This window comes from Pleurodeles waltl, chromosome 1_2 (assembly GCF_031143425.1).
Source record: "Pleurodeles waltl isolate 20211129_DDA chromosome 1_2, aPleWal1.hap1.20221129, whole genome shotgun sequence".
In the NCBI taxonomy this organism is placed as follows: domain Eukaryota; kingdom Metazoa; phylum Chordata; class Amphibia; order Caudata; family Salamandridae; genus Pleurodeles; species Pleurodeles waltl.
Genome location: NC_090437.1, coordinates 600,559,962 through 600,972,583, shown reverse-complemented (window position 1 = coordinate 600,972,583; position 412,622 = coordinate 600,559,962). Strand labels below are relative to the sequence as shown.

The following is a 412,622-nucleotide window of genomic DNA, read 5'->3' as shown; positions in this document are numbered from 1 at the left end:
AAATTCAAGATGCGTAGGTGATGGAAAAATGTCTGCCCACTGTAGATCTCCCCCTTCGTTGTGGGAGTGACCTCATACCGCTAGCAGTTGACGTCACAGCGTAAGGCGGAGTTGACCGCTGTTCGCACCCTCATTGGCTAACATTGATGCCAATGGGGAATCCTGGCGTATCATGATCGCCGCCGGCGGTGACGGTGCATACCGCTGCGGAACGTACGCGCGTTCATCATTGTTTGATCACTTGACTCCCTGATCTCGTGCGGAAAGGTACTCTACTTTGTGTACTGCTGTGGCCTGCCTCAGGCTATGGATGTGCCATGTGGTGCAGGTGAAAGGGCCAGGCCTTCACCCAGGAAGAACTGGAGAAGCTAGTGGCCGGGGTCCTGCCCATGTACGGCAAACTCTAAGGACAGCCAGAGGTACAGGTGAGTCTGGGTTTGGAGGGCACTGTGTGTGTAATGGATGGTGTGGATTGGACATATGTGTGCTCCTCTGAGCCTGTATGGGCCATGGTGCATGGAATGCTGCGTGCGACTGTCCTGTATGTCTGAGAGTACTGTCCGTCCCATGTTGGACAATTTGCCAGCTGTTCCTATTGTGCATGTGCCTGACCTCTGTTTTCCATTTCTGTGTCGCCCTTCTAGGTCAGCACCCACCAGAAGAGGGCACATTGGCATGCCATCGCCAAGGAGGTGCGGACCCTGGGGGTCTACAACGGGCGGAGCACCCACTGTGTAAAGAGGTGGGAGGACCTGCGGTGCTCAGCGCAAAAGATCAGTGAGGCCCAGCTGGGGAAGTCCTCCCAACGTGGAAAGGGTGCCCGTCGGGCACTGACCCCCCTCATGCGAATGATCCTGGCGGTGGCGTACCCAAATCTGGATGGGCTTTTGAAGGCTGCACAGCAGTCACAAGTGGGTGAGTACTCATTGACCATACTTCAGTCTGGAAGGATGTCTGGGTGTGCAATAGGGCACATGCTGCTCAGAGCAGGGAATTTGACTGGTGTCCATCTACTGAATTTTCCCCAAAGGGTGTAGAGGTGTCCCTGACAGGTTTCACCTACCTCAGCTCCAAAGGTATTTCAGGGGATGGGTGTAGAGCAGTATTCTGGTCAGTAGTCAGGGGCATGGCAATGGGCATAGTTTACTGTGCTGCCTGTTGGGTGTGTTTGCTGGGTGGGTGTATGTGTGGCCATTCTGTATCTGCATTCAGCTATTTACAAGTGTCTCTCCTGTTTTGTCTCCCCATCCCTCTTCTCTTGTGTTGGTTTGGTACAGCATCAACATCAGGAGAGGGAGCTGAGACACCGGCAAGTGGGGAGGCAGCGGCCCAACGTTCCTCTGAGGCAGGGACAACGGATGCCCAGGGGACCAGTGGGTGGGAGGGCGAGAGGACTTCCACGTGGGAGGCTACTACCACAGGAGGTAGTGACTCTGAGACCTCCTCCGATGGGGGTCCCCCGGCGGTGGCGGACCCTAGTGCACACACCACTACCGTGAGATCTTCCGCCACCCCCCAGACCATCACCGCCCTCCCTTCTGCTCCCCACCGAGTTGCCCATGCCCGCCCACCCAGAAAGGTGGGCATTTCCTTTGCCCCAGGCATCTCCTCCCCTGCCCCAGTCAGCCCTGCTGCCCTCACAGAGGAGGCTATTGACCTCCTGAGAACTATCTGTGTAGGGCAAACAACCATCGTCAATGCCATCCAGGGGCTAGCATCAGAGGTGCAGCAGACCAATGTCTATCTTGATGGCATTCACGGGGCTGTGTCTGCCCTACAGAGATATTTTCAGGCTCTGGCTCTGGCTTCCTCTCGGCCATTCCGTCCCCCCTCCAAGCTCCTCTACCCCTTCCAGCACCCCACTCCCTTCACCCGTCCAAAGCACACAATCAGACCCGCTGACAGGCACATCAACACACAAGAAGCACACTTCCAAACACAAGCACCACACCTCCCACCACAAGCATTCACACAGCCAACAGACACCTGCACACACAACAACGTCCACTTCCCCCTATGTGCCTTCCTCTTCCACCTCCCTGTCTGTCCCCTCTACATCCACACCCTCATGCACTGCACCTTCAATCACTGTTACTGCTCCTCTTCCTGTACTCACCACAATCGCAGACAGCCATACATGCACCCCATACACCACACCTGCACTCACCACCTCTACTGTAGTTGACACATGCAGCACACTCACCAGACTTGCAGACACCCACACAACATACATCCACACTAGCTGTCTGACTTCTCCTACTGTGTCTACCCCCCACCCCCCAAGACACATAAACGCACCAAGACACCCACCCATCAGGCAACCACCACACGACAGCATACTGAGCAGTCACCTGCACCCACTACACGCACACCTACACTCCATACATCCACTCCCTCTGCCTCCACTCCCACGCCCTCATCCACGCCCATCCCAATTGCTCCCAATAAACTTTTCCTCTCCCGTGCTGACCTCTTCCAACCCACTGGCCCACCCCGTCTTGTCCCCAAACGTGCCCACCTCCTTGCCCTTTCCACTCCTTCCACATCACAGCCCACCTCGGTCCATCCTTCACATTCCCGTGCCCATTCCCCAGCTAAGATGAAGGCCCGGTCAGAGCCTAAGCCATCCAGCTCCACCCGAGCCAAACAGCCCCCACCCCCTTCAAAGGAGAAGCCCACCCCCCTCCGCCCACCACAAGAAAGTCAAAATCCCACCCCGTCGAACATCCCCACCCCCACCACCCCCCTTCCGTGAGGTGCCTGGATCCCCATATGGTGCCCCGTTCTGTGGAGTACCCAGCACTTGTGGAAGTCAGGTGTGGGCCGTTGAGGCCTATGACAATTGGGAATTTACGGACTGGCCATTGGCCCTGTTTGCACTGTTTGGCTCAGTGAGCTTCTTATTAATGTTTCTGTGTGGCCTGTGTTTGGGCTGAACGCAGTTCCACCCTGGTGTTTTTTTTATGGGTGTGAGGCTTCTGTTTATACTTAGGTCAGTTGCATTAGCCTTCGGTCGGGTACGCCCCTCTTGGTGTGGGGTGTATGACTTGAGCTGCTGGGAAGGGTTGGGGGGCGTTGCCTGATGGGTGGAGTGGGTGGGTATGTAACTGTGCCCTTTCCTCCCTTGTTTCGTAGGTTGCTGTACTTACCGTCATCGTCTTCGTCGGCGGTCTCAGTCATGTAGGTATATGGCAAGGAGCAGGGCTGGCATGATCTGCAGCTCTCTATCCCTGGCTGCCGCTGCATGTTCTGTGGGACTCCGGTACGTGGTTCCTTATATTTGGTTCATTTCCGCCTGGCTTTGTGTAGCGGTGGTTCCCACCCCGGAACTGGCGGCAGAATGGTGGTTCATAATTTGATGGGCGGGTTGGGCCTTTCCGACGGCCTGTGGGCGGACTCTGCCGTCGTCAGCGGGACTCCTCTCCTGGCGGTGGGTGGTTCGCAGGATGCATGTGTTTCGTTTGGATCATTATTTGGCGGTCCGGACTGCTCCTCTGTTGGCATAGCGGAACGGACCGCCATGTTCGTAATGAGGGCCTTAAACTGCATGAGGCGAAAGTGTAGTGATATTGCAAGCTGTCTAGGTGCCATTTTCGCCTCGGCCCGTTCCTCACATTCAATGGCTTCCATCTCTGACTCCCACTTTATTCTCAGTTTCGTCAGGGGGTCTGGTGTATTCATTATAAGGGATTTATGTATCTGAGAGATGCTACCCTTTCCCAGATCATCCGTTATCAATTTGCACTCTAAGCGATTGTACTTTGGGAGTGCTTGCAGTTTCAACTTGCAGCTGTTGAGAGAGCGTGGCTCAATTATAAATACTGGTAGAATTGGGAGGAAAGAATTCATATGACCCTCCCACCCAGACATCGCCTACTGTGGAGATACCAACAAGGTCCCAGTTGTTGAATCCCGACAGGCCCGCCGTCTCGGTGAGCTTTGTACCCTGCCATAGGGGGGGTTGCCTCAGTGACGGTGCCAAACCATTTGATGTGGCGGAGAGTGGCGTACCAACAGCAGATGGAGATGCGAGTAATGGGGGCAGAAAATGTGGCGGGGACTTGCTTTAAAGTAGAGCTAATAAACCGTATAGATGGTGCAGTTCTAACTCCAGCAATAGGCTGGGTTGCCCCTTTCTACCCGGATCCCATCATTTATGTTGACTAGATATGAGGCCCAATAGCAAAGTTTTACATCAGCTCTACCTAAGCCTGCCTTAAAGGGGGATAGGTGACACTTTGAGTGTTTTCCCTTTCCAGAAGAAATTAATGATGTGCACCTGCTGCAAGTCTGTAAAGAAGGTGGGTGGCAGAGGGTGGGGGTAGGACTGTAAAAGGAAATGGGGGAGGGAGACATTTTAAATAACACTTCTCTTCCTGCCTTGGAGACCACTCCTTCATGTTGCACTTCACTTTCATCAACAATAGGACAACATTTTGTTTCCAATTCCTTTTTGGGAGACGTCTACTGTAATGCCTAGGTATCATAAAACTATTGCCTGCCATTTGCAGCCTGATGTTCACCACAGCCTGGCATAATGTTCCCTGAACTGGCACGATCGCTGATTTCTCCCAGTTTACTCGGCATCCCGACATGTCCCCATAGATCGTTAAAATCATCAACAGCCGTGTGACTGTGTCCCTTAGCCTCTGGACAAATATTAACGTCATCTGTGTATAGAGAAATGCGGTCTACGGGTCCCCCCTCCCACTGGAAGCCGTGGACTCAAGTATCCACTTAAATGAGCTCCATCAGGGGCTCCATCACCAGCACGAATAGTAAGGGTGAAAGCGCGCAACCCTGCCAGGTGCCCCTTTCTATGGTGAAGATAGGTGACAGAACTCTGTTGACGTGGACTTGGGCTAACAGATCCGTGTATAGAATAGAAACCCACCTCAAAAACCTGGTCCCAAAGGTCTTTTTGTAGAGGACCTCCAGTAGGAAGGGCCAGTGCACTGTATCAAAGGCACATTCTATGTCAACAAGGACGAGAGCGATGTCCTCAAGTAGCTTGTCTGCGTGATCAGGACTAGAAGCAGTCATGGGAGACAGTGGCCAGTACTCCTGTTGGGCATGAAGCTGTTTTGGTTGGCATGGACCACTGAGCACACCACCTTGATGAGATGGGTGACTAACACCTTGGAAAATACTTTGACTTCAAGGTTAATGAGAGAAATGTAGAGGATTGTTTGGCTTAAGAATTATAGTAATAGTTGCCCTCCCTGAGGTTTCGAGTCAGCCTCCCTTTGTTGAATGTAAGCCCAGTAGGTGGGGGTTCAACAGGGAGAAGTATCTTTTAAAGCACTCCAGAAAATACTGATTGGGACCAGGGTCGTCCTGGATGGCACAGATAAGCTTGCATGATGGATCTCTGCACTGGTAACAGGAGATCTAGCTCCTCGCTCTCTGCTGCCTGTAGGGACCTTGGTGGCAGTTCCGGTAGGGTGGAATTGTACTGCTTGGAGGGGGCTCTCAGCAAGCATACAGAGCTTCAAAGTGGGAGGTAAACTCTATTGCGAGAGGGTACGCCTCTCTGACTATCCCTGCAGTTGAGCTCCTCAGCTAGGTCACCAGCTGTATGGCCAGTTTGAGGCCATGAGTCAGTAGAGTAACTTCCTCACTCTATACCCCATCTCACAGACCCTCCCATGAGAATAAAACCAGCCAAGGCGAGCCATGTGTAGGAGTTTCTGTTTGAGGGCAAATTGGGTTTAGTCAAGTCTGCGCTGCATGTCTGGTGTGGGTAAGGTTACATTGCCCGGTCCAGATGTACGACCTCATTCTCAAGGCATCCCCTCCTGAAGTTTGTTTTACCATACACATGCGAGAAGGCGACTGCTCCAAAAAACGTTTTAAATGCCTCCCAAAGCACAGTCAGCAAAGAATCTGATCCCTTATTGAGATTGAAGTAATCTCTAAACATGGCATGGAGATGCTCCATGAACTCACCATCCAGGAACCACCAGACGTTTAGTCATCCCAGTCCCCTCTCTCCCTCAGCCCCACCTCCCACAGTCAGCAGTAGTGGGGAGTGATCTGAGAGCCGTTCTGAAGTATACACATTTGAATAATGGTATTGACCTCTGTGTTTGGGATCAGGAAGTAGTCTAGTCAGGAGAAGATGCCGTAGGTGGGGGAGTGGTATGAATACCCATGTCTGTCCAGGAAGGAGCCTTTTATCCTTAGGTGTGTCTCCTGAATCATAAGAACTGCCAGGTGGCATCTTTTGCTGTATGCAAGGACTGACCCTCATTTATTCTTGTTGTTGAGCCCATTCACATTCCAGGTGACAATGTTTTATCCCTGCGTGAGCCCTGGGCTAAATTCAGCAACCATTGAAAGTAATGGTGTGGCGTGTATAACCAAAAAAGGAACCTAAGCATGGCCTGACACTTCAAACAAGTTAAAAAAGCCAAGGAAACACAACCCCAATGTAGAGTTGCAACTGGCGACAACTAAACATCTTTTCCATCCTCCTCACTACACTTCCCCTCATGAAACATCTGTCACCCTAAGTAGAAACTAAACACAGGAAACCCCAACATTTCGAGTGACAATAAAGAGGGGTGGGCTCCCATGGCCTGCCGTTGACAATACTAGTTATTAAGCGCTGTGGCTAAAAGTTCACGGAAAGTGTCTGTTGATCCATTAGAGTTCAGGTCCCCTTCTCCACAGCTTCGTGTCTAGGGGAGTCTCCCAGTGACACCGGTCGCAGCTGTCTCGGGTGGTATGGTGTTGCCTCTTCTGATCTATGTCTCTGTCTATTTCTCCTCATGTGGTAGGGAAGTTGTCTCCACAAAGCAGCCGATGCCCCTCCAAGTGAGGTGACTGGTGGTGAAGATCTGCTGCGCCGAAAGTCCAGACATTCCTTCACTCACAACCAGCCACTTTCAGGCATGTCAACGAATATCATTTGGTCTTGGTAGATGACCTTGAGGCACTCCGGATGTTGTAATATATATAAACTTGTATGACCCAAAGCCTCTCCTTCACTGCTTGAAAGGTGTGGTGCTGTGTGCAGTCTGGGAGGACCCCACCACATTGCAGCTTACCTAGCTTACTGACCTCTCATAGGTTGACATCTCTACCCACAAAGTTCAGACTTCTTGCAATGATCAGTCCCTGGGAGCCCAACGGAGGCGGTCTGGTGGCCAGTGGCCATGAAGCAAGTGGTTAGATTTCTTTCCGGGAGCCACAATCTGAGTCCTTCAGTGATGAAGGTGGTGGTTGGGGTCCCTCTGCCCACTCAACAATCCCAACAAGTCTGATGTTGTTCTTCCTTGATCTGCTCTCAGCATCCTCTGCCCTAGCCTCCGATTATCCCACTCTGCACTAGAGGGCCACCATTGTGGTAGGAAAGGTTTTTGTTGTGCCCCCTACTTCGGAGAGCCTCCCATTCACTTCGGACACCCTGTTGACTTTGTTTTGAAGGTCTCGGCAGAGCACTTATAGGTCTAGGCTTTGTTCTCCTATTTTGCCCTCCAGGGAGGTTCTGGAGCCCTGTATGGCTTGAAGGATGTAGTCCCTAGGGGGGCTATGATTCCCACTGTTGTGGAGTATCTGACTCTCCCTTTTGCCCCCAACCCCCTTTTTGTCAGGCATGGTGTCCATGATGTGGCGCTTGCTAGATGGTGCACAGAGATTATTGCTCCTGGGGATGTGGAGTGGCTCTAGGTCCATATTGGGGAGAGATGGTGTTCACAGCAAATGCATCTGAGAAACTCATCACATAGGGAGCATCCCCCCATCATGCACTCAAATGTCATGTTTGGATGGCGGGAGGAGGCACACCAAGACACCGGACAATTTGCCTGCCCTTATTCCGCCTGACCCTGGGACAATGGGATCCATCTGGGTGATTCCCCCAATGTGTGTCTTCCAGGTACAGGCAAATTCTAGAGAAGCCTCTGTGGCAGATACTTCCACTGCCCCTCCCCCCCCAAGTCTGCAGGCTCCTGTGTCAGGTGGAGTGTGTGAGTTGCCCACATCTGTTCTCCTTCACAAGCCTTAATGATCAGGTTCAGATCTAATTGGGCCTCTGTTTTGCCTGGCCTCACCAGCTCACTTCTATTCTCTCTTGCTCCACAGCTTGTCTGCCAGACTGCTGCAACCTCTAGTGCTCCGCGCTGCCTCTCTTTGGACAGTGGGGTCTACAAGCCAATCCTCTCAACCGCGTATTCTCAGGCATAATTGGGTTGTGTGGAACTTAGTTCTGTTGTGTAATTAAAGTACATGCTTTTACTAAAAGACAAATGCTGGATGGTACATTTCAGTTTTTGTGTCTGTTGGTTCATTGTTGAGTTCTGAACTCTTTCCCCCCACACTACATCCCTGCAAAGCCTGGGGCTGCTCACCTTCACTACCCAGAGAATCAGGTGTGTAAGGGGTGTACTTGGTCCATTTTGCAGAGCCATAGTAGGACTAATTTTGGGACACTAGTGGCAAATGACCTCTGCCAGCACAGTTGGGGTCAACTAGCCCCTGTCTACCCTGTGGCCCGTTCAGAATGGGAGCTAACACATATGATTCAAATATGTACCAAGAAAGTGTTAGGCACTTCTTTATTTAAGATCATCAATGTATGCACTCCAGCTACTGACCTCCTGTAACATATCAGTGACCTGTCTCTAACATGCCCCTCTGCCCACGACCCTCCATCATAAATGGAACACTGACCCCATAAGTTCAGACACAAACACTGTGCATGAAAGGTGAGTCAGCCTACAGCATACTGTTAGACCTGGCATCCATGGTGCAGGTTGCCCTAACTTTTTGCCCTCTGACCTCCTGTTTTTCTGATTTCATTTTGGCTGGTTTTAGGATTCTGGGCAGGCACTCTGTACTCTAAAACATGGTGACATTGGCTTATCCACAATTGGCATATTTGACTTACTTATAAGTCCCTAGTAAATTCCACTATATGTGCCATGGGCCTGTAAATTAAATGGTACTAGTGGGTCTGTAGCACAGATTGTGCCACCCACTACAGTAGCCATTCAAATGTGCCTGACCCTGGGTGTGCAGTTTTAAACTGCCATTTCGACCTGGCAAGTGCACCCAACCCTTCCTTTATATTACATATGTCAACCCTAAGGTAGGTCCTGGTTAGCCCCCCAAGGGCAGGATGCAGTGTACTTAAAAAGTTGGACATGTACTTTTTAGTTTAACATGTCGAGGGAGTGAAAAACTGCTAAATTTGTTTTTCACTACTGCAAGGTGTATCTCTCCCCTGGGGTAACATTGAGGTTACCTTGAAGCATATTTTAAGTGTAACTTCCAAAAGGGAAAATATAGAAATATGGAGTTTGATGTCTCTGGACACACAATTTAAAATCACAATTTATGGTAAAGATTTTAAATTGTAAGTCTGAAAATGTCACTTTTTGAAATTAACTATTCTGCGCCTCTGCCTGTCTTTGAATACACATTTAGGGCAGATGACAGCTAGGCTTTGTGTATTCCCTATAGACAGTCACACAGAAAGGGAGCCTGGTCGTGACATTTGCATCCTGCCCATCACCAGGCTGATGGGTGTTCCTGGTCTAGATGGGAGGGAGGAGCTGGCACGCCTGAATAGAGCTGTGCCTCTCATAACACAAAGTACTGCATACCCCCCTGTAGAGTGTCTGGAGCCAGTGAAGGAAGGGTAGGGTCCTGGTGATCTTCAAAGGCCTCTTTGAAGTCTCCCTCACTTCAAAGGCACATGTGGTTATAAGTACTGGACCCTAACCCCCACCCAAATCAGAACTTTTCTAGCACCAAGGGCATTCTGCCAGGAGGGACTGCCACTCAGCAACTGCATTGCTGTGTTGGCCTACTGCTTGCTGTAAGCTGGTGGAGGGGCTTTCACTTTGTCACTTGCTTTGCTATGTTGGCCTGCTGCCTGTTGCTTCTGACCTGAAGTGAGGGGAGACTGAACTTGCTCTATACATCCTTGCAACTAAAGTTCTCCATGGACTTGTTGGCTTGCCCTCTGTTCTCGAAGTCTCAGGACCACCAAAGACTTCGCTATGGTTCTCTGCAGCACCACCATTCCCGGTTCTGAGAGAATCAGAGAGAATCAGTGGCCCACTTTGTGAGGATCAAGATCATTGTGTTTGGGGAAGTAGGCAGCGCTCAATCATCAGATGGGCTCAGTGCGCTGTGAATTCCCCATCATATGACGCCACTCTTCAATTCCCGAGTGCAGTGGAGTCCCAAGTGATGACAGCGCATCACCTTTCACCAACACCTTTCGGGTTGAGGCATTGCTAGAGCAACAGCATCACTTTCCATCAGCACCTTCCGGCTTGAGGCGTTGCTGGAGCAACAGCACTACCTGCCTTCCATCTCAATGCAAACTTGCAGGAGGAAAGCACTGATTAGAAACCCCATTGGCAACACTGTCTGAGCAGCAGTGTGAGTTCACCTCGCACAGAGGAAGGTACTGTAAAGCAAGGGCCAGAGCGGTCCAGGTGGTTATACTGCACTCTCACTCATAAGCAGCTGAGATTGATTAGATGTGCCGGTCCCGAAGGGCCCGTTTAATGATCTCTGCACATAAACGCCCGGGAGGTTTAGGCCCTCTGATCCGTTGCACCCTCACACACTAATGTTTCACTGGGTTACTGTAATTAAGTGTTGCACAAATACTTTACACTTTGGATCTTAAGATAAGCTTGCCTGCTCTGTTCCAAGCTGCCAGAGGGTGAACAGAGATTAATTTAAAGTGTTTATCTGGCTTACCCCGGATAGGATTGTGGTCCCTACTAAGACAGGGTCCATACCCCTTCCAACTAGAGACCTAATTTCTAACACATACAAATACCTCACATCCTCACTTCCCTATACACATTGAAAAATTCTTAAACATGAATAACCTATGACTCAATCACATACAATAAAATGCAGAAACCGACCATTGTTAATATTTCACAGAATAAGCCCATTTGATGGGAGCAGTTTAGTGCTACCTCGATCACTTAGGTTGTGCCAAATTACTTTCCTAAACCATTCTAGCCAACATACCATTTACCTTCATAATCCATCTGTGCACAAACCATGAACCATTATCCAACACCACATATCCCTTACACAACTTGCCTATCGCACTATGAGACATAAACACCATCTCCTCCTTGGGACTCCATAATGGCTTCTGCACTGTCACCCCTCCTGCCACGTCTTTCACCAGGGTGATCCGCTACCTCCTTCACTAGCATCCTGCCATCTTAATATAATTTGTATTTCAACTGCATCTACCCAACCCATTTCCTTACTGCTGCAAGATCCACTCTGCCAATCCCACACTGTCCTGGATTCGGTCTTGATCTCAGCATCCTGCCCCATCTTTTCAAATGGACTCGCCCATAGCCTAATAGGCCAAAGTGTAACATGCTCATAGTACCTTTTATACCACCACACTACATGGCATTCAAATTGCCCATATCAAATGTACACTATCATTATTTATGATATGTGTCCTCTTCACAAACTTCTTAGACATAGGGTTGCACAAGAAAGTATATCTATGAGCAAACCTGTAGCCCAGTGGTTCCCAAACATTTTCGACCCACGGCTCCCTTGATCTATTGGCCACTGGCTGCGGCTCCCCATTATGTTACTTTTTGTTGGCGGGTGGGGGATGTAAGCCTGGCCTAGGGAGTACATCCATTTTTCTCCCTGAAAAGAATTGGGATGACGCCAATGAAGGTATTGTAATTCTATATATAACTGTAAAAAATAAAAATGTAACAGTTGTTTAATTACAGCATGCATAGGGTTTTTTAGTAAGGGGAAAATATTGGTTGACGGTAACCCTAGTAAAATGGGCAGGTCTCATTTTTATGTAGTTATAACATAACTGTTTAAATATTGTGAAATGTAGAATCCCTTTAGTTGTGTTTAACCACCAGAGGGCGCTCAAGGACAAAATTAAAAAAGAGCTGCTAAAACTGAGTAGTTTTATTTTGTACGAACTGGCCCAAGGGCTATAAATAGCTCAGTGGTTCCCAAACTGTGTGCGGCGCCCCTGGCTAGTTTTGATGGCGCACCAGCGAGCCGCGGCGCACAGATTGGGAACCACTGCTGTAGCCCTACAAAACGTCATTCATGTCCTTTGAACAAAACGGCATTCTCTATCACTGATGATCTCATCTGGTATGCCTTCTTGTCTCAACAATTTCTCAAAAAGCTCAATCACCCTCTTGATAGCTATCTTTCTCATAAATAACACCTTCATCCATCTAAAGTGTATTTCCCTCCGCCAAGATGTAAATCAGGCCCATAGTCTGCTGTAAAATACAATTATCACAATTGTGTTCACAGGTTTGTTATTGCACCCGGGGGGAGGAGGAGGGTGCGATGCAAATAGGCTGCATGAACTGCAGTGGTGTGCATTGCACTGTAAGCTGCCCACCATGAGAGAAAGCTTAGCAGTGCTAACACCTAATCATATAGCCTGCAGTAGTCATATTTTTCTAGACCTTGTAAATACATTGACTGGAAATCCTTGCCTCGCAGTGATACTTTGGTTGTGCTTGCACCTGAATGCCGAATTTTGAAAACTGCTCCGTGTGTAGAAAAACAAGGAGCTGTGATACATGTTTAGAAACATTTGAAGGTTGCTTGCTCTCGGTTTCCTTGTTTTTCAGAATCTCATTCAGATACATGACTGCAAGATAACTTTAATTATTGACTGAGTGACTCGATTCTAGGATCTTATGAATAGTGTTATCAATGAGGGTTTGTCCTGCATCAGAGAGCTTGTCTCCTTGATGATTGCTGAGTGCAGACAGACAGACCTTTGCCCTATTTTCCTATGATCACATCTTTTTTAAATACAGGGGCATATTTATGAGCCCCTTTGCATCACTCTTGCACTATGCAACGTGGTGCACAAGAGACGCAACTGAAAAATTAGACCTGCATTTATGGGGATTTGGCAAAGTGCAGCACAGCAAATCACCTTGCTGCACAGCCCTATGTCAAAGTGAAAGGGCAGGAATGCACTGTACTTATCCGATAGGTGCATTCCTGTCCTTTCCCCTGTGCTGGCGCCATTTTTGCAGCCTAGCGCCAACGCAGGCAACTTTGCACCATGGTACAAGGGTGTCTGAATTGTAGGAAGGATTGTTTTTGTGAAGGAAGGGGCACCTTGCTGACAAGAAACAATTCATAGAAGTGTTTTTCTCTTTCTATGTGGCTGCAGAATGCAGCACACATAGGTAGAGTAAAGACCAAGGAAAAATAAAGGTATTTCTCCTCATTGCGCCTGCTCTAGGGAGGCGTAAGGTTTTGGCGCATCCCCAGGTTTACAGGCTATCGTAAATCTGGGGATGTGTCTAAATCAATGGGTGTTAATGGGAAAACCAACTGCAACCCCATGGAACACCTCCCTGGCACAGAATAAGGCAAGTCTGTGACTTGCGCTGCCTTACTCCATATCTATGAGGCCATTCAAAGGCATGCAAAGTGACTTTGCATGGCCTGATAGATATCTGGGAGGTCTGCGCTGTCGATGCATCACTTAAAGTGGCGCAAGGGCAGTGCAAGCCTCTTATAAATATGCCCCTTTGGTTTATGAAGCCATGCAAGGCCACCTTGCCTGGCCCTGAGCGGCCTCATAAATCTGGAGTAATGCAATACAGTGCAAATCCCTGAGTTTAATTACTCTACGCCAGGGAGGCGTTTCCATGGGTGATGAGTCGGAGTTCCAATGGAACATCCATTGAGTTTGATGCATTCCTAGGGTTAACAGAAGTCGTTGACCTGGGAATGTGGCAAAAACCTACGCCTCCCCAGGTGCACATAATGAGGAGAAATATCTTTATTTCTCCTCGTTTTTCTCTCTTTCTGCAGCACACACAGAAAAAGGAAAAAGCCCTGGGGATTGTTTTTGTGCAGGAAGGTGCCCTTTCCAGCACAAAAACAATCCTACATGCAACAGAGACACCCTTGTACCATAGTGCAAGGGTTCCTGCATTCACGCTAGGGAAACCATTGTGTGCCAGTTCTGGGGAAAGAACAGAAATGTGCCGCATTAGGATAAATACAGCACATTCTCGTCCTTTCCCTGTGATGCAGCTCAGCAAGGTGTTTTCTTGCGCTGCGTCACCTTGCCATAAATATAGCCCAATATTTGCAGATTCAAATCCAGTCTAGGATACTGTTCACAGTAAGGCACAAATTTCCCGCCTCCAGTGAATATGCTTTGGGCCTCTTTGCTAACAGTAGCTGGAGCTGGCTAAGAGGCATGCTTAGGACTGGAGAATGCCACTACAGCTTTCACAATAACAATGCGTCAGCAGTGCAACTTCTGCCCCTAGAAAAACAACAGTCACAATTACCCACAAAGGCCACATGCTGAACTGGACATTAGTGGGATGCGTGCATCAACTCTAGGAACATTGTCTGCTCCTCCAAATGTCAGCAGCCTGCATGGTGAAAACTGTCGGGGACTGACAATTTACACTCTGAAAATGTAGGGGCAGTAAATAGGCCGGGGCACCAAAATAAAAGTGACACTATTAGTGAATTAGATAGCTAGAAAAGTGGCCCATGTTTGCAAATTGTATTTACTGCATCAGGCATGTCAATGTGATCCGTGCACAGCAGCATTCACTGCATAGTTCCGTAAGAAGTTCCATTGCATACCACTAGATGTCACCCTGCACCTTCCTTTAACTACACACCAGTTTTTGGGTAGCCTGAAGTATTATGTTACGGCGCCTCACTGGCGTGAGATTATATCTAAATCCGCAGTTGTTTAAAATCGCACACACATTGGATTCTAATTGTATTCGAATAAAATATTGCATATGTAATCTGCGCACAGGATGAATCACTGATATACGACAATTTTGGACTACGTGTGAACATTTGAAAACGAAATGAATATGTTAATCCCATAAAGACTCGGCCAGAATTCAGGCTATCAAAAAATATGATTTCTAATCTATTTAGTTCACAGATTGACTAATAATGAAATGACCACACGTAATACCATGAATAATAATAATAACAGACTAATAATAATAACAATAATAATATAATCGGTGCAGACAGCTCTTGCTAAACAGGGGCTTCTGCGAAGTGCATTATACTCCACACCTTTGCCCAGGGAGGCCACTTCTAAAGGTTGTGACAATCCACTGTCCTCAGTGAGGACGAGTCTACCCTGCTGACACCCAGCCTAGCTCCTCTCTCTGCTCAGTCCCACCACATGGACTATAGTTAAGGTAGTGCTTAATTTGTGCTTGTGGTTTCAGGTACGGGCACATGCACTTATTTTTGAGAGTCTGCACTTATTTTTCTGCCTCAAATATTTCCTGAGAGCAAAAGACACATATGGGAAAGAGGGAGGAAGAGAAAAACAAAAAAGCGTCACAATGGGAAAAAGCAGAAAGCTGCAAGAGTGAGCTGAAGGGGCATGGAGTGGCTGTAAATGGATTGAAAAGACCAGAGATGGCTTTAGGATTACGCTGTCTCAGTATTCCGTGTCAGCACATTTAATTGCAGCAGCGCGTGTATGAGAGGAAGGCTTTGGGCATCGCCACATTTTTATTTATAAATTACGCACTGATCAGTGAGGATAAGAACAATAGGTAACACGAGTTCTCGCCCAAGAGCTTGACTGCCACTCATTGTATAATTACAATAAATCACACATTGGAATTTACTGAACTGAAAGTGACTATCACAGGAATCTGATGAGGTCCTTTAGTTATAAGATTGGTGTGAAATAGTCCAGAGACACCCTAGCACTGTTGCACTTATGCTTAGAAGACGTCCCAATAAGTCCTCAGCTTTTCCACGTACATTGTCTTTCTGGGCCCACAACTTTGTAGCTGTGCTTGCTCTTGAAGACTTTTCTTGTTCCCTGAGAACAATCCCTGTGGGACTGGAACGTGGGCCAGAGTACCTAATTTGGACTAGCCAATACCTAATCTCTCTGCTCACATCTGCAGACTCTGACAGCTGAAGCAAGAGTTATACTCTAAATGCTGCAAAGAAAGAACCTATAAAAAGAGTCAATGAATGAATTTTATCGAGGATTTAATGATCTCCAAAAACATTGATGCTGCAATTGTGGGATGATGACTCTGTGAGAGATATTCGATAGCCAGAAGTCATCTACAACACCTGCTTTGCACCTGCTCAACAGTCTGGCTGAAGTCTTCTTTAGGGGCAACATAGGCATGGGAACAAACTTGCAAACAGAGAGGAAGATGATATTGATCAATGGTTTTCAGCCAGCGGTAGGGATTGCTCTGGATAAGAAAGTATAGATTTAGATGGTAGGGAAAATGTGAATCCCCTTCACTCTTACTTAGTATTATTTTTAAATCTAAGGGATGAATTTTGAATTTTTATCTGTTACTATGTTTCGAACTGTTTCAATGGAGTGATTAGCATGGTGAAATGTCAAAATGTATTTACTGTACTCTGCGTCAATCATTTATTTTTCCTTTTTTTTCTAAAGCTCTGCTCTTCACCCCAGAGCATATCCGTGCGGTGAGGTTTCGCTAGTCTCAGTCAAATAGCCCGATCTTGAGTCCCCTTCTGAATTCTGCAGGGAGGGTGGTGTTTGTAGGTGGAGGGGCAGGTAATTCCAGGCTTTGAGGGCAAGGTAGGAGAAAAAACAACCTCCATTGTGGTTTCGGCGAATGCAGGGTGTGTGTGCGAGGGCAGGGAAGCATAGCGCAGGTATCTGGAGGGTTGGGGAAGTTCAGGTGGTGTTTGATGTATGCTCATCCCTGGTCGTGAAGGGCCATGTAAGCATGTCTCAATATCTTGAACTAGCATCTCTTATGGACGGGAAGCCAACGGAGATTCCAGAGGAGGGGGGTGATGCAGGTCCGTTTGGGGAGGTTGAGTATGAGATTGGCAGCTGTGTTCTGTATGGTCTTGAGTCACTTGAGGAGTTGGGGGGTAATGCCTTTGTGGAGCATATTTCTGTAGTCTAGCCGGCTGGTGACAAGGGCCAGGGTGTCGATCTTTCTGATGCTGACGGGGACCCATCAGAGGATTTTTCTAAGCATGCGGAAAGTGTGGAAGCACGGGGAGGCGACTGCACTGATTTGGCACTTCATGGTGAGTTTTCTATCAAGGATGAGGACTAGGTTGCAGGCATGGTCTGTTGGTGTGGGTGTGGTTCCGAGCTTTTGGGGCCACCAGGTGTTGTCCCACGGGGAGGTGTTCTTCCCAAAGATCAGCACTTCCAACTTGTCTGTGTTGTGATGACAATTGTTTACTTATAAAAAATAAAAATAAATTAAGCAAAAGATACAACTAAGAAAGACTTCGAGCACAATGTCGAGAAAAAGCCATCAAGAGACACATGCTGCCTCAAAACTTTTCGAGTTTGCCTGTATTCTTTATGAATAACCTGCACAGTGTATCCAACAGCCCTCCCTTGAATACAGAAGTTGGAACCCATCCACTGGCTACGTATCTCCTCCAGAAAGGAATCTGAATCCAAAGATAATTTACTTTATGAGTCATAATCCACCATTTCTAACGGATCGAAATGTTCTATTGTGAGCAGGGTCCTGTTTTACTAAGGTCTCGCAGAAAGGTCCCACTGAAATAGTTTCTTATTTATTCTTACCTTTCCTAACCACAGCTAATGAATTCCATAGCATGTTAAGGGCTGCTCAATTTGATTGTCATGAGAATGGTTACATAAATTACTCCCTAATTTACCTTCCTGCATTTTTTGTGTGTTTCTATGGAATTAGATTAGGCCTTACATTGTTTTATATTTAACTGTATTGTTGTTTAACAGCTTTGATTTGTGTAACTCTTCACTAATACCTAACACGTCTTTTGAGATTGTCATCATCTCTAACCATGGTCCAAAGAGTGACACAGCAAGAGCAGTGCATTGATAGAGGCAAGGGTAATACAAATAACAGAAACCTGCATTTAGGCAAGCATAGACGCAGAGACAGGCGGTGTGTGTGTGTGAAGAGGCAGTGACAGGTAGGCAGTGGCAGGCCACTGTGCACACACGAGTTAAACCCTTGTGAACTATCAATATGTGGGGCAATGTCACCTGTCAGTGCTTAGGTGGTGTCCGGTCCTTGGCCCGGCACTTAATTGTCAAAAGCAGCATTTGTTACAGTTTACCACATGAGGGCGCTATTTGTTCAATTTTAAAATAAGCACAACAGTTGTTAAATAATTTAATATGCATTAAAATGAGTAATACCTGCCACTCAAGCCATTGCTGTAGTCTGAATTGTCACACTTGTAGGTGTGATGGTTAGTAGTTGTGTTGGTACTGTTCGTGGCAGCCCTGGCCTCCCGACATGGCCCCTGGCACGTATTTTTTCACAAATTAAGGCCCATATTTATACTTTTTGACTCATAACTGCGCCAACGCAGTTGTGCGTCAAAAATTTTAACGCTGGCTAACGCCATTCCAAAGCGCCATGCGGGCGCCTTATTTATTGAATGACGTTAGCCGGCGCAGCTGACTGGTGTGCGTCAAAAAAAATGACTCACTCCAGGCAGCGCCGGCGTAGGGGAAAATGGAGCTTGGGCGTCAAAAAATGGGGCAAGTCAGGTCTGAGGCAAAATTTTGGCCTCAACCCGATTTGTGCCATTTCTTTTTAACGCCCAACCCCCATTGAAATGACTCCTGTCTTAGCAAAGACAGGAGTCATGCCCCCTTGCCCAATGGCCATGCCCAGGGGACTTATGTCCCCTGGGCATGGACATTGGGCATAGTGGCATGTAGGGGGGGGCACAAATCAGTCCCCCCTATGCCACAAAAAAAATACGAAAAAAATACTTACCTGAACTTACCTTAACTTCCCTGGGATGGGTCCCTCCATCCTTGGGTTTCCTCCTGGGGTGGGCAAGGGTGGCATGGGGTGTCTCTGGGGGCATGGGAGGGCACCTCTGGGCTCCTTCTGAGCCCACAGGTCCCTTAACGCCTGCCCTGACCCAGGCGTTAAAAAACGGCACCCATCAGGCTGGGCACCGTTTTTTAAGGCCTGCCCCCTCCTGTGCGTCAAAATGACGTCAGAGTATAAATAAGGCGCACAGGCCTTAAAGTCATTTTTTGGAAGGGAACGACTACCTTGCATATAATTAACGCAAGGCTGGTTCCCCCTTCTAAAAAATTACGCACATGGTGGAACTTTGACGCCCGCGGGGTCGGACGTCAAAGTATAAATATGGGGCAGTGTTTGTGCTGATTGTGCGTCAAAAATTTTGACGCACATTCGGCGCAAAGAGAGTATAAATATGCCCCTAAGTACTGCTTGCTGTGTTTCAAAGACACTGTCCACTGAAACTCATTTCACTGCATGCGAGTCTCGCCTCAATGTTCCGTGCTGGTTCCTTCTCTGTGTTTGGTTGTTTTATGTTGACCTGGTACAAGGCGACAGAGAGCGGTGCTGCGCACGCTCCTGCAACATGGCGGCAGGACAGACCCACTCCTTACAAATAGCTTAAAAATAACATAACGAAACAATATCTATCCGTATGTGTTCGCAGTCATTTCTGAAGACTGTATTCACTGAAGAGAGAATGCTGCCTATTGGTACAAGATCTTGAGGTCAAAGCTAACAGAAAACCCTGCTCTTGGTTTCTGAAGGATGCACGGCTTGCATTCAGTGAAAACAACAAATGCGAAGCAACCGCTCGGCTTTGCACTCAATTCCTTCTTGTGAATGCCGAAGGATCAGGAGGTCTAGGGCAGAGGCGGGGATTAGCGGCGCCTGAGCAGGGCCTTGAGGAATGAGGTTGCTGGCAAAGAGCGCCAAACCGAGATGGGATAAACGTGCATTTTCCATCTGTAAAAGGGTATAATCTTAGAAACCACACTCCGCTCCGAAATGACGGTCTTATTTAAAACATGTCGTACCCAATTATACGTGTACCAGGCAACCAAAGGCAAGGGTTGTTATCGAAAAAATGAGCAAATTGCATGCCGCTCGGTCTAGAAAAGCGATACATGCTTAAATCCATCACGAGGCCGATGACGCCTGTCAGACTTATTACCACTTCAATAAACTTGAAAGTGAAGAAATCGAATCTTCTTGCAAGGGGTGCCAGCAAATCAATAACTACATGGCACGTGCAGATTTGGAAGTCAATCTGCCCTCGTGGTTTTGTGTGAGGTTGAACCGCCACTTACATAGCGCAGCACCTTTTAAGGCACCCTGTAATTTCCCCTCTCTCTTTACTGAACTGCCAACAATTTCCTACCAATTTGATAAAAAGTGTACGTTATGTCCTGTAAGAAATGTAGTCATTAGCTGCGATCCCTTCTCAAATAATCAATATGCTGTTGTCTTGTTACTGGGAACCAGGTACCCCATTGTAGCACTTGCCTCTCCCAGGGGAGAAGGGCGGGGCAGCAGAGCAATTCAAGCCTCCTCAGAGGAGGTGGTGTGGGCTAGTAGCCTCGGTTCGCCGATACACAACGACAGCACTCAATACACTACTGTTCGGTCAGTACTTTTCCTTTAAAAAAGTGAGAAGGAAAAAATACTTTTATAAAACATGCACTCATTCAGGTGACTGGCAGTACCTTTGGTGACACCATCATACCACAGTACACCCCTAAGGAATAAAGTACAATTGAAGAATAGCAACCAATAGTTTAGGAAGAAAGATAAGAATACAGATGAAAACACATGATGTTAGCAGCATGGTACATCGAAAATAACCTTTACAGCAAAAAGGTTCATATCTTCCATGGAGGTTTAGACTCATTGCATCCAAAGAGAATGGCAAGAGCATTAAAAATGTAAAGGAAACACCACTCCATGCACCAAGGGGTCAGTTCACAGAGGCATTAAACATACAGACACATAGCAATTCTCATGTAGGATGACATATGGAAACAGCAAAGTAGTAGGGTGGCAATGAAATGACGAAGGGTAGAAGAGCCCCCCGTACATCCACTCATCTAGCCCGATAGGTCTGGGAAAGCATTGAAATCTCAAGGGTCCTTGATAAAGTCTCTCCTTTTTTCTCAGAATTTATTTAGGTGGTCATTCAGGCTGGCAATCATTCATTCTTAGGAAGCCACTTTATACATTTCTTGAAGCCAGGAGTCTGGCATAGGGCAGGTGCTGGAGCGCCACAGCCTCAACATAAACATTTTGTCTGTGGTCAGGGCGGTAGTGAGCCCACGTGACTGTTGGTTTGTGATGTGTGAATGTTGGTCAAAATCATGGTGGAGGACTTTTTGTGCCTTCAGATGAATTGTCAGCATCTTTTTAATTGTGGCTTCATTGGGGGCCCAGTAGGGAGTCAATGAAGAACATTCCCACAGCAAGTAAACAATGTCACCATCAAGTAAATCACATCTCCAGGATGATGGAAAGGGAAGTAGTAAGGACTTGCAGAGTCCTTGGGGCATCCAATGCCACTTGAGCAGGAATTTAAAATAACTAAACTTCAGACAGGTTTACCTAAGACGTTTGTTGTGGTTGATTAGAAGGTCTGACCAGTTGTCATCAGAGTATATGATCTGTAGTCTTCAACCACCAGCCTTTCGGATGTTGTGAAACTGGGGCATAGTATTGATGATCTATCAGAATCTGGTAGAGGCCTGAGACAATCCATTTAAATGTGCCCCATTTCCCAAGTAGACTAAAATTGGCGAGAGCTGTAGGTTTATTGGGGGTGAGCCCAGCGCCTTCCTCGCACAGCTTGAGATGGTAATCTTAGAAAATGGTGTGGCCGCAGGTCATATTGAGGTTGGGCATTTGCAAATGGTTTATAGTCCTGGCCGTTGGGAAGGTCGGAGACACAGCAAACTTCTTGTTAATAGGGAGGAATTGCACCAGATGGGGGCATGTGTGTGTGTAGTCTCGAGTTCACTCCTGGTAGTTTATGGGCCTTGTGACAAGCATGAGTCGTTGCAGTTATATTATGCATTTTTGTAGCTCTCTCTATCACCCAAGATGGTATCCTGTCACAGTTAGCACTGGGTGTGATGATATTAGGCTTCAAGGTCACCAGTGTAGAGTATTTTAGCACCCCTGCACTGAAAAAGGAATTGCATCCATATGTACCCGACCCTATGTATCCAATTAATCATGTATGATATACCTAATATGTGCTAGCTGTGACACCAGCCAGTATGTGTATGTATAGGGCAGTCTCAGTCCTCCCCTCTTGGTTGTAGCAGGTCATTTCCCCAGTTTCAATCAAGCTTACATCCTCACAGAAGAATGTTTTCAGGGTCTTCTCTAAGACACTCATAGTTCGATTAGGGATGCACAAAGGGATCATGATGAACAGGTAGGTAAATCTGGACATCACGTTCATTTTTATACGTTGTGCCTTCCCCCAAAGAGAGAGACTGAGTTGGGACACCAGCGATGCATGTCTGCTTTGATGCTTTTTGTGCAGTGGGTCAATATTATGTTCTGTCGTGTTTTCAGACCCGGGTAGACCCATGTCCCTAAGTATTTCAAGATGTTGTCAACCATTGAAATGGTAGGCCATCTATTGCCACTGGTGTAGTGTAATCAGTGAGTGACAAGGCCTCGAAGTCCTTACTTTTAAAGGGTCAGTGGCCTGCCCTCACACAAAGGGCTGATCACCCACCACAAGGATCCTGGCAGACAGGACTGGGGTGAAAGAGAAACTTGTGCACTTCAAAACCACTCTTTGAAGTTTCCCCCACTCCAAAGGCAGTTTTGGGTATATTTACTGGGTCTCTGGGCCCCACCAAATCAGACACATCTGGATCTATACCTGGACTCTGTCAGAGGGACTGCCTGGCTGCCCAGAGGACTCATCTAGACTGCTTGGCTGAGGAGGACAATTGCCCTGTTTGTTGTCCTGCTGGCCTCTGACTCTGCTGGAAGGACTCTCCCTTCCCCACAAGTGCTGTCCAAGTGCTTGGATTGAGCTTGCCTCCTGTTCTGAAGTCTCAGGGCCACAAAGACTTCACCAAAAAGAAAATCCCAGTGCGTCGAAAAATCAACACAATGCCTGCAGAAATCAACTTAGCGCCTGCCTTGTGGCTGAAAATGTATTGCATCGCCTACTGGATTGATGCTGCACCTGCTCCTCCTACCAGCATGTCAAGTTTTTTCAATGCATCGTCGCTGAGCGTCAAAATATCCCCGCATCGCAGTGAGGAACCAAGGCTGAGCACCTGGAAATTAACCCATCATATTGCAGTGTGGAAAGAAACAACGCATCATCTGTGCCCTGCCAGAAAATCGAACACAGTGCCTCATTTTTCAGTGCATCTCCTCCTGTGCAGCCCCCGTGCGTTGTTATTTTTGATGCATGTCAGGTATCGTGTGCTACAAGGATACAACCACTGATTCTTAAGGATTGAGACTCCTTTGAACCTTTAAAAAGTGATATTTCAACTTTTGCATTCTGGAGTTTTGCTGTGTTGATCTTATTTTATTCAGATAAATATTATCTATTTTCCTAAACTGGTGTGGAGTAATTTTTGTGGTGTTTTCACTGTGTATGAGTTATTGCACAAAAACCTTACACATTGCCTTCTAAGTTAAGCCTGCCAGCTCTGTGCCAAGCTACCAGAGGGTGAGCACAGGATAATTTGAATTCTGTTGTGACTTACCCAGACTAGTATTGTGGGCCCTACTTAGACAAGGGTGTATACCTCTGTCAACTAGAGACCCAATTTGTAACAGTATCTATGCTGTAAATAAAGTCTTTCCTTATTTACATTGGACCTCGACTGCAGTTATTGGACCAACCACAAGAGTTTGCTGCATTCAAGAGCAAAAAAAGATCTATCTGCAGAAATCCTTGAACGCAATTGAAACCCTCTTCCAGTGTCATATTTTACGGTCCCACGAGACTTAAGCTGGTTTTCTACAATCATTTATAGTGGGGCACAGCCCTTTTGCAGGCCCCAACACATGCTCTTACAATGTTGGTGGTGCCAATGAGCATTTTGGGGCACCACAGAAGCAAATGTATGTGCTAAATAAACCTCTAGTGGGGCACACCTCGCCCATTTCTATTAAATAAGCAGCTCATTTTACTCTATTTCTTACTTGCTGCCTTGCACTGTATCTCTTTTCCTGGTTTAGTTCTTTTTGATTCCTGAGTGTCTCTGCCCACCGGGTGCTGTGAATCATTGGGGGAGCACAGGAAGCCCACACCTGGCTATCCCATCTGGCTCTCCACTCCACAGACACTGCAGGTGTGCTTGCACAGGAGCTGGTACATTCAGGCCCTTTGCTCACGCTGTGCAGGCAGGGTCTGCTTCTACAGTGTGTGCCCCACTCCCCTCGGTCACGGGCATGGGGGAATGGGAGTAGCACAATGTCTTTTGGACCCATGCTGAGTTTAGACGTGTGTGTTGCAATGCCAGGGTCATGTCAAGGGCTAGGGTGCACTGCTGCAATGAAGGACATGGGCACATAAATCTGGACTCACAGTGGTAATCTATGCAGGTGGGTCGCACGCCGTATCTCCCTGACCATGCCTGGCAGTCCCCATTATTTATTACCCATGACCCACATGGTTGCGGTGTCATTTTATTACATTACGAATGGAGGAGGATCAACATGAAACCCCCTCATACAGTTTAGCTTTATGGTAGTGCCCGCAGTCCAGTTATGTCACTGGCGCAACACTACATTCCTCCCCAAATTAAACAAGAATAAAGCAGGTTATTGCAAACAAAATGCTATGCATAAAATGCACGATAACCGGCAGCCTAGAGCTGATACATACCACACACGACATGGTTAGATACTATCAACAGAGTCATAGTGGACTGAGATAAACCTTTACAAAATAGAGGTCATTGGGGGCATCCGGATGCTTCACACCATGTGATCTCTCAGTCTCATCAATGGCACTGGATTACCTCACAGTCCATATTTGGAGCGGGTGGTGTGATTTGCACTTTGTTCTGGCTGTCTGCTCCCTGGACTCCCGACTCGACTTCCACCTAACAAATCTGGATTACACTCTTTGTTAGGTGACATCATGGAAGAAGAGCTTCCCGTTTCTGACAAAGAATCATGCTCATCTCTTGGAGGATCATCTCCACTGATATGCCCAGGCTGCGGGGAGCTGGGGTGCAACCTTTTAAACACTGAGATGTTCCTGGTGCATTCTTCTGTTCCGCGTTCAGCAATGATCACGCTGCCCTGGCAGCTTGCGAGGACCCAGGGGCGGTGTTCGAATGGCAATCTAAACTTTTTTCCAGAAGACTGATCTTTGATGAGCACCAGATCCTCAACTTTTAAATTAGAGACTTTATCTCGCCGGCGGTGACTGGCATTTTCGTTCGAGTCCTTCCTTTTCTCATTACCTGTTGATCATCCACAGTACCTTGGGTCCAGAAATGATGGTGAGGAATGGAGTCTGCAACCACGCATCCCATGGAGAGGTGACCGGGTGCTCTTCCTGTGGTGGAGTGTGGAGTCTGGCAATAATTGAGCGGAAGCGAAAATATGGCTAGCTCTGGAGCCTCCTGGCAGGCAGAGGCAATCCTGATGACTTTGTTTCAAAGTCTGCATGAATCTCTTCACCTCCCCATTGGCTCGAGACCAACGGGGAGTGATTTGTTTGTGAGAGATGCCCATTGACTTCAGACATGAAGATATCTTGTGACCTTGGAATGGGGGTCTGTTCTTAGTTCTTTGATCAGCCAATGGGTGGCTATGATTTTCTCAATCTTAGGGATCACATCACTGGCAGTCAGAGAAGATAGAATTTCCACTTCAGGGTATCTAGAGTAGTCATCTATCAGAACCATGGTGTGTTTTTCAATAAGGAGGTTCCCAAAATCTAGGCTGGGCGATACCTATGGCTGTCGCGATCCTCTTTCTGTCTCTACTGGAGCGGTTCATCTGGGTTACCCTGAGGCTTGAGACCAAAAGCATGCTCATACTAGCATCTCCACCTTCTCACCCATTAAGGGGAACCACATTTTGGTCCTTAGCTGGTTCTTGGTCTTGACCATGTCTTGGTGTCCAGCATGCGGTAAGCTGGACAGCATGATCAGTGAGACTGGAGGGGATGACTAAATTATGTCCTCTCAGTAGGTATCCCTCAGGGTCAGCCGTCAGCTCCTGATGAACATGATACAGGCTTTCCAAATGTGCCTGGCTTCAGGGGTGAGCTGGGTACATTGTTTCTTTAAGGCATGCCATTGATTGGTTTGTACAGCCTCTAATGCTTTTTGGAGGCATACATCTTGGTCGGTGGCCTGACATATGGTTTCCATTAAAGTGAAAGGGGTCAAGGCCGATCAGCCACGAACCTCAAGTATCCTTCTGTTCCCTTTGCCTCATCCTCTTCTTCAATCGTGAGCACCTGAGGGTGCCGAGAGAGTTAGTCAGCAGGTCTGCAGGGTTGTTGGATCCTGGGCAATATTCTATCTGACAATTGTACTCCTGAAGCTGGAGCATCCACTTTTCAATCTGCGGATGCGGCTTTGATGCTGGTTCTTTTGAAAAGTGGGATGAGGGGCTTGTGGTCAGTAGTGACGGTAAACAGATTACCGCAGATAGATGAAAATGTCTACACCCCCAGTGAATCGCAATTGCCTTTTTCTCTATCTGCGAATCTCTAGTCTGTCGCTGTAAGAGACCAATTGGCATACGCAACAGGTGTTCATTCTTCCCCTTTCTGTCTTTGCATTAGCACAGTGCCTCACCCCTTTGGGCCTGCATCCACTAGGATGGTGGTCCCTCAGCGTGGATTGAAATACATTAGAGTGGTGTCTTCTGAGAGGGCATTCTTGGAGGCTTGAAAGGCTGCTTCCTGGTCTTGGCCCCAGGACCATGGCGCTGTGGGCTTAGTCAGGTCTCTAAGTGGTTGAGCCAACATTGTGAGGTCTTTGATGAAACGCCCATAGTAGTTGACCATTCCCAAGAAGCTACGAACCTCTGTCACTGTTGTGGGTTGGGGCACCTCCTTGATGTCCCGAACCTTTTTGGGGTCAGAGGCCACTTCTGATGAAAATATGTAATCAAAGAAATGGAGTTCCTGTCTTAGAAATTCATACTTGCTGCAATGGAGACTTAGGCCAGAGTTTTGAATCCTTTGAATGACCCTCCATAGTCAGATATTGTGTTCAGGTATGGTTTTGGCATAGATTAGAATGTCGTCGCTGACATTGACAACACCTGGGAGAGCGGCGTCTGGCAGTCACATGTCAACTCAAATTCGCACTTGAGTCGGTTGCTTAGGCTTCCTGGCTACCACAATTGGAGACACCAAGGGTGTGGGCCCCGCCACCTTTTCAATAATTCCTGCCGCTTCGAGCTTGTCAAACTCCTTCTCCTTCTGAGGCCTCAAGTGAAATGCGATGTGTCGATGCCAGAGGGCCACAGGTTGTATCGACGTCTCTATGTGCAGCTTTATTTCTTTGTTTTTTAGACAGCCGATGCCATCAAATTCCTCCAGAATGTCGGTTATGGACTCCTAGTACTCTCTGAAAGCAAAAGTCACTGTGCCAAGAGCTTCTGTGACTCAGCATCTCAGCAACATACCAAGGCCATCTTCTGCAACATAGACCTGGGTCTCAACTGACTGAGACCCATATGAGATGGTCGTCTTGAATTGACCTCACACGGTGAGTGGTTGGTCTTGGCCATAAGGAAATACCTTGACCTTGTCTGGCCTTAGACTGGGAGGGGGTGTCATGGTACTCTAGGTGTTAGAGGACATGAAGCTCCTTTGTCCACTACTGTGAGAGTGGAGTGTTCCCCCACAAGTATCTGGCCCCGGGGTAGCTGCTGTGCTGTCTGGGCTGCTGTACTGATAGTAAAGATGGATTGAAGGATGTTTTCCTCATCTTCACCATCATCCATCACTGCTTCTTTCCAGTGCTTCCAGAGCAGCATTCACAGTGATGTGTGGGGCATGTCCTTTATTTGATCTGCACACCTTCATGAAATTGTTGAGTATTCCACAGTGCATCCGCCCTTCACAATAGCCACATGTTCTGGGCATTGTGTTGCTCTTCCTGGGCTTGGGTCTGTTGGGCGTCAGTTTGACCCCATTGATTGGATCTGCTTTTATTGATTCTGTAAGGTGGCTTCCATGTGGGACGCCTGAGCTTTTGACAGTTCTTTAGTCCACCCCATTGTCAGGATGTCAGCCAGAGACCTCCCTGATTCTTCTAGAATTTGTTCACGCAGTTTTGCTGAGACACATCCTCGAACGATTTGTCTCCTTTTCTCTTCATTTTCATCAGTAAATCCACACGTGGTAGCTAGCGCTTTCAACCTCATATAGAAAGTGTCAATAGACTCTTCTGCTTGTTGCCTAGGTTGGCGAAACACTAACCTCTTGTAGTCCTTTGTCGCCATGGGCTCAAAGAATGCACTGAGAGCTGCAATGAGGGTGAGATGGATTTTAGGGGTGGCCTCCGTGACTGTTTTGGAGATCCTGTGGATGTCCTTGCCCCATAAATGTAGGATCATGACTATTTTCTGGGCATTTTTCACTTTGGTGGCCTCAAAGCACTCTCTCGACCCAGTCCTTCCATCTGGGAGCTTATGTTCTTTTTTTTCTTTGTTAATGTTGGTCCTGGTTAAATCACACTTGCATATGTTGTGTTTCACTAGCTGAGGCAATACGTCTACACAGTCCCCCCATGTATCACCACTGTTGTGTGTCTTCAGGTTTTTTCTTTGGTCTTCCTTGGTGTGATGTATTTGTCTTTATTACAGAGGGCCTAGTGCACAGTCATTTGCTCCTTTCCCATATGCTTGATGGACTGTGAGGTTTCTCTTGGACGAGTCGCAGGGGACCCAACGGTAGCAGGCAGTCCCTAACTGTTTTTTTGTGTGTATCCTTTACATCAGCCCACGCGTCGACGAGGAAGGGCTTCAGTCCAGGGAGCGCCCTCACCTAACCGATGACGCACATGTGCTAAACCACCGACGGCAGTACATTTGCTCACCTCCCTTCTCCGGGATGCCTCCCACCACTTCAGTTCCTGCTGGCAGGCAGAGGTGCCACATGCACAGATAGGGTGGGTTCTGATTGTGTAGGTGTGGTGCTACTTAAATGCACCTGACATAGGCATGCTGCCATCACGGTGCTCCATGCATGGTAATCCAAATTACCTTTGTTGCCAGTGTTGTCTTTAGACATGTGTGTGTGTTGCGATGCTAGGGCCATGACGAGGGCTAGGGTGCACAGCTGCAATAATGGACATGGGCACACAAATCTGGACTCACACTGGTGGTCTGCACAGGTGTGTTGCTTGCCGGATCTCCCTGACCAAACTTGGCAGCCCCTATTGTTTATTGCCCATGACCCACATGGTCGCGGGGCCATTTTATTACATTGCAAATAGAGGGGGATCAGCCTGAAACCCCCTCGTACTGTTCAGCTTTATGGTAGTTCCCGTGGTCCAGTTACATTTAGTGACACAACAGTACAGGGGCATGCAACAATGTCTCTGTCCTCTCTTTGGATTATGGTCCTGGAAATGTGGTCCCGGGGCACTACTGTTTACATGTCAGCCCTTAGGGAAATTAGGGCCCCTCTGAGCAATCCTTTGCTTGGAGAGGGGGCCCTGTGCATGTCTCCTCCTCATAGAAATGAATTAAATAAAGATGCACCAACCATTGTACCCTGGCCCACCCGGGTGTGTTTGGAAGAATACAGTGGACTGGAGTGGTTTCAAAGGTCAAACCTTTAAACAGGCCTATCTCTTGCCCCATGGGGCTGAATTTGGTGAACCCTGGGTTACTGTGCTCTTGATGGCTATCCCTAGCCTCCAGGAGCATCTTCATGAGAGCACCTGGCATTTACACAGGTGTTTTTTAGGGAGGTGGATTTTTTGGCTCCATGTGCTAGACCTCTCCTCTGTCTGGCTCTTGGTGCTCTTTGCCTGCTGTTGAGGGAGGATTTTTACACAGGCCTTCCACTACCAGCCACCAAAATACCCCCCCTGCTGCACTTATTAGTCCCCAAAGCATTCTGGCTTCTTGTGGTACCCAGGTGTCACCAGAGTCAAGGCCCAGTCCACAGATGTCCTAGAAGAAGATCCAGAGTCCCCCAGCAGGTCCTTATTCCCAACTGGTCCACTATTGACCCTGGAGAGACGTATCCTAGTCCCTGAGGGTCAGCTGGAGTCAAAGTCCTCAGTCCATCCTTGAAAGGCCACAGGTGTCTTCTACTACTAGTTTGGCATACTTTTGCCGTAATCACTCCCACTTCCAGGGTCTTCTGTTCTGTCTCTCTTTTTTGTGCTGGAGTTTTTACATGGAGTGCATAGATTTGACAGCCTGGCACCTCTTGCCAATCCTAGAATGCCACATGATCCCTCCACCCTGTCCCAAATCTCCTGCAAAGCATTCTGGGGCAATCCAAAATGGTGACCAAGTTATTCCTGGAAAGAGCTCTCCTGGGAGCCTCAGCTCCGCCCTTTGATGACACAGCTGAGTGATCCATTTCCACCAACATTTCAAAGGCTAGCCCCCTCCTGTGTTCGCTCCTGTGGTCTGGCCCTTCTCCTTTGTTCCAGTGGGACTTGGTTGTCACAACCCAGGTGCAGAGGGACCAGCTAATTATCAGACGTAGATTTCCTCTCCACCCCTTCCTTTCCCAAGAAATGCGTCATGCTCTGTTAAGTGCCCTATTGTGCGGGGAGGGCTTTGGTCCTTCTACTGGGCGCAGAGCCCTGTAGTGTAGTAAGTCAAAGAAATATGACAACATTTAAAGTGCCATAAGGTGTGTATGCATTTTGTTGGGGACTTGAAATTCATACTTAGATGCAATTTTTACCCTATATTGATACTTCACTGGATTCTATAGGCTAACATAGCGAGAAAACAGTACTTTAGAGAGTATTTCACCTATAATGAGTGCGACGGGTAAGCACCATAGATCTTCAGTAAGCACTACAGACCCACAATATGAATGTCCACTCACATTATAAGGCCCCCCCCTAGGTCAGTACCAATCCCCGAGGAGTCCATTTGGTGGCAGGCAACATGTGCACAGATACTAGGCTCTGCAAGGTGATAGTCTCACAAATGCAGCCCAAACAAATGTGCACAAGTGATTGAACACGTGATAACATGTAACCATCCCAGCACCTGTTTCCCTAGCTGTACAGCAGTGGTTTATCTTACTAGACGGTCACCCAGTCCAATCAACATGAATTTACAATGAGTGAGACTCGGGTTTTGAGAGTCACTCACAGTAAACGTTTAAAAACCGGGTAGTCAAAAGGGAAGAGTCCCTATGTTACGTTTCCCAAATGCATTTGATGATGCATCGCAGAACAATTTTATTCAGACTGGTTGAAAGGTTTGACTTAAAAAGGATAGCATCATTGTTTGCAGCACCACAGTAGTGAGGACGCTATGACACTTTAGTCCTAGTTTTTGGTTTTCTGCAGGGTTATAATTGATGGCAAGTATATCTGGCGAGCATGGGTTTACTATTGAGAGAGCGTAGTTTAAACAATATATATTTAGATGTGAAATGCTTACAATTAACAATGCTGCATTAATAATATTATTCATTGAAACGTATTTTAAACATGGAGAATTATCACATGCATAAACTAATGTCGACTGTAAGAAATATTTGCTTGTATTATGATTAATTGAATATGTTAACACGTACGAAGATTGCATTTATTAGTTAGCGTGAGTCGAAAACTAGCTGTGTAGCTCTCATATTAAAGCATATTTTTCTGTTTCTTCAGTGTGCTGACTCGCAAAAGGCCATGACCTAGCAATTGTTCTTTTCTCCGCTTATTGTATCATTATCAGTTATATTCCCATCCGCATGCTAGCTGCTGAAGTATAAAATTTATAAGCTTTGCAACAAAATATGGACACTTTCAAGGACATTGAACCACGGAAAAGAGAACGGAAAATGAAGTAACCCCGGATGTGCCACCTACGAAAAACGTCAATTATGAAGACCAATCAAAATGTTATAAATTATCATAAAATGACAAATGCATTACTTAATGTATAATTTGATAGGTTACAGATAGTGGGGTATAGTGACTATCCAATAGAATTTTGGGGGAATGTATTATGAAAAAGGGATAAAAACCCATGACACAGGAGACTCGAGAGCATTAGGTAGGCAATGATATTGATTGCATCCAGAAACTCTGTCACTTTGTTTGGTGACTTGAGACTTAATAAAACCATCCTCACCCTTAGTAGCCCCATTGCACTTTCTTCCTTATGAGGGAAGTGTCCCCTGCCCTTAGACTAGATAGACTGACGGCGATCTAACTGATGTCCTGAAGACGAAGACTATCCTGTATGCTGACCTATTCCGAGGAGGGTAATTATGCTACTGCTATTGAAATTAATTTATTTGCCTTTTCTTTCTAGGTACCAACTGCTGTGTATTTTTGATTAGAGACCTTAGATAGATGTTTTCCAAATTGATGTTCTAAATTGTTTTGCATGAAGCCCAACATGCTGATGCTAATTTGTGGTTAGATGAGGCATTCACCTTGACTGACGTAACTGACGTGACTGACGTGGTGTTATGTTGAACTAAGACATATACGAGGTTCTATGCATTTTGATTTGTTTACCTTCATATTACTATCTTATGTTTGTGATCTTTGCATTGTTGCCGCATTGTGACTATGCTCTTTGCTTCTTGGTTTGAGATTAATACATCTGCTATTAGATTGTAATCAATAGGGAATAAAATTCACAAAACTTAATAAGGTGTGGTTATTCATGACTGAAAGGTCATGGTTGCGCCGAAGGTTTAACAAATGTCTAAAGTGAAATATATTGTGGTGATATATGTTGACAATATTATTGATATATTGCTTGATATATTGATCAGTTACCTCGTCTTACGGTGTCTCACCACTGGGTCCAAAGATTCATCGGCCTAAAACGAGTCCTAATGTGTATAAATTAACATAGAAGAACGCGTTATCAGTTCTGGTAGCAGAGCGACGGTTTGGCCCTTGGGGGCCCTAGGACGGAGTTTCATTGTTTAATTTGTTTTTCTGTGATAATGCAATTTGGAGATATGATGGGTTGCTAAGTTCGCCATGGCTTTCCCGGGATCTCGGAGCCTGCCTAAATGAGTTGGGAATGTTCTCGGCGCCATAGTGTGTGTGGTTAGGGTCTTTGCGCTTGCCTAAGCTTATGCATCTTGCAGGTGGTTGTGAAAAGTTTGTGTGTATTTAGGCCAAATTAAGTGTGTTTAGCAGGAGTGGACGTACTCCACAGTATGAGAGTAGGGAAGTTGGTGTACTTCATGTGAATGTAGCGCTTGTTGCACAAAATTATCCACGTGGTTGGTTGTTGTGTACGGACCTGTCGAGGTCTAAGACTCCGGAGTATGATGATAAATGTGGTTCATGTTGTAATCTGTGCGGTTTAATAGGTCAATCGGGCGTGGTTGACAAGTCGAGTTTGAGTTGTAACGTGTGAATGAAACCTTCGATGGAGATTTGACAAATTCTAAAGTGCACTAGAAGGAGTCATTGACAAGTCGAGAGTAGAATTTGCGGGTCGAATTCTGCTTGCGTATGCGGGAACTGAGAAGGAGAGAGTAGCGGCCGAGGCTTCAAGTGAAATCTCTGTAAAGTTCTGAAGCAAATGTGTTACCCATCCTGTAGTAAACCGGCAGATTTGTGTTGTCATTTTAAGGTGCTCGCAACAATTTGCATTAGTTTGTGTGAGTTGTAAGGGTCAGTGAGGAGCGGACAAGCCCAAGACTTTGTCAGCTGCTGTGTGTGTGAGTGTGACGTCAGTGGTGCCGCGCTGAGATAGGTCAGATGTCGAGAGGGGTCGCGCACGGATTGGCTGCCGTCCGTGAGAGGCAATAGGTTGAGAAAGGGTGGGTGAAGAGTGTCCTGGGAACTAAGCCATTTCTGATCAAATATAAAATAAGAGAATCGCAAAAATGAATTTTGTCAAAGCATTCAAAAGCGCTCTAAAGGGAGATGTGTATATTGTTGCAACCGATGGAGAACCCACATCACCTGAGGGTACTCCGGCTTACATGGTTATGGAAGAGAAAGGTGTTGCACCTTGTTTATGGATGAAACAGTGGCGCAAATTAACAGAAAAAGAAGGGTGTTTAGCGTTTCCAGAGCATGGGACGTTTAATCCAAAGGTACTAGAAAATCTGAGGTGGATGTTAAGTACACAGAAGCCACCTCCGAGACCGGCACAATACGAGGCTTTGGCGATTTGGGACCTGATGGCCCTTAAACATAGACAAGAAAGGTTTCAGAGAAGGCTGAAAATGGCAGACAAATCATATGCAGAGGCTAGGTGGGACAACGAGAGCAAAATGTGGAGAAGGGGAATCGTAGATGGGTTGAAATTATTCCCAGCAATAACCCAGGGAGAAGAGACACAGGGAAAGAAAGCCTCCTGTAAAACCGACAAAGATTCAGGCAAAACTAAAGAAAATAAAAAGTCCTGGGAAGAGGAAGAGGATTCAGATGATGAGGAATTTATGGATAGATTGTTACACGATCGCCCGCCACCGTATGCGGTGAGCGACAGCGCTCCAAGCACTAGCTTGGATCCTGGGAACCAGACGCAGGAGAAGGGAGTTACTGATACGGTACAGACTAGCGATACAGTTTTGATACACAATGGTGTCAGTGTACCCACTGCACCAGACTTGCCGATACAGTTGCAGCCTCCACCGCAGATAAAGAGAATCTACCCTGATGTTCCAGTGCTTGAGACTACTACAAACTTGATAGTGCCGCCAGACCCGATATATACAAAGCCAAAGTTAATACAGATTGAATCGAATCCGAAGCTAATGTCTCAACCACCACAGTTGATACCAGGGTATAACCCTGTAGCGGGACCACCGTTAGTACCTGTACCGGGTACACTAGAGCAGACCTATGGTGTTGAGGCCCCAAGAAGTTTGGGTCCAGGTCAGGCACCTGCCGCTATATCATTACCCATTACTGTTGGTCCCCCCGTACCATTGTATGCACAAGGTAAATCAGGGATGTGTGATCAGGGAGTTATGACTCAGGAAGCGATAAGAGGAGGGCCTATGAGAACTCCACAGATAATGGCCCCGGGAGAACAAGTAAATGAGCCACTGAGATCCTTAATGGACCTTAGTCCAGTAGGGGCACCTCTCGAAGCGATGCGTCAAGCAGGGTTGGAAGTTTTAACTCCCCAGACCATGAGTACAAATACCTCACACTCTCCAATGATACATGCGGGGAACATTTCATTGCAGGGTTTTACAGTACAACAGTTAAATGAGTGGTTAGAGAAAACTTGTACCTCACAAAAGACTACAGTGACCACAGTTGAACCCGAGAAAGAGAAACAAGACGAATATCTGAATTTTGTACGACTAGGAGCAGAAGCTGCTGAGTTAGTAGAAGGGACAATGGGAGTAAATAGATTGGAGTCATACACAGAAGCAGAATTAAGATACCTGTGTCCCAAAATTACTAAGGAGGTAGGAAAAGTACATCAGAGATTGGCAAACCTAGCGGATAAAATAATATTGATATCGGAAACACTAAGCATTTGAAAAGAAGTTACAGATTAGATTTTGACTCCAAAGACTTTGAACACATGAGATCTGCGGGAATGAGGGCACATCTGAGAGAACTGTTGCAAAGTGCACAATTTTGGGGTGCATTGGAGAAATGGGAAGGCAGATGGGCAAAGAAAAGAGATAAGGGAAAGGGAGACAGTCCAGGGTCTAATCAAGCTAGGACCTCACCTAATCTGGATTCAGTAAAAATACTGCCTATGAGAGAGACAGCTGGCGGTGTTTTAGTGCATGTGCCATGGACTAGAGGAGACATTTTATCCTTTACGAATGATTATCCTAGGCTAAGAGAGAAGCCGATCGAGTGGTATCAACAAACGGATAGGTTTGTGAAGCTTGCAAAGTGTCTCTGGGAAGATCTGAATACTTTGTTTGAGATCATTGTTCCGCCGGATTTGTGGCTCGAGTGCAAGAGAGGGGTAGATTGGCCCACGAAGGAGCCGGCAAGAGATAAGGTGACTCGAGCACCTTCAGAAGAGGTGATTAAATATTATCATAAAGTAATTGAGTTCTTGAAACAAAAGGTGTCGCCGAAGGTGACCGATTGGCAGAAAATCGACCGGACCTCTCAGGAGGTTAAGGAGTCAATACATGTATATTACGAGAGATTATTGAAAGCATTCAAACATTACAGTGGTACTGAGACTATCGAACCGAAGGACCTAAATCACCTTGTGTTTAGATTTGTTGAAGGGCTGAGACCAGAGGTTAGCCAGATGATTAAGAATCATTTGATTTGTTGGCAAGCTAAACTGATTGATGAGGTGTTGCAGTATGCGAAATACTGTAGTGATGAGATTGAGTTGAAAAAGTTGAAGGAAAAAGTGATGGTGATGCAGATAAGGGCTGCACAAGCTGGAATACAGGGAAATGGAGTTCAGCAAATGATACAGCAACAACCGCAAATGAATGGTGTGTTTCAGGCACAGCCGAGAGGCAGAGGTCGGGGGTTTGTGAACCGTGGTTCAGACATGAATAATGTTGTTGTTCAAAATGACGGTCAAGGAGTGAAAAAGATGTCACCATGTCACGCATGCGGGGGCATGGGGCATTGGAAACGGGAATGCCCGAATATGGTGCAGGATGGTGCAGTTCAGCAGAGCATTAATGTTGGTACATTACAAAATTCACGAGGTCCAAAAGTGAGACATCAAAACCCGAATTTTCAGAATAATTTGGTACAAATGCAAGGGGTACAGCCCATGCAGCAGATGCAAATGCTGCGTTTTCAGTCAGTACAAATGCAACCAGTACCACAGCAGATTCCTATGGTGCCTAGACAGCAAATGCAATTACCAATGGCTCCGATGGGACAGCAACAGGTGATGCTTCCTCAGCAGGTCACAGGCCAGGTAACCAATCAAAATAACACTGTGCAACAATTCCCATTACGAGGTGAAAATGGCATGAATGAGGATTGGTCAGATGACAGCTCAGACAGTGAAGAGTGCAGGCTTGCAGCATCTCTAGAGGTGGATCAGAGAGGCCCGTACGTAGAGGGAAAAGTAATGGGCTATAAGGTTTCATTTTTGGTCGACACAGGAGCTACACGCTCTACAGTTCGAAGTGAAGAAGTCCCGAGATTACCTCTCTCAGGGCGTACTATACGAGTGGTTGGTGTGGCAAATCAGTACCTAACTAATCCGACTACTGATCCGGTGCAGGTTGAAATTGGCAACTTCCAAGGGCTGCATAGATTTGTTGTATGCGATTCAAGTCCAGTATCCTTACTAGGAAGGGACTTACTGTGTAAGACAAAATGTTCAATTACCTGTTCCAACGATGAAATAGAAGTACAGACAAATAGTGACGATGAGGGAGATGAGAGTCAATTTGTAGAGGAAGAAGCAGAAACAAATGAAGACTACCCTTTGATTACTTTGTTCCCAATGCATACCTTGATCGACCTACCTGTTGAACTACAAGGGACCGTAACAGAGAAAGTGTGGGATTTGACTGGGAAAGAAGTAGGATTGATAAAAGGAGTAGAACCAGTCAAGGTTCAGATAAAGCCGAATGCAGTGTTCCAACAAGTGTCACAATACCACATGACCCAAGACGTCCTCATTGAGGTGTCACAAATAATTGCAGATTTTCTCAGACAGGGAGTCCTGAAAGAAGTCTTGAGCAGTCCGTGTAACTCTCCCATAATGGGTTTAAAGAAGCCCTGTGGAAAAGTTCGAATTGTGCAGGATTTGAGGAAAATAAACGAAATTGTAATAAAATGCTGCCCTGTGGTACCTAACCCAGCGATAATAATGTTCCAGGTTCCTTGTGATGCTGAATGGTTTACTGTGGTAGACCTATCACAAGCATTCTTTTTGATACCTCTTCATGAAGACAGCCAATTTTTGTTCAGTTTCAAATTCCTGGATAAGGTGTACAGTTGGTGCAGAATTCCTCAAGGGTTTTCTGAGTCACCATCCATCTTCAATCAGATATTGAAAAAGGATTTGGAACCTCTTGTGCTGCCTTTTAATTCGACTCTTGTGCAGTACATTGATGATTTGCTAATTGCATCCAAAACCAGAGACAGTTGTAAATATGATACCATTGCATTATTGAATCATTTGGGAAAGAATGGACACAAGGTGTCACCCAAAAAGTTACAATACTGTCAAAAAGAAGTGAAGTATTTGGGACATTTGATTGAGAAAGGATCTCGGAGAATATCAAAGGAAAGAATAACAGCTGTTTTGCAGATGAATCCCCCAACAACAAAAAGAGATGTCAGGGTGTTTTTGGGAATGGTAGGCTACTGTCGTCAGTAGCTACCCAACTTCTCAATCATCTCAAAGCCTTTAATAAAATTGACAGGAAAAGAAGTCAAGGATGAGCCATACACAATAACTTTGACAAAAGAGGAGCTTGAATCATTTGTAGAATTAAAAGAATGCATGTGCAGGGCACCAGCATTAGGAATGCCTGACTATGAGAAACCTTTCCTGTTGTTTTGTCGTGAACGTGATGCTTGTTCTTTGTCTGTTTTAACACAGGTCCACGGAGATGCAAATCGCCCTGTAGCATATTTTTCAGCTACCTTGGACCCTGTCGCAGCAGCCTTACCGGGTTGTTTGCGGGCAGTTGCAGCAGTTGGTCAAAGCCTTTCACAATGTGAAGGCATAGTCATGGGATACCCTCTGACAGTAATGGTTCCACATTCAGTTGAAATTCTGTTGACACGAACTAAGACACAACACATGACAAATGCACGTCTCACTAGATATGAGACGATTATACTGGGGTCACCAAATGTCACACTAAAGAGATGCACTGTGCTGAACCCGGCAACCTTACTTCCCAATGAAAATACTGAAATCAAAGATGGGGAAGAATTTGAACATGATTGTCTTGAGGTGACTGAGCTCTGTACCAAACCTCGCCCAGACATACAGGATACCCAGTTAAAAGAAAACGATTGCATTATGTTTGTTGATGGGTCCTGTCTAAGCGATTCAGCAGGAACATTGAGAGCTGGTTACGCAGTATGTACCATAACTGGCATTGTCGATGCCTCCTGGCTCGAGAAAGTGTTTTCTGCACAAGTGGCAGAATTAATAGCTCTTACTAAGGCCTGACACGCAGCTGTAAATTTGAAAGTCACTATCTATACTGACAGCAGATATGGATTTGGAATTGTGCATGATTTTGGCCAACTATGGTCACAGAGGGGTTTCATGACCTCCTCTGGTTCTCCTGTGAAAAACGGTGAACAAATAAGAGATTTGTTACATGCAATTCAGTTACCTCTCGAAGTTGCCGTGGTGAAGTGCAGTGCTCACACCAGATCACAAGATTTTGTGACTATGGGAAACAGTTATGCAGATCAAGTCGCAAGATTTTGTGCATTGAACTGTATATCGTTTAAAGAGCAGTGGGAATTGTTACCACAAACTGAAAACGACACAAGTTTAAGTCTAGCATTACGAGTGGTTGATACCTTAAACTGAAAACATTACAAAGTCGTGCTAGCAAAGAAAAGAAACGTTCTTGGCAGAGAATGCAATGTGTACAAAGAGTAGATGATCTATGGGTTTCAGAAGAGGGAAAATTGGTTCTGCCAAACAGTCTTTTATCACAGTTTGCCCGGCTCTATCATGGCCAGGCACATCTGGGAAGAGATGCCATGATCAGGTCCTTTAAGATTGATTGGTTCAATCCAAAATTTAGACATGCCGCAGAAATCACTTGCTACAGGTGCGTCATCTGTCAACAGATGAATGCTGGAAAAGGGACTGTGGTAACTTTGAGCCACATTGGGAGAGCTGGAGGTCCATTCAACAAAATGCAAATGGATTTTATCGAAATGCCTGTTTGTGGAGGATTGAAGTACAGTTGGTGATTGTGTGTGTTTTCAGTCATTGGATTGAGGCATATCCCACACGTAGGAATGACAGTCTTACAGTTGCAAAACTACTACTCAGGGAGCTGATATCAAGATTCGGGTTTCCGGTTTCTATAGAATCAGATAGGGGGAGACACTTCGACAATGAGGTGATTAAACTTCTGTGTGCCGCACTCAACATTGAACAAAAGCTGCATTGTAGCTATCGCCCTGAAGCATCAGGACTAGTTGAACAGATGAATGGTACTTTAAAATCAAGAATGGCAAAAATGTGTGCAGCTACAAACATGAAATGGACAGATGCTTTACCTCTAGTACTGATGTCTATGAGAAATACCCCGGATAAGAAAACGGGACTGTCCCCCCATGAAATCCTCATGGGCAGAGCAATGAGATTACCAGCGGTACCTGCGAATACACTAGTGAATATTACAGATGATATGGTGTTGGATTACTGCAAAGGTTTGGCTGACGTGATTCCCTCTTTTTCTCACCAGGTGGAAGCTAACACTTTGCCACCAATTGGCGAACCAGGTCACTCTCTGCAAGCTGGAGATTGGGTAGTTGTCAAGAAGCATGTGAGAAAATCGTGTCTTGAGCCGCGTTGGAAGGGACCGTATCAAGTAATATTAACGACCACCACTGCTGTGAAGTGTGCCTGGGTTCCCAACTGGATACATGCCAGTCACACAAAAAGGGTAACGTGCCCTGTTGAAGAGGAACTTGAAGTTTCCGGTACAGCAACTTCAGGAAGAGAAGTCTCAGAGTCAGAGATCAGTCAAGAAGGAACTGAGACTACTGAAGAGCCCACTGAGAACAGCCTTGTCCCTCAAACTGTCACTGAGTTCGAGAGAGGTGACAGAGTGCCTATCTCAGTCGAGGCAGCAGGAGAACTAAGCCAAGGAGAAGTTCTCTCAGAAGTAGACGAGTACGGGTTAGAGTCCGAACCCAACATAGAACCAGAAGACGAAAGAGAAGGAGAAACTGTAGATACAAATCAAAACGTGTCAGAGTCTCCCGAACCAGTTGCAGGTCCGTCAAGAGGAAACACCATATCACAAGAGGAGGGTGCTGTCCAACGTCCTGAAGGAAAACATCGAACCAAGACACATAGAGGCGATAATTGGCAAGACAAGTCACATCCTAAAATAAGAGAGGTATCGAATGACACAATAATAGAAGAAAGTGATACTTCACAAGCAGATGATCTGAGTGAAGGAGAACAACAAGGTGAACGAAGGTTAAAAAGAAAAAGAATAGCGAACAGAAGATATACAGGTCCTGAATGGGCATATGCTACAACCTCTAAATGGCAACAAGAATTCTTAGCATTTTGTTTTCATCGAGAAGTACCAGGCCAATACTACGGTACCTGAAGATACTCAAAGGGAAACTCGGCCAAAATGTAATTTGTGAAAGCTAAAAGGAAAAAGAGACTTTAGAAACTACTGGAAGTGACACTAAACCGAACTTGACTTTAAAAGAAACCTGATTACGACAAGCTGCTAACCGGAATTGACAAAAGGGGGTCCTAAGTGAAGACGCTGTAATATACGCAAAGAGTTTATCATCAAGTTGATTGTTGATCTGCTATTCTGATTCTATACAAACATGGCTTACAATAGAAATAGTAGCAAGGGAAGTAAAGTGTGTGGTTGGTTAGGTCTTATCATAGGTGTTGTATGTGAAGTAATGATTGTGGGAGTGATTGTGGGAATGCCATGGAGAGAGAAAGAAACTATTAATGCAACTTCAAAACCTGAGACTACCACTAAACTATCACTGTGGGAGAGATTTGAGCAAGATGCAAGGCATATGCATGAGGGAACTAATGCAAAAGGGGAACTTTCTACTAATGTCTTCTATCGCTTATTAAATGAGTATGTGGAAACTATGGATGCGAAAGATTGTTATGTTTGTACTAAAATTCCTTCATCTGTGCAGGAGGGAGTTACTTATCATAGCCTCCCTCTTACTTATGGAATTAGTTGCAGCTTGCTATTAACAAGATTCTATAATCAAGAGCATGTGCAATACTTTTATTCAAACCTGGATGTTGTGTTTTCTTTTGTGCCTGTGATTGAATTCCTAAATAGATTAGCAAAAGAGCATGATATAAAAATAGTTAGAGGATTCTTTGAGCCAACACTTACATTTGGCACTGCTTATGCACATCGCAACAATTTGACTTGCTTACTGTCTCCTGTAGAGAAAAGCTTTTTAGATCACACAGATGATAGACGCAAAGCACTGAAAGAAAGATTAGAAAAAGGATTAGAGAAACGTACATATGCAAATGATTATGCTTATACTGCAATCAAAACGCAAGGCAAACTAGCTATAGATGCATTACACGTAGGTAGGCTCTGCGTATATAAGCCAAAATCTGATCAAGACAATTTGTTTGTGGGTACGAGTGAATGCAGGCATGTGTTTTTGTTTCAGAGTAAATGGACCTTTATGTTGAATGGACAAGATCCAGCGATCCCTGGAATTTATTATATCTGTGGACTAAATGCATATTACCGTCTCCCTAAGGGATGGTATGGGACATGTTATTTGGGAATAGTATTCCCAAAGATATACCAAATTGATGACTTAAAACAAATACCTAAAACGTCTGAATTACAACATTCTAGACAAAAACGAGAATCAGTGGCGGCTGTCATTGGTGATATATTTGGAGCTATAATCCCATCAGTAGGGGTTATCTTGAATTCTATGAAAATTCAAAAGTTGTCTACTATAGTGGATAACATGTTGACAAATTTTACAGGAGCCATACTCCTGATGGATACTGAACTTGCTGCGGAAAGAGCTTTGACTCTTCAAAATCGGCTTGCTTTAGACATTCTTTTAGCAAAGAGTGGGGGTGTCTGCAAAATGCTTAATGAGCGTCATTGTTGCTCATTCATACCAGATAACAGTAAGAAAATTAGAAGCATGCTTACTAACCTTACTAGAGATAGTACAGACTTGAAGGATCTGAAAGAACCTGGTGTTTGGGAGAAATTTGGGAAAGGAATTGCCCGAGTGGGAAGCTGGTTTACCAACATTTGGAATGGGGTACTTGCAAAAATTATGATGAGTCTATTAATCGTTTTTGTTTGTCTATTAGGATTATGGGGGGCATGTAAAATCAACGACAAAGTAAAAAGAAATTGGACTAAAAGAGCCCGACGAAATGAAGAAAGTGAAAGAGAGAAAATGTTCAATGAAATATGGGAAAGTTCTCATAAAGGGCAAGATGTTGAAATGCGTATTATGCGCAAGGTGAAAAATTAGATCAAAGAGAAAAATTGTGTGATGACGAGCGTCATCAGAGGAGGGACTGAGAGAGCGTAGTTTAAACAATATATATTTAGATGTGAAATGCTTACAATTAACAATGCTGCATTAATAATATTATTCATTGAAACGTATTTTAAACGTGGAGAATTATCACATGCATAAACTAATGTCGACTGTAAGAAATAATTGCTTGTATTATGATTAATTGAATATGTTAACACGTACGAAGATTGCATTTATTAGAATCCATAAGCCTTAAGTTAGCGTGAGTCGAACACTAGCTGTGTAGCTCTCATATTAAAGCATATTTTTCTGTTTCTTCAGCGTGCTGACTCGCAAAAGGCCATGACCTAGCAATTGTTCTTTTCTCCGCTTATTGTATCATTAACAGTTATATTCCCATCCGCATGCTAGCTGCTTTAGTATAAAATTTATAAGCTTTGCAACAAAATATGGACACTTTCAAGGACATTGAACCACGAAAAAGAGAACTCTTGACCCGAAGAACGTGCCAGAAAATGAAGTAACCCCGGATGTGCCACCTACGAAAAACGTCAATTATGAAGACCAATCAAAATGTTATAAATTATCATAAAATGACAAATGCATTACTTAATGTATAATTTGATAGGTTACAGATAGTGGGGTATAGTGACTATCCAATAGAATTTTGGGGGAATGTATTATGAAAAAGGGATAAAAACCCATGACACAGGAGACTCGAGAGCATTAGGTAGGGAATGATATTGATTGCATCCAGAAACTCTGTCACTTTGTTTGGTGACTTGAGACTTAATAAAACCATCCTCACCCTTAGTCGCCCCATTGCACTTTCTTCCTTATGAGGGAAGTGTCCCCTGCCCTTAGACTAGATAGACTGACAGCGATCTAACTGATGTCCTGAAGACGAAGACTGATCCTGTATGCTGACCTATTCCGAGGAGGGTAATTATGCTACTGCTATTGAAATTCATTTATTTGCCTTTTCTTTCTAGGTACCAACTGCTGTGTATTTTTGATTAGAGACCTTAGATAGATGTTTTCCAAATTGATGTTCTAAATTGTTTTACATGAAGCTCAACATGCTGATGCTAATTTGTGGTTAGATGAGGCATTCACCTTGACTGACGTAACTGACGTGACTGACGTGGTGTTATGTTGAACTAAGACATATACGATGTTCTATGCATTTTGATTTGGTTACCTTCATATTACTATCTTATGTTTGTGATCTTTGCATTGTTGCCGCATTGTGACTATGCTCTTTGCTTCTTGGTTTGAGATTAATACATCTGCTATTAGATTGTAATCAATAGGGAATAAAATTCACAAAACTTAAAAAGGTGTGGTTATTCATGACTGAAAGGTCATGGTTGCGCCGAAGGTTTAACAAATGTCTAAAGTGAAATATATTGTGGTGATATATGTTGACAATATTATTGATATATTGCTTGATATATTGATCAGTTACCTCGTCTTACGGTGTCTCACCACTGGGTCCAAAGATTCATCAGCCTAAAACGAGTCCTAATGTGTATAAATTAACATAGAAGGACGCGTTATCACTATATCGCCATATATGTAGTCAGTCTGCTGCTCTGACGACATAGCTGAAGGGAAGACACTCAAGGCAATCACAGAAATGATGAATTAATGGAATAGTCCATTACCAAGGTCTTTCAGAGTGCCCGAGAGCAACAGCTTCTGCAGTTTCAAATCGTGTATTTGCCTATATGAAAAATGTGTTTTCCTGTGGGGGGGAAACCTGGATATAGAGCAGGCAAATGGTAAGCCACAAGATCAAACAGGACTGTCTGATACAACCCGCCCCACTGGGAAAAAGGCCCATGGCAAATCCTATGCTTGGAGAGATGACAACTGTTATAAACGTCATGTTAGGCCACACTGTCCACCACTGTTCCAGTGGCAGTTAAGAGACTGCAGGCACTCCAAACATCATCTTTTCCCAGCACGGACATTTTAGGTACAGTGCGCCCATGGGCATGCCTGTTTTAGCGTGTTAGGACGACTGAGGCCAGACACGCAAACACACTGCTCGTTATGGATGAGATGTCTGTTTATTTAGCGGAAGTTCTGGAGTACTATACTCACCTGGTGCAGAGTCAGTGGTGCCTTTTCGAAATGAGGAGGGCAGGAAAAGAACATTCTGGAATAAGACGCTCATATCACATACCGAATGGGAATAGAAGTTAGTGTGCCTCTTACCACGCGGGCTCTGAGGCTCGTGTACCAATCCCTACCCTTGTGTCCTACAACCTACCTTCACAGAGGCAACATTCACAGGAAGAACGCCTGTGGGAGTACGGCATCTCATCTCCAGTTAGCATGCCCCTTTCATTCACTAGGAATGCCCCACCCCATTAAGGGTTCAATAAAATGCATTTAGACAGGTGAGTGAGAACTGTGGGTTTGCAGTTAAGTTTGACTGCCCGGTAGAAGCGACCCCAAGCAACAGGGAGATGGTCTTGGAGCAGTGGCAGCTGGTGAATGGGGGAGAGGGGCACATTAAGCAATATCCTGTTTGTCCGGTGTTGGTGCGCCCAGTGCTTAAATCTATGGACAAATGTTTCTGGATTCCTGTCTGTCAGCAGCAGAGCCTAACAAGTTTTTGTGTGGCTGCTCAATGTAGCTCGGGTATTTCTCTGGTACACAGTTTCACCCACAGCCTTCTCAGCGCAATGTGACCTGGAGGACCAAATAATAAGAGGCAGAGGGAAGCACCCTGCTAGGCTTATATTACCATTTCGCCCAGGTGTAGTTCAAGATTACAAGCTCTTTAAATTGCTCACAAGTACTAAAGTATTTGCCATATGTTGTTTCATCTTGATTCTTATCCATCATCGACCAAGAGTAACAAGTCTGTTTGGGTGGGAAGACATTCTAGGCAATCACAGATATGGGAGTCGGAATGAAGAATTGGAATGCGAATCATATGCAGTCCTGGCAATGGCAAAAGTAGCCTCAAATTGAGCATTTTGTTGAAAACAGTCAAATACTTTCATTAAAAGCTATAGGTTTTAAAGACAGTTTTAAAGACAAATAAATATCCCAATGTCATGGTCTGTCCAAGTACCATCGAGCAATCATTATACTTAGAAGTAAATCAGGTATTTGCCTTTATGCGCTATTTGTGCCTGGAAGAAAACTGAATGCACAACAGGCCAACATGTATGCCATTTAGGTAACTGGTGGCAGGTGTAAAGCCATGCACGAGTGTGTATTCCTCTGACACGAGTACAGTGAAATCCGTATTCACTGATCCTACTAAAGGGGAGGGAATTGGACATTCCCAGCCATGGTTTGACATGAAAGATGAGGAACACCCACAGACTAATACATTTGTGGGCATTCCCAAAGTCTTCTTCGTCCCCTTCCCTCCTGGGAAAGGGTGGAGGTTTACTTGAGCACGGGACTAATGTAATTTCCCTTCTGCATTTGGTGGAGCAGTGAAGGGGAAGGGTTTTTGTCACAGGGAAAATGCTTTACTCGTGGATAGAACATAAAGCGCATATGCACAGGAAGCTCCTATTCCACCTCCACGTCTGCACTATGGGAACCGCTGTACGTAGGAATAGGACCACCTCAGGATATTCACATGACACCCCCTGAAGTGCATCTGGGAACCTGCACCTGCTGCAGCTTTCCAGAAGTACTTCTGGGAATGTTTCTGAATCCCAAAATGCGGTAAATCTACACCCACAAATAAAGGTAAATCTGGGGGTGAAGATTTACAATTTCTTTCTTAAATCGGGTCCAAAGCATTCTTCAACAGAACCTTCCTGAGATCACCTCGAAATTGATGTTTGATTTACAGTAATGACCACACTCAGTATCCTCCCCCACTCCTTCTATCGCAGCTACCAGAGTGGCTCTCTGAAATGTGACCGCCGTTTCCTAAGCATCCTCAAAGTAACATCAGTGCCCAAAACACTGAACTTAAATGAAAACACAGAGATTGCCGAGAACTCATGTCGCATACACCTATAATGTCCATCCATGCCCCGTCCCCGCTTTTAAGTTGACACTAAGTGTGTAAGAACATGCGAGAATGAAGCCCTACGGGTGGATCGATTGATAACCTTTCATCATTCTGAGAAATATATTCGGCTTATTTTTTTTCTAGCTGCTTTGGACCAAGTTTTTGTGCTGGGCCAGGCTAGACTGAATGGAGCTTTCAATGCATCAACAGCCCTGGCAATGAAACAACCTGTTGTGCATTATAAAAGCCAGTAGCTCTATACAAAATGGTTTATTAAGGGGACTCATTTCACGTTACACACATAGAGATGCTGAGTTCTGGGGGACCGTCTGCCCAGTGATGAAACCCTGAATATTTGATTATTTGCAACGTCATGTTTGACCCTCAGGGTGTTATTGGTCAATGCTTATGCCAAGAAACCTTACATTTTCATGTTTAAAGGATATAATCTCCCTAACTTGAAGCTTTCCCTTGCAAAATAGGTGAAAAATCAGCCATCATTCACAAAGAGCAGACTAAATAAAAGTTAAAAATATACAAGCATATGTGTATTTCTACGTATAGAGCAAATGTCGGACTTTTATGGGATTTTCAAAGAACCCCTGGAGTATGACTGGAATCTCCAACAGTCCTAGAATTGCAGGAGTACTCACACGTGCTACACTTAGACATGAACATTTCCACCCGGTGAAAGTGTCCAGTTGCACAACATTTATCTCTATTTTTCTTTTAAAATATTTTTTCTTTCTAGTAACCTGTTCACCCAGAACTCTCCTTCATTTTCAAAGTGTCACCTCCCCATTCCAGTCATGAAAATACTCTTACTGTCGCCCTTTAAAGTATTATATTTGTGTGTATTTTCAGGGTGAGAAATTACCTGCAAATTGTGGACGGATACCCCACAGGCTTGCGGGTGTTTACAGACTCCTACAGGTGAGCCAACCCAGAAACGTCCACAAACCTCCCCATACAAAGAGGTATGTCATTGTGGAAATGCCACGATATGGCGGAAACTGCGCTCTGCTAAAACGCTTTGCACTTAGAAGAGTTGGACAATATTGATTCTATGAATCAGGGCGGATAATATTGACACACAAAATACGATTTTTGCACCCTACTTTGAATCTAGGAGTGCATAGGTATTTAAGCAGTGCTTAGTTTGTGCTTGTTGTTTCCGGTGCTGAGCACCGGCACTGATTTTTGAGGGCGTATTCTGCCTCAAACATTTTCTGCGAGCAAAAGACAAATATGGGAAAGACGGAAGAAGGGAAAAATAAAAAAGCGTCACAAAGGGAGAAAGTAGAAAGCTGCAAGAGTGAGCTGAAGGGGCAGGGAGTGGCTTTATATGGATTAAAGCGGCCCGAGTTGGAGTCAGGATTACGCCGCCTCAGTATTCTGTGTTCACACAACTAAATGCAGTAGCCGCGTGTTTAAGAGGAGGGCTTTGGGCACAGCACCTTTTTAATTACAAATTAAGCACTGCATTTAAGGATTTGGGTTTTAGTTGTAGATAAGCATATCCTGGATGTCAAAGGCTGGCGCTCATCCATGCAAGCAGGTGTAACATAGTTTATCTCATCAGAGCACCAAAAAACAAAAATACGTGTTTTCGGTTGTGCTGCATCTACTTACGGTGCCTTTATTTGAGGATTTAACCAAGGACATGTACCACGCCATTACTAAAAATTGCCGCTCAAAACCTAACAGTAATTTTGCAGATGTATTTTTTTTTTTAACATGAACATCTGTCCCCTGGGCATGGCCATTGGGCACAGTGGCATGTATGGGGGCCCATGTTAGGCCCCCATGCCACTAAAAAAAAAATATATATATATATACTTGCCTGCACTTACCTGCACTCACCATGGAAAGGTCCCCCCATCCATGGGTGTCCTCCAGGGGTGGGCTAGGGTGGCAGGGGGTGTCCCTGGGGGCAGGGAAGGGCACCTGTGGGCTGCTTCCATGGTCAGAGACCATGGAAATGAGCCCACAGGTCCCTTAACGTCTGCCCTGACCCAGGTGTTAAAAAATGACGCAAATCCGTCTGGTCGCCATTTTTTAAGGGCCGCCTCCTCCTGTGCGTCAAAATGACGCGGGAGAATAAATAAGGCGCACATGCCTTAGAATCATTTTTTGGACGGGAACGCCGACCTTACATATCATTAGCTCAAGGTAAATGCCCACGCTAAAAAAATTACTCAAACTTAAATGTGGAGTTGAGTTTGCGCCAGATTTGCGTCAAAAAAATAACGCAAATCCGGCGCAAACAGAGTATAAATATGACCCTAAATGGTTTATTGTATTAGTGGAAGAGCGAGCAACAGAGCTTTATGTGCAGGTTCCAGTGAGCACTTAAATACGTTGTATTGTTCACACGCGACGCCCCTGGAGTTCGGTTGACCCCGCAGCGCCCTAGAAATGTCACGGTTTATTTTACAAAGCACAGTCGAAACTTGAGTGAAAAGGGTGATTGTTGATTTCATTTTGGAAGTGTGGGGAGCATAATCCAAGTGGTCGTGGGCCTGCACCACAAAGCTGTGATTTTCTCTCATTATTTTAAACAGGACGTGCGTGACTGTGTGTTAGTTATAAGGCGCTCTCGGTGCGTACTAGGCGTGCAGGAGAAGGGCACCTGTTGCTTAACAGCTCAGAACACAGAGATTTATATATATCTCGCATGCACGGGAATTTAAGAAATTGTTTTTTTATCAGAAAGAGTGTAAAAGCAGAACTTTAATTAAAAAAAAATTAAACATGCAAACAAGGATTAGGCAGTCTAGCGGAGGTGGGCACCGGCATCAGGCGGCGTGAAAGCCTGGCTGAGGCCCAGGGAGGGGTGGGACCCGAGAGGGGGGAGCGGTGAGGGTTTCACTGGGACACGCTCTCCCGGTCACCTCTGCCGGGGGAGGGATTTGGGAAGGAGCGCTGGTTGGTTAATTTTTCTCCTGGCTGGCTGACAGGCAGCAGGGTCGCCCCAGAGGCGGCTCCGGGATGAGGGAGCTTGCCCGGCTCCTCTCTGTGAGGGTGGCAGCCTGGCAGTACCCGCAGGTGGACCGCCTGGGGAGGATGCGGGTGCCCTGGGCGGTGAGCACTCCAGGAGCGCTCCCTAGAGCCCGGGCGAGGAGTCATGTTTGGGGTGCACAGGAACTGCAGCAGCTTCCCGAGAGCAGCGCCCAGAAGCCTGGATGAGCTGGACTCATTGGGCAGAGTCCTCCTGCACAGGTGAGTGCCCCCCAAGAGACAGTGGACACTCCGAGCGCCACAGGCACCCTAGGCACGGCAGACTCCTTTACGCCGCCCTTTACCATCATTGCCCCCTTCCTGGGGGCAGGAGATTCCCAGTGTCCTGCAGCCAAGACCGGCTTTAGCACTGGCGCGCCCGGCGCGGCAGGCTTCATCGGCGCTCCCATCCCACCCACCAACCACCTCCGGCTCCACGGATTGCCTCACTACCACCCACACTGCCCCTTACCTCCCCACAGACCATCTCGCAAATGCATTTCATTGGTTGTATAGCGCTGTTCATAACATTGTAGCACTTTACGTGACACATACACTATACAGAGACAATTACTCATACGTGTGTAAATCATTCTATAGGAAATGTTGCATAAGACAATAGCATAGCTTTCTAACCTGTACCATGCAGTTTGCATGCCGCTCTTTCAATGCAGTTCATAGTTCACTGTGCTGGATTATGATTGTAACTTATGAACTACAAGTAAAAAAGGATCTCTGTGACAAAAGCAGTAACCCACTGAGCTATCATGTAACTATTGTTCTGTGATCAGTATGGTACACGTTATTTCTGCATACTTTTTGATGAGTCCAAACCGCCTCTAAGCGAAACTCATCTCTCCAGCAGAAACATTAATCACCAGCGTTAACTTTACATTTTTATTTTTGCCGGGAACATGCAGGATACACAAGGAACTCTGCAACAGGTGTTTTTAAATTCATGAACTATTTCCTAACGCAGACACCCCCCCCCCCCTTTTAAACTCACTAGCAGGTATGGCTACACCAGTCGCACCGCCTTATAAAAGGCATCTTCAGAGTCATCCAAACTCCTCATGGGGCAGCAGACACCCAGAGCCCTGCAGTCACCCCGCAGTTTGACAGACATTTTCAGACTCAACCCTGGGAAAGCAGACACCCAGAGCCTTGAAGGCATCCTGAGGGATAGGTGACACCCAGAACCTCACAATTTTCCACAAAAGCTGCAGACACCCAGCCTTCCAGTCCTTGGGAGTCTCACCATGGGTTGCGAGTGGTGAGGCGCTCGCAGTGGTCGCAGTGGGGAGTCCCCAGCACTCCAGCAAACTTTATTCAAGGGGAGGATTATTAGACACCATGCTTACAACCCAGGAGAATTCATGTCACTTGGGCGCATGGAATTTGGGAACAGATGTATGTATTTTTAGTAGAAGCGGATTCATTTATCTTACATAAATGATTAAGTCTGAGAGTGATCTCTTGTATGGACAAAAAGAGAAATTCATACTTAGCCAACTCTAAGGTCCTGTTTATGATCAAGGCGGAGCAAGATTACTGCATGGAATTCCACTCTAGCCGAACCTACACCCAATTGTCCAAGGTATGGCATTACTGGTTCCAGTTCTACCCGCTGGTAATTCCAGACAGTAAATTTGCCTGAAGCTTTGGCTATAACAAAAGACTAGATTAGTCTCCGTGTTCGCTGAATGTTTTCTTTGACATGGGGAAAGCATCTAATACTTCCCCAGCCAAAACTATTGTTCCCTTTCACTCCCCTACTCTCCCATTGCCCATTCCCCATTCAAATGTCGTGTCAAAGCCAGAATTCCTTGCACAAATGCTATCCGATAACATAATTTTGAATGTTGGGAAACTTGAGATAGAATACCACCTAACTCGTAATCAGCGCCTCAGAGTCTTACCAAGGGCTTGTCCATTACCCACCTCTCCCATTAACCCCCACTACAAGCTGAAATATTGTTAAAAATAAAGTCCCTGCATTGGTGCTTCCACTGCTGGGAGGCGGGAAGGAGGGGCACACTGTTGGACTGACCCTTTGGGCAGCCTTGCATTGCCAGGTGGGTTAGCTTCAAAGGGCCACTGCCTGGGATATTTTGTGGTCCAGTGGGGCGTGACGGGACCCAAAAAAATAAATAACCAGATTGCATTCTTCCTCACAGCAGCCCCAGTTCATCCTAGAGAAGGTGCGTTTCGTGCCCTGAAAATGCCCTTCACCACAAGCACCTGGAGGTGTGGGCATGTTCATACGCTATGTAAACATTCACAATGGAAATTGCTGTGAGTCAACTGAAAGTGGCATCTACCCCTGGCCCACTTCCAGAGAAGCCTTTCCCTGTCCTCCTGCCCTGCTGACCACTCCCCCACTCTGGTTGTCCGAGGGCTAGGTGGGTCCTTTGTCGTCTTCTTTCTGGACCCTGACAGACCACCTCGACCTTGGCACCTCAGGTGGTTTGTAGTGACTCTCGGTTGTTCTTTTTTGCTTGCGGGTGTGCTGTGCGTTCTTATGCATGTAGTTATTATGTGCTCTCAGCTTGTATCATCAGTGTTTCTTTCAATAAAGAATGTTAAAAAAGAGCGTGGCTTCTACTGGGTCCAGTGGATTCATGAGACATATGTGTTTGGACAGTCAGCCGCATGTGTTCAGCAGAGAAATTGACAAGGTATGTTCTAATGATTAGATAAAAGAAATAATTAAAACCAAGATATCATTATACACCAATAAGAGTTCAATGATGCTTCTGGGATTGTGATTTTTCTTCATAGCAGTTTACTTGACGCCACTTCTTGTGCAGGTATAAGTTCAATCAATCAGTGTATTTGTAAAGCGCACTACCACCCGCAAGGGTCTCAAGGCGCTGCTTCCTGGCAACAGGTAACTGTAGATAAATAGGGGAAGACCTGATGGGTTAACAGCCAATAGGGCGCCTTCAGGAGGAAAGTTTCAGTAACACTTTGGGATGCACATCCTTAGTGCTCACGGAAATATCCAGATAATTTGGACAATGAGGGTATGGTTTAGCAGTGCAAGGAATCCTTCAACCTTGAACAGTCGGAGGTGGTGGGGGAAGTGTTTTGGGAGTCGGGGAGCATAAACCCTGCAGTCCGAAGCACAGCCTCATTTAATGGGGATTGATGTAGGCCGGTCATTAGACATGCAAGACTTCTAGGATGGTACACTGGTGCTGGAAATTTAGTGGGTGTGAGTTTGACATTTTTGCAACAATCACTGCAGTGGACCTAACTAAAACATAGATGTCAATGTGGGTAAGGGCTTCAATGGGAAGAGGGGTTATGGCCTGCTAGAGAATTGTGGAAGGAGTGTAGGCTTTGGAACGGGGAAATTCAAGATATTCTAAAAAAAGCACGTAATGTTGTTAAATCCGTTTAAATTTAAACTTTTGAAGCATTGAGGTGTGTGTTGCATAAACAAGGTTTAGTTGACCACGTGCCACAGAAACTGTCACCTGCAGGTCCCAATGACATAGCTCTTAAGGACAGGCACCTGCTGCATCAGGCTTTTTACAACAAGTGACAGGTTTCATTGTTAGTAGGACAGTGTGGTGAGTCATTGCCTGATTTGTTTTCCTTGTTCTGTGGTGTGGAAAAGGTTGAGCTAAGCAAAATCTTCACATGTTCACCGGGGCAGCGCCTAGCGTTGCAATTGTATGTAGTTCATCCCAAGTGAGACCTGACCTGACTCAAACAGGTAGATGCAATTTGAATTCTCCAGGTCCGAGCCTTAACCAACCATAGAATGTGGTTACAGGGTATTACACTCCACATTCCCACCACCTGAAAATACCGCTACTGGAGGCTTCACAAACTTGTAGATCAAGTATTGGCAAAAAGGGACAGTTTATTGATACAAAGTGCCTGAGTCACAAATGTTTTTGTGCACCCCACTAGAGACTGGGTGTACAAATGCAAGCAAAGTCTCAAAGCAAATTTGCAAACTCAAGTTTTTAAGGGATTACAACCTTAAGAACAGTGGTGAGAAAGGGTGTAAGCTCCACAGTCACTATTTAGGGTTAGGCTCGTATTAGTGGACACCAACAGCTTTGTAAATTTGTGGATTTTCACATACCCATTAGAGGGAGTTTCCCACCCTAGAATCAAGCATAATCTTCAAAGATGAGTAGTAGGTGCATTTCCAGAATGGGAATGAGGAAGTAACATCCCCATATTCAATGACGGTTTTGTGGAAGGGGATACTCTATGTGGAAAAATATTTTACCTGTGGGGAAAAAACAAGACAAAAACGAATTAAAAGTGTAAATGAGAATTTGTGCCAAATGTATGCATCCTGAGTTTACATCTAGTAGGAATTCTGCAAATGTAAAGTTAAAACATGTGAATACTCCAGGAAATCTAAAATTTTTGTTGATTTCCAGTAGTAATCTTGGAGCTCTTTGTGAATTCCAAGATGGTTGGAAATTTGTTTCAGATGTCAGCTTAGTCTTACTCGAGGACATTTACAGCTTTCCAAATCAGACATTTGTTAATTGTGCTTAAAGTTAGCACGAGATGAGTGATATCTTTCCACACCCATTTGCTCAATTGCTTAATGACTGCATGGTGCGGGGATGGTGGCTTTCTAGTACTAGAAATCATTACTTGCAACATATAATTAGTTCCATAGAAAATATTTCAGGTATATGTTCTAGTATTATATCTTTCTCCACCTAATACGTAGTGTGCTTAACAAACTAACTTGATGTCACAAATCCTTAATATGTATCACTCTCCAATCTTGAACTTCCAGCAAGTTGATAAATGCCCATTTACAGTCTTTTTAAAGAAAAAAATAATAATAACACGATTTGCAGATATAAACCAGTGCTAATTTGTAACGATTAATACTCTAAACCATAAACGGCTCTCGTCCATTTTCTAAGTTATTTGGCCTCTGAATTCTGTTTCTCACCTCTCCAACCTCTTCTGTGCCAGTCACATGGGGTAAGAATGCGGGAGGGCGTTGTAAGGTGGGAGAACAGTATGAATGTGCAAACGGTAAATCTTCTGTGGGATACAGTCAACTCTGAACATCTAGCCCCCTTGTGCCTTGATTGGACATCGTCTTGAGTGTGTCAATAAATGTGACTATGATCCAGTGGTCAGCCCCTTTAAAATCAGTCAGAACTAAAACACATTGCGTAACTAACTACCACTCCTGCTCCAAATCTGAGGAAAGTGACCTGTCCCTTCATGAAATGCACAGATCATTGCCAGAGCTCGATTAAAGCCCCCATGATGAAGCTCAATATTACATTATTGTGTCCTTTTATTTACCTCTTTTAAAAAGTTTTGAAAGATCAGTACTTTACTACCTTTAGGTTTGAGTTAAAAAGAAGAATAAGAAATACAGAAAGAGACAGAGGAAGAGCTACATTTAGGGCTTCTTATTTTCATGTATTTTTCGTGGTTTGCCATCGCTTGAATGAGCTGTCCATCAAGACCATGGCATTTGGTGGATAGTTATATTGTCCCACTGTCTTCCCAGTAAGTCCTGTTGATAGACGTCACATATTACTCTTGATAGGCTATAGACAATGTGTTCTTGGATGTATTTAATTTGCTCACACAACAACATTTTAATTGTTGGCATATGTTTTTTGTTAGAAAGTTCTTGGTGTTTGGATACAGTAGCATATAATAAAAACAGAGCGCCATCCACTAACTCCCCAGGCACATCTATTTGTTTTGATTTTCTTTCATAATAACATGTTGCTGTATTTAATATTTATTTATCACAAAGTTACGGCATACACACACAGGCTTTTGTGTGAATGCAATAAATATACACCCAGTGTCAAACGTATCTACAGTGCAAAATGTTGCTATTGATGCCTTTTATGTTCAACATTTAGAGTGCTAACTTCATCTCCTGACTTCTTTTCATAGTAATGTATTTCGATGGCACAGTTTAACTTTGCTGATGTTTTTTTTATCTGAAAAGGGCCCCTATTTTTAGCTACAACATTGCTGCAGTCCAAGACCTTGCTTCACCATGGAATTTTCACAGGCTCCCAACTGCTATCAAACACTGCGCTGGCTAGAAGCCAGGCCTATTGGCTTAGCCAATGCTTGTTACATATGGGCACTGGGTTAAGAGGAAATAGGGTACAACCCTGACTACTAAAGGCTCATTTGAACAGAGACACTCTAGAGGAGACCAAGTGAAATCTGAGTTCTAGGAGCAGCTACATCTTAGACTGGCAGTAGGTAGGGGTTTAGAGAAGCTGTTCACTGCTGAGGCGTCTGCCCATATGTTTGAATATTGTCTTCACAGACCTATTACTGAGTTTAACACTCGCTGCTGTCATCTATGATCTGCAGATCAGACGTTCGAATTCTGGTAAAGCCACCTGGAACTTTTATCCTCCTGAAGTAGATAAATTGAGTACCATTAAACTGGGTAATAACAGCATATTGTTAATGGCATAACAAATATATTAAGTGTTAGCTAAAATGATATGGTATTTATGTCAGACAATATTTTTGTTATCGATATTCTGTCATAACTGTGTCACCTGGCCTGATTTTCGCAACGATTCAGAAGAAATATGCTGTTCGATTATTAATTCAAATCGGTTCTATGCAGAATAGGACATTTGGTACACTGTGGCACAAGTGTGATTGCTTTTACGAATAAATGAAGTCGATATAAAACGGAAAGTCGATATAAAACGGAAAGTTTATATTTGCGATATGTCGAGGTGTTTTTAAGCTGAGCTGTGTATTAGATTTGCCATCATTTGTTTTTAGTAACTATTTTTTAGAAATTGCAACGTTAATGTCCAAAACCAAAAATAACGTTCTAAAAATGTGCACAACATATAGAGTTTTTATCAGAAGAGGAAAAGTGTGCGTCTTTTGGAGACAGCAAGTGGAGAGGGGATGGGCGCTGAGAAAACAGGAGAGGAGGAATAACCCCTTAGCATCCTGAGATATGGAATACGGCTGGATAATCACTATCATGTTCATTACCGGATAATCACCAGCGAATCAAAGTAAACTCTGAAAATCCACTTTCCTCTAAATTTTCGGAATTGTTGATTAAGTAGTGTGGCCACAATTCGATTTTTTTTTTTAGAAAAATGATTCCTTGGCGAAACGGCTTGACGTAACCCTGGCTATTTGGGACAGATAAAGAAAGAAATGGGTTCGAAAATCTTTGTTTTACTATTAGCGAAAAATCTCCCAGCGACCTTCTATGAAAATAAATAATGCCTCTGGGGTATCAGAATTTAAGAAAACTTTGCATTGCCTACTGCTATTTCATTTCTTGTTCCACCTCTAAAGTGCAGTAAAGTGCAGTAACCAGCTAAGTGTGCTATGAATATAGGACATACCATGAGGAGACCAGCAGAGCTGCTCATAGCTGCCAGTTTACTGCAAAGCATACACTGCTCACCTGTCTCCCACACCTCTTCATCCAACATAATGCTGAGCGCTGTGCGTACGACACACGAACCACACCTCGGTGGTCATCAAGTGCAACACGGAAACACTTCCCATGTAGGATCAAAACAAAGACAACACACTTCCAACCACACACCCTACAAGGTGTAGTGTTCCACCCATGTAGGCAAGAGCTTTAGTGCCCCACATAGGGTAGTAAGCGCTATATAAATGTGGCAATACAATAGAATAACAAACAGTTCAAGAAACAAAGGTGACCTCTCCTTACATGGCCATGAGGCGCTTTCATTCACTGTAGGAAATCAAAAACTCTGGCCAGATTCCCAGAAGAGCTTTTTTTTCCACTGAGAGACGCACATATGGTACGATTTGCACTCTTGGTATAATAAATTCTGGGGTGAAGTTAAACATTTTCAAAGGGTTTGTTTTCCACATACTAAATTCTCCAAGTAGGTTAGCTGGAAAAAGTAAATCAAAACTTGATAATAAATTGTTAGCTAACGTTTGGCAGAGAAGGTGGGTGTACTTCATGTAACACCACCCTCGTAATTTTTTGTGATTTTAAAAATAAACTCTAGATTTAGTTTACACGAGCTGTGAAAATCGTCACTGTTTACTTAGTATGGTACCAGGACATTGTTGTCTGAACAGCTTCTTACACGAATATCTTATCCTAAATATAATTTATATAAATATCGCCCCAGTGAATTAAAAAAAGTAAAAGGGACGATATTTTTTGTAATTAATATTAATGTAAAATGAGATGTATGTACCATTCATGAAACTGCAAAGTGATCCACAGATTGAACAAATAACAAAGACCCTGGCTGTGAAAGTGAATTCATTAAATACCCTGTGGGAGACCATTTTGGACCCAAGCTTTAACTGTGCTCTGTTGTCTAGCAACCTTTGGCATTCTTATCATCTTGAACAGTTTGGATGAACACCTCTAAAGTGGTCATTCCGAAAAAACATGCTTAAGCTGGAAAGGTATTGCTAATAGTCAATTAAAAGTAAGTGTTTAAAAAACGACTAACACACTCGGTAGTTTCAATTTCAAGAGCCATGCTATGCTACTGCTCCCATCACATGTGACAGCACAATGAATGGCCCACGGCTGACCCAACATGAAAAAAACTGCATCTGTAGAAAAATTTGAAATGCGGTGTCTAAGTATGACAATTTTATAAGTTTCCTTGACGTGAATTTGGATCTCCCATCAAAAGTTGGGGATATTTTCGCTGTCCTCACGTACACAAGCACACTCATACGTATGAACAGTCACGCACATACGTGCAACAAACGGGAGAGGATGCAGTCTGGCATTCTGTCGAATTAGCAAACCTTAATTAAAATCCTCTTAATGCAGTGGAGCAAACTGTATAATCTGGGCGAGTTACTAGCCCCCTCCTCAAAGTCTGTTGGAAGTATCAGGAGCATAAGCTTTCAAGAGGACTATTGCTCTACCGCAAGGCAACAACATTACCCCAGGAGGTTTTTGTACCTAATTTCGGATTTTTGCAGAGGCACTTAGTAATAACGTAGTGATGCACCTGTGACTGGCAAACTCAGTGGTAGTCCACTTTCTGCGCTCTTTGCCGTGTACATTCCTCCAGGTACTGCCATGAGGAATTTGTACAGCCATCTCCCAAGACCGTGCTTTGCTTGCGTTCAACTCACAATTTTAAACCAGGTGTAAACACCATTTGAGCCTGATTTCAACACTGCCACAACACTTGGAATGGGCTAGTTAGCTCCTCAGTGGCTTGATTCCGTTGTTTACCAGTACTGGCTTGTTCAGATACAAGCTAACCACCAGTGTTAAGCATCATATCAAAATAGAACATTCCGGGAGGAACATTGAACCCAGGAAACTAGTGACTAGCTGTGTCCACTGTTTGGAGGAGTTGCTTATTGTCCCTCTCATTGGCTTGCTTCTTATTCAGTGGCATGCCTTCCTCTCTTGTGGTTGTCTCTCTCCTGGAGCATAGCCTTGTTACCATCCTTTTGACTGACTGTATCCTTCCACTGCTCACTTTTAGGAAACAACTTTTTATCGTTTTGGACAAGCACTGTATAAGAGTGCACGTGGGATCCAGTGCTCTCCCTCGTGTGCTTTTCCCAACTTCCTTATTTTGTTCTCTAACTCTTGTGTTTCTCTCCTCACCCTGCGTGCACTCTTCCTTTTTTGCTTCTCCCTTGACCCGTGTTGCTCTCTCTGGCTCCCTCTTGTGCTTCTCCCGCCACCCTCCTTGTTGCTCTCACCCTTGTATGCTGCTTTCCCTTCTCTCCTTCCCACACTCGGCTTTGTTTTTGTTTTTCTCCCAGACTTACTCACACAAATTACTGCAAGCCCCTCCGATTAAAAAAAAAAGAATCTCATGCTACTTTAGTGTATCTTTTTAATTTATTAAGCCATCTTGGATCAGTAAATAAAAAAAAATAATGCCCACATCATTTCGTAGGCATTCGTATGCATGGTGGCACATGCACATGCATATATCATCACGCATGGATGTGCCTGCAAAGCCATGCTGCCACCGGTAGCAGCTGTGTCATTGTGTTGTTTTTTGTATGGGCCACGTTGTACAGCATGTGCAAAAAAAAAACAGTTTTGCTTATGTTGTACAGCATCACCAAAAGGAATTGGCAAAGCCAACAGGTTCTGAGACATTTTAGCTTTGCCAAAACTTGTTTTATCTCACAATATTCAGGTACTTCTTTCAAAGGCGCATTCATCTTTTCTGATGGTTATGAAAAGGCTTAATTGAATCAAAACTGGTATAAACTAATAGTAATTGTCTAGGTATGTCACTGCAATTCTAGGTTAAGATTATCATGCTGGAGTCTTTAATCTTTGGTTGATAGGAAGGATTCTTTAGCTGAAATCCTGTGGAATACGCTACAGAAACTGCTTTATAATAAATCATTTTTGAACTTCTATATTCCCAAGCTTCTTCTTCAAATATCAAATTGTCAGATATAACAAAGCTCAACCATGAGACTTACAATGACGTGTGCTTGGTTGTGGATGATTTAAGTCAACTAAACTCAGAACAATAAAACAAGTAGCTCTTTGAAGCAGACTAATTCAAATTCCAAAATCCCACAGTGCATTGCTGAAATACCAATTTGACGTCACTAAGGGCGAGGCCTCAAAGTGTCACAGGAAATATGAGAAGGCCACTTATGCAGCATAACACACTTTGCCCACACATAAATATACTACAGCCTTGGACCTCCTCCAGACACTTACTGGTCTTACTATTATATCAGTTTTTGGCTGAAAAATATTTTCCCGATACAATCAATAACACAAGGCAGAATATTGCCTTTTCCAATTCCGGCAATCTACTAAAATCATGCACTTTTCTTGGATGAGGTCAAAATGATTACAAGCAGTACAAACCTAAGCAGTTGCGCAGTAGACCCTACTCTAGCTAGCATGATTGTTGAATGCATTGAAGAACTTTTATCAGCAACTAAAGAGTTCAGGAATAGCTCTTTTGGACTGGACGTATTCCAGACTGCACTAAAGAGCTATGAGTAACCCACTAATTAAAATGCCTGCCCTGAGAGTTACCACCCCATCCGAAATGTTCCTCTATTACTGAGAATCTGGAGTAGGGAGATATTGCACAGTCTCCAGCCTGTCTGGAAATACATGATACTGTCGGAATTTGAAGTCAGATTTTCGGATCAAATGGAAGGTAGTTTTGACAAAGGAGATTGCTAGAAATGGGGTCTCTAGATGGCAGTGGTATGCACCCTGTTCAAGTAAGGACCCTCACACTCTAGTCAGGTTAAGGGAGTCACACAGCTAAGATAACCCCTGTTCACCCACTTGGTAGATTGGCACAAGGAGTCTGGCTTATCTCAGAGGCAATGTGCAAAGTATTTGTACACACACAGTAACACCACAAAAGTACTCAACACCAGTTTAGAAAAATAGCCAATATTCTTTTGAGTAAAACAAGACCACAATGACAAAAATCCAACCTACACAAATAAAGTTATAACTTTTTAATGTTTCAATGAATCTTAATCCATAGGAATTAATGGTTGTATCTTTTTAGCAGAAAGTACCTGGGATGTGTCAAAAACAAAGACGATGTGGGTCACAGGGAAGAAGAAGCGCCGAAAATCAAAGCGATGCGTCGGTTCCTTACTGGCAGGGGAGGTGATGTGCTGATTCTTTCCTCGCGTTGATTTCTGGACGTGCAGCCTTGGTTCCTTACTGCGGTGCAGGGTCGATGAGAAATTGACGCCCTCGGGGACGATGCATGGAAAATCCACAGACACTGCATCGATTCTGAAGCTGTGAGACAGGTGCTGTGTCGATTCTCCAGATGTGGGACAGGTGCTGCGTTGATTTTTCTGCTGCTGCGCATTGGTGCATGGATTTTCTCCTTCAGGTCACCAGCTTCCACTTTCAAGGGCCCAGGGACTGGAGTTGGCACCACTTGGCAAGTCAGGACTCTCCGTAGAAAAGCAGAGGCACTGATAGATGATGTCTTTGATGTCCCAGAGACTTCCTAACAGGAGACAAGCTCAGTTCAAACCCTTAGAGAACCTTGGAAAGCATTTCACTCCTAGGACACAAGCAGCAAGCAGCAGGACAGCACAACAAAGCAACAGGCAGAGTGACAGTCCCTCCTGCAGCATCCAGCTCTTCTTCCCGCTAGAATTTCCTCAGTCCATAAGGATTCTAATTATGCGGTGGCAGAGGTCCAGTTCTTATACCCATTTCTGTCTTTGAAGTAGGCAAGCTTCAAAGGGAAGTTGTTTTAGTGCACTAGACTGCCTTTTCCTGTCCTGGCCCCAAACACACTCCACTGGGTTGGAGACTGCTTTGTGTGAGGACAGACACAACCCTATTCAGGTGCCAGTGTCAGCTCCTCCTACCAATCTAGCTCAGGAAGACCCATCAGCCTGGTGATGGGCCATCAGGACATGCAGGGCACACCTCAGCTCCCTTTGCGTGACTGTCTAGAGCAGGGGTCTGCAACCTTTTCTGTAATAAGAGCTATTTAACTTCAATGAAAATCTTCCCGAGCTACTAATATTATTAGTGTTGGAATAGTGATGGCATCAGGGTTAGATTATATTTATGCAGGGGGTGTGGCCTGGCGTGTGCCGAGATGGCGGCACTCTGAAGGAGCTCCTGTAACTAAAGAATAATTCCCCTATCATCCAACATTTATCCAAGTACATCTGGGCACGCACTCCCCCCTGGAAGGTGTGGGGTGGCGTGGAACAAAAGGATTGAGCAGCGATCCCCCCTGAGGCCCTTGAAGGCGAGAAATGGAGTGGAGGTGGACCGCCGTGATCCCTAGGAGATAGCCCAGTGGGAAACAAAATCGGGCCCGGGAGCCGTGAGTAGGCCGCGCTGGCAGTGGATCGGCCAAGAAGGAGGGACACTGATTTGACCACCCAGGGTGGAAGCATGTGGCCGGGAACAAGGGTGTGGCTCTGGGCCGGGACAGTTCAGCGGTAATCGGCCTTGCAGAGGAACCCCAATTGGGGTGGAGAGGACCAACGAGAGGCGCAAAGAACTGGGACCCAAGAGGAGGTGAGGCAGGGGCCGAGAGATTGACTGTGGCAGGTCGCGAGCCGCCTGGGAATGGGAGACCATTGGTGATCGGCCCAGGCCCCCCCCACCCCTCTGGGACAGTGTACAGCGGATTGCTCGGAGTGCCGCACAGGCCCTGAGAGCGCACTCGAAGCGGCCTGCGAGGACGAAGTGGACAGAGGCCTGACCGGAGGTGAGGAGGTGGCCTAGGAGTTTGGCGAGGTGGTGAGGAGCGGCTGCAAAGAAGATAAGAGGGCGGCTTTTGGAAAAGAGACTGAGGCCCAGACCCATGGCTAAAAATACCCCCACACCCCCCCCCCCCCACTGACTTAAGGTACAAGAAGAGCAGCACTGAGGCGCTTAGAAGAGGGTGCCGGATTGTCTGAGGGGGCGCAAAAGATTGTGTCAGCTGGAATAAAGTGGCACAGTAGAGACAAGGTGAAATCGAGTGCCCAAACACTTGGAGCAGCAGTGCCCGCTAAAGCTATGATGAAACCAAAGGGAGGGGGAACGATCCAGTCAAATAAGATGGACAAATATGCTACATCCAAGATGCCTGGGGGGCAGGTTATGGGACCGCAAGATGACTCGGGAGGGACGAGCCTTCACTAGGGTCAGTAATGATGGCAATCCAAGATCTAAAGACCACCTTAGAGCCAAAACTGGATACTGTCACAGTGGATGTGTCCGTATTGGGCGCTGATTTTCAAAATATGTCCGAAAAGTTCACCCTGGCAGAAACCCATATTAATTTACTGCAGTCAACGTCCAAAAAGTTGGAGGAGCAGGTCCGATGTCTGACACTGCAGCAGGAGATAATGTCGGAACGGCTGGAGGATCAAGAAGGTCGAGCGTGGAGGAATAATCTTCAGGTTGTGGGGGGCCCGGAAGGAGCAGAGGGGCCAAGCGTTGACCTATTTCGGGAAGAACTAATCACTAATACCCTCTGCCCAAAGCGGTTATCGAAGTTCTTTTCCATTGAGCGGGCGCACAGGGCGGCGGGCCACCACCAAAACCGGGGGCACCTCCGAAAACTATCATTGCAAGGATGTTCTATTATAGAGACAGAGATGCTATCCTTCAAGCTGCACGCTCCTATGGTGACATTAAATAAGAGAATGCAACAATTCATTTCTTCCCGGATTTCACGCTTCAGGTGCAACGGAAACATCGGAGCTTTCATGAAGTCAAAAAAAGCTTGCCTGCCAAAAACATTAATACATGATGATCTTCCCGGCCCAGTTGCGGGTTGTGTTGGAGGACAGATCCTGGTTCTTCAGTACACTGGCTGAGGCCTGGGAGTGCATGAAAGGCTGGCGTAGCCGTGGAAGGAGAGCCCCAGGGGGCCCCAACGTAACGGAGGAGTAGTTGAAGACAGTGGACCCCTGGGGCAGCTGTTGGAGGCGGGGGTGGCCCGGGAGGGGACACAGGCTAGCTTGGAGGCATTCACATAGAGAAGGCCTCCTAAATCAGGGAGCTCGCACGATGGAACTCTGCCTTAACTGAAAGGCGGGAGGCAAACACTCCAATATACTGAGTTTAAAGGATGGTAAAGGAGCACCGACATGGGAAATGGGTGACAACGAGACTGCTCCTCAGCATTACCTTCTCCTTTTTGTCTGCTGTACAATCATGCCAGATGTGCACTGTAAACTGTTATGTGTCATAGAAGGAGGTTGAGGTATTTCTGGAAGTATGTTAACTTGATTGGCCAAGCCAGTCATCCCTACTTTAGTTAGATGTTGCAGAAGGGGCGACAGGCACTCTGCGAGTTGGGGGGGGTCAGCTATCTTATGCCTACTATGCAGGGTAGCAGGGAGAGGGGTGGTGGGGAAGGGGAAGATGGTTTTGGCAGTTGGGAAGTTGTTCACAAGCTCACGATGCAGATATTTGACGACACAGGAGGTAGGGGATAAATACAAGGAAGAGGTACAGACGGGCAGGTTGTGGTGGCGACCATACATTGCATTAATGATAACTAAACAAATATGTCTAAATACAATGCAGAGCTAAAAATAATGACCTGAAATGTAAATGCCCTTGGGAATAAGATCAAGTGCACAATAGTCCTCCAATACCTTCGCAGACACTCACCTGACTTTGTCCTATTTCAAGAAACCCATTTGAAGAGTAACAGGTACAAGGCACTTGACAGGATGGGATACTCCTTGCGGGCGCTCTCTGGTTTCACTGCCAGCTCAAGAGGGGTGGGGAGCATGGTAAAGTCGTCGCCCCCTTACATCCTTGGGGAGACCTGGATGAATCTGTTTGGGAGGTTTGTAGCACAATCCGGAACATTTGGAGGACAAACGATCAACCTATGCTAGGTGTACGTCACACTAAAATTGTATGCGGAAACCTTTAAGGAACTAGCTGAAGTGTTGCTGGCATTCCCTATGGGAATATTAGTGATGGAAGGGGACATGCATGAGGCAATGGACCCACAATGGGATCAACTAACCAGCAGTGGTGGGGGGCCTGACAGAGGACCATTATGGACATTTACAGATGCAATGGGTGTGGCAGACTTGTGGGAATTTCACCCAAGAGATAGACAATACACATACTTTTCTCATGCACATAATAGTTATTCCCGACTCGATTTCATCTTCACCCAATCTGCACAGGTAACACGGTTTAGTGAGATGGATCATCTACCACAAGGCATATCGGACCACTCCCCAGTGGTGGTTCGATCGACTAGCACGGGACCGGGGTCGGCCCTACCCCACAAGATAGATTCATGGTATTTTAAAGACGGGTCCTTTCAGGATAGGATGAGGGAAAGGGCAGCACAATACTTCAAGGAGAATGTAGGAACGGTGGAGGTGCAGAGTGATCTTTGGGAAGCATTCAAAGCGGTCCTTCGGGGTCACGCACAAGCACTGATTGGGGGTATAAAAAAGGAAAATAATTTACGATGTACCATGCTGGAAAAAGAAATAGCAGCCTTGGAAGCAGAGGTTTTGGAAGGGGCAAGACCTAGTATCCAGCAGAGTCACCGAATCCAAGTGAAGCAACAAGAGCTGCGAGATTTGACTGAAAATACAGCAAGGGCCTATGCACTAGCGGTGCAGCATCGCCCCTATGATGCAGGAGACAAGGCGAATAAACTCAAAGCCTGGCTCCAACAGAGGGATAGAGAGAGAAGTTGGGTGAAGACATTGAGAGATCATGAGGGGAGAAGTCATATAGCCGGGGAGGCCATGGCTGAGGTCTTGGCCACCTACTGTGAATGCCTCTATGTGTCCCAGTCCGCATACACGGAGGAAGAGTGTGCAGACTTGTTAAAAGATGTCCCTCTTGCAGCACTTTATGGGAGCGCCAGTGAGGAATTAGAACTATATCTGACAGTGTAGGAGGTCGGAGATGCTATTAGGGCCCTTCAAGGGGGGAAAGCAACTGGGCCCAATGGTCTACCTGTAGAACTGTATAAATGCATGGTGAAAGAAGTAGCGGAACATATGGGGGCAGTGTTTCAGGAGGGCAAGAGGGAGGGAACTCTCCCAGAGGACCAGCTTCTGAAACCGGGTAAAAACCCAGAGTCTTGTAGTTCATATCGACCCATCTTCCTTCTGAATGTAGAGGGTAAAGTGCTTGCAAAAATCCTAGCTAACAGGCTACGTTAGGTCATAACGTCCCAGGTCCACCCGGACCAAACAGGTTTTATACCACATAGAGGCACCATGCTTAATCTGAGGAGACTGTACAGAATCCTGCATATGACTGAGGCGTCGGACCATGATGACGCGGTCCTGCTGTCCCTCGAAGCTCGTAAGGCATTTGATAGTATTGAATGGTCATATCTCTTTGCGGTCCTGTCTAGGACGGTGTTTGGTGGGGTTTGGAACCTCCTTTTGTGCATGGATTAGGCTCCTCTATCAGGCCCCATTGGCACGGGTGCGGGTCAACGGCATACTCTCCCGGCCCTTTGCACTGCAGAGGGGTACGAGGCAGGGTTTCCCCCCCTCTTCCCACTGCTCCTCGCTTTAGAGCTGGAGCTGCTGGCCACTTGGGTTAGGCATGACCCCTTGGTAAAAGGCATAGGGAGTGCTGGAGGAATGGAGGAGCGTATATCACTCTATGCAGATGACATCCTGCTGTATGTAACCAGACCATACACCACGAAAGATAGATTACTACATATTTTTCAGATTTTTGGTTCTTATTCTGGATATTAAATTATTTGGGAAAAGTCTCTGATCTTTCCCCTGGCGGGAGGGGACCCTTCCTTTCAGTGAGGAGTAAAGCCCAGATAGTTTGTGAGGGATTCAAGTACTTGGGTATACACTTTACCAGAGCGTTTGATGCTTTCTTGCGGGAAAATTTATACCACCAGCTTGAATGCCTACGTACATATGTGGAGCATTGGAGGAAACTGCCGGTGTCTCTGGTTGGCCGGGCGGTCCTCTTCAAGATGATGACCCTCCTGCGCCTACTATACGTCCTTCAAAATACTCCCTATCTGGTGCCGCCGGAATTGTTCAGGCAAATAAATGGGGAGCTTCGTCGGCTCCTATGGGATGGTGGGTGTCCCCGTATTTCCTTACCCAAGCTCTAGCCTGGAGTATTTGAAGGAGGATTGGCTATACCAGACATACGCTTATATTATTGGGCAGCTCACTTATGTATAATCAACGAATGGGTCTTTGCGGAACAGGATGACCCGGCATATCGGGTGGATAGAGAAGCTATGGGGAGTGGAGGGTACCTGTCTCTCCTTTACGGGATGGGGGAGGGAGCGGATACCACAACATACTCAGACAGTCACCAGAGTTTGGAGAGAGGCCAGTAGGCTTCTCAGTTGGAAAAACAACCTGACCAATCGAACGCCCCTATGGAACAGCACTGCGCTGCGTGAGGTGGGAGGGTTGACAGGGTTTAAGCAGTGGAGACTATTTGGAATTGAGTATCTGGGAGATGGCTGGAGAGGGGGGACGATGGTGCCCTATACGGATTTGGCGTGAGAGTACGAATTAGCTAGTTCTGAACAGTTCCAATATATGCAACTGAAACATGCTCTGAGGAGTCATGTACTGGAGGGTGAGCAGCTCCCAGAGTTGACGCCCTTGGAAGATAGACTATTACAGGACCCCATGTCAAGTAAAGCCATCTCATTAATCTATGCAAAATTACTTAATAACTTACCTGATATTTTACAGCATCTTCAAGCAGTACGGGAAGGGAACATAGGCCTGATTGAGGATGATGTCTGGGCAGAGGCTACTCAGAGCCCCAAAGAGATTGCTATTAAGGTGCAATTCAGGTTGATACAGCTGAGAGTCCTTCACAGGGCGTACTACTCAAGGACACTCTTCCATAAGCTCGGGTGGTGTGCCAATGATCTCTGTGTTAGGGGCTGTGATATAACTGGGTCCATTTTTCATATTTTATGGGTGTGTCCTCAGATACAGGAGTTTTGGAGGAGGATTATACAAATTATGTCACAAGTGACGGCTATACAAATTCCATTAGAACCTAGATGGGCCCTGCTGCATATCTCCGGGGAAGAACCATGGCCTAAGCATATGAAAATGTGGTTGAATGTGGCGGCGGGAGTGGCAAAACGAAATATAGTGAGACGCTGGGGGGCGGTCAAGGCTTCTTGGGTTCTTGATTGGCAGAGGGATCTGGATTTGTGCCAGGGGGCTGAGAAGGTGGTCTATCAGAGTCGGGGCTGTCCCAGGAAATATGAGAAAATATGGCCGTAATGGTCATCGTTTAGAGAATATGTGGAGTAAGAAGAGTTGAAAAGCCCATGGGAGGGGAGGCGGGGAGAGGTAGGAACAGCAACAATGGGAAGATGTCTGAACGGTATTATGCAATTTGTATTTAACATAATGTTAAGTGGTGTTAAGAAGAATTATGGCTGTCTAAGGATCCTGTGAAGTCTGATGTATAAAACGCATGTTGAGCTTTGTTTAATAAAAAGAGTTTACAAAAATTATATTTATGGCCATAATATGCAAGATTACAAACAGTCATCACCTCAATTCATCAGGCTGTGCTAACTGCAGCAATATAAATAAAAAAGGCTCAGTAACTATGGGTTGCCTCTACATGGGTAATGCATAACAAACATAGCTGCAGTGCACATTGTATTGTACTATGCTAATAATATCAGGAATGTCGCCCAAGTGCTGCATTATCTATCTGTCACATATCAGCTTTAAATATATTTTGGAAATTCAAATATTTGTCTTCAAATATCAGCTAATGAGTTCTGAAAATACATATATTTTTGTTTCAAATGCATGTTTTTTTATGTTGGTACACATATATTAATTTAACCAAGCAAAGCTTCTAATTTAGTAGGCTGGGCTGCACTCAGGAGAGCTACTTGCAGGTATCTGTAGAGATACCAGTAGCTCACAAGCTACTTGTTGGAGAAGCCTGGCTTAGAGCGAATGCACAAACATCCCAACTGTTAACTCTGACCCAGACGTGTATTCAGCAGACTGGCAGAGGCACCGAATGATGAAGCAAGAAAATGCTCACTTTCTAAAAGTGTCATTTTCAAACTTACAATTCAAACTTCACCAAAAGATATATTTTTAAATTGTGAGTTCAGAGACCCCAAACTCCAAATCTCTACCTGCTCCCAATAGGAAATTACACTTAAAAGATATTTCAAGGCAATCCTAATGTTACCCTATTGGGGAGATAGGCCTTGCAATAGTGAACGCCGATTTCACTATCAGGACCTGTAGAATACACCATTACATATCATACCTTTTAAATGCCCTGTACTCTGTCCATGGGCCTGCGGTGGGCCTAGCTTAGGGGTAACTTACAGGTAATAAAAGGGAAGGTTTGGGCCTGGCAAGTGGGGGCACTTGCCAGGTCGAAATGGCAGTTTAAAACTGCACACACAGACACTGCAGTGACAGGCCTGAGACATATTTTACATATACGTGTGAGGGTGGCACAATTAACGCTGCACACTCACTAGTTGCATTTGCTTTACAGGCACTGGGCACATACCGTGCACTGTACTAGGCACTTACTAGTAAATCAGATGTGCCAAACCAATTACCATTACATTTTAGAAAGAGAGCATATGCACTTTAGCACTTGGCTAGCAGTGGTAAAATGCCCAGAATTCTAAAGCCAACAAAAACATGTCAAAAATAATAGGAGGAAGAAGGCAAAAAGTGTAGGGATAACCCTGCAAAACTGGCCAGTTACGATGGCCACCAGCACGTAAAAGTACTTTGTGCCCCCAATTAGCGATATACTAATTGATTATCACAGTCAATGTATCACAATTCCTTTATTCAGTTAAAATAGCCATGAAAGTATGCAACAGCAAAGTACAAGCAATATAAAAACATATAAACCATGAAAAAAACACGAAAATCATCATTTCAAGTAATTCCACATAATGCAGTAAATTCTCTTCAGGTATTATAAGCAGTCTTTCACTCCATATCTTTTCCTGGCATTATGGAATACTTAAAATAATGATTCACAACATGGCAAGTTTGTAAGGAACCTGCCTGGTGTAAAAATATCAAACCACCTTTATGTTGTCTGATATTAGCAGTTCGCAATATTGTTGCAAAAAAATTATTTCCAAAAGAACTTTATAAAGTGCAAAAAAAACATAAATTGAGTAGTGCTTTGTTCTATAGAATTATCTCAGGGACATTTGGAGAGATGCACCCACATTGCAGACTGCATTGCTCCCCTCTCCATCAGATCAACCAACTACATCCTCCTCAGGGACTTCAGTTTCCACCTGGAAGACACCACAGACCCACAATGCCACAGCTCTTCTTCACAGTCTCAGAAACCTCTGACACACCCAGCTCATCCAAGGGCCAAAACCACACAGCAGGCCACACCCTCAACCCTATTTTATCCTCCAACAATAGGATCATCAACACCTGCACGACCCCTCTCACATGGACTGACCAGTACCTTATATATTTCAAGATACCTGCCCACTAAGCCGCTCCACCATAAAAAGCCACATCACCATCAAGACACAGGGGCAAAATACCAAAGAAAACTGTACCAAGACCCTACAGGAATGCCCATCCAACCAAATCGGGAACCTCAATTTCAACACCAAGCTCTTCAATTAATGGCTCACCAACTGCACTAAACACCACTCTCCCACCAGAAACAAGACCCCCAAAAACATCAAATGATCCAGCTGGTACAGGAATGACCTCAGGGAGTCCAAGCACCACTGCAAACAACTTGAGAGAAAATGGAGGCTCTACAGAAAGACCAATGAAAGATAGCATACAAAGTCGCCCTCAACCTCTACTACTAACAAGTATGAGACACAAAGAGAAATGTCTTAACTCCTATCTGAAAGCCAGCCCCAACAACGCAAAATAACTCTTCACCATTGTCAAGGACATTTCCAACCCCATAGCTGCCAACAACAACAACATCATCCCATCCCAAGCACTGTGAAACGACCTCTTAATCTTCTTCGAACAGAAGATTGCCAAGATCTACAACACATTCCACCCACAACATACTGATTTCAACACCTCCCTCATTGTCAAACAGCAGCTAAGCAACTGGAAGCCCCTCTCAATGAAGACACCACCTCACTGATGAATACCATCCTCTGAGTGGGCCTCTCATACCCATGCCCCCACTTCCCGTCTTGCTGGAAAAATGCAGAAGTGAATGCCCTATTGAAGAAACCAACAACTGACCCCAACACCCTCAGTAGCTACAGACTCCTACTGCTCTGGCCTTTTTTAGTTAAAGGCTTGGAGAAAGCCATCAATACCAAACTCGCAGATGATCTAGAACACTATCAACTCCTAGACAGCTCGCAATCTGGCTTTCGCACCAATCTGAGCACAGAAACAGCCCTCATTGCATCCACTGATTACATCAGAAGTATCCTCTACTAACAAGAAATGGCCCCACTGATCCAACTTGACCTTCCTGCAGCTTTCAACATAGTCTTCCACAACTCAGTCATCAGAAGGCTTCAGCACTTGGGTAGCTGCAGACTGGCTCTCACGTGGATATCCCCCTTCCTAATGTACAGAACTCAATGAGTTAGACTTACTCCCTCAACCTCAGAACCCAGAAAACTCATCTGTGGAGTACCTCAAGCAACGGTGCTCAGCCGAACACTATCCAACATCTACATGACTCCCCTTGCGGACATCGTCAGAGCCCACGACATCAACATAGTATCCTATGCTGATGACACACAGCTCATCTTCTCCCTTACCAACTCAACCAGCACCGCCAAAGCAAACTACGCCAACTGCATGAGCAACGTCACTTCTTGGATGGAAAAGCATTCACCTTTCCATCATAGAGGGCCTGACAGCCGTGAACATGGGCTACTAGATAGTGGTTGACCTTTTACCAAAAGAAGTGCACATTCATTCAATTATCGACTAATAGTGCATTTTAGACCTGTAGGTCTTAGGGTGGTCTTTCCCCAAACTTTTTGCCTTACTCTTCCATACTTTTCTGATCTTGTTCTTGTTGGTCTTAGATCTCTGTGCACTTTACCAGTGCTAACCAGTGCTAAAGTGCTTGTGCTCTCTCCTCTAAAGATGGTAGACGTGGCTTACGCCTAATTGTCATATTTAATTTACTTGTAAGTCCCTAGTAAAGTGGTACTAGATGTGTAAACTAAAGGCTACTAGTGAGCCTGTGGCACTGATCGTGCACCCACTGAAATAGCCCTTTAAACATGCCCTAGGCCTGCCATTGCAGCCTGTGTGGGCAGTTTTAAACTGTCAGTTTGGCAAAATAAACCTTCTGCCAGGCCCAAACCTTACTTTTTAAAACATATAAGTCGCCCCTAGGGTACAATGTATTTAAAGTATAGGGCATGTGTTTTTAAGTTTCACATGCCCTGATAGTGAAAAACTCTTAAATTTCTTTTTCACTATTACAAGGCCTGCCTCTCCCATTGGAAAACATTGGTGTTATCTTATTACATTTTATATGCTGAAACATAAAAATGGGAACAGGTAATCAGTTCATGTTTGGTCTATTCGAAATTGTAGTGGAAAATCCACTTTTATGGTAAAGTCAGATTTTCAATTACAATTTTAAAAATGCCTCTTTTAGAAAGTTGGTATTTTCCTTCCTTAGCCATTTAGTGCTTCCAGATTGACTCTGGTCACATGACTGGGTATAGTTGGAAGTTGGTCTTTGTGGATTCCTCCTAGACAGCCACACACAATAGAGATCTTGTACGTTGATGGGCCACTACTGACAGGATGGGAGGGCAGAGCAAGGCATAGCCCCACTTACACCTGAATAGGATGTGTCTTGCCTTCACTCAAAGGATTGCATACCCCCTGTAATTAGTTTGGAGCAAGGGTAGGGAAGGCAGGAAACCTATGCACTTCAAAGGAAAACCTCTAGAATCTTCTCCCTCTTCAAAGGAGGCACCGGGTAAAGATATTGGACCACAGATACCAACTCTTGAGTACTCTTCAGACCTGTTGAAGAATTCCAGGAAGAAGGATTGCTGTGCTGCTGAAAGAACTGCCACTCACTGGGATTGCTGCCTGCTGCTGACTGCTGTGCTGACCTGCTGCCCTCTTGGCTCCGTAAGAACCTGAAAACCAGACCATTAAAGTGACTCAAAAAGCTAGTCTCTTGTAACCAGCACCTCAACTCTGCAACTGTCAGTCCTACCCTGCCAAGTGGTGCCACCTATGTCCTGAACCCTTGGAAGTGGGCCTGAAGGATGGTCTGCCAGCCCATCTGTGGATCTAGAAGAACTGATGAATCACCTCTGCTGTGTGATGCAAATCCGACCAGAACCAACTCATCACTTGTACTGCAAGGATTCATCCAGCTCAAGGACATCGCAGCCTGCTGCATTATCGGAATCACTGCTGCGTGTCTCGTTCCTGATGCAGGCCCTCACATCGCAACCCTCTCCCCGATGGCAGCCTCGATGACCACGCAGGACTTTGTGTCGCAAGCCTGGTCGTCTGACCGGAACTAGCTAGTACACAATGCATCCTTGATGCAGGACTTTTATCGCATGTTTCCCTTATCAATGGACCTGGTGGCAATGCAAGATCTTGCATCACAGCCTCGTAGCTCTCCAGAAGCGATGCATTGCCTTTGACTTGGGACCTTGCAATGCGCTGAAACCAGGATTCTAAGTACTCTTGTTCAATGTGCATGACTGGTTTTCTTTAGCCTGCCCGCACTCTATCATGGTCATCCTGAACTTGTGAGCTGGCTGGCATGGCCAGATATCCACATTTGGAGCTTGGTACTTTTTGCGCTATTTTCTTTTTTCCCCACATGTTATATTAGTTTTCTAATGGCCATGACAATACACCACACAGAAATCAAAACACAAAAACCAACAAAGAAAACACAGCAGCCATCGTAGAGCAACCCAATACCAGCCTCCTCCCTCCACCCCCCCACACTCATACATTTAGTGGCACCATCGTCAACCCCACAACCCCCAGTCAGTCATGCTACCCCCGGCCCTGGACTAGTCATAGGGCTTTTCCCCTGAGGCCCAGAATACCCAGCATTTCCTACTCTCTTTGCTCTTAGAGTCCTGTCTCCCAGGTCCCCCATATTTTCTCATATTTCCACAGGCAACCCTGGCTCTCATGGACCCTTTTTCACTAACCCTGCACAGTTCCATTCCTTCCTGCCATTTCACTAGCCGTGGGCTATGCAGACTTCCCCAATGTCTGACAATATCCCTCTTAGCCACAGCATAGCCCAGATTGATCAATATCTTTGTGTATGAGTTAACCTCAGAGTCTCTCCAGACCCTCTCCAGACCCCCAGCAACACTTGGTGCGGATAACGGCAAGGGGACCCCTGCCACCTTCCCCAAGGATGATTTCACCCCCTCACAAAAGGACCAAAGTTTTGGGCAATCTCACAGAGTACGTAAGAAAGTATGCTGCTGTCCACATTGTCGGAAGCAATGATCATGCAGCGCCTTACCAATCTTGCATAGCAGGACCCGGGTAATATGTCCTATGCAGTAGTTTCAGTTGAATAAGCCACAAATTGGCCTTGATGGCCACCAACTACAGGAATTGTAGAGCATCCCCGAGTCCTCATCATCCAATTCCCCTATCTCGCCCAGTCACTGTTCCCACAGGTGTGTGAGCTCCCTCTGTGTGTGCCTCATCAATGGATAAGTAAGGGAATAGGCCTTCGTATCCAAGCGGCCGTCTAACAGTCTTTTTGCCAGAGATGATTCTTTCATTGTTTCCTGATCCCTAGGGATCCAGGCCTGCTGGACCTGTCTCAATTTCAAGTACTTCTACAGCTGGGAGGGGCCATATCATATTCCCACTGTAAATGTGTGAATGGGACCATACCATTAGCATCCCACACGTCGGCCGGGGCTGAAAGTCTAATCAAGTCCCATTTTTGAAACCCTTGTAAGTCCAATACAGGACAAAGCCTTGTCCTCACCGACAGCCAGGTGTGGGGCATCAACTGCGGCTCCCACCCCATCTCCTGTATCAATTTGGTCCAAACCAATTTAATCATGGTGGTAGCTGGGGGGATGTTCGGTGGCAACTTCTCCCCATACAGTATGTGAAGGTAACCCCTCTGACCCAATGCTTCCTGATCCATTCGACATGCAGGATCTGTCAGTAGAGCATACACCCACTCATTAATGACATGTACCTATGCTGCTTCATGATACTTCCAAATGTTCATCAGCAAAGTTCTCCCTTCGAAAACTTATCTCTGTAGCGTAGCAAACGCACAATGCGCCGGGCCATCCATCCAGGGGAAAGACCGGAGGAGTGCATCGGCTTCCCAGAATTAAGTGTGTGGTAGTGCAAAAGGGCTTTTCTGAAAGATGTAGGTAAACCTGGGCAAAACAATCATCTTGAACAGTGCTGCCCTCCCCATGAGTAAGATCAGTAGGGTCCTCCAGTGTTTCACATCCACCTCCAAACTTTGTAACTGGCGCTACATTATCCGCTTAATGCATTCTATTCTCTCTTGGCTCCCAGAAGCCCAGGCATTTAAAGGTGACCCCCCCCCCAACCAGCCACTCCCTATTGAGAAAAGCAAGGATTTATCCCAAAAAATCCTTAACCTGAGTAGGTGCTTTAGACATTGAATGTTTCCCCCAGATGCCTGAAAGAAACCTCCAGGTCAGCCACATAACACCAATATGTTGTCTGCATGCAACAAGATCCTGCCCTCCCATGAGTCACGCCACTGCCAACCCCACATCTAGGCGTCTACCCTTAGCCATTCAGCTAATGCCTCTATAGCACTGGCGAACATCGGTGAGAGGGGACAGCCCTGTAGCGTTCCCTTACGGATGGAGAATTTCCAAGAAAGGACCCTATTCACCTTGAGCCTAGACGTGGCTGGGCATAGAAAAGGCTGATCCACTAGAGCTAACAAAGCCCAAAACCCATCTTCTCCATAACAGCAAAAAGAAATGGCTACTTGATGGAGTCAAAAGTGTTAAATGTGTCTAAGAACGTGATTGTCAATGGGATCCCCAGCCCATCAGCCCCCACCATGGCCTAAAATGAGCTTTGGAGGTTCAGATTGGGCGACCAATTGGAAATAAACCCCTTCTGGTCAGGGTGGATCAGTTCAGGTATTTCATCCTGCAATCTGTTCTCCAGGGCCTTGGCCAGGATTTTTGTATCCGCTTTTAGAAGAAAAATCAGTCTGCATGAGGTCCAACGGTCTTGGGGCTTACCAGCTTTGGGAATTAGGACAATAGTGGCTGTACAGAGACCGTCTGGCAACTTCCCACCTTGATAAGCTGCAAGGTACATTTCATGCAAAGGGCCTACTATCCTCCTCTGCCATCCTTTGAAAAATATCCACCGGAAGTTAACTCAGACTAGGGGTCTTTTCATCATGAAGCTGCTTAAGTGCCGAAAACACTTCCTCGCCTGTAAGATCAGCCTCTAACTTAAGAGCCTCCACACTCCCCAGCCATCTGCAGGGACACTCCATAGCAAATCTCCTCATTTCCACGTCCGGTACTCTCACCTGACTGTCATAGAAATTCTCTATTTAGACAACCATCATTTTTGCAATGGCCTCACCACCCATGATCATAAATCCATCTGCTGCAATAACACCACCAATATGACCTCATTCCTGATGGCTCAACCATGCTAAAAGTTTCTTCAACTTATCCCTCATCTCATAAGTACATTTCTGTTTGGCAATATGACCTCTTCTGTGACCAAGGAGCAACATTTCTCTGTTTTGCTCAAGGTACCCAGTCGTGTAGAGTCTGTCAGTGTTAATGATATTCTGTCTCCTGATCCATAATTTCTTGTTCCAGCTTCAAACTGTGAAAGGACCATTCCCTTCTCTCCCAACCTCATCAGCAATGATCACGCTCACATAAGGTTGCCTTATATACCTCTCATTGAGTCAGTGCATCTGTCTCAGCCCTAGAATTTTGCTTAAACTAGTTCTGTGTTGCCTTCTCCAGGCATTGCACCACCTCCTCGTTTACCAGACGCCACAACACCATTCTCCATTCTGTCCTGCCTCTTGGCTCTGCCATCCCCTAGGTGATACTAAGTGGGGAATGATCCAAAATCCCCCATGCCCGTAACTCCACCTCAACAAACCTACGAAGGGTCAGCAGTTGTGTCAGAAAGTAATCGAGGCACAAATTAATATTATACTCCCAAGGAGTAGGAGTACCCCCTGCCCATGTATGCAGTGACTGCCAAATATCCCACAGTGCCTCAGCATATTCCCCCAAGTTTCCCATATAAGGGTTACAAAACTGAGGTGGAGAGGATCTATCCAGCCATGGATGCATTGTCATAATAAAGTCTGCCTCAATAATAGTCAAAGCCAGTGGAAGATCCAAAATTAGTTGGCCAAGGAGTGCATAGCTTCCGCCTGTAATTCTGGTGGCACATATATATTAATCATCCACAGGGAATCACCCTTCCACGTGCCCACTACCACCATATTGCAACCACAGTCATCTGATTGCGTCTGCATCACGTGGAACAGGACAGACTTTTTTATAAGGATCGTTACCTCTCTAGATCCCACTGTCTGTCCCAAGTGCCTGGCTTCTGTGTATCTCACAGGTGGACCTTTTTAAATGCGTCTCCTGCAGGAACACCACATCCGCAGCATAGCATGTAAGAGCTTTGGTCACTAGTCCCCTCTTAATTGTGCTACCCAACCGACCGACGTTTCACATGAGTAGCCTCATGTGACCTATCTTGTCTTCATCATGCAACCTATTATTCTCCTTATTCCCAGGAGGATTACGCTCCGGGTTGGGAGGTCCCAGCCCCTTGTACTCAATAATGGCTGCAAACACTACACTGCTGCCCAATTCCCCTCCTATCCTACCTTACCAAAGTGTGGTCTTGAAACTGGCTGCCACCCCAAGGCTTGGTATGTCTGTCCCACAATACAATAAAAAAACCAGAGCAACATCCCCAACAATATGTATCTCCGCCCTTCAGTGAGAGGAAAACATTGGCCCCTCACCAGCCCATGAATCACACAAACTTGCAGTATATTATCCAAATTCCTCCCCGGGAGGCATCAGGGACATTTTCTCGTTTCTTTCAAAGCCACTACCACCCACCCCCTAAACTACTGTCCACCCCCCAGCTAAACTATCTCCTCCAATGTCATCGAGGTGACCCGGGTGGGGGTCCAAGTTCACCATCCACATCATAGACCAGTTCTCCACCAACAAATCCCCTGGATCCGTCTCCAGGGTCTCCCATCTGTTGGTGATCTCTAAGGAAGTTTGGTGCTGAAAATCCACCACCACTCTTGCCCTGTCCATTTGTGCCTGTTCCTTTGTTGGAGTAGTCGGCGACCTCACAGTCCCGCCATCTGTGTCACTTCCTTTCCTTCCTTCTGGTAACTGTCCCTGTCCTCAGGCAGCCAGTACCCCCACTGTTCCAACCAGTCTCATACGGCCTTCGGGTCGTGAAAATTTGAGTCTCACCCTGATCCACAACTGGAAGCTTTGCTGGTAAAAGGTGGGTATATCAGATATCCATTTTAAGGAGGTGTTGTTTAACTGCCCAAAAGGCTTCCCTCTGCTGCTGGATCAGTGTTGTGTAGTCAGGGAAGATGTTCACCTGTGCAATGTTCATGGGTTATGGGTCCACGCTGCCTGCAGTATAGCGCTCATGTCTAGAAAATTTAGCAATCTGGCCATCATGGCACATGGTGGGTCCTTAGGAGGAGGCATCCACCCAGGCACTCTGTAAGTCCTTTCCACCGTAAACATCTTCGAGGCTTTCCTCCTACAACATCACCAAGGCAAACCACTCCTTCAAATAAAGTTCAGCACTGAGGCCCTCAATCTTTTCTGGAACCCCCACCACGCAGACATTATTTTTGCAGGACTGTCTCTGGAAATCGTTCAATTTATCCATGAGCACAGCCACCTCTCTCTCCATGGCATGCAAGTGGGTGCTATTCCCTGTTACCATCGGGCGGAGCTAGGCCACAGTGTTGTGAGCTTCCACCACTCTGTTTGCCAGTTTTTTATGATCAGCCTTCAGTAGATTCACCTCCTGGGAAACAGCATAATTTTTAACTTTCAGGGCCATCTTGGTCTCTTTGATTTTCAACAACATAGTAACCATGTGAGATTCAAGACCATGGTCCTGCATTGGGGAAAAGTTATCACTGCCCTGAGTCTCCCTATAGTGCCACCTTGGGAGTTTTAGGGCGAACCATATTGCACTAACTCAGGAGCCACCTCTGACAGGTGCTGCATGCCTGTCCCCTCACCACGCCATGAGTTTAATCAGGGGTAAAAAGTGTCCTTCAGTATGTGGTTGGTCTGCAGTTGCATCCTGTCAGGGGGCAAGCAGTACTTCTGCAGTGCATCAGACATGGGCACTTTCTTCTTCCCGCTGTACCTGTGAAGAGGGTGCGTCAATGCTGTACCTTACAGGCAGTCACAGAGGAAACCCAAGCTTCACCCTCCTAGGGCACCCAGTGAACTCCTGGTCTTCCACAGCTCCTTGGCCCATCACCACATTACATTCAGTGTTCCTCGGGGCTGCCAACCTCCAGCACAAACAACCAGTGGGCCCCTTTATTCTACTGGTGGTCTCTCTGCCCTACAATGCCAGAATATCACCCGGTCTCCCAGGCAGCCCATGGGTAGCGCTTCTTCACTCCTGCATAGGAGCCATAATTCTCTCTCCAGGTGACCCCACTCCAGTTGAGCGGCACCACTACCAGCCTGGTCTCTTGCAGGCCTCGTAACCTCCTCCTTAAGCTGCTGCCGGGATCCTCCCGGTCCCCACTGCACCCACACCATTCCCTCAACTTCTGTTTGCCCCCCAGGGCCCCACAGGAACCCTCAGTGCCACTCAGCTGCACTCGTCAGTGGGCACCACAGCCCTTTCCAGCTTGCACTCTCAGGGTGGGGCCCACCACCCGCCAGGTATTAGGTCCTTAGCGGTTCGCAATTCCCTCACTGCTAAATTTAGGCAGAATGGACCCTATGTGTTGCTGCTTCCCCAGCTCAGCTTCTTTACGGGGAGAGCCCCTGTCCACAGCTGCCAAGCCAAAATGGCGGCTGTCCCAGTCTAAATGCAGCAGTCTCTCCCCAACGCACTACCGGCACCGCTCCGCTCAGGCCATGCTCCCTTTGGTGCTATTATCTTGAAAATAGCATATCTTCAGTTCTACTGATTTGATTTTTGTTGTTTTGGTCTTGTTTTATTGACTAAAATACACACTATTTTTCTAATTTAGTGTGGGATCCTTTTTGTGGTGTGTTTTCACTGTGTTATTCTTTAAAGTGTTGCACAAATACTTTACACATTGCCTATGAGTTACGCCTGACCGCTCTGTGCCAAGCTACCTGAGGGTTGAGCACAGATCAATTTAGGGATTGCTTGTGACTTCACCCTGGCAAGGACTGTGGTTCCTGCTTGACTAAGGTTTCAACCCTTCACAACCAGTAACCAAATTTCTTACAGTGCACACTGAGACAAGTGCACTATGCGGCATATGCATAAATTGGGACAGTCAGTGTCAAAACCCAAATGCAATATTCTAAATACCTTATTCATTCTTTACTCTATATTCCAGCTATAATGGTTATTCAAATATCCAACACATTTTGTTTCAACTCTGAGGATCTCAATTGAATCGGACACCAAGGGTATTTTAAGTTAATGTGTATGTCATTATACACATATGTGATAGAAAAGCCATATATTCATAATTAATAAGGTCCCATATCCTCGTAAATCTTTACTTCACATTATGCTTTACAATCTACATTAGATGCGGTTAAGTATGTACATTGTGTGGGAATGGAGGGCAATCTATTGTGACCTGTGAATGTATATCGATGTGGAGTCTCAAGAATTGATTATAATATTAATGTATCATGCATTACTCAAAATATAAATATTACCTTGCAGACTAGTGGTCTTTATGGTAATATTGTCCAGGTCAAACCGAAGCAGGAATATAAATGGTATTGTGTAAGTATCTATAATCAATATTGTGCTCTCATTTTATTTAAACCATATGTTGATCAGACTAAAGTTAATGTGCATAAGTCATACAATTATGTATAGTCCCTGAAAGAAATTGAAGTGTTAGTTGAGGTGGGTAAGAACCTATCTCAAATAACAATGACAATCCTTGTCACTAAAGTCACTAAATAAACCTGTGCTAAACCTTCTGGTAGCCTAGCACATAGCAGTCAGGCTTACCTTAGAGGCAATTTGTATAGTATTTATACAGTGCTCAAGTACAAATGAAGTGAAAACACAAAACAAGAAAACTCTCAAGACAAACCAGAAAATAGAGAATATTTTAATAAATAAAATTACATCAAAATGACAAATATCCAGTAGAATCAGAGATATTAATTTTTAAAGATGAATCAACACTTGTGGCAAAAGCACAAAGCTCCAACCACGATTGTCTGGTTGCACTAGACCGGGACAAACTTTAAGACCAAACGCTATGGATTGTGAGTCGGTTACAGAGACCAGGAACATCCCTGTGGAAAGTTTACCTTGCACAACACTACTAACATTAGTAGTTCACATTACTTTCATTGATCATAAGTAGCTCATATTACAGAAAAGTTTGGAGACCCCTGTTCTAACAAAGCCAAGGGTCCAAGACCTGGGGAGCACCCTTTGGGGCTTAGGACTCACTCCAACAGAGGCCAGCAGCAGGGTCCACGGCAGGTCCAGTTGGAAGTAGTCAGCTGGGTAGTGGAAGGGCTTCTGGAAGCTTGTTGTGTCTCTGTAGCGCACACAGATGGTCAACCAACTGAACTTTGGAGTACCTTCTGGGCCTAGGGGTTCAAGACAAGTAGGCCCAGTCTTCCTTCATGTTCTTCAGACAACAAGGTAGTCCTTCTTCAGATTCTTCACAGGTCCTCCTTCTTCAGATTCTTCACAGGTCCTCCTTCTTCAGATTCTTTACAGGTCCAGATGTGTTCACAGGAGGCATCTGTGGGGCCCACTTTTATACATAGTGTCAGCCTGTGAGTAGAGGGCAGCTTATGCCTGCCCCTAAACAAATTCTAGTCAGTTCTTCAACCTCCCCACTGGGTTTGTTGTCATCCTAACTAGTGAGACAAAAGGGGAGGAAGGCCTAGGAGTGCGCTTCACCTGGAGGAACTTGATGCTCCAGTTTCGCTCAGAGAGATATTCCATGTGATCACATTACTCCCTGGTGGAAAGGTCCCTGGCACTCAATGTCTCCCATCCACATTTTATAGAATGTTTCAGCAGTTATTATCCTCTCACCTGCTGGTGATCTTTCAATACTCTTTGGGTGAGTCAACACCCTTGCACGCTGAGCAAGGCCATAATAGCAGTAACTCCAAAAACAGATTGTGGCCACCTTGATAGGACGTCTTACCATCTCCAATCAATGCTCAATTCTGATTGCAAAACCCTTGCCAAGATAATAGGGAATAGAATCTTTATGATCCTTCCACTCTAATCAGAGCGGATTTGTTCCTGGCTGTAGCATGTCCCCTAATTTGAGGAGGCTATTCAATATTATTGGTGATTTACCACAGGAATGTTGAACAGCTTTGGTGGACATCCAAAATCCCTTGACACACTGGAATGGGGATATCTGTATGATGTGCTAGGGGTTGTGAAATTTGCCCAAGCATTATGGAATGGATAAAACTGGTCTACACTAACTCAGTGGTTAGTGTCTGCACAAGATGGTTGATATCTGAAAGTTGGCAAGTTCAAAAAGGCACCAGATAGGGGTGCCACTTGTTGCCCAACCAAAATGCACATGTTGGTCCTTAGGACCATGCATGTTAAATCACTTTTCACTGACAATGTTCTCTTGTATCTCTCTGACCCGCTATGTCATCTATACGTGATGAGTGATATTCTTGCTGACTTTGCTGAAATGCCTGGCTGGTTAAATTGAGTAAGTCCCGCCTGTTTTCTTTACAAAATAACAATCAGTCATCTCCCAGAAACTGTACAATTTACTTGGGCACCTCATCCGCTCAAATATTTTGTTATTAAATGTATTGTGCAAATACAGTCGAACATAGATGAGGGTAACTTGTTGAAGACAATACTGGCATTAAGGGGCTGTATGGCCTTCTGAAAATTACTGGCACTCTCCACGTTTTTTTATATTATTTTGCAAACCTGTCAGCAGTTTCACCCAAAAGCATGTCCAACACACTACAAACACTGTTTCTTGACTTATTAAGGAATGGATTCAGGAAGAGGGTTGCTTTGCATAAGCTTACCCTGCAGTTAACTGAGAGAGGAGTAGGAGTGTAAGATTTTGAAACTTATTTTTTAGCATCAAAGCGGCAATAGTTGGCACGATGGTTAAACCCAATGAAAAGCAGTGAGGCCAGGTTTGTAGATAAAGATGTGGTGCCCCGCATTATGGCCAACTCCAAGTGGGAGGAGAGCACAAACAAATGACCAATGCGGTTTTCACAATGGTATCACAACTCAGCTATCGCAGGCATCCAGGTGATCATGAAGCCTTGTTGTTGGTTGGTATTTGTGGTGGGAATGCATGAGAAAGGACATGTATGTCTTTGTCGGACGTGCGCTAGCTGTGTCCAAAACAAGAGTAGCCATGCTAAACCAACAGTCTTATTACAGCAAATTCCAGTCCCAACTCAACCATTACATACAGTCTTGGTGGATTCTAGTCATAGATTTACCACCCACACATGATTTGACCACCATCTCTTCAATGGTGGAGGACCCCCTGGGCCTAATATCCCACTATATTGCCTGTTATACTGAAAAGACAATATGGTGTATGTGTGCACTCATAGCTTCATGCATTTGGACACATTTCCCACATCATTGCAATCAAAAAATAGATAATTGCATGGCACACCACAATTAAGATAAAACAAACATCATGGAAGGAGGAACTGTCGGGGCTAGCCCCCTTAGTTTGTCAGTATCAATAAGTGCCTCAATTGAAGCTTTAAAAAGGTGCAGGAAAACTGGGAGGGTCACCACACGACGAGCTGGGAATAAACTCTGTTGCATACAATACAGTGTGCGGGCAGTAATGCCCACAAACTCCAAGAACTCAAAAGCTGCTTCTGTGTGCTATATAGATCTAATAAATGTGACTTGGATTATGTACAGTAAGTATAGGTGTGCGGACTATATTGAAAATGTTTTATAGATCATAAGTTTGTTGATTTAGGTTTCTTCGTCCAGACCCTAATTAAAACAAGCATTGGCATAGCCAACAGGTCTTGCTTTTGAGACCGTATATGTATTTAGCCATGTAGCACATTATCCTGGATGCTACAACATCTACTGTTTTTTTTTAACATGGAAGCTTTGACACTGATAGGCAGAGGGGAAAACAACAAGGAAAGAAATAATGAGAACAGGTGGAAATATAAAAAGCACACAAACAGTGCTTAGCTGGCCACAACCGGATCCATGCTTCCAAATAAAACATAAGAAATGTTTGTTAAAACACCAAGTTTTCAATTAACTGAAAATGGCTCAATTTGGGGGGGAACATAAACTGAGAAACTGCATTCCCCACAAAGTTTGTGTGCATCTGTGGAAAGAGACCTGTGTTCGAAAGGCACAGTTCTGCCTTTTGGGACCACTGGGAAGAATTATTGGAGGATCTGTTTGGGCAGACTTTGCCACCAACAGCTTGGGAATCTTCACGTCTGCACGATACATGTTGCTTTAAAGGACGCCTGCTACAAACCAATTCTCTACGCTTGTTCATCAAAAAGCCCCCATGGAAGGAAAGCTTATTGCAAAAACAGGTTTACCAGGCATGAATCAGGACTGGATGCATCTCTGGACAACTCAAACTAGCAGGGAGAACACTGCGTGGACGATGGGGTGGGGAGAGGTGCGGTGCGGGGCAGCAAGACAGAGAAGTGCTAGGTGGGAGCAGAAAGGAAGCATCACATGCAAAATGTTTAAAATACATTAAAAAATCCTAAATCACAGTGCGAGCAGCAGAGAAGCGACGGCAGGCAGCAACATGAAGAAGTGGTAGGTGGGTGGGAAAAGAAGAAATGTGGACAACATTTTTTAGTGATGAGTGAGAATACAGGCAAAACAGTTAAAATAAATTAAAAATAAAATCCTTAATCACAGCGCTGATGTATCAATAACAAATAGGGCGAAGGCCGGAAAGTGGTGGAGGGGCACAAGGAGACTAAGGGCCTCATTACAACCGCCGCCCGCCAAGGTTGAACCGCCATGCAGCCGCCAATGCGTCCGCACTCCCGCCGTGCCCATTTCGACAGCCCCGCTGGGCCGGCGGGTGGAAACAGAGTTTCCGCCTGCTGGCCCAGTGGGGATGTGGTTCGCAACATGGGAGCCGGCTCCAAATGGAGCTAGCGGTGTTGCGGCCGTGCGGCGGGTGCAGTTGCACACATCGCGCTTATCACTGTCTGCTGTGCAGACAGTGAAAAGCAGTGTGGGACTGTGCCAGGGGGCCCCTGCACTGCCCATGCCAAAGGCATGGGCAGTGCAGGGGCCCCCAGGGGCCCCACGACTCCCCTTCCCACCAGCCTTTCCATGTCGGTAACTACCGCCATGGAAAGGCTGGCAGGAAGGGGACTCGTAATCCCCTGGGCAGTGCTGGTGGATTAAAACCACCGGGACCAACGTGGCGGAAAACCACCGGGGCCAACGTGGCGGAAAACCGCCGGGACCAACGTGGCAGAAAACCGCCGGTCCCGGCGGTGTGACCGCGGCGCTTCCACCGCGGTTGAAATAGGCAAGATTGTACCGCCAGCCTGTTGGCGGTGCAATCGCCAAAACAGCCCTGGCGCTCTTTGACCGCCAGGGTTGTAATGAGGGCCTAAGTGAATTGTGAGCAAGGATGAGTGCCGACACAAGCAGAAAATGCAGCAACTGGTGGGAGGTGGTAGGGGGACTACACCACGAGCCGAGGCAAAAGCAACACAGAGAAGTGGTAGGTGGCAGGGAAAAGAAGAAACGTGGGTAGCATTTGACTGAAAACACGAGACACTAGCAAAGAGTTAAAATATATTTTTTTAAATACTAAATCATAGCGTTAACATACCAATAACAAATAGAACAACGGGTGGGAGGTGGTGTCGGGCACAGCCGCCATACTTAAAGAAAAAGCGTGGCGTGCCGCACTGCAACAATTACAAAAAAACGAGTTCGCCCCAACACCAGATGAAGAATGCAAGCCGAAGAAAACTTTAGTTATGCAGTGCTCCTCTGCAAAAATGGAAGTGACGTATTGCTGCGTGAACCACTTAGGAGGTAGCAAAGAAGAATGACACTGGTCTAAACTAATGGTCAGCAGCAGGCGGGAGCAAAGTCCTTTATTTAATACAACAATTCTTCCAAACAGCAGATGCACATTTCCTAGGCTCGATCTAAAAAGAGAGGGAAATCAGGGGAAGGTGGACAATCCTACAGCCAACATATTTTCACTCACATTGGCGCACAGGCCTGAAGGGTTTTCAGGACTACAAATATATTACAAACTAAGCTACTTCAACGAGAACAGGTTATGTTAACCTAACTAGTGGGAGCATGCTGGTGAGCCGCTGTACTTCTGAAAGTCCACACAAAAATCAGACGAGAACGTGAAAAGCGTGTACGTAAAAATCTAATCCATCTATTTAGTTACTATAGGAATTTTATAGCCAGGCATTGACAGAATGTGCGAACAAGAAACACATGTGGGATGAACGTATGTGAACCATAGGCTGGGAGCTAAGAAGAGGACAATGGTTGGGCCTAGAATAATAAAAACAGTTCTTGTTGGCCATTTGTGACATAGGAGTTGGAGAGGAAAAAAAGGGGGAGCGTTACATCTCTTCAGAAAAATAATGAATGATGTCCTTATGGATAGTAGAATTTGCATGTAACAGTGCTCCACATGCATCCACAGGGATTTCCCCATTCTTTTGTCTTAATGGATGGAGTCTGGACGTTCTAACAACAGAATATGTCATGAATAGTACTGTACCCTATGCACAGGAACATCATGAAAGACTGAGACAGACCCTGGTATCAATCAAACAACACCCACAAAAAGCAAAAATGATTGCAAGATCTATGCTCATGCCCACTTCAGCTCTAGTTCAGGTTTGTTGTACACAAAGAATTTACACCTGACGTTATCTCGAACACCCCTTTCATGATACTTGAGGCTCTATCAACTGAGCCTTATGGTTACTCTGGTGGCAACTAAACTAGGCCTACACAATCCTTGCCTGTTGACCCGGTTTTCCTGTCACAGCTGATCCCTGTAAAACTAGTAGACATTTGAACACTCCTTCTCCAGAAGTGGAAGTAGGTAGTGTACTGGAATGCCAAGTCAAGGCAGATTTGGACTGAAAGAGAAAACATGGCAAATTACATTACCTAATCAACTGGAAAGGATACAGTCCAGAGGACAGATCATTGTAACGTGATAGACATGTTCTTGATGAATAGTGAACTTTCATACACACCTTTCACAGAAACAAACACCTGTTGGACGACCTTTATAGGAGAGTACTGTCAAGGACTGCTCTCTTTGTTGCCCTCAGATCATTAAGTTCAAGAACAACCCAACAAAATCAGGTAATTGGGTTGCCTGTGGACTGTTTTTAGGAGAAAAGCACCAGAGGCTCACCAGCTGAGGTCTCCCGCTTACCTCCTTATACTGTCCCACTGGAACTTGTTGCTCACCCACTTGGCATGCATCAGTCACGGGATAAGAAATGCTGACAAGGGTCTTGCTAGGATTTGCAAAGAAAAGAGGCCATTTTAGGAGCATTCAGTATTTATACAGATCTCAAGAGCCAGACCTTCACTTGGCTTTGTGAAGTCTTTTGGAAAGACTGTTCAGTATGCCAAGAATAAGTGTTAGAAATGGGGCTTCTGGTAGGCTGGGGCATGCACCCAAGCCAGGCATAACCCACCACTCTAGTCAGGGCGACTGAGTTACACACCCAAGATAACCTCTGCTCACCCCCTTGGTAGCTTGGCACGAGCAGGCAGGCTTATCCCAGAGGCAATGTGTAAAGCGACGCAATAAATACACCATAAAGGAAACACAACACCCAGTTATATAAAAATAAACTATATTGCATAAAACATCATTAGACTAAAAATGACATGTATCCGTAATACCCTGCTACACAATCAGTTGTCACAATACAACACAGGTTACTAGTACTCTGCAAAAGCAAACACTAGTCATATAAAACATAAAGGTTACTGGTTATTCTACAACACAAGCAATAATCAGGTCATCAGTATTACCAGGAATGCACATAGAGCAATAAACACATTATCAGAGGTGCCCAGACACTATTCTGAATGCACATAGCAATGAAACATTCCCACCTGGTACACGTCCTAACAAACACATTGTTGTGAATGCTAAGATATCATTATAAATGCACACAAAATGAAACATTCCCACTGACAAGTCATAAATCCACCTTACAATGTCCTCGTACTGCAGACCCTGAGAATGTATATATGCCCCCCTCCCCCCCCAAAACGAGCAAGTACACATGTCACATAAATCAGGTCACGAGTAGCCCTAAAGACAAAGGAGAACAATGAGGGTGAGGGCAGCACCCAGGCACGGGTTGCCAGTCACAGAGTGTCTCCTTCTTTCACAACATTATGGTTATTTGGACTGGCCCACCGCACCAAGTATATGAGCTTCAACGCTTATCTGGCTGCATCCACAGTGAGCCCCAAGAAGGATGGGCTGGCACGGGATCTCTTTCGAGGTTCTCCTCCTGGTCGTGCTAGCCGAAGCACACGGCCAACATGAAGCCTGGACATTGCTAACCCAGGTCCTTCACTGGGAGGCGCCCCCACTCCTCACACAGTGGCGGCCTTGATACCGAGCAGCATGAGTGGGGCCTCCTTAGGCTCCCCTCTGCAGAGATCTTCGCCTGCACTAAGAGAGGAGAGCGAGGCGGCTCTAGTCGGCTTCGTCTCTCCTCCGGACACTGCGCCTCAGCTGAGCGGATCTCCCAGCTTGGGGGCACACAATTCGGTTCCCCCGCCCAATTGGAAGGGAGCTGTTCTCTCTCTGGCATGGGTGGCAGGCGCTGGTAATCTCCGTCTGAGCCCGTTGCTTCCTGGCAGCAGCGCGGAAGCTCCTCTAGACCAGCCCAGGTCGTGGCGGTGTTTCCTCCCCAGGTAGTTCCTTCTGGTGCCCCCGGGGCACGACACAGAGAGCACTCGACTGCACTAGCTCCACGGCTTCTCGTGGGGGTGGCACAGCTACCAGGACACAGGGCGTTTTTCCTGCACCCGGGGACAGATGGCCCTAAAGCAATTTTCACGCGCTGGTGCTTAAAATCACACGGAGCGCTCTGGCACAGGAATCATAGTGCTTTCCTCACGCTGAGGGGAAAAATGGCAAAACGCTCTTCAGACTTGACTATCATAGCAGGGGTGAAGGGAACACACAACCCAGCCCCTGGAGACAGCAATGGAGGCATAGAGTTGCAAGGCCCAAGCAATCAGCCAGCAAAAGGGTTCACAGGCAGTGGCAGTCCACCTCTGTGACCTAAGAGGTCACAGGTCAGCACAACAGCAGCATTCTCAAGGCGGTTCCTGGCAAGTCCTTCTAGCGGCATCCAGTGTCCAGTTCAGTAGTCCATTAGTGCCTAAAAATGTAGGGGAAAACCTCCTGTACTTACACTCATTTTGCGCAGCCTCCACAAAAGTGGGAGAAGTGGTTCCAACCGGCTCCAGGAGTGTCCCCTTTCTCCTCCAGCACTGCCTCCAGACATCAGTGGGGGTAAACGAGCCCTTTGTGTGAAGCCAGGGCACAGCCTATACAAATGCAGGTGTGCTCCGCCTCTGCCTCTTCCAGCCGAGGAAGACCATTCAGTTTGCAGATGCATTCCTGTGATAACTCCACCTTCCTTGTGTACAGGCTGTCTGAAAGGTATGCACAAAGCCCAGCTGTCACTCTGCCCCAGATGTGAATTGGAGTCAAGCTGCAAAACACCAGAGTCATAAGCACAGATAAATGCCCACATTCTAAAAGTGGAATTTCTATAATGGTAATGAAAAATTCACCTACACCAGTTAACAGCAATTCACACTGTCATTACAACCATACCAATCATGCCTATGCTAACCCTCATAGATTAGACATTACCACCTAGACATATGTTAGGGCATTTCCAATGCAATCCTATGAGAGAGGCAGCACTCACAGCAGTGAGAAACTAGATAGGCTGAAACTAGACAGGTCACACAACCAGGCACATGTCCTGCCCTTTACCCACACAGCATCCTGCCTACAGCGCTAGCTAGGCCCTACCTTAAGGGTGACTTATATGTAGTAAAAGAGGAATTCCAGGACTGGCAAATAAATGTAGATGTCTTGTCTTTGTGTCAGTAAACAGCGCACGCAGGCCCTACGGTAGCAGGCCTGAGGCAGGTTTGAAAGGCTACTTCTGTGGGTGGCGCAAGCTGTGCTGCAGGCCCACTAGCAGCATTTTTATAGTACAGGCCCTGGATATAGGGATACCACTGTACAAAGGACTTGCAGGTAAATTAAATGTACCAATTAGGTGCAAGTCAATCATACCAAATTTAGAAGGGAGAGCACATGGACTTTAGCACTGATCAGCAGTGATAAAGTGCTCAGAGTCCTAGAGCCAACAAAAAGAGGTCAGAAAAAATAGGATGAGGAAGGCAAAATGTTTGACTCTGTAAAAAGGGGCAGGTCCAACAATAAGAAAAACAATGCAATTGCCAGTCAGTGTGCTGTACCAGATAAAGGACGTACTGGGGTGGAAAACATACAATCAGCCAAAAGTTATTTATTACAATTAGGACTGAAATTTCACGGGGCATCAAACTCTCATCAGAGCTAATATAAGTGAGTGAGTTAAATCTATAGAGGATCAATCTGGACTTTTTCTCTCCATGCGTAAGCCCTAATGGACTGAAAAACTCAGCTACCACCCCACCCTTCATTAAAGCAAAGTTATATACAGTAGTTTGATCAAAAGAGACCAAAGCCCCTCTGTTGGGTAGGAATGCCCCCTGCATAGTGTACAGTTGTGCTACCCTACCTGAGTGCTGTTGGCGCATCAGACCTTAATAAGTAACTTACAAGGGGACGCGAATAGGTTGATGAACCTTTTGACTCGCAATTAAGATGTTCCTACCATAACTCCAGTACATGCAGATCAATAATCACTCAATAACATAAATAATCAACGATAATTAAGAGCATTAATAATCAATGGAGTCAGTAATTGTCACACACCATGATCTTTCAGTCATGAATAACCACACCTTTAGTAAAAGTTAAAATATGTATTTCCCTATATTAACAATGCTAATGTCACATAAAATAATCTCAAAATCAAATGATACACATACAGAAACACCAATGGCTGTCCAAAGTAACGAAAGAACTGCAATCTAATCAAAGCTTGAACTATTACAGACTCTAAGGTTACAGTGCAAATCAATAACAAGAATAATTGTGCCAACGATATCACATACATTTAGATTCAGCAAAGAAACAACATCAACCGTTATTCCCTGTAGCAGACTTTCATTAGTAAGAATTCCTTAACTAACAACAGATTATCATAAGCATGTTGGGCTTCATGCAAAACAATTTAGCAAACACAAATTTAGAAAACATCAATGGATCTATCAAAATAGTGTGGTTGGTACCCAGAAAGAAAAAGCAAACAGTCATAATAATCAATATTCTATCTTATAATACCTATCCTCAGTATGGATCAGCAAGCAGTGTCAGTCTTCGTCCTCAGGACATCAGTCTGGTCTGCAAGGATTCAGGATTCAGCATCAAAGTTCGGAAAACGCAGTCTTTAACGAGTAAAGTTAAGCACATCTCTTGTCAAGACGCTCAATAAAATTACGACCTTTCAGCCAGCAAGAAAATGGGCATTTGGGCTCTCTTCCCTCTGTGCAGTCCTGTTAAGTTAAATTCCCTAAAACGGATTCCCAAGTCCCTATTGGTCAAGAGATCGCATGTTCACACTTTGTCCAATAAAACTAAAACGTCAGATCTATGAATTCTACCACTACTTCATTCACATGTCGCTGATTGGCTTCTCTTGTAATGTCCTCATCATCCGGCTCATCAAGTAAAAATATTGTTGCAGCTTGTACTCCAGTCAGTGTCTCCATTGTTCTCCTGAGAAAGTCAGTCTTACACACATTACATTCATAATGTTACATTTAGCAAGAACAGTATCTTCTAGCAACTGGTTCTCATGAGAAAGACTTTTAGCTAAAAGCACATTTAGGCAGTACAGTGGAAAATCACAGCTTAATTCTCTGAACAGCCATTTTATTAAACATTAAGAAATACTGCCTGACATGAGGCCGTGCAACTAGGCCAAGACCTCCGCTAAGTTAAGGCCTACAATTAATAAAGCTAATACATAATACATAACCCTTAATATGACATACATTCATCAAACATATGCTCAACATTTCATATTAGTAAGCCATTAATAAGTATAGTTTGTGAACATTGGTGGCCACTCATCGTGATCACATTTTCAAATGTGTGCCTTATTTTTCTATGTTATTAAATTTTCTACGCAAATCCATTACTCAGAATACATGAACACTCATTAATATTTATGTTAAAACACCTGCGCTAGCAGTGCCCGACTGCATGTACCTGGCATCCTGTTTTTTTTTGGGCCCTAGTCTCACACTAATCTGATACATGTCCCTGACCCTTGACATGCATGCGGTCCTGGACCTGTTCTGTGGCTTAGGAAGCACACCTAGTGTGTCTTCATTGCACACACAGTGGGTTACTGTCTCGGTCATGGGCTTAGTGCATAGGACGGTGGTGGTAGTGTACAGTGTTTTGTGCATCTAAAGTTGTGACAAGATCTATTTATCTGTGTTACTGGAGTGACATAAACCCACACGTATAAAGTTCTGCTTCTATGTGGAAATTCAGATCCTACGCTAACATTCCAAGTGTATTTTGTGGGTGTTTGTGTATGTACCTTGTGAGGAACATGAGTGGTATGTGTGAGTGACCCAGATAAATGGAGACCTGTGGGATCTATTTTGTATACCAAAAGCATGACTTTGTGCACAAGATGGAGGTTCCCCAAGCACGACTTTGTGCACAAGATAGACGTTAGGCTGTTTTCTCAGACAGTGGAAGTTTATTGCTAACATTCTATTTGGGATACTGGAGGGAAGAGAACTGGGCATTGAAGTGGGGAAAGAGGAGACAAGGTTCCTTTAGAAATTAATTTAGGCCTTTTGCTGAGAGAAACTTCTGATTAGTGTTCCCAAAGCACTTCCATTTCATAGTAGTAGTTTTTTTAATATGCACTCTTGTGTGACAAATCATTTTGACTGCTTCTGCTCATAACCCCTCCAAATCATGCCCCCCAATTTTCTTTTCTCCACATGATTTCTGCAGACTTTGCAGAGCACAGAATACTGTGACGTAACTGGTTATATTCCTCAAGCTCATGTACTGTGAATGAAACTTTTCTCTGTGTGTTGTAAAGTATAAAGTTTGAAGGTTCTTCCACTGTAGCTTCCTGACACTTCCTCATTCAAAATGCTTATTATTTAGTAAAAAGACAAACGTGTGAAGTGCATCTCTGGACAGCAACAGGAGCTGTTGGGGTCTTGCATGTAGAGAGGGTTGAGAGGTATTGCCTTAGAAATTGTGACATTTGTATGTGTAATTGGTTAATGTGATATCTGGGACCACATCTTTCTGAATTTGCAGTTTCATCTCATACATTCTGTGAAAATCTGTAAAAAAAACTATGTTTTTGAGGGTGAGTCGTGAGACTTTCCAAGTTCCTCCAGGCACTTTGCCCTATTTATAGGAGACTCTCCTTTACTATTAGAGATGCTTTTGGTTTCCTTTGTGATACTGACTATTATATTTTAGAAGATTTTCCTATTCCTCCAAACCTCCAAAGACTGTATTCATATTTCTACTGATTTTGCAGTATTGGTGGGGCTTGGAATCATTCTGATTTCTGACTACTTACTCTGCAGTTATGCTTCATGGCATTTAACAATTACTCTGTACCACTTGATTAATGAGATTTTGAAATAAAATCCTTTAACTTTTCCTTCAACATGGAACTCAGTTATTCAGTGGTCCCAGTTGCTAATTACTCTGCTAATGTAATTCTATTGTGCCTGATAGTCCAGGCCCCTTGACATCCGTCCGTAAGAAAATTGTAGTCCAGAGATTTTCATTTTTGATTTGTGTTTTTGGATCATTAGCAAAGTAATTTAGCTTGGGGAGACATTGCTAATCTGGGCCAGTTTTTTTCTGGACGACATTTTTTAAAATGGTTGATGTGTTGGCGCGATTGTGTAATATTTCAGGGACCATAAAACATATATATTTCATTTTGGTGTAAAAACATAGGTTTTGGGGATCAAGTCGTCTTAGAGACAGAAAATAACTCCTCAGAGAAACTTTTCTGCCATTTTCCAAACTGGCGGCTCTATAATGATGTGTTTTAGCCATCATATTGGTAATTTATTTTAATATTGTTTTTGTTTCAGGTTTTCTGTTGATTAAAATTCGCAAACATGAGCAAAGCAGGTGGTAGCAGAGGATCTTTACCTCCTGACAGAGTGTTGCTAACTACAAAATCGGCGGACTCCTTCAACAAAGAAAAATGTGTCATATGCCAAACTAATCCCAAAGAAAAGCTAGCATCAACTGCGGCTGAACAGAAGAGAGTTCCAGATGCTGCTGAAATATGGCGAGTCGATGTTCACAAAAGATTGAAACAGATGGATTAAGAGGCTCAAATATTTTATCATTGTAACAATAAGTGCTACAAGTCGTATACAATGGAAAAAAGCCTGAAAATTTTTTGTCAAAAAATAGCACAGACCAGTGAATCACAACAAGAATCTGAGTATTTTGAGAAAGCGAGAATAACCAAACCCAATGCTCATACACTTAGAAGATCGATGGCTACCCCTTGTCCATCTCCAACAACTGATCAGAAAGCCGAGGATCTTCAATGTGTTTTCTGTGGTGTAGCCAGGACAAAGGCCAAAGAGATTGATGAAAGAACTAAGTATAGAGTATGTGAGTCTGAAAGGGCAAACATGCTTTTATCTGCAACTAGTTTCTTCCAAGATGAAGTTTTCAGCCGAGTTGCTGATCTAAACAGCGAGGTGAATGTACTTGCATCAGATTGTTATGGCCACCTGACCTGCATGTGTGCATACATTTGAAAATATGAGTGTACAATGAGCTACTAGCAGCAACATAACTGCCAATGTTCATTTAAGTTTGCACTCTTTGAAAATTAAAGATATATTTATTGACAGTTTTCTCATAAAAGAAGTCTTTTTAGGATCAACAAGGTGTGTTACAGAGCATCCAGATCTCAATACAGTTATATTCAAATTCACTACAGTTGGTATGCAGTACAGGTCATCTCTTAATATGCTGGTATATGTAATTTACACATCATTACAATTCTCCTGTCCTCTGCTGCAACAGTTCACATCATTTTCTCCCATTTTAAGTCTCCCGCTCTGGAACACTATATCAACATGTCTGATATATCATTATAACTAGGAAGTTTAACTTTGCGCTGGTAAGACAGTTCTGGTGCTGACACGTGGTCGAGGGTAAACAGGGCCCCTACCCAGGGGTGGGCTCCCTTCCATCACTGCCCCTCCCCTAGGCATTCCCAGTGGATGTCTTCACATTATACAACAGCTAGTTATTATAAATGTCACATCTTCAAGGTGCTCTCTACTTAGTATCACATTATTCTCTTTTAGAGTCTTCTCTTATAGTGACCGTCCACTCTCCCCCCCAGTCCACTTCAGCCCTGTGTATTGTCCATACTAGGCCCCAGGTGGGCTGCATCCACCACTCCCTCCCTATTCTCTGATCCATTTCCTCCCTCTAACATCAGTGCCTCCCAGGTTTCCAGTAATTCAGCCCAGAGTGGGGCGATTGGGTATTGTCGGACTCCCCGGGCCTCCTCTCGCCTCAGCGTCTGCAATTCCGCTTGCGCCCAGTTTGACACATCGCGTCTCCAGACCACCACTGAAGGGCCGCTAGGGGACTTCCAATGCATAGCGATTCGGCGTTTAAATAGCTCCAGGTCCAGGAATCTACTGCTAGTTTTCCGGGAGGCCAATCCCAGGTTCAGACCCAGCAGACACACAGAGGGGTCCATCTGCATGCTCACTCCCAACACTCCTTCCATGTCACCCAAGACACGCCGCCAGCCTTTCTGAATCTCAGAACAGTGCCACAACATGTGATCTAGGACCGCATCTAAAGCCCCGCATCTGGGACATGCCCGGGGGTCTCCCGCGTATATCACCTGTATCCTGTGCTGTGTAATGTATGTTCTATGGACATAATTGTACTGGATGTACTGTAGGCGGGTGTTGGGTGATACCCTACGGGGATGTGCCAGCACCCTCTGCCACTCTGCATCTGTCAGGCTTCTACCCAGTGTTGTCTCCCATCTTGCCCTAAGTTCTTGAAGGGATCCAAGTGTTCCCACACAGTGGGCTCTATACAATTTAGTAATGAGGTGAGTATCTCCCCCCAATGTCAGTAAAAGGTGAAGAATTGTATGAACCTCTGGCTCAGCGTTCACAGCGTGCCAATGTTCCTTAATGTCAGTGCTTGGTATAGGAGGAATTGACCCCTCGGGATTCCACTTTCCTCCTCCATATTAATGAAGGACCTCATCACACCTTCCCTAAAAAAGTCTCCCACGGTCTCTACTCCCACCGTGTCCAGGCCCCAACTTGAGCTCTTGGTAATACCTTCCATGGGGTGCCCTGGGGCAGCGCAGCCAAGGACAGCGCCGGTGAATAAGCTGACTTCATTCCCATGCATCTCAAGCACCTCCTCCAACATGCAGAGGTCACCGTCAACAAGACATTTCTCGCCGGTAGTGATACCCGGTTATTAAGCACTCGTGCCAATATCAGGTTCCCCCAATATCTTCTCCGGAAGTCACCCCGTCTAGTCGTCCTTCCCCTATAAACCATCTAGCCATCCATTGTAGTTGGCACGATAAATAATAGAGCTCGAATTCTGGAACCCCGTGGCTGCTCTCTTCAACAGGTTGACATAAGACAGAGAAGGCGGTTCGCCTACGGCCCTCATCCCATATAAGCTCTCAAAGCAATGTATTCAGTTCCCTGAACCAACTCGCCGGGATCGTTACCGGGAAATGATATAGCAGACGGGGTAACATGATCATTTTTGAGAGGGAGATCCACGCCATTGTGGATAATTTAAGAGAGTGCCAAAACGCCACTGAAGACCTCAAAGAGTGCAGAGTCCTACCCAGGTTACCATCCCGAAGGTCCCCTAGATCATGGAACACCCTTACCCCCAGATATTTAAAAGTACTGGGCGCCCATCCAATATCTTCCGGACAGGATAGTGGCCGCGGATCGCCCGCCCCCCACGGGAAGACGTTAGTCTTATTCCTATTGAGCCTAAGACCTGAGTGACCGGCAAACCCCTCCAGCAACTCAAGTGCCCATGGAATCCCAGTTTCACCCTTCCTCAGGTATATTAATATGTCATCCGCATAGAGTGAAATGTTATGCTCAACTTGACCCCACATCAATCCTCTGCCCCGGTCCTCCGCCCGAAACCTAGCTGCTAAGGGCTCAACAGCCAGTGCAAACAGCAGAGGAGATAACGGACATCCCTGTCTAGTCCCTCTGAATATAGGATAGACAGCCGACACCATTCGGCCCGTCCGCACCCGCGCCATTGGTTCACTGTACAGCAGATCAACCCACCGCACCCACCCTTAGCCCAGGCCCATCCGAAGCATCACTGCTCTAAGGTAATCCCACCTTACAGAATCAAACGCTTTCTCCAAATCCACTGAGAGACACACTGCTCTGGGCGGGCTCTCGGTGCTCGGCATATGTAGGAGGGCAAACAAACACCTAAGATTGAGGGATGTGGATCGTGCCGGTATAAAACCATTTTGATCCTCATGGACCAGGGAGGGGATATGTTGCACCAGTCTACTAGCCAGGATCTTACTTAGTATCTTAAAGTCGCAATTCAGCATAGAAAGTGGCCTAAAGGCAGTCACTGGCGCCTCACGCTCCTCAGTCTTGGGCAGGGGAACTACCAATGCCTCTCTCATTGTCTCAGTTAACATACCCAACCACAGCGCCTCTGCGTAGAGCTCGACTAACATGGGCGACAGGATATCCGAGTATGTCTTATAAAATTCCATGTGCTATAGCTGTCCTTCCTCTAGTGGGGGCAACGAGTCCAAATGAACTCCCAATGCCTCAGGTAAGGCTGTTACTAGTTTTCTGTACATAGTTTTATAGTAATCCAAAAATGCATTATTAATTTCAGCCGGCCCATGTACACGGACTCCTACTGTATTACATACGTTCATGATTGGGGCACCTCCCCCCTGAGGCCTCACCAGCCATGCCAGCATCCTGCCCGATCTGCCCTCCTCCGCGTGTATGGCTGCCTAATACCTCCGGTAACTGTGGTGCCTCAACTGATTTTCAGCTAAATTGTATGATGCTCTCGCCTCAAGGAGCCTATTCCATGTTGTCTGGTCCCTGCCCTCTGAATTCTCCGCCTTGTGTATTATCCTTTCTAGGCTGACAAGCTCACGTTCCAGTGTCCGTGTGATTCCCACTGTCTGTCCCATGCAATGTCCCCGGGTCACCACTTTAAGGGCCTCCCATTCCACCTACCTGGCATCTGTGGACCCTTTATTGACACAAATTTGCTCCAGTAGATGGGCTCTGAGTGCTTCCCTATAGGGTGGATCCTCTAAAGCTCCCAGCCTATGTCTCCACATCGGGATAGGTGATCTAATCTCCGCACAGTGCCAGGTAATAAGTAGCGGTCTGTGGTCTGAGAGGGTGCATCCCAGGTACTCTGAATGCGTTATTTCGCATACTAATTCCTCAGTGCACACCACTCTTATCTATTCTGGTATGCACCTGGTGCAAACCCGAGTAGTAGGAGTAATCCCTCTCCCCTGGGTGCTGATTTCACCACACATCCTCCAGTCCCCAGTGAGTCATCTAGTCCCTCAACCCTTTAGCCAATTTGAATGTTAGTGCCCCAGTTAATGGAGGAAGGGACCGGTCCAGCTCAGTGTCAAGGACACAATTAAAATCCCCTCCAACTACTAATTGGCCCCCCAGCTGCCTGGTGAGGCGGCCTGAGAGGCGCCGCAAGAAAGGCACCTGGTCCTGATTGGGGACATATATACAGCTTAGCACCACCTGTTTACCATGTAGTCTACCTTCAACAACCACAAACGTGCCCTCTTGGTCAATGTCAACAGATGTTTGCTCGAACGGGACCCCTGCTCTTACCCATACTAGCGCGCCTTGTGCAAAGGTTGAGTACCTAGTGGCAAATACCTGTCCACTCCATCTATTTGTCAACTTCACTGGAATTAAGATGGGTTTCCTGCAATAATGCAATGTGTACTCCTCTCCTCTTCAAGTAAGTCAAGACTCTGTCTTCTGGCCGGCGTCCCCATCCCCCTAATATTCCAAGTTAACAGATTATAGTCTGCCATTTTATATACGTTGTGTTAGGAGAGACCTCCCACTCCTGCATGCATCCACTACCGCAGGTCCCCGTCTCCCCCTCCCCACAGCCAGCATCTGCTTCAAGACAAAACTGCACAATCTCCAGCGCTTAACACACAACATGAAACTACAAACCCCAACTCCCTTTCCCCAGGGCACCGCTCCAACAGTAGGCTGCCCATTTAATGGTTTAAATGCACAACTAAAACAATATGTCATTCTGCATTCTCGCCGTACATGCCTCCGTGGTTGAGAATCCGGGGGGGGGAGGTTCTGCAGCCAACAGGACCCCAATTCAATTCAAAGCCCCCATCACTGGGCTGGGGTAGCCTATACAAACTCAACCCAAGTTGTTGGCAGTTTGGGGGGTCAGATAGGGAGCCCCATCCGGGCTACAAGAGTCCTCTTTTGATGATTCTGATGCTCGGTTGGAATCCCTTCCACTGGTCTCCATTGAAGAATCTCTGCACTGTAACAAAGCCACGGCCTCTAGAGCTGCTTTCTTGGCTGATTCTTTTTGAGCCTGGGTGGGCCTCGCTCTCAATCAGGGCTTGCATCGCAGTCTCCCTGGCCTCCTGCAGCTCCGGCGCCCTACTCGCTCCACTCTGCCAGTTGTACTCCCCCCGGCCTTATGCAGCTCTAACCATTGCCACGCCTCATCTGAAGTCTAAAAAAAGGTGGTATGATCCTCAGTGATCACCCTTAACCTGGCTGGAAACAGGAGGGAGTATTGAATCCCTTTGTCCCGGAGTGCTCTCTTCACTGCTATGTAAGAGGCTTGTTTGTTTTGTACCTCCGCTGTAAAATCTGGGAATAATGTTACTGTTCCGTTTGCAACCCTAAAGGGTCTAGCCTCTCTCCGCAGCAGCATGTTCCTATCTCGGTAATGCAGTAACTTGGCCACAAACACTCGTCGGGGTCTTCCCGGTGCCAGTGCCCTTGCCGGCACACGGTGCGCACGCTCCAATGCAAAAAAAGGGGTAAGGAGCTCCGGAGCCACATCTGTCCTTAGCCATCCTTCCAGGAAAGCCAACTTGCCCTCTCCCTCAGCACCTTCCGGTAGGCCTATGATTCGCACATTGTCTCTGCGATTGCGACCTTCGGCGTCTTCTGCCCTGCGTTCCAGACGTTGTTCACGTTCTGTGAGCTGGCGAACTGTGGCCCCAAGCTCCCGCTGTGCCGGTGAGAGTTCTGCTAGAGCCGCCTCGGCCACCTGGACCCTGTCAGCTAATTTCTGGTGGTCTGCCCTGAGCAAACTCACCTCCACCGAGACCTGGCCAATGCCCTGCTGGAGAGTCACCTTAGTGTCTTCTATTGCCCCCAGCATCTCGTCCAGCGTTGCCTGTAAGTGCGGGGCCACCGGATCAGCCATGGCTCCTCCAGTCGGGTCTCCCTCACACTTAAGGGCTTGCACTTTACTTTTTTTCCTGCCCTTGGAGCTCATCCGATACGTTGGGGTGAGTGACGCCCTCCCCACTGCTACCAGTATGTTCCGGACTCGCGGTTCAGCCAGCTATCCTTTTCAGCTCGCCCTCAGTCCCTCTCCTCACACTGAATCAACACAATTGGCCACTTGGGCAGGCCTCTGACACCTCCTTCTCCATTCTCTCCATTCATTCATATAGGTAACACATGTGTCCCTGTTGTCCGATTCCCGAAAAGAGATCTTGTGGTGTCCGGTCCTCGCCGGGACCCCGTCTCCCAGCCACTACCTTTGTTGCCGTATCTTCTGCTGTCTGGTTCACTCTGGCTCTTATCGCCAGGTAGGCCCTGCCCCTTGGGCACCTCTCGTTATATGCCACCAAGGACTGCCAGCACCAATCTCCACGACTAGGCCCCTCAACTTGCTGCCGGCTCTCTCTGCTATGCTGCCGCCCAAAGAGCTCTCCGCTCACTCAGCTGCACGCTCCCTCAGCCACTGGGAAATCAGCCGCTTCATACCTCGCCAGCGGAGTCGGCTCACTCGAAGCTCACTCTCAGCTTCTGGTGGGTTTCACCCGCAGGCCACAGCCGTTGCAGACTTTCCCAGCTGCCGGGCCTTGCCTCCACAGGCCCGATCCCGCGGTATCCTGCTCATTGTGTCACCTCGCGGGACACCGCACCCCCTCAGTTACCAAGGTGCTCCTGCCACCGCCACTCGTCTCACTTGGGAACCAGGCACCTTCTCGCCTGCAATCCGCTACTCGAAGCGGTGTGTCACAATCGTCTGCCACTCCGCTCCCGGCGCGCACAGCCCGGCTCCGGAGAGCCCGAAAACAGCCTCGGTCACCTGCGCCAGGGGTCCCCATCGTCCCCACACCGTTGTAGGCCACCTCCAGCTCCTGGAGGGTTATGGATGTTAAGGATAAAGTATAGGCCCTAGCGGAGCCACGCTCTTACGCATCTGCCATCTTGGGGGCCCGGGACACGCCCCCCATGAAACTGTATTTATCCATAATAATGAAATTACTATTTTTTTGGTGAGAATGTACAATGACAGAATTTGTTGTTGTCAGTCTAACAAAAAGAATGAGCCACTTATGGTGTTCTCAGCTGATTTGACTCCTGAAGTTCTTGCTGCCAAAATAAGAACATGGGATGAAGTGCAATCAGCAGGGACCATTTTATGAAATGTCCTGAAAGATTTAGAGTTTGGACTTAATGACAAATTTTGTGATGACCCAGAGCTCCACCAATCATGGAGTCGACAAGAATGCCTGATGTTGTCTTACCTTTTTTTGCATCATTGTTTAATACCAGTAAAGCAAAACTGTTATAAACTAAAGCTCTTGAGTTCAGAACAGAAGCTGACAACATTGATGATGGCTTTAAAGATATAAGCGATGAAGTGGAACACAAGCCCATGAACCAACAGGCTTATGCTGTGTGAATGTACTGTCTTTTCCAAATCATGTTTTATTAATTACATCGCAGCAAAAGGAAAACTCTGCTACTCAGGATGACTGCCCACGCAATCTATGACAAGTGCAAAAGTAGAGAGGCTAATCACTTTAATTAATAGGATTGGTATATCAACAAGTTATAATGACATAGTACGGAGCAGGAAGTTGTTAGCAGCTCATGCTGTAAAATCTTGTGAATCTGACAGCACACCACTTCCAAGTCACTTTACCAGGAAAGGATTTACAATTGCTGCAGTTGATAATTTTGATTTTAAAGACAGTTCTTCTTTGTCTGGAACATCCATCACACATAAACTGCCATGCTTTTTCAAAACTGTATTGATGAAGTAGCTGCTGGAAAACAAGCTCTGTCAGTTCTGAGCTGCAAACGTATATCCCAACTGCCTTGCCAACATGTGCAAAATCATTACAAGCCATCAATGCATCCCAGTCTACCAGAAAGTTTAAATGTGGCTGAGGACATGGATCTTCTTCTACCTGATGCTGTGGTCCATGAAGCTGATTTATCTGAATTTATTGTATTGCTTATTCAGTGCGAACTGAAGGATGAAGAAAAGCCAGTTCCTCCATGGGCTGAAGGTTTTGCATATCTTATCTCAGAAGTGAACAAGGCACAGGGTGCACTTCATTCAAATGACATAATGCAAAGCCAGGCAATGTTCAATACACTCAGTTCAAAATAAAAAGTTCTCTACTAAGTTCGTAGAGTTTGTCAAAGAAACTGAAGAAAAATCGAAACTTTGCAAGTACTGGGGAAATGTTTTACATATGCTAGCTCTAGTGAAAAACTTGGTACATGCTGATCGGGAAGGTGATTGTGAGCTGCACATGAAGACTGTGGAGTCACTGATTACTGTGTTTCGTGAATTTGATTTAATAAACTACCTGAGACATGGGTCCTTGTATTTGGAACGAGTGAAGAAACTAGAGGTTAAAAAACTGTACCTCTACAGAAAATTAATCCAAAGACATTTTGTGGTGAAAAACAGAGAGGGAAGATTCAATGCTGTGGCTCCAGGTCTGAAACTGGAACAGACGACCTAGAGATCACAGAAAAGCTCTGAGGTAATTGTTGGTCAGACACGTAAAAGTGAATATGTTGCTCAATGGCAGCTAGTTTACCATGAAGTCCTTTCTATTTGCAATGTTTTCAAAGAGATGACAAGTTCAAAATTAATGGACAATAGTGAAACTGTTCCTCACCACGAACTTGTGGGAAAGAGAGGGAAATATTTTAATAAGCATGTTGACAGCCTTTTTCATTTTATACAGCAAGAAAGAAACCCCTTTGAAATGACTGAGCCTGTTCAACTACACAACTTTGTGACCAAACAATATGTGGATAATGATATAAAGACACATCTACTAGATGTCCAGGAACATTGATAGAATCTATACACAGTACTGAATCAGGAGAGATTTGTATTGAAAGAGAAAAAGCTGCTTGTCATAATTACTAAAGGTAAATCCCACGCTTTAATTGCCATAGCAAGAGTTTTGTCCAAACAGCCACTACAAAACAGGTTACAAAAAAACAAGTTTCGCAAGCACACAGAGAGATGGATGTAGCAAAAGAAAGGAATTAATTTATCAAGGACATTCTGTTGCATGATCTTCCAACAATTTTTTTTTTTTTTTTTTTATGTTTCATTTTATTTTTTTAGGTGGGGAGCGACCCCTTAGGCAAGGGTCGCTCCCCTCGGGGGAAAAATATATTTAGGCCATTTCTGCCCCCCTTGGGGGCAGATTGGCCTATTTTGATGAGGCCAATCTGCCCCCAAGGGGGGCAGAAACCACTAGACACCAGGGAGTTTTTTCTTTGCGTGAATTTCACACAAGGGGAGCGACCCCTTAGGCAAGGGTCGCTCCCTAGGGGGGCAAATTTATTTTAGGCCATTTCAAGGCGCCAGGGCAAATTTTTTTTTTCTGTTTTCTTTTTTTGTTTGTTTGTTTTTTTAGAGATGGGGAGCGACCCATCAGGCAAGGGTCGCTCCCCAGGGGGGCAAATTGTATTTAGACCATTTCTGTCCCCCTGGGGGCAGATTGGCAGAGTTTAGGTCAATCTGCCCCCCAGGGGGCAGAAACCACTAGGCACCGGGGATTTGTTTTTTGGTGCCAATGTCACGCAGGGGGAGCGACCCCGTAGGCAAGGGTCGCTGCAGGGGGGGGGGTGGGGGGGTCTTGGGGGCAAATTTATTTTAGGCCATTTCTGCCCCCAGAGGGGGCAGAAACCTCTAGGCGCCAGGGTAAAAAAAAATTTGTGGTTTTTTTTTTTGTTTGTTTGTTTTTTTAGAGATGGGGTGCGACCCATCAGGCAAGGGTCGCTGCCCTGGGGGGCAAATTGTATTTAGGCCATTTCTGCCCCCTTGGGGGCAGATTGGCCGATTTTAGGTCAATCTGCCCCTAAGGTGGCAGAAAGGACTAGGCACCTGGGATTTGTTTTTTGGCACCAATGTCACGCAGGGGGAGCGACCCCGTAGGCAAGGGTCTCTCCCGGGGTGGGGGGTGGGTGTTAGGGGGGCAAATTTATTTCAGGCCATTTCTGCCCCCCCTGGGGGCAGATCGGCCTATTATTAGGCCGATCTGCCCCCGGGGGGGCAGAAACCTCTAGGCGCCAGGGGATTTTTTTTTTTGTTTTTTTGTTTTTTGCGAGATGGGGAGCGACCCATCAGGCAAGGGTCGCTCCACTGGGGGGCAAATTGTATTTAGGCCATTTCTGCCCCCCCCCCTGGGTCCAGCTGAGCTACAGGCCAAACTCCACAGGTAGGCACCTTGCAAAAAACACCTCTGTTTTCTGTGAAAAAATATGTTGTGTCCACGTTGTGTTTTGGGCCATTTCCTTTCGTGGGTGCTAGGCCTACCCACAGAAGTGAGGTACCATGTTTATCGAGAGACTTAGGGGAACGCTGGGTGGAAGGAAATTTGTGGCTCCTCTCAGATTCCAGAACTTTCTGTCACCGAAATGAGAGGAAAAAGTGTTTTTTGGGCCAAATTTTGATGTTTGCAAAGGATTCTGGGTAACATAACCTGGTCAGAGCCCCGCAAGTCACCCCATCTTGGATTCCCCTGGGTTTCTAGTTTTCAAAAATGCGCTGGTTTGCTAGGTTTCCCCAGGTGCTGGCTGAGCTACAGGCCAAAATCCACAGGTAGGCACTGCTTTTTATAAAAAAATGTGATGTGTCCACGTTGTGTTTTGGGCCCTTTCCTTTCGTGGGCCCTAGTCCTACCCACACAAGTGAGGTATAATTTTTATCGGGAGACTTGGGGGAACGCTGGGTGGAAGGAAATTTGTGGCTCCTCTCAGATTCCAGAACTTTCTGCCACAGAAATGTGAGGAACATGTGTTTTTTTAGCCAAATTTTGAGGTTTGCAAAGGATTCTGGGTAACAGAACCTGGTCCGAGCCCCGCAAGTCACCCCATCTTGGATTCCCCTAGGTCTCTAGTTTTCAGAAATGCACAGGTTTGGTAGGTTTCCCTAGGTGCCGGCTGAGCTAGAGGCCAAAATCTACAGGTAGGCACTTCGCAAAAATCACCTCTGTTTTCTTCCAAACATTTGGATGTGTCCACGTTGCGCTTTGGGGCGTTTCCTGTCGCGGGCGCTAGGCCTACCCACACAAGTGAGGTATCATTTTTATCGGGAGACTTGGGGGAACGCTGGGTGGAAGGAAATTTGTGGCTCCTCTCAGATTCCAGAACTTTCTGCCACAGAAATGTGAGGAACATGTGTTTTTTTTGCCAAATTTTGAGGTTTGCAAAGGATTCTGGGTAACAGAACCTGGTCCGAGCCCCGCAAGTCACCCCTCCTTAGATTCCCCTAGGTCTCTAGTTTTCAGAAATGCACAGGTTTGGTAGGTTTCCCTAGGTGCCGGCTGAGCTAGAGGCCAAAATCTACAGGTAGGCACTTCGCAAAAAACACCTCTGTTTTCTTCCAAAAATTTGGATGTGTCCACGTTGCGCTTTGGGGCGTTTCCTGTCGCGGGCGCTAGGCCTACCCACACAAGTGAGGTATCATTTTTATCGGGAGACTTTGGGGAACGCTGGGTGGAAGGAAATTTGTGGCTCATCTCAGATTCCAGAACTTTCTGCCACAGAAATGTGAGGAACATGTGTTTTTTTAGCCAAATTTTGAGGTTTTCAAAGGATTCTGGGTAACAGAACCTGGTCCGAGCCCCGCAAGTCACCCCATCTTGTATTCCCCTAGGTCTCTAGTTTTCAGAAATGCACAGGTTTGGTAGGTTTCTCTAGGTGCCGGGTGAGCTAGAGGCCAAAATCTACAGGTAGGCACTTCGCAAAAAACACCTCAGTTTTCTTCCAAACATGTGGATGTGTCCACGTTGCGCTTTGGGGCGTTTCCTGTTGCGGGCGCTAGGCCTACCCACACAAGTGAGGTATCATTTTTATCGGGAGACTTGGGGGAATGCTGGGTGGAAGGAAATTTGTGGCTCCTCTCAGATTCCAGAACTTTCTGACACAGAAATTTGAGGAACATGTGTTTTTTTAGCCAAATTTTGAGGTGTGCAAAGGATTCTGGGTAACAGAACCTGGTCCGAGCCCCGCAAGTCACCCCATCTTGGATTCCCCTAGGTCTCTAGTTGTCAGAAATGCACAGGTTTGGTAGGTTTCCCTAGGTGCCGGCTGAGCTAGAGGCCAAAATCTACAGGTAGGCACTTCGCAAAAAACACCTCTGTTTTCTTCCAAAAATTTGGATGTGTCCACGTTGCGCTTTGGGGCGTTTCCTGTCACGGGCGCTAGGCCTACCCACACAAGTGAGGTATCATTTTTATCGGGAGACTTGGGGGAACATATATTAGCAAAACAAGTGTTATTACCCCTTGTGTTTCTCTACATTTTTTCCTTCCAATTATAGGAGAGTGTGTAAAAAAGACATCTATTTGAGAAATGCCCTGTAATTCACATGCTAGTATGGTCACCCCGGAATTCAGAGATGTGCAAATAACCACTGCTCCTCAACACCTTATCTTGTGCCCTTTTTGGAAATACAAAGGTTTTCTTGATAGCAATTTTTTACTCTTTATATTTCAGCAAATGAATCGCTGTATACCCGGTATAGAATGAAAACGCACTGCAGGGTGCAGCTCATTTATTGGCTCTGGGTACCTAGGGTTCTTGATGAACCTACAAGCCCTATATATCCCCGCAACCATAGGAGTCCAGCAGACGTAACGGTATATTGCTTTCGATAATCTGACATTGCAGGGAAAAGTTACAGAGTAAAACGTAGAGAAACATTTATGTTTTTTTCACCTCAATTTCAATATTTTTCTTTTTCAGTTGTTATTTTCTGTAGGAAACCCTTGTAGGATCTACACAAATGACCCCTGGCTGAATTCAGAATTTTGTCTACTTTTCAGAAATGTTTAGGTTTCTGGGATCCAGAATTGGTTTCATGCCCATTCCTGTCACTGACTGGAAGGAGGCTGAAAGCACAAAAAATTGCAAAAATGGGGTATGCCCCAGTAAAATGCCAAAATTGTGTTGAAAAATTGGGTTTTCTGGTTCAAGTCTGCCTGTTCCTGAAAGCTGGGAAGCTGCTGAGTTTAGCACTGCAAACCCTTTGTTGATGCCATTTTCAGGGGGAAATCCACAAGCCTTCTTCTGCAGCCACTTTTTCCACTTTTTTGAAAAAAATGAAATTTACTCTGTATTTTGGCCAGTTTCTTGGCCTCCTTCAGGGGAACCCACAAAGTGGGTACCTCTAGAATCCCTAGGATGTTGGAAAAAAAGGACGCAAATTTGGCTTGGTTAGCTTATGTGGACAAAAAGTTATGAGGGCCTAAGCGCGAACTGCCCCAAATAGGCAAAAAAAGGCCTGGCACAGGAGGGGGAAAAGGCCTGGCAGCGAAGGGGTTAATCAGTGCAAAACTTCGGAGAGGCCGTTCAGACTGTTCTACAGATATCAGAAATAGTGTGCACTTTGCAAGAACTGCAGATTGTCTTTGACAGTTATGTTGAACTGTGCATTGTGCAGAACGAGTTCTGACTGTCACACAGTTGCCAATCTTTGGTACAGTGAGTTCAAGAGATCAGTCCCGCTAAGTGACCTTCCACTGATGTCATATTCTGTGCGTGGACATCTTGAAAGAGTGTTCTACTTGACCATAAGATGTGTAAATGTTTTGGATCATGCATATGTAGACAAAGATCCGTGTGAATTTGATTGGGAAGATATTGATGGGGTTCTAAAACCTATGAAATTTCTAAAGCCTCTTTCCAAAGAACTTACACGTTCATGTACTTGCAAAACCTGTGCTCCAAAAAGATGTCCCTGTTGATATGCTCTTCTCAATGTTCAGCATTCTGCAAATGTGCCAGGAGCAATTGCCAAAACAAATAAATACAGTGAACTATGAAAATGTGTCTAAACAGTTTATTTTCATATTCAGATTATAAACATTGTTTGGTGTATACAGAAAATGATTAAAAAACATTATTATTTGTTTAATTTCAATATATGTCTCTTCTTCCTTTATTATGAACACTGTTTTGGAAAATGTTGTAAGGGTTGCTTTGAGGAGTTATTTTCTGTCTCTATGAGACTACTTGATCTCCAAAACCTCTTTTGACACCAAAATTAAGTACATAGGTCTTATAGTTCCTGAAATATTACATCATCACTGCAACACATACACCATTTTTAAAATAGGCCTGGATCAGCAATGTCTACCCAAGCTAAATGATTTCTCTAATGATCCAAAAACACAAATCAAAAATGAAAATCTCTGGACAACAATTTTTTACAGAAGTATATTGGGAGGCCAAGATTTTGAATGGTGTAGAGGGTGATGACTTATTACAAGATCAAGTGTGTGAGGCGCTGAGCCATATGATGTAAATTTTTGGGTAATCAAGATATTGGAGTACACTTGATTATTGGGGTTTTGGTGCCCACACAACAAGCCTTAGGGATTTATTACTTATTTCCTCCCATGTGAAATTCTTGGCTCCAAATTCTGGTTTGGTGCAGGTGTCAGAGGTAAATGGAGCCCTGTTGGACTCAGCCCCCACTTTGCCTCCAGAAACATCAGCCCAGCAGAGGAAACAAAAATGCAGCCTACTATGTCATGCTACAAGCTCTCTAAAAAGGAAAACATTCTTCCAAAGGAAACAATCATTGGCAAGTCCATAGGTCTGTGAATGGTCATCAGCCTTTTGACTTTGTAAATACTTATTTTGTTTGTCATGGTTTTTGCAAAAACTTTATTTTTGAGGAAGTTGCTGGCACTCATAGATCTAAAGGAAAAAAAGTATGTTTTTCTCACAGAATATACACATTGCCAAAGTAGTCTCTGGCATCTAAAGGAAGTACTTTGTGCGGGATATGCTCCTTGTGCTCACAGTGAAGTTAGCTAGTGACTGAAGTGGGATGACCCATTGCCCCATGCTGTATGCTGTAGTGTGTGTAAGAAAAAGGTGAATGACAAATATCAGACCAATGAATAAAGAGGGCTGGCTGAAGACCCTATAACTATATTTTATATCTAACTTTAGTAAATACCAAAAGGTTGTGGTCAACCCTAGACCTATAATCAACATATGAGAGATGAGATTGGTAAGGAAGAAAATACAATATTTTCTATGTATTTTATGTATTATACATTGTACTTATGTAGGCTATGTTTTTAATTTTACTTATACTGACCGTTAACATAGTATGTATTACAAATTAAATGTTTTGGCACTTAATAATTGGTATTAAATTAGCTAAAAGAGATAAAATATTTATTGAATCAAATGTAAATATTGCAACATTTATACAGATGCCACTTCACTGGGGTATCGTACTAAAAATCAGACTTCTCACCTACAGCATCACAAGATCTCTGCAACAAACCCATTAACCTTCTCAGACAAAGGGCCAGACTGGCATATCTACCGCTTTGTAGGGTGACCAGACATCCCAGATTTCCCCGGACAGTCCCGGTTTTTAGAGGACTGTCCCGGTGTCCCGATGGTTCTCTTAATTTTAAACAAATGTCCCGGTTTTTGGGACAAAGGTCAAATTATTACATAAATGTCCCAGTTTTTCGGACAAAGGTCAGATTATCTAGGGAAGCATAAGTTCAAGGTATGCTCTCCTTTAACAGACGCCTACAGAGTATGCAATAATTAAAGTATTTTATCTGTTACTATGAGGCAACACAGTCCCCTGTCTGCTCCCAGCAGAGAGAAGGAGTGGGGGGGGGGGGGGGCAGGGAGAGGTGGGTGGGGGTGGGTTGGGGATGCAGGGTGGGAGGTCAAGCCATAGCTAATTTTATATGTATAGTCTTGAAAATGTGTGTGTGTGTGTATATATATATATATATGTGTGTGTATATATATATATTTATATATATATATATGTATACACACATGTATAGGCACACATTCACACAGCTACACAAAAAACGGGACATGCCAGATATAAAAGTGAGTGTAAAGTTGTTAGTCCATCTTTTATGTCTGACCTGTCCCGGTTTTTGCTCCTCAAAATCTGGTCACCCTACCACTATGGCATTTTACTGCTACATACATGCCAACATTTCACAAGTGAAAAGTGGGAGATTTTGAAAAAGAAATCGGGGAAATGCATTTTCCTCACTGACATATATTTAAACAAAGACAATTTCAGGTAGGAGACAGATGAAATACAGCCATTTTTGCTTAAAAAGTGGAACTCTCCCGCCTCAATTGCATACATGCCAAAATTTGAGGACAGTTGGAGGTTTTTAAAAAACTAAATCGGAGAATGTATTTCTCCCATTGACTTCTGTTGAGGCCTAAATAGGATCTGTTGTCCAGAACTTCAAAGTGTGCTTCCGCAGTATTGGATATCAGAAATGTAAATGTACATTTTTTTTTATCTGTCAGGAGCTAGGAGAAAGTGCTATGGCAGGCAGAGAGAGCATGCCAAAAATGTTGTGCAGTGGCCTATAGGAGCGGGGTACTGGCAGTGCATAGTCTGAGTCACACAAGACCAGTCATTGTCAAAGACCCCTGCAGAGGAATCAGGTTTTTCCATACAGGAATCAAGAGGTGGGAGACTAGCCTTGAAATCTGTAGTCTCCCACTTGAACTGGAGGGTTGCCATGTGTGATGACAATAGACCCGAATTGGGCGGGAGACTTGATTTTTGTAAGTCAAAAATTGTTTTATTGTGACTGTGTCTCATCTAAAATGTCCCATTTCCTCTTCTGAAATGTTAACATGTATGAAATTGGGTCTGTTGACATGTATGCTGCTGGGACCTAGTATTGCTAGTGTTTCAAATGTTGAGAACCACTGCAGGTGCACCGTCGTGTGACTATAATACCCTATTCTGAATAGAGCGCATGTGGCAGCCACAGACTCCCGCCTTATTACTACATTAAAACAATCGCAAGAGGGCACATGCGCAGAAAGCACCCGAACTCAGCGGCAGCTGCCTCTGTATTGCGTGCTACAGTAGAGATGTAAAGCTTCTACAGTTTCCAGGGCGACGCTTTGCTGACCAATAGACTTGCGTAAAAGGTTGTCACCTGATGCCCGTCGAGGCCGGAAGTTGCTAACATGGCCGCGGTCTGGAAGCTGTTGTGAATTGCAAGTTCAAAGAGTCCTTCACGCAGGAGACATCTCAGTGGTTAAGAGGGGGATGGTCTGCCTCGAGTGCCCTAGCGATGTCTTTACGGGGGGTAGAGACGCTGCAAGTCAGGGGCCTGCAGCCCGAAGAACCGCCAGACAGCGGGAGCAGCTACAGCAGCAGCGAGTCTGAGTAAGAGTAGAACCTCATTCCTCTCACCGTTACTTAATAATACCCACGCCACATCTGAAGTCAGTCCTTGCTCATTGTCCCATTGATCCCTTTACCTGCAGCCGACGGACCCCAACCAACCTAGACAGGGCAAGTTAGGTGAATAGATGCTTCCGTCAAATCATTCCATCTTGGAATAGTTCACTTGCACTTTTAGCTTTGCATTTTTGGTACCCGTAGCTTTGTTTTCCTGCTAACCGTAGTTTTGTTTTGCGTTCTCGACTTAAAGCACCCTTGTGAAAAGACTATTTCCAAAGCATGAGGTACTCGCAGCTTGCGCGCATTGGGCAGCTTGCTTGGTTCAGAACTCTTTCTTAACACCGCCAGAGCTTTATAGCCCCACGGAATTATAGTTGCCAATGTCAGTCGAAAACGGCTGTCCCAAGTTCCCTTGACGCTAACACGTTGGTCCTACTTCCATTTGCCACTGTCATGCCTTTTACTTAATTAATATTTGAGTATAACGAGCGATCTCGCGAGTGCCCGATTAAATATGCGCGTTAGACTCTGAAACTGAGGATCATGTCACAGTTACGTCTCAGCCGCTCTCCGCTCTCCACTCCCCACTCCCAGGTCTATTATTCGTGGCAGGGTGCCTTCGCGTGTTTAGGGAAACGTTCCGAATGGGCTACTACTATGGTCTGCCCTCTTTGCTTAGCTACAACACAAGTAAACAAACGCACACCGAAGTCCAGTGCGTGCTTGCGACTTGAACCCTTAGCCATGTATTACATAAATAACAGTTATTTCAAGTACTTCTTCGAAGCTGTAAGGTTCTAAGTAGGAGGCATTTTTTTAACCATAAGCATCTTCTATGAATAACAAGACCGCTTGTACGTGTTTTGCATTTTTGATAATTTGTCATTTTACATAGGTTAGCCTTTTTAGTGAAAGTTTGCCAGTCGTTTCAGAGCTTGTATTTCACGGAAGAGAGGTGACTGAAATATTCAGTGCAATTTACAGTGCTGAATTAATTGTAGGCTATTTAACTTCCCTAAACGAATCAAAAAGTTAAATTGATGTTTAACACCACATTTCATCTCCCTTTCTGTATTGGTGAAAAAAAGCTTTCATAATGACACTGGTGCCAGTGACAATAGTTCTAGGATTTGTGGGGCCCCGGGCAGAAAGGGGATGTGTGAGGCCCCACCGGGTGGAAATGTTTTGACAAGACCTCTCCAAAATGTATACCTTTAACAAAATGTTAATATGTTATTTCCAGATCAGTATATTATTATATGCATTATGTATGTTATATTTAAGTAGCACAAACCTAGCTAATAAGCAACTGAGAGATGAATCAAAGACAAAGTCAACATGTGATAGGACGAGTAGCTGGCTTGTGGACTGTTACTGCGTCCGTTATAGTGCTCTTTCAAGATGAGTATTCAACTGTTTCATAAATTGGAGCTGAATTGGTGCTCTCCAGATGGCCTTTCGCCTTGCTTTTTTCTTTTTTGCACTTAATCTTTTGTCTGAAAGGTGTCCTTGCTGAGGGTGTGCGAAAAACTACTGTCATCATGGCTTTGTACATGATTTCCCTGGACCTCACAGACTTGGACCATAGCTCCGTGGCTGTAGGGAAAGGAAGCAGGCCCCTAGGGTTGCTATCTAGCCAGCATTTTACCAACATGGCCAGTATTTAATTGTCTAAACAGCTGAAATTTAGATAAAGGAACAAACACTGGTATTTGAAATAAATACAGCGTACCTACCACCTATAATTTTTAAATCAGCAAAGCCAAGAAAATCTACTTCTCTCATGGGATTTGACCCTATTATACTTACAATCTTCTTCAACTTCATAAGCTCTCGGCTACATCACAACACTCAAAACAACTATGGAATAATCTTGCTCAATTCTTCTTCAACAATTGTAAAACATTACTGTCAACATCCAGGCAGAACACATTCCTTTACCTGATAACCTTTCTGTGACCGCTCAAAATATCCAAACTGTGATTACTTTAAACCCTTTCCGACCAATTGATGGGGCTGATCATGATTCCACTGTTAAAAGCTGTCATCCTATTGGTTTACACCCAGTTTAATTCATGCAACTTTCCTTCCCTTTTCTCAAAACTCAACTCCTGGACTTGTTTAACTGTTCTTTAAAACAAGGTATTTTCCCTATTACATGGAAAAATGCCACTGCAAAATCAGTTTAAAAAAAACACCCCTGTGACTCACAAGATCCCAACAACCTTCGGCCAGTTTGTCTTGTATCATTCAATGGCAAACATTTGAAAAACATGTTTTTAAACAGCTAAAGCAGTTTGTGGAAGATCATTAAGTTACCACCTTTTTCATTCCACACCTAAGCAATTGAACTGCAGGTGTTAATCATGTCAATACTGCTTTTTAATCCGCTCTCCTACAACCATTAGGGTCAGTTTCTGTGTGTATGTGGATAACACTCAAATCATGTTTAGCCTGTCTAATCTGAGCGCAAATATGAACCTTGCAGAAAATGGAAAGACTAATTGCCTTACTTTAACATGCTAGAGTAGGTTTTCTAGCTTCCTGAAGGTAAATCCTATCAAAACTATGATGTTGCTAATGACCAAAGCATCACCTTCCTGGCTCACAGCCTGTTGGCCTGAATCTATGTAAACTCCTCCATCCCTGCCTAAGGTCATAACACAGTCTGGTCATCCATCTCAACACCAATCTATCACTTGAAATGTAAGTGACAACTTGTCCAGTATGTGCTTTGACCAACTCAAGATCTTTTACCTTATATCTTCAGCAACTGGTACATAACATAAGTCAATGTCTCAATTCAATCTAGGTTGGATTACACTAAGGCCATTTGTTTAGCTGGCCCCGAAAAACTCCTCCATCAACGTCAGCACATGCAAAATTCTTCTGCCTGGCTCATATTCAGCATCTCAAGACATGGAAGGATATCACAATTCCTAACAATTCTGCACTAACCATACGATCAAGAGTTGCCTTAAGCCCTTATGATTGTACATAAAATCTTACATCACTACTGTTCTACATTTCTAACCTCCATATTTTTACTTTTTCAGCCAAATAAAATGTAATGCTCCACCAGTCACTTCTTGCTAACCATACAGCAAACTAGAGCAATTACATCTGCTGGCAGATCCTCATTGCAGTTTCAAAACTTGCAGAACTCTCTCGCAGCTGTCATTTGCTCAGAACCCATTTAAAATAAATTCAGAAAAGCCAATAAAACCTGGTCTTTTAACTAATAACTTTTTTTCTTTCTTTTGAGATATGTTGCCTGCTTAAGTGCCAAGAAGCTTAGTGTAAATGTGCACTACAAATAAATATAGCACAAAATAACATCTTACATCTTCAGGCCGGTTTGAAACAAAAGTGAGAAAGCAAGGGTAGAGGGATGGATATTTTACTGTTCAGTATAAGCCATCAACTCAACCCAGGTCATTTGCTTGGTACACTACATTATATGTTGTACAATTTCAATCAGTTTCTTGCAGTAAAAGTATATGGATTGTCTTTTAGCATACCACAAATGATTAGTTACTTCTTCACACAAGCAAAGTAAACCTTTACTGAATGGACATGGCTACATGCAACCTGAAAAGTCACTATGCAAGACACATCAGAGGATTTTGCGCAAAGGGAAATGGGATCTGGGGATTGCAGACATGAAAATAACTGGAAAAATGATTCTTGTATTTCATAATTATTGGTAATCATAGAGCACCCTTCTCCGAGCACCAGAGTTCTTAACCAAGACTGCAAGGTCCAAGAGATGGTCCCTTCACTGGACCTCCCACTGATGCTCCAGTGTACAACATCATAATATGGTCTTCTCTCGAGTCTCTCACAACACTTGACCAGAGTCTGATGTGAAGGAAGGAATCACATCAATAGTCCAGTTCTGTGGGGCACAGGGGAGGGACTTTCCTTCACATGGCCTTGCAGCACTGGGCCATCACGGGATGCCCCTGATGACAACAATCAATTTCTAACTTCTAAAAATGAAGAACATGCTCCACCCTCACCCACCCTAACCTTAGGGATGCCTTCCCAGTACAGACGTCAGCTTTTCGTAATCACTTCTCAGGACCCTTGGCGCAATGTGGTTTAACCAAGAAGTTGTTTATATGGGGGTTCCCAAAAACACGGAGTTCATTTTGGGGGTTTCTTCCCATTACACTGTGTCCCAATTCAGGCCCCTAATATCATTAACAGAGGGGGGGTGGATCACTCACCTGGGGCTCCCTACCATGACACAGAGCTGTGAGGCACAGGGGAGGGAGTGCTTTCCACTGCACCTCTCGTTTTTTTAGTTAGGAATACAGGACTCAGTTGACGGGGCCCCACTATCCTATGTGCCCTAGCCATAGTTTTGCACTGTGTGAGACAATGGGCCCATCCCCTGGAACGCACAGCCTTGGATAGTGCTGCAAGACCCACGAAAGAGGGGCCCGCTGCCTTTGACCTCGCAGCAATTGTCTAACTCTGTGAGGCTCAGGCAGGGTGGCCAGCTTTCCATTATCAGATCAAAGGGCACTTTATGTGTGCAGAGACATTTAACATGCAGAGACATCAGACGATATTTGCTGGGGAGCACAGGTGCTATAAGTTGCATGGTGCATTTTTAGGTCGAGCATTGCAGCACACAAGCACTGCTTTTCAAACTGTTGTAATCTATTCTGTGGGCTTTAGCCATGCCCATCACTTTTATTTGTTCCTGGTCCTGCCCTTCAAAAATCCCTTGATGTCTTTGGTAAATGTTTTACATTTGTCCTGCTTTGAGGCTGTTTCGTTACACCTTGCAGACTGACCCTGTTACATGTATTATTGCACGATCAGCAATAAACTTAAGTGTGTGCGCACTCCTTTTTTCTTTAGTCTCTCTCCTTCACGCTCCATAGCGGCCATGGCGCTTTGAAGTTCTAACATGTTGTTTATGTCCTTTGTTTTTAGTATACTAACCACTGCTTTCTTCCTCCAGACACTGCCCAAATGCTGCTTTCTTACACCATGCACTATGTACCAGCTTTTCACACTGACTGCAACACATGTTTACCAAAATGTGTTTGCTTCAACACCCTCAGCATGTGTTTCACACCCTTAAATGCCAAGTGAGCAGTTGTACTGTTCAGTGTAAACAGTGCCAGTTTTTCTCACTGTCCACCACTGGCGGTAGCTTCTCACACTGCTACACATAGCACAGTATTTCTTTTCAAGGGTTTACGAGATAATTTCAAGACTCTGCCTTTTTCCTGTCACTGGCAACGGTAATAACAGATGTGGTGGTGGTCCATGGCATGTTTCTGCCTTCAAGTGCTGTATGGAGAGCTGAGTTTCCAAATCACTCAAAGGCATCTGCTTCAGAATCTTGCGAGTTGGAAGTACATGTTGTCCAAGATATACAACCGTAGTGAGACAGGCCTGTTCCTTATCTTGCATTATATTTCTCTAATGCAAAGTACATGTAAAGCAGAGAGGGTAGTTTATCTGAGGACTGTTTTTAAGCAGTATTTTTTTTGGCATTGTGTTCTTTCACTTTTAATACCTTGCAAGTAAGCTGAAATTAAAGGCACCCCCTCTCCACAGGGAATGGCTGTAGCAACACCCAGTATTGGAAAGGGTGACAAAGCAAGACGAGTTTCTAAAACCATTGGCACATTTTTAAAGTTTTTTTTAATTGCTTTCTGGTAAACTTGGTAAATGCTGCTTTTAAAGTAAAGTACCAATGACCATGTTAAGACGTATCATATTTAATAATCTCTGAAAACTCTTCATAAAGGTATAGAACGTGTTTTCTTTCTACTAAAGACTGGAATGTATCTTTTTCAAAACATTTAAAAACGTTATTTCTGAATGAAATAAATAGTGAATCAACCAACATATTCACATGCTTGTTACGTTTGAAGCATTAATGACTGAACTAGAATATTATCAGGCTAATGAAAAATAGTTTGATTAGAGGGATTTTTAGTGTATATTTACTTCCAGTGTTTTAGTGCAGCATCCTTTGCCGAGTCCTCTGCAAGCACCAACAGAACCCTCTTTCCTCAAGTAATGCACAGCTCTCTGCTAAAGCCCAGTACCATGCTTGCTGCCCTCCTCTCCATTTTAGCCCCACCTAGACTAACCTCCCAAGACACGCCCTTGTATAGTCTTCAGTCAGTATGTAACAAATAGTGGCAAAGGGCTGAAACAGTCCGAAGCTGTCCTTTGAAAGGATTAAAGCAGGTGGGGCACTAACCGCGTGAAAGTGGGCATCCCGCAGTGCTTTTCACATTGGGAGAGGAACCCTGATTGCTTGACAACCTTCACATTGTGTCTAGCTATATCTGGACCCAAGGGTGAGGGCCCACAACCTCTTTCCCAGTTAGTAGGTGACAAACCTCGCTGTTAAATGCCCGGGGAGGGGGAACAAGATATTGGTGCACCAGCCGTGGCTCACTGGCTAGGGCCCCGTGTTGTTGGAATGGGTGCTGGCCCAGGGCAGCTGCTGTCATTGCCCATGCTGGCCCTGATGCTGCTCTCAGAGAATGAGCACACTTGACAAGCTCACGCGTGCAGGCCCATCTTTGTTGCAAATGTTTACCAGTAAATCTTCCCCAGTGTGTGAACATTTTATTATAAACACAGACATATGTCAGCAAAAAGTTACTGTTAAATATTGCATTTTTTCTTTCTTTATATATATCTTGTACTTTTAAAGAAGAGCACATTTTTGAGTGTATTTTTCAATTTCCTTAAATCCGGTTTGCATTTAAAAATTTACTTATAATAATGCAAATTATTGCATAAAACACATTTTAAATATTAGCACGTTTTCCCGATCAAAAACACACAATTGTCAAAACGTTGACAGATGTCTACAGTCTCAGGTAAACAATGAATACTAAATAAATGTCTCTCGAATTTCTCTGAAGAGTACTAAAATCAATTAAGTTACGTAATATAAAGACAGCACTCAAAAAAATCATGTGTAAAATGGTCATATAATACAATCGAGCCTGCATCCCCATATAAAAGCCTATCTCTAATTTCTTTTCTAAAGGTTACTTTTGACATTTCCAGTCACTTGTAATAAAGAAATGATGTAGCTGCTAAAACACAATATCCTATTACAGTTGAATTCTGACTCCATGATGCCTATTCAGAATGTAAGGCAGGCCACATTACAGAATTAAAGTTGCAGTTTAAACAGTGAATCCAAAACCTGTCTTTTCCTTCTTCTGCTCTGTTTTTCTAGATGTACAGCGATCACCAGAAATTAAATACTTATGAAAATGTGTTAATTTTGTACCTACTTTAGGTAAGTATGGAACAGATGAAATCTGTTTGTTTGTGCACATTCGGAGCTAAAGCTTTTTTTAAAGATCTGACTTGTATGAAACTGATTCCAATATTTTTGCAACAAATACCAAACTGCTCTTTGGTCTATTTATCTTTACAATACAGAATCTACTTTAATTCTTCATGTATGAAAAAATCCTGTGCCTTCCATGTGAAAGACCAACACACCAAGTATGCAGGAAGGAAGCTGATGTTACTTTGTATTATAAGGAATAATGTAGCACCTCCTGTACATTTTATCAGAATATTGTAAATCAGAGGAGTTCCATGACCTTAAAAAGGAGTCAACCTTCCACCTTGTTCCTCTCTATGGTCGAGGAACTCCTTAGAGACTTACAATATCCTCATAATGAATGTCAGAGGTTACCGTTCCTTATACATATTACCATATCTGGGTTCAGATGACATTATGACATTTATAAACCACTCGGTCTCTGGCCTTGTGGTTTGTAAATGTCATCAAAACTCCTTAATGGCAATATAGGTCCATATCACGCACATTCCAGGTATGTGTTTTATATATAATACATTTTTGAGTGTTTTTATTGCACACAATGCAGTGGTACAAAAACAAAATTCATAGAGAACCATGAAATATGGTAATTTCATGATTGCTTATGACATACGGATTTCATCATCCTAATGACAGCTCCCAAACCACTATGCAGCACTTTAAGATTGGTAATCATTACCATAGTAGTCCTGACAATCTGTGCAGCAAGGTTATCTAAATTATGTGACATATATTCTGTCAGTATTATATGTATTCATTTCAGATAAAAACAACAATTCTGGTGGAGTCAGCAAATTCTATGTCCAATGAAATAAATCTTTAATCATGCAGTAAACACTGCAGCATCGGCATCCCTTAAATCCACTGACCATCCCAGTTTCTATTAACATTTTATTGAAGAAAGGTGAACAAACCGTTAACTTTCTCATTTCAATTAGTGGCTGTTTTTTTTTTTTTTGGAAACCAAATTTTATTGATTTTACTTGGAGCTCACGCGCTTGCACTGCTCTCAACTTCGGTGAAACAGGTAGCACGTGCATGAATAGGGTCTATGCATTTCTTGCAGGGTTTTCCCCACATAAGTGGTCATCATAAGCACTGACTAATTCAGCTTACCACTCTGTTTTTAAAAGACACCATGCTAATCGTAAACACTGAAAGGACTTTAATGGTCAGTGTTTTAATTTTAGTGCAGGATAGTCTACCCTCAGGACACAATAAGCTAGATTCACTCCGCTTTTTACCCACAGTCATCATAGCATGCTTGGCTCTAAGAGCACAGTTAAAGATTGACAGTTCCTGTGAGTGCCGTTATGATTCATGATTTGTGTTTTGATTTATGGATACCCCTGATGAAGGGTCTGTTGACCCGAAATGCAAAGGGTTGGTTGAGATGTATCAGCAAGATTTACATTAAGCCTACAATGTGTTGAAATCAATACACTGATAATTGTCAACAGTCAGTTAAGCACTATTGGATTCTGGAATACTTGGAAAGATCCAAATATAGAATAAATTAATGTAGAACAAGTTTGTTTGAAAAGTGAGAAATTACTTATGTACCAGTTGACAGATGTTCCCTAAGTGACATTTGAACCCAAAGGGCTTGTTAACGCTGTGTCAAGCGGCTGATGCGGAGAGTCCAGTACTCGGAATAGATGGGAGAGTGGGAATGCCAGTCTGCCTCTCAGTCTAAGTCCTCTTGATGGATACTCTCTCCATCAGAGGAGCTTTGGCTGTCCACCACCGCCCCCCCTCAAGGTCTCTGTGAGCCCTGGGGCCCTTTCCCACCACCATGGGATGTGCCCTTAGCTGACCCTGGAGTACAAGGTATGTCAGATTCCCTCGGGGGTATGCGTTTGGGGCCGAAGCTCCTTTCTGTCAGCTGCCCAGTCCCAGGCCACCTCTAAAGTCTCAAAAAAGTAGGAGCGAAGTTGTGAAGGACCTTCAGTTTGGCAGGAAAAAACAACCTGTATGTGCTCAAAGTTTTTGCTTGACTGCGTAGATGGCCTTGTGCTGTTTCTGGTTCAGGTGTAGTCTGGTAAAATGAGTATGCAGCGGCCTGCAAGGGTATTGGTCCATGTGATCACACCCGTCGGAAGATGGCATCTCTATCCATATAATTAAGGAATCTGGCAGTGAGTGGCAGAGGAGGGGCCACCGGTGGAGGCCGCTGAGCCAAGGATCTATGGGTCTGCTCGAAGACCAAGCAAGAAGGCAGGGCGTCCTGAGAGAGCCATGCAGTTTCCCAATCTTCCAAAAATCTTCCAGGGAAGGTCCCTCCACACCTTCAGGGAAGCCAACAAAGTGGAGGTTCTTCCTGTGTGTGCATTTTTCAGTCAGCGTTCTCAGCGTTATCCTCCAGGAGTTTGGTGGACACAGAAAGCAGGTCGATGGCGGAGCTGATGTCCTGGACCACATTCTCGAGCTCTGAGACCCAATCCTCTGCTTTTGAGAACCTGTCAACCACATTGCTCAGGTTCTGGCGCAACATCGCCACATCCACCTCGCCAACCCTAGTCTCTAGGGCTGTGTGATTGGCCTGCATGGCTTGAAGAATAGACTCAACACCAGCAACATCCAATGTGCAGAAACAGACTGAGGGTCTGCAAAAGAACCAGAGGGCCCAGACACAGATGTTATGTCCTGTCGATTTTTGCCTTAGCAGGGGCGATTGGAGATGGGGGGGACACACAATCCTTACCCATGGTAAAGGAGCAGATGTGGAATACAAGTCACCGGGGGCAGGGTGGAAGGGGGTGGAGGTTTTCTAGTACTATATCCCTCAGCCTGCTTGCACCATAGGTCGTTGTGGGGAGCAAGAGCACCCAGTCATCCCAACGCATTATGTCTTAAAACCCCAGTGAAGAATGAGAAGCTGGCATGTCACAGAGTACAAATGGGGCCTTTCCCTCTCTCGGGCTCCATTAAATGCACCAGTGATCTGGACTCGCCCAGCAGGCAGTCTAGTGGGGTCCTCAAAGTTGGCACCAGCAGTTCTGCGCAGCCACTGCCGGGAGGGGGTGAGTCGGGGTGATCATTATCTGTGACCCTTTTTCATGCACAAGCCTGTTCCTCAGTCACAGAAGGCAGAGGAAGGAGGTGGGTGCACACCAGGGTTCAAGTGCAGCACGTCCAGTCGATTTTGAGCCTCTCAGGGGTCGCCAATGAGAAGAGGGGGCACGCTTCACCATGGCCCCCGAGGAAGCACCACAACCGCTGCAACACCCGTGACCCTGCAGTTCTGGCATGGGCCTTCTGACCTCAGTCAGCAGGCGGAAGTAGCCCAGTGCTTTGCAGTGCCACCTGGTAAGCCCACCAGAGCTGAGGCCTCCATCTTGTGGCTTGCGACCTGGTTGCACCCCCACAGGATCAGGGGAATGGGCACGGCAACCGATATGCGGCGTTAGGGCTCCCCAAAGGCCTTGGGGGTCCCTGTAGCAGGTAAATCAGCCAGCAGCAGGATGAGGGGCAATGTCAGGGATGGCTCAGGAGATTTTCACAGAGTGCCGCCGTCTTTGAGATTCAGGACATGCCCCCTCATTAGTGCCCATTGTTAATGCACATTGAAGAAAACAGTCTTTTCAAATGAAGTTCCCCATAATAAATGTAATGCGTATGTACATAAAGAGTGCCATATATAATATGATCACTATATTTATCATGGGGATCTGGTGACACTTATAAATCACTCTGCCGTCAAGCTCATAGTTTATGGTATCTCCATAACCCTTTGATGACACCAGAATACACAGCTACCTGTTTTTTTCCTTTGTCTACATAATACTCAATTCCCACAAATTTCCCCTTTCTGAGCACTGTAAATAGTAGGTCGTATTATTACAATATTTAATGTACTCTATTTGCCAGCTTTGGAAATTTGAAAGGCTGAGCTGACACAGTTGGGATTTGAACTCTTGAACTTTGGGTCTCACAGATGACTGATGAAAGTGCTTAACTTGCTGATCCGCACTGTCCATTTCTTTTAGTTACAAGTACTACCAGTCATTAGAATTGTGGTGGATCAAAATTGAAAACAAGCATTTGCAATGCACTGGGTCTCACGTTTGCTCGAGTTAGAGCGATTAGCGTTGTAAATTTCTAACTGGAATTTTCCTGCCACGCAAACAGAAAATAAAAAGTAAAACAGTTGACCTAAGCCAGCTGATTAAAAGCGCCGCCGTGAGCGCAAAGGATAGAGACAAAATGAAAAAGAAGTTCTCTTGCAGTCAAAGTTATCAGCAAAAGTGTAATTATCCATTTAACAGGGTCGGTGGCCAAGGTGGTAACAAAACTGCCCTAAGGAGGGACAAACGTAAAGCAGTTACCAATGAAAACATGGGATTTTTGAAAGGCAACCCCATGAATGAGTGATACTGATGGGCGTCCGGTGGGCATGGTGAAAAGCCCAGATACATACTAACAAGTCGGAAAAGCAGTGCTTGCGCGCTGCTATGCTCAACCTAAAAAGGGCCAGGCTGGGAAATACATGCAGCCTTGGTTATACTTTTTTTCGTACCAGCCTAATATTGCAAAGAGAAGGACATTGTGGCAACTCTGCTGGTTGAATACCAAGCTGATATGTGGCATTGGCACTTCACCTTTCTTTATTTGGCCGGGCTAAAATCTTTCACATCATTACACAAACCTAAATATTTATGTGTACTGCAGAATACACCATGTTACATGCCTTATTAAGAAGGATCAAGGACGGGCTCTGGAGCTTGCTGTAGGATAAAGGTGTACTGCCAAAGGTTTTTTTACTGCCTTATAACTGTTAGTCTATGAAGATGACCTCTCTCTACCTAACCTCAAGTACTACTTTTGTTCATCCCAATTAGTTAAGTACTTGTCATAAACACTGTCTGAAGAGACGTCTGTTTCACTTGATAGTCATGCAATGGATTCTGAGATTTACTTTCATTACTTATTGAAGGGTAATGGGGGAACTAATCTGCCACATGTAGCTTACACATTGATTAAGGTATGGAATACCGCAAAAGAGGTGCTTGGTTGGAAGAGCAGATTGGGCCAGTTCATTATCTTGTGGGTCGAAATGTTGTTGAATGTAATAGGACTGTGGAACTTGATTCAGATTTCAACTTTTGTAGACATTTTAAGCATGGAGGCCATAAAATTATGTGAAGCTCTGCAGACAGAAGATGCAATGAAGGATATCACCATAATTAAGTCAGTCAAGCTCTAGTCCACCTTTTAATGTGATTAGGGAGAGACTCCTGATTTCCCCTCTTTGGAAACTGAGTGCTCTCGGAGGCACTAGGCAAAGGGGCAACATCGATGGCAGCTTTTAAACAATGGACCCTGAGATCTAAAGTGGCTATGGTCAAATGGGACGTAGACCTGGGAGCAGTAGGCATTGTCAAAACAGAACCAGTGTTTATGTACCGATGGGAGCTGATGATAACGGCTAGCCTTTAATTCATTCAATTAAAAATTCTGCATAGTTTCTATTAAAACAGTACTATGCTCAAAACCATATGTTTAGTTCTGGACAAATTTTGCCAGAAATGCCTAGCTGATGAGGGTACTAGCTCTTGCATTTGATTTGGGCATTTTGGGTACTTCAGATAGTCTAGAATGAAGTGAATGGAGAGTTTTCCGAGATATAAGGCACTAACATTTTCTGATGACCTAAATAGCCATGCTGTAGACGATCTCTAATTCTGTGCTTCATAGTTCTGATGATCGGTTGAAAGGGATATTGGCCGATTGTGGGAAAACTTGTCCTGACAGTCAAGGGGTCAATGGTCTAAGGGAATAGATAGGTTCATGGCATCTGAAGAGGTGATGTAAAAGAGAAGATGCTTCTCCTGTACTTTTGCGAAGTTTTGGGAACCCTGGCAACAACACTGTAGGCTGGAGGGTGTGAAAGGGCAGCTGTCTTAGATGTGGACACCAAGGGCAAAAGTTAAATGCATGGTAACTACGCCAGACCTGATTACATTTTTTTCTTCAGGAAGTGATTCTCTTGTCTTTGAAGTGTTCCTGAGAATGTCGATCATGCACCAGGCTACGTTTTTGCCTATTACATGTTTTTTAGAAGAAGGAAGAACATGTATTAATAAAAAAATAATTAAAATGTTTTCAGGTATGTTCCCATTTATTTTCCCCGGATTTTGAGGCCTGCTACAATCATGCCTGTCCAAACCTGTGTAGTTGTGCAAGTTGATGGCAGTTTCTTGCTGTTGTAGTCTTGCCAATAATTTCTGAGGGCTGGCTGCCCACCTCTGTAACTCAGCCACAATAAATGGCACATAAGTGTACATACATATATGTTTGGTAGCAGGCTCAGCGCGATTTTATAGGTTACTTATTATTGTGGGCAGAATAGCAAGCTGCCTATAAAACTGCCATGCTTTTTCTGGCAGCTGCCCGTTGGTCCGCTCAGCCAGGGCATATGGGCAATGGCTTCATTTGAGATGGGTGGTTTGAGCCGTGGATAGATGGTTATCCAGTCTGGTCCTGAAAGTACATCTGGAGAAAATGTGGAAATACGAACACACATCTCTTAGCCTTTGCTTTTATTTTAATTGCAAGTGCTTTAAATCCCAAGGATAGAGAAATGTCTCATGAGAAGCCAACATTGGTCACTAAAGAACAAAAATCTGGCATCCTAAATAAACTTGCCTCGATATTTCAACTCCCCACCCCTTGACAAATATCCAGCAAGAAAAAGCCATAAAAAGCACTACTTTATAAACTCTGCTTCTGCGGTGCCTGGAAATGTTTAACTGGGGCACAAGGAGAGCAACAATAATGGCACAGGACATCCAGTTAACCTCCGTATTAGTCCATTTGTCAAAGCCCTGGGTATATTTACTGACCATGACCAATCTAGCCTACACCTGGAATCAGACTCTGCTTTTACCTGAAGAGGACCCCATATAAAGTGATTGCACCTAAACGGAGATGCAATAATGGACCTACACCCGCATATGGCTCTCTGACACCCGCTCCATATGCTGGCAGCATGTCACCTGAGCATAAGGATGCTTCCTCCCTTTCATTCTTTGGTAACAATACATCCTCTTAATTAACTATTATCACTGTGCTTGGTCGGCATTCTATAAAGCTTGACACTGATAAACGTGCAAGACATTTCTCAATATTGTTCAGTTATCCTCACAAAATGACCATCTTGATATTGTAGTGTCCCAAGATTCAAGGAACACGAATGCCACTCAAATTCAGAACTGTATTCCATTAAAGGGCCTACATGTTAAAGGGGAAGATGAAATTGCAAAGGTTGGCGGTGTGGATTGTGATCTTTGCCATCACTTTGCGTCTATTCATCCCTTATCCAATGATGTTGCCAGTTTACAAATAGCTGAATGTTTGATAGCTGTCTCACAGAAAGCAATACCCTTCAATGAGAGGGATACACAGAATTAAACTCCTTGAATAGCCCAGGCAATCACTATGTGGGAGATCCTGGGCTATCTGGAGAGTGGAAGACTATTTTGTCTAAATGCAAGAACTCCAAAAATTCTTGGATAGGAAGTAAACTTCTAAAACTGTGTTTCCCATTGTTCCTGGTGTGAATATTCCCCTTTATTATTGATCTGCTACACGTCCGAGTGAGCGGAACTCATTGGTTACAATATGAAACCCACTACCTTCTTTAAGATGAAAGTACATTAGGCCCAATAGGTTACCAAGAAAGAAAGGTTGAAAATGTTCCTCAAGTATTAAACTGCGCAACAGAAGCAACACTGTACCAGTAGTCTCTGGTGTCTTTGATCACCAAAGTGATGCCCAACTCACTTGGATAATCATCCAGTATGTAGACCAAATGAATTCCCCTAAATGTCTGATTTCTTCAAACTTACAAGATGAGTCTTTACATCACAGGGCTAGGAATGTGGTGAACTAATTTAACATGCCACCAGGCTCTCCATTTGAGGGGCCCCTTTCTTAAGCACCAACATCCTCAAACCTCACAGAATAGAGATGGCACACCCAGTATGTATTACAAATCACCCCACTCATTCAGTCTGCAAGCCTTTACAGCAGCCTTAATTGGAGGATCATATTGTAATTGCTAAGTACAATAACATTTAAATAATCTCAGCGCAAGCCATATTGATAGGTTGAATTTTTGGAAGTTGCAATGGGCCTACTCGACGAATGCACCAGTGTCACTGTTGTTCAACACAACCCCTTGTTTTCTATGTGTGGGCATAAAAATTAAACCTGTCTAGAACCCACATTAACCAGCTTGTTTACAAGCTGCATTTGATGCTGTTACACAAAATCATAAAAATGTTACTAGACCTGAAGGTCGAGTAACTTGGATAATCTACTCAACCTAACTGTAATGTACTTGAGCCGTAAACAGGTCTCAAAATGTGTGATCCTAGGCAAATATTTTAGTTTACAGAGTCACCTTTTTCTTCATTCTCACAAAGAAGTGCTCCTTTTAATATGTACGCTCAGCATTGCTGCTGTACTAAAAAACCTCTGTTGTTTGATTAAATAGACTGAATGCTTGCTCCAGATATAGAAAAAAAAAAAATCTTGCCCACATACAAGGGGACACATGAAACATGACTTGCCTCTTAGTTTACTAATAGCATTGCCATCAGGGCAGGAGTGTTCCTCAGTTTGTTTAAACACTCACTTTTATTAAGTGTATTACTAATGCATGATGTGGTAGTCGTTTACAGACAGTAAATTTCCATGAAATGCCCAAAAACCTTCCCACTGATTTGCAGCTTTGTTGATAAAACTATATAGTGTAATAATAACAATCTGTTAAAATTGGGATTCGTGGCATGGCTTCAGGCGTCAAGATGGCAGCCGCACTCTGAGAGTGCTCCAGACCCCTCCATCATCTGCCTTTGAAAGCCCCACTATCCTGTGGCCCAACTGTATCGAGGACCCCCCAACCCCCTAGACGTGTAGAGAGGAAACTGTGATGCTGGAGGCGGCTGGCAGACTCGTAGGGCTGCGGGAGCAGCGCCCGCCAGGCCGACCCGTGACGCCTGGTTAGGACAGAGAGCTGGGTAAACGGATCCTGCGCAGGCGGGCCCGACTTTGGGCGCGGGAAGAAGAGCACACCTGGTGGATGCAGTGCACTGGGGAGGAGACCCCAGTGAGAGGGGTGACAGATGGGGGGGAGGTTTGACCGGTGTGCGCAATCTAAATGCCTGGAATGGGCGGAGGTGCCAACTGGGCCTGTTGGCCCGGGCCGCAGCTGGTTGCGGCAGCCGCAGAGAGAAGTGCACCCTCCTCGCCCCATTGGTGAGGAGAGGGGTGGAAGCTCCCACAAAGACTGGAAGGCTTACGAGGCGATGGTGCGGTGGCCGCCAGATCGGGCCGACCCTTGGTGTCTAGTTGGAGCGGGGGCCTGAGGAGGTGGGTTCCCACACCAGTGGCCTCGGTCTTGAGCGGCAGCCGCGGAAAGAGCGAAGTGCGTCTGGTGACTGGGGTGAGCTACAGAGGAGGCCCTAGCAAGAGAAGTGATTAGTAGAGCCAGGGCCCGAGCGGCGTGGCCAGCCTGGTGCAAGTGGTGGGCAGAAAAAATGAAGTAAGCCCGCCGGCCCCCGGAGTTCGACCCAGGCCACAGCTGTCAAAGGCGGCCGGGGAGAGTGGAGCAGGCCCGGTGGAAGTGGTGAGCTAGGAAAGGGGCCCCCCCAGTAAAAGAGACGACTGTTGGAGTGGGGGCTCGGCCAGCGTGATATGCCCAACGGCTGGCATGGGCGGGGGTGCAGTGTAAGCCCCTCATCCCAAGGAGATCGGCCTGGGCAGCGCTGGCAGGAGAGCCCCTGAGAGGCGGCGGGACAAGCTTTGTGTGTGATTCAGGCAGCAGGAGGTTAGACGGTTCCCAGGGGGGCCTGGAAGAGGCGGTAGACTCTGGGGGCCAACTAACTGAGGAGGCCCTGTACGAAGTGCCAGGCGCCGCACCTGCCTGCAACACGAAGAGAGCGGGGGCAAGACTGGGGCCCATGTGGGCCAACGAGAAGAGCCCGGGCTGCCGCAAACATTGAGATCTGGTGGTGGAGCAGTGCCTGCAGAGAGGCCTCCGGGGCCCTAGAGCGGAGGGGCGGGGCCTGAGTCCCCGCCTGGTGACAGAGATGAGGAGGAGCAGTTGAGGCCCGGTGAGATGGTGAGATGGATGCAGGCTGCAGCAATAATCCTCTACTAGCCCTGAGGTTAGGTGTGACTGAGAGGGGGGGAAAGGGGTGAGAGGGGGCCCAGGGCCCTGAGGCAACCACGTCCATCTGGAACCCGGAATGAGAACCTAAATGGGGACTGCAACAGGCAGTGATCCGAGCTGAAAGGAAGTGGGGCTGGGCTGAGATGGGCGCTTCCCCCTCCATCCCCCCCCCAAACACCTGCAGTAGGTGACAAAGCCAGCCGTCCCGCTGAGACACCACAGGCACGCAGAGGACAGGTGGGTGCAAGGGCAAGTGAGATTGGAAATTGACCCTTGCACCGTGTGGGCGGTGTTGCCCGGTAGACAGACTGGAGTGATGAGGAAGAAGTTAAGAATTGGGTGACCCCTGGCGACAACATTCACGGAAGGGGTGAGGGGCTGGGAAGCTGAGTGACTGACTCCAGTGCTTGGCCTACACCCTCTGAGCAATCACTGGTCTTCACGCAAAGGGGAAGAGTAGTCGTTGGAGTGCCTACAGGCCCCCTGCCAGCCCTACTATGGGGAAGAATAAAAGTACCGCCTGCATCACAACGACGCATTGATCAATATGCCATTCACTCTAACCCCCAGGGTAGCGGTGCTCCGAACTCTGGGACGCTGGCGGTGGGGATTGGACATTATCCTCCAAGCGATTCAATCCTCGCAGCAGGCAGTTGAGACCAAAATAGGCGAAGTGCGTGAGGCTGTTGGCCTGCTCCGGCAGAACCTCTGGACGGCAGTAGGTTGTATCAAGGTAGCAGAAGACCGTGTATCCATGATTGAAGATGAACTAGGAGACCTCAAATCCAAAGTGGCTCAGTTGCTGACACGCACAGGAGAACTCTGGGCGCAGAAAACAGCTCATGGTGCAACAACTTGCGATTTGCAGGATTCCCAGAGGAAGCTGAGGAAAACCGAGCAGCTGAGTTTTTGGAGACGTGGGTCCGGAGCTGGCTGCCGGCACCGAAGTTGTCCCCTTGGTTTGCGATTGAATGAGCACACCAATCACTGGCGCCCAAACCTACGCCAGGTGGGCAAAGGAGGCCGATCATTGCCAGATTCTTGCATTCCAAAGACCAAGATACAATACTTGGTGAGACGAGAAAGCAACTTGAGGTCTGGTGGGAGAACCACAAAATTCTGATCTTTCCAGACTATACGAGAGAGGTACAAACCAAACGCCGCTCGTACGAAGCTGTTAAGCAGAAACTGAGAGCAATGCAACTGTCATACATGCTGCTATTCCCTGCACTCCTCTAGTCCTTCTCAACGGCAAGTCCTTTTTTTTTTTTTTTTGTTCTTTTTTTTTTGAGATGCCAGAAACTGCATAGGAATGGCTCACAGAAGAGCACCAGGTTCCCAGACGGTTGGGGGGCTCTCAAACACTCAGGTGGAACAACTCCTTGGGTCTGAAGCGTTGGTGGGGGCACATAAGGTCTCGCTGCAGGAAACAAAATACAGAGCCAAGACTATCCGAGGCTGACCCTGAGGGCCCAGAGGCTCACTCGATGTCAATTGCAAAAGCTTGCATGGAGCAAGTGCAGGACTTGCCGACGCCAGATGACCGCCAAACTCCCTCTGTAACCTGAAACACAGTGCAAATTATGCTCTTGATATGCTATGAGGTGTTGAGGGGGAGAACTCAGAATTCAGGGCCACTATCAGAAGTAAGATAGGGGCATTCTTGCAGAACTCTGACTATATGGAGGGGTCCACCACTCCACACCCAATATGGATATTTTGGTTTGGGGGCCTCTGTTATGTTTTGGGGCGACAGATGCTTTGGGGATAGAAGTATGGGGTGGGGAACAGTTGGGGGGGTTTTGACAGAGATGGTTTTAAAGTTCTCTTTTTGCTGTGTTTTAGCTATTTTAACCTTCTTTTTTTACAGGTGTTCGCACCATGCCCCTAGGTCCACATTACTAGCATGCCACCCCTGGGGGGACTTCCCATCCATGGGCCCCCCTCACTGGGAGGCTGGCATGCATAAAGTCCTAAACCCATACAAATACTGTTTCTCTACACACCTCAGGGCTTCTTAACAAAGTCCTCTCGTGGAATGTTAATGGACTCCCAGACAAGATTAAGAGAGCCGCGGTTTATAGTGCCCTTCACCGATTTGCCCTCTCAGTAGCGTTGCTTCAGGGAACGCACCTGCTGGACGCGCACTGCCCAATGCTATCACGCAGTGGCTATGATAAGATATACCATGCAGGCTTCACTAGAGGCTCCAAGGGAGTCGCAATCCTGATATACCGCTCAATGCCCACTGTGATCACTGCAACCGAGAGACCCACAGGGCCGTTACATTGCTGTGTCAGGCACACTTGGCGGCCAATCAGTTAACATCTTGAGTATATATGACCCCCCCGGGGCACTTGCGCACTTTCTAATGACCCTCCTGGAGGTGGCGCGACTTCCCCTACGATTGACAATCCTGGGGGGTGACTTCAACGCTGTCTTGAGTCCAGAGATTGACGCCACTAGAACGCCCACTGTGACCAGGGCGGCCTGGGCCAAGCAGCTGGTCGGAGGGGTTGGGTCTCTGCGATGTGTGGCGGGTATGGCACCCCAGAACGCGGCAGTACACACATACATCAGCGGCACATCACACGCACTGCTCTTCATGCCAGCTTCTGATATCCTTCGGGTCACCACCATGGATATAATTCTGCATGGAGTTTCAGACCATGCACCACTCCTGAAGCAGATGAAGGACCCTGGCAAGGCCCAGCGCCCTATATGGTGACTAAATGCCTGGTACCTTCAAGACAAAACTTATGTCCAGGCCATGCAGGAAGAAGTCACATACTGTTTCGCGCAGAATACTGGCTCCATGTGCTTGGCGGGTGTACTGTGGGCCGCCTGCAAGGCCACCCTTTGAGGGCATGCTAGTCATCTCCGACGGGTGCGGCAGCGGGTGAAGAACCAGCAGGTGGCTGACCTTGATGTTCAGGCACTGCATCTTGAAATGCAACTCTTATCTACTAATCAAGTGGCCACTACCAGGCAACTGTGATTAATTCGGGAGGAAATCTGTCACCTTACACTTGAGTCCGCCAAACACATGTGGTACGCTTCAGTGGCGCATGTATATGGGTGGGGCAATAGGAATGGTAACCTACTGCACTGGCTGGAATCACAGACTCTGCTGGGTAGAATTGTTCCTGAAATAATTAACGACTCCTGTGTCCACTGCAAGACACACCACGCTATCACTCCGGGCTTTGCCGAATACTATGCCGGACTTTATGCAGAGCGACTGTGGCCTCTGACGGAGCGGGAAAATCCTCTGTTGTGCGATATTTCCCTTCCTAGCCTTTCGGTCGCATGGAGAGAGGAATCCGATGAATCTATAGCATTGAAGGACATAGGGGAGGCGTGTCGGCCCTGGCCTTGGACAAAACCCCGGGCCCGGACGGATTTTTGGTGGAACTCCACCGCAAGTGCGGTGCCCTTTTGATCCCTCACTTGTTGAATCTGTATGTTGAGGCCGAGTGGACTGGAAGCTTCCCCTTGCACCTTGAATAGGCCACCATTGTAGTGATACCGAAGTCCCAGCTGCCCTTGACCTCCTGTGCGGCATACCACCCCATCTCTCACCTTAACACTGAAATAAAAATTATTTCTGCAATATTGGCCAGTAGGTTGAGAAAGGTACTGCTGTCCCTGATCCACCCGGACCAGTGTGGATTCATGCCGGGCAGAAGTACCCGGCACTGCCTTAGGCGGCTCCATGCAGCATTGGCCCATCGCCACTCTTTGCCACCACACCTAGCGTAACTCCTCATAGACTTTGAGAAAGTGTTTGATAGGGTGAACTGGTCGTATCTCTCCAAGGTGCTCATAAAGGTGGGGTTGGCCCTAGGTTTCGAGGGCTGGTGCGAAACCTCTACTCTAACCCGACAGCTCAAGTGGAGGTGAATAGGGTGATCTCTGCCCCCTTCGGCATCCGCTGTGGAACCAGTCCGGGATGCCCACTATCTTTTTGCCCTTGCGATCAAGCCCCTAGCGAATATCATAAGGGAAGACCCACTCATCAGGGGTGGGGTTGGTCCGCAGGATGGGAAGACCGCATTGCTTTGTATACAGACGACATACTCCTTTATCTATTTGCCCCAGCAAGTAGTGGACCCTGATGACTGCAGCTGTTGGAACTCTTTTCTGAGGCCTCGGGCCTGACAATTAACCCGGGCAAGTCGGTTTTGGTCCCGCTGCATCCTGTCAGAGACTGCTACGACTGACAGGATAATATCCCCTTTAGACGCAACAGCTTCCGATACCTGGAGATCACTGTGGCCCTCTTGCCTGAGTTAGCATGGGTGCTTAACGTCATTCCACTCACGCAAAAAATCTGGGAAGATCTAAAAAAAATAGCAGACCCTGCCCCTTAATGTCCTGGGTAGAATCGCATTCTATAAAATGATGACACTACCCCGCTTTCTTTATCTTCTGCAGAACTAACCCTGTCAGCCCCCCAAGGGATGGTTTAGGGAAATGGATGCAATAGCACGACAATTGTTATGGCATAATTCTCGCCCCAGAGTCGCTCTGCATACTTGCCAGAGGGACGTGCAGGAGGGGAGGCTTGGACCGTCCAATTTATATCTATATTCTCTGGCTATGCAGCTTCTAGTTATCAATGATTGGTTACTGGGCGGGTGGTCAAACCCAGCGTATCAACTTGAACTAGTGACGCTGGGCTTCCCCAAACTGGTTGACTTACTATATGGTGCCCCCCTCCCACGAGAGGTTCCTGAAATTACATGAATGGTGTTTGTAGGGTGGAGGGCAGCACAGAGAGGGTCAGGGAGATGGACTAGTCTCACTCAGCAAACTCCATTGTGGCGCGAAACGAGGTCTCTGCACTGGAGGGGGTTCCACAAGTGGGACAACATAGGTATTTCCTTTTTGAGGGATGTCTGGAGGGGTTCCCACATGCTGTCTTTCCAGGAGCTGTAGGTGCAGTACTCGCTCTCCAAGACCCAGTTTCATAAATATTTGCAATTGCGGCATGCATTGGGAGCCCACGTCCGGGCTGGTACGGCCTTCCCTGAATTTAGTCCAGTGGAGGCTAAAATAATGATGGGTGGCTTGGGCTGGGGTGGAGTATCCCAGATCTATCGTACCTTGGTCACCAACACAGAGGGCTGGCTCGGTCCGTTGGAGGAGGAGGAGGAGGACTGGCGCGCTGCCTTGATGGGCCCCCAGGGTTTTGACTATAACTAGCTGCCTCCGGCTGGTGCAGAAATATTACCTGCATAGTGCATACCTTACCCCTGACAAAATGTACAGAGTGGTGTCTGACCGCATGCTGACTGTCCCCGCTGCTTATGTCCCAATGCAGACTTTTATCACATGGTGTGGGCCTGTCTGCACATAGCAGCCTACTGGCAAGTGGTGACCAGTGAGCTCTCTGGGGTGTTGGCAATAGAGGTTGATATGGCCCCACTACAAATTCTTTTGGGTGTCCTAGAGGGAGTAGAAAATAGCAGGGCAGATCGCGTTTTCTTGGGGATAGCATGCCTGGTGGCCAAGCGTGATAGCTGTTAATTGGAACGCGGAGGCGAAGCCAACGCTTGCCCAATGGAGGCAGGGGGTCGATTGGTGTGCCCAGCAGGAGAAGCTAGTGTATTAATCGAAAGGGTACCCAGATATATATAACAAAGTGTGGAGGAAATGGAGAGGGACAATGTGATGTGTATTACGGAGTAATTTACCACATGGTAAGATTAAATGAACATATCTGCGGATGAACTAATGTATTAGTGATATGCTTGATTGATGGCCATTAGGATACCTGTAAATATATAATGTTGGGGCTCTGTGGTGCAGATGTGACCTGTTGTTATCATGTTGTTGATGCAATAAAAATGAATGAAATGGTTTCTCAAAAAAGTGGGATTCGGAAAACATATTTATCTTTTGCACCTCAGCAAGTAGTGTTCCGATTTGTTTTCATCCTATTAAATTATTTTAAACTGGGCTTTCATAAGTACTGAAATATATTTTCAAATGTTTACACAGTTGACTTAGTTATTTAAATGTTGTGTGTCTTTGAATAGCAGATCAGACTGCTCACCTTAGAAAATCCTGTAACTCTGCAGTCAGATGGAAAATTAATTGTAAGTAGACAAACTGACTTTTGACCTCTGTCTCTGAACAAGAGCAAATGCCACAAGCTAAGAACAATATTTAAAGGCATCTTTATTGCTCCTTTACATTCTGACTGAACAGAACACCTGTTCTTTCTCAACTTGTCAGAAGGGGCCAACAGGTCCTAAAAAATAGCCCCACCTGATAAAATATGACACACCATAGTGAGTGGGCAAGTGGAGTTTTTGAGGCCTGTTCTATAATACCTCTATTGAGAAGCAGTTAAAACTAATAATTCAATGTGAATGTTAGCAGAATACCTTTGGCTAATGGATCAAGGGGCAAAGTCGATGACCATGTAGTACCCTGAACTGGATTGGGGTACAATATTCAGGACTGAGCATAAAATTCATGTTCATGTTGTGCTTCTCCAAATTTGTGTTTCTTGAATGTTACAGGTATACACAGACGACTGACAGTTAGTGAGGTTGAAATTTATATAGAGAATTTTTATTTTGTATGTCAACTTTTGAGTTTTGTCTTGATGGGTTTATTGTCGCAGAGGCATCCATGAAGTGAAGGCATGGCTCTAACATCAAAGATGGTCTTATTGCAATGGTAAAATTAAGTTGCAGGTTTTCTGGGACTGTCTTACTCCCCTGGTAATAATAACATTCTGGTTGTCCTTCTCGAAACTACAACCAGATGTAATTCTTTTTACACTTTTCTTTTAGTTATTGTACATCTAGCCCCTGTCAAAGGAGCACACTAGTCTCTTCTAAGCAACCTGATAGTTGTTCTCCATCAGTTGCTTGAAAAATGTATCTGGAGGTTTTAACTGTTTATTATTTGGCACTGGAAATGATGGTGCCCTCTATTCCTCCTGTAGCATCTTATGTGGTAATATGCCTGCCCGCCCCCATGTACCACAAATCCAGAGACGGCTCATCAATAAATAGCTTTATGTTGAGCTTATGAACCTGCACCTCCGGTCCCAGAGTGGTAACTGTTTATAAGATGAACCAACTCATACTGCTACATTCCTCCCTTTGGTTCATGTACTACTCTTGATTACCTCTAGGTCTGTGGTTGTGATCGGTATTTACTTATACCTGAAGGTGACTACTTGCCACAGCAAATTGTTTGTTTTCTCTTGGAGGAAGGGGCATGCAATAGTTAAAAATGTACTGAGTTTCTTTATGCTGTTGGAAACAAAGCTGTTGTTAAATGGCCACAGGCTAACCTCATAAAAATCTTAGGCTGGTCCAATAATGTTGATGAGACAACATTCCTGGACAATGTTTGTGATATGTTGTTGATGTGGGAACAAATTTGCAATACCGTCACATTCCTAGCCTATGAGAGGTAGAGCAAGTCTAATCAAGTAGGCCTCTTTGTCACTCTGTGCACGATCCTTACCATAAATCATGGTTTAATGCTGATTCAATTAACCCTAAGAAACTTTATTCCTCTGCTTTCTGTGCCCTGAATAAATCCCCTAATTTGATATCCTGTGAATATACTCCTGTGGCTACGTGAAAGACATATAAAACTACTGTTAAACACACACAAGTAGCTTACAGGTATCAAAAATGCTCATCCTTATTCACCGTATGTAAGAGAAGAAACACAAAAACCTTCTAAAATATGTTTTCTGAGATTGATCAGGTGAAAAGGATACTCCCTTCTCGTGCTCTAACTGAACTTTATTGACCTTTGATCATCAATGGTCAATATGGTGATAATACACATCCAACTGTGAATATATTTCCTTGTGACGTGGCTGAGCAGTTGATCATCTCTCTCTGAGATCCACTTATTTATTGGAACGCTCAGCAATTCCTAGGCTACTGGACCTTATGGCCTATCTGTGCTTAAATGCAATATCCAATTTAATTGTAGTATTTGAAGAAATTGTCAGATCATGTACTGCTGAGTGGAAGTATTCCTTCCTGTTAGTTAAGAAGTATGTTAATCCCTGTTTACAAGGAGGACCATAGAATAACGCTAAAAATAAGTGCCTTCTAGTCTTGTTAGACATTGAAACAGAGTCTCCTCTAAATTACTACTATATGTTATAAAAGACTGGTTACAAAAGGAAGATAATCTTAAGTGGCTGCATTTTGACTTCAGACCCTTAAATAGTACATCCGACTGCATTACTGGCTTAAACATGATAATTGACAGGAAAGTGCACTTGAATAAAGGCTCTGTTTATTTCTGCCTAATCGATGTCAGCCATTCCTTTAATAAAGTCGATAGGGGAAAAACGTTGGTCAAAGATGCAGGCCCTGAATATTGTTCCTTCCTATTCTATTTTGGACAAGTTCCATGAATCACAGTGGTGCAAACACAAAAATTTGTAACACTTCTTAATTTACAGATCAGTCGCACATAAGCTCTGGAGTCAATCAGTGCTGCATTGTGCCCCCTCAATACATATCTGTCCTACCTATTGTGCCTACATGATAGGGTTAATGGTTACCCTCCCAAGTTGGGAAGCAAAACAATACCAATCATGGCAGATGATCTTATACTAACGATCACACTTATTGGTCATCAGAAGTCTTTGGATTTCAACACCCTTTCGTTAAAGGAAAATAGCTTTAGGACAAACTTTACTAACACATGATTTTTTTGTAGTTCCATTGAAGACTGATGTTTGGAAACTACGCCACCTTAAGACTATTTGGGCATTACCTTAATTTTATTCTGACCTCCCCAAGTGGCCTTGTTAAAAAGTAAGGCATAAATCCAGTATTGCTTTTATTCAAAACATATAATACAGTTTCCTTCTGCCAAGATTAGAAAATATTTAATACCAACATTATTTCTGTATGTGTGCTGATCTGAGCTTAAGGCTTTTTATATGAGCAGTATTTTTAGGATCAGACAGACTATATACAGTTAGATTCTGTGCCTTAAATTTAATGGAAGCTAAACTATGTGATGAGTGGCTCTCTATTGTTTTCGATGTACGGAGAGCCAGACTTGATTGCTCCTTCTCTACCTGCTCCTTAATATGGGAAGAGCTTGAAAGGAATTTAAAAAGCATGTTCCCCCATGTTTAATTGACCCAATCTGTGACTCTACGTTAGATCTGATTTGGTAATTTGAGGACGTTTCCTGAAACATTAATACATTTACTTCACAAAGATGAATGCCCACAGTTTTAAACAAGGTCTCTGCTCTTGCCTTAAAAATAGTTTAAAGCATATATTGGCTCCCACTTAGAATTTTGTCAGTCCACAAAGATACCAAGAGCAACCAATGTCCCACAAAATGTGATATCAATGCTGATGTTGCTGCCTTAATTTCTAAATAAATAAACAATTGGGTTCCGAAATATGGTGGGTTTGAAGTTAAGTTTCAGGTGGATATTGAGTCCCTACCTCATTATTTATGTTTTTTGGCCTGGATTGATTGATTGATTGATTACAGAAAATACTGTTCAAGCCTATGTTCAATTTCCATGCGATCAGAACATTCGAGGATACTTATTCTTTATTTTATTCTTATTCTTTTATTCCACAAAGCCATACTTACCAACATTGCAATTGTGTTGTGAAATTCAGTAACTGATGGTTTCACAGTTTGCAGTCCTGGAGTTAGATCTGCAATGGAATGAGTTTGTAATCGCCATATGACTTTGTCCATAATAAATCTGTACAGCCTCTGATAATTACTTATAGATCACGTCTGTGTCTACCCTGTGTCATTATAGAGATTTTTCATTTTCGATTTTACCACATCCTGTTGTAATATTTATTTTATTTCATTTTGCATTATGCTAAGGTATTTATTGAATATGCAAACAAAGATAATCTTGTAAAATGATAAACTGTTGCTGGAAAATGCCACTAACCAATGATAATGAATTGAGTAATTGTCAAGTGGATGTACCATAAAGCACAATTGGAGGTTCAAAGTGGGGTTATGATGTTGTGACCAGCTCCTGGTACTCACAGCAACCATGTCTTGAGCATGAGATGGAAAAGATTTTACTCTCTGAAAAATCAGGTGATTTTTATTTATTTTTTCCTTCCTGCAGTTGCGAGCGCTACAGGAATCAGGATAGACAGTTGTGGAACCTGATGCATTACAGGTTAGGGTCCTAGCACTGAAGCACCAATTACTAGTTGGACTACAAGCAAAACAGCAAAGACACCCTCTCTTCTATCTGGCAGATTTTCAATCTTAGGGGAAAAAAGACTGACATCCTTGAAAGTGGTCCATTTCCACCCCTTCAACTTGCAGCACGTTTGCATACTAATTTAGACTTTGCAGTGTGGGGGATTGTGTTACTTAGTACTAAACTTTTTTTTTGTGGGCTCCTCTCAGCCCACCTGATCAACCATCGTTTCCAAAATGATTGGTGCATTTGTTTGGGTTTTATTATGTACAACGATTTGAATTTGTTTTGTGCATCTGCGGTTTGTCTAATGTGAAGTGAGCTAGGATCTTTGAGTTAAATGTCTATTTTGCCAATTTCTATTAAAAAACATTTTAACAACGGAAAATAGTGACACCATTTGCCCACAACACCCTTCTCCCTTCAATTTACACCCTTGTCTTCTTATTTTACTTTAGAATATTCAGTTTGGGTCCCATTGATGGAGTTTCCTCCTAAATAAATCTGCTTTGTCCTTCCTTCATCGATTGTGCGGAAGAAAACAGATCCAAAACTGGTCTTCATGATCTCATATGCTTTCTTCATTATGTAGCGCAAGAGATGCTTGATACTGTAGAAGGATTTCTCCTCCTTTTTGCAGTGACTTTTGTGAGAGGCACCGCACCGTAATGGAAGACTAAGGGTACCTCTCTGTTGTCTAGCATGGTGATGTGATACAAGCAGAAAGACTGTGTTCAGGCCCATCTCTTGAGAGTTGCACAGTTTTGGATTGCAATTTACATTCTCTGAGTAATGTTTACAACTCACAATTATTGTTGTATGAAATTATTGGTGGAAAAAGTATATTGAACTAAATTGTTCTTCTGAGATTAGCACATCATCTACAACTCTGACGCTTACAGAGGCCTTGTGAAAGGCAGTTCCCTCTGCGGGGTCAGAAAGTGCATAATTGAGAGGGCGAAGCAGACTTCAGTTGATACCTTTCGCCTGCATACCATAGCAGCTAGTTAGTTGGGTGAAGCCAGTGTTTACCAGCATTTAGGGAACTAATTCCACAAGCTTCAGAAGGCTGACTTTCAAACTGTGTCCACGATCTGGAAGCCTTGCATGGACTGTCACCCATGTTGATAAAGAGGAACAGCCTTGGTGCACTGAAAGGAGGCACCATAAATACAGAGGAAAAAAAGATACAATGATGCGTTGATTCTTTAAGTGAAGGTGGACTCTGACGGACCAAGAGAAGAAAATGAAAGATTTTGCCACCAGAGTTATTTCAGCGAATGAACAATATAATGAGCTGGGTCTATTGTTGCAGACCACGTACAGAAAGGTATACTGAAACGCAGAGCAAACAGCAGAAGTATGAATAGTTTCAACATTAACACTAGTAACAATAATTCAGATGACAAAAAAATGTAACACATGGACAACTAAAAAAGGGCAGCAAAGGTGAGGCTTTCCCAATGTACCACATCTGAAATCCCCTGGGTTTTAGTATAGGAGTGACCCCATGTTCTCTCCATCCACCTTGATTGGTGAAGGGTTTAGGATGTTGAGGGGCATGGCTTCTGATTTCTTTGTGTTGATCTTCAGGCACATTTGTTGTGCATAGCTGTTGAAACAAGATATATTTTCCAGCATATCCAGGTGTGTGACAGAGTACTTTTCTGATGATATAAAAGGGATTGGCACCTGTGAGGGATTCCCTGCAAGCATATTCAGTGGGTGAGTTGGTTGGTTCTTGAGATAAGAGGTTCTAAACAGTTTAAACAGGCTGTATCCTATGATTTGGAAACTAAGGTGTGAATGTTAGTATTATCTCACAATGATAGCCCCTTGGAGTGAGAGGAATTTAAAACTGTGTGCTACTCTTTATAGTGATAAGGTATTATTAAAGTCATTGGCATAGACTATCTTTATTAAAAGCATGCTGTAAGATTTCTTAATGTCTCTTTGTAACTGATATTTCTTGACTGTTTTTTGTCTGCACAACAAATATTGATATACCATACTAATATGTATACACAATGTTGCAGTGCTCATTAAAGGCTCTCCTACAATTAAACAAAGATCAACCAAGAAATGAGTCCCCTGTTATATTCCGTTATTCAGACCAAGAAACCTTTTCCTGGTGTTTGTGAGAAACTGGTGAATAAACGATAAACGATGAAGGCTCTCACGTTAGCTTTGTTATAGATTGGACTGCAGTGGCTTTCCAGGCACATCACACTTAACATGTGAATTTTGACAAGATGGACATTGTGGGGTCTGACACCGGTAGAAGCTACAACTCCCCATTGATGTTTTTGAGCATAATTAATGTTCATGTGGAAAGATGAACATATACTTGTGATCAGTTGTATATCAAAACACTGGGACTGTGCGTCCAGAAGAGGAACATCTCAGAGGGAAATTTCCGATATCTAGGCATAAAAGCAAAACTGTTTCCCTCCCCACAGCAAGATAGGGCTAAATGCAATATTCATGTAGAGTTGTAGGGGCTGCATGGAGGGAAGATGCTAGATTACCTAAAGCTGGAAGGCCTTTGGAGATTAAATCAATGTCGTCTTTGTAGACCTGAAAAGAAATCAGAATTTCAATCTTCTTAGACATGAATGGTAAAACAAACAGCAAAGGTCAGATTTTCTTGTCCTCAAGCACATTTTGGGTCTAACCCTCTCATCGCCCTCAAGGTTTAAGCACAATGTTACAACTGTTACCCTCCCATTTTACGAGTCCGCATAAAGAAGGACAAACTAAACAGATTTCGTTTTCCGATTAATTAAAGGGGTTCCTGTCTTTGTAATGCTGCCTTTGAGGGCATAGAGTATTCAGTGGGATAGTGATTAGGTCTTTCAGCAATTGACAGCTGTTCTATTTTGTAGTCACCGTGAGACAAGCTGCCAATAAACTTTCATTAAAGGATCCTTATTAAACCCTTGAAGGATGTCATTTCACCTATGGAAGTAAAATTTTAATGCCCTCTTTTTAGGTCTCCGCTTCTTTCCAGAATATTATAGTCTTAAGATGGGCTTTGAGCCCGCCCATTACTTATCATTTGTTGGCGTGGGTGGCACTCATCTTTACAGCCTCATGACTGCAGGCCTAGCATCATTTCCAATTCTGTCTTTGGAACAGTGACCAAGCACTGATTGATTCAACTTAATCAGTGCCTGTTTGCTGTTGCGGACTTGATTGCAGGGTGCTGGAAGTTAAAAGGAAGCAACTCAAACAAAGTGTGTGACTGGCAGAAACATTCCCTTACTTGACGAACAAAATTACAAAGTTTTTTTATAATTAACTCGTTTCTTTTATTGCCAAGTCTTTTTTTTTTTCACTTTGAAATCATGTTTTGTTTTTCCTCAAGTGCACTTTTCACCAGAGGGTGGTTATCTTGTTCTGAATACTGCAAAGCAACGTTGTTTCTTACTTATGTGTAATTTCAGAAATTATGCTTTAACACATTGTGCGGTACACCCCAATCCCTCCCCTCTCCAGTCCAGTCTGCCTCACCCAATCCACTTCAGTACACCCCACCCCACCTCACCCACACCAGTCCAACCCAATCAATCCAGTCCACCCCAGACCAATCCAGTCCACCCCAGACCAGTCCATCCACCCCACTCACCCCAATCCACCACACTCCAATCCCCCAAACCACTCACATCTGCCCCAATTCAATACAAAACTTCTCCAATTGAATCCAACACAATCCAACCCACTCCAGTCCAGTCCTACCCATTCCAGTCCAATCCATCCCACCCCACTTCATCCCACCCCACTTCAACCTACTCCACTCCAGTCCTCCTCACTCCGAACCAATCCATCCCTTTCTAATCTAACCCATTCCAGTCCAACCCAACCCAACCCACCCCACTGCAGTACAATCCAACCAACCTACTGAAATACAATCCACCACACTCCATTCCAATCCACGGCAACCCAATCCTCCCACCCCACCCCACCCCACTCCAATCCATCAACCCAGTCCTCCCACCCCAATCCATCCCACTTCAATCCAGTTAACCTTAATTTACCCCAGTCCAGTCATGTCCACCTTAATCCACTCCAGTCCAATCCACACCTCACCAAAATATCTTAACCCAACACCCTCTATCCAGTCTACTGCATACCAATCTAATTCACTCCAATCCACACCACTTCACTCCACCCCATCTAATCCACCCCACTCCAATTCACCCCACTCCAACCCACCCCAATTGACCTGAACCCACTCCCTCACCCTTGTCTACCCCACCCAGTCCACCCCGTTTCGATCCACTCCAGTCCATTCCATTCTACTCTAATCCATCCTACTGCACCCCAATCCAGTCAAGTCCAGTAGACCCCACTGTACCCCAATCCAATCTACTCCACTCCATTCTAATCTACTCCATTAAAATCCACCCCACTCCAGTGCATTCCACCCCGTCCACTCCACCTCACTGTAGCCCAATCCACCCTACTCCAATCCAATAAATTCAGTCCACCCATCTCCAATTCAATAAATCCAATTCACCCCACTCCAGACCACCCCAGTCCAGTCCAATCCAATCCACCCACTCCAGTCCTATCACTCCAGTTCAGTCCATCCACCCCACCCCACTCCAATCCATTCCACTCCTGTCCACCCCAGCCCAATCCACCTCAACCCATTTCAATCCACCCCACTCAATCCACCCCAGTCCACTCAATCCACCTCACTCCCCTCAATCCACCTCACTCTACCAAAGTCCAGTCGACCCACTCTACTCCAATCCAGCTGACTCCCTCAAACCACTCCAACCCACTCCCTCAAACCACTCCAACCCACTCCACTTCAAAAATAAAATCCATGACATACTAAATATAAGATAGATTAAAATATACAAAAAGATAACAGTATAATATTATGTGCAAGAGAGTTAAAACCAGATATTGACAGTTGAGTGGCTACCTATAAAATGCATTACAGTACTTCCATTAAAGTACTCTTTGCTTAATCCTCCACATCGCAATCGGGAATCTTGACACTGCGAAAACAACAAATTGCCTGGTGTCAGATTGCTTAGTTCTTAAGGCTTCTTTAAATTCTCTTACCTCAACTACAACACAGTGGGGCAACCCATTGCATCCTAATGTTATGATAGATGAGGCAGAAGAATAAAATGTGTTCAATGGTTTATTCTGCAACTCATGGCAAGAAACAGTGACCATTTGATTGATAAGCAACTCAACCCCACCTGGTGGTGTACGATGCAAGGTGAAGGGTCCCATATCTGAACTGAAGATAAAGCTTTCTTGTATTACTAGGCTCTGTATCATCCATGAACTGCTCCCGTGCAAAATCAACTTTCTGCATAAGAAAGGCCTGCATCATTGAACTGAAATCGAGCCGACTGTACAGAAAGCCCCTTTGGTATGATTAGTATGTCCTCTTGACTTGCTTTTTAGAGATTATGCATGCCTCTTCTGGAGCAGACCACAATCGCTCATGACCAATGGCCATTAGTGTGGACCTCACATATTTAACCCACGGGAGTTTGCCTGCCCCGGCAGGGACAACACTTCTGACAAACACTGTTGATAAGAGCTCAGCTTCGGTGATGTCCAAATCCTCTTCCAAAATAGAAGGGGCCGTAACCTTGCTATGTCAGAGATACTTTCAAGCCCCAAATCCGTCCACAGGGGAAACAGTGGTGTAGTTATTGGGAGGCAAACCAGTTATTGCATAAAGCGGTTCTCTGTTGCAGTCAAGGTGGGTACCTCCCTGTGCCCCCACAGCTCAACTCCATACAAAGCAGATCCCCAACCTGGTGATTTATAGACCTGCAGGGTCAGAGAAATGGGACAATATGGGGGAGCCCTGAGCGTCTTCAACAGTCCTCCAGAGGTAAATATAGCAAACAACACAACTATATAGTTGCGTCAAAGCTCTGGCATTAGAGAAGTTTTTTTTAATCTGTTTCCAGTAAATGAATGGAGAAGCTGGGGGAGTCATCCATTATTTTCCATTGCTCAACATGAGATAGCACAACAGTTGTCAATCGACACGTTCATTTAGTCCACGCATATGTGCATTCGCTCTACCAGTCCATTCATTGTAGTCTGCAGTGCAAAACCTGACTCATAGTTGCACCACTCAGTTGCTAGACACCTTCTTATACGGGTTCATTTTATTGATGACACCATGTTATACATCATTCATATTTTTTTACCTGTTGCATGGTACGTTCGTCACATGTAGGCATGTGTACTATTGCTGTGTGCAAAACACAGTCTGGAAACTAGAAGACTTGTTGTCCTTGGGTGAGATTTGTTCTTGTGTATCTTAAGTAGTATATTGAAATTAAGATGTCCGGGGATTTACCGTGTCCAAAAAGTTGACTTCATAATGGAGCCACACTACCTGCGAATTAGATAATGTTGTTTATTAAATGAAACCCCTTTGAAAAAGTGATACATAGGCATTACTAAGCAAAAAGTGAAGAAGCTGTGTCTGAGGCAATAAGCAACATTAGATGAGGTAGATTTTTGACTTGGATGGACACACATTTTAATCATGCAGAAAATTATTTTTAACTTGCATCCCTTTATCACCCAGTAAAACCTTTTCCTAAAAATGTAAAGCAGACTGAATTTATTTACATAGACAGGGCTTACTCAAAATAATGAGTATTTCCTACGAGATGACACATTTGGTCAAATAATCTGTTCGCTCTCCAAATAAATTAAGCAGTCTAAATGCAACTAAGCATGAAAGGCTAAGAATGGAAGTTAATTTCAGGTGGTGAAGGAAGTTAATTACTTCTTCAAAAATTACTGCCTTTTTTGTTTTTAAATATTAATAGGCCAAGGGGGCCATATGTCAGCCTAGTGCTGATACAAACGAGGCAAAAAGTGGTGAAGGGTTACTAAATTATTGAACTGAAAAAAAATAACTGTTCGGCTTTTAACAAAGTTCTCGGGTAATCACAAAATATTTGGGCCTTATTAGAAGTGAGGTGAACCATTATCCCTGTGGGGCTACTGCTGCAGTCCGCGCCACACATTAAAAAAAAAAAATATGAATGTTTCCACATAAAAATCTCCTACATTCTGGGAACCTCATGTTGTGTTGGACTCAGTATTTCCAGGTTCTGAATCTTGTTCTTATCTCGTCACATTTGCTGTGCATTCAATGACTGAGGTCAAATGTCAGGTGTTGTCTTCCAAGGGTGCTTGTTTACTTTTCTTTTTCTGACTGCAAAGTGTGAGGATTTATGCAACAATCTTGCTACATACTGGGGGTAGGAAAGAGGTTTTTTTTCTAACACACAACAACATTTGATTGAACTTTGTAAGTATTTCATAATATATCAGAATTATGAACGCACAAATAAAGCACACTTTGTTTTTTCTGAAGTGTGTGTTGGAAACAAATACTTAAATATGCTCAAAACAAATCATTAAACTAGGTGATGCAACTTCTAGACATTTTTGTCTGTGTTTCGTATAGTTTTCTTAGTAAAGCTGTATGTGTGCAAATGTAATGGTCATTTTAATTGAAAATGTGTTGTCTGTAATGGCAGTGTTCTACCACACCATAAATAACGCACTTTGGGGGTCATTACAACCTCGGTGGTCTTTTTACAAGACCGCCGAGGGACCACCGTGCTGAAGACCGCCAGTGGTGGCGGTTTTCCGCTCGGCGTATTATGACTGTTGGCAGCTCTACGTCGTTTTTCCGACAGAGAGCCACCAACAGCCATAGTGACGGGTGGCGGGGAAGTGGAGGTTGCTCCACCGCCATGCCAACAGAACACTGCCCAGTGAATCACATCCTGTGATTCGGCGTGGCGGTGTTCTGTTGGCGGTGTGGTGTCGGCGGAGCTGCCCCCATGGCTCCCGTCCCCTCCTAGAGGATCGACGGAACAGGTAAGTCGATCGTCCGTTAGGGGAGGGGGGTGGGGGGGTGTTGTGTGGGTGCATGGGGGTGTGCGTGGGTGTATGTAGAGGGGGTGTGTGAGTGCGTGTATGCTTGCGGGGGTGTTGCGTGTTTTGGGAATGAGTGCGTGTAGGTCTGTAGGTATGTCTGTATGGATGTGCACGTGTATGTTTGAATGTGGGTGTGCGTGTCTGACTGTGTGTGTGGATGTTGGCATGTATGTTGGTATGTGTGCGTGTATGTGTGTTGGTGGTGCCTGCGTGCGTGTCGGGTGTGTATGTGTAAGGTAATGTCGGGGGTGGGGTGGGGGGTCCTGCCACCTTTGGGGGGTGTAGGGGAGGGAGTCGGGTGGGGGTGTGGGGTGGGGGAGACCCCTATCAGTGCCAGGGAAGGAATTCCATGGCATTGATAGTGCTTACCGCCATGGATTTCATGGCGGTTCCTACCCCTGGAAATCCACGGCGGTAAGCCGGGTCAAAATACCGGCGACGGTATTGTCACAGCCGCCGGGCTGGAGACCCAGGTCTCCAGCCCAGCGGTCGTCTCCGCCCTGGTGGGCGGAACGGAGAAGCGGTGGATGACCATGGCGGTAACCGCCATGGTCCTAATACTCAAAAAAAGACCGCCAGCCTGTTGGCGGTCTTACCGCCGCTTTAACACCGTCCGCCAGGGTTGTAATGACCCCCCTTATGCCACTTCACTCTACCCTGCAACAATCCACTCCACACCACTGCATTCTACTTTGTACCACTACATTTTACAACACTCCACTCTTCACCACTGCATTCTACACCAATCTAGTCTAGGCCCCACCAATCTGCTCTGCATAACTTCAGTTTACATTACTGTACCCTATGCTTCCCTGCAATATTACACTCTAAACCACTGCTCTGTCAATACACTCTACCCCAATGCACTTTATTCTGTAACACTTAACTCTATGCCTTTGCACTCTACGCCAATCTACTGTGCACCATTCTAATCTACTTTGCACCACTGCACTCTACACCACTTTACTCTCTGCCATTACACTCTGTGCCACTCTGCGAAGCTGCTCTCTACCCTGAACCACTCCAGTCTATTCCACTTCACTCTTCTTTGAAACAGTCTACTCATTGTACTTTACTCCACTCTGCACCACTCCACTCTATGCCACTGTACTCTACGCCACTCTACTCTTAACCACTGCACTCTATGCCACTGCTCTGTATGGCACTATACTCTACACTGCACCACTCCATGTTACTTTGCTCTGCACCACTCTACGCCACTGAACTCCATGTCACTTGACTCTACTCTGCCCTCTGCACCACTCAACTCTATGCCACTCCACTGTGCACCACTCTGGGCCACTCTACTCTTCGTCAGTGTACTGTACAATGCACCACTCTAATTCACACCACTGCATTTTACGATGCTGCATTGTATGTATTCAATTGCACTGCACTCTATGCCACCATACTCTGCAACACTCTACTCCAAATACACTGTACAGAAGTCCACACTATTGTCACTCCAGTGTATGCCACTACCCAACTCCACACTATGCCACTCCAATACACAACACTCTCTGCCACTCCACTCTACTCTACAAAACCCTACTCCACTGTTCGTCGTTCCACACTACAACACTCCACACCACTGACTTCTATGCTACTAGCTATTAGTCATGCAGAAAAGTTGCCATGCCACTGAACAAGATGGCTAAGCATAATGGCAAAGCCAATAACTCCTGCATAGGCGAGGCCTATTGGCTTTGCCAATGCTTGTTAATTTCTATTATTTTTCAGCGTAGACAGTATTCATGCACTGCCACTGTTCTGTGTTTGACCTCTTCTCCAGTTTAGTTTTTTCTGCTCATTAATGTTTGCAAATAAAGATGTGAACATTGAAGGTAGAATTTAGTTTTTTTAAAGTGATTTGTAACGTTTAATTTGTTCTTAAGCTTTATTGGTATTGGTGGCAACTGACCTATGGGTCTATGAGTCAGATGCTGTTATTTTTGTCTATTTTTCTTTAATAGTGTTTCAAATAAAGAGCACTCCGGTATGGGAGAAATCCTTATCAAAACACAATTACACCAAATTAAAGAGAACACACTAGAAGAATACTGTTCAGCACTGTCAACGTTTTTCTTGATTAAACAAATCTGTGAACCTTAAATGCAGAGTTCTGACTAGAGAATTGGGACCCATATCCTAATTAAACGTTTATGTCGCCGACCTGGCCCAGTGGAAAATTGTCAGTCGTAAAAAGCAACTAATCAGCCCACTATCCTCGCTTTCACAAAAAGAATAAGGCAAGTTAGTTCGTAATCTCTACAAGTACCTGAAATTATGCACAATTTGATGAAAATGGTCCCAAATATTGGTTGACATAGGAAGGCACTTAATCTAGAGTAGGCACGTTTTTCTCTTCCTTGTTGAAGGGACTTAATGGTGACATCTCCATCCTACTGTATCGTGTTAAAAAGCAAGGCATTGTCTGCTTCTTGTTGGAAAGAATGGCCAAAAATATTGGTCCAGCAGGCTAGCTTCATGAATTTTAAAGAGCACTTTCTAACAGTGTGCGCGGTTGCAAACATACATACACAAGAAGCGCTGCCAGCAGTGTTGAAAGAGATGCCTGAAAGTGATTGAGTAACACCATTCTTCATGCACAATTCAGATCGCTCCCTGCGACGCCTGTGGGTGTATGGGTCAGTGCACATCACTTCTGTGAATGCTGTTGTTGCAGTGATTGAGCACTCGGACGCCACTAGCAAGCCATGCCTTTCTCTGAAGAGGGAGCACTCTAGTTCCCATTCCCATGGTAAAGAAGGAAAGACTATGGCAAATAACACTTATGGTCGGCTAGAACTGGGATTTTCTGCATGTAAGTCAGAAGAGCTTAATGTATGATCTAGGGGCAGAACCTTCTCATGATCCAACTAAGATTGCCTTCCTTTATTTGTTTTTTTTGCAGTGATTTGGAACCCGAGTGGATAGACAGCGTGCAGAAAAACGGAGAACTATTTTATTTGGAACTGAGTGAAGGCGAGGAAGAAACTCTTCTGTCTTTCAACTCTTCTCTGCCGTCTATAAACCATGTTCGGTTTTGTGAAAATGAGGCAGAAGTAATTGAAGAAAGTCAACAGAAAAGAGATAAAAAGGTAGAACCACGGCTGAAAATAATTAACAAGATTTTGAAAAAGAAAGTCCTAACGCAAAAGCATAGTATTAAGAAGGGCTCTGGCAGAAGAGCAGAACAGATATCTGGACCTACTTCTATCCTGAAACACGAATCCAGTCTGAAAAGCGGGGTTGTGGTTCAGCGGTATAGGGATGTTTGCCTTTATGTCAATCCAGACAGGCTGCCGGACAGTGCAGGACAGCAACTATGTCTTCTGCAGGCACTGGTTGGGATTGTCCATCAGACTTCACTGAACAGCAGAAGAGTGGAAAAGCAGAGTAGCGATGGCGGACCTGTCAGTTGGAACAGTGAAGAGAAACTTGTAGTGCATGGTTTAGTTCCAGGCAGCACAGCAATAAAAAGTGGTCAAATTATGATTGGTAAGTGCACCTCTCAGTCCGATCTTCCTGCTGCAAATTGATAATTATCTTGGCTTACTGTCTTGTTTACTGTCATGGTTTACATACACTTATATTTTGTCATTTGTGTATAGTTTAGCATATCTCTAATTTTTCAGAAAGCTTCTTGGTTTTTTATTTATAATTGAAGCGGATGTTTTATGCCAAATGAAAACATTTTAAAAGCTGAAGTGCAAACTGTTATTGTTCCATTAGCCATGTGCCTAGGCGTCCTACATAAGGGGGAGCCAGAAGATTTAAATACCATTGCTCCCGCACACTGGTAAGTGGCAATGTGCAACTCCTTGTTGACTTCGTTCCGCCATGTGAGTGATGATTGAGCCACATATAAGCACCACCCCTGTGTGCCTACTTCAGTTCCTTTCTTTTCTGCAACATCGTACGCGGACTAGGAGTTGCCCCCAAATTATTCTTGTCAGTTGACATCTTTTTCTTGCTTTCAGTGTGCAAGGAAACTATGACTCCTTCTAAAACTACAGGGTTTACGCCTTGTTGGATCTGTTGGAAGCAAATACCTGTGGCAGATCCCCACAAGGTGTGCCTCTGATGTTTGGGTTCAATGCACAACTCCAGCGACTTTGAGGAGAGTAAAAAAAATTCTAGCTTACACGTCAAGAATTTTCAATTCTATTAAGGACATGGAGGCGAGGATTATGCTATCTCCTTCTTTACTGACCAAAAAACAGCAGCCAATCAAATTACAGAAAAAACATTAACTACATTTCCCATGAGACATAAGCCTGCTATCACATGGCCCAATCACCTTCCATGCCCTCTGTCCATAAATGTCTTGACCCCCAACGTCACTTCCTCTTTGTTTGTCCAAATCCGACAAAAATGAAATTCAGAAACGAAACTTCTTTCATAGTCAAAGGGTCAAAGGTTCTCAAACTCCTAAGTGTAATACGATCTGAACTCCACTGGAACCAAAACTCCTCAATTGAATCGGACAACAGATCCGCAAAATGATATCTTCAGAGGAATCTACCGAAAGTTTCAAGTATTCTTCTGATCAGAACCTAAGAAAAATAATATAAGCAAAAGGTAATATCATGTAATATAGTGTAAAAAGAAAGCTTTAATGCCTTATAGATATCTCAGGGTGGGAAGAAATAATGTTTATATACAATCAATAAATAATGACAAACATTCTTTACTCTAACAGTATTGTTTCTTTGGGAGGGATAATCCTCGCCTCCGTGTCCTTAATAGAATTAAAAATTCTTGACGCGTAACCTAGACATTTTTTTTAATTCTATTTCAGGACCGGAGGCTCCGATTATGCTCGTTTAAAGCTGAATAATTACTACAAAAGCAACATCTACTACAGGTTTATGATAAAATTTGCGAAACGTAGATTCTGACGACCAATCAGCCGCCTTCATAATGTCCTCTAGACGAGAACCTAATGCATATGCCTTGGATGCCATTGCCCCTCTCACTGAGTGAGATCCAAATTGATTAATATCTATCCTAGCTTCATTCATCAACCATTTAACCCATCGAGACAATGTGGCTGACGAGACTGGTTTGAAAGGTTTTTGCAAAGCTATAAGCAACTGACCAGTAGCATCCTGTCTAAATTGCTCTGTAACCACTTCATATTCTTTTAAACATTGAATAACACAAAGTTTGGGATTATCTAAAAACATTGGATATGTTACTGACCTGCAATTGATCTTTGTCCGTTTGGTAATATTAAATGTAACCCCTTCAGGTGAATACACCCTACCAGCCAAATCCAAGGCCTTGACATCCGATACACGCTTACAAGAGATCAGACATAATAACATTGTCAATTTAGCTGAAATCTGTTTACGAGACAGGAATCTATTGGCTGGCCAGGAATCCAAAAACCTCAGTATAATATTGACGTCCCACAAAACCGAATACTTGGTTTGTGGAGGATTAGATAAACAAATACCTCTCTGTAACTTACAGATAAGAGGATGTTCACCAGCAGGTTTACCGTCCAAGTGAGCATGACCAGCTGAAATGGCCAATCTAAAATTATTGATGGTTCTATAAACTAATCCTGAACCTGCCAATTCTGCTAAAAAGTTAATTATCATTTCAACAATTGAGTCCACGTGATTGAGATCCCGTCTATCACACCATCTAGTCCATCTGCGCCATGCAGATGAGTATCTTTTATGGGTGCCTGATGCCCAGGCTTGCCTGATAAAATCAGCAGCCTGTTGTGAAATTCCTGGGGCATTCCATCTTGCCCTGAAACCCTCCAAGCCATCAATGTTAGTTTCTCTGAAATGATCATTGGATGTTGATGGTTCTCCGGGTTCAAAAGAAGATCCGGACGTGGAGGAATGAGAAGAGGTAGAGTGCAGGTTAACTGAAGAGCAAGCGGGAACCAAGGCTGAGCTCTCCAAAAGGAAGTCACTAATATGATCTCCGCTTTCTGACGCCTTAACAGAGAGAGAACTCTGGGGATCATTAGAAAAGGGGGAAGGCATATCCCCGAAACTTTGACCAATCCTGAAGATTCGGTCAGGGGAATCAACTCTGAGTAACTCAGACCCTGTTGCAAATGTCTGATCTTGAGTCTCTGAAGGGCTGGATAATGTAGTGGGGCTGGGAAGATAGCCTGAATCGAAGAGGCCAGAAGGCCCACTATCCTGGCAATGTTCCTCAAAGAAATAATCTGAGTGGACAGAGCAGATCTCAATTCTCTCTTGATACTTCGAATTTTCTGAGGTGGGAGAATCAGAAGGGAGCGGAAGGAATCTATCTTGAATCCCAAGAAATCTGTCACCTGGGAGGGATTCAATAATGACTTCTGCACATTGATAAGGAAACCCAAATCCTGCAGAAGACTGATGGTCCATTCCAGATGAATCAAGAGCGTTTTTTAGGGCTCTGAGCCAGATAAATTATCAATCTGACTCCCTTGGTTCTCAGCCATTCCATCACTGGCCTCAACAGATTTGTGAAGCACCAAGGGGCTGATGAGATGCCGAAAGGAAGCGCATTGAATTCTAGACAGTGTCCCTTCCATAGCAATTGTAGGAACCTCCTGTGAGAGGGAAAGATGGGGACTGAAAGGTAGGCGTCTTTCAGATCGAGACGAACCATCCAATCTCCCTCTAAAAGAATGCCTCGTAGCAAGTGGATTCCCTCCATCTTGAAGTGTCTGTATAATATCCAGCAGTTGCATTCCTTTAGATTCAAAACTAGACGATGACCTCCGCCCTTTCTGTCTACGACAAAGATGGGACTGAGGAAGCCTGATGGATGAGGAGTTGAAAAACTCACTGGTCCTTTGTGTAATAAGGCCTGAACCTCTGTGTCTATAAAAGTCTGGTCTGCGAGGGAAAAATACATTTGTGTTGGAGGGGAGAGTTGAACAGGGGTTTCCAATTCTCCAGGAATAAACCCACTCTGCCCCCAAGACGTACTTGAGTATAATGAATAATGCTCACCTGAATAACTGGATTCTTGGATCGCTCCCTGTTGACCCCTGCGGGGGCCTCTTCTATATCTGGGGCGGCCCCCTCGATTGCGAGTGGGGTAGAAGGTGGTGTCCGATTGGTCGGAGTACCAGTTTCCTCTCCCTCTAGGGTAGTGGTATTGAGAGCTTTGAAAGAATCCCCGGCCGGGCATACGGCCCCCGAAACGTCCGGCCCTGGCAAAAAGGTTTCTTTTGAACACTTTTTTTAAGCGACATTTGCGCTTTATCTAGAGATGAGAATGTGGAGCAAAATTTTGCTAAATCCTTTATGAAGGATGAACCGAACAGGAGGCCATCAGCCGATGGGCCATCTTCAGAAGTTGCCAGGTGTGTTAATTTAGGATCAATTCTCATGAGGATTGATGTACGTCGTTCTGACGAAATCGCGCAATTTACATTGCCCAAAAGACAAAGGGACCTCTGGGCCCAACCAATCAGAACATTAGTGTCCACTGGAGCACCCGACTCTTTGGCAAGAAAAGCCATGTCTAGGATCTTAGTCAAGGGGCCTGTGACATCAAGTAATTTATCTTGGCAGATCCGCCAAGACCTGTCTAATCCTTTCTTGGGGTCTTTGCCAAACTTTTTCATAAAGGTGACCATGGTGGGGTCGATGTCAGGGGTGTCCGTCACCTTCTCTTCTACATCCGGTCTAGGACCTTCCGCTCTAAGGCGTGAACGGACTTCTTTGTCAAAACTCCTCCTGATATTGTCGTGGACGTATTGCGCCACTTCTGAAGATGGAACCCAGTTGGAGGCCCTATAATGTATGATTTCCGTTGGATCGAAATCCAGAGTTTTAGATGTGGATGCGTCTTTCCTGGGTTTTTAATTGGGGACCGGAGACTCCGGTTCGTCTGAGTCACCGGAGTTGGTGTCAGAATCAGAAGAGGACTGAGAGGATACCACATCCTTTGAGGAACTATAATTATGTTCAGTGGAGTGTTTCTTAAACAACTTGTTAAATGCATCTGCATGTAAACCAGTAACCGTGTCTTTGTTTCCTTCCAAATTCTTGGTTTTAGCTTTCCATTTTGATTTTCTCTCATTAGAAGATGACTGTTGTTCATTAAGCCAACCCTGGGACTTGGCGTAGTCAAAGAGTTGCACTGAAAAGGGTCCTAGAGCTCTTACCAGGGCGTCATTTACAGATTGTTGGACCCTATTATCAAGGGCTTCCACCAAGTTTACTGCAAGTTGATTGCCCAACTCTTAAGGGTAGTACCCTGTTTCATTTTCATTCCACTGAGCTATCAGGAGGTGTTTTAGTAGTCTTAATAAGAAGAACAGATGAGGGGTAGTGCAAACCCCTGACAGGCAAAGTAAGCCCAATTAAAGCGTGGAGGGAGCAGCCTGTGATAAGCACTCTAGGCAGAGTCTCATATATTATTACAGCCCAAGTTCTTTTTTTTTTTTTTTTTTTTATATATAAACTGGGCGTCAGGGAGCATGAAATACAACACTGGACTTCTTAATCCGGGCTTACTGGCGCTCCGCGCGTCTGCAAACGAGCCAATCCATCAAAGTGAAAGTGATGGGATCGGCTCGTAATGCGTGCGCGGGAGCATAGAAATAAGAGGGACTACACAGCCGTGTAGTAAGCTCCCGCTCCAGAGGGCTAAAATGAAATCTGCATGGAGCCGTACTCTATGAGCGCGAAACGCGCTAAAATAAACTGGTGACAGCGAGCAAAATCGCATCGCTACCACACTAGAAATACAGCTAATACAATCAACATTTAACATACAAATACAGAAGAGAATTAAAAACGTCACTTATCTGCTGCGGAGCAGCAAAGAAAGAGGAAGTGACGTTGGGGGTCAAGACATTTATGGACAGAGGGCATGGGAGGTGATTGGACCATGTGATAGCAGGCTTATGCCTCATGGGAAATGTAGTTAATGTTTTTTCTGTAATTTGATTGGCTGCTGTTTTTGGTCAGTAAAGAAGGAGATAGCATAATCGGAGCCTCCGGTCCTGAAATAGAATATATTTTTGAACAAGCAGGCGTTGTGAGAACATGAAGTGAAGCTGAATGTCATCAAACACCAAAAGAAGTCTTGAAAGTCAAGCTTGAAGTTGAGCTAAACAACCGTTTTCAACTATCAAGGCCTTTCCTGTTACCTATTCTCATCGCAGTCCAAGCCTTCCTGTCAGTTAAAGTTTAAGCACAAGAAGAACAAGGCCTCCCTCTGGTTTTGCGCCCACTTGAAGCCAAATTCAAATCCAGCAATGAAATCCATGCCGGTTCCTTTGGCATCAGTGCTGCCTTAATGCCACCGGCCCAGAGGACGGCCCTGTTCCTATAGCTTTATGCGACTCCAAGCGGAATTCATCTCAGACTGACTAATGTCATATCCCAATACCTTGCTGATGCACCAATCTTATTTGAATCCACCTCAGAACTTTGCCTCTCATGTGGAGCTGCACCACTACACTCCAACAACGGTTTGGACTCTGATCAGAGCCAACCAGGCTTTTGAAATGACAATGAAGATTAGGGAGAGTATGTTCCCTAAAACTATGATGGCAAACGTTTCGTTATTGACATGAAGGAGGCTAATGGGTTTGACCATTCCTCGAACACTTGGTTGTTTTCTCTCTCTCAACCTTCAGTGGAAAAGAGTCCATCCATTGCTGTGGTAATCAGATGGGCAGCGGTGATACAGGATTTACAACTGCCAACTATGGAAATAAAAACTAACATACTGAGAGAAGTGTAACAACCTGGGCAAACTTCATCCAAACCTTTACTTACATGCAGTGAAGCACTGACTGACCTCCACCTCCCCCCCCTTCTTTATGGACAGCTGGCCTAAGCATTTTTACTGTCCACTGGTGACTAGGCAAGTTGTCAGGCTGGTGCCAGCTAACCCTGATCCATAAAATTAGGTGGTCCAGGCTTTAACCAGTAGGGTTCCCCACGACTCTGCCAGAGATGAAGTGAAAACAAATCGGGGCATGGAGGAAGCAGATGTTTTCTTCAGCCAGTCTAGCTGTCCAGGCAGTTAATGCCAGCATTTTGCTGGGAGGATATACCCATGAGGACATGGTTGGTGAGATTTTTCCGACTATCTGTGAAAAAGTTTGGGCCTATCTGGTTCAAACCATCCAGAATGGTGTGGATGCTGCAAAATACATAAACCTGATTCAGTGTTGGAACGCTTTAAAGCGTACTGCTCTGCACTGTGTTCAGTAGGCCTTTCTAAGCCGGCAAGACCGTATGCATGCTCAACATCCTCACCTCCACAAAAAGCAGCCCAGTCCTTTCGAAGTTGTGAACAGAGGTCAAAATGATAACCTCCAGACTGTCACGTGCAATGAACTTCTCAGTCCCCCCCCCGCTCCTACAGCAGCAGCCTCCAAACATCTTTAGTTTGTCCTTAGTAGGTCACACCCACACATGAGAGGCAGGATCAGCCATTTCCTCCAATGTTGTCAAAATATAACATCAGGGGAGTTCTCAAAATGGTCCAACAGGGCTAACGCCTTCCATTCCTTTTTGACTTGCCACATTAAATGATCTTTGAAAGGCACACCTGTCCGTTTTATTCACAGAAGTGCTGATTCTTTTGGCAAAAGAGCCATAAAGAGAGTCCCCGGTTCCCGAAAATAGAGACGGGCTGCTACTCAGCTTTTTCTTTGTGCCAAACAAAGATTGAGCCCTTTGTTCTATTTTAGATCTTTGCCCTCTAAATGCCTCCTTGCAGAAGGACAAATTAAAAATGCTCACACTGGTCCAGGTTCCATCTGTCCTGTATCCAGGTGACTAGATGGTGGCTTTGGACCTGCAAGAGGCCTACTTTAACATACCTGTTCTGCAGTCCACACACATGCCCCTTTGGACCCCTACCCTATTGTGATTTGGGGTAAAACATTCCAGGGGGATTAGGCAGTGGCTCAGGGGGCTACTGCCAACCATCACTGACTTTTTGTTGTGAAAAAATACATCATATTAATTTTATTTTAATAGCAGCCCCAAAATCTGACTGCTTTTAAAAATTGTTTTTTTTTGTTGTTTTTTTTTGTTATTATTTAGAAGCAGTCACATGCATGATGTTGTGCAGGCCACCGTACCTGTTTCTGTGACAAGTCAGATTGAATATTAAGTAGGTAGGTCAGACTTCTGGTCTCAAATTGCAATTTCTTTTTTGCAAAAACATAAAAAATCCAAACAGGACTCTGCCCCCTTCCCGCCACTCCCTTCCTCATGAGAAGGTGCGAGCACAACACTGTGCCTCTTGAGCTTGCTTCTGAAGTCAGTCAAAGTTGGAGCCAATCCTACAACTTGTTCCAGCACAGTCTGAGTTTCCAGCGCCGTCTGCGACACCAAGCCAGATTCAAGAGTTCTGTGAGGCCATGCTCCAACTTTTTGAATCCCTTTCAACTCGCTCGTGGGCCCCAAGGAGCAGAGAGGCACTCCATCTGGAATACCACCAGTAGACTTAGCTTTTGTGCCAATTGGACCATCTGAATCCACTTCTAGGCCTCATATGACTCCCATGCCAATTCATCCTCCAGCTCCATGTTCCACGTTGATTCCTGGAGCATTGAATCGAACTCCAGAGGACGAAGTGCCCATTGTACTCTTAATTGTTGCTGCATTCTGTTTCCCTTGAACCACAACTTTCTCCATCCGATCTGCTTAGTTTCCCACCTTCACAAGATAGATCTCACTACATTTCTTGTTCGGGACAGATTACAATGATGACTATAATACAAGAGATGAAATTGCCCAACCCTACCACAAAGAAAACTGGTATGATGACCTCTAAGATGCCAGTGGTCTTGACACCTCCCCTGATTTAGGCCTTTTGTCACCACTCTGGTCCTGCCACTGATGAAAGTGGAGAGTGGCCAAAGTTCTCGACCTCCAGCTCCCCACCTTAGAGGCCAATACCAATGTCCTGACCGAAGTACTGCAGCCAGGGCAAACCACTTCTGAGCCCATACTGCCTTTTAGTGAGGGACTCACTGATATTATTCTAGGGGCCCGAGCCAAACTTGCTATGACCCCCCAGTAAATCACTACATTGCGGAGTGCCAGACCTGCTCCCAGCAACCCCTGCCTTTTGCCTCAGGACCCCTCCCATGAGAGCTTGGTGGTCCAAGTTCCACCAGTCTGACTAATCCAGATACTTTCCTGACTACTCACCCGAATAGGAACTCTGAGAGTGGAGACCTTTGGGAAGAGGGTATTTTCTTCTACTAGGTTGGCCTTCAGATCAGTTAATGCCAGTTGCCTGCTATTCCCACACGCTGGGATTCCGTTGCTCAAGTCTACCAGATGTCCCAGAAGACTTTTGCCCTGTCCTAACACAATCCATATAGGATGGCCGTGACTCCAAATTAACAATCCGTTACCTGGATACCACGGATTCTATTGGGCAAGCCATTGGTACTAGCGTTGCTATTTGTCACTGCACCTGTTTGTGTTTGACAGGCTTTTTCAAGCAATGTCTAGGAGTCTTTTATGGGCATGCCCTTTGGCAGGACTCATCTCTTTAGGGACAGGGCATATTCCACTCTGGTGTGCTTCAAAAAGTGCAGGGCCACAGCGCACTCCCTGAGCTTCTGTCCTGCCTCACTAGCCGCATCAATCCTGCTGTTCCTTTCACGGTTTCAATAGAGGTAAACCATTTGAACAGCTACTTCAGCCTCAGCCAGGTGTCCAGCAGTTTTGCAGCTTGAGGCCATGGCACCCACTGACTCCGCCTGCAGGGACAGTGCATCAGTCAGTATACTGCCTCGCGGCCCCACCTGCCAAACCCCTTTAGTGTATCCTTGGTTGAGCACAGTCATCATGTTGCAGGCTGGATTTTATGATTCTTACCATACAGATACGTCATGCAGATTGCCTGGAATGGGTATGCCCTAACCTTCGCAACCACTCGGCTGCACCTTCCACCATTCCATGGAGATGGAGATGGAGGATAGTCTATCCATCTTACAGCAAGAAGAGCAGGCTAAAGGGGCTGTCAGGAGGGTGCCTGCGCAAGCAGTAGGCTGTAGTTCTTTTTCCAACTACTTTTTGGTGTCCAAGAAGGATAGAGCCAAAAAGAACATGATGGATTGAATGTTAAACACATCAAACATTCACTCCCAGTTACAGATCTCTGTTTAATCCATCAAGGTTTTTTGCTCACCCCAGTTTGGACCCAGTCATATGCAAATCTGCCTTGACCCTGCTATCCATGGGAACAGTCCAGCCTAAACTGCCAAACTGCCTGGCCAGGTCCTCGCTGGACTGGAAACAAACATCCTGGGTCCGGTTTCGGGGCATCACCCCTCATTAGCTAGGCTAGCTTGCATTCAGTGGCATGGGGAGCACAGGACCCACGTCTGGGCATAACATTCCCACTTAGGGTGGCAAAAGTAAAAAGAACAGATGATGTATGGAATGCGGAACAAATCAAACATTCACTCCCAGTCACAGATCTGGGTTTAATCCATCAAGTTCTTTTGCTCATCACGCCACCTCAGTTTGGGCCCAGCCATATGCAAATCAGTCTTGACCTGCTACCCATGGGAACAGTCCAGCCCAAACTGGGCTGGACCTCGCCTGGCAGTTCGGGCTGAACTTTTTGTGACTGGAACAAATTATAGTGTTGTACTAAGGTATCTATCCTTCAGATATCCACATCCACATTAACCATTTTGAAAACCAGTCCACAATTATGTGTTCTGTCAACGTTTCAACCCTATTTTCAGATTAATCAGTGCAGGTCATCACCAGGACAATAAAAACATGTGGAGACACCTTGAAACGAGAATAATACCAAGTATAAGAACAGAGACTGAAAAGTTTCTTCCAAATAAACACTAAAAGACCAAAGGTTTTATACCATGAAATTGCTTTGTTATACTCCTTTTCAAGCCCTCCGTACAACACTATAATTTGTTCCAGTCACATGTATATATGTACATAGCACCAGTGCCCTTTTTCACTTTGTCACTTTGCACTGCGCAGTCACTATATAGGAGCACCTTATAGTTCATGAAATTATAACCAAAAATTGTTTTCTTGATATTTAATAAAACTGTATAATTTTTTTTAATGTCCTTCTTGTACACTACATATACAACAGAGTAGCCATGGAACTCAAGGGCAACACTTCCCCCTTGGGGACCAATTGTGCTTGATACGATGTCATCTTGGCAGCCAGGCATCCCTCAACAAAGATAACATGCACCTGTCATTGGCAAAAATTTGTGGCTTGGTGTGGCAGATGGTGGATCAACCATTTCCTGACTAAGTTATCTGACGTTCTGTTTTTTCTTTTGTCTCTTGCCAGGCAAAAGGTCTTACTCTGTGCACTGTTAAGGGGTACCTTCCAGCTCTTATGGCTTTTTTACCATTGGCAGATTAGCTCAAATTGTTTAAGTCACCTGTTGTGAAGCATTTTTTGAAGGTCTATTGCATCTGTTTCCTCCCTCTTCTCCATGTCACTGTGACCTTTACTTGGTCATCACATATTTGATGTGCACTCCCTTTGAGCTGCTTCACATCTGTCCGTTGTGACTGCTCACCCTCAAAGTGTTCCTCAAAGCCATTACATGGGTGCAGTGGGTGAATGAGCTTCAAGATGTTTGTATCAACCCACCATACACCACCTACTTCCTGACAAACTGGCTCTGCAGACACGAGTATCATTTGTGCTGAAAGTTGTGACGCCTTTCCAGGTCTTTCAGAATATCACTTTACTGTCATTCTTTTCTCTGCCTCATCCTTCTAAGGAGAAGGAGAGACTCCATTGTTTGGACCCCCCCAAAGAGCACTAAGTTTTTACACCAATCGTATCAGAGAACACCAGGTCAACAATCGGCTCTTTGTGAGTGTATGTGGAGCGAAGAAATGCAAGGCACTGCCTGTCCTGTCTTTTAAATATGCCAATCATACTTATTGTTAGAGGATGTTGAATACCAGCCCTCGTGGTGCCTGATCCTTTGAAGCAAGGGAACAAAATGTTTTGGTTGGAATAAATGCTGAGGAACTTCTGTATCCATGGTTTTACCAGAAGTATTTGTGTAAAGTTTGTTGTTATGAAGAATCAAAGACAATGTAAAAGTGTTTAAAATATCAGCATGTGCCACTATACAGTCATCTGACAGGTGGTGGACTACAACATGAATAAACCAACTACTATACCACACTTGTGGATTGTCTATGGGTATATTCTCACTTGTGATGATTCTGGTTTATTATATAGTATGGTTGTGCGACCTCATTGTGTAATACACACATAAATACAGTAGTGGGTCCAGTCAGGCTCATTTGCAAAACCTCTTGCTCAACCTTGGATAGATGTGGCTTTGAGCAGCAAGGCTTAAACAAAGGAGCTAGTGTAAAGCGTTTAGAAGCACCAAGCAACAGAATGAAGAAGTCACACAACACAAAAGAAGTCCAACACCAATATATTAGATTATATGTTTATGAATTTTTAGACACCGAGATGAGAAAAATCCACCAGAGGGTTCCAGAGAAATAACTTTTTGAAGGAAACTTGAATCTCATGTTTTTTTTTTTTTTTTTTTTTGTCCAAATTGCAAACAATTATTGGTAAGTGTTAAGTTTGGAAGAGTTGTATTTGGCTACTCCGGCGCAGACTCTGCCATCAATTTTGACCTGAGCGACCTCTGACCTGTTTTTGGTCAAGAGCTCGCCCCCCACGTCCGCAGCACCACCTTACTGTCTCGTGTCCCTGAACCCCGCCCACGCTGCTGCTAGCGTGTTCGAGGCCCTCCTCCACCCGCAGGCATCCTCCTGCGCCTCATCCCTGGTGTCTAGTGGGCTTCTGGTAAGCATCGCTAGACCCGTGTGCACTGTGCCGCTTTCGCCGTATCTGTAAGTGTTTTTGTTTTTCAGCACCTTGCCTCATTGCGCTCTTGCCCGCATTTGTGCCCCTTCTGATTGCTGTATTCCGCTTGTGCTTTTGTGCCGTTTACCGTATTTGTGACTGTATTCCTTATTTTGTGATTGCCTTCACTGCCTTGTGCTTTTTTTCGCTTTTGTGCCTTTTTTCTGCCTGTTTTTCGCCCCTTGGGTGCTCCCCCTTGCCGCTTGCCGCTGCCTCCCTGCGGCCCCGCCCTCCTCGCGCCCCCATTCGCCGCTCCCTCCCGCCTCCCAGCTGCTCCTTCCTTCCCCCCTTCTTAATGGCTGGTGCTGCGCGTCCGCTGTGCGGACGTGCCGCTGGCACACCAGAGGCAAGCCCGTCTGCGCCTGGACCGCGCCCAGTGCCACCCCCCCCTGGTCCGCCTGCCCCCGCACCACCAGACATCGCTACTCGGCCAGCGAACTCCTCACCCTCAACCCCAGCTCCTCCACAGCCTGCTTCCAGGCCACTCCGAAGCACACCAAAGGCCCCTTCTCCTGCCGCGCCTGCAACTTCACCTGCAACAGAACTAGGAAGCCTGCAACAACCAACACCAACCACCTCCACTGCATTCTCCTCAACACACGCTCCGCACGAAAGCACGCCATCGAGCTCTGGGACCTGCTCGACACCACCGCCCCAGACGTAGCCTTCCTGACCGAAACCTGGTGGAACGACTCCTCGGCCCCTGACATCGCCATCGCCATCCCTGACGGCTACAAGATCACCAGAAGAGACCGCACCAACGGAATCGGAGGAGGAATAGCCATCGTCCACAAATCCACCCTCAAGATCCACACCCACACGGACGACACCCTCAAGACAGCTGAACACCTTCACTTCCGGATCCACACGGACCCCAACACCACCCTCGGAGGAACACTCATCTACCGACCACCAGGACCAAGAGCCCCCTTCAGTGACACCATTGCTGACCTCGCGAGCACCCACGCCCTCGCCTCTACGGACTACATCCTCCTTGGAGACCTCAACTTCCACCTGGAAACAACAACGATGCCAACACTGCATCACTGACCCTCAACCTCTCCAACCTCGGACTCAGACAACTGGTCAACACACCCACCCACATCGCCGGCCACGCTCGATTCGGTCTTCTCCGCAAGCAACCACGTCACCTTCAGCCACACCTCCGAACTCCACTGGACCAACCACCACTCCACTGTACCGTCCACTTCACATTCAAGAAACACACCGAGCACCACCGCACCCCACTACCTCCTCACTGCCGCTGGAGTAAAGTCACCGAAGACCAACTAACCAGCACCCTCGCCCAGAACCCGCCTACCGACCCGGACACCGCCGCTGTCAACCTCCAACAGTGGATCCTCAACTGCGCAAACACTCTCGCACCACTCAAGAGGCCCACCGTCAACCAAGAAAAGAAAAAAGCAGCCTTGTTCACAGACGAACTCATCACCTCCAAACGCACCTGCCAGAAACTTAAGAAGAAATGGCTTCTCGAACGCACACCCGACAGCCTGACAACCCACAAGGAAGCCACCCGCAAGCACCACCAACTAATCTGACTCGCCAAACGTTCCCACTTCACAGAACGCCTAAACAACAACGCACACGACAGCAAGGAGCTCTTCTGCATCGTGAAGGAGCTCTCCAACCCCAGCGCCAATGACGTCCCACCATCCCAGAAACTCTGCGACACACTCTCCACCTTCTTCTATCAGAAGATCGCCGTCATCCACGACAGCCTTAACACCACACCGCCGCTAGACCCCACCCCGACAACTCCTATGCCAACCGCCTCACCACCTGGACCCACGTAAACGACGCCGAAACTCGCAAGATCATGAACTCCATCCATTCAGGATCCCCTTCAGACCCTTGCCCACACCACGTCTACAACAAAGCCGACTCCACCATCGCCCCCCAACTTCGAAAGATCATCAACCTATCCTTTGAAACCGCGACTTTCCCGGACAGCTGGAAGCACGCCGATATCCAAGCCCTCCTCAAGAAACCCAAGGCTGACTCCAACGACCTCAAAAACGTCCGCCCGATCTCCCTCCTCCCCTTCCCAGCGAAGGTCATCGAGAAGATCGTCAACGCCCAGCTCACCCACTACCTCGAGGACAACTCCATCCTGGACCCCTCCCAGTCCGGCTTCAGACGCAACCACAGCACCGAGACTGCGCTCCTCGCGCCACAGATGACATCAGACAGCAAATGGACAACGGAGAAACTTCAGCCCTCATCCTCCTGGACCTTTCCGCTGCCTTCGACACGGTCTGCCACCGCACCCTACTAACACGCCTCCACGAAGCCGGAATACAAGACAAAGCCCTCAACTGGATCTCCTCATTCCTCTCCGGCAGAACCCAGAGAGTCCGACTCTCACCCTTCCGCTCCAAAGCCACTAACCTCATCTGCGGAGTCCCCCAAGGCTCCTCGCTAAGCCCGACGCTGTTCAACGTCTACATGGCACCCCTCGCACAACTGGCCCGTCAGCACAATCTCAGCATTCTCTCCTACGCCGACGACACCCAGCTCATCCTCTCCCTCACTAAAGATCCACACACCGCCAAAGCCAACCTCCATGAGGGATTGAAATCCATCGCCGAGTGGATGAGAAACAGCCACCTGAAATTTAACTCCGACAAGACGGAGGTCCTCATCCTCGGACGCACCCCCTCGGCCTGGGACAACTCCTGGTGGCCCACCGCGCTGGGACACCCCCCTCCCCCCCCTCCCCAACACCAGCCAACCACGCACGCAACCTCGGCTTCATCCTCGACTCCGCCCTCACCATGTCCAAACAGGTCAACGCAGTTTCCTCCTCCTCCTGCTACAACACCCTCTGCATGCTCCGTAGAATGTACAAATGGATCCTGACGGAAACCAGAAAAACAGTGACCCAGGCCCTCGTCAGTAGCAGACTTGACTACGGCAACGCACTCTACACAGGCATCCCAGCAAAGACATCCAACGACTCTAACGCATCCAAAACGCCTCCGCCCGCTTGGTCCTCGACGTACCCCGCCGATGCCACATCTACACAGGCATCCCAGCAAAGACATCCAACGACTCTAACGCATCCAAAACGCCTCCGCCCGCTTGGTCCTCGACGTACCCCGCCGATGCCACATCTCCCACCACCTGAAGGACCTCCACTGGCTCCCCATTGACAAGAGGATCACCTTTAAGCTCCTCACCCACTCGCACACGGCACTCCACAACGCCGGACCCGCCTACCTGAACAACAGACTCAACTTCTACGTCCCCTCCCACCAACTCCGCTCTGCCAACCTCTCCCTCGCCATCGTTCCCCGCTTCCAACGCAAGACTTCCGGCGGCAGATCCTTCTCCTACCTCGCCGCCAAGACCTGGAACTCCATCCTGACCCCCCTGCACCAGACCCAGGACCTTCTCACCTTCAGGAGACTCCTCAAGACCTGGCTCTTCGACCAATAGCAGCTCCCCCCCCCCCCTCAGCGCCTTGAAACCCTAACGGGTACGTAGCGCGCTTTATAAATATTGTGATTGATTGATTGATTGACAGGAGGAAGGTCAGGTAGGCCAGTAAGAAATATTTGGACAGTTACCTGGTCACCAAAGCAGTCTTAAGTCCAGTTCCTCACTTTACATCAAAACTGCCATAGACTTTAATGGAGTGGTTCTGACGTTAGAGGATGCTGAAAGATGCTATGGATGCTGTGCGGTCAATTGGGGGAGGGAGGGAGTTACGGTTGTTGGGGGTTCTCCTTGTGGTTATTCCTTGGTCCATGGGTAAGTTAGGGTGACTTTGGCCACAGGGCTCACTGCCCCTCAAAGTCCTCTTTGAACCAGTAGAAGCCCAGCAGCGACTTGGCCACCGATGTCAGGACACAGCGAGTCCAGCAGTTTCCTTTGGTCTTAGGTGACCAAATTTCTCTCTGGTGACTCTCCAGGTCAGGAAGGCATGGGTGCTGAACAAAAGGTCAGCCCTGCTCTAGTTTATCATTTGCCCATCAAATATGGGCCAACATCCTCTGTGGCTTCCTGGTCAGAATGGATAATATTGGCAGATGTGATATGGTGCTCACTACAGATGGGTTATTTAGGCATTAAGTACTCCTAAAAAGAAATGCTGATACAGACAGCCCAAAACCTAGAACAGAAAGGAAAGGAGAGAGAGGAAAAAATCAAAATTTTGATTAGTTTCTTGAATTTGAGGAGGTTAGTTTGGGAACAGATATCCAGAAGGAAGGGTATTCTATTGGTGGGCTGCAAAATTTGAAAAAGAAAAGCAACCTGACTGGGAAAGACAAACGTGAGGGGTGTGGAAAAGAGCTAAAGTGGAGGATCTGAGGTTTCTAACAAACTGGTCAACGAAAAGATATTCTGTTACAAATATAATCAGGACCTGCAACATGGCTAGCTGTGTAGGAGTGGCATAGAAGTTTGAATGTAGATCGCTTACACATGGGTAACCTGTATGGAGGCTTGAGAGTCGGACTGAGGGAGAGCACTCGTTCAAGTGAGCCACCAGACGGCCTGCAGGGTTTTAAACAGTGTGAAGTCTTTTCAGTTATGATTCAGCAATGCCCACATAAAGAGCATCACATAATCCTACCGGTCCAGTTATTAGTGCTTGGGTGACAGCTTTGCATCAGTCCAAAGGAAGCCATTGAAAGATTTTGTGGAACATGGATCCAGTGGCAGGTTCTACAGACTGTGGTAACTTGCTCTGTCATGGGAAAGGAATTGTCAATGATAATCACCGGGTTTCTAGGTGTCTTAGCGTTCAAAGAAAAGGAGTCCAGCTTGCTGCACCACCAGTCTGGCACCCAAAGTATGTTTGTCTTACCGAAAAGAATGGGTTCTCACTGATCTTCCTTAAACTTCAGACAGTCGTTTTTCATCCAGATAGAATTCTTATGCATGCTGCCAAAGACCTGTGTCTTGACTCTTCAGTGTTCTACAAGATAGAGACAAAAAGCTGAGTCTCCTCGGCATACGATTTGATTTCAAAGCCACATTTTGTTATAAAGGCCGACTGTGGTGTTATCTAACTGTTGAAGAGTGTTGTGCTAAGGAAGAATCCTTGGGGAACTCCTTAATTTGATACAAAACCATGTCTGATTTGAAAGAGGGAAGATGGATGGACGAAGGGATTGAGTTCTGTCACTAAGAAAAGACTGGAAAGAATGCAAGGCCTTAAAATGAATTGTTATCTCATGCATGCATTGGATAAGTATGGCGTGAGACACCTTGTGGAATGCTACAGAGCAATCTAGTAGAATGAGGACCGCTGGTTTGCCCTCTTCCAAACTGCGCTTGATATAATTGGCTGCCACCAATGCAGTTTTGGTGCTGTGGCAAGCCCTGAAGCCAGACTGAGAAGGATCTAAAATATTGTTAAACTCTAAATAGGGCGTCAACTGGGAATAATTTAAATTGCCTTTTCTGGGCTTTAACCGCATAGGATAGGAGTGATATGGGGTTTTAGTTAGAAAGACTGAAGGGGTAAGGAGCAAGTGTTTTTGAACAAGGGGAAAACCTTAACATGTTTCCATGCTGCAAAGGTATCTGCATCAGAAATTGACATGTTAAACAGAACTGTTAAAGAGGCACTGAACACTCTAGTAACAGACAAAATTCTACATGGGGAACATGGATTATCGGAGACCCTGAACTTATCACATGCATTGGAGTTCCCACCTTTGTCATACTAAACTTCTGAAACCTAGCCAGGGAGCAAATTGCAATGGGCTAGGAAGACCTCTGGAGGTGGGAGGGAGAGTTATGAGGGAGCTGGGTAGCAAAACCAGTGTAGATGTCTCTTATTCGATCACCGAGGAGAATGAATAGACTACTATACAAAGTTCATGATGCAGGGATGGCTCGGGAGCAGACCGTGAGATGGGAATGTTTGTTTTGCTCAATGTGTGTCTTGAGATGGTCACGGCATGACATAGGAATATTCTTGTAATAGGCATTAAGGACTACTCTGTAAGTCATTGTATCAGAATCGAGCTTGGAGCGACACCAGGTATGTTCAAGTCACTTGAGGAGTCTTTTGTTTTCCCTTAGTTCTGGGATATCAGCTGCAGTACTCCTCCTGCTTGATTTACCAGCGTTCAAAGGAGCTACACTGGCGTGGGCCTCCATAATGGCATCATTAAATTGAACATTGATATTATCATTAAACTGAGCATTGATATTATCTGCTAGTCCACTTGCAAGTATGTAGAAAGCATCAAGTTATTATGTTTTATGAGATTGCAGAATCTGGATCGATTATAAGGTATTTAGGAGGTTTAGATGCAACGAAGTGCACAGGAGGGAAACAGCGGAAGAGAACTGTGCCGAGGAGGAGAATAGGGGACACAGAAAGGACGACAGGAAAAGGAAACTCTCTGGAAAATAGGAGTTGGAAGAGGAGCAAAGTGTATTGGGACGGGCTTTTGCCTGGACTTGTGGCCATTAAGGCCATCGCAGCGCTTTCAGTCTCACAGTGCAGCATGGTAGTCTTGAATATGTTGGAGCAGGGTTTCACCAGAATGAGCCCGGTTGAGTGTGAGACCCTAAGAAAGTGCCTCGTTTGCCTCCCGTGTGAGGCACGCCTGAGCACTCAATGGGCCCCTGATTCAGACAATGTCTGTAGCATAGCTGACACTGCGATGCCTGCTTGTTCTGTCCTGCGAGGCCAATATTTTCCTGCTGTTGGCTGACTGACTTCATGGCTGTGAGACTGATGTATACACAAAATGAGTTTGTGGGTTGGCCATGTCGATTGCAAACAATCTAGATAATGTGCATAAAAATGCGCACCCTGGATAGTATTTGGTATAATTTTAAAACTGATTTTTTTTCACACACAAAACATGATTATCTTGAAAAATCACAAATAGCATTGTCTATAAGATCTTCATTTTTTTTTTTTTTTTTTTACTTCATTCTTTTACTTCATAATTTCTGTAAGCATTTGCTTAAGATATAAAACGTGTTGCCCTTAGAGGGCGATGCCTTCTTTCCGAGATGGCTTATTCTTTCACCAAGCAGACCCTACCTCGTGCTGACACTCTGCAGCTCACGCTTATAGATAAAAGCACAGCACTAAAAATACCTATTCATTGTGTTAGTAGACACGTTTTAAAAATGTGTTAGGAAGCAGCTATGTACCATTTTAAATTCGCTGAGGATGCCAGTTCTCCTGCTGAAGGCCCTGTACCTCCCTAAGATGTTGTAATGGCAGCGAGGCACGATCAGGGCCGGACTGGAAACGAAAATCAGCCCCTTTCAACATTTTTTAGCTTACCCCATGCACTGCAAGAGGCTGCAGTTAGAACAGGGCCATGGAGGCATTGCTTCTATATTCTGCTGTGGAAAAAAGCGTCTAGCCTGCAGGCTACTGGAAATGACAGGGTAGTAGAATAATACAGTCTAGCAGTGGGGATGATTCTGCAAAACGCTCCTCTTGCGGAACTTATTGTGGCCGTGACTGCAGCTGAGGTAAGGGCATTAAGAAATCCTGGTTATAGTTGGTATTGTGTAGGGTGCACTAGGTAATCCCGAGGGTTTGATTTGCAAAATGATGAGTATTATGTTGTTCTATTGTGAAACAAAACCCTTTTTTTAGGGCTCTCTGGCCTCTGTTGTAATCTCTTTGTGGACTTTTAACCACGCCCACATCTCACGCATCACTTTCATTGGCTCGTGGGCTTGCCTTTTAAAATTTGCTTGATTTAATTAGTGAAAGGCATACATACGTTATGCCTTTTCCGGTGTTTAGCCCTCCTCAAGAGCACCAGCCAACTACTGAAAACATACAAGGCTCCATGTTTACCGTCTGGGTCCTGGACTACTTTTTCTTTTTATTTTGTAAGCATCGCGATCTCTCTGGGCAGTAATAGAGCGCTTTTCATGACTACCGGTTTAATTCTAATGTTTATCCTAGCGCTCATTTGTGAATTCAAGGCTTTACACAGCGCAATCGTGCTCGTTTTTTAATTATTATTATTATTATTTTTTACTTATTTCTGCCATGGCACTTTGAATCGGCTTGTTTCTAAATGGAAACCCTTTGCCGATGAATTTGAACGCTGCTTTGTCTTTCTTAAATACATGTTTGAGAACAAGAAGGGGACACTTCGCTGTTCGTGGATTTGTTTAAGTTTGTCTGATTCTGTCACAGTTTACAGGCGATGCGGGGAAGGGGAGGGGCTGGAGGTGTACGTGCGCTATGGAGCAAGGGTGGTTCCCAGCGGCAAAGCGATTAATAGTACAGCATGTGCAGAGTCTCCGGGTCATAGGCCCCCCAATAAGGTGGCTCTATTTTCTTTACCCATAAAACCAGGGGATGGAGCTCCAATGTCTGCATTTGCATTATGTTCCTTTTGCCCCCTTGTTGTCCAGTCTGTAGTTTCACACAATAAGGGGTTTCAGTGCAGCACTTTGTAAGGATCATAATTCGGAAAATATGACTGCTTATCATAATCTTCAGAAAGTAAACCACTGAAGGGTAAGCTGTAAGCCACATGTGCCAATATGCAATCTTTGAAATGCCTACGTCTCAGTAATTTTAAAGGGCCTAACTGGTAAAGGAAGCAAAAGTTGGAGTGCAGTCATCAGGACCTCCACTCTGAGCAGGGTGCATGTCCACGGAATTACAGTGACTGGCTGGTGTTGTGTAACTGCAAAGCATTATGGGCTGATTTACAATATTAGCAGTAAATCTGCGCTCCTCTGAATAGGAGCGGGTTTATGACTTTTTGCAATTCAGATCCATTGGCAGTAGTCCACCTGGAAAGTTGCACTACGCTTGCCATAGATGTGGTTGGAAAAGTTGTGGTAGATTTCCAAATGGGGCCTCGGGGGGGAGGACGAGGCACGAGGAATTCCCCCCCGGGGTTTTTGGGGGAGGTGGCACGACCCGCGACGCGGTTGGGCGTCGGGGGTGCCAGTTAAGGGATGGGCGGGGGGCTTATTTATACGGACATTTTGTGTCCATAGCCACCATTTTGTAAAGGTGACCTGGTGGCTGGGACGTTAGTCTGGGCTCCGCTTGGTTGTTTTGTTAAGTGGTATTTTGGTAGCTATCGTTTTATACAGTGGTAGACAAGTCGGCGTGCAGGTAATTTTAGGGTCGGATAGAAGTAGCTGTGTACAGGTTGGAATAGCGGGGCAGGTGGTGTTAAATAACACTGCGAGGACCGTTAACGAGGGATCTAGTGGCGCGGAGTGCGTGCTGAGCTTACCGTTCAGGCGAGATGGAGAACAAAGTCCAACAGGCGCTGGCGCTGCTCCGTGAAGCGGGACGCCTGGACTTATTGGCACCAGAGGCATTGGTGCCTGGTTGCCCGGTGCGCCGGGCTTCGGCCGGCGTGGCCGCGGCGGTCGCGGCATGCTCCCCGCCGCGCGACGCACTTAGGAGGAAGGTGGGTGCGGCCGGGGGTGGAGGGAGGCGGGTCCCGGGGCAGGCAGGCAGGCAGGCAGGGCGGGCCGTGGGCGTGTGGGGGGCGTCTCGGATAGGGAAGCCCCGAGGGCTTCCCTGGAAGCGTGCAGAGGCCAGGGGGCTGGCGCGAGCGCCGGCAAGGCGCGGCGCGGCGCAGCCCGGCAGTGCGGCGTTACGTGGCGCGGCCCTGGCGCCACACATAAATGTTTAAAAAAGAAGGGCAGCGAGCAGCCCAGTCGTTATGGAGGCTGCAGGGCGGGGCCAGTTTCCGGCTCTTTTCATGTAGGCGAGGCAGGGACAGAGAGAGAGCGTTTGCACCTGGCGTCGGGTGGGGGGGAGGGGGGCAGAGGGATGGCAGCTGAATCTGGGGAGCAGAGGGACCCTTTGGTCCCCATTGCCTCAAAATGGCCCACCATGTTGGTTTGGAGCAGTGAGGAAGATGGGGGGGCCCGGAGTGATGAGAGTGAGGTGGAGTCAGCGGGGGAGGGGCCCTCCACGGCAGTCAAGACTGGGAACCCTGGACGGGGCACAGGTCCCCTGGGCGGGGATAGGCCTAGAGAGGAGGAAGGTAGCAGCGTGAGTGAAGAGGAAGGGGTGCTAGAGGCAGGTTTTGGGGAGGGTCAGTTAATTGGAAGGGTGGGTGCACCCGGTACACCAGACCTTTTTGGGCACGGCCCACTAGATTTTGAGGATGATGACCCAGGAGAGCAAAGGGCGGCTCTATCACCCTGGGAGGAAGAGAAGGCTAGCCCCAGGGCGGCTAGCCGGATGGCGTCATCAGGACGGCGTGGTCGGCGGAGGAGGGCTGCAGACGCTTCTGCGAGGCTGTGTGGTGGTGTGGGCGATGCGCCCCCTGACGCCGCAGCTTGGGAGGAGCAACGTCTGGGCCCGGTAAGACAATGGCGGTATGGCGGAGAGGCTGCGGGTTGTGCACAGTGTAAAGGGAGTGGAGTCAAGGGATGGAAGAAAAGATTGGATGAAGAGGACAGGAGGTCCGTGGTGACCCTCGAAGAAGGGGAGCTGCGCACTAGTGGGAGTGAGAGCGAATGGTGGGATCGGCAGGGGCGGGGAGTGGCTAACCCTGTCCGTCAGTCGTTACAGGTGTCGCAGGTGAACAGTCAGTCGAAGGCGGCGCGGGAGAGATTGGGAGAGCAGCGGAAGGTTCAGGAGCGGCCCCCGCTTTTGTCTCCAGGTAAGAGTTCGGCGGTTTCAATGGTGTCTGTGGCGTCGGAAGCGAGGGAGGAATCAGTACGCTTGTTGAAAGGGAGATATGTTCAGGATACGGGGGTGTCGACGGACGGCGCGCTGGGCGGTACAGTGGCGGCGGGTGATGAGGAGAAACTGTCTGGCGGGGAAAAAGCGGGGAAGGCAAAGGAGGAGAAGGAGAAAGAGCCGGTATCGAAACGGGCGAGGTTGCCTTACATGGGTACGGCGAAGCCGCTGGGGGCGCATTTAACAACGGCCACGAAAGAAAAGATTTGGAAAGGGGAATACGTTGATATTCTCAAATTATTACACAGGGAGATCAGGGCAAAAGAGGGCTCCAAGGAGGAAGAGTGGTAGCTCTCAAAGAGGCCGAAAGTGCCGGTAACCATTGAAAACTGGACGGCCGCCTTCTTGATTTTTGCCAGTGTTTACTGCGAGAGGTTCCCAGAGCGGTCGGTGGCATTGTTTAAATATATGGATATTATTCGTAAGGCACAACTCAACTACGGTGGTTATGCCTGGCGGCAATACGATGAAGAATTTCGGGCGCGTTTGGCAGCAGATCCAGAAGTGCAGTGGGGGGAAATTGATTCGGATCTGTGGCAGCATACCATGGGTCCAGCGAAGTTTGGCAAGACTGTCTTTACGGCAAGTGGCCTGCCTATAATTTATCGGCCCTTTCGGGACCGCCCCACCCACGGGGTGGGGTCAGGAGGCTCCAGCCCAAACAGGTCCACCAGCGCCGGGTCGGGTCGAACGGGAGCTTGCTGGGATTATAATAAGGGACTTTGCACCAGAGAGTACTGCAAGTTCCGGCACGAATGCTCTAAGTGTGTGGGGAGACATCCAGTCACGCTTTGTGGAGGGCAGCAGAATGCTACGGTTTCGGGAGGGGCGCAGAGCGGAGGTTCGGGCAACGGCTATGGCGCGCGAGATGGACAGCGACAAGGGGTGGCGAGTAAGGGCTCGTACGCCGGTTAAAGTGGATTGTTTGGAGAAGTATTTGGTGGGTTATGATAAGCCGTCGGAAGCGCGTTTGTTGGTGAGGGGTTTTCGGGTTGGCTTTCGGTTGGGTTATCGCGGTCCACGGGAGCGGCGTTGGGCGGAAAATTTGAAATCGGTGCGCAGCAAAGAGGGGTTGGTGCAAGACAAGCTCGACAAGGAGGTGCGAGAGGGTCGCATGGCGGGCCCCTTCCCGGTCTGGCCATTGGAGAATCTCATTGTGTCCCCTATTGGGGTTGTGCCCAAAAAAGAAAAAGGGCAGTTTCGGCTTATCCACCATTTGTCATGGCCCGAGGGAACATCGGTGAACGATTTTATTCCAGAGGAGTTTACCAGGGTGTCTTATGCGTCCGTGGATGTGGCGGTTGCGATGATTAAACAGTTGGGCTCGGGTGCCCTGATGGCAAAGACGGATGTGAAGTCGGCATTTCGATTACTCCCGGTTCACCCGGACGATTTTGGGTTGTTGGGTATACAATTTCGGGGCAATTGGTATGTGGACAAGGCCCTGCCCATGGGTTGCTCCAGCTCGTGCGCGCTGTTTGAGCAATTCAGTACGGCTCTCCAATGGATTTTTCAGAGGATTACGGGTCACAAATGGGTGACACATTATCTGGATGATTTTTTCTTTGCTGCGCCGGCGGACAGCACGCTTTGCGCGGCGGTGCTGAGCGGCTTTGTGAGAATAATGGGAGACCTGGGAGTACCCCTGGCTCCCGAAAAGACAGTTGGGCCAACCACGGCACTGTCGTTTTTGGGTATAGAGCTGGACACGGTGGAGGGCGTGGCCAGATTGCCGGCTGACAAAAAGGCAGACATGGTGGAACGGATTCGGAAAATGGTGGCCAAGAATAAGGTGACGGTAAAAGAGGTCCAAGTGCTGTTGGGGCACTTAAACTTTGCGTGTAGGGTGGTGCGCGCGGGCCGAACATTTTGCAGACGACTATCGTTAGCACTTGCAGGGCACGCACTTCCACATCACCATGTGCGGTTGAAGGTGGGGGTGAGTGAGGATTTGCGGATGTGGGTAAGGTTTTTGGACGTTTTTAACGGCATACCGTTGAAGGTGTGGAGGAGTTGCGACTGGGACACGCAGTTGTTCTCAGATGCGTCGGGAGCTTATGGTTTTGGTGTGTATTGGGATGGACAATGGTGCGCGGAAGAATGGCCCATCGAGTGGAAGCACGGGGGCCGCAGTATTGCGTTTTTGGAGCTCTTTCCGCTGCTGGTAGCGGTTTGGCTATGGGGTGTGGAACTGCGTCATTCGCGGGTGCTCTTCCGGGTTGACAACATGGCAGTGGTGCAGATGGTGAATCGTCAATCGGCGCGCAAAGTGGGGGTTTTGCAGTTGATGCGTGTATTCGTCCTTCAGTGCCTGCGTCACGACATATATTTGAGAGCGCGCCATGTGCCAGGGGCGGATAATGACATAGCGGATGCTTTGTCTCGTTCACAGTGGCAGCGTTTCCATGGATTAACCACGGGCGTCGCGCTGAGAAGAATACGCATGCCGGAGGTACTTTGGAAAATAGGCGATCGCGGATGTTACAGCTGGTTTTGAACTCCTTGGCTCCGTCTACACGGCGAGCGTATGCAAAAGCTTGGAGTGAGTTCTTACAATCAGGGGCTCGTCGTCGGGCAAGGCAAGAGGACATTGTTGAGGACGTAGTCCAATTTATTATGGAGTTGATTGGTAAAGGGCAGACCAGGGTGACGATTTCCGGTAAGTTGTCGGCGCTCGGTTTTATGGGTAAGCTATTATGGGGTTACCCCCCCTCGGCGGGAGAGCTGGGCTTAAGGATCCTACAGGGTTGGGAGAAGTCGTTGGGAGCGACGGGACGTGTCAGGCGACCAATATCTATGGCAATTTTGAAATTGTTGCTTCAGGTATTGGGGGACGTATGTTATGATGCGTATGAGGCGCTAACGTTCAGGACATTGATGGCGTGGTTGTTTTTTGGGGCCTTTCGGGTGTCTGAGTTGCTTGGGTTACGAGAGAGAGAGGGGATTAGATGGAATGAAGTGCAGCGAAGGGAAGACAGTCTGGTGTTGCGAGTCCGGCATTCGAAGACGGATCAAAAAGGTGCTGGGGCTATGGTATACCTTAGGCCCTATCCGAATAGATTTGTTTGTCCGGTAGGGCTGGGGGTCCGTCTGAGGGAGAGGGCTTTATCCTTAGAGGGTCCGGTTTTCTGCCACGCGGATGGTAGGTGGGTTTCCGCAGCCCAACTGTTGGCAGTCTTGAGAAAGGGACTGGCCAGGATCGGCCTGGAACCAAGGGATTTCGGCACGCACTCCTTTAGAATTGGGGTGGCCACAGAGGCAGGGAACAAGGGATGGAGCAGAGAGGAGTTGATGGCTCTGGGTCGGTGGAAATCGGATTGTTTTAGGCGCTCTGTGCGGGGGGGGATGGTTAAAATTTTAACGTGTGCGGCAACTACTTTCATGCGTGTTTTCTCTTTTTCAGGTGTGGTCCTGGGGCCAGATGCGGAGTACATGGATATATGGGTCATTGGACACTCATTCATAAAGTGGGCGCAGCGGCAGGCGCGGAGAGCATCAATGGGAGACAACTTGGGGCTAGAGTCGGCGCGGTTCAGGGTTAGGTGGATAGGAAAAGGGGGCATGTTGTGGGATGAGCTGTTACCAAGGCTGCAAACAGTTAAGGGCAGGGCACATTGTCCGGATGTGTTGTTGATTCATCTAGGGGAGAACGATTTGGTGCGAACAACAGGACTCAACTTATTGAAAAAGATGAAGCGAGGCTTACAGGTGGTATCAGAGCAGTGGAAAGGTTCCCACATAGTTTGGACAGCGTTTGTTCCGCGTCGGGTTTGAGAGGGGCGAGGAAGCCCGGAGCAATTGAGAGAGCCAGGCGGAAGCTGAATAAAGAGATGAAGGGTTTTTGCGTCGGGCGTGGAATAACATTTTTGGAGCACTTAGATTTGAAATTTGAAGACGCCGAGTTCTTTAGGGATGATGGAGTGCACTTATCTTTTATAGGGATGGAGTTGTACCTTTTGCAGATAAAGGAGCAGTTGACGAAGTTGTTCAAGGAGCCCTAAGGGGGGGCAGAAAAGTCAGGGGCCTTTTCTGGTGGCGGGGACAGCTGCAGGGCAGCTAGTTAAAACTCGGGTGGAGGACGGATTTGGCAGGGCATGTCAGGTATTAGGACGGGAAGGAGTATTAAGTAGACAGGGACAGGCAGGGGACTGATCATTAGAGGACAGGTTCAAGTAGCGGATGGGACAGGGAAAGAAAGGAGACAAGAGGAAGGAGGAGACAGGACGAGAAGAAAGGGGGGAGGGTCTGGGTTAGGGGAGGGGGAGGGGCGGGGTCAGGTGATTTATGTCTAGTGAGGCTTTAGTTTTGTAAGGCAAAGGCCAGGCGGGGTAGGCTTAGGGCACCTGTTCCAATAAAGCGGCCTTTTACACACAGAAGAACGCGTGTTGGTCTGGTCACTCTCTCCCAATGGGGCCTCGGGGGGGAGGACGAGGCACGAGGAATTCCCCCCCGGGGTTTTTGGGGGAGGTGGCACGACCCGCGACGCGGTTGGGCGTCGGGGGTGCCAGTTAAGGGATGGGCGGGGGGCTTATTTATACGGACATTTTGTGTCCATAGCCACCATTTTGTAAAGGTGACCTGGTGGCTGGGACGTTAGTCTGGGCTCCGCTTGGTTGTTTTTCCCGCCCTCCCTCCCAGTTATCAGGCTGTTTTGTTGGAGCGGGTGCCTCTTCTTTGAGTTTGTCGCTTTGGACAGGTGCGGGCCTCGGCGGGGACAGCTGCAGGGCAGCTAGTTAAAACTCGGGTGGAGGACGGATTTGGCAGGGCATGTCGGGTATTAGGACGGGAAGGAGTATTAAGTAGACAGGGACAGGCAGGGGACTGATCATTAGAGGACAGGTTCAAGTAGCGGATGGGACAGGGAAAGAAAGGAGACAAGAGGAAGGAGGAGACAGGACGAGAAGAAAGGGGGGAGGGTCCGGGTTAGGGGAGGGGGAGGGGCGGGGTCAGGTGATTTATGTCCAGTGAGGCTTTAGTTTTGTAAGGCAAAGGCCAGGCGGGGTAGGCTTAGGGCACCTGTTCCAATAAAGCGGCCTTTTACACACAGAAGAACGCGTGTTGGTCTGGTCACTCTCTCCCAACAAGCACATTTTGCCCTCTATTTTTTTTTCTGCTCACAGAGCGATATAGGGATTACTCTGTAGGTGGAAATGAAAGCCCAAGTCAAAAGTAATGTGAGTGGTTGGGCTGACTATTTACTTTTAAAGGTAACTGCATTGCCCAGGCCCCTGATGGTGCAATTACAGCAGCTTCTTCCAGGAGGGAAGTTTGAGTTGTGTCCACAGCAGGGAAGTCAGGGTTTTGTGACTTTGGGTGCACTAGCAGGCAGGCGCCACACACGTTTCCCTATTGAGAAAGTGGCTGTGAACAGCTCTGTCATGTGCTCACTAGTGTAATTAATTTAATGTAATTACCGTTCATCTACTATCTGGCCCCTCACACTGTAAAGCAGGACAGGAATTCCTCGTTCCATGCAAACCACACTGGAGTGAATGAGAAATTCTGCACTACAGGGCATTTCGCTTACATCCTGCCATCTTTACATTCGTTACTGGTGGACACAAAAAGATCTGAACAGCAGATTCGCCCATAGTTTTTAGGTCGAGCTTAGTGCACAAGCGCTACTTTTCCGGCGTGTTGGTATGCATCTGACTTTAAACCACGCCCACCAGACCCATTACTATCACTCGTTCATGGACTTGCCTTTCAAAAATCCTTTGTTTTCGTTGGTAAATGCTTGTTTGTCAATCCTTGGGGCGGTTTTGTTACGCCTTGGCCATCGACCCTGTTACACGAATAATTGCACTTTTGGCGATAACTTTGACTGCAAGAGAACTTCTTTTTCCTTTTGTCTCTCCTTCATGCGCACACTCATGGCAGCGGTGGCACTTTGAATCGGCTTGCTTATGTCAATTGTTTTACTTTTTATTTACAGTTTGTGTAGCAAAAAAACTCCAGTTAAGAATTTACAACGCTAATAGCTCTAACTCACGCAAACGCGAGACCCGTTGCATTGCAAATGCTTGTTATGTCCTGTATCTTGCATGTGAGGTTTCATGCCTTCTTGACATTGCTCGTTTGACTTTCCATCCTACTCCGTGTATACAAAGTGAATTTTGGCTCATTTGAAATTTGGTCGAGCGGCCGGCTGCTCATCCTTTCTGATGCGTATTTAATCTTTTCGCTCACCAGGTTAGCAATAGAAAAGACTGCTGCCGAACAGTTTTACAAAAGCAATAAGAAGCAGGTCAGAGGCCTGGAGATTAATGTCTGGAAACTCAACAATAAGGGGCTTTCTGCTGAAGTCCTTGTCTAATAAGCTGAAAGAATGTTGTGTTGATTTCACCATTGTCATAACAGCTAGGCGTCAAATACCATTTTCTTCTGAGCATGCTATTCAGAAGCGCTAAATGTAAGATGTGAGTGGGGAGCTGACCCTCTTACTTAGCCTTTGTTCATTTTGTAGGCACATTCCTGAAATAGAAAGACTCGCTCGGGGTGTTAAACAAGAGTTTCTTTAAAATGAAAATTAGGGCTTTTTACGGCTGACGTTTTAAGTGGCCTGCCAGTTTATAATGCTCAGTAATTATGTTGACTTGTATAATTTAACCTTGCTGTAACTTTCCAGAGCTCTCACAAAATGTGTTTATTACAATATGTATTGGAACACTTGAAGGTCATGTTAAAATCTGTGCGAAAAACGTGCTTGATTCCTGTGCTCTGAAAACTAAACAAACTCAATTTAAACATTGAGCGGATCTACATTTCTTTCCTCGGTAAGAAAAAGATGCTGTTCTTTTTACTACCCACCACTCTATGGCGTTGTCGTTTTTATTTTTATTTTTTAAGTGGAGTCGCTTAAGTTGCCCCTGCTGTCTGCAGCACTTTAATCCCAACATTTTACAGAATTTCTGCAGCTGTTTTTGCTGGCTCCTGGACCTCCTCTACCTTTCAGCATTGCTGTATTTGAACGAGTACTGTTTCCCTAAGTAAAGCCCGTTTCGGGCCTGGCAGTGCTGAGCCAGAACACTAGGTTCCAAAGATCCAGGTCATACTATTACGCCAACAGAGCATCAGGATGCCGAATTAGGGTACGGTGAAGAGGGGACTCTTGTGAAATAATTTAGGACTCAATCCACTATAGACATTGAAGGATTACTGCATATAACTCATAATGGAAGGCTACACTTTTGATATAGCAGAATGCAGTGGTGTAACAAAGCTCCAGGGGGCCCCCTTTTCATAGTACCCTGGCCTAAGAGCTCCTGAGTGACACCCCCCCCTTTCCATGTACTTTGCAGCGGGGGGGGGTCATCTCAAGTTTCGTTACACCACTGGCAGAGAATGAGCTGTTGAACCTTGGAATGAGATTGTACTTGATTCATAGCGCTGTTCCTTGAAGAAGTCCCAGCATCTAGGAGGCGAATCACATTGACTGTGTTTTCATTTCTCATGTCATCAGAATCAATAAAGATTGCCTCTTCTTAAGCCGTCTTTATGACTACTGGGCCTTTTGAATACATTTGGATCTTCTGGACTATAGAATGTGAAGCATGAAGCCTTGCTCTCTTTTCCTTAAGTCCAGCAAAGGACAAACAATTTGTCTACTGTGCCTTTCTCATTGTGTAAAAATATTGTTTAATTAGTTAGGGGTGTTCAAATAGTTTATCTAGAGAGGACTGCAGCTGCAAATTGGAACTACTTTGAGTCCATGTGCATCACAACCGTTCCATAGTGTGCATTACCCTAGGGCCCTGCTCAGCAATGTGAAATTCTTGTTGGCATATCTATTAGCACATTCAGCAAAATTGAATCCCAAAACTTTTCCTACAGCACCCCCAGAACGTGAAGCACAACGGTTTTGCATCAGGCAGTCTGCCCCTATGCACTGCCAATACCATGTGGGAAGTAGTGAATCTGCCTAAAATAAGCCTCCAGGTTACATAAAATTTCCTTTTGCTAAACTGATTCAAGACTGCTTTGATGCATAAAACAGATTTTGAAATGTGTTTTAGCTAATGGGTATGCCATTTAAAAGTGAGAGGCTGCTAGGCGAGAAGGCTGGCTCCTCTTTAAAGAATTTCAAGAACAACTCCACCAGCAGTGCAGTTATTTTCGTAGATTTTCCAGTTGTCAGCCTTCCTGGGAACAAGAAATTTATGAACCTGTTCACAGCCCACAGCAGTCTGTCTTTAGTGGGAGAGGTTTATCTATGGAAGCCCCACAACAGCAGCAGGAACTTCGGACTGTGATCCCCCTTCCCCCCCTTTCTTCCACTGGTTAACCCACCACAAAGCTGCTTTGATTTGCCCACCCTCCACTGGTTAGGGGAGAAGCTCTTGTTTTTTTTGGCCTGGTGGGAGCCTGTTATCTTGAATCACTGCACAGGGGGTTATACGTTCCCTATTTGTCCACTGTAGGAGGCTGGCCTGGTTTGTAGTGGGTACCTAAGGTACTTACACCTTATACCAGGTCCAGTTATCCCTTATTAGTGAAATGTAGGCAGTGTTCTAGCAGCTTAGGCTGTCTAGGGGTAGCTGTAGCAGAGCACCCAAGGCTGAACTAGGAGACATGCAAAGCTCCTGCAATACCACTATAGTTGCACAGTTCTTATATACAATAAAAGGCAATACTCAGTGTTACCAAAAATAAAGGTACTTTATTTTTCTGACGCAAGGCCAAAAATATCTTGGAGGCAATACTCCTACTGGAGGTAAGTATTGTACACAATATATACACTAGTGGCCTAAAAATCAGGTAAGTAAACAGTCCTAGAATAGTGCAAACAGTAGAAAATACGATAGATTGCAATGGGCCTAGGGGCAACACAAACCATATACTAAAATAGTGGAATGCGAATGTCAAATTCCCCACCTAGGCAAGTGTACTGTGTAGAGGGGCACCAGGAGTGTATGAAAACACCAAAGGTAAGTAAAGTACCCCACCCCAGAGCCCAGGAAAGCAGGAGTAAAATACAACAAGTTTCCTCAGGACACACTACAAGTTGTAATGAAGAATTATGCAAGAACCATGCAAGACTGCAAGCAGCAAACAATGGATTCCTGGACCTGAAGACCTGTGAAGAGAGGAGACCAAGTCCAGAAGTCGAAGACAAGTCCAGGAAGAACAGGAGCCCCTGCCAACCTGGAAGAAGGTGCAAAGTGGATTCTCTGGTTGGAAGAAAAGTACAGAAATGCCCAAAGAAGATAGCTGCAGGTTCCTGCTTGGTGCAGGAGATGTCCCACATCCAGTTGTTGGATGCTGTCTGTTTGTGTAGCTGGATTCCACCAACAAGCCTTTGTTCAAGCAAGTACGCTGTTTGCGTTATAGAGGAGCTGCTTGGACCCAGGAGGGACCTGGGGGTCTCAACTCGGACTGGGGAGACTGAAGGGGCTCTCAGCACTTCAGAGAACCCCCAGAATACCAGCTAGTACCCACGGGAGTCGCAGAACACTGGTACAAAGAAGATGCAAAGTGCTGTCATAGCAGCACTACCCTGGAGGGTCCCACGCCGCCGGAGAACAACTCGAGGAGCTGTGTGTGTCACAGGATGGAGTGCTGGGGACGTGGGCTACGCTGTGCACAAAGAACTTTTGGAAGAAGTGCACAGAAGCCCAAGGAGCTGCAGGAGATGCTTTGCACATGGGTAGTGTGGCAGCACCGGGAGGCAAGCTCTTACCTCCACCAAATTTGGACAGCTGGACCTTTGCACAGTCTGGGTCACTTCGGTCCACCTCCTGTGTTCCAGGGATCAGGCTCATCGACAGGAGAGGAGTCCCAGAGTACCGGTTGTCGTCGCAGAAGGGTGCCTGCTGAAGCAGGGAAGTGACTCCGTCACTCCACGGGAGATTCCTTTGGTTCTTCTGGTGCAGGGTGAAGACATGCTGTCCTCAGAACGTGCACACCTTGGCAACTGTTGCAAATGCTGGCTGGAGCTGAAGTTGAAGGTCACAGGAGTCATCCTGGATACTTTGTTGCAGTTCCAGTGGTTCCAGAAGCAGTCTGTGGTTGGTCCGACGGTCAGAAGCTGGAGCAGAGGATGCAGAGGAGTCTTGGAGGAATCTTGCAAACCGAATCTGAGGAAACACCCAGAGGAGAGTGTAGGAAAGTACCACCTTGCCTGGCATGCTACCCCCATTTTTACATGTATGTGTTAAGGAGACCAGATCCTTGGGGCTTGCGCTTGTTCCCAACATGTCCACCTCTTGGCAGCTCCAAACTCCACTAGTTATATAGCACAGAGTTAAAGAATGGCCAAGTGGGGGAATGGGTTTTGGGTGGGGAACAGCGGGGAAGGAGACCTGCGGAAGCAAGTGTTAAACAACACAATTGCAAGATTAATCACAATGACTTTCAATAAGTTTTGTTTCAAATAAACACTTATGCTGAAAACATGAATGGCCTAAGGCTTCACTATAACTAGGCCTCACGAATCTAGGTACCTGGAAATCAAGAAAGGTTATTCAAGGTGTTCTCATGTACATTCCAGAATTAACATATTACATTTTGAACAATAAACTCTCTCCAAAATACTTCTTAGAATAATCTCTGTATTGTAGCAAGAATCAAAGAGCACATGGTTTCTTTCTCTGCATGAATGAACTGTACAAGTACCATGAATAACACTGCTACGTCACTCTCTGATTAAGAGTTTCAAGACTCAAATACTCAGGGAATATTATGCACCTTAATCAAACTGCACATCTAGGTTTCAATGTCTTGAAATACTGATCGGCGGAGTGCGCGATCATTTCTAAAGTTAAACACCATGAATGAATCACGCACACTGTTGCCGATTCGAACATCTAGATTCACATACAATGAAACGATTGCGCACACTGCCGATCTATGATTCAAGAGTTAAATGCTGGGAAAGAATTGTGCACACTGTTGCCGATTCGGAATTCACGATACAAATGCCATGAAATGATCGCGCACACTGCCGATCTGAATGCCAATAAATAAATGCCTCGAAAGAATCGCGCACACTGTTGCCGATTCGGAATTCACGATACAAATGACATGAAAAACAATTGCACACGCGATCTCAAGTTTAGGCCCAAAACTCAAGTGTCACTGGAAAACGGAGTCGGGGGCCTAACCCGACCTCTGCTTTACCGCCCTGGTTGAAGATCACCAAATAAACGAGGGCAAGCCTGGAAATGACTGGATAGGCCTCCGGGACAGGAGCTCTGGAAAATGCTGCTGCTCTGCACTGGGACCTCTGAATAGTGAGCACGTGGAGCTGGGCTGGCTCCCTTATATAGAGCCAAGACCTACCCACGAGCCCCACCCAACCATGCTGCAAGAAAGGCTTCTAGAAAGTCTCAGAATAAAGGACCACACCCTGCATTCCTGCATGCAAGCCATTCCTGCAATGCAAAAGGTTAACATACTGCATAGAAACATAATGCATGAAATATGCCTTTGCATAAGGACTGGGGTTTTGCATTTACGTCGCCTGTAGAGCGTGCACTGTCCTGATGTTGACAGTACCCCCGTCCCCCCCCCCCCAAATGTGCTCTAGGGCCTGGTTTGTCTGGATGTAGGCGATGAAAACGGCTCACTAGTCGTGGAGCATGAATGTCAGATGCGGAGACCCATGAGTTGCTCTCAGGACCGTAACCTTTCCAAGATATTAAATACCAGAGATCACAACCTCTACATTTTGAATCCAACACCTGTTTAACTTCGTATTCCAATTCTCCCTGTACTAGAACTGGAGCTGGTTTGGAGCGGACTTTTTGGACAGTTCTTTTCAGGAGTGAAGTATGAAATACTGGATGAATACGTAGTGACCTTGGTAACTGCAGTTTATAGGTCACTGGAATGATTTGTTGAAGAATTGTGTAAGGACCTATGAATTTGGGATTAAACATATGCTTTTTCTTGAAGTCAATATGACGTGTGGAAAGCCACACTCTATCACCTGGCTTATATTGAGGTCCTTCACAATGTTTCTTGTCATAGTGCTTTTTATACGTTTGTTTAGCTTTATCTAGGTGTTGCTGGATTTGGTTCTGGGTTTGATGGAGTTGTTGAATCGTCTCTGAAACGGCTGGTGTAAGTGTACTTTCTTGTGGAATCGTGATTGGCAGGGTGGCAGGATGATAGCCAAACAGACCAAAAAAGGGGGTGACACCAATGGAAGTATGATACGAGTTACTATAGGCTAGTTCGGCTAACCAAAGCATTGAGGTCCAAGAATGAAGTGCTTTCTCAGCATAAGCACGTAGGTATTGTTTCAATGTCTGATTTAATCGCTCAGTTTGGCCATCCGTTTGAGGATGATGACTGGTAGACAGTGTAGAAGTGATTGGAAGTGTTTTGCACCACGTTTTCCAGAAGTTAGAGGCAAATTGTGATCCTCGATCGGAGAGAATCACTTTTGGTAATCTGTGATATCGGGCCACTCGATTTAAAAGGATTGCTACCAGTTCACTGGAGGTGGGCAATTTCTTGCAAGCAATTAAATGAGCATATTTCGTGAGACTATCTACCACCACAAGGATTACTGAGTGATGTTGAACAATGGGTAGACCAGTAATAAAGTCTAATGAGATGTGCTCCCAAGGTCGAAGTGGAGTTGGGAGAGGATGTAACAAACCTTTTGGCTTTGAATGACTTGACTTGATGCAAGCACAAACTTCACAGTTAGCTACCATCTGTTTGACGTCTTTTATCAAAGTAGGCCACCAAAAGTAGCATTAAACTAATTCAAGAGTTTTAGGAATACCTGGATGACCTGCCGTAGGTATAACATGCAACCAATGAAATACCAACTTATGCAACTTGGTAGTTAGAACAAATAAACAAGCATCATGGAAAGGTAGTCCTTGTTTGATTGACCTTTTGGGATCTGCTTGAGACCATTTTTGCCATTTCTCAATGGTGAAGGAATTTCGGATTTCTTAAAAAAAGGCTTCGGTTTTTATGATGCAAAGAACTTTGTCTGGAGCAATGATAGACCTAGGAGACTTAATCGCGGATAACGTAGTAGAATCTTGACGGGACAAACCATCCGCTTTGCGATTTATCCTTTCCGGGGCGGAAGGTTACCACAAAATCAAACTCTGCAAAAAACAGCATCCATCGCAGTTGCCGAGAAGTCAAAAGTCTAGCTGAACTCATGAACTGGAGATTGCGGTGATCTGTATTGACTGTGATGGTGTATTTGTCGCCTAACAAATGGTGTCTCCATTCTTTGAAGGCATCACGGATTGCCAGAAACTCTTTCTCAGCAATAACATAATTTCGTTCTGCTTCGGTCAGCTTTCGAGACATGAAGGCTACAGGATGTAGTTGACCAGTATCTTTACTGCGTTGTGATAACACTGCACCAATGGCCACATCTGAAGCATCTGCTTCCACTATGAATGGACGCTCAACGTCCGGATGAGTCCAGACTGGGGCATTGGAGAAAGCTTCCTTTAAGGTTGAAAAGGCTCTGTCTGCTTCAGGGGACCATACAAATGGGTCTTTCTTTCTCAACAACTTGGTGATTGGCGCCACTGTCTGAGAGAAATGATCTATGAACCTGTGATAGAAGTTTGCAAAACCTAGGAAGCACTGAACATCTCGAACAGTCTTTGGAGTGGGCCAATCAGCTCCTGCTTGTACTTTTCTTTCTGCCATGACCATACCTTGAGTGATAAAGATGACTCCTAAGAACTCGACGGAGGTAACATGGAATTCACACTTGGTTAATTTGCAATACAGATTATGCTTTCGAAGAGCTATGAGAATCTTCTTGACATATTGTACATGTTAGACTTCATTGTCTGAATAGATTAAGATATCGTCTGTAGAGTATTGCAAATAGATCTAGATACTCTCTAAGGACGTCATTCAGAAAGAATTGAAATGCTGCTGGAGCGTTGCAAAGTCCAAAGGGCATGACTGTGTATTCAAACAGACCATATTGGGTTTTAAAGGCAGTTTTCCATTCATCGCCTTCTCTCATTCTGACTAAATGGTAAGCACCTCTTAAGTCCAATTTAGTGTAGATCTTAGCTTTTTTAACTTGATCCAACAAGAAGGAATCAGAGGTAATGGGTACTTTTTCTTGACTGTGATTTTGTTTAAACCTCTATAGTCTATGTAAGTTCAAAGATCCCCATTAGCCTTTGGGTCAAAAAAAAAAAAAAAAGGAGACGCTGCAGGAGACTTGGAAGGACGAATAAAGCGATTAGCTAGAAATTGATCTAAGTATTTTCTTAGGTGTTGATTTTCGTGTTCTAACAAGGCGTACACACTACAACTAGGGAGTATAGCACCAGGAGTTAGATCAATTTGGCAGCCATATGGTCTGTGAGGTGGCAAGGTTTCTGCTTCTCTTTCATCAAAAACATCTAGATAGAATGAGTACTGCCAGGGCAGTGTTACATCTTTTTCAGCAGCTGTTGCTAGGTGAGCTTTGCAAGGTTTTGTGACTCTTGATGTCTGGAGACATTTTTCATTACACAAGATGGAGGAGAATATAATTTTCCATTCTGACCAGTTGATTTCAGGGTGATGATAACTTAACCATGGCAGTCCAAGAATGATTCCATACTGAGGAGCATGGATGACATCAAAGATGATTTTCTCTTCATGTTTGATATTCTGATCTCCCCCATTACAGGTTGCCGACACGGGGACAGTCTGCAGAGTCACTGGGCCTTCAGTTAAAAGTTTTCCATCTACAGCTTGTATGATTTCTGGGGTTTTCTTCTTGGTGCATGGGATCCCTCATGTTCGAACCAATTGTGCATCCACAAAGTTACCAGTAGCCCCAGAATCCACTAAGGCTTTCTTAAGATATTTCTTCTTCTTTACTTGTACTTCGATGTCTAACTTAAAATGCCTTGAATGTGAAGGGTGCATGGTGACACCCAAGAGCAACCCTTCTTTACATCTTGGGTGATCTAGTTTTCCTGCTCGGTTTGTGCATTTGCTGAAATTTTCTTGATTGGACCTTGTTTGCTCTTCGGTTTTATTGGACACTCTTTGGCAAAATGGCCCTTGTGCCCACAGTAAAGACATTGTCCGTTCTTTTTACGTAAGCCTTTTTCGTCTTTTGTCAAAGGCCGTCTGATAGTTCCAATTTCCATTGGTTCATGATTACTCTCTTTCGGAGTTCTTGATTCTCTACGTTCGTGAACACGCCAGGAATATTTCTCAGTCTTTTTGCGTGTTCCTTGTTGTTTTGCAAGACAATGGTCTATTCTCAAAACAAGGTTTATCGGAGCTTGACAATCTGTAGGTTGAGGATCGATATGGGCAAGAATGTCTTTTAGCTCTTCTCTGAGTCCTTGGTAGAACAGGGCTGCTTGCTTTTCTTCAGGCCAGGATGTCTCTGCTATCAGCCGATTAAAACCAGCCAAGTAGGAAACTAAATCTTTATTGCCTTGTCGCAATTCTAACAGTTCTCGGGCTGCTGATAGTCACTGTTCTTCGATCAAACACTCTTTCGAATTCACGGACAAAGTTTCTCCAGTTGTAAAGCAGAGGACTGTCTTTACGCACAAGAGGAATTGCCCAAGTGGCTGCGTCTCCAGTCAGGTAAGATAACAGGAAGGCCACTCTGGATTGGGCGTCAGGGAAAGTGTCTGGGCGACCGTAAAAATGCAATCCTACTTGAGTCAAAAAGGATTGTGTTTTCAGAGGATCACCTGAAAACCGTTCTGGAGAAGCCAGAGGAATGGCTCAGGGAACGTTGTGGGAAATGTTAGTTGGAGGATTGCCTCCTGCACTTTGAGGAAGAGTACCAAACAAACCTGCACCCAGAGGACCTTGTTCCTTCTTTTCTACTCGGTCTTGTAACTGACTCACTCTCTCAGCTAAACTGGTTGCTATGTCTTTGGATGCTACCACATCCGATTGGAGCTGCGTGATAACTTTAACTAACTCATTCAATGTGGCGATATTGAGAAACTAGCGCAAACCAGGAGGATTAAAAATTAGTGGGCTCACTATTCTTTCAAGGAGACCAGATCCTCTGGGCTTGCGCATGTTCCAAACATGTCCACCTTTTGACAGCTCCAAACTCCACTAGTTATATAGCACAGAGTTAAAGAATGGCCAAGTGGAGGAATGGGTTTTGGGTTGGGAACAGCGGGGAAGGGGACCTGTGGAAGCAAGAGTTAAACAACACAATTGCAAGATTAATCAATCAATCAATCAATCAATCACAATATTTATAGAGCGCACTACGTACCCGTTGGGTTTCAAGGCGCTGAGGGGGGTGGGGGGGGGGGGGGGAGGCTGCTGCTACTGGTCGAAGAGCCAGGTCTTGAGGAGTCTCCTGAAGGTGAGAAGGTCCTGGGTCTGTCGCAGGGCGGTTGGGAGGGCGTTCCAGGTCTAAGCGGCGAGATAGGAGAAGGATCTGCCGCCGGAGGTCTTGCGTTGGAAGCGGGGAACGATGGCGAGGGCGAGGTTGGCAGAGCGGAGTTGGCGGTAGGGGACGTAGAAGTTGAGTCTGTAGTTGTGGAGTGCCTTGTGATCGTGGGTGAGGAGCTTGAAGGTGATCCTCTTGTCCACGGGGAGCCAGTGGAGGTCCTTCAGGTGGTGGGAGATGTGGCAACGGCGGGGTACGTCGAGGACCAGTCGGGCGGAGGCGTTTTGGATGCGTTGGAGGCGACGGATGTCTTGAGCTGGGATGCCTGTGTAGAGTGCGTTGCCGTAGTCCAGTCTACTGCTGACGAGGGCCTGGGTCACAGTTTTTCTGGTTTCCTTCGGGATCCATTTGTAGATTCTACATAGCATGCGGAGGATGTTGTAGCAGGAGGAGGAAACTGCGTTGACCTGCTTGGACATGGTGAGGGCGGAGTCGAGGACGAAGCCCAGGTTGCGTGCGTGCGTGGTTGGTGTTGGAGGAGGTCCCAGTGCGGTGGGCCACCAGGAGTCGTCCCAGGCTGAGAGGGTGCGTCCGAGGATGAGGACCTCTGTCTTGTCGGAGTTCAATTTCAGGCGGCTATTTCTCATCCATTCGCGATGGACTTCATTCCTTCATGGAGGTTGGCCTTGGCGGTGTGTGGGTCTTTGGTGAGGGAGAGGATGAGCTGGGTGTCGTCGGCATAGGAGAGAATGTTGAGGTTGTGCTGACGGGCCAGTTGTGCGAGTGGGGCCATGTAGACATTGAACAGCGTCGGGCTTAGGGAGGAGCCTTGGCGTACGCCGCAGATGATGTTGGTGGCTTCGGAGCGGAAGGGAGGGAGTCGGACTCTCTGGATTCTGCCGGAGAGGAAGGAGGAGATCCAGTTGAGGGCTTTTTCTTGTATTCCGGCTTCGTTGAGGCGTATTAGTAGGGTGTGGTGGCAGACCGTGTCGAAGGCTGCGGAGAGGTCCAGGAGGATGAGGGCTGATGTTTCGCTGTTGTCCATGTGCTGTCTGATGTCGTCTGTGGCGGCGAGGAGGGCAGTTTCGGTGCTGTGGTTGCGCCTGAAACCAGACTGGGAGGGGTCCAGGATGGAGTAGTCCTCGAGGTGGTGGGTGAGCTGAGCGTTGACGATCTTCTTGATGACCTTCGCCGGGAAGGGGAGGAGGGAGATCGGGCGGAAGATTTTGAGGTCGTTGGGGTCTGCCTTTGGTTTCTTGAGGAGGGCGTGGATTTCGGCGTGCTTCCAGCTTTCCGGGAAGGTTGCGGTTTCGAAGGATAAGTTGATGATCTTTCGAAGTTGAGGGGCGATGGTAGAGTCGGCTTTGTTGTAGACGTGGTGGGGGCATGGGTCTGAGGGGGATCCTGAGTGGATGGAGTTCATGATCTTGCAGGTTTCCGAGTCGTCTACGTGGGTCCAGGCGGTTGGTGTAGGTGGAGCTGTCGGAGGTGGGGTCTGGCGGAGGCGTGGTGTTGAGGCTGTCGTGGATGTTGGCGATCTTCTGATAGAAGAAGGTGGACAGGGCGTCGCAGAGTTCTTGGGAGGGTGGGATGTCGTTGGCGCTGGGGTTGGATAGCTCTTTTACGATGCAGAAGAGTTCCTTGCTGTCGTGTGCGTTGTTGTTCAGGCGTTCTGTGAAGTGGGAGCGTTTGGCGAGTCGGATTAGCTGGTGGTGCTTGCGGGTGGCTTCCTTGTGGGCTGTCAGGCTGTCTGGTGTGCGCTCGAGGAGCCATTTCTTCTTTAGTTTCTGGCAGGTGCGTTTGGAGGTGATGAGTTCGTCCGTGAACCAGGCGGCTTTTTTCTTTCCTTGGTTGTCGGTGGGCTTTTTGAGAGGTGCGAGGGTGTTGGCGCAGTCGTTGATCCACTGTCGTAGGTTGATGGCGGCGGTGTCTGGGTCGGTGCAGTCGGTAGGGGGGTTCTGGGCGAGGGTGCTGGTCAGTTGGTCTTCGGTGACTTTGCTCCAGCGGCGGTGAGGTGGTAGTTGGGTGCGGTGGTGTTTGGTGTGCTTCTTGAATGTGAAGTGGACGCAGTGGTGGTCGGTCCAGTGGAGTTCGGTGGTGTGGCTGAAGGTGACGTGGTTGCTTGCGGAGAAGATTGGATCGAGCGTGTGGCCGGCGATGTGGGTGGGTGTGTTGACCAGTTGTCTGAGGCCGAGGTTGGAGAGGTTGTCGATCAGAGATGTGGTGTTGGCGTTGTTGTTGTTTTCCAGGTGGAAATTGAGATCTCGAAGGAGGATGTAGTTCGAAGAGGCGAGGGCGTGGGTGCTCGTGAGGTCGGCGATAGAGTCGCTGAAGGATGCTCGTGGTCCTGGGGGTCGGTAGATGAGCGTTCCCCTGAGGGTGGTGTTGGGGTCAGTGTGGATCCGGAAGTGCAGGTGTTCGGCGGTCTTGAGGGTGTCGTCCGTGTGGGTGTGGATTTTGAGGGTGGATTTGTGGGCGATGGCTATTCCTCCTCCGATTCTGTTGGGGCGGTCTCTTCTGGTGATCTTGTAGCCGTCCGGGATGGCTTATGGCGATGTCGGGTGCTGAGGAGTCGTTCCACCAGGTTTCGGTCAGGAAGACTACGTCTGGGGCGGTGGTGTCAAGCAGGTCCCAGAGCTCGATGGCGTGCTTTCGTGCGGAGCATGTGTTGAGGAGTATGCAGTGGAGGTGGTTAGTGCTGGTTGTTGCAGGTTTCCTTGTTCTGTTGCAGGTGAAGTTGCAGGCGCGGCAGGAGAAGGGTCCTTTGGTGTGCTTCGGTGTGGCCTGGTAGCAAGCTGCGGAAGGGCCTGAGTTGAGGGCGATGAGTTCGCTGGCCGAGTAGCGATGTCTGGTGGTGCGGGGGGCGTGCGGACCGGGGGGTGGCGCTGGGCGCGGTCCAGGCACGGACGGGGTTGCCTCCAGCGCGTCCGCTGCGTGGATGCGCAGCGCCAGCCATTAAGAAGGGAGGGGGGAGGGAGGAGCAGCTGGGAGGCGGGAGGGAGCCGCGAATGGGAGCGCGAGGGGGGGGCAGGCCACAGGGAGGCAGCGGCAGGGAAAAGCGGCAAGGGGGAGCGCCCAAGGGGCGAAAAAAGCGGAAAACAGCAAAAAGGCACGAATTGGAAGAAAAAGCACAAAGGCACAAAAGGCAAATCACAGAATACGGAGTACAGTCACAAATACGGTAAACGGCACAATGCACAAGCGGAATACAGCAATCTAAGAAAGGCACAGATGGGGGCAAGAGCGCAAGGAGGCAAGGTGCAGAAAAACAAATTACAGTCACAAATACGGCAAAAACGGCACAGTGCACACGGGTCTAGCAACGCTTACCAGAAGCCCACTAGACACCAGGGATGAGGCGCAGGAGGATGCCTGCGGGTGGAGGAGGGCCTCGAACACGCTAGCAGCAGCGTGGGCGGGGGTCAGGGACACGGAGACAGCAAGGTGGTGCTGCAGACGTGGGGGGGCGAGCTCTTGACCGAAAACAGGTTCCAAGATTAATCGCAATGACTTTCAATAAGTTTTGTTTCAAATAAACACTTATGCTGAAAACATGAATGGTCCAAGGCATCACTATAACTAGGCCTCAAGAATCTAGGTAACTGGAAATCAAGAAAGGTTATGCAAGGTTTTCTCATGAACATTCCAGAATTAACATATTAAATTTTGAACAATAAACTCTCTCAAAAATACTTCTTAGAATAATCTCTGCATTGTAGCAAGAATCAAAGAGCACATGGTTTCTTTCTCTGCATGAATGAACTGTACAAGTACCATGAATAACACTGCTACGTCACTCTCTGATTAAGAGTTTCAAGACTCAAATACTCAGGGAGTATTATGCACCTTAATCAAACTGCACATCTAGGTTTCAATGTCTAGAAATGATCGCGCACTCCGCCGATCAGTATTTCAAAAGTTCAACACCATGAAAGAATCGCGCACACTGTTGCCGATTCGAACATCTAGATACACATACAATGAAACGATCGCGCACACTGCCGATCTATGATTCAAGTGTTAAATGCCGGGAAAGAATCGCACACACTGTTGCCGATTCGGAATTCACAATACAAATGCCATGAAATGATCGCGCACACCTCCGATCTGAATGCCAGGAAATAAATGCCTGGAAAGAATCGCACACACTGTTGCCGATTCTGAATTCACAATACAAATGCCATGAAATGATCGTGCACACTGACGATCTGAATGCCAAGAAATACATTCCTGGAAAGAATCGCACACACTGTTGCCGATTCGGAATTCACGATACAAATGGCATGAAAAACAATCGCACACGCAATCTGAAGTTTAGGCCCAAAACTCGAGTGTCACCGGAAAACGGAGTCGGGCCTAACCCGACCTCCGCCTTACCGCCCTGGTTGAGGATCACCAAATAAACGAGGGCAAGCCTGGAAATGACTGGATAGGCCTTCGGGACAGTATCTCTGGAAAATTCTGCTGCTCTGCACCGGGACCTTTGAATAGTGAGCATGTGGAGCTGGGCTGGCTCCCTTATATAGAGGCAAGCCCCGCCCATGAGCCACACCCAGCCATGCTGCAAGAAAGGCTTCTAGAAAGTCTCAGAATAAAGGACCACACACTGCAGTCCTGCAAACAAGCCTTGCAAATGAACAATGAATTACAAACAGCATTAATGACTTTTCAAGGTAAAAGCTCTGCAATGCAAAAGGTTAACATACTGCATAGAAACATAATGCATGAAATATGCCTTTGTGTAAGGACTGGGTTTTTGCATTTACGTCGCCCGTAAAGCACGCACTGTCCTGATGTTGACAGCATGTATGTTTGTTTTAGCCTGTCTCTCTGGGATCCTGCTAGCCAGGACCCCAGTGCCTATAGTTTGTGGCCTGAATGTGTATACCTGTGTAGTGACTAACTGTGCCACTTATGCGCTCTCTGCCTTTAATTTTGTCACTATAGGCTAGTGACCACTTTTACCAATTTCAGTTGGCACACTGGAACACCCTTATAATTCCCTAGTATACGTTACCTAGGTACCCAGGGTATTGGGGTCCCAGGAGATCCCTATGGGCTGCAGCATTTCTTTTGCCACCCATAGGGAGCTCAGACAAACCTTGACACAGGACTGCCACTGCTGCCTGAGTGAAATAACGCACACGTTATTTCACAGCCATTTTCATTGCACTTAAGTAACTTATAAGTCACCTATATGTCTAACCTTCACTTGCTGAAGGTTAGGTGCAAAGTTACTAAGTGTGAGGGCGCCCTTACACTAGCAAAGGTGCTCCCACATCGTTCAGGGCCATTTCTCAGAACTGAGTGCGGAGACACCATTACACGCGTGCACTACATATAGGTCAATACCGATCTGTAGCTTCACAATGGTAACTATGAATATGGCCATGTAACATGTCTAAGATCATGGAATGGTCCCCCATTCCAAATCTGGTATTGGGAAGCCAATTCCATGCACCCTGGGGCTCCACTATGGACCCCGTGTACTGCCAAACCAGCTCTCTGGGGTTTTGTCTGCAGCTACCACTGCTGCCACACCACAGACAGGGTTCTGCCCTCCCGGGGTCTGAGCAGCCCAGTCCCAGGAAGGCAGAACAAAGAATTTCTTCTGAGAGAGGGTGTTACACCCTCTCCCTTTGGAAATAAGTGTTAAAGGCTGGGGAGGGGTAGCCTCTCCCAGCCTCTGGAAATGCTTTGAAGGGCACAGAAGGTGCCCTCCTTGCATAAGCCAGTCTACACTGGTTTAGGGAACCCCAAGTCCCTGCTATGGCGCGAAATTGGACAAAGGAAAGGGGAGTGACCAGTCCCCTGTTCGTCACCACCCGAGGGGTGGTGCCCAGAGCTCCTCCAGTGTTGCCAGACATCTGCTATCTTGTTTCCAGAGGTGTGAGGGCACTCTGGAGGCCTCTGAGTGGGCAGTGCCAGCAGGTGACATCAGTGACCCCTCCTGATAGGTGCTTACCTGACTAAGTGTCTGTCAGTCATGTTCCTGTGGCTCTGAACTTGCAGGATTAGATGGTGTCCTTCGATTTCCAAGATGCCTGTTCCCATCTGAAGATCGTCGGAGCTCATGGCAGTTACCTCTGTTTGATGGTGAGGTGACCAACACGATCAGTTTGCTGTTTTGCCTTTTGCCTTGCAGCCTCTCCACACATCCTCACCAAGGCTCTGGTTGTGCTGGATGCCTCCTTTAAAAGGCCAGGTATCGTACGCACTTGGACAGTTGTCCAAAGTTGTGCTACATCCCTTATCTCCCTGAATGCTGTCTGCCACCCAGGTGACCCTAGACAATTTATGGTAGTAACATGAATAAGACTCAAGTTTAGATTTTTATTTCCCACAAGTGAATTGTGTAATTAGTTCACTTGTTTATTCAAGTTATTACCCCTGTTGGAGTAGCAAGTAAGAATTCATTCTCTTAGTTCTTCACTGGACTTATACAAACTTATCGGGATGATTCCACTGCTGGCAGAGGCCCACCATGATTGTGTGTAGTGACTCGGAGGCCACTTTGGAGGTCTGGCATGCCAGTGTTTGTCCTTTGATAGTTGCCCAGATTAGTGTGGTGTCATTTGGCTGTCCTGGCACCACTGTAAAGGCAGTGGTTCAGGAACTGTGGCTCTGTAGCAGGCAGTGAAGTTGTTGTATATGCAGCCCTAACTGGGCCAATGTGAACACTATGGCAATTGCAGCCCTGACTTGGGCCACTGTGTGGAGTCATGTGGAGTTTTTTTGCAGTGGTCGCTGAAAGGTGCAGAGACTGGAAATCCCTGTGCAGCACAGGTCACTCCTGGTTTCACTCCTGGGCAGCCTGCTTTATCTGCTGCTTCCTCTGATCAGGAACATGCTGGGCTTCTCCACCTCAACTGTCTGTGCTCCTGAAAGGAGTCTGCTTCTCCCTTCCGTTGTCAACAGATATGCAGTTTTCTAGCCACTAGACAGACCATCCGCTCCTCCAGCAGAGTTTGCAGACTTGAGGTGATGTTCCCTCACCCTCTGGGAACCTGGCTGTCAGGCAGAAACCATATAATATATATAATCCACAAATCACATCAGTTTAGGGTTCTTTGGTCTTCACCGAAGTGTCGAACTTTACAAGAACGAGCCAGTAAGACACGAACTCACTACCTCAGATAAAAGTGACCTGACCCTCAATCCAGCACCACTGCTTTATGTGCTATACCCAGGGCAGAGACTGTATTCATATGTCCACTACGAGGGCAGGTGCTGGACCTCATTTAGCCAGTGAAAGGCCTAGGATTCTGTACACATGCTAGTTTAGTGTGATGCCAGAGCCAAAATAAAAGTTAAGATACCACATTTACATGATGTCTGATACTTAGCAGAGGAACATACCTCTATGCCTTGCAGGGGACATTCCCGTTCCAACATTACCTTTCATAATAAAGTTCCAGTGTATTCAACTGTTACTATTGATGGTTTAATGTCTGCTACACTTTTTTCTTTCCCCTCTTTGCACAGTTCTGTGCCAGTAGGTCCATTAGTCACGCAGGTTTAATTCCTTTTTGTTTTACTGTTACATTTTGATGTGGGGAAACCATACCATACTTAGATTGTGCAAAAAGTGGGCCAAAAGGCAGGTAATTAGAAAAACAATTATTTATTCTTGCTCTCCCGAAGAGCACTTCCGTTGGTTTGCATGCAGTTTTCAGTGCACTTTAGTGCAAGCTTAGCCTAGTAACTTTTTTACATCCACATCAGTGCTTCAATGTCTTAAAGCAGGAACCAGGTGTTACTTGCAAAATTATCTGAAGAAGCAGTTGACATCTTAATTTATGATGCAGTAGTGTGAAGATACTTCATTTTGTTCTGTAAGACCACAGATGGCACCTGGCTTCCGTTTTTGCTATCATCTGGTTTCAGGTATTCCTGTAGCCATCTTCTCACCATATCTTACCTTAATGAATATCTGACGACCTTGCTGCTTCCCCTGTAAAGGGGCAATCTGCATTTATTAAAAGGCCCCACACCTAATGAGTTGCATTGTGAACTTAAAGTTTCCACCTCATGGTTAGTTGTGTGTAGTGTTCAGTTTATAGTTTCAGTTGGATACTTCAGTGTCATCAATATAATTGCAGCCCATTACATACAGTACCTATATATGATGGTCTGCATACTAAATGGCCAACTTAATAACTATTAAGTTGATGTAATAAAACAATGTATAGTAATAATAACCATCAAGGGACTTGACTAGGTTGCATCTTTGCTATCTACCCTGGATGCGCCGGTATATAATCTTTGGGTAAAGCACATCCCATGATGGAAAGACATAGTCATAAATGATTTATGTAACCAAATTAACCTCCTTCTCGATATTAAGACCATTAGGACAGAACACTTAGAAGGCAGCATTATATTATTTTAGATTCACTTTACATTATATTAATATGCAGGTTCCTCTGCTTGAGTGTTCATCTGTTATACAGATCCCATCAAATTACAGCAATACTAGGATGATATAACACAGTTCTTGATAGTGCACTGTAACCTGACAGTTGCTGTTCTCCCTTATTGCCCCCATGTGTACTGCAGCTTGTACTTTTAGTTGCCTGGTTCTGTTGTATCTGAACTACATGACATGGCCCCGTCTGTGTATGGATCAGTGTTGTAATACTTCACTGAATAAAGAATAAGTCTATCTCAAAATGGCATTTCTTCAGTCATGTCCTTGAATTAATTTACATATATTGAGGCGATAATAAATATGATAGTGTCCTCATTAATGGGAACCTACGTCTATAAGCCCTGCCACTTTTTCCTTATTAACACATTAAAAACGTCTTGTCAATTTATCTTTAACATTAGGTGCCACAGAGAATAGCAGTCTATATTTTCTATTGGGCAGTTCATCCCTTATGTGCAAATCCGTACTCTGCCCTTAAGCAAACTGGTTCTTTGAATGAGACCCTTTGTGGCATCTAAACATTTCTTCTGGGTTTAATGTTTGCTCTTTGATGTGTTCTTTCCACAATACACGTATGGTATCCTCTTTTGTGAAATTCCTTTAACATGTTATTTATCAACGATGTTCAGTTTTATTTCATCAATTTATATTTAAAGGAACTAAATTGTTTTTTTTTTTTTCTTTTTTTTTTTCTGAAATGGTAAATGGAGATGAGGTATTTCAAGATGGAAAAGTTGTCAAGAGTCTGAGGCAGACACAGAGAATATCTGTTTTTCTGACGTTCTCAGCTTGACATGTGGGTCCTCCATTTTTGTCGTGGTGTCATGCAGAATATTCACTAGCAACAAAGTATTTTTAATGGACTTTCCAAAGGTCTGTGATTAGGCCGATAACTGCATAAGCAACATCTTTCAGTGTAGTCAGGCTGGAGTAGGATACATTGGTTGACTCTCTTCTAGGCCATTATTCATTGTGAAATGCTTAGAAATTCATTTATGCCCTACCATTGAGAGTATATGCCCCCCTTCAAAGTGAAAGAATCAAATGGTGTTTGTTGTTACGGGCGCAGAAGTTGGATGAGGGTGGGAGTTTGATTCTGCAATGGAGGACGAGCTGTTAACAATCTTAATGTTCACGTGGTTCTTGAAGGGTAGTTAGAGTCCAAGTAGAAATCAAGCTAAGAGACTTTTTTAAATCTATATTTTTATTTTATGCATCATCACACCATAAACATTGGGAATATCATATGATTGTTGCATTAAAATTATGTAGAAATTCAGACTTTAGCCGGCAGTATGATTGCTAACTCCTGAAAAATGTGCAATCCCAAACATCCCTCCCACCCTCCTACTGCTCTCAATGCATCTCGGTCAATTTGGCATTATTATACACTCAATACCTGTTATACATTCTGTTATGTAGTTCTAGACCCAGGAAGCAATTCGCCACTTTCAGCCCCCCCACTTGCAAGGTTCCTTGATTTTTATCACCCTCTCCCGGCCATCACTACTTCTCTCAATCACAACAGGGATCAGACATTTTCAATTAATTTATACATCCCCTTCAGTAGCTGGCGGGATATCTGGTGCTCTAAGATCTTCCAGCATCTGTGTCCAAGCTGCTTTGTCATCCGCTAGCTTCACATCTGTTCGTACATGTTTCATCCTAACCTCCTCCGCCACTGCCCAATTGGAGAAATCCCAAAGCCAGTCCCCATATTCTGTGGGCACAGGACTAAGCCACTTTATTGCAATACAGCGTTTTTCCAACTAGAGTCCCAACAGTATAAATTTGCGGCTTAGGTTTTTTCCCCTTTAGTGTAGGAAGTAATCCCAACAGTAGCACCCTATGGGCATGTACAAGTTTCCACCTGGTGGCTTTCTCCAAGGCCATCACTATACTCTTCCAGTATGATTCCAGTGCACTACACTGCCACACTATATGAAAGAAATCAGCCGACGCCATAGCACAGCGTGGCCACCCAGGGGAACGTGACGGATATAAACCAAGCTAAGAGACTTGTATAAAAAAGGTTCTTCGGATAGTGCATAGACGTTTGACGTGGGTTTAATGCAAAATAGCCAGCAAATATTAAAATTAAACGCCCCTCTTATCAAACTATACCAGAGCTTCACTCTTGGCGATTTGCAGCACATAATGCTAAAATCCACACATTTTGCTGCTACACTTGAAGACTTTTTCTCAATGCAAGTGATTGCAAGTGCCAACACGTTATAAACAGAACCTGCTTCTGGTCCCTAATGAGGCGGTGTAAGGTGCTTTTTTATTGGAAAAATATGAGAAGGGCTTAAGATACAAGCCTCACGTTAAAAGACTGACTCTTCTACTTTCTGGAATCATTGGCGCAGTGTGCCAGCTTCTTAACAAGACAGTCCCTACTGGAGCCGTTTAGCTAAAATGTGCAGCTTACAACACGGGATAACAAAATGGAAACTTTTGAAATGTGTAAAAATATCTGGGATTGCTACGTCCTTAGTGGGGTTCAAGCCAGTACAAAAACGTAATTGCAATTGATTTTTAAAATATGCCAACACATGTTAAGGCAGATATGTAGATGTCTGTTCTCTTGGTATAGTAGTAATCCTTAAGGCATATATGTATATGAATTCACATTCCCACTTGAAGTAGTTGTAGAGAATTTCTCAAGAGTGGTGTCTAATAACCAGGCTTAAGATTGTTTCTTGTCTGTCTGCTGCTCCGTAGAAAAGATTCTGTTTAGTTGGATTCAGTGGACCACTGACACCCAAGACCGAATGAGGCAGGAACTCAGGTGGAGATGGCGTTGGCTGATTATTATTGAATGGCAAAGGCTTGCTTGGCCATTATCAGATATAGATGTTAGATATCATGAGGTGCAGATGCTCACTTGAGAGGATCCTTCATGTTTGTGGAAGTTGTAAGGATCTGGGAATTTGAACTGCTGTTTTCAGAAAGAAAAGACTTAAAATATTTGAAAATAACCTGGTCATCATCCAAGGCAGAGCAAAGGGTCCTCATTAGGGTCTTATAGTCTACTGTAGCAAGTCCTATTTTTGAAGAGAAACTCGGTCGTCCTCTTTTTCAAGAGTGTTTAATAAGTTCCTGTAAAAGCAGATGGTTGTTTCGTAAATTAATGGCCGAAGGAATAATGTCCATTGTTGAAAAAGGCACGTTTATTTCCTTTTCTAATACTTCGTGTGTTTCACTGGTGGAAGCAGAAGTAATGTACTGCTGGACCTCTTAAATGGAGTGTTTCGCAGGGCTGTTTTTATTAAAACCCTATTAAGTTGGCAAGTTCCACATGCTCCTTTTTTTTTAATACTTTTGTAAAGATTAGATAAGTGCATTCAGATTTCTACACAACATTCTTACATTTCTCTCAGACAAATGCTTTTGTAGCAAGTAGATCAAGTGTTAAATATGTACAATATTATCTAAGTATTTGTAATTATTACCTGCAGTGTACATACTAGCTGTATGATGTTCTGTTTAGTACTGTCCCACTTAAGTGTATTGCATTTTAAAACTCCTCTCTCTTCGCCAAATAAATTCAGTTTCATGCATATCATGTTTTAAACCTTTGCATGCCCGTACTGCTGTTACCTGTATTTGTTACTGTTGTGTTAAGCTGGGGTTGTGCTATATATAGTAGCTGAAATAAAACAAACCTAACTCCCCTTTCTCTTACTTATGCTTCCCTTTAGGTGATGCTCTTGTTGCTGTAAATGATGTTGAAGTGAACTCTGAGAACATTGAAAGGGTTTTGTCTTGCGTCCCTGGTCCAATGCAGGTAGAGTTCTCATGTTAAAATCTCATTTTCAGTGTTGTTTTAATTATGTTTGTGAAGCAAGCTGCACGTAGACTTCGAATGTTAATCGAATGGTACTGGAATTGTCACAGTTTGTCAGAGCTCATGCAGCACCCCTCATGCACATGCAGTCTGTGCTGTGCCATGCTTGCCAGGAGCCAGCATCTTCCAAGGTAAGTGGCGTGTCCTTCCCACGGCTCTTCCCAGCCTCCCATCACCTACTTCAAGGACCAACAGTAAGTCATTTTGTCTACATCTAACAGGGCTGGGAGCAGGAGTCTTAACTCGAAGACAGTGTAGGTGGGCATCACCGTATCTCTTTGCAGGCTCAGAAGCACTTCGCGAGAAGCAAAGATACACACGGCTTGTCATTTTCCTGGATATAAACAGAAATATGAAAGTGTTTTATTTTCACAACATTTGTGTCTGTGTGTTTAATTATACGAATAATTCCCATTTATGTAGCACACACTACAAACGCAATTGTTTTTGGAAAATTTCTCAATTACTACCCAAGTCAGTAGTGCTTATATTATCACTGTAAAACAAAAAAAGATCTAATTTAAGTCAGCAAGGATTCAAACGTGTTTTTCATATTACACATTGATATTTTCTGCGAACTCACAACCGACTGAGCTATTTTATAGGACTGCAACTTCGACCTGCAGATTACACTAAGATTGCTGTTACAAACGCACTGGCTGGCTGAGCTAAACTATTAAAATGCAAATCTGTGACTTGCAGGCCCCTCTGCCCTACAACAGCTGCATTAAGGCTTTAAGCTACTTCAAGAAGATTAAGACCTCTGATCAGAGGTTATACACACAAATCTCTGCACCAAGTGCATAAACCACCTGAGCTGTCGCAGCAGTATAATACCTGGCAACTTGGTGGCTAAACGTGCACGTCGACAGCATTTGTCTTAGCATCCTAAGCTATTTTAAAGCGAAGTCTCATTGTAACCAGTAAAGAAAGCCAGAACAGCCTTATTATAGAAATTTTCTTTTTGAGTTCCTTGGGGTAAATTCTGTAAAAAAAAAAAAATTGCATTTGCACTGGCTGATTATCATTTTCTTTGCAAATCATGACGATGCCTTTTCCCCCTTTCTGGAAATAGCTTATACAAATTCTGCTTTCCAGAGTAAATGTGTTCTATTTCCTGCGCCGAGATGGAAAAAAAAATCGCAATTCAGACTTCAAATTTAACTTTTGTGCGGTACTTGGTTGTAGTTAAAAACTTACACAGATGAACGATGAAAGACTGACTTATCAGCAGTCTGAAAACTGATTATATGGTGGTCTGCGTTTTAAAGACTTTTTGTAAAACTGCCATAACCTGCCTCTGTGCTGTACAGTTCGTATTATCGTCTACTGTAATTCAGATTTTTTTTTAAACTAGAATAAATTGTGACAAGTCTGAAAATTGTTTCTCTGTTTTTATTTTTTTTGTAGTATGCATTTGGCTTGGTATTCACATTCCAACTGCTGTTTTAAAGCGGTTTCCATAATTGTAAAGCAGCGTTAACATTCTTGCCCATCGGCATTCTAGGAACCTCCATTAACTTTCTATTTCTTGGCCCCAGAAGAGGCACTAATGTAAAACAGAACCCTGTGGTGCCGTTGTCATCGCTTTTATTTCTTATTGTTTTCAAGAAAGACTTAATGGTATTTTTGCCATTAATGTCAACTGATTTGATATGATAAATACGTAATGGTTCGTATGGGTAGGTGGTTGCAGGTGGTGGGAACCCGCATTTACGGTTGGGAACCCGGCAGATATTTTTCAACATCAGACTTTAACCCAGAGCAAAAGAGAGAAAGGCAGGAAAGTGGAAAAAAGGAGAAAGAAGATAGGAAAACTGGGATAAAGGAAGAAATTGAGTATGAAAAAACAAGCAAGAGATAAGCATCTAGGAAGTGTAAAGTGGTGAAAGATAGAGGCCTGAGGTGGAATAAATACTAGGCAACCTTGCTATTCAGCAGCCCAGCATTTGGCAGTGGAGGTGGCTAGTCAAGGTAGGGCCTGATTAGCAATTTGGCAGTTTTTGGACCGCCATGCTGGTGGCGGTGGTCCGACGGCCAGATTACGATGCTGTCGGAAAGCCTGCACCAAGACAGCTGCAGGACCACCCCCAGCAACAAGACTCTTGCAATCACCACCATGGCAGTCCAATAGGTGATAGCTACAGGAGGCTGTACCGCTGCGGTCACCGCCATCTGGATCACGACTTGCCTTTCAGTTGAGCTTTCCCTGGTGGTTGGACCACCATGCAAAGATCGGCAGAAAGGGGAAAAAGGGGTGAAAACTCATCTTTTTGGGGGTTCCACTGGAGCGTGTGTGTGTCCAGGTCCGTCCTGCGCTGCTGCCACCTGGTCACGATGCATTGCACCCCAATGTCCCCGGAATTGAAGTTAGGAGACACCGTCACTTCTCCTGTGTTATGCAAGCGAACAGTCCATGAAACTAAACATACAGCAACACATACATTACACATATCTACATACACTGTACTACATTTACACAACGTGTTTCCTGATGTGCACACGTTATACTTTCCTTTCTTTTCTGCAGTGCCCCTCCACTCTGCCACAGCACAGCCCGCTGGGCCTTTGGTAATATTGTAATTCGGCCGGGGTGGGACAGCAGGGGCAGCAGGCTTTCTCTGACCACTGCCTTGGTGGTCTGGTGGTCCGACCGCCAAAGTCGTAATCAGGCCCTTAGTCAGTTACCTGCATTCTGCCATAGCTGTAAGCTGCTTCTTTGTGTTACATTCATTAAAGCCTTTGTTCTACCTTTGCCAGATGATTTATGGGCTCTGTACTGATGATAAGAATCTTTACATTTATAAACTGTACTAATGCATATGCACTAGTAATGCGAGTTGTAGCATTCTGTTGTGCTAAGTGGCAGTCATGCGTGGGTTGATATTGAAAACCATGCTAGTGTTGAAGCACACTGGCAGTTGGCAATTTACAAGTCTGTAGTCGGAAAGCTGGTCTGAGAGTTGGTGACTGCGTGGTTGGACACTGCATTCAGGAGCAAACGTCAGATATTGTTTGTCAGATGATACTGATGTGGACAGCCGTTTTCAAGACCTGCCTGGTTACATGAAGGAAGCATCTAAATCCATTTGGGTGCAAGTTATTCATATTGGTTGGTGAAGGAAAGTACCCTCTTTTTCGACATGGTTTCCCCCACTTTTTGCCTGCTGTTAGTGTGTTTTGACAATTTTCACTGGGATCCTGCTAACCAGGACCCCAGTGATTGTGCTCTTGCCCTCTAAATTTGGTTGCTTAGGACGTTTCACTCCCCACAATTGGCATACTGGTGCCCCCATATCAGGCCCTAATGTATGGTACTTAGTTCCCCAGGGCATTGGGGCACCAGGGTTCCCTATGGGCTGCAGCATAAATTGTACCACCTATGGGAGCCTATGCAAAATGTGTCTGCAGGACTGCCATTGCAGCCTGTGTGAAAAGGTGCATAAACACTTTCACTACAGGTCACTCCAACAGGTCACTGTAAGTCACCCCCATGGTAGGCCCTCCTAGCCCAGAGGGCAGGGTCCAGGTAACTGTGTGTGAGGGCACCCCTGCATGAGCAGAGGTGCCTCAACGAACTCCAGCTCCATTACACTGGACTTCGTAAGTGCGGGGAAGCCATTTTATCTGTGTACTGGACAGAGGTGTCCAGCTACATAACTGTAACTCCAAACCTGGGCATGTGCGGTATCAAACATGTTGAAATCATACCCCTATACTGTTGCCAGTATTAGTTGTATGATTCCATGCACACTGGGGGTTCCTTAGAGGACCCCCACCATTGCTCCTACCAGTATTCTGGAGTTTTCCAGGCAGCCCGCACTGCTGCCACCCCTCAGACAGGTTTCTGCCCTCTTGCTGCTTGACCAGCTCAAGCAGAGGAAGACAGAACAAAGGATTTCCGGTGGGAGAGGGAGGTTAACACCCGCTCCCTTTGAAATAGGTGTTACTGGGCTTGGGAGGCATAGCCTCCCCAAGCCACTGGTATGCATTGAAAGGCACATTTGGTGCCTTCCTTGCATAAACTGGTTTGCACCAGTCCATACAATACATACATTAACTAGACAGAAAAAGATGTCTGTTGGGCATTTGTTTACAAGAGAAGGTTAAGAATCTTTTTTAAAAACTGCTCATGATTGCATGTCAGCGTGATGAACGACTGAACTAATACAAAAGGCTGTGGCAAAATTAGAGAGAGACGTTTGTAATTCCCCCAGATTTGGTTGTACGGTTTCACAGTTTCTTCTCTTGGAATAGCAACCTAGAGAAATGGTTGATATTTATGCTGCCTCAGTTGCCTCTGGCAATGAAGTGTGAGTTCCAGTCATTTATGTGGCAACTATTTAAAGATCATTTGGTGACTCGGCACCACAAAAATAGTACTGGAAAGATTGTCAACCTTAGAAGTTGCTATACTGTATCAAAAGCTCAGAAGAGCTGGCTAGCTGAAGAATTTATGTTTAACATATCTTTTTATTTGAGATTTAAAAAAACAAAACAATAGCAATTAGAAATGTCACTGTTGTAAATATCATGGTGCGGTTATGGATAGTTTCTGAGCCCCCCTTCCCCCCCATCACCTTGTTCCCCAGCCATACCCTTGTCCCTATGTCATCATGCTACCCCCTGAGGATTCCCCGGACATGGGAGTGTCCCTGCAATTAGTCTATCATTGCGGTTCATTGCCTGTCTGGATCAACCCTCGAAAGGTGTTTCTGGTGCTCCATATTTATTTCTCATTTTCCAGAGTGTAGCCCCTGCCCTCATAGACCATTCAATTTGGGTAACCTGCACTAGTCCATGTCTTAGTTTCGATGTCTGTGGATATTCCACCTCCCCAGTCTTTTGCAATATTTTTCTTCACTACCGTCAGACCCAGGGTTAGACATATCTTTAGTTATTTGGTTATCTCTGCCTTCCCCATGTATTAAGCATTTTGCGGAGCTTGTCGGTCCCTCTCCCTCAGCCCTTAGCATCATTGTGGCCCAGAAGATCTGTATTACAGGGCAGTCCCAAAGGATGTTTAAGAAGGATCTGGTTTGCTCGCAGCCCTTCAAGCATAGAGTGGAGCCAACCCTCCCCATCTTATATGGCCAGGTGAGAGTATTAGGAGCAGTGCAGAATTCGTAGCTGAATCAGCCGAAATCCCAATTTTATGGTGACCTCACTGGGGATGCCAAAGGCCACTCCTCGACTTCTAGGTCCGGCCCCATATTCCCCTACCAACTTTCCCTCAGTTGGTGTAAGGCATCCGTTTATGGTTTATAATCTTTTTATATGTCAGGGTTGTGGCTTTATTGGGCATGGGGTCACCTAAGAGCCTGTCCTCCATTGGGGAGGAATCTTCTATCTCCGTGCCCTTTGGCAGCACCAACCACAAGCATGCCTCACCTGTAGTTACCAGAAGGTCTCAGTGGCCACCAGCTGATACTTGCACGTTAGGTCTGGTTAGGAATTACTTTTCCCCTAACCCACAATGTAAAGATACCAATTAAGTCCTACTAGATAAAGCCCTCCAGCCTCCTAAGGGCCCCCAAAATCTCTTGTAGCCCAGAGTGGGGTAGCCTGTGTGATTTTGTTTCCCCACACCTGATACGTCAACACTTCTTTCCAAATTTTAACCACTCTTCTGGTAGGGTGGTCAACCAGGTCAGTTTCCTTCTGCCATTCAGGGCTTCTGAGTATCCTCTGACTCTCAACACGTATCTGTCCATTCATAGTGCTAGTTCAGCCTGTGGCATGTAGGCCCAGTCGTTGACTGTAATTAGTTGTCGTGCCCTGCAGTATGCCCCCGCCATACCAGTCTGTTGTCAACTTGGGCAGGGTGATCCGCACTGGGCTCCCATCCCACAGTAATAGTCGGACTTCTGGCTCAATTGCCTTGAATTGCTTGAAATGACTTGGGGACCGCATAGGGAGTGTTTTGTAGCACGTACAAAAAATTCAACAACAACATAAATTTAAATTAGGCCTCCCTACCAGGAGGGAGAGCATCAGTGCCCACCAGTGCCTCATATCTTTTCTTCTATCTGTTGAACAGTGGGGTTAGGTTCTGCTCTGAAAAGAACTCCATATCAGGTGCTATGTACATTCTTAGATAACGGAATCTATTTTGCGCAATAGTCACCCCACAGTCAGGTGGTAGTCCTGAGATTTCACCCCTTAGTGGGCATATTAGGGACTTCTGCCAGTTTATGACGTATCCTGAGTATTAAAGCTTGTGATTATTTGTTTGATCCTGGCCACCATCAGTTCAGGATCAACAATATAAAGTAGCACGTAGAGCAATGTTTTATCCCTCAGGTCTGTTACCAGGCCCCTGATAACTGGTCCTGTCACACCCAGGGGGACAGCGGCTCAAGCAAGAGAGAAAAAATCTATGGGGATAAGTAAAGTCCTGCCTGGTGCCCTGTTGGACTTGGAATATTTAGTAGTATGTCCTGTTCCCCAGACCTTGTCCAATGAGTCGCTGTAGAGCAAGCACACCCATTACGTCTATCATGGGCCTCATCCCAATTTGTCCAGCATTGCAAACCTATTGTTCCACTCGAGCTTGTTGAGCTCCATTTTTGCATCCAGTGACATCACCAGTGCGTTTTCACTTAGTATGTCCCTCTGTCCCAGCACTTCATAGAGTTGCTGGAGATTGAGCCTTGTGCTCCAGTTAGACATAAAGCTTGATTGGTTTGGATGTACCAGTAAGTACATCACTTTTCTAAGTTTTGTTGCCAGTATTTTGACCTCTGCATTTCACAGTGATATGGAACTGTAGGAGGCGAACTCTTCCTGGGGCTTTCCTTATTTATGCCTACTACTGTGGTGGCTAGTCTTTGATCAGTCTGGCCAATGCCCAGCCTTTTGCTTTCATCGTACATACTTAGTAGATGCAGAGATGGTTTAATTGCAATCATTTTATACAGCTCCACTGGGAGCCTGTTCTGGCCCACGGTTCTTCCTGACTTTAGCTCCCTCGCTGCCGTGGTGATCTCCTTTACCCCATGTCACCATTTTGGTATTCTAGGTCGTCTCACTTTAGGCATGGAAAGCAGATATCTTTGAGGAAGTCATTTGAGTCCTCAACGTCATAGTTACAGCCGGGGTGAAGTACACCTGGGTATAGTAGGCGGTGAACGCGTCAGCTATGCGCTCTCCTCCTCTAATGGCTGGCTGAAGAGTTGAACAAGCCTATAGAAGAGTGTGTTGTCAAAAGTGGCAGTGTCTTTTAAGTCTACTATTAACCAAAGCTGAATTTGTGTTACTGATGTGGTGTGAGATTGCATTTTCCTTCCTACAAGTTTTGTACAGCACATAAGAAAGACTGTATCAAATGCAGCATTAAAGTCACTTTTTAAGGATGTGTAATACACCTGAGAAGATGTTGAATGTTAATGTTGTCACTGAGGAGTGTGAATTAGCGAACAGCAAGAAAAATGTGGTTTTGACTGTGTTTGAATGTAGGGCCCCAAACACCAGTTTCAAAATGTATTGTGAGGTTGTTCATCTTCTCACAGATTTGGGGTCTATAACAACAAGTTTTCCAGAACAGATCTTAGAGGCAGGTGGGTCAGTAAGAGAACTGTTATTTCTTGATGTGGCTCCTAGTGTGCATAAAGGAAACAGGATTGAATTATTGAGCTGTCTTTAACATAAAGTCGTTTTCCGAGTGCAGCGTATGCGTAGACGGTATGGTTAAAAAAAATTGTTTGGGGAAATTATTTCCTTGAATAAACTTAGGCCCTCATTCCGAGTTTGGCTGGCGGCGGTAGCCGCCAGCCAAACGGGAACCGCCACTTGGCCGCTCCGCGGTCAAAAGACCGCGGAGGCCATTCTGGCTTTCCCGCTGAGCCGGCGGGCGCCCGCCAAAGGAGCACCCGCCGGCCCAGCGGGAAAGGCCCTGCAACAATGAAGCCGGCTCCGAATGGAGCCGGCGGAGTTGCAGGGGTGCCACGGGTGCAGTTGCACCCGTCGCGATTTTCACTGTCTGCAATGCAGACAGTGAAAATCTTTCTGGGGCCCTGTTAGGGGGCCCCTGCACTACCCATGCCAGTTGCATGGGCAGTGCAGGGGCCCCCAGGGGCCCCACGACACCCGTTCCCGCCATCCTGGTTCTGGCGGTGAAAACCGCCAGAAACAGGCTGGCGGGAAGGGGGTCAGAATTGCAGCGCCGCCATGGAGGATTCTCCCAGCCGGGGGTAATCCGGCGGGAAACCGCCGGACCCGGCTGGGCGACCGCGGCTTCACAGCCACGGTCGGAATACATAAGGAAGCACCGCCAGCCTGTTGGCGGTGCTTCCGTGGTCGTCGACCCTGGCAGTCGATGACCGCCAGGGTCAGAATGACCCCCTTAATGTGCAAAGTTTTCACAGTGCCAGCTGAACTACATGGATGGATGGATGGATGGATGGATGGCCATCTTTGCCTCCCACTGATGAATTGGAATGCTAAATGGAGCATGTGTTTTCTTTAAGTTCGACTTATGCTCAGTGCATAGTCAAGTCCTATTAGCCAAAGGATCAAGACACCTGTCAGTGTTTACCCATCCTAATGGGGTGTTTCCATTTTGTAGAACGCTGTTCAGCCTAGTTTTGGCTTTGTCCGTGTTTCAAAAATTGATGAGTAATAACTCAAGATATCTGGTGGCTCTAGAACGTCACAAAATGGACCTAAACACCACCACATCTTTTCAGATCTTTAGAATAGACCTTAAAACTCTTCTCTCCCAAAAACATTTTTCTCAAGAGCACTCCTCGCCAATGCTTCCCACCAGGCACATGCCCTCACATTTCATAGCGTGACCATGACTGTTACATGACACCCTCAAGAGCTAAAATTACTTTTTGCTCCACCTCTGTAAATATGTCATATATATTTATGTAACCCTAATTGCTTTTACTTTTCCAGTATGTAATTTGTTATGATAATGTAATTTGTAAATATGTAACTCTCACCATGAGTAACCATATTAGCTATATGTATTGTCACCTACTACCATGTTACTTGGGATCTCTCATGTAATGTTCTTTCATTCTATTGTAACACACTCGGACACCGCTGGGTAATGTCCGTGCTATATAAAAACGCATGCATAAATGAATAAAATAAATAATGTTCTGAAGGTTGTGGACAGTGTGTTAGCATTTAAACATGTTTGGGCCTGTTCAAAGACTGGAATTTGTAGTATGTTTAGTAGTATTACAAGAGTATTAGTAACCTACTACCATGTGCTATTTACAAACCCATGTGCTGTCTCTTATCTTTTTCTCTGCAAAGATCTCTGCCTCGAGTTTGTGGTCTCCACACGCTTAAGTTTACGTTTTGTAATAAGTGTGGGAGGGATGGGGGAGTGGCTGGAAAATGGTGAATACTTATGAATGAAGGAGAGTGGTTCATGGTGGAGTAAGGAGAGGTTTAGGGAGGGTTATGAAGGGGTTTAGGGGGGGACGTGCAACAAAAGAGCCCACTGACAAAAGAGCAAGCCCATTGCTATTCACAAACTTCACTTTTAAACTTGTTACAGCCAAAAAGGACCCGCAACTGTAGAAAATGGTACTCCATCTCAGAGCTGGAGTAAGTCCAGAACCACATATGTCCAACCACTGGTACCACAACACCCTCCAGTAGAAAACAGTGGAGCAAAAACAAAACTCTTTTAAAAATAATCTTAAATTACATTATTTAAACTGTGTAAAAACATATATAAATCAAGTTGAAAGTTAAGTAAAATATTTATTATTTAATTTTAAAGTATTTTATTAATCTTTGTCAAATTGTTAGGATGGAAAAGTCACCTGCGTTGTGATAGCCATGCACTTTTTGAGTGCCCCAGCTACATGGATATCCGGATCCCTGATTTTTGGTCATGGGCATTCACAAACCATGCATGTGCACCATGACCTAGACCTGTCTCACTGTCTGCTCAGACTGGAAGAGGCGCACCAAGCACTACGCTCGTGAAAGTAGAGGGCTACTGCCTTTACCTAGAGATAAGTTATACAATCACAGTTGTGGCAGCATACCTGTATTTTGTGTTGAGTAGAACTGTAATGTGACCAGGTCTTTCTACTGATTTCACAGGATCTGGGCTTACTGACCCACTAGTTTAAAGTTCCCTAGCTGTGTACTTAACTCACCCTGCGCTTCAATGTAGTGTGTGCAGCCCCAGACAACATGTGATACTTGTGTGTGCTTGCTGGGACAGCACATGGTACTTGCATATGCGTGCTGGGTTACATGTGTGTGCCTGTGGATTGCTCATCACAGGGGGGCCTATGTGTTCCATCTTGGAAGCACAAGGCCTGGTGGAGGCTGGAGTGGTGAAGACTAGCTCCCGACAGGCTACCTGTCTGCTAAGAACAGCGAAGCCCTGTAAGGAGGAGGAGAATGCCTGGAAGGAGTGAAGTTCAGGTGGGATCCTGCCGATTGGGGCCTGTGTGAGCAAAGTGTGAGACTGGTCGGTCCAGTCAGGAGTGCAAATCCTCCTCACCAATCCTGCAAAGTCTGTGGTCTCTAGTGCTGCCAGAGCCAGACACCCTGGCGGACGGTGAAGAGGGCACTGTGAAGTGCACTACTTACCAAATTCAGAGCATCCCTGGTTTACAGGAAAGAGGCCTCTTTGCAGTGAGGACCATTGCCTGTGTGTGTGCTGAAGATAGCAAGCCCTGTGTTGCCAGGAAGGACGTAACTTCGAGGATCAGGCCATCACCTGAGGTCCAAGACCCCTTGAGACCAGGCCAGGAGCCACCGTGTAATCGAGTCACCTAGAAAGGGAAAGAACCACCCATTTTAAAAGGTACTGAGGGACTCTGGACTCTGGGATTCAGCCCAGGAAATCACTAGCACGATGACCTTAAGAGGATTGTATGGATTATTTAGGGAACCATACATGCTTTGTGAGTTTGCACTAAGTACTTTGTTGTTTATAAACACTTGTATTTCTCTGGGCAATCCATGTACTGCTGCTACTGTCTGTAAGTTGAGTTTGGAGCCTGTGTTGCCTAACACCTACCTCCTCCTGCAAAGCTTTTGACTGCTCTACCAGCACTAACACTGAGAGTACTTGGCCAGGTTACTCTATAACTTGGCCCAGTTACTCAGGACCCCTAGTAAATCTGACTTCAGAACGTCTGTAATTGAAGGCCTCAATCCCCATGGTTGGGTCCAGTAGCTCCTGTGCAGAAAGAGGTTCTGACAAGAAGTTAAACATGAACACAACATTTATTTTTATTAAAATATCATTAACCTCTTAGCTGCGGAGCCCTTTTTTGGCTATTTGTTGTAGTTCGCACTTAAGCCTTCATAACTTTTTTTTCACATAAGATATCCACGCAAATTTGCATCCTTTTTTCCCCAACATCCTAGGGATTCTAAAGGTCCCCAGAGTCTGTGGGTTCTTCTGGAGTAGACCAAGAAATTAGCCAAAATACAGCGAAAATTATGTTAAAAAAAAATGGGAAAAAAGGGCTGCCAGAGAAGGCTTGTGTTTTTTTACCCATAAAAACGGCATCAACAAAGGCTTTGTGGTGCTAAAATCACCATCTTCCCAGCTTTCAGGAACGGGCAGACTTGAATCAGAAAACCACATTTTTCATCACAATTTTGGCAATTTACTGGGACAAACCATATTTTTACTATTTTTTTGTGCTTTCAACCTCCTTCCAGTTAGTGACAGTAATGGGTGTAAAACCAATGCTGGATCCCGGAGAGCTAAACATTTTAGAAAAGTAGACAAAAATCTGGATTCAGCAAGGGGTCATTTGTGTTGATCCTACAGAAAATAACAGCTGAAAAATTTAAATTGAGCTGAAAAAAACAGCCATTTTTCCCTATGTTTTACTCTAACTTTTTCCTGCGATGTTAGATTTTTTAAATCCATATACCGTTACGTCTGCTGGACTCTTCTGGTTGCGGGGATATATAGGGCTTGTAGGTTCCTCAAGATCCCCAGGTACCCTGAGCCAATAAATGAGCTGCACCTTGCAATGGGTTTTCATTCTATACCGGGTATACAGCAATTCATTTGCTGAAATATAAAGAGTCAAAAATAGGTATCAAGAAAACCTTTGTATTTCCAAAATGGGCACAAGATAAGGTGTTGAGCAGCAGTGATTATTTGCACATCTCTGAATTCTGGGCTGCCCATACTAGCATGTGAATTACAGGGCATTTCTCAAATAGACGTCTTTTTTTACACACTGTCTTATATTTGGAAGGGAAAAATGTAGAGAAAGATAGGGGTCAATAACACTTGTTTTTGTATTCTATGTTCCCCCAAATCTCCCGATAAAAATGGTACCTCACTTGTGTGGGTAGCCCTAGTGCCCGCAAGAGGAAATGCTCCAAAACACAAAGTGGACACATCACATTTTCTCAAAGAAAACAGAGGTGTTTTTTGCAAAGTGTCTACCTGTGGATTTTGGCCTCTAGCTCAGCTGCCACCTAGGGAAACCTACCAAACCTGTGCATTTTTTAAAACTAGAGACCTAGGGGAATCCAAGATGGGGTGACTTGTGGGACTCTCACCAGGTTCCTTTGCAAACCTCAAAATGTGGCAAAAAAAAAAAGATTTCCTTACATTTCGGTGAGAGAAAGTTCTGGAATCTGAGAGGAGCCACAAATTTCCTTCCACCCAGCGATCCCCCAAGTTTCCCGATAAAAATGGTACCTCACTTGTGTGGGTGGGACAAGTGTTTGTGACAGGGATGAGCCAAAAACACGTTGAAATTGAGGGGGAACCAAAGTGGGTCCAAAAGGGCAGTTTGAAAAAACCCATTTTTTTAGGCTGACAAGTGCAGCAGAAATTTGATTGGTATAGATGAGACAATGCTGGGTGGTAGTAATGTTGTGGATTCCTGCAGATTCCAGAAGGTTCCATCACAAAAATGTGGGAAAAATGTGTGCTTTCCAACAAAGTTGCCGGTTTGCAGGGCATTGTGGGTAAGGAAATGGTGCGGGGTGCATGTGAAGCACACCACCCTGGAATCAACTAGATGTTTAGTTTTCAGATGTGTCTAGGTCTTGTGGATTTTTCTCCATGGCAGCTTCCCAAAGTAAAAAAAAAAGTGCAGCCCTCACCATTCCAAGTGGGACGATTTTGAGAGTTACCAAGCTCTCATGGCCCAAATGTGAAAAAAAAAATAATAATAATCAAATGTCCTCTCGCTTGCCATGGGATAAGATGTTTTAGTGTGCGGGGAGAGCTGAATGACTGTTAGCCCCTTCAGTTCGGGTGGGGGCATAACCAGGCCCATGCTGGTTGGTAGCCACCACCCCACTATTTTCTTTTATTGTTTTTATTCCCTGGCATCTATTAGACTTTCTGACCCCCCGGGGTGTGGATCGTGGGTAATTGCCCAATCTGCCCACTGGTGGGCAGAACAACTTAGACCCCATTTATTTGGGGTGGGGGTACAGCCATACCCCAACCTTTTATTTTGAAAAATAAATCTTCCCTGGTCTCTGGTGGGCTTTCTGCCAGAAATGGCCTAAAAGTCATTTGCTCCCCTGGGGAGTGGCCCTTGCCCAAAGGGCCACTCCCCTGATGCGCAAAAAAAAAAAAAAAAAAAAAGGGGGGCAGAAATGGCTGTATAATAATTTGCCCCCCGGGAGCAACCCTTGCCCAAGGGGTCGCTCCCTAAACATAAAAAAACAAAAAAACAATAAATAAAATTTCCCTGGTGTCTAGTGGATCTCTGCCCCCCCTGGGGGCAGATCGGCCCAATAATATTAGGCAGATCTGCCGCCAGGGGAGGCAGAAATAGCCAAGAAATAAATTTCCCCCCGAGGAGCGGCCCTTGCCCAAGGGGCCGCTCCCCTTATTGGAAATAACAACAACAAAAAATTCCCTGGTGTCTAGTGGCCTTTCTGCTGCCCGATCGCGATGCGATCGGGCAGCAGAAATGCTCAGAGAGACATGAAAGGAGAGGAAAGGCCTTTCCTCTCCTTTCCTGCCTCTCCGCCCCCTCCACGTGATCGGAGGAGAAATGCTTTTTGCATTTCTCCTTCGATCGGTGCTGGAAGCTGAGCTTCCAGCGCTGTGGTGAAGGCCTCTGATGAGGTCAGTGCGCGAAAGCACGCCGACGTCATCAGACGCCACGAGAGGGGGCGGGGGTGGAAGGGGAAGCGATTCCCCTTCCATCTCTGCCCAGGGGAGGTGGTGCTCGCCCATCGGGGGGTCCCATAGCCCGACGAGGTGGTCTCGTCCAGGGCACAGAAGAGGTTAACACGCCTCAACTACTCACACCATTATGTGCAACAAATTAATTCCAAATAACATAAATATACCCAAACACATATAAAAATATCATATATCCTATCCTATCCCAGTATGGCTCTTATTATCATAATCATACTCTTTAACCCAAATATATACTCATTTCCTCACTGGAGTTCAACCCTGAAGGATCTAGTGTCTCAAAATGTATTATATGTTTTGATTTTAAAATTCACAATTCTTGTTCTCTGTTCCCTCCTGGGCATTTATTTTCACCTGGTCTATCACTACAAACCGAAGCAAATTTTCATTACGAAAATGTACATCGTGAAAGTGTCTAGCTACCAGGTAACTCTTACCATGGTTTTTAATGGCTCGTCTATGCTCAAATACCCTCTTTTTCGCACAGTGGATTGTGCTTCCCACATAAATGTTCTCACATGGGCATATTAAACAGTATACACAATACATAGTATTACAGTTGAAATTTCCTTTGATGGTAAAACCTTCCTCTCTACGTGGTACTATCAACTTCTTACAATTGACACTATTTCTACAAGATTTACATTCCATACAGCAGTAAAACCCAGGTGGTGCCATATTCTTCATACTCTTCTCATGTGTCACAAAATTGTGGCATAGATGATCCTTGAGGAATCTACTTCTCCTGAACATCATTTGCCGTCTATCACTTAGGCATTTGCACAATACCGGATCAGTCTGTAATATATGCCAGCTTTTGTTCAAGATACTTCTCACATTGAACGATTGATTGCTATATGTCTTGACAAATCTAATTGTAGTGTTTTCTTCATCCTGATCTATGTTCACCTTGTACAGTAGATCTTCCCTACAAGTTTCCTCCATCTTTTCTTTCGCTCGTCTAATGGCCTTAATGCCATATTCTTTTTCTTTGAATCTTTTACACATGACTTCACATTCTTTATAATAATCTGACATACTGCTACAGGTTCGTCGAGCTCTTAACAGCTCCCCATATGGAATGCTCTGTACTAAACTCGTAGGATGTGCACTGCGGGCATAGAGTAAACTATTACAAGCTGTCTGCTTCCTGCGTAACTTGGAAGCCAGAGTGTTATTCTTCGCGATCACTTCAACATCCAAAAATTCAATGCTTGTTGAACTGTGTTGTTCAGTAAACTTTAAATTAAGTAAATTCACATTTAAATCCTGAACAAGTTCTTCATAACCTCATCCAACACATCCTGTGTAATAATTGTTAGCAACTCCATGTTAGTCTTTTCAGAAGCTGTCCAAGTTTGAGGAAGAAACAGAGAAAATTTATACAAGATTTTAAAAATTACCAAGAAGCTGGAAGGATTCTAACCTTTCACCGGAAATACGATCATATGTATAATGAATAGATGTCGGGACAGGTGCTTAGAGATATTGAAGTGAAAGGCGTGCCCCCTAGGGAACAAGAGGAAAGTGATGTTTCTGATGGGAATCTATCTGATGTTTCTGATTCCGTGCTAGCTAAAGGTTTGGTACCAGATAAAGTTGTTGATCTAATTCTTTTAAACAATTTCAACTTCTCATTCAAGGGAGGACAGAACAACACAAAGAATCCTATTTCCGGAGAGGCAGAGGGAGGGGAACAAGAGGAAAATGAAGAGGAACAGACAAGCAAAAAAGATAAGATGTAAGAGACAGCACAAAATCTATGGGGGTGATGACTCGGGCCCGCAAATAAATACAATGAATGTGGTTAACCTCTCCAACAGGGAATAATCTATTGAAGAAGAGGGGTTATGATCTTTAGGCCTCTCCTTCTGCCATGCTGGTCAATTTGATTATACTCAAACGAGAACTGATACTTTTAAGTTCATCAGAAAGTTGAAGTTGAAGAAATGGTATCATACAAAGGTAAAAGGCAGTGAGAAACCAACTAGTGGTCAAGATCTTAGTAAACTGTGTATCTTGGATATTGAAGTCCTTCATATGTTAACTGATTTGCAAGAGGGATCTTTAGCCCATGAAGATCCTATTATGAATTTGGAAGTGCTGGGCATGAGATTGGATAAAACATTTTCAAGCCTACCTTCTTACCGTCTATTCAGTGTGACGCGATAGAGGTATTTGAGCGTGAAGTGATTAAACATCTGAAGAAAATAAGATATAAACCTAGCAATGTGAAGAAGAAGAATTTGTCTGGGTCACAGTGGAGAGCCTTGCAAGATCTAAAAAAGGACAAAAATATTGTTATTAGGCAATCCGACAAGGGGGGGCAATGTAGTGGTCCTGGATGTTGATGAATATTTGGCAGAAGGAGAAAGACAATTGAGCAATATTAACTGCTACATGAAAACTGGTTGGGATGATGTTAAAAAATGAATGATCATTACTATGGTATGCGTATTGATTGGAGAGAGAGGGGCCTGATGGAATGGGAAGAGTACTTGTTTTTGAAATGTGACCACCCTAGAGTTCCTATTATATATCTCTTACCCAAAATACATAAGGATGAATTAGATCCACCAGGAAGACCAATTGTTTCGGCTATGGACTCACTTCTTGAGAATTCCTCTAAATATATCGACTATTTTCTTTGCCCTTTTGTAGAAACAGTGCCTTCGTATGTGAAGGATACTACACACTTTTTAAAAACTATAGAGGGAATACAATGGGAAGATGATTATCTATTATTAACCTTTGATGTTACAAGCCTTTATACTAGTATTGATCATGATTTGGGTCTAAAAGTGATTAGACATTACTTGCGAGCAAGGTCAATCTCGTTATAATTCCATAAGGAGATGCTATGTGATATGATAAGTTTCTCCTTGAAGAGCAATTTGTTTAATTTTGATAATCAAATATATAGACAACTACAGGGGACTGCAGTGGGTACATGCTTTGCCCCTAGCTAAGCCAATCTGTTTATGGGCTAGTGGGAGAAGATGATGTCTGAAACAATGAAAGAGTTTGAAGAAAATGTGATCTTATGTTGTCAGTTTATTTTTTTTAATTTTTTTTTTAAACATTTTATTAAGTTTTTATACAGACCATATATGCAGTAAATCTGTTTGTACAATAAAATTGGTTGGTCCTTATTAACTTGTTACATTAAAAAAAAACAAAATCACAACCAATGCGAAAACAATGTAGGTCTGCTTACCTCTCTCAGAATATATATCCAATGCGGTGGACCCCTGATTCTCAAAACATCTTTCTTAAAATATTAACAATTCAACAGCTGGCCGGAGTATTTCCCTCTTTTCCCAGGTTGTGTCTGTGATAGTGAGGGCCATCATATTGGTATTGATTCTGGTGAGCAGTGCGGCTATAGTATGCTTTGAGAATCTTGAATAGTACTCAGCCTGAGCTTCCACCCATGTGATCTGACAGCCCAAGGGTTTGATTCTAGTCTCACCTGGTCTAACCCTTGTATGCCTTTCTCCCTGCCCTCTTTGTTACATAACTTCCCCGCAGGTTATGAAATCGATGTATATCTTACTCTTGCGTGTCTATTATTGGGACTTGTATATCTAACTCCTGTGTGTATTTAAAGGAGGGCAAGGTCTACCCCTACCCTGCTTGTATGCAATTGTTGCGTTTATGGTGGACGCTCATCATTTTTTGCCTCTAGTTTAGTTACAAATGATTCCCAGATATCGTATCCTGTGTGTAGTTGGCCCACCTCCGATAACTTCCGGAGCACATGATATTTTGTACAGGTTCATCGCAAGGTCAGGGCACGCCATGCCTTCAAAGCTGGTGCTCCTGGCGCTTTCCAGTTCATAGCTATCAATCTTTTATACATTACGTACTCTAAGTCTGCGAACTTATGTAGGTGTCTATTTCTTGTCTGTCAGCCTCAACCCTAATAAACAAGGAATGGGATCCACTGCAAATGGGTGCCCAGTCAGTTCTGAAACTTCCTTCACCACTCCAATCCACTCTCCTTTCACCTGAGCACATTCCCAGACCATATGGTAGAAGTGCGCCAACGGGGCGCTACAGCGAGGGCAACCTGGGTTCGATTCAGGGAACATGCGTTTAAGCCTGGCTGGTGATAAATATGTCTGGTGTGTGTAGTTGAACTGAGTGTATCGGAATCTAGGGTTTCTTGACACCCCTCGAGTATGGTATAATGCTTTCATCCAGTCTTCCTGTGATATCTGAGTCGACAGGACCGCATTCCATCTTTCCCTTCCATTCTCCAGTGCTGGGTCGGGACGCTTGTTCAGGATTTTATATAGGTTCGTTACCACTTTTGTTTGATTTTCATATTGCAGCATGTGATGCAATATGGGGGATATCTCTGGTTCTAGAACTCCAGCCATCCATGTCTTTTTAATTAACTGACAAATGGCGTAATAAGTTATAAATTGCCCTGAGCTCACTGAGGAGAGGGCTTGTATTGATTCAAAGGACATTAATTTCCCCTCTTCGAAGCAATCTCCTATTGTCAGTGAAAGTGTCCAAGCTAGGAGCGAGTGTGTTCCCGCCACCCCCGCCCACCCGGGGATCAGTCCCAGGGGAATGAGCGGAGAGTAAGGGAATCCCCCGCGAACCTTCAGTAAGTAGCTCTTCCAGCACTCATGTGCTGATACCATTAATAAATTATCCAGTGCCCTTTTCGCTGTTTTATTCGTTAGCCATGTGAGCAATGGCACTCCCCGCAGTTGCGCTAACACCCATGTAGACTCCTCCAGGGTGGGTCTGTGTATCCAGTTCAGAATCCACTGTAATTGCGCGGCCGCAAAATATAATTCAAAATTAGGGGCACCCAGTCTTCCCTCGCTAATTGGTGTTTGTAGTGTGGCAAGTGACACTCGTGGCCTGCCCTCTCCCAATATAAGCTTCAGTAGTACTGAATTTAATTCCCGAAAGAAGCTCTTAGGGACTTTGACTGGTAATGCTGCAAAGTAATATAAAAGCCGGGGCAGAAGCAGCATATTCGCCACCTCCACCCTGCCCAACGGTGAGAGTGGCAATGATCTCCAGAAGCGCAATGACCCCTTCATAGAGTTGAGGGCACGCCCTAGGTTCCCATCTCTAAGATCCTCGGTTTTGTGATAGATATATATCCCTAGGTATTTGAATGTGCCGAAGCACCACTTCAAGTGACCTCTGGGGGCGAACTCTTTTCTCTCCGGTGACCAAACAGTCAGTGGAAACACACATGATTTTCCCCAGTTTACCACCAGTCTTGATATTTCACCATATTTATTCAGTAGGGAGATCACTGAGGATATCGCCTCCCATTACTTTTGCACATATATCAAGACATCATCTGCGTATAATGATATTATATGGTATGACCCACTCCTAATTATTCCCCATCTTTCTTTCATGGCTCGTAGTCGGGTTGCCAGAGGTTGCATTGCAATTGCGAATAGTAAGGGAGACAGGGGGCAACCCTGTCTTGTACCTCTTCCGACCGGTAAACTGTCGGAGATTACCCCTCCTGTCCTCACCCTGGCCTTAGGATTAGCATACAATGTCTGTACCCACTGTATATAATTGGGGCCAAATCCCATGTCCTGCATTGTGACAAACAGGAAGTCCCACCCTAATGTATCAAATTCCTTTTCAATATCCAACGATAATACCACTTCATCAACCGCCTCTGAAGGGGTGTCTTCCATAACACTCAACAGCCTTCGGATATTTAAGAATGTATTTTGTTTTGGGATGAATCCATTCTGATCTTCATGGATTAAAGTGTGCATAATAGGAGCTATCCTATTAGCCAGTATTTTACCAAGGATTTTACAATCCAGGTTAAGAAGCGAAAATGGTCTGTATGATTTGACGTCGGTGGGGTCACGGCCCTGCTTAGGTAAAACCACTATCATGGCCTCTCTCTGTGTTGGGGGCAGTGTTTTGCGAGTCCATGCCTCCTCAAATACCTGTAGCAAGTGGGGAGTTAAGTGCTTTGAGCAAGCGCTGTAATATTCGATTGGCAGGCCATCTATCCCTGGTGCCTTGTTTTTAGGCAATTGCGTTAGGACAAACTCCAGTTCTTCCATTCTTAAAGGAGCCTCCAGTGTCTCCCTATCTGCCTGCGACAACCGTGTCAGTGGAGCCCCCGTGAGGAAGTCTCTCAGTTGTTGGGCAGAACATTCTGTGCGTCTAGTATATAAGATTTTGAGTAATAATCCTTAAACGCCCCATTGATCTATTTTTGAGTATTAACCATTCTACCCCCATCTAGCCAAATAGTGCCTATGGGGGTCTGCTGGCGGTTCTCACTAAGAAGCCACGCCAGCAACCTCCCCGATCTGTCTCCCTCTGTTTGTAAGCGCATCAGATAGTACTGTATTTATAGTCATGCCGACGGAGACGAAGGTCCGCTTCATTGTATTTTGTGCGCGCCTCTTTTAGCGCTGAGTATGGTATTCCGCTTTGTGCCACTGCATTCTCCAATTCCCTCAACTCCTTTTCCAATTTCCTGACCTCCACGTGGAGGGTGTGCCTCACCCCCCATGTGGTTGAAATGCAATGCCCTCTAACGACTGCCTTGTGCGCGTCCCACTCTATCGCTCTTGTATCTGTGGTGTCTTTATTTATTTCCCAATATTGTCTCACTTTTGTGTTCAGACCCTCTGCAAACGCCTGGTCTTGTAGTGCCTCCGTCTGCAGCTGCCAGGCAGAAATTGCTGAACTTTGTCTGCCCCAGTCTAGAGATAATTTCAGCGGAGAGTGGTCTGACAAAGTTTTGGCCAAGTATTCTATCTTTTTGATCAGTGGGCATATAATGAGGGTTCCTCATATTATATCTATTCTGGTATGTACCTTATGGGATATTGAATAGAATGAGTATTCCCTCTGTTCTGGGTGTTTCAAGCGCCATAAGTCGTATAATCTCATATCGCCCGCCCATTTCACCAATGGGCCAGTGGCGTTTCTATTCGACAGTCCTCTCGTGGGTGTATTTGACCTGTCTAGTGACACTTCCGGTGTACTATTAAAGTCTCCACCCCAAATGGTCGGGCTTCGGGGTTTACTAGTAATGCTGGTGTGAGCGTACCCAGAAACTCAGATGCCGAACTGTTAGGGGCATAAATCCCTATTATCGTAAGCTGTTTCCCATCTAGTTGTCCCTCTATTACCACGTATCTACCACCTTGATCTATCCTATGTGTGGTTTGGACATATGGGACCCCACTTGCTATCCACACCAGTACTCCTCTAGCGTAGGCTGAGTATGTTGTGCCTATAATCTGTCCTCCCCATTACACCCGCATTTCTTGTAAATCAGACTCCAGCAGGTGTGTTTCTTGTAGGATGGCAATATGTATACCCTGGCATCTAAGTCGGGCAAGCACTCGAGATCTTTTGCATGGCGTGGCCAAACCCCTTACATTCCATGTGGCTATCTCGTAGCTGTACGTGGTGCGGTTTATAGTTTGAGCCATGAGTCATTGTGTGATATATCTGCATAGTTCGCAATCCAGTTAACATTGCCCTCACAGACCCAGACCATCGCTTCCAAGTTAAAAATTAAGACTAAGAGCTGCTCCGCATTGATACGCATTATAACCTGACCTAAAACATGCAAATTACGACACTCCCTTTTCCCACCCATCCCAACTAACTCTCCCAAACTACATAAAACTTGTAACATCCTACTCCACACACTACTACTTATGTAAAACTGTATCCGTATGAATACCTTTGGGGGAGGGATATTGACTGTCGGATATGGCCCTTATAAGGGGCCCACATCCTTGTACAGGAATAACCTGTGTGCATGTATGTTTGGGCGCTCCCAGGTGTGTAATCACTCCAGGTAATGCAGACAATACCCTCCAACATAGGCCGGCATTAGGCAAGATTTTAGATTTTACAAAAATGATATGTTTAATACCATTACTTCATCCACTGGTCTTTTATTTTTCTTCCACCCACTGCAGAGTACATCATGAGGCAGTGGGTCAGTCCACATAAACTATTGGCTAACTTCACTGTGAGTGACTGCGTTCTGCCCTTTCACTAGAAGCACTTCCACACACAGCCTAGTTCCCTTGAATGCCAAGGACAACTGTGGCAGTGTTTGGTTTTTGAGACACAAAATATTTTTTCTTTTAGCTATTTTTAGTGAGGGTTCAGGAGCTTCTCCAACAATAAAAGTTTGCGAAGACCTTGGCAAAGCTAAAGAAGAATTGTCGAAGCCAAACGGCTGCCAGTCAGCGCAGACCTATTGACTTTGCCAGTGCCTGTTAAAGATGGTTTCTGCCTGAAATCCCACTCCTAGCTTCACAATGAGTTCTTGTGTGTCAGCATTTGTTAGCGACAAAAATGTTAAAGTGCAAATAGTTAAATACATTTTGGAAAGTATGAAGGGAAACCTACAACTAATTAGTTGGAGATTAGAAAGTTCATGAAATCCTAACAGAGAGCTGTACGCATATTATGAAGACATCTTTTGGGGTTAAAGAATCTAATTTGATAACTGCTTACGAGCATCCCAAACAGTTAAAATGTGTGTATGAGCCTTCCCACTTTTTGACCATGGTTGTTGATTCTCTAGTTCATTATAAAAGGAAACAGACTTGATTAATTTTTGCCCTTCGAACGATGGCCACTTGTTCAGTTGATAGTTTTCTTTATGTGAATTGAAATGTTCCACAGGAGGAGCGTTTTCTTTATCAGTTGATATTAGGAGCACCTCCAATGAATCTATTTTGGTTTAAAAAGATTTAAGGTTTAAGAATGCGTTTTATGTATTTATCCAGGGACTGAATAAACTTCCAAGCTATTGTGATTTGTTTAATTTATTGCATAATTTTTCAATTGTAATATGTTTCCTGTATCCTTCACGCTAATTGTAGTGTTTATTTTACCACATTTTAGACACCACTTGATTATTACCTAAGGTCGTGCCTGTCCTCAACCACAAACAGCTAGAATATTAACATTGTGACGTCATGCCCACAACATGCATGACACCTAACATTGTATCACTGAGAGTCTGAAGAGTTTTTGAAATATGTTGCCCACCTGCACAATGATTTTTGTGTTTAATTTTATTTTCATGTCTGAAGTAGAAAACAACTTTTGAGACCTTGCCAGCCTCCTGTTATCAAATAAGTTCCTAAATATGAAACCCATAAATTGAGAGGCACTGAGCTAGCCCTCTTCATCCATTGATTTGTTCCCGCCCATCACAGCATCCATCACTGACGAAAGATCAGCCCAATTCAACCTTTGCGATTGATTGCATTTAACCTGAGCAGAAGTGCACATCCTCATGAAAAGTACACTTCGGTGCCAAGGAAATACCTTTGCTGTTGCCTTTTTACTTTCCTTTCTTTTTTATTTTCTCATCATTATGTGTTTAAAATATGTATTCAGGTTACAGTATTCCCCTTTCATTGTGCATGTAAGAATCATATCTTTTGTTATGTGCATCAAAACTAAAATGGTTTCTGTACCTGTTTTAGGAACACATGCTTGCTAGATACTGAAATATTTAACAGGCAATGATTACTTACAAAAAATACCATTTTAATTGCAAGCATATTTCTAGATCATTACACAGTGGCATTCACTTTACTTCTTTTTTTCTTGTGACATCTACTTGCAATTAACAGGGGTGTGGAGTTTAATAATATATCTACTTGTCGATGGGACAGCTTACTTCATTAATCTACTTGTCCTGTAAAAAAAACTCTACTTGGCCCTTTGGTGCCATGTAGTGCGGCAACAAATTATTGTAGCAATCTCATTATGTAAGAGCTCTGATAATAGCCTCTTTGATTTTGCCAGGGATAATACTATGGTAGGGATGGAATACTAGCAATTTTAAGCCATATTGTAGCAATTTCCTTATTTTGCCACCTTTCCCTAGATCTACTTACTGGGGCTGGAGGAAGCAGTAAGCAATAGTTCTAGGGCTGGAATGCCTTTGAGTGTGCATACCTACTAAAATGCGTGTTTTAAGGATTTTCATTGGCTCTTCTTTTATCATTTCCACACAGAGAAAGGTTGGAAATTTGATCATGACAAAGGCAGAATTAGAAGTTTTTCCAGGGTTGGGAAAAAAGTGGTTGGAGGGAAAATGAAGTTGTAAATGCTCAATAGATTTTCACATGAGCAAATCTACACATCTGTATTTGCTTGTACTAAAATACAGTTCACAAATATGTTTTAGAAGTACAATTTCCTGGTCTACTTCTGTAAGACCTTGTGAATTTATGAAAGCCACAAATGCAAAGACATATACGATGGGTGCACTTTTGTGACTTTATTTAAGAATTGGGCCTCCAATTAGGTCTGACGTTGACCAAGACATTTTGTTTTTGTTTAAAATTATTTTTCTTTCTCTTTCCATCTGTTGACTGGCTTTACTGTAAGTGGTAGCATTCTGCTCTTCCACAAGAAGCATATTGGCACACAAAGTAGTTTTATTCAGTGCCGGGAACTACTGTGGCAAAGTGTGCTTTTTGAGACCAATTTTTTTTTTTTGCTTTTTGCCAATGCTTGTTCCAATGGTAAGGGCCTAACAGCCCCCACAACAATAAAGTATTCCAAAAGCCATGTCAAAACAAGACCTGCATTGACAAAACCAAAAGATTGACCACCAGTGTCCAATCGGTTGGCTTTGCTAGTGCTGGTTTATTTTCATGTTTCCTACAGTCTTGTTGAAAATGATTACACTGATTTTGTAATATGCATATTTTTGGAAATACTGGGATGCATCAACAAAGTTTACTAAAGGATGCTTCAATGAAATAGTACTTACAATTTTTTACTAATTTAGCAACATTTTTTCCTACTTGCATTTGTTTCTGAACATTTTATTTTGAAAGCAAAGAATCCACAATCTTGCTTAAAAGCTTCTGCAAACATTTGCATCTAGTTAGAGCATTTTAGGAGCATTACACGTAGCCTCATATTGTTAAACCTTTTGAACGTGTGTACACACTTGTTTTTTTTTTTTTTTTTACTAGAACCACTGTCAGTAGTGCAGTGTAACACTACAACATTTATTTAGATTACTCACCCTATTAATAAAGGCTTTGCAATAATGAACCATCAATACAGATTCGAACAGTATTATTATATGAACACAAATATGACCTCAACGGCAGACAGTTCCCTTCCCTGTAAACTGACAGCCAAAATGTTTGTGCTGCATGGGATTGGGCCCACTTGTCCCATGGATAAAATAAACATGAAAACTTGTTGTCCTTGACCCCAAACAGTACTGGGCATTGGGCTATAGGAATTCCACACCTATTAATTAAAAACACGTAAAATGTCATACTGGTGCCAGACAGCAAGGCTAGATCTTTTGATGTTTCCAGTGCTCAGTTCAACATGTGAGTAACTGGAAATTGAAAAGATCCTTTATATGTCTAGCATGAGTTTGCTATAGTACTATATCTTTCGTAAGGCGGTTATAATTGCTGATTCCAAACACATCCACATTGCATCTTCCTAAAAGTACGCTAAGCATTGCTCTAAAAATGAGTGACGCATACCTTGAGATTTGTTAAGCATCACAGTACAGTCCAAGAGTACTATAAATAAGCATACTAAACCACTTTTTTGATTCTGACTTCACACACACAAAAGATGTCTTAGAAAATAATGACCACAATTTGCAGAGAAATATCACCAAGTCGAATGATGTAGGCCTTGAGCATCTTTTGTGTACTTTAATTTTAGCATCATGCCACAAAGAGAGGGAACTCTCCTGATGCGATGTGTGCCAATAATGTCTCTGTTGTTTTCAGTAAAGAAATAAGCTAAAAGCATGGTTGTTTGGAGCGGTCCAAAAACAAAGTAAGTTTACTAAATGGTATTACAGTGCATTTACAACTTCCTACATCTTGGGTTAAAAAAATACATTTTGCTTCCTGAGTCCCTCTAAGAAAATATATTATTTTCCTAAGCTTGCAGACAGATTGCCTGAATCCCTTGAACATCTTTCTGATACTTCTGGTGTCCAGACTAACTGTTAACAGATAAACTCCACAGTTTTCCCATATACCTTTCTTCTCCATTTGAGTTTATGTGTGTATTTAGGGGAGATAGTTGCCTTAAAAGTAGTGTAAATATGTAATTGTAAATCATACATTTTTTTAAATCTGTTTATTTACAGCTGAAGCTTACTTTTGAGACATCATTCTTAGAGCCAGATGGAGGTTCACAATTTAAGTACAAGCAGGCACCTCCAAGCATGAACAACCTGATTAAACTTCTATGGGGAGAAGATAATTCTGACCTCCAGCTTGCAATCCAAGGAATACCTCATATTGCTATGTTTCTTACCTTGAAACTGGATTCTGAAATATCAAAAGAAGAGGTGAGTATTTAACAACAGGATTTTGATTTTGGCCACAGCATCAGTGCTGATCTGTGAAATGTGCTATCTGCTTTCTGTCATTTAACTACATGTGCTCTGAAGCAGACAGAGTTCTAGCATGCCTACTAAGAACATTTGGATAGCGCTCAATGTAAGTTTGGTTTGCAGTCAATGTAACTGTTTTGTCCTTGTGTAGGTGTTATGTTATTTTTTATTTTTTTTACCAGGTTTTGTTTTTCATGGCTAGACAATATTATTGTAATATTGTAAGTGCTGATGACAGACCTAGCATTCTTTTCATATTGATCTTCTAAACATCAAACCACTCCACTAGTTAGCCAAAGAGAAGACCTTTGTAAAAGTTCTGATTGCTGTCTTGTGAAAAAGAAGCTGGTTGTCTTAATTTCTGAGAGTTTCTCAGAGGATGGGTCAGGTCCCTGATACCCCAAAGATCTAGGATTTTCCTCTTAAAAGCATGCTGAATCAGAAAGCTCCTCATGTAAGCAATCCAGATCATTCCGGGCCACAAAAGCGTGCTTTGCCTAAAAGATAAAGATAAAGAAATTAAGTTGATGTTTTGGGTGTTTTGGGCATCAGTGGAGTTGCAGTTGCCTGACACGCAAGTTACCCATTCTTTGTTTTTTGCAGAATTTTAAAATAATTTGTGTAGTCCGGACAGACTGGACTTCAAGAGGGTGCTTATTGTTTGATTTGCCAAACTAATGTGAGATCATAAAGAAGAGTAGGACAAAGGTCAATGGTAAAAAAATAAAATAAAAAAAAGTGGAGGAAGACAGAAGCCTGTGGATCTCAGCATGAAAAGTGGGAACACTGACTGATCAAGAAGGTGCACAATTGGATATGATGGGAATATCTGTGGAGGAAATTCTTGAACCAATTCTGCACTTCCGCATGAACCTCCAATACAGTTGAGGAGTGTGTTCTCAAGAGGTTGTGCTCCAATGTCCTATACGCAGCTTACAGGTCCATGAGGGAGAGGAAGGGATGAGGGCCTCTGTCAGAGCTGAATGTGCTAGAATGTCTCAACCTGACATGAAGAAGTGCAGTTTGTTACATGTCTGGGTTGAAACCCAAACTGAAAAATACAAGTAAACCAGCCATCAGTATCAAGTTGGCAACAGGACATAATTAATAAATAATAAAACACATCTATGATGTAACGTATTGGGAGATTGGAAATCCACCTTTCAAAGTTGGCTTTCATCATTGTCGTCATGAGTGGTGATAGCAGAGGAATTTTGTCTAGTATTACAAGTGGCAAATTGGAGGGCTTGCTTCCTAACAATAATATCACCAAGCACACAGGGATGGGAGAAAATTTGAATGCTTCCCTACCAAAGTTAGACCACTATTTAGTATTCCAGTTTTTATTTGTTCAAAATCTCTAATCAGATTTATTTAATATTAGGCTCCCATCAAACATATCCTCACTTAGTTCTCCTTTCACTGTCTTGATGCTGAGGGCTGAAAAAAATTGTTCTTCAAGAAGAGATGCCAGGACCAAAAAGGTTAATTATTCCAATGTTAAAACCATGGCTTCTCCTTCAAAATGACAAATACTTTATGTCAACTATTCATAGACACAGAGTGAGATGTTTCTCACTTGTTTATCTCACACCACCCATAACTTTTGTTTGTCCTTTTCCCATTGGATATCTCTTTCAATGGGTTAACCAGCCACCAGTCTGTAAAAGGTCAAGTATTTCTATCCCTGAAAGTGCAGCTCAGCTTTTCATTTCTTTCAGGTTGATATGAGTACCAGTAAGTTGGGAACAATAACACCTGTTACTTACAGAGACTTGAAATGATAGACTGCTACATTATAAGTGCTTTCTTTTATGAAAGTTAGAATAAAGTTGTAAGAAAGTACCCTCTTTCTGGCATGGTTACCCCCACTTTTTGCCTGTTGTCAGTATGTTTTGACTGTGTTCACTGGCATCCTGCTAACCAGGACCCTAGTGATTATGCTCTCTCCCTTTAAAGTTGTTTGCTTGGACCACACACACATCCCACATTTGGCATACTGGTGCCCCCATATAAGTCCCTAGTATATCCTACCCAGGGCATTGGGGCACCAGGAGTCCCCCATGGGCTGCAGAATGGATTATGCCACCCATAGGGAGGCCATGCAAAGTGTATCTGAAGGCCTGTCATTGCAGCCTGCGTGAAAAGGTGCATGCACCATTTTCACTATAGGTCACTGCAAATCTCCCCTATGGTAGGCCCTCTTAGCCCAGAGGGCAGGGTGCAAGTACCTATGTATGATGGTACCCTTGCATGAACAGAGGTGCCCCCACAAACTCCAGCTCCATTTTCATGGACTTCGTGAGTGCGGGGACACCATTTTACGTGTCTACTGGACATAGGTCACTACCTATTTCCAGCTACATAATTGGTAACTCCGAACCTAGGCATGTTTGGTTTCAAACATGTCGGAACCATACCCCAATACTGTTGCCAGTATTGGAAGTATTGATGGTTTTCTGCCTTCCTACTTCTTCAACAGCTCAAGCCCAGGAAGGCAGGCCAATGGATTTCTTTTTGGAGAGGGAGGCAAGACCCTCTCCCTTTGGAAATAGGTGTTACATGGCTTAGGAAGGTAGCCTCCCCAAGCCACTGGTATGCTTTGAAGAGCACATTTGGTGCCTTCCTTACATAAACCAGTCTGCACCAGTTGAGGGACCTCCAGTCCCAGCTCTGGCGTGAAACTGGACAATGAGTGACCACTCCCCTGTCCACCGCCAGCCCCACCTCCCCCACCCCCCAAGGGTGGGGACCCGAAGCGTCTCCAGAGGGTCCCTTGATTCTGCCATCTTGATCCACGGTGGGTAGAAGCCTCTGGGAGCATCTGAGTGGCCAGGTCAAGCTGGTGATGTCCGAGCCCCCACCTAAAAGGTGGTCACCTGGCTAGGTGACCAATATCCCTTCCACAGCTATTTAGAGTCTCCCTCTTGGGTGGGTCTTCAGATTCGACTTGCAAGATTCCAGCAGGACTCCTCTGCAATGTCTACTTTGACTTCTGGCCACTGGAAACGCAACAGGACTTCACTGGAAGCTACAATCTGCAGCTCCAGAGACAACTTCGCCCTGCAGCATTGCTTCTACGACTCCTTCTAGCTTCTGCAACATATCCCCAGCTGTGCATCCTCTGAGCTTGGCAAGTCTTCAGTCTACACTAGAAGAAAGAAGGAATCTCCCTTGGAGTGAAGGAGTCACTCCCCTGCATCCGCAGGCACCAACAGCAACGACGACCGGTTGTGTGGATCTCCTCTCATCCTGAACTGCGTGGATCCTGCAACACGAGTGGTGGTCTGGAGTGGTCACCTTGGTCCTCTCTGCCATCTCTCCAGCTTTGATGAAGGTAAGACCTTGCCTTCCCCCGCAGGACAGTATCCCCATGCACCATGTCTCTTGCAGCTACCAGGGCTTTTTGGCGTCTCCTCTAAGGGATCTTCAGGCTCCTTGTAGTCCCAGCCCCCAGCACTCTTCCCTGCAACGCACAGCCCTCTGTGTGCTTCTTCTGCGGCGTAGGACCCTTCTTCAGTTGTGCTGCGTAGGCTCCTCTGCAACTCCTGGATCCTCTTCCAGTGGGTCCTCTGTGGGGGCTGCTTTTTCTTCTGTGGACTCTCTGCATTGCTGAGGGCGCCCTGGGAATCTCCTCCATGGGTTAAGTCCTCCTGGAACTTGCTGTCCCCGGCAGCTCCACTTTTCGTCTACTGTGACTCTTGCCTTTGCCAAGGCTTGTTGGTGGCTTTTCCATGCCACATACAGACTGCAGTCTTCCATCCGGTGTGGGACGTTGACTGCATCCTCCAGGAACTCTTCACCGACTCTAGGGCTGCATTTCTGATCGTGTTCGTCCTACCGTCAACCAACTCCTGCAACCACAGACTGGTGTGTAGTGGCTATTGGAAAAACCCAATAACTTACTCCTTTCTTACTAGGGTGGGGGGTAGTGTGTCACTGTGGTACTTTTTGGGGTTCCTAGTTCCTCCAGCTCCCCTCTACAGATTCCACTTACTTGGGTGGGGGTCCTGCATTCACATTCCATTTTGTTTTTTAGTATATGGTATGGGCTCCCCCTAGGGTCACTATTATCTATTGCTATTACACTGTTTTCTATTGCTATTTATGCCTATTTCTGTTTAATAGTGAACACACTTAGTGTGTTTACTTACCTCCTATTGGAGAGTTGCCTTTCTAGTACTTTTGGTAATGGTGTCAGTAAAATAAAGTCCCTTTATTTTTGTAACACTGAGGGCCTCATGAGTTTGGCGGGCCGCAGAGACCGCCCGCCAAACTCTTTGGGTTGGAAGACCGCCACTTCGTTCTTCCGCCCACTAGCCCTATTACGAGTTTGCTGCTGGGCCAGCAGGAAACTCACCACAACATTGATGCCGGCTCGTAATCGATGCAGTGCATCTGATGTGACGGCACCTGTTGCGCTTTTCACTGCTTGTAAATCAGCACTTGGCATGGACAGTGCAGGAGCCCCGATGGGGACACCGGCACCCTATCTCTGCCAGCCTTTCCATGACGGTTCCCACCAGGCGGTCGGCCGGCCTGAAAGTGGCAGTGCCAGCTGTCCGACTGTGCCACTTTTGCCACAATCGTAATGTGGAGGTTAAACTGCCACTTTGGCAGTGGTCCGACCGCCGCACTCGCAATAAGGGCCTGAGTGTTTTCTTTCATGTGTTTAAGTGCTGTGTTACTACAGTGGTATTGCATGAGCTTTCCAAGCTAAGCCTTGGCTGCTCCTCCACAGCTACCTCTAGAGAGCCTGGCTTCTAGACACTGCCTACACTTCATTAATAGGGAAACCCTGGACCAGGTATAAGGTGCAAGTACCATAGGCACCCAGCACACACCAGGCCAGCTTCCAACAAAAGCAGTGAGGGTAATAACGATCTGTAACCTGATTCGTTGTACAGCAATCAAAGTAAGCTTTTGTAACCAGTAATGGGTAAAGTAATGCAAGGTAAATTAATCAGAGTAATCTCTTGTGATGTAATGCTGGGTAACACTCTCAAAATTGTCTTATTCTACATTCCAATCTACTGCCAAGCAAAGAGGGTAAAGTATTATAGAGTGTTGTATCTAATGCAGGGTAAAGCAATTTGCATACTCTCCTTCTCTGATTTAATGAAGTGAAAGCAATCTATATTCTCCTGGACTAATATTGTAAAAGGTATTGTAATTTGAGCAATCACCTTTAATCTAAAGCACGATTAAGTTATCCCAGGCCTTATTGTCTGTATTCAACACAGAATAAAGCAATTAAAATAATGTTCTGTATTATAGAAAGGTACACAGAAACAGACTAATCAACGTCCTTAAACTTTTAAGGATAAAGTTGTCAGACCTGTCTGCTTCTGTGTTCTAATACACTACAAGAGTAAAGTAAACAGAATCAATCTGTTTTCTAATGTTAGGTGAAATTATTATAATATTCGTTTTCTGTAGTTAGAAGCAGGGTAAGTCTGCAATGTCTGTCACCTAATACATGTAGAAGTTATTATTGTAATCTTCAGCAATATGCATGGTAAAAAAGTCTTTCTATAGCGCGATGGAGGAAAAGCAGTGAATATGTTTTCTGTATATAATCCTGCAATAGCTGCATTTATTTGGATTATTTTCTGTAGTAAAGTGCATGCTAATGTAGTAGGAAGAACACCATTCTGAAATCAACAGCAGGATTAAATAAATGCAGCGTGAGTTAATGCAAAGGGAGGACATGCAAGCATTTACCTTCTATAATGTAATGCAACGTAAAGCAATCAAAGGGATCTTATTGTGTGACCCAGCAAAGGCTAAAGCAATTGGATGAATTGCCTTCTGCAGTCACAACATAATAATGTTGTTCTAACGCATAGTAAAGTAATCCAAGAAGCCTCCTTTTTTAATGTAATGAAAACAAAAGCAATTGAAGAAATCTGCCTCTGTAATCCAATGTAGAGTAAAACAATCTAAGTGATCTTCTTTGATTCAGTGCAGCGTAAGATAATTAAAGAAATATACTTATTCTAATATAGCATTATAGCCCTTCCGCCTCAGCCTATACCCATTGTCAACATCCCTGAACCACGTTTATAACCCAGAGCCTAAGCTACGGCCTATAACATTCAAAGTAACCATAAAAGCTACATTAATTATGTAATATAATCAATGTAATAGCCTTCTGTTGTTTAATGCATGGTAAAGTAACAAGATTAATCTTTGTAAATCTAAGGCTGAGCATTCAGGGTGATATGACATATAAAGCAGGGGACAACTTAAAGGCAAGCCATAAAGAAATAAGAGGTTTAACAGGCAGCAGATGATGCTATTGCTGCCACTGGAAGTAGCAAAGAATGGTAAGCATAAGAGCCACCTTGTCTCTCTCTCTCTAGCACGACAATTTCTTCAGAAAATGATTTGTAATTCTTCAGCTTGAAAATTGTCACATCTGATACACCCTGTTTAACAGTGATGTGATTGCATCTACTTCCAGAACTAATCAATCATGGTGTAATAAGTAATTTCTCATTTTTAATTGGCCTCCTTGCTAGAAACACCTCTGATATAAGTATTGCTCTCCCACTGTAAAGATTTGAATTTAAGAGCAACTGTAGAAAACTGAAATTCAATAAACACCATGTACTTCTTTCATCACTCTTTTTTTCATACATCATACAGCAGTGGTTGCCAACCTGTGGTCCTGGACCCTTGGGGGGTCGATGAAGCCTACTCAGGGGGTCTGCAACTGCTTAGAAAATTGAATTATATTAATAGATTAATAAAGGGTACACATTTTAAAAATCTAAACATTTTAAAATGTTCTCTAAATTTGAAGCAATTTAAAAATTTAAGGGACTGATTACGATCTTGGCTGATGGGATTACTTCGTCACAAATGTGACGGATATCCCGTCCGCTTTAGTAAGATTCCATTACTCTATGGAGATTGTAATGTGGCTCACAGAATATCCATCACATTTGTGACAGATTACTCCATTTGCCAAGATAGTAATCAGACTCTAAAGTTAGAGTCCTCATTTTGTTTAGTGGAAGCAGTGCAAGTGCATCAACCAATGTCGTATGGACGACTAGTGGCCTCAATTAAATTTAGAAAAGGTCCAACCTGACCATTAAAATTGTTATTTTTATTTTTTTATATTTGTGAATTAAATAAATGATTAAATGTTTTGTGTATTTGTCTGACAAATGCTTGTTTCTGTAGTTTTTGCATATTGTTCTGCAGGTCAAATTATCGAAAATGCTTAGGTTGGGATCTCCTGTTTCAAATAATGACTCAGTAGGGTCCCTGTATTCCAATAGTGATTCATTGGGGGTCTCGGAGTTCCAGTAATAATTAAGTGGGGGTCCAAAGGTTGAAACCACTGCTATACCGGTAGTGCATCTTCGCTTGTCTAAAAAAGTCCAGCTTTGTGATTTTGTATATGGTAAATTTCATGTACTGTGCTGCAAACATAAAAGTATACACACACACACACACTCATCTAGCCATCCATATATATGTGTGTATTATAAAAGTGATGGTCCAGTTTACATACGAGGTCGCGCGTGCTTAAACATAAAGCAAGTAGTAAAAACGCAAAGACCAGAAGTGTTCTAACCGAACCGTACTGAAGTTTATGCAAAGGCACTGATTACTCTGAATGCACAGGAGTTTTGGAATTGACCAAGTCCCACGGGCTTGAAGACCTGCAAAGTTAGCACTCAACGGCAACAGTCGAGATTTTGGGATACAGAAAGAAAACGGCTGTTTAACTTAATGAATCCAATGACTGACATGCGTGCAAACGGGAGAGAATGTAGCCATTCTGTGCACAAATAGTAACAAATGCCTATGACTCAACCTTCCTCCTGAGAGACAAATGTCCCCCGAACCTCACCCTTTCCAGCACTTATCACAAAACAGGTCACACCACTGCCAAAGATTTCTTGGGAAATTCTCAATTCCTTCAGATTAAAGGAATTTCTAGTCTGACTACTAATGGAAGTGGAAAGCTGTGCTGTTCAAATCTGAATTTAATTAGCTCTGTTTTGAAATACGTGTTAGCATCAAGGGTTTCCTGCGTCTATCCCCTGTACAAAGAAAAAGCCTTTCCTATTAGAGGGCAGCAGTAGAACTGAAAAGCGCCTTTTCATGCTCTGCAAATAGAAATCCCTACCCTGTCGTGATGGGAAAGTGTTCTGCTTTCCCATGCACAGAAAAGCAGAACAGATTCATAGACCTTCACATCAGACCCCGACACCCCTCAGAAACTTTCAGCACTTTATGTATCAAATCACATTCCTCAATGTGGTTCCGTGCCATAACCACAGCACCAACTGCGAAAGCTGCAAGCCCCGAGGAAAAAGAACAAACAAATATGAATGTAAAGGGCCACTTGAATTTAAGACACTTTACTAGCTCAAGCAAGCCATGTTTTGTTTTAACAAAACCAAAAAAATATTATTTTCTGCGGTTTTATGTTACCCTATTTCCAAATTCATGCACTTCACTTGTTTACAGTGTGCTTAAGAAATACCATCTCAGGAATGCTTGCTAATCTCCAGCTTTCAACACAGCAGCATTAGTATGCAACAAGGTTACTGCCAAAGGACAACAGACAAACATAAGCTGATTCGCACAACTAAATTAAATTTTCAAGCCCAAGAGCAAATGACCGTAAGCAGCGTTTTCCCCCCACCGCAAGAAAGGCCAGCTGTCTGCTACTTAGCTATACATGAATAGATGGGAAGTTTTCGAGAGCTAATACAACTTGTACTTGTATCAAAGGATGTACAAAATGAGTACTGGCAAAGGCAATCGGGCCTCCTTTCAGAAAGCAAACGTTTTTAGAATTAACACTTATAGTTCACCTCGAGTCAGATATTCTAAAGAAATTGGAGGCCTTATTGCAGTCTGAAAGTTTCATTTAAGTGCATGCACCCTTTCTTTTACCTATGCATATTGATACTGCGAAGGTCGGGTAGCAAAAGTCTCTTACACGTTTTTCAGCAAGTTGGTTGTCATAACTATTTTTGGTAACATTTCTTGTCCAAGTATAGTTTGCATCCCCATTCTTTCCTTCCTCTCGTTATCCTTGCTTAGAGGCTAAATGTTATAGTGCCCAGTGAAAGAACTTTTATCTTTGAAGATCCTAGCATGTTCTAGTAGCAGCTGTTGACTTGTACACCTTAATTCCTGTCAGTGCTTAGTTACCTCATATGGGGGAGATTACTTTCTGGTTCTCGAAGATAGTAAAAGTTTTCTGCATTTTCTGACTGTAAAATGTATACTAAAAAGTAATGTCAGAGAGCGATCTAACGCTCTTCTTCATGTAGTAACAGTTGAACAAATTTCGATCCTGAAGTAGTGGAGGGTGGTGATGGGAATTCCATCAAAAATAGAGTAGTCCTTTCTGCCCTTCCTGACTTTCCAGAGCCCTATCATTAGGCGGCCAATCTGATGATGCAGCCTCTTCTAGCTCCACCATTCACTGAGTCGGTAATGCCTTGGGAAATTATACTGCCTGAACTGACATTCCAGATACCCGGCCTAATATGACTGGTCCACCTCCAGTTCCACTAGCATCAATCATTTGCAAAATCGCACAGCCACAGCAACCCTCCCAGGCCTGTCGCTGCAGGAGAGAGGACATAACAAGACCGCAATCTTGGGAGTGTTTTTCCCTCATTCCTACGGACTGGCTGTGATATCCTAGAGATGCAACAGTTTCTAGTGTGTTTACCTAAAAGTTTATAGCACCAAACAAACCACAAATAGGCACCTTCATGGCATTTAACCCAGAGAATGAGTGGGTCATAAGAGTTAGGAGCAAAGAAAAGGGGACAGCCATATATTTCTCTGTTAAACATTTAAAGGAATTATTCTTCTAGATTGGCAATACCAGCCAACTTTTAGAAACACTGGCTGTATACAAAGAGAATAACAGAAGATGCATCTTAACTGCAAATCAATTATAGTGATTTTGTTGAGAATGGCACCTGTTTTGCAGTGGTATGAAATTGCAGAACCTGTATTACCAGGCTCTATATAAAAAAAAAAAAAGTTATTCCCAGACTGCCCCAATATGCACCAGTAAAAGAACCCTAGGGGAGAGGGTATGGCGTATAGGCCTGAGCGTACCAACTTTGGAGCTGGGGAACACGGTTTGAGTCTCGGCGCTGGCTCCACATCCTGTGATTCTGGGCAAATCGCTTAATCTCCCCTTTCTACCAAAAGTGAATGTGTTCTTTTATTATGTAACCGGTGCTCATGTAAAGTGCTGTAGTACCTTTGTATCGAGTTTGCGCTATATAAAACTGCAGAAAAAAATAAAAAAGCCCCGCAGACATAGCAAAGAAACAGCAAGATGCCCAAAACCAAGGAAGACTAAAACAACACACCGCCATGAGCGAATAAGCGAGGCAAAAGAAAAACTAACATGCTTCACTAAGGTATCTTGCAAATCGTGCAGTAACCCATGTAACCTGGTCAGTCTGTAAGTCAGTAACAAAACAGCCTCAAGACAGGAAAAATGTAAAGCATTTACCAACAACATTAGGGAATTGTTGAAAGGCAGACCCAGTAACGAATAAAAGTGATGGGCGTGAGATGTGCGTGGTTGAGGACCATAGAAGAGATTACAGCATGTTGAGAAAAGCAGCTCTTGCGCTCTGCTGTGCTCGTCCTAAAAAGGATGTTTTATTGAGAGGAGATGCTTTTTCTTTTTTTTAAGTACAGAACAGGGCGGACTGAGAGCCAGTATCAACCTTGTTTAAACAGCCCTATGTTGGCAATTTGAATGGGACTATGGGATCATGGCTACCCTTGCTACAGTGTGGCAGAATGGCACGGCCAGCCCTTGTCTACAAGACGTTGCCCAAAGAATGGAAATAATTTAAAAGGTAGCAAAAACTGGGGGAGCTGTGTTAGCCATGGACTTCTGATATCTAGTGGAATAGAGTGCCAGTTTGATACTAGACATCCATGCAAGCCTCCAGGGTACTCAAAAAAGTGAAATGTGTTAACTCTTAAAGAATAAATTAGTGGAGTGTTATGAATGGATCTAAGAACCATCTCTAGTAACACAAGGTAAAAAGTAGGCAACAATACTCAATGATGGTGCTGTCCTTATTGCCACTATCATTAATGATTAAACAAATGAGGTGTGTATTGGTGAAGAGAAATGAGGCAGTTTTTTCTGTTGGAAACACATGGAGAAGACAGCTGCTGCCCTTAGACTTTTAATAAACTAGATGAACAAAAATATAGCTAGAATAATATTTTTCTAGGCAATAATGCTGCCAATTCAATAGTGACAAAGTTGGACACTTTGTGGCAAAATTACTTTTGTCTCTATGCAATACAGGTCAGATAATTAGTTCTGATAATGCCCTTGGTTAGGTCCTTGACAGATGAAGGCACGCATTGCATACAATTTATGAAAATATTCCTTTCAGATAGAGAAAAGGATCCAGGGTGTATTAATTCTGGATGAAATGCTAGGGGATTATCAAATGTGATGGAAAGGATGGAGTGTAAGGCAGTTGGTGTGGAGAGCTTATTGACCATGCTGTTGCATTCTGTCTTTCAAGGATGAAAAAATGTGACCATCTCTTTCCGGTTTTTTCTACACTGCAATAATTTCCTCGGGAAGCCCAAACTCTCACTCTTGCTTCCCCTGCTAACTCTGCTCTAAATTACAAACATCAGGTGGGGACAGATTGCTTTGCGGTTATCAGAACGGTACTACTACACCCCCTCGTCTTCAAAAGTCACATACAACGGCAAGGATTTTTTCCTGGCAATGCAATTGGAAGCTTGGATTCTCCCTCATTAGACACCTTCAAAGGGGGGATGAAACTACTTCTTTAACAAAGACACGTTCAGTTTGCTCTTAAGATAGCCTGATCTTAGGTTACCCTTCTAGTCAATTTTTCTCACGTCTCTTCTCATGTTCCCACCTCTCCTTCAGTCGCAATTAATTATTGTGTCCTGGACCTTCCGCACACCTGGATCGCTCCGCTTCTCATGTTTACCCGCCACTTGCTTCCCCTTTTCTCACAATGTCCTACTTCCTTCTTACTCAAGTTGGATATCAAGGTTTTCACTGTATTTTTACTAGTATCTAGATGAGCACCTGCTGTATCAATGTGATTTACATATGTAATCTGTGTGTAACCTAACACGTTACTTTGCATGCACCCTAATTATTTATATCTTGCTCTGTAAAGTTTAATATTTTTCTGCAAAGGAATTCGATACCTCCGGATCACGTTCACACTTAAAACTGCATTAATTAAAATAACAAAATAACAAAATAAGAAATAATAAGGAAATGATTTAAAAGTGGAGCTCAGTTTGTGCTGATGCATGCACACACTTGCTGGTGATGATGCATGCATGCCTATACAGCATCACACATGTACGTAACTATGAAATCATTGTGCCTTTTTTTTTTGTCCGATGCTGCACAGCATCTCGATAATTTTTTTTTGCTGATGCATCACCAAAAGACATTGACAAAGCCAATCGGTCCAAAAGGTGAGATCTATTTGTTTTGATGATACTTGAGTCTTTTAGACAAAAGTGCAGTTTGGGTTGGACTTGAATCTTCAAGTGTTCTCATATTTAATCGATTTGTGTAAAATCATCTTGTTTGGATTTTTGCCTTTGAATCCCTTCAATATTGAAAACCCTTACTTCTGCATGTTTATCACCGCTTTGTTGCTCATTTTGTTTTTGCCACTAGTGCTTATTTGATCATTATATTAATCAGATTAAATGTTTCTAAACTTTTACACGTCCAACTCCAATTTTACAGTTTCTTGACATTTAATTTAACCCCTTCGCTGTCAGGCCTTTTCCCCTCCTGTGCCGAGCCTTTTTTTGGCTATTTGGGGCAGTTCACGCTTAGGCCCTCATAACTTGTTGTTCACATAAGCTACCTATGCCAAATTTGTGTCCTTTTTTTTCCAACATCCTAGGGATTCTAGAGGTACCCAGACTTTGTGGGTTCCCCTGAAGGAGACCAAGAAATTAGCCAAAATACAGTGAACATTTTGTTTTTTTCAAAACAATGGGGAAAAAGGGCAGCAGAAGGCGGCTCGTGTTTTTTTTCCCTGAAAATGACATTAACAAAGGGTTTGCGGTGGCAAGATCACCATCTTCCCAGCTTTCAGGAACAGGCAGACTTGAATTAGAAAAACCAATTTTTCAATACAATTTTGACATTTTACTGGGACATACCCCATTTTTACTATTTTTTGTGCTTTCAGCCTACTTCCAGTTAGTGACCAAAGTGGGTGAGAAACCAATGCTGGATCCCAGAAGGCTAAACATTTCTGAAAAGTAGACAACATTCTGAATTCAGCAAGGGGTCATTTGTGTAGATCCTACAAGTGTTTCCTACAGAAAATAACAGCTGAAATAAATAAAATATTGAAACTGAGGTGAAAAAAAACAGCCATTTTTCTCCATGTTTTACTTTAACTTTTTCCTGCGATGTCAGATTTTTTAAAGCAGTATACCGTTACGTCAGCTGGACTCTTCTGGTTGCGGGGATATATAGAGCTTGTAGGTTCATCAAGAACCCTAGGTACCCAGAGCCAATAAATGAGCTGCACCTTGCAATGGGTTTTTATTCTATACCAGGTATACAGCAATTCATTTGCTGAAATATAAAAAGTCAAAAATAGGTATCAAGAAAACCTTTGTACTTCCAAAATGGCCACAAGATAAGGTGTTGAGAAGCAGTGGTTATTTGCACATCTCTGAATTCCGGGGTGCCCCGACTAGCATGTGAATTACAGGGCATTTCTCAAATAGACGTCTTTTTTACACACTGTCTTACATTTGGAAGGAAAAAATGTGGAGAAAGACAAGGGCCAATAACACTTGTTTTGCTATTCTGTGTTCCTCTACGTCTCCCGATAAAAATGGTACCTCACTTGCGTGGATAGGCCTATCATCCGCGACAGGAAATGCCCCAAAACACTACGCGGGCACATCACATTTTTTCACAGAAAACAGAGGTGTTTTTTACAAAGTGCCTACCTGTGGATTTTGGCCTCTAGCTCAGCTGGCACCTGGGGAAACCTAGCAAACCAGCGCAGTTTTGAAAACTAGACACCTAGGGGAATCCAAGATGGGGTGACTTGTGGGGCTCTGACCAGGTTCTGTTACCCAGAATCCTTTGCAAACCTCACAATTTGGCCATAAAAACACTTTTTCCTCTCATTTCGGTGACAGAAAGTTCTGGAATCTGAGAGGAGCCACAAATTTCCTTCCACCCAGCGCTCCCCTGTGTCTCCCGATAAAAATGGTACCTCACTTGTGTGGGTAGGCCTAGCGCCCACGAAAGGAAATGGCCCAAAACACAACGTGGACACATCACATTGTTTCACAGAAAACAGAGGTGTTTTTTACAAAATGCCTAGCTGTGGATTTTGGCCTCTAGCTCAGCCGGCACATAGGAAAACCTAGCAAACCTGCGCAGTTTTGAAAACTAGACACCTAGGGGAATCCAAGATGGGGTAACTTGTGGGGCTCTGACCAGGTTCTGTTACCCAGAATCCTTTGCAAACCTCAAAATGTGCCTAAAAAACACTTTTTCCTATCATTTTGGTGACAGAAAGTTCTGGAATCTGAGAGGAGCCACAAATTTCCTTCCACCTAGTCTCCCGATAAAAATGGTACCTCACTTGTGGGGGTGGGCCAGGTACCTGCAACAGAAAAAGGACAAAAACTTGCAGAGATTGAGGGGATAGCACAGCGAGTTGATAAGCACATATTTTTCTTTTATACATCTTTTAGGCTGACTCTGCTTTGGGGTCCCATGCAAGTGAGGTATCATTTTACTTTGGGGACTGAGGAGAACGCTGGATGGTAGGAAATTTGTGCGGCAGCGGTGATCCTACAAAGAAAAGTAAGGAAAATATGTTTTTTTTAATGCAAATTTTGAGGTTTGCCGAGGGGTCTGGGTAAGAAAATGTTGGCGGATCCAGGCAAGCCACACCTCTTTGGACTCCTTGGGGGGTGTCTATTTTTAAAACATGTCTGGGTTTGGTAGACTTCCGTAGATGAAGACCGCACCCGGGACCAAAACCATAGGTGCCCCCCGTCCCCCAACACAGGTAGTTTTGCAATAGATCATTTTGGTGTGTCCACATACTTAAGTGATGTTCCAAACACTAAAATTGTGAAAAGAAATGCACTTAGTTGGTGGGTGAGGGGTCTTTTTAACATAACCTAAGTTGGTGGCATGCTTCATCATCGGGGTCCCACCCGAGGCACCTAGCGTGTCACAGGTGTGCTGCGACGCCTGACTACAGTGGAGCAGGTTTTGTCATTTTTACCACACATACTGGTTGGATTTGGCACGAGGGTGATGGTTCAGTGGATAAAATTTTATTAACAAGAGATTTCACAAAAATGAAATGCACTGTTAATAACTGAAAGGCCAAAAAACGGAACCAATGACTCACAGCTCGTGAGCTGTAACCACGGCAAGGCACCAACCGCTTTACAGTCCATTCACACACCTTTCATACATGACGTGCACAAGACCATTCACGCCGCCAGCCACAGCACATTACAACACTTGCATCGACAGACAGCGCCACTCAAGGGCCCATCACTTACATACGCCCACATGCCTGATACAGCAATCGCACCAGCTGATGGGCGTGTGTGGACTGGTGTTTGGCTGGCAGTGTGTTGCAGTAGCCAACAGCAAGTCAATATGTACACTATGTACACCCTCAGCCAAGCGCCACTCCACACACAATGGCATCACTTTTTTTTTTTTTTTAAACAAAGAAACCACTAACTAATTAGAAATAATTACAAAACTACAAACACAAAAGCTCTAACTAAGTACATGACAGAAATGCCAACCATGAAACTGAACACATGAAAATACAAAACAGGCAGTTTACAGTCATGGTTGTTCCCAGTAATTCTTCTGGGTGTGGTAATTCTTAATACAACCACCCACACACAGCCCAGGCTTTGAAGGACAATCTGGGCAGTACATTCGAGTCTCCCTCCGGATACCTCTTCGAAAACACACTGTACATTTCTTAGCTGGAAAGTCTTTTTTGGGTGTGGGAGGAATGTGCTCAGCAAAGTGGCGATCTTTCAATCTAGCCACATCCTCCACCACTGCTTCTCTAGGAACTCTGGCCTGTTCCACCACAATAAGGCTCTCTATCACTGACTCCTGAAATTTCACAAATGTCATCTTTGACTTTGGAGACCTATCCTTAAACACAATAAAAGCATTAAAAGTTGCTAAGTGGAAGAGGTGAATAGCTAACTTCTAATACCAAACGTAAGACTTACGAATAGCAGTATAAGGTTCCAACCTTTGATCAACTCCATCTACACCTCCTATGTGCTTATTATAATCTAAAATGCACACAGGTTTGCGCACTTCAGCACCCTGGCCCCAAACAGTCACGGGGGAAGTACTCTCATCATGGATGGTACTTAACATGTAGACATCCCTCCTGTCTGAAAATTTCAAAGCTAGCAGCTCATCATTCCGCAAGGCACTGCACTGTCCCCTCAAGTTTTTTACAGACAAGCTCCCTTGGATAGCCTTTTCGGTTACAACGAATTGTGCCACAAGCAACAGTGTCCACTCTAAACAATTCCTTGAACAACTGCACTCCAATGTAGAAGTTATCTACATACAAATAGTGACCTTTGTTGAACAGTCCTCTACCAAGTTCCCACACAATTTTCTCAGCAACTCCAAAAGTAGGAGGACAACCAGGGGGGTCAATACTGGAATCCCTACCAGTGTAGACATGGAAGTTATACACACATCCTGTACTACTTTCAGACAGCATATACAATTTAATTCCATATCGTGCCCTCTTGCTAGGAATGTACTGCCTAAAAACCAAAGACCCTTGAAGAGGACCAAAGACTCATCCACAGCTATTTCTTTGCCTGGAACATAGATCTTTGAAAACCGATCTACAAAATGATCAAGGACAGGCCTAATCTTAAAAAGACAGTCAGAATCAGGGTGATCTTGTGGCAAGGCTAATGCATTGTCAATAAAATGCAGCATCCTAAGAAGCAAATACCGATTACGACTCATGGTTGCAGGAAATATAGCTGTTGCCATCAAGGGAGTAGTAGACCAATAAGAAGCCATTGACGGCTTCCTTATCAACCCCATCAAAAGAGTCCACCCCAAAAACCTTTTCATCTCCTCCAAATTTGTGGGAATCCACTGGGTAGCTCTAGAGTGTGGCCTAAGTCTAGCAGCGTTGTCCCTCAAATACTGCTCCGCATACAAATTAGTCTGCTCAACAATCTCTTCCAAAAACACGTCATCCACAAATAACTCAAAGAAATTGACAGGCAAAAAGTTCTCTATTGACTCTACACCCTGGAAGACCAGTAAAGGCAGGCAACTCTGGCTGCTCCATGTTTGGGGCATCCCAGAGTTCAGGTCTTCTAACGGGAAACCTTTCAGCCCCAGGTTGCTGCACTAATGGCACATCAGTGTCCTCCTCTAAAACAGGCCCTTCATCTGCACTATGTGTGGCTTCCTCATCAGAAGATTCCTCTCCAACAGAAACTTCACTGCCAGAATCACTCACTTCCTCCTCTGCCTCAGATGCAAAGTCTGTCTCATAATCATGATCAGACAATGACTCAAAAAGCATACCAACCACCTGCTGAGCGGTCTTCCTGCGGCTAGCCATGATTTTTCCTCCGAAAATTAACTGGACAAATGCACCACCAACAACCAGCACTGTGTAAGACCAAGGGGACGCCCCCCCCACATAATTAAACATATAAAAAAAATCCCTGGCGTTCTAGTGGTTTCTGCCCCCCTTGGGGACAGATCAGCCTAAAAATAATAGGCTGATCTGTCCCCAAGGGGGGCAAAAATGGCTTTGGTACACGGGCCCCCAAAGGGGGCCGACCCTTGCCCAAGGGGCCGCCACCCCCTCCACTAACACACACACTATCCCTGGTGTCTAAGTTGCTTCTGCCCCCCCCTTGGGGGCAGATGGGCCTTAAAACAAATAGGCCTGTCTGCCCCCAAAGGGGGCAGAAATGGCCAACTGTTCAATGCCCCCCTTGCCCCCAAGGGGGGCAGAATTAGCCAACAGTTCAATGCCCCCCTTGCCCAAGGGGATGCCCCCCCCCCACAAAAATAAACATTAAATAAATCCCTGGCGTTCTAGTGGTATAGGCCGATCTGCCCCCAAGGGGGGACAGAAATGGCCACAACAAACATGCCCCCCACATGGGAGTGACCCTTGCCCAAGGGGCCGCTCCCCAACACAAAACACAGCAGAAATAAAGAAAACAAATAATAGCCTGGCGTCTAGTGATTTCTGCCCCCCCTTGGGGGCAGATCAGCCTAAAAATATAAGACCGATGTGCCCCCAAGGGAAGGCCACAACAAACATGCCCCCCAAATGAGAGCAACCCTTGCCCAAGGGGCCGCTCCAACACAACACAGCATAAATAATGAAAAAAAGAAAATCCCTGGCGTCTAGTGGTTTCTGCCCCCCTTGGGGGTAGATCAGCCTAAAAATATTAGGCCGATCTGCCCCCAAAAAGCCACAACAAACATGGCCCCCAAATGGGAGCGACCCTTGCCCAAGGGGCCGCTCCAACACAAAACACAGCATAAATAATGAAAAAAAGAAAATCCCTGGCGTCTAGTGGTTTCTGCCTCCCTTGGGGGCAGATCAGCCTAAAAATGTTAGGCCGATCTGCCCCCAAGGGAGGCAGAAATGGCCGCACCAACATGTCCCCCAAATGGGAGCGACCCTTGCCCAAGGGGCTGCTCCCAAACACAAAACATTACTAACATTAAAAAAAATTACAAATCCCTGGCGTCTAGTGGGCATGCCTGCTGCCCAATCGCAATGCGATCGGGCAGCAGCAATGCTCAAAGAGACACTGGGGAAAGGAAAACCCTTTCCTTTCCCCCGGTACCTCTTTGTTTACAACCCCCCACCCGCCGGAGGAGAAACTCATCTGTTTCTCCGTTCGCAATCTGGAAGTGGCCGGCACTGTGTAATGATATGTGGGGTGGGGAGGGGCGTGGGTGGAAAGGGAAGGGCTTCCCCTTCCATCCCTGCACTGGAGGTGGTGGTGGGGAACCCCACGGAGGGAGCGCTAGCACTTGCTCCGGGCCGAGGGCGTAATGGTTACGTCCTCGGCACAGGAGCACTGTGCCGCTGGACTTAACCTGTTCTGTGCCGCGGATGTAATGGTTAACAACTGGGAAGTTAATTGTATGTGATTTCTGCTGTTCACATTTTCTTCTTGGTATTGAGCAAATCGTGGAGGTATATTGTATTTTCTGACATTTCATCCACGTTCCCTCTACGAATACAGACATATATAGATGGTCACATGCTTATGCTATGTTTTTTAATGCTTTGTAAACCTGTGACAGATAGAGGTGGTGGTTCGGGATATTATCCCCTCTTGAAACGGATAACTTCCAGACTGCTTCTTATGCCTCTTTAGGAACTTTCATTGTGACATTGTGAAATAGCTGTACTGCCCATAGATATCGTTTTGGGTTCAAGTTATTAGGTTCAATGCATTTTTCATTCATTCCCTTCTTCCTTAGAAGTTTATCAGACCTCATAGAATTTGTCCTCCTCCCATACCCCAGTTTTGGTGTTTGGGGGTATTTTAGGGTTGGTCTTTAATATAAATTATACTAAAATTCAGTACGTTATTAAAATCAATTTATATATTTACAGCAAGAAATTCTGTACCAATATCCAGTCTCTGAAGAATCCCAAAAACTGAAAAGTGTGAGAGGAATTTTTCTAACACTGAGTGATATGCTTCAAAATCTTACAGGTGGACGAATTATCAGGTACTGTGAAAACTCAAGTCAGTATATGAATCTTTACCATGCAAGATCAGAATTCTTGTTGATTTTTTAAATGTTTTATTTTCGACTGTGTTTAAAACAAAGCAGTCTTTGCTACTGAGATGAATTGTCTGTCCGTTATTCTGTATGATATATATGCATTTGTAACCTGTTTAACTCTAACAAATATGTACAGCATATAAGTGTTTCTCCTTAGTGTTGCATTTATGCATGCTCTGCTCAAACCACTGTGGGATTCACATAGAAAGTTGTTAATCTGCACCTGCAGGCCTATTGCCTCATTTGATTGCATATTTGTCTTTCTGGAATTCAACAACATTTTTCAGTATTATCCTTGAAAATCTTCAAGAGTCGCAGGTTTCATTGTGTATTTTAGAAAACACAAAATTTGATGTGCACTAGTACAGTAAGAGCGGAGGGAGTACACTGCCTGACATACAAGCACACAATTTGACCAAATGCATTGTCGTAAATGCAGTACTTGATAACAGTCACTTCAGTTGAAATTATTTAGTTTTCACCATTGTTGGTGCAGCCAATGCTGTGTATTTATAGACAAGTGTTTCAGGATGTTTGTCCTATTTCATTAGAGAGTACAACTTTAAATGTGGTGGTGCTGTCCATGCTGCCTACAGTCCTATCAGTTTTCTATCTCATTCCCAGAGCGGAGGTGTAACCCATTGAGCATTTCCACTAAATAATCAGCAAGGAGCCTATCAAAACAAGATAGGATGGAGTTCTCTGCTTGGCATACTAGCACACACTTTGAGAAGATAAAAAGGTAGAAGAAAGCAAGTTGAAGAGATAGGCATGACTAAGAAAGCTAGTAGAAGGAGTAAATGCAAACAATATGAGAGACCCGAGTGGGAGATCTATCTTTGAAGGGAAGACCATAAGTGGGATAAACACCTTATAACTATGATAAAGGCAGCTTATAGAAGAGTAGATGGCACACGGGATGTGAGAGACAGAAGGAGGCTTGAAACCGATGCCACAACAGAGAGAAAAATGATCAAGCTAAGATGAGCTGAACTGATATGAAGCAGCACAAGAAAACAGACGTCAGAGCAAGAGATACATCTGTAATTAATAGACACTATAAATGAGATGTGGCAGTTGAGACAGCACAAAGAATGATTTAAAAGGCCTGCAGGCATATGAGAGAACCATCACATTTGGCTACAGAGTCAAACCCTGCTCGCAGCAGGAGATGATTAGCTAAATTTCTAGACATTGAAAGGTATATGAAATGTAGCACAAGAATTGAAAGAGAAGTTGCTCAAAGAAAAATATTACCAAATGAAATGTGTTTGTGTGTATAGTTTTGTCGGAAATGTTGATTTTAGAAGCTATTCCTTTGCTCGCTAATCAAGGAGTCATGATGTAAAGTATTGGGATAATATAACAATTCTTTTATGGCATGGGGACGTCCTCATTTGCTTACTGGTAGAGTGCGTTGAAGCAGAGATACTGGGCAGCAACTTTGCTAGAGATTGGGGCAGGTGAGATTGTTTGAAAATTAGGCTAAGTGCAGTTTACCGAAGAGAGTATTAGTTTGTCCTTGATCGTTAGAAAACCTGTTGGATTATTGCTGTATGCTTTTTCAAAATCTCTTCGAATGTATTGGCAAAACCAGCCCCGAAATATATTTTTCTAGCACTTTTGTTCATTTTTCTTCTTTGTCTCACCTGCGACAGCACATGCGCTCTCGCATGCTAGAAATATTGTATTCAACAAGGGGCGTGCAGCCTACCCATTGCTTAACATTTGTTGGCTTCATTGTCACTCTTTTTTGCTGATTTCTATTTGGCCAGCTCATGCTGGCTTCGCTTCCTCTTCTTCTGTCTGTAGCATGGCCCAAGTACTAATCACTTCAGCTTGAGTTCTGTCCTTCCACTGATCGTTCTGTGATTGAGGTACTACTTTTATATTTTCCTCTCTCCTGTCATCCTTATTAAATGAACCTCTTGCCCTTTGCACCTCTATTTTACTGTGCCACACACATTTCCAAGAAGACCTTTTCTCCTTCAAAATGGATGCTTATTGTGACAAAAGATGTTATCTGCTTTGGGGCAGAGAAACATGCCTCTCCGTCTAAAAGGCACCCAGGGATGAAAAATCAAATAGTAATAAAGTGCATGTATTACCATTTTATTTTCCATTCTTAACTGAGTTTTAGAACGGGCAGGGCTGAGTCGCAGCAGTGAGTTGTGCACAGTTTAAAGTGTGCATGTCTTTTTGGCCGGCTGTCTTGCGACAACAAGCCAGACGTGCATACTTTAAACTTCTTTAACCTAGCTGTATTAAGACAACTGGGTTAAAGAAGGCACAGGTCTCCAGTGCTCTTTAAAGGGCTGAGAGAGGCAGTTCCCTCTAATCCTGCCTCTTCTTTCATGCTGGTAATCAGCATAAAGGCAGCGCCTGGATTGCTTAAGGGATCCTGCTGGAGCCTGAGGAGACCAGAGCGGGGAGGACATTGTGCAGCAAGCGAGGTACGTGTTTGTTTTTTTTAATTTTTATTTACACACATCACTCACCTTGCATGCATGCACGCATGCACCACCACATCTGCCCCCTCTCCCTTCACCCGATCTGCCTACATGCCAGTCGCCGCTGTCCAAATGTATTCCCACTAAGACATGGGCACAATTGCTCTCTTTCTATGATAGGATTTTTTGATCAAATGTCATATATATTTTTTTTTCACGCATGTTGAGATCAACTGATTCACTCAGAATCACAAGGGTTTTGTGTCAAGACCTAACAAGCATGGGCAAAGACAATAGGTCTTGCCTTTGAGGCCATTGGCTCTGCCGTGCCTTTTTTTCATGCTGTGCAGCATGGACATTGCCAACTTATGATTTATAACCATGCTGTATAGCAGTGTGTCTGCTGCTGTATTGCATGGCTAAAAATAATAATACAAAATTAATATGATACATCCAGCTCTAATGCGCTTTTTATTGTGTGGGGGGCACATTAGTCCTGGCTGCATCATAGCACTTTCTTAAATTAGTTTTAGCCACACTACATTGCATCTGTGCTACTGTACAACATGGCTATAAGACATCGTCAACAGCCTACATAGACAAGACCTTTTGGCTTTGCCAATGCTTGTTTATGTTACGCATGATGGGCTTCTCCCGCTTTGATAGTTTGTTTTGACTGGCACCAGGGCTGATGCCTTTCTATCCTCCCCAGACCATCTCCTTATTTTCAGAGCCTGTAAAGTCTATATCAATAGCAAGTAAAGTTACATGAGACCAGTGCTTGAAATGGAAAGATAGAAGTGCAGGTACTTGGTACCAGAGTACCTGTCTGTTTCTGAGAAGTGCCGGTACTCTTTAATTAAAAGTATTAAGTTTTTCCTGAGAAGTGCAGGTACTATCCCTCTCAAAATAAAAAAGTGCTGGTACTCAGTACTGGACAGTACCGGCCCATTTAAAGCACTGCATGAGACCAATGCTCGAGTGATACATGAAAGGTTTGTGTTAGAAGATCGAAGTGAATATCCTTCATAAATGCAACCGTTTTCCTGTATAGCTTGCCTCGAATATCGATAGTTCTGCATGCACTTTAACACCTCACTCTTTGTGTGCTGTAATAATGCTGGCTGTAGGGTATCTTTGGTGTCGAATGCAACAGTTTGGAAGAAAACCACCAACAAGACCTCTAACATTCTATTTTTTTTTGTTACTTTCTTACTAAAAAGCAGGCACTTAAAAACAAGCCTATAATGTCCTATGTGATATTGGTGGCATTCTAGGGCTAAGCATTTCATGATAAATTCACCTTTGTTATAGTTCTGGATTATGGGCGACAGCTACAGCATGGTAATACATGGGCAAACATGGCAGTTTGAACTGTTGTGGGAATACATGTGTAATATGTGCAAATAATACATTGATGTTTCCGGACAAAAATGGTAAGTATTTTTTCATGAAAATGATAATCGTTTGTTTGGGTGAACAGCTTTTTTTTTATTTTTTTTTTTTTTTTTTTTTTTACAAAATGATAAGTGTGTATATGAAAACAAACTCGTTCACAAACCAACAAGTTACTGTTTGGGAACAAAATAATTGCAATTTTTACACATCTATTTAGAGCAGAATGTGAGTGATAATCAGTACTGCCGATAAAACCCTAATAAGTAAGATTAGCATAACTGGTTTGCTGGCGTGCATGGCCTGGATAACTCATGCAACCGCTCTGCTGTAGGAATCTGATTAATCTGCTGACTAAACTATATACTGCTTTAAGATTGGGAGATGCGTGTATTTCAGTTACGTCATGTTCCTTCCAAGTAGATGCTCAATCACAAGAATGGAACAAGCACTTGCAATGCAATAGATTTCCCGTTTGTTCGAGTTAGAGCTATTAGCGTTGTAAATTTCTGACTGGAACGTTCTTGCCACACACACACACACTGTAAGCGAGCCAATTCAAAGCGCAGCCCTGAGCATGAAGGATAGAGACAAAAGGAAAATGAAGTTGCTCGGCGTCAGTTATCAGCAAAAGTGAAGTTATCAATGTAACAGAATCGATGGCCAAGGCGGTAACAAAACCGCCCTACGGAGGGTCAAACGTAAACCAGTTACCAATGAAAAGAAAGGATTTTTGAAAGGCAATCCCATGAACCAGTGATAGTGATGAGCGTGCGGTGGGTGTGATTGAAAGCCCAGATACATACCAACACGTCGGAAAAGCAGCGCGCTTGCGCGCTGCCATGCTGGACTTAAAAATTGTACTATTGTATTTTCTGAACTTCCTCTGTCACTATTGGCTTTTTTATGGAAACTGCTCTAAAATGCACTGTTTTGCCACCATTTCCCCCAAATTGTCTTTGGGGAAGGCAAACCTGAAATAGTGCAGGGGAGGGTCAATTTTAGCTGGCACACATTGAAATTACTGAACGATTTTATCAGTGCCCTTGGCAGCCCTATATCTTTTAAAACATGTTTCTGGCAAATATCCTGTCAAATATCCCACTTGACCCCATGGTTTCAAAATGTTCCAGGAGACTCTCCCCTTCCTAGCACAAACGCCCCTAAAGACAGTTGGCCTTGCTCTCTGCAATTCTAAGTGAATGTTACCACCTAGCACTGTCAGTTGCGACTAGCTCAACCTTGGAAATACAGGCCCCCTTTCGGGGGAAACATTTTTTGTGAATGAAAAGATGGCAGCGACGTTGCCCGTTAATACTGGCTTGAGTGAAAGGGTCTGCTTTGTTGCCACTGTAATGCAATATATTTTTTGCTGATGGGTTCGTTACTGTGTGTTAAGGCTTATACATTACCCAGTGCACCATGCTTAGATGGCTGTGAATATAAGATCTGCAAGTGTGTTTCACTTCAAACATATGCGCTAAAATGTGTTTGCTCTCTTTCTTGCTTTAGTTCATCACTAATTTTGAATGGACAACTGTGCCACGTGGCTTACTGGAAAGAAGCAGAAAAGCTGTTTTTAATAAGCCTGCCTGCCGAAAGGTGAATTTGATTTACTACTCTTTGTTGTGGGCACCTAAAATGTATTTTTCTGTTCAGTGTTAAGGACTGTTAATGCGTTTTATTGCCTATAAATGTAGAACGTGGTGGCCTCCATGAATGTAGTGTTCCCATACTACCTGTTACACCATTGCTGTCTTGTTATTGCTGCCTTGTGATTGCGCAGGTCATTTTGTGTAACACAGAGGACACAAATTCTATTCTGAGCGTATGACTCTTTTTATTGTCACAAAAAGGGGAAAGGCTAATTTTTCCACCTAAGCGTGATATGTTGCAACCCTGCCCAAGAAGACGCAGAATTCCTTACAGTAACTTTGCTTTTCACTTACTTATTTGATAATGTGTATATGCATTAGCCTGATCTGTTGAATGCACATCACCAGCAGAGTTCTGACTGTGGAGAGGCTACCAGTGACCTTGACACTATGAGTCAGAGTGCTTTGATTCTGTCTGATGGATGCTTCTGCCTGCAGATGCCTCACCCATGAATATCCCTGGCACCAGACTATATCCGGAAATATCGGACATAGCTTTCAGGAGCTTTAGGGAGCCTGGCTCCATCTCGATTCCAGAAGCAGAGTTGTGCTGACAGCACTGGAGCCATATAGCACCCAACCCCGCACCTGGATACCAGTTCCATTTTTTCCACTCCTTTCAACATGAGCTTCTGTCCTCAACTCTGAGGTGAGGAAGACCTTGTTTTTGGTGCAGTGCTTGAGACCTATCCCCACCAAATTCAGGGTTTATTTATGTGTGTTATTGTGTAATGGATAACCGTCCATCACAGATCCACACGACGACTGTATGTGTTGTCTTGGCTTGAGACACGACTCGTCTTGTGACCTGTGCCTCACCATGAACTCCAACACCATCAAAGAGTGGGCCAAGTGATCTGTGGACTGCCCCAGAGACCGTAGGGGCCATAGATTGGCAAAGTCAAGGACCATATGTGGCCCAAGACATCTTCTCATTCGTCCCCATCTTCCAAGTGTGCGAAGGAGAAGAGGGTACACCACTAAAAGAAGCACTTCTCTTCGCTCAGGTGCTCAAAATTCAAAGGGCGTCAGCTTCTTGCACCTCGCCTCTGGCCCCCTCCTCGCTGGAACTAGTGGTGGTGTCCCCATAGCCTTTGCCAGTGCCACCACACCCAGGCCCAACACCACTTCCCTCAGTACCGAGGACGATACTCTCATCAGCTTCTGAAGAAGAGTGCAGTCCCCTCTGGTGTGCCTGTCAGCCTAACATGACCATTTGGTTCTCCACTTGGAGATCTGCCTTTAGAAGCGTACAGTTTCCTCTCAGTGCTGCATGACTCAGTCCCCCTCCCGGACTCCTTGTCAGAGCTGCCCACACTAGCACTGAATGTGATACCGACCCTAAACGCTTTCTCTGCTGCCCTCGGCTCCGTCGATGGCACTGCATCCTGTGGCGCCCTTGAGTTCTTCACCACAGCCTCTTCCTTGACCACTTTGAAACCCTGTGAAGAGAATACCGCCTGTGGCAGCCCTGGATCCTCCACCATTACCTCCATCCCAACCTTTTCATGGATCCTGAGAACTAGAAGAATTGCTCAGCGCCTCTTCGTAGAACTCTAAGGAGAGAGAGCTAGTGCCCACAGGCAGTATTGGGACACTAAAAAAGTTCTTTTTGGGTCAGACACGGACCAACAGTCGCCAGCTTGCTGGGGGGTGCAGATGACACTGACTCCTTACTTTCCGCCAACACTTAGGATCTACTGGTCCTTCAGAATGCCAGTGGACTGAATACATTACCTGGCTTTGAGACTGACCCGACCCCTGCTCCAGCAGCTTCAGAAACTGATATTTTCCATTCTGGGTATAGAGAATAGCTGAAGCTTTGGAATTCCCACTCCTTCAGTCAGTGGAATATTAACCGAACACTTTCACTGACATCCTGCAGTCAAATGTCACCCTGCTTCCCTTAAGGTCATTATTGTTGCATCATTATTGATGCAGTAGAGGACCCATGGTCTATCCCTCCATCTCTCTCCAGTGAACAACAGACACCAGAGCACACACGTAAAGATGACCAATTGCAGTCCAAAAGTCCAAGTCAATCTAGTATTGTCATTATATGAATTTACTCCAAGGATGAAGAAGTCATACACTCCAAAAAACAAATGGCAGCCTGATGGGGGCATATCAAAAGGAAAATTGTTGTGAAATGCGGGCTATGAGTGAGCTGATAATTGTTTTTTTTTTTGTTGTTTTTTTTTTAGTGTTTTACTGTTTTTATCAAATCTTGTACATCTAGACTTGCTTCTGTTGTGTGGGGAAGACTTGGTGGGGGATGTCATTTACGGCCTGTAAGAGCTCTCTTTGTCTTCATTTGGGGGCCATTTTGAAGTGCCACTACACGCACTGCAAGTCTTTTGGGTAGTGCTCCAGCAGCTGATGCTCCCGGTCACATGAGCCTTACACCACCACACAGACATAAGTGCACAGATGCATGGACATGCCGAAGGCACTCCTAAGGGAAGCCCATCTGCGCCCGAACGGACTCAGGGGCCAGGCATGCTGCCGGGTGGAAAGGAGTGATCTTGAAACAGTCCTATTCCAGGCCAGCAGGTTGATAGAGGGGAGTGTGATAGAATACCTGCCACAGACAGAAGGTGGGCGGTGAGTGGTGCTGTATGAAGTGCAAGATGTGAATGGGTGGGTGTTCCCAGTTGGTGTCTGAAAGCTGGGTAGGGATTGGGCAGGATCCTTTGGTTTCCTTCCAGTGCGGTTTGATTAACGCACAGTCTCTCATGTAGCATAGTCTTAAGATTCACAAGCAAATTAGCTCTACCCAGCTGGACTGCTTATTTATTACAGAAACTTGGGCAAAGGAAGATTTGGGGCCATGTTTGGTTCGACCTACGCCAGTGGGCTACACGGTTGATAAATTGAATAGGACACATGGCGGGGGGAGGACTAACTATTATTTACAGGGAGTCTCTTTATTGTACACTGAGGACCCTCTCGTCTGATTCTGACAGTTGTGAAGTGGGCTGCTTTAGGCTGAAATTAGAAAAAAGGTAAAATGCTGATTGTGGTTCTAGTTTATCGTGCCCCAAAAAACTTGAAAAGGCAATTTGTTTTAGACTAGCCTCAGGTGTTGGAACCAGTTCTTTGAAGTGATGCTCACATCATCCTGAGCTATTTTAATTTTCACTTAGAGGATGGGCAGGACAAGGACACAGGCTTTTTTTGGCTTTATGTTGAATCTGGGTTGGTCTCAACGGGTCGGTGTCGTAATGCACAATGCTGGCCACACCCTCTATAATTAAGAGCATCTGCTGAATGTAGAGTGCTGACACTTAGAATGGATGGACCACAGATTGATTAGCTTTATGTGGATGGAGGATTCCCTACGAGAGTTGAGGCAGAGGGAACAGGGGGAGAAGAAACTGGAGTAAATTTATACAAGCATTTGCAATGCAGTGGGACTTGCATTTGCTCGAGTTAGAGCTATTTGCATTGTAAACTCCTAACCGGGCTTTTCTTGCTACATAAACTGAAAATAAAAAGGAAAACAGTTTGACATAAGCAAGCCAGCGGCCACCATGAGCTTGGAGGAGACACACCAAAGAAAACAGAAGTTCGCTTGCAGTCAAACGTATCGGCAAAAGGGCAATTATCCATGTAACCGGCAAAAGTGGAAATATCCATGTAGCAGGGTCGAGGTCATGCAAAGCACTCAACTGCTGCCCAGCGAGCTCGTGCTGCGTAGGAAATAAAAATAAAAAGTAGTCCAGAAGCCATTCGGAAAACACGGAGCCCCCTATGTTTTCTGTAGTTTACCGGTCCTTTCGAGGAGGGCTAAACACCAGAAAAGGCATGACGTTATGCATGCCTTCCAATAATGAAATCAAGCAAATTTTAAAAGGCAAGCCCACGAACCAACCAACTCATGGGCGTGGCTAAAAGCCCACAGAGAGATTACAACATTGGCCAGAGCGCTTGGGCGCTCGACCCTAAAAAAGGAGGAGTTAAGCCTTACTTTAGAAAAGCTTAAGGAAAAAGGCATGCTAGAATTAGACTTCCCAGGGATCAATTTCAATAACTGGTGTAGGGCGGCAGTAGGGGAACCGGTCCATGTGTCTAAAATTAATAATGATAGAATAAAACCCTCTGCCCCGTGGTACACTATGGAATTGAAGGCAATCCAGAGACAGTGCAGGACATAGGAAAGGAGTTGAAAACTATCCTTGGAGTCAGCAGAGAGGGAGCAGCTTAGAGCGATGATGTCTAAATATAAAACCGTGGTTAAGGAGGCCAAAGCAACCTTATTTGTGCAGAAGATTATGGCGGCACTAAATAAATCAAAAGAGTTACACAGTCAGTTCCCCGATGCTTTCTCACCGGCATGCAGAATTAGATAACTCTCAGGAATTCTTTATTAGTGGCCCATTATTTAGAGAAGATTCTAAAAACTCATGCAGAGTTTCTGACTCCTTTGGAGGATCAGACTGCCCCTTCCCCGGGTGTGGAAGGCGGGGTGATGATTGGGCCCCCTCCAGTCCCTTTTTGTCTGGATCACTTTCCTCCTCTGTCGGCTATTAAGATCAAGTCCCTGCTGGCAAGCATCTCCTCAGGCTTGCCATATGATCCCTGTCCACCTAGGGTGCTGCAGACAATTCCAGATCTTGTGGCAGAAGGCCTGGAACAGGAGTTTGCCAAGGTGCTGGAGTCAGACGTCTTCCCTCAGGTGTGGAAGGAAGCAGTGGTAATTCCGCTAAAGAGGCCAGAGGGCGATCCTAGTGATCTGAGGAACCTAAGTCCTATCTCTCTCTTGCCCTCCCTAGTCAAGATCTTAGAAAGGCATATGAACTGGTCTTTCTCTAAAGATCTCCTTGACCCTACTCTGAATGGGTTTAGGAAAGTCCATAGCACAGAATCTGCCCTTATTGCGCAGCAGACTCTGGGCCTCGTTACAACCCTGGTGGTCACCGACCGCCAGGGTTAAAGTGGCGTTCGTACAGCCAACAGGCTGGCGGTACGAATTGCCATATTAAGACAGCGGCGGTAGCGCCGCGGTCACACCGCCGGGACTGGTGGTTTACCGCCATGGATGTCCCGGCGGTCAGAATCCACCAGGGCAGTGCTGCTTGCAGTTCTGCCCTGGGGATTTTGACTCCCCTTACCGCCAGCCTGTCCATGGCGGTAGACACCGCCATGGAAAGGCTGGCGGTAAGGGGAGTCGCGGGCCCCTGCACTGCCCATGCGCTTGGCATGGACAGTGCAGGGGCCCCCAGGCACAACCCCGTCGCGATTTTCACTGTCTGCCTGGCAGACACGGCCACATTGCCGCCGGCTCCATTAGGAGCCGGCTGCAATGTTACGGCCGACATCCCCGCTGGGCGGAAACTCTGTTTCCGCCCGCCGGCCTAGCGGGGAGGTCCAAATGCAGCCGGCGGGTTTCCGGCCGCATGGGCGGCCGACTGGCAGTTCAGCCTTAGCGGTCGGCCTCATCCGACCGCCAAGGTTGAAATGAGGGCCTTTATCTGTAAGCAGGTGGAACGGGGGGAGAGGTGCCAATGTGGGGCTGCTGGATCCCTCAGTGGCATTTGACAACATCTCTCCAGTTTGTGTGGTGCACAGGCTTAAGCAGGATGGGATGCAAAAAGGGGCACTGAATCTCCAGGAATCCTTTCTGAATGTAAGATCTAATATTGTGAGATGTGATGATTTTAGGGCTCCCCCTTTCCAGCTTCCTTGTGGAGTTCCTCAAGGATCTTCTTTGAGCCCCACTCTGTTCCTCCTATTTGTAGCTCCTTTGGCAAATCTTGTTCGCTCATTGGTTTTCCAGTTGTCATCTTATGCCAATGATACCCAAATCATCATTACCACCATGGATGATAGGGATAGAGTGACCGCTACATTTCAGGCATGCATGCAGGAGGTGAGTGGTTGGATAAAGATGAATTGGCTCAAATCGAATGGTGAAAAAACAGAGATCGCAGGTTTTGGAATGAATAATGCCATCTTGAACGAGCAGTGGTGGCCAGAGAATTGTGGCACCTTACCTGTTCCTGTTTCAGTAGTAAGAAACCTGGAGGTTTGGTTCAATAATCTTCTGTCATTTGACACCCAGGTGAACAGGACAATCAGCACATTCTTTTGGCTGTTCTGGATCTTGAGGAAAATCCTTCCTCTGCTTCACAGGAATTAAGGATCACAGTAGTCCTAGCCTTTATTAAATCTCAGTTGGACTACTGTAATGTGTTGTATCTTAATATCAAACAACTTTCCTTAAACAAATTTCAAATAATCCAAAATGCTGCAGCGCGCTTAGGTCTTGGTTAGCCCAGACATGTCTCTGTCTCAGATAGGCTGTGTCAACTGCAATAGCCTCCAGTCAGGAAATGATTGGTGCATAAGGCCCTATATTTTCAGGGCTCAGGATTTCTTAGTGCGGCTATGAACTGGTATGTGCACAGTCGTCCCCTGAGATCAGCAGGGCTTTTTCTGCTTGGTATCCCTCGGATCAGTAAGTTCAGATGGGGTGTTCGAGCCTTCTCCGTGGTGGCAGGGAAATTGTGGAACTCCCTCCCGCACACTATTCATAGGACAGAGGCACATCTGGTGTTCCGCAAACAACTCAAGACATGGCTGTTTACTTAGAAACCAGGCTTGCTGGCTCTTTATCTTCCTCAGGGCGTGCTGCCTGTATTTGCTGCATTTGCTTAAGCGCATTCTGGCGATCCCTCTTTTTTCCAGCGCTTAGATACCTTTGGGTTATATGTGCTTTATAAATGATACAAATACAAAAATGAAAAGCAAACGGTAAAAGCATAAGTGAGCTGTAAAAAGTCTTGCCGTTTGCATGCTGTTACAGGCACTAAGTACTGACTAAAAATAAAAGAGAACTAAGTAAACCCATTTGAAGTAGCAGACAGGCATAAGCCATCTTGAAAGAGGTAAGTAGGACCAAAACCGTAAGTTTATGGAAACAACCCTCCAGCTCAGACCCTCCGAACCTTCACAGATCCTGCACTGCTGGACCACCGTCAGCAAGGACGAGACCCGCTCCATCATGAGCGGCATCCACTCCGGAACCCCTACTGAACCCTGTCCTACCACATTTTCAACAAAGCTAACACCCCCATCACACCCAAGCTCTGCCACACTCCCAACTGTTTCATGGAGACCGCTACCATCTCCAAGGACTGGAAGCATGCTGAGATCCGCCCGCTCCTGAAAAATCCCACAGCTGACCCCCGGATCTCAAGATATACCGCCCCATCTTTCTTCTGCCTTTCCCAGCCAAGGTCATTGAAAAGGCCATCATCGCACAGCTCCACAAACACATTGAGGACAACAACATCCTGGATATCTCCCAATCCAATCAGGTTTCTGGAGCAACCACAGCATGAAGACTGCCCTTCTCGTTGCCACAGATTACATCTGCTTGCTCCTCGACCATGGCCAAACAGCAGCCCTCATCCTACCGGACCTATCCGCCACCTTCAAAACTGTCTTCCATCACACCCTCTGCTCCAGACTCCACACAGCAGGCATCCGCAGAAAGGCCCTGCAATGTATACGCTCCTTCCTGACAGGCAGAACACAGTCAGAATCCCGTCTTACCTGCAGAACCTATGAAGATCAGCTGCAGAGATCCACAGGGCTCCTCCCTGAGCACCACACTCTTCAACATTTACATGGCCTGCTCGCATCATTCGTCAGGACCCACAGACTGAATGTTGTCTCCTATGCCGATGGCACCCAGCTGGTTATCTCACAGACCGAAAACCCCACAACTGCCAAGAAGAATTTCCACAATGGGATGGAAGCCTGGATGAAGGACAGCTGTCTCAAGCTCCACTCTGACAAGACCGAGATCCTCATCCTAGGACCCTTCACATCAGCCTGGGATGACTCCTGGTGGCCTATTTCCCTCAACCCCCCACCTCAACAAACCACACACGCAACCTCTGCTTCATCCTGGATTCATTGCTCACCATGACCCGCCTAGTCTACTCGGTTGTATCCTCCAGTTTTCACACACTCATACTTCTCTGGGAGATCTTCAAATGGATCCCAAACATCTGCCCCAAAACCGTAACCCAGGCCTTGGACACCATCAGACTGGACTATGGCAACGCCCTCTACGCTGGCACTACCTAGAAGAACCTGAAGAAACTACAGCACATCCAAAATGCCTATGCCTTACTCATCCTGGATGTCCCCTGCTGCAAACACATCACCAGACAACTACGGGACCTCCACTAGCTCCCTGTCGAGAAGAGGATCAACTTCAAACTCCTTGTCCACGCATACAATGTGCTTCACGACCTAGGACCTACCTACCTCAACCACTGCATCACCCTCTACTCCCCACAAGAACTCTCTGCCTGCTCAACAGGCACTAGCCACCGTACCCTGCATACGCATGACCTTGGCCAGAGGAAGATCCTTTGCCCACCTCGTGGCACTAAGCTGGAACACCTTGCCTCTTCACCTCAGGTAGTCACCATTGTTGCCTCAATTCAGGAAGGACCTTAAGACCTGGCTCTTCGACTGAAGCACTGAGGATCGACCCCTCCACCCCCGGCGCCTTCAGACACTTACGAGTTTTGTAGTTGCGCTCTATAAATATGACTGATTGATTGATGGAAAAGCACATAAGCCAAGCCCAAGAAGAATGGAATGCTGGCAAGAGTCTCCTGTACTACGAGATACATGTATATAGACAATTTAGTCTATGTAATGTATGCCACTTTGGTAAGGACAAGACCATGTGTTTTCAATACAACACTAATAAACAATACACTGTTGTGAGGTTCATCAATTGCAACACTAGATTTGTTGTATACTGTATCATCTGCCAATGTGGCTTCATATATATCAGCAGTACAGTATGACCACTAAAGGAATACATCCAAGAACATCTTCAAGCAATACAGAATTAAAAAAAACACCTATCCTTTGGCTGTTCACTACAGTTTGATTCATCAGTGCTGTGAAGTAATTAAAATTCAGTTCCATGGCTTGGATGTCGTGGAACCTCTTTCCGGAGGAGTAGACAGAACGTTGGCCCTAAGACAACTCAAAAGCAAGTGGATCATCTGACTCTGAGCAGTTGACAAAGGACTTAACGCTGACAAAGAACTATTTGTATTCCTGTAAATAGGTGTTGTGTACCTACCTGTGTTCCTGGTGCTGTACCATCATTTTCCATGGACACGCTATGTATAGTGTTTCTCAGTCATAAATTCCAAAGTACATTATTGTCGTGGTTTAGCCCAACAGTTTTAAAATAATCTGCATGTTGACATGCAATTACACTAAAATTGGTTACTTTTGGTTATTATACAATGCATATTTATCGAGTGTGTATTTTGTTTCTCCTTGGCATGTACTTCTTGCACTCACTAGATGTGGTTTCTTGTATGGGATTCAGTTTGCTGCATTCAAAAGCTTCTCCAATCCTAGGTACTACTTACTCCGTCGCTACAAGGCCACCCCTTTCCTTCTTCTTGGCACTCTGATTATATATTACTAACAATTTCATACTTTCCACATGGCACCCTTTTTCTCGTAGTACAGCAGACTCTTGCCAGCACTCCATTTTTCTTGACCTTGGCTTAAGTGCTTTTCTATATACTTACCGTTTTGGTCCTATTTACCTCTTTCGATATAGCTGATGCCTGTCTGCTGCTTCAAATGGGTTTACTTAGTTTTCTTTTATTTTTACTTAGTACTTAGCAGCTGTAACACCATGCCACCGTCAAGGCTGTTTACAACTCACCCTCTTTCTTCTTTTATTTTTGGTGCCCACATTTCACAACAATTTTCGCTTTTTTGTGCTCCATCAGGCTGCTGTTTGGTTTTTGGAGTGCATAACTTCATCCTTGAAATAAATTCATATAATGATCATACTTGATTGACTTGGACTGCAATTGGTCATTTTTATGTGTGTGCTTTAATGTCTATTGTTTGCGTGTTCCCACTTTAATTATAGATCGGGTTGCTCACCTTGTGGCAGAGTGTTCCTCACCAGATTTGCACCCATCTCTGCATTATTATTGTTGTGCTCATGTAATTTGTCCATGCCCAAAAGGTAAGGTGGATGTGCGGACATTTTTGACACTGCCACTTGGGTTTCTGTTTGTATCGATCCCTCTCCAGTGAGTTTGGTGTTCCAAACCTCCTCCACTACAAAACTTACCGCAGGAGCTTTCCTTACCTACCCCCTGTTTGGAAGTCCAAAAAGCTGGAAGATGTGGGAAAGACAACGATTTTGGCAGGCAACCTAGCATTCCGCTCAGTAAATGCTGCCTGCCTTTTGGGAGACTCCTCCAATGTCCCTTGGGCCGTGGCAGCTACCAGAACACCTCCGGGGCCATTTTGCAGAAGAGGTCCGGGATGGAGAGAATCCTTCCCGTCAGATCATCAGGGCAGTCATAGGCATGGTTAGTGCAAGGAGGAATGCTTGTCTGCACTCTAATAGTTTCTTTGAAGTTGGACAGAATATTTTGATGAATATTCAATTTGACAGGTAGCTGCTTTGTGCCCAAAAGGCAGACTCGGCACTTGAATGCTTCAAAGAAGGCAAAGCAATGGCTAGATCGTTAGGGATTCAGTCAACAACAAAGGATTTTCACTTCTTTCAGGGACCCAAAGCCTTCGGTAGAGGTTTTCAGTTCAGACAAAGTCAGTCTGCACTAGCTGGTCAATACAAGTCAGAGAGAAAGAATGCGGTTGTCGGGTACAACCTTCGTATTACTTCTCCTCCTCTCTTGCAGCACCAGTGAAGTCACAGTTCTTTTGTGAAGAAGCACCTGATGCAATTCGGAGGACGGGGTATCCTCTTTTCTACAAGGTCGGCTGACCTTTACTTCTGGCCCACAAGTCCTTCAAATGGAGTAGTGGAATTTGTGCCAGAGTAGGAAATAGGGTAGGTGCTACTCTCCGTTCCTCCTGGATCCCAAGAAGGACGCTGGTCTCATTCGATCTTAGACCGAAGGCTTCTGAAGTGATACCAGTTCAAGGAAAAGTTCAAAATGATGTCCCTGGCTCAGACTTTGCTATTTGGTTGTGGAAAACGGCATGGTTTCTGCTCTTACACTAGAACATCCGTGTTAGCTTTCTGCTACGGTGATCGTACACCGAGTCATGTAAGTGAGTAACTTAGCACATAGGCAGATCATATTCTACTTCTGCTGGCTATATCTCCTAAGGCTTGAAGAAAGATATGGAATGCAAGAATGTGGATCATTTTGTTTTACCAGTAACAAATGTGCTTTGTTTAGTAAAAAGGAAAGTGAATTCTTGGAGTGTCTGCCAACAAAAGTGATGGCTCAAAATCTTAAGTGAATTAAAGAAAAAAAAAACAGGACACTGCCTGACCCATCCATGGAGTAATAATAGTCAGTAGTGGCTCGGGTAAAATACATGGCTCTAACAAATATTCTAGATGTATGTGTTCAGGTTTTTAAAGAAAATGTAATTTGTTAAATATAGGTATTTGATCTGAATCATTTTCAACAGTATTTTCGTTTTACTTGCATCGAATTTCCGTCCGTGCACTGTTAAATTGGAAAATATAATTAAGTTTGTTTTTTGTAGTGTTCCCCTGCTTCAGCTGAAGAACATGGTGGCAGATGTTGTTCAAACTTTAAAAGTTATGTACGGCTCTTTGGTCAGGTAGGTTGAAGCATGTTTTCTACTATGCAAATTAAAGGGAGAAGACCATTTTAGGCAGGTCATTTCACATTGTCAAACTACTCTAAGGAGAAGATCAGAGCAGCAGCGAATCATGTTTAGTTCCTCATACCTACAAACTGATGCAGGTACATGCCTTTCCAAGTGTGACTGTAATATACTTATAGCAAGAATCTGGTGGGACTTTTAGTCTACTTATGCAAAATTGTGAGCAGAAAATGTGGGTCGCTTAATGGGGGTCAGTTGCACAAAGTACCCATCCACAATATAGCATGGGTCGGCAGTAGACAGTTAACCTGTCTATTGCCAGGCACTAAAACTAAGACTATGAAATGGAATCTCGCATGAAGACTCAACTGAGGATGTCCTAGTTCCTGATGGCATGTCCAAGATCAACTGTAACAAAGATTGAAATTGGACAGGTGTATAAAATCCTTTAGTTAATCTTCTTGCTTATGGTTCAGTTAAGGACAATAAACACACATGTAGTACACAGAGCAGTCTGACACCACATAAGGGGAAATTCCAAGATATACCATAACTCCTTTGCACCTACACAGGGGACAACACAGCGGTGAAGTAGTATCTTCTGAAAAATGGGAGGCATTCTTATAAGCGTTTTTGGTTTGGTGGAGGTGGAGTTACGTATGTATTATGTAGAATGTTGAATGGAAACTATTGCTTTTTAATTTATTGTGAGGATCTGTAAACGCCTTTTTTGGTGAACGAGCACTATTGAAATGGAGTCCAGGTATGGCCTTCTAGTCTGTTAAAAATATGAAAATGTTGGGCTTTGGGTACCTTGGCAGAGCTGCGCTAATAGTTGAGTGAGGTGGCACATATTAGATGCAAAAATATTAGCTAGAATCCGATTCTGAAGAGTTCAGAGTAGGGTAGTTATAAGTGAATAGTGCTGATTAAGCAAGACAGTCGTATGGTACACAGTTCTGCAAGCTTTAGTGGTTTAAGAACCAACATAAGAGTTTTAACTGTTGCTAGAGGCGGCGTGTCCAAGATGGTGCCTAAGTAGCGGTGTTTTCACGGACCTCCGCTGCCTGCATAAGTAAAAGTGACAGATGCAACATGCTCCGGGCTCCTTCCATGACTGGACTCTGTCAGGAGAGTGCCCAACACAGGAAGCGCAGCGGTACTAGCCTACAGAAGTTGTAGCGCCACCCGTTGCAGCACACGGCAGCCTGCAGTGCCGGGTGCTCCCAATCTTGACATGGCGGCCGCCGCAGAGCCTTGAGTCTGTCTGCTCGGACGGGCCATGTGAGGCTGCAGCGAACCTCTTCAATACCAGAAGGCTTACATCTGATTCAGCAGAAGGGCACCCATTGACGAGGTCTGCTGGCCACAGATATCAGCTGAGTAGGCTGGAGCGCACCTGTGACATGGGTGCTGCTGCGGGGCCTGGCCATGGGAAGCAGTGACGTGGGGCTGAGACAGCTTCCTGATTAGGTGTCTTAGTTCCAACAAAAGATAACATGGCTTCCAACCTGGGCACACATGACAGGCCCAGGCTGGGAACACTGCAGGTGGTGGATGCAAAGCATCCCTAGTCTCGGTCCCTGGGGATGACTGGCGGCACCCTGCCCCTTGGACGTGAGGCACACCCTGAGGCCCATAGATAAGAGTTGCATAAGAGAAGCCCTGAGGTATACCTACACACTCGACAGTTCAAGGAGGTCAGCGCACGCCTACCTGCATAGGCTTGCAATGGAGGCCCTGGGACTGCAGCAGGTGCCATTTTAGTACTCCCCTCTGCACTGTCTGCATGTTCTATGGCCTTCACACATCGCATTTGGCCCTTGCCATTGGGGAAGGCCCTCATACCGGTGACTGCTGTGGAATTTGGGCCCTTGGACAGCGCAGGTATATAGTAGTTGGGACCAGGCCACCCCGCATCAGCAACATACCTGGTGACCTCCTTGACAGAGCCTCGTAGCTGCTGGGACTACAGCCGATACTTGGGGGCTTCCAGCAGTTTGGAGGCGCCGGACTTGAACCTTCTTTCGTCTTCTCCTGTCCTCCGCTGTTCTGGTGGAAATCAGCATAGGCACTCCTGCATGAGAAGGGACCCTCAATACAAAGTAGACTGTGCAGTCGGGCCAGGCAATGGGGGCTGGTGATCATACTCTGAGCACTGCCCCTGCTCGGCTTTGGATGTCATCCTGGGCTATCGTGGCCACCAACTGCAGCAATAAAATGGACGCTTCTCTAAAGGACATGCTCACTAAACCCCCAGCCAAAAAAATCTGACCAGCACAGGGATGCTTCACCTTCAGCGCTTACCCCTGCAACAGCAACTGCCTGAGGCCCCTAAGAGGTGAATGCAGTGGTTGCCTGCACCTTTCTGGATAACCTCTTTAGCATCGTAAGAGATGACATTGCTGCCATCAAACAAGAAATGGCAGCAGATGTCAAGGACATCAAGAAAGACCCAGGAGAGTTGGGCCGGAGGTCAAACACCCTGGAACAAGCCAGTGACAAACAGTGGGAGGAACTTGACGACCATAGGCACAAATTGCTATAACTATGGACATTCTGACCTGCCTCTACTACTACAGACTAAAAGAGGCCATGATGTTGTCGGTGTGAGACCGAAAAACCATCGATTTTTGAGGGAATGAAAGTATGGCTGTTCCAGGATCTATCCACTATCCGGATCTATCCGCAATCACCCTGCAGTGCCAAAGAACTCTTCAGCCTATCACTGAACTTTAACGTGAAAAAGGGATCCAATACAAGTGGTGACATCCTTTTACACTAATTTTCATGTGGAATAATGAAACCCACAGTATCTGCACCTTGGAAGAAGCCTGGACAAACTACACGAGGAGGAAAAACCGAACCACAATCGCAGAACCCTCGGCACTCATCAAATGGGACACAATGCTCCTCTCACTCAAAGAAAAAGCTTATTACCAAACCCACAGAGACAGAGAGCTGCAAAGAAAGGGCAGCCCTACTGCACCAGCTTTAGCGCCAAGACAGCACATCAGATCCGGAGAATGACCAAAGATGGAATAGACAGTGGGCCTGTGACTTGCTGTTTTCGGACCCATGGAACATAGTTATGAGCATTCTCCCAGTTCAGTTTCGGGCAAGCCCAGTAGCCCTGCTCTCCCTCCCCCCCCCCCCCCCCCGCACCCCCCAAAATGGACCCATCATTTTTCAGTGACAGAGCTCCTCCTGTACCTCAGTATGTGTGCGGATATACCCTGCCGCTGATGACATGGACCCAAAGTATTTTGATTATCGCAGTCCCAGGAAAGGAGCGCCTCAGTTATATTGTTTTGTGTTACCTCCCTTCTCCCCTTGCTAGACGATCTTCGCCCTGACATCTCTGCCTCGGGTCTCACTGGCTACCCAGACCTGCTGGGTATGCTGTTGCTATGCCCAGTCCGCTCTGTTTCCTTCGCTCTCCTTTACATTCTAATGAATGGTTAAAATAATTAGCTTTAATATCAGTGGCCTCAATGCTCCATTGAAGACTTTGGCAGTTATCTCCATGCTAAGGGAACCTAAATGCTACATTTGCCTTATTCAAGAAACACACCTCTTCAAATTGGAATGGAAACGCTTATGATCTTGTTGGTTTGATCACCAGTATCTTTCTTCTGGCCTGGGGAAAAGGGTGGGGTGACGGTCCTGCTGGCCACACATTTCCCGAAAAGTGTAATTCAGACACAGGCAGAACTACCCGGCAGGCTCTTGTCTCTATGCATTGCCATGAAGAATTATACATTTACGGTTGCCAATATATATTCCCCAAATGACCATCAAGAGGCCTTTCTCCTGTATGCTGTAGGTAGTATGATGACCACTCCTGATGCAGACGCACTTATAGGGGGTGACTTTAACATAGTCCTTGATGCACTCCTGCACAGGTCGGTTCAAAGGACGGGGGCACTCTCACTGACAAATCGTCAGCGGCTGGTATACTTGGGGCTAGCGGATATGTGGCGAATGCGTCACTCATACATGAAAGATTACACCTTTTTCTCGGCAGCCCATCAAACGTAGGCCAGGGTAGATTTGTTTTCTTACCCCACCCACGCCTTACTACCGCCACCACCTCAGTGGACATTGGTGTAGGCACCCTTTCAGATCACTTGTCTAGCTACATCGCAAGTCATTTGCCAGATTCTACACTTCAACATCGTACCTGGCGTCTCAGCCACAAACTCCTAACATATGATTCCACCATATCTAAAATTACTGACACCATTCGCACTTTCCTGGACATCAATGACACACCCGGTACTACCATAGCCTAACTGTGGGACACCTTGAAAGCAGTAGATTGTGGGTGCTTTATAGCTATTGCAGCCCGACTCAACAGGGACAGAAGGGACAAACTCTCTTGCTTGAAGGGACAGGTAAGGGAGTTGGAGGAGGCGCATAAGCGATCCGGCTCTCATAATATAATGCACCAGCTTATAGTGGCTCTCAAACAACTTACGGCCTTAGACATAGATAAGACAGAATATACCCTTCTAAGCACTAAATAAAAATACTGTGTGTGTTGGGGGGAGGGAGTGAATAAGGTGAGCCACCTGCTGGCTCTTCGGCTAGGTGCCCAAGTCCTCAAATAAAGAATAGCCGATATTGAGGGGTTACAGACTAATAGGGTGAACCAGGATGAGCAAATTGCTCAAGAATTTGAATACTCTACCATATGTACGGCCGAAGTCCTTGAGCTGGGGGACGCTGAATCCTATTTAGCGCAGGACCCTATGGACTGCATTCCTCAAGAAGATACTTTGCAATTAGACAGGGACATTCACTCTAATGAGGTACTCATGGTGGTAAATTGTTTACAACCAAGCAAAGTGCCTGACCAAGATGGCTACACCTCAGATTTTTATAAAATGTTTGGAGCGTCCCTGACTCCCATCCTAGCTCCCCTTTATAATTCTTTTAGAGCCACTGGTTCCCTTACAGATACTGTGCGAGCGGCCACCATTATGGTGCTCCCTAAACCTGACAAAGACCTTGCGCATTGCTCGTTGTAGCACCCTATCTCCCTCTTAAATGTTGATGCCAAGGTCTTCACCAGCATCTTGGCGTCCCACCTTGTTCCGTATATGCAGGGCCTCGTGGACCCTGACCAGGCTGGGTTTATACCCGAGAGGGGATGCAGCAGTAATACCAAATGTCTCTGCCACTTCCTTGACAAAATCCAGTGTTCCCGCATGCCTGCTGTCCTACTGTCTGTGGATGCCAAAAAGGCACTGGCTGTATCTTCAGTTGGTGCTCAACAAGATCTGACCGGGGGCACAGTTTTGCCACTGAATCTGGTGCAGGTGCATGGACCCCACGGCAAAGGTCAGAGTTAAGGGGCTGATGTTGCAACCCTTCGATGTCACCTGAGGTATTCAACGGGGCTGCTCCCATCCCCACTCCTTTTTGCCCTTTATATGGAGCCATTTGCAGAAAGAATCCGCTGACACCCAAACATAGCGAGCATAACAATGGGGGGTTTGGAACACAAACTCGCCGTGTATGCTCATGATGTCATGATAGCCCTTAAACAACCATTCAACTCTCTGCCCCCTCTGATGCAGGAGTTAGAGACATTTGGAAGAGCGTCTGGGTTTAAAGTCAACCCCCAGAAATGTCAAGCACTTAATCTTACCATCCCAAAAGCTGACCAACTCCAAATTGCATGCTGCTATCCACTGCCCGGTCCTATCTTATTTCATGGAAGGGTAACACCCTCTCTGGATTGGGACGGCTCGCAGCAGTCAAAATGGCCTTACTGCCTAAGATACTCTGTTATGCAGACAGTGCCACTAGAGCTCTCCCACAAGTAATTAGTAAACTGCAACACCTTATTGATGATTACATTTGGGCTGGTAAAATGGTTAAAAGACAAGCATGGCACAGAAATGGGCTTACCTTGATCTGGCGAAGGGTGGTCTAGGCATTCCCCACCTGCTGTGGTATTACCAGGCGGTCTAGCTCCAATACCTTTTGGACTGGTCTAGGCCTCGCACAGAGAAGCACCGGTGCTTAATGGACCAGGCAGTAGCCAAGATTCATATTTGGAAGGCTGCCCAAGCCCCATCAGCCACCTGGGGTTTATATCTCCCCCATAGTCAGGGCAACGATGGGAACCTGGAATAATGTACAAGCATCACAGAAGCTCTCCACCGGCATCTCGCCCCAGACCACGATTATGGGGAATCCCGACTTACTCCCAGCTCTCCAGAAGACCACCTTTGCACAGTGGCAAAACACCAACTGTAAGAGAGTGGGGGAGTTATTTGACCAAGATAGGCTCATGGACTTTGTGCAGATCCAGTCTAACTATGACATCCTTTACAGCTCACACCAGCAATATGTTGCTATTCATCACTGGGTTATGGAACCCCACATATGCCCACATGCCAGCCGACCCTCCACACCATTTGAGAAGTGGCTCCTCACCCACCACACTGACAAAAGCCTCCTTACTGACATTTACACTTTCCTCGCCACCCCATTGGCCCCTACCAAAACTTCGGCACAGCAGCGATGGGTAGTTAGAGTGTGAACTTTACTCCCAAGGAATGGTCTGATATACTACACCGAGCTCGTACCTCTGCTTGTAGTGCATCAGGCAAGGAGACATTGCTCAAAATCACACACTACTGGGTCTACACCCCAGCCAGAATAGCTAAATGGAGACAGGGAGGTGACGCTAACTGTTGGACACCCAGGCACATTAACACACCTTCTCTGGTATTGCCCCAAAATACAACAATACTGGATTGATGTCCTAACTGACATTAACAAAATGTACGATACTGACCTCCCTAGGTTCCCCAGTTACATATTACTAGGCCTCACCAATGTCCTAACATACCCCCTGAAATCAGCAAGGGGATGGGCCATCACCCTTGCCCTCTGCGCAGCCAACAAACACGTCACACTTTCCAGGTGGGGCACTGATAAGTCACCAACACAACTTGATTGGCAGCATAAACAGTGGGAACTCTTTGGCATGGAAAATCTGACGGCAGTGGTGGACTCAAAGCTGCCACAATTTGATAAAGTTTGGGGGCCCTGTGTACGGTTCCTTTCCCACGAATTTAGGGAATTGACTTGCCTGGCATATCTACGAATCGTCCGTCTTACACACACGGACCGTAGTACTGGTTGAGATATCGATGTGAATGCCACCCACGCACTCCCCGTCCAACCGCCTAAGCACCTTGCACACTCTCCTGCTGGGGGTTGTCTAGCAGACCCTACACGCCTTCTCTTATCCTCCTTTTCTACTATCCTTCCCTAGTATCCCTCCAATCTACCAACTGTTTTCCCTCATCGTTTCTTGCCATCTCACCCCCCTATTGTACCTCACAAGCCAGTGGATGCAATTGAGATGATTGTTGTACTGTTTATCTACTAAAACTATTAAAACCGATTTAAACCTAACGTTGTGGAAACAAAACCAGCCAGAAGATTGCCAGCCTGAAGCCTATGTAGTCCAGCAGACTTTGCCAGTAAAGTTTTGGGGCACATGTTTGCAGCAAGGAAATTAACTCCTTTTAGAGTGGTGTAGGAGTGTAGTAGACTTTTTTTCCAGTGCAAATATGGATATTGATGTGAAGGTTATACTGGGAATTGGGCTGTAGGGTCAAGTATTTCCAACAAAATATGGGTAGTTGGTCCTTGCACAAGTGTGGGAGAGAGGTTGTTCTATTACATGATAATTGTTGGGCATGGTTGGTAAACCTGAGGAATAGGAAATATGTCACAAGTTAAATCGAATTGGCTCACTGTCGAGCTTGTTGTTAGAGCAACTGTCTCGAGGGAATTAGGTCTTTAAAAAAGAAGGAGCAGAAAGGTGGCGGTTGTAGAAGTCCAATGTACATGAGGTTTCAACAAAAAAGTGGGTGACTATTTGTGAGTTGGAAGATGCAAACGGGTGATCACTGCACGTTCTGCAGCTTGTGGGAGAGAGTGTCATATTGTGCATCTAATCCAGGGAGAACGCTTGTTGATGTTTAATATTTCCATTGAGTGTAGCGTTTAGAGACAGGGTACCTTCTTATTGCATAAACTGTCATACATCCTGGATTGAGATATAGTAAGTGTGTCGTCAGAATATGTGTGTGAGAGAAGGAAAGGCCGATTTATCCCATGTCGATGTGTTAACTAGGTAGACAATGACAATTCCTATAAATGAAACACCGTGTGCCATACAAAAGCAGGAAGTCCACTAGACCTGTATGGCAGCAAACCAGAATCTCAAGATTCCCACTTACTTGCATGGGTACATAATCCAGTCCAGGCATTTTCTTTGCAATTTGGGAATTGTAGTCATAGTTTTACAATGGGTTAAACAGGACTATAAATCTCAGGACGTAACAAAACAAATATGCACTGAATGAGCGACCCATGCATGGACAGGGGTAACTTGAGGGCATCGGCACACTTGTCTCTAAGAGAGATGTGTGTGGAAGTATAGGATCTGTGCATGACCTGCAGTGCAACCATTTAGAGATTAGTTGCAGTTGTGCTTAAATGAACATCAGTTAATTCTACTTGACGTCAATGGACGTATTGATATTCTGTTGATGACGAGGCGTTTTTGGGCCATGCATTCCTTTATTAACAACGTTAATTATATTAGGGTTGCTTGGTGTGATCTTAATCTGAAAAGTAGCTTCTTAGGAGCAACCTAAAGTAAATTGGTCTTCATAATTTAAGTATTGTTAATAATGTTGAGACAAAATTAGTGAAATGTTCATGATGCTAAATTCACCATCTCTATACCTGTCTGCTGATTTACTCTTACTTACTTCTTTGCTGGAGACCTTTACCACCTAGCATTTAAAACTCACCTTTAATTCCACGTTGGAAACTACGGCTGTAGTTAAATAATTTACATCCTACTTTTCTTGCCTTTCACAATTAGGCCTCCGTTTTTTGCCTCACCAGCACACTTCTAGAGGTTCTTTAATGTTTGGAAGTAACCCCTGGGTATATTTCACTGTTACAACCTTTGCCACATCTGTTTCTTTTGAATTGTTATTACTCATCTAGCTGTGCTGTATTTTGGTCTCTAGCCATGTGTCCTTTTGAATATATACATAGCTACAACCAGTGCTTAACTTTTGAAGAAATAAAATACCGGAGTCTAAAGTTATTCTCAAAAGCATTGCCGAATGCCAAGACTGCCTAGTTGGGATTTCCCCTTATTCCTCTTTAATCCACCACCATATACTGAGCGCACCTTTACCAGACGCTTGTAGGTTCTCTTTCATCCTCACGTTTTCCCTTGTCTTCGTTTTGCCATCTGTCTCTTCCCCATTCTTTCCTTCTTTTCTGCCTTTAACTTTCTTGCTCTGGGTCAAAGTCTAATCATGAACGTAAGTCCCGGTCCCCAGACGGGAGTGCAGGTGGGCTCAACCTGAAAACACCAGCACAAATTAAACATTGTCTGCTACACTTATACAAATTGCCCTACACCCACCTTTGATTGCCAAGGGAGAGGTTTGTGAATTAAGTGCAGGGTAGGGGCGGTCCCTCCTGCACAAGCAAGGTTTGGCTCCCAATACTACCATTTTGTCCCACAAAGGATGAACCAGCCAGTGCTTAGCACTGCAAAAAAGCAGACCCCAAACACTGTCAAAACTGAAAAATTAACCCTGCCCTTACTACTGTCCTCATATACGACCACTGCAGCGCAAGTATTTTTGGCTCAGTTGTAAATGCGATCTAAAGACACCAGTGTGCTAGAGGCAGGGGTGGGCACTGGCTCCATTCTCCAGGCTAAAGTATGTAGTTGTAATGCTGTGGAGAAGTGCTGGTTGCTGGACGGAGTTCCATTCCCGTAAAAAGCCAGTCCACAGAGGATGATAGAAATGGCCTGCATGGTTTGTCCGAATGAGCTACTGTTAACATTTGGTTTCTGTTTCTTAGTGCTTTTTGCCGTGTCGAGAACCTCCACAGGTTGGATCACTTCTTCAGTCTCTTCTTCCTTCGAGCACTTCAGCCTGCCAGACTGAACGAATATGCTGACCTCAGTGCTCAGCAGTACGACCTCAGCAGTAGACTGTTTTTAGACCACACTCCTGGAGTGCGCTGGCTTACCTTGCCGAATGACATTAAGGTAATTATATTTTACTAAGGTGGCTGGACTGAAACGGGGATTGCACACAGTGTTTGCTCGTGTTTGTCGCCTGCTCATGCCTTCTAGTTTAGAACATTTATTGGACGGCCTAGCCTTATTTATGGACCACAGTAGGGCAGAAAACGTCTTTTCTTTGTTCAGTTTTATTTTCTTTGGAAATATGTTTGAAATTGTGTTTTTTTTTTTTTTTAAATTAACTACTTTGTTAAAAACACATTATATTTATTTGTCACCACCAAAGACAATGCATATATGATTCTTTGTTATTGTTATGGCCTTCACTGAACAGTGCTGCCACTGGGGCATTTACATTAGAGCTACTGCTTTTAGTGAACTCAAAAAAGTAGCGTTTCAAGTTTTGACAATGCCACTCTTTTACCTTTTGTATGTTGAAAGGTAATCACAAGGTTATTACTCAGAAGAAACAGAACATGTATGTGCAGCAATGGTTAGCACAGTCTGTACACCGCGTGCCACATGGGAATATGTGGTGCAAGCTTATCACAAACACAGAACATGGGCATCAGGAGTGCATACACTGCAGAAGGGCCTGTACGAGCCTTCAGACTCGCACCGTTCATTATATCAACCAACACTTCTGTACATTCACCCAGGTCAGGGAGAAATGTAGCATAGACAAAAGCCAGTTCCTGCAGTATGTCATGACTGTACAAGCAACTACAGACATATGAGGAACACTCCCTAATGAACCAACATGTAACTGTTAGTTGAAGCTTGAAATAACTTCATCTGATAGAGCCTTCTAGCCGCAGATTCCTTATCTTAGTATTATCCCCAGGCATCAGATTGGATATGGAGGTTGATCCTGTGCTCCAGCAGGTGGCATTTGGCTCGGTGTGGCATCATCGGCGACGGTAGTGACATGCTTAGTGCCTATATAGGTGCCAACCCAGCATACTGACATCTTTTTTTTTTCTTTTGGTGCCAGTCAGTGCAGATCCAGCGAGCTACCTCCAGTCAATTTTTCCATGCCCTTTTTTCTACTTTTGGCGAAGTGTCCTGGCGTGGCAGGATGTAGCCTAGGAAGGCCGGCTTCAAGCCTTGTGGCACCCTTTATCAACGGATGTGGGGTGGCAGACCCACATCTTGTTTGCCTCTGGTGCCTGGAGCGCGGCCACAACGCGAAGACCTGCGCCAACTGCCGTCCCATGCACCCAAGGCATTGATGGAGCTGTCCTTCACGCTCCTTCCCGCTCAATGTGCGACACCACAGCAGTCTCGATCTTGGTCAAGAGGATGTTCCTGGGATCATTTATGGAGCCCAAGATTTCATCAAACAAGAAATCGAAGAGGTCTTCTAATTCGCCCCATCCGTTGATGTATTCAGATGAGACGAGGAAGTTCAAGGGCTGGCTCCACTGTTGAGCCTGCCCCTGGGCCAGCTTTGCGCCTCCCCGAGTTTCAAGGAGCCGTAGCAGCCCACTCTCAACTCTGTGAGTTCTATGAGGCCATGCACCTAATACTTGGGCGGCCCATACCAGCCTGTGTGTGTTTGGGACCCCCTGGTTCAGAAGAGGCCTGTACTGGTTCCCCACCAGCAGGTCCGCCTTCGGCACCATTCAGTCCCCTTGGATCCATGGATGGATCTGGACAGACACCGGTTATACCACTTCAATCTTCCCCAGCGCGGGTCCCGATGTCGACGCTCCTGGCGCTGCCATCCCAATTCTCATCCCTGAATTAGAGCAGGAAGGGCGTTGTCCGATGCCAACTCCGGCGCCCCGTGGAGCCATTCTTCCTAGGTCAGAGGTTGAGCCCTGTTCCTATGGGCTAGGACTCCAGGAGGATTGGAAGGGGTCACTGGACCGTGAAAAATACCAGCCCCTAGACCGCAACATGGATTGATGTGAATACTTGGCGAAGGCCAGTGGACTGGACAGCTCCCTAGATACTGGCATGCTTTCTCACCATGCTGTGGACACGGATGAGGAAGCATCATTTGCTATGGTGGGGAGAAGGGTGGCTGAGGTCCTGGACTTTCAGTTGGCCTTCATAGCGGCAAAGATGTTTGAGCCGGGAGTGACACCCTATGAACCTCTCCTCCCTTTTAATGATGCCCTTACTAATGTCCTCCTTGGGACCTTGTCCAAGCCAGCACAAGGGCTCCTGTGAACAGGACTATTTCCCACCGCCATCTCCCTACTCCAGGGGATCCCTAGTTCCTCACACAACACCCTGCCTCAGAGACCTTGGTCATCCAAACCTGCTCCTCCTGTGTAAATCCTGACACATTTCCTACCACTCCACTAGGGAATCTAGGGGGCTGGACACCTTAGACAAGAAAATGTTTTCTTCCACCGGCCTGGCACTGCGGTCCGTGAACACCACATGCCTTTTGGTCAGTTAGTCCCATGCCCTATGGGATCAGTTGCAGGGGTGTTGCCAGTGGTCTTGCAGGAAGCGTGGGCCATACTTTCCCATGTTGTTGCTGACAGGAGAGATGTAACAAAGTTCACGATCATATGTGGACTGGACACCACCGACTCACTAGGCAAAGCAGTTTCATTAATGGTATGCTTACCGTGCCACGCCTGGCTGTGAACAAATGGCTTATCAGGGAATATCCAAGCCTTGCATATGAACATGCCCTTTGATGGCTCCCTTCCCTTTGGCGACAAGGCGGACTCAGCGATGGAGCACTTAAAGGACACCAGAACTATGACCAAATACTTGTCCTTTCTGTGGCCCCTCGCCAAACCCAGTCCGCCTTTCACTCCTTTTGTGGCCACAGAAGGGGCTTCAGGTTGCATCTTAATCCCCCCTCCCCACCCAGCTACCTCAAAGTGCAGGCTTCCCAGTCTCTGTGGAAGCAGTACTCACAGACCGCGTGGGTCGAGTAGCCAGAGGTCCGGCCAATTCATCCACCCACTGTCCCCGGCAGCAGCAGCTTCCAAACACCTTTAGTTTGCCCTCTTACCATCATGGGCACCCAGTGGGTGGTAGGGTATGCAATCATCTGTCTCACTGGAGGTCTATAACATCAGACCAATGGGTTCTTCCATCGTCTGAAGGGTTTACTTCCTCCCCTTCGTAACTGCCCCTCTGCCCATTCCACCCACATGCGACAGGCTGACGGAAGACTATCTCACTTTTCTCTGCAAGAAAGTGATGGCTCTCTTGGCTAAGGGAGCCGTAGAGAGGGTGCAGACGCCAGAATTAGGTTGTGGTTGCTTTTCCCACTACTTTCTGGTGCCCAAGAAGGAAAGAGGCCTTGGTTCTATCCTGGTCCTGTGCTATCTAATTTTTTTTCTCAAGAAGAGAAGTTCGAAATGCTCACACTTGCTCAAGTCCTGTCTGCCCTGGATTCAGGAGACAGGATGGTGACCTTGGACTTGCAGGACGCATGCTTCCACATCGCCATCCTGCCTGCCAACAGAAGTTACCTGCGGTTCATGGTAGGCCATGAGCATTTTCAGTTTGCTTTCCCCCTTTATATCCTTACCAACGCCCCTGAAGCCTTCACGGAGATGATGATGATGATGGTGGTTGTAGCTCATGTGCAGAAATCAGGGGTACTGACCTTCCTCCTATCGCGACGACTGGCTGTTGAATGTGGGTTCACCCAAGGCTCTCATCTCCAGACTACGGCAGACCTTCTGCACTCGCTGCCATTCACTATCACCGTGCCAAAATCACACCTGACTCTCTCTCAGACACTCTCTTCTATTGGAGCTGTTCTGGACACAATGCAGTTTCAGGCCTATCCTCCCGAACAGCGAGTCCAGGATATTCAGGCTATAACACTGATGTTTCAGCCTATACCCTGCATTTTGGTGAGACTGACTCTGAGGTTGCTGGGCCTCATGGCCTCTTATATCCTGCTTGTAACACATGCCCGCTTGGGATATGCGGGCTCTGCAGTGGGACCTGAAGTTCCAGTGGGTGCATAATCAGGGGAATCTCTCCGACATGGTCTAGATCTCGGAGGGAACTGCAGCAGATCTGCAGTGTTGGCTAACAAACTGCGATTGGGTCAGCGGCAGGCCCCTCTTCCTTCCGCAATCCGATCAGACAGTAGTGACAGATTCATCACGCCTGGGATTTGGCAGCAATCTAGGAGAGGTTGAGATTAGAGGCTTCTGGTCTTCAGCAGAATCCAGACTCCACATCAATCTACTGGAGGCCTTGCACCTCTGGATATGGCTGGAATGTCAGGGCATATCCCTGGTTTTTCAACACTTGGCGGCTCTCTGAACATCAGAGCTGACAAACGCAGCCAAAGATGCCTAGCTGGTCACAAATGACATCTCCATCCAGAGGTGGTGCAAGTCTCTTTTTTCGCGCTCTTGAGTTTCCAAGGTGGCTCTCAGTCTCAGATGTTTTTCATCCCGAGTGGAGCTCAAGACTCCTGTACACCTTTCCTCCAATACCACTTCTTTCCAGAGTTCTCAAGGAGATCAGGAACTGTACTCTGAGAATTTGGTATCTTGAGCTGTTGAGCATGGCTGTCAATCCTCTGATGAGGCTGCCCTTTGGGAGGATCTTCTTCTGCAGCAACAGGGGAGGGTTCTCTCCCCGAACCTGTAAACGCTCTGCCTTTGTGCATGGAGATTGTGCGGCAACAGTTAACAACTTTCAACCTGTGCCCGAAGTCTGCAATGTTATCTTTGCAGCCAAGCGTCCCTCTGCCAAGGCTGTATAAGCCTTCCATTGTAGGAAGTTTGTGACATAGTGTGCAGGGAAACAGGTTGACCGTCTACCTGCTCCCCTCTTTCAAGTCCTTCTCTTTATCCTTTCTGTGACCCAGCAGGGTTCTCTAAAGGGGTATCTTTCTGCCATCTCAACCTTTATGCGGTTGCCTGATCAGCCATCCCTCTTCAAATCCCCTGTTGTAAATAGGCTCTTGAATATGTTGCAGCACGTTTCCTCCTTCGCTCTTCATCATGCCTCAGTGGACCTTAATCTTGTCCTGACTTTTCTTATGTGTGCTCCCTTTGGGCATTACATGTTGTCCCCTCTTACTTTTTACCATCAAGTTGGCCTTCCTGGTGGCAATAACATCTGCCCGGAGAGTGAGTGAGCTTCAGGTTTTGTCATCAAAACTTCATACCTCACCATCTGCCCAGGCAAACTGGTTCTACGTTCTAGAGCTTCCTTTTGCCGAAAGTCATCACTCCCTTTCATGTAGGCCAATCCATCACTTTGCCTACTTTTTATGCTCTGCCACATCCCTCCAAGGAAGAGGAGCGACTTCACCATCTAGGCCCAAAAAGAGTATTGTCATTCTACCTTGACCACCCAAGAGAGTTTCGGATGGACGACCAACTCTTCATGGGATATGTCACAGCTAATAAAGTAAAGGCTATGCATGAAACAGACCATCACCCAATGGATCGTGCTCTGCATTACGATCTGCTACGGATTGACCAAGAAGCAACCCCTTGAGTATTTGTGTGCTCATCACACTATAGCTAAGGCTGCAACCACTGTGTTAGTACGCTGAGTTTCTATCCTAGACATCTGCCAGGCAGCAACGTGGGGTTGTCTGCACACATTCACCGAGCACTACTGCCTGGACAGTCAGGGCAGTCTGGATGGACATTTCTCACATCTGGTCCTGCAGGACTTTTCTAGTATCAATCGGTTTCTCAGACCCACCTCTGGGGAGGTATTGCTTGGGTATCTTTTGTATGGTAAGGAATCTGTGGCTAGAAGTCTCTATCAGATGAACAAGTTCCTTACCTTTGGTAATGCCTTATCTAGTAAAGACTCTGTCTAGCCACAGATTCCTTACCGACCCACCCATTCTCCCTGTTTTGTGACAGGATTTCTAGGGACAAGGTTTTTCCCCTTTCAGGGCCCTGGTTTTCTACACCAGTGGTCAGTGTTCTTTGTTGCTCTGTACTCCTGGTGAGGAAAGCCGCGAAAAGGAATCTGCAGCTAGACACTCTTTACCAGATAAGGTGTTACCTTTGCTTAGTAGCGTGTTCATTGAGTACCTTTGCCCACTGAAAGTGTAAGTCAGTGTTGCCAGAGAGGGAGGAGGCAAATTATATAAAACATCTTGGTGCTGTTAGGTATGTGGTTGGCTGGGGTGCCTGGCAGGGAAAATTGTGAAGGCATATGCATAAGCAATATACATTATTAGGAGCATGGTAGAATTTAGTTGCTAATGTCAAAGGGATGTGGATTCTTAGTCATGTATTGAAGGCTAATAGGATACAAATACTGCTTGACATGGGATCATTAGTCCTCCTAAAACATTTTATGAAACTTTGCTGCAAATGAGATCAAATTTCAAAACGAATTTGGGGCCAGATGTAGCAACATTTAGAATTGCGACCCGCAAATTGAGAGTCAGAGTGCCTTGCAATTTGCGAGTCAGAGCGACTCGCAATTTGGGAGTCGCAATTCTGAATGTTGGATGGCGTCCCTGACGCCATCTGCGATTTGCAAGGGGTTCGCAAATGCCCACCTCATGAATAATCATGAGGTGGGTCGCAATTTGCGACCCCCCCTTGCGAATGGCGGCCCTCAAAGGGATGGTGGCCTTCTGCCGACAGCAGACCACCATGTCTGTGACTGCTTTTTTAAAAAGCAGGTTTTTTTTTTGCAATAAAGGAAAACGAGATGCATTACAAAAACGAAAAAGGAAACGTTTTCATTTCTGACCTCTGCCTGCTCTGAATTTTTTTTTACAGTGCCATTCACATCGGGGAAGGGGTCCCATGGGGACCCCTTCCCTTTTGCGAATGGGTTACCACCCATTTGAAAAGGGTGCAAATTGCGATTGGTTTGCGACCGCGTTTGCGGTCACAAACCAATCCTGCATTGCACTGCGACTCGCAATTAGGAAGGGAACACCCCTTCCTAATTGCGACTCGCAAACCCGTTTTGCGATTCGGTAACCACGTTACCGAATCGCAAAACGAGGTTTGTGCATTATGATGTGCTTTTTGCACATCGCAAGCAGCGAAATTCACTGTTTGCGACGTGCAAACTGCTTGCTACATCTGGCCCTTGGTTCTCATAAAAGAAATTGAACTTCCTTCAAACCCTCCTTCACACTGCAAATAATCCTGACTGAGATCCACAATTATGCACTACAGTTTGAAATCTAAAATGGTGATACAGTTCTTATATTACAATTCTCAAAAATAGCATTAACTGAATTGTCCTAAAGTCATTACTACATTGGTTCATTACCCATTATCATCTTGCAGCAGCAGTTAAGGATGAAGTAAGAGAGACTGAATACGTAACAAGGAATTGTAAGTGTGAAATAGAAAAAGGAAATAGCAATTGTTAATGCTGTACTAGTAACGGACAGCACCAGCACTTCTTTGTGGGCATTTATTGACTAGATGCTATCCATGTTTGTATCTCACCATGTTGAAACATTTGGCCCATATTAACTAAGCCTGGGTGAGTCCAGATAGGGCATGTGATCTTAAAAATGTCAGGAAGAAATGACTCGCACCATAAAAGAGTATAGCAATTTTATTTCACAATTGTACACATCTTAATCCACATCTACCATAACTGTGGTCAGGCAATATTATCTTAGTTTTAACATGTTTGTAATAATTTGGGCCAGAGAACCTTAAAAAGACATCCTTTCACTGAAGATTGCAAACATGCCTGATATATAAAAAGTGCACCTGTATCTGAATTAGACAGGGGAGTAGCTCCAGTGGTGGGTGGGTGGGGGGAGGGGGTTGTTTGGGGGTGTTACCCCACCCCCCTAAAAATATATTCTGTAGTAAATAGTTGGGCATAAGTGCTTTCAGTCGGGTAATGTGAAGTGTCTATCGGATTTCAGCTGAGATTTTTACATGCCTACAGGGACACTCTCTCTTGTGTATGTTTTGAAGGACGTACAAATGTTGATTAGTTTGAAAAACATTGCATTTTAAGTACCCCTAAAAATCCACACACCTCTCTTTCCTCTGCCCCTCAAACCTACCTCATGCCCTGTTTTTCTTAGGTAATGTATTTCAACAAGATGTCCCAGCATGATTGTTAGGAAAGCTAAAGCTCACACCCCTCCAGTCATACTAAACAAGCTACGCCCCTGATTCCAGGTGATTAGATTGTAACTTTTCCCCATTGCTGCCTAGAAATAAAAGGAATATCTAGAAGCGACTACTCTTCTTTCAACACAGCTTGTTTTAGAATTTTGCAAGCCTTTTTATCCCACTTATAACCCCGAATAAAGGTACTAATTGCTGATTCAAGTCAACTTTAAAATGATTTGGGGACTAAATAGACTTGACTAAAAAAGACACAAAAACAGTATTGTCTCACCAACAAAATAGACAATCTGTTCCAATTATGCATCATTTTATTCAATGTTTTTAACATTTTTTCACAGGTGAGTTAATATTTCTCATATGTTAATAGTCACCAAATACCTAGCTGTCGCGGTCACTGCAACACTGTTGCCAAATATTGCAACATAATTGCAATATGTCACAGCCTTAATGCCACAGCTAATAAATTCAGTAGGATGTATGCTTTCAAAACCCACATCATGCTTAAGATAGGTCTCCAGGTAATGACAAAAAAAAGCAAAGGATATACTGGACACTTTGTTGTGTTCCACCAGCAATCATTAGTGACTCAGAAACTATCAATAACCCTATGTTTGCTGTGGGCTTCTTATACAATTTCCTGTAGTAGGTTAATGAATAATTGACAAAATGCAAATGTTGCATGACTACTGAGAGGTATGGTCAAGTAAGGCTTTTTCAGCATTTAGAAGAACCTTATTGGCGTTCTTTCTTTAGGGCATCAAAAAGAGTAATAACCATATTTATATGCGTAGTGCTACCATGCCCAGGAATAAAGTCATGTTGTTCTTTTGATGTATTATTCACTTGTTCAGAGGAAAAAACAGGTTCTTAAAATACATTTTCACATCCAATTTGTAAGTGAAATTGGTCGATGAAATCCTCTCATCAGCTGGTTTATCTTTTTGAGAAAGATAGCTATATTAATACAGTTGCATGATGAAAAGGACGTTGATAAGCTTAGATATATGTGCTAATAGGTCCATGAAAAGCTTGTAGAATTTAATCAGAATAATATCTCCTGTTACTTTCTTGCTAGGTAAGCTATTACTGGCTATTATCAGCACATCCTCCAAGGTGATCAATATGTTTAGACTCGTAGAATCCTCAGCTGTCAAAATAAAAGCACTGACAAAATAATAAGCCTCACTTTGGGGACTTATGTATGTTAATGGTGATTTTAGTCAACATTGTACAGAATCAGTAAGATTCTGTGCACCATGACCAAAAGAAAAATATGGTGCAATGACACCCCAGCAGAAGTCACCTCATTTTGTAGATCCGTGTATCACAGACCATTTCTTCACCTACGAAATGACGCGCATGCCATTTTATTTCATCTTTTCAATTCACTAATCTGTGATCAATTTTTAAATGAATGCAGGTGCTTTTCTGAAGGTGGAGGGGCAGGCAACGGTTTTATTCCTAATCCTCCCAAGGGAAAAAAAGAACATTTTTTTTGTTTAAAAGGACATTGGGGGGGGGGGGTCAAAGGACGAGCATTCTGGAGAGCAACAGGGAGTGGGCAGGGTGTAATGGAAAATTTACGAGTGGGGGAGAGAGATAGGGGGAGAAGGAAACACAGGGGCAATGGGAAGAGGGTTTGGCAGAGGGGTAAGCACAATGGGAGAGACCTTGCAGCAAGCACACGGGGAGACTGCGAAACAGAGTTCCTGGGGTTGAATATCTGTCATGTGGGAGGAGCACATGATCGAGCGATCTGATATATTCATGCACTCTAATAGAGAGCTTCAGCAAAAACGAAGTTCCCTAAAAGTGAGCGGTAGAAGTATGCTCGTTAGCCAAGCCAAAGTATATTGATGAGGCTGTGCTGTAGGATAGAGACAAACACAAGATGGCTAATGCAAGCCATTGATTAAGAGGCAGACAAATGGGAATGACAATAAAACCAACTAGTATTGAGCAAAGTATGAGCTGTAAGCCCATTGTAAGTTCTTAATAAGCCTACAACAGGTCTTTTTCAAACAGACAGTTTGTATTATGTGGTCGACGAAACATAGTGACTCAGTATCCAGCTCAGAGTGCTGATTTTCATTTCTCTACAGGGATTGATAAAAAATTAAACTGCTCAATGATTTTACCTTTGCTGCACACTGATTCCCATTGTCTCTTTTAACAGACTTGATATTGTTAACAGGCTTAGGCCCTCATTATGACCCTGGCGGACGGCGTTATTTTGGAGAAAGGTACTGCCAACAGGCTGGCGGTACCTTTCCCCAAAATATGACATTGGTGGTTTGGCCCAAGCCAAACCGCCAATGTACCATTCTGTGCGCCAGGGCAGTAACAGCTGCCGGGCTGAAGAATTCAGCCAGGCGGCCGTCACAGACCCACCCTCGGGATTTTGACCCTGCCTACTGCCATGGTTTTCGTGGCAATCTTACCGCCAAGAAAACCATGGCGGTAGGCACTATCAATGCCAGGGAATTCGTTCCCTGACACTGATAGGGGTCTCCCCTGCCCCTCTTCCCAAGTACCTCCCCCCCCCCCCTCCGACATACACGCACATTCAAGCACCACCATGCACACGCATACCCACATTCACCCACGCATGCACACACACACACACATCAACACACACTGACATACATCCTAGCACACACGCATTCACACAACACAACATACATGCACACTCACACCCATTCCTGCACACATGCATTCCACACGCTTCACACCTGCATGCACGTAAACAAAAAACAGTCACACACACATAACATCCCGCACCCCCCTCCCCTGTTGGAGCACCCAACTTACCTGCTTGCAGAGGGTGTTCCGGCAGGAGACGGGACGCGGCGCTGCTGCCAGCAGCAGCGTCCACCAGCAGAACATCGCCAAGCCGTATCATGTGTCATGATTTGGTAGGTGGCGTTTTACTGGCGTTGCTGCTGGCAGCAGCGCCACCTTACCGCCATCCGCCCCCATGACCGTAGCTGGAATTTTGCCAGCCTTCTGGCGGAATTCTGGCTACGGTCATAATATGGCGGACAGTAGGCCGCCACGGCGACAGTCTTTTGGAGGCCGTCGCCGTGGCAGTAGGTGGCATATACCGCCTAGGTCTTAATGAGGGCCTTAGTTCATTTCATTCTGTAAGCCATTGTATGCCTCACAGTTTCTCTATATTCATAAACTCAGGTACAATCGTTTAAGTATGATCCTGCAGCTTTGTCTTTTAACCACTGGATGCTCACCTTTGATAAGTTAGCTGGCACAGGAAAATCTCTAATTCATTAGAAAAAGTTTGCTGTATAGTATCTGCATTTGGAGCTCCAGAAAACAAATTTCTCCTTTAAAGCTAAGAAAGTATTCTGCTGGTTTTTAGGTCTGATGTTAGCCTTGACCTTTTTGTTTTTTTCTAAAATTACATGTATAGTACACTTAACCAAAAACACGTACGTATTTTTTAAGACTGTTTATTGATTGGAGCAACAAAACAGATAGTGCACCACCTCACAATCATTTTGTCTAATACATAAAACAAAACTGTTTCCCATACTATGAGAGCAGACCAAATAAATGTGAAGAAGTGGAGAAGTGTGGCTCAATGGTTAGAGCGGCAGACCCTGATGCAGAAATCTTGCCCGGGACTAGGGTTCAATTCCCGCCTCGGCGGGTCTTGGGTTCAATTTCATCGGACCTGATATTTCTTGCATCGGTGCCTTATCTAATTCATGGGTCCCACTCTGTAACTCTGGGCAATAGCTTGCTTAATCTCCACAACGGCCCCAACAGCGCTGGGATGCCTGGCTTCACCTTGGAGGTTGCCCAGGAGTGGGCACCTCACAGGGAAAAGCCAGGAGGGGTTCCACAGCGGTATGCGTACAGCGCCTTGAGACCCTAACAGGTGAATAGTGCGCTATACAAGTACGAAGTTTACAGTTTTTTACAGTTTAATAGGAACACCATTATGCAGTTGGAGATAAGAATAAAAATTCTGGAAATAATCCTACCATTTGCACCAAATGTTTTTTAAATTATATATTTTTTGTTCTTTTTTTGGCTTCCATGGACTCTGTATACCAACCCCTCAGTTGTGGCGTAGCGGCCCATTCCGCTTATCCATTCCCTCATTGAGGGAGTCACCTCCGACTGCCAATATTTGGCAGTGTCTTTCTTGGCTAGTAATAGACTCTACCAAGGCATGTGCCACCTCCTGTTAGTACTGGAAAATATTTGGACACTCTCAAATTACATGAACATATGTGGCCTTGGGAATTTTCAACTTAAGCTATGAGTATGGAATTTTATCCATCTTCCATATGTGCCCTGGGTTATAGGAAACCTTGCTGAAGTATTTGAACTGACTCAATCTAAAATGGGAAGATTTTGCTAATGTTCTTGCTGATATTTTGGCTTTTACCAATTCTTAATCATCCAAGGGGCCCACATCTTCCTCCCATTTTAATTTTGAATTTAAATATGGGATCGGGGGAGTGAAACAATGAAAAATTATAGTCTTGCAATACTCTTTTCTCCTAATTCTTGTACTACTAGTTTGGCCTACTAAAGATTACGTTACAAAACCACTCCTAAGTAGATATTTTTGTAGATCAAATTCTTCTGTCAATTCAACATACGATTTTATACGGTAATGGGGCCCAATATCTCTCAAAGTGGAGATACCACTCAAATCCCATGCACAAAACCTGGTCAGGTGCGCAGTATGTGCCTACCATGTTCCTTCACATAATGGAGTCTCCCTTGCTAAGGTGTCATGCCACTTAATGTGTTTCAGTGCCTAATGCCAGCAAATTAACTGAAACTTGGTAATGGAGGGCAATGTGTGTGGCACAGTAATATCTAATTATGGCATCAGACCATAAACATCTCTAGGATATCGAATTCCAGTGTTAATGCTGAGTCATGTCTGTTTCCATGGAAAAAGTAATATATCAAAATAAGTTGTGCAGTCCAATTGTACAACTTAATGTAAGCTAGCTAGGCCTGCATCCTACAATGCCATGCATTTAGTAAAAGAAACCCACAGGGGTTTTACTATCCCACAAAAACACCGGAATCATTGAATGAAGTCTCTCATAGAATGTAGGTGGTAGTAAACCCGTCCCCCGCTCGCAAGACCTCTGCGACTCCCTCACCACCTTTTTTCACCACAAGATCATGGACATTCACTGCAGTTTCGCCGCCCCGATTCCACACGACCTCCGCTGCGAATGCCCTCCCCAACCACACCAACCTCCTGAGTGCCCGGACCCACACCAATGACGAGGACACCACCAAGATCATGAGCACCATCCACTCCCGATCACCCGCCAACCCCTGCCCTCACCATGTCTTCAATAAAGCCAGCCAAATCATCGCTCCCCAGCTCTGTATCGTCATCAACAGCTCCTTCGAGTCACCACCTTCCCGGAGAGCTGTAAACACGCCGAAGTCAACGCCCTTCTCAAAAAACCCAAGGCAGACCCGAAGACCTCAAGAATTACCGACCCATCTCCCTACTGCCCTTCCCAGCGAAGGTCATCGAGAAGATAGTCAACGGCCAACTGTCACGCTTCCTGGAGGACAACAGCCTGCTCGTCATTTCCCAATCCGGCTTCCACAAGAACCACAGCACTGAGACCGCTCTCATCGCTGCTACCGACGACATCAGGATCATGCTCGACCTCCTTGAGCTCTCAGCAGCCTTCAATACCGTCTGTCACTACACACATCGCACACGCCTCCATGACGCTGGTATCCGCCACAAGGCCCTGAACTGGATCACATCCTTCCTCTCTGGCAGAACTCGGTGAATCCGCCTCCCTCCGTTCCTGTCAAAAGCCACCAAGACCATCTGCGGAGTACCCCAAGGATCCTCTCTCAGCCCCACCCTTTTCAACGTCTACATGGTGCAGCTTGCCAACATCGTCCGATCCCACGGCCTTAACATCGTCTCCTACGCGGACAACACACAACCGATCCTCTCACTCACGAAGGACCCCGCCACCGCCAAGACCAACCTCCACAACGGACTTCACACCATCGCCAACTGGATGGAGGTAAGCCGCCTCAAACTGAACTCTGATAAGACTGAGATCGTCATCCTCGGCTCCACAAATCAGCATGGGACGACTCCTGATGGCCTGCCACTCTAGGAGCCGCTCCAACTCCCACCATCCAAGCACGCAACCTTGGCTTCATACTGAACTCATGGCTCACTATGACCCAGCAAGTCAACGCCATCTCATCCTCATGTTTCAACACCCTACGCATTCTTCGCAAGACCTTCAGATGGATCCCCATTGAAACCAGAAGAACGGTCACCCACACCCTCGTTAACAGTAGACTGGACTACGGCAACGCACTCTACGCGGGAACAACGGCCAAGCTCCAGAGAAAACATCCACGCATTCACAACGCTTCAGCACGACTCATCCTTAACCTTCATCGCCACAAACACATCTCAGCCCACCTCAGAAACCTCCACTGGCTCCCCGTCAACAATAGGATCATCCTCAAACTCCTGATCAACGCTCACAAGGCTCTCCAAGACGCCGGCCCTGCCTACCTCAACAAGCGTCTCAACTTCCATGTCCCGACACGCCAGCTCCACTCCGCCAACCTCGCCCTTTCCACCGTCCCCCGCATCCACTGTACCACAACCGGTGGCAGATCCTTCTCCCACCTCGCCACCAAGACCTGGAACTCCCTCCCCGTCAACCTACGTCTGAAGCATCTCAAGACCTGGCTATTCGAGCAGTAGCAACCCCCCACCCCTGCGCCTAGAGAACCTATCGGGTGAGTAGCGCGCTTAACAAATGATTGATTAATTGATTGATTAAAAAGGGGTAGCTTTGCAAGAAGCATAAAAATTGTGAAAGAGAAATTATTTTATTACAGTGCTCCCCTCCCCATAATCGACAGTGGAAAAGTAGCTCATATCTGGATATCTTGATTTAACTTATCGAGCAGGAGGAACATTTTCAACACCCCAATAAATGGTGATCAGTTAAATTGCCATTCCTAAGTAACAAAAGTTATTTCCCGCTCCTCTCTGGACTGCATCACCAAGGCAACTGTGGCATCCTGTCGAAAGATGCACATAGGTGGTTTTCCTCCAGTTTAGTTTCAGCCCAAAGGCACCATCATCATACATTTTTGAAATGTCCATAATTCATGGGATAGAAGTATTCAGTTGCTGCACAAGCAGAAGCATATCACCCGCATATAAGGATATGCTGTCCTCCTGCACTGTAGGCCAAAGAAAGCTTTTTATATGTGCATTAGCTCACGACCATTCGGCCAAGGGTTCTATCATTACTGCAAGCAGCAAAGCGAGAGTGGGCAGCCCTGTCAGGTGCCCCTCTTGATGAAAAATGGATCTGAAAGCACCCCATTCACATGAACCTAGGCCTAAGGGGCAGTATATAGCGTTTACACATATCTCAGAAATCAGTGATCTACATTAATGTGGTGTAACACTTGAAACATGAAAGGCCAAAGAACCGTATCAGAGGCCTTTTATATATCGAGTAAAAAGAGGCTGGTGTCATTTCACAAGCCTTGCACGCATGCCAGTGTAACATTGAGGCATCTTAAATAGTGTATTTCTGCTTCTTTTTGGTATAAAGCCATTTTGATCCTCTAGGGCAAACATATGTATCTCTGTAAACAACCTGACCATAAGGACCTTGGCCATAACTTTTGTCTCTATTTCATTAAGGGAAATAGGATGGTATGCACAACATTCCTCTGGAGACTTATCTGGTTTCAATATAACAGCGATTGTGGCCACTTGAAGATAGTGTGGGAGCTTTTTGTTCTTATGAGCTCCTTTGAATAAGTCTAAAAGATTGGTAGTCTGAAGCAATGAATTTCACTTGAAGAATTAAAAGGGGGTATCCTTTGGATATGGTGTCTTGTCACCTGGCATCACCTTAACGGCCCATTGCATTTTTTTTTCCCTTCCTTCTTCCTTCAGTCTAGGTTGCTCTCTTCAGTTTAGGAGATTGAGAACCTGATATGGAAAGATCTCCCAAGCCACACAATCTCATTGTAGGGTGTGTGCTGCTTATATAGGCATTTATAATAGGCCACAAATTAAATTACCCTATTTTCTGCAGAAGTCACCAACTGAACAGTCAGAATGTTTGATTTCTGGGACTACTTGGAGAGTTTGATTCTTATTGGCAAACCTGTAAGTAGTTTACCAGATTAGTCATACATTTCAGAGATTATGCCCATAGTGCCCAACCAGGCTGCTAGGGGTCCAACCTATTGCCTTTGCCAGAGCTTGTTAGTTATAATAGAATATCTACACATTGCACAATCTTTCACAGTATTCCACATCTCAGCTACTGGAACAGTATTTCAATTGTGGGCTATGTATTTCTTAATGTTTTTGTTACATACTCCTTAAAATCTGGATGGCCAAGTAGGGTCCTCTTCTGGATCCACTATAGTACTCCACCCCCCCCCCCCCACCCCCCCCATTTCACAGCTGCATTGTGCTAGTAAAAGGGTTGTGTTTAGAGAACAGCCTAACAGAAATATCCATATCTACATTTGACTGTTTTTTCCAGGATATTAAAAATAGGTAATTGCAGAAATAGTGCTTTTGTGGGTATGAAGAAAAATTATACACTTGATTCCCTTGTGCGAGTCACCTTTCAGCAAACAGTCAGCTTCAATGCTACCATTATCCTCAACCACCATGGTTGCGCTTACACTTCTCATCTGTTCTGATGATTGCCCTCAGATATCATCATCATCCTCTCAAGAGTCCATTTCCTGGCATTTTGTCACCACAGATGGTGCTTATGTCACCCAGTGGTAAACAGAGGCACTCAATATGCCCACAAACACTCCCAGCGTGTCCTCAAAACACCCTTTTTACATCCTTAGATTCTACGAGGCTTCCCTCAGACCTCAATGCCAAGCGCAATGAGTTAGCATTCTGAGTACATTTCCATCCTTCTGAGGATGGTCCTTAGAAACACATTCTTCTGGCCTAAAATGTCCTGGTGTTCAGTGGCTGGGAAAGAGAGTTGCCACTTACAGCTCTTGCTTCTCGTTGCACGTTGGATCGTAAGGAACATGGCAACAGAGGCATTCTGGATGGAAACATCCAGAGGGAGATGACAGCCTTGCAGATTGGGGAACTGAGATCAGAAGAGAAGCAATATGTACAAAGAGTAAATTATTATAGGATATAGATGATACTAGATAGTTACAGATAGAGATTAATTAAGATAAGGTAACCAGTGGAATGGAAGCAGGGAAACAGATTATCTTGCGTTGGCAGAGTTCAGCATAAGTGACCAGAATGCACTCCATTACTGGATTGCTCTTAGACTATTAGGAATGCAAGTAACAGCATGGGAGTAGAAAAAAAAATATCATTATCATCAGCATATGGAAAATGTGACAGATCAATAAGAGGAATACAAGAGCCTCAAACATATACCTACAGCAGGGTTCCAATCAACTCCTGTATTGAACAGAAGACATACAAAGCCTAGAATGTTTGATTCCCTGCAGCAAATGTGGTATTGTCTCTGCCCGTATAAGAAGAGATTGACACTTATTCTTTTTGGGATGTTAGATTCTCTCCTCTATCTGTTCAATTTTCATATGAATGAGGAAGTCTTTCTTCCAATTTTTTTCTCCAACCTTCTCTGTAGTCTTTCAATGTTTCAGGTTAGAACAATTTTCACTATCTACCTGTAACACATAAAGGGACCTAAAATATTTTGACCAGTTGCCAAAACCCCCCAAACCTCCCTTGCATGTATGAGTTTATGTAGTTATGCATGGTATTCTATTTTTAGGCTTTTCCTGCTCAGTTATTCATACCCATGGGTCAAAGGATCAGTGGAATTTTCTTCTGAGCACTATCTGCAAAGCAAAACCTTTGATGGCTCTATACTCTTTGCAAACATGCTGCACTGGACCGACATTCATGTTGAGAGTTATCCTTGAATTACAACTGGCTTCTCGTGGGGCTTGTATTCTTTGTAATGTGCCATAAGGAGAAACAGATTTAGAAGCAGGCCCAGCTTACCCTCTGTGTGGTGACTCTTATAGATCCAGCTGACTAGCATGATTCCCTCAATTTGACAATCCTAACTAATCGAAATGCATAGCATTAGTATAGTTTAAAAGTTGAAAAATTGCCTGTGTAATGGCCAAACAGGTAATAGAGGATCCAAATTAAATAGGGTTAGTTAGATACAGAAGGCTCATCACATGTTCTCCAGCGTCTCCTGTTGATTTTCTTTAACTGTAGGAAATGTCCTGGTTGTCTCCCATCTAGGAAGGACATGCTGTAAGCATAAGAGAAGAATACTTTTGGAATAGAGTTACAATTAGTCACTAGGGTGGATGACATGTACTTTTGCACTTTGCCTCGCTGTGGTAACCATGGGCCTCCTCAAATTTTGCGTACGTTTTTTAGCAATATTTGGACATGGTAAGCTATTTACAATGTTATATATTGAACCAATGTTAATTTTGCTTAATTCTCAGAACATGTCATGCCTCTGAGCACAGGACTATAAAACTATTTGACGTTCTGTTCAGTTTTTGCAGAACTTAAAAAAAAAAAATTTTTTATAAATTGGAAAACTGTGTTTCAATAAGTCTGTTTCTTTCAGATAGATATAGATACAGCACTGAGTGATCTGGAAGCAGCTGATTTTGCAGAACTGGTAAGAAATAATAGACAATAAAAAAAGTTGTATATCTTTGATATATATCCTGTTTAATTGTTAAAATGTATAACCAGAACACACAAAATAAGTCGAATTTCATGTCACATTCATTAGTCATCACAATTAAAGCAGACAAGTCCGGCTTTAGAACTGGTGGCACCCTTGTGTGACATTCTTTTTTGCCCCCTTCCCTCCCCCACTCTCCCAATCCCATGACCACCTCCTCCGATTCCCTCACAGCCACCAGGCAAATGTGCACCTCTTCTCTCCATAGCCCCCTTTCACATACATTCATTTGTTTTAAAGCGCTTGTAAAGGCTGACTTAACTAATCCACTCAGCTATCCACATAGAATATAGTTCTGTTCTTTGCAGCAAGTATATTAACCCTCTGGGCTACTTTATGGCGAGTCAAAGCTGCTGCTAGACAAAACTCACATCTCTCTCCCTAGAAGGAAGATTAATCACAAGAGGTATCTTGACATTTTAATTGCTTCCTGAAGCCTGGACGCACAAGGAACTTTTCAGCAGGTGCTTTTAAATCGCAAGTTTCTAAGTTATTTCTAAACAAAGCGCCCCCCATTTTAGGTCAGCACCCGGTTCGGCTGCACCACTCACACCGCCCTAAAGCCGGCCCTGAAAGCAGGCATCTAAATTTTAAATAGGTGCGTGTCAAAGAAAACACAACAGGCTTTGAAACAGTTGTCAACATTCAGAGATAGCTTGTGAAGTAGTAATTCAATGTAACATTGTTGTGTTATTCTGTTTCAAGAATCAGTTGCTCAGGATAACAACAATCGTCTGCAACTTTAAGTAACATCTGTCCCGTCCTGCTTTTTCCTATTATTCTCCTGAAAGTTTCCACATTCAACATTTTCAGCTTGTGGTCTCTGTCTGCCAGGGAGCATCAGGGTACCAACTCTGGCGATGCCTACAAAAAGGCATCTATCAGCTTGGTCTTCCAGATAGTGATTGTTTTTACGAAGAGGCTCTGTAGCTGTTGGCAGTCTATTCCATGATGCCCTGCTTTCAAAGAATTCCAGAGATATTCCTGAAAAGCTGTCATCGTCTTAACCAGTGTACATTACATAATAAATATCACATGCGTGTGATTCTGCACTGGGAAGATCTTTTTTCATCCAGTGGAAAAAAAAACACCCTTGCCTTAAACCACAATAATGTTACTTTATCTGTTCCTCCGTGAGTTGGGTTAATTTTGCCATAGGCACAAGTAGATATCCAAATGTATTGATTGGAAACATGTCTGCCAAATGTTTGTGAGCATCCAAAAACTCAGATGTTTTGTGGGTGTTCACTAAATGAGGCAGGAGTCCCTTGACCTGAAGTATCCACAATGTGCCCCATGAGTGAATTGCTTACCACAAGTTAAATTACTCTCTGTTAGTGTGAAGTTATATGAGAATAAATCAGTTTCTAAGTGTGAATTAACATTTTTGAGCATGAAAATATAAGCTTACTCCTATGAATTAAGGTATTTGTGCACTTAAGTTAAACTTAGTTGTCCTTTATGGCAAAGCATCACTCGGGAACCACAAGCTAATTGGAAGGCATTCAAATGAGGCACATATTTAATAGAGTGCTGAAAGGAACTTAAGTATGCCCTAGGATGCATATTGGATAAGTAAGAGGAAGAGTGTGCAGCTGGGAGTGCATATGAAAAATAGGCTTCTGCCTACTTATTTTAAATCCTTTGTCGGCATCAACCATGTAGTATCTACAATGTGCACGTCAAATTGTGTCTCTAAGTAGGATTAAACACGACCTGTTAAACATTAAAACATGGCCTGCATAGAGCAGACCTCTTCTTGAGTATATAAAAGTAACCTGAGTGATGGCAATTCTCTCACGCCTGATACCTACACTAATGCTACTAATTCATGGTTTAATTTTAGATGATGACTATGTGATCACTTGTTCTTGGGGCAAACTTTTAGCAAGAAGTTGTAGCAGGTACGTCTCTCCCCTCTAATAAAGGGAGCCTGGTAGTCCATAGTGGATGAGAAGAACTCTGTTAATTATGTACTTGCCTAGATTTCAGGAGACTTGCGTCAGATTTCCTGCATTTCACTTTGATGCAGGAGACATTTGTGAGGCCAAACAAGCTGTGTTTAAGTTGGGCTAACTTAGTGTGGAGGTCAGTTAGTCAGGTCAACTTTATTCAGCTAACTTAGCCTTATAAGTTACACATCAACATCCTATTTCATAACAATGTTTAGAATACACATAACATAGCTTAAAAAGATATACTTGTTCACCCATGCACAGTGCATCATATTTCATAAAACTTTAAAATCCACATAACAATGGCATAAACGTATTCCTATTTACCCATTCACCAAAGCTATGTACAGCCAACCTGCATCTAATCATGCATGTTGCAATGCATTTTAAAGAACAATGACCCCCCCAAACATAATGTATAGTCCATCATAAGTTGATATTATTTCCTAAAATTCTGTAGCTGAATAAAATTCAAATCGAAAATACCATGCTGCTCTTTATAATTTTCCTAACTTGCACTACAAAATTCACAATTGAAGAGGAAGGAAGACATGAATTACGTTGCTGAAGACACTGCTGCGATCTCCATTGTATAAAGTTTAAAAGATTTTATTTTTGATTAAAAAATTATCTTTTCCTCGGTGCTACAAAAAACTCACAAAAAAAGGATGGAGAGTAGTTTGCTGTTAGAAGTTATCACTTGGGCACAGTGGTAATTGCCTCCTGCTGTTGTTTCCCTTCTGAAAGGCATATAAATAATAGATAGTGCTTAACCTAAATCTGGTCAATAAAAATCTGTTGTACATTCTGAATCGTGTAAGGCTGCAGAACAAACACTGTTATCAAATGGCAATGTGCTACCATGGTTGCCTTGCTAAATTCCCCAACTTCCCTCTCTTTGATTCTCAACTTAGTGGAGAAGATATCCCTTTTATTTATTCCCCTCAGCGGTTCTGGGTTCTCGAAGAATGTAGGTAAACCAATGCTTGCACATAAAACCTCGGTATAACGCAGTAACCTATTATCTTATAGTTCAATAAGGCAGCCTTATTTATCCATACTGCACTCCACTATAAGAGGGCAGGGGAATGGCATGGATTTTATCTTGTATAAACAGTACACCAAGTTCTACATGACAGATGTAACTGACGCAGCTAGAGGGTACAGAAACCATCCTTTTCAGGCATCTATTTTCCACTTGCTGAATCATATCCCCATTGGAGTACCCCCAGATACTTGTCCTTCAGGTTGCCCCCTCTACGCATTTGCTTTTATATATGGTAATCATTTCTTTTAAATGCTTAGTGCCCAATCTTGTAGCAACTCTAAACACCGCAGAAATAGCTTTGGTAAAGTATAACTTTATATTTTCCAGCAGAGGTTTCTGAGTATTATGAGCACAGAATAGCAAAGCCAAATAGGAAAATATATTTGTAGATGAAATCTTATTACCCTTCAAGAATTGAGCACCTGCCTTCTTTCCCGGTCTGATACACATTGTAAATGATTTTCCACAATTTTCGGACATGCCCAGTATGCCCATAAAAAGAGAAAAAGTCTCAGTCAGTAAAGGGCATTTCCTGTCCGCACCATTGAGTCATCTGCATACAACAATATCGGTAATGGATGCGAAACTACTCGAGGCATATCCTGTGGTCTTTCCAGTAAACATCTTTCCAGAATATTAATGTACCATGTAAACAGAAATTTGCACTAAAATACTCCCTTACTCCTTTACTAACTTCAAACAAGTCCGTACGGTCTTCCTGCCTGCCATATCGTACTCTGCCTTTGGTATCACCATAAAATTGACGTAAAAAGTCTATAAGCGGTCTATCAATGCCATGTCTGACACAAATCTCCGCAGGATTGATTGATCAACACTATCGAAAGCAGATGACAAATCCATAAAGGCCAAATACAGGAACCCATTTATAGCTACGGTATATTTATTCACAAGAAGATAAAGATTCAAACATTGCTCCCACTGTGCCTAGTCCTTTATGAAAGCCATACTGGATGTTGCCTGATAATGTCATTTTTCTCTGCCCACTCTTCCAGCCTAGCCAAAGCAATCCATCTAACCAACTTAAGGGTTCAATCTGACAATGAAAAAGGCCTGTAGCAACCTGGGTCAGATTTATTTCCCTTTTTAAAAATAGAAACTATAATGGACTACCACTAGGTCAGTAGAGGACCACACAGTGCTCCAAGACTGTTTGACACCAGAGGGGCCCAAAATCATTGTAACCAATAAAGGCATCCAATGGAATGCCGTCTGGGTGTGGGCCTTTCCTCTTCCTACTGGACCTTATTTCTCCATTGACTTCAGTTAGGCCTAAAGCAATAGGAATCACTGCACTAACATCTGACTTATGCTGCAAGTAGATCATTTTCCCTCCCTTTTCCTCTGCTCCCACAGAAAAATTGAGAGGAAGGGACTGACCCATTCCTCATCTTTGATAACAGTATTGATTGATGGGTGAGCAACATCATTAGAATAAGGAGCATTAAGCACTTTCTAAAAAGCTATGCTGTCAGAGTGAACACTTGCTGCCTGAAGAGCTTCCAGAACATTCTCTTTCATACAATTCTTCCTCTTATCCAACTAAAGTTTGTGTTCCATCCTACACCTCTTTACCAACGCTGTATCCCTGGGCTTACTCCCCAGAGCCCTTGTCAGGGCTTAATGAGCCTTACTGCATGATGCGTCATGCCCCCTTTACTTTTTGACTGATATTTATCTGTGGGTCTTGTCAGAGCATTTTGAATATAATTAGCCAGTTCTCCAAACGTAGATATAACAGTCTTCCCTTCTGCTGTTTGGTCCAGACAAATAGCTACAGAATTAGCATGTGTCCTGATTAAATCAGTGAACAACCTTTTGGTGTCCACACCCTCCCACTTCAAAGCAATCTCAATTTGCCTTCCTACACTTATCCCCTGGCAGAGCAATTCTGGTTTAAGCCCCACTTGAAACTTTTTCAAGCTCAAAGCAAGAGGATTGTGGTCACTCAGACGTAGCAAAAGAAATTGAAAATTATCAACAGACTAAATAAGATTATCAGTGATAAAGAAAATGGTCAGTAGTACTACAGTAACTATTCCCCACAGAAATCAAAGGTGCGGTGGCCGGTAAGGGGAGTACATAGTTGATTTAAAAAAAAAAAAGAGAAAAGGCCATTTAATGCCTAACCATAAGCACTGCGAAGAAAATAGTGCAATTCCTCTCCTTCCTTATTGGTGAGGCCACAAACCTCTTTAACATATAAAGTGCATGTTTTAATATTAAAATCTGTCATCCAGATTATAAATATCTCTTATCTCAAGGAAGTCCTTCAGATCGTTCTCAAGCTTTAAGACAACAATTGCACTAGAGAAGGAAAAACAGATTATTATAGTAGTTGATTAACACAAAAACCTTGCCCCCACTTAAATTCATATCTGAGCAGTTGCTAATAAGGATCATCAAGTATACTCTTAAAAACATTCCCTGAAAGAGAACCGGCAATTAAAATGGGTGAGCCCTCTTCCCCCTGCTGTGCCATATTAGGACCTACTCGCAGTAGAACAAAAAGAGGAATAACCATCTGAATAGAAGAATCTTTCACCCAAATGTCTTGTAAACATGCAACGGAATAGTTTCAAATAAAATTGATCTATTCCGAATGATCAACTTTTCTCTTTATCCCTGCTATATTCCAACTCATCATCTTAATTCTATCGTTCTCCTCCATGAATTCGGAGGTACAGTCCATTGTAATATCCTCCGTGCTAATATCCCATCTTGTATACTCACACAGATTTGTATTTAGAATGCCTTCTTCCTGCAGCTCTCTGGCACTCAGTGTCCGTCAGTTCTGTTCCTGCAGGACGCTCAAAGTAATAAACCTAATCTGGGTGGTTAGTGGGGTCAGTGAGGATGTCGCACAAGCTTCACACATCACTTTACCATTTGCCATCCCCACGGCAGCCTGCTAATTCAGATACACCATCTCTCTACTATGGTATTGGGGCAATGAAAATAGCCTAGGGGAACCACCATGATTCCTTTAGCATTTGTTAATTGGGTTGCCAGAAGTGACAGTGCATGTCCTGCATAAGAAACCGACCTGATATTAACAAGCACACAGTCGTCAAGACAAGACTTGGGTCGCCTCCCTCTCCAGAGAACACGCCTCACCATGTTAATAACCTCCACCAGGAATTGAAACCTTCCAACTTTGGACTCAACCAATTTTGCACTCCGTTAAGTAGCTCACTCCAGCCCTCCATCTGACCTGGCTTGAGACAAGGTATCCATTTCAAGGCGATCACCAGCGAGGTTGCTTCATGAGGCAAATGAAGTAACATTCTCCATTACATAGATTGGCTATGCTTCTGTTCCTTCTTAAATTTACATTAACGTGTTCATCTTCCCAATTATATTTGCTCACAACTAATGAGCGTTGACCAGCATCCAGAAATGAGTGTGTCCTTGACTCTCCGGTAAGTGATTGTGCCTCTTTGCCCGGCTTTAGACACTTGTGATAAACAATGTTGTGAGTTCCTGTGTTAGTTGAGACAAGTCCTCTCCCCTGAAAATGTGATTATTTGCAAGCGATTGTTTAACCAAATCATGATTGATATTGATAGAGGCCTTCAGTGACTCAATTAATTTGAACTCTTACTTAAGAAGCATTAAGCATACCCCCATAGATCCATGTAGCTCTTTCTTTAAAGCTGTGACGTCCTCCCCGGTTAAATTAAAACTAGTTGATACATTGTCAGCATTTCACATTTCCCCCTTCCTCCTGCTGTGGCCACATTGTTGATTTACCTTTCCCTCTAGTAACCTTTGAGGTCCCTTTCAATTTCGTGGCCAGGGCAGACAAACTGTATCCGACTAGGAGGCTAATTTAGTAGACAATTGAGCATGAATTACTGTTCTGCTGTACTTCAGACTGAGAGGAGACAAAAGGAAAGGAATGCCAAGAATGCAGCACTTAGTCTGAGTAATTAATTTATTAAAGCACTTCTCAAGTTTCATGCAACAAAAGAATAATGTAGGTTTTTATTTCACAGGCAGTAACACAAGTTCAATTCTGAAAATATCACAGCAGTGAAATAATAATCACAGAATTCAACAATGGTTATTGTGTGTGTGTGTGTGTGTGTGTGTGTGTGTGTGTGTGTGTATATGTATGTGTGTGTGTGTATATATATATATATATATATATATATATATATATATATATATATATATATATGTTCGATGGCATGTGTAGCTGCAGATACACATGCTGTGCACATCCCGCCATCTGGTGTTGGGCTCGTAGTGTTACAAGTTGTTTTTCTTCGAAGAATTCTTTTCGAGTCACGAGACCGAGGGACTCCTCCCATTTCGACTCCATTGCGCATGGGTGTCGACTCCTTCTTAGATTGTTTTTTTTCCGCCATCGGGTTCGGACGTGTTCCTTTTCGCTCCATGTTTCGGGTCGTAAAGTTAGTTAGAATCTCGGAAAAATCGTCAGTATTGTTTGCGTTCGGTATTGGGTTAGTTACAACAGATCGACACCGAATTAAGAAGAGCTCCGGTGGCCCTTCGGGGTTTTTTCGATCCCCGTCGGGGCCTGGTCGGCCCAGCCACGTGTCTCTTCAAGGCTGATGGAACGGACCCCATTCCGCTTCTGTCCAAAATGCCATAACAAGTATCCATATACAGATCAACATCTGGTCTGTAATTTGTGTTTGTCACTAGAACACAAGGAGGATACTTGTGAGGCCTGTCGAGCGTTTTGGTCCAGGAAGACACTCAGGGACCGAAGAGCAAGAAGACTGCAAATGGCGTCGGTGCCGACAGGACAAGGGCGTTTCGAGGAGGAAGAAACATTCTCCACCCAGGATTTGGACTCTGAGGAGATCGATCTCGAGGAAACGCCGAAAACCGTGAGTAAGCCGTCGAAACAAAGTACTTACAGGAAGACCGCTAAAGCCCAGGGGACGCCACCGCCAACAGGCCATGGCTTAACCCGAAAAATAGGTGACTGTTCATCGGCACCGAAAAAGGGCGAGCTCATGTTGAAGTCATCCGACTCCGGTCGAGATACCGGCACACAGCAATCTCGGGCCCGAGATAGTGGCTCAGAGATGATTCGGCACCGAGAAAGCGGCACCGAAATGGGTCGGCACCGAGAGAGCACGACGCCGAAAGTAAAGAAGGTTTGGTCGGAGCCGAACAAAGCAGCAGAAAAGGTTTCGGTACCGAAACAACCGGCCTCGGAACCGAAAACAAGTTCCTACACTGAGGAACAAGGACTGTCCACACAAATGAAGACACATAGCTTTGGACAGGAATTAGAGACAATAGAGCCAGATCACACACAAAGACGGCTCTTTATTAAAAAAGATACAGGGAAGATCAGCACTCTTCCTCCAGTCAAAATGAAACGCAAGCTTGCCTTCCAAGACAAGGACAAACAGTCACACGCAAAGGTGGCTAAACAAGTAACACCGCCACCATCCCCACATCACTCTCCGCAACCATCACCGGTAGCCACTCCACCAATGATGCAATCCGCAACTCATACAGGAATGAGTCAAGATGACCCTGACGCATGGGACCTTTATGACGCACCGGTCTCAGATAATAGTCCGGAATGCTATCCAGCTAGACCATCGCCACCAGAGGATAGTACAGGCTACGCACAGGTGGTGTCAAGAGCAGCGGCATTTCATAATGTCAGCCTTCATTCAGAGCCCCTTGAAGACGACTTTCTTTTTAACACACTGTCGTCCACACACAGCCAATATCAGAGTCATCCTATGCTACCCGGAATGCTAAAACACTCCAAACAAGTGTTTGAGGAGCCTGTTAAAGGGAGAGCCATTACTCCAAGAGTAGATAAAAAAATATAAACCGCCACCAACAGACCCACTGTACATTACACAACAGCTAACACCAGACTCTGTTGTAGTGGGAGCAGCCCGCAAAAGAGCCAACTCTCATACTTCAGGAGATGCACCACCTCCAGATAAAGAAAGTTGAAAATTCGATGCTGCAGGCAAAAGGGTGGCGGCACAGGCAGCAAACCAGTGGCGTATTGCAAATTTGCAAGCTTTGTTAGCCTGATATGATAGGGCCCATTGGGATGAGATGCAACACTTTATTGAACATTTACCCAAGGAGTTCCAAAAAAGAGCGCAGCAAGTAGTAGAAGAAGGACAGAGTATCTCCAATAATCAGATACGGTCAGCAATGGATGCTGCAAACACAGCTGGTAGAACTGTCAACACAGCAGTAACAATAAGGAGACATGCATGGCTGCGTACATCAGGATTTAAACCAGAGATACAGCAAGCTGTGCTGAATATGCCATTCAACGGACAGCAGTTGTTTGGGCCGGAAGTGGACACTGCGATCGAAAAACTTAAGAAAGACACTGACACTGACACGGCCAAAGCCATGGGCGCACTCTACTCCCCACAGAGCAGAGGCACATTTCGAAAGACACAATTTCGAGAGGGGTTTCGAGGGCAAACCACAGAAGCCACAACCTCACAAACAAAGCCCACTTACCAGAGCCAGTATCAGCGGGGAGGTTTTCGGGGACAATATAGAGGGGGACAATTTCAAAGGAATAGAGGAAAATTCCAAAGTCCCAAAACTCCTCCAAACAAGCAGTGACTTCAAGGTCACAAATCCCCAACACATAACACCTGTGGGGGGAGACTAACCAAGTTTTACAAATATTGGGAGGAAATAACAACAGACACTTGGGTCTTAGCAATTATCCAGCATGGTTATTACATAGAATTTCTCAAATTCCCTCCAAACGTCCCACTGAAAACACACAATATGTCAAAACAACATATAGATCTTCTAGGACTAGAAGTTCAGGCATTGCTACAGAAAGAATCAATAGAATTAGTACCAAAACAACAAATAAACACAGGAGTTTACTCCCTGTACTTTCTGATACCCAAAAAAGACAAGAGTCTGAGACCTATACTAGATCTCAGAACATTAAATACCTACATCAAATCAGATCACTTTCACATGGTTACATTACAAGACGTAATCCCACTGCTCAAACAACAAGACTACATGACAACACTAGACCTAAAGGATGCATATTTCCATATACCAATACATCCTTCACACAGAAAGTACCTAAGGTTTGTATTCCAAGGGATACATTACCAATTCAAAGTGTTGCCATTCGGAATAACAACTGCACCAAGAGTTTTTACAAAATGCCTAGCAGTAGTAGCTGCACATATCAGAAGGCAGCAAATACATGTGTTCCCGTACCTAGACGATTGGTTAATCAAAACCAACACTCTAAGACGGTGTTCACAACACACAAAATATGTCATAGAAATCCTCCACAAACTAGGTTTCTCAATCAACTACACAAAGTCACACCTTCTGCTGTGTCAAACACAGCAATACTTAGGAGCGACAATCAACACAGCAAAAGGGATTGCCACTCCAAGTCCACAAAGAGTTCACACATTTCACAATGTAATACAGACCATGTATCCAAAACAAAAGATACAAGTCAAACTGGTGATGAAACTACTAGGCATGATGTCTTCATGCATAGCCATTGTCCCAAACGCAAGGTTGCACATGCGGCCCTTACAACAGTGCCTAGCATCACAATGGTCACAAGCACAGGGTCAGCTTCTAGATCTGGTGTTGATAGACCGCCAAACATACATCTCGCTTTTATGGTGGAACAGTATAAATTTAAACCAAGGGCGGCCTTTCCAAGACCCAGTGCCACAATACGTAATAACAGATGCTTCCATGATAGGGTGGGGAGCACACCTCAATCAACACAGCATCCAAGGACAATGGGACATACAGCAAAAACAGTTTCACATAAATCACTTAGAACTGTTAGCGGTATTTCTAGCGCTCAAAGCATTTCAACCCATAATAAGCCACAAACACATTCTTGTCAAAACAGACAACATGACAACAATGTATTACCTAAACAAACAGGGAGGGACACACTCGACACAGTTGTGTCTCCTAACACAGAAAATATGGCATTGGGCGATTCACAACCACATTCGCCTAATAGCACAATTTATTCCAGGAATTCAGAACCAGTTAGCAGACAATCTCTCTCGGGATCACCAACAGATCCACGAATGGGAGGTTCACCCCCAAATACTAAACACTTACTTCCAAATTTGGGGAACACCACAAATAGATCTATTTGCTACAAAGGAAAACTCAAAATGCCAAAACTTCGCATCCAGGTACCCACAAGATCAGTCTCAGGGCAATGCGTTATGGATGAGCTGGTCAGGGATATTTGCTTACGCTTTTCCCCCTCTCCCACTCCTTCCATATCTAGTAAACAAATTGAGTCAAAACAAACTCAAACTCATACTAATAGCACCAACATGGGCAAGACAACCTTGGTACACAACACTACTAGACCTCTCAGTAGTACCTCATGTCAAACTACCAAACAGACCAGATCTGTTAACACAACACAAACAACAGATCAGACATCCAAATCCAGCATCGCTGAATCTAGCAATTTGGCTCCTGAAATCCTAGAATTCGGACACTTAGACCTCACACAAGAATGTATGGAGGTCATAAGACAAGCTAGGAAACCTACCACTAGACACTGCTATGCAAATAAGTGGAAAAGATTTGTTTATTACTGCCATAATAATCAAATTCAACCCTTACACGCATCTGCCAAAGATATAGTAGGATACTTACTACAATTGCAAAAGTCAAAGCTAGCTTTCTCTTCAATAAAGATACATCTTACCGCAATTTCAGCTTACCTGCAAATTACGCACTCAACTTCATTATTTAGGATACCAGTCATAAAAGCATTTATGGAAGGCCTAAAGAGGATTATACCACCAAGAACACCACCAGTTCCTTCATGGAACCTCAACATTGTCTTAACACGACTCATGGGTCCACCTTTTGAGCCCATGCACCCTTGTGAAATGCAATACTTAACATGGAAAGTTGCATTTTTGATTGCCATCACATCTCTAAGAAGAGTGAGTGAAATTCAAGCATTTACCATACAAGAACCATTTATTCAAATACACAAGCATAAAGTAGTTCTACGGACAAATCCAAATTTTTTACCAAAAGTGATCTCACCGTTCCACTTGAATCAAACGGTAGAATTACCAGTGTTCTTCCCACAGCCAGATTCTGTAGCTGAAAGAGCACTGCATACATTAGACATCAAAAGAGCGCTAATGTACTACATTGACAGAACAAAACTAATTCGAAAAACAAAACAACTATTTATTGCTTTCCAAAAACCTCATACAGGGAATCCAATTTCTAAACAAGGCATTGCTAGATGGATAGTTAAGTGTATTCAAACCTGCTATCTTAAAGCAAAGAGAGAGCTGCCTATTACACCAAAGGCACACTCAACCAGAAAAAAAGGTGCTACCATGGCCTTTCTAGGAAATATTCCAATGAACGAAATATGTAAGGCAGCAACATGGTCTACGCCTCATACATTTACCAAACACTACTGTGTAGATGTGTTAACTGCACAACAGGCCACAGTAGGTCAAGCTGTACTACGTACATTATTTCAAACAACTTCAACTCCTACAGGCTAAACCATCGCTTTTGGGGAGATAACTGCTTACTAGTCTATGCACAGCATGTGTATCTGCAGCTACACATGCCATCGAACGGAAAATGTCACTTACCCAGTGTACATCTGTTCGTGGCATTAGTCGCTGCAGATTCACATGCGCCCACCCGCCTCCCCGGGAGTCTAGCCGTTTAGAAGTTGATCTTGAACATTTGTAAATTTGTAAATATATTACTTTAAACTTCATTATGTACATACGTATTCACTCCATGGCATGGGCACTATTACTAGCATACACAACTCCTACCTCACCCTCTGCGGGGAAAACGATCTAAGATGGAGTCGACGCCCATGCGCAATGGAGTCGAAATGGGAAAAACAACTTGTAACACTCCGAGCCCAACACCAGATGGCGGGATGTGCACAGCATGTGAATCTGCAGCGACTAATGCCACGAACAGATGTACACTGGGTAAGTGACATTTTCCATATATATATATATATATATATATATATATATATATATATATATATATATATATATATACACACTACATATTCACACATGCAAAACGCAAAGTTAAAAAAGAGAATAAAAAATGCATCACCATGGGGGCTTGACATCAACATCATCCATTTGTTTGCCAGCTTCAGGCCATGGAACCCGGACGTCGGGAAAGATAGAACTACCCGCAGTGAGATTCGTTTCTGAGCAAGGCATCCCTCCTTTGATGAGTTCCGTCTAACCAGCCGTCAAACTCCCACTGCCTTATATACTTTAAACAAACTGGAGAGGAGACATCTAGAAGCCTCCCCTCCCATTGAGTAAGTTGTTGTTCAAACGCTGGCTGTACCAGGTCAGTGTTGAAAAGAACACGCTAGAGACTGGCCAACTCACGCATGTTTTTCCAAGACCGAGCTGTTCCCTGCCTTACCATCAACAATCTCCTCCTGGTACACCCTCATCTCCTTCACTCCTCCATGTTATGTTCCCATCCTTGGTGAGAAAGAGGGAAAAAACATTGCACAAGCTGTGTGCAAAAGAATACCTGCGCCACTAATGTGACGGTGTTTGCAGCTAAGCTAAGCACAAAATGGAGTGAGTGGTCAAGATGGAGCTGGTGGTTAAATACAGATAGCATTACAATTACACAGGAATTATCTCCCCTTAAAGTCAGTGCATGAGGAGATTTTTCTATAACACCCTAAACTTGTGTGAATCTCATTTGGAGCTGGCAGCATCCCTCACCTCCCGCTGAGTGCTCACTAGCCTTTCTTTCACATTGCATATTTCCTCATCAATCACCCTCATTGTGCTGGTTAAGTCAGTAACTGTACTATTAGCCATTGGTTTACCCTCACCCAGAAAATGAGTAGCTCATTTCCTTTTCTCCTTGACCACAAACTGTTTCATTGAACAACCAATAAAGAGGGTAATCTTAGTCCAGCCTCTGCCAGGGGCAGACTGGCCCAGTCTTGGGCCGGGTATGTACCCAGACGTGCCCCGTGCAGCAGGAGACCCTATCTGCCTCATGTGCTGCCCTATATTGCTGTGAAAGCCCTCTCCCCATCTTCTGGCGGTAAGCTGGTTGCTGGGTAAGTGAGTCAGAGTAAGACTGCAGCGGTTATCTGCCTTATGCGTTGCCCAGAGCTACCGTAAGGGCCCTCCCTCCCCCCGGTAGTAAGCTTGTTGCTGGGTAACTGAGTCTGGTAAGACCGAAAGGATTAACAGTTTTCCGTACTGCTGGAGCCCCTATCTACTTTATGCACTGCTTGGCGCTGCTGTGAGAATACCCCTGCCTCCTGGTGGTAAGCTGGTTGCTGGGTAAGTGAGTCTCAGTAAGCCTGCAAGAATTAGCGGTTTCCTGCACAGCGAGAGCCGCTACCTCCCTTTTGTGATGCCTGGTGCTGCCGTGAGAGTCCTCTGCCTCTTGCCGGTGAACTGGTTGCTGGGTGAGTGAGTCAGAAAAATACCGCAAGGATAATCAGCATGTGAAGGTATATTGGTCATCATTCCTGATTTCAAGGCTAGCTTTGCCTCCTGTACCGTTTGGATCCTTTTAGTCTGGTTATTCGTTAGAGCTCATATTATCAACATAGACAGATGCTGTGGGTCAGCCCCATTCAACTATTGACTTTTTTTTTTAGGGTCAGCCCCCTTCAGCTATTGCTTAAAAAATTGTCATTCACATTTTGGTCAAAGTAGTATTCTCTCAATATTAGCTGTATCTATTCAATGTGTTATTCTGACTGCCTATAGAGGTACAGGACACAGTAGAGGTGCAGGATGTGGTAAAAGGAGTGCTGCAGCTCCTTATTCTGATTATCCAACCAGTAGCACAACATGCCTGCCTGCTGACAGGAAGGGCAGAGCTCAAGTGCCATGTGGGGAGTTGTGGGTGTAGCATAGGCTGAGAATAACCCCTCCTCTAGGTAAATCATCCGATTGGTGGCACTACTCTGTAGCCCTCTGGAGGCCCAAGCCTTACTACTATCTCTAAAACTTATTTTTATTAAAATTTCTGTTGCACAATAAGATAATAACCTTGGTTTTCAGTTACCTGAAAATCAGTGTCACAATAAGATTGGTTGTCTGCTTGTCAAAGTCCATGAAAGTACCAACAACTGCTTGTCTGTTCGAGCAGTCCAAAATTACTGCTGTACTCCCCTGTGATCTGGGTAGCCCCTCCTCTATGCTTCCTGCACCTCCAGTTGCTCCAAGCACTCTTCCTTTGCTGTATTTAAGCTGCAGTGCTGGGCATTGGCGGTGTATGTAGTGCAGGTACGTGAGATGCAGAAGATCAAGTGAGGAAGTGGGGAGTATGGCCAGTGTCTGGAGGCTGCATGTACTGTGGTAATTCAGTTAGTCTAGTTCTGTTCCCATCACCTTGATTGACCCAAGTTCCCCCTCCTGAACCCCACCCCAACCCTCTGCCATAGCTCCCCATTGCATTCTTAAGGAGATGCACGGGGTATGAGCTACAAGCTGTGCATTTATGTATCCTGGGTATTTGTAGAATACAAACATGGCTGGAGGGAGTGAAGCACTGTACAGAGTCAGAGGGCAAAAATAAATTTCAGGATCCTTTCCAGAGTACAGGTACAAGGTAGTAGTCAGTCGGGTAAAGTGTGATTTTTCAGGGTGTTGCAATTTTGTGTTCCATGAAGAGGTGGGTCTTCACCTCTTTTCTGAAATGGACGAGGATTGGAGCAGTCTCTGTGTGCCGATGGTTCCTTCTTCTCATAGAAAACTTGAGTGGGCACTGCAGGGGTTTGTAAAACCATTGAATTCAGTCAGCATGACCTCTTTGGTATTTACCATAGTACATTTGCCGCACAAATTTCTGCTTTTGTTTTAGCACAGGCTAGTTTTTTTGGTTGTCAGAGCATATTACATATGAATCCTTAATGGGGATTCATTACAGTTTTGATGCAACATCACAAGCTTCTTTGGAGTGTCCTTGTCAATTCCTGCAGTTTGGAAATGTTGGCCAACACTTAACCTGCTGATTTCCTTTTTTGGCATATGCTTTCTGTGAGTTACTAACTACTTGGTTTGTTTTGCTGCATTCACAAGTGCTTTCTACCTTAGTTTATTTGATCACCTTCACTGAATCCTTAATTCTTTTCAATTTGACCAGCCAGATTGCTCTGAAATGTATTTAAAATGTCTTATACCTTCACAAAATTGTGTTGGAATGTTGGAGCACATGCAGCATAAAATATACTATTTCCAAAACAAGCCAGAATATTGTTAGTTTGTAGTTTAAAATGTTAACTCTGAAAATGTTTTCATCTGAAATACTACAGTGAAAAATTTCCTTTTACTTGAATCCATGTGTGAGCTTTATTCTAGGACCTAGGAGGGAGATGTTCGTCATTGGAAGATAATTAACTAAGCCTTTTCAGGGTGTCACAATGTTCCTGACATGAGATGGCTGTTATTAATTACATAAAAGTGTTTGAGAGTGATCTTCCCTCTGAACCGCCACTTCCTGTTTAAAAAGCATGGGAGTGACATGTTCACAACTATATGCTTGCTGACTTCAAATCCTTAATGGGGATTCATTTGTGCTTAGGTATCATTATAACATGGGTGTCGTTATGGGGTTTTAGAAAGTCTGATTTTGATGGGGTTCCCTTGGCTATGGCCGAGCCTTGGCCCAAACACCAGCGCTACCAGGATTGCCAAAGGAGGTCAATTTCATGGTGAAAACTCGATGTCTTCATGTAGCATTTTGGAGCCTATTGTGTTGCAGCTAAAAGGCCTATCCACACAAGAGGGATACTGTTTTATGTGAAGTGTGGGGAAACAGAATAATAGAACATTGTAATCCAAAGTGCAAAAATAAGAACACATTTTACAAAATGCTCTTGAATCAAAAGATAACGGTATCCCCAAATTCAGAGTTGTACAAATAATCAGTGTTCCTGAACTCACTATCCAGGGCTCAAATAAAAAAATGCCTAGGTTTTCTTCAGAACTATTTTGCACTCATTACATTTTTGCCTATGAATTGATGCCTGGTCTGCACACAGTGAAATATCATTATAAGCTGCATCCCACTTGTTTGCTTTGGGTATCGCCTGCATTTGGGAAACACTATATTTTCCTGCAAACAGAAAGGTCTGATGGACAGTTGCTATGTTACTTTTGTACATCAGCCATCGGGGCAAAAAAGTAGAGATGAAAAAACGTTGTCACCTATTGATATTTTTCCTACCTATTTTAATTATTTGTTGATTCTTGTCACAAATCAGTTTGTTTAGTGCCACCATAAGTCATCTACATAAGTGGCCCCTTGCTGAATTCAAAAGTGTGTCTACTTTTCAGAAATGTGTATCTTTCAGGGTTCACCCATGGGTTTCACACCTATTTCCACAACAAACTGCAAGTACGTAGAAACCTCATAAATAGAAAAAAAATGGACTACCACTTAAAAATGGCAAAAACTGTGGTAAAGTTTTTTCAATTGCGCTATTTGTTTTTGACAGTTGGGAGGCTGGTGATCTTAGCACAGTAAACCTTTTGTTGCCACAATTTTTAGGAAAGATTACACTTTCTTGTGCGTCACTTTTTTCTATTTTTTTAAATGCTATATTTTGGCTGTTTTCTCAGTTTTCTTCAAGGGAATCCTCAAACCTTAGTTACCGTAAGTACCTCCAGCATGTGGGTGAGAAAAGGCACAAATGTGGCCTGTGTGCCTTTTGTGGAAGAAATGTTATAAAGGCTTAACTGCAAAAGTTTCCCAAACATCAAATAAGTGCTTAGCACTCTGGATGTAAAAGCCTCAGCAGCTAAAGCGTTGTGGTAGTGTGATTACAAAATGATTACGCTATTCTTTAAATCACCAGAGGTGGCAACATTTGCTTGCTGTTTTGAAAAACACTTACCAGTCCTCAAATGAAAGGGACTGAAGACATCTCCACTAACATTACAGCCGTATTTCATTGGAGGGAACTGAGAGGGACACTAGCACACCCTCTTCTCCTGGGATTAGTATGCCTTTGAATTTTTTTTGTTCACTTTGTTATACTTTTTTTTAGTGTGCCTTAAAACGAAATACTACTGGGTTGTGAATTTTACTAAGCTAACATCAAATGGAGCTTTTCCTCAGTGGAACATAGTTTATTGTATCTCAAATGTTTACTCTACAATCCTAATTTTATAGCCATAGGACAAGGAGTTGAGCTTGTATAATGAATGATTCTGACAATCCTGTGCATCGAACACCGTTCTTCATAGTAACATTACCACATGTAAAGCAGGCTAACCTCCCTTTTTAGAAAGTCTTTTCCTGTGAACAACTCCCCTTTTATTTGCTCTGGCTTACTAACACAGTAAATATTGAATGAAGTACCCAGTAACTAAAACATTAGGTTTTCAGTAGTGCCAGACAAACTAATTTTGCCAAACTCCATGTCAGCTAGTTCATGAAACTGGACTTAAATATCAGATGTTTTCTTTTTACAGTCCGAAGACTACTATGGCATTAGACGTTTGTACATGATGTTGGGCTCTTGCCTCTTCTACAAGGTAAGACAATCTAGTGTTGGTGCATGCAAGAAATTGTAGTGATACATGCCTCAAATGGTCACCAATATAAACAATGCAATGGCACTTCACGTGTTTCTCACTGAATCCAGGCATGACTGAATGTATTAGTTAGAACAAAACCTCTCCAGTATAAATAAAATATTTAGAACATGGTCTGTGATTGATGACAACATGCTTTTTTATCATAGTATTCTTTAAATTAGTCATCTCTGGGTGAGAGATTTGCATTCTCTAACAGCAAGTGTGTTGGCCTGGTTTAACCTTATGAAGATTGCCACCAATAGGATTATTGCCAACAACCTGTGGCTGTTTTTCAAAATAGCTGTTCTCATTTATATTAGTATACCTTACTTTAGTTGCAAAATATGTACATGTGTAAACGATGCAAGACTTTCAGATTACTGTAAAGAAATGTCCTTTATATCAGAAACATCTTTTACTGTAGCCTCCACTTCCGTAATACCATGGACCAGTTTTAATATTGCTTTCTATTGTACAACAAGCAAAATGTTGTCAAAAGTATATTTTTCTAATTGGACAATTCCATAATCTATCAATATTTCCTAACAGTTTAAAAATACAAATAAGAATTAAAGTCAAAACAGCAAACTATTTTTACAACGTTACGTTTACAGTTGGTTGTTTATAAATGCTGTATATTTGAAAGGATGTGTTTGAAATGAGAGTTGGACTTTTGAAGGTATTTAGAAAAAATGTATATGGGGCATTCCCTCTATTTGCAGGGTGTGTGACTGTATACCCATATGTAATAGAAAACTTTATATGTATTATAAAAATGCATATTAAAACGATTTTAAGAAAAGATCACAATGTTAGGCAAATGTTTTGTATCAAAATTATATCATATGTGGAAAAGGTATTTTGTATGATTATTGTAAAACATGTTTGATAAAAGAAATTGCAGCAATCTTTTTTTTTTTCTTTTTTTATCAATGGTCATTTCAACATGTACACTTGCCTACATCTAAAAGTTGGCAAGAGCTGCAAGCAAATCATCAGTCCACAGTTTTTTTGTATGTCATCTTTTTGTTGTCCACCAACAATCACTTTTAATTACATCATCACTAACGAGTTACTTAGTGCTACAGTGCAACACTTTTAGAGTAGCCTCAGCTTTGTTTCGTTAATGTGTCTATGTGTTACATGGTCAGTTGAAGAGGTCTTTTCCTCCATAACAGCTGTGTGTGTGGTCACTCTGGATAATCTTCAGCACTTGCTGCCCTAGTTCTCTTTCCCATTGTTTTGACACAGTGTATTTGTCTGCCAATCTGAGTTTGATAAAGGACTTTATATGTCCAAGATGAGTTTCTTATCATTCCTGTTTTTTAGAAGCTAATTTTCAAATTTGGTCAGTAACCATCTCTGCCAAACTCTAAATCAGGCCCATAGTATTTGAGGAAGTGCTGTCATTTATTTTTTCACATCTAGCCAGGCAAGTCCATTAATATGCCATGTCTTCAGGTCTTTTTGGATAAATTCAACTAGTAAGCCATGGTATGCTGTGCACACCTAGTCAATACTTGCCATAGTTTAAAACCCTAGCTAAGCAAACACTTATGGTGCTCAATGAAAAGGAAAACAGGCTTCCAGGATCTTTACTTGTTCCTTCAGTGAGGCACACCTGGGATTTCTGTCATTTAATTTTAAATCTCGCTACTCTTCAAGATTTCTCTATCTCTGCCATGAAGGGAGATAGGGAATGGTGAGTGTAAACTATCAAGACTAAGATGTCACTCGCATACTTGGTTAATTTATATTCATTCTATATGTTTACTCCTTTTATGTCCCACTTTCCCTTATTTTGTTTTCAGGGATCTATGGTAAGAGCCAACAGCAGCAGACACAGGGTGAAGCCCTGCCTCGTAACCCTTCGCTCCTGCCATGCCAGGGGAAACTTCTCATTTACTCTGATTCACTGATTTGTGCCATGCAATGTGTGTAAAAAAAACAGGATCCCTTTTTTCAGAACCTCCGACCAAAGCCAAACACCTCTACAGTCTTGTTAAAAAAAAATACAAGTCACCTCTGTATAGATAACATTATTTTTGGGACTATGCATATTATCCTGAGGTGGAGAACATTTTGGTGGCGTCGCCATAGTTTCAACCAGGAATGAACCCTGATTGGTCGATTAAGCCAACCAATATTGAGCATGTCTAATCACTAGAATATGTTAATGACAGTGGCTTCCATCATAGATGAGGCCAGCAATCCAGAATTAAAAACTGTGTATATTGGATCAAAGGTATTAAGTCTTTCAGAAAAAAGATGTAAACCTGTATGGACTTGGCTTACTAGTATCAGCACTCACTTGTCTTAGTGAGACCTGAGGCAAAACATTTTGTGGAGAACCACGTTGATTTAAAATATGTCCAATCTGTGCTAAGGAGATGGGTCTCCTGTAACAAACATTAAAAATAACCCCAAAGTAACCAACATGGGCCCACACATCAGGATAAGACTACAGTGGATTTGGACCCTTTCTTAGAACCCCTCATGTATTCCCCCTGGCAAATCCTGCTAAACTTCTGACTGGTAGAGGAGTCTTCAGTTGGTACTTACGTTCCTCAGTCTTCTGATCCTTAGAACCACCAAACTCTATTAAGCATTCTACTTCCTTTGTTCTACCTGCTGCTAAATCAATTAAGAAAGTTTCATTAAATTTCTTCGGTGCAGAACAGTGCCCCAGCGAGCCTGCTTCTTAGCACGTATCCCAATCCGGGTGCCTGTCTCTTTGCTCTTGACGTCCACTTCTTTTAATTCCACAACATCTCCAGCCTCTTAGAGAGGTTTAGTAATGATTTTGGCCTTCCTGTATGAAGGTTATGGAGACAGTGTTTCATGCCTGGCTGGGTTACAGGTTCGCTTTAATGTTGTCCTTGGCTGCAAAGCGGCAACAGCCAGGTTATGAAAAAAAATTGCCCTTAATTTCTTGATATTGCAAATCCCCATTTTTAAATGTGTTAGCAGCACCACGTTTTGATAAAATTTTTTGGTTTTGGTGATGTCTGGAGGGGCCATCTCTTCTCCCCATGAAGTCTGCCCTGATGATCAAGGCACACTGGTGGGCTGTTGGTTGTGTCCCCAACAGCTCGCAACAGGATCTATACATATGCTTGAATATCTTGATCTTGCCCCACACCAACCCTAACTCCCCCCGCCTCCTTGGAATTCCTTGTATGCAGATGTTAGTCCTTCATGATCCTTTTCCCACGTTGTGTTGCTATTTCAAGGACAGTTCACCTGTTTGTTCCTGCATAGAGAAGCTATCCCCTTCACATCTGATGATAATCTTCAGATCTCTCAAAAACAGTTACTGGAGGTCACCAATCATTAAAAGGATGCCTGCAGTTCTCATCAGTCAATGCATGACTAGTAAGGTGGCTGCACAGTAGTCAAAATTGTTTGATTCAAACTTTGGTGACTCACAGAAGCTCTGTTCTAAGGGTTCACAGCAGCTCTCTCGTGTATGTGAATCTGGGTAGGTCGCTACCGGGTTCTTCTACATGGATTGTGGTGGTGAGAAGAGGATGATGTTTGTATTGTCCCCTTATCAGGGTAACTTAACTACCCTACTCTTTATTTTCCCAAGGTGAGGGTCTTTCTGTTTGCTGGGCGTGCTATGAGACCGTAGTGGTCTGATCAGTATGTATGATCCAGAAAAGAGCCTTCTGTGCATCACCTGCCAAGGGGTAGAATGGTCCCCCTCGCCCTTCAGCCACTATGAGCTCTAATAGTGGCTGCTCATATTATTTGTGACCATTACACATGTGCAGTGGTCTGCTCAATTTTGTGTCCGTGAATGAACTTATGAAGGTGTGCTATTGGAGTTCCATTAGCCACACATGCAATATTCTTAGCCACACATACAATATTTTTTACTGCAGTTTGTTGCCTGCACCCCACTTCAGCTACCATTCCAACAAAGAGAAAGGCAGTCGGTCCTCAGTGGGTCCAGCTGTCCCACAGAATGCACGGTTTATAGAGGCATCATCCAATGGAAGAGGAAGGGCATCTCCCTGTTGTCCTGGCGGCCTCTGCACTTCTATGCTGTGAATCAGGGCCATACAATAGGCAATCATCAGCTCTGTGGAATTTGCACGCACTGCAGGACTGCTTTTCCCTTGATGCCGTCAGAAACCTAAGTGGACAGGTGCATACTGCTGTGGCAGCCGCATGCATCACTCTCCGTCTGGGACGTCTTTGCTCCCTGCCTCGCGGCCCTCATAACAGAGCACAGCAGAGGCCCATTGGAGCTTTGACCAGGTCAAAACTGCTCTCTGATGGACTATGCTTTCACCTATCCCAGGGATGTTCTTCCTACTTCATTTCAGTAGGTTGGTCATTGACCACTGTAGACAGAAGGTGCTGAATGAGGTGGAGGCAGAGGGTCCGAAAAATGTGACTACTCCATTTTCCCATCTGCCACACCCCTCCGCTTCCATAATCTCTCCTACGAAAGCCAAATAGATGAATTTGCTTAAAAACGGTACAAACACCTCTAGAACTGCGGGAAGGGGCAATGATACTGATGTGGGATAAAGCAATACAGCCATACATAGCATATGGCTATTGTATAGATGCAATTCAAACGACACCACTGACCTTGAAAACAAGATAGGACAGGTAAGGGCTATATGTTGGTTAACTGCGTCAAAACATGAAAAATGCAGTAGATCAGATGACCAAAACATATAAGGCATATCTCAGAACTAGAAGAAACAGTAAGGGCCCTACTGGATAATGTGGCCGACGTGATGACCACAACTCAGGAATTGGGGGAAGGTGCTCAAAGATGTGGAAGAGTATTCTCTGTGTAGCAGCCTACATATTGCAGCATTCCCTGAGCGTGCAGATAACACACAACCTGAAAAACTTCTAGAAACATAGTTCCCAGAGAGTAGGCTCTACATGCTTTGTGGTTGAAAGGGCACACCATGTATTGATGTAGACAGCCCGGCCCAGGGTCCCACCTTGTCTACTAATTTCTAAAATCCTAAACTCTGTAGACCAGGACAAAATACTGAGGATGATATGTTCATCGGACCCAGCTATGTTTGACTGCAAGTGCATTTTAATCTTCCCAAACTTATATGCACCATGTGCAGCAACTGTGGAAATCCATTGAGGGAGTCAGACAGAAATTAAGGGCTATGGACTTGTGCTGCACCTTCTGATGAGCTAAGCTGAAGTCATTTTTCAAGCTGAATCAACTTTTTTTTTTTTTTTTTTTTTTTTACTCCTCTGAGGTGGTATGGGACTGGATAGAGAAAAAGAAAACTTTGGGGATAGGACCTGGGAAAAGTCATGGCATGGAACAATGACCATCTACCTATAGAAATAAGATAAGAAAGAGAGGAAACAACACTGTATGGAAAGACTAATTCAAAGAATGACATCAGAGTGACTTGCTGTCATAGAATGGAAATGAGGCTTCCCTGACTGGTTAGTCTGTGGAGGGGATAGTCTGTGGAGGGGATTCTCAGTTGGACAAAGTAATGCAGCAAACAGTGCAGATGAGACAAATATCACCCCGGAAGGCGGTCAGATGTTTATCTGGAGTAAAAATGACTGAAGAATTGTAGCGATGGCTGATGTACAATAAAGAGAATGGGTCCCTTCTGTGACTGACCTCCCTCCATATCCACAGACTTCACACAGTGAGGCTGTGTATGGAGCTTGCTAAATAGGTGGGGTTCAGGCGGAACTGACCTCAAACAGTTTATTGTTAACACGTTAGTTTGGATCTTAGTTACTAGATAGAAGTGGAAGTGTATAGTTATTCAAATCTTTTAGGAAAGTTGTTCGACAGATACTTCAGCATAAGGTACAGGCAGAGAGAGAGTGGTTTATTGACCACTTAGGTTCACATTGAGACACATGTCATTTTATAACTGCAACAGTGGCACTTCCCATAGTCCCCTCATTCTAAATGGCATAGATAAAAAAAATGGTAGTAAAGACAAAGAATAATATATGGCCCAAAGATTAAGTGCCAATCCTGTAATGTAAACCGCTTCATTAATAAAATGAATATTAGCACAGTTCTCAAAACGGGCAAAAGATACATGGACCATAAATCTGTCTGTTGCAAGAAACTCATTTATGTGACAAGCTTTGCGACTTCCTAGGAAGACAAGGGTTTGCATTGGTCCACCATGCTGGATTTACATATGGATTGAGAATGGCCATCTCAATTCAAAGGAGTTACGTCCTTCCATTTATAGAAACCACACCTTCCCTGCCACCATCTGCAGAGCAGTTGACCGAGAACTGTCTCTCCCTGCTGCATCAGGAAGTGCAGACTCCCTTGGCCAAAGGAGCCATTGAGTGCCTGTCCCTCCTTACAAAAGGTTTCCTACACACACTAGGGTCAGTCATGCTTGAGGCCTGATAGGCCTGTTGTTACTGGGGGCAATGTCAACGTTGTCATGCATGCATGCATTAGAAGCAGCTCTCAACAACACTTCACAAACAAGCATAACATACATTGTTTCTTTTGCAGCCTCCTTTGGACTGAGTGACATATGGTTACAATGACACCTGTACACAGAGATATGATAGAGATTTCTTGTCCCAGATACCTTAACTTAGAATATTCCTCACGCCTCAGACTGGATCTGAAGAAATTTGAGCAATACCTCTATGCTCTGGTAGATGATGCTGATCGGCTCTGAGCCGGCGTAATAGGGGCCGTCCATGCCGGATTTGGCTTGCGCAGTGTCTATACAGGCTCCACCTCAGCGTGCTGACATCAGTTCCTTTTTTTCAGTGCCATCAGTGCAGAACCAGCTACCTCAGTCACTTTTTGAGTGTTTTTTTTTTTTCTTCATTTTTGTACACCTTTTTTTCTTTTTTGTTAGCAATTTGCTACCTGTGTGCCTTAGGGATGTCCCCCAAGAAACCTCTAGGTTTTAAACCCTGTGGGGCCAGCCATACGCAAATATCTGTAAAAGACCCAGTGAGGAAGCAGGCCATTCGTTGTGTAGCTTGCACAAGTAATGGGTCCGCATTGTTCTTCCACTGGGAACCAACCACCCCCATTGTAGTACTTGACTCTCTCAGGGTAGCGAGGCAGAGCAGTCCAAGGCCGACTGATGGGAGGTGGTGTAGGCTCGTAATCACTGTTCACTGGCACACAGTGGTAACACTCAATAATTGATTGTCCAGTTTGTACATTTTGTTTGGGGAAAAAAGATGAAGTACACTTATTAAACACACATTACTTAATGCTGCGCAGTAATTTACGAATATACATTAGTCTGATGGAAATACCTTTGGAAATACCTTTATCAACATTACATTTGACCACTACAGGATCATGATCTCAAAAATCACAGTAACCACTTTCCCTTTACAATAAAGCACATAACCATAAATGGGTGTGTCACCTTACGTTAGCTCAATGTAACTCGGTGTCAAGACCAGAATCACATGTCATTATAATATTTCCTTACAGTATTGTTAATAAAGCAGTGTAGCCTTTCAGAAACATACAGTTCGATGGTATGTGTGGCAGTAGATACACATGCTCTGCATACTCCTGCCATCTACTGTAGGGTTTGGAGTGTTGCAAGTTGTTTTTCTTCGAAGAAGCATTTTCGAGTCACCAGATCAAGTGACTCCTCCTTGTCGGTGATACTGTGCATGGGCATCACCTCCTTTGTTAGATTGTTTTCTCTGCACCTTCAAGTTCGGATGTGTGTCTCTTCGCTCTGTATTTCGTCCTGCTCCTTTTCAAAATCTTTCTGTTTTCTCTTTATCAACTGTATTGTTTCTCGATCGCGTATTTCCATCTTTTAGTTCGTCTCCACTCACCGGTCCGGGCACTGACCGCAAGGCCTCGAGGGTGTCCTCACCCATTTCGGGCATACCGCCCCACAAGCCACCTAAAATTCTGCTGAACTGATGGATTGAGTGCAATTTTGTTTCTGTCCTCGGTGCCGCACAAAATTTCCCCACACTGACCAACATCTAGTGTGTAACTTGTGCCTCTCCCCGATGCAAGATTCTTGACTGCAGGCAAACATTACCAGTTCAAAGTCCTGCCTTTTGGAGTCAGGACTGCTCCCATTGTCTTCACAAAGTACTTAGCATTAGTCGCGCAAACCTCAGAATACAAAATATACAGGAGTTCTCTTACCTAGACGAGCGTCTCAGCAAAGCCAGCACACTACCACAGTGCCAATATCACACTCAGATGACAGTGGACCTGCTTCACACTCTGGGATTCACAATCAACTTTGTCAAATCCCATCTTCAACCTCTTCAAATACAGCCCTATTTAGGAGCTACACTCAATGCAGAGTTGAGGCTAGCTTACCCCAGTCTGACTCTGGTTCAAAGTTTTCAGTCTCTTTTCCCCCAGTTTCAGGAGAATCATACTTACACAGTCGGGACTATGATGCAGCTGTTAGGGATGATGGCCTCCTGCATTGCTGTCGTTCCCCATGCCAGACTCCCCATGCGTCCCCTACAGCAGTGTCTGTCTTATCAGTCATCTCAGTCACAGGGTCACCTGGAAGATCTAGTGTTCTTAGATGGCCATGCTCACTGCTCTCTGCGATGGTGGAACACCACCAACCTGTTGAAAGGGTGGCCTTTTCTGGACCCTGTGCCTCAGGTCATTCTGACCACAGATGCATCACTGATGGGTTGGGACGCTCACCTTCGACACCTCACAGTACAGGGCCTTTGGGATCTCCGGCACCTATTCCTTCATATCAGTCACCTCAAACTTCAGGCAGTATTTCTAGCCCTGACAGCATTTCTTCATTACCTGTCTCCAAGGTTGTCTTAGTCCGCACAAGCAACATGACAGCCATGTATTACCTACAGAAACAAGGGGTGGCACGGTTATCCAAATTGTCACAACTCTCTGGCAATATGGAAGTGGGCTCTCCATCACCACATCTCCCAGGAACAGACAACGAGTTTGCAGACCTGCTTAGCAGTGTGCAATAAGTCCATGAATGGGAACGCCACCCGCAAGCCCTTCAAAAATATCTTCTAAAGTGGGGAACTCCTCAGATAAACCTTTTTGCCACAGCAGAAAAGGCAAAATGCCTAACTTTGTCTCCAGGTTTCCACACCCTCTGTCCAAGGGCAACGCTTTATGGATGAACTTGTCAGGGATATTTGCTTAAGCTCTTCCACCTCTCCCTCTCATTCCATTTCTGGTTTGGAGGATCTGATACACATCTCTCACCATGATCTTTGAAGCTCCCACTTAGGCACGTCAGCCATGGTTCACCACACTTCTGGATCTCTCAGTAGTTCCCCACGAGAAGCTCCCCAACAGGTTGGACCGCCTCACTGAAAATCAAGGACAGATCAGACAACCAGTCCCCAAGTCACTCAGTCTTGCGATATGGCTCCTGAAGTCGTAGAGTTTGGTTACTTAGGATTGCCTCCGGAATGTATGGACATTATCAGGGAAGCTCATAGACCCACAGCCAGAGCATGTTTTGCCACAAAATGGAAACGTTTTGTATACTACTGTCAACCCAAACGTGTTAATCCTATTAAAGCTACTGTCCAAGACAACGTTTGTTATTTGCTCCACTTATAGAAAGCAAATTTAGCTTACAATTCTATTCACTTACATCTTGCAGTTATAGTTGCACATCTGCAGAACAGACTTCCTTGTTCTGAATCCCAGTCATCAAAGCTTTCATGAAAGGCCTTAAATGGGTTATTCCACACAGAGTGCCTCTTGCACCACCCCAGAACCTCAATGTTCTGCTTACCAGGCTCATGGGCCCTCCTTTGAGCCACTTCATTCATGCCCTCTGTAGTATCTTTCTTGGAATGTGGCATACTTAGTCACTATCACATAACTCAGACTTGTTAGTGCGCTCGAGGACCTAACCTTGGAAGAACCTTTTTTACCAATTCATAGAGACAAGGTGGTCCTTCGCACAAACCCGAAGTTCTTTCCAAAAATGGTTTCCTAATTCCATATTAACCATTCTATTGAGCTACCAGCCTTCTTTCTGCATCCTGATTCAGTTGCAGAAAGAACTCTCATTCTCTAGATGTTAAACAAGCACTTATATTTTACATTGACAGAACAAAAGAATTTAGGAAAATTGAAAGGATTTTTGTGGCTTTTTCACTACCTCACAAAGGCAGTCCAATATTCAAAAACACCATAGCTGGATGGATAGTAAACTGTACACAAACTTGCTGTGCTAAAGCAAAGAGACAATTACCTGTTACTACTAGAGAACATTGTACTAGGAAAAAAGGAGGCACTATGGCTTTTCTTGGAAACATACCTATAGCTGACATTTGTAAGGCAGCTACATGTTCTACACCACATAAGTTTACAAAGCATTACAGTGTGGATGTACTAGCACGTCAGGAAACCAATGTAGGTCAATCTGTGCAGCGAACACTTTTCCAGTCAACTGCAACTCCCACAGGCTACCCACCGCTTTTATGAAGGGACTGCTTTACAGTCTATACAGCGCTTGTGTATATACAGCCACACATGCCATTGAACAGAAAGTTTTACTTACGCAGTAAGCATCTTTAATGTGGCATGTAATGCTGTAGATTCACATGCGCACTCGCTCCTCCCAGGACACCTGAGGTCCCTCCACTTACTGTTTATTATATATACTTGTACATATGTAGTTGCATTTGCATGGACATCTCTTTCTCCATACTTCTTTTCTCACCCGCCTGCGGGAAAACAGTATAACAAAGGAATCAATGCCCATGCGCAATATCACGAGAAGTAGGAGTCACTCAATCCTGTGACTCGAAAATGCTTCTTAAAAGAGAAACAACTTGCAACACTCCGAACCAAACACTGGATGGCAGGAGTATGCAGAGCATGTGAATCTGCAGCACTACATGCCACAAACAGATGCTTACTAGGTAAGAAACATTTTCCTTACCATCAGCATTAACACCCCTTTAGTTAAAGCATTGTAAATAATAACTTTAGATGAAGCATTGCTAAAAGCCATTGAGACTAATACTTTTAAACAAAGCATTGTTCATCCCATCATGAATAATACTTTTAAATAAAGTATTGTTCAAGCCATTGTGAAAACACCTAGGACTACAGCACTGTTGAAACATTAGCCATGTGTCTGTGTCATCTTAAACAACCTTTAGACCACATAACCTGCAGCCATAGATTCAGCCCTTAGAGAGTGCTGCACTCTGAGCTGTACAGCACAAGCTCCAGCCTTGGGAGTGTTAAAAAACATCCGGCCAAGTCTGGGGTGATCTTCCTTTCTTCAACCCTTCCAACTTAGAGTTTCCTTTCCAAATAATTAGCCCCTGGAGCTCCATTCTATTCATGCCGCATGACTTTCATTTTTCGCTGCCGCACAGCTTTTCCTAAGCTTTGTGGTTTCCTTGAGGGTGCCTGATCCCACCTGGACACCTCGTATGCCTCTTGATCCGAGCCCAAGGAGCCCATGCCTTGGTGCTGTGCCTGCTTCCCGCGTGGGCAGCCTCTTTTCTGTTGCCACGGGAACCAGCAGCACTATTCATTGCGGTGGTGGCTGCGGATCCCTTCTCCCCCCAGACAAGGGCACAGGAAACAGGGCAGGCCCACCACGCCTAGGTGGAGCGTGACGGTGCTCCCCTTTCTACATTCCCTCTGTGGGTCCCAAAGTTGGGATACCAGGCCCCTCCTTTTCTTGAGGAGTGTGACCGCGCTCCCCCAATTTTGGTGATGTCTGGGCCCAGAGTTGCGATCCGTGTTTCTATAGGTGCAGTCTGGCCCAGGGGGTTAGGATACCTGGGTCTTCCAGGACTCTGGGAAGAGGGCCCTACAGAGGCCCCTCCCTGGGTTAATAAGTGAAGATGGTCCTTGCAGGGACCCCCAGGCCGTGGTTGAGCTCTGCGACATCTCTGAGGGGGTCAAAGGTCACATTGTTTCTCTGCACATATCTTGGTCTACGTTGAGCAGTTTGCTTGATCTGTGGCTCATTGTACCCCCAGTAATGAGCCATACCACCTGGAGTACTTTCCTTAGGCCTCCTGGCCTCTACGTTGGCACACTCTGCAGGAAGTCCAGTTCTTCCGCAACTAGTCCTTAAGGAGTTTAAGGGGACCAGCTTCCTTGGTCTTAGAGATAGACCCACTGGTGTGGGGGTCAATTGTAGGCAGAGTTTTTAGTCCAGGTTTCCATGGCTCAATCAATCAATCAATCATAGTATTTATAGAGCGCGCTATGTACCCGTCAGGGTTTCGAGGCGCTGAGGGCGGGGGCGGGGGGTGGGGGGGCTGCTGATTTAGCGGTCGAAGAGCCAGGTCTTGAGGAGCCTTCTGAAAGCGAGGAGGTCCTGGGTCTGGCGAAGAGATGTGGGGAGAGAGTTCCAGGTCTTGGCGGCGAGGAAGGAGAAGGATCTGCCGCCGGATGTCTTGCGCTGGATTCGGGGTACGATGGCGAGGGCGAGGTTGGCGGATCGGAGTTGACGTGTTGGAGTGTAGAAGTTGAGTCTGGTGTTGAGGTAGGAGGGTCCGGTGTTGTGAAGTGCCTTGTGAGCATGGGTCAGGAGTTTAAAGGTGATCCTCTTGTCTACCGGAAGCCAGTGGAGTTCCTTTAGGTGAGGGGAGATGTGAATTCGGCGGGGTATGTCTAGGATCAGTCGGGCGGAGGCATTTTGGATACGTTGGAGGCGTTTGATGTCTTTGGTTGGGATGCCTGTGTAGAGTGCGTTGCCGTAGTCAAGTCTGCTGCTGACGAGGGCCTGGGTCACCGTCTTTCTGGTTTCTGTTGGAATCCACTTGAAGATTCTGCGGAGCATTCGAAGGGTGTTGAAACAGGAGGAGGAGACGGCGCTGACCTGTTTGGACATGGTGAGGGCGGAGTCCAGGATGAAGCCGAGGTTTTTTGCGTGGCTGGCAGGGGTGGGTGGGGGTCCGAGGGCGGAGGGCCACCATGAGTCGTTCCAGGCCGAGGGAGTGCGTCCGAGGATGAGGACTTCCGTCTTGTCGGAGTTGAGTTTCAGGCGACTGTCGTTCATCCAATCGGCGATGGATTTTAGTCCCTCGTGGAGGTTTGTTTTGGCGGTGAGCGGGTCTTTGGTCAGGGAGAGGACGAGCTGGGTATCGTCGGCGTAGGAGATGATGCTGAGATGATGTTGGCGGGCCAGTTGAGCGAGGGGGGCCATGTAGACATTGAACAACGTAGGACTGAGGGAGGATCCTTGGGGGACGCCGCAGATGAGGTTGGTGGCTTTGGAGCGGAAAGGGGAGAGGCGGACTCTCTGCGTTCTGTCGGAGAGGAAGGATGAGATCCAGTGGAGGGCTTTATCTTGGATGCCGGCTTCCTGGAGGCGGGTCAGTAGGGTGCGGTGGCAGACGGTGTCGAAAGCGGCTGATAGGTCGAGGAGGATGAGGGCTGAGGTTTCGCCGTTGTCCATTTGATGTCTCATGTCATCTGTGGCGGCGAGGAGGGCTGCTGCCTCCAACAAAAGCAAGGCAACCCTTTTTAAGTGAGGGCGGAAAGCTCAAGAAGCCAGGTACTCCAGGTCAATCGTGGGATACCACATCACGTCTCCACCCCATCCCACCCTTCATTCCCAAGATGCTGAAACAATTCAGTGTGGTGTCAATAATCACATCTCATTTGGGGCTTCAGCTCTGCCCTTCTCTGACATCACTGCCAGGGTATTTTCCCCCTAAAAACTTTAAAGAGGGGCCCCTTCCTGTGTTTGCTCCAGAGGTCTGGGCTCCTTCTGTGTTCAGTGGGCTTGGGCAGGCCCATCCCTGGTACAGAGTGACAGCTGGTTGATGGATACAGATCCCATCTTCCCACCCCTTTCTTCCTCAAGAGCTCAGTGAAGCATTGTTAATTACTCTCTTTGTATGGGAAGGCCTTTGTTCCTGTTGCTTGATAAAAATGTAATTAACTTGGCAGAGCAGGGTGGCTAAAGACTTGGGATCTGATTGTGAGCTGAGCCAGAGAAATATAACAACAATATAACAATTCTGGATGGCCCATACATTGTACACACATCTCCTTGGAATTTGCAGATTTGTTTTTGGCATACAGGTTCCACCCCATTTTGATGGACTTTGTAGGCTAAAATGAAGACAAACTTCACTCTAAGGTAGATTTCCCTCTCTCTATAATGGAGTGTCACTGCAGACAAGACAGTGATCCTCACTGACTTTCTCTATGAGTGTACCATAACATTATAATGCCTACCCCAGGTCAATATCTAATCATGTAGAGTCCCCTCTGCGCTAGGCTACCATTGCGCAGATCCCAGGCTGCGCACAACAGTGGTCTCACGTGTACGAACACGTGCATATATGTTAACTTGTAACCAACCAAGTGCGCCTTAGCTGTACAGCGTCATTGCGGTCTTATCTTAAAAGGTGGACACTGGTGGTAAACATGCGCAGTCCACTTACTGTGTGTTTACTGTGGGTGACTTGCCCATTGTTGGGCTCACCCACAGTAAAAAAAAAAAGGCCCAAAAACCGGTGATCAAAAAGCAACAAATCTGGGCAGATTACATGCACAAAACTCATTTCATTACAGATCCTTCTCCATCCCCCCTCAAACCTGCTTTGTTTATAGTGCCTGGAGCCAGACCACAGCTCCAAGGCCTTCCCTGACTGCCATGCGATGGATCCCAAAGTGGTTGAGGAACGACTGTTAAAGCTCCTGGTCATGGGACACCAGATGATTCCACGTCCCTCCTGGTCACGTAGAGGGTCCCGGATGCGCTCTCAGGAGTCATTCCTGCCAATAGTCGTTGAGGTCCAAATCATCTCCGTGTAAGTTGCAAAAGAAGAAGATAAACTAGACCCCGCTCCCGCACCTCGCCCACGAAGCCTGAGTCTGGGTCTGCTCCGCACCTCGCTGAATTTTCTGGAGCTACCCCGGTCCCATTGGGGGAATTTAATGAGGCTATGCCCGACTGGTCTTCTGCCGGTGGGCTCGCCCTCCGCACCAGTTGGGTCCTTTGGATCCGTTGCTGGGTCCGGATGCACTCCACTTGCAAATCCATGACCTTTGCCTGCGTTTGGTGTAGTGACGTTGTTCCTGCTGCAGCTGATGCTGTTCTTTGGTGCCAATCTCATAGTCACCCCTTCTCCCCTTCAATAAAGCCTTCACTGATGTCTTGCTTGGGGCACTGGATGATTGTTCACTGCTACCAACCCTCTCCTGGGGATCCAGCATTCCTTACCCAGCACCCTAACCCTGAGAGCCTGGTGATGCAGGCCTCAACTTCCAAAGTTCACCCTGGCAGGTTTCCTACCACTCCACCAGAGAGGGAATCCAAGAGGCTGAATGTTTGGTAAAAGGATTTTCTCTTCCACCCACCTTGCATTGCAATCAGTGAACAGCGCATGCCTCTTTGGCCACAATAGTTACACATTGTGAGATTCGGTTGCTCAAGTGCTGCACCAAGTCTTGGAAGAGCCCCGACTGGAAACAATGGACTCGCTGGGCTGAGCCATTGCTTCATTAGTCGCTGCCACATTTGGTTAGACAGGACAGCCATCTTAAAAGAATTAATTTAATAAATGGGCTAAGACAGAGCAAGCTAAGTAGGTTAAAAGTCACTAGGTGACCGGGGCATGAGTCTGCAAGCCAAAGGCTAAGCTAACTCCTGTTATCCCATTAAAACAAACTAGGATTCACTACAAAACCGAGAGCCAGAGTAAAGATTGGTTTTCATTTGGTCATGGCATCTGACAAGGCTTCCCATTTTCCTTATTGTTAATCACACTGGTCGTGAAACTCCTGGCAGAGAGCGTTAGAGCTACCTGCAATAGCTTGGATGTAGGACATAAGATTGGGTCTAGGATGGGATAACTGAGTAACATTATACCCCGATGACCTGTTGCTATGTCTTAGCAACCCAATTGATTCCATCTCCAATTCAGAGAGAATATAACCTGAATTCGGCAGGGCTTAAAGTGAACTGGACCAAATCAAGTGCCTTTCCAGTGCAGAAGATGGAAGAGGTGCTATAGGGGACTTCGACTCTGGGCTTGCCAATGCCGTGTGACTGCTTCTAGTATCACAGTCTTGATTACAAAATATGATGCCCAAGCTTAGTCCAATATATAAATAGATAAAGTAAATGAGTAAATTAATTTTCAAGATTTGCAGCATAGGGCCCCCTTTCCTCTGACTTTGAGGTGCACTTATAAAGTGATAGCACTAGCACAACTGCTGAACACAGTGCAAAATTATCCTTGCAGGCTAACACCACACTTCCGCTGAAAACTAAATTCCTTATTTGGAGCATTTGTTTGGAACAATAAAAAGCCCAGAGCGTCATTGGCTAAATGTTGTAAGTGGATGTACAGTGGAGGGTTGTTTACAGCAGATATATTTGCATAATACTGAGTATCTCACCTCATTGTGATAAATGACTGGCAATTTGTCCTGAATTCAGATCCGGCATACTTTAATGAGCTGTGGGCTTCCTTCACTTCCTTCATTAGGGCAAACAGCCGGCGGGGCTTCTTCTAGCGAAGAAAGCAGTACTGCTGTGAAGATAACTGCAACAAGGATTTGAAGGATGGGGTACACTTGGTGTTAGACTTTTCATCCTTGGCATGGTCTCCGTTAACTTTTTGCCTCTGTTCCCCAGGTTGTTGATGTGTGCTGGACTCTGATTTTGCTGTTTGTTACTCTGGGCACTTTACCACTGCTAACCAGTGCTAAAGTGCAAGTGCTCCTATACAAAATGTGTATGTAATTGGCTTATCCATGATTGGCATATTTGATTTATTAGTAAGTCCCTAGTACATTGTACTAGAGGTGCCCAGGGCCTGTAACTCAAATGCTACTAGTGGGCCTGCAGCACTGGTTGTGCCACCCACCTAAGTAGCTCTGTAATCATGTCTCAGACCTGCCACTGCAGTGTCTGTGTGTGCAGTTTTAACTGTAAATTCGACTTGCCAAGTGTACCCACTTGCCAGGCCTAAACCTTCCTTTTTCTTACATGTAAGGAACCCAGAAGGTAGGCCCTAGGTAGCCCCAAGGGCAGCGTGCAGTGTATGGTTAAGGTAGGACATATAGTAATGTGTTTTATATGGCCTGACAGTGAAATATTGCTAAATTCATTTTTCACTGTTGCAAGGCCTGTCCCTCTCATATGTTAACATGGGGGATACCTTTAAATATGATTAAAGTGTAGATTCCCTTTGGGGGCGGATGGATCTGTGGAGTTTGGGGTCTCTGAACTCACAATTTAATAATACATCTTTTAGTAAAGTTGATTTTAAGATTTTGTGTTTGAAAATGCCACTTTTAGAAAGTGAGCATTTTCTTGCTTAAACCATTTCCATGACTCTGCCTGGTTGTGGATTCTCTGTCTAGGTCAGTTTGACAGTTGGGCTGGTTGCACCTCACACTAGACAGTGACACAAAGGGAGCTGGGATGTAGTCTGCATTTCCCAATGCACCATCTGTGCTAGGAGAGAGGGGAGAAGTGGTCACTCACACCTGAAAGGGCTGTGCCTGCCCTCACACACTGCAGTCTCCAACCCCCTGGTAAGTGTCTGGGGCCTGGCCTGGGCAAGGCAGGATTTCACAATCAAGAGAGACTTTGCTTTGAAGTAGGCCTACAAAACCACAGACTTTAGAACACCTCTGGAAACCAAGAGGAACCTCTGCCTGTAGAAGAGCTGAAGAACTGAGGAAGAAGAGCTTCCCTGCCTGTGACTGTGCTTTTTGGAGCTATCCTGCTGTTGCTGCTTCTGCCAGAGTAAGAGGGCAAAGACTGGACTTTGTATGCCTTCCATCTTGTGAAAATCTCCAAGGGCTTGATTTAGAGCTTGCCTGCTGTTGTTGCAGTCTCAGGGACAGCAAAGACTTCTCTCTGCCAGCACCTGGAGTCTCTGGAGAGACTCCTACTCTGCCCTGTGGTGCCCGTCCAGTTCCTGGGACCCTGAAAGGAGAAGCTGGCAGCCTAAGAGGAAGAAATCCATGCACGGAACGCCATGCAGGGAAAAGATCGACGCAACACCGATCTGCGGCTAAAGAATCGACACGCCGCCGGCTCCGCGGCTGAAAATCGATGCTCGTCTGCAACACGACCGAAGAATCGACACACGGAGTTGGAGAAACGACATGCAGCATTGCTGACAGAGGCTAGTGAGATTGCAACGCACGCTGTGTAGTTTTCGTATCATCATGCGGCTAGATTTCCGACGCAAACATCGCTGGGCGTGTAAAAACAACGCACGGCCTGCCTGGACCCGAGAGCGGATCAACGCATCGCTCTCCTGGGGAGAGAAGAAGCGACGCGCCCCGACCCAACAAAAGGAGAAACGACACAAGGTCTCGGTCATGAGTGAAATAGACGCATCACAAGCCCTTTTTGACGCACACTCGCCCGTGCAGGGTTATTTTTGAAGCACCCAAGGTACATTTTCACGCTACATGATGACTCTTTTTGCTTTTTAATTGATAACTTGACTTCTTAATTTTTCTAAACCTGTGTTATGTCATTTTGTAGTGTTTTCATTAAGTTACTGTGTGTGTTGGTACAAATACTTTACACCTAGCACTCTGAGGTTAAGCCTACTGCTCGAGCCAAGCTACCAAGGGGGTAAGCAGGGGTTAGCTGAAGGTGATTTTCTTTTACCCTGACTAGAGTGAGGGCCCTTGCTTGGACAGGGGGTAACGTGACTGCCAACCAAAGACCCCATTTCTAACACTTGGAAACTTCACATTGAAGGATGAACTGCATAAGGGCTTTTGCTGACATACAGGCAGAATTTGGGTTCTACTCAGTGTTTTTTTGTTGTCTACGTCACGCATCATGCACTGCAGCCATTCATTACCACAACAACGCCTATTCCAGAATTGAACCCATTGTAAACCAAACTCACTGCATAAAATGATCTCTAAGTTACAAGTCTTTAATATTACTGTAGATTAGTTTTCTGCACTGAGGAAAGCTTGGGGGACAGACATTGGTGCACTCAAAGGCATGAACTGGATGCCTGTATTGGTGGCTCCACTGAGACAGTTGTCTCTGTAAGATAAAAGCTAATACAATAACTGATAGATTCTCTACACTGTAACTATACTACCAGACAATGATTTTGACAAATCCAAAAGGACTCATCCTGCAGATATTAACGCCTCTTCATGCAAGCTATAAGAGTGCCTTGCACCATGCAAACACTGTGGGGACCGCAAGATATTTCCTTTTAAAGTTGAGTTTCAAATAAAGGTGAGCATCGTTTCGGCACAAGAAGTCTTCTAATCAGAAGTTGGAAGTCGGAGCGTGTTCTGCAACTAATTGAAGCTTAATTTCAATTCAGCTCCTCATCAAGCAATGCGAAATGAAAATATACTATTCCAGAGAATATACACACGTAGAGACAGTATCACTTAAAATGGTGGAGGTTAGCGATAACAAACAAAAGCAAAGTTCTCACTCTCATTGCAGTCCTTCAGTAGCAGGTCATTTTATTCCATACAGCTCTTTACAGAAAGCACTTCTCATGACTCCAAGCTGTGCATTAATTCCTCCCAATCCAGTAATGGACTCAATTTTAAATATGTTTTTGACTATAATCTTTACTTGACTTTAGGTGCAAATATTTGGTGATGATTAGTATCACAGGGTACAAATTACATGCTCTTTTTCGACAGAATAGACAATTGTGGATGTCAGGATTATATTTAATGACGTTACATGTGGAAGGTTGAACTGTATCTTACAAATTCCATGAAACTGTTGCTTAATCAAAAAAACGCCTGATGTGAAAAAGGTTCGTACATCAATTCTGGAATGAATTGTTCGTTTGTCTAATGGGGCACCTTACTTATGCTTTCTTCATGGATCTAGGGCTTGCAATTACTAAACGGGACACTGTGCAAATGTGGAGGCCAGAGGGGGCTCGAAGCAGATCGAGATTGGAGACAGGCTTAGCTTATTGTAGAGTTACGGAGAAGCTGATATATGAAGCCAGAAGGTTCCCACTCAAACACAACCAAAAATTCTGAGGAGTGTAGTTCACTTAGAGGGGGATATTGAATTGAAAGGGTTCAACAAATTGCCATTCAGAGAAAGACGGGGGTGGTTTAAATAGATGGTGTAACAATGAAATTGTAGCTGTATAATAGTCCACATGTAGTTGAACTGTAGGTGCTACTATTGCTCGAGGTGTTGTTCCTTTGATAATTAAAATGCTAATAATATGTTGCTATACCAAAAAGAAATCCAACAACTCCGAGACGGACACGGGGAGGTGGGGAAGAGGGACACCTGCGGCCATGTTACATTAACATAGCTCTGGAGTCCAGCTTGCGCTGGGCGGTGTGCCTGACGCACACTAGGACAGTGCTCTATATTACAAAAATGAATTATGTTGTCCTTAGTACAGGCATGAATTTGTGGCTAAAACGTGCAGCATTGGAAGGTGTCCTGCATGCATTTTCATAGGAGGAAGGGGAGTGGTCTGTGTGTCTGCACCTGCCTGCTCTGGGATTCCTGTGAAGTCTTTGAGACCCCAGTGCCCACCACTTATGGGCCCTTATTAAAGAATTGGTTACATAAGTGTCTGCAACTTGTTCTGTAATACCAAAATGCTTCTGGGGAACAAACACCGGTCCTGCCCCTGGGATATTTTTTATATAGTGGTAATTGGTAGGCTTACCAGTCATGAAATCCCATGCACGCAGCCTGCAGTCAGATAGAGAAATGGTTCGGGCAGAAATCGGGTTTTTAGAATGCTTTTTGAAAGAACAATGAGCCCAGAATCCACATATTTATAAAAGAATCTCCTAGGAGGCACAGGTGTGGTTGGTGAACCAGAAACAAGCAATCCCAGCTCAACATATCCTCTGGCCACTGATGGCAGAATGGCCGCCCTTGACAAAGGCTCCATATCACTAAAATCATAATTTGTTATATTTGACACCCTCTTGTGCATGCTGAATAGAGCAACTCTTAAGTGACACTGCTCTATTCTCTATACATCTAAGGATGTTTCTCACAAGTGAGCGGCTTGGAGCCATTTTTATGCAGAGGCTTTCCTTCCTTATGTTCCCGTAAAGAAAATACCTTCTTCCCTGTAATTTCAGCCTTTTACCCGTACAGTTATGATAATTAAGGTTGGTGGCAGAAACTCTTGGAACAATATCATCAGTCAGTACATTTATTTTGCAATTCTTAATTTCATTTTAGAATTCTCAGTACTTTAAGTCGGTCACCTGTATTTAAATATGTGTGATGAAATATTGTTGTGGTCTGTCCTTTGAGCGGAATGGTCAGTTTCATGTGATTTAATTGGTTGTTTTGGAATACGCAGTTGAGATACTTTACAGACTGGCTGCATCACGTATGTATGTATTTGAAAGTCTCATAACACAGCCCTGGACGTGGGGAGTGATCCAAACTGAGGGCCTGAATGATAACTTGGCAATATGTATACCCATCACAACATCATCAAAGTATACGCATCGCCAAGTTAATGGGTCGCCTACCAAATTTAGAAGCGGACATGCCTTAGGTTTAATCACAGCGGAGAATACTGTGTCACTCCTGTGATTAAACCCCTCTGACGGCCCTGTGGGTAAGGGCTGAGGCAGACCTCTAATTCCACCCACCTAATTCAAATTGGTGGAATTTGAGGTCCGTTTTCACTGCCGCTCACTGCTAAGAAAAACCTGGCAATAAAGGGCAGTGAAAACTGCTAAATGCTCCCCTTACATTTAGAGAGGACCCAGTGGCAAGGTGGGCATTTTTCTTTTTCATTTTTAAAAAGAAAATCCTGCTTTGGGATTTACTTTTTGAAAATAATTTTTTTTTAAAACAGTTTGGGGCAGCATTTTGTCATGTTCACGGAGCCCTACACTAAATTTGGTACACAGCATTGGCAGGAATTTTCGAGATGGCAGTTCTTGCCAGTGCTTTAAAAATGACCACCAGCTTGGTGGTCATTTCTAAATTTGGCGTGTGTTACCTCTGTCTGGGAGACAAAGTAATTTACTCCATCTCCCTGACGAAGAAATGGGCCGCCCATCATTATATATGTTAGCCCCTAAGTGACTGTCAGAGTGATATGTTGGACGCATCTACAATCCATAAGGCATAGCTTTTTTGTCTCATGCACGTGTATCTTAGTGTGGAGGTTACCATACGATGAGCAATTTGCCCTTCACAGTATTACTGTAAATATTTCTATATTCAGAGGGACATAAATAACATACAAGTTAGTTTCGTCCATTTTCATGAAAACTACTTAAAGATTTTTTTTTTTTTTTTAAAGGGTTACTTGGTCTGTAGCCACTTGCCAAAGGAGGATGTCATTGACATTGCACGCTACTGTCGGCACTACTGTTTGCTACCCCTGGCAGCAGTACAAAGGATTGGTCAGTTGGTCATCTGGAGGGAAGTGTTCTTACTACATCACTGTCAGCCATGCATGGAGGGAACGACTGAAGGATACAGGGAACCTGATGCAAGATATTTTCTGCTAATTGTTGGTTTGGTAAGTTCTTTCTAGTGTAAACATTTATTTCATTTACTGATAAATTGTAATAAATGTCGGGACATGAAGCTCTCCTGCATAGTAAACCAGCATGTTCCCCAACCCTGAGTGTCGGACTACATGTAAAACTGGTATGCCTGCATTTATTTTGGTACTGGCAGCCGCAAACCTAGCATGCATGCCTAAGCATGTCCCAGGTAATGTGATGACCAGTCCTGTGACATGAAGGGGCGCAGCAAGTGTGCCCTCATAGTAAGCAGTGGAGTACTGTCCATGTCCTGGGTACGCCATGTAAAGTGGAGGAGGCAGAGTGCCGTGTTTAGTGAATCTGTAGTGTGACCAGGCTTTCTTTCTCTGTTTCAGAGAGATGAGGGTTTACTGACTCCTCTAATGTAAATTTCTGCTCTTAATTGAAACCCAGTACCTTGTGTTGACATCCCGTTTGCATGTCGAGTTTGTGAGTGTGTAGGGTGTGTGTAGCACATCTATGGGAATGGGGGTTGTGTGTATACGGGAGCCAGGGAGACTGATTTTGGATACACCTTGCTTTAGCATGGCACTATATGGAGGGTGAGATTAGTTTCCCTTAGAAGGGTATTGCCTAAATTCCATTAAGGCCTTGTTAGCAAAAGGCTGTTGATCAGTTCTGCCTGAGCACTGCCATTTGGTAGATGATAGGAGTGAGCAGTGGGACTGCGGTTTCTGTTTTTCAAGGTCAGGAGGTTTCTCTGCCGGGTCTGTCCCTCTGAAAGTGCCCAATTACATCTTGAGAGAGGCTGATGACCGCTTGGTAAAGGGATCTCACACTGCATTGAGCCCTTATTTTCGATAATCCTGCTTGGAGCCAGACACATTGCTAACTGCTGTGAGAACCATCCCTTTGCATAAAGGCTGTGTCTGGAGAGCAGCCCAAAAATTACATCTGAAAGAGAACCAGCCCAAACCTCATTTGAAGCCTTAGATAGTGGATCTGCATCTCTGGTCTGGAAAATGCATATATAAGTAGATCTAAACAGTTCTTCTTTTTCCAGTCTTAAGTAGATCTTGACCAAGGAAGGGGATGCTCTATAGAGTCCTGGAAGTTATGCTGTGCAGCCAGGAATGGTGCCTACCTGATAGCCAGTCTCCCATTGGTCAGGTGACATCACCCGCAGTCTGCTGGATGAGCTGAGCACGTGCCTCAGGTGGCTGGCCCTGCAGAAGGAGAGACTGTCGAGGAGAAGCCCAGTGTGTTCCCTGTGTATGGAGCATCTACAGAAAGCTGACTTTCCACAGAGTGCGAAGATAGCAGTGACCCTGGCCGCTCTGTGCAGTTTCTTTGTAATTTCACCGCAATTCTATGATAACTTCAACATGAAGTGCTCCTCTTACCGAGCTTAACATGGGTGCTGTTTATATAATAATGCACTGACCTTATCACACTGTGGTAGAGGTGCAGAACAACTTTTTTGATTTGTCTAAAATAAACTAATAGTCTCCGACGACCACAGCAAATAAAACAAGGGCATTGCGTTCTGATCGTATGGCCCTGGAGCTAATTGTGCAGGCTAAAGGGTGACAGATTCCAGTGTATGAAGGTAGTAAGGAGTTTTTGGGGCTTAGGGATGGGTTGTGTGGAGTAATGAGGAGTGTTTAGGGTATAGGCATGGGTAGTCAGGGTTAGTAAGAAGGCTTTAGGGATGGGTAGGGTATAATGGCAGTAAGGGTTTTTAGGGTTAAGACAATATTTATTTAAAATATTACAATAAAAATAAAAATTATTACATTTAAATTAAATAATTATAATAACTATCACAAGTGAAGTAAAGGGGCCCCTGATTTAACTTTATGTGATGTAAAGGTACTCTCACTGTAATGACCACACTGTAGTAATGACTGCAGATGTATCGATCTCCAGAGTAGAAATGACATTTCTGAGACCATCGTCCTAAGCGAGACTGTCTGCACGACCTATGCCTCAGAAGAGTTGCTGCCAGGAGGGCAAGAACTTTTCCCCTTGCACCACGCTGTCTGAACGTGCACGGAAGTCAACAGGTCACAGGTTCTAGCCTGCTTGAATGGCTTAAAGACTGAATTTGCATATATGTCTCTAACATGCTTGCTAAGACTTTTTGCCAACAAGGGGTAAAGAGGCATTGAAATGAAACTGTGTGAGTCACCTGTGAGAGAAATTAAGCTATCTGCACTTGTGCTTAATCCTTGCATAAATCCCATAGTGCGCTGGAACTATAGCGGGATACTGAGATGAGACCAGGAAGTAGAGGGCGTAGTACCTCACTGTCTATGTCAACGCCGTTTTCAACCCTGCATGTTACTTCCAATTAGTGTATACCATTTAGTTCTGCTGTGTGCTCAAAGTATTTTATTTATTTTTTCTTAAAAGAAAATCTGCGCTGAACATTACGTTAATGTGTCTTTTGGTTGACTGTTGAGTTCAGAGCTCTTGCCCCCACACCACCTCCCAGAGAATCCTGTCAGTGCTCCCCCTAGTCGCCCTAAGAGTCGAGTGTGGAAAGGGCTGTACTAGCCCAGTTGCAGAGCCACAGTAAGACAGACATCGATGGAAATCAACGTCAACCGCCATGGGTTGGGCCCAGTTGGTAGTCCACCCATGTGAAAACAGGAGTAAATCTCGGATTTTAGCCAGCTTGGAAACATGCATGATATGTTTTGGTATATTTCACCTGCCATCCCTAACCCACCTCCGTGGGTGTACTCCTACAGAAAATGCCAAGGGAGTTTGCATCAATGGTATTTATTTTGAACAGCCTTTTTCGGACCCCAAGTAGTTAACCAAATCTGCCACTATTGTGTGCCCATGACTCAGTTGCACTGTTCTTACACTTTTCACTTTACATTTTATGAAGCTGTTGATTTGCACAATAGATTCCTATGAGAAACTCTTAATTGAACATTTCTGAAGAGAGTGTATTGCTAGATTTTTATTTTTCAACCAGTTTTCTCTTGATCATTATCTCACACCAGGGCCAGAAATATTATATGTGGTGCATATTAATCATCTTCGCCTCCTTACGGGCATCTGGCATTGTTAATAGTTTTTCTTCAGTTCTCTTCCCTGCAAGTCTTTGTTGCTGTGGAAGTGCAAAATGGGGCTACTTACTGAAATAAATTCAGTCCTGGAGACCCATTGTTGCCCTCTGGCTCCCATTCATCCTGAATTCTTTACGACATCCTATGCACAGTGTAGTGCTGGATCTCTTGCTCTCAGGCTGTTTTTGTTGATTGAACCTCCAACACTTGTCGCTGTGGTTCGGTTTCACCCAAGTGCTCCTTTCTACTTAGTTTTCAATAGTGTGGGAGTCTATTTCTTGCTCAGCTCCTTTAAAACTCTCATTTTAGAAGTCTGCCTCCTGGGTGATCTTAAACCCTGTGCCAGTATCCGGGCATATCTGGTTAAAAAGGCCAACAGTCTTTTGATTTCCATGGTGAGCTTCTGTAGAGCATAGATGCAGTAGAACCTCTCTTGGGGGAAATAGCAAAGCTTTTCGTACTATTTCAAAACTCTGTCTTAATTGCCTTGTAATTGTGCAACATGATGGTTCATCTTCCAGTAGGTTTCTTTCTACAATGGCTGATAAAAATCGGTCACTGCAAACATACATACAAAAAGCTGTATTAAGGTGCAGTATTGCCATACCCATATATTTAAACATTTGATGGTTGTATGTGTTGTGGAAGTAATGATGGAAATCAAAGGCATTTGAAAATAAAAAGGCACCTTCAAAACAGCCTTAAAAATATAGTGTTTCTAATTATTCAAGAACTTAAATGAAACTCATAAAAAATGCGAGGTCAGACGTCCAGTTGTGTACGTGTGTCCACAGTGACACATGGGAGTTTTATCTTAGAGTGGTTTTCCAATCCATTATTACATGCTTTACAATATGCATTCCATTTCCTGAACTTTTATCACTTTTCTAAAAACATTGTTTCGGCCGACTTTTGTTTATTTTAGGTTTTGTACTTCTGTGACTCCATGCATCTGCAATATTCTTTTCTGTAAACAGTGAAGTGCGAGGGCAACGCATCGCCGAGTCTCCCTGATTATATCTCTGAAAGTAATTGTCACTTGTTGCAGAGCACACGCGCCTCAGACACACCCTCGTGAGCAGAGGGAGGTAGAAGCCACCGTGTCTCTCTTTCTTGAAAGATTTAAAACCTAGCATTAAGCGCCTGGGTCTAAAACATTTGAACATGTTTGGCATTTCTCCTAAAATCTTAATTGTCAATCTCTTGCAGTAGTTATTTTCTTTGCTCACAAACACTTGTAAATAAAAATAACATGGATGGAGCAGGACATAAGCAGTGCGTGGAATCGGATTGTGAATATGGACAGTTTGCCTGATACAATTTGAAAATAACTTGAATTGTGTGAATATAAGAATAGATCCCATGCTCTGTACAGCAGTGAAACTAACGAAAAAAAAGCAAAATGTGATACTAAATTGCCATCATAATCCATGATTATTTTACATGTTAAAATCTTGACCTTTGCTGCTCAAAGATGTCTTCGTGGATTGCAATTTGTATTCTGCTGGCGCTGTAACCACTGTGTGTGATACAACTACTTTTGCCTGCAGTCACTTTTGCACTGTGTAATCATCCGAAACTTGTTTTTATGATCCTGACTCACTAAGGAGAGCACCATGCAAAGGGTTAGAAGTGGATTTGGAGGAAAATGGAGTAACATATTAGCAATCTTGGAGTGCAAAAACTCCGAAAGTATGAGCAAAAATAATCACCTGAGATGAAAATTAATTTAGCACGCCTTTCTGAGGAGCTCCTTATAAAGGTGTAATTTATAAGAGCGTAATTCCTTCCAATAATTATATTTGTCTGTAACTATCAGCCAAGAACAGGGATTCGTTCTAAGGCTAGTGTATTTTATCCAAAGGGGTTAAATGTTTTGTCCTGAACCGGGTTAAAAAAATCTCTTGGTAGGGTGGAGCCAGGGGCATTGCAGTATTTATTACTAAGTATTAGGTGTGTATCTAGTTCTAAAGAATGACGGAACAAGAAAGAAAGTATATTATTTAGGTCTGATCTAAAAATGCTTATTTAATATTTCTTCCAGATTTGTGTAGGTTATGAAATATTTTATTTAAAAAATGTCTTACCTTCTGTTATATTTGCAAGTTACCTTTTTTCTCATTTCATGCAGTAATAGTTCCACATAATTCCTGTATGTGTGTTATATCTTTCTGCTTCTAAGACTGCTTGTTTATATTTTTCTGAAGCAATTAAAATGTAAGCCTCGAATCATTAGTCTGTAAATAATTGCTTGTTATTCAGATTCGTTTCTACAAGGCTTTCTTCATTTTTAGTACAAGTTTATGTCAGGAGTTTAGTGTTTTAACTGAGGGACGCTCTTAAGTACTGAAAGTAAGGTCCCCTTGGCTGCATTCCAACAGGGAAGGGAGTGGAAGTTATAGAAGACTGGGCAATGAAAAGTCAGGAAGCTAGACTGCTAACCACAGCAGAGGTGGTAACTTTCAGGTTGCACTTCACTTCCAGGTCGATAGGGGCAAAAGCATATTTTACAGCTTCTCATACGAGACTCCTTGCTTGACTACCATACCTAGTTTTTTGATTCTGTGGTTCTATAGTTTGCTCATCCAGATCTGCGTTCTGGTGCAAAGAGTTTCAGAACTCACTAATACAATAATAATCCGGTTTCACAAGAGTGATGGTTGCCTGGAATCCACCATCTTGAAGTAATATATTGGTAGTTATTGGGTTAACATTAGTCAAGCTAAGAAGACTTATTTGGCACCAACTCTGATAAATGCATAAAATCCCAAACTGACGATGCAAACTTCCTACACATTGTCTGGGAGTGATTGATAAAATAAGAATACTGAGCAGGATGGAATGTGAAAATAGTGAGGCTTGGATGCATCACAGGTGGAGCATCTACAGGACTACCTTTATTGGTATTCCCAAAAATGATTTGCTAAGCGTGTTTGATCACCAAGAGTTGAGGAAACCAGAATGAATTATTCGCTCCTCTGGCCTTACTCCTGCCCAAGCAGAGAACAGAAATGTGCTAGAGAGCAGTACGTAATCCTCATTGGGTAGTTGGTGTAAAGATGTACCGATCTGGAAGTGTGAGGGGATTACGTTTCTGACCTCAGTAGCCACCAGGAAGGAAAAACTAAACTCTCTGGCGAAATTGGGATCTTTGCTTAAAGACTTTGTCAAAAAGCTAGTCAAACCTCCCATGATATTAAGCAGATTTCATAGACAAGTATTGGCAGGGAAGTAGCAGATCGGAGAATGAGAGGCAAAGGTCAGGTTAATTTCTAAGCGGAGACTTCACACCAAATCTAAAATCATTCTCCACCCACAAGGTGCAAGGCCATGGAGTTTTTGAAGGCATGGGGAAGGAAACAACCTAGACTCAAGGTCGGCAGCTTCCTACATCAAGGGGGATTGTTGACAACATGTACTGGGGAAATTATAAATAGATGGTTGAGTGGAGAGTGAGTTAGAACTGGAATTCAACAAGAGTATTCTGAAGTATTCTGATAAGCCTAGTTACTCCAAGAACTATTGTACCATGTATGCTGCATCAGTGAATAAATATAAATCTCAATAAAGTTTGACAAAAAAGGGGGATATATATATATACAGTCAGTAGCCTGGTTGTGAACATGTCACTGGTAATGGTGACAATAATGAGATTTGAGAGACCACAAAAGTTCTCCTTTTCATCCTAATGCTTCTTAGACCCTTTGGTTTGCTTATAAAGGAGTCGTACACCCTGAGCCACAATGTTGGAAGTGGTGTAAGGGATACCCAGTTAATGTGGTGCGTTTTGCAGAGAGCCCACAGAAGGTTCTCAGCCTTTGATAATGGAGCCTTTTGCTATTGTTTTGACCCATGTTGAATGGGAAATGATGGGGTATATGTTTAGAGTGGTCAGACTCCCACGGAAACAGCTGCTAATTAGAAGCTTTTAATTTGCAGTGATAACATTTCATCACATTAGTGAGCACTGGCATCCATTGAGTATGGAGTCACACTACAGCAAAACAGCTTTTTGTTGTAGGGTATGCCTGGACATTTCTAAAATCTTTGGATATGCTTGCCTTCTTCCCAGGACAGGTTAGTTGGCATCATGCTTCTTAATGGACCCAAAATTGATTGTGCATCCACACAAGATTGCAACCTGTGAAAAAGGTGCATTTCAGTGCTTCTGAAGATCAGTAAAGACAGGAGAGTACTCGGGTATACTGTTTTCAAAGACTGAATAAAAGCAAAATTGTGGATTTGATTTGAAGACTATTTCTACCAGAGTGCACATTAAATTACAGCATGCGAAAATGTTTGTATGTGAATGTGCACGCAGCCACGCCCAGGTCTTTTCTTGCTGGCATTCTGACACTATTACCTACAAACCTTGAGATGTTGCCCCTTATTGCACGCTATCCTACTCTGTATACAGCAACAATGGATGGTAAAGAGCCCAGGTGTCACGTGGTGGTTAAGAAGTGTGCAGGCATGTGGCGCATCTGCAACCTCCTTCTCCTAAGCTAACCCATAAAGGAAGCAGCAAGTTCAATTCTTCAACTCCTAAATATTGCACAAGTACTCACAATATTCACCCGGTCTACCACTGTGTGTTCGAAAACAGCTGAAAAATTGGTCTGGCTGTTTTAGGCCCCAGTCTCTCATGAACTCCCCCATCCATTTCGAACACATCAGCTAGCAAATGTTTGCTGGTCACTTTCAGTTTATAAGGGGGGGGGTGGATGATGCACGCAGTGCCCATCCTTGAAGCCACTACCCACATTTACAATTGTTTTTTAATCAAGATACAATCTGCATCTTGTTTCAAATCTTGTTCAGCTAGATGTGAATGACGTTTACCATAACGTCCCTTTGGGTTGCTCTCCCACTTTGTGCACTATTTTATGGTATTTAGTTTCTCTAAAATGCATATTCACCAGTTTTATACAAAACGTTTTAGTGTAGTCTGTGACGAGTTGTGTTAATTATGGGATTGTTTTCAAATTGGAAACGAGCTGCAATACTTTTACTTGCGTATTTTCTTTTTACTGTTTTAATGTTTTCCATGATTACATGTTGCTCTGCTCCAATGTGTTTATCCTATGTGTTTGTTTTATCATTTTATTACTTTTTAAGTGCTTTTTATCTGACTGCACCATCTACACTGGGTTTGGACTGGAAGGTGGTGTAAGTGGTAATACGCCAGGGTGTCCTCTCCCTCCAGTTATTTTAGTAATCGTTTTGTTTCGGAAAGATTAACAATAAGTATATCGAGAATAGTTAATGCACACTTTATGAGAGTTAGACTTTATTTTAGCAGTATTGATTTTTTTTTATTCGTTTAATAATAAACATGTTTGCAATGGATATCGTTTGTTAGAATAAAAATATGTCACATGGTCCCATCACATGCCCTATTTCACCTCAACCAATAACTAACATTTGTTTGCATTACGGAATTATAGGGTACACTAAGAACTCACTAGCATCTTTATTGCACCACAGTATCCTATTTTGAATTGTTTCATTGTGGTACGGATTTCCTGACAAAGTCACTTGTATTGAAAAACCTTTAAATGTGCTTCGAGGTCTTAGCCATATTTAGCTTACATATTTTTTTGATTCCCTAAGATTTGACAACTTATTCCCCAAAGTTTCAGTGTTTGTTCCTGATAAATATTAGCATACATATTCTCTGGCGTGTCTGAATCCAGGTTTATTTCATGTTACATGACATACTCATACCCTCGTGTTGCCTTTGTATGTATTTAGGATACAAATAATATCTATTTCAGATTTAGATATGTTCACAAGTAGTAACCATCTTTGACTTTCCTGTTAATAATTGCAGAAACATTTTATGCTGTGTGTCTTGCTGGAGGCTGGGGGTTGCACTTCCAAAGCTATTGGAAATCCAGGACCAGACTGCATATACGTTGATCAGGTCAAGGCAACCCTGCTCGGCCTGGAAGGGATAGACTTAAACATAGAAGAAAGACTAGGAGCTGCAGCTAGTCCGTATCTGTCTTGTGCTGATTGGTTCCTTCCTTCATCACGTGACAAACTGGATAGTCTTACTACCTCACCCATTCTTAGTAAATTTCAGATGTCTAACAAAGGAGCAACATCTCCAGCAAGTAAAAAGACACTATTCAGTGACTCTTCTTCCTCTCTAAGGACACGAAAACCCAGCCCTACAAGGAATAGTGGTGGGTCAGAGAACAGCATTGAAGGTCCTGTAGATGGTTTTGGTCTTAGTCCACACTCAACACCGGATTTAGCCCGGAAATATTATCGGAGAGAGTCCCAAGGATCAGGAGGATCGGATGGAAGTGGAGGAAGTGGGAACATCTTCAAGGTACTATTTTTACTGTATTGTGTGTGTATCTGTGTGTACGTGTGCCAATGACTTGTTACATGGATCCACGTTAATACCATTTCAAAAGTCTCCATTTCTCAAAGTGTTCTCTGTGTATTAGTATACCTTAAGCTCCATGTTTGAGTGGTGCATCTCTCTTGCATGTGCCTGGACCATATCTGCGTTTCCTTGTTTCCTTACAGCGCTGCATGGCGTGAATTCTTTTACTTTGCAGTTGCTAGTGTGTTTCTTTAAGCTTTTGTTGTATTAGTCTTGGATATGACTTGTAGCTCCATCTTGAAGCCCAATGATTTCTGAGAGACAGCTTTCAGTGTCATAGTTTCAGCCTTGCCCTCTGGCAGGCAACCTGGTCTTGCTCAACATTTTTGGCCTTACCTATAGAATTGCTTCCTGCAGAACATGAAAGTAATTTTTAAATGCTTGAGGTTCATTAAAGATAACAAGCATTCCCATCCAGGCACTTTACAAAGGTTGTTAAAAAAAGAAATTGGTATATGAGAGAGTCCCAGCATGGAGTAGGGTGGATCATTATTGAGGATTGCAGAAAATGTTTGATAACCAGCTGGTTAGGCCTTTAATCTCACAATGAAAATGTATTCTTAAGCTGTGCCAGCAGTTTTGAACAGTTTTTTTTGGCTATGTGGTCGCTTCATTTGTATCAGCGTATCATCATCCTCAGTCTTTATTCGGATAGTAAATCATATCCATAAAAGAATCACAGCAATAATCCAAATATTAATATAAAAATAGATGTCACTAAAAAGAAAGTCAATCAATTAGAGAAATAAAAACAAAATAAAATAGAATAAATAAGCTAAATTTAAAATTATTGCTTTTGTCCTGACAGTAAGTTCGCACAAGTCTGGCTCAAGCCAGCGTATCTATTTGCAAATAACATTAATAATACCCATGTTTTCAAAACTCTTTATATTAAGTTTTTGAAGAAGGCTATTTATTCGAACAATTTGGCTTTTTTGCGGTTGAAGAATTGTCAGTTTTTGTTAAACATATACAATTTTTAGAGTATCAGAACAGAAACCAGTCTCTTTCAGTGGTAAGGCCATATATGAACATTTTCAGGTAGTCTACTTGTTGGCAAGGAATTGTCTAAGTTACTATTGGGTTTAATGAACCACTAACATGTTTCACCCCTTGTTGCAAGTAGGCTGTAGCCTAGATTATACTTTAATGAACAAAGGGACAGACTGCAGTACTAACCTCGCACAACCTTGACCGGTAACAAATTTATCAAAAACATTTCTTCTGAACTTTTTGCTGACTGCTTATTAGAAAATACCTCAAGGAAAATATGTGTGAACATCATAGATGTACCAGTCTATAGGAATATAATGTATTTCTTTGTTTTTTCTCAGCCTCCAAGAATCTATTTCAGATTAAATGTTACATAGCTTGCATTTTTGATGTACTCCAGCATTTTTATTTTGGTGTTATCCGATGTGGTAGCTGGTTGTTTATAAATTTAGTGATTGCGTCTGGCTGACAAGCATACAGTGCCCCTATTACCTGATTAACTGCCTCTTGCTCCCTGCCAAATAGAAAGTTACCCTACAAATGTCAGAGAAAAGTGAGTGTTTTTTCTGTGAGTCCATATCTCAAAGACCTATAGGGTAGCCGTTTAATTCACTTAACACACTCATTAGATTCCAGTTCAAGGGCTAATGCATATTGTTACTACTTTAAAGAATTATTTATCTAAGGTCTCACATTGGTGTCACACATTAGGAATGAAATGGACACTTATGCCATGAACTATTTCCAAATTTGGCACGCTTTCCTTTCTCTCTCCCTTTACTAAGCTGGAAGGCCAAGTTCCAGAGGACTCAATTTTCCATTTGTAGTTTCCAGTCTCCAGTGTTGCAGCCATAAATAGGAACTTTACAAGGCCTCAATAAAAAATAAATGATGGCAGTTCTGCAGCTTGGTCTTAGAGGCTAATAGCAAGTTAGTGATTACCTCCCTAATGATGTTCTACTTCATACTTGTTATTTAGCTGAAAACAAGTGTCCAGGTAAGTGTCATAGTGCAAGAGGTGTTTTGAGGTCATGCAGTTAGATTACACATGCCCCTTTCTTGTGAACAAACCACAGACTGAATGGTTTGAATGTTGGTCAAGACATGACCTGCAATAATGTTTAGCTGTTATTACCCTAGCAAGGCCGTTTCTTCTAAAAAACACTTCAAGAGTTTCTGAGAAAAAGTTCTTCTTCCTTTTTTTGTTTTGGATTTCTATGTCTATCATTGATAATTCTTCTTCTTCAGACTTCTCTCGAACCTGGTCAAGCACGCAATTTACAATGAAAGACTGGATTGTAATGTTTTGTGCTTTAACACTATCCTGATACTTTTAGTCTTGGTAATTTAATCCCACAAGTTGGGAATGTGTTAGGGAAAAGATGTACGACCACAAAGGCTCCTCATAGTAGGAACCTTACTCTTCTTAGTCAAGAGATTCTTCTCTTGACAAAAGTCTTAAGAGTGGTACGTGTAGGTCCTATGAAGCAAGATTGAGCACGATTGCATGGATGTGCTTTGCAGCCCTACCTCTCTGATTTACAGCTGAACAAGTAAAGTCAAAATTGTTCTTGTATAGCACAGGCTTCTTCATCTGCACTGAGGGCATTGCAGTCCCAACACCTGTAGGGACTATTCTCCATTTCAGTGTCTTTAGAGAGATGGTGTAAACATTTGTATTTTGGGGGGAAGTTTATATACCACATGCCAGACCTTCAAGAGCATGAGAGCACTGTACACAAATTGAGGGAGGATAGGGTAAGTTTATCATTGACATTCTGGATTTTTAAAATAAGTGGACACAAGAATTGTATATGCCATGGCCCAGTATGATTAGTCAACTAGATGATACATGAGTTGATCAAGCTTATTATCCATCCTCTATCAATTGAAGAACAGAAACTATTTCAGGTTTTTTATGAATTCTGATAGTGAGCAATCAGTAGTCAAGAATTGTAGAGTTCCAGATTGATTGGGCAGACACTAAGAATTTTAATATGAGGTTTTGGAGACAAGCCAGAATGTTTTGACTGAATGTGGCTCATGTTCTAATAAATAGAAGTCAGGAGTCATTTCTGGGTGTCTTAAATCAAACATGCTGGGGGTGAAAAATATTATACCATAGCCAATACTTGCATATATCATTGAACCATAAGGTGTCACCTTTTAATTAAGGTTTTGAGGAAATGTGTTTTACTAGCTTTAACTTTTATAAAGTGTGCTACCCAGTCAGTGTTTTTGAGCTTGCAGTGCTTACGGGTTTACAGCTGTGTCTGATCAAGTTGATTGTTAACTGTGTACTCTTGATATGATAATTCTGAGATCTTGAGGGTAACACCTATAGATTCTCTTCCAGGGGATCCTCATCAATAGTCATAAACATTGAATATTCCCGCCCTTGTGCGGGGACCCCGGAGCATATATAAAATACACACATATTATACATGTGTAAAACAGCAATGCAGGCTATAATGTTAAAACAGGCTAAAATGCTTTATTTCTATGAAGGTTTTTTTTTTTTTTTTTTTTATATTATAAAATTACAATAGAGAATAAATATCTACCCAAGCCCCCAAAACTGGGCTTAGGGAAGTAAGCAGCAGTAAACTCTAGAGAAAAAGAGAAAAAACTGCATTGAAAAACAATGGAGCATTCTTAGCCAATAGGCTGCATGCAGGTTAACACAGGAGAACCATAAAAACTTTGGCACTGTGCCTTTAAGACCCTGAGCACCTCCAGTATCCCACCATGCCTCAGGGGTGACGGAAAGGTGACAGTTGGTTCACAGTTAGGTCAGTTCTTTTTTCCGGCTTCTTCTGAGAGGATCCTGGAGCATTGAGCTCTCAGTTTTTCTGAGTTTTCTCAGAAAAATCCTTTAAAAAAGCGTTTTTTCCTTTTTCATTTGACAGATAACATCTTTGTCTGAGCTTGGCAGTTTTTTCCTGACAGAAAAATGCCTTCACTTTTTGTCAAATGCCCTGCATGTGGGAAGAAGAAGGCCCAGTCAGACCCACACTCTCTGTGTATAGTGTGCCTGCCTCAGAGTCACTGCCCTGACACTTGTAAGCACTGCAAGAATATGTCAAAGAGGACTCTGAAGGACAGAGAAAAGATCAGGCTACATGGGCTTCAGGAGAGGCAGAAAACATCGTCCTCTTCACTTCCCAGACAACCAGCAGGCCATTCTCAGGAGAGAATGGCTAGGTCGACGTCGGCAGGTAGGAAAGTACCTGTTTGTTCCCCGTCGACGTCGTCGCTCCTACCGTCTCACCGGCATAGATCGCCGTCGACGGCGAGACACCCGACGTCGAAGGAGACGGCGTCGAGGGAACACCATCGCAGGGGCAGGTCTCCGTCGACGGCAGCCCGCCGATCGACGTCGAGCCATCGCCGGCGTGCCCGGTCGCCGCCAAAGGCTGTGCGCCCCCCGACGTCAAGAGACACGACGTCGAAATCGCCACGACGGCATGAGAGACATCCGCCGTCGGTTTCCCACCGCTCCACGTCGAGGCACACGACGGCGAGCAGGTCGAGGTCCAAAGAGCGCCGTTCGACGTCGAGACACTCTACGTCGAGACACTCTACGTCGAGACACTCTACGTCGAGGCAAGAGCAACCGGTGGGGCGCCCTTCGACGTCGACACAGCCGTCGGCGTCGACACAGGTTTTACCTGTCCCGGTAGAACGTCGCCCCACGCCAGACAAGGCCGCACCATCTCCAGTGGTCTCCATACCGAGCGACTCATCTCATTCAAGAGCGGCATCATCTGGGCATGTCTCGCCCATTAATCTCTCTCCAAGATGGCTAGAGAGCCTTAACAGACCAGCGGCATCCCCGGATTCGCAATATTTGCGAATGTACTCGCCTACTGCATCCCTGCCAAGAACGCCATCACCGACAGCAAGGGCAGGACGGGCTCGTTCTGCTCCTCGTCAACCGGCCGCGAGGCCTGGGCGCCCTGCTACAGCGTCTCGCAGCAGGTCTCGTTCTCAACGACGATCCAGGTCTCGTTCACGAAGAAGATCACCCTCTTGGTCGTTGTCAGGATCATCTGTCGGGCGTTACTCCCCCACCCTAACAGATTCTCCACCCGTTAGGGTCTCACCGGTGGATGACATTACCACGTTTAACGAGGTGCTGTTAAGAAGAGCGCAGAAACTAAACATAGAGGTCCCAGAGCCATCTACCTCCTCGTCAATCATCTTTGAGACTCTACAACAGAGATCAGCATCAAAAAAGCTGCTGCCTCTAGTGCCTGGTTTGTTGCAGCCAACCATGGACACTTTTCTGGCCCCAGCCTCGCTCAAATCTGCCCCGGCTAGAATTCTCAAGAAATACAAGGCTCCCGAACAGGACCCTTTGATCCGCAGGAAGGATCCGCCACCGGACTCGGTAATATTAGCCGCAGCCCGAAAGACCCACTTGGTGGCATCATCATCCACGGTCCCACCGGATAAAGAGAGCAGGCATCTAGACTCTCTGGGGAGAAAGATGTGCGGGACGGCGGCTTCGGCAATGAAAGTCTCCAGTGCTTCTGCACTCCTGGGCAGGTACGATCGTTCTCTGTGGGACTCTCTCAATAGATTCACAGAGAAATTGCCCAGAGAGGACAGACAAGATTTTCAAGAGATCCTGCAAGAAGGATGCCTGGTATCCAACCAGGTTATCAGCGCGGCAGCAGATGGGGCGGATTTAGCTGCACATGGGTACGCGCATGGAATCTGTGCAAGGAGGTCTTCCTGGCTGAGGCTCACTGGTTTAAAGCAGGAAGCACAGCAACGCATCCTGAATCTCCCATTCGCCGGGAACTCTCTATTTGGTGCCCATGCAGACGAGGAAATGGCCCGCATGAAGACCGAGGTGGATACCATGAGGGCAGTGGGCCTGGAAAGAAAGAAAGATTCCAGGCGGAGGTATAGGCCTTATGACAGGCGCCCTTTCCATCAGAGGGTTCAAACCCCTCACTGGTCCCAAAGGTCACAGCAACGGCGGGACGCTCTCTTTTTCAGCGAAGGAACACAAGGGAGCGAGGGTCAAGTAGACCTCAACAGTCCACTCCGAAAGCGCCGACCAAACAATGAAATCTCGCTTCCCTCGGCACTGTACACCACTCCGGTGGGGGGAAGTATTACAGCTTATCTTCACGAGTGGCACTCTATCACAAGAGACAAATGGGTGCTCAATATTGTCGAACATGGCTACTCTCTTCTTTTCAAACAGCCTCCACCACACTTGCCACCAACCAAAGGCAATCCATCCCATCTCAGCCTGCTGCGCAAAGAGGCTCTCGCCCTCCTGCAAAAGAATGCCATAGAAAAGGTTCCACCTGCGCACAGAGGAAAGGGGGTTTACTCCCGTTACTTTCTGGTGGCGAAGAAGGGTCGAGAGGGCGTTTTCAGGCCAATTCTGGACCTACGGCTGCTGAACAAATACATAAGGAAACAGAAGTTCAGGATGCTAGCGCTTCACCAGATTTTCCCTCCGCTACATCAGGGAGACTGGATGTGCTCCATCGACCTGCAGGATGCATATTTTCACATCCCAATAGCTCCCAAACATCGACAATTCCTGCGCTTCCAAGTAGCGTTACAGCATTACCAGTTCATAGTTCTACCATTTGGCCTGAAATCTGCCCCACGCGTCTTCTCGAAATGTATGGCAGTGGTAGCGGCGCATCTTCGAAAACAAAGGATATTCATATATCCATACCTAGACAACTTGTTATTGAAGGCTTCTTCTCCGGAGCAGGCGAGAAGCCATCGGAACATTGTGCTCGGAGTTTGCGAGTCTCTAGGTCTTCAGGTCAATTACCAAAAGTCAACCTTGATTCCAACACAGAACCTTCACTACCTGGGAGCTATCATAGACACAGAACTCCAAAGAGTGTATCCTTCGGAGGAACGACTATCCTCAATAGACAGGAAGTGTCAGGACCTGTTGAGAGCCAACGCACCTACGGCACGTCAGGTGACATCGCTGCTGGGCTCCATGGCATCATGCATTTTTATTGTCCCAAATGCCAGACTCCACATGAGGCCCCTCCAAGAGGCATTGGAGAGCAACTGGAGCCAAAGGACAGGTCGCTGGGAGGACAGAGTGCGACTACCGGCAGTAGCACTTCAGTCATTGAGATGGTGGATGCACAGACCTCACCTGTCGGTGGGTCCTCCGTTTCACCAGGTAGTTCCATCCGACACGCTGGTAACGGATGCGTCTCTTCAGGGATGGGGGGCTCATCTGGGTCCCTTTCAAGCTCAGGGCCTGTGGTCAGACAAGGAAAAGCAGTACCACATCAATCTGTTAGAACTCAGAGCGGTCCATCTGGCTCTCAAGTCTTTCATACCACTAATTCAGGGGAAAACTCTCCTAATACAAACGGACAATACAACCATGATGTATTATTTGAACAAACAGGGGGGAACGAGATCCCTACCCCTATCTCGAGAGTCCCAGGCGATATGGCATTGGCTCCTGGCCAGAGGAATGTCACTTACAGCGGTTCACCTGCCAGGTCAACAAAACGTGGAAGCAGATTTTGTGAGCAGACACCTAGAGGACGCTCACGATTGGGTCCTACACGGCGAAGTCGCAGAATACATCTTCGCTCAGTGGGGTCGGCCTCAACTGGATCTCTTCGCAGACGAAGTAAACAAGAAATGCCCAGACTTCGCATCCAGGTTCTACCGTCCGGGGTCTCGAGGGAATGCCCTGTTGATCGACTGGTCAGGGATTTTTCTCTACGCTTTTCTGCCGATTCCCCTCATACCGGCAGTGATCAACAAACTTTACAGATCCAGAATGATTCTCATAGCGCCACAATGGCCCCGTCAATTCTGGTACACAGATCTCCTCAACCTATCGGAAAAACCTCACAGGAGGCTGCCGTGCAGACCGGATCTTCTGAGCAGAATGGAGGGCAGGATTCTACATCCCAACCTACCCTCTCTGAGCTTAACAGCATGGCTCCTGAATTCCTGCAGTATGGGCACCTAGGGCTCTCACAGGAGTGCATGAGCATCTTGAAAGAGTCCAAATGGCCTTCCACGCGGCGTTCTTACGCTTTTAAGTGGAAGAGATTCTACATATGGTGCTGTCAACAAGGTCAGAATCCCATACGGGCTCAGGAGGATGTCATACTGTCCTATTTGCTTCATCTGGCAAAGTCCGGTCTGCAGGTATCATCTATTAAGGTACATTTGTCTGCTATTACAGCCTATCGCAAGTCACCTTCTCAGGAATCCTTCTTTACGAAACCTGTAGTCAAGGATTTCTTAGAAGGTTTGAAAAAAGTTTTTCCGCCCATTCGGAGACCTTCTCCTCCATGGGAACTGAACATAGTATTGGCAAAACTTATGGGCCCTCCTTTTGAACCTATACATAAGGCCTCTTTACAACACCTTACGTGGAAGACGGCTTTTTTAGTGGCCATTACTTCAGCGAGGAGGGTCAGCGAAATCCAGGCTTTGTCTTCCAAAGAACCGTACACGGTTTTTCATGACAATAGAGTGGTTCTGCGAACTCACCCATCTTTCCTTCCGAAGGTGGTGTCAGAATTCCATATCAATCAGACTATATCTTTACCGACTTTCTTTCCCAATCCGGAGACTCCGGCAGAGAAAGCATTGCACTCCTTAGACTTGAAAAGAGTGCTGAAATTTTATCTGGATAAGACAAAATCGATTAGACACTCTAACCGCTTGTTTGTAAATTATGCTCATTTGAGGACAGGAGAGGCAGCATCTAAACGAACGATATCAAGATGGATAGTTTCTTGTATTGTTAATACTTACCAGCTGGCTAATATTACTAGCGAGGCCTAAAGCGCATTCCACAAGGGGAAAAGCGGCTACTGCTGCCCTCCTTAACAATGTTCCAATATCTGAGATTTGTAAGGCTGCTACATGGAAGTCTGTTCATACGTTTACTAGACATTACTGTTTAGACTCAGATGCAAGAGCGGATGCCCAAGTGGGGCAGGCCTCTCTGAGAAATCTATTTGCATAATACGTATCTATTCCTGCACTTCTATCGGACAGTCCGCAGAGTTTAGGGATGGGCTTGCTAATCTATTCAATGTTTATGACTATTGATGAGGATCCCCTGGAAGAGAAGGATAAGTTACTTACCTGTAAATCCTAGTTCTCTTCCAGGGGTATCCTCATCAAAGTCATAAACAACCCACCCTCCTCCCCGGACGCACGTCTCCTAGAAGTGCAGGACAGACTGTATTTTGAATCAGTTACACAGATTGTCACCGTAAAAAAGTACTGACCTAACTGTGAACCAACTGTCATCTTTCCTTCACCCCTGAGGCATGGTGAGATACTGGAGGTGCTCAGGGTCTTAAAGGCACAGTGCCAAAGTTTTTATGGTTCTCCTGTGTTAACCTGCATGCAGCCTATTGGCTAAGAATGCTCCATTGTTTTTCAATGCAGTTTTTTCTCTTTTTCTCTAGAGTTTACTGCTGCTTACTTCCCTAAGCCCAGTTTTGGGGGCTTGGGTAGATATTTATTCTCTATTGTAATTTTATAATATAAAAAAAAAAAAAAAACTTCATAGAAATAAAGCATTTTAGCCTGTTTTAACATTAAACATTATAGCCTGCATTGCTGTTTTACACATGTATAATATGTGTGTATTTTATATATGCTCCGGGGTCCCCGCAAAAGGGCGGGAATATTCAATGTTTATGACTTTGATGAGGATACCCCTGGAAGAGAACTAGGATTTACAGGTAAGGAACTTATCCTTACTTGTACACGTTTAACAGCATGTGAGAATGGATGGATCTATGGAGATCTCTGTGGGTGAGGGTTGAAACCTGAATCCAGCATCCTGACAAGCTAATGTTTGTTACCATAAATAAGGCAATGCACCAATACGTTCTTTTGTAAATTTCTTGCATGCTTCAAAGGTTTTAATGAGGTTCCATGTGCATCTGTGTCAAATGGTTGTTTCAAATCTACCCTACTCCCCAGACTGTAGTTTGCGTGACTGCAAAAAAGGATCCATCTTACTTTGAAATCTTTCTTTATTGAGGTTTTACAGATTACAGTTAATGTAAATCAGAAGTTACATTGAGTTAGATTCTGAATTATTGATTTCATTATAGGAGTAGCTTTCCTAATTATGCCAGTATTGGAACTTTCATAGATTCACATGCTTGAATCATTCCCCATCGTTGAGATGGGAGTCCCTGGGACCTTAAAAAAGCTATGTAATGATAGGCATAGACTGTAAATGCCTTAGGCATTTTAGTTTAGTAACCCATCATAGTCATTGTTTAAAAATGGACTTAAGTCTCAACCAATCAGGTTGCACCACCCTGTAGACCACTCCTCTGAGAAGCTCTGGTCCTTCAGATTTTATACTGCACATCGTTCTAGGGAGTCTCCACTGAGGTCTGCTCAATTCTTCCTCTTCCAGACTTCATTCAGAAGATTTTCACAGATAGCATCTCTTCAGACATTTACAGATATACTTCATAATTCCTAATATATCTGTTATTTGGGTGTTTTAAACGGACTTTGGGCATGTCAGACACACCAAAGAAGGGCTCTTTACGCCCTGTGGTACTTGCGGAAAGAAGAGGCTTCTCTCTGATGACCGTTAGCAGGACTGTATATATTGTCTTTATCATTCGCATAAGTCAAAGGACTGCAAGGTATGTCACGCTTTCTCTACTAAAACATTGAAAGATCATGAGGGGCGACAAGCTTCTGGAGCCATAAGAGTAAAGTCCAGAAAAGCAACTGTTTCAGTTTATGACAGTGAGGATTCCTCTTCATCTTTCTCAAAAAGGTCACTAAAGAGAGAGGGTGATATTACGGATTCTCATTCCTATCAGGAACCACCAAAAAAGTTGTTAAAAAGGACCTTGCATGCCTCTCACAGGCACTGCAGTCAATCTAAGTCACCACTTAAAAGTGACCTTCTTTCAGGGCAAAAGTGGTCGAAGGACTCCTGTTCCTCCTCAAGGAAAGCCTCAAAAATCTCTCTCTGAGCCTTCAACACCTCCGCCTCAGGTTCGGCATACATTCAAGAAACCTTCATCTGTTCAGCTGACGGACAGATTGTCAATTACCACACCGTCAACAAGAACATCGTCGACGACGACAAAAACAGTTACAGTAGTGTCGACGGCATCTGCTACAAGTACCATCATCATAACCATGGCAGCCTGTACCTCATTGATGACCTCATCCACGACCAGCCATACTCTTGTACCATTAACGCTACAAATTTCGACAAGTTTGTCGACTGCAACAAAGTAGACATCACTCCCATCAAGGACACTCCCGATTGACAGCGGCAAAGTCAAGATCATTGTCATTGCTCACAGCCACTGCTACATCGTCAATGACGACTACCTCGACATCGAGGGATAAAACTATGTTAAAACAAAAGTTAAAGATCCTCATACCTGCCCACACATCACCAAGTAAGGTGTCTTTGTTACCCTCTCACCTACTAGTTGATGAAGACTCTGAGGGTGAGGTCCCTTTGGAGTGGCGCACATCCCTTCTGAACTTCATGTTAAATGTCAGGAGGATGAATATAATGAGGGTGATTACAAAAGATGTTTTCCTCCAATGTCGCCTTCTGCTAGACATATTTCAACACCGGTTAGCTCAATTCCTGTACAGCCAGCAACTCCACAAGCTCCGCAGCCATTGTCTATACTTCTATCGGCAGGTCGCACTCCACAGTTGGTTTACCTACAAGTTTCCATCTCACCTGAGGAAGTAATGGAAGAAGGTGAACTCTGCGAAGCTCATGATAAATGGGATGATTATGTGTTGCCAACACTGTCATCTGAGGCAACCCTCTGTGGATTTCCCTCCAGAGGACATAGGAGGTTTTCACAATCTCCTAGAAAGTGCAGCGAGATGGTTCAGACTGCCTATGCCCATGAAACAAAATGACTGCTTCCTTTTATGATTTCAAGGAGCCATTTTGAAAAAGTGTTAGGGCCCTGTGTATTATTGATTACATCTGAGTTGAGGGCTTAAATGTTATGAGAAATCCAGTTTGTTACTGCAGTGGTACCACGTCTCGATAAGAAATACCAAGTCCCAGCGGACAAACCTGCATGTCTCACAGAACATCCTAAACCAAACTCTGTAATTTCACAGGCGTCACAGTGCAGGTCAAGAAATCCTTCAATACCACTATTGGCGCCTCCAGACAAAGTAGGTAGGCGCCTTGATAATCTTGAGAGTACTTTTCATCCATGTCGGCGATTACAATAAGAGCAGCAAACTCCCTGGCTGTGCTTGTACGATATGATCAGAAAATGTAGTCTGATATCTCCCGGTACCTGGAGAAGCTCCCAGAGGACAATGTGTGAAGCTAAGAAAGTTCTACAGGAGGGTGAACGCACATCATCAGAAATTGATTGTGCCACGGACATTGCCACTACTGGATTCAGACAAGTAGCTGGGGCAGGAGTGTTAAGACATCAGGGATGGCTCTAAGCTATATCCTTCAAGTCAGAGGTCCAGACCAAAATATTAGATCTGCAGTATGATGGTGAAGCCCTTTTCGACAAACACATCGATGATGCTCGCCATGCCATAAAACCAGATACAGACAAAGCTAAGTCATTGGGGACCTTACCATATACGAAGCTGCCCTTTTGGGGCACACAAGGGAGAGGACAACCATCTTATAGAGGGGGCTACCACAAGTACCGCTTTCCCACGTATTCCTCAACTAATAAACTATTCCGGCCTCACTACCAGCAAAGGCAGCCTCCATCAGTGACGTGTAATAGACCCATACCAGGGGGAAAATTGGGACGGCAAGGGAAAGATATCAACCGCCGTCAATGACTTCCTACAGGCGCTGGCTACTCCCCTCTTTTTTCCACCCTGCATAGCAGGGAGAATACCCAATCATTTGCAACACTGGTAACAACAACCGACCAATGGGTCTTAGACCTGGTTAAATTCGGACATACATTGGAATTCATACAGACAGGTCCTTCAAACCCACCTCACACCTCTGAACAGAAACATCTGCAACTCCTCAAATTTGAGGTCAAAACCATGCTCAAAAAAGGAGCTATAGAGAGAGCTCCTCTGTCCCAGAGAGGAAAACTTTTCTATTCTTCTTGATTTGCAAGAAGTCGATGCAGTGAAGACCGATTCTGAATTTAAAAAAAAAAAAAAAAATACAGTTGTTCCGCATGGTTAAATTACAAGATATTTTGCAGCTTCTGAACCAAGGAGGTTACACGTCAACCCTCGATCTTCAGGATGTGTATTTTCATATCCCTATCCATCTAAAACAAAGAAAATGTGTAGAATTCACAGTAGTTCACAGTGCTTTCCTTTGGCCTGAAATCTGTTGTTTGCCTTTTTACAAAGGGCTTCGCGACTGTAGCAGCCTTCCTCAGGCAACACAAACATCAAGTGTTCCCCTATCTAGATGACTGGTTGGTCAAGGCTTCATCCAACCAGGCTGCAAGTGCGTCCACAATGGCATACAGACACCTATTCAGTGAGCTGGACAAGTCAGTCCTCCAATGGTCACAGCGGATAACATCCCTAGGAGCCACATTAGACACAAATGTTAAACAAACCCCACAACAGAGACAACAAAAACTGATGACTTTAGCAAAACTAATGCAAAGAAAAAAGTCACTTTCCGTTTGCCTCTACAAATCCCTGATAGGAATAATGTCGTCCTGCATCTACCTAGTTCTATACTTTTGTCTACAAATTTGTCAGCTCCAAGAAGAATTAGACATTCAATGGATACAAGCTACAGATACCTTTGACGACCTCATCCAGGTCACCCTGGCAATGGTCACAGTTCTAACCTGGTGGACGCAGCCAGCACATCTGTCAGTTGGTCTCCCTTTTTAACTCGGGCTTCATCTTTAGTCGTTACACCTGAAGCTTCTCCAGAGGGGTGGGGAGCTTACCTCCAGGATCTGCAGGTCAAGGTCAAACGGTCACCTTCACATCAGTACTTCCACATCAATCTACTCGAACTCAGGGCAGTGCATCTAGCTTTGCAAGCTTTCCTTCCCAGAATACAGAATTTAACATTTGTCAGTTGTACAGACAATACATCAACGATGCACTACATCAACAAGCAAGGTGACACAATAGCTCAACTGCTATCCCAGGAAGCTCAACAGAGCTGGGAATGGTACATCAATCACAGGGTGCTCCACGTGTAGAACATGTACCGGGGAACCAGAACGCTATAGTAGACACCCTGAGCAGACTGAAAATCTCTTGACACAAGTGGGGACTGGATCAACAAATTCTGGACCAGCCTTCCTACTGTCCAGAGGCAAGCCATGAAAACACCTTTCTGAGAAGGCAAAGTATAGTGAAACAAGTACCACAAGATGCATACACTTGGCTTGCCATCAAAAGCTTATCATCCACTAAAAGGCCAGGGATTTTTGCTACCTTTTTTGTGCAGGATGGATAGAATAATTTGCGAACCAACCAATCCGCTGAGAATCTTCCCCAAAAAGCATAACTTCAGTGTTTGATGGCATATGTGACTGTTGATACACATGCTGTGCATACTCCTGCCATCTAGTGTTGGGTCCGGAGTGGTGCAAGTTGTTTTTCTTCAAAGAAGTGTTCTGAGTCACGGGATCTAGTGACTCCCCCTCTCAGTGATATTGCACATGGACATCGACTACTTTGTTAGATTGTTTTCTCTCTTCCGTCGGCTTTGGCCGTTTGTCTCCGCTCCGTGTTTCGATACGCTTCGGTTTTAATTTCTTTTAAACTTTACCTTTTTCAAAGGTATTGTTATCGTTTGTGCTTTTTCCATCTTAGCCCAAGGCTCCGTCCTCTGCTTCGACCTCTTTTTCCTCGGACCTAGAGATCATCTCCGTTTCAATTTGAGCCTCGCGCCTTTGTTGCCGAACACATCGGAGCCAAAATCATGGGAACTAAGAGATTTGGGCCAGTCTTCTACTACCCCTTCTCCAGTAGAGCTCATACTGGAAACCATGGATGCTCATCAGCGCCACTTCCAAATGCAGGAGGGTACAGAATGTGTTATTGCTACGCCTTTCTCTCCTGTGCTTCTGAAACTGAAACTTTAATTCCAAGAGGCTTTGGACGTTTCTCTGCCAGCCAATAAGAGGACCAATGACAAGCCCACCAGTTCACCACATAGGCCTTCTCCACTACCTATTCCTCCTCCTTCTCCGCCTCCTCCATCTCATTATTCACCTCCATCCCCTCCTCATTCTTCCATTTCACCCACACCAGGAAATTATACTCCTCAGGGTTCTCCTGTTTGCTGCTGGAAATTTAGGTGGACCTCAAAATGACAGATACCCTTGGGATGTTGATGATCCTGACCCTCTCCCCTTTAATGGGCCAACCTCTACCCTGCGTGCCCCTCACCACCTGAAGACTACTTAATACCAACAGGTAGTGGCATAGGCAGCCGTGTTCGCCAACGTGGAACTGCATAAAGACGCGATCAAGCAGGATTTCCTCTTTGATACACTTATTGAATGTCCCTATGGGTGGTAGTATCTCCCAGTTCTCCTGGCATGCTTCACCATGCCAACGAGATCTTTAAGGAGCCTGTCCGCTCTAGGGTTATTATACCAAGGGTGGACATGAAATACAAATCAGCTTCTTCTGACCCGCTCTACATTAGCTCTCAGGTTCTAGCAGACTCCATTGTGGCCACCACTGCTCGTAAGCGAGCAATAATCAAGCCACTGGGGACTCTCCTCCCCCTGACAAGAAGAGTAAGAAAATTGAGGCTGCCGGCAAGAGAGTCACTGAACAGGCTGCAAATTACTGGTGTATCACCAACTCATAAGCCTTGTTAGCCCGGTACTACCAGCCTCATTGGGATGAAATCGAGGCGCTCCTCTACAGGGAGTGCAGAATTATTAGGCAAATGAGTATTTTGACCACATCATCCTCTTTATGCATGTTGTCTTACTCCAAGCTGTATAGGCTCGAAAGCCTACTACCAATTAAGCATATTAGGTGATGTGCATCTCTGTAATGAGAAGGGGTGTGGTCTAATGACATCAACACCCTATATCAGGTGTGCATAATTATTAGGCATCTTCCTTTCCTTTGGCAAAATGGGTCAAAAGAAGGACTTGACAGGCTCAGAAAAGTAAAAAATAGTGAGATATCTTGCAGAGGGATGCAGCACTCTTAAAATTGCAAAGCTTCTGAAGCGTGATCATCGAACAATCAAGCGTTTCATTCAAAATAGTCAACAGGGTCGCAAGAAGCGTGTGGAAAAACCAAGGCGCAAAATAACTGCCCATGAACTGAGAAAAGTCAAGCGTGCAGCTGCCACGATGCCACTTGCCACCAGTTTGGCCATATTTCAGAGCTGCAACATCACTGGAGTGCCCAAAAGCACAAGGTGTGCAATACTCAGAGACATGGCCAAGGTAAGAAAGGCTGAAAGACGACCACCACTGAACAAGACACACAAGCTGAAACGTCAAGACTGGGCCAAGAAATATCTCAAGACTGATTTTTCTAAGGTTTTATGGACTGATGAAATGAGAGTGAGTCTTGATGGGCCAGATGGATGGGCCCGTGGCTGGATTGGTAAAGGGCAAAGAGCTCCAGTCCGACTCAGACGCCAGCAAGGTGGAGGTGGAGTACTGGTTTGGGCTGGTATCATCAAAGATGAGCTGTGGGGCCTTTTCGGGTTGAGGATGGAGTCAAGCTCAACTCCCAGTCCTACTGCCAGTTCCTGGAAGACACCTTCTTCAAGCAGTGGTACAGGAAGAAGTCTGCATCCTTCAAGAAAAACATGATTTTCATGCAGGACAATGCTCCATCACACGCGTCCAAGTACTCCACAGCGTGGCTGGCAAGAAAGGGTATAAAAGAAGGAAATCTAATGACATGGCCTCCTTGTTCACCTGATCTGAACCCCATTGAGAACCTGTGGTCCATCATCAAATGTGAGATTTACAAGGAGGGAAAACAGTACACCTCTCTGAACAGTGTCTGGGAGGCTGTGGTTGCTGCTGCACGCAATGTTGATGGTGAACAGATCAAAACACTGACAGAATCCATGGATGGCAGGCTTTTGAGTGTCCTTGCAAAGAAAGGTGGCTATATTGGTCACTGATTTGTTTTTGTTTTGTTTTTGAATGTCAGAAATGTATATTTGTGAATGTTGAGATGTTATATTGGTTTCACTGGTAATGATAAATAATTGAAATGGGTATATATTTTTTTTTTGTTAAGTTGCCTAATAATTATGCACAGTGATAGTCACCTGCACACACAGATATCCCCCTAACATAGCTAAAACTAAAAACAAACTAAAAACTACTTCCAAAAATATTCAGTTTTGATATTAATGAGTTTTTTGGGTTCATTGAGAACATGGTTGTTGTTCAATAATAAAATTAATCCTCAAAAATACAACTTGCCTAATAATTCTGCACTCCCTGTAGTTCTTACCGGATGAGCAGTGTAAAAGGGGGCAGCAGATAGTCACAGAGGGGCAGGTAATCTGGAGTATTTCAGTTTGGTGCATCCTGGTCACCGCTGGCATAGCAGTACGTGGCATCAAGACCAGCCTCTTTCTTCAAAGGCGCATGCTTAGTTGTGTTGCACTGGTTTTAAACCGGAGGTCCAGCAGGCAGTCCTTAATATGCCCTTCGATAAAGGAGCATCTTTTGGGTCTCAAGTGGGCAGCACCCTTGAGAAACGTTAAAAAAAAGACACTGATATCACAAAGCTATTGGTGCCGTTTGATCTCCCACGCAAAGAGACACCTTTTCATTACCCCAGGGTGGAGGCTCCTACAAGCCCTCCTCCTCTGAGACATCCCCCCCCTCACACCTTAGGCAGCCTCAATCTGCCTATCTTAGGGGCTTCTACAGAGGCTTTTATAGAGGTTCCAGTAGCAAAGGATGAAGAAAGAGCTCCACCTTACGTGGATACTCCTCCATTGCCAAGCAGTGATACCTCCACCATCCCACCGCCCATCCTATACATGTTGGCGGAAGATTCCAACTTTTTTGCTCACACTGGGATATTACCACGAGCCAAAGTGTCCTCTCCATTATCCAACATGGTTATCTGGAGCTTACACCCACTCCTCCCAATATTCCCCCTCGCAGTCACAGGCTATATCAGGAACACCTGAGCCTTCTCAAACAGGTCCAATCCCTTCTTGTCAAAGGGGCCATAGAGCTAGTTCCACTCAAACACCAAGGGATAGGAGTATACTCCCTGTACTTCCTTGTCCCTAAAAAGGATGGCTCTCTCAGGCCGATACTCGACCTCAGACCATTAAACAAGTACATCCCATAAGAACATTTTCACATGATTACCCTTCAGTACGTTATTCCACTCCTACACAAAGGTGACTTTATGACAGCCCTAGATCTAAAGGACACCTACTTTCATATTCCAATTCACCCTGCACATTAAAAATACTTATGGTTCATCATTTCAGGCAAACACTACCAGTTCAAGGTCCTTCCATTCAGACTCACTACCGCTCCAAGAGTCTTCATAAAATGTTTAGCTGTAGTTGCCACACACCTTAGAAGGCAAAACGACTGCCTCATCAAAGCCAGCACCTTACACCAGTGCCAACAACACACTCAGTTTACAGTGAACCTACTTCACACACTGGGATTCACTCTCAACATTTCCAAGTTTCATCTTCTGCCTCTTTAGGTACAACCTTATCTGATGGCCGCCCTGAAAGCGAAGCTAGGGTTAGCATACCCCAACCTGGCTCGTGTCCAGAGCTTACAGCCTCTACTCCCTCAATTTCAAGAAAACCTTACTTACACAGTGAGACCATTATGCACTTGTTGGGGATGATGGCATCTTGTATCAACATTGTTACCCATGCCAGACTTCATGTGCGTCCCCTGCAGCAATGTCTGTCTCGGTAGTGGTCTTAGTCACAGGGTCACCTAGAAGATCTAGTGTCAGGCCACCAGACTCACCTGCAGTGGTGGAACACCACCAACCTCCTTTCGTCCCGATTCTTAGGGCTAAGGTAGTCCTTCTCACTGACACTAAGTTCCTACCTAAAGTGGGTTCTCAGTTTCACATAGACCAGTCCATTGAACTACCCGTCTTTTTCTGCAACCTGAAAAGAACTCTCCACGCTTTAGATCTTAAAGAGCACTCATGTTTTACACCAACATACCGAAAGAGTTTTGGAAAACTAAACAGCTCTTTGTAGCTTTTTTTCACTACCTCATAAAGGCAGTCCAATATCTAAATCTGCCATAGCGAGATGGATAGTTAAATGTATACAAACTTGTTATGCTAAAGCTAAGAGACAGTTACCTGTTCTACACATTCTACTAGGAAAAAAGGTGCTACTATGGCCTTTCTTGGAAACATCCCTATAGCTGACATTTGCAAGCAAGCTACATGGTCTACAACACACACATTCACAAAACACTACTTTGTGTAAGTGCTAGCATGGCAACAAGCTAATGTACCCTGGCTGTGCTACGAACACTTTTCCAACCAACAACAACTCCTACAGGCTATACAGGCTAGCCACCGCTTTTATCGAGGGACTGCTTTACAGTCTATGCAGAGCATGCATATCTAGAGCCACACATGCCATCACAGATTCACATGCACCATCCCTCCTCCCCAGGATGCCTGTGGCCATTGCAGTTACATGATATTTTGTATTTATCTGTACACATGTATTTTATTTTGCAAGGACGTCTTTCCCTATACTTTCCTTCCTTGCACTTCTTTTTCCCTGCCTGACGGAAAACAATCTACCAAACGAGTCGATGCCCATACGCAGTATCACAGAGGAGTCACTCGATCCTGTGACACAGAACAGGGTAAGTAACGTAATCCTCTTCCCCCATTCATTTGGAGAAAACTCTGTTTCATCCATGTAGCCACAAAATGCATGCAGTCTTCATATCTGACTTTAATAGATTCTGTGTCCTGACCAAACAACAGCACTTACTGGGTGGTGTCTGCTTTGGATAGAATCTCAATTCCAAAGGACATCCCAACTTTAGCCAGGTGGGCCACATAGACATTAAAAGGTGTAGGGCTCAGAGGGGATCCCTGAGGCTCCCCTGAGGTGTTAACCATCCTTGATTTATAGAGAGAAATGGACACTACTTGGAAATGACCAGCTACATTTTCTCTCAACCAGTCCAAGGCCTAGCTATGCACTCAAATAGCAAAAAGTAGGTGTAATAAATGCTGCATGTAACATCCCATTAAACGGAGCAGAAAGATCAAGAAGTAGAAGTACCGCTGCATTTCCCTTGTCAAGGATGTACCCAAGGACTGAGGGACTGTGGAGTGGACACAGACCTCTTATCTCCACATGTTCTGTCCCCAGGGCAAAAGTTGTTGCAAATAATATTATATATTGCGCTTGCTTGACTTTAAAATATCACTGGCAATTGGATGCTAACACCCCTACTAATGATTTGTACCGGCACGTACTGAGACCCAACAACCCCTTACCCCAAGGCATCCCTTCTTTTAGTATATCTAGTCTTTTTAATTTATAATTCTGTCTGCTCTTATGCTTTTGTCTACAAACACAGAGTCCTATTTAGGCAGGTGGATGAAACGTAGAGGTCAGAGTGATAAGCCACCCAGGGAAGGCGCATGGGATTCAATGGTTACAATTAAGGAACATTTTGTTTTTATGATTCTCTGCTTTCATGCAGTAGCGGCTCGCGGGCCGCGGAAGGGTTGGGGCGGGGAGGCGCTGGAGGGGAGGAGGAGGGAGGGAATAAAAGTTAAATTCAATTTTTAAAAAATCACTAACCTCCTCCGCTGCTCCTTGTCCCTTGACGCTCCTCTGCCTCTGCGGGCACAGGGTCCCAGCCTGCCCTGCACCAATCCTGACGCTGCTCAGAGCAGTGTCAGGATTGGCTGGGAGCGCCCAGCCAGGGAGCTCCCAGGCAGACTGGGAGCCTGTGCAGGCTCTCTCCAGCCCAGCAATGCAGAGAGCCTACAGCGCATGTGTGTTTGGTTGGCTTGAGACAGCTGGCCAAACACACATGCGCTGTGAAGGGGGAGTGCTGATCATTCCCTCTCAGTGCACGTCACCCCCGTGGCCCCACCACTGTCGAACAAAACAATAATAAACATAGTTTATTATCGTTTTCTTTAAATGAAGCTCCAGGCAGGGGGCGACACTTCTCCGCCCACACGGAGGAGCCGCCACTGCTGTCATGCATTCTAATATTTATCTATGGATTAATTACCCTCTATTTTCAAGTTAAGGATTTTGTTTACTTAACCCATATTGTGTTTCAGACCCAAATATTCGGTGCTTCACTCTAACATTTGTAAACTTTTAGAAGGCAGAATGCACCCGCCAGCATTTAAAAATAATTCCTGGCAGGGATTTCACTCGGATTCATTAAATACCAGGTTGTCAAGTGGTTTAACGCGTCTAGTCGACTACCTGTCTCTTATAAGTCACTACGGAGGGTTTGAGAAAAAGTGAGTAGTTGGAGGCCTTTACAAGTTTAGAAAGTGAAGTTGTATCACAGCTTGTTTTTAAAATCTTAATTTTAATTTTGTGGCGATAGACCTAATCAGGCCTCCAAAATGCTGCATTGATGAGGCAGTGCTTTATGTGAGGACGGGTTTGAACATTAAATAGCATAGCACAATGGTACAACACACAAATCCTTTTCAAAGGAATACTCCTTCAACAAATAGGTGCCATGAACTGACGTAAAAGAAATTGAGTGGCAAAGTACATTTTTCTTCACCAAAAGTTAACAACTGCAAAGAACAAGTATTGGCGATAAAATCCAAATGGCAAAGGAAGGATATGAAAGCTGCATCCTTGAGAAAAGTGCAAAGCTGCAGACCACTCAGTTCGCCAGGGAAACGAACAGACTGGATGGACCTACTGTTCCTTGCCTTTTAAATTCTAAGGTTCTTTAAGTAGACCCTATTTATTTATATTGTTTGTTTGAATGCATTATTGTGCACACACTGGCCTCCATACTGAAGCTTTACAGCCGTTTGCTGAGCCCACGTGCCAAACCGGCAAACTGGAAGGTAGGGTCCTCTTTACTAGCATGGATTGTTAGTAACCTTTTTGGGAAAGACAGAAGCTATAAGAAACATATTCTCTCTTCAAAAGTAGAACCCTCCCTCCAAAGGTAGATTATGTTGCTTTTGGTAAAGCAAACGTTTCTGATTTTTTTTTTTTTTATAGTCCTAGTGATTACTGATTAACTGACACCCCAGAACTATGCCCAGTGACTACGGGAGTGTGTCAAATTGTTATAATAAAAAAACACTACAGCTTTTCAAAATGCTATGCTCATTTACAGAATACGCCGTCAGCATTTATAACGGATAAATTTGTTCCATTTCAATACTACTAAGGCAGATCTTATCCTGTTCAGCTCAGTGATCAATGTACTAGTCCATGCACATCTTGACTCTTCTTTAAGTCTCTCCTTCAGACAGTTTTTAACTGTGTGATATTGAAGAGGTATTGTGTACAATACCAATACTTAGAGTGTCTTTTGGATTGGCACATTGCTTTTCATTAGTTGGCTTTCTTTTCAATCTCATTTGCTTTTTTCAATCTCATTTGCTTTTTTCAATCTCATTTGCCTCCTTCCTATTCAATGGCTTTTGTTCTTATTCTTGTGTTTGTCCCTCACCTAGTGCATAGATTTCTTTTATCATCCTTTTGATTGGATGACTTGTATCCTTCCACTGCACCACATCAGGAAACACTTTTTTGTTTATTTAGCCCTCCATGATAGTGCATGTGTTTTCTTGCTCACCTCTGTGCTGCTTCCCCCTAGCATCCCTGCCCCTGCACTCCCTGTCTTGCTTCCCCGCTCTTAACTCCTAGGTTCCTGTCCCCACTCCACTCCAGCTTTTTTGTCTCTTTTTTTCATTTAACACTCCTCAGATCCATCCCCTATCTTCATGGCATCTTCCACTCAGCGGCATTTAAATTGCTGATCATCATTGACAAAGCCAAAAGGCAAGACTTGTTCTGAAACGTCATTACACTAAAAGACAAAGTTAAAATTATTTAGGTCTGGTTGGATTCACAGCTCATCCTGGGCTCCTATTTCCAACTGTGCTTGTTAAAAATAGGGTCATTTAACCCATTGGAAAAAAAGGGATATTCTAGTTGAGATACATGAATAGCAAGATAGAATATTCGGCTTGTTAATTGGACACCCAAGAGGCATTAAAACATTACAGTGCTTCCATTCACCTCATGAAAAGGATAAAAAGACAAAACTATTTTGGGTCTAGATAGAGCATGCAGTGGTTCCTTGGAGAAGGCCAAATACATTTAAAATTGCTTGTCACATCCAGAACATTTTCTTTGAGCCGACCACTCTTTAGCAGAACTCTACAGTCTTGCTTCTGCCACTTAGGGTTTCCAGCTATCCCTCAGCCACTGTACAGATAACGTAACTTCCTGCTCTCCTTAGGTTGATGTGGATCTTACTTCAACTTTGAAATGAACTAAAACCTTTCTTTAACTACATAGATGGACTTCTCTTGTCCTTTCTTCCAATTACTCCATAACTTTGTTTTGAATCTATACATTCTCGACCTGAGTAACCTCGCTACGTATTTTTCTTCTGTGCGTTTGTTCTCCTGTAGCGTTCATGAAGAATGTTGACAGTGCTTCTTGGCAAGCACTTTACTGCTGACGTTTCCTGAAAATGACTTCATGTGGCTCTTTATCTGCTTTCAAGTCACAATGGCTAACGTAGCAGATTCGAGCTAAGAGCCAGAGAACTTCGCTCTTTATAATGTTTTGCGGTGGGCATGGAAATGTGGAAAATGGTACTCATCAGGGGACTATCTGCGGTTAAAATGTGGGAATTCATATGATCATTTTTTTTCTGCCATCGTACGTTTAGGGGAAAAAATTGCCACTTTTCTCTTTCTTCTGTTGTTTGGTCTTTGACCTTGAGATTTCCATTGTTACTTACCTTCCACCCTAGTTATTAGCTTTGCCTAATTCAAATAATTTTACGTGCAATACGTTTGGCATGTGTTAATTTCTCAGCAACTTCTGTTTGTTTTCCAGATTAGCAGAAAGAAACACACCCTACCCAATCCGTTTAATTTTGGTACTATGAAAAAGAATCTTTCAGAAAAGGAAACTGAAGAGCTGTACAATACTGTCAAGTAAGCATAGCTGAACACAGTTAATGTGCATTTGTAGAATATACAGTCCAATTCAACCAGTACGGACGCATTGTAAAATACCTGTATCATACAGTAAGTGTATTTCATAGAAGAATGCGGGCGTGTGTTTTTTAAAATCTTTTTTATTACACAATATACTCCAGGAAAAGAATGAAATAATGCTAACATTCTTATGCTAACAATCTCCCCTTCGTTTTTTCAATCAGATATGTTTCAGGAAGTGCCCTTCGTGTCTAATATTTAAAAACTGCCTTCTCAATTGAGCTGTTCTATAACCTCCCTAGAGTGTCTTGTTTCAAGATGCTTTGCTATTGTGAGCGAATATTCTGCACTAATATACCTAGAGCTCTATTTCAGGCCACAAAAACGTCCTCTTATAGGAGGATTCCTGCTCTTTTAAGTAATTTTTTAAAAATTTGTTTCATTTATTCTCCCAAAAAGTAAAATTGTTATCAAAAAGTAAAAAAAAAAATGCCAGCCCCTGTGTTCATTTGTAATTGTAAAGAACGCTCACACTAAACAAGGGTAACAGCCGCGCCATATAAAAAAATTCTTAAATAAATAAAATCTATCTTTGTTTTAGTGTACTTCATCATAATGAGGTTTTGCTTTGTAAATACTCCAGTGTTATTAATGATGACTAGAACTGGAGCAGGGACACATTCTGGCACAGGAATGTATTTATATCTATTTTTGAGGAAGTGTTCAATTGAAGGTATTCTTAAGCGTGTCCTTTGTCCAGTCTAAATTAGTAGAGCCTCTGAACATGGTACCACTCACAATTGGAAAAATGTGGGTTAGGTTTTAATGTGGTACAATCTAATCTGCCTCGTCTTTACAATTTTTCTGCTATAAGGTCAGGACACAGGATTGTCATGTAATGTACAGCCATGCAGGGTAATGGCCTTCCAGGACTCCAAAGAGACAAATAACTAGAGGTTACAGTTTGCCTCTCTCTGCTCCAGACGTGGAAACAATACAATAGAAACCGCTATCAGAAAAATGTGAGGATTCTAGCATTAAAGTCTTACATGATTATTCACTACAGGTAAAGGGTTATTCTTTCAAAAGAAGATATGGTATCAACAGTACTTACGTCCTTTGTCCGTTGATATTCACTAACCTGCCTCATAAAGGACTATCAACTCCTCTGCTTTCTCTGAAAGGAAAACAAAAGTATGGATCCTGTTGTGGAAAAAAGTATGCCCACCCTCATCCATAGCAGCGTGGGTTGCCAGATCCACCACTCTACTCAGTTATTACAACAGGCAGTGATGGATTTCAATGACCGACCCTTATATTTTCTTCAGGCATTAGAGAAGACTTCAACACCACCCTTCAGGGCGAGATGATTCCATCTGACCAAACCATCAGTGTAGGCAATGACTTAAAAGATCTGTTGCTGTATAATCCCCAGTGATTCTGTTAAAATTACTCAAGCAAAGTTTTTACACATTTGTATAGTAGTTTATTAGATAGGCCCCTGGTCACAATCAATCACTGAAAATAATATGCTTACTTGATTTTATGGCAATGACCTATAATAAGGGCTGTAAGCCTAATTGGTTCACTGGAAGAACTTATTTCACATGCCATAAGTGTGAACTAGTGATTATGAAAAGTTATTTATGTATACGTATATATTTCATTGAAAAAACAAAGGTTAAAGTGATGGTATATTTAGGAGTTGAAATAAGGTAAAAACCAATGTTTAAAAAAACAGAGAAACTCTGAAATCCACTAGAATCATTGATCACAAGATATTTTCGGACCACTACCTTTCCATCGCAGGATATGGCAAATAGTCAACTAACCTCAGATGATTTAGAAAGGTCAAATTTAGCTATGCGTTTGGCTATGCGTTCGCCCCTAAATCCACTAGACAAGGATCTAGATGGACAGGGAGAGGATTCCTCTAAATTATCGGCTTTGTTAGAAGTGGAGAGTAACCCTTTCAGAGGTACAATGTCTTATGGTATGGACGTACAGGCCCTGCTAATCTCTCTTACTAAAGAGATTAGGGAAAAATTTGAGACATCAGAAAATAACCAAACAAGGATTCGGGAAGTATGTGAGGCTTTGGAAAATAAAATCACTTTGTTAACAGATCGGATGGGTAAACTCGAGACTGTGGTGGCGGCCCATGAGGAGCGGGTGGCAGCTCAATCTGAGGATATTTCACAATTAAAACGCGGGGAAAAGTTGTTACAGGACAAACTAGAGACTTTGGAAAATAACATGCGGAGAAATAATATCAGGCTTTTGGGTGTTCGTGAGGGATTGGAAGGCGAAGATATCAAGGGCTATGTGATTGCTTTGATAAAAGAGGTTATCCCAAATACAGCAGTGTTTAACCTGGAAGAGGATATTCAAAGAGTCCATCGCGATCCGTTCAAGAAAAATCCCGGGAGGAAGAATCCCAGGAGGATTCTGATAAACTTCAATACGTACTCTATCAAGGAAAAAATTCTGTCTGAAGCCCTCAAAGTTGGTGTTTTTTCCAAGGGGGAATGGGCCTTCAGGATAAGATCGGACTTGTCTAAAGCAACGTTAGATAGACAGTGGGAGTTGGGAAAATTTATGCGCGAGCTTCGTTCTCTTGGGGCTACCGTACAGCTAAGGTTTCCGGCAGCACTCCGGATCATGTGGAAGAACAAAATGTATAACATGAGAGATCCGGGGGAGGTTAGCGCATTTATAGACCAGATTAAGGCGTCACAATAAGATCTAGTGGAAGTATCTCGTCCGATGGGGAGTTCGAATTTAGGATAACAGGATGGTTATCCTAGTAGAATCAGGGAGGGTTCCCCAGGGTAGGGGGGTTGGGTTTGGGGGGGAGTTGGTGTTGGTGTTGGTGGAGGGGGTGGGAGGCACTGGGTGTGGGGGTTTGGGATGGGTTAGGTGGATTAGGTGGGTTGAAAGGATAAAAATAAGAAAGTCCTCATATGTTGTTTACCTAGGAGGGGGGTGCGCTGTGCTCATGACGTTTTCCTTTTCTCCTGACAGATATGTCTAAGTATGGGAATTTAAGGTTGAAATTTCTTTCCTGGAATGTGAATGGTTTAAGGGTGGTAGGCAGGAGGAGGAAGATTTTTGAATATTTAAGATTGGCGGAAGAGGAGATTATCATATTGCAAGAAACTCATCTCCAACAAACAGAGTGGGAGACCTGGGTTAAACGGTTGAATTGGGTTTCTCTTAGCGTATGCTCCTCCCAAACTAGTGTGATAAAAGGCGTGGCAGTTCTGGTCAAAAAATCCATAAAGCTTAGGATAGGATTGGTGCAAGTTGACCCTAGAGGGAGATGGGTAGTGGTAGAACTGTGCGCATGTGGCTATTGGGTCACGGTGGCAGGCTATTATGGACCTAACTTAGATGATCCCACACCGTTTCAAGAGTTATTCAATATTTTACTTCTAGCTAGATATCCAGTGGTACTAGGTGGAGATTTCAACATATTGTTAGACCCTGTATACGATAAGTCAACCCCTCGAGGTATGGATAACTCTCCTAAAATGAGGGCACAGGTGAAACAAGCCATGCAAGATCTAGGATTGGTAGACATATGGCACTGCAGAGGAGGCGAAGGAGACAGATATACATTTTACAATAAAAAATATGGGCATAGATCTAGGATAGATTTTTTTTTAATACACAAAAGCTTATGCCCAGAGGTCAGAAAGGTAGCCCACAATCCTGCTCACCTCTCAGATCATTCAGCTGTAAAATTACACTTGGATATCAGGGTCGTAAATAAGGGTATTAGATGTATAATTAATCGCGCTATACTATTAGACGACTCTATAGTAGAAGCATTAAAAAAAGACACAAGAGATTTCTTTCTTTTGAACCAAGGTACGGCAAGTTTATGGTGTGTTTGGGACGCCTTTAAGGCCTATATTAGAGGGAGGCTTATGAGCCTGGCAATATACAAACATCGTGAAGAAAAAGAGAAATTGGGAGATATGGAATTATCTCTAAAAACCTTGCAAGCTGCAATCCATAAAGCACGAGCAGAAGAGAAGGTCAATTTATTAGAGGACTTGATATGTCAAGAGGTTAATGTTCGGACTAAGCTAGAGGTTTTTTTGGAAAATCGTAGTAAGTTAAAGTGGGAAGCTAGTCGATATGCTCACCATGAATATGGAGAAGGTTGCAGTAAGCTACTAGCATGGAAGGTTAAGTCAGACCTCTCTAAAAGATATATTTCAGCAGTCAAATCGGACTATACGAATCAGATTTGTGTGGAGCAAGAAGAGATTGAGGGGGCATTTGTATCTTTTTTCCAAGACGTATACTCAGAAAGCCTGGTTAATTCAGACGAGTCGATTAGTGATTTTCTAGAAAAACTACACCTTCCAGCTCTAGAAGATTCCGAAAAGACCCTATTAAATTGTAAAATAAATGAGGCTGAGCTTATTGAAGGCATAAAAGCGTTAAAAAAAAGGAAAGGCCGCTGGTCCAGACAACCTACCTAATGAATTGTACAAGGTTTTGGGGGAAGTTATTAGTCCATTTTTATTAGAATTATTTAATTCTATGCTGGTTGAGGGGGCTCAGACGCCTAAATCCTGGAGAGAGGCTATAATTTGTCTAGTTTTAAAGCCAGGTAAGGATCCAATGTCTTGTGCATCTTACAGACCCATCTCCCTGTTGAATGCCGATTACAAACTGTATACAGGGATTTTAGCCAGGAGATTAGGGAGTGCTATAGGTAATCTGATTCATACGGATCAAAAGGGTTTTATGAAAGGGAGGTATCTCCAGGATGTAACACATGAGTTATTCGCTGCAATAGACCTGGCGGAACAAGAAAAGGCTCCGTTGGCGATCCTGACGTTTGATGCAGCAAAGGCCTTCGATCGGGTTAATTGGTCTTTTTTGAGGTTAGTGCTGGAAAAAGGAGGCTTGGGATTTCCTTTTGTTAGGACAGTCAGGGAATTGTATAGACGCCCCTCAGCGAGAATTCTGGTCAACGGCCAGTTATCACAAGAATTTAGGATTTGGCGGGGTACGCGACAGGGATGTCCATTGTCTCCCTTGCTTTTTAATTTATATATTGAGCCTCTGGCAATTTCTCTTCGGTTAAGTAAGGAAATTATTCCATTTCAAAGTGGGGACTCGGAAAAAAAAGTAGCATTATATGCGGATGATCTTATGCTATACACCAAGGATGTTAGTTCTACCCTACTTGCGTTCAATACTTTGATGGAGCAATTTGGTAAATTTTCTGGTTACAGCGTAAACACAGAAAAGACAGAAATAATGTGTTGGAATTTGACTTATGCTTCTCCTTTAGTCAAACAAGAGATCAGATATTTGGGTATTCGATTAACAAATGACCTAAATGAGGTACCTAAACTAAATTTTAACATAACATACAGAGAAACCAAAAAATTGCTAAAGACGTGGGCCGCTCTCCCTCTTTCCATAATTGGAAGATCCAACATTTTGAACATGTGCATTCTCCCAAAATTTACCTTTTTATTTAACACTATTCCATTAGAGTTTAAGAACTGCTGGTTTAAAAAACTACAGGGGGATTTATCCTCGTTTGTATGGGCCTCCAGAGGAGTAAGGATCTCGTGGAAAAAGATGAGTAGAAAAAAAGAGTGGGGGGGCATTGCGTCTCCAGATTTTTTCAAGTATTATCTGGCATTTCAATTAAAAAACATCAGAAACCTATTGAATAAGAAGTCAGAATATGATCCGGCTTGGAAAGCCTTAACGGCACACCTCGAGGAAAGAGCAGATCATTTTCTATATAAATTCGGCCATCCTAAGTACTTCAAGAAGGTACGCTTGAAGACACTCAGGCATGCATGCAACATTTGGATGTACTTTCGGAAGGTGCTAGAGATACCCTATTTTTGCAGCTCTACCCCCATTTGGGATTCACCTGGTACTCCTGAATGCCTTACTGATAAATTATCAATTCCTTTGAGAGTGAGTGGGATTGTAAGATGGGGCCAGATAATGGAAGGACCAGAACTGTTAAGCTGGTCGACACTTTATGAAGGGACTGGAGGGACAGTCTCCAAATTCAAGTATCTTCAGATAGCTAGTTGGGTTAAATCGCAACAAACAGGAGAAATAGGAAGGAATATATGGGAAGGAAAATTAAACCAGAAAATCATTAATAAAGAAGTTGCTATGTGGTACCATGCTCTGTTGGAAGCAACAAGGGATGGGATATCCCTTCCCTTGTTGAAGTGGGGGGGGATTTTTCCAACTCTAGATGTGAAATCTTTATGGTATAGGTCCTGCTCAGAATTGTGGTTCACGACCAGCCCGGCAGAGTTGAAGAAAAACCACTTGTTCACACTTCATAGGGTTTACTGGACGCCGGCTAGATTAACAGCTATTGGGAAAACTCAGAAAAACTGTCCGAGGTGTGGTGACGATAAGGCAAACGATATACACATGTTTTGGCAATGTTCAAAGTTGTGGGAATATTGGGAGGAGATAGGAAACACTCTAAAGATAATATTTAATGTGAAAGTAAAATTGGATCTCTCTATGGTGGTGTTTGGGGTCAGTGAACAGGGTATGAATTATCAAAAACTGTCAACACATCAGGAACACTTGTTGTTTGTATTAATACTCTTGGCTAGGCGAGAAATTTGTCGTAAATGGGTTGACCCCTTTCCCCCCCGCTCTAAGGATTGGCAAATATCTGTAAATCGAATGTGTATAATGGAACAACGAGGTCCCCTTTCTAGAAGGGATAACTTCTGGATGAATTGGGAAAATGTCTACCAATAGTTTATTACTTCCCTTTTTCTCTTTTCTTTTCTTTTCCTTTTTTTTTTTTTTTTTTTTTTTTTTTTGTATATTACTGTTTTGCTGTCTGGTCTCCTCCTTGTGCAACTTAGTCCAATGATTAGTACTCCCCTTACCCAATATTGGGTGATGCTTTGGTTTAAGACTAGGTTTCATAGAAAATAGTATATCCTGGTTGATGGCATACGATTGGGAGAATAATAATACGTAGACCAAACGGGATGACCCAAGGGTTACGTTTCCCCCGTTCGGAACTATTCTCCTCTCTTCCAAAGCAAGGGTGATAATTATGAGGACAAAAAAAAAAAAAAAAAAAACAACTTCACATAAATCACTTAGAACTGCTAGCGGTTTTTCTAGCATTAAAAGCGTTTCAACCACTAGTAGCCCACAAACACATTCTTGTCAAGACAGACAACATGACAACAACTGTGTCTCCTAGCACAAAAAAATTGACATTGGGCAATTCACAACCACATTCGCCTAATAGCACAATACATACCAGGCATTCAGAATCAGATAGCCGACAATCTCAGTCGGGATCACCAGCAAACTCACGAATGGGAAATACATCCCCAGATCCTACAGGATCACTTCCACCGCTTGGGAACACCAAACATAGACCTATTCGCAACAAAAGAAAACACAAAATTCCAAAACTTCGCGTCCAGGTACTTACACCCTCAGTCCAAGGGAAATGCTCTATGGATCAGCTGGTCAGGGATATTTGCTTACGCTTTTCCTCCTCTCCCACTCATTCCTTACCTGGTCAACAAACTAAGTCAAAACAAACTCAAACTAATACTCATAGCACCAACCTGGGCTCGCCAACCGTGGTACACAACACTATTGGACTTATCAGTAGTACCCCACATCAAACTACCAAACAGACCAGATCTGTTAACACAACACAAACAACATATCAGACACCCGAATCCAGCATCGCTCAATCTAGCAATCTGGCTCCTGAAGTCTTAGAATTCGCACATTTAAATCTTACACAAGAGTGTATGGAGGTCATTAAACAAGCGAGAAAACCTACAACAAGACATTGTTACGCAAACAAATGGAAAAGATTTGTTTGCTACTGCCACATTAATCAAATTCAACCACTACATGCCTCCACAAAGGACATTGTAAGCTATTTATTACACTTAAAAAAGTCTAATCTAGCATTCTCTTCCATTAAAATCCATTTTACTGTAATATCTGCCCATCTGCAGATTACACATACAACATCACTTTTTAGAATCCCAGTCATTAAAGCATTTATGGAGGGACTAAAAAGAATCATACCTCCAAGGACACCACCAGTACCTTCGTGGAACCTTAATATTGTTTTAACACAACTCATGGGCCCACCATTCGAACCCATGCATTCTTGTCAAATACAATATCTGCTTTGGAAAGTAGTCTTTCTAATAGCTATCACATCACTTAGAAGAGTGAGTCAAATCAAATCAAATCATTAACATTTATAAAGCGCGGGTCTCAAGGCGCTAGGGGAAAAGGGGGGGTTATCGCTGCTCGAACAGCCAGGTCTTTAGGAGTCTCCGGAAAGCGGAGTGGTCCTGGGTGGTCCTGAGGCTGGTGGGGAGGGAGTTCCAGGTCTTGGCCGCCAGGAAGGAGAAAGATCTCCCACCCGCCATGGAGCGGCGGATGCGAGGGACAGCAGCAAGTGCGAGGCCAGAGGAGCGGATGAGGCGGGTGGGGACATAGAAGCTGAGGCGTCTGTTGAGGTATTCCGGTCCCTTGTCGTGGAGGGCTTTGTGTGCGTGGGTGAGAAGTCGGAAGGTGATCCTTTTGCTGACTGGGAGCCAATGCAGGTGTCTCAGGTGTGCGAAGATGTGGCTGCTGCGGGGTACATCGAGGATGAGGCGGGCCGAGGCGTTTTGAATGCGTTGCAGGCGATTTTGGAGTTTGGCTGTGGTCCCGGCGTAGAGGGTGTTGCCGTAGTCCAGGCGGCTTGTGACGAGGGCGTGGGTCACGGTTTTTCTGGTGTCGGCGGGGATCCAGCGGAAGATCTTACGGAGCATGCGGAGGGTGAGGAAGCAGGCGGAGGACACGGCGTTGACTTGCTTAGTCATGGTGAGAAGAGGGTCCAAGATGAAGCCGAGGTTGCGGGCGTGGTCTGTGGTGGTCGGTGCGGTGCTGAGGGTCGTGGGCCACCAGGAGACGTCCCAGGCGGACGGGGTGTTGCCGAGGATGAGGAGTTCCGTTTTTTCAGAGTTCAGCTTTAGGCGGCTGAGCCTCATCCAATCTGCGACGTCCTTCATACCCTCTTGTAGGTTGGTCTTGGCGCTGGCGGGGTCCTTGGTGAGGGAGAGTATAAGTTGGGTGTCGTCGGTGTAGGAGGTGATGATGATGTCGTGCTTGCGTACGATGTTGGCGAGGGGGCTCATGTAGACATTGAAGAGTGTCGGGCTGAGTGATGAGCCTTGAGGTACGCCGCAGATGATCTCAGTGGGTTCTGAGCGAAACGGAGGGAGGTAAACTCTTTGGGAACGGTTTGCGAGGAAGGAGGCGATCCAGTCCAGGGCCTGGCCTTGGATCCCGGTGGAGCGGAGGCGGGTGATTAGGGTGCGGTGACAGACGGTGTCAAAGGAAGCCGAGAGGTCGAGGAGAATGAGGGCGACTGTTTCACTGTTGTCCATCAGGGTTCTGATGTCGTCTGTGACTGAGATGAGGGCGGTGAAATACAAGCATTTACTATTCAAGAACCCTTTATAAAAATATATAAACAAAAAGTGGTTCTCCATACAAATCCAAAATTCTTACCAAAGGTCATATCACCATTCCATCTAAACCAAACTGTGGAACTCCCAGTCTTCTTTCCACCAGACTTAGTAGCTGAAAGGGCCTTGCATACATTAGACATAAAAAGAGCACTAATGTATTACATTGACAGAACGAAACAATTTCGTAAAACAAAACAATTGTTTGTAGCTTTCTAAAAACCTCATGCAGGTAATCCTATATCCAAACAAGGCATTGCCAGATGGATAGTTAAATGTATTCAAACTTGCTATATTAAAGCAAAAAGAGAATGACCTATTACACCAAGAGCACATTCCAATAGAAAGAAAGGCGCCACAATGGCTTTTCTTGGAAATATACCTATGACAGAAATTTGTAAGGCAGTCACCTGGTCTACGCCTCATACATTTACTAAGCATTACTGTGTAGATGTGTTAGCAACACAACAAGCCACAGTAGGACAGGCTGTATTAAGGACATTATTTCAGACAACTTCAACTCCTACAGGCTAAACCACCGCTTTTTGGGGAGATTACTGCTTGATAGTCTATGCACAGCATGTGTATCTGCAGCTACACATGCCACCGAACAGAAAATGTCACTTACCCAGTGTACATCTGTTCGTGGCATGAGACGCTGCAGATTCACATGCGCCCTCCCACCTTCCCGGTAGCCTGTAGCCGTTTTTAGTTGGATGAAAATTGTAAATATGTAAATAAATATTATTTTAATAGACATTAGGTACATACATTACTACTCCATTGCATGGGCACCTCTAGTATACTCACAACTCCTACCTCACCCCTCTGCGGGGAAAACAATCTAAGATGGAGTCGACGCCCATGCGCAATGGAGCCGAAAGGGAGGAGTCACTCGGTCCAGTTACTCGAAAAGACTTCTTTGAAGAAAAACAACTTGTAACACTCCGAGCCCAACACTAGATGGCAGGATAATGCACAGCATGTGAATCTGCAGCGTCTCATGCCACAAACAGATGTACACTGGGTAAGTGACATTTTCCATATATATGTATGTATATATATATATGTTTAAAAAAAAGAGGTTACAGGGGCGTCATAGTTAGGCTCACATTTTAAACGTACTAAACCTTAGAAAATCACCTGTTCTAGTTAGTTATCTCAAGTAACTATAACGTGTGCCCTAAGGTAACTATAACTCCCGCCCGCTATGCAGTTATTTCATCAAATATTTTACTGCAGATATTACATTATATTATCAGTGATGTTATCAAAGATGTCATGAGTGCCTTGCACAGAATGAAGGGAAGGAGGGGGGGGGGGCAGAAAAACGTTAAAAGAAAGACTCAACGACATATTGATGTTTTTGTTTAATAATAATTCATTTAAAAAAAGTGACAACCATTTTTATTGAACATTGTAATGTGTGAATTTATGAAACATACATTTGATTATATTTATTGGTAATTTTTTGACAAAGAGACCATATCTGCTTTTTATATGCCAATATGCTGACCCGTTGATAAAGCGCCAGGCCTACTTTTTATATTTGAGTGTTTTGACACTTTGACAAAGTCAGTAAGTCTGCCTTTTTTAAAATGACACCATTTCTATTGCAAGATCACATAGTCAGCCGTGCGCATCCACGGGGGCCCAACGCCACACTGCACACAGTGATGGACATCTTACTTTATGTTAAGAAAAAAAAAACTTTTGAAATTCACTGAGAAAAGCGAAGTTTAAAGCAACATTATGGTTATGAATTGTAATTATTATATCTTTCTTTGCACTAAAAAAACTTAGAAATTCACAGAAAAGAAGTAAAACAAACGTTAAAGAGAAGTTATAGTTAGGTGAAAATGTTTGTTAAAGCATACCATTTTAAACAAACAAAACCACTGAAATTCACCAGTTACATGACTGTAACTCATGCAAGTCATGTCCAGCTCCATCTCCTGCCCCTAGTAGCAGTAACATAGTCTAATTCAGTAAGGGTGCATCAGTTCCTGGCAGTGTCCTTGGCATATGTTATTTGTGGTAAAATGTACCTTCGTGGTTTCTTTGAAGAAGGTTGCAGTTAAAAGAAAATCCTTTTCTGAATTACCCACCATGGCCACCATTGAAGATGTATTTAGAGTACAGGGAGCCAGTATAGACAATAGATATAGCAGGCTATCTTCAAACAAAGGTGCATGATGAAGTTAAGGGCAAACCTCCTTGATACCTTAGAAATACGTTCCGGTGAAAACACTGGATATCCCTCCTCTGGCAGCACCATTGGTCGCTGGATCCCCATCAACCCAACTCCCACCTTTCAGTTTACCATTGAGGCACAGCAGAGGAAGCCTGCTAGTGTCTCCGTCCATCAGGGAGAGCCATATCCTACATCCACAGCAAGTAGCAAGCAGTAAGCGACTGAGAAGAAACTAAGATGCTCAATGCCTGGAGACCTGCAGGACTGCAAGCCTGAGCCCGGCTTGCCACGTATAAATTCAGGTGTCTGGACAAAGGTCCTTCTTGTCATCCGAGAGCTTTGTAGCCCTTCCCAGGAAGCCAAGTACATTGATGTTCTGAATTTAGACCTTCACTTTTAAGTGTAAAATACATTTTGATTTGACCCTTGTTTATGTGCACTCTGTAATGAACTTTATCTTCTGATGCAATATTTAAACTGAATATTATTTGCAACTCTGTTAAGCAGAATATGGTGTTATTTATGGGATGCAAAGTAGATATTTATTATGGAGATGTGTGTGAGAATGGTATATGAAAATGTCCTGTAGACAGTATTGTAACATTTTTTTTATTTTTTGCTTTAAAGGCTTACATCTGGTCCTGGAAACACTCTTTTTCACTATATTACTCTGGAAACCATACACGGAATCTTTATTTCCCCCACGCACAGAGACGTAGCACAACTAAGCGGCTCTATTCATCCTCAGCTAATTAAGAACTTCCATCGTTGCTGCCTTTCAATTCGCTCCATCTTCCAGGAGGCCATGTCCAAAAAGGTAAAACGTACAGTGGAAACATTTTTATTTGTTGAGAATGTCAGCTTTCTGCCATGTTCTGCTGTTTGGAGCTCGAATACAGACAGAAGTGCACTGAATGGAGGTCTTCTGTCTCATGGTGGCCTTCATTCCGGAATTTAATACCTTTCATGGCCCATCTCACTCCAGATGCTGCCTCAGTAAAATTTATGAGGCTGATAGATTGCAACATTTTGCAAAAATAAACCTTTGTGTTGTGGCTGGGCTTTGGCCACCACACGCACTGCAAAGAAATAATGCCAACATTCTGCCACAGCAAGCCTTTATTGTGCATCAGGCCGAGATTTAGTTCTGAATTGTTACTGAAAATACCTTTAGTTCGCCTCATTTGCAGGGTCAGTACTGCTTGCTCCTTTAGGCAGATGGCAGATAAGACTAAAAGTACTTTAACAGAAAGTATTAACAAATTCAAATTGTAGCATCTGGGTAAATGGTATCCAAAATTCATCTTTACTTTCAAGATATATTGCTAGCTGTAATTGGCCTGTTCATTGTCTTTACTGATTGAGAGCTGTTCACTAACTTAGGGTTGGTTAGGGGTTAAACAGGGTCTATCCTGAAGTAATCCCTGGTGATCAAAAGCTTGGCGATATGTAGTTAGTAAAAACAACCTACCTTCTGGACCAGTAAGGCAAACATTTCCAACTTAAATTTTAATTCAAGAGGGCTGTCTGCACGCCCTAAAACCATTTTTGTTTCTCTCTTTCAAAGCCCAGATTATCACAACATGTCATAACTTTTAGTTGCCCTGCGAGTCCTTGAGCAATTCGCTCCATGCAGCGATGGCCCTTGGTGTGCTGCACGTGGCCTCCAGGATAACTATTTGATGCTGCAGTAATTTTCACCTTTCAACAATGTTCATGAAGCTCTTAATTTGAAACAAAATAACAAAAGGAACACCCGTACCCAGTGGTAAAGGGAATTTTCCAAGCTTTAACAAAGAGGTAATCTAATATTTTATTAAAGACTGATGCAGTAGTAATAGGATAATCCAGTGTTTCCCAAACTGTGCCTCCGGTCCCAAGCCATATCTGGTGGGTCACCAAAGTCCAAGCAATAGATAAAGATGCCTTTCAATACCGTATTTATTGTGTCACATTTCCTGCGTTTCAAAGACAGGTCAAATTTCAGCTATGTCTTCTGCTGCTTATGTTTTTTAACATGGATACTGGTGTTTAAAAACTCTAAAGGCTTGTAGTCCGAGAAAGAAAAACAAAGTGAATCATGGATCAGTCTTGCTGGAGTACATGAAGTCTGAAACGAAAGCTGGAGGCTGTAATTTTTTCATAACTCACAACAAAATGTAAATACCTTGAAATGAACTGCACATATTCAACAGTCAAGAAACCAATTTGAAGCATACTTTTTTGGTAATTCTTAAATGTAATGGAAACAGTGATTTTAGTAGGATTAGAACAAATCAAGACACTTTACTTGGTGATGCAAAAATAAATATTCACAGAAACCCGATTTCCATTCATTTATCATTTGTGTGTCATGGTTTTATCTATAAAACTGTATGTCTGTGCACACTTCTCCATTTCAATGGAAGATAGCCTGTCTGCAAATGATGCACAACCATACAATGCTTTATTACATTAAAAAAATCGCCCGCCTCATGTCCATTAAAGTTGGGTGGGTCTTGAAAGTTAGTCGGACTAAAAAGTTTGGGAAGTACTGGTGATCACTTTATTTCTGTGACACCCAACATCAGTAAAGAAAAAAACAAGAACATTGGGACCTCATTGTAGGGTAATATATAATAGAACAGCTCCCTGACACTCCTTTATTCTCTATCCCATCCCAGGCAAAGTTGATCAGGGCTACAAACACAAAGTATGCTGCAAGAAGTGAAGAGAATGTGTTGAAGAACCTGCAACAGGAAATAGGAGCGGAGTTTTTGTCTCTCTCTCTCTCTGTCCCTCTGTCTCTCTCCCTCTATATAAAACCTAGTTTCCATAGGAAGTGTTTTTTGTTTTGCTAATAACTTTGGTGCTGTTTGAGTAATTTTCACGAAATTTTCAAAACTAGTTTGCCTCTCACTTCAGCTGCTATCAATAAAGTGTTGGGAGGCTTAGTCAATCGGGGGCAAAGAAAAGGGGGACGGGTGTCCCAAAACCCATTTTCCCCATGCAATTTCTCATAGGGATTTTAGACATGACTACAGCCAAACCACTCAACAGAATTGCACCACACAGTCCCAAGAACAAATGCACACAAAAAAACATAAGGGGGCAATTTAGGAGTACTCGGACCTCCTAAGTCTGGTGATGGAGCCAGACTCTTTTTCATTTATTTATTTTCATTGTGCCACAGATACTCAGTAAATTTTTCTGAAAAACAAGTGCAGTCTCCCAAGCTTGTTTGTTTATTTTTTTAAGCCCCAGGTGGGCTAGGTTCTGGGGGGGCACACGTAGCCACCTTCCCTTGGAGGACAACCATAATAGTAATGGGGAGGGAGGCTGCGGGTCCCCCTCCCTCCCTCGGCCAATTTCAGTCCCATAGACCCCAGGGCCTGGCCACAAAAGGAAAGGGGAGGGGGCCATGCCTGCCTCTCTCCCGGAGCCAATAATGACCCTGAGGACCCCATCCCTAGGGCCGGCTCCTGCTGTGCCCTGGTGTACTCACCCTGGGGCATAGCGGTTCCCCTGTCTGTCCAACCTGTTTCAGCTCTTGCTTAGCAGGAGCAATTTCAGAGCTCCACCAGGGCACCCATGCTTTGTTGGCAGATCCGTGGGGGATGAGGTCCCAGGGCTGAAATCAGCCAGGCGTGGGGGTGGGGCTGCATGCCCCCTCATCCTCATTAACCTGACCCGACCCCAGGTGATGGGGTCCCTGGAGCTGAAATCGTCCCAGCAGGGTGGCCACATGCCCCTCCCACATTTTAACAAGGCTGGGCCCTGGGTGATACGATCCTTCGGGCCGGCGAAAGAGGCTGTCTGGCACTCTCACCATAAATATAATGGTGGGCCCCAGGGATGGAGCCCCTAGGGTTAGAATCCGACTTGGTAGTGCCACATGTTCCCCTTTTCCCACAAAAAGTGCTGGGCACCGGGGGATGTGGTCCCCAGAAAGAAATTGGCCCGGGGAGGGGGACTGCATGCCCCCCTCCCCTAGAAATGTAATGGTGGGTCCTGGCAAAAGCAGCCTGAGGAAAGAGGTCCTGTGGCCCCTCCCCCCAAAACATGCACTAGGCCTCGGAGGGATGGGGTCCCTGGGGCTAAAAGCAGCCCTGGGAGTGGGCCCGCAGGTTGGCTGCCTTTGGGGGGGGCTTGGGTCACAGGGCTGCCTGCAGGCCAGGACTTGTGGCCAAGTGCTGAGGACAGCCGAATGCTGTGCATGGTGCGGGGTTGACTGCATGCGGGAGGTAGGCCGCGCACGGCCGAAGGCTTTGCATGATGAGAGGTTGGCTGCCCTTCCCACTTTTTTAAATAAAAATATAAATTCTATTTGTATTGTTTTTTTGTGGGGAAGCCCTAATCCCCTCTTTATTAAGTACCCTTTGAGGGTTTAAAGTGTTACATTAATATATATATTATGTTCGATGGCATGTGTAGCTGCATATACACATGCTGTGCATACGTCTGCCATCTAGTGTTGGAATCGGAGTGTTACAAGTTGTTTTTCTTCGAAGAAGTGTTTTTGAGTCACGGGATCGAGTGACTTCTCCTCTTCGGCTCCATTGCGCATGGGCATCAACTCCATGTTAGATTGTTTTCTTTCCGCCATCGGGTTCGGACGTGTTTCCTTTCTCCCCGATAGTTTGAGTCGGAAAAGTTTAAAAACTCTCTCTTTCTCGTCGGTATTGTTCCGATTGCATTCCATCTTCCATCGACACTTCGGTACCGTCGGATCAAACAACTTTACTTGCCCTTCGGGGGCGCCCATGCCCAGCTCGGGCCTAGTCGGGCCGACCGCGTGGAAGCCTCATGGACCGGATTCCATTCCGCTTTTGTCCTCGGTGCCACGCTAAATTCCCCTACACAGACCAACATCTCGTCTGTAATCTCTGCCTTTCCCCAGACCATTGGGAAGAAAATTGCGAGGCCTGCAGATCCTTCCGTTCTAAGAAAACGATCCGAGACAGAAGAGCACGGAGACTCGAGATGGCATCCAAAAGCACCGAGCGTCTCAACGTCGAAGAGGAGGAGATCATGCAGACTGCTGTCTCCGTTCGAGGATCCGACTCCGAGCAGGAGTCTGAGGAGGACAGACCGGTCACAGCAGGACAGGACGTGAGTAAGCCTGCCCCTGTCCCAGCCAAGCCCAAACATAAGGCCTTGGGGACGCCACTGCCGGAAGGCCACGGCTCGATCCGGAAAAAGACCTTCGGTGACCAACCCACAACTTCGGCACCGAAAAAGGCCACTCCTCCCAAGCCATCGGACTCGAGCCGTAGCTCTGTCTCCGAGCCCAGCAAGCATCGATCTTTTGAGTCAAAATCTTTTTCAGAGCCGAGACCATCCTCAACCCCCACTTTTTCGATACCGAAAAAACCAGCTTCGGAGCCAAAAAAGCCTGTTTACACAAAGGAGCATGGACTTTCACAGGCACTTAATGAAAGTCATAAAGCTACTGAGGAACATTCACAAGTGGAGGCAATGGATGAAAGGCAAGCCAGGATTCACATCCATAAAGAGACTGGCAGAATTTTAACAGCACCTCCTCCAAAACCAAAGAGGAAATTAGCCTTTCAAGAGGAATTGGACTCTGCACAGCCTCTAGCTAAAGTGCCAAGAACAAAGGAGAAACCTCCACCTCCTCAGTTTTCTCCTCCTCAGTCTCCACTTCACTCTCCCCATTTACTTATCTCTCCCCCTACTAGTCCTACACCTATGCAATCATCAGCACACTCATTTGATTCGCAGCAGGACAATGTGGATCCATGAGATCTTTATGATCCAGACCCCATTCCAGACAACAACCCAGATTGCTATCCCTCTAAGCCTTCACCACCAGGGGATCGTACAGGCTACACTCGGGTCATAGCTAGGGCAGCATCCTATCACAGTGTCGCCATGCATACTAAACCATTAGAGGATGACTTCCTTTTTAATACACTCTCCTCTACACATGCAACTTATCAGTCACTTCCCATGCTCCCCGGCATGTTAAAAAATGCTGATATACAAGGAGCCAGTAAAAGCAAGAATAATCACTCCTAAGCCACCTCCTTCTGATCCTGTCTTTATCACTCAACAGTTCCTTTCAGAAACCGCAATTTAGAGGAGGTTTTAAAACTCAGGCTGCAGAGGCTTCCACCTCTCATCCAAAACAAGGACAGCAGTACTACTCAAGAGGGTCATTTAGAGGCTCTTACAGAGGACAACATTTCAGGGCCAGAGGAAAATTTGCAGCCTCAAAGGGTGCTTCCACACCCACTAAACAATGACTTCCCAAACATCCCACAATCCCATACGTCTCCTGTGAGAGGAAGACAGCAGCAGTTCCATTCTCACTGGCAAAACATCACCACAGATCCATGGGTACTCTCAATTATCCACAATGGCTATTGCCTAGAGCTCATCTCCTCTCCACCAAATATTCCCCCTCGTTCTCATATACTCTCTCCAGAACACACTATTCTACTAAAACAAGAGGTACAATCTCTGTTACTCAAGGGGGCAATAGAAATGGTTCACATCTCACAGCAAGGGATAGAAGTATACACGTTATACTTCCTTATACCAAAGATTGATGATACTCTCAGACCCATTCTCGATCTCAGACCTCTAAATCTATATATCCTGTCAGGACATGTTCACATGGTCACTCTACAGGACGTCATTCCCCTGTTACAAAAACAAGATTACGCGTTGGATCAAAGGACGCTTACTTCCACAATCCCATACATTCAGCTCACCGCAAGTATTTAAGGTTTGTAATATCAGGCAACCACTACAAATTCAAAGTACTACCCTTTGGAGTAACAACTGCACCAAGAGTGTTCACAAAATGTCTAGCTGTAGTAGCAGCATACGTCAGAAGATACCACATACATGTCTTCCCTTATCTAGACGATTGGTTAATAAAATCCAGCACCATTCTAAAATGCCAACAACACACACATTACACAATAGATACCCTACACATATTAGGGTTCACACTCAATTACCAGAAATCTCAACTTTGGCCAGCATAAATTCAACCTTATCTAGGCGCAGTTCTCAATACTCATTCAGCATTAGCCTACACAAATCCACAACAGATACAGGATTTTCAATACCTTATATCCCAAATGCAGGTCAATCAAACTTACGCAGTAAGATTTGTCATGAAACTATTGGGAATAATGGCATCATGCATAGCAATAGTACCAAATGTGAGGCTAAACATGAGACCACTGCAACAGTGTCTCTCACATAAATGGTCTCAGGCACAGGGTTGATTACAGGATCTAGTGTTGTTAGAATGCCAAACTCACAAATCTCTGCAATGGTGGAATCACAACAATGTAAACAAGCATTTGCAATGCAACAGGTCTCGCATTTCTCCGAGTTAGAGCTATTAGCAGTTGTAGACTCCCAACCAGACTTTTCTTGCCTCCTTAAATGGAAAAACAAGCGCTAAAAAATGGAAATGGAAACGGTCTCGCGTTTGCTTGAGCAATTAGCATTTTAAACGCCTAACCAGATTTCTCTTGCCACATAATTTGAAAATGAAAATAAAACAGTTTCACATAACCAACAGGACTTTTCTTGCTATATAAACTGAAAAGTAAAAGTTTCACAAAAGCGAGCTGATGGCCGCCATCAGTGCAAAGCAGACACACAAACGGAAATAACAGTTCACTCGCAGTGAAACCTATCAGCAAAATTGCAATTATCTACGTAACCGGCAAAAGTGCAATTAACTATGGAACAGGGTTGATGTTTGATGTCATGCAAAGTGCTCGACTTCTGCCAAGCGAGATCGCGCTGCGAAAAAATGGGAGAAAAGAGTCCACAAACCGGAAGAAAAACAGCGAGCCTCCTATGTTTTCAGTACTTGGTCGCTGTGCTCGAGGAGGGCTAACCACCGGAAAAGGCATGACGTATGCATGCCTTCCACTAATGAAAGCAAGCAGATTTTAAAAGGCAAGCCCACGAACCAATGAAAGACACTGACGTGACATGGGTGGGGCTCCGAGCCCTTTTCTAACTACTACAGCGTCTCGCAAGCGATACGCATGCGTTGGCGCATGCTATCGCAGACTCGACCCTAAAAAGGGTCAGCCATTTCAAGACCCAGTGCCACAGACCATAATCACAACAGAAGCGTCACTGACAGGCTGGGGAGCCCATCTCAACAATCTAATGATACAAGGGGAATGGGACCCAATACAAAAATCTTACCACATAAACCACTTGGAATTGTTAGCGGTGTTCTTAGCCATCAAGGCATTTCAACCACAGATCATACACAAAAGAAAAGACAACAATGTATTATCTGAAAAAACAAAGGGGAAACACTCATCCCAATTGTCCCTTCTAGCTCAAACAATATGGAAATGGGCAGTTCACAATCTCATTTTCCTGCTAGCAGAATACATCCCAGAAATACAAAACCAGCTAGCAGACCTTCTAAGCAGGACGCAGAAACAAATACACAAATGGGAGATTCACCCACAGGTAGTTTAATATTACTTTCAAATGTGGGGAACACCAAACATAGACCTTTTTGCAACAAGCAAAAACGCGAAATGCCAAAACTTAGCATTCAGAAACCCACACCCTCAGTCCAAGGGCAATGCTCTATGGATCAACTGGTCAGGGATATCTGCTTACACATTTTCCCCTCTCCCATTAATTCAGTTTCTGGTCAACAAAATGTGTCACACTTCCTTCATAATGATACTCATAGCTCCCACATTGGCACGCCAACACTGGTACACGACACTCCTAGATCTGTCAGTAGTACCACATCACAAGCTTCCAAACAGACCAGACCTGTTAACTCAGAACAGAGGTCAAATCAGGCATCCCATTCCCAGTGTGCTCAACTTAGCGATTTGGCTCCTGAAGTCATAGAATATGGATACCTCCACCTTCCATTAGAATGTATGAACGTTCTAAGGCAAGCACGAAAACCAACAGCCAGACAATGCTATGCAAATAAATGGAAACGGTTTGTATACTACTCTCAACCTAAAAATATAGATCCACTTAAAGCATCAGTACTAGATATTGTGTGTTATTTGCTTTATTTACAAAAAGCAAATCTTGCCTTTTCCTCTATTAAAATTCATTGAATGGACATATCAGCCTACCTACAAAACATAGAGCATACCTCTCTGTTTAGAGTTGCTGTCATAAAAGCATTTATGGAAGGAAAAATGCCTTATTCCACCCAGAACTCCACCAGTTCCAGCATGCAATCTCAATATTGAGCTCACAAGACTTATTGGTCCTCCATTCGAACCCATGCACTCTTGCTCTATTCAGTTTCTAACATGTAAAGTTGCTTTCTTCGTAGCAATTAATTCCTAAGTGAAATTCAGGTAGTTACTCCAGAAGAACCTTTCTTCTAAGTACACAAAGTAGTACTTAAGACAAATCCAAAGTTTTTGCCTAAAGTGATTTCACCTTTTCACATTAATCAGTCAGTAGAACTGCCAGTCTTCTTTCCACAGCCAGACTCCACTGCTGAAATAGCTTTACACACTCTTGATCTTAAAAGAGCTGCAATGATTTTAGGAAAACTAAATAACTTTTTGGTGCTTTTCAACAACCTCATAAAGGTAATCTTATTTCAAAACAAGGATTGGCTGGATGGATTGTAAGATGTATTCAAACATGCTACCTTAAAGCAAAAAGCAACTTTTAATAACTCCAAAAGCACATTCCCCTAGGAAAAATGTTGGCTTCCTGGCATTCTTAGGAAATATACCAATGGCAGGTATATGCAAAGCAGCCACATGGTCCACACCACATAAATTCACGAAGCATTACTGTGTGAATGTGTTATCCAGACAACAAGCCAATGTTGGACAAGCAGTGTGAAAAACACTATTTCAAACTACTTCAACATCTACGGGCTAACCACCGCTTATTTGGGAGGAGAACTGCTTTTTACTCCATGCACAGCATGTGTATCTGCAGCTACACATACCGTCTAATGGAAAATGTCACTTACCCAGTGTACATCCGTTTGTGGCATGTAGTGCTGCAGATTCACATGCGCCCACCCTCCTCCCCGGGAGCCCGTAGTCGTAGTAGTACTTATTTGTACATATTTATATACATTTGCATGGACATCTTATTTACTTTTTATATGTCTATAGTTGTACATACACAATCTTTCACTCCTTACTTTACCCTTCTGCTGGAAAACAATCTAACAAAGGAGTCGATGCCCATGCGCACTATCACCGAGAGGAGTCTTCACTCGAAGACTTCTTCAAAGAAAAACAATTTGTAACACTCCAAGCCCAACACTAGATGGCGAGATATGCACAGCATGTGAACCTGCAGCACTACATGCCACAAACAGATGTACACTGGGTAAGTGACATTTTCCATATATATATATATATATATATATATATATATATACACATATATACAGGGAGTGCAGAATTATTAGGCAAATGAGTATTTTGACCACATCATCCTCTTTATGCATGTTGTCTTACTCCAAGCTGTATAGGCTCGAAAGCCTACTACCAATTAAGCATATTAGGTGATGTGCATCTCTGTAATGAGAAGGGGTGTGGTCTAATGACATCAACACCCTATATCAGGTGTGCATAATTATTAGGCAACTTCCTTTCCTTTGGCAAAATGGGTCAAAAGAAGGACTTGACAGGCTCAGAAAAGTCAAAAATAGTGAGATATCTTGCAGAGGGATGCAGCACTCTTAAAATTGCAAAGCTTCTGAAGCGTGATCATCGAACAATCAAGCGTTTCATTCAAAATAGTCAACAGGGTCGCAAGAAGCGTGTGGAAAAACCAAGGCGCAAAATAACTGCCCATGAACTGAGAAAAGTCAAGCGTGCAGCTGCCATGATGCCACTTGCCACCAGTTTGGCCATATTTCAGAGCTGCAACATCACTGGAGTGCCCAAAAGCACAAGGTGTGCAATACTCAGAGACATGGCCAAGGTAAGAAAGGCTGAAAGACGACCACCACTGAACAAGACACACAAGCTGAAACGTCAAGACTGGGCCAAGAAATATCTCAAGACTGATTTTTCTAAGGTTTTATGGACTGATGAAATGAGAGTGAGTCTTGATGGGCCAGATGGATGGGCCCGTGGCTGGATTGGTAAAGGGCAGAGAGCTCCAGTCCGACTCAGACGCCAGCAAGGTGGAGGTGGAGTACTGGTTTGGGCTGGTATCATCAAAGATGAGCTTGTGGGGCCTTTTCGGGTTGAGGATGGAGTCAAGCTCAACTCCCAGTCCTACTGCCAGTTCCTGGAAGACACCTTCTTCAAGCAGTGGTACAGGAAGAAGTCTGCATCCTTCAAGAAAAACATGATTTTCATGCAGGACAATGCTCCATCACACGCGTCCAAGTACTCCACAGCGTGGCTGGCAAGAAAGGGTATAAAAGAAGGAAATCTAATGACATGGCCTCCTTGTTCACCTGATCTGAACCCCATTGAGAACCTGTGGTCCATCATCAAATGTGAGATTTACAAGGAGGGAAAACAGTACACCTCTCTGAACAGTGTCTGGGAGGCTGTGGTTGCTGCTGCACGCAATGTTGATGGTGAACAGATCAAAAAACTGACAGCATCCATGGATGGCAGGCTTTTGAGTGTCCATGCAAAGAAAGGTGGCTATATAGGTCACTGATTTGTTTTTGTTTTGTTTTTGAATGTCAGAAATGTATATTTGTGAATGTTGAGATGTTATATTGGTTTCACTGGTAATAATAAATAATTGAAATGGGTATATATTTATTTTTTTGTTAAGTTGCCTAATAATTATGCACAGTAATAGTCACCTGCACACACAGATATCCCCCTAACATAGCTAAAACTAAAAACAAACTAAAAACTACTTTCAAAAATATTCAGCTTTGATATTAATGAGTTTTTTGGGTTCATTGAGAACATGGTTGTTGTTCAATAATAAAATTAATCCTCAAAAATACAACTTGCCTAATAATTCTGCACTCCCTGTATATATATACACATATACACAGTGAAAAAAACAAAGGCTACAGGGACATTATAGCTAGTCTCCCACTTTAAACGTACAAAACCATTGAAATTCTCCAGTTATAGTTAGTTACCTCAAGTAACTATAACTTGTGCCCTAAGGTGACTATAATTTGCGCCGCCACCATCCACAGTTTTTTCATCAAATTTGTAGAGTAATTAGCAGTGCATGGTGAGGGCGCGAGTTATAGTTATCTTAGGGCACAGGTTATAGTTACTTCAGGTAACTAACTATAACTGGTGTATTTCTATGGTATTGTACGCTTAAAATTTGAGCCTAACTATAACGTCCCTGTAGCCTTTGTTTTTTCAGTGAATTCCTATGTTTTTTTTGTTTTTTTTTAACTCAGTTTCCTAACCATAACGTCTCTGTAACCTATGTTTTTTTTATTTTTTTCGGTGAATTTCTATGATTTTTTTTAACGTATAGTAATTTTCATTACTATATGTTAATCCAACCACTTCCTTCGACTGTGCGTGGCGGGAATTGGCCGTGGCCTCTCTGGGTGTGAGAATAGGTGTGAGCAGGTGTATCTTGGGGTAAGAGTGGCTGTCAGATTGTCTGGGTGTGAGAAGGCATACATTAGTGTTTTAGTGACTGCATCTGTGTGTGTGCGGGTCTGTGACTGGGTGCATGAGGGTGTCAGTGGGTCTGTGAGTGAGTGGGTGCATGAGTGTCTGAATGGGTTTTTGAGTGTCTGACGGGGGTTGTGAGTGTGTGGGTGCAAGAGGATCTCAGTGGGTCTGTAAGTGGGTGCATAAGTGTCCGAGTGAGTTTGTGAGTGGGTGCATAAGTGTCCCAGTAGGTGTATGAGTGGCAGAAAGATTGAAAGAGAGTGAGAGAGACCACCTTTTTAGGCCTTGATGTATGATCTACTTAGAATGACATGATTTTGTTTAATTTAAAAATGAAAATGTATTTTTTATTTTGAAAAAAAAAAATCACCTTTACAAATGTTTACATAAAAAATAATTTCTTTAAAAAAAAAAAAAAAGGGAAACGAGCCCAGCTGGTTTCAAACCCTCAGTGCTCAGTGTGAAAGTCCTTGGCTTTCAGGCTGAGCTATCTTTTTATTTTTTGTTTTTCAGCCTTCTTTTTTCACCCTTCAAGGGCTATCTGGGACAGTGGGGGAGCCCTCAACAGCTCCCCGGGGTCCCTATATGTATATATATTTTTTAAATATTATATTTCAAAACAAACCCTTTACGGGCTGACTGGGAGCGGAGGGGGAACCTTAAAGCCTCCCCGCATTCCCTTCAGCAATCAAAAAGCTGCTTTAAGTAGCAGCTCTGTGGTTGCTGAAGCATTTCATCTCTGTCCCCTGCCCCCCCCCCCCCTGAGTGTCATAATATCACTGGGGAGGCCCCTCCTCCCCCCTTCCCCCTGGCATATACATTATAAGACGTGGGGAGGTGGCAGTCCCTGGGGCAGTGGGAGGGGGCTCGGCATCCCCCCACATATCATAACAACCCTGGGGAGGTGGCAGTCCCCAGAGCAGCATAAGGGCATGCGCCATCCCAGCTTCAGCCGAGTCCCAAGATGGCTGACAACACTTCTGTTGTTGAAGTATTATCAGCCAATCAGAATTCTGCACAAGATTGGGAGGGGTTGCAAATCTTTTGCATATATATATATATATATAATAAAATAATCCTCAACAGATGGAACGATGACCATCTGACGGCTGCACCAATCCCATTAATTGAATCTCGACCATTTGAACGAAATCATATTCAGCAATGCCGAATTGTTTTAGATTGTATCGAATTTATTGCTTGTATATATATATATCTCAAAAACTACTGAATGGATTTACACCAGATACTAAAAAGGGCTCTTTCTGGACCAAGAGCTACCTCTCTGCCAAATTTGGTGTAGTTCCTTTCAGTGGCAATTGTGCTTTTGCTGTTCAATTTTTCCTATGGGAATTAACATTGGAAACTCTCTCTGAATTTCACCCCTCCTTTATCTTGGCCCCCCACTTGACAGATCACCCTGAATTTCTCCATACAGCAGCTCACGTGACTGGTGAATTTTTGGGGAAACTTTTGTTAAGATTCGTCAAGCGGCGCCAAAAGTTTTAGGCAAGCAAAAAACAGCTTTTTCTATAGAAACTACCTCCCAACTATAACTACCTACTGGTGACTGCCAGTAGGTAAATTTCCTCATATTCCCATTCCATTGATGCGGCGGCACCAAACACCTCAAGACTCCACTGCAGGTGCTGACGTGATTTATTCAAAGTACATCTGGAGTCCCATAAAACATCTGAAAGCTGTGCATTTCTGAGTGCAAAGGTACACAAGTTGAAAATACATTTCATGGCCGACGCATCAAACCCTCATGGCATTGACAGCAAAATTATATAGTCCTTCATTATGCTGCTCTATATAGTTTCAGAAGGATGTGCAACTCAATTCACACGCCATTAATATTATACCGTGATCCCATCAATCTCTAATATAAACTATTAGCAAAATATATTGTTCCACAAAAATGGTTATTATATAAACATCACCGGAACTTCGAGTGCAGCACATTTCTTAATTCTGCATTTTTTTTATCATTCACATAATCTGACTGCTTCCTATTAAGTTATATTACATTAATTTTTATATACTTTCAGAGTGCTGCCATTCCATTTAGTGAATGATACATAATGCACTATCCCAAATGTAATTATGTCACTGAATAACCTCCCACCATAACATTACATATGGGGCCAGATGTATCAAACAATTTTACATTTGCAAATTGCAAAATTCCATAGTTTGCGAATGTAAAATAGCATTTCAGGATTTATGAAAGGCATTCGCTGTGCAAAATAGCGATTCCCTAAAATTGCAATTTCCTGAATAAGCAGTCACAAATAGCGAATACCTATTTGCGATTACCTATGCACGTGTCATGCATTTCCTAAAAGCAAACTGGGCATTTAAGAAATGCAATTACCACAAAATCAAATTTGGTAGTAACCCTGTGCAGTTTTTAAAAATGCATTTTTTTAAATGCATGTAGTGCAAACATGCCCCTAGGGCCTGTGTGCAGTTTACATGTGCACATTTTTTTTGGGGGTGTGCATCAAAGGGGGCCTTAGGCCACCAGCACCCTTGGATTTGCATTACCTAAGTTGCAAATTCCTAATAGGAATTGGCAAATTAGGAAATGCAAAACCATTCGTACCCATGGATCTTCAGGCCCATAGGGATGAATTGAGTCCCATTTCCTAATAGCGGTTCCCTAATAGCGATTTTTAAGAAATCGCTATTAGGGATTCGCTATTTTCTTACATCCCATCTTGCATTTCTCAAATAGCGATTTCTAAAAATGTGTTATTTAAGAAATGCAAAACGGGTCTTTGATACATCTTGCCCCAAGCTGCATTACTGTGTTGTGTCTTTTAAAGTAACAAGTACTGAGTTCCATATGTATTACTCTCTAAGGCGTTGCTCGTTCTCTAACGTCATCACCAATAGAGAGGGATGTTTTCTTATTTGCATCAGCATAGATACTGCACCTCACTTCTAAGACAGGGCAAACCATTATTTGTCAGTATGACACCACCTATGCAAAAGCATTGTAACCTACAGCAAGTATGTGTGGGGGCAACGTGTTCAGATAAATCAAGACTGAAAATAAAGTGTCATGTGCTCCTTCGGATTACAGAAGAAAATCTGCAGTTCCAAAATATTATGACTCCCAATTTGCAGAGCCAAATAATTCAATTAGGATGTAATAAAATTCATGTGATAACATTGTCAGTTTAACATTGTCAGCAAACCTGAAATTAGGATGACACGTATATGCCAAAATTATAAAGCTAAAATCTGCAGTCTGAGTAAATAATAGTCTGTGCTTAATCGCACCATGTAATTAAAGTAAAGTGCCACATGCTTTGTCCAATAACAATGTCAATGAGCCTTTCAATTTTAACAACAATACTTATGCCAAGGCCAGTCCTAAGCTCAGACATATCCTCCATTAAAGTGCATTATTAAAGCAGCATTATTGCTCTCAATTAGGCATGTTATGATCTTCAATTGGATTATAAACAACAGAAATTCTGCATAATTTCTAATTTGGATTGAATTAGTAGATGTGCATTTTAAAGATTAAAGTGAAATATCATACACTCATATTAACCATGGCCAGTCATGATTAAAGACTGTGTTCATAAAAGTTCTAAATTGGGAGGAGTCATTATGTGTGTCTTATGAAAGTAAAGTCATAGCTTATTCAGAGATTGAGATGGAATATCTAGCATTCCTGTCACCCATAATGAACCATTATTAAAGGTTACATATGGAGCAGATCAAAGGATTTCATGAAGGTCAAAGAACATCATATAAGATCAAATTTCAGCTCCTGGCATTTATGTTTAGGACCCATGACTTCAAACAGTGCTGCCTATGTCTATTAAAGTGTTAAATGCTATGACGAGGATATAAATCAAATAAATTCCCGAGACCTTAAAGGGGTGGCTGCAACTTTCTTTTCAGGTTTTGGTCAGCCAATTACAGTGCTTATACTCGCAGGCGCATTTGTGTAAAATTTGTGAATTATTTGCAACCTCAGATATACAAATTTATTTTCCCTTTAATTTCTGTACATATTATGTCCTTGATGAGATCTTGAATGGCATCTTTGATATCCCTGAACCGTTTGCAATAACATTATTAATAAGAAAACCGTGCATGGCAAGGGCGCAAGTTATAGTTACCTTAGGGCGTGAGTTACACTTACTTGAAAGAACTAAACTTTAACTGTTAAATTTGTATGGTTTTGTATGAGTAAATTCAGAACCTAACTATAACGTCCCTGCAGCCTTTGTTTTTTTCTGTGAAAAAATCTATATGTATGTGTGTGTGTGTGTGTGTGTGTGTGTGTGTGTGTGTGTGTATATATATATATATATATATATATGTGTGTATATATATATACATACACACACACACACACACACACTCTCTCTCTCTTGCGCTCTCTCACTCTCTCCCTCTCCCATCCCCCGCTTTAACTATACTTATCATGCGTGGTAATGGCACCAGAAATTTCATGCATGGAAAGCACTGCGTGGTAAAAACATTGTTGTAAAAGATGTTTCCTATCAACAATCCATTTTGAAATGTGCGCATTATCACCACTAAAGCACTGTTCATTCTCCATCAGTTTCACAGGGATCAAACATATAGATATAACAAGCCATCTCATGAAATCATGTTATTTCGAAAGGACTCTTTACTTCAATTACATGTTTTCTATCAGTGGCATGGTTTCTTTCAAAAGCTGTTAATTCAGCAGGGTAAACAATGGACTTAGCACATCTCCAATTGCAATATGCATTCCAGCAGGAAATTTCAATCCAAAATTACATTCCTTTAGTATTGGGTACACAATTAGAAATTATGGCATTACACGGGAAGTAAATAGAGAAGTGCACAGAAAGGCACAAGTAAAAACCCCAAAAGGGATCGAGAGAAAACAAAAAGAACAAAGGCAAAAACCCCAAAGTGGAATGGGATAATAGATAAAATAACTTAATCTTCACACAGAAGGTAATAAACAAGAATTGAGAGAGGTGCACGGGGGTATATTGATGCAACTATTCCTTAATAGTAATATAAAATACATACTGCTGCCTGGGTTTTTTAATAACCGCTCTGTTTTTCACTGGTACAGACTTGGGAGCAAATTGTCTATAGTACACATAAACTGTTCAGCACCATTGAGGAGTCCTTGACCCTTTTTCTTCTAAATAAGACTTCTAGGGTGCACAGACTTCACTGAGAATGAGGACTGTCCTGCTGAACCTTCATGATCCACTTGTGCACCTTCATTGATTTTCTTACCACCCCAGGTGGCTCTTTGTTGCATGCTTTGCTTCATATGAAAAACAAAAATCTGAACTATGTATTAATCCTGCCTGCCCATAAAAGCGAGAGCTGAAACGTAGAACCGGGAGGAGGAGGTGCAAAGTGCTCAGTTGCTCAGTGTCGGCACTGGTGCAGCTGTAGGTCGGCGTTGTGTTCCCTGGCATGACAGCAGGTTGGTTTATGCTAGCCTGGTCAGGTCTCTCGTCCTGTAGTGTCATCCCAGGAACATGCCAGGCTGAGGAGGGCCACAGTCATGTGCAGTTCGGCATGCAGGCAGTTAACATTTCACAAACTCAGTAAGTGGTAATCAGGAGCGAGGAACCAGGCAGAACCTGGAAAGTGGAGGTAACTGTGGTAAACAGTGAAGGAGACTGCGTAAGCAGCTAGGCTTCTCGTGCCATGCCTGTACAGCTACCCTGCCTAGTTGGGAGGGGGAGTGGATGGGAAGGTCCCTGGGCACTGACTCAGTTGAGAGCGGAGAACCGTATGAGCCGAAGTGAGGACTGCCCAGATCCTGTATCTAGGTGGAGAGGGCTTGGCTGGGGAGAAGGTGCCAGATGAGCCCCGGAGAGTTACGGTCAGGGTCGTAGTGTGGTTCTTCACAAGGGCTTGGCGGGTGAGAAGCGGTTGATTCCACCTATGTGTCTGGATGGCTGCAGACGGCAGGCGACCTTAGTGTAACTTTCATAATTATGCCTAGCATTGATGAAGAACAGAGGAGCACCAAGGTCTGGTATCCTCAGTATTTATAGAATTAAAATCCTGTGGCTTCCTTGAGGAAGGGAATACTTACCCTCACATAATTGGTGTCAGATGGGTAGATAGTAGAAGCAAAACAGCTGTTTCCTGTAATGATGGATTGGTCCTCTTGATAACAATATGGTTATGATCAAGGATGCAAACAAGGCTGCGGGGGAGGGGTCTTTGGAATATGAAATGGGACTTTAGGATTAGGGAAAAAGAAAGAAAAAGTTTGAACTAAGGGGAGTCTATGCGCAATTGTACAAAATAAGTTACATCCGTATGACCTAAAGGGGAGAAGGAAGCAACAAGTTGCTAAGATGATCCTCAACTCTGCTACAATGGTTTGTTCAAAAGAAAATCTATTAATCAATAATGAGGCTAAATTGGTCTCTTGTAACAAAGTTCCTGAGCGGAAGGCCATTCTATCTAGAGGCACAACAGCAGTCGTAATGGTCCCAGAGTCAGTTGAGGCAGCTGAGTTACTGGCTCATGGACAATTGGGGAGTGTCAATCAGGGATTATTTGATACCAATGTCTGCATCAGAGAAAGCATTAAGTAGCAAGTAATATATTGTGTCTAAAAACAACGAAGCTCACAGGTTTCAAATCAAACCCTGAATCCAACATTTTCTTCTGAATCTAAAGCAACATCTGAGGGTAATATTAGTGTGCATCAGTCCTCGGTGCAGAAGAGTAAGGACGAAATTAGTTCGGTTTGCTCTCCTCTAACTCATCTACTACAAAAGGGTGATGCAGATACCACTTGTAGAGGGAAAAGTACAAAGAGCAGTCCTGTCAGAAAGCCATCCTCACCCTCAGCCAAATGCATTGGGGCTATGTTTTGAGCAAGAAATGCCCAAGGATGTGGATAACACAATACGCGATATGTAGTCAAAGGAAGCAAATTAAATAAATGACAAAACTAATAGTTACAGAAGCTGTCAGAGTGCCTGATAAATCTGCAGGAAGATATCCCTGGTGATCTGGCGAGGTTTGATATACTAATTTAAACAAATCAGTACTGGGTACTCTAACACTGGATTGAACCCAGAATGACTGGAAATGTCAATTTGTTTAGTGCTCTCTGACAATCTAGAACTTGGCCCATTTACATAGGTGGGATTTGAAAATCTAGACTGGGGCAAGTGTTGGCATTTATTAATTGGAAGCTGGGCACTTATACGAACGAAAAGATAAATCAGTGTGTCAGTCTTGTAAAGGTGATGTTGTAACACAGCAACAAATGATTCTATTAAGCACATGAGGAAGAGTTTATAAATTCCAATTTTTTGAGTATTGCGCATCCGTAAAGTAATTGAATTGATGGACCACATGATGAAAGGTGATAATCTGCTGCTATGTTTTAAACTTGGTAAATGTTTACATATTATAACAGAAAGTATGAAATCCTTGGTTTAACAATGTTCATAACAATATTGGGTATGGAAAGGTAGTTTTTCGGTATGTCACCCTCTGGCAGGACCAGCTGGTTAAGTTATTTACCTATGTCATGCTTTAAAAGCTTACAGCTGTGATAAGTTCATTTATTGATAATTTCCTAGTAGGTTTCCCAAATACAGTATCACACTCCAATATGAAGTAAATTGACAGATTCCATATATACCTAATGTTTTGGTAAATAACTGCTCTGTAAAAATGTTTAGACTAATACTACATAATGTGGTTTAATTCTCACATCTAACAATATTCTGTTTTGCACGTGATCACTGCTGCTGGACTTTAAGTTTTAGATACTCTCTTTTGACTATTTTTCTGGAATATAAAAAGGATTTTTAATATTAAAAAATTGATGGAGTGTATTAAGATTATTATTTTATTCATACGTCATGCTTTTAATTTTGTGTTATTAACTGCTAATGTTTGTCTTGCATAAGTGACAGATTATAAAGCAATAGAATTGAACTTGTGTCATTAAATTAAAGTCAACAGTCATGACTGAAAATAAATAAACAGCTGTGATCATTTGGCGGCTGCTGCTCTTGCGCCAAGACATGCAGACTTGGAGATGCCAACCAACAATGAGGAAACAGAATTTGATTGCCTCACAGAAACAAAAAGATGAAATAAACAAGCTGAACTTGAGACAGAAAAGGCAGAACGCATCTTTCAAACAGCAAAAGTTCACTTGTAATTGTCAGCCCAGCTCCACAATGGCAGGCTCGCAGTTGACCAGGTCACCTGATTGCCTTCAGCAGCAATGCAAGCAGTAAATGGATCCAGAGGCATTTGGAAGGTGGGAATGCACTGAGTCACCATGAGCCACAGTATTGGTCTCACCTTTGCAAAAGGAATGGGATCAAGGATTCCTTGGTTGAAGAGTCTGCGTGCACAGGCCTCACCCATGTGCCAGGTCCTTGTGCAGAAATTGGTCCAGCCACTGGAAATATGACGACCACTGACTGAAAGGTGGCCAATCCCAACCTTGCTCAGGACCTGCTTGTCCAGAGTACAAAATGGCACCAGAACCAAGGCGACTACACAACCCACATATTAAGCTGCAGCTGTGGCTGACACCAGGTATCGATCAGAGCAGAAACTGTAAATCCCAACCTCGCTCTAATTCCAAACCCTGCAGCTAGAGTCCTAAACATATTATGTAAGTACAGTATAGGTGTCACTCTCTGCGCCTCAGTAGCATCTGAGTTACTTAGATGATGAGCCTGTGCTGAGCGTCGTACCAACAATGCTGTTAGGACATGGTGTTGCCTCTGGCATCTTGACCTGCACAGCATACAACAGCTCCCAGTCCTTTGGAATGCAAGTGTGTGGTATGTCATGTTTATGGATGGAGGCTGACTTTTTTGCCTTTCAATGGTTGCCCTTTCTCAATGCAGACTAATGTATAAAGAGGCAAATCTTCTGCTTGCCCCTTATCAATGTAGGCTAATGTACAGAGGTGCAGATCTTCATCGCTAACCATGAATGACACTCCTATCACTGAAGATTTATTCTGTGAACTACTCTAAAATGCAAATGACTTCCAAGGAAGCAGTGGCTGAAGGGTGGAGCTACGTCTCTCTAGTAGGCTCTTACAAAATGGTTGAAACCAGCCGGCCCAGTTTTTATTTTAATTACATACATGACATCTTGCAGGCAGGTAACTATGTCACACCAGACCTAAAGATGAAATATTCCTGATACAGCATAAAGAAGTACCACAGAGTTTGAGAGATGAACAAAAAATGCTTCTGCATATGATCTCCGTGAGAGTGAGACTAGAATTCTGAAAGCCAAGGGCAGGTGTGGAGGCCAGGGCTTGAATGGTGCTGTGCTATGTATTCATCTAGTCTTTTTTTACTTAACCTGTTCAGTGCTGGGAAAAATGATGTGTGTGGCGGCGCAAAGGCCTGTTCATCCTGGGTTAGAGAGAGGGTGACAACGTGCTAGTATCCAGACTTTGTAAATTCTTTGCTCATAGTATGAGAAGGGTAACTGTGTAAACTTCAGGTCTCTGTGAAGATCTGATAGATCTCTCTATGTTTGCAGACAAAGAAGATTCCAAATATCAAATCACATTCAGAAACCAGGAAGACCAGTTCCAGCCTTGGTCTCATAAAAGAACATGGTGTTTTATTTGAGTGTTTCCCTGAAAATTGGACGGATCAGAAGAAGTCTCCACCCACTATGACTTATTGGGTTGTAGGGTAAGAGAAAGCATAAACTGTATTGTAAATTGATAATGACTAATTTTATAGATCTGTTATTATAAATTATTTAGCATGAAATTGCCTATTTCTACAGCTGAAAGATTGAGGCATTGACACAGATAACTAGTATGGTGGCATTTTTATATGATTATATGGAGTAAAAGGACTTTCAAAGATTGAGCTAAAAGTTGACTCCTAGGTGGATTAGGACACATATTTAGTGCATGGAGCTATGATAACAGTGTGTTGTTGCAGGTGATATGGAAGGAAAAAATGAGATCAGATCACGGTCAGCCGCGATCTACTACTTTCTTGTCATCAGTCACATATGCAGTCTAACAAGCATACCCTGTCGGAAAAATTATAATTTTGATACCTTAAATTTTGCTAGAACCTGGGGGGTCATTTTTCTGGTACCTTCATGAACAGTGACCTTTCCATTCATGTGTTTTTCTGTTATCGATTACGTTTCACTAGCTTATTAGTATTAAATATTTGTATTACTTTTGTAATACACATACCATTTGCATACAACCAGCAGCTGGTGAAGTGCATTCCAAAGCTGATTTACAGTACAAATATTTAATCTGTAGAATACCCTCCTAAGTTCCCTTGCTCGGCAAGTATTCCTTTTTTTGGAAGCCTCCTTTTCAGTTTTCCTTTCAGGCATTGATATTAGAGACCTCTCAGTACTCCTGCATGGAAAGTGGCGCGCTATACATCCCCTGTTTCGATACCCTAAATCTATTTCACTGTCATTTTAAGACATAAAAGACCAGTGAGCTGGTACCATGTGTAATTCTCTGAGGTATCTAGATTGCCTTAATTTGCAATAGTCTTTTGAGAGTATGATTATGCAGAGTGTCCAATCTGTTTTGTATGAAGTGTGCCTTGTTCTAATTGGGAGGTTATCTTCTCCATAGCTAGTGTGCATCACACCAGGAAAGCCAAACGTCAACTGTAATTGTCTGAACATTGGCCCAGTAAGCCAACATGACTTGCGTAGCCACCATTAAGGCTATCGTGAATTGTTTTCTACGTAGGGATCTATAAGATCTCTGCCCAGGGTGTGGGATGTGCAACAGTATAGTACCTGGTTTTCACTTTATGGGAGATTCAAAGGCTGGGCCAATTCTGATAGTATTGCCTCCCAATGATGCACTAGTTTAGGACAGTGCCTCAACAAATTTGTCAGTGTCCCTGGTGCCCCACAGCCTCACCGGCATGATCAATCCCTCTTTTTGTCCCACTCTGCTAGTTTCTGGGGAGTCCTGTACAAGTATTGAATCAACTTCTGTTGGTTCTTTCGAATCTGGTAGGACCTGCTGGAGTCCCGGATGCTTTCATGTCTTGTCCCATTCTCTGTCTGTGAATGTTCTCACCAGTTTGACCTTCTATGCCTTTGTGAAGGGCACCCAATAGCTGTTTATTTATAACTGAGATTGCGTGTTTGCTGCCATCAGAACTTGTAATTCATTTCTCAAAGTTAGTGAGGGATCTGGGGGCCCCTCCCTTCATATCTGGATGGAGAATCCAATGTCTTATGTGAAGGTAGGAAAAGCGCTCACTTTTCAGGGAGTTTGTACTTTCGCTAGCTTTTTTAAACTACAAGCCTAATTAATATTCCTCTGAGCTGCGTGTTCTTTCGGCCTCTTTGGAAATTGTTTTATACTCAAGTATTCAATATTGCTTTTGTGGAACTCTCTCATGGTATGTCACTTAAGTTACTCATCAAACTTGTTGAGGATCTCAGCAACTACAATGAAATTTCTTAAACTTCCTGTGTTAGATGGGCTTTTAATTTTCTGGTATGTCTACTTATGCATTACCCTGCCTACAAAACTCTTACCTGTTCGTGCTGTCACAAAAGAGCAAATTAATCCAGACTTTTGAGCTTGGTGGTAAAATGCTGCAAATTCTGTACAAAGCTGTACGTTAAATAGGCCATGTTTTTCAAACCTTAAAGCATGGCTGAAGCTTTGACACCCCTCATAGTTTACTTCACCCTTGTTTAGTGCCCTGGTGAAGCCACTAAGGTTTTCTTCCAAAACCATTTTGCTTGATGTCCTCTTTTCCTCTTACGTCAGTAGCTATAGATGGACTTGCTGAAACATTCTAGTTAGGGTGGTCAAGGCACTGAGCTGCACCAGAAAACTAAATCACTATAATGTTGCATATAGATACTTTGCTGGCTCTATGAGAGTGATTCATGTGCTTTGAGGTGGCTAGTGGCTTTTACATAATGTTGAGTATATAAAATTGCTTCTGAATTGTACTACCCCATAACTGTGTTTTTCTGAGACAAAATTTGATTATAGTGCCATAGGTGCATGTCTCTTTGTTGCAAGGAACAATAGACCAGTATTCCCTGACTGGTATTTTTTTTTTTAACCAACCTGTGTTCCTCTGGACCAAGGTCCTCCCCCATGAGGCCACCGGAGACAATTACCAAAGGGGAAGCTGTCCAGTGGGAAAAAACCTCCTCTTTGCAAACCAATTACTATATCCTTTGTGTAGGCAGTAACTGCTCAATGGTATGAGGCCATAGTTGAAGCCACAGATCACTCATGCACACCTTACTGAATCACAAGCAGGAGGGAATGCTACTTCCATGTTCCTTTTTAATTTGGTATGGGTCTGTAAACCTGTTGTGCAAATCTTAAATGATTTTTTAATTCACAAAATAGATATAATACATATCAAAAAGCCAGTCTGCAGTTGCAAACTGTGCAATGTTTGAATTTTAGGGTTTGCAACCGCAAAATTGCTTGCTAAGTGAGGTCCTAAATGACCATTAGCATATGTGGCAGTTGGGTTCCATAGCCACAATGATGCCAAGGACATGGTGACAGCTAAAAATTAAATTCAGTGTAACGGCGAGTTTGATACCCTAAAATTCAGTTTTGATTTAATTCTAGTAATGTGACTGTCCCTCTACCATTTGCTAATACATGCAGGATATATTGTGTGTGTTGTCCAAATGTAAAATGAGTTTAAAAGCCTAGCTGAATAGGAATGCATTACTCTTGTTTCTGTTAAGGCAGATGTGATGTCCTCGGGATACCTGCTTGGAGATGATTAATGAATTATCCTACCCAGCTAATTGCTGCATACTAATGTCTGTTGTTCTGTGGGAGCCAATGGTATGCAGCATAATAGTCCTGTCCTTAGCAAAGTAAGAAGAAATATCACCACACATTTGGTGGTGTTTTTACACTGAAAAGAGAGACCCAGTGGGACCCTCTACTTTCTACTGTACTTTTCACTACGCCTCAGAAGGAGAATGTGGGCTAGAAGATTCCTATGATTTGTAAGTGGCATCTCTTGAGAAAACTTATGTTTTTGTCCATTGGCTGTCTCAAGATTTAACCCATTTCGAGAGACATCTTAGAGGTTAATTTAAAGGTCTGAAACATCCACAAATCCTGTGGTCTCAATAACCCTCTAAATGTGTTAGCTGGGCGTCCGCACCTAATTCCCTTTAGAACTATGGCAATCAAGAGCTGTCACACCAGCACATACCAGGGAAAAGATGACCTCTATATAGGACTACGTTGTCCCTAGACTGGCTTAAACAGTGTCTAGCTTGCTTTGCCAAAAGACAGCACTTATGAAGAAGCGTGTCAAATTGCCATTGTCCTGAAAGTGATAATACTGTTCCAGTCCTGGTCATGATACATTTATGGAGGAGTCTTGTTGCAACTGGAAGGAGCTCTGAACCAACCAAGAAAAGTTAACTGTTGACTTCCTTTTTGATAGCAGTTGTTTGCTTGAGGCTAGCCCCTTTTCTAGACTCATTTGTGAATTCATTTTAACATCAAGTCCTGGATAAGCACTACTCATCATCAATAACACTGAAATTGGAAAAGGTAGTGATGTTTGAGGGGAAGAGGAATTGAAAAGGTAAAGTATTGGATAGTATACCATATCTGCATAGCATGGTAGATTGCTGGCACACTACGTAGGCACTAGGTTGCATTGCACATATCTGTGTTTGAAATGTTCCTGACATGCTGGGAGTTTGTAATGATCATGCCTGGTGGAAGCCCAAGAAACTGAAGTTAAATGACTAGATCATCACAGCAGAATTTGGGCTGTAGCTTTGGTACAAAAAAATCCATTCATATGTCAAAGTCCAAGCTTACCAAGACAGTATAAGGATGTCTCATCTTCATCAGATACACTCAGCCCCATCCCCACTCAGATAGTTTCAACTGATGTTCTCCTTAAGAAATTTTGCACTTTATGAGATATCTCAGAGCACATCTATTGGCACTTCAGCATGCCCCATGATCATGGACCTGTCAGCTCAACTCATCACAAAGGTCATAAACCCATAGGGCAAAGCACCTGCTCACCTGGGAAGTGACTTACAAGCCAAGGTCTGTCTGTATGGGGCCCATGTGCATCTGCTGTGGTGGCGTTCTGGGGTAAGCCGGTCAGGACCCTGAAGGGGGCAGGGGCTTCGCGGACCCCAGGTTAAGAACCGCTGGCCTACGCTAAGAAACCCCTTCCACCATACTTTGTGGGGAACCCACTCCATCTGGGCAAATTCAGAGGCCCCCTCTCCATTGCACCCTCCAACTCCTAATGGGGCCTCTGTCAGAGACCTCCACAACCGTCCCACTCCATCAACGCTAAGGAACCTAAGTCCTCTGGAAATTATCAACTATCCAGGCCTACTTTAAGCAACTCGGTTTGCAATATGAAATGTTTTCATGATATGAACAAAAACACATTTCTTAAGAGCTGCTAAAATACCACAGAAAAGCAAAGTAGGAATTGTGTCAATCTGCTTTCCAGCTGATATTAGTCTAGAGCTGCCATTCAGGTCATATCAGTTTTGCACGGTCATAAAAAACACCTTGACTCCCTAATCCATAGATGTGCTCATCTGTGTAAAACTGTTAAAAAACCATATTGCATTGACAGTTTTGAAGAATCCGTTATAATGGATACCAGTATGAAGAAATTCTCTGCCAACACGCCTTACCCTGATGTGAATCACAATCTATCCATAACCCTTCCCTTGATTTGAACCATAACTCTGGCCCTAACCAGAGCCTTAACACTGAGTCTAACCATAATTCAAAGCAAAGCATTAATGCTTCCCTAAAACATAATCCATGTGCTCAACCCTAGACCTTTAGTGTTGCACGATATAACATTTAAAACAAACAAAAACCGTGCTAACTTAATCATTAATTAAAATAACGTTTCCAATGTGAAATGCATTTTCTTAATTGGTACTACAAATACAATATGTCCATAACCACTTCATTTATCATATTTGAGTCAAAATACTATTTTCTCAATACTTCCTTCTTTTTCACATATGGCCAAAATTATTAAACATGCTTTGGCAATGTCCCTTCCAAGACGCTTCTTAGGCATATGCCTTAGTAATTTCTCTTCAACATTTGAAGCCAGGTTTTGAAACAAGAACACAAGAAATCCAAGCGAGTAGAACAGTGGCTTCACCTTTTCATTTTTACATAAATGTGGCATTCACAGGTAAATTAAAATGTCTTGTAGCATCTTGATGGTGTAAAAAAATGGTTAATAATGGTTTTAAATCAAAGTCACTTAACAATATTGTCTTTATTAACGTTCATATGGTTTTCGTTGTTTCTTCCATTGACCTGTTATGGTGCACACGGTTTAATAGTGCAAAATGTAAAACATTTTAAGACATTATTACATATTCTTCTTTTGCTATTTGTTTACAGGAGACTTTTCCTGCATCCACAACCTCAGGAGTTTTATGTATGTTTTCATGACTCTGTCACAGAAGTTGCAGTAGAGCTGGCTTTTAAACTGTCCTTTGGAATAGCTACCTAGCTCTGTTTTCTGACTCAACCAGACCCAGCTGTGCCTGGGCATTTAAATGCACTTAAAATGAACAAGAAAAGGGATCAACGTGCCTTGCAGTGTTTGTTGTTTTTACTTGGGCAGGATGCAAATAATACAAGGTGTGAGCTACTTGTTTTTACAGATTAAATCTTGACTTTGCTATTTATTTTTTTAACTACTGGACAGATGAACTCTTTAAATATATTTTCATGATTGTGCAGAAGACGCATCACTTTGAAGCTGAACAAAAATGTTTTGGATCCGTTTTTCCAGTTTTGTCACTCCTGTTGTAGAAAATGTATTTAAATGTCTTTCTGAATATATGTTTTATAATTTTTTTTTTATTATCAGTATGACTGTAATGTGTCTCTTTCGAGCAAAACATATGTGTTTCTTAGTATATCTTCTTTAAAGTCTTGAGCTTTTCAAGAATGTGCACTTAAATGGCTGAATCATAAAATAATTACTGAATAACATTTTTGACCTATTCGAATAAACAAATGACTTCTTGTAGACTTGCTCTATTTGCATTTTACGTGATCACATCGTTATAGAGTTAGTAGTTTTATAATAACGAAAAATTGTCCATCGAAGTTAGGTTTAAATACTGTGACACTTGAATGTTGTATTCAGCATTAGGTTTCTTTGTTCAGTTTAGCACAGTTCACTCATTGAGTACAATGATTAACATGAAATGTTAATTTTCAGAGTTTAAGGTCCAGTCTCAATGCCGTTTGCATGTGCAAGTGGCACTTAAACATGTAAATGGCAAGATTTATGAGAAAGACATTTAAAAAAAAAAGAACTTGCACATTAAATTTAGCCAATCATAGAATTACCACATGATGGTGAAATGCATGGGTAAATCCTATTAAAGGTGAGTGGTGTAGACCAGTGGTTCCCAACCTTTTGACTTCCGTGGACCCCCACTTTATCATTACTGGAACCCGGGGGACCCCCACCGAATCATTTTTGGAATCTGGGGACCCCCCAGAGGGTCATTACTGAAAGCTGAGGACCTAATCTGTTAATATTATTTAATTTTCTAAGCAGTCACGGACCCCTTGAGGAGGTTTCGCGGACCCCCAGGGGTCCCCCGACCACAGGTTGGGAACCACTGGCGTAGACATTCCATGACAGAGACAGCCTGAAAGGTTAAAGAACACCCACAAACTCAAGAGTTTGCTGGTAGTCACAAACCTTTTTTCTGACCCATTCATATCATGGAAACGGTTGGGTACTCTTGTCAAGAGAAGGTGCTATTCCCTTTCCAGGATGGGAAAATTGATAGAGATATGTTTTTTTTCTTTCTATCGGGTAAGTAGTTGTAATTGCAGAAATGAGAAGGCATTTATTAGTAGAGGTTTGTACTCTGTGTACAATTAAGTCTGCAGAAAGACCTTTGTTACGGTCATAGGTAGGAATGCAACAAAATTTTCCAGGATTGCTCACAACGGTTGCAGGTTTCCATAAAATCCTCATGGAAGTCTTTTTGAATTCAAGCAGTTTATATATCTGCACACATGCAGGGTAGTAAATCTATGGGGGTAGGTTCACAACCTTTTTAAGAATCGGGCCATAAATGTTTTGACATTGTACCTTGAATCCTTTTAATTGGATTTGAATCCAGACCACTCACACATACTCTTTGGAAACCTCTTTAGTGTTGGCAGTCAATAATATGTGTAGAACCCAACATGAACTGAATTGCCTGAATGTACTTTATGATCAGTAGTCAAGAGAAAAGCAGTATGCAATTGTAACTTGTACAAAACGATACAAACAAATCAAATGTATTTTAGAAGGAAGTAGGTACACACCTTTACTACTTGTCACAAGCTCAAATGTAAACCTTATTGTGTATAC

At 44.5% G+C, this 412,622-nt stretch overlaps 2 protein-coding genes across 3 annotated transcripts; both read left to right on the top strand.

Annotated features, from left to right (window-relative positions):
- The first annotated feature begins 49,890 nt into the window (after positions 1 to 49,890).
- On the top strand, positions 49,891 to 411,268 carry INTU (inturned planar cell polarity protein). 2 transcript variants are annotated; one of them, XM_069242352.1, is made up of 16 exons: positions 49,891 to 50,339; positions 151,466 to 152,052; positions 203,568 to 203,653; positions 230,005 to 230,208; positions 249,984 to 250,102; positions 255,517 to 255,606; positions 267,204 to 267,281; positions 277,221 to 277,410; positions 296,078 to 296,131; positions 314,722 to 314,784; positions 337,060 to 337,281; positions 346,166 to 346,672; positions 370,782 to 370,882; positions 383,243 to 383,432; positions 404,743 to 404,900; positions 410,633 to 411,268. In XM_069242352.1, exons 1-16 carry the CDS (start codon positions 50,245 to 50,247, stop codon positions 410,742 to 410,744), a joined length of 2,856 nt encoding a protein of 951 aa, XP_069098453.1. In that variant the 5' UTR covers positions 49,891 to 50,244; the 3' UTR covers positions 410,745 to 411,268. The 2 variants fall into 2 exon arrangements, with proteins under 2 accessions (XP_069098453.1, XP_069098450.1); XM_069242349.1 differs by lacking the exon at positions 49,891 to 50,339 and adding an exon at positions 112,625 to 112,836.
- Positions 174,194 to 179,333, top strand: LOC138253073 (uncharacterized). Its single transcript, XM_069205783.1, has 2 exons — positions 174,194 to 175,034; positions 178,518 to 179,333. The coding sequence occupies exons 1-2, from the start codon at positions 174,194 to 174,196 to the stop codon at positions 178,886 to 178,888; spliced, it is 1,212 nt and encodes a 403-aa protein (XP_069061884.1). The 3' UTR covers positions 178,889 to 179,333.
- Positions 411,269 to 412,622: the final 1,354 nt, after the last annotated feature.

Excerpts from the sequence above, each read along its gene's own strand:
- INTU (XM_069242352.1), top strand. The coding sequence starts at position 50,245 with ATGTTTGGGGTGCACAGGAACTGCAGCAGCTTCCCGAGAGCAGCGCCC. Across the intron at positions 152,053-203,567 it reads AAGTGGTCAAATTATGATTG|GTGATGCTCTTGTTGCTGTA; the intron begins GTAAGTGCACCT and ends GCTTCCCTTTAG. Across the intron at positions 314,785-337,059 it reads GCTCTTGCCTCTTCTACAAG|GGTTACTTGGTCTGTAGCCA; the intron begins GTAAGACAATCT and ends TTTTTTTTAAAG.
- LOC138253073 (XM_069205783.1), top strand. The coding sequence starts at position 174,194 with ATGGCAGCTGAATCTGGGGAGCAGAGGGACCCTTTGGTCCCCATTGCC. Across the intron at positions 175,035-178,517 it reads GCCCCCGCTTTTGTCTCCAG|GTGTGGTCCTGGGGCCAGAT; the intron begins GTAAGAGTTCGG and ends TCTCTTTTTCAG.